This window comes from Camelus ferus, chromosome 3 (genome assembly GCF_009834535.1).
Source record: "Camelus ferus isolate YT-003-E chromosome 3, BCGSAC_Cfer_1.0, whole genome shotgun sequence".
Lineage (NCBI taxonomy): Eukaryota > Metazoa > Chordata > Mammalia > Artiodactyla > Camelidae > Camelus > Camelus ferus.
Window position 1 is genome coordinate 52,597,346 of NC_045698.1, and position 576,716 is coordinate 53,174,061.

Sequence of the window (576,716 nt, forward strand, 5' to 3'; positions counted from 1 at the left end):
GTTCCCAACATCAAAAACCCTCACATCTGGCTAATGGTATATGGGGATTCATTATACCACTCTCTTTACCTTTTTTTTCTGGAATATTTCATAATTTTAAAAAATTAAGGAAACAAAAGTCTTGGGGCTGAGTAGGCAAAATAAATGTACGAAGCAGCTCCATTTTAAGCCCAAAGGGGACCTGGAGTAAACTAGAGACAGCAAGCTCCACACAAAGATATTCAGGACCAGAACAAAATGAGCCAGAATGCAGCCAGTCTCTGGCCCAGCATCACACAGGCTGAGTCATGGATACTACACAATCTCATCAGTCGATTCTAAAAAATTTTACAAGAAATATCCAACCATCTGGAGACCAAACCTCAACCATATTGAAGAATTGGGCTCTTTTCCAAGACCTCACTTGTGCTACAGCTTTGTCTAGTGTAAACGGCTCATTTCCCTACAGGGAGATACTGGAAAATACATATTGGTCTCTGCCCCCAGCTCCTGGCACAGAGCTCCCAAAACCCCATCATTTCCTAAGTGAAAAGAGCATGAGGAACATCCTTGATTCTATTGAGGCAACTCTGGATGGGTTCCTGGATAGGGACTGGCCACCAGAAAGACCAAGCCATGATTAGAAGCTTGGAATTTTCAGCCCCACCCCCACATTCTCCAGAGAGAGGAGAGGGCTCTATGTGGAGTTAGTAACTAATCATGCCTACGTGAGGAAGCCTCCATAAAATCCCAATAGAAGGGGGGTCAGAGAGCTTTCAAGCTGGTGAGTATTTCCACACTGGGAGGGTGACTCACCCCAACTCTGGGGGAAAGAAGCGCCTATGCTCAGGACCTTCCAGACCTCACCCTTTGTATCTCTTCATCTGGCTATTCATCTGTATCCTTTACCATAGCCTCTAATAAACCGGTAAACAGGTTTCTGTGAGCTGCACTAGCAAATTAATCAAACCTGAGGAGGGGGTCATGGGAACCTCTGATTGGTAGCTGATCCATCAGAAGCAAGGGTGAAAACCGGGACTCACGACTGGCATCTGAAGGCGGGGGTGCAGTCAGTCTTGTAGGACTGAACGCTCCCCCTGGGGGATGGGACTCAATCTCCAGGTGGATAGAGTCAGGACTGAATTAAATTGTAGGACCTCCGGCTGGTGCCACAGAGAATTCCCTGGTGTGGAGAAACGCTTCCACACATTTGGTGACCAGAAGTGAAGCGTTTTGTGTGAGGAGTAAAGGAGACACACAGGAAAGAAAGACTCACAGGTGGAAAACAGAGTTTTCCTGTGCACCTGCCTTCTCCACGACTCCCTGCAGGGGAAGGGGGTAATTACAGCTCTTTTAAGCTCCCCATTGCAACTTCCAACCGTCACTCTCCCAACCCCTGAAAAGCATCTTCTCTTGAGGTTCACATCATCCAAACATCCACCCTCTTCCCATCCTTGTTGTGTCAATCCCAGGTCCCTCCACCGTGGTCAGCAAGGGCTTGAACACCTCCTTATGTTACGGAAATGACAGGCCAGCCAAGAAACAAGCACCACTCGGAGGGTTGGAGTACTCAGATTTATTATGCCGGCGGGCTCAGAGGGGCTTCTGCTCCGAAGCTCTGAGCACCTCCAAGATGTGCACATGAGGTTTTATAGGGTTAATTACAAGTATGGGGCTATTAGCCAATAAGGTTCAAACAACAAAAAGCAAGGAATCAGTACACTGGAGCTTATCAATTTGGAACAGATCACGTTACTGACACTTGTTGAGCTTGGATTTATGAGTTAGCTTGTTAGCCCAGTAAACTGACACTAAACTTCAGATTTATGAGTTAGCCCAGCAGAACTTAGATCAGTAAACCAACACTTATCATACTTAGATTTGTGACTTAGCTCGTTAGCCCAGCTGGGCTTTTCCTTCACACTTACAGGTCTTTTTCTGCAACTTCAGCCTCTAGTCAGTATCCCAGAAAATAACAACCATCCATGAGGGTGACCCAGCCCACAGCCCCATCTTACCAGCCACCTCACCTCCCTCACCCTTCACTTCAGCACAACCACTCTAAGCCATGCCTGAAACCCCTTTTTACCTTTACCTGACTTCCTGCAGCCTCCCTCCTGAATCTGTCTCTGTCAATCCAACGACATCCAACTACATCTCAAGTACCATGAACTTTCATTTTCATTTCAATCTATCGGAATCCAGCTAACTTCACTTCTTTTCCTTACATACAGCTGGTGTTTTGCAACCTCGGCTAAATATGAGAATCACCTGGGGAGTTTTTGTGGTTCAGGATGACTAAGCTGCCTTAATCAATGACATCAGATGCTCTGGAGGAGGGACTCAACCATTATTATTTTGAGAAATTCCCCAACTGATCCAACATGCAGCCAAGGGTTGAAGCACTCAGTGTTCTACAACCTGCGTCTCGTGGTTCATCACTTTCACTACTTTCCCACCAGCATCTTCACCTCCCCATTCTCTTCTCTACTACATGCTCCCTGAAAGCTCAGCCTCCTCTCCAAAGCTGAGGGAGGGGAACTCAACAGAACCACTGCAAGTTGGTGGGTGTCTGGGAGAAAGAGAAGCCTGACATCTCGGTCCCTGGTGGCATGGCTGGTAAGCATTGGTTTTGCCCATCTACCCCAAGTACCAGTAAGAGAATGAGCACTGAAGCCAAAAGTGTGATGGTGCGATCAGGAGAGGAGCCAGTGGACACCCCCTCAGCTTCCCAGCTCCTCACAGGTAAAGCATGAGCCTGCTCACCTCTCTCTAGAGCCCAGGGTTGGGACCACGGAAAGAGTGTAAGACTGGAGGTGGCCGACTTGTCAAGGACCATCGAGGCATGAAGCAGAGAGGCTCCGGTGCAGAGGAATGTGGTGGGAGGCTTCAGGCCTGGAATCACCAGACCTCTCAAAGGCTTCTTCCTGGAATTGCTTGGGCTTGAATCTCTTAAGTGCCTCCACCTGTGTCTCTTAGCGACAATGAGCTCCACCTGGAGTGCAGACCACGCCTTCACCTCGAGACATATCTTCCCTTCCCCTCCCCCCTCTCCCCATACTAGAGGGGTCCATCATGGAAGAAGGTGGGCTTTTATGAGAGAACATTGCCCTCCCCTCCATCACTCACATGCACAAACACACCAATTCACATGCACATCCCTGGGGCCATGAGACTTGTGTGTGCTGAGAGGAAGGGGAGAGCTTTGGATCAAACTGGAAGTTTTGAAACCAATCTAGATTTGTGGAGAAAGAATCTGATGAGTAGTTTGGATTCAACGTTTTCTCCTGCTCCAATCAACCATGGCTGGGGGTGAGTCATCTAATACAGTAATGGCTCCCAGGTGGCCACCCTGAGGATGAGAGAGGAACTGTGAGTGTGGCTGACTCCTGAGAGGCTGCTCTCCATGGGTGCTTTTCTTCCTGACTGGAAACTGGGAGACGTGAAAATACTGAGCTTCTGAGAGGCTAAGGGATGCTGCAGGTAGGGAGGAAGGAATAAACATGCAACAGGGAAAGGAAACTAAAAGACACACTCCCCTGATCTAAATATAGCCAGCCCTGAACCCAGCCTTGAGCCAGCTTATTCTTGCTTGGTTAGTTTTCTTCCTATAACCTCCACATTTTTCACTGCAGGTTTCATGATTCATTATTTATTTTTATCTGGCCCAACAGAAATCATCTTTGACTAATATATTACCGGAACAACATATTACTGTACTACAAACTAGAAGAGAAAAAAAAAGACCATGGGGACAATAAAAATATCTGGAGGAACGTTGAGATTAGGAAAACAAAACAAGGTTGCTAAGACACATGAAAAGAAACATGAAAAAAAGTACAACTATCTTAAAAGGATAAGACAAGAAACTAGAATTCTGTCTGTCATTTTTTACGCCTGGAAAAAGGTGAGACACAGCACTATCATGAAACATACGTGTTATTACAGAAAAGTGTCTCCAGGTGACTGCCTGGAGGTATTCCCCTGTCAGAAGCATGTGACTGTCATGATGAATCAAAGCTGTGTAAATTAACCAGTAGGTACACTGTAGGCAGAAATATGTTTTAGAGAGACTAGCCTTGGATTTGTGGGTAGGAGTAGGCGTGCTGAGAATGAAAAACAGAGCTAGGAAAGAGAACAAAACAAATTCCTAATTCTTCTCTTGTACAATTCAGTAGCTGCGCTAAAGTTTTCAAACAGGACGAGAGATAGGAAGTACCAACATCACCTCAAGTGCTAACTTAACAGACTGAATGGTTTAAAAGAAATTTTGCATGTGAAAGGAAGTGTAATTAGAAATAATGACATTTATTTTAAGGGAAACTTTAAAATATATTTCCTCGAGCACACTCAGGACTGGATTAATGGAACCAGGTAGAGTGATTAATTAACAAGCCTGATCTCCAGTTTGTAGGCTTTATTTACATTTGCAAATTTTAATAACCCAATACCCTATTTAACGATTAAGAGCAAGGACTAGGATCCAGGTCAATGCAATGAGTATGTTAAAATAACCAAAGCTTAAGCAAAACAGGATGTGGGATCCCAGCAATGCTGTTTTGCAATAAGGCCCACAATCCCGACATCATTTCTTCTCTTACTTCAGACACTCCCACCAACACACTGTAGGTGTTGTCCCTGGAGAGAATAATCAGAGCAGTGAAAGTAGAGGCAGAGAGAGGAGAGCAAACAGGAACAGATCCTAGATGAGACCTTGGAGCTGGAACTTAAGACTATTCACCTCAGAAAGGGGAAGAATTGCCCCCTGAGCACTGCCATACCAGCCCCCGAAATGGCACCAGAAAAATGCTCTGACAGTAATATAGTCTCCGTGGTCCTTTAAACTCTCACCTCAGCAAGACACTACGTCACTGGTTTCCCAATCCCACTTGGGAATTCTCAAAATTGGAAAATGCTTTTCCCACCGGATCCACATATCTCCAGGGAATTTTTGGAGTTCCTGGAACTATGTTGTGTAATTTAAAAGGAGCCTACCATAAAAAAAAAAAAAAAAAAGGAGCCTACTATAATTCTCAACCGACGATTCTGCAGAAAAAAAAATGATGGGAAAATGAATACACAGAAAGCTTTCCGAAACTGAGATTTATGACTTCACTGAACAGTAGAATGGAGAAAGAAACATTTTAAAAGACATTTAGCATTAGAATGGACTATATATTGTAAATAAAACAACTCTTGCTCTTCCTGCAGTAAGCTAATTAGTTTAAAATTAATTTTAAAATTTCTAGCAGTCAGTACATTCTTGGCACAGGGTAGACGCTTAATAAATATTTTCCAAATAAATTGAAAATGAATCATCAAATTTGTGTTTTAATTTCAGTTTCTTTTTATAAGAGTGTGTTACCTACTTACTCTGGTAGATGTGATTATAAATAATCATAATCTTACCAGTTGCTTGTAAATATTGTGTTGGTCACCCTTAATGCTCTCACTACAGTTGTCAGTTGTGAAGCTCCTAGATAAACAGCACCCAAGAATACACTGCAGATTTTAGAAGTTTATGTGGGTTAATTCCAGAGCCAAATATTCCTTACACCCCTACAGGTTATTCACATTTTGGTCTTGATTGAATTTGTTGGGACTTTACAAGCTAATTTAAATTGAGCATTTTTTAAAAAAGAAAAACGCCAATTACTGTAAGAGATAAGGACTGGGGAGAAGATACAGGGTAAGGACACCTGAGTCTCATCCTAAGCGTGGTATGGGCTAGTGGTATGACCTTTGAAAAGTACACCTCTGAACCTAATTTCTGAAATAGGTTCAGAATGAATGGTCTTCCAGCTGTGATGTGACTCCAAGACTTCCCTCTTCTGTACACAGACAGAGGTCCTTTAAAGGAAATCAGTTTCAAATCCTCAACTTACATTTGAAAAGACCTGTTTTATACAACTACTCTTCCTAAAAACACACCAGTGGTCCAGTTGTCTGTGTGGGTTCTCCTCCCACTTTTCATCTAATAACTGCTTCCCTCATCAAAAAAAAACTTTTAAAGCACACATTTCAGTCATTCCAAATCTTTCTACACTGTATTGTAAGACCTGAAATTGTCCTGAGAAGTTAAAATGTCTGAAGCACCAAACATAGGGAGATTCCTAAATACTGGTATTGAGAAGGTAAGTTACTTTAATGACTGATTAATCTTTTTACAAGTCAGGTAGTTCCTAATTCTTTGCTATCAATATAGCTGAATTAGGACATTTTAGCTAATAGTGCATTAATAATAATTCTTGGTGATATATCACTATAAAATTTCTGATGTAAAACCTGGAAGGAGTTGTGAGAACTGAGTAATAGTGCTATAACAAAATATTCTTCTCTCTCATCTGCTTATTTATTTGAATAAGGTTTCTCGGAACTTACAATAAGCAGGCAGAGAAGTAATGCTAAACTCTGCCTTGTCCTAGCAATAAATGATATTTAAACATGCATACATAAACTAATTGAAAAAACAGTTCAACCCATCTAATTAAGAAATGTATTTCTAATAACATTTTACTTTTCAGTTACATATCAAAATTTATCAATTTTTAATAATCTGTATAATAATAATTGTAAGAACTCCGTCTAGAAGAAATGTTAAACATTTTGAGCTTGTTACAAAAAAAACTTTCCAAATGTAAATTTAAATGTATATACAAATTTTTGTGGTAGAAAAGTTTGGTGGATCTACCCACAGAAGATTTTCAGACAAAAAAACAAAGACATTGAAAGGTGGAGGATGAGAAGTATGAAAATACAGATTCAAGGGAGAAAAATGAACACTATAATATTTTCCACTGTTAAAAAAGAGTTCATTCATGTATTTTTTAAAAGGGATAAAGTCAGGAATCAAATTGGGTATTTCGCCTGCAATTAATACAACTGACTTTTTAAAGTGTCAGTTTACACTAAGTTAGTAATGACATGCTTTGCAAATATTTAAACTTACAATTTCTTTTTAATTAGTAACTTGAAAATGTATGAGGGTGTCAACCCTCTTGTTTCAAAATTATTTGGGAGGCTAACGCAGTAGGAAAGTTTGGAAGCTGCTATATATCAAGGATCTGAGGCCCATACAAACCCTAAAGAATCTGTGGCTTTACTATTTCAAACCTTCTAGTTAAAGAAATGAGCACTTTGTGATATCAAGTAAAAGCTGCCATTTCAAAAAGGATCCTATTAACACAATTAGTGCTCGTAACAATGTCTATGCCGTCAAGCGAAATTAAAATAGCTCTTCTGACAAATCAACATTCATAAATTCCAAGAACAAATTCGAGAGATTGATATTAAAGCCCATTTAACATTCACTTTCTCATTCATTCAAGAAATTACTGAGCCCCTCTCCTAAACCAAGCCTGTGGGAGGCTCTGGGAGCACAACCCGAGCGGAACAGTCAGGGACCCTGTTCCCTGCCCGTTCCCTGCCCGTTCACAGGGCAGGGGGAGAACACCATCTGTAAAAAAGCAAGCGCGCAACGGTTGTGGTTAACGCTGAAGAAAATGAAAACCAAGGGGAGTGATAATAAGTAATTGGGGACTGGAGTTTGGAGACAATAACCCTGACGCTAAAGAAACTTGTAGCAGAGCTTTTCATCTGCGTAGGCGCCGTCTATCCAAGAGCCCTCTGGAGGGACCGTGGCTCTAGGCTAGTGTGAAGGCACGCGTGAGCATGCACACACCACACACATGCATACACCACACACTCTCCAGCACAAAAACGAAACACTTGAAATGCCCTAAAGTCTTAGTGACCATGTAAGAAAAAACCTAATAGAGATTTATCAAATTTTGGCAGCAATCCTAAAAATTTACATGACATTACCAATGAGTAGGGAAACCAAAGGAAATTTACTACCCATCGTAAAAACACGTTTCAATTCAATATGCTATACCGATATTACTCTATTGTAGTAGTATAATTTTTTACTACTATAAAATTATATTTTTATTCACTGTCTAGAAAATAATATCACATCATCATCATATGAGGAGGTGACCAAAGAGTATGTAGCCAAAATTGTAGGATAAAAAAGTATGTCAGGCAGCTAATTAATAAAAATATGCATTCTTTTTCTGGCTTTTCTGATGGTTGCGACATGTGTCCGCTTTTTTGTTTTGTCCTTTGTTGTAATTTTTTTCTAAGTGTTCACTTTCATGTGAATTTTTATATCTATAATTTTGTGTTCTCTATCTCAAATTAAAATCTCACAAAACCTGTCTGGTTCCTGGGTAGAACTACTTCAGATGGAAGGATCTGCAAAGCCCTTTCTAAGTGACTGACATTGGAGCAGAAACCTGGATGAGGACAGCATTCCAGGAAGAAATAACAAGTGACAAGGCCTTGAAAGGAGATGATGTTGCCTTGAGAAAACTAGTGTGCCTGGGCAGGAAGGGGACAGCAGCCAGCTCATTCAGAACCTTGGAGGCTGGGGAACAATCTTGATTCATTCTAAACAAACCAGATGACCATCTGATTCATATTTAAACACAGTAGCATCAATGTAAAAATATGTGGATTTTTTTAAAGAGCCTAAAGGCCTAACATGTGTATATTAAAACATCTTCTCACCCATAAAAGATAGACATCATTACCTTCCATGTGAAAAGCTACTGCCCCTCTGTGGTAAAAGAAGAAATCTTCAGAATAACATGATTTCTGGGCTAAAGTAAAATTCATCAGTGGTGATAATTTTTTTTCATTGAACAATAAACCAAAATATCCAATTTTTATGAAATACGAATTCTAAGGCCAGAGAGTTAACAATGTAATTTTCAGGTAAATATGAGAATACTAGGCTCACAAACTAACTACTAATGAAGAATACACATAGGGATAATGCTTTACAATGGGCTTTAATGTCTTGGTTGTTTCTTTCTTCCTTCATCTCTCCTTCATGACTGACCTTCCTCACTTCCTCCCTCCCTCCCTCCCCCCATCTTCATTCCTTCCATCCTTCTTTTCTTCCTTCCACAACAGTCTATGAGCACTGGCTTTGTGCCGGACACGTGTACAGAGGTAACCGAGACAGATATCAGCTTGCTGCTTAGAAAAGAAAACAGACATCAAGCAAATAAGATTTTTTATTGATGTATAGTCAGGTACAATATGTCAATTTCTGGTACATAGCGTAATGCTTCAGTCATACGTATACATATACTTGTTTTCATATTCTTTTTCATTATAGGTTATTAAAGATATTGAACATAGTTCCCTGTGCTATACAGAAGAAATTTTTTTTAATCTATTTTTATATACAGTAGTTAATTTAACTGCATCTCTACTGCTTACTACTGAAAGAGGAGTTTGTGATGCCATGGGAGCATCTGTAGGGGACTACCCTAGGCTGGTGAGGTAGGTAGCACAGGTCACTCTGATGAAGTAACCTCGAAGTTGATTCCTCAAGGAGCGCTAGGAATTAGGCAGGTGAGGGTGGAGGGGAGGAGTGTTCCAGGCAGGGGGACAGCATCAGCAAAGGCCATGAGATGGGAAGGAGAATAGTGTTTGAGGAACAGAAAGACCAAGCCAAGAGGGAGAGGGGCTGCAGATGAGGCAGGGGAAGGAGGGAAGTGTCCTGTGACAAAGCACCTTGCAGGTCATGAGAAGAATTTGGGACTTAATCCTAACAACAATGGGAACATGGTAAAGAGTTAAAGGGTAAGTGAGTCAAAGAGGACTTTTTGTGTGGCCAGGGACACAAACCGTAACTCACTGTTACCGATCCACCTAGCTCCTTGAACCAGAGATGGCCAATATTTACTAGGGTTTTATAAGTCCATTCAGGAATAGCCATGCATGTGCACACAAATTCTCTTATCATCACTTAAATAATTCATGGTAGCACGCTGCATCCTTAAATCTTGTTTTTCTAACTTAACACAGCTTAGCAATCATCCCCTATCAGGAGATACAGAGCTGCCTCATTCTTTTTCTTCTCTGGACTAGACTGCCTATTGCATGCATGTACTATTATTTGTTTAACTAATTCCCTATTGGTGGACATTTAGGTCATTTCAAGGCTATTGCTAGTGCAAACAATACACAGTAAGTGTTTCGACCTATACATCATTGCCACCTGTAGAAGAATATCTGTCAGACAAATTCCTAGAAGTGGAATTCCTGGGTTAAAGACAATGTTCATTTGGAGGGGGAGGGTATAGTCCTATGGTAGAGTGCCTGCTTAGCATGCACGAAGTCCTGGGTTCAATCCCCAGTACCACTTTTAAAAATTAAATTAATTAAGTAAATCTAATTACCTCCTCCAAAACAAAAGAGTATGTTCATTTGGAATTTTGATAGGCATTGCCAAAATGCCTTCCCTAGAATGTTAGTGTATACAACTAACAAAGTGCTGATCCTGTATGTACAACATACACAGGGATATGAGACATGAAAAAGTGGTGTCTCAGTACGGTTTTAATTTGTACTTCTTTTATTAAAAGTGAGCTTGAGAATCTTTTGATCTGATTAAGAGCTAGTGCTTGTGATGAATTAAAAATTATCTAATTAGGCTAAGAGCCAAACAGATGCCTAGAGCTTAAAATGATGTTCCATTCATTCAATAGTTTTTGAAAAACAGCTCTGCACTGGGCACACTCATATCATAGGCACTGATGAATCAAAGATGGGTGAGACTTGATCCTGCCCCAGATGAGCTCAAGTCTAATGAGGGAGATAGATGTGGAAACATACAATTAAATGCAATATGCTATTTTTTTTAAAAAGGAAGGAACACAAAAATATGGGAGCCCAGAGAAGAGCAACTAATGCTTATCTGCCAGCCACTCACACATATTTTCTTAGAATACTTAATTTTTAAAAGGCAGAGAGTTGGTGGAAGCAGATAATTAATTCTTTTTAATTTTTTTAAGACCTTGGGTTTCTTTTACAACTTGCCTCTCTGCATTAGCAAAAATATCCATAATTGTTTTAATAGAACTGGGATTTTTTAAGTGTTTTAACTAAAACTGAAATTATGGTTAAGATCTCCTTCATGGAAATGGAATATGGATGACACAAAGGGGGAGGTGTCTCACCACACTGTGGCTTCATTTTAAAATCTGAGGCCACAATCAATTTTACATAAAGGCCCCCAGTTCAACCCAATGTCCCCACCCACCATGCTCCCCACAACCTACCCGGGTCAATCAAGCTGTGTTCTAATGGATTACTTTTATCTTCAAGGAACTCTTAGATGAAAACCAACATTCTGTCATTAGTTTTATCCTCAGAAAAAGCACTTTGGCACTTCAATACTTTTAAATGTTTTAAAATCTGTTTCTTCCCTCTGATCTTCACTTAATAGTAAATTAGGCACTTAGTGATACACAGTGCAAAATAGGGCTGGAGACAAAACAGCCTCTCAGCTTCCAAATGGCACAGCAGAGAGGCAAAGGATAAAGATGCTGGCAGAAAGAGTAGTTAATACGTTTTCACCCCTCCCTTTGTTTCTCTGTGTTACAGCTAACAGGAGCTGAGGAGTTAAAGGCACCAGAGCAAGAGGGTGGCTACTGAGACCCAACACTCCAGGGCTCAGTGACAATCATCCTTCCTGGTGTTGGGCTGGGGACTGTACGTGTGGAGTCAGGGCCTCCCTGAGCATGTATTTCTTACCTATGGGCAGTGAACCCTCATCTCTAGAAAACATACTATAAGGCTTTCCTCCCAGGATTAACCAAACCTCTGAAAAAGCCAAGCACATACTCCTAAGGACATCTTCCTCTTTTTCTGTGAAATCTACCTTAACCATACCTCCATCAGGACACCTTCTTTCCAAATCATCATGAAAATTTGAGAAAGTTTAAGATTTTTTATAGACAAGTCTCGGATAAAACTGATATTCACATCAGGATGCATCCTTGTCAGTGGGAAAAGCCATTTCCCCATAATACAGGAATGGCAAGTTTTCCTCAAATTATTCTTACAATTTGCTAAGCGTTTTTATTCCACTACCTCAATCTTGTCCACAAACAGTGTGAGTTTGGTACTGTCATCCCCATTTTACAGGTAGGGAACCATTTTCCTTCCCAGCAATCCATTGTGTATGGAAACAAATAGAAATGTGAAGCTGGAAAATTTCCTGAATCTGCTATTTCATTCATTATTCATTCAACAAATATTTACTAAATGTAACAATAAGTGTTGGGCACTATTCTACAGACTGAAGCTATAGAGGTAAAAATCCATGATCCCTACTGCCCTTTAAGAGGTTACTATTGGCGGGAGAGGGTATAGCTATAGTGGTAGAGCACGTGCTTAGCATGCACAAGGTCCTGGGTTCAATCCCTAGCGCCTTCATTTAAATAAATGAATAAATAAATCTAATTACCTCTCCCCTCCCAAAAAAGAGGTTACTATCTAGGAAAAGGAGGAAAATATTGAACATCTGCAATAAAATGTCATTCTTGCTAGGGTACAAAGGACCCCAAAGGAGGGAGAAGTCAAGTCCCTGTGTGGAGTAGGGAGAGAAAGTTTCATAGAGGAAAGGATTCCAACTGTTTTGAGAGCAGAATAGTGAAGACGGGTTAGGAGATGGCATGTTGAGATGAGACAGCATGAAAGTAAAATAATAAAAATAAATAAGTAAAGTAATAAAAAAAAATAAAGCACTTTTGCTATACAACACTTTGTAAAAGTGAAATAATTATTCACGTATTCATCAGCAAATATTTATGCTGTTCTTAATAGAGGCCAAGTGCTAAGAATAGGAAGGTGAACGAGGCAAACAATTGTGCCCTCAAGCTTTAAGGAAATAGAAAGAGATAAATGATATAATTTCATACATGTGACAGAGAACACAGACCAGGATAAGGAGGTAAGTGTTGGTGGTATCTCTAAAGAGATGACACAGAAACAGAGACCTGCATGGAGAGCTGAAGAAACAGCATTTCCAGCAGTAGGAGCACAAGTGCAAAGGCCCTGAGGCATAAATTAACTTGGCAATTTTGCAGAACAGCAAGAGGATCAGTGTGGCTGGACAGGGTAAGTGAGGAGGGAAAGACGAGCAGGTGCAGGTAGAGGCTTATCTAAGGAGTTCAGCTTTTATTCTAGGTACAACAGAAAGCCATTGGAAGGTTTTAAGTAGGGAAGGATATGATATACTTAGGTTTTTTAAAAACTGTTCTAACTAGCTTTGTGATCAATGGTCTAGTGGGAGCAGGAATGAAAAACATTATAGGTACAGTAGGCACCTTGTTTCAGACTACGAAACAGATTGAAAATTGAATTATCTTCCTTCCCTACCTTACTCTCCTGCACTGCCCAATTGTTTTAATCATTACACCTCTATCAGTCATGATCCGGCCAGAAGAACAGAACCTACACTAGGGAGTTCAGCTGAGAGAAATAGTTACAAAGAAGTCAGAAAAGCTGAAAGAGAAAACAAAGGAAGGTGAGGCAACCCAGAGAGAGCGGAGAACGACAGGAAGCCTCCGTCACCCCTCGGGCTGAAAGCACAGAAGAGGCGATGTTAGGGAGCCCAAGAGCCAGGGCCACCAAGTGGGAGTTGGAACCTTGGACCACAGAAGGAGCTAGATGTACAAAGGAGACTCAGTCACTGCTGCTGATGCCACAGGGACAGGGGGAGAGGGGAGAAATACTCTGGTTTCTCTCTGCCTGCTTGCTCCCATGTGGCTCTGCCCATCCAGAAGCCAGCAGGCAAGGGAGCCGGGAGCTGTAGTTTGAGGGGATCAGCTTCCTGCGATGCCAGACAAAGAAAGGGCAGGGAAGGGGTCTGAGAGCAAATGTGAGTACTAAACAGCTGGCACAACCAGTTGACCATCTGACAATTCTGGAAACAATCATTCTGTCTTTATGACCTGTCAATTCAACCTCCGAAAGTCCTTCTTCTCTACCAAAGCCACTCCCCCAGTTCAAGTCTTCTTCTTTCACCTGGACAAAAGAAATAGATTTATAACTTGTTTCTCTGCCTATGCTCTCTCCTGCTCCAAAACAACATCCTACACACAGTGCAGACCTCCAGAATTCATTTTAAAACAGAGTTGAATGTGTCTCAGTTGGCCTACAGCTAAAATCCAGTTCCCAAAGGGCAGCCTCAGGGCCTTTGACAGCCTGCCTCCAGCATACCTTTTCCTCACATCTTCCTATAAATACAATGTTTTAGCCACAAAAGGAGAACTTGAAATTTCCCAAACATGACATGTTCTTTCATGCTCACGTTCTTTGTTCACACTAGTTGGAATTCTCTTTCTGAAATCCTTTTTCCCTCCTGGCATCCTTTAAATTCTAAAAGTCACCTTCTAAATGAAAACCTGTTCAGCCAAGTCAGGTAGAAATGAATCATTCCCTCTGCTGTATTCCAACCGCAAGTTGTTCAGACTGCCTTTAGAGTACACTTACTGTGCTTATACTGCTGATGCAGGGGCACTCTCTGTAATGTATTCGCATTTATTTTAGCAGGATCAGTGATCCCCTTGATCAGGGGTCCAGCACCTGTTTTTGTAAAAAAAGAAAAGTTGTGTTGGCACACAGCCATACTCATTCTTTTACGGCTTCCTGCGGCTGCTTGGGCACACATCACCAGAGTTGAGTAATGTGATGAAAACTGGATAGCTCCCCTCAAAACCTAAGATATTTGCTGTCTGGTCCTTTCCAGGACCTGAAAAAAAGTCTGCCAACTCCTGTCCTTGATGTAAAGGGATTCCTAGAACTTAACCTAATACTTTGCACATAGTATGTTAAATACTGGAAAATGTTAATTGAATTATCTAGAAAGATAATAAATATGTAGTGTCAAGAATAAGAGAGAAAGCCAGAAATAAAAGGAAAGGCATATTTAAGAATAATGACACAAAAGCCAGGGGAAAAGGGGGCGCTGTCTTGATGTATGTAAGGCATTTACATTTTCCTAGCTTTATTGAGATATAATTGACGCTCTCCATTTTATAAGTTTAAGGTGTACACTGTAATGATTTGATTTATGTATGTATTGCAAAATGTTTACCACAATAAGGTTAGGTTAATCCACCCTGCACCTTACTTAACTACCTTTTTGTTGTTATGGTGGTGAGAATGTTTAAAATCTACTCTCTTGGAACGTTCAGGAGAAATGTTCATGGATGTTTTTGAAACAAAACAACACAAAGAAATGATTTTGTAACTGCAGGTAAAGAATTTTGGTTTGGCCTAAGAAAGAATGTATTGAAAAGGAAAAACTTGTAAACGTTTCTGTTTTGGTATAATAGAATATTCTGGAATTCTGGAAGATTAGGGCAAACATCCTATGTTGGCTATGAACTTAAGTGGGTCAGGCTTATGACTGAGAGATTCTGTGGCTCACGAGTCTATGATTAAAGGAATTCATTTCTGTGGTACAATCCTAGGAGTTCCTGGGTACAGGTGTGCGGAGGGGCTTGGTGAGCTCAGCACTGACAATGCTTAAGGGCTCATTGTCTTTCTTTCAAATGTTTAGATAAGTCATCAGAAAATTACATTAACAAAATATTTTGCATGCATCTAAAAATAACTCAGCTGAGCACACTCAAACTCTTTGTGGTAGCTTTACACACTGAAGTTAATTATGTCTACATGCAAAATTGCCTGGTGAAAGATTTTACTGTTGTGTAACAAATGCAGCAGAATGCGACGTTGTGTCCTATGTGGTGGTGTTGAGTGCAGTATATGAATTTATTTAAACTTAGAAAATAATTCCTAATCACTGTTACAATCAGGAATTCAAAGTATCCAACATCAAAAATAGAATTCTGGAGGAATCTGTCCACAGGCAGATCCTTCACAGTCAAGAGAAACTCCACACACTAAAAAAAGACAATTAAAATACAGTCAGTAATTGGAGGAGTGGTGGAGGGGAGTTCTGCTCCATATATAGCAAACAAATGGTTCTTCTTGATAGACAGCTTATGCATAGTTTTTTTTTAAATTGTTGTTGCTGTTAACAGATTTTTAAAGCACTATAAGTAACAATTCTCATTCATTGCTGATGGGAATGCAAAATGGTACAGCCGCTTTGGAAGAGCGTTTAGCAGTTTCTTATAAAACTAAACTTGCTCTTAACCATATGATCCAGCAGTCACACTCCTTGGTATTTCCCAGATTAGTTGAAAATTATGCCCACACAAAAACCTATACATGAACGTTTATTCATAATTGCCAAAACTTGGAAATAACTAAGATGCTCTTCAGTGGGTGAATAAATAAACAAAGCAGAACACATTTATATGATTCAGTATTATTCGATCATAAAAAGAAATGAGTTCTCAAGCCACAAAAAGACACGGAGGAAACTTAAATGCATATTGCTAAGTCAGAGAAGCCAGTCTGAAAAGACAATATGCTGTATGATTCCAGCTATGTGAAATCATGGAAAAGGCAAACTATACAGACAATAAAGGGATCACTGGTTGCCAGGGGTTATGGGGCACGGAGGGATGAATAGATTAACACAGAGGATTTTTTAGGGCAGTGAAACTATTCTGTATGACACTGTAATGGTGGATGTATGTAGTACGTTTGCCAAAACCCATAGAATGTACAACACAAACAGTGAACCCACTATAGACTTTAGTCAGTAATAATGTATCAACACTGGCTCATCAATCATAACAAATGTACCATATGAATGCAAGATATTAATAATAGGGGAATGGGAAGGTTAAAGCTCAGTGATAGAGTGCCTACTTAGCATGCACAAGGTCCTGGGTTAAATTCCCAGTACCTCAATCAAAAATAAATAAATAAATCTAATTTCCTTCCCCCATCAAAAAAAAATGATATTAATAATAGGGGGAACTGAGAGAGGAGAGTGGCTGGGGTGACATATGGGAAATGTCTGTACTTTTTGCTCAATTTTTCTGTAAATGTAAAACTACTCTGAAAAAGTATCTATTAATTTGTAAAGTCCTATAAAAATAGAAAAATAGGTAAAAGCTAAGAATTAAATTATTGAAATAAAAATAAAAGTGGCTGAAAAACATTAAAAATCTTGAACATTATTAGTATTACAGATGTGAACACATCAACACAGAACAACTCACCAAAACCCAGTAGGGATGCTTCAGATTAATTTCAGTCTTCACACCAAAAACATCTTCAAACTATCTTAGCTTGAAAGGACATCTTTGATCATATAAATCAATTTGTTTGCCAATGCAATATTTAATCTGCTCTGTAGACGTCTGCATTTTACCTGTCCTCTCCATCTGCACTTGTTCCCAAGAAGATAGCTAAATGTTGATTTTTTCATAAAGATTTTTAAAAAATCTTCCAAGTCTTTTTGGTTGACTTTTCAACAAGCCCAGTAGGATCCACCTATGGGGCATAATTTTAGGGACACTTCTGCCCAATTCATAAGCTTGCCTACCTGCTCTAAAACCAGAAAGACCTAGGTGAGGAAGCAAAGTGATATATTTTGTACTTAGACAAGGCTTAAAAGGCACATCCCCAGAGGAAAGCAAAGCATTTATTTCAATCCACTCTAAAATACTCTCTTTGCAAGTGCTGTTATCTGTAATCAATTTCTTCATTACTATCCATACAGAAATGACTCACAAATTTATACCCCCAGCCTAAGCATCTGTCTCCTCAGGCTTCAAAACTGATTATACAACTGGCAACTTACTTTGTCCTCTTGGGAGTCCCAAAGGTGCCCAAGCTTAATGAATTCGTGCTCTCACCATTCCCCATACCCACCAATACTACTAACCTGGTTTCCTTCCATGGTTCCGTTCTCAATGATTTAGTCATCCAGTGGAACAAACCTGAGAAGTCATCCATGATACCTCCCTCTCCCTCACCTCCACACCCAAGCCATCCCCCAATTCTGTCAAAATGATCTGTTCCCCAGGAGGCTCAGAGAGAGGCAAAGACCACACAGCCCAAGAGAGATGAGAAACTGGAGACAGAGAGACAAGCTGCCTCACTTTCTGGTGGCCTCCCAGATCCGGTTCCCATGAGCTGGCTGGCCTCACTTTCCACCTAAACAACTCTGTACTGCTCCAATAACCATGCCCTGCCCCACCCCCAGTTCAGAAGCTGGCTCACATGGATTGGGTTCCATGCAACCCAATGATCCCCACCTATAATAATGATGCCAAAAGGCATCCACCAAGGAGTAGGGGTACATCTTTCAGGAGCCTCCTGGCCCTAGTGTAAGGACTCCATGCCTGCCTGGATGTCCTTCTCTTCATCTTTCCCAGGGGCCCAAGCCTCAACGTGCCTGCAAAGACTTCCCTGAGTTCCTGGGCAGTATGCAGATGAGGCAGCCACAGAATTCAGGGTGTCATGGCTCAGCTATCTTTAGAGATAAAGGAGAGATCTGCAAATATTCCTGGAGTTACTGCCCTTCACTGAGAACACCTCAGTGCAGCCAGAACATGAGGGATTGTTTGTTTTGGTCTCCAGGAACTGAAAGAGTCTCCTCCACTAAATAAAAACATAACCCTTCAAGGCACTGCATCATTAGCCAAGCCAGCCATTTGGGGTCAAAAATACTTGGACTCAAATTCTGATTCTGCTGCTTACTAGCTCTGTGACTTGGAGCAAATAACCTCTTTGTTGCTCAAATTTCTCATGTCCTATGGAGATAGCATCTGGTTTGGTTTAGAGAGCATTCGGCAAAGTAATATATCCAATTTAAAATGTTGTAAGAGGTGGTCTGTCAAAAAGAAAAACTGTCTGCTCATCTTCATCTTCTCCACTTTCTTTGTTGATCTTAATACCCTCCTAACCAGTCTACCTGTATCTCTTCTAACCCCATCAAACCTATTCACCATAGTACAGCAAAAGCAAAAAGTGTAATACATGCTCTACCCTTGGACTCTTCACTATTACAGAGCCTTTAAACATACTATCTTCTTGACTTAAATCACTCTTCCCTCTTTGATAACTCCAGTCCCTTCCCATTTCTGTTAAGCATCATTTTACAGGGAAGCTTCCCTTGGCTTTTATGACCAGGTCACCTTCCCCCATCTCCTGGCACTTTGTTCATCTTTGCAGGCTCCTCAAGTTGTCAGCACACATTTATTTGTGTTATGATATTGTGCCCTTCACTAGTCTAACCCATAAAGACATGGGTTTGTCTAATTTTTTCTCCCTATTGTATCCAAACACCTAGCATAGTGTCTGGTACATAGTTGCTCATGAAATAGTTACTGGGTAAATAAATGCATAAACTAAAATAGAAATAAGCAACATCTAATCCTTTCCCAAGAGTAAGCTTTATTGAGAGATACAAACTAGAAGAATAAAGCATTTCCATGAATGAAAGAACAAATAGGTGGAAAAGATGCCTGGCACATAGTAGGTACACAATTTTATAAAACTTCACCTACTATAAAACTTTCATAGAGCCACTGTCTGCATTCTGTTCCTCTATGTATTGATGGAGAGTGGGACCAATGCAATGCGGTTTGTCTCCAGGATGCTAATAATGAAGTGTTTTTAACCTGTTTCTGTTTCCTGAACATGATTTGCTTTGTGTACATTTACTGGGACTACACAAGACATATCAGGCCAAATGAAAGAAAAAGTTGCAAGGATTTCCACTTTGCAAGTTGGGCAGAATGCCTGGAAGGGACGAAATTTAATTCTTCCCATTAAATGGATACCCAGATGCCTAGTCTTAAGACTCAGATAAAGAATAGCTACTAGAAAGAGAATCATCTCTAAATATGGGCCAGAGAATTCAAGATTTCAAGTTTGGCTTCCTCAGTGTGCGAGTGAGACACTCAGAGTGACAGAAGATGAAGCGTCTCTGTGAGTTCAGTTAAGGACACGTCCCAATAAGGAAAAGCTGTGGGGCTTATGATTGTTTTGTTAAACAGTGTGAAGGGAATTGTTCGACATTCATTTGCACGTGACAGACTCACAATAATTCATTTCTTTAAATATGAAGCCCCAAATCACCCCATCTAAAATTAAGTTTCCTACCAACATTGCTTAGTAACTACACAGAGGAATGAACGCTGGCCTGGAGGCAGCACCCACAGATCTCCTGAAATAACGACACCCTCTTCCACTTACAAGAATCCTACTCAAGATGCTTGGGTTCTCGTCCCATTCCTCTGGCTCTAATGAGCTCTGTGGCTCTCACACAGGCTCAGTTCCAACATATAAAATGAGAAGGTTGTGTTTTTTAAGTCTTTAAAGTCCCTTCCAGTTCTAAATTCTTTGATTCATGCCTGAATCTCTGTCAGTCGATAGGAGTATTAAGTCAACTGACTTGGTCTTCAGAGTTGCAGAAGCATTACAGAGGCTCCCAGCTCTTCGGAAGTGCTGGTTCGTAGGAGGAATATGTACCACTGCCGGAAAGCGAGTAGAGGAGAAACCTGTTCTTTCCTCACAAGGGGCATGAGCAGCCTCCACGATGGGCTGATGAAGGGGTGGGGTAGGAGAGAGCGGCAGACAGGGCAAGGATGCTATGATGGTGAAGAGGCAGTTTTGCCCTCAAGTGGCACTGGCCAGATTTTCCTTAACCACTGCTCTCATGTCAGCAGGCAGGCCACTGGCCTCCCAGGCCTCCCCTTCTGCAGCTGTGACTCACAGGACTCAACCAAAGAATATCAAGACTTCCATGCCCTATTTGTCATGTTCATTAAGCAGCTCTCCCTGAATCTTAAACAAAACCAAACAAAAAACCATTCTCTCCAGTAACCCTCTGGCAGGGTTTGCCACAACAGAAGGTCTGAGGCAAAGAGAAATTTCTGTACAAAAAGGACTTTTTCAAATAGAAGGGATAAATTCAAACTACTTCAATCACTTTGTGCTTCTGTCCTCAGCAGAGAAGAGAGACATTCCTTTTTTCCCCCTGAATTGAGAGGCTTGTCCCTATTCAAGGCTTTTCCATAGGCAAGAAGACCAATGCCAGCTTCTCAATCTATAGGAAAGTTTTGTTTGTCCAACTAACCTACCAGAAGAAGAGTCTAAGTTCAATCTCTTTGTCTTGTTTTATAGATGATAAATATACTGCCTTGTTTAGGACACGTTTTTCAAAATGTTACCCAAAAGAGAACAGGTCAAAAGAATTTTCAAGTTTGATTCTTCTAACCGTACAATCTGAAATGTAGCAAGATGTTGTCCAAGTATAACTTGCTTAAGAACAATACTGTAAATTGAGATTTGTTCCTGGGTACACTATACATATGTCACTTCTTGGACAAACAGTTTTGGTCAACTCCCTTCTGTTTTATTTGAATCAAAAATTCACTTTCATCCTAAACAGACATGACAAAAAAACAAGTTCTGTTTTGAAAAGTCTACAATATCAGCTCATTCTTTTACTATCCAGTCCTGCAACCTTACCTTGAGTATTTTTACCCAGAGCCAATCTTTCAATATTTACTTTACGTATGTAAATAACACATGTTCCTTTTAGAAATGCTACTTACATTCCAAAAAAGCTTTGAATCTGATTGCCCACTGCTGTCATTTGAGTCTTAAGTGTTCTAATTCGAGTTTCTGGGTGACTGGAGACACCACCCTCATCTTATTGGATTCATTATGAATAACACAAGGATAATGACACGTGTGATTACTGCCAGACAGCTTGTCACCCTCTTTGAAGTTCCCCAAAGCAAGATGCCCCAAATGTATGTTCATAATTGTTTATTAGTTGATCAGATTACAAAGCAAACCTTAGCTTACTCAAAACAAACTGGCACTTTTTTCATTATTTAACCTGAGTTACAATGTGTCTAAATTAAACACAGAGTATAAATACTCATATCCATCAGTACATGAGCTGTTTGCATGAAGGTGCCATCATAAATAGAAGACAACCTGCAACAAACCTCTGTTTTACAAGAATTATTACTACTGTTGAAAATGGTCAAATCCCACTAAGTAAAATCAGATTATTTTTCTTACAAGGTGAATATACTGTGTGTTTCAGTGATGATGATTCAAAAATGATCACTTCAAATTGCTTATCTTAAGATTTTGGAGAATCTAATATCTAAAATCCTACCTGCTCTCTGGTTTTCTCATCCTCCTCATATTGTAGATTAAATCTCACAACATTGTTTTGAAAACTTTTGTCTGTCCTCTTTCTGACTCCACATCCTATTTTTATATAGTAAATTTGTGGACAATTTGATACCCAAAACTCTATGCCCATTTTCATCATATCTCCATGGTAACTACACATCCAGCACAATGTAAAACATCAGACCAAAGACAAAAATATATAGCCAAGAAGAAACTGATTTCTAAGTACTGACTCTCTGAACCAGCCCTGTATGCTTGCTATGGATTCCATCCTCAACATCTTTGTAAGGGAATTAACTGGGCTTTTTAAATCACCCTTTTTGGAGAAATGACATGAAGTTGATATACAAAATTGTTCATTATCCTGAAGGATTGCTTAAGATGTAATGGTAAAGACAAAATAATTGCCTAGATTGAAATCCAAAGGGAAGGCAAATTATGAGGTCAGGTGTGGCTTCTCTATGAGTTGAGCAAAACTATTACTTCCATCAAGGGAATAATTGTCCTTTCAGCAGGAAACTCATTGGAACTCCCTTGAGTCACCTGTGAACAGTGTTGTTACAGATGTGACATCAACTCATATCCACAATCATAGTTCCATGATTTTTCAATGTAAACATTAAAAGCCCCGTATGACGATTTCATGGGCCTGCACATTCTCTTGATGGTTAAAGACGACAGGCCCCAAATGGTATTTAGCCCAGTGACAGTAACCCTGTAGATGCCTACCTAGAAGGGATGACCATTACAGCACAGTAACTCATGTGTTTATATGTCAGTTTCCCCAGCACCCATCATTATAATGTTCAGGTTTTGTAACACATCAAACATTACAACATGAGAGACTGTCAAAGGCTCACCCAAACTACAAAGCTATACTCTTGTTGGTGAATGATTCAGATAATTACAATGAAAATAGTATCAACAAGGTTCAGAAACTGAAACTAATACTAAAGAAAACAAATGAAGCTTTAGTGTGTGGAAAAAGAATATAGGATTCCAGCCTAGAATCATAGACTCCTACAGTTGGAAAGTGCCATAGAGGTCATCTAGTTCAGCCACCCACCTGATACAGAAATTTTTTCTACAACCTTCTTAACAAGGGGCCATTCAGCCTCTCCTGGCTCATGTGCAATGCCCGAGAGTGCACTACTTTTGTTTGTTTGTTTTGGAGGGGGGAGATAATTAGGTTTATTTATTTATTTATTATTAGAGTTGTTTTTGTTTTTGTTTTTTTTTAGTGGAGGTACTGGGGATTGAACCCATGACCTCATGCATGCTAAGCACTAACCCTACCACTGAGCTAAAGCCTCCCCTTCAAGAGTGCACCATTGCTACTGAGTCAGGATTTGCCTTGCTGAAACTTCCAGTCATTAATTCTGTTTCCTAGAGCTTTTAATTCAATTCTGCCATTTTCTATACGACCTAATTAGTTGGCTTTTAAAATACATACTGATAATAGTAGTAGTAGTAGTAGTAGTAGTGATAATAATAATAATAATAATAATAATAATAATAATAATAATAATAATAATAATAATAGCAAGCATTTATTGAGTACTCACTATGTGCCAGTCTTTGGACCAGGTATTTCATATGAACTCTCTTATCTATTTAGTGAATATGAGTGTAAACTCTGGAGCCAGACTGAGTTAGAATTCTGGCTCTGCCATCTACTAACTGTAAGCCATTAGAAAAGTCACTTAACCCTCTGTGCTTTGGTTCCTCAGCTATAAAATAGGGATAATGAAAACAAGGCCTACATGATAGGGCTGTTAGGAAAACTAAATGTTAGTGCACCTAAAGTGTTTGGAACCATGCCTGGCACATGATAAAGACAGTAAAAATGTTGTCCTGCTTGTTGCTATTGTTATTAATATTATAATCCCATTTTACAGCTGAGGACGCTGAACTTTAGTAAAGAGCTTAGGCAACTTAAGTAACAATTACCATTGTGAAATCACATCTGCAATCAGTTTATTATCCAACGTTTTTGCTACTGCTCATGTGTTTGCTATTCCATTTAGCTTTGCATATTAGTCTATTGTTAAATAGATTCAACTCTGGGAACTCTTTTCAGTGTTTGACTTGTTCTAAGAGTTTGGAACCAAGAGTATGGTTTCTCTAAAAGAGACATTCCCAATACTATGTTCTTCCATGAAACAAAGCCATCCAGTGTTAACTGAGAGATGGTAAGAGTGTTTTTGGAAGATGATATTATAAAAAAAAGTATCAAGAATCATAAAATCATTCAAAGACTTGGATTCAATAATTCTACTCCTGGAAAGTTATTCCAGGGAAATAATTCAACAAAACAAATAAGCTGCTTACCCTCAAGTCTTTCTCACAGCGTTACCAGCTCCATGTCCTGAAACGATATTAGGGGTAAATATTAGGGGTATAGTTAGGTAAATTATGATAAATAAACATGAAGGAAAGTTCTGTAGCTAATTAAAGAATCATTATAACATATAACATGGAAAGAAGTTTATGATATAATATTAAATGGTGGGGAGGGTACAGTTCAAATGGTAGAGTGCATGCTTAGCATACACAAGGTCCTGGGTTCAATCCCCAGTACATCCTCTGAAAAGAAGTAAGTAAACCTAATTACCTCTCCCCAAAAATTTTTTTAAATTTTTTAAGAATTAAATGGAAAAAGAAAAACCCAAAACTGAGTTATAACAGAATTATCGGTATTAAAATATGTACTCTTGAATATACAATTGGGGGAAAATAGCCCCAAAAAGGAAGTAATTCTGGTAAAATGATATGACCACTGGCTCACTTCAAAAAAAGTTTTTAAAAATATTTATACAATACTATACAGTAGTGAAAATATACTAAAACTACATGTATCAATATGAATAAATCTTGAAGAAAATAGTTTCAGAAAGATATATAGGACATAGTACCATTTATAGTTTTTATTTATTTATTTATTTTTAATTTTTTCTTCTTTTTTTTAATGGGGTGAGGTAATTTTAGGTTTCTTTATTAGTTTGTTTTTTTTAAACAGAGGTAGTGGGAATTAAACCCAGGACCTTGTGCGTGCTAGGCATGCACTTTACCACTGAGCTATACCCTCCCCCTTACAAAGTTTTTAAAACTGATAAATACCAAACCATATATTATTTTGGGTTACAAACATACATACACCTGTGGTAAAAGTTTTAATATTTGGATAGGAACAATAAACACCAAATTTAGGCTAGTGATTACCTCTGAGGCTTGGGAATAAAAAATGACCAGGAAGAGATTCCCAGGAAGAGACTGCTTCTTAAGTTGGATGGGGAGTGGCAGCCGAGGGGGACTGAAGAGAGATTTGAGGAGACTGCAAAACAGAATGCGCCGGGAGAAGCCGACGTGGAGCGAAACAGCACTTCATTCTAAAACATGATGGCGTGAGCCTGCGAGGCGCACTTGTTCTGCCCGCACATGCGCGTTGTTCACGTCTTTGTTCGTACTGCTTACGTACTACTACTAGCGCATGCGCGCCTTTGCTTTTTCGGTTCATAAGGCTTATATAACTGGTGCGTGCGTACATTTACTGTTTACCTATTACATAGGCGAGTTGTTGTGACCTTTGCCCTGGGTCCCACGGCCTACTCTCTTAAGGCTACCAACAGGGAGTAAACTGGTTATTTAACAATATACCTTCTACCCCTGATTCTCTACTCGCCCGACGAGTTTGTTAAAAATAGGGATGTCAGGGCCCCACCACTAAGGATTGACATTCAGCTGGTTTAAAGTAAGGCCTGGGCCTCAGTAATTTAAAAAGCTCCCAGATGATTCTGAGTATCCAGTTCTCACCTACTCAGTGAGAGATGAGAACTAATTTTTTTTTTGTAGAGCTAAAATATATAATAATGATTAAAACTGATCTTCAATGTTGATATGTTTTAGCAATATAAATATGAGATTCTAAAAATGTATTATCTTGGACTCTGCTTAATTCATAAAATGAGAGAACCCTGCCGCTCTCCAAGCCTTGGTTATCTGTGGGCTCTCTGCGATCCACAGTACAAAGAACCCGGCATGTGCATTATGCAAGAATGGAAACCAAGCCCAAACAGATCAGGGAACCAGTACTGTTTAAATTGTCATGCCAGCAACAGCACAACTGAAAATGACACCCCCACAGTATTGTTTTCCCTGCAGAGCGAATTTCACAAGAGCTCCCTTGTAGAGGGTGACTTCCTCCTCCTCTGGGCCTCTATCTGACTGTAATAAAGGAAAGAAGAGAAAGAAGCCAATCTGTTATGTCTCTGCAAGGCAGGCTTGTCAGATTTCCATGAGGCAGGGCCAGCGGGTACAGTGGCAGAATCACCCTGTCGGCCAACAAGGAAGATAGCCGACTGCCTTCGAAGGCAGTCAGCTCTGAGGATGGTCTTCAATCCCCAAGCAGAAGCCAAAGGAAGCTACAGTGGCCAAGTCCGGGGCTCGGGTTAGAAAGATGAGGAAGGAGGGGCCCCAAAGTATTGACCAAAAGCAGGTCTACCCCACCCACTCCCCAGCCTTTCGCCCTCCTCAGTCTCCTCCTCTTCTCTGTTTCTTCCCTTCAGTCTCTTGGCATGGACCTCTGTCATTAATTCTGTCAGGTCTTCTTTAGAGATTAGAGAGGGGCGTGTGAAGATAAGGGTCTTAGGGATAAAGCAGTAATTTTTGTGGCAGGAAAGAACAGTGAAATAAACAAAATGTAGGAACATTAAGGAAAGAGCCAAATTAGTAGAGTAACCCTTATAGATGAAATTGTAGTTCCTTAGCAACTCAAAATTAATTGCTCTTAAAGAGAGAAAAGAAATGTTCCCTTTTGGTTAAAACAAAAACAAAACAAAACAAAAAAACCCAACAACTCACTATTGCACTATTTACTGCACGATCAGTCCAAAGTTCTGATGGAACATTCTACACCTGAGGTCCTGTTAGTCCAGGATTCCAGCATCAGAGACTGTGAGAATGTTTTTACTAAGGGACTTGAAAATCCCACTGGATCACAAAGGGTTAAGCATGGGATTAAAAGGAAGGAAGAGACATAAGGAATGAAAATGGCATTGATGAAATTTATTTGTATTAAAGAATACAAGCTTTTAAAATGGGGATATTTCAATTAAATATTTTGGCTGAGAGAGGCTAAGGAGTGCCTTGTTAAGAGCAGTGACTTTTTCTTAGAAAAGGGAATTTGTGTCAGTGAGTGGATCTTATGGTCCATTTGTAGGAAGAAGTTCATTTATCAAGGCTCAGAAAAGAGGCTTCTCAATTTTCTCTAGACTGAAGAACAGTGATTAATTCTGAGACATTACAGGTGGATGTGCATGTAAACAAAACGTGGGCGGAAGCAGGAAGGTTAAGGAATATTACCATTGCTGTTATGCCTGGCATACAATTTTTTTTAATTTATTTCTCCAGACCTAATCATCCTTGCATCAAAAACAAAAGCTGAGGAATTAAGCTCTGATCCAAGAACAATTTTGATAATATTAATTATGTTGCTAAACAAACTCAGAAACAATAAAAATAAATCAAGCCATATTTCAGCTCCAGTGAAAAAAGCAGTGTCAGCCAAAAAGGCCCTAATAACAAGGGAGAAATGATTTTCAATCTTCTAAAAGAAGTCTAGCCATGAAGACAAAATAAGAAAAATTAGAACCTCTGGGAAGGAAAGAGAATAAAGCAATTTGCTATTTTAATAAGTAGTGTAGTCACTGTAAAAGTAGAAAAAGAAACGCTTTAATGACTGATGTGTGCTGGTGATTCTCTAGAACTATGCGATGAAGTTATCTAACAAGAATTTGCTCGCACTTAATTTTTCATTTGTGCAGTCATCAAGCAAGGAATGCTAAGACTTTCGCACAACCTGATGTCTTCAGTGGCAAAGACCAGTCAGACAAGTTTTCCAAATAGAAATAAAAATAAATGCAAAAAAAATAGAGACCAAGATTACATGGAGAAGATAGGGTTTGTCAAGAAAGAGAAGACGTATAATTCTTGGTCCCATGGGAATTAAACACCCACAGTCCAATTAAAAACTCAAATTAATTTAAAATTCAACAAATCAACCAAATAAATTAAAAACTCAACACAAAGTCTTCATTATCATTTAGGTATCTAAATATACTACCTCATCAGATCATTCTGGATTATAAACACGACAATAATAGCTTATACATATGAATTTCTTTCACAGGAAGATGGGAAATGGTTAGCTCATTAAAGGTATACCACTGAGAGGAAAATTGAAAAAGTCATGATAGTCTCATCAGTGAGTATACACAGGCTAGAATATTATTTTCTAAACTGGGCCACAGGTGCTAGGTCAAAGGCCAAGTTCAAGTTGCTTGTCTTCCTACAAAGACATTGAATGCATCTCTTGTGTAATTATTATCATGAAGATTCTCCAGCCTAGGAATGGATGATGGGTTAAGACACATTAATACCCATTTTACATTTGATTAGTCCACCTCAGCTTCCATGTCGAGGTTCCTTCCTCCCCAGTATCACTTGGCAGTTGTATCCCAGTGGTGGTGTCGACCACAACAAAGCTGTAGCTCAACTATCTTCTTTCATTCACTAATCCTTTATTCATTCATGCATACAGTCATTGACTGCTGATTTTAAGCAGTGGCATGAGGGGCCATTAGCTACACACTTTCACTCACTCACATTTTGTACCCCTAAACCATTTCTATGTCCAAATCCTAGAGATCCCACTGCATTAAACTTTCACTAACATTTATTTTTTAAGTGCTGGGCTGGCACTGGTGATATGGCTGAGACCATGCTCTGCCCAGGTCTCCATCCTCAGGATTATAGAGTCGGGGGAGTGTCTGCTTGGGCTAAGGAAGGAACAGAATGGAGTCAGAAAGAGAATTCTGATTTCTTAAGACTTGTAAGCTGGAAAAGATATAGAAAGGATGCAAGGTGTAGACATCCCTAAATATTCTCAATTTAGCAAAGCTAAAACCTATAACTGCATTAGATCCTCATAGTGTGCCTCTCAGAAACAATCTTTAGCAATAATTGAACACATAAATACATAAATGGTTCCTGATTTACATGTATCTGATACTGGTTCTATCCCTAATATGGAACAGAACACTCTACAAACACATTGAAACATTTGCAGTCAGGTTACTTGTGACTCCACAGAGAGGTGGGATAACTTGCCTATGATCACTCTGCTGGTCTGAGGGGAAGACAGGATTCCAACCCTGTTTGTCTGGCCCCGGGCCCCATGCCCTTAGCCACCCTTCTGCGTGAGCTGTTGATGCAACTAATTTCACTTGTCTTCCCATTCTGGAACTCTTTGCAATGTAACAACCATAATTATTTTGGTGTAGGAGTCCTCTGTGATATAAAGAAAATAATTCTTGCCTGAGAGTTCTGCTCTTGCTCCAACTTTCCTAATTAGCCCTGTGAACAAGGGCCAGTGTCCTCACCTCCTTACCTCTCAGTTCCTTCAACTAAAAAATACTAACATGGCACTGAATGGTCTCAAAAGTCTTTTTCATCCCTAAAATTCAAAGTTTTAGGAGACAATACATTCTAAATCAGGGATTTTAAACTAAGGTGTATGTCACAATTTAAAGTTTTAGCCTATAATGACATGTTTGCACTTGAGTGTACCTTAAAAAAAACCCTGTAGAAGTTTTGTTTTGTGAAGATCTTTAAAACACTGTATTTTGGGGAGGGGGGAGAGGAATTTTTAAACACATTGTATTCTGATAAAATCTCAATCTGAAAATGATCTCATTTCATTCACCTTTTTCAAGAGAGTAAGTCCAGCTCTGGCAATGCCCTGACTGCTGGAGCTCCTCTCCTGAGGTTCAGTAGAGACAGGCACTTTCTGCAGTGGCATCTGAACACCTCACCAGACGTTATGACGTGTTGGTAGTGGTGATGGCCAATGTTGATGGTAAATGGAGAATACTGGAATGCAGGAAGGTGGGAGAAAGACAGGTGGTGGCAGAGGAGATGGTGCTGCCTGCCTGGCAGAGTAACACCTGCAGGTGTCCAAGCTCATCGTCAGTGCTGACTTTGTATAAGGAAAAGAAGCTTCATGCATATTAGTATGTAAGTGGTTGCCAAGTTATGCACAACTGGTACTAACACACTCAGCCCTTCTTCTGGCCTTAATGCCCCCCTTCCTCCTTCTTCTCTTGCTCCAGTTCTTATCTCCACCTGCTTGAATCCCTGCCTAGACAATAACTTAGAGTTGAGGGGATGCCTGCTTGGGCAGGAGTGGGGACAGAATTGAGCTACAAAAAGAATCCTGATTTCTTGAGCCTCTGAAGTTAGGAAAGACCAAGCAAAAGGATCCAAGATGATAACACGTCTAAATATTCTCAGTTGCATAAAGTTGGACCCTGAAACTGCACTAAAAACCCATCGGGTTAATAGCTAACATTTACTAAGAGCTTACTAAATGACGAGCACTACCTTAAAAGACTTGTACATACTCACCCATTGTTACTCTAGCTCTGAAATGGAAATTATTGTCCCTGTTTTACAGATGAAAAATCTAGGCACTGAGAAGTGAAATAAGAGCTGTATTACAAACTCAGATGGTCTGATTCCAGAATCAGTGCTCCTAACTGACACCCTGTGCTGCTTTGGTGTAGAAAGTGTGCCAAGGAAACCCAGAATCTATCTCATAAATAAGGAAGCCAAGATCAGTGAGACTTGCTCAAATCCACATAGCTAGTTAAAGGACTAGCCAAGAAAACCCTAAAACTCCCATCTTCCAGAACAGCAGCTTGCCTATCTTTTGCTGACTCTGATGGGTTTGGGAGCTGAAGACACAAGAGGGAAGTATCTCAAGTTTCTTATTCTTGCTTCACGTAGATGCTGTTCCACGTCCTTGCTAGCTTTGTTGTTCTCCTCTGAGAGGTTCTGGCTTTTCTGAGATGTGGCACCCCAAAACATACTCGGATTGAGTATCTCCATCAGCAAAGGCCCACTGCCCTTCGTAAGGCAGTTTGTTTCCAAACCAGGTGTGCCCAACACACAGCAAGCCAAATGCTGAGACGCCAAGGTTTGCAGCAGGCTAAAGGCTTACTCACAAGACAGCCAAGCAAGGAGACAGGAGAGGAAGTCTCAAATCTGCCTCCCTGAAGGTGAGAGGCTCGGAATATTTAGGGGATAAGGAGGTGAGGAGGTCTGAGGTGTGGGGAAATATGACTGGAGACAAGAAAAGGTGACATAATTGGTGTTCTGTGCAGGCCTATTTGAGTTATATGCTTCTTCATGGGATGTACCTTGAGAAAATGGTGGCGTTAGCATGAGCTGAGGGTGGAGTTTGGACCTTCTGACGTCAGAAGGTCATCCATCGGACACTCGGGCAGACCCAGTTGAATGGTTGGCAGTCTTGGGCAGTTTGATCTAGGCATGACTAGCTCCAGGTTCCTGAAAAACAGCTTAGTAACTGTTACTATAGCAACCCACACTTCCCAGGTGTTATCTATAGGGGGTGTTTAAAGGAATCGTGTGATATATTGTCTCAGCTTCATGAAGCTTGGAGAAGATGTGGTTTGCAAGCACAATTAAGGCGAGCTTGATCGGTGAATGCAGGTTACAGGGAAGTTTTTATGAAGCAAGTTTTGGTTTAAGGTATCTAACTGATGACTGCCCTTGGTTTCAAGTTTACCCACTTTTTACCCAAAAGAACATTCATCATCAAGGACAACTGACACTCTGAGCAGAACACACCCCAACTTTGGAGGTTTTCTTTTTTCAAAGTATCAAACACACACACACACAGTGCAGACTCTTGAACCAGACTGACAAGGCCCTAATCCAGTTCTACCACTCACTTACCACTGGGGAACTCAGCTTCTACCTCTGAGAAATGAAGCTAATAAGCCTCACAAGGGCATTGTGAGGACCTGCTGGGAGTAATACTTGAGCATTTGTCAGCTGTCTGGGTAACATTAGTTCTAAACAATCAACCGACCCTGAAAGATTATTTTTAAATCTCTTACTAAGGAAACTTGAATAATCTTTTAAGTCCAATTGATGTGTGGCAATTATATGTTTGACTTAGCCCAGGACAGCCCGGAGCGAGCTTCAGTATTCTAAGACCTGGACTCCATTCTTTCCTGGTGTAACCTGAAAATATATCCTTCATTATTCTAGAGCATCCTGGAGGTGAGTATTAAATCACACACACACACACACACACACACACACACACACACACACACACACACACACGATACTTTCTAAGGAAAAACAATAAATTTCAAAGGTAATAAAGCATATTAAAGTATATTAAGAGGACAAAACAGCCCTCTCTCTATCAGATGATCAGCACAGAGACCTAGATCCACAGTGGAGACAGCAGGCCACACTACTGCTTAGCCACATTAACACACTTTGGGGGCTGGTTCTAAGATTCTAAACTCACCTAGCTCATTACCCTGAACACAAACCAGGCCAAGACTCTGAAATTGCTGCCTTTTTTTTTTTTCTTCATTAAGCAAGATTAGATTCTGCAGCAAGACATCCCTCATTCCCTGTGTTAATTTCTGCAAAGGAATGATTGCAAACCTGAGTTTGCATAACTCCCTGTGCTATAGTCAGTCCCCAAGGAGTCAGGGAGTGAGGGTGAAAGATTTGTTCTTCAAGTGTTGTTAATTTCAACATTTTTGTGTATCTTTAGAAATTTTCCAGCATGTTTTGTTTTAATCAAATGGAACATTTACAGACATGTATATTGTTTTTGTGTTTTATTTGATATATTGACATATCGTAAAATATGTCAAACAAAATCATGATAAACCTATTGACTCAGAGGCATTTAACCCTCTCAATGAATTCACATCTGTTTGTTTCAAAGGCTTCATTTTCCTAATTAGACAGTAAAAATAATTTGAGAAATTATCAAAATCAGTAAACACTTGAAATGGATAGCATAGACCTTCTAAAAATGAAACTGTATCTATTTACCAGTTGAGAACCATATTATGGTTAAATCAAATAAGAGATATGAAGCTGCAGTTGAAGTTATTACATTCCATCTTCCTGGGTAGTAATTTAAATTTAAATAAATTATATTTAAATCAATTCCATCCTAAATTATGTGCATCAATGCAATCATTGTGAATAGTAGATGGAGCAGATTTAGATAAATATCACTTAGAGATGGGTAAGATGAATAAAAAAGAAACTGTCTTCTTGTTCTAATTTAGTTAAATGAAACATTAAGGAATAAGTAACCATTTGGGGATGTCTGTGATATGAAAAGTGACTTTGTGACCTCATGGAAGGGACATGATAGGAAGAAAGCTTTCAAACTCATTTTTGTCCAATCCACCCAACCAGATTTGCCAGACTTTATATCGATTCATTTTACTTGGTGCTAATCAACTTAAATCTTTTAAATGAGGTTATATAAGAAGGAATCCAAATATAAATTTCTAAAGAAGTGAAATGAATTATTAATCAGCATTATAAAATTTCAATTTGCTTCCACCTCATCAACCTGTATTTCAAATTCATATTTATCTTATAGTATGCTTCAGGTTTGTATTCTAAGAAGCCATATCATCAAAATCAATAATGAATTCTTATGAAATAGTCATATGAAGTTCTGAATTATAGAAAACATTCAGGGAGAAATTATTTTGGCTTAAAGAAACTATTCTTTGAAGGCAACAGAAATTCAAACATCCGCTATGCCGCAGTTACAGACTGAGGTTGTATATTAACTGATTAATTAGTATAATGGCATTTTCCTTTATGATCAGCACCAGAATCTTATTTCATTGACTTTACTTCCATTCTCTTGCTGGCCTGTGACCTTATCATTCTTGAATGGCAAAGAGAGTCTTTTATTTGTTCTGGGTGTGGTCTCATACATGTTGGGCAGAACAGCAAAGCAAAGCAGGATGCACGTGTATGACCAAAGCAGAGCAATTGTATGGGTTTTATTCTCAGTGGTGCTTCATATTAATTTCCTGTGGTTTATGTCTTAATCCTTAATTGCTCCATTTTACAACCAGCTACCAGCTGCAGATAATGCAGGTCACAGTCCGCAGATTAGTCAGACTGACTCCTGAGGACATTCTGCAACTTTGCCGACTGCATTCAGAGCAGAAGGCACTGTGGGGTCACAATAGGCAGGCGGTGGGGTAAAGAAGTTAGTTTAGGGTTGCGGATCTCAAAATGTGATCCCTGGACTAGCAGCATCAGCATCACTTGGGAATGTGCGAGAAATGTGAATTCTTGAGCCCCAGAGCTAGAGAATCAGTAATTCTGAAAGTGGGACCCAGCAACGTGAATTCGAACAAGCCCTCTAGGTAATTTTGATACACACTAAAGCTCAAGAACTCTTGGATTAGAGTGATTCCTCAGTGTCATGATTTTTTTAGAAATGTGTATGTTGATTTTATCACAGAGCTTCAAAAGACCCAAGATGATGGTCACATTACATTGTCACGTATATGGCTATGACAAACTAGGGAAACGAATATTAAAGATTTATGAGCAGTCTAAAGTGCACAATATTTTAAAACAAAGTCAACTTTACATTTATGGCATGGAGTTTGGGTAGAGAAGGAAAAAAGACATGAATCCCCTTTCCAAGACCTACCACCCACTGTGACAAAGGCTCTCTGGCATCAGCTTCTCATGGGACTACCAACTCCTGGCAGAAGAAGCTTGGAGGTAAGGGCGGGAGCTCAGGCATCAGCTCAGGGACACTTGGACCACCATCATCGTCATGGGGTACCTATCATGCTGACTCATTTTTTTCATTTATTTGTTCATTCATCCTCCAAATATTTAATAGAAAACCTGAGCTCATTTGTGCCTGGTCAAAACCCTTGCCCTCGCAGAGTTTACATCGTTTCTGAACCAGGCCAGGAGGAGTCAGGACTGACCCACCAATACAGCTTAAACTGGAAGGCATGCATGATCAGTGCATGTGGGACAGCACTGCTCTCCCCACGGTCATCCTTTTCCCCACTCTTAGCCTTTCCTGGGATCTCCCAAAGGGAGTAGATGCCAGCCTCCAACATGGAGTTTGGCAAACCTAATGTTTACTACTGCATTTAGAGAATCAATGAATTTATCTGAACTTCAACTGCTGTGAATGAATTTAAGACTTACATGAGAAACAAATAATGGGTACTTTTATTCTTTCTCTCTCAGACTTTTTTATTTTTAAACTCTTGCTCCCTTCAACCCCCAGCACCTCTATTAAATAAATACATAACTAAATGCATAAATAAATAAACAAATAAGCCTAATTACACTCCTAAAAAAACAAACAAAAAAATAATTTAAATAAAAATCTTGCTCCTTATCTGGGTGTAGTCTTTTGTTGTTGGGGTTTTATTGTTTTTTAAATGAACATAGTAGGGGGTTTTGGGAAGTATTTGATAATAGTACAAATTCAAAGCCCTACTTTTTTCTAAAAATAAATTTAGGCAATACAGAAATTTCCAATAAGAGATGCATATATGACACATTTATTGGGAAAGAAATGTAATACAAAAGTCATGAAGGGGGTAGGTATAGCTCAGTGCTTAGCATACACAAGGTCATGGGTTCAATCACTAGTACCTTCATTTAAAAAATATTTAAAAAGTAAAATAAAATGAATAAATAATAAAAAAAGAAAGTCATAAAAAGGAGGAGGAAGCATATAGCTAGCCCCAAAAGCTAACGTAGTAACTGTGCATGATTAGTAATTCTATTTTTGCCAGAGAGAGAGCAATCCAACGTGTTGTTCTTAGAATGGCAAATTTGGAAGTCAGTTTTTTAGAAGAGATTTTTCCCGTAGTACTAAGTTCTAAAATAAAATAAATCCATCATGAGATGCCTTATGTAGGAGACATTGTTAGATATTTCAGCCAATAAATTCAAAAGTTTTATAGCAAATCTTGCCCTTGCGCTCTCTAAAAGTTAAACTCAATAATGGAGATTCTGGAGAGGACTAAGTTAATGTCACATAAATATACAGCTCTACTATCAGAGTGATCTCATGTGATACCAGGACAGGTCTTAAAATCACCAAAATTGGATGGATAATATGTCCCTTAATCTTGGCTAAATGCCACTTTTCTCTGCTTAGCTTTTGAAAGGAGTAAAATAATTGACAACTCAAGGTTATTCTCCAACTGGAATGTAGTATTGGGATTTTATGTGGCTAACTGATAGAAAAGACATAAATCTTGTACATCAAGTAAGGAGGTAGCAAGGCTGACATTCTATCAACTTGAAAACCTTGCCCCAAACTGTCTACTGTGAGGGAAGATGGACTGCAGAATACTTGAGCCAAAGCCAGAAATTTCCCTCACAAAACACCTTTGTCTCCATTCTAGTACCCAGCTGAGGTCCCTGAAGAAATATACAAATCCGCAGAATTGCCTGGGACTCATCTTCCTGGCAATCATGCTTGAGCAGAGCCTGGGATACATGAGCTTGACCTGGAAAATTTTCAGAGTAGGTATCATCACTTTTGCCGCTTAGCCATAGAAAAAGTCTAGTAATGTTCCTGTGGAACATTTGATTCTGAACAGCATAATTTCCTGACATGCCTGCCAGAATGAATTAGCTACAAAATGTACAGCCAGGCACCTGCATAACATAATCCGCTGCATGGAACTATTTGAATTCTGCTCAATGACCATGAGTGTAGCAACTGGAACTTCAGCCATTCTTTCTGGTAGAAGTTAGATAGAAGGAAAAAATTGCTTATAAAGACTCTCCCCCAATGATTAGCAGATACAAACTTACTGTATATAAAACAGAACAACAGCAAGGTCCTACAGTATAGCACAGGGAACTAGAGTCATTATCCTGTAATAAGTTGTAATGGAAAAGAATATGAGAAAGAATATACATACATATATATATATAACTGAATCACTTGCTGTACACCATAAACTAACACAACATTGTAAATCAAGTATACTTCAATAAAAATTTGTTGAAAAAATTTTAAAAGCATAATACATGCTATTAAAACTATATCATAAGCACAGAGGCTTATCAGTATGATTTGCTATGGCAAAAAGTCTTGCATTCTGGTAATAAAAAATGGCTTCCTTGAGAGTGTTGTTTGATTTCATCAACTTTCTTGGGTCCCTTAAATTTTTAAAGGCCATCATCAAAAGAAGGGTATTCAAAGCCTTCAACAGTTAGGGATCTATGTTAAGCCATGTGAGGACCAACATAAGGATTGTCCAGTGAGTGAAGCAGTTCAAACTTCTTTGCAGGGCAATGAGATTTCCCTCTTTTTTTTCAGTCGTGATCCCCAAGATTCCAGGTTCTGGGCAGCTATCACCTATATTCAACTGCTTTGTCTCAAAGCACCTGTGTTATGAGCCATACAAGAAACTTCCATGCTGGCCACATAAAACAAGAGAGTAACTGGGGTCATTGTCCCTCAGCTGGTGTACAGTCTCCCGGGGAGCTCTGCCACATCCCAGTCCAAATATGCCTTTCTGCAAATGCTGAGAGACTGGGAGACAGTTACACGGGATGCCCTGCTCAGGAATGGTGCTCCTTAGTGTTTGCCTCAAGCCTATTATAAGACAAGGCTTTACAAGCCTGGCTCCTATCTGAATTTTATCCATGAAATCAAACATTGAATAGATATCAGAGAATGCTGTAACAGTCATTTTCTTAGCCAAAACACAGAAGGAATCTCCTGCTCTTCCCCAGGGCTGTAGGCTAGAGGGGGATAAATCTCTGTAGCTCATCTCTGACTCATTATTAACTTTAATCCAATTTTCCTTACTTCTCCCCTGCCTCTTTTTTGGGGAAAGAGAATTGATTGTTTTGTTGTTCCTATAGTTGTTATTATAAAAATTTGCTGTCAGTATGTTGTTTCTAATACTTGCCTGCTTTGGGTCCATTTCTTTTGTCTATTTATTTATTTACATTAATTTTTGAATAGGCACAAAATTCAAAAGTACAAAAATAGTAATAAAAAGTTTTCTTCTTATCCAGCTCTCCCAAATATCCAGTTCTGATCTCCAGTTGTAGCTGTCATTACTAGTTTTCTTGTCTATCTTAAGATTTTTCTATGCATATGTTGTTTTTTTAAAACAATAAAAATACCATATTAGTTATTAGCACGTTTTTCTGCATCTTGATTCTTTTTACTCAACAATATATCTTGACAATCACTTTACATATTAATACAAACAAATGTGCTTCATTCATTTTAAAAGCAACATAGCATTTCATCCCATGGTTGGGCTACAGTTTAACTTGTCCCCACCAGTGGACAGTTAGGTTGTTTCATTTGCTGTGATAAACCAAGCTAAAAATAACATCCTCACACATTTGTTTTGTCTGCACAGGTGAGTATATCCATAAGGTACTTTCCTTGAAGTGAACTCACTAGTGAAAGGGTCTGCATGTGTTTAATTTTAATAACTGTTGTCAGATTGTCTCCCAAAGAGGAGTGTAGTCATTTACTGTCCCCCTACCAATGTCTCAGAGTGCCTGTTTCTCCACACTTTGACCAACCAAGTGCATTATCCAACTTTGTTATCTTTGCTAATTTGATAGGTGAAACTTTTATCTTTATAATTCTAATGAAAAATATACTCCTCCTTTCCTGCTTTTATACCTCTTGTATCTTTTCTTGTGTTGCATGGGCTACTACCTCCAGAACAGCATTAAATAATCATGATGAGGATGGATAGCCTTGGCTTGTCCCTGCCTTTCATGGGAAGGAGCCTGAGGTTGCCCATTAAGCATGATTTGAGCACCTGGGTTGAGATGTAGGCGTATTGCCATGTTAAGGAGGTATCCATTTATTTCTGTTATTAAGAGGTTTATTATTATTTATATATTTTACCAAGAATGAAGCTTGAAGTTTTTCAAATGTCTCTCAACATCTAAGTTCATGCTTTTCAACCCTTCTCACCAACTCAGCCGTGTATTCGATCAGTCCGTGTTCAGCCCTTTACTTGTCCTTGGCCATCCAATCAGCAGTGGCCTCCATCCTGGTACACGTGGTAGTGGATACTGTGATGTTCCACTCAGATCCCTCCCGCTTCACTGCAGGTGCTAAAAGCTCCTACCTACATCCTTCCCTGGGAATTCCTTTAGGTCACAGACTCTGCTCAGCCTTAGCCCAAGGTTGTACCTATCTGGCTGATGCGTGTGTACAAAGGGCGGCTGCACCATAGCCCCAGTTTGGGGGTGACTCTGAAAAACCATCCCAGTTCCAGAACTCCTGATAGAACAGGCTGAGGCTTTGCACCTGCGTTATGAGTCAGCTTCTCCCTCTGTTGCGGTCCTGCCTCCTTCACTTCCTTAAATCTGTATCTCCAGAGAGAAATCCTTATTAAACCTTCTGTATATGACTCTTTGTTTCAGTGTCTGTTTCTAGGGACCCAATCTAAGACACACAGAAGGCTGTGAGCCCCTTTGTGATAGATATTTTCCACTTGTCCCTCCAGATCGCCACTCCCTCCCACCTGGCTTTCTGCCCCTTGAGGCTTACTTGTGTCAATTACAGTAACAGGGCTCCTGAGCCCTGGCTTCCTGTTGGATTTAGTCAGTGGAGTGCCACCATCGAAGATCCAAGGGAGAGAGGAGGTAGGGTTGGATGTTTATTCCCTGATGGAGGTTTGGTGGGCCATTTGACTGATCAGATTGGCTTGCTCTACGTGACTGTCCTTCCATATTCTGGCAGTATCTGTCTCTTTTGTCCCCTCAACCTAGAGAAGGTAAAAATTCTATTACTATTATCACTTGTGGTTTTCCACCTGCCATACCTTTTTAACTAGTCTCCCTTATAAATAAATCCTCCTCAAATTATCCAGGTATGACTGTTCTATTTCCTCTGTGGCCTAAGATTAATTTATATACTCATCAGGTGTATGCAGCAAGCTGGATTCCCCTCATTGCTTTTTGCAAAGTTTTAGCACAGGAAGGAAGAGGATTCAAGGAAATAACAATAATAGTAGCTAATATTTACCGAGTCCTAACTAAGTGCCAGGAACCTTCAAATAAAAAATAAAACCAGATTTAGTTAAGGAGAGACTTCATTTGAAAGGATTATTGCCAGGATGGGAGGTGGCTGAGGAAGGGGCGATGGCAGTAGGAGGGGTCTAGTCTGCAAGGATCTCTAGGGTTAGGTAAGATGGGGTTTTCTTTTATGGAGCAGAGTAAACAAGGCTGGAAAGAATGTGAAGCGGGAGAGTGGGATGAAAGTGCAGCTGCGTGGCTGATTTGAGAGTAGTTTAGAGAATGTTTACCCTGAAGTCAACCTATTTTCAGGAGAAGACGTTAAGGGAGGAGCTGCATGCTAACTTGTAGATGCGTCAAAGTTCAGGGGTCTGAGGGAAGGAGAGAATCCTAACCAAAGTTTAATTAACATTTCGTTTTGACTACTCAGTGGGGACTGAACAGTTCAGCTAATTATTTATGAGGCAAGAATGGGAATTTAGAGGGTCCCTGTCTGGCCATTATGATAGGTAAACAAGGGAGCACCTGAGATGTATGTAGGTCGTATGGGGAAGGATGTCTCTTTGCAATAAACCATTTTCCAGAACACAATGGGTAGGGGCATTTCTTTCTGTCTTTTTTTTTTTTTTAATTGAAGTACAGTCAGTTACAGTGTGTCAATTTCTGGTGCACAACACAATGTCTCAGTCATGCATATACATACATATATTTGTTTTCATACTCTTTTTCATTAAAGGTTATTACAAGATATTGAATATAGTTAGTTCCCTGTGCTATACAGAGGAAACTTGTTTTTTTAAATCTATTTTTATACATAGTGGCTAACATTTACAAATCTCAGACTCTTTAACGATAGCTATTTTCCAGGCTCACAAAGCTCAAGGTAAAATCCAACAATGTCAGCACCAATTTAAGAGTTTTATATGCATTCTCTATCTAATCCTCTCAACATCTCTACTTGTTAAGTATGTAGTAGGGTGGTTAAGAGGGTGCCAATAAATTTAGGCAAGTTACTTCAGTTTCCTCTCTGTAAAAGAGGATTAATAACAGTTCTGACCCCACAGGGTTCTGTGAGGGCTAAACAAAGTAATACACACAGAGATGTTTACAAGCAGCTTCTGGTGCAGAGTGAGTGTTCACTGTACCATATTAACTATTGGGGTAAGTAATTTATCCGAGTAAGTAATTAAATCCCTCCCAGATTGCACACTTTTATCCTCTCTTCTCTACTGCACTCCCCAAGTGGGGAAAAAAAAAGATAAGGTCGGAGAAATTTTAGACAGAGTTATGATCAATTTTCCAGAGTTACTGTCTACAATTTGAGAAAAAAGAAGGAAACAGAATCACTTTTTTTTGTATTTCTCTAAGCTGAGGGATTTTGAGGGGGTAGCAGAAAAAAAAAAATTTCTTACGTCCTAGAGTTATTATCATGCTGTTAGCAGAGTCTGTGATCACTCCAGGCTGGCCCTGGGGCTGCAGCCAAGAGCCCCCCCCCCCCAAGTTATCAAGCCCTCCAGAATACCCCCATTCTATGTGGGGCGTGCCTGTATTTCTAGATGGAATAAGGCTGTAAAATTCTGCAAAACTGTTATGACTTAATTTCTGCTAGACCAATTGGCAAGAGCTCTTGACATACTTTATCATAGGGGTTGTTGTTTTGTTGTTATTCTACTACTAACTGTTAGTGATTTTATTTCTTCTCACTTGCTCTACCTTATTTTCTAAGAGGAATAATTTAGTCGAAGTATCTAATATTCTTCTCCCTCCTCCTGGATCTGACCAAGCTCTGGAAAATCTGGAGGCTAAAATGCACCACTTGGTTGGATATTGATAACAATGGGTAATGTTGGCTAAGTTTTTAAGCATGATCACTAATTAGCACACATTTTATTTTTTGATATCTGGAGCTGGTCATTTTTAAACTCCTAATGCTCTATACAACAATTTTTTTCAGTAATAACCATGAAATCAAATTGATAATAGTAATGGCCAGAAAAATCGACAGTATGTTTTTTAATTTATTGAAATTTGTATGTATAAAACATGACAGTAAAATAAATAACAAAACAAAGATTCCATACCAAAAAAAATGTAATGTATTAATCTTGTTTAATTACATTAATTTTAAGGGAAAATATTATACGAACATATTGATCTTCCACAGTAATGAATGATATTATGTTACCCAAAAATTGGGTTCACCAAAACTGGGTTTGCCTCTTGGTGAGTGTCAAGCGAAAAGGTGCAACCCAACAAAGGATCAGGAGAAGGAAAGATTTATTACTTGCAGTAAGTAAGGAGAACAGGGGACATCTTTCCCAAGTCAGTGTCTCCCAGAACAGAAAAACTAGGGAAGTTTTAAGCTAAAGATACATGCATATTCATGAAGGGGCCACAGATTCCAAGTTTTAGCTGATTAAAAGTCACAGTCAACAGTCAACATCATCCCTTAGGTTCCAGTTGATCTGGTGGTTAAGCTCTTCTGCCTAATCTTTACCATCTAAATAGAATTTGGAGTCTTTACAACTGATACATTACCTTTACTTTTTTTACTTCTCTTGCCTGATAACAGTCATTTGTTTCTGCATTTTTTTTTTTTTTGTCCCTCTAAGATCATTAATTACTGATCCCAGTTCAAGGGTAAGCATTGTGGCCAGGCTTAAATCACAAAATGGCTTAGGCCAAAAATGATATCTCATGTCAAGAAAGCTCTGCCTGGTTTTCTTTCTTTGGGGACCCTCTCTCTTATCTGCTTACAATTAAGAGGTTAATTGCAATTAAATAAGAAGAATTCCAACTAAAATTAAGATATCATTTAAGTTAACTAAGATATTTTAAGTATGAACTAAAACTTGTTAGCTTTCTGCTTAGGAGTTCCAGCCTGCTCCAAATCATGAGTTTCAGTGTTTGCCCCAAACCCTTTATGAGATCAGGCCTAGCCCCTATCTGAATTCTGTCCACAAAACTAAAAGCTGTTTAGATATTAGAAAATGTAACGTTACCAAACAAAAATATTTCACCTCCTAGTTCAAACTGTTTCACTGTTTTAAATTTTAAATCCAAATAACAGCTCCAAGCAGTCACATAGAATAACAAAATCGAAGTAATTCAGGTTTTCTTTATCTTTACAGGCATTATGCCATCATTGTTCATCTATTGTTTAGATGCAGGAATATTAGTACCACTGGGGTCTCAGACATGAACTGTGTCTCCCTTGCCCCCAACCACCCTCCCCCCAATATAGCTCAACAATTCCAAACCATAGGAATTTATTTTCAAAATGAATTCTTGTAGTTCAGCCCCAAAAAGCCAGGGGCCAATTGTGTAACTGGGAATTCTCTAACTGCCATTAGGATACAATGTTCATTTTTAAAGTAAATAATAAAAATGCTAATTTGAAGTTTATATATATTATTCAACACTATGCAGCAGTTGTTTACAAATAAATAAAACCTTTTTTTAGGGAGAAGTATTTTATCACTGACATTGTTTAGAATTGCCAGTGCATGGCCGATTTTTATTACTGTTTTTTCATTCTTTGCAGACAATACACTCCAACATTACCACTTACACTTCCTCAGTCTTAGGGTGAAACTGATATATGATTGAGTATATATGATTAAGATACTGGTATATGAATGCCCTTATTCTTGGATTCTACACGCTGAAGTATCTAAAGATGGAGTTTAACAATGTCTACAACTTAATTTCAAATGGCTAAGATACACAGCACATAGATAGAGATAATGATGATGAAGACATTGTTAAATGTTAACACTTATTTAATATAGGTAATGATCATTGTGATGCAGGAAAATGGATGTGGGGCATGAGGAGGGCTGTGTCCCAGGTCTCAGATGAGCCCCTGGGACGTGCCCCGCCAGGTGTGGGTCCTTGGCTTTGCTCAGGAAAGGATTCAAGTGCCAGCCACAGTCGAGTAAATGTAGATTTATTTAAAGAGATACATACTGCATAGAGTGTAAGGCAAGAGAAAGGCAAGGAAAGAGGTGTGTTAATTGGGTGCTCGGGTTAAAGTAAAAGTAGGTACACACTCCATAGACAGAGTGAGGGCCATCTCCAAACAGGAAGGAACAGAAAAAGGCCGCTAGGCGTGGTGTTGTCAGTTTTTATGCGCTCACTAGCTTCACAGGCCTACAGGTGGGACCATTCCAACTTCCCTGGGGAAGGGGCTGGGATTCCCAGGAATTGGGCCACCGCCCATTCTTTGGCCTTTTGCGGTTATCCTTGGTGCCTGCAGGCATGTTACTTATCACAAGCTGTTACAATGAGCCTATAATGAAGCTCAAGGTCTCCTAGAAGTCAAACCTCTTAATCCTCAAGGCCAACTAGGAGTTGAATCTTCTGCCATTTTGGTGAGTATTCCACCATTTTGGTGTTAAATTGCTGTCATTCCTTGGGTGGCTATGCCCTGCCCCCTTCCCTCCTGTCTCAATTGTACTATTCTTTAAATTATTTTGAAATTTTTCATAATGAAAAATTGTGAAAAGCACTACCCACTGGCAAATACAATTAGAGAAAATATATATAAATATATACATTTATTTTTAAAATATACATATACATTTATATTTTCAGTTATGAATGGTGTCCGTTTTTCCTCACCAACTTTCTAACATATAAATATATTTTAAATCAAATGATAAGAGAAGTTTGAAATCTTAAAGAATTGTCATTCTCCAATTTTATGCAATCACCCAGTTTATGTTGAGATAATCTCTATAGTTTTTGATGTGATGACTGACTGTATTAAAATAATATTGTGCTTAAAATTGTAGCAGTGCAATTTTTTCAGCTTGAATAGGGTTGCAGTTGGTTGAGTGGGTTATTATCTATGGTTGCAATCCTTTAAAAAGACTTTCTTTGTATATCTATTTTGTCTAAGTAACAGTTTTTTAAAACTCAATTCATAAGTTCTCCATTTCATTTCATCCTTTTTGTATGGTAGTTATATAGTCGTTATATATCCTTTTATAGCGTAGTTTGTTTTATTAATTTGAAAATCAATTGAACCTAATTTTTTTGTTTCTTTCTAGTCCTAACTTTGTTGATTCACCTTAGAAATTAAAACCTCCGTTTTCCCTCCCATCTGTGTCTTCTGTGTGTCTCCTTTACTTCTGACACTTCTGGTGACCAAATGTGTGTGTGGATTTTCCCCACACCAAACAATTCTCTGTAACACCAGCTACAATTTAACTTAATTCTAACACTAATGTCAAGTCCCACAGGTTAAGGGCTCAGTCGCACAAAACTGCTCCAACCCCACTTCGGATACTAATTGCAAGCAGTAGGTCTCCAGGTTACTCATAACTTCTGTCCAATTTTGCTACAAATTGGAAGTCCCCATGACACCCTCCTTAGGTTTCATTAATTTGCTAGAGTGGCTCATAGAACTCAGGGAAATACTTAGGTTTACCAGATTACTAAAGGACATGGTAAAGGATACAGATGAGCAGCCAGATGAACAGATACATAGGAGGTCTGGGAGGGTCCCAAGCAAGCACAGGAGCTCCTATCCCCATGGAGTTGTGGTGAGTCACTTTCCTACTGTGGATGTGTTTGTCAACCTGGAAGCTCCCTGAGCCCAGTATTGTTGAGATTTTATGAAGACCTCCTCATGCAGGCATGATCAATTATTAACTCCATTTCCAGCCCTCTCCCCTGCCGAGAGGATGAGGGGTAGGACTGGAAATTCCAAGCTTCTAATCATGGCTTGGTCTTTCTGATGACCATCCCCCATCCAGGTGCCATCCAGGAGCCTGCTCAGAGTTGTCTCAATAGAACAAAAAGTGGCCCTAGTGCTCGTACCACTTAGGAATTTACAAGGGTTTCAGGGGCCCTGTGACAGGGATGGGGTCAAAGACAAATATTAGAACAAGAGATGTTCCAAGTATTCTTTTCACTCCGGAAATTACACGAGTGTCAGGAGCTCTATGCTGGGAACCAGGGGCAGAGACCAGTACATATATTTTCTATTATCTCAGTGCAAGCAATGTCAATGTAGTCTCTAAATGGGAAAGGAGGAATAAAGAAAACATAATTGTGGAAAGTATTAAAACATCCACTTTCTTCTAAGAATTGAGTCCTTGATGTTATGAGATGGGCTTATTGTCATCAATTATATTACAAGTTTACTCTAATGTCTCTAACATGACAGATTTGGAAATAAAATCTATTGTTCTTCCTTCAAAAACATGTAATACTAAAAACTTCTGAACCCCTCAGATTCAATTTTGGGCTGTTAATTTAAAAAATATCCCAAAGTGGGATTTTCTGATCAACACTTTAAGATTTAAATACAAGGCAAAGAATGAGTAAGAAAAAAATAACACGTATAAATAAAGGAACATAATTTTCAGGAAGTTGAGAGCTGTAGTCTATTATTAGGAGATCTTGGTTCAGTGTTTATGTTAAACCTAACCACAAGGACAGGGCTATGTGAAATCTAAACAAATTGAATCTAAATCAGTGAGAAGCTAAGTGATAAAATCTTGCAACTTTGTTCAGAATTAAAACAAAGGGAGAGGGAATTTCCTGGCCTCATGCCACAAAAACTTGATTCAGCATTTTTTAAATTAATCACACCCCTACTATTCCTACCAACTACAAAGTGTGCTTTTTAAAAGGAATGTTTTTTTTTTGTTCAAGGTATTTTCCTAAAAACTTTCGGTGCTCAAGAAATGTTAGTGTCTATTATGTCATGTGGGATTTTTCCCAGTGTTAGAATAGAGGCTGGCTACATATAGAGGTTCCTGGTATCAAAAAATAAATTCAGTTCTATTCTATTCTATTCTATTCTATTCTATTCTATTCTATTCTATTCTATTCTATTCTATTGAATTAAAGAATGATCTCAGTTATCAGTGTGTTGAAAGAACGTTTTGTTTTAATAAAGCTAAAATTATAACAGGATTTGTAAAAAACTGGTCGGTTACATGAAAGATAACATTCTATTTGGTATACTCACATCTTCAAAATAATACTAATAAAGATGTCCCTAAAGCAGTGTTCACCAGTGAACCAGTGAATACTGGTGAACATCATTCTGCAAAATCTTCCACCCACAAGAGTCCCAGACTCAAGTAAGATTAGAAAACCCTGAATACTCTGTATTTCACTTTAAGCTACACAATATACTTAGTGTACTCAAGGCTGTAAGTCCTAAAGTATAGAACCTATTTTTTCATTTTGTTTAGCACAGTGTTTTCCAAATGTGTTTTTTCTTTTTCTTCCATTGTAACAACAATGACTATTCTGCTCAATCAGATTTTCAAAAAACATTGCTTTGGGAAGCACTTATCTGGAGAGTGACCAGGATGCTGAGATGTCTGGGAAATGAAGAAACTGAAACTGGGGAAAGAGGTGGAACTGGAACTCACACAGGCCTGCTTTCTAATCCCATCTCAGCCACATAGAACTTCCATGACTTTCTCACCTGTAAAATGGGTATGAAAATACTGATCTCGTGTTTTTGTAAAGATTAGCAATACAGCGCATGAAACATCTAGGCCAGTGTCTGGTACATAACAGGCAGTAAAATGTTATGCATACCTGTTTATTGTTAATCACTTCACCAGCATGAAAGGAAGCTGGAAAAAAGCATTTGGAGACTTTTTCATGTAGAAGGGGAATAAACTATTATTAACTTGTCTGGATGGCAGAAAAAGAATCAAAGGGCAGAAGTTGTAAGAAAGCATATCTCTGTCCTTAGGAAAAAGTGTTTTATGATTGAGCAGGCAAAGAGTGGAAAAGCTGCTTAATAAAACACTGAGCTCCTTATCACTGGCCACCTTAAAGTGACTGAAAAAAATCACATAATAAGAAAGTTGTACATTAGATTCATAGTGGTAGAAGATCCCTTCCAAATCGCAGGTTTTATGATCCAGTATTACTGAGGTACTGCCTCTCCACCCATACCACATTTCAGGGGCTCAAAGCCCACAAAAATAAAGAATTACTGGGTACTGAACTTTTACCCAGAAAGCCCCTGCTTACCTTCTAAACTGGGGAAAAGAGGAGCATTTATAGACCATGCCTGTCAACTGTAAAGATTTGGTTGAGTCATTTAGTCATTCTAGCCATTTGTTTATGTTCAAAAGCATTGGGAAGCACACTTTGGACTGTTTAACTCTTCCTATCCTCCTGGTTCATTCTTTCCTTCCACTCACCTCATGCCTATATGCTCAAGGACCACTTACTCCAGTTGTCCACTTCCATCTCTCAACCTTCTCCAACATTCTACTACACATCTACTTCACTTTTATCTTCCCCTAACTTGGCCACCTAATAACAACACAACTTCAGGACAGACCATTTCCTCTACATCTTTTAATTAAAATCACCAAGAAGATAGGGTCACATAGTAAAATAGAATAAAGATTGTTAAGATTCAGCTGAGAAATAGGAAGGCTTAAAGCAGATATGACTATCATGTTTGTAGTCATGAAGTTTTGGGGGAAAAAAAGCATTTATCAAATTCCAAATTATTAAATAAGCTGTGCCTCATTGAGCTTGAAGTAGTTCATTTTAGGTCTAAAAAATCCTCAGGTTAAGGGGTGGGGTTAGAACTCAGTGGCAGAGTGTGTGCTTAGCATGCACAAGGTCATGGGTTCAATCCCCAGTACCTCTATTTAAAAAAAAAAAAAGGAAAGAGAAGAAAATTCCTCAGGATAGCTCTATGCAAAGATGGATGGATGAGTGTGCCAGATGTCTTCTGTTTCTCGCCCTTCCCTCTACCCCTAGATCCACTGTCTCCTCTTCTCTAGATTAACCTCTATGAACTGCCTCCTTGAACTCTTACCCTTTGGCTTCCTGTTGGGTTTGACCAATGGAGAGCATGGCAAAAGATAAGAGGAAAGGGGGAAAGTACTGTTGGGGTATTATTCTCCTGCACCCTCTACATGGGAGTCACTAGAGGGTAGGTGTCTCCCTCCGCCAAAGATCTCTGTTCCTGTAGAGTGGTATTCTCCATACAGCCTCCAGTTCCAGGAACCAATCACTCCCCGTGCCATGAAGGGTGGCTCTGCTATTAACCTCTATGTCTTGTGTTTCCCTACACCCATCTTACACTTTTGTTCCTCCTCCTTTCATTAAACACTCCTTGAATTATCACAACTTAAATATGCAGTCTTTTTCTTTCTTTTTTTTGAGGGGGGTTGTTTTTATTTTATTTTATTTTTTAAATACTTTATTGTATTACTTAATTATTTTATTTTGGCAGGGGGTGAGGGAGAGGTAATTAGGTTTATTTATTTTCAGAGGAGGTACTGGGAATTGAACCCAGGACCTCGTGCATGCTAAGCTCTATCACTTGAGCTATACCCTCAACCCAAAATATGCAGTCTTTTTCATGTCAGAACCTAACTAATAATACCCATCTCCATTGCTGAGCATCATCTAGAGTTTAGGCTATGGTTCTCAATTGCTTGAATCTTTTACCAGTGGGCATTGAGCTGGACGTATGATAGGGCATAGAAGAGAGTACAAAAATAAGGGTGAGACCTAATACATGTCTATCACAAAGCTTGACATACTCTTGCTGGAATGTGGAAAAACTTGGCCACTTGAGTTTATGAGTGAGAACATAGAGAGTAATAAGTTGTGCCGCTCAAGGCTGTAGGGTAACCAGAGGAGAGCATATTTAGTATGAACACTTTTATGGACAAGGCTGTACTGTGTCCAGGTGATTGGTTATGACCATTGTTAGCTTGCTTAGCATTCATTTCGTCTTCTAATTGTATCAAACATATCTCGAAAAGTTATAATATTTGAAATAGTGCCTGGAACTCAAAAACATCAAGAATCTCTGGGTTTAGTGTTTAAGCCTTGGATAATGCTTACTGCTTAATAAGGTCTTAGAAATTAGGATTAAAATGCAAATTCATTTGGAAGAAGAAACACTGATGGATTAAAGGCATAAGGCAATTGTTCTCAAATTTAAGAGTACCTAAGAATCACCTCAGAAGCTTGTTGAAAAAAATAGATGGCTGCCCCCTACTCCAAAAAGGGCATTTTTCTTTTAGATGTAACCTAGAAATTGCATGTCCAATAAGCTCTCCAGAGAAATTTAACACAAACTGAATGCATTAGGTTGCTATTTTATGGTATGTATTACTGCATAACAGATTGCCCAAATTTAGCAACTCGAAACTACACAAGTTTATTATCTGACACAGTGTCTGAGGATCAGGAACTCTGGAGTGACCTAGCTGGATGCTACTGCCTCAGGGACTCCAGTCATTTCAAGTTTCAACTAGGTGGAAGAATCTGACTTCCAGGTTCACTCATATGGTTGTCAGCCAGAGACTTCAGTTCCCCACCATGTGGGCCTCTCCACAGGGCTGCTCGCACCCTGACAACATCCTTCTGGCAGAGTGAGAGACCAGAGAAAGAGAGATAGCCCAAGATGGACCCTCAGTCTTCAATAACCTAATCTTGGAGGTGGCATACCATTATTTTTGCTTGTTCTATGGGTCACACAGACCAATCCTCATATCATGTCAGAAGAAAATAGTCATGGCTGTGAATTCCAGGAAGTGGGGTTGACCGTCTTGAAAGCTGCCCACCACACTACATTTGGGGTAATTCTGGCAAAAACGATCAATATCAGCTCATATTAAGAGCTGCTTCTTTCTGCACATTCAGATAGAACAGCTGATCCAGTAAGGAGAAAGAAAAGCAACCCAGCACCAGGCCAGCCCCTGTGGACCTAGACTCCAGGCGCTACAGATCAGGCGGGCTGAGCAGTGTGCCCAGGGTCAAGGGCCAGGCTTGATGCTGACGCCTGGTGTCTGAGCTCCTGTCGGCTGGGCCCATCTTGTCTCTCATTTTCCCGTCCTGAGTCTGCGCGATGGAGGTCTGACTTTACTGATATGGACTTGCTGCCTTGACCTGCAGAACCTCTGTAACTTCTCACTCCTGCTCTCCACACCCAGAACAGACTTCTCTGGACCTGGCCTCTGCCCTGCCTGCCTAAGGCACCGGCTGTGTAGACTTCCTCCAGGTCTAGCTGAAGCCTCCCTCACTGCATGCACTCTGGCCTGGCCTGACACCATCTGTCTTGATGTAAAACATCTACTGCTTCTCCCAGCCTCCCTGCTGGTGTGAAATTGAAAGCAGTCAGTCTCTATCATTAAATCCATTCCCTTTATATAAAAGGGTTAAATATTTTGTTGTCTATGTAGTGTCTGTACATTTTTTTAAAATTTCTTTCCAGAGGTGGGGAGGTAACTAGATTTATTTATTTATATTTTAAATGGAGGTACTAGGGATTGAACCCAGGACTTCATGCATGCTAAGCACGCACTCTACCACTGAGCTATCCCCTTCCCCTGACCTTTCCCCTCCCCTCTCTGTCTGTATATTTTTAAATATCTTCTGTCCTATGTTTCTTATTCAATTTATTCATTTGTTTGTTCAGTCACTCAATGATTCCAACTGATATGATTTGTTTACCACATACCCTGCATATTTCCCAAGCTTGAAACCTCCCTCCCTGTTCACATATGCCATTCCTCTCCATTCAGAGGAGAGTCTTATTTCCTCTCCCCTTGAATCAGGCTGGCCTGTGACATACGCTGACCAATAGAATGTGGCAAAAATGGCACCCTGCTGGTCACAGGCCTGGGCCTTTAGAGTGTCAAGAATAAAACCATTGCATGCATATAGCATAATGTGAAAGAGTGTAAAGTCAAATTGGAACATGGAATCTTTTAAGAGTGGAGGTTTAGACGGTATTTTCACTTACTTGATTTTTTTTTCCATGGTGAGACTATTACTTTCACACACACACACAGAAAAATTTAAAAAGCAGCTGAGAGAATTTTTAATTAAGTAACTTTTAACAATCATTATATACCTATTAAAATTTAAAAATATATTAAATGTATAAACCCAACATTGTTGACTCTAATGTAAATTTACATAATACTGGATTATGAACGTAGAGTCATAAAACTATTCATACCTTTTGGCCAAATTCCACTTTAGGATTATACCTCAAGGAAATGACTAGAATGAAAAGAAGTAGTTTGCACAAAGATGGTTATAGAAATGTTATTTATAATCCTGGAAAGTTGGAAAAATCTCAAAAGCTCAACAATAGTGGTAAGGCTAAGTAAAACTGTAGGGCATTATCAAGATGGAAAAGTATGGAACACTGACTTGTGTGTGGACTAGGTGGGTACATGGACCATTAAGTACTAAACATAAGTGTACGCTCACTTTATGTCCAAATTTTTGAAATTGCAGATAAATGGATAGATGTCTTAAAGGATATGATATATTAGATATTGTAGAAAATACTAAACAATTGAAGAATATGGGTATCTGTATACTCTGATACATTTAGTGGTATAATTCCACAGGGACAGGAAGACAAATATAAGACTTCAGGTTACAACTGGAGAAAAAAATCTGTTCAGAACTGAGCTGACAGGTCCTTGTACAATGGAATTCTTAAAAAAAAAAAAGATAGTAAAGCTGTATATTTATTAACATCTTGAAGACACAATATTAAGTGAAAAAGATAGTTTACAAAATAGTATTGATAGTGGTATCTTGTTTTATAAATAGGTACAGAAAGAAAGTATATACAGATACACAGGAAGGTTTTAACAGCAGTATCTCTAGGTAGCATTTAAAGTGTCTTGTTTCAATATATCTGTAATTTTAAATTTGTCTTCAATGAACAAGCGTTGCTTTTGTAATAATACTTAAGAAAGTTTTTCTTAATCTTTAAAGCTTTAAAGAAATGTTGAAATCCTTATTGAAGCATGCTATTCTTAGGTACTGTCAAACATTAAAAGCAGGTTTGTTAGATGTAAACTTTGTTCACCTTCTCAGTTCCCCTCAACCACCTTTCTGCAGGCACTTCCTGTATCCCACACCATCCACCGCTGCTGCCTTTGCAGACCTGCAAGGCTTCTGTTGGTGGTTGTTGATCTTTTTGGTGCTGAGTTACCCTCCATTTCCAAGCTTGGTTGAAACATTGCAGGGCAGAGACCCTGGCTTCCTGAAGGGGTGGATGATGCAACGTGGAAGTGTGAGCCCCCCATAGTGGGAAACTTGACTTTGGGAAATGAGAGATGGGAAGGAGCCAGGAAGACACAATCCTCCTTCTCTCTCCATTCCTATGACTTCCTAAGATAGGAGAGCAGTTTTCTCTCCCATCCCTTCTGGAGAAGACCCTCCTGCTGATGAAGAACATGCTCTGTGTGACCTACTTACTGGGTCGTAGGAAGCAGGGCCAGTATGGTCACCAACACTTTGCAAAGCTACACATCTTTCCTTACCTCATTTCTTCCTTTTTGCCCTCATTCTCACCACTTTAAAGCTGTAAAGTAAGGATACTTGGCCATAATAAAATACTAAACAAAGTAGTCATGGCAGACATAGATATGCACCACTCAGATTCGCCCTTCAAGAAAGTACGTGTTATCCAGCTGCAAGGACTGGGCTTAGCTGACAGCCCTCTGGCTGACAGCACCTACAGGATTCACCTCAGCTTTTGAGCTAAGGTCACATACTTCTCCAGGTGGCTCCTGGCCCGTGACTGATTGTGATGATGGTAGCCAAGATCACATTCTCATTGCTGGCCCCCACCCAGTGACAGAGCAAGCAGTGGTAGCAGGGCATAGCCATTTCCACCCAACTCACACCTTCTTTAATAATCATTGCTCCAGTTCCTCACTGGGCTGGCAGAGATTGTCAGGTTGGCATCACAGGCTGACGATGATCCCATCCCCATCCCCACTTATCCTGCCTCCTTCACAGATGTCCCTCTCCATAAACCTTGTACACTCCTCACTCCCTTTCACTGTCTGCTTCCCAGAGAGCCCAGCTGGCATGGTTGGTACCAGAATTAGTCTGAGAAGCAGTAAGTTAGAAGCAGTAAGCAGTAGTAAGATGGGGTTTGGGGGCTGAATCATTCACAACCTGGCTAGTCACAAGCACTATATTCTGAGTGATGGGCAGAACACAGAGAGCCCCTGGAAAAAGCTGAGAGTCCTGTTTCTAAAATTTCCACTGGTGGTGAGTTGGGAATATGTACCAGTGGAGATGACTGCCATGGTTGGTGCAGTGATTTAGGCATTTGAAATGTAAGGGGAATGATAAATACAAGGATAATGAAATTGGAGGGTTGTTATCTGATTGTGTTGTCATCCTACAGACTGATAATGAAAAAGCTGTGGGTAACTAACATTGCTTACAGACCTGAAGGTCATTCTCTCAGGACAAGAGAATTTAACATCCAAGCTAGGCCCTTAGGGGATGTTGAAAACATGCTATGAGGGTGACTCCTGGAAACCTGCAAAAAGCAATGAGCTTCACAGAGCCTGAACTGAAATGTCTGAATTGCCATGGTATACAAAAGGAGAAACAAATAAAAGACTCAGGGAAGTAGGAATGCTGGGATGGATATGCTACGTGAGGTCAGAACAAAGTATGTTTCCCAGGAAGGTCCAAAGGATATGCCATTCATCAAGGTCGTTCATAGAAATGTGCTGGTGAGAGGGGCCCCAGCACCCCCATGGAGATCACTGTGGCTCTCCTCTGAAGACCAGGGTTAAAGGCAGGAGAAGTGGTCACAGAATTTGGCTCGGTGATAGCAACAGGGATGAGAAGGAACTGGAGTAATAGAGGCCATTTCTGGCATTTCACCACCAGCAGTCAGAGGGTCACAGTGTCCACAGTATGGGATCATTAATAGAACACAGCATCCCTAGGGGCCAAAAAGCTGAGCAGCCAAAAGACACTGCTTAATATACACAGTCAAAATAGAGCAGGAGTGGATGAGCAGAGGTTGAGGGAAGTACTCAAAGTAGTACTCTTGCCCAGTTTTCAGTTTTCAGACCTGGTACCCACTGACTAACGAGATGACTGACTCCCAGTGCAAAGAACTCTGCAATATATAATGCTTTCCCCAGTGCTTCCCCAAAGGGATCTAGGCCATGTACTTGAGTGACTGTTACCTGGGGAAAGGGAAATTCCCAGATGTTTTCAAGGACTGTTGGAGACAGAGTCTAAGTTGATTCCTATACCCAACAACAAGAAGCTTTATCATGAGCTCTGTGTTACAGCAAAGGAATACTGGGGCTAGGTAATAAATGGAATCTGGACCAACATCTGGGTCCATCAGGTCTGTGAACTCACCTAGTACTTATCTCTCTCATCCCCAAATATGTAATTGGGATTGACATGTGGCAGTTGGAGTAAGCCACATGTTTGTCCTGCTGATGAGAGCTATGATAGTAGAAAGTCAAGTGGAAGTCTCTGAAACTTCCCATCTTGCACCAAGATAGTGAAACAAAAACAGTATAACCCTGGAGAGGGATAGCAGAGATGAGAGCCACTCTTAAAAATGTAGGCATGGTGGTCCCTAGAATATCTCTGTTTATTTGATGGTCTAGTCCTTGTAGAAACCAGATGGATTCTAAAGCCTCTTGCTAGGTCAACCAAGAAATAGCCCTGATCACAGCTGCCCAGCCAGATTTAGTTTCTTTGCTAGAGCAGATAACATGGTCTCTGATTCACAATATGCAGCCATTGATTTGGCGAATGTGTATTTTTCTATCCCAGGCAGGAAAGAAGATCAGAAACACTTTGCTCCAGGGCCATGTTAGCTCTCCCTCTCTTTGTCATAATTTAGCCTGAAGACATCTGGACTGCCTAGACATATCAGCAGAATATCATATTGATTTGTTACATTGATGATCTGGCAGGAGGAGTAAGAGGGTGTTGGCCTGCTGGAGACCTTGGGAAGACACATGCACTTCAGAGGAGGGGAGACAAACTACAAAATTTCAGGTACTTGCCAACTTAGTAAAGTTTCTGCACATCCCATGGTCAGGTGCAAGCCAGGACATTCCCTTCAAAGTGAAGGACAGATTGCTGCACATGCAGCCACCACTACAATGAGGAAATACAGTGACTGTTAAGCCTCCTTGGGCTTTGGAGGCAACACATTCAACACCTAGGAAAACTGCTGCAGCTCATATATCGGGGGATATGGAAGGTTCCAGCTTTAAGTAGGGCTCAGAATAGAGACTGGCTCTGCTGCAGAAGGTCTTCACTGCAGAGGAAGCAGCTCTGCTGCTTAGAACATAAATCCCGGCACACCCTGTGGTATTTGAGATGTTAGTAGTAAAAGATAAGGTGTGGTGTTCACCGCAAGTCCCAGTGGAAGAATCACAACCCATGCTCCTGGGGTTATGGAACAAGGTCACAATGTCGCTTTCTGTAGCTTTACTTATTCCCAGGGAATAATTTATACAGTCAGAGATTTCACTTGACAATCAGATACAGACCTAAAGAAATAATTGTAAAGTACTACAGTAACCTGCCATGGGAATTTTGGTTTGTTTCTTTACATTTCTAGGATAACAATTACTAAGACAGAGGAAATGAGAAACATTGAAACAATCCTTTTGACAAAACACCATTGCCAGGGTATTGGGGGAACATACTTAACACCTGTGTGGCCACGAACCAATTTTCTCTAGCACCCTCGTGATAAGACATACTTTTATGTATGTGGATAAATATTGCAATTTTAATATACGTGTAAATTAAAATATATCCCATAAACATATTCTTTTTGCATTCATTCTTTTTCTTCTTTTTTTGTTTTTGTTTTTACATTCATTCCTAGGATTTATACTTATCTATAACATATTAGAAGAATAGAGCTGGTAATTATCTCATCACTTTTTTATCAGGAAAATTTTTCTATAGTGTGCTATTGTTTGCTTAACTAGTGATACAGGTTTGTAATAGGTTTTCTTTCTTCCTGCCTTTCACAAGTTATATCTCTGATTTGCATTTGAGAATTTCCACAAGTTCAGTTACTAGCTTTGAAAATTTGTAGTTCACATAAAGAACTGTAAGAAGGTTTAAAAACCGTTTCCCTTTTTGCTCATTCTGCCCTGCTGAAAGTCGAAAGTGCCCCCTTCCCTCCTCTCCTTTTTTTGGGGTGGGGGTGGTCAAAGCAGATCTGTAAGATCTAAAACGTCGGCTGAGCTACAGGGTTAAAATTTTAGGCTGTTTATTTAGATGTCGGAACAATACTGAATTAAGTGTGGTAACAACGCAAGGTTAAGCCAAACGGCTTCGCATATATTTCAGAAACATAGATAAAAGTAACAATTCCCATGTTACTTTACTGAGAATGCAGAATACCTGCAATATGAATTGAACACTAGCAGGAAAGAGAATGCAATAATATAAATTGGATTATAAAATCCACTAGGCAATTTTAAGAATGTGTTTCATCATAGCTGAGTATGAATAGCAGAATTCTTCAGATTTACATGGTTTTTTTTTTTTTTTGTATGTGCGTTCTGGGAACTCTGATAATTGAATACAATTTCAAAGGGCTCTAAGAAAAAAAAAAAAGCGCTCAAGCCAGTGACCTCAAAACTAGATTCACAGCACAGTACACAATAATGCAACAGAACGCTGATGAACAGAAATGTAAGCATTCATACTATTAGGACGTGACTGAATTTTCACTTAATTTTATTTTGTTTTGGGGTTATACTCCAAAACAGACACTTCATTTCATATCTTAAAAATTGTATCACAAGGGTGTTAGGAGAGAATTCAACAGCCTGCGGGGGGGGGGGGTGTCTCAATAAAATATAGCACATAGATCGCATAACGTTATCCCTCCGGGTGAATGGAGGAAAACTTACACTTGAGGGTCCCTTTGAATAAATGGACTTGAAAACTTCTCAGTTCCTCCGTTTCTATTCCTCCTCTCCTGGGTTCGGAAGCCACCTGTGCCTCAGTGAACACCTGCCACTCTTCCCGCCGGCGAATCGCCTGCTGCAGCTCGCAGGAGGAGGAGGCTTCGCGGAAGGAAGAAGAGTCGGGCTCGCAGCAACCAGCGGGCGTGGGCGGGAGACGCTGAGGGGCGGGGCCGACGCGCGCGGGCGGGGTGTGCGCGCCGCCGCCGTCGCGTCACCAGCGTGCGGCACGTGCCCGTGTTTACGTCCCTCGTGGAGCCGCCGACGTCAGCAGCCAAATGGCAACGTTGTGGCGATACTGAGGCGCAGAGTTTAGGAGTCGCATCCCTCCGTCAGGCCGGCTCCAGGCGGTCGGGAGGGGGAGGAGGAGGAGGAGGAGGAGGAGGGGCGGGGAAATCAGCCCGGGCGAGCTGCGGAGAAGCACACGCCCGCCCCGACCACCTACCCGACCTCACGGAACCCGCACCTCATCTCCGGAGCGCCACAGACGCAGCACCGCGGCCTCGCTCAGGGGGCGGCTGGGGCGGGCACCAGGCGCTGCCGCAGCACGGGGCTTGTAAACAGATCCCGCCACACGTGACCATGTGAACTACCTGCTCCTGGGACGCGTATTGTCTTTCCGCGAGCAGCGCCACAAAGGAGCGCAGCGGGTCCGAGCGCGGAGAGGCGGGCGAGCGAGCGGGGAGAGCCGGCTGGCGTGCAAAGATGGCTGAAGGCGTCCGGCGACGGTGAGCGGGGGGCGCGGCGCAGCCAGCCGGTGAGTTTTCTGGCGGGCAGGGCCGGCGGCGCCTTCCGCGCGGCCTGGCGCCGGAGCCACCATGTCGTTCGCGCTCGAGGAGACGCTCGAGTCGGATTGGGTGGCCGTGCGACCGCATGTATTCGACGAGCGCGAGAAGCACAAGTTCATCTTCATCATCTCCTGGAATGAGATTGAGGGCAAGTTTGCCATAACCTGCTAAAACCGGATGGCCCAGAGGCAGAGGAGCGGCACCCGGGAGCAGGCGGGGGCGCGAGGGGGCGCCGAGGCTGGCGCACCCACGTCCGACGGGACCCGCAGGCCGGGCAGCCCGGCGGGCAGGGGTCGGCCCGAGGCCACTGCCTCGGCTACTCCGAGCAGGAGCCCTGGGCCCCGGAGGCGCCCGGCCTGGGCGGAGGGCGGCTCTCTACGGAGCGCGTGCAGCCTTCGAGGGGACCTGCTGCCCTGAAGTTTGTCTGGAAAAGAGGTGGGAAGCCCTCTCTGGATCCCAGTGTGGGCCAAGTCCAGCCCGGTCCGTAGTGCATCGGGAGGCAGAGATGTGACGGGTGCCGCCGCTGCGGCAGCCCCAACAGCGCCCAAGGAGGCCCAGGTGTCGTCGGTAAGGGTAGTCAGCGCCTGCGGGACGGTCGCCGAGGAGATCGAGGTGCTGGAAATGGTGAGGGAGGACGAGGCGGACCCGGCGTCGCTGGGGCTCTCGGACGCGGAGCAACCGCCGCCCGCCGCTGAGCTGGAGTCCCCGCCGAGGAGTGCAGCTGGGCCGGGCTCTTCTTCCAGGATCTGCGCTCAGTGCACCAGCAGCCAAGCCCTGTGAACTCGCAGCTGGAGCCGTGCTTGCTGATATTCCCCGAGGAGATCTTGGGCATGTGGACAGTGCTGTTTGGGGGCGCACCAGAGATGACCGAGCAGGAGATTGACACTCTGTGTTACCAGCTCCAGGTCTACCTGGGCCACGGCCTGGACACCTGCGGCTGGAAGATCCTCTCCCAGGTACTCTTCACCGAGACCGACGACCCAGAGGAGTATTACGAAAGCCTTAGCGAGCTGCGGCAGAAGGGCTATGAAGAAGTGCTTCAGCGGGCCAGGAAGCGCATCCAGGAGGTAAGGACCTACTCTGGGCTCCAGTCATCGCTTTTGGTTACTCACTGCCAAAGGCTGGAGCCTCGGTCTAGGCTGCGCGCTTTTGGGGCACTTGTTTTTCTAGACAAGAGAAAAGTAAGACGATGGGTTCCTGACCTGTCTCCCCTTTCATTCCTCTTTGGTAGGAAAACCGTGGCTTTCCTTATTAATCTGCCCTCTGAAGGAACTTTCAGTCTTTAGATTTCGGCACCCCACTTATCACATAGATTCTATACAGTGTAGTGCTTTGTTTACTACTAAGTACTGATAAGATTAAAGCCACTTAGCAGAAAGATATCCTGTAAATAAATAAAAACTGAGTGAGCTTTCTCGTTACCCCTCCTAAAGCTCTTTCTAGCAATAATTGCCCAGATTATTAACCTTACTTTCTTGATATCATGTTCAGTTATTCAGAATGGTTTGTCTTATGGAGGAAAGTTGGTCAGTTTTTTAACTCCTTATGTAATTTGGCAACTTAGGCAAATTTTAAAATCATTTTTCTGCAGATTAGTGACCTGTCCAAAGAAAAAAGTCCCTCCTGACAATTGGATGCAAATAGACTGAAAGGTTTTATACGCAGTTTAGGAATACCTTAAGTCTTTAAGGAGGGCTCATGTTCAACTCCTGTTTTAGGGAGAAAAAAGGCCCTGGTTAGGAATGTTTATTGTACTTTGTACTTTAGGAGTAAAAGCAGTGCAAAAGCTTTTTCAAAGGAATCCTTAAAATTGCAGAAAACATCGGGAAAAGGTCTGAATGATTATACATAGGGAGCCCTACGTGTGTATAATTTGAGGTCCATGCCTATTGAACAGCTTCTGCGGAAAGAACTACTAAAAAGCATTTTAAAATATACTTAGTTTCCCTTAATGGGACACTAACAGATAACTTTCTCAAAGCAATTTATAATCTTTAGTGTTAGTACTGAAGTTGGAGTTGGTGGGAAATGCCCCTTTTTATGGTGTTTGTATTCCTGACATTGTGTTGTGATCTGTCAACCTTGCCTATGTTTATGTAATACTTGAATCCTACTATTAATGCTAAGAAGCTGGAACCTCCTGGTTGCTTCTTGGAATAGTATATATTTTTCTTTGTGAGACGTCAGGATTTAGGAAATAATTCTTGTTCACTTATCCCACTGTGCTCTTTTACAACTTAACTGATTCCAGGTTTTCACTCCTTCCTGTTAGTTTACTTTATGCTAACTAAACATCATCCATCATAATGTGATCCTAGAGTTCCTGGGGTCTGTTTTTATTTCCCTTTTCATCATTTCACTTCTGGAGTCTGTGTTCTACCTTAAATCCTTTTTGGAAGGAAGTGACAAATCTTAAATGGTCACATTCTCTTTAGAGTTTTGTTAATAGCGACCTGCATGTCTTTTAAACTGAAAAGACAAAGTTTGTACTTCTTTCTCTTCATTTTACAGATATGTATTATCCCTTTTTTTTTCTTTTATTCACTTTCTGTTTTTTAGTCCCTAAGTGATATAGGCATGTCTGGTTTTGATTTTACTGATACTCAGAAAAAATAATTTTATCTGATTTTTTAAAATTCAAATTGGGTCAAAGGGCTGCTGAAACGTATAATTATAGTTTTCTTGAACTCATGTACATTTAAAATATATATATATTTTTCCTAATTAAGGTAAGAGTGACCATAATGTTTTATTCTCTTTAACAGAGAAAAATTTGAACTTTTAAAGTGTACTTTGTTTGGGAAACAGCTCAATAAATGAAGTTTATTATAAACTCATTGAACGTTAAATACGTAACTTTTTGGTGCTTCACTTAGTTGGCTTGAGCAGTATTTGAAAAAGCTATCAAGGACAACAAATAGGTTTAGTTATAATGCCCACCCTCGTTTCTACTGGAAGGTTATTTTGAAAGAAATTACGAGGCTCAGGGGGGAAGGACTGCATGATTAATTAGTGATGTCTGCCATGGGTGTGACAATGAGAGTGTATAGCACACCAGCTCTATTTGTTTTCCTTCCTCCTCTGCTTAATTTTTTGCTACCTTAATAGTTTACAGTAACTTTTTTTTACGTAGTCTTTGTAGAAGAATTTTTGCATAATTGATTCTATTGTTAGTAATTATGTCTAATTCAGTGTTTTTTTTCTTTCAATTCCTAGTTCTCAACTTGACTTGTGGAATTGGCTATAGGTTTTAAAGCTAGGTATGTCTGGTAAATGCAGAAAATCTAATCCTTTGGTCATATTTTTCCTTTTAATTTCTCTGAATCTTTTTTCTGGTTCTTTTTCCTACAGTATTCCTTTTCCTATTAATGTAAAGTTTTCGATTTAAACACCACACCTAATTGGTATTCAGAATGGTCAGTAAATTGTTGAAGGATTTTTTTTTTTAATAGAACAAACTGTACAGCTAAATTGTAAACTTCTCAAGGTCCCTGGCCTTGACAGTATCTTGGAGTTTTATTCTTTGCTACCCTAGTTCAGGGCCACACATCATGTGAGCACTCTTACTAATAGTGGACAAAGAACACTGGTGTGTTTGTTTGTTTGTTTAGTATTGCAGGAATTTAAAAATATGGGGAAAGTGCCATTTTAATGTAAAATTGTGAGTAAATAAAAATTTGTAAGTTGCTAAATGTAAATTCCTCAAGGGACTGTGCTGTTTAAAATGCTTAACTTCATAATAAGGAGTTGTTATCTGGAGTTTTGGGTGAATTTCCTGTAAATTGAGGGGAGCTATAGATGGCGTTTAACAGAGTACCTTAAGTAGCATGCATAGTTTTATAGCATAGGCATATTTGCAGTTTTGGAAAGAAAGGCTTAAAGATGTTCTTCAAAAAGAGCCCTAAAACCACAATTATAAATGACCTGCTTTGTAAGTTTAGCATGTAACCTCTATTGGAGTTTGATTTTTGGGATACCTTTATGATTTAATAGAGGGCTATAAAAAGTACTCCTATATCTGTCTTGTGGAGTATTGAAGAATTAAACCTTAAGTTTTCTGCTAAAAGTTTTTGTTAATGGTTCACAAATTTGGTCAATTGATTAGTTTGTGAGGAACTACCATTTATACAATACTAATGAGAAATTATTTTTAGGTGACATAAGAATTGTAGATCGTATACTACTTAGGGTCTCAATCTGAGTACAAGGGAAATCTAAAACTTATTACATGGTAGGCTTGTCTTGGACTTTCACAAGGGTTTACTGTAAGTAGTGCTATTTATATAGCAAGCGCTCAATGCCTGAATGAATCAAGTGCCACCAAGGCCTATTGGAATGGTTTCAGCAGTAGCCTTGGTTGTTGGTCAGAACTGAGGATTGTATTACAGTGTGTGTGTATGGGTGGCCCATACTGTGGCTTTCCTTTGATGACCTGGATTTTGTAAATAATGGTTTCAGTATATGGACAGCTATTGAAATGGCTGTGGGCCTTTCGATGGTAAACCTTAACTGTGATGATAAGCTTGATTAAAATCTAAAAATCAGTGTTCACTTTGAAATTTATTATGTTTATAAAACTGCCCAATTCTAACTGCTTTCCAGTTGAAACCACTCAGAAGTATGTGTTTTCAAAAGTAACCTTGTAAGGCACACAGTAGACAGAGCTTACCTTGTATTTGGAGTCGGAAAGACCGGGGTTTGAATTAGCACTCACCACTTCTGTGACTTGTTTAGTTATTTAACCTCTTTAAAGTAGAGAAATGGGGAAAATACTTAAAAGGATGTCTGAAGGGTTAAGTAAGACATTATGAAAATACCTAACAAAGTGTTTGGCATTTAAAAGGGAGGCTTTCAGGAAGTGTTGTTTCAAGGGAATGTAAATATTGGCACTACTTAGGTATTGGGCGCTTCACAGTACCTCTATCCTTTCATCCTCCACACTATCTTTTGAGACAAGTAGTGTTTTATACATATTTTACTGAAGCAGAAGTTGAGACTTAAAGATGTTATGTGAGGGGGGAGGGTATAGCTCGGTGGTAGAGTGCATGCCTAACATGCAGGAGGTCCTGGGTTCAATTCACAGTACCTCCAATTAAAAATAAATAAATCTAGTTACCTCCTCCCTAGAAAAAGATGTTATGTGAATTTGGCCAACATTAAACAGCTAAGGAGTAACTAAACTCAGAGTCAAACTTAATTTGTCCTAATCCAAGCATGTGTTTTTTTCTGCCATGCCTTGTTTCCCTGATAACATTAGAAAGGATGTCATTCTCCACTCCTGAGATTGGGAGGGTGGCATCAGTATTTAAAAATCTAGTCAGTTCCGTAATGAACTTTTAAATTTAAGGTAACTCGTTTGTTTTATTTCAAATTAATAATGATAGGCATAGTGCAGGGCAGAGTCCACACCTTGTGTTTTAGAAGAAATAGGTTGCTTAGGTGCAAGGATGGGTTTATGTTAGACAGGAGTGCCTAATCACTGTTTTCCTTTGTAGTTTAAAATGACTTGGCTATAAACAACTCCTGACTTGAGTTGTTTTTTACAGAAGGGGCAAGGAGCTCTATGAAGTTTGTTTACTTATCACCCCTCCCAATTATGACTTTACTAATTTTCCTGGAAAATTAAATTTAGGTATAAAGCTCTGGAGCACTGCTGAAACACCAACTACAGTCCCAACTTAAGGTGATTGAGCTTTATGATGATGTGAAAGTGATCCGCCTTCAGTAGGAGCCATACTTGAACTTTTGATCTTTTCCAGGGTACCATACTCTCTCGTGATGCTGGGCAGCAAGCCACAGCTCCCAGTCAGCCACGCGATCATGATTCTGTGCCCATACAACCCTTCCATTTTCATTTTCAGTACAGTATTCAATTACATGAGATATTCATCACACTTTATTATAAAATAGACTTTGTGTTAGATGATTTTTGCCCAACTGTAGGCTAATGTGAGTGTTCTGAGCACATTTAAGGTAGGCTAAGCTAAGCTATAATGTTCAGTGGTTAGATGTATTAAATGCAGTTCTGACTTAGAATATTTTCAACTTACTATGAGTTTATCTTGGGCAATAACCCCAGTGTAAGTCAAGGAAAATCTCTATATGCATTAGAGAAATGACAGTCTTTTTTTTTTTTTCAGTGGAGGTACTGGAGATTTAACCCAGGATGTTGTGCATGCTAAGCACACGCTCTACCACTGAGCAGTTACCCTCCCATCAAAATGACAGTCTTTTATGAGCTCTAGGATGCTGGCCTTTGCACCGGTCAGCCACAGCCCATGATTAGGTATGAATAGTAGAAGCAGGCTTGGAAGGGACATAATGTACTGAATTGTCGTGGAGAGAGCTTTCTGTCTGAATATTTCCATAAACATAGTGCAAACTGCTCTTTTACTGTAAAACACAGTAGAGGAATAATGAAGCTAAGTGTATTTTGTGAAATTATTGAAAGTTATGATGAAAGACTTGAAAGCTAGAGGCTGTTAAAATAGTGACTTAGAAATCAATCATTTTCTTCAGTCCTGTGCCCCAATAAACTTTTGGTCGTTTTTCATATCACTGAAGAAATAGATAGGTGTAGGAAAAGAGTTGAAATATATGCTTCTGGGTTAGTGTGTCTGTAAGACAAAAACATGGAAGCTGGTGGCAGGCTGGCAGCCTTTCTGATAAATAATTTATATGGTAGTTTCTCTGCTTGCTGTTTAAATATCACATGATGCCAGGCCCACCAGATATTTCACAGACATGTTAACTCCTTGCTAAAACAAGGCCAAAACTTGAACAAATACTTCAGTAATGTGAGTACAAGGGTGTGTGTGTGTGTGTGCATATGTGTTGAAGGAAGAAGGCAAGTGGGAGGTTTGGTTTGTCAATAACAGTTATGGTTGAATTAGCAATCTTCACTCCCAGCATCTTCACACGTAACTTTAGTTTCACTGTTCTCCATTGCTGCTTTATTTGGCCTTTCATTGACTGTAGAATATTGTTGGAAGTGAGACTTGAAAGCACGAGGTGGCCTTCCATTGATGGTTAGATGTACTTGTGCTTCTTTTCTTGTAATGGAAAGTTTCCCATGGCTCTTTTTACCCATTAATAGGCCACGATCTGCTCCCTCTAAATCTACCTGGTTTCTTTAGTTGTTACAGGAGAAAAATTAAGTGGTAGGAGACATAGGCAGTGAAGTCTAAACAATAGTTGTTGGTGCTATTTGTTTTTTGGTAAAAGTGGTGAAGTTCATTTGGCTTTTCGAGTTGTAGGGGGGACTGTTAATGCATACCAAGGAGCCTTAACACAGTATCTAAGTCATTAAAACTGCATAGGGCAGAGAAGGACTTATTTTAAAAAACTGGAAATTTTTGTGAGTTGTTTTCTTAAGTGTGGGGAATTGCCTTTATGCTTGTCCTTGCATTTTAAATTTTATGTAGTTATAATTGCATATGATAGATTTTTCAGACTGTAGTGAGGGTTTTATATAATAGGCTCAAAAATAGGCCTTATAGGCTAGACATTTTGTAGAGAATGATACTAAGGTTAAATGAAATTTCTTTAATGATTTAGGGTTTGATTGTAACTAACTTTTAAGGCTTGAGGGTGATGGTTTGGAGCTTTATTTATTCAACAAGTTTGTTTATTCAACAAATACTAGTTTGTTCTAGTAATACAGGCACAGGGGGAATACAGTAATAAATAAGAATGGTCATTTTCTTCAGGAAAAAAATTTAATTAAAATTGGTTACCAGGTCATCCTGCTGATTAAAATTAGTTGAGGCAGGGTACTTTTTAAGAAATGTCTCACTACACTATCTTAATTAGTGCTTAGTGGAAAGAAAATTTACTGGACATGGCTCAGGATAATGTGTGTTTTTGTCCTAATTCTGATACTAGTTGCTTGACCTCAATTGTTACTTACCCTTTTGGTTCCTTAATTTCATGTTTGTAAAATGAGATTATAATGTTCTTTCCATAAGGATTCACAGTAGCTCACAGGTGCAAGGTAACAAGGGTTGGGACCTGAGCCACTCGTTTTATGTGCTTGTATCCAGGTTTGGGTCTCTCTGAAGTAAGGTGACTGTTCTAGACATAGCACTTCTAATGTTGCTAGAGTTATATTTATGCTTTGAAAAAGCTCTAATTCATTTTTGAGTACATGAGGGCATTGAAGCAGGCAGGAGTAGCGTTTCTGCCTGGTTTTTTTTTGTTTGTTTTTTTTGGTATTTACTGGTTATCACTTTGTTCATTACCTGTACTTGAGGGTTTTTTGTGTGTATGCCTTTTCTCTATGGACTTTATTGTTCAAACTGCTTCCCCCTCAGTTTTTGATAACTTGCTGAAGTTACACTTACAAAACCAATATTTAATTGCTAAAATTCTTTCTGAAAGCCTTTCTTCCCCTTCACCTCCCTATCTAGGTGAGTTTCTGTACTATTTATTGACCCTAACGGGGTCATAACTGTAGTGACTGATATGTAGAGACTTATGTGAGGGTCTAGTTTTTTTGTTTTTAAGTGTGTAGATAATTTTTTACTTTATTTTATTTAAAAAAAATGTTTCCCCTGAACAGAGGCATTGTGATTTGAACCCAGGACCTCGTGCGCTCCAAGCACATCTCTACCCCTGAGCTACACCCTACACCCAAGGCTCTAGTTTGGAATGATAAATGTCTGACGGTTATTAAATGCTTCCTGTGGATCAAGCAGTCGTGGGAGGTCTTTAAATATATTAACTTAGTTACCATGTAGATAGGAGTAGAGAAGGAAGGGTTCAAGTGAGTTTGAGTCCTGGCTCCTCCACTTAATAGCTTCGTGAATTTGGGCTCACCTAATTCTCTCAGTGCTATAGCTTCCTCATCTGTAAAGGCAGGAGAATACTACTACTGCCTTATAAAGTGATTTAAAAGTAGTTTTTATGTAGACTACTTAGAGTAGTGCCATTTATCAGTAAGCACTTGATAAATGTTAACACTTCTTAAATTTTTTTATTGTAAGGTACTGGGGATTGAACCTGAGACCTCACACATGCTAAGCATGTGTTCTACCACTGAGCTATACCCACCCCCCTACACTTACCAATATTAATCTTCATATTAACCTAAGAGGCGAAGATTTTACAATAGAGGAAACAGGTTCAGGAAGATTAGATAAATTTACCTAAGATAACATATCTATATAAGAGAACCAGATTCAAATCCATGCCTGATTTCAGCTGGTTTTCTTAACAACTGGACTATCTTCATTCCTATAGAAAGGGAGTGAAGCTAACTGATAAATATAGCCCTTGTCAAATTGAAATACATAGTCAATGTCTCATCACGGACAAAAATACTAGCAGTGTCTCACTGATCACTTTTTGGAAAACCTTCATTATGTACATGCACTGTCAATGTTGTCTGTCATTGGAGAACATTGTAATCCCAAAGGAGGCGAATTGTATGTCTGATACAGAAAACTGTGTTGTGTGCATGATACATTAAACTCTAATAGGGAAACAGAATGCATATCTTTTTTATACAGACTTATAAAATTTTTCTGTAACCACAGGAAAAATAAATGTGATACTGATGCTTATTTTGTAAATTCTGTTCTTTATTGAGCTTGCTAAGGGTGATTGGTTTAGATGGTGTGATAATTTTCCTTAAGATTTCACAGATATGTTTTACTTTAAAGAAATTTTATTTTCTCCCCAAAACATTTTCTAGTACTTCCCCCTACAGTAGAAATAATAAGACCTGAAATCTGCCTCCTTTCTCCCTCTATTTATTCCCATTTCAAAAACTTGGTTCATAACTTTGAATTGCTAATATTGTACTCCCTTCCCCTCATAACTATACTGAATAATAATCTTATTTTTCTGGCTAGGCAGGGGAAGAGGGCAGTTAAGGATGTGAACTCTATTTTTAGCTGGAAATCCTACCTCCTCTTTTTCCCTTTTGTATTAGGTGATGTGAATTTGGGTATTGTGGTTGCTAAATGAAAATGAGAAGATTATGACAAGTAGGGTTAAAGAAGTGGAGGATTAAAAGAGAAAGAGACGAGAATTAACTTTAGCAATATTTGAACTTGAAAAAGGTTCATCTTTTTACTAAAAGGAAATTATATGCCAGCTCACAGTGAAGCCTGTCTAGATGGCTTGCTTTTGTAAACAGTGTTGTTGAAAGGTCCTCTGGCTCCCTGAAGGGCTTTGGAGTTGGCCCTTCAGCAGGTTTTACTATACACATTGAGTCTTACGAGACCTAAAACTTCAAATAAAGACTATTTTTATTGAGGTATAATTGTTTTTCAGAGTTGTTATTTTCAGGTGTACATCATAGATATTCAATATTTTTATAGATTATACTCCACTTAAGATTATTATAAAGTACTGGCTATATTTCCTGTGCTGTACAGTATATCCTTGTAGCTTATTTAGTTTATACAGAGTAGTTTTTACCTTTTAACCTCCTACCCCTGTCTTGCCCCTCCCCCTTCCCTCTCTCCAATGTTAACTACTAGTTTGTTCTCTGTATCTGTGAGTCTGTTTCTTTTTTTGTTATGTTCATTGATTTGTTTTATTTTTTAGACTCCATGGTGTTTGTCTTTCTCTGAGTTGTTTTGCTAAGCATAATACCCTTCAGGTCCATCCATGTTGTTGCCAACGTCAAAAATTCAGTTTTGTATGTTTGAGTAGTATTCCACTGTATATATTTCATCATATTTTCAGTCTTGCTAGACTCAAAAGATTGATATCATTCCCATAAGAAAAAAATAATCGACTAGTAGTTATGAGTCGGACATAAAGGGCAGTGGTTAAGAGATTAAGTTAGGCTGTGGAAGATTCACACCTTCTACCTTTCACCAGCTACCTAATTTTAGGCAATTTATTGAGCCTGTGCCTCTGGTTCTTTTTCTGTAAAGTAGCATAATAGTTACACGTACATCACTGTGTTGTAAGTACCTGTTGATCTCTGAATGCGTACTGATTCAGAGATGTTAAATAAGAATTTTAGAACTGAAATACTATGAAATCATTCATGCATTAGTTATTTCCTTTCCCATGTTGTTCCTATACGCACTTTAGCTTAATCGCTCGCTATTTCATCCTTGGACTGATTTTAGCTCTCCTTCATTGTCTTCCTTGCAGTGTAGCCTTTGTATACCTTGCTCCCAAACTATTTTAAAACATTACTTTGCAGATCTTCATACCCACCTTTCCAGCTCTTAACATACACACACCAAACTGAACTCTTCCATTGTTTACTGTCATCCTGCAGACAGAGCCCAAATTCCTGGCAATTAGATTCATTCACATTTTGCCAGTCTTATCTTTTTCTCTTCTCAGCATGAACCTTTCATTATTCTAGCCAAGCTTTTACCGATTATTCACTGAACTCAACCATACACCATGCTCCATTGTATAGGATCCTCCCTACCCCGCCCCCTTGTAGTCCTTTTTTTGTCTAAGTTCCACCCTCTTTCCAGGGCCAGGTAAGGTGCGCCTCCTAAAGAAAGTTGTTTCTGTCCACTGTCAGAAACCAGAGGAATTTCTTTCAGAAATTCACAGATCAGAGAGAACTTAACGTTACATACGGTTCATATCATCCATAACTGCTGCCCTGGTTTTTCTCTTTATGGGTCCCTCCTGCCCTTTAAAATACATTGTAAGGCCCAGGAGACAAAGATAGGCTTTGTTGTTAAGGTTTTCTAATGCCTCAATTTCCCAGTGCTTCTGTATGCAGTCAGTGCTCAGTGGGTGTTTTTTGATATGTTACAAAGCTGGTTTCTATACATGACATGGATGCATGTTTCTAACATTTTAATTAAAGGTTTTCACCTAGGAGTAAAACAAAATCAAATTTACCTCTCATCTATGAAGTAAAAAATTTGAAAGCCAATTTTTAAGATGTCAAAATGGGTCATTTCTGTCAGTAGCCCTTACATTTTCTAAAATTGGATTTCAGCATTAACAGTTGTTAGCAAATAATCAGTGGTTAATATAGAAATAACAAAAATGATTCAACAGTTTTACAAAACAAGAACTGAGTTGAGCAGCCCGCTTTGTGAATGGAAAATAACGTGTGGTATTGGGCCTTACTTGTCAGTGGGGGAAGCATCACCTAGACCTAAGGGAAGATCCTGGGGCCATGGATCCAGTTTTATTGCTGTAATAGGCTTCTCCCATCTGAGCACCTCAATGCTAGTCTTGAGTCACCCTTTTTCACACACATAATTGTTTGCATGTCTTAATCATTTAATGATGGATATGTTTGTAGATTAACGTAAGTTGCTTCTTACATCTTCTTAATTGGGGAAAAAAAACGGGGCACTGTTGAGTTTGACACATTAGAGTAGGAAGAAAGTTATGAAACTGCACAGGAGAGTTTAGCTTCTAAATTTTATATCTAGGACTTCAAAAATTATTCTAAGATCTTCAAAGATAGTGGTAGCCCTGTAATCCTAAAGTCAGAGTGAGGACTCTAGAACTGTCTCTGATTGGCAAGGTACAGTATGGGGACTACATAATTAAGCCCAGGAGATTCCTTCTCTCTCTCTTCTCCTTATAACTGGTCACTGGATTAGAAGCCAAGTTGAATAGGATTAGGTAAAGGAGTAAGTGGCACAGGGTTGTTGTACACTTTCTCTGTGCAGGGGTCATAGGGAGTCTTGAAAGAAAAAAAATTTTTAAGCTGTTGTCACTGGCATCTTTAAGAACCTAAGTTTAAGTTGTGGGTTCTTGCCCTAGACAACTTTTGCAGTAAGCAGAGCTTTGTTTCAAATCTGATATTTGAAACAAATATCAGATAACTGAGACTAGGTTAAGAGCCTAGTTTTTATCAGGTCTAGATCAGGGGAGGCAAAAAAAGGTGACCATTAGGGAAGCTAGAAAGAAGGGAAAGGGAGAAGTGTTCTATTTATTAGGCTAATGTATTTAATTAATGCTTTATATAATTAATTCTGCTTAATTTCTTTTACGTGAATCAGTGGAGCAAAATAACTTTCTCAGATTGCACAAGAGATATGTTAGATTTTTGTTTTGTTTTTTATTTTTTATTGAATTATAGTCAGTTTACAATGTTGTGTCAATTTCCAGTGTAGAGCACAATTTTTCAGTCATATGTGAATATATATATATTCATTTTCACATTCTTTTTCACCACGAGCTACCACAAGATCTTGTATATATTTCCCTGTGCTATACAGTATAAACTTGTTTATCTTTTCTTTCTGTCTGTCTGTCTTTCCTTCCTTCCTTCCTTCCTTCCTTCCTTCCTTCCTTCCTTCCTTCCTTCCTTCCTTCCTTCCTTCCTTCCTTCCTTCCTTTCTTTCTTTCTTTCTTTCTTTCTTTCTTTCTTTCTTTCTTTCTTTCTTTCTTTCTTTCTTTCTTTCTTTCTTTCTTTCTTTCTTTTTCTCTCTCTCTCTATCTCTGTCAGTATCTACAAATTTTGAACTGCCAGTCTGTCCCTTCCCACCCCTCTCCCCTCTGGCAACCACAAGTTAGTATTTTATGTCTATGAGTTTGTTTCAGACTTTGAAACAAATACAACTCTTTACTTTCTAGCCCCCTTTTCTACCTGTCCTCTTTTCCTCTGCATTTGCAGTGAGCACCTGTATTACGTTGGTTGCTCTTGAGCCCTTCTGAAATCATCCTTTGGAGGCATGTTGTATTCTCACTCAGATCTATCTACATTCTGACTCAGTTTGTGTCCATCAGTGAATCTTCTTAAATTTAGCAAATCCGCATTTCTCCATTTACTATATTTCCTTCTTTCTTTCTTTTTTTCCCCCATTTTAAATTCGGGCCTTCCCTGTACATCCCAAACACCCTTAATCCTAAGTCAGCTAACTCTGTGTCCAATTTCTTTCTACTCTTTTTTTTTTTGTATATGTATTATTTATAGCACCTTTCATGTTTCACAGTTCATAACCTGCAAATATCCACAGTCGAGTTTATTTATTCCTGGATTTAGTCAGCTTTGGTTAGCAAAATTGAAAATTAAGTATGTTATTATAGCAAGTTAGTGATTATATTTTACAGTTGTATTCTTCTATCATGGATTATAGGAAATGGTTTAGACTAAAAAGTCTAATGCTTAGTAAGTCGCATCTTTGAAGTTTTAAAGTGCCATTTCCTTTAAGATTATTTTCGGATACTTAGATTAAAATGGATTGCCAGTTGAAGCTCTAATTGGTTTTACAGTAATCTAATGTTGGGAAAACATGAAACTTTATAGCAAAGAAGACAAATTAATAAATTAGCAGTGTTAGGTGAGATGCCTTGGGCTTCTCTGCAAGAGTATTAAGTTTAGTTGGTGCATAATAGCTTTGTAAAGGACTGCTCTATTTGTGGATCAAAGGCATGTGGGAAGTAATATATAAATCTGTTAATACTTGAATAGAATAACTGATTTTCTCTTTTGAGGTTGCATTTATCTGTGTAGAGCGCTATTGTGATTTTATTAATAAGCATATAGTGACTTGATGTTTTTGTGTTGGTAGAAAATAGTATCTAAACTGGTGCATTACATTTACTTTAGTGTCTCTAAAAAACAGCTCAGAAAAGCCTAGTATCTGAGGATTGTCTTATTGCTGAATCCTGGCATTTGATTGCTTGTCAATGGCTATGGGGAATTTATTATTTAGAGATTTTGCTACCATGTTGGGTTTTTTCTCATTCTTTCAATAGGTTTGCAATTCCTAGGACTTAATAGAAAATCATTATCTCAATGAAAGCGTTCCATTTTCAAGTGGAATAAAGATAAAGGGCTTCTTTGAATGTACATTATCTTGCAAGGAGAGAATTATTGCCTTTATTAAAACTATAAAAATAGTTTGTAATGCATTGTGAACACTACCATTGTTTTATTGCTATTATACAGTAACCCCCTCCCCCGGTCCTTCCTTATTCTGGTTATTTTATTTCTGATTTGCTGCAGTTTTGGTGCTAAGCCATGGCGGAAGTGAGCACCATTGCCACTTGTTAGAACTGATTTCTGAGACTTGAGAAGAGTCCTGTGATAAAGAAGTTGATTATGTACACAGCTGCTTTCATAATCCTTTTTTTCAATTGTAGCTTAAAATAGATGATTCAACACATGATTTAGTTATGCATGAAATAATAGGTGAGCAAAGGAAGAGAAGCATGTGTCATTTTCATACTTCTCATACTTCATTTTTAGGAAAGTGTATCTGTAGTTTTGGATATTGTGGCAAAGAGGAAAATTTAATTTTCCTTTTTTGGTGTGTAAGCCAGGATACCTTTGGGATGGGAAAGTGAAGAGAAATGTACAAAGACATAGGACATATATATTCTTCACCTTTTTAACAGCCCAAATGGTAGCATACTATATACTCTGTTATCTCTGTCTTGCTTTCTTTTCTCTTAACAAGCTGTATTTATTCTAATGGCTAAATAATGCTCCATTGAATGGATTTGTTTTGACACATAGGTTTTTCCTGACCTCTTGCTATTGAAACAGCACTCCTTTCCACACATGCATTTGTATCTATAGGACAAATTCTATAAGAGGAGTTGCTGGGTGGAAGAGAAATACGTGTTTTGTTTAAATTGCTTTCTGTAGAGGATGTATCAGTTTACATTTTTTGAAACAAATGGAGGAGGTTGTGATTTGTTTCTATATCCTTTTAAGTAGGAGTGTATTTTAAAAACTTTTTGATCTGTGAAAAGTTTTAGTGATTTATTTTGCAGTATAAATGAGTCTTCATTTGTTCAGGAGTCATTTCTATGAACTCATTCATTCCATTATTTACCTATTTTTTGTTCGTGGTTTTTGACCTTGGAAATTGTCTATATTGCAAGTTTTTTTCCCTTTGTCATTTATTTCTTGATTTAATTTTTTATGTCTGTAGCCAGTTTAAAATTTTTGCTGCAAAATTTATTAGTCCTTTTTTTGATAGTTTCTACATTTTGAGTTATGCTGTAAAAGTCCCTTATGTTGAGATTATTTAAAGCAAAAAACAAAAAGACCCTCATTTCTTCTACTTTTATGATTTTGTTTGGATTTAAATTGTTGATCCTACTGGAATTTATTTTGGTGTAAGGAATAATGTAGGGAGTCCAACTGTTTTTTCTCTGATGAAATGACAGTTATCACAAACATTTCTTGAATGATTCATGCTTATGATTCATGCAGTGAACTTTCATATATCTGAAATACTTCATTGTACTTCATGCTTGTATCAGATATTTATACTACCTGGTAGGCTGTTGCCCCTCTCCACAACTACTCTTTATAAATTTTTTGTTTTTGCTATTTTTATCATCTTATTTTTTCATGAGAATTTAAAATTTTGTCTTTTCTTATGCCGTGAAAATGTCAAAAGGTTGTTTTATTACCATGTGAAATGTGTAGGTTAGTGAGAATTGATATTTTTATTTTTATTTTTCCATTTATACAGTCTTTTGGTGCCTTAACATTTTATTTACATGGCTCCTAATAGATTTAAGTTTATTCCTAGGTATTTCTGTTTTGTTGTAAATAGAATCCTTGCTGGTTGTTCTGTATTTACTATGAAAGGGCTGTTGGTTTCTGCATGTATATTCTAACAGCTTATTGAATTCTAGTTCTATTGTGATTTTTCAGTTTATTCTAAATTGCCAGTTTTTAAATTAATAGAATTTTGTCAAAAGAACTGAAATATCTAATGATCATTTCAGTATTTTCTTTATAATGGTGAAAGGCCAAAATACAATTTAAAAAAAACAAGTAAACAAATCTTCAGAATGAAGAGAGTTAATTTGATGATTTTAATGGCCGCCACTGCTTTTAAACATCCAACTTCATTGAATGGCCCATGTCCAGAGATAAGATTCTGACCAGTGCTGGAGATAAGGCCAGGCTGACTCTGTCTCTTTGTACCTGTCTTCTAAAGATGATCATTCTGTGTTGGCTTCAGTAATAACTTTTTTTTCTTAAAATAGCTAAAAATGCTTTAATACGGAACAGAACCACGAGAAATGGGACTTTTGGCTTAATTTTAGTCTGAATAGCACTAATTGAGCTATTATAAAATAATAGATGTAGTGAGAGAGTGAGAGGGGAAAGCGATTTTAGAGCCAAGGAAAAAAGTTACATACCATAATTCTACAGATTTCAATTTGAAAGTTTGAAAATTGACCATATCTTGTATATCTTACAGACTTTTGCCTCACAGTATAGTTAATATGGCTATACAATGTGTCTGTTGAAGCAGTACCTCTCAAACTTGGCTGTGCGTATTCATTATGCACTCAGATTCTGATTCTGTAGGTATGGAGTGGGGCCCTGAGGTTCTGTATTTCTAACATTTGCTGAGACCATACTTCAAGTAACCGGATACACAAATGACCATCACTTTGATACGGTTATTTAGATAAGTTGAACTTTGTGAACTGAAAATTAAACTGGTCACATTGATCAAATGCATCTTTCTTTCTGCTCCATAGATGGTTTCACTCATTAGAATGTGCTGCAGTTACAGAACCAATGTGATACCCTGCTCACTAGGGCATACCCTCTACTTCAGGGGGCATGATGGAAATTGCCACCCCCTTCCTCCCATCCAGATTGCTTATCTGTGATACTTTTATTCATGTGATTTCTCAAGATTGGGTTGCTCTCCTTCACCTGTCTAGCACTTCCCATCCTTTTAAGACCCAGCTCAAATCCTAGCTTTAGAACATCTTTTTCAAGTGCTTTAGCCCACTCTGAACCAACTTTTCTCTAAACTTTTACAATCAGTATTTTACTTATATGTCTGTTGGTTTGTTTCCCTAGTTAGATTGTAGACTTAAAGGTAGGATCTATCTTGGACATTTTGCATTCCCTACATGACCTCTCTTCATGGATATCTAAAATGCAGTTTGGATGCAGTGTCTCTGAATCCGTGATCTTTGCTTCTAAAAACCTGTTTCTATTCTTGTGTTCTTTGTATCAATGAATACCAAAAACTTTAGGGTAAAGGGAAAAATCCAGTCGTTCACCAAGTCCTGTTGATTTTATCTCCAAAGCATTTCTTGAATGTGTGCTTTTCTCTTCCTCCAGTCTAAGCTTACCACCAACTTGTCATGGACTGACACAGGAGACTATGAACTGATATATGCATCCACTCTGGTGCCCCTTCCAATCGGTTCTCAGACATTGTAGTATAAGTTAGGGCCACCATGTCTGTTAGTGTCTCTAGAATTGTCTTTCATTATGTTCCCATGCTCTCTCTACTCCAGTTTGTTAACCTTATTTTATGATAGCTAGGGACATGCCATTCTTTCTGACCCAATCTTCCCTTTACACCTTGCCTAGTTTATCCCTTTTTATCCTTCAGAGTACTGGTCAAGATTCTCTTCCTTGGGAGACTATATTCCTCCCTGGAACCAGTGAGGTCTTTGAAGGAAAAACAAAACAAAAAAACCTTTAATGGCATCTCTTTGCTTTTAGCATAAAGCAAGATTCCACTTGGTCTGGACTTCTGTCCACATCTGTAAATAATTTATGTGTTATCAGTTGTTAATATGACTGATGTCTGAATTGATTCTTTTTTGTTCAAGTTGACCTCTATTAAAAACGAAAAACAAAAAAACAAAACCAACCTACCAAAAAATACTTGTTAACAAAGCAGAAAGACATTGGTCTGATCCCCTTAAAACAATAGGGCTTAGCAGGGATGAAAATCAGTGTTAATTGGTTACTGTGAATTTATTTTTAATCATTTTTGGTTATATTTTAAAAACACAGTGAAATACAAAACTGTGTCTTTAAATAGGTTTGTATCTTCACTTTAAAAATTAATAACTGTCTTATCACTTTCAGGTTTACAGAGAAATTGAGCAGAAAATACAGAGTTCCCATTTACTCTTTCTCTCTTGTCCAGAGTCTCCCCTGTTGTTAACATCTTGTATTGGTGTGGTACATTTGGTACAGTTGATAATCCAGTGTTGATATATTATGATCATTTAGAGTCCATAGGCTACACTAGAATTCACTCTTTGTGTTGTACAGTTTTCTAGACTTTAACAAATGGATGTCATATATCCACCATTACAGTATCATGCAGAACAATTTCACTGCTTTAGAAATCCCCTATATTCCATATATTCATTAGAGTGTGACACCTCTCTCCAGTTGCTGCAACCACTGATTTTTATTAGTGTCCATATTTTGCCTTTTCCAAAATGTCATAGTTGGAACCATAGAGTACATAGTTTTTTCAGATTGGTTTCACTTCTCACTTTTCTTAATTGCTAAATAGTCCATTGTATGAATGTACCATAGTTTGTTTATCCATTTACCTATTGAAGGACATCTTGGTTGCTTTCAGGTTTTGGCAGTTATGAATAAAGCTCCTGTAATACTCATGTGCAGGTTTTTGTTTGGACATAAGATTTTCAACTCATTTGAGTAAATATGAAAAAGTGTGATTTCTGGATTATATGTTAAGAATATATTTAGTTTTATAAGAAAGATACACGTTACTAATACAAATCAAAAGAAAGTTGGAGTAGCTATATTAATTTCAGACAAAGCAGACTTTTGAGCAAGGAAATGTATCAGGCATAAAGAGGAGCATTACATAATAAAAAGGTTAATTCTCTGAAGAGATGTCTAATCCTTAATTTGTATGTGCCTTACAACAGTGTGTCAGAATACATTTCCACCAGCAGCAGTGGGAGTTCTGGTGGTTCCACATCCTCATGAGTATTTGGTGTTGTGTGTAGTGGTAGCTCATCATTTTAATTGCAGTTCCCAAATGACGGTAGGATGTTGAGCATCTCCTTCTATGCTTACTTGCTATCTGTATATCTTTTTCTGAGTGGTCTTTTCCAGGCTTTTTTTTTTTTTTTTTTTGCCCATTTTAAAATTGTGTTTTCTTACTGAGTTTTAGGAGTTTGTGTATTTTGCAAAATAGTGCTTTATAAAAACTGTTTTGCAAGTATTTTCTCCTACTCTTGTCTTTTCATTCTCTTGATATAGTATCCTTTGTAGATCAGAGGTTATTAATTTTAACAAAGTCCACTTTACCAAAAGCACAGTTATGTAGATTTTCTTCTATATTTTTATCTTATAGTTTTATAGCTTTGTATCTTACATTTAGATCTATGATCCATTTTGAGTTTATTTTTGTGAAAGATTTAAGGTCTCTGTAGATTTCCCTTCCTTCCTCCCTCCTTCCCTCCCTTCCTTTCTCCCTTCCTTCCTTCTCCATTTGTTCCAGCACCATATGTTGAAAAGTGATTTCTGCATTGAATTGCCTTTGCTCTTTTGTCAAAAGATTCCTTGACTATTTGTGTGGGTTTATTTTTGGACTCTATTCCATTAATCTGTTCTTTTATCCAATACCACACTGTCTTGATTACTGTAGCTTTATAGTAACTAATGAAATTGAATGGGGAGTGTCAGTCTTCTGACTTCGTTCTTCAATATTGTGTTGGCTATTCTGGGTCTTTTGCCTTTCCATACAAATTTTAGAATCTGTTGATATCCACAAAATAACTTGCTCAGATTTTAAACGGCATTGCATTGATTCTATAGATCAAGGTGGGAAGAACTGACATCTTGACAGTAGTGAGTTTTCCACTCCATGTATCTCCATTTAATTTAGGTCTTTGATTTCTTTCATCACAGTTGTGTACTTTTCCTTTAGATCCTGTGCATAATTAGATTTATACCTATGTATTTCAGTTTTTGAATACTTGTATGCAGAACTGTAGATTGGGAAGGAGGGTAGTCTGTAAAGTTATATTCTGATTTTTGACTAGGCAGGGCCCCTAACCGCATATTATAGTTGTTCAAAGGTCAGTTGTAATATGTACAACAATATGGTAAAGCAAGAAGTTGGGAGGGAAGTTATTAGTGGAAACTTTATTTTTTATTATTTATTTTGTTTTTTTCCTTCTTTAAACATTTTTAAATTTATTTTAATTTTTAATTTTTTTGGACGGTGAGGTAATTAGGTTTGTTTATTTTAATGGAGGTTCTGGGGATCAAACCCAGGACCTCATGTATGCTAAGCATGTGCTCTACCACTGAGCTGTACCCTCCCCAAGTAGTGGAAACTTTATGTCTGAGAAAGAATAGCAGAATTTTCTGTCTTTGAGGAGATGAAAGTATGACCAAGTCAGTGGACACCAAGAAGTACATAAAATAGTGCTTTGCTACATGATTCATTGAGAGGTTCTTTGAAATTTATCTTAAGTTTCCATGGATAGCCTTTTCTCTCTAACCTACCCTGAACAACTAGGTCATGGTTTCTCACCATCTCCTCACCTCATATTCCTGAGAAATCATGGGATCCATTGTTTTGGTGTGTTACTTTTATTCTTTACTTTTTAAAATTTAATAATTTTCATAACATTTATCATAGTTTGTAATTTTTTTAAAACTTTATTTAGTGTGTTTATTTACTACATGGTAAACTCCATGAAGAAAGGAAGCATATTTTTGTATGCCCAGTGCCTAACATGTATTAAAATGCACAGTCTATGTTTGTTGAGAAATGAATGATATCTATATATAAACATACACACATGAGTACCAAGGAATGTCAAGTAAGAAAGTTATAAACATCAATTATAGTCAGTCTTAAACTCTTCGGTATGTTGAGAGTGTTTTCACCTAGATTTTTGAAGTCATAAGTCAGATGTTCCAAACTTGGAGGGGGAAAGGAATGGCAAGAAGGTTTGGGGAAATTACTAATAAATAAAATAAATTACTAACAAATAAATTACTAATAAAATAATAAAGGCAAGAGTTGATAACTACTTTGTAGATTAGCAGTGAAAATTTTTTTATATAAATATGGAGAAAGCTATTAGATGCTGAGGAAAAATTTTTAGAGTTAAGGAAAGGCAGATAGTACTGAGTTCCAGAAAATTACAGAGAACCTGGAATAGTATGGTAACAGTAGTAGTTAGAAAAGGATATTCCAGACAGTGGTCTTGTAGTAAAAGATCTAAGGCATGGAGATGAGTGATGAAAGCAATTGGTGCTTCTCATTCTCTCTTAATTCTGTGTTTTAGGGTTCCAAGGTCCTGATGAGATGCTAGGCAGTTAGCAAGTATTTATAGGCTATTACAATTGGATTTCTTTGTAGTGAAACTTTCTTGTTCCACAGCTCTTGGATAAGCACAAGAATACAGAGAGCATGGTAGAGCTTCTGGACTTGTATCAGATGGAGGATGAAGCCTACAGCAGTCTTGCAGAAGCCACAACCGAACTCTATCAGTATTTACTACAGCCATTCCGAGACATGCGAGAACTTGCCATGCTACGGAGACAGCAGATCAAGGTATTTGTTTAAAATCTAAATAGTAACCTTCCTGTTTCACAGTTCTCAGGATGGCTGTGCATTTTAATTAGTAAAGGAGCTTTTGAAAAATATAGATATATGGTCCATTGTCCCTAAAGACTCTAGTTTGGTAGTTTTGGGTTATGTGGAGCCTGAACACCTCATTTTAAAAGCATCTGAAAAGGTGACTCTGCTGAGTAGGGAGGGTTGAGAACAGCCTAGAAAAAAAGTTTGTAAATATGTTGAGATCCCCTAGTTTCCCCTTTTCCTGTACTTCCCCCCCCCCCCACTCCTGTCTCTCTTTTAATGTTTTGGGTACTGTCTAATCTTAGACTTCTTTAGCAGGAGTTTTGGGAACATTTGTTTTGGGAAGACCTTGTTTTGAAAGTTACAAGGCTTTAATGGTAGAGCTTTAAAATTTTCATGACATTTAATTTTCATGTGTAAAGTATATATTACAATTTTTGAGGTGAGTGTTAAAGGGTTTGATTTTATAGCTGACCTCTCAAATCAGTGTTGCTAGGTTTAATTCACGTGGAAACATTGCTGAACTAGGATATTTAAAAAATTGTTTTTGCATAATGGGTTAGGTTGGATCATTAGTAATTATTCTGAGAACTTTATACTTGGGGGCAAGGATGAGTAGTATATTTGAAAAATTATGACATGGTAAAGCATGTCTCTGTGTCTTTTTCCCCTTTACTAATGAATCAAGATATAGAGCAACACAGACTGTCACATGATTGACATACTCTCCTTTATTAATAGTTTTGAAAAATACTGATTTGTTAAGTCAATTTTATAATATTGGCATTTTGGTTTAAATGGTAACTAGTAACTAAGAATTTTTAGACACTATAGTTTCCTCCAATTTTTAAAAATGAAGTATATATGTTTGTCCATTGAAAACTTGACTGGAAGGCTGGGGATGAACTGGATGACATGGAGGCCCCATCTACTTCTAGGCTGTACTGTTTAGCAGACATAATCTATACAGCTCAGTATTGTGTGCATTTTTGCTTTCATATTAATTAACATCTTGGTTTGTATTGAGCATTTGAACCTCCCTGTCAGGCTGTATTAGCCACTAGCATCACTTATTACTCCATTTTTCCCTGGGAAGTAAAGTATAGGGGAGGGGGAAAAGACAGCATGTTTTTTAAATAACATTTTCAATGGTAAAAATGGTATTTTACTGCATTGCCCCTCAAGTGCCCATCAACTATGATGATGAACTAGTAAGAGAGAATGAACAAGTTTGTGACAAAAAATTCTACAACTTAGATGAAATGGTCACATTCCTTAGAAATACAAATTGTCGAAATAGATTCAAGGAAAAAAACAGAAAAATGTTGATAGCTACATATTAACAAAGTTGAATTCGTAATTTAAAACCTTCTCACAGAGAAAACTACAAGGCCAGATGAAGGATAACAGGAAGATTTAAAGGAGGAAACACTTTGCAACTCACTTTTGAGGCTAGCATTATTCAAATCAAAGACATTACAGGAAAAAAGAAAACTACTGATAAATATCCCTCATGAATGTAGATGAAATAATCCTTAACATAATACTGAAAAAATAGGATTCAGTAGTATACTGTGATTAGGGTTTATCTCAGAAAGGGAAGGTTTGTTTAACATTACAAAAACCAATCAATGTAACTCACTGTATTATCAATAAAGGAAAAAATCAGTATGTATCTGTGGGTCCAATAATGCATTTGATAAAAAGTTCAGTCCCCATCCATGATAAAACCTCAGTAAACTAGGAAGAGCGGGGAATTTCCTTGACCTGATAAAGTGTGTATATGGAAAGCCTATCTAACATCATACATGATGGTGAACGACTGAATTCTTCCCCTACTAAGATTGGTAACAAGGCAAGATTGTCTGTTCTCAACACTTTTTAATTCAGTGTTTCTCTGGAGTTTGTAGCCAGTCCAATAAGACAAGAAAAAATGCATATATAAATTAGAAAAAACAAACTGAAGCTTTCTGTATTTGTAGATCACGTGAGCACACGTGTTTAAAAAAAGAATCTAAAAAAGCTAGTGGGAATAATCCAAGTTTAGCTACAAGGTCAGTATTAAAAAGTAGTTGTGTTTTCTGTCTTCTATAAATGAAAATCAAAATTTTAAAGAATGCCATTAACATTTGCATCAACATGAAATGTTTAGGGATACATTTTACAAACTATATGTAAGTCCTGTATACTGAGAAATTGGAAAACTTCACTGAGAGAAATTAAAACATATCTAAATAAATGGAGAAACAGACTGTGTTAATAGATTAGAAGATTTAATGTTCAGATGTCAGTTCTCATTTGATCTGTAGATTCAAATTAAAGTCCAGTAGGATTTGTGTGTTTTTGTTTTTGTTTTTAAACTGACCAGCTGGCTGTAAAATAGCTAGAGAAAGCCAGGTGATGTGGTAATAGTATAGGATAGACATGTAAATGAATGACCCAGAAATAGATCTGATTATATAGTCAGTTAGCTTTCCACATAGGTGACAGGGCAGTTCAGTGGGGGAAAAGAAGTCTTTACAACAAATGGTACTAGAACTGGATATCCACAGAGAAAAAGTGAACCTCAGTCTTTCTTATCTTATACCATAGACAGTTAATTTGAAATGCATCTTTGACCTAAACAATAAAGCTCATACTATAAAACTTTTAGATGAAAACATAGGAGAAGGTTTTTACAGTCTTTAGGAAGGAAAGGCAAAAAATAATTTTTTAATAGGATGCAGAATACTTGAGCCATAAACTTAAAAAATTTTGATAAATTGGACCTTGCTAAAATGAATACTTTTGCTCTTTGAAATATTAAGAAAATGAGAAGGCAAGCCAGAGACTGAAAGAAAGTAACTTGTAATACATTTGAAAAAGGAACTGGACAACTCAGTAAGATAAAACCTCAAAATTTAAAAAAAATGAGCTAAATATTTAGAAAGACAAAAAAAAAATTGATAAGTACATGCAGAGATGCTCAACATAGTCATCTGGGAAATCCAAATTGATAACATAATGAGGTACTATCACATACCCATTAGAGTGAGTATAAAAACAATTCTGGCCCTCACAAGGGCTAGTGAGGTTGTAAAGTAACTGGAAATCTCACATACATTCCTTACAGGATTTTAAAGTGGTACAGCCATTTTGGGAAATAGTTTTGCAGTTTCTTCAAAAGTTAAACATACACAGTTGACCTTTGAACAGCCTGAGGCATTGGTTCCAGGACCCACTATAGATACCCAAATCCTCAGATGCTTGAGTCCCAAAGAGGCTTTCCAAATCCATGGTTCCACATCCATGGATTGAGCCAACAGTGGATCGTGTAGCATTGTAGTATTTATAGAAAAAAAATCTGCCTGTAAGTGGACCCCTGAAGTTCAAACCCAAGTTGTTGAAGGGTCAACTTTACAACCTCACAAACTCAGCTCTTTGACCCCTCATTCTTTACACAAGAGAAGCAAAAACATCTATTCACAAAAAAGACTTATATACCAGTATTTGCTCCAGCATTATTCACGGTAGCCCCAAACTGGAACAACCCAAATAACTTCAACAAGTGAATGGATAAACTAAACACGGTATTTCCGTATAATAGAATAATATTCAACAATGCAAAGGAATTAACTATTGATAGACACAACAACAGACACATCTCAAAGTCAAGCTAAGCTGAAGAAGCCACATACAGGAGAGTATGTACTGTGTGAAGAGGTGGATGGCAAAGGAGGGCGAGGAATGTTTTGGAGGTGACAAATTTTTTGTATCTTGATTGTAGTGGTGGGTTTTTTGGACATACACAGCTTTCAGAAATCATCAAATCTAGCACTTCAGATAGATTCACTTGATGATATATGTAAATTAAACCCTAATAAATAGCTTACAAAACTTTGCCCTGAGTAAAAGATTCCAGAGTGTAAACTGTGTGCCTCCATTTACATGAAATTCTAGAAATGATTGTTTTAAACAGTTGTTGCCTGGGGTGGGACCGGGGAGATTGGTTCAGAGGAAGCAGGTGTAACAGAATCTTTTGGGGGGAGATTGATATGCTCCAAATCTTGATTATAGTGGCTGTTAACATGGGTATATAAATTTGTCAAAATTTGCTCTTAAACAGGTACATTATATTGTATGTAAATTATGACTCAGATGTTCTTTTTTTAAAGAAAAATAAATAAGTATGTATAAGTTTATGTAGAGACAAGCAAAGTGAGGTGATCAACATTGCCTGAAGATACATGGAAAAAGGGATTAATTGAGTTTCACCATTGAAGAATTAAGAATTCAGTAGGAAGTGAGTATGTATGTCTGTGTTAGAGAATGGATTTATTCCAGATATATATATATTAAAAAAAGGAATAGTATAGTGAACAGGCATAACAGTTGGGCTTTTAGTCACAGTTAATTATTTAAACATCACTGAATCATCAACCCAGCATCATCATGGAGGCCAATAACCAGCATGGCTGGGATTGAAAGACATGTTACTTGACTGTAAAGCCTGCTGTTGGTTTAGTATGGCTTGGGTCTAAGGATTTGTAGGAGATGAAGGGAAATGATGGTCAGGGACTAGAATGCTATATCATTCTATGGAATCTGACTTTTATTCTTTAGACTCTTAAAAAAGAATTTAATTTCCAGTGGTTTCATTTAACCTAGATACTAAAGTATAGTAGGAAAGAAGTTAACCTGGCATCTCAAGTGTGTAACATTTTATAATAACAATGCTCAATACATTTATTACATATTTTATATTAAATATTTCTTAATATAGCCTCATTATCTTTATACAAATGGAATAAAGATTTTTTATTAACCCTCTGCCTCATGTATAAGCATTAAGTAGCTCCTCCATAACCAGCATTATTTTAGGCCTAGAGGTCTTCCTGAAATATGCATCCCTTTAGGGAGCTCCCAGGCTCTAAGTCTAATATGCTGATTCTTAAAAATGTGACCCCCAGATGAGTAGCATCGGTATTGCCTAGCACCTTGTTGGAAATACAGATTCTTAAGCCTAACCTCAGATCTCCTTTATTGAAACCAGGGAGCTCAGCAATCTGTATTTTAACAAGTCTTCAAGTAATTGTGATATACACAAAAGTTTGAGAACCACATATCTAATAAAATTTGAAACAGCTAAGGGATGGAGCACACTGAATTCAGTTACATTCTCCTTGGGCCCCAGTTAAATGAGATTTTAACTAGATGGTCCTTTCTAGATTTTTAAACCTGGTTTCTCAGTGAGTCAGGGTTAGGTAGTGAATTGGCCTGCTGATAGTCTTCATGGCTTTTGTTCTACCTAAAAATAGGAATTGTTTATTTTTTTCTCTTCAGTACTATCTTAACAATACTCAGAAGTAACATTTAAGCTTCTCATATAAAACTAAGTATCCAAGCTAGTGATGTGCTTTATAATAAGTAATTCCATGCCAAGAAATTTGTTTATAAACTAGTCTCACTATCCTAGCTACCTAAACTGACACATACTTTTTTCCATATTAAAAACAGGCACTGTTTTCTTTCTAGCCTTGAAATTGAAAACAGAGGTGTCATTGTTTTTAGCACATGATCCAGCTGACCAAGGCTGTACATCTTCAGATTTGCCAAGTTAGGAAAAGAACTTAGTATCCTAGCTTAATGTCTTAGGTGCAATAAACTATAATCACGTTTTCAAGCGGCATTAGTTACTGAGTTTCAGAAGTCAGTTAAAAAACAGCATTTAAAGAGCATAGAATGTTTGCGTATATTTGAATACACATACAATGAAGGTAAAGATAATCCAACACAGTACACATTATCTCCAGATAATTACCACCAGGTTTTTATATTTTTTTCTCCTCAAAAAAGCCATAATGCAAGTTTTCTCACTTTAGTGTTTAACTGTGTGAGTGAAGAGGATTTCTGTCTTCATCATCTGAGTTTAGATGTTTTAATTTTGAGCACTGCTTGTTCTGTTTATTACATTTCTGTTCAACGATTGTGTCTGTTGGGTCTGATTGGAAAATCAAACCAGCTATTTCAGCAGAGGAAATTCAATACAAAGAAGTAGATATAACGTTAATGAGATAGATAAGAAGGCATCAGAGTTAATTGCAAAAGCAGCCACCACTCCTAGGATTGGAGGTTACAAAAAGAAGAGGTGGTAATTATTAAAGGATAGGTCCTGTGGAGCTGACCTCTGAGAGAGAGGACATTGCTCTCCTAGTGCTGGTATGTCAGATCTCAATGGAGAGAACCAGATCTCTGAGCATAGGGCACTGGTACCCTGGTGCTGGTTTGTCTTGGACACATGATGAGGCCAATTCTGCAAAGGTTGAAAACTGCAAACTGGATTCTGTTAGCTCCTTCAAGAAGGCATTGCAGATGCCTGGATGAAGAAGCAAATCTGGGATGATGGTCACAGGAACAGCAAACAGGAAAGTCAGGAAAGTACAATGATTTAGATCTTCTCCTTCAACTCTGAAAGCTCCTCCAACCCTTCCTATTGGCAAAGGCTAAATAGGGTTTTCAGGGCCTGAACCCTAGAATCACAGGGCAGAAGGTTAAACTTGGAGCTGGTAGAATCTACATATATTTTTAGACTTCAGGAAAAAAACCTAAGTGACCTAGCTTATGGTCTTAGGTACAATAAACATACAAGTTCTTTAAAGGATACAAAGTTTAATCATGTCATTGAAAAGGGCTTCAATCATGCATAACATGCTGAGTAAGAATTAAATTTTTTACTGTAGTGATCAGTTCGTTAAGTTTCTTTTTCATACTCGTGAATACTAATCTTTTGCTTTTTAACTTTAAAATCAGAGGTAATCACCGCAAAAGAAAGCGCATACCTTGATGGTTTTGTTACAGAAGACAAGTCTTTTAGAACCTTTAAATATAAACTCAAGTCTACCGCTTATTACTGCTAAGAATCCCATAGTGGTTTCCATTTGCCTGTCATACTAAGTACCAACTCCACAGCCTCCTCATAGTGATCATAACCTACTTTTCTAGTCCTTCCTCCCACTACTTTCATCTGTTTTACGTAAACTCTGCTAGGCTGGACTGCTCTGTCCTTTACCATACGTTGAACTTACTTGCCTCTAGGCTTTGGCTCAGATGAACTCTTATCTACAGCATGCCTTTTGCGTGGTGCTCTTTTCCCATAAACTCCCCATATAACTGTCAAAATCCTACCCTTCCTTCAAAGCTTTCTGCAGTTCATGAGCCTCAATAAAGTATGTCAGCTAAATGTATTCTTTACCCCCACGTCTTTCATGTTTCTTAAAATACCTTAATTCTGTTTATACATACATTCTTCACCATCTTCATTACCTGGCACAATTCTGCTTGTTCTTTAAGAACTCATCTACTCATTTTTCCTTTTAGAAAGTCTGCCCAGACCTCCCACCCCAGCCTCCACAGGTAGTGTTCCTTGTGTTTAATTGTCTTTGCTTGGCACTATTTTTATAGCCCCAGAAATGGAGTGCAAATAATTTTTCCAACTATAAAGATATTTAGGTTTTGATCATTCATCCACATCCTGTCCCTCCCCCACACTGGAAAAAAGAGGTTAAGTCTCTTAATTATGCCTCTTTCTGGGCCTCACATATGAAAACATGAGCTCATTGTTTGCTTAACTAGGAACAGGAAACTTAGGGTAATGTGTCTTCAGCCTGTCTAGTTCGTATGGCTTGTGAACCCAAGGAGAGATAAAAGCATTTTTTGTTGTTCATGATTATAAAAGCAGTGTATGTACAATACAAAAGATTTGGAAAGTACATATTTCAAATGGGAAGAAAACTCACTCATAATTCACCACCAAAAGATGACATCAATAATAATGTATTTTACAAACTCTTCATAAGCATTTTTACTTAGAACTGTATTTTATGGGAGTATTAAATACAACTTTATTATTAGCTATCTGGGATCCCTTTTTACCTTTATTTCAAACAACATTGCAGTGAACATCTTTGGTTGTTATTCTCTGAAGTCATTTTGTTAAATATCTTCAGAGATTATGGTGTCATAAAATACGTTCCAGGAAATTTTAATCAATTTTTAGTTCCACCCGGAAGTATATTATGTGTGCCTGTTTCATTGTGACCTCACTAACCCTGGTTAGTCTTGTTTTTAATATTTGCTTAATGAGTCTTTCTAAATGATTTGTCATCCTGACCATCTAAAAATAGCTGTTTTCTGTCTTCTCCTCCTCTCTCCTATACCAATTTATTCCTATCTGGATGCTTTTCTTTACAGGGGGAAAAACAGTTCTCCCTCTCAAACCTGCTCCAGATCTCCCATTAAAACAAAGCAGGGCCTACCCTCTTCCCCATGCTTTTCCCCTCTACTCACTCAATTTCTCAAAAGAATAATTATACATGTGTCTACATTTCTCTCATTAAAAAACCTGTATGGACATGAATTTTTTATTCACTCAATCATTCAGGAAATATTTTAGATTACCTAGTTCATGCCAGGCAGTGTGCTAGTGAAAAGAAAGCAAGCAAAGATAGAAACCACCTATGCCTTCTCTGCCCTCATAAAACATTCACAGTGGGAAGCAGGTAATGTTTGTAAGTTCATAAGGTAATATAAAGTATGATTGTGATAAGTGCTAAGAAGGAATGGTGTTTGTTACACTGAAGAGCTTACAGTGGTGAGTCAAGAAAGACGTCCATGAACCAGTAATTGAGCTGAGATCTGAAGATACGATGGGGATTAATAAACAAAAGGAGTTTGCCTATACTCCAGAACTGTTTTTGCCAAGTTCAGTAATCTTCATGCTGGTAGGTCCATGGGTGCTGGTTGTATATCTACTTGACCTAAGCAGTGTTTGATAGGGTTGATTTCTTGTCCATTGAATCTTGCTACTTAGGATTCTGATTCCTTACATGAACTCATCCACTCTTGTTATTTTAATTGTCTTCTGTGTGTCAAAGATACCCAAGCTTGTATCTCTGGACATGCCTTGCAAAGTCAAACTTAACATAGGCAGAATGAAATCCTTGACAATTCCATGCACATATTTTTTTCCCAGTAACCCTGGAATCATTCTTGACTTCTCCTGCTTCACCATTATCTCCCTTAATATTGCTGATAAATTGCTCCCTGTGTGCTGAGCACTATGCTAAATGCTCGTATGTTTTTTCCTCCATTTGAAGACTCTTCATTTGCTTAAGGAGAAGTATAGTGTTGCTTCATTTGTTGCTTAATTCTATTTATTGAGTGTGATAACTAACTTGATCAGTTGGTTTTTTTAAATTTTTTTTTTAGGAGGGAGATAATTCGGTTTGTTTGTTTATTACTTAATGGAGGGACTGGGGATTGAACCCACGGCGTTGTGCATGCTAAGCAGGTGCTCCACCACTAAGCTACACCCTCCCCTAGTGTTTTTTTGGTTGTTTTGTTTTGTTTTGTTTTGTTTTGTTTTGTGTTTTGATTGAAGTATAGTCAGTTGCAGTGTGTCAGTTTCTGGTTTACAGCATAATGTCCCAGTCATGCATATATATACATATGTTTGTTTCCATATTCTTTTTCATTAAAGGTTATTATAAGATATTGAATATAGTTCCTTGTGCTATACAGAAGAAATTTATTTTTTATCTATTTTTATATATAGTGGTTAACATTTGCAAATCTCAGACTCCCAAATTTATCCCTTCCTACGCCCTTTCCCTGGTAACCGTAGGATTGTTTACTGTGTGTTTCATTCGTAGATGAGTTCATTAGTGTCTTCTTTTTTCTTTTTTTTTCCTTTTTTTTTTTTTTTTTAGATTCCACGTATGAGTGATAATCATGATATTTTTCTTTCTCTCCCTGGCTTATTTCACTTAGAATGATGATCTCCAGGTCCATCCATGTTGCTGCAAATGGCATTATTTTGTTCTTTATTTATGGCTGAGTAGTTTCCATTGGGTAAACATAACACTACTTCTTTATCCAGTCATCTTGTCAGTGTACATTTAGGTTGTTTCCATGTCTTGGCTATTGTAAATAGTGCTGCTGTGAATATTGGGTATCTTTTCGAATTAGAGTTCCCTCCAGATACATGCCCAGGAGTGGGATTGCTAGATCATAGGGTAAGTCTATTTTTAGTCTTTTGAGGAATCTCCATACTGTTTTCCATAATGGCTACACCAAAATACATTCCCACCAGCAGAGTAGGAGGGTTCCCTTTTCTCCACAGCCTCTCCAGCATTTATCATTTGTGGACTTTTTAATGGTGACCATTCTGATTGGTGTGAGGTGATACCTCATTGTAGTTTTGATTTGCATTTCTCTGATAATTAGCAATATTAAGCATTTTTTCACGTGCCCGTTGGTCATTTGTATGTCTTCATTGGAGAATTTCTTGTTGAGGTCTTCTGCCCATTTTTGGATTGAGTTTATTTTTTTGTTATTAAATTGTATGAGCTATTTATATATTCTGGAAATTAAGCCTTTGTCAGTCATATCATTTGCAAATATTTTCTCTCATTCCATAGGTGGGCTTTGTGTTTTGTTTATGGTTTCCTTTGCTGTGCAAAAGCTTGTAAGTTTAATTAGATCCTATTTATTTTTGCTTTTATTTTTATTGCTGGGGTAGACTGCCCTAGGAGAACATTGCTAAGATTTATGTCAGAGAATGTTTTGCTTGTGTTTTCTTCTAGATTTATATTGTCTTGTCATTTGAGTTTATTTTTGTGAGTGGAGTGAGGGAGTGTTCTAACTTTATTGATTTACATGTTGCTGTCCAGTTTTCCCAACACCTCTTGCTGAAGAGAGTGTCTTTTCTCCGTTGTATAGTCTTGCCTCCTTTGTCAAGGATTAGTTGACCATAGGTCTGTGGGTTTATTTCTGGGTTCTCTTTTGTGTTCTATTCATCTGTGTGTCTGTTTTTGTGCCAATATCACACGGTTTTGATTACTGTAGCTTGGTCAGTTGTTTTAAAAGTGTATGAGGAGTGGATTAACATTTTTCTCCATAATGGTTTTTCCCCATCATCCTAATGTGATGTTATTAACTTCTTGTTTAATTTTTAAGTCTTTTTCTCAGTATGTAGTAAAGCAAGATGGGGTCTACAAAGGGTCTGTTGCTGCTTTTCCTGGATTATACCTTCCATTTTAACATACCTGTGTAAGATACACAAAACAAACTTATGATTACCAGGGGAAACGGGGTGGGGAAGGATAAATTGGGAGTTTGGGATTTGTAGATACTAAGTACTATATATAAAACAGATAAACAACAAGGTCCTACTGTATAGCACAGGGAACTATATTCAATATCTTGTAATGGCATACAATGAAAAAGAATATGAAAAAGAATACAAATATATGTATAAATGAATCACTGTGCTGCATACCAAAATTAACATTCTTTGTGACTCTTATGATACATAGCCAGTTTTTCTCTGTTACTTTTATCCAGAGTCCTTCAGTTGGCAGATAGACTGATTTCTATATATTGTTAATTTTTATCTTATTTATGTCAGTGATTAAAAATATTTTATTGACACAAATAATTCTTAACCTGAAAATCTAATTATCATAAAGGAGGAAATAAATTTCTCATCTCAGCACCCAAAATTAATGTCTTGATTTTATTATGTGATATTTTGTTGTATGTCTTTTGTTTATAAATGGAAGAGGGAAAGATGAAGAAGACAGAGGAAGAGGAAGGGGGAACAAATTTCTATGTCAAATATCTTCAACATTTTTGTCAATTTAATTGTTTTGTAAATTAATAGCTTCTCCAGAGTAGGGAGAAAACAAGTATTCTTTGTTTTAGTACCAAGCACAATGCCTGATATATAAACATTCAGTAAATGTTTAAAGAATGAATAAAAGAAAGAAATGATCTTTTAAATTTTTTTTTCTCTCTAAAGATTTCTATGGAGAATGATTACCTGGGTCCCCGAAGAATTGAAAGTCTACGAAAAGAAGATGCTGATTGGCAGCGGAAAGCTCATATGGCTGTACTGTCCATTCAGGATCTTACTGTCAAATATTTTGAAATAACAGCTAAAGCTCAAAAGGGTGAGTTTCCCAGTAAAATTATCCTCGTTAGGTATTTTCGAAAATGAGCGGTTTAAGTATTTTGTTTGCAGTAGTTGTATGGAAAAGTATATAAAGACCACTGCTAACAAGTTAAGGTATATCCTTTCAGTCTTTTCTAGGCATATATGTTAACATGTACCTCACCTTTAAAAAAATAATGGTAATGTGTAGCATAATTCAATACTGACGGTACTCATTCACAGTTACAGACCTTACAGCTTAAAAGCACAGTCCCCAACATGACTGCTTTTCCTTCAGACACTATTTGCAGATTTGGGGTGTCCTCAGGCCATTTGTATTTCTAACCAACTGGCTGCAGATATGGGGATTCCTGCAGTCCTTTTAGGTTCGAAAATTCACTACAGTGACTCACAGAACTCACGAAAACACATACTTAAAATTTACCTGGCATTAAAATAGTTATTCTGGATATTCTTTCAGCAAATCTACTTTTCCTTAAGTGTCACTGAAAACAGTTTATTCCTTCAGAATGCCGGTGCTGAGTAAGAATACCTTCCTTGATTCCTCAGCATCATTTGGCATTGTCATTTAGAAAAATATATACAGTACTATGTTTTTAAAATTTGCATTCCTTTGGTTATTACTGAGTGTTTATCTTTTTTGTTTTTGTGTAATAATTGATATTTGTATATCCTTCCTTTTTTCCCCAGTTATTACCTTCTGCCTATTTTTCTGATGATGGGTGATTTTTCCCCCATTGATCTATAAGAGTTCCTTATATATAGTTTTCAGAAGGCGAGTAAAACAGGCCCCTCTTTTACTTCCTTCCTTACATGAAGCCAGGTGTAGCCTAATTTTACTGCTTAACTTTTAAAAACATCTTAAATGAGTCATTTCTGACAAGTATACATATATTAGAACATGATTCCTTTAAACACCAGGACTGTTTTGCCTTATATGTTTTTATACATATAATGATCACCATATCACCATAGGGTATTATTACATGGTTGTTATCCTGATAATGTTGACAGTCATATTAGCAAAAATATTTATTCTTGCCAGCAGAGGGAGAGAAGAATCTGTTTTAGAAATATTGCAATACTGTTCTAGGGGTATTCCAAGCATTCTGTATTCACAAACAATGTTCCCATTACCTTCATATTCCTAAACTGTTGGAAAATAATTCCAGGTGAAGTGAGTGGCAGTTAGATGGAAGAATACATTCTATCAGTTGTTGGAGGACAAAGTATTGACTGAGTGTTGTGGTAGACGACAACTTGGGACAGAGAGCCGTGCTACAGACATAGTCCTTAAGTGGGAAACAAGAGGAAATGCTCCTGACTATTTGTGCAGAATATTTGATGTATGCTGTGATTACAAGTGAAAATGGCAGAAGTAGCAGATTAGGTCTTTAAGCAAGTTGAAATACTAGTTTAACCCTGCTTTTATAGACGAGTAACCTTGGTTTTAAATCACCAAAACTCCTCCCAGTTTCACATATCTGTTGAAGGTGTTGATAGTGAATACCATGCTTATTCTTTAGGATTGTTGGACAGATAGAGATAACACATGGAAAAAGTGCTTTAACATCATATAAATATGAGTGATTGTGGTGATGTGTGCATGAGAGAGAAGAAACAAAACAGACCATCTCTTTGTTTAATATTGCCATTGAAGTGAGAGGAACATTTGAATTTCTCTCATTTAATTCCCACAAAAGTCCGAGTAGGTACTGTATTTCCCTAATTTCATCACTCAGGGGAATTGAGCCCACAGACAGTTAAGTTTCTGCCCTAAGTTACATGCTGATGGGTAGAAGTGGGAATTTAAGTCAAAGCTGTCTAACTCCAAACCCCTTGCTGTTGTTTTTCTCCCCTCCGTGCACAACTGTATTGATGTTATGGTTGCATAAATATTTTTTAAAGATAGAGATTTAAAATGGCAGAATTATTTGATATTCAAACAACATAAGTAGATATTATTTGTTAAAAACCCTAAAATTAAGGATTAGATTGATGCTCAAATATGTTAGTGTTTAAAGGCCATAGAAAAACAGAGAAACCAAAAGAACTGTATTGAGAGGAGATTCTGAGTAAGCAGATTGCTCATTTGTCATAATAGGAACTAAAAGACTAAACCAATAAATAATGTTCATGAATGGAGGGAGTTGCAAGTTGGTTATATTAAGGCATTGAGACTAAGGGTGGGGTAGAATTGAGCATGAAAAACTGTTCTTTTCCACTGTAAGCCTTTCTGTACAGTTTAATTTTTAAGTATGTACTTGTATTCTTGTAAAAAAAAAACTAAGGTTTCATAAAATTCTGAGGCAAAGGTTACTGAGATACTTCCTTGAAAAGAGGGTAATGCTGTAGTAGCAGTACCAAAATACCAATCACTTAACCTCTGAACATATACAAGAAACTACTAGAGAATGTACACTGACTTAAAGACTACATCAAGTACTATGTAATCAGATTTCCTGCCTCTTTATGGTAGTTAAAGTGTGTCCCTGACCTTTTAAAGTGGTTGGGCATATGGATAGTTGGGTTAATTGTTTAAGGACACAAGATGAGCCAGTACCATACTACTATCAGTGATAAGCTTCTTTAACTGTAAGATATTAGCTGTTTGATTGTCAAAATGTTTCTTGAACAAAGCTTATTATTTGTGGCATACTAAAAAGTGTCCCCCCCCACCCCCCCCCCCCCCCGCACCGTGGTGGCGAGGAGAAGTTGGGTGTCTTCTCTGGGACTTGGTTGTCCTTCAACACTAACCTTTGCAGTGTAAGCTCTGTGCTAATAATGTTTAGGATTTATTTTGTCCTACATCACATCGTTACAGACTTCTTGACGAACTCAGAAGTACATAGATTTAAATAGTTTTTTTAAAACCTTGAATAGTTATGGTTCTGATTTTAACTTACATACCTAGGAAAAATATAAACCTTCATAAAATAAAGTTTTATAGAAACCTTAATATCACTCAACAATGTGAAGAGTATTTTTTTTAAGTTTTAAAATTAACCCCCCCAAAAGTTATTTCTGAGGATGATTACTTAAAATTCTTATTTAAGGCATTAGAATCTAAGATACTGTTGAATTTTTAGAACTGTTACAGGTAATTTATCATGGTGGTAGGATTTGTGTGTTTATCTTTGAGTGTGTGATCAGTGGAATCTAAGACTTTCTGATTCTTTATTTTCAAGTTGTTTCATGTCTTAATGCTTCAGTGTCTCTTTAAAAATTATCAATAGCTGTGTATGACCGAATGCGAGCAGATCAAAAGAAATTTGGTAAAGCGTCATGGGCAGCAGCCGCTGAACGCATGGAAAAACTCCAGTATGCAGTTTCTAAGGAGACTCTGCAGATGATGAGGGCTAAAGAGATATGTTTGGAACAGAGGAAACATGCACTAAAAGAAGAGGTAACAAAAACCATGAGAAAGTATATTTAAATTTTTTTTAAATTAAGATGTGCTATTTGACTATTTTGGGTGGGGAGGGGATGGATACAAGATTGATATTTTTCTGGCTCTTCAGTCCAGGGTTAACTTTGCACACTATCTCCACGAGATGGTAACTTTCACAACAGGGCCTGTGATAGAAGAGTTAGACGTGTGTGACTTTTTCACAGCATCCCTGTGTGACTGTAGTCAGCAACAATGTACTGTAAAAAAGGAGCATTCATTTCCTATCTCCCCACACCTAGGCACCCACCAATCCGTTTTTTATTTCTATAGATTAGTTATTCTGGACATTTCATATAAATGGAATCAGAAGATGTGACTTTTTTGACTGCTTTTCTTTCCTGTAGCATAATGTTTTCAGGGTTCAACCATGCTGTCACATGTATCATTCTTAATTTACTTTTTTTGCCAAATGATATACTACTGTATAGTTACAACACACTTTATGCATCTATCAGTTGATGAACAGTTGGGTTCTTTCTACTTTGGGAGCTTTATGAATAAAGCTTCTATGAATATTTCTATTTAAGGTTTTCATTTATATTGGTGTAAACCTAGGCGTGAAATGCTATTTAAACTGTTGAGTAACTGCCAGAATGTTTTCCCAAGCAGCTGTACCATTTACATTCCCACTAGCAGTGTGCACTCGATAGAATTCTCCACATCTTTCTTATATTATCACTAATACTGTTTTTTTTTAATTGTTATAACCAATCTGGTGGGTGTGAAGTGGTATCTCATTGTGATTTTGATTTGCATTTCTCTGATGACATTGATGTTATCTTTTTGTGTGCTTATTGGCCCCTTATGTGTCTTTAGAGAAATGTCTATTCATATCTTTTACTTGTTTTGAAATTGGATTTTTAAAATTACTGAGTTGAAAGAATTGCATATTCCAGGTATGTCTTTTGTCAGATATACGATATGCAAATATTTGCTCCCGTTTTCTGGATTGACCATATTGGCTTTTAATAACATTGAATTTATATTTGTGAATGTTGTACATTTTAGTCTCTAGAGAAGAATAAAACATCATCATTGCTTTTATTAATACAGCTTTATGTAAAATACTTTGCTCTATGTATGTATGCATGTTTAACTAGTATATGAGGTAACTTATAATATATCATGGCTATGATCTAGAAAGATCTTTCTGTTAATGAATTTTAAATTATGAACTTCTTTTTCTCTTACATTTTCTTATTTGCTGCTGTTGTTAAAGGTAAAACTGGAACTTGTTCTGGAATTTTCCACACTTCATTTAGACTCTCTTCACAGATTTCAGTTCCATCTCCTTTATGTTCCTAGCTTTCTCCTTTGTGTGACTAGCTGTCCAGAATTTTCTTAAGTTCTAGAACTTTAAAACTTAAAATGCCAGCATTTTATTTCTTCTGAGGTAGAATGTCACATTGGTTGGCTTTATTGTAACCAGGATGAATTGTACTGACAGCATAGGGCATCTAAAAGAGCTTCTGAGGGGTAAGATTTCTGACTGTTTGCTGTTGCAAGAACATCATCCTTGCTGGAATTGATCTCTGCTGGAAGAGGAAGGGTGAGGCTGAAATGGGCCAGAGAGTATGGGGTCATTTTCCCTGGGGTCATCCCAGTACCTTAATAGTCTGTTTTTTAGTGTTCTGAATTGTGTTTGAATTCTTCAAAGGATTTAGTAAGATTATAAGTTAGTCATTTTTGCCAGGTTTATGCTTGTTGAGTGATATAATATACATATTGTGATATATATATAATTCTCTGTTGATGACTGCCCTATTTTAATTAGCATTAATTTAAGGTGACCACATGACTCATAAGAAACAGACCAAATGTGATTTATTAAGCCCATCCCAAACAAATATTTTGCCAGTGAGTACTTTATAATACAGCACTACCCTGTGGTTTAAATTATGAGAAGACTTATGTTCTTTTAAAAAATGTTGATATGTTGCATCTCCTTAGGTTATTTTAAAAACAAAAAACTTCTTCGTGATGTGACAGTGACCATGGGTATAATGCTTAACTTCAAACAATTTTTAAACTAATGCTGAAATATTAAATACCACCCAGGCAAGTAAAATTTTATTCGACTTAGGAGTAAGTACTGTTCCTTTTCATCTATCTCCTTTTTAACTGAGTCTTGATTATAGTCATTCTCACCCCTACAGCTAGGAACGCTGTACTCAGAGAAAAATATACACATATACAGCTTTGTACACAAATTTAGTAGGTTCTTAAATCATCTGATCCCAGGTTGTCTGGTGGTGTTGGTATCTCTCCAACTAGATATGTTCTTATTTTTATTTTCAATGCAGATGCAGAGTTTGCAGGGTGGTACAGAAGCCATAGCTAGATTGGATCAGTTAGAAGCCGATTATTATGATCTACAACTTCAGTTGTATGAAGTGCAGTTTGAAATCTTAAAGTGTGAAGAGTTACTATTGACAGCACAGCTGGAAAGCATCAAAAGACTTGTATCGGGTATGATGTACATCTAACCACTTAAATCCACAAAAATGTATTTGAATGAATGATGGAATTTCACCATGCATTTGTTTGCACACCTAGGGAAAGTATACATGGACTCCAGCTATATTTTTTCTGCTGAAACTGAAAAAAATGTCTTAATGTAAAGTCAAACAAATGGTTTAGTAGAAGTAGAGTGCAAATATGTTATTACCTTTGTAAAATACTTATTTGGTAAGTAACTTACTTTGTTGCTTCAGCCAAAATTTGTATTCTCAGATTTCGAATTTGGGGAGCAAGGGTCACGGCATCTTACACTGAGCACTTAACTGTGTGCTGGCCATTGCTAAGCCCTTTGCAGACACATTCCTCCTATGAGGTGTATTTCCCAATAATCACTATTTTACAAAGAAACTCAAGATGTAATGGCTTTGCCTGAGGTTACGGAGTCAGTGAGTGGATCAGAACCCTCGTCTCTCTGGCTCTAAAGCCCATGCTTTTACCTACTACTATCCCTTGTTGCTGTTTTGTAACAGAAAAGAGAGATGAAGTGGTATACTATGACACTTATGAAAGCATGGAGGCCATGCTGGAGAAGGAGGAGATGGCATCATCTGTGCACTTACAGAGAGAAGAGCTACAGAAACTTCAGCAGAAAGCACGCCAGCTGGAGGCAAGACGTGGACGGGTTTCAGCCAAGAAAGCATACCTCAGAAATAAAAAGGTTATGTATTTATTGAATTTATAACCGTAATGCTACGTCTTGCTTTTATTTATTACTTAATCCTTGACCCATATCTAATAATTCTAGCCCAGTTTGTCACTAATACTTATCTTTTAAAACTAAGTAAGAGTTACCTCTTCTCAATACTTGGCCCATTATATTGACATTACGTAGTTATCTAAGAATTACCCTCTTAAACACATTAGAATAGCCAGCGGTGATGTGCTGTTTGCCCCAGCCACCCCAAAGCTGACTCTGCTTGGGCATGACAGCAGGACTCCATGTAATGCAATTCCTGGCTCCTTCTTACTTTAGGAGGCCAGGGATGCTCTACAATTAAGTAGACTGGTTCTGACCTCAGTCTTCAGGGACATTTTAATTTTTATGTAAAAACACTTACCAATTTAATCCATGTTTTTCACTCTTCATTCTTACATTAGTCTAAATCTTGAAGTAGGGGAACTTACTGCCAGAGATTCTGCCCATTTACACTGGAAGCCTCTGGTCTGCTGCAGCTCATCATATCACACAGTCAGGGGTCTCTGAATGGTTTTGCCCTTCTGCCCTCCCCTCTCCATGTCCCCAGACCCCCAGGTCCAACAACTGAGGTGACAACTGCAGAGGGACAGAGGAGTGACAGAAGGCTGGAAAGAGAGGACATTAGAAACTTTTCCAAAAAGAAGGATAATGAGAAGATCAACCATGTGATACAAAAAGATAAAAATAGACTCTCTATGTGACATCGTACATTCCTTATTGTCTACATGCCTACGTGCCTGGGGTCACAGGCTCCCTGGTTAATCTGGCAGCTGCAACAGAATTTAATACCCAGGGGTAGTTCTGATGATAAGTGAATCATGCCCCACCTTTCTTCTTGAAAGAACAAAGATGGTCTCTTGCTGTGCCATGAAGACTTGGTCTATACTTTGTTAACTTTTATTAAATTAAATTTTCAAGAAGAATAACATCCTTCTTTTTGTATATTACCTTCTTTAACACTCCTAGTAGCCAAAAAGCATTCTCATACTTGATTTGGTGGCAAACTCAGACCTGAACGAATATATAAGTACTCATTTCTTTGTCCTGCTTACTTTGACTATTCTTATATTTCACTCAAAATACTTCTTACTCTACTTCAGATCCTGCTGGAGTTACTGGGTAATAGGTGGCATATGCAACATATCACCTTGCTAAAATAAAAAGATTCAAAATTCTAAAACTCTGCTCTAAATTAGGAATTGTAGACTTGTATCCTCATTTTATAACCAAGGGAACTAAGGTTTCCAGCAGTTAAATGAACCTCCCAAGGAAAAGCAGCTAGTATGGATCAAAGATAGGATTCTACCCTAGATTTATGTGATGTAGAAGCTTGAGTCCTATTTAATACTATTTTCATGTGATCAGAATCAGCATACCTGTCACATACTATTATCATACTTTCTAGTCTTTAAGGTCTCCTTTAGCTCCAAAGTCTCTGACCAGAATATTCAGATTTTATGCTACTGTTGAAACCAGTGCAGGCAAGATCACATTCATCACAGAGTGCTCAAGAAACAGGCTTTTAATCAGGAATTATGTATCCTTTTTTCTTCATACTAGTTTAAAGAGTACAGTAATACTTAGAATCTTCTGATCACAGTCTTCAGAGTTGAGAGAGACTTTTGAAATTAGGTATGCCCTTCTTCCACTCTACCATGCCCTTCTGAAAAAGGGAGAAGTCAGGAATTCCGGAGATGTTAAGTTTAATAGAAGAGTTTAATAAATTATTTTGGATTTATGTAGCTTCAGTATTCCAGATGAGAAACCAGAGATGACTTAACTTGATATTTTGCTATGTAGGTATATGTCAATATTAAAATTTAATTTATCAAATAAGTCGTTTCACTTAAATTAAAATACATTTCATGTATTTATAGGAAATTTGTATCGCAAAACACAATGAAAAATTCCAACAGCGCCTTCAGAGTGAAGATGAATATAGGACCCACCACACAGTACAACTAGTAAGTTTGTACTCTTGAAAACTTACAGTAAAACTTCGATTTTTACATATTTCAAAGTGAATGACATCTATAGAGAATAAGAAAAATGTTATAAATAGATACTAGCCTTATGTCACTATACAGCCATCCCTCAGTATCCATGGGAGAAACTGGTTCCAGGACACCCTGTCCCCACTCTCCCCCACCAAATACCAAAATCTGTGAGTGCTCCAGCCCCTAGTATAAAATGGCATAGTACTTGGGTATAACCTACACACACCCTCCTATATTTTCTAAGGCATCTCTCAATTACTTATGGTACCTTATATTATGTGACTAGTTCAACAAATTTTTGCTTTTTGGAACCTTCTGTGTTTTTCCCCCCAAGTATTTTCATTCCAGTGATTTGGAACCTTCAGACACAGAGGGCCAACTGTGTATATACTTCATTATTTATTTATTTATTTTTTTAACATTTTTTATTGATTTATAATATACTTCATTATTTAAAGCAGTTTTTTAAGGCAAAAATGAGTAGAAATAGAAGGAATAACCATATACCTCCACACACGGACAGCTCTCCCCACCAGTGAAACCTGCACAGGAGTGGTACATTTGTTACAGTACAGTCTGAGCCAACATTGACACGTCATTATCACCCAGAGGCCATAGTTTATCCTTAGTGCTGTACATTCTTCTGGTTTTGCCAAATATATAATGACACGAATCCACCATTATAGTACTATACAGAATATTTTCACTGCCCTAAAAATCCCCTGCACTCCACCTATTCACATCCCTCTCTCCACAGAATCCTGGCAACCACTGATCTTTTGTTTGCCATTTCCCAGAATGTTTAATTGGAATCATACAGTATGTTGCCTTTTCATAATGGCATATTTAAATTGTAATATGCACTTCCTCCGTGTATATTCATGGCATGGTAGCTTATTTCTTTTTAGCAGTGATTAATTTTCTGGATGTGCCACAGTTTATTTATCCATTCACCTAGTGAAGGACATCTTCGTTGCTTCTGGGTTTTGACAATTATGAATAAAGCTGATAACTTGTGGAAGTTTTTGTGTACACATAAAGTATTCAGCTCTTTTGGGTATATACCAAAGAACATGATTGCTGGATCTTACGGGAAGAGTATGCTTACTTGTAGAAAACTGCCCAGCTGTCTTCCAAAGTGGCTGCACCATTTTGCATTCCCACGAGCAGTGAGCTGATTTTGCTCCACATCCACACCAGCATTTAGTGTTGTCAGTGTTTTGGATTTTAGCCATTCTAGTAAGTGTATATTGGTATCTCATAGTTGTTTTAGTTTGCAGTTCTCTATTGGTGTATTTTGTTGGGCATGTTCTCACAATGCTTATCTACCATCTGTACCTCTTCTTTAGTTAGGTTAGATCTTTTGTTCCCTTTTTAATTGGGTTATGGGTTTACTTAATTGTTTTGAAAAATCTTTGTATGTTCTGGATAATAGCCCCTTTCAGACATGTCTATTACAAATGTTTTCTTCCAATCTGTAGCTTACCTTTTCATCTGCAGAACAAAGTTTTTCATTTTAATGTCCAGCTTATCCGTTCTTTCTTTCATCTACCTTTGGTGTATTTTAAAAGTCATCACCAAATCCAAGGTCATCTAGATTTTCTCTTGTGTTATATTCTTGGAGCTTTATACTCTTGCATTTTACGTTTAGGTCTGTGATCCATTCTGAGTTAATCTTTGTGAAGGGTGTAAGGCTAAACTTTTTTTTTTTTAACCTGATCTTCTGCTTTAAATGTAGGTGTCCAGTTACTCTAGCACCATTTGCTGAAAAGATGGCCATTTTGTCATTAAATTTCCTTTGCTCCTTTGTTAAAGACCAGTTGATTATATTTGTGTAGGCTCTCTCTTCTGTTCCATTGATCTCGGTCTTCTACCTCTTTAAGTAAACTTTGAAATCAGCTTAACAGTAACTACAAAATAAACAACTAGTATTTTGATTAAGACTGCATTGAATCTGTAAGTCAAGCTGGGAATAATTGACACCTTAATGATACTGAGTCTTTGTGTACTTGAACAAGGAATATCTCTTCATTTATTTGATTCTTTGATTTTCTTTTATATGCCTTATATAGACTGTGTGCACATTTTATTAGATTTACGCTCTTAATCTGTTGATCTTTTTTGAGGGGTGGGAATGTTAATAGTATTGTAGTGGTAATATAAAAGGTTTTTAATTTCTAATTCCAGTGGTTCCTTGCTGTATATTAGAAAGCAATTGACTTGTAATATGTCAACCATGATTTTTCTCTATATAGACAATTATGTCTTATGCAAATAAAAGCAGTTTAGTTCTTTTGTCCCAATCAGTATACCTTTTATTTACTGTTCTTGTTGCATTAAGTAGGACTTCCAGTGTAGTGTTGGAAAGGAGTGGTGAGAGGAGACTTCGTCTTTTCTAGATTTTCTAGTTTGTGATGAAGTTATGTTAGCTGCTGTTGAGCAAGTTCCCCTCTAGTTATAATTTGCTGAGATCATTAGTTCACTTTAAAAAAAAAAAAAGTCACATTAAAATCTCCCACTCCCAGTATTGCTGTATCTCATCATGCCTGCAGTATATTATTATAGTAGTCTTTTTAGACATTTATGTCTTAGATTAGTCAACACCAAAAATGTTGACATGAGAATGCTACTCAATTTGCATGTTTAAAATATTTCTTTCTTCAGTGGCACGTTAAGTTAAATTAGTCTGTATTATTATTATTATTATTATTATAGTATTAGTTTACCCATAAACTGTAGGATTCATCTTAAATTAATAGCAAAATTATTGTACTTTTATTGTTCATTACTGTCTTCAGGGCTCAGAACTGCTTTGTAAGGAAGATTAGACTAGGGGCCAGCTTAAGAGTTAGATGAATAAGAGTGTCTCCTACTATCACCATCAGTACCTGTACTATCAGCTTGTTATTGAGATTCCACACTTAGAATTTGTTCTTATTGCATGAAGATTTTGGATTCTGGTGAAATGCCAATACTTTTGTGGATGGGGTAACTAATTAGCTTTTTAGAACAAATAAGGGTCAAATCCTTTCTCAAGAGTTTTATGGGGGGGGCAAAGATGAATAAAAATGAGGAAATTGATACTTCAGGGAATCTCAAAGATCAGTGTCTTATAATTTTATCTAATACCAGCTTTGGATAGAATACCTAATTGTAGCAGAATCAATCCATTAATCATCTATTCTTTAACATGCATACCCAGCGGAAAATGAAAGTTAGATCAAAGCTTGTTTTTCAAATCTAGTTTTAAACCACCTTTATCAATCTGTTGGGTTGTAGATTATTTAAAATGTTGATCCCTGGATTTTTAACCTTACTGTTCCAAAATTTCTTTTGGAAATCCTTGGGATTCAGGAACTCAGGAAGTTTAGTTTAATATTTGATAGTAAACTCTACAGAATGAAGAAAATGTAATATTACTTGCTCATCATTTTTTTTTAAAGCTTAGAGACAAATTGAGTACAATAAGGAAATGGTGGTCAGGAAGCAAGTCAGTTTCCCCCATTAAAAAGAATGTGGTGTTATTTTATGTAACAGCATTCATAAAATAGACATGGAGTACTTTTAAGCTGCCATTTATGGACTGATGAGAACTTTTAAGGTCTTGCACATGATGTGGCTTCTTTAAAACTACTCACTGCCTTCATGCTCTGGTAATGTGCTCTACCTGTTGTCTGTTCTCATTTTATTAAAACAATATTCTGCTATGAAAACCTTCTATTATTGCTTTTATTGAAGCACTATACAACTATTTATACACACATACACAGAAAAGTATATAATTCATAACTGTTTAACTTTCACAAGATGAACATATGTATGCTACCAGTACCCAGGCTGATAAACAGAATGTCAACAGAAACCTCAAAGCCCCTTGTGTCACCACCGAGTTAGTACCCTCTACCCACCAACGGGTAAATTATCTGCATTAAATGACTTTCCCAAAGTCTCTCAGCTAGCAGAGGGGAGTGAGGGTGGGGAAGGGGGGTACTTGGTACTCCACCCAGGCTGTCTGTTACTCCCTGTGCCCTTAAACACAGTATGTTTTATGAAGAGCCCATATAAGCTCATCAGTTAATGCCTCGAGTCTGAAACTTTCTTCTTATCTTTCCATTTGGGATCTTCTATTTTTAGTTTTGTTTAGGGTTGAGGGAGTAATTAGGTTTATTTATTTATCTTTTAATGGAGGTACTGGGATTGAACCAGGACCTTGTGCATGCTAAGCACATACTCTGCCACTGAGATACAGTATCCCCCTGCTTTAGATTATAGTGAGATCTGACTCTAGATAGACCAGCTGTCAGACCAGCAGTATGATTAATCAGTTTTATTTCTGAACTTCACATTCAATTCTTTATGTATTTGTTAGAGATTCACAGTTTGAAAACACCAATCATCTCTTAGATAACTGATTTTTTCTCAAGTACTAAGCACTATATCCATTGAATAACATACTCTTAAGTATAGAAAAATCTTTTCATCTCTGATCCTGGGCTACACTACAAGCCTTAGAAATACCCTTTGTCCCTGAGTATGCCAGTGTGGGAAGGCACAAGTTCACTCCCAACTCCAGGTGGTTACCAGATGTAGTTTTCCTTTGTTTTGCTGACTCAGCTACGTGAATGGAAGTGAATAAGGATTAGGGGTGAGGAGTTGGGGTAAGTTCTTGCCTCACTGTGTCCTTGAGCCATTCTGGGCTTTCCTCTCTAAAGGACAGAACCTACATGGGACCTTATGTCTGCTTTTAATGAAGAACTGAGACCATGTCTTCTCTTTAATTTCCCATCCAGAAGCCTTTACGATTATGTAGCATTCTGGGACTGTTACTGAGAGATGCCTTACTTTGTATCTACTAATTTGTTAATGGTCTTTGTGAACTCTTAAGACCCTCCCAGTGAGAGTTCTCTAAATGGGAAACGTCTTTTTGACCTGTCAGAAGGCAAAGAGATGGAAGAAAGTTCATCTTTACTCACCCTTGCCCCACCCTGACCATCAGTCCAAAGGGGCTGATTACACACAAAGGATCCAGCGCACCTCACCAAGAGGTAAAAGTGGAAATGATCTGTATTGTGTGTGGTAGTTACATCCCTCTAGGGAACTGGTTGGACATCATGGCACTCTTCGGTGCATTCCCTAATTGGTAACTGCATACCAGTTACCTGTCCTTCAATAGTGAGGTTGTCAAAAACACTATTTTCATTCTTTATCCTTCTGCCAAGAATTCTACTTTCTTTCCTTTAGAAAGGAATTTAGGTTTAACTTTGCCAACATGGAGGGGTAGTTGCACTGTTAATCCAGACTGGAAATACAGAATAAAAGAGGTTTGGGATTGGAGAATGGGAAGGAAAAAATGAAACTGATCACAAGAAGAACAGATTCAGTAATAGTAGGTATTATCTGCAGAACACCAGGCTTAACCTATATATAATATCTAAATTACTGACCAAGTGGTTTTTTATTTTTAAGGTAAACTATTTGAGTTAGCAGAATATATAGCAGCTGTAAGCATTGCATACTGAAGTTGTTTAAGTGAGAACCCCAAAGATGAAACATTTTTCAGTTAAGAGAAGATACTATGTTACTTTACAGAGTAAACATCTTTAATTGGGAATACATACAAAAAGTGAAACAGCAATATCATTTCTGTTAAAAACCATTTCATGCCATAAAACATTTTGCTTAATGCGTCATTCTTTATCTGCATTGTTTTGTGTATTGGGAGAACTCTCTTCTTTTTTCCTATAAATGATAAAATTATGGACACATCATAATGGAATTACTGTTGATTTTTTACCAGAAAAGAGAAAAATTGCATGATGAAGAAGAAAGAAAAAGTGCCTGGGTTAGCCAAGAAAGACAGAGAACACTGGATAGACTTCGAACCTTTAAACAGGTAGTAAAAGTATGGTCAATTTATTATTTTTCATTGCTGTTTAAACAGAACTGTATACACATTCCTATTGTAAGATTTCTTTGTATTAGAAAGACTTGATTTTCCCTTTGTTATTTGGTAAATAATTATAGTCATGGTAGACCTTTTAAATTGAACCTTGGCTTACCTTTTCCGTAGTAAGAGGAATGGTCAGGACCTCTGAGAAGCCTGGATTCCTCTTGAGTTGTGAGTTAGTTCACAACCGAGAATCCATTTCACGCATCCACTTGTTATTAATTCCATATACGTCAGCCTTTGGTAATTTGTGGAAATGAGCAATGGCAGAATTAGAAGATGGATCAGCACACATGAGAAGAACTTGAGCAGTTCTCTTGCAAGGCTAATCCATGACTCTGGACATTGATATTGCAGCAGCTAAACGTTTTCTTGGAATGGGCTTAAACCAGGTAGTTCTAGTTCTTGGTGTATTCAGGAGTCTTACTTCCACCCTGTGTTCTGAGGGATCACCTTATAGGTGAAGGAAGGTTTTTTTGTTTTTTTTTTTAAGGACGCTTTTAATCAAGTGAAAAGGGTTGGACTGAGTGGGAATGGGGTCCTTAACACAAGGATAAGCCTTGTGTTAAGAAAATATTGCCTACCAATGCTTTAATGCTAGGTTTTACATAGTAAAAAATGAGAGTTCTGTGTATCAGTACTCCAAGAAATTTTATTCCTTCTATTCTATCATAAAATGCATATATTATTTTCAGAGCTTTAAAAAAAAGCCATGTAAACCTTTTAAAGAGAACAGTAATGTTTTAATTTTTATCTGTAAGCATTTGAAAATACATGTAAGAAATTAAGAATAGTTTTTTGTTAGCTTTCTGCATACCAATAGCATATATATTTGACATCACATGCTATTTTATATTTTACATTGGTATTATTTTTCCATTTAAATTAGTAATTTTGTTGACTAAAGATATTTCAGAAAAGCATGTAGTAATTCTGAACAGTTGACCTTTTAACTGGATACAAGGGGACAAGGATTTGATGATAAACAGGTAATAAAAAGTTTGGTCATAATTATTTTAAAAGGTGTTACAGTTTGGTTTTCTGCATATTTTCCCTAAAAAATCACAAAAGCTCTAAAATAACGTTATATTGGAGGGAGAAAATAAACAGCCATTTGTTAATAAATGGTTTTAATATAATCTAACCAGTTAAAATAACTTCTGATTTTTTTAGAGGTACCCTGGTCAGGTGATACTTAAATCAACCAGACTGCGACTGGCTCATGCAAGAAGAAGAAGTGCAGCCAGTCCTGTGCCCTGTGAAGGCCAGTGCGACTCTCTACAGGTAGGAGAGAAAAACAAGGAGGTGGAGGAAGGACGAGGCACACTCCGGTCACCCCAGGCACCAGAAGCCCAAAGCCTCACACAACTTGAAGATAAGTCATTAGCACAACTTGAAGCCACATCATTACCTCTCAGTGGTGTTACCTCTGAACTGCCTCCCACTGTATCTCTTCCACTTTTAAATAATACTGACCTTAGGCCTGGTTGTGTTATAGTAGATCCACTCCCACCGCCTCTCCCTCCAACGCCTCCCCCTCCACCTCCCCCTCCACCTCCCCCACCGCCACCACCTCTGCCTGTTGGCAAGGACAGCACCCCAGAGACACTGGAGAAAGATCTGCTTAGAATGGAGGGGACCGAGAAGAGGATCCCAAAGTCAGCTAGCGCCCCCTCAGCACACCTCTTTGACAGCAGCCAGCTGGTCAGCGCCAGGAAGAAGCTCAAAAAGACTGCTGAAGGTTTGCAGAGGAGGAGAAGTAAGTTAAAAAGATATTTTTGTGCTCATCTGTTGACTAAGTGAGGCATATAATCAAAGGACTGTTTGTTTCCTAGGATATTACGAAGATTTAAACATTTCGTTTTTGGACTTTATTTGATAGCAGACAGGTTTTCAGGGTCTCAGCCCAGCAGAATTCTTAACCAACCCATTTTCAAATGTGTGAAGACACAGAAATGTGTACCTTCTTGTGCTCTTAGTTTTTAAAATTATGTATCTTCTGACTGAGTCTATTTGGTAACATATATTAGATGGCTCCTTCTGCGCTGAACTGATTCTAAGTTTCAGAAGAACAAGAAAGGTATTCACATCAGCAAAGGGAAGCTACCTGGGGAGGACTGTCACACTAGGACAACAGTGGCAGAGCCATGTAATATAGTTTTAGAGGACCTTGGCATACTCTTTGTATAAAGAAGCAAAGAAGAATAGGGAGTAGTAATACATACAATTAATTGCACATCAGATATGCTTTAATAAAGCTATTTTTGAAAAGAACAGTGAATAATTCTGGCCTTTTAACAAGCTTTAGCTTCCATGGAGAGAATATTTTATTTGCATATTACATTTTAATCTGAGAGACCATCCTGTGAAATATTTCTTATCATAACCCAAGTAGAATATTATGTAACACAACTAAATGAAAAAAAGCACAATCACCATAATGAATCAGATTTTTTTTTTAATTAAATGTACTATACAATCACTGTCTGAATTTAGATTGAACTTTTTACATTATGGAAACCCTTTGGGAGTCTCACCCATAATATTAAAGATCACTCCCCAGCCCCCAGTCTGCTCACTTCTCACACAGGAAATGATAGGACTATCAGTAATACTGACACGGAATGTGAGTCTGGAATTTTTTTTTTTTGAACAAGCATAATTAGGATCCTCTGTGTTTTGGAAACATTCTGTCCACGCTTCACCGTCCCTTGTGTAGTTGGTGTTTTTGGCATCTGGGGCTATCACAGCCCTAAAATCTGGAGGTTATGCAGTTTGATTCTAAGTGCAACCCTAACTGTAATTGTTCTCTTTCATTTTCTAAAGTGAGCTCACCCATGGATGAGGTGCTAGCTTCCTTGAAGCGTGGTAGTTTTCATCTGAAAAAGGTTGAACAGCGAACTCTGCCTCCTTTTCCTGATGAAGATGATAGTAATAATATCCTGGCACAAATAAGGAAGGGAGTAAAATTGAAGAAGGTACAGAAGGAAGTCTTGAGAGAATCCTTCACGCTGCTGCCCGACACAGACCCACTAACACGGAGCATCCATGAAGCTCTTAGAAGAATCAAAGAAGCATCCCCTGAATCAGAGGATGAAGAGGAAGCTTTGCCTTGCACAGACTGGGAGAACTAACAGGTAAATGATCTTACTTTCTTCAGTAGCATTCAGTAATACAGCTTTTATACTGAATGATGAATCTTGTTATATTTCATCGAGTCTGAGGTTCAGATACAGCGTGGATCATTAATTTGTAAACAGGTTTTACTACTGTGGTTTCTAGAAACATAACAAAAAAGTACTTTTCAAAGATATTCCTATGTAAATGCTGTGTTTCTTACATCCTGCTCATTAAAGTAAAGAGGATATTCTTAATTTAGTAAAGTGGCAGTGTTATTCTGGCTTTAAAGAGCAGAGAAGTCCTTTTCTAATGTATTTTGATTGCAAACTCTGTTATGCATGTTGAATTTTGTTGTTTTGTTAGCTGCGCACAAAGGACTCTATAAAAGTCATTGATTGTATTGTCTGATTATTTTGCTTTCTAAACCTTTAAAATTGAGGTTTATCATTCATTTACGGTTTATCATAGTTACTCAACATTATCTAGATAAAATTGCAGCTAACAGAATAAATTTATAAAATTGTATACATATTTTATTGAGTATCTCTCTGGTATTGATAACACTTCTGGCATTGTCCCAGGGTAGTAGAGAGTTGTCCCCAATACACTTTAATAGTTGATTCTGTAGTAATGTGGCACAAATTATTCTGTATGTAGAATTGGTAAAGATAGAACAATCCTAGTATATAGGATTGCTAATGACCATAACTGAAATGTAATTTGTGCAAAATATAAACTATGCAAATATATTCTGTTAATCATCATGCTCGCTTGATGGAGTATATTTCTGTGGGCTTCACAAAAAGCAGGAAGACTCATAGTCCTGGTGGGAGTAGATAAAGGAATAATAAATTTAATCCTTGGCATAGTGATTCTTTTTTTATTTTTTTAACTTTATTTATGTATTTATTTTACAATATGTTTTTTAAGTTGAAGTATAGTTGATGTACAGTATTATGTTACAGGTATACAATATAGTGATTCACAATTTTTAAAGGTTATACTCCATTTATAGTTATAAAATACTGGCTATATTCCTCACGTTGTACAATACGCCCTTGTAGCTTATTTTATACCTGATGGTTTGTACCTCTTAATCTCCACCTCCATCTTGCCTTTCCCCCCCTTCCTCTCCCCACTGGTAACCACTAGCTCCTTCTCTACATCTGTGAGTCTGTTTCTTTTCTGTTATATTCACTAGTTTGCTGTATTTTTTTTAGATTCCACATGTAAGTAATATCTTAAGGAATTTGTTTTTCTCTGTCTGACTTATTTCACTTAACATAATACCCTCCAAATCCATCCATGCTGTACATCAGAAACTAATACAACGTTTTACATCAACTGTACTTCAATTAAAAAGTAAGCAACAACAACAAAAAAAACAAACAACCCATTTAAATATGGGCAGGAGAACTGAACAGACATTTTTCCAAAGGAGGAAATGCAGATGGCCAACAGGAACATGAAAAGCTGCTCAGCATCACCAATATCAGGGAAACTGGCATAGTGATTCTTAAACATGCCTGATCTTAAGAATTACAGGATGGGAAGGGGCAGCTTATTAAAAATGCAGATTCATGGTCTTCATGACCAAAGATTTTGGCAGAGTAGAACTAACTGAACTATATGTAGGCATACATGGTGGATTTTGAAGACTTAACTACAAAACACCCCAAAAACTGTCATTCGTTTTTAAAATGTTGATTAAATGTTGAAAGATACTATTCTAGATATATCAAAATATTACTGAAAACAATTTTACCCATTCCTTTTGGGCATGGGGCACATCAGGAAAGTGATCCACTGCCACACTCCCAGCCCTGTCCCTCCCCTCCAGCACCTGTACCAATCAGTTGCTTAGCCAAAAGGATGAAAAATCTTGATAAGTGGTTTTCTGTCACCTTTAATGTACTCTAACCAATATTTGATAGTAACACTGTCCTGCTACGAGTCTTGGACTCTTGGCATCCTATTTTACTGTTACTTTTAGAGGTCTTAATTATCAGTCACTTACTGTTCCTCCAAATTGTTGGATCCCAAAATAATTTCAAACCATTTGTGCTTGTACATTTGTACCCTATGCTTTGTAGAGGAATATGAATATATATATATAAATATATATACACACACACATATATGGCTGCACATCAGTGTGTCTACTCACCATGTGAGTTTGTCTAGAGACTCAGTTGTGCCTGACTGGGAATCTTTTCCACACTTGTTATTTTTAGATTGTTGCTCATTTCACAGTACTTGTTACCTATTGCCTTGTCCCCTTCAGCGTGTAGCTTCTCAGTAAACTGCTACAGCGATGCCAAAAATGATCATCTTGGAAGCTGGACCTACACATAAACTTGTGTTTAGTCCTTTTGTCACCGCCTGCAGTGGCACAGTCAGGGTACATGGCCCAGCAGCAGCAGCACAGGCCAGCCCACCTGTGTTTATCTTCTCCCATCCCCCCAGAGCCCAGCCAGCACACTTTTAAAAGACCAAGTATATCCAACACCAGAAGCAAGCCAAGGACTAGTTGTAATCCCCACCGATAAAGCAGCCATTGATAAAGAGCTGTGTACACTGCCTGTGTGTGGTGTTAGGAACTCATTTTAAAGACTCTGAACTTTTAGATACTTTTCTACAGATGGCTAAAAGGCTATATAAATTTTAATTTCCTATTAAATGGTTTCTTTCTTACAGATTTAAAATCATTAATTACAAACTAGTTTCTTAAAACTTCATGAAGTAAAAAATGAAGGTGCTGGAGGTGTTCAGCCTCACCCTCTTCTAAAAACTCATCTCAGATGTAGCCATAGGTGGTAGTGTCCCTTGAAGGGATTTCTAAACCTAAGGAAATATATATATATATATAATTGTATAGACCTTTTTATTGTTTCTTATTTGTTTCCTATGGGTTCCTTCCTAAACTTATGAAGTAACTATAATGATGGTATCCAACAGAAATATAATGTAAGCCAAGGATGTTGTAATAGTTTTACATTTTAAAAATTTTCACATGAAACTGATTTTTAGTAATGTTTTATTTTACATGTTATATCCAAAAGAGTATCAGATCAAATTCCACAACGTAGTATACATATTTTTTGATACTGAGTCTTCAAAGTCCAGGTTTTACACTTCTAGTAGTACCATCTCAATTTGGATGCCAAGTATTCCATATTAAAGGGAATCATCCAACCAAAACAACAAAGTTGTGCTTAGTGGAAAAATACTTTATACAAAATTTCAGATTTTAACTTAAATTAAAAATTTAGTTTCTCAGTCACACTAGACTGACTTCAAGTGCTCAAAAGCCACATGTAGCTGCAGTGCTGCAGTATGCAGTAATGCGGAACTGTAATAAAGTAAGTTCCTACTTTATTCATGTGCAAATCTGCTTTTATCTGACAAGTAGGTCTTTTATATATATTCTCTTGTGCTGTGGGTCAATTCATGGATCTCAGACATAACTAGTTTGAATTTTAAAAGGTCCTGGTAAAAACCTCCATTTAAAGACCAGTACTAACCCTGTCCTCTAAATCTCAATAAAACAAAAGTCACTTTCTAGTATATTTAAAGGTGCCATTTGGTAGTTCTTGTCGTATTGGAAGTTTATGAGGCAAAGATTTTAGATTGTATTTTTCTTTTTAGTGTATAGTTTTGGCATACAATGGTAAGAGTAAAAGGAAGAAAAGTGAAAGTTAATGTAACATACAACCTTTAAAAAAAATTCTTTTCCCTAGCTTTATTGAGAAATAATTGGCATACATCACTGTGTAAGTTTAAGGCATATGGTGTAATGGTTTGCTTTATGTATATTGTGAAATGATTATCACGTTAGGTTTAGCCAACTTCTATCTTAAACAAAAGAAACAGGAGAAAACAAAGAAAAAAAATTCTCCATGTGATGAGAACTCTTAGGATTTACCCTCTTTACAACTTTTCTATATATTACACAGCAATAATAACTAGAGTAACCATAACATGTGATCTTTTAACAGTGATCATAATTTGTGTTCAAATTATTTGGTTTTTATTTTTATTACTTTAATACAAACATCCTTAAAAAAAAAAAAAGGTGCCTCCTGTACATCATCTGTATGAAAAATCATTTAAAGGAAAAATCACCAGTGTGCATACTGGATATTGCAAATGGTGTGAGGGAACATAAATACGTACTCTTTAATAGGCCATCCTTTTTAATACACTGTATTACTTTGTTTATAAACAGGTGACTCAACAGAATGAAAAAAATGCCTACAGTTGAACATCGGCTTATATTCTTTTGGAGAGCAAAATTTTAAACATTTGGTTCCACATTTGGATTCCATTAGATTCAAAGTGTATTGGCTCAGTGGTGTAAAAAAGGAAGCACAATTGGCAAGTTATCACTTTCCCAGTCATTGCAATACATGGGTGGTTAATATGAGTTTAGATGTGCAATGTTCCTGACTGCTATGAAGAAAAGGCCTTCTGAAGATTCCTGTTTTATAAGCACCTTCCCCACCTGTCCACCCATTTACATTTTCTTGCAGTGGCCAGTAAAGCTAGGGGTTGCTACAAGTTGGAAGAACACTGGGTTGACAGATCTACTGTGAGCTGTACTGAGACTGCTTTGGTGAAATCCATCGTTCAGTGCACTGAATAGTCAGTCATCTGCTCAAAATACAGAGCTTCTTCCATGTCAGCTTAAATAAATCGTGTGACACTCTGAAAAAGAAGTTAATCATGATAGCTGTAGGACAGGAGTTGGAAGAAATCCGATGGAAATGCACTGATAATTCCCACATTAATATCTCCAAAGGAATTTTCATAAAGATGTTCAGCAACATCTGAAACAATACATAACCATGGAGATACACTTATTACTGTGTTTACCACAATGTGATACACTTAACATGGCATATTTTTAGAAGACCACACACTACAGTTTGTAAGGTTTCAAAGTAAAAATGTCCATGCTTTTAAATAGCTCTTCATAATTGTGAATTTATAATAGTTTGAATTTTATGTGCAGCTTTGTTTATGGAAAGCAATACTTTGTAATTTGATGTTTCAAATTATTTTTAGTCTTTTTGTTTGAACTATTGCTTGATTACTATAACTCAACATGACTTTCCTATTGAGAATCAAAATTCAGGATTCAGTAATAGGGATACAGGTATTTTTAACATGCACCATTTAAGTTTTTATTTTCATGCTCCACAGTGCAAAAAAAAGTGCTCTACAGATATGCAGAAAGTGGACAGGAAGAAAAGCCTCTGGCTGGCGTTTCACTGTCTTCTCACGCTTTGAGTTAAATTTTGGGAGAGAGCCTTTGTTATTGTCACTAAGTTTTTAAACATAGGTATGTAACTCTAGTGTTGATTTTGCTGTAATGTCCTGAGGAATGCATCTATCTGAATGGAGCTGTTATGAATTCTCAGCAGGACTGTTGTGGGTTTGAATTAAGATGGATATGTTGGACACAGTTTACAGTACTCTGGAGAGTGTAATTCTGTGTAGGACAGGTCTTGACCTTTATATGAATGGAGTTAAGGGCTGAAGTACCAAAAAGAACTTTATTTCTTGTGAGGCAGTTCTCTGGCCTAGACCTAGAAAGCAGTCCTGGGGTAGAAGCCCTCCAGTGTGCCCGAATTGGTGTTCCTGAAGGAAAAAAGAAATGCTCACGTTTGCCACTGGAAAAATGTTACTTCCTCTCAAATAATTTTCTGAAAATTTTCTGGCAACAGGTTATATTAAAAAAAAAAAACCAAAATCTGCTTAAATGTTGGAAATATATTTTTTGATGAGACTGAGCATTTTCATAATACATTGGTTTTATTCTAGCATTATTCTCACACTTTGGGAATATTGGAAGTACAGATCTAATATAAAGTTAATCTTCACCCCCTAATTACAGTGGGAAGGTTGTAGATTTTTTTAACACCCCTTCAGCAAAGCATTGAAACATGCATTTTAACCTAAAGAATGACTGATTTGATTGACATATCTGAAAAAAAGTTTTAAAGGAGATTTGTAAACCTTAAAAAAACCATGTATCAATTTTATGCCTTTGGATGCTTGTTCATAACACTTTTTTTCGGTTTTATTTATTGATATTTACAAAAATACAGGAAGATGTAGTGTCATCACAGCAGAAGCACTGGAACTTGAATATATCGAGAGGGAATTGCTCTTAGTGTTAACAGCTGGGGTTCCCTTAAAAGACAACACTCACTTCATAATCTGTTTTCCCAAGCCATGTGTCCTAAGTTTCTAGCAGGTAACGCAGGGTGCTCAGACCCCTGCGCACCCTTGAGGAGCGTGTCCGCTGCAGTCAGCACGCCCGCTGTAGCACTCTGCAAGCTGTCTTACACCTGAAGGTGAGGAGCAGCCAGCTGTGCTCGTGCTCTGGTAAATAACTTTCTCCAACACATCCACTTCCCTTCCTCCAGATTCAGGTTCCGCTTCCTGCAAATCACGTTACTAGAGGCCATCAACCTCTGGAGTTCTCACAGATAATAAACTCCAGTCCATTTCTCCAGTTGATTCCTCATTTTAATTAATAGGCAATTTCAGAACCCAACGAAAATTATATAAGCACAGTTTCCTTTTTTTCCTTTCCCCTAATAAAATGAGCATCTTTGTCCTTAGTATAAAATTTTGTATATAGTTATGATGGTACTTATATATGATCATGTTTCCAATTCCAAACTTACCTGTACTATTTATGTGGTTTAAAATATTTGACTGTTAATGTATCATTTTGTATCACGAATCCACAAACAGCTGCTTGCTTATGCTGAATCAGTTTAGAAGTTAATTTACCGATCTAGTCTCAACTGCAGTATACTTAAAATAGGGAAACAAGTAGATAATGGCTTGGATGTTTGGAAGTTAGTTACTGCTCACTTGAATGTCAATTTAAATATTTCCTCTACTAATATGACTAAAATTATGTATGTATAACCAATGTGGCATGTATAGAAAAGGTATTCCTAGTGATTTAAAATCTTAATGGTACTGTAGTGTAGCAGTATGAGGAAATACCTGGCTAAAGAAGATTCTTAAAAGATGAGAACTGCTCACTTAATGTATATTTTATAGGCTTATTGAGTTTGTAAGCAGCATAAAAACAATCATTCCTTGGTTCTTCATTGTGGAATGAGATGTTTCTATAAAATTCATTTTTAAATGGACTGTTAGACAGCTGTAACAGTTTATCAGGTATAGTATTTCCACAGTGGGAATATGGGGCTTTTTCATTACATGAACCTATTAAAATTTTAAAATTCTGTATAAAGGGGGATAGGGCGGGGGGAACCTTGTTTCTCCAAAGCTGAACTGTGTAGCAGTATTTGGTAACATATGGCATGACCTCTTTGTGTTATAAAATGTGTTAAACCGTAAAGCATATTTTGGCCATAGCAGCCACTAAGAATTAAAACTCTTGTATCAGTGGGACAAAAATTAGTGGGCAGAACCCTCTCTGTTTGGAATGGGACCAGTATACAATTAATACTGTTTAATTTTACACAATCCCTAAAACTCCATTTTTAAATTGCAATTGTTGCGTGTATGTATAAGGAAAATTTTTCTTTCACTAAATATAATCTCTTTTAAAAAATGCTTTTAATTTAATTATTATTTACTTAATACTCAGCATCAGATACCAACTTATAAAGTGCTCATGGGTCCTGATCAGGGAGTTGAAATTTTATATACTTTACCAGGTTATTTGCAAAGTCTTTTTGAACAGCTGTGAAACATTTAAAACTCATGGCATATGTTAACATGCATCTGTTTGATAGTGAAAGCAGAAACTTTAAGTTTTACCTAATTCTTGCACTGAATTTAAATAATCTAAAGATAAATGTGCATTTTAAACAAATTTTACTTCCCATTTATTGCTTAGCATAGAAGGACATCTATGCCTAATGCTAGAGGATTGACCACAAGATTGATATCAGATGGAAGAGAGGTAAGAACATAGAAGCACCTTACTATTTGGAGCATGTTGCATTTAGTGCTACTGAACAATTCAGTAGTTATTTCTGAACTTTGCTGCAAAGTGCTCTTTATTTAAAGCACATAAAGTCTCTGCTTAATTGCTTTGTAAAATGAAGCAGTAGTATTTTTTATCCTATAAGTATAGTCTAATTTAAGTTTTTCCTACAAAACGAGTTTATATTGCTGCCTAAACTCATCTATATAAACAGGATTTTTAAAAGGTGAGAGGGAGTCTGGATTCTGTGTGTGTGTGTGTGTGTGTGTGTGTTTTAAATGTTTGCCAGGTGAATTATTTCAAAGATCTGTTCATTCTGAAATTTTCTGTTTTACCAACAGTAAATGTACCACTTGTATTTGAAGAATTTAATTGACTGAATTCCAAATTCATAAATGTCTCTCCCCTTCTCCAAACACATTTAAGTCACTGTAAGGTGCATGTACAGAAAATACTCTGAGGTTGCCATATTCAATATTTCATCAATGTTCTCTCACACCAAATTTCAAAGCAGTCATTTGTTTTAAGGGTTAGGGGAAAGTTTTTTTGGAGGGAGGGGTCAGGTATGACTAAGAGAGGCTCAAATTGATGAGTTAAGGAAAGTCCGTGGAAAGTGATTTTCAGATGTATACAAAGGTATGGGTGTTGGGTAGAGTTCAATTTTAACAAGGGAAGTTTGGGTTTTTTTAACTTGAATGTTCTATGGTTAACTGTCAAAGAGTGCAGCAAATTATTCTAAGCTTCTCCTAGTACTAATTACATTGGTTTTAAGAATTCTCCATAATCACAAGACGACACTTTCCATTCATTTGTGAACCAAGAGGGGTAGACATTACAACCCATGCAGTGACTTCTGACTTGGACAGAATCCCCACAGTTTTACTGAATTTCTTATTGTACTGTATGTCTTGCCATGTGTGAAACCATAATATATATTATAGTTTATGAAAAATCGAAGGCTACAGATCCTTTTGCATGAAAAAAAGTCCGTTAGGGCTGATGAAACTGACATGTTTTTTAGCCTTTCTGGTTAAATGAAAATTTTAATGGCAAACCAATTTACTAGCTTTGTGCAATATTATAATGGTAGAAGTGAAACACTAGCACATTGTGCTTGGCTTTTCAGGATGGCTTTAAAACCGGTTACACTAAATGGACAGTGTGCAGTGAAGTGTATTGTAAATGGCAACTCTTGCAAATTTACAGTACTTAAATATGCTCAATTAACATTCTGAAGTATTAAAAGTACAAAGAAAAAAAACTAAGCAAGCATTTAGAGTAATACTCTGAAATCTCCAATAATTGTTTTGACTGTTGCCTTTTGCTCTTTAGTGCAGCTTTTCTGCATTGTAATTATTGTATTGCTTTGTATTTCATGTTTTTTACACCCATGACTTCAGAGTTAAGTACTTGTACACCAAGTATTGCAATCACCTTTCTCTTCTTGTACATGCAATGTAACAACATACAGTTTTGGTGCTTAACAATATTCCTTCTTTTCTTTAATAAAAGATATTTATTGAGTTAAGCTCATTTGGTTTGTTTAAAATAGCATTGGTGGTTTATAACGTCACTTCACTCCTCAAAGAAGGAGCACAGCAAGTTGTGCATTTGTTTTTGTTGTAACGTGATAAGCAGGATTGAGAGACTACACCACCCCTGTACTTCTGCCTCTTCCCGACTGTTTTTTTTTTTTTTTTTCAATATGGTTTAGAAATGTCAACTTCCAAAATTGGAAGGTCCTTAAATGCCTTTCATTTTAGCAATTTGGGATCATCTGAATTGGGAGAAGATTATTGTCATTACATTTGAAAGTAGGGCTAGCTTAATTAGAGCCTTCAGATTCGCTGGCCTGATGCTGACCTGATGCTGCCCCAACACACAAGGGGCACACGTCTCAGGACAGGCCTTCTTTAAGGGACTTAGGTCCCAGATGCTGCCCAAGGCTGAAACTAGGCCTTGAGTCTCTTGTGTTGAGATGTGCTAGAGAAATTCTTGATCCATAAAAATTTTCAAGGATTAAAAACAAGTATCAAAGACATCAAAAGATGTGACTTCAAATAAAATTCAAATAAATTCAGTCCAAAAAAAGTAATTAAGTTCAAATCTCTTCAGAGGCAACTTAAGATACGAATAAATTATATAGCAGATCCCTTTGAAGTGCTTTGGGTGCAACGTAGGGCTAATATGCTGTGTGGATTTAGGAACCTTGTTCCGCAGAACGTAGTGCCTGCAAGGAGAGTCATGGGGACATATATGGCCGCACACAAATTCCTAGGCTGTTAACTTGTTTCACTTCCAGTGACGTCTCACAGTTGCAGGTGCTGGGGTGCTCTGTCACTCACGTCAGCCTCAGCAGCTTACCTGTATTCTCGTGTTTCTAGAGCTAGAAAATTCCCTATGACTGCAGCCATTTGAGTTATTTCAACCCTAAGTATCTTGGTGCACTTCCTTGGTCATGTGGAGCCCCTTTATATTGGCGTAATAGTTAAAAGCCCTTTTTATCAAGTCATTACAAGTTTGTGAGTACAATAATGGTTTTTGAGGAAAAGCCTTAAGCAATTAAACTTACTGGCCAATTTCTGTCAGAATACTACCAGGAACAATTAAAAAGTTATTTATCCCCAAGGGCATCGAACACCCTTTGCCAACAGATGCTTTGTGTAATCAAAGACGATAGATTGGAGACGGGCCATAGTGGATGTCCCCGGGGCTCAGCGGCCCGTTCCCGGGATCCCTTGGACTGCTGGGCCTGCGCTGTGCTGGTCACGGCCCAGAATCTGCTGGTGGATACCTTCAATCTTCTGCTGGCGCTGGTGCTGGGGACCATCCTGCTACCCGCTGTCACCATGCTAGGCTTTGGCTTCCTCTGCCGCTCCCAGTTCCTGCGCTCCCAGGTACCCCCGTGCGCACCGCGTACCGCGCACCTGCGGGACCCGGGCTTCACAGCCCTGCTGGTCACCGGATTCCTGCTCCTGCCGCTGCTCGTCCTTCCCCTGGCCAGCTACCGCCGCCTCTGCTTGGGCCTACGCCTGGCCGACTGCCTCGTGCCTTATAGCCGAGCCCTCTAGTGGCGCCGGCGCTCCCCGCAGCCCCGGCAAACCCGGGCCGTTCCAACCTCAGGAAAGGTCTGGGTCTGAGGACCCTCGAGCAAAGCAAGAACAACTCTTACAACTGCCTGTCGGCCCAAGAACTTGAAGCCCGGAGGTCTCCCGACCTACCCTGTCCCGACTTCTGCCCCAAACGGGTCCTAGCAACCCCTTGGGGAACAAAACAGCAGCATTTGTGAAACCAAAACTGGTGAAACTTCACCACACCCCCAGAAATCCCACTTTCCCCTCACTACCCATATTTGAATCCTGAACATGTGGGCTGGACCCTGCACCCACCCCCCAAGTCCCCTGTGAACAGGACACTAAACTGCGTTGGTGCCCTCTTCCGGTGCAGCTCGTGCAGCTCCTAGTATTTACGCGCCGGGGGTGGGGGGTGAGGTTTCAGGAGAAAGCGTGATCAGTAAAAAACTAATAAGCTGAAAGCGGGGGGGAAAAAAAAAGACGATAGATTGGCAAACTACAGAGAAACCTTACGTTTGTAACCATTTTCCAATGGAAAGAAAATGAAGTCTAGCGGGAGTAGTCCTAGTTATTCCTAAAACTTCTTATGAAAGATTTAGGATAAGAAGCCCTACTCTGAATTAATTTTATTTTGAAAATATTCTATAGAATATTAAAAATATTCTATATATTTAAGCTAGAACAGTAAATTAACACTATTGACTTGGGAGAGGAGTAAGATAAGTGAAAGAAAGTAGCCAACATGGGCATTTTGTGATATATTACTCTGAATTACATTATGCAAAAGCTGTACTATGGTTCTTTAGTAGAAACAGTCCACTTAGCAAAAACATCCCATAAATGTTTTAGGCCAAAATGATCTTTTTCATGCTTAAAGACCCAAACCTCTGAGATCTTCTTTGGGTAAACGCTCAAGCGTTCCAGTGGCTCAAATCTCAATTTAAAAATTATTTGGTCTTACTTCCAGGCCACTTAGTGACCCATCTCTTTTCAGAAATAGGATGACTTACCTGGGCAAGTATATAGGTCAGTGCCAAGTTTCTGAAACAAAGTTAACTCTTCTAGCAACCACCAGAAAATGCAACAGTCAGTTCACTGTGACCAGTACCTGCTGAAAGGTTTTTAAATTTCAGTTATGCATTTCTCAAATATTACTCAAGCTTTGGTGTTACATTAAGGTGCGTCATTGGAAGGTGACACCTAGACACGTTACCTCACCAACTCCAGCGTGCTTTCCCTGCATTATCTATAAGCACCGTGATTCTAGTCTTCAATTTTCATAGGTGGTTGAGATGAAGAGATACCTACTTATAAATATTGCTAGACTTTCTTCATAACTCTTTTCTCTATCTTCTTCGTCTTACCTTTCCCCCTAGCTCTAAATGACATTTGTCATGGTGATTCCCAATTTTGTTTTATCTGGCTTATCCCTCTTCTCAGAGCACTAGATCTGTATGTATTCAACTGCCCAGTGATCTCTTCTTTTGGATGCTTCATACAATTTCAGATATATCCAAAATGGTTCCCTTCCTTGACTCCTGCTCAGTCAAAACCTGGACCCAATCCTCAGTCCCCCATCCCCCTTTTTGTAAGCAATTCATGCAGTTCTGCAATTCAGAACCTGAAATTTACCCTTGCTGCCTTTCTTACCCTCATCCTCCATATCCAACAAGTCTTATCAAGCCGAACTCCAGTTTACGTCTGGCGTACATCCACTGCTTTCCCTGTCCTTTACCCACTCCCACCACCACCCCAGTCCAGACCGTGTTCATCTCCACTACACTAGTCTCCTAACTGATCCTTTCACTGCCACTCTTGTCTCCTTCCAGCTTATTCTCTGCCCCAAAAGTGGTGAGATCATGTCTCTCCCCTGCATAAAAGCCTCTAGTTACTTTCCATTGCACTTAGAGTAAAATCTGAAATCTTCCTATGGATGACAGAGCTGAATGTAATTTGGCCCCTGCTATCAGCCCCATGGCTTGCTGAACTCTAGCACTGTGTGTAGTCTCTTACCTTAATGCCTGTGCACAAACTGTCCTCTTCCCAGAGTTGCTCCTTGTTTTACTGTGACCAACTTGTTTGTGTTCCTCAAAATATGCTGAAGTCCTGACCCTCAGTCTGTGTCCTTTTTTGGAGCTTGGGTCTTTACAGAGGTAATCAAATTAAAATAAGGTTATTAGGAGGAGCCCTATTCCATTATGACTGGTATCTTTATAAAGTGGGGAAATTTGGAGATAGACATGTATAGAGGGAAGATAGGAAAATGAAGTGAAGAGACGCAAGGAAAAGATGGTTGCCCAGCTGAAATATGCGTATCCCAGAATCAGGAGGCATATATATGCAGGCGTGCTTCTAGCAGCATTCTTCCTAATAGCGAACAACCAGATACCCCAAATGTCCATAACTGATGAAAGGACAAATTGTGGTATAGTCACATGATGGAGTGCCGTAGAATAAAAGTGCATACATACACACAAAACAGTGTGGATGAACCTCACTAACATGAAGTTGAGCAAAAAGCAAAAATACCTAGTACATGATTCCAGTCAAAGTTAAAAAAAAAAAAACAGGCAAAATTAAACTACAGTGTTTATTTAGGATATTATTTAGGTGGTAAAAAACTAAAATTCAAAAAAAAAGATTGGAACAGAAGTCATAATAATGATTACATTTGGGGGAAAGAGAGCTTTATGAGTAGAAAGGTGCAGTCAGAGAGCCTTTGGGGGGCTAAGCTTTTATTTCTTGGCCAGGGTGGTGATGAGGTGGGAGTTCACTTTATGATAATTCAATAAGCTGTACATTTATGTGTATGTATTTTTCTGAGTAAGTGTTACATTTCCAATAAAAAAGTTTCAAAAAAAAAAAAAAACCCTAACATGGAGTTCTTTTATTAGAATTCTAGAAATTGCTTCTAGAGTTTGGTTGCCAAAAACTTTTTTCTCTGCAAAGTAATTTGCATGCTTGCTCTACAAAACAATGAGAAGCATATAATCTAACATTTCACTTTTTCCCATTAGTTGGCAGGAAATCAGAGCCAAATTTAGCACTTCAGTGGAAAAGCCAACTCATCTCAGACTGCTGGTCTGCACAGTCCTCTGCTGCTTTTAATTGGCTGTGTGTGTGCTTTAAACTCTCTGTCTCTAGGTGTTTTAATATTGTAAGTTTCCTTTGGGGAAGTAGGTGAGAAAATCTTTAAAATTTTCATCAAATAAAAAGAAGAAGATATTATAACAGAGCATGGCCCAGTGGTTAACTGCAAGCACTCCTGCAACACTCAGTAGCTGTGTGAATTTGGATAAATTACTCTCTGTGCTTCAGCATGTTCATTTCCAAAATAGAGACAATAATGATACTGACTTCGTATGGCTGTTCTGTGGATTAAATGAGTGCATAGAAGAATGGCACATAGAAGACTGTTCGCTGTTATTCTGAAGATATGATACCAAAATCTATCACAAAGAACTACAAAGATTTGAGTAGAAGCAAGAACACCTGAGAGCAGGTGCTCCTGGATAATCTGAAAAGTCAGCAATAACCATACACATTTTCTTCCTCAGTAGAATATAATTTCACTTACATGACACAAAAGGAGTATTATGCAAAAGGCAGCATTTTAAATTAACAACAAAAAACTTACCTTCATGTTTACTCTTTGGAGAAAGAATTGGGTGCAACTGAAAAAGTCAGAATTCTTACTTTCTGATTTTCTGTAGAAGTGCAGTCCTAAAGAATCAAAATACAATCCAAAATTATAATGTCAACACATTTCCAGTTAAATATGGTGGCTTGAAACATACATTTATTGATACTCCTTCCTAAAGCCCTAACATGACAGTAATGGAATGAAGAGCAAAAGAGGAGAAAATTATGGACAAGAAATGTCAGGAAGTATTTGAAAGACGCATGGGTGGTAAATGGCTTAACTGAGTGCAGGGAGCTGATCTGAGAGAGGGCAGGGAGACACTGAGGAGCCCACAAGTCCTGAGGGGCCTGCGCTGGGAGGTACTGTGCTCTTTGAAAGGCGAGGATAAGGTATCGGAGAAAAGGAGAGCGGTTGAAAGTCCCATAGGAGCAAGAGGCACCTCCCACACCTTCCTTTCCTACAGCAAGACTCTACCCCGAATAAAGTGAGCCAGAGAAGAGCTGGACTCAAATAGCAGGTTCAAGAGGAGGGCAGAGGCATTGCTGAACACTGAAGGAGCCAGGCCCCTGGCCACCTTCTGCCTGGCTGGTTCTGAGACAGCCTTCAGCTGCCTTCTGAGTACATCTGAGGCACCCACACCACCACCCCAGCCCACCCCCACCCCAGAGGAGTCTGGAAGATTCCTTTCTGAAGAAACTAAATTGTCCAAGAGGAAAGACCATCACATGGTGATATTTGTGTCTGAGGAGAGATGGAGATTTATCAAATGACAAAGCTGGACTCCCACCCACTCAACCTACCCCTGGTCAACTGGCTCCACCTTCCCTGCCCGCCAGAGCTCCCAGGTCTCCCTGTAGAATATGAACAGACTGCTTCCAATCACAGACATTCTCAGAAAGTCTCCGTACAGTGGACAGAGACCTAAGCAAAGTAACTCAGAAAACAATTCAGGGAGTAGGAGGAAAAAATTAAAATTAGTTTTGCCAGAAATTCTGCAGCTATGAAACAAGAATGTGTTGCCATAAAAAGGAATAATCTGACAACAGGGGATGACCCTGAGAAACAAAAACTATGATAGCTGATGTTACAGATTCAACACAAGGTTTAAAAGAGAGGGAATGAACTCTTCAAGCTGAATAAACAGCTAAGGAGGTAGAAAAGATAGGGGATTAATCCGCCTCATTTAATATCTGATGAATGCCAGGATGAAGAGAAAACTGGAGGGGAGAAAGTTGTTAAACCATACAAGAAACTTACTGTTTTTGTTTGCCACCATTTCCGCTGGTTCTTCATTCATGTGCAGTAGAAGGATTCTTAGGTGGTCGTCCAAGGAGCATTCCAGTAGGACGGGGACTCAGGAAGTGCTCCTGGAATGGACCAAGTGGAGGTTACTGGAGAGAGCACTTTTGGCAGAGCAAGGGGGGGGGGGCAGAAGCCAGAGGAGAGAAGTCTGAAGGACAAATAAATGGAAAGTCAGGATTGGAGGTAATTCATGAGTCCACAGTTCTCGGACATCTTTTAGTGGAGAGGGGAGAAATCAACTGACAGCTCTAAGGACTAAGGGCAGATATTTTTTAAAGGTAAGAGATGCCAGAGCATGCTTGTGTGCCAATAAAAAAAAAGGAAAAAGGAAAAGTGACTTGAAATAGCAATTGTATTCCTGTTTCTTAGATAAGCAAAAGACTACATTTAAAAGTAATAAATCAATAGGAAATAGAGAAGAAAATTATCCAGGTCAGGTGTTGCCCTTTGATCTTAGTGATGGGAATGATTTAAATTCAAAGGATTAGAAGAGGTAGGGAGAATGTGCTTTTCAAGTACCTATATCAGTTCTCCATGATTGTATATAGATGATATCATTTATTCTGGTCATTAATGGATTTTCTAGAGAAAGTTTCATTTCTTCTCCCACAGTTTTTCAGTGAGTTTTTGTATCACTGCTACAGTGATTTGATGAGTCTACATTTAAGGTCAGAACTATCATTATCCTCTTGCTCAACAACTGAGCTAATCATTCAACATGATGTCCTGGGCACTGACAGTATGCCCAGTAGGTTGCCAAAAAGACCATGGTGCTCAGTGGAGGGAAGTGATGGACACAGTGTTGGACCCATCCTTGGTGCCCATGATTTCTGAGACATGAAACGTGTTGGCTGCAGACACGGTACAGCAGGACTCTCAGGACAAGACAAAAGTGGCAGAGGAAACAGTACCACTGGGAAGCACGGGGCCCCACCGCCACTGCCACCTCCAAGAAATGCTGTCATTTGGTCATCTAGGAATCCCCGCACAGAAGTAGGGACTGCCGACGCTGCTGCTTCAGCTTAGGGTGATTTTCACGATCTGAAGTCTTCTTCCTGAAGAGACTGTCCTAGTCATCCAGCCTCGACAACTGACATTCTGGGGGATCTGTGTGAAGAGCAAAGCATGTTACCAGCACAGCAGGCAAACCAAAGGGCCAAGGCCGCTTCTCACCTCTTCGTCTCCCCGGCACCGGCGCCAGCATCGTGGGCTCTATCCGGATACTGCTGGGAGGGAGCCTCCCGACCCCGAGGGGACAACTCAGTGTCGTGAAGCCCCACTCCCTTGGTCCAGGACCAAGGGGCCAGATGCGAGAGGAGGCAGTTGGGGACGCTGGTGAGACCCGGGCCTGCCAAGAGGTAGTTTGGAAATTAAAGTCCTGTGAGATTGAGTGTGAGTGGAGCTTCCAGAAGGGCCTGATTTATTCCCTGGCAGTGGCTGCTTCACTGGAAGAATCTGATTCAACTTCAATCAAGAATCTGCTGTGATGAATGTTCTCTCTGTGTGAAGTATCTGCTATTTCAGTAGCCATCAAGGGAAAATATATGAAGAGTGAAAGGAGCAGTAATGACCAAGAAGCATTTCCCAGTCCCAGAGAATGCGTCTACCCAAGAAATCATTTTATTCTATTTTTACGAATGCAAATAAGAATGGAAATTTAACATGGTCATTTCTACCATGGAACAGGCTTTTGTAATTGCTGCCAAGTTCTACAATAATCATAAATGCCTCACATTCATTTCCATGCTGAGGTTGGCTCTTACGGTTCCACACAGTGGGCCAGAACTAAGAATTCACTGCTTTTCTCTCAGCTAGAATCCAGCCATTTTCCAACAGCTTTCATTAGGGAGGGGGAGGAAGGTGCAGCAGACTAATTAAACTTGGATTTAGGATCCTGCTAGAGATCTTAGGCTGCACTTTTTTCAACAAGTGATGAGTAAGCATAATAAAGCGGAGAGACTCCTGGAGGGCAGTGATTCGTAGTCCTGCTTGGGCTGTGTGAGTTTAGGTTAGTCACTTACCTTCTCTGGGCCTCAGCTTCCTCCTCTGGGAAGTTGGACAGGAGAATCTCTGACGTTCCTTCCAAATCCCACATCCTGTGATCCTACAAGTGGTGCCAGCTAAAATTGGTCGCTCCATGTGGCCTAGAAAGGAAGAATGTGCCCTACGGTTTTCTAGTTTGTGAACAGACATTCAAAAAGTAGAATGGAATCCAGCCCTGAGTAGACACTACTGCCTCAGGCAGAACGAAAGAAATCGGTATGAAGGAACCTGACTTGGCAAAGACAGGAAGCTGCCTGCCACCCTGTACTTGCCTTGGTGGAGCCAGCTGGCTCTCAGGAATCCAGAGGGGAGACGGGCTGCGAGTAAGGCTCACCCAGCCCAGGACCTTGCTCAGCCCCCAAAGCAGTTCTTTGTTCTAGCGGTTACCTGAAACCAGAAGACAAATTCTTTTCCTACAAATTCCCATAGGTTGCCCAGAAACTAAAAGGGTCTTTCCAGAATGTTTAAGAATATTTTTGGTTCATCAATCCTTTTTTTTTTTTTAATATCATGGCCCCACAAAACTTATCTGCTGCCCATTATGTATTTCTTCAAGTCTCAGATTTAACAGGCAAGAGCTTACCAAAAAATTTTCCCTGATAACTTTGAGAAACAATTTACCTAAGTTGTATTAATTTAAGGTCTCCAATTTCATGAGTGTTGACAGTTGCATCCACCTGTGACAGAACTACCATCACAATCATGCTACAGAACATCCCTCTACCCAGATTCCTTGTGCCCTTGCGCAGTCCACAAGCACCCATTGACCTGCCTTTTGTCCCCATAATAGATTAGTTTGCATTCTCCAGAAATTCAGGTAACTAGAATAGACAGCATGTAGTCCTGTCATTCAGCACAATGAGATTCATTTATGCTATTGCATGGAAAAGTTTTTTCCTTTTTTATTGTGCAATGGTAATCCATTGTCTGGATGAACTATCTTTTGTTTATTCATTCACCTGTTAAAGGGCATTTGGGTTGTTTCCAGTTTGGGGTTATTGTGAATAAAGCTTCAGATACAAGTTTTGGTTTGGACGTGCTTTTATTTCTCTTAAGTAGGTAGCTAGGAGGCTGGATCATATGCTAGATGTGTGTTAAAAAAGTGTTCTCAAATTTTTGAGACAGTAAATGATTTACAGGTCTGCCTTTGCCCTCAGATGATAGAAACCTTGGAGTTTCTTTAGAGGCAATGGTTCTTAACCCTGTCCTTCTCTTACTGTGTTGAGTATTTTAGAGATGGAAGAAGAGGTTGGAAGAATTTTATAGACTATTTTCGGGAGGGGCCTGGGGACATGAGGGATCTGCCAAAAGCAGAGTTGCAGGGCAAGTGACAATGTTGGCAGGCCCCACGTGTGTGAAGAACACTGAATGGCAAACACCAGTGTGTGGAGTTGTTCATGGAAAAAAAAAATGTCAGAAAGAACCCGGTTCACACTATCACAGTTAAAAATGATCAAGTCATCTTTTACACTGGATGACATATCTTCTCTACCTAGAATCTGGTGGGAAAAAATGGTTTTTAGCAGGAGCTTCTGATCAAACCCCAGAAGCCCATGGGACCTAACAGATGTGCAGAGACAGCCACTTCCCCTGGGCCAGCGCTGCCTACTCAAAGGGCCAGGCCCTGCTGAGGTGGAGTAAATCAACACCTCTATGAGGACAATTTCACACCTTTGCCAAATGCAAAACCACTAGTAATGAGCTTTGTTTGAATTCATTCAAGAGGAATCCAGTGTGGAAATATTTGTTCACTTTTTCATTCTTGTTTGCAATAAAAATGGAATAAAATCATTAATTGACTAGATTTCTTACTTAGTCCGAATCATAAGGCTAACAAAATTCTAATTAAAAAAAATCAATTCATTCAAAAAATGAGCAGAAGACCTAAACAGTCATCTCTCCAAGGAGGACATACAGATAGCCAACAAGCACATGAAAAGATGCTCAACATCACTAATTGTTAGGATAATTGCATATCAAAACTACAATGAGATATCACCTCACACCAGTCAGAATGGCCATCATTCAAAAGTCTTCAAAAGATAAATGCTGGAGAGGGTGTGGAGAAAAAGGAACCTTCCTACACTTTTGGTGGGAATGTAAATTGGTGCAGCAACTACGGAGGACAGTATGGAGGTTTCTTAAAAAATTAAAAACAGACTTACCATATGATCCAGCAATCCCACTCCTGAGCATATATCCAGAGAAAAATATAATTCAAAAAGACACATGCACCCCAGTGTCCATAGCAGCACTATTTACAATAGCCAAGACATGGAAACAACCTAAATGTCCATTGACAAGATGACTAGATAAAGAAGTTGTGGTATATGTATACAATGGAATACTACTCAGCCATAAAAAATAAAATAATGCCATTTGCAGCAACATGGATGGGCCTGGAGAACATCTGGCGAAGTATGCCAGAAAGAGAAAGAAAAATACCATACGGTATCATTTATATGTGGAATCTTAAAAAAAAAAAAAAAAGGAAACAAATGAACTTATCTACAAAACACAGACTCACAGACAGAGAACAAACTTATGGTTACCAGTGGTTAAAGGGTGTGGGAAGGGATAAATTGGGAATTTGAAAATTCTTCCTCTTGGGGAGTGATCAAAATGTTAGCCTCCTTGATTGTGGTAGTGGTTTCATTGGTGTATACATCTATCAAAGTTCATCAAAGTGTACATTTGAAATAAGTGTGGTCTACAGGAACCATACCACAATAAAGATGTTAAATTAAAAAAAGAAAAAAGAAAGTGCCTGACCTTAAAAAAAAAATCAATTCATGTTTGCTTTCTGTTGTCAATACTAAGCATGTTTCTAGGAGGGATATTTGTAAAATCATCTTTAGCAGTAACAACGAATCTTATTTTAGATGGGACGCCACTGGACGCATGACATTTTCAGTACTGCAGTCAGGGAGATCAGGAAAAAAAATGTCACTTGTAAGTACTTGACTCAACAACAAATAAAATTACTTTCATTTTTTTTGCAAAAAAAAAAAAAAACCAACTTTGAGAAGAGAATTTGTGAACTGAAAGAATATATTGGTCAAGTCTTTCTTGGTATGACTCTCTCTTGACACACAAAGTGAAAAGAATTGGAATGAAATTCAAAAATTCTTTGAACCAGGTAATAAAGAGGAAGAAATAAGAGCTTATTGAAATGTGTCACCTTTTTCACATTTACACATTTGTCAGTTTTCTCAAAGGAAGCCGAGGCTCTGCAAAAACAAAGCCCCCATCATCACACAGTTGGTTTTGCAGCTTGAAGATGAAATTGAATCTAAAGCATTTCTGAGGTTTTCATGCTCCCCGCTGCATGTTTTTAAAGAACCCTACATCTCCTGGCTCTGAAGATAGCCTGCCGGCTCCCAGTCTGCAACAAAAACTGTCTCAGGATTTAGAGAAGGTGGAACCAAAAACTTCACTGTGAAATCTGAGGATCCCAGCAGGGCTGAAGTGGAAGGAGTTCTCTACTGGAGGGTGTGGCTGGGGAAAGGCTAAGAGGTTCTCCGGGTTGCGGGGTGGGGGGGTGTCATCACCTTGGTTACTACTGCCCCTTCTTTATTTGATCTGGATTCCAACAACCCAGGATTCTTTCCAGAGGGATGAGGAGACAGGAATGAGAGTGCTCTGTAGGCGGAGTACTGAGTGCTATCGGCGTCACTGCCAGCATTTTTTAGCTTCCAGAACCCCTGGGTCTGGTTTTCCAAAAACTTGTCCCTGAGGTTCCTCTGAGTTCACGTGAATTAGTCTGTCCTGGCACAAGTGGGCAGCTGTGTTTGGAGTGTAGTTCAATCATTGCCTGCGGCCTTCTTGCACCTATTTCCCCCTTTATGTTTAAAGCAGGCATCTCAGGAATCAAGGCATTAGGTGGGAGGTGTGACTACTGCATGGACTCTGGGCTCCGTTTTCTCACCCTAAAGTTGCAGCACAGTCTTGAGATCAGTTACTGAACCAAGTAACTGGTTTGAATTGAGAGGACTGAATGCGTCAAGGTCACCAATTCAGAAGTCTTCTTAAGGAGACTTCCCTAGAGACTCGAGCAATAGCCACCAGGCTCCAGTCTTGCTACAGCTTCCTAAGTGAGCAGTCAACTCCATTTTCTGGATTGTCTTCCTGCCTCTTTTTCTCTCATTGCTGAAGCTGGCTAAGAAAAGTAGGTCTTGTAGAGAAAAATAGTAGGAGTTAAGAAGCCCATCTGCCTTCAAAGTAGATTCCATCCTTTGCTGGTTATATGGTGTTGGGTGACCACTGGTTTCCTGGCGTCCTTGGGTGCTACTTTGTGAAGCTGAGCCACCACTGCCCTCTCCACGGCTCCTCCAGGGCTGTTGTAAGGACCAAATGACCTAACGTGGAGGGCCCAAAGCATGCTGTGGGGTTAATAAAACTTCTTACCCTCCTCCCTTGAAGCTATTGCTCTTTGAAATAGAATGCAATCAATTAAAACTAGAACCATGGGTTTCAAACATCTTGGTTTGATGATCAAATAATTAGCCAAAAGGAGAGTTTGGACCGTTTTTCTTTTTATCAGGACCCGCACTAGTATTTAGCAGGCATTGGCCGAGGACCCAGGCCACATTATGCCCTGCGATGAGCTCTATTCCAAGGAGAGTTTCACCCAAATCTCAGTTCAGGTGGCTCAAGGCCATCTAAGTTGGGAGAATTAAAGCAATGGTGATTGGTAACTGCATTCTAACCTGGCACATGTGGCTTAATGATTAATTTAGTAGGCAATCGAGGAAAAGGAGAATTGCATGATGTGTTCTTCCCTCTCTGAAGGAGGCTGCATCCTGCCCAAGGGCAATCTTTGGCAGGACTCTTGGGGAAAAATTTGGTCTTGACAAGGTCTCTTTTAATAGTTGAGTCTTTGCCTTGGAAGGAGCCTTTTATCTTCCTCACTTGTGATGGTAAAAGTAGATCCTGGCACCTAAAAAAGATCTGACAGTCCAAAAGATGTGATGAATGAAAACATGCCCAAAGTCATGAACCCAGCACAGTACAGGGGAACGTTTGCTATTACTTATTTTTGTTGAGTTCTTATTCGTGATAGATCAACAGTCAGAACAAGAATCTTGCTATCAGTTCTGACATGGGATATGGAGAAGTAAAATTTTATGTGAATGACCAAGATTAGTGGCACCCTTCTAACCAATATGGCCATGAGAGAAGCAGAGCTAACAGACCAAAGAGGAAGGCTTCCTGATATCTCTTCACTGGGGTTACCTTATGTCCTTAAATGCTCTATGTGATCAGGCAATCACATGTTTAAGTTTCACTATTATTAATATATGAGTTGACTATGGAGAAAAAAGTTCTCTGAATTATTCATCAGAATGAACTTTGTAACTAATAAATGAAGACAGCAGTTCCTAACATAGACCAATGGTCAGCCTTAGAGATACAGGTTTAAAAAATCCTGCAAAATTATGATGACATATCCTTTATTTTTTTAGCAGCTATTCTAAACTCAAAAAGATTTGAAGTATATTGTTATAAAAATTTAAGTATCATCAGACTAGTATAAAAAAGCCAAACTACCGATCAAAAACAAAACAAAACAAAAAAAGGAACAGGAACAAATAAATAAGGGCTGAAAGGAAGAAAAAAAAATTAGAATTCTAAGAACTCCTATCTGGGGAACACTACAACAATTATATCCAAAACCTGGTCTTGAACTTCCTAGCAGCCAGGGCGATAAGGGAATGATGGATTTATATAGTTGTCAGTGCCTAGAAATAAGCAGCACAGGCCAAAAGAACACATTTGTTCAGTCTTAATCTCTGAAGACAATGTGATAGAGATCTTCTCTTTAAAGGGAAAATTGAGTAAGAGAGTGAAAAAAGAAAGCCCCTGATACCTCCTGGGCACAGCACACAGAGGTGCTGCCTGCGAACACGAGCTGCGACCTGCCCTGCAGGGACTCTGTGGAATGGTCCAGGCTTCACAGGGGAGCACAGATTTGGCCCTGCCGGGAGTCGGAATCCTGGCATCCTCAGGCAACCAGAACGTGGCCTCACGTTTGGACGTGAGGAAGATATTTTCCTGGATAATAAGGAGAAGAGATGTCACAAAGAATTTGAGTTTGTAACTATGATCTGTCCCGGGGCTGCATCCTACTGACTTGGTATAACATTAAATGACAGCTATCAGTTTGATTATCTGGTGTCACCTGCCAGTTCCTCTCAAGTTTACTTTGGACTTTTCTCTGCACACCCTTTTCCATGTTGGGGTTTTCCAGGGCTCCGGTCCTGTCCTCTTCACCCTATGTTCGATTTCATCCACTCATGGCTTCACCTACAGCCTGTTTTCTGGTAACTTCCAAATTCATTTCTGCAGCCTACACTTCTCTCCCAAGCTTCAGATCCCTAAGGCTCCTGGAGAAGTACCTCAAACTAAACACGTCCAAACCGACCTCATTTCTTCAAACCAAATCTGGAAACCTACTAAGTCCTCCAGACAGTTACCGAGTCCTGCAGCGTCTACTGGTAGTGGGGTAGTGGATATATTTTCTCAGGCCAAAACTAGGTGGGCAAAGAATATAGTTTTGTTCTAAAATACATTCTGCCCAGCTGCAGAAACATTTTGTCAATTCAAGATAAGCTCAGCCAAACAGAGTTTCCCACCTCCTCCCTGTGGTCACAGTTAAGTTCCATCTAGTGTTGAGCACCTGGGGACCTGGGGTGGGGGTTGTGGCAGGGGGCCTGGTTCTTAATCTACTTCCATTGAGGCTGCATTTGCTTACATAGCTGGGTCCCCTCTGGCACTTTTCTGCACCAACAGCCTCTGAGATATCCATCCGGTCTTTGGTGCCAGATCCATGCAGGTGACCCTCTGTCACAATTCCCTGGCTCCTTTGCCAATAGCTTCTGTGCCTGCTGCAGAGGGTGAGGCAGGGAAACTTCTCAGATGCTTCCTGGGGCCGCTCTGGGGCCCCAAGACTCCCAGGCAAAACCTGGAAGTTGAGGCATGGGTGTCTTCAGCTCTTTGACCCTCCACTGTCTCTGGGGCTCATGCCCCCTAAGCTCAGATTTAAGACTGGTGCATTGGCGGGAGGGGCAGTGCTCAGGGCCTCCTCTTAGTGACATTGCCACCCTCTCATCATCTTGTTTCCCTTCAATTTTTCTTCCTTATCACATGGGGCGGGGGAGGGGTCTTTTATTAAAAAATCTCATTTGAGGGGAGAAATTCAAAAGGAGAGAATTGACTCTTTCAGTCCTGTAGGAAAAAACCGAATCCTGAGGGCCAGAAAAGAGGATGTTTTTGCTGTTGGCCTGAACTGGGGGGTGCAAGGAAGGGAAAGGAGCAATAAATACCAGGAAAGAAGCAGAAACTAAAATTTTCAAAATATCACCCCAACACATATCTCTTGAACATTTCTCATATTTAGTTTAGCTGCTTTCCCGTCATTTCCAGTTTTTTCTTTCTTTCTTTCTTTTTTTAATCTCTTACCTAGATTGTTACCATTGGGGGAAAAAAAGTCCTCCTGAATCCTGAATCTGGTCTTACAGAACCTTTCCTTAACCCTTTCTTTCTCCCAGCATTACTGAGATATAACTGACACATAATACTATATAAGTTACACGGTGATTTGATATATGTCTATGTATTGCCAAATGATCATCACAATAAGGACAGTTAACATCTCCATCACCTCATATAGTCTTGAATTCACTCACTTTCTCTAAAATGTAAATACAATCACATTACTTCCCTCCTCCAAGGGGTCAGTGGCTTTCCACTCCCTTTAGGAAAAGTCAGAATTGCCAAGGATACAAGACAAGGTTCCATGTGGAATCTGTCTACCTTGTCTGCTCTGGTGTCCAGGCTAAGCCATGGGACATTAGAGTGAATTTGTGGCTCTGTTCTGGTGATACGCCCCTTCCCCTCAGCTCTCTACCCCTCCACCTGGATCCTCAAAGTGGTCGGCTTTTCATCTTTTACAGCTTGGTTCAAATGCCACCTCCTCAATGACAATGACTATCTCCCTGTCTGTATATTCACTAGAAGCTATGACCCCTCTCGTGATAAGGTTAATGTCTTATTGCACTCAATGGTTAACACTCTTCCTTCACTAGAGCATAAGCTTCTTGAGGGTCAGGGCTGTCTTATCACCTTTGTATTACCGGTGGCTGGCACAGTCCCTTGTGACACTGTAGGTGCTCACAAAACGTTTGACTGAATGAACAGCCAAATGGCAGGGGATGTACCAGAAGCAAAACTACCAATGAAGTGACAAAAGGCTCCTGGCATAGGAGGGAGACACTGTCTGGATACACCACAGTGTAAGCCACTCCCATTTCTCCCTTTCTTTCTAATTCTGCATCCTTCTTCCCCACTTTGAAGGCTGTAAAGCACAGCACTTGGTGTTTTAAACTGTCCTACACACCCCTGGGGGTCCTCTGGGCATCCCAGATGGAGGCCCTGTAAAATGGTTGGTGGGCCAAGTCACTAAGCAAAGGTAAACACTTACATCAAACGCCTTCTCTTTTCTAAGGCAGTAAGTGTGTTGCATCACTCAACATATTTATTGAACGACCACTATGTCCACAACACAAGGTTTTGCCTGTGTGTAGTGTCATTTAGATTTTCATCAAGACCAGGTAAAAAAACTTTTTTGAGTTTTAGTTTTCAGTTAAATTGATTCATCCAGAGTTCATCCTGACTGTGCATGTGAGAGGGACTGTGGGACATTTGGTAACTGGGTATTAACCAATCTTGAATACCTCTAATACTTAACAAAGTACCATCAAGTTCAGGAAGAAGGGGGTAGAATGAAAAAGCAAGGAGAAAATATGGAAATGCTTAAATAAACCATGACCTATCCATAAAATAGAATACCAAAGAAGTTAAAAAGCACGAAGTAGGTCTATGTCTACCAACTGGGACAGATCTTTCAAAGAGATTAAGTCAAACAATAGCAAATTGTAGAAAAGACACAACATTTGATAAAATTTATGTACTCCCTCCCCCCAAAACTAATTATTTCTATAAGCACATATATGTTGTACATAAATGCATATACAAATGCTGGGAGAACATACGTTAAACAGATTAGAGTAGTGATTTCTAGGGATAGAACTGAAAGCTCCAGGTGACTTTTGCTTTATCTGTACTATTAAAAACATCTGCAAAAGGAAAGCACATATGAACCACTTCCATAATTAAAATGAAAATAAAGGGGTTTTTTTTGTCCTAAAAACGGAGAGAAGCAGGGAGATAAGTATTCAAAGACATAATACCTTTGTGAAACAGAGAATGAACGATTTTTCTCATTAAGTGATAGGTTGTTAAATATTGTGAATTGGTAAATTTTGTACCTGCCTTCTTAAAAAAGGTGTGCAGTTCATGGTGTGGGCCGATGGAGAGGGAAGGGAACAGGATTAGCAGGCAGAGGACCTGCGCTCTACGCCTCCTTCGCCTCTTACTTGAACCGTCACTTAATCTTGCTGAATCTCAGACTCTACAAAATCTATAAAATGGGGATAACAATAGCATTTAAGTCACAGCACTGCTGTGAAAACTTGCTGTGAGCTGCTGTGAGATGGCCACGTGCCACGGACAGTGACGTTCTGTTTCATACTGTTACACATAACGTGGGATTTTAACGCACAGAGTCGATTCCAAACAAAGGCTCTGCTAAAGGAGACCAAGATTAATCACTATATAGAAAAATATGAACAAAAGTGGTTTAAAAGTTAGAGTTTATTTGACAATTCACAAGTGATCTGCAAATTTTATGGATTATTTGGAGCCAAATTTGAAAACCAGTAGCTCCTCTTTTCTTCCTGGAATGTCTAACATGCTCTAATTTGTTGCCCAAGTAGTGCAAGTCGTGTCTACTCAAGGAATTCAAGCTAATTTTAACTTAAACTAGAAATAAAAATCAAACATACCATACAGCATTCTAAAACCAAATACAAAGAGCACTGTGGTGTTGTCAGCCGTTGCCGAGATCATTTCTACCAGAGATAATTTGTATACAGTTATCTATTTTTGAACCAATATGAAAAAAAGGAGTAAGGATCTTATTTAAGATAACAGAATATTAACTCTAGACTTTCTATGGCAATGCAAACACAAACATCATCTGGTCCTAGTGGCGAATTCAGTATCAAAATAACACATTCTGAGAGATACATGTAATACACTTATGCCTCTAGAACTTGACTTTGAGGAGAGGCAGGTGAACCACAGAAAGATAGTAAGCCAAGTTCTACCGGGAAAGCATCAGCTAAGTTTTGTCTGTGGCCCTCCACCTCTGCAACCTTTTAGAAATGACAGCTACATGGAAAACCAATACATTAACAGAAAGAATGGTACGTAACACTTAATTTAATAATGAGTCAAGAAAAGCGAAGTTACTTTCATTAACAACATTTGAGGCTGGGTTTACGGAAGACAGATGTTATCTTAGGTAGACCCGATTTCTGTATTTCATTTCAGCTGCACAGTATTGAGCAAGTCCTGATTCACACTAAGAAACAGTAGCAGTTCTTTAACAGCTCACCTTGAAATACCAAGGGGCTCCTCAATTTACCAGAGATGGCTTTATTCTGGCATCTGCACAAAAACAGTTAACCTGGTATTGATGTTTGCTGGATTTCAATGTTTTAAAATGTTATAAACTGCATATCTGAGTTTGTTACGGTCTGCATATCTAATTTTTATGTTAAAATATATTTATGAATCAAATATTAATGAAGGGTCTTAACAGAACACAGTTGGAACATCACTGCCTCAAGATATGGGTTGATTTGTTATTTATTCTCATGTGCAATCTGGCTTTCTGAAACTCTACTCTAGGCTTCTATGGTCCCCATTCTTTGGGGTCTACTCATCATTCTTGGTCATTCCTTTGTCTCTTTCATAAGCTCTTGTCCTGCACCTGGCACAAAGTGACATTTTCATCTTGCATCCTCCCGATTTTCCATGCCCTCAATTACTATTACGTATGCCGACAATCCCAAAATATTTATCTCCAGCTCGTATTTTTCTCCTAAGTTTCAACCAGACTCACATTTCCACTTGGATATTCCATAGGTATCTTAAACTCAAAACAGAACTAACCTATCATTCATCTTGTTTTGTCCTGCCTCCACCAAAACCAAGCCCTTTCTCATCTTGAATTCCCTATCTTAGTAAATGGGATCGTTCACCTGGCTGTCCAACTGAAGAGATCTAGGAGTCACCCTACATTCTTCTCTTTGTCATCTATTGATTCTAGCAAGAAGCCCTATTGATTCTATGTCCCAAATAGTCCATCTTCTCTGTCCCAGTACGACTACCATAATACAGCCTCTCAACAGGGATTATTGTGATCTGCATGACTACCTAGACTTTTGAAACATTTATTTTAAAATATCACTTCTTTACAAAAAAATCCTTCCATTTCTCTACATTACCTTCAGAATAAAACCCAAACCTTTCATATGACTTACAAAGTCCTTCCTGATCTACTTTTTGCCACTTCGCCACCACCATCTTTTGCCATACACCCTTCCCTGATATCTATGTTTCAGGGTACTAATCCATTCTAACCTTCTAAGTGTCCCAAAGCTTTCATACCTTTGAGCCTTTGCACATGACACTCTCTCTGCAATTCTCTTTCACCTCTTCTTCAACTAGCTAGCCTACTCCTCCATCAAAACTCAGCTGGGTATCATCTCTTCTGAGAGAGATTTCTTGACTCTTCTTACCCCTGGGCTCGCTTGTGCTAGTGTTCCCCCTGTCACAGCACTTACACACTGTAGACTACCTGTCTGTGTCCTGCACCAAAGTATGAGCTGCTCTCTTGAGTATTCCAAAATGGGGCCTGGGACATAAGTGGATAACAACAAATGTTTTAGGCAAGAGAGTAAAAGGCATGACTTAGGAGGCCAATGATCACTTAAAGGTCTGTAAACAAAATACTAACCCCAAGATGGTGATTTCCCAATGAGGTAGCATCTTGCTCTGAGTCTTTTAAATTAATCCAATTCAAACCCAATCCTTCCTCAAAAAGTTAAACATAGAATTACCATATGATACAGCAATTCTGCTGCTAGATACATACCCAAAGAAATGAAAGCAGGACTCAAACAAATACTTGTATATGAACGTTAATTGTAGAATTATTCACAATAGCCAAAAGGTGGAACTGATCCAAGTGTTTATCAATAGATAAATGGATAAACTTAATGTGGTATATCCATATAATGGAATATTATTCAGCACTGAAAGGGAAGTAAATTCTGATACATGCCACAATATGGATAAACCTCGAAAACATTATGCTAAGTGAAATAAGCCATACACAAAAAGACAAATATTACATGATTCCATTTATATGAGGGGTATCACCCATCTAAAGAACCTAGGGCCATGAGTTACTTCTGTGGCTGATCTAATAGCGTGATCAACCTGGAGAGGCCTTGACTTCCGTGGAACCAGAATTGACCACAAAGTCACCCAGCACTGACTACAAAACCCACATCCTGCTGAACTACTATTTAGTGTTAGGGGATGAGTTTTACAGGTTAACAACATATTTCACTAGGGAACTCATGAGATGAATTGTCTTCCCAAGGCCCTTATAAATTGTTTGCTATTTAAACTTTATAGACTGAAATTCTGCATATGAAACATACTTTGCTTGGGTTATCTGAAGCCTGTAAGTTTTTTTTTTTTTTTTTAAACCAAGGACTAAAACATACTGCATAACTATGACAACTGCAAACAAATATGATTTGCAACTGAATGATAACAAACAATTTAAACACCAAAGGAGGCCAAAGGAAGAAGTTCAAGAGGAGCAAATGTAAAATATATAGTTAAGAAGTGTCCTAACAGAGATATTCCAGAGAGGCAAGGCAGGCAAGCTCAAGGGGAAAACTGTACCAGCAACATGAGCAGATCTCTACCTTTTGACAGTAGATTGGAGGACCAGACTGACTGCTGTGGGAACACAGCTGATGCAGACATTTGAGCTTTTTTCCCTCATCCTCCCTCCAAAGGAACACCCTTGGCAGGGACCCTACGCATAGAAATGAAATGTCAGTTAGCACAGTGCCTGTCACACAGCAGATATTCAACAAACAGCCCTTTCTGTTCTGTTTCATACTGGAGTTGTTGAGGAAGCTTTTACTTCAAGTACATCTGCTTTCTAGCCCTGTTTTCTGAAACAGTCATTCTACCTAAGGTATAACAATCAAGTAAGTCATACGCTCAAGTCATATGGATATGACTTACTATATATATGCATATATGGTAACACAGTTACAGAGCACAGATAACAAGATAAAAAGATGAGTCTAGTTAGAAAAAAATATCCACAAAAGAAATTTTTCTGCATTACAGAAATGGGCTTAATTTTGCATCTATTAGGCACCCATTACCACCTTAATTTGGTGTTATTAGGAGAAAGCAGAGTAATATTTCTGTCCCTGGGTAGACAAGATGTGAAAATAACTGACAAAAGTACGTCAGAATCCCACAGAATGGTGAGTTCTGAATGCTAGGTGTTTTATATTAGGTTATAAATCCTGATAGGACAAATACGACAGGATCTTCTGAAAGCCTGAAATTCATTAGGGCAATTCCAACCTGTTTAGTTAAAAGCAGCAGCAAGATAGGAAGTAGCACTTTACGAGTCTGGCTATCCTGATGTATCTTAGATAAAAACTGAAGTCATTTTGCTCCTACTTTTTTTGCTGGCTCTGTTTTCACACACACACACACAAAACCCTCTCCTCACCACGTACACTCCTGGCATCCTCTGGAATGTGTCCTTTAATCTGAGAGATACAGGGAGTACTTAAAGAGATCAGAGAATTGACTAGACATCCACTGGGAGCTTGTGCCCTGTCCCCTATTCTAGTCTAGATGCGATTTCTCTCCCTGGGTCATCTGTTTTTGGTAAAAATAACTCAATTCTTTTTCATCTGGTAAACTAAGCAGAAATCACCAGGCAGTGTAGTGCTGATTGAGTTTGAGTTTTTTCTTGGATAAAACTGTTAGCTATTTTTAGGTATATTTTACCAGGTAATACATGAACAAAAAGAGAAAAAAATTCATTTCTTTAATTCATTAACTATGCTTATTTGTGTGACATCTATATATTAGTTTCCCATAGAAACTGCCATAAAAACTTAAGGTCCAATTTAATAAGAATATTAGTAAAAAATACACTTTTACAATTTAGAGTAAGGTGAATGACACATCTGTTTCCATTCTAAAATGATTGTTTTCTAGCAATTCTAAAAATATTTTCTCACATGAAAATTACCTTCTCAACAAATAATTTTTATGGCATAGTATCCTACTTGAGAAATTTTTTAAAATGTGTCATTCTCAACTACTTCTTACCTGAAAGTTTTCCTCTTTAAGATTTATATAAATTAGGGGGGAGGGTATAGCTCAGTGGTAGAGCACATGCTTAGCATGCACAAGGTCCTGGGTTCAATCCCCAGTACCTCCATTAAAAAAAAAAATAAACCTAATTACCACCCCCCCCAAAAAACTCAAAAAATTGAAAAAAAAGATTTATATAAATTAATTTACTTTGTGAATGAAAAAGGAACAGAGCTAAATATCCAGAAGAAAAAAATTCAATAAAGATTATTTCATGATTTCAAGCATCATGTTAAAATCACTTGCTATCAAATAAACAAAAAGATTTCTTTAAAACAAAACAGAACAAAACACTGCCACCAAACCAGTTTCCCTCTGGCCTGCCTCTCCCTCCAGAGCTGACAGAAACTCAGGCCTGCAAGGAGACAGCAGCCGAGCTGCACACTCCAGAGTTAAGTACAAACATGGGAGCCCACAGCACACGTGGGAAAGAATACATTTAATTTTAACAGGGCAAAGACAGGTGTTTTAAAAGGTGGTGGAGGATTCATTTTGAGTGTCTCTTTTGGTCCCATTCGAGAAAAAGGTGTAAGTTTTTCCTCTAACTGCTTCTCAACAGTTATATGACAGCAAAACATTAAATCTATGGTGGTGCTGGAGCTCTTCTATAGGGACAAGGAGGGCTGCAACTTCATCAACCTTTTTTTAATCTGCAGAAAGAAAGGGGGACAAAAAAGGGAGACAGAGAGAGAGAGAGGGAGAGAGAAAGAGAGAGAGGAGGAACAAAAACTAATTTTCCAGCCAGGGAAATACTTATAAAACCTTTTATGTCAAAGTTAGGATTTCACAACATAACACACTAATGCAAAATCCAGTAGCACCTGTAAGATTTAAGTAAATGCTGCCATCACTTAAATGCTTTTTAAAAAATATCTGTAAAAGACTGAAGGGGAAAAAGATAAAGTACATTCTCCAGAGAACAACAAGTGTATTTCAAAATAAAAACTGTATTTTTGCTTTTCTTTTTTTCAGTTGTTTTTTTTTTTGTACAAGAATTCATAGTTATCATATAATAACTTACACACAATGGGATCGATCTCTGCTCTCCTTTTCCGTGTCACTTCAAGTCCACGTGTTCAGGCTATAGCCCCCAACATTATTTTCTGATAAATATATTACCACAGTTTGATCTAAATATAGATACATTATATAATACTTGTCTCTGGGAAAAATCAGATTTTAATATGCAAACTTTTATTTATATAATACAGAAATGGAGAAAGCTACCATAGGCACACAACCTAATCATGATGTATAGATGATGGTTTCTAGATACTCTCCTACTGTAAATGAATGTTTAAAATAGTCTTACGGAGAAGGTTTTATTTATATGTGCACTTGTGTCCACCTTATCCCTACACTGTACACGTCGGATGACAAGCTGGGAACTTAAAGGTGCAGCCCTCAAGAAATTGTTGAATCACTAAAAAAAGAACAAATTAGGCTCTTTTGGACAAAGAAAAAACTCACAAAATTTCCAATTTCAAATTTCATATCAGTAGGAAAATATTAAAAATAATTTTCTGTATATACATATGAGTATATGTATATATTGAATTGCACACATGTCTCATGTATCAATACAATTAAAGCGGAGACATTTTGGTGAGCTATTTTCCCATTAAATGACAACTATGTCAAAATTTAAAAATATCTTTTTACATCATTAAAATAATTCACTTAGCATTTCAATAGCTTACACTTTTTTAAATGTTTAACTCTTCATAACTAAATTCCCTGATCCCTAGTGTTAAATCTTCTATTTAAATTAAAATCTGGTGCTCTGTTACTCAGAAACTGATGGATAAAAATCACATCTACTTCAAAATTCCATCAATCAAATACATTTTATTACCTGATTTACCAGAGAAATATCTCAACTCTGAGCTTGTGTGCCTAAATAACCCTCCCTATAATGAACAGGTGAGGAAAACACCCTAAAATAGATGGAGGGAACTTACACGATAAAATAGCACATATAATACATGATGACTGTGTCTGATATAAACTTTTCAGAGACACCTGGAAACTCACTTTTAGAAACTAACTTTAGAAACAAACCATTTATTTTTCACTCTAATATAAATTAATATGTATGTATTTACATACATACACATACATAAAGAAAACAAAATTGTCTAGTGTTGAGTAGCTGTTTGTGAGTGAAAAAATGGTTACAAATTGATCAATCAGCTTAATTTTGTACTTAACAATTCAGTCGTTTTGGGATACAAACAAAAAGTCAGTGCATTTGTAGACTCCAAAGAGTCAGATACTCAAGCATACACTTTATAAAAGAACCCTCCTCAATGTCACAGGCATTACACAGCAAGAACATATGGACTCTGATGCAATTCCTACTCCACAAGCAAACTAGACAGCACTTGACTTATTTTTAAAATAGCTTCTTAAAAGAAATATATAAAGAAATGCATGTTTGCTAAAAGTCTTTTAAAATTACATCCAAACAACATTAAAACCTGTTCACTGAGAAGTGCCCACTGAATTGAATTCCTGTTTGGAAATGCCTAGTTAACAGTTCAGAATATTGCCTTGTGAGGTTTGACTAGAGACGTGGTTGATGTGAAGACCCAGAGAGAGTACACGGCTCCAATCCTAATAGTCCTCTGCTCGGCTGCTTGATGGAAATGGATTCCCTTTAAAATAGCTGTACACCTTAAAATGATCTATATTAAACAGTTCCCCAATAACCATTATTATTTGTAAATTGAAATGCATCGATCACTCAGAAAAGATTTCTTGCAAAATATATAAATAAATGTAACTGCATATTCTGTAAATATACTTAGCATTGCTAGACCAGACCGTCGGTGACGGCTGCTGTATTTCAGTACTGTGTGTCAAATTTATTAGAAATTTAAAAAGAAAAATTTCAGAGGGACTCAGCTGCCTTCATTAGTTGGCTTTTAAAATATGTAATAAAATGGGAGACAGTATTTTCTCATAAATACATGGAATCAATATGGAAAGTAAACTATTCAGCAGACAAGATTAGAGAACACCAGAGTGTACCAGAGTGGTCACCAGAGTGATTTATCTTCCAGTATAAAAAAAGGGAAGAACTCTATACACCCAGTTATGTTTCAGTTAAAGATACAGCTCTCTCTCACTCCTGGCAAGAATTAATTGGTAACGGCACTGCTTCTCAGCAGTGCAAAAATATCCTGAGAAATTATTCAGATTACAACAAAAGACAGGGCTTTCATCACTAAGATTTTGCACAAAACACAGCTTGAGATATCAGAAATAAATTGATTTAAAAAGCAGATAACCTTCACTGTGTTGAACACAAAAAAGGGGATGTGACCCAGACATTGTTAATTCTCCCATTGGCTTATACCAGAAAAAAAGATTGCATTAAGTATCTATTGTAACTTTCTAGTTAACTATGGCCAATAATATACATGGAGGTAATTTGTAGTTCAAGTTTTTCATCTCTTTTTTTCCCCAACTAGCTATAAGCTGAAGTCTAAAATTTACACTGAAATATACAATTCCAATTTTCAAAAGACCCTCCTCCTGGAGGAGTGATATTCAAATTTTTTTGTGCAATCTTGATGCAGAGCCCCAACAGTCCTATGAAGAGAGACAGTGTATTTTTTAATCAATTGGCACTGAAATTTAACTTTCCTTAGCTGCGTTCTAGTAGCTTGGCCAAGTTATCTCGTAATTCTGTTAGTTCAAATATTTTCCCATCAAGAATTTCTAAGAGTGTCTTCAGGTTATTGCGAAAAGCTTCTTGTTCATTCTGACTTTTCTCCAGACGTTGCTCTAAGTCAGACAGTTGTCCCTCCAGGTCTTTGTTCCGAATTTCTACTTCCTTTAGAAACAAAAGTGTGATATATACATGTGCATCAGTTCGAGACTTAGAAATCAACATAACTTATTAGTAATATTGTTGTAGTTCATGCAGTTTGACAGTCAGGATGAGCTTCTGAATCACAAATTAACACAGTTTAAGGAGATTTTTAGATTTTACCACATGAGAAATTCATGTGGTTTTACTGACTGGCTTGTTCATAAATCCATTCTCTCCCCTGAACACGAATCTTCTGACTGCTTCCTTCACGCCCCGCGACACCCCAGCACTTCAGGTACCGAGACAGGACCAAAGACCCACTCTGCGGATTATCTACATCTCATTTCTACTTCTGCCTACTGCCTTTTCCTCATGCACAACCGTTAGCAATCTCAGGTGAAAGCAGGAAGAGAGAAAGAGAAATTAATTTTTTCTCCTTATGGGCAATTCTGAAGGAAGATTTAGAGAAGAAAATAACTCTTAAATGAGGTTTTAGGATCCTCTGAATATGTTCAATATTTTTCATTTTGCCTCAATATTAAATAAATGCATATGGTTGAGAATAAAACTCACCTGCTAAAATCTGTAGGGATATATAATAACTGTACATATAAGAGAATTATACAACTAACAGTTCCAACATACTGCAGAATAAAGAAAGAAAAAATGACAAAAGGGAAGTAAAAGTTCATGGGAATAAAAAATGGTTAGTTTTTTAAAAGAATAAATTCTAGCTTACTTAAATTTATTTAGAAGTTATTATTGCTCTAAAAGAAAGTTTCTAAGCATGATGAATATAATAAAGTGATTCTAAAAAATAAAATGACATAAGCTAGAGATTCAAATTCGGTTAAAAAAGAGAATTAAGAAAAAATAACAGAAAAACCTATTTTTACACTTTAAATAAACTTCAGAAAAGCGATGAATTGAAAGTTACATATCCTTTATGGAAAGCTCACTTTTATATCTGAGAAGAATTAAGTGACTGATAAAAATTACATTCATATATGTAAATAATATGGAACAATGAAGACATTTTTGTTAGTAACACAATTATGAATCAGCCTCAGAAAATACGATGTTTCAAATGTTAAATACAAATCTTTAAGAAAATTCCATGAAGTCTAAAGGATAGTGGATTAAAAAAAAATAGTGAAAGACAATTTGGTAAATGTTAAATGAAAAGAACCAAAGATGAAGCAGCACACTGCAACTAGGCAAAAATTTGTATGCAAATTGAGAACAATGGGAATTAATGTACACAGAAGAAACAGGAAACCGTTCTGGTTGTTGGGATTATGGGCACTTCTTTCCAAAATTTATTTGTCCTATAATATGTGCAAAATTAAACTTCTGAGAAAAATAATTGGAAAATTGACTTGAATACATAGAAGAAAGTAACTATTGATTTAGAATTCTCAACACGAATATTCACGTTCTGACAGACAGAACTGAGAGCAAGGCTCCAGCAAAAAGACAGCACAGATGAGTCACAAGAGCCTGGGAAAATATAAAATAGAAATAAAGCACCTATAATGATTTATAAATGAAGAATTTAGGGAATCCCAATCTAATCTTAAAGTATTTACTGCTAGATGTTAACCAGGTACGTTTCTAATCTTTTTCTTTTGAATAATCTACAAAGTGAAGATAAGTAAACTGAGAGCAGATTATGAAACCAATAAAATATTTATAAATTCAGAAGCCAAGTTCATGGAGGCTCTAAACTATGAGGGAGAAAACAGACCCTGGGATTAAATGTAAAAATTCCACTCGTGATTACACAGCATGCTTTCTTGCCTGTTTAAACAATAAGCTTAAGAGTAGAAAGTTTCCAACATAAAAATAGACCAAATGTCATTCACTAGCAAACACCCACTTCACCAGGCACCACCCAGTTTGCCCTCTAAAGCCTTCCCTAAGAATGAAAGGCTTCCTTGTTCTCCCTGACAATCAATGAAACATCCAAACATTTTCAATGGAAGCAAGCAAAACACCAAATCCCCTCAGCTATTAAAATTGCGCTGTTCTCCATAGAAGTCTTGTGCTCTAAGCCATTTCCCTGATTGGAGGAGTTTTACTAGGCAGATGACAAAAGGGATCCAGTACAGTGCTGTCGGCGCTGGTCTATTCTAAGGCAGAGGGTGTGATCCCAGAGCAAGAAGAGACAGACAGCCCAGGGCCAGTACGAAGCAGCCTGGTTGGTGGCACTTTGCAGTTTTCTACCTTCTGTCCACACTTTCCAACCCTCTCTTTGCCTTTTATTCTCCCCCACCCCCGACCCCTACAACTCATCTTTCTGTTTACTATCATTTTTGTGCAACTATTTCCCTTTCTCCTTCACTGATACGTGCGCATATGCCAGGTGCACCAAGAGGCCTGGTGCAGTCCTGATAAAGCAGTGAGGCCACAATTTGCTAACTCCCTTTTGAGGGCTTTAAAGGGCAAGCACTGAAAGTGTAACATCCTAGCAGGCAGCAGGTCGTGCTCTGTGTTTGTTAGATATGGAGCCTACAAAACTAGAGAGATGAAAAAAATTTAGACAATTTTTACCACCATATCAATGGGATGAGGTCAGGTTCATTTTCTATAAAATTAAATTCTGCACCATTGAATCTAAATAAAAGCTACAAAAAAACCTCTTTATTAACAGCCAATTTGCATCTTAAACTCTTCTTACATGTATTACCGTCCTATTAGATTATTAACCTTCATATGTAACAGGACATAAATAATCAAAACACATATTAATAATTCAACAGAAAAATGGGTATAAGACACACACCACACTGTGAATAAGAGTTAGTTAACAATTATTTACAGTGCCCTCTACAAACTAGGCACTGAGGATAAACTAGTAAATAAACAAAAAAATGGTCCCTGTTTTAATAGAGCATGCATTCTAGAAGGAACAGGCAACAAAGGAGTGAACAGAATGGACGGTTTGGGTTACCGAGGAAATGGTGACTGTATACACTGAAATCTTCCAATTACCTTCCCACACTATACAAACCAATAATAAGAGCAAATAAAACCACACAAATTCCATGACTTCAATGGAACTAGAAGAAAGAGACCAATACAAACTTCAAGTCACCTATAATAAGGAAATAGAAGCCCCGGTTTTCAGCAAAGATAATGTTCATGTTCTCACTCTAACCCCTCGCAGAGCGCAAGGCAGGGCTGTGGGGTCACACAGAAGAGGGAAGAGGAGACTGACTGAGCTCCAATAATCCAAAGAAAGAGGAAAGAGCACTGAAAGTGCCAAAATACTGGTCAGGGGAAGATAAAGGTCTTGGAAGACCAGAGCAACCTACAAGAAGAGACATGAGACACAAGGAGGCAACCCTGGAGAGGCAATACTTTTGAGAGAAGACAGTAAAAAGAAGAGAAAGGGACTTTTTGCAATAGTATGCAAAGGGATAAAAAAGCAACATGGGGAAGTTTAGAATCTTTTAAGACAAAAGAAAATTAAAATATCAAAGGACACAAACCTCTCCCCTACTATCTCCTCAAAAGCAATGTTTTTTAACCAAAAATTTGTAAACCACCCAAAACTGCCACTCTGTGTACCACATACCAAGGTACAAGCAATCTTCATCTTCATGAACTGTTAAAACATAAAAGTAGAAAATATGCTAAAAACACTTCAGTGGATAAAAATTAAAATACCTCAAAAACCCAACGATGAAGCACAAGAAAATTCTGACAGAACCCTCCACTCTAAATTAAATATTCTCAAACAAGCATTTAAAAAAAGAGCTTGAATCAGATATTCAAACACTAAATCAGATATGAGTCAAAACCCTGAAAAACAGGAAAAGTTGATTAAACCAATGATAGAAATAGAAGAAAAATGCAAAATCATAATAGAAATGAAGACTGAATTATATGATGTCCAAGGAAAAACAGATTTGAATAAAATTTATTTTAGTCAATTATTATTTGAAAAAAATCCAAAGGAATGAAAGAAATAAAGATAAAGTAGGGAAAATGGTCAGATAGAAAGTGATTGAAACAGAAGACAAGACAATCCAATTACATATCACTGGAGCTCCTGAGGGAGAGAAATACAACAGGACAGAAATAACATTTAAAACTTTTATACAAGAAAATTTCCTGAACAAGGAAAGACCTGAATCTACTAATTAAACAGCCTACCTAGGAAAACTGATCCTCAATAATCCATTCTGAGAAATACCCTAGTAAAATGATTAGACTTTAAAAAACAAAGGAAAAATTCCTCAGGGTAAACGAGCAGAATTAGTTCAAAACTTCCAAGGCCAGAAAATCAGACTGGAATCAGACTTCTCAAAAGCAATATTAAAAATAACGTAATAATGGAGTAACATTTTCAAGAAACTCAAAGAAAGAAAATTACGAACCGAGGATTTTACACCTAGCCAAGCTGTCATCCAAATACTAAGCCTGTTAAAAAACAGCTTAAACATGAAAGAACGGAGGACAGGTGTACCTATGAGCTCTTCTGGAACCACCTACCAGCAGACAGGCTTCATCCAACTAACAGACTACTGTGAAAACTTCAGAAAAAGGACTGATGGTGAGCATTTGCTATATTTAATGTATATCAAAGATTAGAATAAAGGTGGATGATGGTTAAAAAGTAATATAAAAGTGTCACTTATTCTGACAAAGTAATAATAATGCAACTGAAAACAGGGAGAAAAGGGAAGGGAAACAGAAAAGCAGATAAGCTGATTCATTATTATTGAATATGTAGTAGTTGAGAGTCAAAGGACATCATTAAAAACTAACAAACCAGACAAAGTTTATATGTGAACACAGTTGACGAGGGGCATTTAGAAAAGATGTAAGTTCAAAGGTGACCACTACAACAAATTTAAGACTATCTTAAATTTAAAAAGATAAACAATGAGAAAAGAATATCATATAGAGAAAGAAAAAGTCAAGTTAATATAATATATAAATAATTTATACATAAAATAATGACAAGTTGAGACCAAACATAAAAATCATATCAGCAAATATGAATGAATTACTTAGTATAAAAAAATTTCTCAGATTGGCTCAAATAACACACAAAGAACATTCTCAAAAACTTATCATGTATTAGGTCACATGCAAGAAAACCAGGTAAGTTACATAACATATAAATACATATAAAAATCACTTAATGTAACTTAAAAATACTCTGTGATCACAATGTAATAAGACTAGGAATTGATAGCTAAATCACAAAATAAAACGGTCTTTCCACTTGGAAATTCATTTAGAAAATCCAAAAATAATGACATGGGCAAAGGTATACTAGGCAGGGTTTGTGACAGTGGTAGAAAAAGTGGCAAAGAAAGACACCTTTAATGCTAAATGCCACAACTCACAATGAAGATATAACAATTATATTTATGTGCCAAGAACACAGCAGCCACTTTTATGAAGTAGAAATTACAGGAGATGAAAGGAGAGACAGATAAAAATACACTTATAAGAGATTTTAATATGTCACTCTTAGTATAGGATAGATCAAGAGGGAAAAAAAAGGTAAGGCTACAGAGGCTTAAATTACAAAATCAATAAACAGCATTCACAAAAACTGAGCATAAATTAAACTACACAAAAAAGCAGTAAATTATGTAAAGCAGAAATTATACAAACGCTTGTGATCACAATGCAGGAAAACTAGAAATAAATAACTTAATCAAAAACTAAAAGGCCCTTCCACCAGGAAATTAAAGCACATACTTCTAAACATTTTTTGTGTGAAAGGGAAATAAAACCAAAACTATAGAATTTTAAGAAATAATGATAATGAAAACACTGTCACAATTGATGGGACACAAAGCAATGATTAGAGGAAAATCTATAGCTTTAAACACATAAATAAAAATTTAAAAAAGAAAATAAAGGAATTAAATTTCCCTCTCAAAATGCTAGAAAAAGAATTCTAAAAGTAAACCAAAACAAAGCATAAGGCAAGAATAATAAAGATAAAAGTAAAAATTCACTGGGTAGAGAATAGAAAAATATTGACAATGATTAATAAGTCATAATCTTATTTTTTTAAAAACTTACACATATCATTACTTTACTTCATCAAGAAAGAAAAGGATAAAGAGCAACTACATAAAACAAGAGATTATAAGACTTTCCATTGAATATTTGAAAACCCAAATGGAGAGCTTAAATAGCCCAGTATCTGTAGAAGAAACGACAGTAATCAAGCGATTACTCCACAGAAAAGGACCAGGCCTGGATGGTTTCAAGGGGGATTTCTATTAAACCTTCCAAGACCAGATAGTTCCAATATGACATAAATTATTCCAGAGCATGAAAAATGAAAAAAATCTTCCAAATTATTTTATGAAGCTAGTTTGGCCTAGATATCTAAATCTTAAAAAATCCAGCCCCTACTTGAAAAAAAGAGGAAAATTACAAGACATTACAAATGAACGTCATGTAAAAACTGTAAGTAACAGGGAACAAAAATCTGACACCATATTAAGAAAATAATACACCACAGCTAAGTGGTATGGTTCATTATTAAAAAATCATTAATAAAATTAACCATATTAATTGATCTGGGAGAAAAATCATGATTATCTCCATAGATACTAAAGAAACTATTAACAAAATTCAACAGTCCTTGTTGGTAAAAACAAGAAAATAGGAATAAGCCCTCTCATAACATGATAAGATATATATATTTTAGTGGTAAAGCCAGCATTTCAATTAATGAAAAAATATTAGAGGCATTTCCACTAAGATCAGGAACAAGGTAAGTCTGTCATCTCCACTACTATTTAACACTGTACTGGTGTTTTTAATGGATGTATTTGACAAGAACAATCAATAGAAACATATGAATTGGAAAAAAATTAAATGATCTATTTTCAGACTACATGTTATACTACCAATAGAGAATAAATAGGACAAATGACAAAACTGGCTCAAACAATAAAATAATTTAGTAAGGTAACAGGATATAAAATTAGCAAACACAACTCAACAGCTTTCATATATACAAATAATAATCAATTAAAAGATACAATGGCCCAGGGAGAGGACATAGCTCAGTGGCAGAGAGCACACCTAGCACGCATGAGGTCCTGGGTTCAATCCCCAGAACCTCCACCAAAATAAATAAGTAAACCTAATTACCTCACACCTGTAAATAAACAAATAAAATAAAAAATTGAAAAACATACAATGGTAGAGTAAACCCCATTTGCAATAGTAAAAAAGAAGATAAAATATTTACAAATAAACAAGAAACGTTCCAAACTCACATAATGAAAACCCTAAAACACTTCTGAAAAACATAAAAGTAGATGTGAACAAATAGGAAGACATCTCTTGTTCCTGAAGAGGATGGAAACCTCATGAAGATATCACTTTGGCTAAAGTAGAATTATAAATTTTAAGTAATCCCAATGAAACCTTTTCATAGAGCTAAACTTCTGCTGGCACTAAAACTGGTACTAACGTTAATACTAAAATTCATATGGAAAAATAAACATGTAAGAATATGTAAAAAACAATGAAAATGAAAAGCTATGAGGAGTGACTGGCCTTATCACTTATTAAAATATCTTGCAAAGCCTCTACCATTAAAGCAGGGTGGTATTAGGATGCATGAATAAATAAGAGTTACTAGTAGAACAGAAAAGGAAGTCCAGAGAGAAACCAAAATACAACTAGAAATTGAATATCTCAAATCTCTGGAAAAAAAAAAAGGATAGAGTTTTAAAAACTGGCAATGAATAATTAGATAGACATTTGGAAAAACATAAAATTAGATCCATATCTCATACCACATACAAAAGGAGAAACCCCAAATGAATAAGAGATCTAAATGTAAAAAAAAAAAAGGAAACTGTATAAGTACTAGAGGGAAATATGGATAGATTCCTATATAATCTGAGTTTGGAAAAAAGCTATTTAACTATGATTGACAAGCCAGAAACAACGAAAGAAAAGAATGATATATTTGACTGCTCCATAAAACAACATCACTGTGTTTAGCAAAGTCCCAATGACAAACTGGGAGAAACACAATCCATATACATACAAAAATATGCCAAAATGGCCTTTAAACTTATGAAAGATATTTAATCTCACTCATAACATGAGACACACAAATTAAAACGATCATTTCTCACCTATCACACATTGACAAATGTTAAAAAGTATGAGAACACATTTTGTTGGCAAGGCTTGTGGAGAAACAGTTACTCACACTGATGGTACAAGGGAAAACTAGCACAATCTATTATGGAGAGGAATTTGACAGTATGACCTTCTTGCTTAGAAATCTCACTTGTAAGTGTCTATCCTGAAGATACACCTCCAACAATAACAAAATACCTATGCACAAGATAACTCATTGCAGTACTGTCACAGGATACTGGAAACAACCTAAATACCCATATAAAGGAGTGTGGTTGAATGAACTATTGTACGCACAAATACTATACAGCTATAAAAAAGAATGAACAAGATCACTATGAACTAACAGTGATTTCCAGGACACATCTTAGATGAAAAAAGCAAAATGCAGAAGAGTAATCTAGAGTATGTTACCACTTGCATAAGAAAAAAAAGGGGAGGAAATTTTAAAAATATGTATCTGTTCATTGTGTAATAAACACAGAAAGCATAAACCAGAAACTACTGAGACTGGTTACCTGCAGGGGGCAGATGAGAATGGGGGCAAGAATAGGGGCGGACTGAACTGGACAGGATGACACTTCTCTGAAGATATCTTTCTGAACAGTTCAGACTTTTAGGTATGAGTATTCTCAAACATTTCAGGTTCTCAATGTTAATGTTTCATATACTCAGTAAATGCATACAAATATAAAATAAAGAAGAATGAGGAAGAAAAAAATCAAATGGAATACAATATGATACAAATGAACATAAAGGTATTTCAAATGAATAACCTAACCAATTGAAGAGGGGGAGAGGAAGAACTAATGTAACCAACTTCTGAATCTCTATTAGAACAGCAAGAGTCTATCTAGTGCCCAGATCTTGGTTTCTAAATACCAGTCTTTGCAAAAGAAAAAAAAAAAAAAAATTTGTCTTTGAAAAATTGCTAATTTCAAAGCTGGAGCTGAGAAATACAAGATGAACCTGGAATATCTAGTTGAGCTAAAACATGAAGTTCTTTAAAGAATGACAGGGTTTACATCAAAAGGACACAGAGGCAGAGGCAGCATTGAAGGGTTTCCCGCCTGCCAAATCTGGGACAATTCGAACATCAAAATAGACATGACAACTAAATGCAACTTGTGATCCTGGAATGAATCTGGGACCAGAAAAGCAATCTTAAAAATTCTGTTATAAAAAAGATTATTAGGACAATTATGGGAATTTGAATAAAGTATTTAGATAATTTCTAGATTTTGATGGTTATATAGAGACTGTTCTTACTCTTAGAAAATACACACCAAAGTCTTTAGAGGTAGAGGGGTATCATATTTGTGACTTATTCTCAAACATTTCAGGAAAAAATAAAATGAATATATACAGAAAGAGTTCCATAATGATAAAACAAAACAAATATGGCAAAAATGTTAATATTTGGTGGGGATGTGGGTGAAAGATACATGAAAAGTCTTTATTTCAGTCTTGAAACTTTTCTGTTGAGGGTGAAATTATTTCAAAATAAAAAAATTTAAAAATAAATTAAACAAATAAGATCATTTCACACAGTGGTAAGTGCTACAAAGAAAGTGAGACATGGTAATATTACAAAGAGTTCCCAGGGCTGTGGGCAGGGGGGGACCTGCAGAGTAGTGCTTAACTTGAGAAGTCAAAGAAATTAACATGCAAGCCAAGACCTCAGTTACATTAGAAACCAGATTATTTGAAGATCTGGGGGCTTAGAACTGCAGGCAAGGATATGCCATGTACTCTAAGGTGAAAATGTACTTGATGCCTTCAAGATATAGAAAGACAGCAATAAACATATAGGAAACTACTCAGTTTTACTCGTAATCAAAAAATGACAATACTTAAAAAAAATAGTGAGCTACTCTTTCTTCTCTATCAGACAGCAAAAATGGGAGGAGATCAATATCAGAGGATATCCTGCCTTTCCAGACATCAATTTCTCAGCATAAGAAACTTGAAAACAATGATGCCAAGTAATTCTTTTTTACAAGTTCATCTTAAAGAAATAATGAGAAAGACAGGATTATGTTAAAAAGATTCATTATGACATTATTATAGCTAACACTGAAAACAAATCACCATCCCTGTAAGAATGCTGGAAGAAAACTATGGTACATCTACACATCTCCATGACATATGCAGCCTATGACATAATGTTAAGTTAGGAAGGCAAGACAAAAATTGGTATCTATATGTCTTACATAAAGAAAAAGTTATCCAAACAAACATTGGGGGAAGGAAACTAAATACTTTGCCTTAGGATGATGAGATTGTATCTCCTTTTTAAATTTTTTTTTTCCTTGCCCTAAGTTACATCTTTCTTAACTTTATATGATGAACATGTTTCATTGATATTGGGGGAAAAATCAACCTGCAAATTAGAAAAATTATATCATACTATTCTTAATTTACTTACTTAATTTACTATTCTTAATATAACTATGAATATTTTTTAATCCATAATCATACCTACAATCCAACTTCATGGAGTACAATTTCAGAAGTCCTCTACCATTCCAGAAATTTAATGATCCCAATTTTTTGGACTGAATTTATGAATGGAGGTTTAAGGGCGTTGGGACTTGTGATAAACAGATGTTAGGTGGGAGGGAGCAGGCTATAAGGAGGAATTTTCTTCAAACTGGAAAAAAAAATACGGGTTATTTCTGTGGCTTGGCCATTTAAAATTCATTCTTAGCTTTTCTGAAAGCTTTCCTGTCCTGTTCCAGGTAGGCTATCTTGCCCAGTATTTTTGATATTCAGTGAAAGAACAGGTAACAAATGATATTCACAGTTCCAGGTGCTAGCTGTAAAATTCAATTATTCCTCAATCAATGATGAAATACATTTAGAAGTTTGATATGAATAAACCATCTCTTGGTTTCTCCAGGACAACGTAAATGTACACATTTACATTGTAAAAGCTTTTCTAAAGAATTGCTGGGGATGGCTTGGATGCTTGACTGCTGAAACAGTGTGGTAATGGAGAACGAACAGAGACTTGGGAATCAAAACAAATCCAGGCTTCACTACTTTTCAGCTAAGTGCCTTAGTTACACTTGTTAACGCCTCTGAACTGCTTTCTCTCTGAACATGCGGATACCACACCTACTACTGTGAGCGTTGGAGCTAATACACGTAAGTGCTTAGCAACGGCCTGAATCACAGCAAGTACTTAAACAATGGTAGCCAAACCAAAACAAAAGACAGAACTAGCCTGCATTTACCCCATTCCTTCCAGCCCTGATTACTTGCTGCATACTTTAGTTGTACACCAGGGTTTTCTCAATCTGACATTTTGGGCTGGATAATTCAATGTTTAGCAGCAGCCTTACTAGATGTCAGTTCCACCACCCTACTTGTGAAAATCAAAAATGTCTCCACACACTGCTGAATGTACCCCAGGGCACAATACTGCCCCCAGCTGAGAACCACTAATCTACACAGATGGTTGAAATGTAGAAACAATATTTAATGGGGCAAATCACAACAAGCAACTTCATTTTTCCCAGACTGCTGGAAGTCAGTGATGGCAGAGGAAGAGGGAAATATCTCATTTCATAAAAAGAACCTGTTTTCTTTAGGAAGGGTCTCTATTCTCATAGAATTTGTGCCCACTGGACAAGTCAACCTATTCAAGATTTAGTTTCCTTTTGGAATGTTACAGGGATTAAATGCATAATATAAGTAAAGTGCAGAGTCTGGTCACAGTAAGCACTCAACAAATGTTGGTCAGTCCTACTAAAATCTAGCTACTCTTTACAGTCCTAGGCTTTCAGGTCCTACTGATCTCCCCTTGCCCCAAATTCCTCACTTTCTACATGCACTTGTTTCTACTCCAAATCCTGAAGTGGACCTAACCCTTCTTGAGCCCACAGGGGCATAAGAAAAGTGCCCAAGCTGGCAGGAGGAGAATTTGTAATTTTGAAAGATCTTCCCTAAACATGGTTGACTACCACTGACACAAGATCTATGCATGTAAATTAGAGTCAGGAAGAATACTATGTATGGAGAAAAAAATTAGTAAAATTAATTAGACCAAAGAAAGAAAAAGAACACTAACCTGATTTCCATTAGGGCACAATTACTGTTGTAATTCCTACATTAGCTCAGTGTAAATAAAAGTACTAAAATATTTTCTAAAATAATTTACTAGAATTTCTAAAATAATTTACTAGAATTTCTAAAATAATTTACTAAAGACAATTTATAAATGACCATCTATGATGATCATAAGCCTCCCAAATGAAGTTATCAAGTAATTTTTGAAAAATCAAAGATTATGCATGAAGCACAGGTCCTAGAAAGGAAAAATGACCAACAACCTACAAAATGGAGTTGCGGGAAAAAGGTCATTGCAATATGAAAGAATGACTGATGCCTCTCTATGCAAAAAGGAATAAAAATCTTATTATTGCTCACCTGTAGTTTCTGAGTCAAAGAGTCCCTCTGTTCTTGTAGCTCTCTGGCATTATCAATTTCTTGTTTTAATCTTTCTATTTCCTAGAAAAAGAAGAGCAATGTCTTTAACAACAATATTTAACTATATCAAGGAAAGAGAACCTTATTTTTCCCTGAAATTAATGTCCTAGTCCTTAAAAAAAAGATGATTTAAAAAACATTCCTTTGTTTTTCAAGAGGTAAATTCACCTTTACAAGTATGTTGTCTATTACAGAATAATCTTAAGCAGCAAGTCAACTTGGTGGCTTTGGTACAGCACTGCTTAGAAACAGCAATCTGAACCTTTTAAGGTTGCTTCAAGAATGAAGATATAATTCTTTCCTGGGATATTAAACCTCCTGACTGGAAACCAGAGAAACCAACTTGTAAAATTCATTTAACTTCTAATGGTTTTCTGTTGATTACATGAATGCAACTCTTCATATGGAAGGCAAGAGGCAGTATCTTGGTCTGAGTGTCTCACCATAATTTCACAACAACAGAAACAAGCTTAGTATCACTCAAGAAAAATTTTATTCTACAAACATCCCACAACTTTACCCTATTGCATAAAGTACCTTTAAATCTGACACAGGCTCTAATATTTGTACACATATTTTAGTGTGATTATAAACGAGTGAGAATAGCAAATACCTCTTCCTTCACTTTCAGCGTCTCTTCCAGTTCCTGTATTGTCTGATTTAATTCCGTCTTATGGGTGTGTACTGCATTTGCTTGGCTACTAACACATTCAAGCTCGGTCACCTAAAATTAGATGAGAATGTAGATTAATTGTATGACAATTCCAAAGGCTTTCTTGCTGAAGACATATAAGCCCCTGATAGGTGAATAATGAATTCTGAAATTAACATATGAAAATAAATTTTGAGAAATATTAAGACAGAGTAGAATGAACAGAAGAGACTCTTTAAAAATGTGAACTTAGGACAAAAGAAAAAGAAGTAAAGGAAATAATCATTTGCATGGCTTGGTCATGAAAAGGTTAGGAAAATTTAAATGAATGACAGTAGAGATTAATTGACAGTAGAGAACCCCTATCATTAAAGTCTTCTTTAAAAATTATTTCTGAGAGCAAATTCAAAATCAGCCATCTGCCCTCCATCTGTAGCCTTCAAATTAAATATGGGTTCTGAAAACTGGCCTTACAGAAGTGAGAAATTTTTCAAATATATTTCTAAAATGTAAAAGAATCTGGAAGAAAAGATATGCTTAAAATACAACTTCGATCATTTGATACTAGAATATCTTCACATTAGTAGTGTCTCTTATGGCAAAAGATAACAATTTTCTACTTAATATGGATTTACTGAGGGCCCGGAGAGCAACATAACTGTTAATGAACACTTGCTATTTTTTGAGAGAACAGAGGACATTGTCACTAAAAGTTATACCATCCAAAACCAGTCTAAATAGACAGAAGTCAACATAAGCACACACACACCTTATCAAATCTCTCTACACATGTCCAGATCTCATACATTTTGATTGACTAGAATATAATAAATTGTAGACTACTAAGAAAACAGAAAATCTCTTTCCCTCCCATTTTCCAAATATTGAATTAACCTCCGCATTCTGTCAGTCTACCTCTCATATCACTTTTTCTATTCGTGCTCTAGTAGACATGTGCAGACCCTTCTCATCCAGGTGTAAACAAAAGCAATGGCTTGCCAGTGTACTTAATTACATCTGTTGTCTATTTTTCTCTCTTCTGCAAACTGCTAGCGTTCATCATTCATTGTGTGACTCCTCCATTAAAAGCCTTTCAACGGCTCATCTTTTTTTTTTTTTTTACAGCATCAAACCTAAATTCTCAGGTCCTCCATAAGCTAGCCCCAAACTACTTAACCATCTCATTGTCCAACACTCTAATATGTACACTGAACTAAAAGCAGGTAAATCTCCTTGTCCTAAGAACAAACCACGCTCGTACCCATCTTGTTGACTTAACTAGAATGCCTTCTCTTACTTCTTAAAACCATTCAGAACTTACCAAGCCTCAACTCTCAGCTCAGAATGCACTTGTCTAGAAAGCCAGCTCTATCTACTCAAGTGCTCAAGGCTCTCTTGTCCTTTGGTCCACAACACCGAGCATCTGTTCAAAAATCTCAGGAATTATTTCCTTATTCTTAATATATATTGGTTTTCTTTGTCTGATTAGGTAATAAATTTCTTATGAGGAGTTCCAGTTTTGAAAATGATGGAGTAGTTTCTATTGGATTAACTTTTCCACAGAAAATAATTGCAAATCATGGGCAAAATGTAGAAATCAACTGTTTGAAGGCCCTGGTGAGTGACCAAATTGGGCAAAAGACTGAAAGAAAGCACCATGTTGGGTGAGATGCAAATTGACACAATTTTTGGCCTGAAGACACTGAGCAGCCTGGATGCATTGCTTGACTAGAACTCAAGCAATAACCTGTTATCTTATTCTCCTGAGGAGCCTGAGGATTTTGAAATGCCTCAGAATAGCTAAAATGACTAGAAATTCAGGGAAATGTATGAAAGGAAGGGCTCTAATAAGCATAGGCACCCATCAGATCTTTGGGTGATCTCTGAACTGAGCATGTAAAAGTAGGAGTCCAAGGAGTCAGGGGCATGGGAGAAAAGTTAGACAGCTGAAAGAGCTAAGCTGTGGTAGTGCTCACTACAGAGAAGACTCTGAGGTTTGGGTCCTGCCAAATTAGAGGGTCTTGTTAAACACCTCCAGCTTTCCACTGAAATCCTAGAAGGGTCATGCCCCAGAGATGTAGATTTCCCAGGACTCATCGATTCACCCTAGGATTAAGGGCAGAACTGAAATACATAAACTACTGAAGAAGTGTAAGTCCACACCTCCACAAATTCAAAGTACACTTGGCCCTCCTTACCCACTGTGGGTGCAGAATCTGGATTACAAAGGGCTGACTATACTATGCCATTTTATATAAGGGACTTGGGCATTTGTGGATTTTGGTATCTGTGGGGTGGGGGGGTGCATCCTGGAACCAATCCCTTTTGGATACCAAGAGATGACTGTACTCTACAGGTAATTTAACTGCTTGCTGAAACAAAATCAACATTGAATATTCAGAGGAAGATAACTGAATCTAAGGGCTCTACATGATACCGTTTACAATGTCCAATATACAACTGAAAATGACTAGACATGTGAAGAAATAGGAAAATGCAATCTACAGTAAAGACACACATCTCTATATATACACACACATATATGAAGGCTGAGAGAATTTGTTGCCAGTACACTTGAAGTACAAAAAATGCTAAAGGAAGTTATTCAGGCTGAAGGGAAATGATACCTGATGAAAATTCAGACCTACAGGAAGGAAAGAAGAGCACTGGATATTATAAACATGTGAGTAAATAAAAATACTTAGTTTCTAAAATTCTTTAAAATTCAATTAACTATTTAAAGCAAAAATTCCTCAAGGGCAGGGAATACATAAAAAGGATAGCTCCCCAATGAATGTTTTTGGGTTACGAGTTAATTGTCATACGTTAATTTTTTTAATTATGGTAAAAACACAAAGTTTATCATCCTAACCATTTTTAAATGTATAGTTCAGTAGTGTTAAGTATATTCACATCGTTGTGAAACAGATCTCCAACTTTTCATATTGTGAAATGGAAACTCTATACTCATCAAACAACTTCCCTCCTCGCCTTAACTTTATACTTTGCACGGAATGTTGTTTACTCGGGGTTCTTACTCGCCGTCCTGTCTCTATTCAACTCCTGTCTTACTTCCCCTGTCATCCTGGTCCTATTGTACTCCTCAAATTGTGAAATGGGATACTAAGCCCAATTCCTATTGTCTAGGGAGTTCACTTCTTTGGCATCCTTTTTAAAAACAGAAACTAGTGACATCTGCTTCCAACTTAGTGAATGCATATGTTTTGAATTTAAAAAATTCTTTGTGAGTAATTGTTTGGTCTGATATAAATGGTATTGGGATTTTTGTTTTGCTGCCCCATATATTTCTATTATTACCAACTTTTATAAAGAATTTTCTACCTGTATTTTTCAAATTGTTCTTTCTTCAAGAAACAACAATAAAATAAAATAACAAAAGCATTATCATTAACTCAGTGTAATTACATGTCAATTCAGTATCTCAATTTTCACAGAAATTATACAGAGTCTATATTATTATTTCAATTTCGTAGATGAGAATACTGAGCAGAAAGAGGGGAATAACTTACCGAAGGTCATACAGCTAATAAATGGTGGACCAGGAATTGGAAATCAGGTCTTTTGACTCCAAAAGCCGTATATTCTTCATTCTCATTAAACTGCAGAAAATGTTTTTCTTAACTAATAAACCCATGTGTAATACAACCATATACATGTTTTGATAACCAACAAAAACCTCCAGAAGATATCCCTGTGCTGAATCTATATGTAAATTTCCTCTGATCGAGGAAATACGTTAGCCATAAATCCTTATCGACAGCAGCCCTGAACTTACCCGCTTGTGCAGACGTTCTGCTTCCTCTTGATACGCAGCAAGTTGCTGTTTCCATTGTTTCACGTTGGCAGTGGACTCCAACAGAGCTGCAGTGAGTTTGGCGTTATTTCCTTTGAGGGTAGCCAGTTCAGCCTCCCAATGTTTGCTGATTGCTGAACTAAAATAAAAGAAAATAAAATTCTACCCATTCCACTGAATATTGTCATTTGAAGAGAAAACAGTACTCAGTTCTGTTATGTGGTTTGTAATCCATGAATGTTTCAAAGACAACCGCTCAAAAATAAAAACACATACACTTCACTGAGATGTTCCTAGTGAATAAAACCTACCAACTAAAGAAATATAAAAATTGCCGAAGTAGAAGGCTTAACGTGGAAGACTTTCCATCATTATGACAGATATAAGTATCCACAAAAGAGTTTCTACCTATTTTTTTTGAGGAATAAACATGAAATTGTATCTTGAAAAATACCTACAAACAAAACCTAACAATGTACTCTATTTTTTTTAAAGAGTATCAAAGCCTGAAGTACAATTTCATTCCTTCATATGAAACATATGAAGATGCTTCAATGTCAATAAGGTTTGGAACATGTAATGTAGTATTTCTTTTGAAATTGTTGATTTATTTCATTTTACTCAGAATTTTAAAATGTGAAAAATACCAAAGTTTGCTGCAATAAATTGATTTCGCATGATAGGCTAGACCTATAAATTGGTTCTGACTTAAGTTCTGATAGAATTCCAGTTATCACTTATAGAACAAAACTAAAGCAATCACTTTTTTCCTCATTTAATGTTCTACTTGAAAATTTGTCCAGAGTTAAGTACCTCAACAAAGACAATTTTCTATTATAAAGACAATTCTATTAAGTGAGAAGACCCCTCTCTTGATAACTCCTTTCTTAATTTTCCAATGAAGAAAGAACTGCCTTATTTCAAAGAAAAAGGTGGCTTCTCTTTCTCATTATTGAAAGTTTATTCCTATTAGTGAAATTCTACTAACCACATCCAATTAACTAACTAATGATAATAGCTTTCTTTAATAAGCATTTTGGTTTTTGGTAAGTCATTTGCATCACAGACCAAATGTTTTGCTGGACTGATATTTTATAGTAATTTTAATATATACATTATATAAAAGAAAGCATAGTTTCTATCATCAAGATTTTTAAAGCACATCACTAGTAATAAGACATATTAAGCACAAGATAATTTCTGTGGTATTTTTGCCAAAAACGTGTAGCTTTCATTCCACCTATGAGTAAACATCATATAAGCCCAAACTGAGAGACATTCTATAAAGTAATTGATTGGTACTCTTCAAAAGTGTCAAGGAAAGGTAAGACTAAGAAACAGAATGGAGGAAACTAAGAAGAAATAATTAAATGCAATGTAGATCCTGCATAGGTTCCGGGATCAGAAGAGGGACACTGATATCAACTAAGACTTGTAGTTTAGTTGGTAGTATTGCATCAAGGTTAATTTCCTGGTTTCAATCATTATATTGTGGTTATGTCAGATGTTAACATTAAGGGAAGATGAGTGAGAGGTATACAAGGATTCTCTGTCAGTTTTTGTAATTTTTAAGTCTAAAATTAGTTTAAAATGAAAAGTTAAAAATTCTTCTAAAGTTTACTGAGAAAATTTTATCAAATCTGAAATGGACAGAATCAAACAATAAGTTAAGCTTAAAAAGAAAGCTCTCTATTTCCTGTTCTGTGGAATGACTTTCCAGATTCAGATTTTCTGAGTAAAGGATGTACCAACTCACTTGCTCTAACTGAATTACAGATTTTTTTAAAAAAACACTAACCAACTTTTCCTCTACAGGGATGAATTTTATTTAAATGGACTCTTCAATTCGACAATGAAAATCTTACTGAACTAATGTAAACACTTGATATATGCAAATATCAAACCCCTTAAAAATTAAAGAGAAGAAATGAATTTGAATATTAAAAAAATCCATTTGTTGAAAGTTTCACAATTATAAAGTAAGATTACCCATATTTGTATAAAACAAAAGGGGACAAAAATGAGGGCATTTTGTATTTTATTTCTGTAGGTTTTATTTTGTAGTCTACAGGTTGCAAAGTCCATTAAAAATTTGAGAACTCAGCCTACTGCATAATTATTTCAATCATTTGTCTGATATTGGCATAAAGCTGGATAATAAGACTAATTATTATGCCCCCCAAAAGATGGGCATAATATAAAAAGAACAGAGTTCAGAAATAAACCCTCAATTATGTGGTCAAATCATTTTCACATATATGGTTACCATATCCATTCAATGGGGAAAAGAAAATCTTTTCAACAAACGGTGCTAGGAAAACTGGCTATCCACATACAAAAGAGTAAAGTTTTGTTCATAAATAAAAATTAACTAAAAATAGATCAAAGACCTAAACATGAGAGCTAAAACAATAAAACTCTTAAAAAGAAAACACAGGGAAAAGCTTCACGGCATTGGACTTGCAATGATTTCTTAGATATAACACGAAAAGCACAGGCAATAAAAGCAAAAATAAATTTGCACCACAGCAAAATTAAAAACGTCTGTGCATCAAAGGATACAATCAACAGAGTGAAATAACAACCCATGAATGGGAAAATATATTTGCAAATTATATACCTGAGAAGGGGTTATTCAGAACATATGAACAACTCCTACAAATCAACAACAAAAAACAAGCAACCTGAGAAGGGGTTATTCAGAACATATGAAAAACTCCTACAACTCAACAACAAAAAACAAGCAACTGATTAAGACATGGGCAAAGGACTTGAAAAGATTCTCCAAAGAAGATACACAAACGGCCAGTAAGCACCTGTACCTGAAACGAGGTTAAACATCACTGATCATTAGGGAAATGCAAATCAAATTCACAATGAGGTACTACTTCATAACCATTGGCATGACTACTATCACAAAACCAGAAAACAGCACGTGTTGGTGAGGATAAGGAGAAACTAGAACTCCTGTGCACTGCTGGGAATGGTGGAGCTGCTATGGGAAACAGTATGGCAGTGCCTCAAAAAATTAGACTAGAATAATCATATGATCAAGTAATTTCACTCCTTGGTATACATCTAAGGTAGCTGTACAACAATGTTCATAGCAGTATTAGCCACAATAATCAAAAGGTAGAAGCAACCCAAGTGTCCACTGATAGATGGATAAACAGTACATGGTGCCTACATTGCACATATAATGGAATATTACTGAGATTTCAAATGGAAGAAAATTCTTACACATACTATAACGCGGCAGAACCTTGGGGGCATGATGCTAAGTGAAATAAATGAGTCACAAAAAGACAAATACTATGTGATTCCACCTATGTAAGTTACCTAGAGTAGTCAAATTCATGGAGAGAGAAAGTAGAAGGATAGCTGCCAGGTGTTGGAGGGGTGGGGGCAGAGAGAGAAATGGAGACTTGTTTAATGGGCAAAGAGTTTCAGTTTTGGAAGAGAAAAAGAATTCTACAGATTAGTTCCACAACAATATGAATATACTAAACACTACTGAACCATTAAAAATGGTTAAGATGATAAATATTATGTTATACATATTTTACCACAATTTTTTTAAAGAAGGGAAAAAAGCCTATCTACTACTATATGATTTCATTTATATGACATTAGGGAAAAGCTATAGGGACAGAAAACAGATTACTGGTTGCTTGTAGCTGGGGGTAGGGAGAGAGGCTAACTACAAAAGAGCAGGAGAGAATTTTGGGGGGTGATTGAATCCTTCTTTACCTGGATTGTGTTGATGTGTACATAATTGTACAAATCTGTCAAAAATCATAAAACTATATAGTAGAAAAAGTGAATTTTACTATACATAAATTGTACTTCAATTAAAAAATATTATCACACACACACAAAAACCAAAACCAGCAATATGTGAAATTAAAAAAAAAAATTATCACACAACTAAAAGAAAAAAAAAATTCTTTCTAAGAACTCCCAGATAACGCTTTCTGTGACTGTAGGACTACAAATAATAAAGAGCTGAAAACTCAGGTCTTCTTAAAAGGGGTAGAATGATCTCTAAGCTGCTCCATTCATGTCTGTATTTGTTGGCAGAGAAGAGACTGGGTGGGCAGGAAACAGAATAGCTGTGACACGTAATAAAAGAGGTGAAAATAAAAGGAAGGAGGTGAGGGCATCTGGAGATAGTGATAAGAAGCAGATAGGAGAAGTAGAATTATAGAGGCAGGGATACGAAAAGGAAAGGAACAGGACATAGACAAGGTGCAGTTAAAACTGCTTTGGGCAAGAAAAATTTGAAACGACGCCTCTGGAAGGGATAGAAAAAGATGAACATACAAAGTCTTCGTATACTATAACTTGTTTACTTCACATCCAAGAACGTGTCTTGAGCCTCTAATATATTAAGTAGTGATGTCTCGCCACAGTTAAGCTGTTCAATGGATTCCCATTAACCTTTCTTTTCTTTCCTCTGCAGAGCTCCAAAGTACTGCTGATTGCACTTAAAGAAGAAAATAAATATTGAAGAAGACTGTCATATCAAATGCTTTTATGCATACTGAATAAGAGTACAGTAAACAATAACAATTTGAGATTTAATGGTCCTGAAATAAGTACTAAAGGCAGGCAGTTCAACGCTAAGTTTTTGTTTCTGCATTTTTCTTAGTATTTGTTTCCAAGGTAAAGAAATACATGTTTTCAAGGTTATTTTACAATTATCAACCAAAATTTCATCTCTGTTGGTAAATCTGAAACTTTCAGAACATTCTTGCTGCTTCTGCTTTATGAGCTATTTCTTTAATAATCTGTCTTTCTAGAGCACCGTGTGAAATAGAGTGGAGGAAATACAATGCTTTTGATTTTTGTCAATCTGCTCTGTCTTCTCTTTACAGTTTCTTCATATATTCCTTTCACCATCTAGTACATCAGAACACCCTCCACAATTTCAGCTGACAATGAACTCTGGAGTGTCCTGAACGAAGTTCTACATGTGAGCTATCTGTTATCTTAGACTTGTTCAGTCTTTACATATAATTTAAAATACTTGGCACACTTTTGCAATTTTGCAAAAACAATGTTCCTTGATTTAATCCACAACTCTAAGATAACATATTCCTCCCCAACAGACTAATTTTTAGCAGTAATTAATACCTTGGGATTAATTCTGATACCAAAATTTTAAGTCAGCATTGTTTAAAAAAGGGGGGGTGGTTCTCTGGCTGCTAATCTGCACCCCCCCCCTTTTTTTTTTTTTTACAAGTATAGTGTTGATAGTTTCACGGTAAGTAAAAATATAAACTGTTCACAAAGAAATTGTTTAGCTGGAGACACCAGTGAGTCAGAAGAGATACTGAAATACCACTATGATCTCATGTCTGAATGCTGGAATAAGGGCAAAATAATTCTTTATTCTTGTGACTATTTGGTAACGTTTCCCTACTAAAAGGACCAGCTGGTTTCCTGTTGGCTTCAGATCTAGAAGTCAGATGAGAGAGTTCAAAACACTGCAAAAACATCATTGGAAAGATTCTTTAAACTCGAATTTTATTGTTTTCCTTTAAAGTCAAAGTTCTTTCAGTAAGAGATTGGTAAACTTCATTAAGTTATATAAAATCTACAAGAAAAAGTACTTCAAAAGTACTATCTAACAAATAGACTATCTACCAAAATAAGAGTCTCATGCATGAGCAATGCACTTATTTACCCTGCGGAGTGAATCCTACACGTGAATGGTCACTAACAGAATTGAAGAGAGCTGCCTCTCTTGCACACCTCCAGGCCTCAGGATCCACCATCAGAGTCTCTGGAATGGCAGCTCCTTGCATATACTTCCTAAGCATGTTAATACGTAGAACTGTGTGAAATATCCTGATAAACTTTTAATAGAGGATTTAAGAATAGGTTGCAACAGGCTTACTTCTCCACATTAATTTCAGCACTGGTAGTGAGGTTACTCCCTAACTATGAAAGAGAGCTGACCTGAGCACCCCATAATACTGCCTTATCTCAGGATCTGCCTGTTGTCAGCTTCCCTCCTCACTCCCCCTCCACACCTGTGAACGCAGAAGCAGTCACCATGGACTTTCACCTGTCTGCGAGCCGCTTTCTGGGGTAGGTGCTCATGGTGGACTACTGGCCCTAAGCTAGTTCCACTTAGAAATTAATGCTTTCTGAAGAAACAGTTTAGGGTGTAAAGGTGTTTCTTAATACAGTGTAAGTTATCCTTTCAAAGGAAAGAAATACCTCTTAAATGAAAACAGAGTAATTTTGCATTGTTTATAAACAGTATTTAAAGAGCCTAGTATATGAAAGGACTTTTCTACTAGGTATAGGTGCAAGCCTCAGTTTGCCTAAATGCTATATTAACAAGGTGTCTCTCAGAGCTTATTGCAGGGGGGTGGGTATAGCTCAGTGGTAGAGTGCATGCTTGGCATGCATAAGGTCCTGGGTTCAATCTCCAGTACCTCCACTAAAAAGAAAAAAAAAAGCTTACTGTAGTTTTGGCAACCCATTAACTTCCTTATCCTTGGGGTCATCTTATCATCTGTTCCCACTGCTCCGTTCCTTACCCTCTTGTTGGCATCTGCTTCTAAACGCTGCCTCCTCTGACCATTTGCTTTCACTGTTTGCCTTGATACTCTCCCAAGTCTTACTTTCCAGCTCAGATTCCTCCCCTGCCTCACACTCTATTATCTTTGCACATAGCCTGGTGTGTCCAGATTAACATACAATATAGAAACCGATGGCTACTGATAAACAGATAAAGATAAATTTGCCAATAAAGGTTTAAAGAAAGCCCTGTAATGAACTGGAAATCACATGGTCATACTCTGGGAAACACAGTTTTTAGAACTGAATTGGAATTTAAGTATTAAAGCTTTCAATAAACAGTGGCTCGGAAGAAAGTCTCAGAGACAAGAGTGAACTAGTTTTTAAAGAAGCACCGTATCACCAATGTTACTGGTAGCCCCCAAAAATGATATTGGGTTTAAAAACTGGACATAGATTAGAGTCAAAAAAGTCAATGAGTGAAGCAGAAGAGGTCGACTCTGAATCTGATGAAATTATAGGAATATCTTAAACTGTTTATTTTATGTTACATGCATACAAAAGTGTTACACAGATACATTAACATCTATGTCTAAATACATCTGAAAGCACTGTTACCATCAGTTTAATTGACGATGTTTTTTCTTGGTAGTATGTAAGTAATAGTGTGTCTTAACAAAGGCATCTGAAATTAGATTCTAAAACAGAATTTCACTTAGTTCTGGTGAAGAAACTGAAATACCATTGACTTTTCTGAGGAAGTTATAAAATTGATCTGAAACAAATTATTTCAAAATATGTAATGCATGACTGTATGAGTCTATAAATAGAAGTATCTGAGTTGTAAAGAATTTTGTTAAAAGAACACATGAAGCAAGAACCAGCTGTGAAACAACGATTAAAAGTACAGGCTCACGTACACCAAAAACTAACACAATGTTACATGTCTATTACAGCTCACTTTAAAAAGGCAAAGGCTTAGGAGTCTGTTCACGTGGTTCAACTCACGGCTCCAGCCACTTGCTGATTTTATGACCCTGGGCAGCTTGTCTAGCTCATTGGCTCTCAGTTTCCTCATCTGTAAAACCAGCACTAATAACTCTTCTCATCGACTCCAAGGAATAAACAGCTCAAATAAAAGTATCTCTGAAGAAGGAACGTAACAGACACTCAAATGTTAGCACCTTCTGTATTTGCACAAGCAACAATCTTCAAAGAATCTTCAGTGAACTATAAGGTTAAAAATACATAACATTAAGTATTTTAAGGGAGATATTTTTGATTAGTGATGTAAATAACTTAGACATAATTTAAATGAAACAACATCAGGTGCGCACTCCATTATGTATAAGTTTAACCTCTGGTGGGTACAGACCTCCGAGTAAGTTTATCAAGTTAATGAAGAAGTGAGAAAATAAGTTAACCAAAAGGATTCTCATAAAGTGGTAATGTTGATTTCTGATTGTGAGCAGTGAGAAGATGAAATCTGAATCTGAACTATGTTACATTTATAAAAATATACTGCACTTTGGTGCAGTTTCCCATTTGACTTTAGAGGACACAAAATTCTACCCCTACCCCCATTTTTATTCACTAAAATTGAGGGAGACATAAACCCACTAAAAAGAGGCCCTCAGAAATCCCCTAGCTCCCATAACTGTGCTCCTAGCAGTAAGAGAAGTGTACCTATGTGCTGGAGTAGCATTCGTGGCTTTGGAGATGGCTTTGAACTCTAACATCTGCGCACTGCCTGCCTGGCACAGTACCTTCTGTGGTCTCTGCCACACGCCTTAAGGTAGCTGTGGTCAAGGAAAGGAGATACAAGGTGAAGGGGTCAAGGAGGTCCCAACTTCATTTTCACTTTTCACTCTCGCTGCAACTCCCTACCTCTAAAACCTGTAAAGAGATTCCCTTTGAAAATTTAAAGCAGCCTATTTAAAGTAAAAGGTGTGGATAACAACTTCTTGCTTGAAGTGAAAGGCTCAAACTCCTTTTCAGGTGTTTCAAATATTTTAGTAAAAAACATACTTTCCCTGTCATCAGTGAATTTACGGGGTTGGGTGCTGGATGTAAGGGAAGGGAATAAAGAGCTATTTAATGCGCCTATTGCTAGTTCATAAATGAGAAAAGAACTCACTCAAGGTGCTACTGTGAATTATGCATTTACTGTCTTCATACAAGTCAGTATTTGTGTTGGTTTCCTTCTTATAAAAACTGATCAGTAACTAAAAACTTTCTTTGGAAATTCATTCAGAGTATGATGTTAGATCATCCTATTGGGGAGATATCTTCAGGGAAATAGCCTTACATACTAAGTAAAGAATTATGTTTCTCTTATCTTAAGAATTATGTATCTCATGAATATACATCTATCTTTTACAAAGAGATCGATTAATTTTAAGCCTGTCATTTGCAGGTTAATAGCATTATAATCATTATACTTTATTCAAGACAGAAACAAATATTTTTATCTATCTAGCCATAATTTGATTTAGTTTTAGAGGCTAAGATGCCTCTGTTTCCTTGCAAAGTAGGTCATTTAAGGAAAAAGCCATCCTAAAAATTGTTTAGCACAATATTAGTATTGTTGGGGGAAAACATTATAAATAAAATAGAAGTCACTCTCAGTACTGGCAAAAAGAAAAAAATGCTATTAATAGAGATTTTGCCAAAGCTAAAACTGAGTGGAAATATATGGCTAATTTTATAGTAAAATCTGTTTTCCAATTTTTTTGTCATGAAAACTTTTCATTTTTTTAGAAACCAATTATAATCAATAATTCAATTGACCATTATTTGGTACTCAGAATCAGAGAAGTTTTGCATTTCAGTTTAAATTTGTTTTTAACGATAAGGCCAGAGTCAAAAGCTATAACTTCAAATTACTTAAAAGTTTGAGTTATACTATGAACAAAATTTTACTTGCAACTATTATTGTCTTTTAGTTGAGGCAGATCATCATTAGTAACTTCATTTATTTAATGTATATGTGAGCAATGTAAATATTATGCAAAAGTAAGGGCCCTGATCAAAAGTATTATGCAAACGAACTTTTAAAAAGGGGAACTGCTGATAAGTGAATATAGTTCAGAATTAATAACAGTTTAGTCTACTACTGATTGATTGGCTATTACCAAGAGGGTTTTTTTTTTGTTGTTTTTCCTTTAAAGCCTGCGTAGTCAGCCTGGATAGAAGCCAAAGTAACTCCAAGGACCAACTTTACTGGCCAAGCTGATGAAGACTGGCTGTGCTCCATCTCCAGATTAGTTCAGCAACAGTCATCACTTAAGCAATAGAAAGATGATATAACTAAAATCACTGTCAGTGGGATATTTGCTTTGTGTTGTTTTTCTAGTAGCAGTGGCAGATTTGAACATGTCCATTCCATTAACTTAAATTTCCCTTGCTTAACACCTCTTTTGTAATCTGTGACTTTAAAAGAGTTTTTGTTTGTGTAAAGCTATCACATATGATATCAAGACAGTGACATGGGCTTCATTTATGCCAAGCTTAAGCAACTGAATTAATCCAGACTATTAAATCCAAATGCTGTAATGGATGGGGACTTTCCACCTTCTATATAACAGCAACAGAGCTAAAACTTGAATCAAGATTCCTGCCTCAAGGTTTTTCCAACTAAACCATGTCTTTTCCCACATGAGCTATTCCGGTGCTTTGTTATCTACAATAGGCTAGATGCCGTCATATAATTGTGTTGAGAATGCCATGAAGGGGACTACTTTTCAACTAGCTTAGAATGTAGATTAATAAAAATCAATCATGATGAGATTATACAAATCAGAAGTGAAATGAAAATGTGAAAGTTGGGTTCAAATCCTTGGAGAGTCTGGTAAAGTATGGATTAAACAGATTTAAGATGTTGTTCCAAAGGCCTTTGACATCACAGTAAAATTTGCAAAACATATTTTGAAACATGTTTTGAAGTGGAGAATGGTTACAAGCATGGATTGACTAATAAAGTAGGATCTCTTTATTTCTTTTTGAGGATATGAAAACAACAGACATCCATGTCACTAAATTACTCAAAATCAAAAGACTTTGCATTATAGAGATGGATGTTTTACCTAAATTTACATGTAAAAGTAAAAATTTTATAAAACGTGTACATGTGATTACCTGTGTAATTACTTCAAGGAACTACTATTACTATTTGCTATGCTGTTTTCTACAAATGAATGCAGAAACTAAAACTAGGCTCTTAGCATTAAAATATGCTTTGAGGTTTACTTGGTTTATTAACAGCTTTCAGAAAACACCCCAAATAACTACATATCCCAAGCTTCAGAGGAGCTTTTATCATATACATTGTGTTTACCCGTATTAGTGACTCCTTATGTAAATATCTTAGGCACTTGTAATGACTGATTTTTTTGCCTTTTAACTACTTAAGTTACATCTCTATGACTTACTGATTTATAAAAAACAAATTAAAGACTTATGATCCCATGTTCACTGCAGCATTATTCATAATAGACAAGATATGGAGACAATCTAAGTGTCCATCAACGGAAAACAAAGATCTGGTATATATACACAATGGAATATTATTCAGCCATGAGAAAGAAGTACATCCTGCCATTTGTGACCACATAGATGGACCCTGAGGGCATTATGCTACGTGAAATAAGTCAGAGAAGGAGAAATACTGTATACTGTCTTTTATATGCAGAATCTAAAAAAAAGCCAAATGCATACAAACAGACTACAATGGCAGTTACCAGGGAAGAGGGGGTGGGAGAAAAAGGATCCAGATATTGGTCAAAGAGTATAAACTTCCAGCTACTAGATGAAAAAGTTCTGGGGATCTAATGTACAGTATAGTGATTATAGTTAAGAATACTGTATTACATACTTGAAAGTTATGTACAGGGAACTATATTCAATATCTTGTAACTTATGGTGAAAAAAGAATATGAAAATAAATACATGTATGTTCATATATGACTGAAGCATTATGCTATACAACAGAAATTAACACAACATTGTAAACTGACCATACTTCAATTTAAAAATATATATATAAAGAAAAAGAAAAGGAAAGTTGCTAAGAGTAACATCTTAAATGTTCTTATCCCAAAAAAGAAATGGTAATTATGTGACCTGACACAGGTGTTGCCTGATGAAATTATTTTGCAATATATAAATGTACCAAATCAACACACTGTATACCTTAAACTTACACAATGTTATATGTCAATTATACCTTAATAAAGCTAGGAAAAAATAAAGACTTAGGAGAAACTCTATGTAAATACAGATCTAGAAAGCTAGCTTCCATGCTGAGTTTTTTCAAGAATTACATTAAAATGACATGACCTGTGGCAACTAACTTCAGGCAACTTAGAAATGTTAATCTTTTGAGAGTATACTTAACTACTCTTTCAGATGCATTTTTGTAAAAGTGAACAAAGAAATTCAAGAAAGAAGACAAACTTATTTTAGATTCCATTTACTGATACCACTTAACACTATATTCATAGATGATCTTAACAGACAATGCTAAATAATATATAATGATTTATAATACAGTCAGGAGTACCTCTTCCTTAAAATTTTTAGCAATTGAGAACCATATGACAAATCCTATAAAATGTGGGAATTTATATATTTTACCTCTTGGGTTCTCCTGGAGAAGAAAGACAAAGAAGTGTTTGTTTTCTATCGATGCACTAAGATTACATTTCTGATTTATTTAGTCATGTGATGCTAACATTTTCATGGTTTCTGGATAACTAAAAAGGCTATCGGTTTGTGTAATTTCTGAACTTAATTCAAGCAATCAGAGATAAATCAACAGTACTGCACTTAATATTTGGGGGATTAGATGTATATGACATTTTTCTCATCCTCAAAGGCATTTCTCACCCTAAGGCAGAAAAAAAAATTCTAATATATAGCGAACAAGTGACCAGTCACCTGAGTTAACAAATGTTCACTGCATTCTACCAGACAAGATGAATTCAAGAATAAATAATAAGCATGGCTATTGTTCTCCAAAGGCTTACAAGCTCATGGAGTAGAGACATTTTTATCTTTTCCTATTCCGTTCCTCTCAATGCTACCGAGTGAAAAAATTCTCTCATTTCTTCCATCCTGGTTTTTCTCTACAGATTCTTTCCACCATCACTACTGTGACCTGGGCTGACGGCACTAAACACGTAAGGGCTTCAGGTGCCCCTCCCTCTGCCTGGAATGCTCCTCCTCCACTCTTCTAGGTGGCTTCTGTTCTCTGGTAGGTTGACTGACGTGTGACTCCTCAGGGGGGCGTCCTCTTCTGACTCAGACATAACACTACCTGCCCTCTCCCACTCCCTGTGACCTCTTCTTCCATGACACTCTTCACAGCAGTAATTATGCATTTATTTATTTTTCTTACTCCCCACACTTAAGTCTAAACACCACGAGAACAGAGCTGTGTGCCTTGTGCACTGATGTATCCACAGTACCTGGCACTCAAATATGTCAAGAGTGTAAAGGGAAGCATGAGATCAGAGAGCTGAGGTATACGGGAAGATAGCTGGGCTCTCTGGGGCTTCCAGGGCTCTCTGAATCACCACCTCTGCATAATCATGGATCACCACCAAATATATGTCCTACTGCCTCACAAAGCTCCTTAAGGGCAGCCTTAGTCACTCTGTCCTGGCACACAGACACGCTCAATTAATGATTTTGAACGAATGAATATGAAAAGAGGACCTATACATGGATAACTTCCAGAAACAGCTGGTTATGCTTAGTTTGGCCATACTTTTGAATGTGGCTCATGGTAATTTTTACACATATAACACGTTAGCTAAATGCTTTCTAATCCATGTGATTACCCACATATATATACATACATAAAAAAGCACTCCATAACCGCAATTGTGCTTTCCAGGTGACCCCAACCTCTGGACATGTTTTTAGAATCACTGGTTCATAGCAGAGCTAATTTTAACCTCTTTACTTTCAAATAAAATCTAGAATTTACTTTTGAACTATTCAGGGACTACGACCATATTCTGCATAAACTATGTGCAAGTTTTAACTTGCTGCTCCCAAGAAATGAGATGCTGGTAAGTTGCCATATCCTTACAAGGGTTCCAAACGTTTGCTCATGCCATGATGGTTTTGGAAACATAAAGAGTAGCTCTAAGCAGTATTGAAACAGTTAACCAGCTACTTGGTAAACGCTCAGATTGTACTCTTAACTATATTACTAGATTAATAGACTAAAGAGCACAGAAAACACATTATATGTAAATTTATTGTGCCCTATACTCATATATATTACCCAAATCTAAGATTTCCTAATGATTTTCCTTTCCTGCAGTATATAATCAAGAATACTATGACTATACACAGATACAAGTATACACAATAAACCCTATTAACATATTTGTCAGTGTAAATAACTATAAATCAACATGACCATGTTGACTTAGCCTAAGTACATAATATATTCTGAAGTGAATTAAATGCCTACAGACCTACTACTTATTGGTGACTTGTGACCTATTGTGCCAAACAACGAATGAATTTTGTTAATTATCATCTTTTTCAAGTTTGGTCTCCATATGGGCTTAAAATTTCTTCAGGATAAATCTGGCAAAGACTGGGGCAGAGAAGCAGAAGATTAGAGTCAAATTCTAATTCTGAGATCTACAGATTTTAGAAAAACTCCCTAGCCTCCTTATACCTCAGGTTCTTTTTTTCTTTGAAAATGGGTAAATTCTACTTCTCATGAGACAATTGTAAAATAAAATGAGTGGAGATAAAACTGTAAAAAAATTAAACGGTATAAAAATATAGGTTTAAATACAAACCCCTCTAAGGCCCTTTAATAAATAGATTTCTATATACACCATACCATCTAATCTTCAGAAGCACTAAGGATAGTGCATAGCCTAGCCTTCAGAGTTCTGAACTGAAATAAACTATTAAAAGATGATCTCTTGAGGAAGAAAATAAAGGAAGAAGAAGAACAAAGATGATCTTTCTCTCAGTTGGCATCACTGAAATTTAGTGAGTTAAAAGCAAGTATTCCTCCCCGGCCTTTTGGGGCATGACGCTTTCTATAAATTAGTCTGGAGCTTGTGTTAAACTGTGAGGCATGACCCACAGACAAGATATCCAACAACACTATTTGAAGTGTAAATGCCTACACTATTATTTCCAGGTATAGCAATAAATTACTTTTTAAATTCTTACATCTTCCTTTCCCCAAGGACAGCCTCTCAGATCTCACCATTTTCCACTGGTTAATACCATGTTTCAAAGTGAACCAGTACATAAAGCAGGTTTCAATTTGCTGTTTATGATTTAATGCTGCTAAAATTCATTCCCAAGTATAGAAGACTTAATTGTCATTATGGGTTTCAATCTGTAAGTCTAGTTATTAGATGGTATTATTGTTCAAAAGTTCATCCCATTATATTAATCCATTCCAGGACATTACAATGCTATGCTGTCTTCTGTGCTAGTGTTCTAACTTTAAATGAGTTTATCGTTCAACAGTAATAACTGATGGATCACATATTTTGAATTCACAGTGCCATCTGGAAGGAATTTAAATAATTTTAATTATGTGTACATATCATGGAAAAGCATAGGGCACAACTTCTTCTGCCTAATGTTCTATTTAAAGACAGAGATGGTGAATTTAACTTATTTAATTTTTTATGTAGCACAGTAACATATCAGTGTTTTTAATGATTATAAACTCGGTGCTAAATCTCATGCCCAGCCACAAAAGACCACAAGAGGACATCTTACTCATTTCTTGGACTAAAGGCAAGATCACTTTAAGATGATCAAGAGAAAGGGCCTTATAAATCATTACTCACTGCCCCCCACCCCCTGCTTTTACTTGATAGATGAGGAAACCAGCTCAGAGGGATGAAGTGATTTACCTAAAAGAATATTACAAGCAGCACAGCCAGAAGAACCCAAGTTCACCTTTTGAGAGGTATATGATGGTAAGAACGTGTTTTATTTTTAGAGACTGACAAAACGATCACAAAACCATTATATTATTCACATTTCCTCCCAGAAAATTATTCTTTCTAGAATTACATCAGGCTCAGGATGTATTTGATAAACTGCTCCCATAATAAAATGGGCACTGACACAAGATAGCCCTTCTAAGTTTTAAAGATCAGACAGGGCATATTGTTAAGGTAATGACTAATGTGGCAGTATTTCTTCATTATTTCTGAAGCACATGTTTACCAACTTTAATATTTGCTTTCTATGATAGATTGGTTAGAAGAATACACATATTGTATTAGATGCTATCATATTTGAGGGGAAAAGAAAAACATTCTAATTTTTTTAATAAAAAATAACTTATCTCAATTAGATATCATTTTTAATGTTAAAAAAGTATCAGTATGGGCAAAAGGAACCAGGTTCAGAATTATTTTAAAAGGAGCCTTATTTTTATTAATGCTTATACATAAATTTTATCACTAATTTCATAATTATCCTCAAACTAGCTCACTGTTTACATGGTGCTTTCCTCATTATTATGAGGTTAGAATTTCCAAATTGTTACTCTAGCTGCAGTATTCAAACATACCAGCATTAAACCGGAAGAATAATACACTATGAGCCAATTTATATCATTCATATCAGTAGTAGGTATGAATGTATGCATACAATGCTTAAATGAAGGCAAACTATGAAAATGTTGAAAAGAGGGATAAACTGAGTTAGCCAAAGAAAGGCCCCTTCTATAGTTACTCCCCCCAAACAAATCAAGTAAATTAACAACTTAAACAACATAAGTGAGTGAACTGAGGTATATATGACAGTAGGGAGTAGCAGGATCTCTGGTGAAGTGAAGTGTACAAGGTTCATCTAAAGGTATTAAATTTTTTTTAAGTGAGGCATACAAAAAATACAACATTCTAATTTCAAGTGCTTTCTTGATGCCAACACACTTAACCTAAGACTATATCCATTCCCATTTTTATAGCATATAGAGTAAGTTATAAAACAAGTATTTAAATAATATGGTAATTTAGAAAAGATTTTATAAATTAGTTGTTTATAAATGCCAGGTTATATGCCTGAATCCATAAGTTAACTTTGAATTGATTTCTCTTTTGATACTATACACAGTGAGAGTAAAGCAGTAGAAAATAGACATTTGACAGCAATTTAAAAACCTTGCTCTGGGAGCCATTATCAGATAATTCATGTGCTATCTCTGTTTGATTTGCAAAAATTGGGTTGGTTGATTTATGCGGAGGAGAAATGTTATACAATTACTTTCCAAAATATGTTATAAAAATGAAATTGTACAAATGAAATCAAATTCTGCAGGCTATCAAAAATTTTCTATACATGAATTTTAACTAATACTTAAACCTGTTTCCTTTATTTAGTAACGTAATTTTTCTAACTCTTTTTACTGTGAGGTAAAGCAAGTGCTTATCATCTCTATTCTTATTTTTAATGAAAATATTACTAAAATGTCACCTCTACCTAATAATACAGAGTTTTATTCAAAGCCTGAATTCTGGGCATCTCTATGGTTTTTTTCCTTTAAATTATATCTATTTCATTGTAGTTTTCATTTTCTCTTCGTTAGAAATTGATGAGTTGGATTACCTTTTATCTAAGAGATATGAATAATTAAATCTCAACTAAATAAAAGGGGAAACCAGACACTTTTACTTTTCTTTAATTATAATTGTATAAAAGCTTTTGGTTGGAAAAAAAAACAATGCAACAATTAATGCAGTTAAATTATTTACAAGGATGCTCAGTGATAAATCAAATACAACTTCATTCTCTACTTCCATTTTATTACACCTAAAATCCATTTATAACTATAGGAAAGCACTTGTAAATTTTAAGATAAAAATCTTACGATTGTAGAAACTATCAACAGAGACAGTCAAGAGTTATTAATTCTACACTTTTCTTAGGAACATTTAAAATTTGCCTCACAACATCCCTCTGAGGTGACGAGAAAAGAAATGGACCAAGATATGAGTATCAGATTACATAGGAAAATAGCTACATTAAAGTCTTAAAAGAAACAGCATCTATGAACGAGTTCTACTTTGAAGTCCAGAAAAATCAGGTTGCTTATTTTTTCACTATCTTTATCAGGAATAATAGCTATTTTGATTTTTAAGAAACAGAAAATTTTCTCCATCAAGAGCTTTTAAGACTTCTGAAAATTATGTGGAGCAGGTATAATAGCATTTTGCCAAAGGAACAAAACACAGGATGCCACGCCAAGTCATTTTTTCCTTTTGCTACTCAGAGATATCTTAAATGCTATCTAGGCATACTCAGGAATTCTTACAGTTAAGTACAGTTCTTTTGACTCTTCAAAGTTAAATCTGTGATGATTGGGTCTTTTTAAAGTGTCATGTTTCTTCCATGTTAGTTAGTCTCTCAGTCAGGGACTATTTGCATCTTTTCAATTAGGCTAAACTGCAGATCTTCTTCTTCCATGAGAAATGGTGACTCCACTATGTTCCAAAACTAGATGTGGTCACAGAAGTGGGAAGTCGGGAAAGGGAAGTGAGTCCAATTTCTTCTTTATTGTTTCTGCCCAAGACACCTATTTCTCTCCAAAAAACTAAAATGTGATACACGTCTAGTTCAGGGCTTGACACCTAGTAGGTCCTGTGGGCTGTGAGACCTCTAAGATAAAGTACATCTTCCTTGCTACGGAAACTAAGACTTTGTGACAATATATAATAATGACAGGATGGCTTAGCTATGCCTTTTAAAAGAAGCTGAAAAGGTATGACTACCATACAATAGCAGTGTTTTGGACTCAGGTAACACCCAATTACGTGCTTCTTCATATAATTTAACAAATTACTAATACCTATTCTCTATATATCTAGAGGAAAAAAATCTATTATTTCATAGAGCAGAGAGGCTTTAGGTTGTCTCTTCAATAGTAACTTAGCCTGTGAGTAAAGCATACCCTAAAATGATCCAATTACAAAAAACTATTAAGCCAAAGGATTGAATATACTTTCTAAAGTCACTTTTGCCAACATGCTTTTTCATTAACCTCATATTACAGATGCCAAAGCACCTATGAAGGAAATCTCTCTATATAACTGTCGGGGCTTCCACTGAGGGGGAAGAAATCACTAACCAGCCAGAATAAATATTAAATATAAAACACTAAAATACTAGGAATACAGGGGAACTTCCTCAATCTCATAAAGAGCATCCATGAAAAGCCTCAGCTAATATTATATGTAAGGATGCAAGACTGAAAGCTTTCCCCTTTAGGTCAGGAAAAAGACAAAGATGTCCCTTCTTGTCACTTCTATTCGGCATTGTACCAAAGGTTCTAGACTGGGCAGTTGTCAAGCAAATGAAAGCAAAGGCATCAAGAATGGAAAGGAAGAAGTTAAAATTACCTCTATTTGTAGATGACATGATTTTGTATATAGAAAATCCTAAGGAAGCTACTAAAAAACTGTTAAAACTAATAAATGAATTTTAGCAAGTTTATAGGATACAGTATCACTATACAAAATCCTGAGGAAGCTTCTAAAAAACTAATGAAACTAATAAATGAGTTTAGGAAGTTTATGGGATACAATATCACTATACAAAAATCAATTGTATTTCTATATTCAGCAATGAACAGTTAGAAAATAAAGTTAAGAAAACAACTCCACTAATAACAGCATTAGAAAGAATAGTTAGGAATAAATTTAACAAAAGAAGGGAAAAACTCATACTCTGAAAATTAAACAACACTAAACAACATCACAGGTCATGGATGGATAACTCAGCATTATTAAGATGGCCATCCAAATTGTTCTATAGATTCGAAGCAATTGCTATCAGGATCCCAAATGACTTCTTTGCAACAATTCACAAGCTGATCCAAAAATTTACATGGAAATTCTCGGGACTCAAAACAGAACAATCTTAAAAACAAAGAATAAAATTAGAGAACTCACATCTTCAAATTTCAAAATGTACTACAAAGCTACCATACAGAAGAATAGCATGAGGATAGACCAGTGGGATGGAACTGAGTGTTCAGAATAAACCCTCACATTTATGGTCAACTGACTTTTCACAAGGATGTCAAAACAACTCAATAGGAAAATAACAGTCTTTTCAACAAATGGCACTGGGATAACTCGATATCCACATGCAAAAGAATAAAGTGGGCTTCTATCCAACATCATATACAAAAATATTCAAAATGGACAAGATCAAAATGTAAGAGTTAAAACTATAGAACTCTCAGAAGAAAACATAGGTGTAACTCTTTGTGACCATGGAGTAGGCAATGGTTTCTTAGATATGACACCAAAAGCACAAGCAACATAGGGGGAAAGAAAAGGTAAATGCGACTTAACTAAAATTAACAACATTTGTGTTGCAAAGGACACCATCAAGAAAGTGAAAAGACAACCCACAGAACTGGAGAAAATAGGTGCAAATCATTTATTTGATAAGGAGTTAACATCAGAATATATAAACAATTACAACTCAACAGCAAAGAACCCAATTAAAAATGGACGAATGGTCTGAGTAGCTATTTCTCCAAAGAAGATACACAAGTAGCCAATAAGCACATGAAAAATTTTTTGACATTAGCCATCAAGGAAATATAAATCAAAACCATAAAGAGATACTACTTCACAGCTATTAGGATGGCTATAATAAAAAAGACAGATAATAACAAGTGTTGATGATGATGTGGAAAAACTGGAACCCTTACATACTGATCGTAGGAATTTAAAATGGTGCAGCTGCTTTGCAAAACAATCAGGCAGTTCCTCTCAAAGGTTAAACACAGAATTACCATATGACAGTTACTCCATTTCTAAGTATACACTTGGAGAATTGAAAACATATGTTCACACAAAAACTCATACACAAATGTTCATAGCAGCATTATCCATAACAATGGTGGAACTTCCAGAAAGCGGAAACAATCCAAGTGTCTATCAACTGATGATTGGTTTAACAGAGTATTATTCAGCAATAAAAGGAAGTGAAGTACTGACACATCCTACAACTTGGATAAACCTTGTAAACACACTAAATAAAAGAATCCAGCTATAAAAGACCACATATTATATGATTCCATTTATACAAAATGTCCAGAACAGACAAATCTACAAAGACAGAAAGCAGATTAGCAGTTGCCTAGGATTGGGAGAGGCAGGGGATGTCTTCTAGGAGGAAGGGGAAGAAGGAAGTGGCTGCTAATGGGTAAAAAGCTTTGAGGGATGTAATGAAAGTTTTCTAAAATTAACTGTGGTGATGGCTGCACAACTCTGAAAATACCAAAAAGCACTGAATTATACACTTAAAATAGATGACTTGTCTAGTATGCAAATTATATCTCAATAAAACTATGAATGATATGGGAATGTTAATTGGTAAGTAGACCCCATTAGAATTAAAAAGGTAAACTAATTATTCTTCATATTGGTATATTTGTTAGCCACTCCTAGTATATGTATGTTTTCTGATGCTAATAATCAAGTTGCACCAACTTATAGACCCCTTTCTGTCATCTCAGTAACAATAAAAGCATGTACATTCTTTTTTCACACAACACATTTATTTCCTATCTATTACATGCCTAAATGACTAGAAACAACAATATGGGCTACCAAGAAATGCAAGTCAATCAGGCTTAGCCAGAAGCTAAGAATCTAGCAGGGGAATTTAGTAAGTGATGATAAATGTGTGTTGAACGATGATAAAAAATGAGACAATGAGTATCTGGAAATGTGATACAGAAAATAAATCCTCTTGAAGTTTAGTAGAAGGAGGGCTGCCTCAACTAGGATGGACCCTAATGATCAACGACTCAGGAGTCCTCTCTGGTCTAATTTAGCCATGAGCAAATAGTGACGCTGAACACCTCTTCCCTGGACTTGCTTCCGTTCCTGTAAAATGAAGTGTCTGGACTATTTAGTAGTGCAAGTTCCTTCTATCTCCAAAGTTCTAAAATCAACATTTAGACTTCAATTTAGGACAGAGTCATTAAAAAAAAAAATCAAACTATTTTGTCTACACTGGATATATGGCTAATCTAAACTGTCAAAGGAAAATGGCAAACTGATAAAAAACAAATAAAAGTAAAATTTACATGGATTTCAACTGTTTAGTCACATTTACATTTTACACACTCTACAAGGAAAGTAGGCCCTGAAACATGACTACTTTCAATACATTTCAGTGAATTGTCAGCTTATTTGCATAAATGTGAGGCTAATGTGTTACCCCACAAAGCACAAGTTGGCCCTCATCTTTACTTTTGCCAAATGTACATAGTAAAATTCTCAATTAAAAAAATTCTATATTCCCTAAATTCACTTCTTCGAGTCAAATAATAAGTACTTATTCTGGCCTTTATAAGAGATCAAAATTTTAAAAACACTGTGGTTATAACCGGTTTTAAAACCACAGAATACAAATATTGCTTCATTTCACCGAAAATACATCATTGTTCTCTGCACTTCTTTTGAAATAAAAAGAACAATTATTCTCAAGAAAAGAATGAAAATGATTCTATTACAATGAAAATGCACATTTTAGCATTCTTCACATTATTTAGGTATTTAGTAACATTATTAATAAAACTATCTTTAAAATTTCTTTACACAAACTATGAAACTTTGAAGACAATTTAAACTAAGTCAGTTAAACTCAAATCTCAAGTTTGGTAAGACTGACTGCTTTTCAAAAATAGAACTAGTTTTATATCTTAGCTTCAAGGTCTTATGAACCAGTGTAACTTCAGCTGACTGAAGCACCGTACCAAGGGCATTCAGAGCATGTACTCAGTTTCTGTGAGGGAAACTGTTTCCTTCGTATGTTTAATGAATGCCTACTGTACTAAGCACCAGTGACCCTAATGAATAAAGCACAGTCCTTGCCCCAGTAGAGACTGAGAAGCTAATGTTAACTTCCATATGTCAGCTTGGAGACAATAGGAATTTAACAAAGGAGACACATAATTCAGTCTGAGGACATGAGAGAGAGCTTACTGGAGGAGGTGATGCTGGAGTTTATAAGGATATATAGGGGTTCATCAGTTGGTGATCAAGTTAGAGGCAGAGATTGGGGGCAAGGAAGTATAAAGTACTATATGTTTGTGTGCGTAGCCACTCCAAAGAGAAGGGAGAACATTCCAAAAACAAGGGAGCAAAGACTTGCAGAGGAGCAATAGCATGGCTGCTTGGTTGTAAGTGGAGGACTACAAGCAATTGGGAGTAAATGCTACAGAAGCACAAAATGATGAGGCTGGGGAAGCCTCATCTGATGACTATGGACTGGTCTACATACATCACGCCTCTGAAATATTTTAAGGAGAGAAGTGACATGGTCAGATTTTTGTGTTTGAGAGAATAACACCTATCAGAATAGTATGTCACCAAATACTCAGGATTCCAAATCTGCAGATCATATCCTCCCAAATACCACCACCAAGAATTAAAAGGCAATGAATATTACTAGCTGGGAATTTGCTTAAGATCCTTACCTTGGGCTAAACCATATGTAAATCACAAAGATCCCTTTTGAAAGCCCAGACTAGAAACCAGATGGGTCATATAATCATCTCTCTGGTCTTATTTTTTTTTAATTTAGTATCTTTGGATGAACCTTGCACATTCCACCTTACTTCACAATTCCATACTGTCATGTACACAACAAATTTCACACATTTATGTGGCTTGCTTGGTCTCTGCCTACGTTCACCCCTTACTCTTATCCCTTACTATTCTAGTAAGAGGAAAGACGGAAAGCCAAATCCAAAGCAGGAACACTTTCCTCTGAGTCTTAGAACAGAACTGTCCATATCACACACCTCCCTTCCAATGGAATCCCCACTATGGTCTTTAAGAAGAGAAAGAGGGGAAAAGGGATTTTTAAAAGCCTGCCACAGGGAAGAGATCATAATTAATCTAAGGTCAATCTGTTCCATTGTGAATGACCACACCTCTAACTACAAACCTATCTTCCTGAAAATAGAAACTCATAATCACTAAGGATGGATTGGCGAAAATTCTTCCAGTTAATTACAATGGTAAGGCAGAAGGGAAGGAGGGGAAGGGATTAATCCCTACTGGAGATGTGCTAGTAATGTCATTATCTCATATGAATAGTATTTTTCTCCTTGCAAATAACCCATATTAAGCGATAATGCCTGACAAAATGCTTTAGCAAATTTTTACATTGTCTTTAAAAATTTTTAGAAGACATTAAAATAGAATAAAAGTTCTCAAAAAATTTAAGATAGGAAATTTAAGTATACATATGTAAAAAGCTAATAAAGTGAAAATTCTTGGTCACTAAACTGTATTTTTTACTGCATCTTATTTTTTAAAATATGAATTACTTCTTAGTTCCCAGCAATGCAGACCTATACATACTGCCAAATTACCATAACATCTCTTATAAAATGCTATCTGTTCACAATTATGGTAAAAGAAGTTCTGACATCTCCAAATTGCTGAACTGCAATCTCTCACAAATTGTCTTGGTCTTCAAATTAATTTTTCAAAACGAATTCTAATTTTCTAGGTTTGATGGTGGAAGAATAACAATATTTAAGTCAATTGTAACTGTAACAATAAGGGGAAGACTACAAGTCAAATTTTTCATCTGCACTTTTAGCAATGATAAAGCACTTTTTGTGAAATCAAGCCCTAGCTTTATACATGGTTTTATTTAAGCAAGAGTGATCCACAGAAATTACTTCTATTTTAGTTCATAACTATAATCTTAGGAGTTTTGCTTATTATCCATGAGAAAGAGACAAATGGCACAGCTGTGGAGAATACAGTACCCCCGAGTGTTTAACAGTCATTCAATTTTTTCCTGTTTGTATCATCTTCAAACTAAGTACAAAATGTATTTCATTCAAGATAAAACATTGTTTTTTTTTAACATGTAACTAAACTGGTATGTACATTTTCCTATGAAATTTAGTTTCTGAAATTGTACAAAAATCCCTAGTGACAGTTTTAAAGTAGTAGCTTTTGGAAATTCTGATAATAAATGAAAAAATTAATTTACTAAATACAAATGGAATGAATGTGCCCAGATTTCATAAATTTGGGTGAAATTGTAGTCATGATTTAAAGCAAAATCAATATACTAAACAGTAATGTTCTGCCTACATCCTTTAATGAATATCTGCTGGAAACACATAAAGTGGCAGAAAAAATCTCTTTTAACTGAATAGAAGATAGATGCAGTACTCCCAAAATGCATAAAATCTAGCAGCACCATAAGAATACATTATCTAAATATCAAAAGAATTTAAATACAATTGGTGCTCAAAAAAGCTTACTTTCCATTAAGATAATCAAACTGTTTTTAAAATTTATCAGTACAAAAATAGCTTCATGAGCTACTACTGTATATACATACCTGCTCTCAACTCTCAAAAATATGACAGCAGTTATTTATCAATGTATTACTGAATATTTGAGGATCATAAATTTACAATAAACAAAATTAAAAGTTTTAGTTTTCAGTATTATATTTCAGCACTATATTCTAATAGCACTGGGATAGTATAAAATTAACTATTTCTAAGAGAATTTTAGATAGCTTTAAATCTTTTTTTAAAAAGCCTAGATTTTATTAAGAAATAACAAGTAAATTCCACAATTCCATACAGCTGATGTTATGAAGCAAACAAGTCCTCCCTGGAGTGAGAGAACAAACACTTTCCCCATATAAATATATGCTGGTCTATTAGCACGAAGAAGTTATTTTATTTAGTATACAGTTGACCCTTGAACAATGCAAGGGATTAGGAGTGCCAACCCTCCATGCAGTCAAAATTGATGCATAGCTTTACAGTTGGTCCTCCATATACAGGTTCCACATCCACAGATTCAACCGTGAATCATGTAGTACTGTAATATTTACTACTGAAGGAAATCCACATATGAGTGGACCCTCACAGTTCAAACCTGTGTTAAGGGTCGACTGTATAACTATTCTAAGACTAAGGTCTCAAAAGATGCCCTCAACACTTCAGTGGGTCAGAGTGTATACCTGCTAAGTCCCCAAAGGATATTATCATTTAGGTTAAAAAATTATTTTTTAAGGAAAAATAGTGATTTAGATAAAATTTAATACCATTTCCCCAAAGAAATTAAACATTTTCATCCTCATAATCTCCCTATTTTATACATCCCTAGACTATACCAAAACATTGTTAATTTACTGAAACTTATTCAATAAGAATGTTTCTGCATAGCTATGACAAAGACACAAAACATGACTACAGCACTTGACTAAAGAGTATTGAGCAGCCCATACATTTTAAAACTGAGTTCAGCAGTGTAATTTTTAAAAAAACAAAGAAAAGAGTAAATAAAGGTACCCCTACAATGCCAATGAATTAAAATATAAAAAAAAATTTACTAGCTTGGTAAATACGTTTTTTTTAAGTTCAAAAGTAATTTAAAAAAAAATACTTGTGGATAAAATTGTATGTCTAGGATTTGCTTTAAAAATAACACAAAACTGGAAGGGCGGATAGGATTAGAAATGAAACAAGACTGGCCATTTTCCCCTAACTGTTGAAGCTGGGAGATGTGTTCATGGGAGTTCATTATAGTACTCTCTCTTTCAAAGATACTTGGAAATTTGTGTAAATTTAAAGGCTAACAAAAGTCTTGCTTTTCTCTTTAAAGCAAGTAATACAAAGCTTACAGAGAGTCGACAAACTATAAACACATTACTAAAATTTTCAGAGCTAAATGAAAATCAGGGCCTTCTTTTGGTGTGTTAATTAATGAATTAATAAGATTTAGGTATAAGATTTGAATTGCTTGCTAAGTAGCTATTACTACAATCAACTCTTAGTTAACTTGACTGACTGGGTCACTGTTCCCTATATTCTTCCATCTTTAAAAGAAAAAAAAACAAGAACTGCACAGATATTCTAGTGATTTTGCTCCTTATTTAGCAGCAAAATGGTATCAACCAGAACAAAGGAATGTTGGCAAAATATCTCTTTTGCCATTCATTCTTTTCTGCTGAAATAAGTGCTAAGGAAGAAAGGCAAAAATAAATAGTATAAATAAGCCTTAAAAATACAGATTTTTAAACGTTCTTTGCCATGGGGGAAAAAAAAGGATAATACATCAAGTTTAAACATTTATGAGTTTCAGATTTAAACAAAAATTATTTTAATATTCTTTGTGTCTCTAATTCATGAAACACTGATCTTATCTCTCTATAGTTCTCATAAAATAGGAACAGTTATTAACTTCCTGATACAACAATGTACTTGTTTTGGGTGACTGGGATTCTATTAAGACGCACTATTAACTGGCAGTACACACTAGTATCAAAAGAGCTGAGCTGTAGTCCTAAAGTTGTTATTAATGAACTATGTGACCTAGGACAAATCACCTAACTTCAGAGATTTAATCTCTTTATATGCCAAAGGCACATGCTTTCAAACTTTGACATCTTACCCTATAATACAGCACACACATAAATATGTATGTTAGTGACATACAGTTTCTTCTTTTAACGTGGGTTTTATTCTGGTGTTTCCCATTTAATTTTATTACATTTTATTTTTAAGAATATGTTATATAACCCAAGTTGATTTCAGGCTACCATAGTTTGGAAAATTCTAGATTACATGTCTCTGAGTTCTCTAACTGACATTTTGAGATTCTGACATTAGTTATAAAATACTCAATCTTCTATCTCAGCTAGAAGTCTTGATTTCAGTCAAGTAATGAGGTGAATAGTCTTTAATATTGACTGATGTAAAATCAAAATAAGTTCAGAGAATAAGTCTTCTAAAATCCTGTAAGTAAGATATTTTTTAAATAATAAGAAAACTGTAAGATTATGTAATACCTTTAACAAAATTAAAAGCTTAAATTGACCTGTTAAGTTTTATTTTCAGAACTCAAATATCTCCTTTGCTAATCTACATATTCCAGTTGTCAAAGAAGTTATATCTTCACATCAAAGTAAGTAACTTCTATTTGACTCCCAAGAGCAGAGAAAATCAATAGATGACCAATCACAGTAACTCCAAATACCAAGGGCCAGCAAAATAATAAACATTTAGAAATTTTTAGGTGCATAAACTAGAAATAGCTTTTACAAATGATAAATACAAAAGTTCATATTTCCTCCTTAATGCTACAGTATTCAATCCATGTCTCGTTCAAGTGTTAGCCAAAGAAATCAAGTTTATAATTATGTTCAGTGCAGTCATATTTATTTATTAAATGGATATGTTTAACAGGAAAGAAATTTTTCCTTCCCTCAACATTAGTATTTTTTTAAACTGTGTATGAATCACGTTGCTCTTTAATTGTAATTGCGTATTTTAAAAACCTGTATGATTTACAAATCAGTGTAAACATACAGTCTTCAGGTTGGTGGAACCAAAAATTTTCATGTGATTCACTCATTTTTATAGCTATAGAAAAGAGAATATGTTTATACTGCAATACTTGAAGCATGAGCTCTATGAGAATTCCAAAATGTGCCTACTCTTTTATGCAAAATTGTTAGCAATTTTAGGAACAAATTAGAATAGTCTCATAGTCAAATAGTTTTTCTACGTTCATTCCTAAAAAGACCCTAATTTCTTCTTCCTCAGCCATTGAGGTCCCACAATGTTAGTCTTCAGTAAGTTTAATCCTATGTCCCTAATATTCAACAAATTCAATCAAAATTTAAATTCTCGTAAAAAAGAGTTTGGAATATCTCATTTCACAATTCTTCTGAATATGCTCAAGAAGTTGATTTTTTTAATTGGTCCAAAGAACACAACAAAGGAAAAGTGTTTTCTTAATGTTAACTAAAACTGCCTAGTCAAAAGTTTCCAAAGAAGGAAAAAAATTAGTTTTAAGATAATGACTGATAGGTATATTGTTTAGCAATACTTCAGTTTCAAAGATCTCCTTACACCTCCAAAATCCCACAGTATGGCCAATAATTAATGTAACTAGCTTTGGAACACATTTAGGATAAATTGCACCTTTTTAAAGTATCAAATTCTTTAAAATTCAGAAGCATATGAAGATTTATTTACTATTATTTGGTATGCAAAATAAATCTGATATTAAAATTAATAGGTCCATGCTAAAAGTTACCCCAATAACTTGTTCCCTTCTTCAAAATCATACAGTGAGGTCACCTCTAAGACGATGGTAAAGTTTAATTTCAGAGTAGGAAATCTATTTTTAAAATTTTGTAAGAATAAGAACATACAAGAGAATAGAAACTAGGTTAACAGAGGGCCTTTTACAGGCTGTGAAAAGAAATAAGTAGAAGAGATTTGCAATAATATATTGTTTCACTGAAAAACGATTTGTACTATAATCAGCTCAGTAGCCCTTTTTCTACAAGGGTAATGGAAATGCTCACTCCAGTTCATCTAGGCAACTATAAACTATAAATTATTAAAACCGGTCTGAGGTTAACAGTTAAAAAGAAAAGTCTGTCCTGGAATTTTCACTCAGGGTTGTAACTTTGCAAGATTTATCTGAAACTGAGTAAGTTTCCATATCTACATATTTTACTTAATCATGATGGTTGAATTGAAACTGTACCTATGTGAAAATGACAATGCATTCTGAGTCGGTTCAGGCCTTGGCTCCGAGTTCTGTGTCACATCAGGTGTTCTCTCATCATCTGTCCCATTGATACTTTCTGGTGTTAAAGGAGACTGAAGATCCCCGCCTGCTGACTCCTTTAAAAAAAAAGGGAGTGGAAATAAAAAAGAGTTATATATGTTAAAATACACAAGATCATCTAAAAATTAAAAAAGACTCTGGTGTATGTTTACTTATGAAGTATGGTTATATTTCAATTGACATTTGAGTCAAAGACTTAAAAAATGAACTGTGAAGGAGAAACAATTTTTTAACACACAAGAAAATTGAAAGAATACAATTTAAAAATGTAAACATTAAAAAAAGATGTAAACATAACACAATTTAGAAGTGTAATTTCAAAGAACCAAAAAAACTTCTGCATTTATATAATCAATTAATTGATTAGAATAAAAAATATTCAATAATTACTTGAGAAGAAAAAGATGGGACAAAAATGCAAGATTTTATTTTTTATTTGGGAGGGTAGGAAGGCGAAGAGAATGAATCTTCAACAAGTCTTAATTTTTCTTATCTGCCATTGTTTTCAATTCCAACAGTCATTTAGAAAAGTAACCAGAAATATTTCTATACCATATTATATATAATGATGTTAGTGTATTTTAGCTTTTCTTGCCTGCTACTCATAATGAAAATATTTTTCTTTGCAAAATTTCCTGTCTTATTTCTATGGATGTAAATTAAACTTATCCCACTGGAAAATAAATGGAATTTAAAATGAAGCTCATGCTGACACGTTCGTGACTGCCATCATCAGACTACCTAAATGTGATACTAGAAATCAGAATGAGAGGTCATTTGATAAACCCATTAACCAGGGAAGGTACTAGCACCAGATTGTTAAAGAGCAGCTTGGTGGACCCCTTGCAATCTCTGGGCAATAAAACTTAACAACTGAAATACGAGGTTATGTTGGGGAAGAAAATTAAAACACCAGCGTCCAAAAGGGATATGGGTCATAATTTGTCAGCTTGAAAGAATATACTATTTCCTCAAATAAAAACAAGAAGAATATGTGTAATATAGGAAAATGCTTATAACTAGAAAAAAAAGGATGATATAAGGAGATATTTAGATCACAGAAAAAGTATTGCATATGAAGAAGGACTAGGAAGAAATATAGAAAATATTAATGTAGTAAGACCAACTTTCTTTTCTGGGGCTTCTGGTTTTATATTGTTGTATGTGTTTTATTTCACATTTAAATATTTTAACTAATAGTTCCATAATGTTATAAATTGTACAAGCCATCAAAGATCAAAAGGCTACTTTCTTGATTTCACATTATCACTTAACTATTTTTCAATTATTAATGGAACCTCTAGTTTGATCTTCAATTTCATTATTTTTAAATCTTTCTCCTAAATCTATTGTTCCTATTAACTGATAGTCAATGCATGAATAGTTTGTAGGATAATATGACAACATGAAATTGTTCAACAACAAAGTCAAATCTCACTAAGTGAATAATGGGAACAGTATCCAAAATGACTATTTCTAGATCAGTTATGGACCATATCAATTAGCTAGAAAAACTTCAAGCAGCCACTAAGAAACCATGAGGTATTCACATTTGGTTTCAATAAATCAGGAAAATTTTTCTCCAAGAAAGGCCAAACCAAACTAAAATAATCAAGGTTCACTGTCCAATGAACTAAACAGTAAGTTGGCCAGGACCTGATTCAGTGGAAATGATAACAGAGGCAAATTACCTTGTTATCCTGAAAAGGCATAACCAGTATTAGCAACTACGGATTTGCTAGAACTGGATGATAAGAGTATGAGGGACAAAAATAGATTAGGACTAAAAGAGAGAGGAAGAGGAATAGTCATTTGATTTCTGGTTCTTACTACATTCTGGGGGAAAATAAGAAAGATTATGAGGCATGGGTGTTGGGGAGGCTAGAAATGGTGATGCTGCTGAAGCAACTAAGAAGGAGAGAAGGAAGAAAGCGATAGAGGTTGCAATGATGCCAGTATCTCACTGCAGCAAGCTTTTCTTCCAAAAGCTCGAACATTAGCTGTGTTTAACAAAAGGCATATTTAAGTTATCCTAAACATTATATCTAAAATGAAAACAAAAAAGCTCAGAACATGTTTTATTTTTAAGGAGGTTTAAAAAAATTAATATTTGCTCATGAAAATAAGAAAGAATTCCAACAGAAATAAGGGAAATCAATCTTCTTTGCTCTCTAGCTTCTCCAACTACCCTAGAGGTAGCCAAAAGTATTGGGTGAAACCTTTCAGAAATTTAACATATGCTAAAAATAGCACTGTGAAACTTGTTTTACTTAACATATTCCAAACATCTAGTTGTTTTTTTAATATAAACTTTGTGTAATTTTCTAAACATCTAACTTTAGTTATTCCTTAAAAACCTTAACTTTCATAAAGCCAACATTTTACATCTTTAAATCAAATATTAAAATAAAAAACATGGAAGTATATTTATTAGACTACAAACTTTTGAAAAACTAGGATAACTTCTCCTTAGAAACAGAGTGGCTAGTCACTTCTATAGTAATCATTTAAGGAAAAAATTATCAAATACTATATTCTTTGATCATAGTTGATAAAAATAAAAAGTGTAAAATATAAATAAAAACTGAGATTTAATGAATTTCTTTCACCTCTACATCCTTATTTTGAGAAAATAAAACTCACATCTCACTGTTTCTGAGAAATTCTCCCTACACCCTACACCTACACATATAATCTATAACAATAGGCAAACTGGGAAAAAAAATTTGCATATTAAAATCTGAGCGTATCAAGGAAGCCAAAACTAACACATGTCCCCATTACATAAAAGGAGCCTCAGCACCGATGTAAGATTCAGAAAGTGCTTAAGAATTTGTTCCCTCTACTCTATTTATAGAGTGGCAAGAAAGCACTCCTACCCCCCCCCCCAAAAAAAAGCAAAAAGCCCTAGAAATATCTTAAATCACATGGAAGGAAATGATGTTGGCCCTCACTCCAGGCCAGACCTTCAGAGTGGTAGCATCAGCCTACTCTCAGGTGTATGTGCTGCAGTAGGAGTGTGCAGGGCCAAGGGTTAGCTCTACTTAATGAAAACAAACTCATGCAATTACAATCAATTATTGGTGATTTATGTAAGAAAGAGAACATGAATTCCAATGAACAGATTTATATTTAAAGAAAAGACTTAAGCTTTAAATAAAAATATTGGTGAACAAATGAAATGTAATACTGCTGAATTTTAATTTATAAATTTAAAAGAATCTTAAAAAAAAGTCTTTACATTAACTGACTTTTCAGATTAATTCATCAACTGCTGGTTTTGATTCCAACAGACATGGAAGGCTTGTGCTGTACAACCTCCTATCCTCCCAACCTCTCCCACTCCCTTTCCATCTGTTCTTCAGCCTCATCAAGACTTAGATCTCTTGGCCATCTGCTATTTTGCTACGTTGTCCGGCTCAATCCAGCTTTGCTTCTCTCCACAGTCAGCCTACAGCAGAAAGGCAATCACCTTAATTATACCCTCACCAGCATCATCCCAATTTTCAGGCTTCCTTACCTTCCACAACATCCATCTTGACAATTTCCAATTTCATATCATCATTCCCTATTTTCATGTGCCCAAGCTACCAAATGCTATGGGAGAAAATACATTAAATACAGTGGGTCATGTCATGAAAATAATTTTGAGCTCCAACTTCAGTTATGCTCTTGAAGTGCAGAGGATTCCTTAGTTTACTTACACTTGATTCTTCTTTTTCTTTACCTAACTGCAGTTCCAAACCTCTGCTCAAGGCTTCTCTTTCTTCAGTTGTACTTCCTCTTAGAGAATGATCTCTTTCTTCACAGAAAAAAATAGAAATAAACTGGCATAGACTTTCTCAGTTTCCCACCTATTTGCATCTAAATCCATTTTTATCTTTCCCTCCTGTCTCAGATGAAGTTGCTAATTTGTTTCCACCCTCCCCTCTCAAAACATTACATTCTTCTGCACAACGCTGCATCAATGATCCCTTCCTTCTATTCTCTTTTTCCTTCCCTAACTCCTTCCTTCCATTTAAAAACACACTCACGTTACTCCTACACACACATTCTAGGAAAAAATTCTTAACTCCACATCCTCCTGAGATTATCATGCTAACCCTTTTTCTCCTCATACAGGAGAACCAAATATCTTACCTTATTCTTACTACCAAACCTTCTGGCCTCAAGAACAGCCCAAAGTCACTAACTCTATCTCCTTTCATTCTAGAAGCTACTTCACATTGCCCTTCCTTCACCAACAGTCCACCTTTAATTACCAGTGAACTCCAGTTTGCTGTTGCACCCTTAAGTCTCAACCTATTGGAATTCTGCCCCTGAAGTACCAAATCACTGTCTCCAATTTAAAATGCAATTCTCTTGACTTCTGTGCTAACATTCTCTGCTATTTCATTTCCTACTTCTGTGTCTTCCCCTGTACCTCCCTCAAATTTCTTAAGTGACAATCTTAAGTGACAAATTTTGACCCCCGTTTCTCCTATCTTTCCATCCTATTTTTTTCCTGGATATCATTCTCACCTACAGCTTTAACTATTATTCATTTGTTGATGACTCCTGAGACTTAGCTCCAATTCCAAATTTCTAACTACCCACTATTCACCTGTATCTCCCAACAGGATTCAAATTCACTGTCTGAAGTAGGAATGCTCCTTTGAAGTTGATGCTACAAACCAAGAATAGAAGTTTCAAGAACATCTAACTTAACATCTTACTTTACTATTCTCTCTTGCCTTCATCACTCCCTCAATTCCTGCATTTCCTCCCAGTTCAGTCAATTTCACCATTACGTCTAATTTCCTCCTTCTCTATTTTCACTGCCAACACCTAGGACATAAACAATACAGAAGTAGAAAAATACTCCACTGAGACAAGTAACATGATTAAAGACACATATCTTATCTACACTGTCCTTACTTTGGAGGGCAAATAATAATACCAGAGAATTCTAGTGAACCTTTCCTGAGGTTGTAAAAGTTGTTCTTGTGGCATTTGGTTCCGTAAAACCATACTTGTCTAATGATAGTAACAGGGTATCATGTTAATTTATAGGCATTTACTAATTCTAATGGTGTATTTGTGGACTAGATATATAAATATTATAGTTTAGGGAAGTAATACTTGGCTAATGCAGACTACCTTTCAAAAAATACATTTATAGCAAGTGACACCTTTGTTAAAGAAAACCTAAAACATTTGAGATTTATTGCACTTGAAATGTTCTAAGATATGATACAGTTCAAACTTCTGATCTGATAGATTCAAGAACTATCAGTTGATCCTCTCTAGAGGATACAGCCAGTCACAGAGATCCTAACAATCAGTTACAATAGAGGGAAGGTATAGCTCAGTGGTAGAGTGCCTTAATTAAGAAATAAATAAATAAATAAACCTAATTACCTCCCTACTCCCTCCCAAAAAAATCAGTTACAATAAACCTGTGCTATTTGGGTAAATACAATTTTATCACTAAAATGAATAGAGTCTAAGAAGAGAGAAGTGACCAACTTTGCTCTACATGCCAGACTCCTTTCATCACAAGCTTTTAGAGAGACAGACTGATTTGTCTATAGCACTGCATCTCAAAGTGCGGTCCCCAGATCAACAGCCATCAGCATCTCCTGGAAACTTGTAAGAAACAGAAATTCAAGCCCTATCTCAGCCCTTCTAAATAAGAAACCCTAAGTTTGGGATACAGCAATCGTGTTTCAACAACTCTTCCAGGGGCTTCTAATGGAAACTTTATTCAATTAAGGCACCTCTATTTTTCTAAAAAACTGTTATGTCAAGGCTTTACATCATCGTCTTTACCATTACAGCCACATCACCAACTCAGTTGTTAATGTTTATTAAACCTTTATTGTACACTGAGCACTTTACAATCCTCATTTAATTCTCATAATAACTCTGTAAGGAAATATTGTCCTTATTCCCATTTTATAGATTAAAAAAATAGTAACTTGCTTAAGTTCAGAAAACTAATAAGGGTTAGAGCCCAGATTCAAAGCCCAGCTCTAGAGTCTACATTATTGCCATTACTGTGTAACACTGCCTAACGGACACTGCCATTATCATATTTACTCCACTCAATAATCTTATACGGTAAGCAACATAAAACTCATGTTACAAGTGTATAGATAGATTTGGGTTAAGCAATTTTCCCAAGATCACATAGTGACAGAAAAAGGATTTATATTTAAGTCTCTTTGACCTGAAAATCTATACACTTTACCAGTTTGTTACACCACCTCAAAAAAAAAAAAAAAAAAAGGCAAAAGCTATGACCAACTGAATGTCTATTGTTATCAATTATCCCATTTAATTTCTTGATCCCCTTGCTGAATTCCTGAATAATATTCTATTCTCCAGGCAGACCATTAATTTAGTAGATTGGGTTAAACCCATGAGAATCAAGCTCTGCTTTCTAGCTGAGTAGGGTTAGGGTAGCCAGAGGTCATACAAGTCAAGCTAAAATAGAAATATTAATGACCTCTATAAGGGACTGGCATGAAAAAGAGGAAGGGGAGGAAAGAGAAATGAAAATACTTCCCCCCCTATTTCTCTGGCTTCTGTAAATTAACAATCAGATTTCAAATATTTTGAAAGGATAAATTAAGGTTAGTATATTTTTGCTTTCAAATACAAATGAACTTAAGACATTTCTTTGTGCCTTACACTTCACAGCACTTTCCAAATGTAAACATCTTTGAAATAGTCCTTTGACGAAAGTAAAGGCTTAAAGACATTCCTTCCACCAAAGAGGAGCAGGTATCTTAGCAGCAACTTGCAACGGTTCACGGTCAATTAAACAAAAAAAAGTTATGATTAGAGAAACAGGAACTAAGTACAATGGCAAAGTGTAATCTACTACAATTTTATTGGAGTCTTTTGAGTATGCTCTTATTGAATGTGTTGTAGCATCCTCTCGTGATACTAGAATCATTCACCCGAGGAACTGGGAGCTCCCAACGTGTACTGGTACTAAATTTTAAATAGGGTTTTATGCTTAAAGGCGTAACTACACTACCATAACACTCAGGGAAGACAGATTCAAGGGAAGTTTCAAAATGATCATTCACGTCATTCCAGGTCACTGCGAGTATAAAGGAGGTATAACAGAGCTTTGGCTTCAATCCGGAGTACATCTAGATGTACTCTAAGCATTGTTAATAGAGCTCTCCTTTCCTCTGGAAAACCCAAAACTCTTTACACCAGTAGGGTTTACCAAACAGAGTTGGGTGCCAGGGATGGGAAGGAAGGTGAAGAGCAAACCGTTTTCTAAAATGTGCCAGTCATTTGGCCAGTCACAAAATTCCAAGGCAATTCCTATTAACTTCCTCAAGAAAGTTTTAGGTAAATCAGCTACAACTGCTATTTTTCCAGAGAAACATTTGTAACATCCAATACTTACTTTTATAAAATTTCTTAACTATACTTCAAAAACCAATAATTACTACAGAGAAGAACTCAGCAAAAAGCTGAACCTTATTCTTAAAATGACAACTGAAATAAAGATTAATTTTAGAAGTCTATTATTAAGAAAACTGAAAATAATTGGCATTCTATGAGTCATATTATATACATTAAAACATTTGAAAAAGTACTGAAATGTAACTATTTAATGAATTTTATTTGGAGGTATAATTAATTTCCAGCTAAGGAAAGACTATGATGGACAAATAACAGGTATTAACTCATTTGTTAAAGGAAAAAGTGATACTTTTATAAAACCTATAACCTTTTGGGTTTCAGTGCTAAGATGTAAATGTTCCAACTGTCAGATTTAAGTATACCTTGAAATCAGGTAGAACAAACTATACTGTTTATATACATTTTCTGTATATTGTGATGTTCTGACATCTTAAAAACCTTTCTGGCAAGCCAGTTCTTAGAGATAGCAGGGGTAAGGTGGGAACATGCCTTTGATATGCAAATTAACCCCCCCAACCCCAGCCGAGCCACACATCCTCTTTCTGGCCCCTGCATCCCAGGAGGCAATATTCCTCTGCCTTAGTCATCTAAGAGCCCAGTAGCAGGCAACCAGGGACCACCCCTGTAGTTTAGAGCTCAATGAAATTACTCAGACTAGCCAATCCTAAACTGTTCACCCTGCCCTGCCATTCCCAGAGAAAGCCCAGTACAGAGCTCTGCTTTCTGCCTCCTGACCACCTTGAGGCATCCCTGGTGCCCCTCAGAGGTATGCCATGCCTCCAGTTTCTAGGACCTGTGAGTATAACAAACTTTTGTTTTCCCAAGCCTCTCCTGTGTCTCCTCTTGTGGCTGCACCCAACTGACCATCATTGAACACAGAAAACAAACAATAAGCCAATCTATGCTCTTTATGTACAATTGTTTTTAAGTTGTATGCACATTAAAAAACCTGAGTTTTAATTATTAAGCTGATTTTTTCCCCCTGAGATTCTTGAAGACACTGGCATATTGAAAAGAAAAAAAAAGAAAAAAAGAAAAAAAATCCTTCTCCTATGAGTACAGATTAACTGAAGGGTGCATTTTTATGTCCGCTTTGGAAATCACCTTAATTTTGCCATTTTCCCCCCAAACTTATCTCTGGCTTAAAGGATACCACTGAAAATGAACAAGACTTATAAATAAGAATAGAAATTAGATACCCACCTGTGAAGGTGTACTGGTAAGTTCCATCTTTTCTTGTGATTTCTCCTTGGCTAGTCGAGCAGCTTCTTTAAATTCCTGAAACTTTTCTGCAAACTAAATGTATAAAGACTATAGACATTAACCAAATAAAAACGGGTCGATTTCAATTTTGCCCACTTTTATCTTCGTTTTCTTCCATTTTACCGAATAGCTGACTCTTACACAAGCCAATAAGCCCTCAAATCAATTACAGGTGTAATATGAAAATGACGGGAAAATAAGCCTAATATCAAACATTTGCTTGTGCACCATAGAGTACTCTGACAAATCTCATTTAAAAACATCATGATACAACGAAGCTAGAGTTTGGTCTCAGATAGCTTACACATGTCCCTCCTTGGTTGCTCATATATATTTAATAAGACCAAGGGGTGAGGGTACAGTTTGGGAGTGTAATCAGCAAGGATACTATGTTTGTGTATCATGGAGAAAATTAAATCTTTTAAGTATCCACTCCTAAACATCTCTGTGTTTGGAGCATGTTTTTAACTTTTACTAGAATATAAGCTGTGTATTATATAATGCATTTTATTTTTAACAATACAAATAGCAACATTTACTACTGTCCCTAACTGACATCACTAAAACTTCATTTCCAAAGATTCCTAAACAGCTAATGCACAGCAGCAGAAAGGAGAAGCATGACCCCACAAAGGTCTTCACGATTGGTAACAATCAAAAAAAATTACTGTACATGAAATGTTAATTCTTAGGAATCCATAAGAATCTAATAAACATCATGGCCACAAACAGTATCTATTTATGCACTAGAAGTGGAAACGAGTCTACCACTGTTCTCAGAGAGACCAAGTTAGGGCTACAAAATACCCAAATTAAAAAATCCAAAATCTCTGTGCAACTTAAAATATCTGTTAGAGCTGACAATAAAGATATGAAATTATAGTTCCCTCCTCAAACCCCCTGATTTCATTTCCATTTCGGGAAGGAAAGCTTAGGAAGGAAAGGCCCATGATACTCCGACCTGCCACAGGGAGATGGAGGAAGGTCAAACTGGAGTTGTTATCACAAAGTTCTTTCCTACTTTAAACCTTATTACCCCTACCTACAACTGGTACATCAGGGAACTGAATCTGCATAAATATACTTCTCTAAGTGAAGAGAGCATCTCCTTATTGTTAAAAAAAAAAATCTGAATACAGAGCTACAAAGGTCTCACTCATATTGCTGGAGATGAAATAAAATCAAAACTAGTTAATTTCCCTTTATATAATTTGAAGAAGTGCACATAGTTTTTCTTACACTAATTTGGCATTCTATAGAAGTTAATTTTTACAACTCTTCTCAACTTCATGAAGACCCATGCTACTACTAATTTTTATAGGCTTAGGTCCCCATGATAACAAAATACAACTTGGTAAGCACTCTGTCAATCCAAGCACAGCTGGAATTTTCCTCATACATCAACCTCAGGAGACCACACATTTCCTTCCGTGCTGCTGCTCTCCCTGATTTTGAGAGGCTCTTGTCTAGAACTGCCTTCACAGCCTTCTTCAAACCTTTATGATGTTTGACGTGTAACTGTTTCACGTACAGTTTTTAATGATAAAACAAGCCAGAATATTTACATGCTTGCTTCAACTATAAAAGATTACATACTCCTTTGGGTCCCTTACAGCCTACAAAGCACCAACATTAGCCTTCAAGGTGGCTTGGAAAGTAAGTCATGATTTTGTCATCGCTGGGCCAAAACATTCTGAAGAGACTGATCATAGACTTGGACCAAGTCTAGTGAATAAATAAACTAGAGTTGTCTCCTAATAGTCATTTCACCCTCAGAACACTAGGATTCACTAGCAGTAAGTTTGGTCAAAAAGCAAATGTTTGTTAACTTTAAAGAGGAAAAATAAAATTGTTTATATATAAAACCCATTCTCAGAGAAAAGATGGGATGAGAGGAGCCAATATGACTGACAGAATTTAATAAACTATTTCTTTACCACATTAGCTATCTGCCCAGTAACTTGAAAGACACGGTGAAAAAAAAAAACTTAATTTATAGTCAGAATTACTTAGGCTTAAAAATCATTTCATGCAGGTTTCAGAAATTAATCCACAATTTAGTTCCTTTGTTGTCAAGAAATTCAGCAAATGTAATATAATTACAGTTTTAATTTATTTGCTATAGGCTTTAATAGATTATTTCAAAAGAAAAGCTCCAAAAAGGTTCTGAGTAAGAGCAAAAATATTAGAATAACTGTGTAATTTCCTAAGGGAACTGTTTATGGAGGGGCAATGCTTAACTAGATGACTGTGTCCCTGTTATGTTGAAATACTTTGAGTCTAGAACTTATTCTTTTACCACAGTTCAGGAAATGTATTTAGAGAATATGATGGGTGTTAGAGAAATGAAATCAGGTAACACTTGTTTGTTTTAATCATCTTACAGAGAATGACTTATAATCACCAAGGCAAAACTTAAAAGTCATAAAATTGAGCATTAAAGTGTAATTTATATCAAAAATTTAACAAAAGCACTTGAAAACAACAGTGTTAAGGAAAGTTTACAACTAAAACAAAAGCAAACAAAGATTATTTTAATTATTGAACTATCTTATAAACTCAAGTCAATAAATATTCACAAAAGGGTAAGTTTTTTTTTTAAATAACTGATTTTTAAGACTGAGTGATTTCTGTAATAAATAGCTTAGGTTTAACTTAAGTATTAACAGAGTGCATCTAACAAGAGCCTAAATACCCTACACTTGAGCAATTTCAACTCTCAAGCCATCAGATTCTATGTATACCAAATCATAGGTAACATGTTTCAAATGTAGGGTCATCCTTTTAACAAAACGCTTTAAACACAGCAGTTTTAACCATAAATCTTTAGGTCTGGTAAGCATAAAATCTGAAGAGCAAAAGTGAGTAATCCTCACCCCCCTGATCTTATTATCCTGAGATTGTTTCCTTTTCCTTATAAACTTTTTCTGTGTGACATTCACAAGAATTCAAGGTGCTGCTGGTAAGAACACTGCATGGCTTTTGCTTATATGCAGACAACTGTTTTACTTCCAATATCTAGCCTGGTGATGCTCTGTATTTCACCAGCCCCTCTGACCACAGTAATTCACTTGGTCAGTTCTGAGAACTCTTCATGGTGTCTATTAGACTGTATGCTGTATTGCATCAGATTGCTCAGAGTAATTCTCACCCAGATAACGCACCACTTTCCTAAACACAGGAATTCTATATGTGCCTGCTATGATGCCAAAAGGCAGAAATCTAAAATCACTATCAGCTTGAGTTTTCATAATCCAGAAGAACTTAGTGTCTACCTATCTTGCATAACATCTTCAACCAACGGTGTTAACTCCTCAGCAAAGTCCATTCTGAAGTGATAATCCCTTTCTTTTATTTCCTATCACATAGAGAGTTAACCACACAAATCCTTCTCAATCCACGGTGACCATTTTTAATGTATACAATAAATTTTTCAATTGACGAGGAATCCAATGATCTCTTACTTTTTCCTCTAAAGTCACTAAAGTTGTTCTGAGAATATCAAAAAAATTTCTCTTGCATTTTACACTCTCCATTTTCTGTTATATATTTAAGACATCTGACTTGAAAATGCAGATTTCCTCTCAGATCTTATGATTTAACTTACTTTTGAAAGATGATGCTCAGAGGAGAACCCCAGTCCATAAACAGTATTTGCTCGGCTATCGGCCCATTGGCCAAACTTCTGAGATGTTTTAGTAAATGTCATGTTTGGGGTGATGGTGCTGTTAATTATTGCCTGAAAAATAAAACAAGTATGAGCAACCAGCAAAAAATTAGCAAACAGGCATTTAAGCACAGGACTTTTTAGTTACATATGAACTTAAGATTCCTATTGAGACACAATGTTAAATACATAAAGACAGAGAAATAGTTCTTAACATTATAAGCAACAGGGTGGACATATGGTAATAATAGAACTATAAGTATAATGGCACTCTATCACAAATTTCAACACTTCACAATCAAAGTAAGTTTTCCTGTGATGCAAGAAATTTTAAAGAGTTTTTAATGTGGTCAGTTCTTCCCTTTGAACACTTAGGATCAATATCTATTAATTTTGGATGATATTCACTGAAAGCCAGTACGTTTTAATAGTTGTTTATTTGAAAGCAAGTTTTCCCTCTCCAAAGAGTCTTCCAAAAATGAATACAGCAACAGAACAAATTTTCTATTTGGACACTTTTCTAAAATCCATAATTAAGAATTTTCTTAAAGCCAACTTATCCAAAATACATTATGATACAAAAAAGACTTTCAATCATTTAATACATTTTCCTTTATTCAAGGGAAAAACAAACTCTTAAATATATGCTTTACTTCTTCACATACAAAGTGGTATAAAATCACGGCAGTGAGAATCACTATCATTTCTGTTTAACACATAGTTTCTTAGAAAACTAGTACTTAACTATATTAAATATTAACTTTGGTGACCACTATAATAAATTTCAACTATTCTTATAACATATTAACTTAAGTTCATTCATCCCTGTGCCAGCACTACAGAAGTGTAGAATCGGTTTTAGTTAAGTAGCATAATGACTTTGTAACTGAGATCGAGGTTACAAAATGGTTCTAATAATAATAAAAATAAACATGTTATCAAATCCATAAGCAGTTATTTGGTGAACTATTAAATGTGAAACAAAAAAATCAATCATTTTCAGAACAAGGCTAAATCTGTTTACCACATAAACAACAGTATAAATGTAAATATTTATGAGCTATGCAGGTATTGATGAAGTTATAATAATGAATGTATGACACTTGTCCTACTAAAGTAGATATAAAAGTGGTTCCTTGCTTTCAATCTCACAGACAGTAGACATAGTCTCTGTTGTTACATGAGAGCCTTTATTCTTGATAAGCACTTTTATCTCTGACAAAATTTATATACTAATATACTGCTTTACCCTTCAGTTCAAAAGCTGTTTTCCCTAGCATGTCATTTTTGATCCTGTAAAGTGTGGTTAACAACTGCTCTAACTCGTAGGGTTGTCATAGAATGAAAGACTAAGAGGGACAGAATATATTAACAAATGGCAAGGAATCATTTGGATATTGAACTTTTTGTGTGTGTGTGAGTACCTATTAAATGCCTAGCACAATTCTAGGAACTTGAGATACAACGATGAGAGGCAATATAATTGTGGATTACATTCCAGCACAAGAATAGTCAGTCAATGAACAGGTAAACAAGTAGCTGACCAGTGAAATTTCAGAGTGTTAAGTGCCGTGAAGACCACAGACCAGGATGGGATAAAGACTGAGAGGCAAGAAGGTAAGGGCTGGCAAGCACTACTTTATTATTTCTTTTTTATTATTTCTCTGAAGTTGCAAGGATTTGTCCTTTTCTGGCCTATTTTGGGGGAAGAGGAGGAAGCTAATTAGCTATATTTATTCATTTATTAACAGAGGTACTGCAGATTGAACCCAGGACCTCGTACATGCTAAGCACGTGCTCTACCACTGAGCTATCCCCTCTCCACTCAAGCACTGCTTTGGATTTGGATGGTCCTTGAGTGTTCCCTCTGAGCGGAGCTCTGAGTATGTCTAAGGAGATAAGGGTGTTTTACAGGTGATCCTAGTAACTCTCACACAGCAGGCAGTCACAGGCTTTATAAGGCATATAAAAAGGGACCCATGTGCTGCTGGTTACCAGCCGTCTGTTTTAGCTATTTTAAATGAACTTCTTCTGCTTTTAAGAGTTCCACTTTAATCCCCATTTTGAAACTTTCCTTGCCTACATATGACTTGTTCTGGAATTCTTTCATCAGTGAAGAAAACTTAAAAATGACAGATGATTCCACAGTTACAGTTATTTATCAGATTTATTTGAATAGAATGCTACTATGAATCCATCTAAAAGAAAAATTTTAGTTCTTTAAAATATATCTCTCAATCTTAGAGCTCTTGTCTTTTCAAGGAAAAGAGACAGAAATGCTGTGTCATTACCGACCATATAGTGCCCTGATTCCGGCCCTCGGCCTTGCTGGTGTCTCTGCAGCATGATTAGAAAACCTTCAAGCAAACTACATGCACTGTAGAGGCCCTAAGTGAGAACAAATGGACGCTTTCTAATCAAGGGCACCTAAGGTTCTTCCAGTCCATCATGTTGTGCAGGAATAGAAGTGGGGGTGGGGAGGAGAAAAACACTCATTTAGCTGCATCAAATAAACCACTACTGCTTACCAGAAAACTACTCCTGTGGGAAACTGCAGTAGTTAATAGCACTGGTTTAGAAAAGTAACTAGAAAATAGAAAATGTGTAAGAAAATTTAACTCTGGTACAGACGGTAGATTTTGTTCAAAGAAACAAAAAAACAACAACTTTTCACAAGAGTTATATAAGAGCCTAATAATTACAAGCTGCAAAGTATATTCAAAAATGGGATAGACAGAAGCAATAGTTCATACTGCTTCAGAAGGAAGAATACACGAGGATTATTTCATCACAATGGACATGGGACTAATTTACTTTTATATGTCATGTGACTGTCGTCTCTAATAAAAACCACATCTTATCTGTGGTTTGGGCCAAGAGAGAAATACAGATTATAGAGAACTGAAAGTTTGAGTCAGGGGAAAAATATAAACACTCTAGGGTCTGAGATTATAATAATTAATATCTGTCAATTTCATGAACAGTTACAAAATGTGACAAAATTATTCTTTATTAAATAAAGCTTCATAGAAATTAACTACTGCTATTCTCCAAGTCCTTTAAATCCTGAGTAAAAATGAAAAGAGGATCAATTATTCAAATAAATATACCTTAGTCACTTACATGCAAGACAAAGTGCAAATAGCACCTTGGGCCTATAATCTAGTTAAGGAGAAAAGGAATGAGCATACAGAAAAAACAGACAGGAAGTTGAACATTAAATTATCTTTTAGTCCCTCATACAATACATAATTAAAAGCCTATTATTAATAATAACAATTATTATCAGTGTTTGTACAGTGGATTACTATACATACTTTAAGTGCTTGTGTTCAAAATAATTTATTTAATCTTCATGATAATCCCATGACGTAATGATGTAGGTATTCATATGAATTCTTTTTTACAGATGAGAAAACTAAGGCATGAAGAAATTAACTATCTCGCTCTAGGTCACATGGCTAGTAAGTAGCAAAGTAAATCTTCAAACCAGACAGTCCAGCTCTAGAGTCTGTGCTCTTAGCCCTACACTGAACTGGGAAATTTTCCTGGGGGTGAAAAGGTCTCATGGCATCAGGGAAGCTAGAAGGAGAAGAATGGAAGCCTCATCTTCCTACACACTATCTCCAGAAGTTAATGTTTGGTATTTACCTATGTGTGTTATTCAGAATTCATTGAGGGCATACTCTCCATCAGGCACTGAGCTAAGTAGGTGCTTTGTAGATATTAACTCAGTGCTTACAACTACCAGCACTGAGGTGAGAACAATGAGGCTGAGAGAAGTAAACCCATAATTTGCCCAAAGTCAAAAACTTAGCAGATGATAGAGTTGAGATGTAAACTCAGGCAGTCCATGCTCTCAAACATTTTACTATCTGCCTCTCCTAAAAGATAGAAACAGGTCTTATCCATTTGCTTCTCTTCTGAATAATGGATGTCAGCTTTATTATTGAATTTAATATTAAAGACTTCATATGAATTAGGGATACTGAACTGTCTACTAGGCTATGGAAGCACATCTGAAAAGAATTCTTGTTCCTTCCTGGCTTGCATGCTCCAAGAGTAGAAACTGTGTCCATTCTGTTTGCACTATATTCCCATCACCTAGCATAATGCCTGACATAACAGACACACAATGAATATTCATCAAACTGACCTCAAATCTGTAGAATATTTTGGCATACAACTCTCTCTGTATACATGGTGGTTAATCCAAGTAGTTTACTGGGTGAAAAAGTTGATACCCTAAGAACGATCAATTTTGTTTTTCAAGAGGTAACTTTTTAAAACTCAAAAGAAAATAATGAAGATAAAAATCTTCTGAATAAAACTGAAGTGTATACTGTATAAAGCAAAACAGCAAGGTTATTTAAAGCAAATGTAACTTACCTTTGAGCCGTCTAAACTGATTATCCTATACACATTTCTTGTGCTGTCATAGAAATAAGACACAGTAACTGCGTGCTTGCTGGTGGGTACCCAGTTCTTCTTTGTGTTTGGGTCGATCTGGAAGACATGAGCTCGGGTGCTGAAGATAGGTTGTTCCCTATTGGGGAGAAAACAAAATGATAGATTGAAAGTAGTCGATTTTATTCCACTGGACAACAGAACATGGAAAGTGGGAGGATGATTCATACCACTTAAACAAAAACTCCCACATCTTTGAAAATAAGAGAAACTTTCTCTTATATTTGAATATTCTAAGTATTCAATCCTAAGTTTCTTTAAAACAATTACAATCTTTATTATTTGAAAATTCTGTATTTGTGAATTTGCCTACTCAATAAAATGCATTTGTAACCCCAAAGTCCATACTTGAAGTACTTTCTTAGTCTCTTTCAGTGACCTGACATGCATGTTTCCACCTGAGGTTGATCAAGGCAATACTCTGCCTTCTTGTTTCCGTTCTCACACTATGAACAAGTGTCCCTTTTGCAATCTATTTAGCGCCATGAGTTTTGCATTCTTGTGCTTTTTGTTGGTGCTTTCACTGTTTCAAATGGCCCCCAAGCAGTGCTGAAGTGCTGCCTGTTCCTAGGTGCTAGAAGGCTGTGATGTGCCTCATGGAGAAAAAATGTTACATAAGCTCTGTTCAGTCATGCGTTACGGTGCTTTTGGCCGTGAGTTCAATGGTAATTAATCAACAATATACATTAAATAAGGTGTCTTTAAATGGAAACACACATCAAACAAGGTTATGTATTGATTGGTTGATGAAAATGTTGTGGCCAGAAGCTCACAGGAATCCAACCCTGCATTTCCCCTAGGACAATGGTTCAATATTCACTAATTCAATGTTTGTGGTGTCTTTATAGAACAAAACCACTGCAAATAATTAGAATTGACTATGCCCTGCTAAAATACAAGTATCTTATATATATGTGATTCTTACTAAATTAAAAGTTTTTACCCATTTAAAACTACATTTTTTCCACAGTTAAGGATACCATCAACAAAATGAAAAGACAACCTACAGAATGGGAGAAAATATTTGCAAATGATGCGACCAACAAGGGACTAATTTCCAAAAGCTCATACAGCTTAATACCAAAAACAAAAACAAAACAAGCAACCCAATCAAAAAATGGGCAGAAGATCTAAACAGATATCTCTCCAAAGACGACATCCAGATAGCCAACGAGCACATGAAAAAATGCACAACATTACTAATTGTTAGAGAAATGCAAATCAAAACTACAATGAGGTATCACCTCACACCATTCAGAATGCTTATTATTAGAAAGTCCCTAATAAATGCTGGAGAGGGTGTGAAGAAAAGGGAACCCTCTTAAATTGTTAGTGGGAATGTAAATTGGTGAAGCCACTATGGAGGGCAGTATGGAGGTTCCTTAAAAAACTAAAAATATAGTTACCATATGATCCAGCAATCCCACTCCTGGGCATATATCAGGAGAAAAATATAATTCAAAAGACATATGTACCCCCAAGGTGCATAGCAGCACTATTTACAATAGCCAAGACATGGAAACAACCTAAATGTCCATCAACAGATGAATGGATAAAGAAGATGTGGTGTATACATACATACAATGGAATACTACTCAGCCATAAAAAGAATAAAATAATGCCATCTGCAGCAACATGGATGGACCTGGAGATTGTCATTCTAAATGAAGTAAGCAGAAAGAGAAAGAAAAACAGCATACAATATCATTTAAATGTGGAAACTAAAACAAACAAACAAACAAAAAACCCCCACAAATGAACTTATCTACAAAACAAAAACAGACTCAGAAACATAGAGAACAAACTTATAGTTATCAGGGGGTAAATGAGGTGGGAAGAGATAAATCAGGAGTAGGAAAATTGCACCCCTTGGGGAGTGATGGAAACGTTAGCTATCCTGACTGTAATGGTGGTTTAATAGGTATATATATCCATCAAAATGCATCAAATTATTCTGGTAGCAGGTAAGTAAATTACTGGAAAAGTTTATGTTCAATATAATCCCTATGACACTGAAAAGTGTAAGGTAAACAAAGTAGCCCATCATTACAGTCCGTTTTACTTAGATCAAGTAAGGCTTTAAAGACAAACAATAGAGATTTTTTTAAAAGTATAACTTCAGTTACCAAAATGATTCAAAAATATATATTCAAAATATGATCATTAGTTTTTTTAGTCTGAAAAACAAGCATGAGGTAATCTGTATGTAATAGAAGCATTACAATGCAAAATTTTCCGAGTTTTCAGTAAAAATTCTCTAAGAGCATTTACTTTTCTTTTTTTGAGCCCAAATAAAGCTTGTTTCTTTCATTTACATAACACTTTTTTCCTAAAGCAGCTTAAGGTCCTAATGAGAATTTTAACTGTTATTATTTAATGTTAAAATTAAACAAATTAATTTTTTTAATTTTAAAGAATTAAAATTTTTTTCAACTTTAAATTTAAAGGGAAAGGAGAATATAGAAAGGAGAGAAATTAGAAAACAATCAAGGCAAATCTTGGTCTTTAGCAAAATGACCCTTCAGGTTAATAATGATGGGCTGGGTGTCACACGTCTCCTACGATTTACTTCAGTCCTGGGAGAGCTGTTAGGAAAGGGAGGTACCTTCCCTGTGTGTAACCTGGCTCTCTGCAGTTTTATTTCTGGAAACCTCCATAACAACTGTTCCTACTCAAGAATCTCTTTCGAAAGGAAGTGTACATTTTATGTCCCTCCCTAAAGCAGAAAGTCATCACTTCTGGCTTAACTGCCATTAAGCAGGGGATCATTTAACAAATAATTATGAATAATTTGGCAGGCACTACGCCGGGGATAGAGAATTCTTCCCAATTAGGTCTTATTCACTCTCCTCCCCTGGCCTTTCATGGCAAGGCTGTTGCTACATGTACGTGACCTTCCTGAAGCCCTGCGACCTCTGCAATTCTTTTTTTCACCTTTTAATTTAAAAGTTCTAAGCTTCAGTGACTGTGGCTAGTCCTAATGCACAGGGCAATTCATTCACACAAAATTCTACTTATTAAGATATGTAAGGAAGGGTAAGTGGGCCACTCTAGACTTTATTGACTTGATACTTTTTTTTTTCATTTGACAGGGGGTAAATTTCTAGATAGTGTAGGCTGATAATTATAAGAATGTGTGCTAATAAACATATTTTCCAAAAAATTAAATTTGTTAAGACAATGATACTGGTTTCGGAAGACTTACATGACCAATCATCAAATCCTTACTCAACAGAATTGCAATGTTTTGAGTCCAATAAATACTTCCCACACCATTATTAATTTACACAATGTAATTAATCTGCACAATTATCCCACACAATTCCCTTCTGAATAAAAATCTTTAGGGTAAACTAGCTATTTTACAAGCAAATGACATTTGCCATCAACTAAATACACTGCTTTCTTCAATTCTTTTCTGAAAAGCTGATTTCTTAAAGAAAGTTATAGTTCAAGATTTTGGTGGTCAAAAGCCTTACCATCAAGATCTGGGTGACAAAGACTAGGAAAACAATTGTATCGCTGATACAGGGAACAGAATTCCTAGAAGTAACAAAGATGTTACTACATTTATCAGGGCATACAAATAAGCGATTCAAACTTTTATTGAGTATCTCTATATGCCAAAAACAGACAGAATTGGTCTTTGCCCTTGAAAAGTTCAGTTTGGTGAGGGAAGACAGATGTGTTGAAAAATAAAATGCTCTTCTGAGGAATCTCCATACTGTTTTCCATAACGGCTGCACCAAACAACATTCCCACCAACAGTGTAGGAGGGCTCCCTTTTCTCCACAGCCTCTCCAACATTTATTGTTTGTGGACTTCTTAATGATGGCCATTCTGACTGGTGTGAGGTTATACCTCATTGTAGTTTTGATGTGTATTTCTCTGATAATTAGCGATATTGAGCAGTTTTTCATGAGTTATTTGTATGTCTTCATTGGAGAATTTCTTGTTGAGGTCTTCTGCCCATTTTTGGATTACATTGTTTATTATTAAGTTGTATGAGCTGTTTATCTATTCTGGAAATTAAGCCCTTGTCAGTCTCATCTTTTGAGAATATTTTCTCCCATTCCATAGGTTGTCTTTTTGTTTTGCTTATGGTTTCCTTTGCTGTGCAAAAGCTTGTAAGTTTAATTAGGTCCCATTTGTTTATTTTTACTTTTATTTCTATTGCCTGAGTAGACTGCCCGAGAAGAACATTGCTAAGATTTATGTCAGAAAATGTTCTGCCTATGTTTTCTTCTAAGAGGTTTATAGTGTCTTGTCTTACCTGGGCATATATCCAGAGGGAACTTTAATTCAGAAAGGTACATGCACCCCAATGTTCTCAGCAGCACTATTTACAATAGCCAAGACATGGAAACAACCCAAATGTCTATCAACAGATGAATGGATAAAGAAGTTTGGTATATTTATACAATGGAATACTACTCAGCCATAAAAAATAGTAAAATAATGCCATTTGCTGCAACATGGATGGACCTGGAGGTTGTCATTTTAAGTGAAATAAACCATAAAGAGAAAAACACCACATGATATCACTTATATGTGGAATCTGAGAAAGAAAAAAAAAGACAAATGAACTTATTTACAAAACAGAAAGAGACTCACGTAGAAAGCAAATTTATGGTTACCAGGAGGGGAAGGAGGTGGGAAGGGATAAATTGGGAGTTCGAGATTTGCAGATACTAACTAATACATATAAAGTAGATAAACAACAAGTTCATACTATGTAACACTGGGAACTATATTTAATATCTTGTAGTACTTTATGGTGAAAAAGAATATGAAAACAAATATATGTATGTTCATGTATGACTGAAGCATTATGCTGTACACCAGAAATTGACACAACACTGTAAACTGACTATTCTTGAATTTAAAAAAACTACTCTCAAATATTAAAAAATAAATAAATAAAATGCTCTTCACCATGATAAATTCTCTGAAAATAAGTGGGTAAGAGCTACTGTGGAGAAACTGATGCCTCAGGAGAGTCTGAAACAAAGTATGGCACAGCAGTGAGAGGACACAGTACAACAGCATGTGTAGCAAGAACGTTAGTGAGTATGAGGGCCTTTGAAGGATGAGTCTAGGGATAAAGAGAGAAGCTAGTTCATGAGGGTACCCACTGGAAGGTACTGAGAGATGTAAGAAGGGAACAGCTTTGCACTTTAGCAAGATAAATTTGGTAGCACTGAAGAGGGTGGACTTGAGGGAAACAATATGGGACACAGGGATGCTAGTCAGACCCTTATGAAGAATTCCAAATATTAAAAAAAATAAAGAGGACAGGAGGTTATGGAGTAAAATGAAGACATGAGGAGGGATTAAAGGTAAATTTAGAAAGTAGAATCAATAAGATTAAGTAACAGTTTGGATGTAGGACAGTGGTTCATCAAACGTGAGTTGTCTTCCAGGAGACATTTCACAAAATCCAGAGGCACAGTTGGTGGTCCCAACTGAGGGAGACTGCTACGAGCTTCTAGTGGCAAGAGACCAGGAATGTTGCTAAACATCTACAATGCACAGGACAGCCCCCCATAACAAAGAATTATCCAGCCAAAAATACCTACAGTGCCAAGGTTAAGAAATAATGATGTAGGAGATGAAGGAGGAACCTGAGTCTCCTGGGGTTCCAGTTTGAATGACTGAAAAGAAGACAGTGCCACTAGGCAAGATGGTAAACAGAAAATAAAGTCTGGAATTTGGGGGATAGCAGGGGTGAGGATGAGCTCAGTTTTGACCAAGTTCAGATGCCTACAGGGTATGCATGTAAAACTGTCAGGAACTTAAAATGGTAGTTTGGAGCTCAGCAGAGAAAACCAGGGTGGAGTGAAAATCATCAAGAGATCTTACAACTAGTCTGTTTAAGGTAAATTTCATCACTAAACATGTGGATAAATTTCATTTTAGAGAAAAGCTATAGAAGCAGCAGTAGAGAAGCTATACCTGAAACCTTAAAGCTCTTATCTTAAAAGGATCTCTAAAAGCATCTGACACCGATTATTCCAAGTGTCCAAATGTTAAAGTTAATACTTTTTCAAATAAACTGGATAGCACTCATAAAAAAAGGTTAGACACACTACTTCCTTTATAACAAGTCACACAAATATTAACTGCATCAAATACCAGCATTTTCCAAAGTATGTTCTATGGAAAATAGCCCTAGAATTGAGTGTTCTGTGTTTAAATAAGTTCTGCAAACACTGTGTTATGTCCCATTTTGAAATATTTATAATGCACGTTAATATGTTAAAGGTTCTATGAAATCCTGCTGTAAAGAAACTCATTTCACCCTGAATAACCCAGCATGCAACAAAACGATCTGACTCCAGAATTCTTTTTCATTAATACAGCAACATCTCATAACTTATATTTACAATCACAGTATGAGAATCAAAAGATAAATTTTGAGGTAAATACATCTCACCAAAAGCTGATCTGTGTATTCTACTATATTTATTGACATTACTGTCACTAGAAAACATATACAAAAGACATAATAGAAAATTGAGGCTTATTTAGTAATGACTGTAAAGTTATTTCATAAATAGATATAACAACACAAACTCTCCTAAGAAATTAAATATTAATCTAAAAATTAATTTTAAAAGCAAAGAGATTTTGGCATGAAATGCTTTAAGCCAGTTTAGAAAAACAAAACTAAACCCACACACACACTTTAATCCTAGAGAATAATCTACTTTGTAATTTCTTATATCAATAATCAAGACAATGAGTGGTTCAAATGACCTCACTGTTAAAAGTAAAGGTTACTGAAGTATTTTCCAGAAGGTTCATAAAATAATTCTAGAAAGACTGGTATAAAAATAATTCTGAAGGTCTTAATCATGGGCAAATACTCTGTAAAAGAACTATACTCCGTGATGGACTCTCCAACTTAATATGGATGCAGAAAATTGGAAGAATGTAAGTATAAGATGACCCTGAGGAAAATCCAGTAAAAATCAGAATTTTGTTTTAGAAATAAAGTTTATTCAAACTCATAAAAATTGACATAAAGAATTACTATATTTAACTCTCAGGCATTTGTGTAATAAGCAAGAAATGAAGATCATGAAAAACTGAAGCAAAACAAGAAGACTATTTGCCAAAAGATATGTAAGTTCTAGATCTAAGGAAACAATCAAAAAGGTAACATTTGTCATTTGGATAGCTTGGATTAAAAAAAAATCAATGACAATAATTTTTAAAAATTACTACTGAAGTCTGTATTTTTGCAAACATTACGTGATTACTCAATAAACTTTTCTTCTAAGGAAATGCAAAAGTATGGGTCCAATACATACAACCAAGCCCAAGGGAATAAAGAATAATTATACATTCCTACTCTTCTTTTAATGCCTAGCTTACCAATACCCTTTTCACATATGTAAATACAATTAGATATTGCAGCAAATGGGGATATGAAGAAAGTTATGGTTTCAAATAATTCCCTTTCTACTTAATTTTCCAAAAGAAAGCAGCCTGACAGAGGTATAAGAAACAAGGTGGATAACAGCTCCCACTGAGAGTTTGACTCTGTTACAGACACTACTGGCTGACTATCCACCAACTATTGCTCCTCGCTCCTTCCTAACACACCTCAGATAGTGTTCTGCGGCTCTACCCTCCTCCACATGACTGTGAGCTTCACTAAGATAATCAAAGCAATCCCATTCTCCTTGCTGGAAATCTGTTTAGGAATGGATCTCTGAAGCAATTCTGGTTAATGAGATAATGAGGCAAAGTTTGCCAGAAGCTTCTGGGTACACTCACAAAAAGATACACACATAAAAAGGGATGTTCTCTTAAATAATGTTGTTTGCAGTGACATTGGCCCTGAAGAGTCACCTTAGTACTGTGAGGGCAACTAACCTAAAAACAAAGCCAACATTGTGAAGACAAGATATGGAAAGACCAAGAATCTGGTTCCTTGATTATGTCATTGAATCAGTGAATCAGCCTCTAGGCTTTTAATGTGATATGTTTCCTAATTGTTCCAGGAAGTTGTCATTTTTAAAAGTTACCCAAATAATAACTGGAGAAAGAGATCTACATATAATAAACTCTGCAATAACATGCTCCCCAATAAAATGTGACTGGTGGTCTTCCAGAACTGGTCATTCATCAACTTCGTAGCATAGACCCAAAGTATACACAATTAGATTTTTATGGCCTCATTTAATATTGCAGAGGTAATCAAGGGAAAAACTTGTAAGACTAAGTGAATGAGATGGGTGGGAGGAAGAAATGTGGAAATGGTGAAAGTTCACTATCAATTGACTTTTTGGCTAAAAGGATTTAATATCCAAAGCTTTTCATCAAGAAATAGTGGTGTAACAGCATAGTAGAGATATGCAGGCAACTACCAAAAGAAATAAAAATTAGAATTTTTAAAAGCAGTTGCCTGTGGGGATGGGTCTAGATGAAGGAAGAAATGAGATGGGAAACTAGGACTTGTCTTTACAAAGCTTTAAGTAATATTTAATTTTTTTTTAACTTGTACCAGTACTAAAAGATTATCTTAAGTGGCGCTGTGGAGGAAGCTACACTTACATTACAATTAATGCTGGGAAAAGAATGCTTTAGAGGTCACTTTTGAAGCCTGCCAAAGAACCATACAGTAAGTGACAATTTCTAATAGCTTGGAACTCAACTAACGTAACAGTACATGGATGAAAGCATTCTTATTGTTCATAAAGAGGAATAAAGGGAAAGCAGGAGAGGACCAGGAATCCAAACATGCCCAACTATGGGACTCGAAGGGCTGAAGGTATGTCTACTTCCTGGAGAAAATACCCTCCTTTGTTAGAAGTAAATACACAGGAAGTAAGACCAAAAAAAGTCTACCTTTAGCTTGGTTTCTGGGGTTTGAGGTGGCAAGAGAAGCTGGACAATACTTGTTAAGGCCAAAAGGACATAAGCAAGGATAAGATAAGGGGTGGGGATAGACATTAATGGACATTTAACTTCAGACGTAATGCTTGAAGAATTTAGTTTTGGTGCCATTGTGAGCTGGCACAGACGTCTTCAGACAAGCTGGAGCTCAATTACTGGAATTTCCTCAAAAGAATTGTCTCGCACTAGTTAATAATACAAATTGTAATTCCACTGGATTATCACTGACTGGTTCAAATCCTCTCCCACCCCACCCCCAAGTTCTACTCCCCCCAATACATGCTTGTAAGAAAAATCTTATTGACTGTAATAGCTGTATTGATGCTGCTCAAAGATTATAACTGCATTCCCATTACCATCTTATGTATTTAACTGGTGATTACTTATCCATGTTTAATGTTCTTTAAAACAAACCCACATACTGACTGTGAGAAAAGCAAGGCTTAGTCTACTGACTACCCCACATAGTTGTACTGCAAGAACGCCATCTAGTGATGAACCAAAAACATAGCCGGTGTATGTCCTTTTAAACTTCTAGGTTACCAATACAGCAAATAACAAAATTGTAAACGACATTGTTATAACATAGGTATAAAGACTTAAAATGTGAAACCACTAATTACAAAACGTCTTTTCTGGAAGAATTTTTTTAAAAGTGTGTCATCTGAATTCCCTGGTCTTTTAATTACTTGCACATTCAAACAAAAAACTTTTAGAAAATCATTGTTCCACAACTGCTCATCAGAAATACTTTCATGATGTCAAGTATTTGAATTAATTAGTATATCTGAAGAAAATGTAATCAAATAAGTTAACGTTTTCAGTTTGGAATCTATCGTGATTAAATTATAAAACTAAAACAGTAATAACACTTTTTACATTCTTTACATACCAGCCCTCATTTTATGAGGTGTTTTTTGTTTTTTTTAAAAATCAATCTCAATCCTTTCATTAGGCCATAGCACTAGTTATTAAAAGGGGTTATAGTACTTATTTACATTGGGCGCTTAATCAGTAGCAACAATTAACAGATCAAAGGAATATGCTGAAATTCATAGTAAAGAGCAAGCAAACCCACTCAATGTACATATTTAAGCAATACCTTCAATACATAAAGAATCTGGCTTGCTATTTATTAAACAACTTCCAAGTGACATCATCTCTGCCCCACTTCCCCATTTAAAACCCTATTCATTTCAGACAAAATACATGGTGTTTTAAAATACATCGAGAGGTATGCCTGGTAACTCAATTACACTTAAAATCAGTATTATACTTTCAATTACACTAGACTTTAAACATTCTTCTTTTCCCAGATGATTTCCACTAAATACAGCTAAATTCTGAGAACTCACAGTATACACTAGGGAAATCTAAGGAAAATAGCCTCCTGTTAATGAGAATTTAATTCTTGTTAACGTATGTGGCACATAAAAACCAAAAATAAGTACTCTTCTAGTAGACATCCAGTTCCTAAAAACTTTTAAAGTGAATTAAATGGCAAAAGATTATTTAAGTTCTAATACCAACAATATTTCAAGAAACAATAACACTCTTAAGTACTCTTCTCCTTTACACTTAGTACAAACTAACCAAGTGAACATGCAATCCATATACTATCTGAACAAGTAAATACTCTAAAAAATAAAGTAAACCCAAGGTTGAAGAGAAAGAGCTGAAGGTATTTTGGCAAAATATGAACACTTGCTACATTTGAACAGTGGTTGCATGGATGTTACATTATTCCCTGTATTATTCTGAATATTTTTAATTGCTCAAAACAAACAATAAAGCCTCACACCATAACTCTAGAACTCTTAATGACACTGTGAAATTTGAATAAATCAGCCAGATTTTATTTTATATATAAGATCATTTCTTTTAACTGTGGTGCAAGTCTGATGAGAACTGCACTATCCAGTCGGTGACTACTGAGCATGTAAAATGTGGTTAGTGCAACTGAGAAAGTGAATTAGTTTATATAATTCTCAAGTCATTACTGAAATACTTTTAAGCATATATGGAACAACTTGGATATGTGAGTCTACTGTTTCAAATGTAAATTTTATGACACTTGAATTTAGATCAAGTATTTTTGATAAAAAGTTTCACATCTAAATGCAGATGTGCTCCAAGTGCAAAATACACAAAGGATAGTATAAAAAAAAGAATGTAAAATCTCAATCTCAATACACATGTTAAAAATATCTTGGGTATATAGTTGACTCTTGAACATGGGTTTGAACTGTACAGGTCTACTTATTCATCGATTTTTTCCCTAATGTATTAGAACATTTTTTGTAGATTATGCAACAATTTGAAAAAACTTACAAACCATTAAAGCTTAGAAATAATGAAAAAATTACGAAAAGGTTAAGTATGTCACGAATGCCTAAAATATATGTAGATACTGGTCTATCCTTACATAGGCATAAGGTGAGTGATATTTAATATTTAAAATTAAATATGTGCTAGTTTTGTTTTGTAACTTTGCTTTCAAAGAACTGCATTACTGTACAGTGTGCCTCTCTCTTGAAATTGGAGAAACTGCATATCAGTCTATCATTACAGGGTTTTTTTTTTTTTAAGCAACAGTGCCTCCAATACTGTAGTATGAATGACTGTAATACTGTATGCCATGAAACCGGTTAACACTGTATGTCATTAGTGTACAGGCTAAGCTGCTGTGAAGCAATCATACTATGACACTAGGCTACCATAAAGCCATCACTCTGCTGCCTCTTCGTTAGCAATTGTTACACCTGTAAATAAAAACGAATTTCTTTTTCACATTATCCTTTCATTTTTGAGGTCTAGTGTTAGCAATACATATAACATCTATGGTGTTTTTATCATACAAAACAATATTGATATAAGCACTGATGGACAATCATCTTGTAAACTGATGATGTAAACTTAACGGTTCTGATAAATACAGTACAGCACTATAATTACATTTTCACTTCATTATGATTTTCCTAATAACATTTTATTTTCTCTAGCTTATTTTATTCTAAGAATATAGTATATAATATACATATAACATACAAAATACATGTTAACCAACTGTTAACATTATTGGTAACAGTACTAGTCAACAGCAGGCTATCAGTAGTTAAGTACTGTGGGAGTCAGAAGCTATAAAGCAAATTTTCGACATTAAGCATGGGAGGCTGGTGCCCCAACCTCTGCATTGTTCAAGGGTCAACTGTATTATCAAAATATTTTAAAATGCATTTCACCATTTTAAAACTTTAAAAGTAAATTTAAAATTACATATGTTATATTGTATTTCAAGTGGAAAATACTGGACTATTTTATGTAGCCATTTCCTTACTGGTAGACATACAGGTTGTTTCAACTTTTGCTCTATTACAAACCATGCCCCTGTATGTTTACTTGTGTACACATGCAAGAGATATACTAGAAACCAGATTCTGGGTCATGGGATATGCACCATAGCATATTTCCAAATTGCTCATCACAACTCATGTACCAGCTTGTACTTTAAAAGTCTTGTATTATTTCCTCCCAACACTTGATAATGTCCAAGTAACATCTTTAATTTGCGTCCACTTGATGGGCATGAAATGGTATTTCACTGTTGCTTCAATCTGTACATCCCTGATTACTAGTGAGGCTGAGGATCTCTTCACATATTTCTGGGCTCTTCACATATTTGAGCCCAGCAGATTTCTACCCTTATTCCTAAGCTTGTTTAAAACCTTATTTTAGCTTCAGACATTGAAAAGACCAGAATCCAGAATCAGCATGCAAACTAGACGCATGGAAACATCTCAAATATACAATTCTAACCACATGTATAAACTTAATTAAGGTGAATACCCACTAAAGTAGAGAAAGACAAGGTTGCTTATTTTTCTAAATCTGATGACATTTAATGTTTAAAAATCAATATAGTATAGATACAACATAAATATTCTGCTCTTTTTCAAAGGTAAATTACAGTTCTTTGGTATAAAATTTAGGTTTTATTTTTATGTACCAAATTGTTTCTGGCATTTCTCAAATTGCTTTCCTTTGTGAAGGGGTGAACGGTACATGCTTATTAGTTAAACTTTTAACTTAGAGTCATTAAAAAACTTCCTGGCTTAGCATCAAAAAACAATTTTAACAGATAAAACATATGTCATGTTAAACTAGAGGTCCAAAGTAACAACACAGTTCTCTTATCAAATATGTTAAACCTCTGGGTGCTTTCCAAATACTAAACACCACCAGCCCATCCCCACTTTATTTCTCTCTGCAATTCTCATTCCAGCATCCCTCAGACTTGGAAGTGATTCTCACTTTCATCTGATTAAGCTTCCGGAGTCACAGCTAATCATTAGGTCTGGCTAACTCCTTTCTGAGTGGTCCTCAGGTTAGTTTCGCCATAAGTCTACCAATGAACAGCATCTGGTGTTTTACTCATGGTAGCCACGTGTTCCCAGGCTCTCAGAATTATCTAGCTTTCATATTATTTTATTTTTCTACTGAAAAAAGGCTGTATTAAGTATAACTAAATGTGATTTATGTTTTCCATTTTCGTCAGCTTTTCAGGTAACAAAAATTATAGGCAAAACTCTGTCAGATGCTATGTCCCAATTTTGAGTTTTGCAAATATAATCCCTGTAATGATGTGGTTTTTGGCTCAAATGTATTAGATGGATTTCACAATGGTGTTACCAATTCAGTCATTATGGTATCACAAAAGCCCCAAACAAATACATTTTCTGACTGTGAATGTATTTAACATTTTTCACTGACCAAATATTTGATACAGCAATACAATAAGCTAAATTTGGGTCTTTTTCCTATTTAAGCTTTTCTGAAAATGAGTTTTAGTAGAGGTAAAGGGAGGTTGACTTCTGAGGTACCTGGAAGAGATCATCACTGTAGATAAAAGAGCACCTAACAAGATGGAGTCCTTTAGAGCCTATAGCAGTGTTTTTCAAATACTGGGTCACAACCCAGAGCGTTATAATCAATTTGATGGGTATTCTAAAAATTGACTGAGAATGTAAATTACCAGAATGCATCATACTTGGTAAGAGTATTTGTACCGTTCCATAAAACTTTTGGCTACATATTTATATACACTTGTCACAAAGTAGGATGCAGTTTTGTTTTGTTTTGTTTCTACTGTGGATCATGGTCAAAAAGTTCAAAAACCTGGCATACAAAATGCTTTTATTTAATGTTCATGAAAAATGCTTTTAATATTCATGAAAAGCTTGCAAAGTGGTATATACAACATCTATCTCATAGTACAAAAGCAGAGGTCCTAAGTGACTTATCCAAAGTCACAGAGCTAGCAAATTATATGACTAAGCATATTTTTAAAATGCAAACAGAAATGGAATTCAACCTCATTAGAAATCAAAGAACTGCAAATTAAAACCATGAGTTATTTTTTTCACCTGTCAAAATAAGAAATCTTTTTTTTTTAATGAAAAAATTCAATGTTAGAGCTTAAGGAAATCTGACACTTTCAGAAGCAGCTGGCGGGAGAATTAGTAAAGTCTTTCTGAAAACACTTTGAAAAATGTCTACTAAAAACCTTTAAATTTTTGTGCCTATCCTTTAACACAGCAATTCCATTCTAGGAACTTTCCTTACGGAAACAATCATGGACATATATCTGCAGAGATTTAGCTAGAGGGATGCATCACCACACTGTTTATGGTAACCAAAGATTGTAAATTACAAAGTCCAATAATGTAAGATCATATAAATTATGGTAGAGCCATATAATGGAATCCTACGTAACCATTCAAAAATGAAGTTGTAGAATATTCAGTGACATAGGATGTCCAATATAGTAAATAAAAAGTTTATGTAAAATGGTGAGTACAGTATAATTCAATTTTCTGTTTAAAAAGTATATCTACATTTGAAACTTGAACAAGCAGGGATTAGGGGCAGTGATCCTCTAGGCAGTCAAAAATCTGAGTACAGCTTCACAATTAGCCCTCCATGCATTCAACCAACCTTAGACAGTGCAGTATTATAATATGTATTTAGTGCAAAAAATCTGCATGTAAGTGGATCCTTAAAGTTCAAACCCATGTTGTTCAAGCATCAACTGTATATGCACAGAAAAAAAAAAAAAATACATGGAAGATATACTTATATTCTGCCCTTGTCCTGCCTCCTCTTCTCTCAACAAAGAAACTAGAATGATTCTTCTAAAAACCCAAGCTAGCATTAAAATATTCCTGGAAAACAGAGTTGAGAGGTCAGGATAAATCATGTATGGCAAAATGCAGATGGCTACTGAAGTGGGTGGAATAATGGTAGCATGGGAGACTGTATACTCTTCTTTTTTGTATCTCTAGAAAATTTCATAATACAGAGTTTTAAAGTAATAAAACCTAAATAAGGTGGATCATTCCTCAAAACCCTCCAATGGCTTTCCATCTGGCTCACAGTAAAAGTCAAAGTCCTTAAAATGGTCTAAAGGTGTTCAATCCATCAGTGCTTCTCAACCCTGCCTGCATTATAGACACCAGGCCTCAAGCCCAGAATCAGTGGTCTGGTGGGCAGCCCTGCTTGCAAGGTGATTCTCCTATGCCATCAATCACCTCTCAGGAGGGAAAACCACTGTAGGATATGGCCCCTGCTCTCTCTCCAACCTCACCTGTAGCTGACTGTTTTTAACTCCAGCCACAATGGCCCTCCTTGTTTCTCCAACAATGCCAAGCACCTCCTGAGCTCAGGGCCTTTGCCTAAAGTCCTCTTTCCCCTCAGATCTGTCTAGCATCTTCCTTTGCCTCCTTCAGGTGTTTGCTCAAACAAGACTTTCTCAGGGAGGCCTTCCTGGTTGCTCTATCTGAAAATCACAGCCCCTTCCTCTCCTCTCCCAGGACTCCCTATTCCCCTTCTTTTACTTTTCCCCCTGGCACTTACCACCATCTGACACACAATCTATATTCTTATTTATTATTCCTGTCCCCCAGCTCAAGTGTTATCTCCTCAAGGGCAAGGATTTTGCTGTTTTTAATCATAGCTGTGTTCCTAGCAACTCAAATACCTAGCACGTATTAGGCACTCAGAAAATACTTAATAAATAAATGAATAAATGATTACATACCAAGACATTTAGAGTTCTTGGTGGTAGGAGTACAAGTGACTTATTTTCTCTTATCTCAATTTTTCAATATGTGAGCATGCACTGTATTTATAATAAGAAAAAAAAGTAAGCAAACAATTTTAATGCAATGTATTTCCTTGTTTTAAAAAAACACAGCTAGTGGAATGTTACGTTGGGGATTACACAAATAAATATGTAGGTAAATATTCATTGAGCTATAGATTTGTGCACTTTACTGAGTACATGTCTTAAATTTTTTCAAAAAACTGAACGACAGTTAAAAACACTGTAGCCCAGGTGATAATGAATTCATCTAGCAAACAGAGATTTGGGGACACTCTAACCTGTAGAATACTTTCTACAAATTAGCCACAAGTCTCCACTGATGCAAATTTTTCCATCAACTAGGTCTGCTCAGAACTCTCTTTATGGTATGTAACAATACCTAGAGTTATCCTGCTCAACAAGTAACCTAGAACTACTTGTGTGCCTTTAACTGTGAACCAGCAAGCTTGTCCTAAGAAATCCTATGAAATATTGACTCTAAGACAGCCAGTCATCTAAAGGGGGAGAAAGTCCCCTAACTGGTTCTCCAGCTAAGGCAGCACAGAAGATGATGATGGATTAATCAAACAAACATTAAATACAAATATTAGCTGAACCATTTCATAAATAGAGAAAGTACAGATTCTACTAAAGCCTTTGTGTTTGGGAGATATTCCACATTATCTATGTGGATAATATCAGAACTCCAATTAAGGCTGCCTCAGCCAACTATCTGGTGACCAAATTCTTCAGGAAACGGTTCTCTTCATTTCATCTACAGAAGTCATACTCTAGATTCTGGACCAAGTGGTAAAGCCTACTCTTAAGTCTTTCCTACTTAAAAACTGCCTCTCATCATGCGCTGAAGAGCTCTAGAGTCTCAACTGAATGCTCTTTTGAGACATCTGAGAAAAACAAGTTAGTCCTATTTCTCAAGAAGAGAGCAGTGGTATTAACGACAAGGTACTACAAACAGCACGTGAGCACAGCACATCATCCTACAATAATTTTACATCATGGTAATAAAAAAAATTGTATCAAAAATAAACATGACAAGACTATGGATGCAAAGTTTATATAAATTTATAAGCTAAGCCATAACACTTAAAACCTGACACCTTCCTATCCCCAGTATCTTAAATGCATTCACTCTTTTCCACTATTAAAGTACTTTGGCAGAAATATCAAAAGTATTTGTTTAAGGAACCCATTAACTATTACAAATTCTCTAAGACTAATTAATCCCCCTGATTTCTGCTTATGACTAATTCTGCTTATCGCAATTCCTTGGAAGAAAGCCTTCACTGAATTAAGATTTAAAGTTCTTCCTTGAATCTGTTAACAGACTGACAAAACAAAACTCTCATTGGATCCCTGTATTATTCAGTATTCTACATGACAGTGCTAGGAAAAAGTGTATCTGCTTGCTGTTACACCCTAACAAGACTGCAACTCAACACACTTCCCACTCAGGTGTCAAGGAACTCGGCCATGTTCTGTTTTCCACTAATAATGATCTTATCTCAGTTGTCTGCTGTACCTATTCATGTGTTTTTTTTTTAACACTGCGTTTTTAACCATTCTATTCTACCTTGTTCCTGATTAATTACTGGAAATTCTCTGTAGTAACTGAAAGATTACAGAACTAATATAATAAAAACTCAATAGCTTAAATGCTAGTTATTGAATTTTAAAAAGTAATACTGACAGAAAAAAGTTGGCAGCTTTTAACCTTTTGTAGTTCCAATGATATAAAATCTTACCATTTCCTTCTTATAAATCAATGAGCACACAAATTAGCAACAGCTTCCATCATTCGTGCCAAAGGAGGAAATCCACAGCTTGGATAATTCTAACTAAGAAATTCAAATATGCTGCTCTTAAACCTGAAAACAAAAGGCTAAACTTATAAAATGGGTATGTAGTAAATTCATTGGTTATAATTAACATTTTTGAGAGCTTACCATATGGTCAGACACTGATATAAGCACTCTGCCTGTGTAATTTAATCCTCTCAAGCTTTGTGAGGTAGTTACTATTACCCCTCTTCTGAAGATGAGGAACCTGGAGCAAAGAGAGGGTGTATAATTTGCTCAGATGACACATGGTAGAGCAGGCAAATAAATACAGCCTGGCTCCAGAGCCCACATCTTTATCCCACACTGACTCTTTGGATGGGAAAAGAACACTTCTGTCAGGTAAATCTGAGTTCACTGCTGTAACCAAACTCTTGCCTGGCCCCTGGGCCTGAAATTTTGTTGACAGAAGCAAGAAAGTACAGCTACACAACTATGGGTACTACGCACGTTAAGCACTGTTAAGGGTGTGTAAGTGTTCTCATGGGAAGTATATTATGCGCACTGGTACCACTTACCTTTTATCTGTATTTTGAAAACAATTTGTATTGCAACACTTCATTGGAATGATAGTGTGGTTTGGAAAAACCCAAACACTTATTTTCAGTCATGCCAATTATTGTAGTTCTTGAGCTTTCCTCTGCAAGGGAAGTTAACTCTCTGATCTGGATTTTGATACAATGATTTCATCTTTGTACAAAACACAGTAATAATAATGACAGTAATAGTAATAACAATAGTAATAATATTGTTAGCCTGTCTGAGGTGAAAACACTGGTCTTTGAGAATGGAAGTTATTAATTTCATTGTATCTCATGTCTGCTTCAGACACTGGCTAGATTTCATCACACACGGCATTTGTGAAAAGGATGACATGATAGTAATAATACACGTAATGTGATAAAATAGGAGCCGGGTACTTGTGAAAATACTTTCTGCTTTCTCCCTGCTGTTTTTCCTATCTTGATTTGGTTTCTTTCTGGCAAAAACATTTATGAATTTAATACTTCCAGCATTTTATGGAACACTTCACCTGTGATAAAGGATTTTTTTCAGGAAAATGTTTCCCTTCAGTTTAAAAAATGTAATTTCCTAACTAGTTGTACTTGTGGATAAGCTGCGTACACTTTTTGAAAAGCTGTCTGAACCATTACAGGACTCCTACATACACACGTACACATAGACACACACACAAACACACACACAGGCAGAAAGGCTAGATTCCATAAAAACAAGTTTTATAAAATGGGTTGTGTGAACTACTTTAGAAAGTACTTACTAATTCTTTGAAAATGATGTGACTTTTAAAACAATCTTTTTCTTGTCAATCATCACAACTAAGTACTTGTGACATGACAGTTAGGAGAAAAAACATACTTCACTAGATGAAATTATAAACAGTCCATGGAAAATGGGAGTTCAACAGAAGACTTCAGTAAACTGATAGATTTTTTTAATGTGGAACTGCATAAAAAACATAAAATTTGAAAAATAGCATTTGTTGATATCTCCTTTAAGTGATTATGGAAGGTTGAATAATGGCCCCCAAAGAGATCCAGGTCCTAATACCTAGAACCTGTGAATGTTACCTTGTTGGCAAAAGGGACTTTGTAGCTGTGATTAGGCTAAGACTCCTGAGATGGAGAGATTCTTCTAGATTATCCTACTGGATCCTAACTGTGATCACAAATGTCCTTAAAGCAAAGTGGCAGAGGGAGATTTAAGTGAAGAAGAAGGTTATGTATGAAGGGAGAAGAGTGAGAGCGACTGGAAGAAGCTACACTGCTGGCTTTGAAACAGAAAGAGGCCATGAACCATGAACACAAGGAATGTAGCTCTAGAAGCTGGAAAAGGCCAGGGAACCATTCTCCCCAGAGCCTTCTGAGGGACTGTGGCCCTGCTGATACCCTGGTTTCACCTCTGTGAAATTGATTTTGGACTTCTGGCACCTAGAACTGTAAGACAATAAATGTTTGCTGTCTTAAGTGCTAATGTTGTGGTAATTTGTTATGGCAGACATAGGAAACAAATACACTAACAGATGACACAGCTCTTCATCTGGCTAAAATCTATGAACCTTCCACCATTTATAGAATTAATTTATTCTAAACTCTGTTAGAAATAAGTTTCTAATCACATATTTCAAATAATATGTTTACTTGATAGGGATAGAATTACTGAAAAAAATCACAGAATCATGATAGAAGCAACTTTGAATTTAGTAAAGCAATTTTTGGCAACTTATTTGCCAATTGGGTATCTTCAACTACCATGTAATGCGATAAAAATTAAAGCTCAAGAATAACAAATTATTGCTATTGGAAGAGTTACAGCAATTGTTCAAGAGTAACAAGAGTAGCTGAGTAGTGACTATTTTCCTCCCCATTTCACTAAACATCAAACCAACATGTGATCCAAAAGTAGCACTGTTGCAAAATGAAACAGCTAAAAGGTAGGAGAAAAGGTGGGGCAAGAAAGTAACATTTTGTTGAATTCCTATTACATGTGAATACCTTACATATATTCTAATTTCCATCTCAAAACAACTCTAGGAGATAAAAGAAGTTAGATTTAAAAAACAAAAACAACAAAGAAAGACTTGGAGGAGGAAATAGTTCAAATAACTGGCCAAAGGTCACAGCTAGTACTAGTATTTCTAGAATTCAAATCCAAGGCTAACTCCAAGCCCATGACTTTTTACTACTACCAAAGAAGAAAATGGTGTCTGGCAATGAAAACTAGACTTAAATTTTTTTTCTTTATTTTTCAATTCCTCAGTGACCAAATCAAAATCTAAGTTATAAATCTTTATTACTGTCATGCTAAAACACATTCTTATTTCCTCATTCCCTCTGAGAGGAGCATTGTAACTATACAAGTTATTATTTCCTTATAAATATTATGAAATATCCTAATTCTTTCCTTAGGCCCTTCTACAAGAATATTCAAAAGAATACAAAAATATTTAGCACTGAATAAACTAAAATTCTAAGTATCTAACATTCAGAAGTAAAATCCATAATGAGCAGAAAAACCAATCAACAGAAACAGACCCAGAAATGACACAGATGATAGGGCTAGTAGACAAGGACATTACAATAGTTATTATAATGACTGTCTGCATGTTCAAGAAGGCAGAGGAAAGCCTGGGTATGTTAAGGAGAGACTGGAAGATATATAAAAGCCCCAAATCAATTTTCTGGAGATGTAAAATAAACTAGATAAAATTAACAGCAAAGTAAACATTGTGGAAGAAAAGAAAACTAGCTACTTTGAAGATACAGAAATAGAAACTACTCAAAACGAAGCCCAGAGAAAAAACACTGGAAAAAAATAGAGCATGAATATAATTGTTATGGAACAACTTAAAGTAATCCAACATACATGCAACTGAAGTCCTCAAAGATAGGAAGAATACGGGAAAAAATTTGAAGAAATGATGGTTGGAAAATTTATAAATTCGATAATATCCTAAAGCCACAAACCCAAGAAGCCTGACAAATCTGAAGCACAAAGAAAACTTGAAAAATACTACACCCAGGAACATCATGATTAAATTACTTAAAACCAATGATAAAGAGAAAATCTTAAACACAATCTCAGGGCTGTGGGGCACATTGCATACAGAGGAACAAAGAGAGTGACAGCAAACTTCTCACTGGAAACAACACAAGTCAGAAGACAGTGAAACATCTTAAAAGCATAGAAAGAAAAAACTCATCAAAATATAGTAAAAATATATTTCAAAATGAAAGTGAATTTAGGGTGATGAAAATGTTTTGGAACTAGACAGAGGCGATGTTTACATAACATTGTGAATGTGCTAAATGCTATACACTTTAAAATGGTTAGTGGTTACACGTAACATGAATTTTAACTAAAAAAAAAAAACTTTAAAAAATGAGAGTGAAATTATTTTCTAAAGACTCACAAAAGCTGAAACAATTCATTATCAGTGGACCTGTACTGTGAAACAATGTAAAAGGGGAAATTTTAGGTAGGAAAAAATTATACCATGTGGATATCCAGATCTACTCAAAGCAATGAAGAGCACCAAAAATGGTATATATGTGAGTAAGTATAACATTTTTTCCTTATTTTAAAAATCTCTTAAAAATAACAACAATGTACTGTGGGGCTTATATTATTAGTAGAAGTTAAATGTCTAACAATAGCACAAACACTATATTAAGGTTCTTACTATATGTGAAGTGATATAATGTCACCTGAAGGAAGACTGTGGTGAGTTAAAGATACATACTATAAACACTAAAGAACCATTAAACTACAACAACTAGACATTTTTAGAGTATAGCAAGTCAACATAGTAAATAAAAGGAGACATAAAATATACTCAAATAAGTATGCCAAAATAAGGCAAAACAGAGAGACGGGAGGGGAACAAAGAACAGATGGGACAAACTGAAAACAAGATGATAGACTTAAACCCAATCATACCAATAATCTTATTAAATTTATATGGTCTAAACACCTCAGATAAAAGGCAGAGATTGTCACACTTGGATATAAAACAATACCCAACTATACATTTTAAGAAAATCATTTTAAAATCATTTAAAATATAAAGACACATGTAGGTTAAAAGTAAAAGTGATCATAAAGTCAACTCCCATCCCCAGACTGCAAGCTCCATGAGGAGCTTGTTCACTCTTATGTCTCCAACAGCCAGCAACTGGCACGCTATATTTATTTACTAATAAAAACCTTTAAAATTTGTGGAAACTTCTACCCCACGTGGCTACAACATCTGAGGTATAAACTGCTGTTTTTCTTGCTGTTATCTGTAACTCACTTCTGAAAGTCTATTCTCTCCCCCTACCCAGGCTCCTGGGGCTGAGAAATCTGGTAACCAATCTTGGTAGTTCTGTGCCAAAAGTAAAGAACCGTTTCTGAGTGAGGGTCTGGTTAGCTTTGCTTCAGTGAAGTACGTCTACTTGGCTGCTCTTTGAGATTACTGAGTATTTCTTTGTTAGGTCAGCTAGAAATTTTTTTACATGAACTGGATACCAGAGGAATAGGGGAACATGAAATGGACTTGTGGATTTAGGTTTAAAAGTACAGGAAGAACAGTAGGAATTCAGCTACTCAAACTGCTTACGCCTCCTATCTTGTCTCCCTCACAAAATTTATATATATGCATGTTTCTTTTCTCTACCCCATCCCTACCCTAAGCCAACAGTAGGATACGAATTCTGAGGAGTTAAAGGACTGATTGCTGGTGTTTCTGTATTTCTGTTGCTTTCTTCCCACAACGTTTGGAATATGCTTTCCCTGTTTAATGAACATGTGATGCATGGTGTGTATATATTTAAGTTACAAACAACACATTTTAACATTTCAACAAATTCTATGCAAGGTACTGGGTGTGTAACAGGCACCAGCCTTCATGGACTTAGAGATAATTACAAACTGATCGGTGCTGCCAAATAAAATAAAGAGCTATGAGAAAGAGAGTGCATAATGGGGACAGAGGAGATTTAGGTTGGATAGTTAGCTAAGGAGTGAGAATTAGGGAGATAATAGTGTTTCATAGCAGTGTGTGTGTGGCAAAATGCATTCTCCAAAGACAGCTGCAACATCTCCTGTTCCTCTTCTAGAACCTTGCCATCCCCCTACCAGGAGGTGGAGTTTACATCAATTTCCCTTAAATTTGAATGGACCTTTGTGATTGCCTGGACCAAAATAATGAGGCAAAAGTTACACTGTGTGACTTCTGAGACCAGTTTGTAATAGGCCATCCAGCTTTCAGCCTTGTTCTCTTAAGGCACTCATTCTTAGAACCTGGCCACCATGCAGTAAGGAAAGCTAAACAGCCTACAGAGAAGAACCAAAGCCCCAGGCTGGGCTGAGTTCTCAGCCAAGAGCCAACACTGTCTTGCCAACCATATGAATGACTCACTTAAAAGTAGATCCTGCAGCCCCCAGTTAAGCCACCCTAGCCAGTGCCACACAGCAGAGATGAGTCATCCCTGCCCAAGTTACAAAGTCGTGAGCTACATAAATGATACTGTTGTTTTAGGTCACTAAATTGAGTGGTTCATTATGTAGCAAGAGATAATCAAAACAATGTGCCAAGATTTGAGGCTGGCAAGAGCTTGGCAGTTTCAGAAACTGAAAAATACGGTGTGGCTGGAACACAGAGATTAAAAAATGACAACACCAACACCAGCAACAACCAACAGCTAACATTCAGTACTTACTATGTTATATGGCATTGTTCTAAGTGATTTATATGTATCATTTAATCATTAAAATCCTGTTAGTAGATACTCCTAAAACACTGATTTTAAATATGGGGAAACCAAGGCACAGAACAGTTAATTGATTTGCCCAAGATCACAAACTCAGGCAGTCTAATACAAAAGCCTATGCTATGAATAAAGCCATACTTCCTCTCAAAGAACAGAATAGCACAAAACAAGGTGTAGAAAGGCAGATCAAGCTCAGGTTATGCAGATCTTTATAGACCATGGTTGGAAGTTTAGGTATTAGTTTGTAACAGGACATTACTGAACAGTTTTAAGGAGAGAAGCATGTGATCTAATTAATATTTAAAAGATCATTCTGGCTGCATATGAAGAATAAATTAGAAGGCAATAATGTTTGACAGCAAGGTACTCCATGAGAATAAAATTAGGAATAACTAAAATATAATGGTTTCACTGAAAAAATATAACGTATGGATCAGGCTGATAACATTGAGCCCCATGATCAACTTTAACACAGAAAAAGAGAAGTGCCAAGACACTGCTATGTGCTTTCTGGTATAATGCAACAGACAGGAAGTACATCACAACCGCCTATCATGTGTTCTTGGGGGGAAGAAATTCAAACTTGAATCCAATCGAGGCTAGATCTAACTACAAGTTTACCAGAGACAGGACAGAGGAACAGGCTAAACAACACCATGAGGACAGAGCCTGCCAAATCCAGAATGTGGAAAATTCTACATGACAAATTTGATAAATAAACAGCAGGGAAGGGGGGTGCTGTTATTGATTACAAGAGACTCAAGAAATCAAATCAACCAAACACAATGTGTGAACCATGTATGGAAGCTGATTTGAACAATGTAATGATTAAAAAAGACACTGATGAGGCAACCGGGAGCTCTGATCACTGATTAGATGTTAAGAAATTATTATTGGCTTTATTTTTGGAATGATAATGGTATCATACATTTTTTTTTAAATAGTCCTATTTCTTAGTGACACATACTTAGTATTTACAGGTAAAATCATATCATGTCTAGAATTTGCTTTAAAATAATGTGGAGAGGGACAAGCAGTATAGATGAAACAATATGTACCATATGTTAATAACTGTTGAAGCCAGGTGATGGATGCATAGGGGTTAATGTACAATTTTCTTTGGATTTCTAAATGCTTAAAACTTTTCTTAATACAAAGTTTAAATTTTAAAAATGTAGGAGTTTATCTAAGCTCCCCAAATGCAACCAAGGTGAGGCTGTAAACTCAGGGAGGAATGATCAAATACAAAGTCTACAAGTGCTTTCTTTCCCCTTCAAGAACATGCAACACAAAAGCAGATAAACATGACAAAACAGGCGATTTATGACAGGTGATTAGGCAGCGCCCCCAGCACTCTCTGGGGGAGAGAGGGTCCTGACATATCCCAGTGGCAGGTACAGACTGATGAATGAGACTACTGTAGCACTAAACATCCAATCCACTATCCTTACTCATCAAGCAAACTTCTGACTGCAGTTTGGATTCCATGTGGCATTTTTTCTATGGAAGAGGATGTATTTCTAATGACTTACTAATAAACTGCCATTCCAGTTTATATATCAGTCTCTATTAAAGTATTCACAGGGTAAATCAGTCCATTGAGCCCAAAATCAAACGTCCTAAATAAATAACTAGAAGCCAAAAAGCCCAGACTTTACAAGCTGATAACCACATCAAAATACTGTCAGCTTTTCACCACAGAATCTTCTCTGTGCTATGACACATCCTTCATATAGTAATAGAGCTGTTACTAAAATATGCACATTTAAAACAAATAGAAAATAAATTTCAAATGTACCATTTATTAAGTGGCTATTAGTATATCAGGCATTAGATCTCTTGTATACACTTCACCTAAATCTTAAACCTGGAGGGGGCACATACTATTTCCATTTTACAAATGAGGAAAAGGACATAAGTGATCTATTCCAAATCACACAACCAAGTTCAGGATGGAGCCAGAATTCAACCTAAATTTGAGACTAAGCCAAAGAGCCTCTTAAATTGTTGTAGACTAGATTCTTGTGGGTTTTCATGGTTATTAAACCCAAAATGTAACCTCTGTGAGTATGTGTTTAATCATCTGAGTACCCAGGGATACCCAGGAAATGCCAGGCATCCCATTAAGAGCCGTGGGGAATACACAAAGAGGAACCATACACATACTATTCTCAAAGAGGTTTCACCTAGAGAAAAAAATTTTTAATAGAAGATAATTATGAAGAGTGGAAAGTGATAAATGCCATAGGAGAAGCAATATAAAGAGCTAAAACAATTCAGAAAAGGGAGCAATTTAAAAATTTAAAAATATGATAAACATATAAACTTCTTACACAGCTGATTTTTAGGCTGGCTTGCACTCATGGATGGTGTACTAAGTGATGGATATTTCTTTCTAGAGGAACAAATGCAAGGCTAAGCCACAGAAGGCTAGGCTGTACCACCAGCAAGCACTGGGACTTTGGGCAAAGCCCTCAGTGTTCTCACTTAAAAATAACACAGGCACTGATTTACAAGGTCATTTCTGCATCTGAAAACCAAAGGGAACAAAACATTAATTTTTTTAAAAACCAGACAGACTGGAAACAGCTAGCTGAGTTCGCGAAACAGGGTGAAGACACAAAGACCTCTCGATAAAATCATTAAGAGCACACCGTCTCCAGGAGAACTAGATAACTGATACTCCTTAAGCCACAGTGCCAGAGAGATATGAGCAATATGAAGCAGAGGAATCACTCCCAATTAAAAGATCAAGAGAAATCCCCTGAAAGCACAATCAAGGAACCAGACACTGATGGCCTACTAGATCAAGATTTCAAAAAAGGAGTGATCAAAGTACTGAAGGAACTAAAAGAAATAGTGTTTAGCAATATAAAATATATCAAAAATGAAACTGAAGCTATAAAGAAGAACCAGGTAGAATTAGTAAACTCATTTGCTGAGATGAGAGCTGACCTAAAGGCTGTACAAAGCAGGCTAGATAATGCAGAGGAACGAATAAGTGACCTAGAAGACAGGACAACAGAAAGCACCCAATCAGAACAGCTGAGAGAAAAACAAATAACAATGAAAACAATATAAGGGACCTATGGGATAATATAAAGCATGCCAATCTACACATAATTGGGGTTCCAGAAGGGGAAGAAAGAACAAAGGGGATTGAAAAGGTATTTGAAGAAATCATGACTGAAAACTTCCCAAACCTAAAGGAATCAGATATCCAAGTACAGGAAGCTCAGAGTGTCCCAAACAGGAAGAACCCAAACAGACCCACACCAAGACATATCATAATCAAGATGGCCAGAGTCAAGGATAAAGAAATGATCCTAAAGGCAGCAAGAGAAAAACAAAGAGTGAGTTACAAAGGAACAAGGCTCAGAGCTGATTTCTCTACACAAACACTACAGGTCAGAATGGAGTGGCAAGATATATTCAAAGTCCTGAATGAAAAAAAGATGCTGCCTAGGATACTCTATCCAGCAAGGCTATCCTTTAGAATAGAAGGAGAGACAAGCAAAAACTAAAGGAGTTTAGCAACACTAAACCCATGCTAAAAGAAATATTGACAGGTCTACTTTAAATAGAAAAGAAGCAGGATGCTACAAAAATGAGAAACTCATAAGTGGAAAGGAGATAACTGCCATTAATTACAAAAAGAATAAACACAAAATTGTAAAAGAAGACATCTAAATCATTAAGAGTAGGAGAGGGAAGCAAGGAAAGCCACTGTGGAAAACAGTATGGAGATTCCTCAAAAGACTAGGAATAGACTTATGATATGACCCAGGAATCCCGCTCCTGGGCATATATCCAGAAGGAACCCGACTTCAAAATGACACCTGCACCCCAATGTTCATAGCAGCACTATTTACAATAGCCAAGACATGGAAGCAGCCTAAATGTCCATCAACAGATGACTGAATAAAGAAGATGTGGTATATTTATACGATGGAATACTATTCAGCCACAAAAACCAACAACATAACGCCATTTGCAGCAACATGGATGTTCCTGGAGAATGTCATTCTAAGTGAAGTAAGCCAGAAAGAGAAAGAAGGAAATACCATATGAGATCGCTTATATGAGGAATCAAAAAAACAAAACAAAACATAAATACAAAACTCATAGACATAGGATACAAACTTGTGGTTGCCAAAGGGGTGGGCGGTGGGAAGGGACAGACTGGGATTTTAAAATGCAGAATAGATAAACAAGATTATACTGTATAGCACAGGGAAATATATACAAGATCTTGTGGTAGCTCATAGCAAAAAAAAGAAAAATGTGACAATGAATATATATATATTCACGTATAACTGAAAAATTGTGCTCTACACTAGAATTTGACACAACATTGTAAAATGACTATTACTCAATAAAAAAATGTAAAAATAAATAAATAACCAGACAGAATAATTATCTCTAAGGTTCTTTCCTCCTTCTACATGAAAAATCTACTTGGAAAAAGTAGGTTTAATATACTACTTTTCAACTTTTAACTTATATTCAAGTTAGATTCAAAATTACTAAAAAGAGGAAGAACAGGCCCTCTGGGGTCAAAACAGTATTTCTACTGCACGGATGCAACACTTTTAGGTGAACTGAAATTTCACTCTGCTGCTTAAAATCCTCCAGGGACTCCCATGACCTCCACACTCAGACCCATAGAAGGGACACATGAAGCCCCCTAGCATAACTGCCCTGTAGCCCCTAAAACAGTAACCAGCTAGAGTACACCTCTGCACTCAGGCCCCGGGGCAGCTAAAGGGTATGGAAGAAAATATTCTTGAAAACTCTTCATGTGCCAAGGAGTGCAGATACAATTTACATTACCTGTCTCATGAGGACAGGAATTTTTGTCAATTATGTTCACTGCAATATTTCCAGCACTTTAAAGAGTCCCGAGCGCACAGTGGTAGCTCAGTAAACATCTGTTAAATGAATTAATAAACAAGGGAGCCCCCACCCTCGTGACACTTATGGTCCAAACTAATACTACCTTAAGAATTTGGAATCATTTTCAGGTAATAAGTATAGGTATGTTTGTTTGTATGTATGTATTTATTTTACTTAACTTTCCATATATTAAACTCCAATCTGAGTAATTTGACTTTAATGAGCATGTTTAATATAAAAGACCAAATCAGATATTTAAATATTCTTCTGTAGACTTAATAAAATGACCAGTAGGACAGCTTAACTATAAAGAATTTTCATAAAAACAGTATTATTTATTTATATGTAGCTTATAAAATTAATTACAGTAGAATAGGTGATTGTCCCTATCATATATGATATTTAAACCTCAACTTCCTTATTCAGAATTAGTATATTCATGATTCCATCAAGGCCTCCCAAATCAGGATATTTCAAGATAATCAACGAATTAGAGCATTAAGCAGATTAAATTCTTTGGACATAAAATGTAGGAGGAAGGGGGATTTTAATGGGTATTTTATTCGAGGGGATAATGTCCACAAACTTATTTTTGACTTTCAGTGGTACCAAAGCTTAAAACTTTTTTTTCACGTTCTTTATTTAGAAGTTAAGAAGATAAAATTTAGTTTAGTATCAGAAATTTTATCTGTATAAAAACTATAGTACTAACAGCTGTGACTTATTAAGTAGTTCCTATGTGCCACAATATTTTAATGACCTTGTTTGTATTTTATCCTTTAACTTTCATAATTTTATCCCCATTTTACAGATGAGGAAACTGAGATATACAGTAACCTGCCCAGGATCACAGAGCTAAGAGGATCAGTAATTTAATACAGCCAATAGCTGGCTCAAGAGACCTCACTTGATTTCTAAATCACTGCCTGGACTGTGCTATGCTACTCTCTACCACAGCCATAGCTTCTGCAGCCTAAAGTCATCTCTCAAGGTTAAAAACCACCACCACCACCACCACAACAACAAAAACCTTAAAAAAAAAAAAAAAAAGCAGTGCAAGTCCCATCAATTTAGAGTTTGATGATGAAATTACATTTTATAGAACAAAAGATAAAGTAAAATTTATTTCATTTTGAAGCCTCTGTCTCTTAACTGATTTTATTGCAAAAAAGAAAAATGCTGCTCAATTTTCTAGTTAAGACATATTCCTTCAGCATGAAAGTTCCCATAAAAAATAAAGTGCTATCCAGGCTGTCATGATAGTAAAATTAGAATAGGTCAATGAGCACAGGTACTTTGAATGACTAGAAAGAAAACAAAACCCACCCATTCAAAAAAGACTACAAATATTTACATTTATCAAGAGTAAGAAAGGATAAGTTATAGTTGCAAAACTGCTTCCAAAATAGTAACAATATGCTGAGTTCTCAATAAGAATCAGCAATGTTCAAGTGCTTAAGCCCAACAATTAACTTCAGTGACTTTCCCAGGTACGAGAGAAGAAGAAAAAAACTCATTGAAGAATTCCCCTGCACTGGTTCCCCCAGAAGTGCATGTGTGTTGTGTGTGGCAATGTGTACAGGCACAAGTGAGGGATGAGAAGATAAATATTAAATGGAGTCCCAGACCTCAGAAGAGCTCCAAGATTTTCCACAGGACTAGGTTCCAGGATGTTTCCCAAAGAAAAGACTTCCATGTTAAGAAAGTGGCGGCATTCTGGCAAACTTAATGCTTACTAGGTTGGTTTCCTAAGATAAGAACGTCCTCTATAGAAGGAAACTGGCCACTGGGGTGGGGGAAAGTGGCCTATGAAAACAACTCTGAATAGAACACTCCACAAATTGGACATACCTCTTTCCTGCTTCATTTTTACCACAATGGAGGCCAAGAAAACCCTTTTAAAACACAGTTCTCTGCTCCTCAGGTGCAGCAGCAACCTGGATTTAGACTGTTTCCACAACAGGAGCACCAATACCGGTGGCTTTAACCTCAGGTGGGCCCTCCAAGCGCCTCACTGTTCAAGGTGGGTCATCTCTCCCACTCCTCACCTCTCTGCCCAAGGCTCTGACCGACCTTCATTCTCTACACTCTCAGAAGGTGGCCTTGTCTTTTACCACTTTCTAGAACACATGCCCAAGAAGGCAGAGCTCTGTTCACGGATGTATCTCATGCACTTAGAATACTGCCTGTCACATAGCAGCTACTTAGAATGAAGATTTGTTTATTGAATGAATCAGGGAATAAATTGAGGAAACGGAGTCCCTCCCAGTCTCGTGCCCTTTAACCTACAAGCTTAACCCAATCACATCCTTCCCTCCAGTCCAGGAGGAAGACATGCCTCCTATCTAAGGTTAACCACTCCTCCTGTGCCCTGGATGGCATTCCCTCCCATCTCTCTCCTCGGTAATTATCCCTATGCACTGTAATTTTTAAATGCTGCTTAGCTATAGACTCCCTTCCCAGGGCCTAAAAAGAATGCTTAGTCCCATTTTGAAAACAAAATCAAAACAATCTCCTGAACCCTAGAGCTTGCTGAAGCTACACTGTTTCGGAGAAGCGTAGTCCCAGGAGAAGCCTGCATGTCCTTCATTAGCACCATCACCCTGTGGCCATCTGGCTTCCATCCCAGGCTGCTCAAACTTCTCAGCACCGCTGTTAAAGGACCACTGCTCACCCAATCTAACAAGCACTTTTTGCCTCATTTGATGCTTCTGCTGCATGGCATCCTGGCTACTCATTTCTGGAAGACCCCTCGTCCTGGCTTTTTGACACTGTTCTCTCACTGTTTGAGGCCGACAGTCCTCTTAGCTTCTCTGCTGCCCCTTAAATGACTACTCCCCCAGAGAAGCCTGTCTGCTGTTTTCTAGAAATATCCTTCATGAGCTCATCCACATTCAAGGTTTCAACCAATACTTATTTTTCTAACGATTCCCCAAACTCTATCCTTAGCCCAGTTCTCTTTTCCTGAATAGCAGGCCTGGATATCCGGCTATAAGACTTTCCCACGTAGATGGCCATAAATACATCCATTTTTACTCACTCCGCACTCTCGTCTCACTGCAAACTTGCTTCTCTTCTCCTGGTTCCCTAGCTCACCTGAGGGGTAACCAAGCGAGTTTCCTTACCCTCTACGTCCACAGAGCTCACTGTCAACTCCTGTAGCCACCGCTACTTAGACCGCTTTTGAATCCAGCCCCTGTTCTACTCTATCCTAATTCAAGCCATGAATCTTGATTAAACTGCCTCAATTAACCTATTATACAATTAAATCTGAGGATCTCCAAGACTCCAACCCACTTCTCTCTCTCTCTCTCTCTCTCTCTCTCTCACACACACACACACACACACACACACACACACACACACACACCCTTCCCCTCAAGTCTAAAACTTCCTCTATATTACCGCCTGAGTAGTTACTCTAAAACACAAGCATGATAATAACTCTACTAGCTTAAAATTGTTCCTTTCCTCACCATTACCTAAAGCAATGGCCTCTAAAGTGGCGTACAGGAATAAGCTATTTTCTCCTCTTTCATTTCTACCTTTATATGTTTTATAACATACATGTATGTGTGTATATATACACACACATAGTAGGATATGCAACTTAAAAATATACACAAATGAAGGAATATGCTCAAAACCTTTCATTGATATGGGCACCATACCAAAAATACGTGGAGGCCACTTATCTAGAGAAAATACAACCCTCTCACAGTCATCACATCTAGCCCTGGATTAACCTCCTGGTCAAATCTACTTTTATATTCTGAGTTTTGCCAAACTACCTTAACTTTCTAACTCGCACATCACCTTTGAAGCTGTACTGATACCACTTTCCTACCCAAAATACTTCTCTAGCAACCTGCACTGTATTTTCCCTCTCCCACTGCCCCCCACCCCTCATCAACTCTACCTTGTTTTTGATGGTTCAGAACAAACATGACTGGCTGTGTGGAGCTTTCTCTGACCTTCCCAGGCGGAGGCGGGCACTTCCTGCTCTGTGCTCTCAAACACAACACACATCTCCATCACACCACTTAAATCACAGTAATCTAATTTCTTGTTTACATGACTGTCTACTCATCTTTGCATTGCCAGCGCCTAGCATGACTCATGACACAAATTAAGTGCTTAATGTTTGTTGTAAGTGCTCAAGAGGCACAGTGTTAGGGGATAAACCATAGCAACACCTTAGTTACCTGACACAGTTGAGAGAGTTAAGTGCTCTGCTTTGCTGAGATTTGGGCTGATGATCAACTTTAACTTTTAAATTTTAGCCTGTGCTTATATTATGCATTGAGTTTTCAGATGTTGGTAACAGGGAGAGACTTTTAGAAAGCCAACACTTCATCATCCACCAAATTCTAATCAATTAACCGTCAACAGTGTCAACACATTCTGAAAGATGCCTTGTATAAATTCGAAAGCTGAGGCTCAGTGATTCTGGTCAAACATGGCAAGTTAATTGCATACATTTATCTTCCTTTTCTGAAATTACATTAAAATGAAAGTGAAGGGGAAGAAAATGTGTAAACCCATAACACCAAAGAATAGAAGTGACACTAGTGCATAAGTAATTTTAATACAACTTTAAAAAAAATTTTTAATACAACTTTGAAAGAAATAATTTTGAAAGAAGGAATAATACTTCACTTGGCAAAGCCAAGGAAACTGTACAGTGCTTACCAAGAGTGAAGGGATAAGTGAACAACTTGCTGGCCAGAATTTAGAGGCAAGGGAACTGCAGGAGTAGGTGTGAGGTATGGGACTGAACCTGGGGGGCTGATCTAAAGTTTAAGGAAAAGAGCAATGAAAGCCCCCTTTCCACCCTACGCAGTCAAGCCACTTCCTTTCCCAACAGCAGAAAACAATGGTGGAGCATTAAGAAAAAGGCTGCAAACCAAATCATGCCCCTCAAAAACCCTTCCCTTTATGGTTTTCAGTTTACAGCAGGTGCTATGCCTCTGAGGTATACCATGGAAGAATATACTTACCTTGTTCTCAGAATGCCAAGAAATATACATATGGAAGACTGTTCTCTAGAGAAATTGGACAGCCTCAGATAGAAGACCTACAATCTCAGAGAATAGATCCCTACTTACTGACACCTGGAAACACCCCAAGAAAAAGGCTGTTCCCCACCTAAATGCCTAACATGAACCTCATCAATGACAGGCCTCACTGAGTCACACAGAGCTTCTAACTGGATTTTTAGTGTCTCACTCTTATACACAGCTGAGAATCACCAGATATTCCAGGAAAGTTTCCAACATGAAAGAAGAAACTAAACAAACGAAAAGGGAACACAAAGAACATTTAGGGAATAGAAAACAGAACTCAAAACATGATAAATGTCCTCAAATTGATGACATACTGAGAAAGAAGACTTGGAAATTATGGGAAAATTAAAAATCCAATAGAAGTTTTAGAAGATCAAGTCAAGAAAATTGCCTTAGAAGGCAGAATAAAAGGAAGAAAAAAACCTAGCAGATAAGGCAAAAAGGTTACCATCCAATTAACAGTTCATAAAGAGAGAAAATGTGTAAGAAACCATTTTTTAAAAATAGAAGAAAATCTTCCAAATTTAGAGAAGTTGACAGATTGAAAGGGTCCATCAGTGATTTAAAAAAAAAGTGGTAAAAAACAAAACAAAACACACAAACAAAAATCCCCATACCATATCATGAAATTTTTGAAAAGCAGGGAAAAAAAGAAAGAAAGGAAAAAGAAAATCCTAAGACCTTCCAAAGTAGGGGGGAAAGTAACACATGAAGGAATAGGAATCAGAAACAAGCCGGCCTCAACAAGAAAACTGGAAACTAGAAAACAACAGATCAGTGCCTTCACAATAATGAGAGAAAATTATTTCCTGCCTAGAGATCCAGGGGAAGGGCACTTTCACATATGCCTCAAAAAAGTTCTCTCCTACCTAGTCATTTTCAGGTAACTACAAGAAAAGGAGCTTCAGTAAAACAAAGGGATAAACCAAGAAAGAAAAAAAGAAAACACAGTGTCCAGGAAACAGAAATATGTTGTCCTCCACCCCACCTCACCCTGCCAAAAAAACTTAAGGGAAAGTCTAGTATGAGAACCACATAATATGCATAAAGTGTAACCAGTCCATATAGGAGCAGGAATGCAGAGGGCTATAGAGTTTTAAAAGCTACCAAGAAAATAAAAATATCCATAGGTATTTGATGCAGTGTAGCAGGCAGAATTCTAAGACAGCCCTGAGATTACTGCCCCTGGTGGACATTTTCTGCATAAAACTTTCACCCTGAGTGTGGGTAGTAAGGTTCAACAGAACGGGATATGACACAGGTGATTAGATCACTCATCAGTTGACTTTCAATTAATTACAAAGGAAGTTTTCCTCGGTGGCTCTGACTTATTTAGAGGAGTCCTTAAAAGATGACGAAGCACCAGAGAGGGGCTCCACCTGCTGGCTTTGAAGACATAGCCTTGTTGAGTTCTATAACTGCAAGGAAATGAATTCAGCCAACAACCACATAAGCTTTTGAGAAGATGCTGATCCACGGATAAGACTTGAGTCCCAGCTGCCACCTTGACTACTGCCTTGTGAGACCCTGAGCAGAAGACCCTGTTAGAGTGCCCAGATTCCTGACTCACAGAAACTTAGATAAATGGGTGTTGTTTTCAAGCCCCTAAAATTGTGGTGATTTGTCACACAGCAATAGAAAACTAATATTATGGCATGTAGGCAAACTTAAGGATAGCTAAACAGGATAAACAACTTAGAAAGAAATCATCATACTTCCTCCAAAAGCATAAAACTTCAGGAGTCAAAGCAGTCTCAGGTAGTTTCAAAAATAATATATTCAGAAATGCCAGAAAGCAGAAGTCACTCTGAAGAAATGGGTGTAACAGGTAAGTACTGCTGGAAGTAATCAGGTTTAAAGAGATAGAAATCAGTTTCAAGTTGCCCTGGATCTTTTAGCTTATGAAAAATAGATACAAGGCTCAAACAGGGTTTTTCCCCCGCAGTTCAAAATCATAATTTTTCGCAATTTGCGAGCAGAGAAAAAAAAAAAAGGCTTCAAGAATCCTTGAAGCTTCTGAATGGACAAAAGTTTTTCATGTGTAAGCTTCATTTTACAAATCCAATGACTCTCTAAGTAAAGTCCTTGGATAAGCAACATGAGCATCACTTGGGAATTTGTTAGAACAGCAAATTCATGGGCTCCACTCCCAGAACTACTGAATCAAAACTCAGGTTGAAGCCCAGCAATCTATATTTTTAACAAGCTCTCTAAGTGATTCTGATGCAAGTTCAAAATTGAAAGCCACTAACCTAGTGATAATGCCACTGCTCTGTTATGCTCTGGTCTTCCTTCCTGAGTCAAGAGTTAAAGCATTTCCAAACATACTGTATCCCACCTAGATTAAAATACCACAGTGACTGGCACATAGTAGGAGCTCACAATATGTTTGCTAAACAAATAAGGGATCGGGCTTCAGGTGTGTTTCTTTCACCAGAGGGTTTTTAGAACACACCGGATATGAACGCCTTTAGGCAAGACATGTTCTCTTCACTTTTCCACAGTCCCCACCATCTTATTGACTTCCACATTAGACACATTTTTCTACCCAGCCAATGACAGCATTAGAGTTTGGGACCTCGGAGAAAAATGATTCAGAAAGAATAACAATTTTAAATCTGGATACAATATGGCCCAGCCTTCTCTTACAAATTCTAGTAACTTACAGCTATCTCATGATGATGCAGAAATTGTACAATATGCTACAAGTGATCCTTCCACTTGTGTGTCTCCTGCTCCAGCATTAAGCCCTAAGAAAAGTGTTTCAGGATAGCATCTCAAGTTTTCTTTTTCTGTTCTGAAGTCTTCAGAGAAGGAGACTCTACTTATGTATTCCTTAAGCCCATGTGTCCAATAACGACAAGGGCACTTAACAGGGCTTTGACTGATGGAATCTACAATTTAGAATCAACTTTGGAAATTCTACACCAAACACATGTAATAACATTTCAAATCATTTATGAGAATTCAAAATAGAAGGCACTGAACAGAGATTTGATTACACTAAAATTAGAATGCAGTTTGTTTCAGTACCATCTAAATGGAAAACAAAATACATTTAATTAAAACTCACTACCAAGATACTAAGCTTACACTAAATTAGAATTTGTTTTTTAACTATGAGGGTAAGAGTCCCTCTCTAAATGAGTCTCTGTGTATGTGAGCAACCCTTTAGGATCCCCTGACCTAATGGTAAGAGCCCCGAGGAGCTGGAGGACCCAGTACATGCTCAGCCACTTGATAGCTGCATAACCTCCCCTAAGTCACATTTTCCCTTTGAGTTCTGGCTCTTCCTGCATAAAAAGTGGGGATTAGTGCCAACACTCTGATAGCTGACAGCAGAACTAACCCTTACACTTAAACAAGAAACCATTTTTGCTGTCATTAGAGCAACTACTTTTTTAAGCCAGTTTTGAAAAATAAAATTTGAGATAAGCAAGCTAAAATTGATATAAACACGTTAAGTATCTATACGTAGGAACGGTGATTGATCTGTTAACTTGGTATTGTAGGTATTAGCTTTTTTTTTTATACCCTCACCCTTAAAACCCAAGTTTTAAAACTTAATATATTCATCATAGAGAAACTTAAAGATTCAGAAAGACTCAAAAAAACAGAATTTCACAGTCATACCTTCCAGAAATAAGCATGGTAGCACTTTAAGGAATTTCCTTCAAATCTTTTTATGCTTATACAGAATGTGTTTTATATAGTTGAGAATATACAATTTTGTATCCTGGTTTCTAACTGACCACTGCACCATCTTTGAAAATATTTTTCACGGTAGCTTCCTACAATATGACTAGCCTATAATTTACTCACAGATCATGATGCTAGTTACTTCAAATATACTAATATGCCACCAAGTGAAACTAAATAGCAATACTGTCACTAATGTCTTATTTCCCCCCACATGAATACATGCATAGCCATAAATATCAATTTAGCATTTAATAATCAATGAAAGCAACAATGAAAATAGAAAACTAAAATTCTATACATTATCAGTTAAGTAGGGAAAAAGTCATCCTGCAAGATCTAAAAATTATTCTTTTTAATCAACAGAACCTCAAGAAAGACGAGTTTAGGGTGATTTGGGAGTCTTCCCATTCAGCTGAATGTACACAGATCCCTGGCAATACTGAGTAAACAAGAGTAGGTGGAATCCTCATTCCATAAACATCTTGGGAGCTGGCAGGGTGATTAAGCAAAGTAATGAATTTTAATGTTAAAAGCCACATGACAGAGATTCATGACTACAGAGTAGGACAGCAAACGGTAGTTTTACAAACCAAATAAGCAAAAAAGAAGCACAGAAAGGTAAAGGGATAGGCTAAGCACACTCAAATATTACAGTTGGTTCAAAATAATTGTCCCATATAAGTTTACTCATGTTCAGACTTACCTTCCATGAAGGAACACTGGCTGACAGAAATTTTCTAATGTGAGGACTTCGAGCTCTCTGATAGTCAAATCCACTTAAGATAATTTCCTAGAGACTGTTATTAAGAGCCTAATGGGGGAAACTGAAAGTAACTAGGGCAGAAAATTCCAACTCACACAAAAAAAGTCTTATTCAGAATAACCCTCTTAAATTTCTTAAATGAAACAGAAGGAAGGCAACACTTTAAGATCGAGACATGCTTAAATGTAAAGATGAAAGGATCCAACAATTTATCAAGAAAAATTATCAGAAAAATAATTGGTACACCCAACTTCTACCCAATTGCTAGGAATCACGATTTTCTGTACACTGCAAATGAGGTCTAATTCCCCAGATCCTTTCAACTTACGCTGTACACATGTGCTCTGCTAAGAACTAGGTGGTTAGGAACCTCTATGTATAGTACCCACCAATATCCATTCCAAGGCTGTGGCTCTGTGTCTATTATGGCCCCCCTACTAAGGATAGGGACAAATTAGGAGCAAGCCCTCCTGTGGGTGGGCTGGAGGTCAAGCATACTCTCTTCTACAGCCCTCTGGACCTGCAGGCATGTGCACACGTGGATCCAGATGTGCCAATAGATATGACATGAAAAACATGACTTAAAATGACCTTATAAAGAAATGATAGTTGCTTTGGGATCTGTGATCCCTCAGCACAGTTTTTTTGTGTGTGTGTTTAATTTCTGTCTAACTCTCGTTTGGTAATTTTACAAAAAGCCGTCAACTCTTGAAATGGCTCTGCCTTGAGGAACTGGTGCCAAACCTTTTCAAAGACAACATGGAAATGCTTCATGTTTTATGGGAGAACATTAAAAGAAAAGGTCCACAAAGCAAAGCAAAAACAAAACAAAAAACAAAACAAAAAAAACTACTATTAGGTGCTAAGGGATTAAAGTGATTTTTCAAAAGCTAGAGAAAGTGCAAAGGTAAACTGTACTATGAAGAGCAAATACTGACTAGACTGCTAATTCTTTGGATTTTATAAATAATTTTATATCCTGATACAAAAAAAAAAAAAAGAAAACAATGCCTTTTTGCCTTCTTCCAGTATCCCACCTTACAACAGAAAAAAAAGTTATGTGTAAATGAAATTCTGATCTTAAGTAAGTCATATATTCATTTTACATATTTAAAATTCTGTTAGCTACACAAGAGCCATACTGGGTTCCCAATTAATTTTGGGGGGGGGAAAAAAAACTAAGAAGGAATAGTTTGTTGTTTTTTTTCCCCTTTGCAGGGTCACTAAAAAGTAATTTAGTTTTGCCCCTGTAAAAGTAATTCTAAATTATACTTACCAGAAAAGTGAGATTTTTAAAAAACTTTTAATTTAGTTAGAAAAAAAGTTGAACTCCATGTAAATGAGAGATGCCCCCAGTTGAGTAATACTGAGCTTACTCACCATTTGTGGTAAATGTGAACTCTTTGCAGGACAAGGTTGGTGACACATAGTTTACTTAATGGTGAATAAATCTGATTAAATAAAAAAAAAATGCTTCCAGCAAAAAAACAAAAACAAAACAAAAAAAAAAACTTTTAAAAACAATTTGAGAAATAAACAAAATATAAGTGGAAGGTAAAAACAAAGCACAAAAAAGATAATATATACGTATGATTAATTTCAGCCTCTTCCCTAAAAAATCTTGCTTAAAACAAGCAGTGTTGATTCTAAACAATTTCATCTTTTTATCAGATATTTTATTAGAGAGCACAGAAATGACCAACGCATTAGACTCAAATGACAGATGAAGGAGAATCAAGCTACAATTAAGAGCACAAGTTCACTGATAAGTCTGCCTCTTTTAGCAGTGATAATGGGTATCCTAATTTTACAGTATACAGAAGGTTATGTTGTAAAAATTAAGATTTTTTTTTACCTGAAAGTCAGACTAACAACATGATTTTATTCACATGTTGACGACCACTGAATGATTAGCCTTTAAAAAGTTTTACCTACTCTTGCAATGCCCATTCAGTAAGATTTGAAAAGTTTATCTCAATTCTTGTACATGGGCTAAAATGTACATAAATAAATACAGCTAATCACATGGAGAGCCTTTTGAAATGAAGATACTTAATGAACCTAAAACCTTACATTGTCTCAAAAAGCACTCAACTTTTCAAACCTTAACAGAGAATTCTTTCTGATCTCTAGGAAAATCTCGATTTATTCCACAAACATAATGAATCTCATAAACTATATGGTCACTCTTTATTGTATAAGTCACAGGTCAAATACACAAACAAGAAACTGCACATTCCACTCAACTAAACAGTTGAGAAATAAAGCTATTTAAAATGTCTTATATTCAGTCATTTAAAAATTGTATCAGGAAACATTTAAATATTTGGAACTCATTTTCCCTACTCTTCCATCCAGTGAGTCGGATTACTCTTAAACAACAAAACAATTGAGTAACTAAAAATAAATATTTCAGCTAAACACCAGAGATCTGGGGGAAGAAAAACAAACACATGGCAGTAGGGAGGGTGTACCTTTGAAATTTAACCACCTTTTCATCTGAGACACTTAATCACTTGAAACTAAACTGAATTTACAAACTATGTATAAAGACACTTTCGTCAGTCCCTTAACTGCCATGAATAAGATTACGTAACTGTCCTAGATCACTTTCGTGATTCTCTAATCTCCAAAAAGAGAAGTCACAACACTCAGGTTTATACTGCAACTCCACTTCAAAATTATTAAACAAATTAGTGTACCGAACCAAAATTAAGAGATTTCCCTAAACGCATCCTTTATGTATTTATATTTTGAAAAGGATTTTTTAGTGTGCCTATTTATTTGCTCATGATAGGTCTGCAAGTTTATTGTGAAAGTTCAGTAATTCTATTCTAGAGCCAAGAAAACAAAATAAGGAGAACTATAAGTGAAAGAAATAAAAACAGAATCAATAAGGATTTTTAAAAAAGGATTGATTTCCACATAATGTTACCAATCAAAATGACATCTTTTTCTGTGTGTGTGGTGTCTTGGATTCTTTTTTTTAGTTGAAGTATAGTTGATTTACAATGTTGTGTTAGTTTTAGGTGTACAGCAAAGTGATTCAATTATACATATATGTGTGTGCATATATATACATATATTGCTTTTCAGAGTCTTTTCAATTGTAGGTTATTACAAGATATTGACTATAGTTCCCTGTGCCATACAGTAGGTCCTTATTGTTTGTTTTTAAGAATTACATAATCACATCCTAATATGCTACCCCTAATCACTATTTTATTATAAAAGTACAGTTGATTTAAAGTGCTGTATTAGTTTCTAGTGTACAGCATAGTGCTTCAGATCAATTGATCGATCTATCTATTCCTTCTCCTGTTCTTCCAAATACTCTTTAATTACTTCATGGGGTAATTTCAAACATGTTCTCACTCTTACTATTCAGTTTGTATACCAGCTAGAAAGTACTTTTTCAACTCCCAAACTCACTATTTCATGGCCCATCTGAGAGAGTGGTTCTGCTAGAACACTGCATGCTGTTTCCCACATTTTTACCTCTCCACACAAAATGCCCTGATTCTGAGAATGTCCCACTCAGACAGCCACACACAACTCAACACTATTCTTCCTTTCCCCTAACCATGGAGTTTTCCAGGGCCTGCCCAGCTGTCCACTTCCCCTATCCAGCCATGGTTCACTGTTCTGGCTCGGTGTTTCCACAGGATGCAACATACACAACCAAAATTTAAATATTTAAAACTCTTTTCTCATGCTACTTCCCTGATCCTTCATGTAACTGTTTTGCTTAAAACACTTCAGTGGCTCCCACAGCTAAGAGTAGTGTTTTTCAAATTACTGGGTTGTTAAATCAATGTATTAGGTCCCAGCCATCACTCTTAAAAATAGAAGAGAATAGAAAATATCAGAGTATCTCACACAAAGGATATTATTTTGTGACATTTTTATCATTTATATATGTGTGCACTAAGTTGTGAAATAAAAATATCTATCTTACTATAATGGATAACTGCTTTAAAAAAAAAAAAGCTTGAAATACACCAGCTTTGTTCGTTCCTCAAGGCCCTCTAACCTGCTCCCTGCATAAGGCTCTAGGCCCATCTCTTGTTCAGACTCCACAAAGCCACGTCCATCATGCCAAACTTTTTTACAGTTCCTTGTCTAAGTGCTGTCAATCACACTGTTACCTCTGCCTTGAATACTCTCTCATTTGTCTACAAGGCCCACCTGTACCCATCTTCCATTATTTAATACCAATTACCGCCTCCACAAAAGCTTTTTTATCCCTCCCTCAGCAGCCAGTATCACACATACACACACACACACTCTGTCCCTCTGTGATGCCTACATTACAGTCCCTTAGACATTTCACTGTACTTTGTAATTTTAGGCTTGACTGTCTTCCCAACTTCTAAACTATAAACTCCCTAAGGGAAGTAGCACATTTTATTAGTCTCTGTATCAGAAGCACTGAGCTGCTGGACATGCCACAGGGGAGGGGTTCAAAATCGGTAAAATGAACAAATGAAGAATTAAGACGCCTATCTAATTTCTCTGATGTTAGAAATGACCTGGTGGGTGCCTTTGCGACAAAGCCCATTCAGGTTGCAGTGCTAGATCAAGATTTCCGCATTTTAGCTAAAGTCCCCGGACAGTAGTCTGAGGCAGAAAGAGGTGTCAGCTTCCACTCTCAGAAGGGACTGGTTCAGGTTGCAATGTAGCAGCACCCACTTCCACACTTCAGGAAGTTATCTGGGGAAAGGTGGAGAAGAGGATTTCCAGAGGCACCCACAGGCAGGTGAGATAAATCAGAAACAGCATTATCAAAACCAGTAGCAGGAAAAAATCACAGCTGAAAAATAACTCTTAATGAGAAGGGGGGAGGGGATATTTTCTATTCCCTTGTTGAGGGCACTAAGTTGCCAATATGAGCTAAGCAAAACAAACGGTAGCATGAAATACCTCCTTGAAGTTATGTGATTTCTGTTGCCTACTCTAATCATTTCAAAATAGCTCCTGACTCACTGCTCTCATTAGGAGATAGTACTTGGAGGACTGGGGTCAAACCTTAACAGAGACTCCTCGCTGGGGCTTGGAAGCTTTTCCTAGACTTTAACCTTACATATACGAATGCTCTCATTTTTAGGGGGGTCTGATACACCGATTTCACAAATCAGTACTTCCACTGCCTCCACTGTAATTAAAAATAGTTCGGGGGCAGGGAATAGCTCAGTGGTAGAGCGCATGCTTAGCATTCACGAGGTCCTGGGTTTGATACCCAGTACCTCCATCAATAAATAAATAAACCTAATTACCTACCCCCAAAAAAAATTTAAAAAAATAAAATAAATGCAGTTCAGGCTGCATCCAAGATACTTTGACAGACTCTGCCAACTGTCAGTTTCAGCTGTTCTTTTCCACTCCCACCATAGTTTATAAACTACTATTACAGGAACCTTAGATTTGTTTTCTGCCTGAACTAATCACTTATTTTCTTTGAAAAAAAATTCCTTTTGCTTCAACTTTGCCCCGGACTTGCAATTATATCCATAATTAAGGCAAAGATAAATTCTGATTAAAACCTAAAATCAGTCAAAAATATATTCATAAAATGTGAAACTTCATCCACATTAAATTTTATATACTGGTCAGAGTAAGGTAATTTAGGATTGCCTGGGTAAAACTTTAAGGACCATTTAAAGCTCTGTTTCCTGTAAGTAGGTACAAGAGGCTTGCTTATTCCACACTTATCAGGTACAAACACCTATCAAGTGTGTAAACTTCCACAATGCCTTCTCTGTATGCTGTTCTCTTCCACTTCCACCTGCCCATCCTCTCTTGACAACTCAGATGAAACAAGTCACTATCAAGGAGAAAGAGTCCTAGCCCCAAAGACAGACTTGCAGAAAAATTGTGCCGTGAACATTTGCTCCTTTGCCTCTGCAGCCCACCTTTAAGACTTTATTAAGGACAAATAAATTAGTTTATCAACACATTTACACTGAAGTATCTAAAATGTGTGCTGTGTCAGGGGGCTTATTTTCATGCATTAAATATCAGTCCCCTGCATATTAAGTTCTTCCCAAGCTGCTGTTGGTAAAACGATGAACAGTCATACAGCTTAAAGGTTGTGGAAAATCAGTTTTCTTTCATGATGCTACCAGTTCACAGACTAGAGAGAACGCAGCCTTTAACATGAAAAATTGCCACTTGATTTTTTTCTCTGACACGTTTTAAACAGAAGAGATGCAGACTCTCAAGGGAAGCCATATTTCAAAGGTTTTGAATGGTAGTCTTTTTCAGTATTTTCTCTTATTAAAACTGGTAAAATTCATCCAAAATATTTCCAAATGCCATAATTTTCCAGCCTACACACTTAGAAACTGCTTAGAGAAGACAGTCTCTCCATCTGAGAGATTTACTTCAAGAAATCAACGAGCAATCATGAAAATAGGAGGAGGAGGAAAAAAAGTAATTCACTTTTACAGACTGGAAAAAATTTTAGAACTCACCTAAGACTTTCATTTTACAGATAGAGTCCACAAAGGTCAAGCAATTTGCCTCAGATCACCACGCTACTAATAGCAGCACTAGAAATAGAATGAAGTATTTTAATTGCTCTTAGCAGTACCCGAAAATTATTCGTTATATATATTCTCATCACTTTGTCCTTTAAGCTTTACAAACAAGTACCGCTCCTTCTCATCAATTCGATGAAGGACTCCTACAATGTACGTTCTACATTTTCACACTTGTTCAAGTTAATAAACTTCAAATTCTACCTCCAACGAAAAGGGCAGTACTATTAACAACTTTCCTCTGAACGTTTCAAGAAAAGTTTAGGTGTGTACACCCCTAAACTGTCACAATGAATTTCAGTGTCTATCCTTTCAATCTCTGTCCCTTAATTACACTTTAGAGGTATTTATTCAACCACCAAGAGACAAAGAAAATTCTAGAAGTTCCTCTTCGACAAAAAACATTGACAATCCATCAATGAAACGACATCATTGCTCCATTAATCTATTATGGATTCCTGGCTTAAATTAGGAAGAATCAGTACCATTTTATCAAGTTACTGTGTGAAGAGTTAACAAAAGGTTGGAAAATGCACTCTTGGTTGACCATGAATCTGAAAGAAGCTGTAGATTTGACATTGTTAACACAAACGAAAGACTTTATCATAAAAACAAAAAAACCAGAATAAGTGAACGAGTTCATTCAACAAAAAGCTTTTTCCTATTCAGGCTCTGATCTTCAACGAAGTGCGGGGCACTGTAGAGCCCTCATTAGTAAGACTTCCAGATGTTCGCTTTAATGCCTCCAATTAATCAATTTTATAGGTTTCAGGTTTGTCTATTCAAGGGCAAAACAGAGGGCACAGTGAGGGCAACAATTTACATTGGCTCATTTTCAAGGACTGTAGTCTAACCACTCACTACTTTACAAATGTTCCTTTGTGCACCTGATTATTCTCAAAGTACTGAGAGAATGCAGGACTTCTCTTTGAAAGATACGAACAACAAAACCTAAGACAACATGACTTTCACTACACGCTGATGCAGCACTTTGACCTGGAAAGGGCAGAATGTATTGTCTTCTTAAATACTGCTAGTAAAACTATATTCTCATTACAAGCAATATACGCATGTTCCTTAATTATGGCCTCCGGCGTCACTCTACAAAAATAACTTGTCAAAAGGTTAACACATCTCACCTATATTTTTAAAGTACGACCAGCTTAGCAAGGTGGCAAAATTGTTTGAAAACATAAAACACAGACAATTCACCACCACCGCTCAATAACATACATACATAAACAGACTGTAAGAGGTGTTAAGCACAAAAATCCTTACCCCATTTTGCCCAATGAAAACTTGCTCTGAAGTTTCTGCTCTTATGCTACGGAATAACTTCCAAAGGAATTTCCCCGTCTGCTATTTCGCAGTTGCTTTTCCACCTCCCGAGATCCTTTTCTGGAGGTATTTCAGTGATGCTGAAAATTCAGTTAGTTCCCTTAGTTAAAATGATTTCTCTCTGGTAAACACCAAAATGCTCAAGCAGAGGTGGCATTTGCTTATTAGGGTGAAAATGCTGCGCGGAGGAGATAGCGGTCGACTCTATTCCACAAAATGAGTCTACGTGCCTGGAAACGCAGAATCCAGCTTCACCGAGTCCTATAAAAAATGAGTTCGGTGGTCATTTCGCTCATGTCCTTCTCGACACTCGGAGAGCCAGGTAACTCGGCCTCTTCGGTGCTACTAAGGCTGCAGGTTCAAATTTCTCCACCACACCAGGTCCCCGGGGGTGGAGCGTGCAACCCAATGCGACGTGCACTTGACAGATCCCTGCGAGAAAAGAAAAATCCTAAAAGCAGTACTGCCAGTGCTTCCCTGCGCTTACATTAGAAAAAGCTATGTAGAAAAATCTCCTCGAAGTGCAAACCCGGCAGCTCGCGACGTGCACGGCACTCCACATGGGAATCTGTCTTTTAATTTTTTTTCCCCTCCTAAGACAGGGAGCAGAGAGGAGGCGGGGAGGAGGAAGAGCAGGCTGGGCAGGATCGATTCATTCTCCCAAAGAGAATACACGGAGCCATTTCCAGGCTGGCAGCAGGCTGGGGGCGCAGCGCACGCCAGGGAGCAGGGGGAGGGGGCCGGATCCCACCTCCCTCACCCCCTGCCCGCCCCCCGCTGCCGAGCACAATGGAGCCCGGCTCGCGCACGGCCCTTCATTCGCAGCTGCCCCTCTTCCCTCCGCTCTTCGGAGCACCGCAGGTCTGAGGCTCCCGGCGGCGGAGAATGAATGAATCAGAGAACCGAGCCCCACGGTGCCCCTAGCTCCGGAGCCAGCCGAGCAGCGGCAGAGGACGGGAATCAAGGGTCGACGGGCGCCCGCTCGAGGCAAGGCGGGCGGCTAATCCCGCGTCAGGGGCAGGGGAACGGGGCTCGAAGCCGCGGAAGAGCCGCTGCTCCAGTGCCCCCACCCCTGCTCCTCGCCTCTCCCGCTCCGCGCCGCCGCCACGCGCCGCCTCCTCCTCACACTTCCATCACCGCCCGCCTCCGCCGGCCTCCAGCTCCCACTCGGCAGAGCAGCGCCGGCCGGGGCGGCCCGAAGCCCGCCGCTGCCTCCGCCTCCACCGGCCGCTAGCAGAGCGGAGGGCGCCGCTTCCCGGGTGAGCGCCGCCCGTGAGAGGCAAGCGCGGCAGCAGAGTGGGCTGCGGGGGGCGGGGGAGGGGGCGGGGAGAACGGGGAGCAGAGCGGTCCCTCCCCCTGCTCACGGGAGGGGGCGTGAGGCGGCTGCTGCCGCGGGGACGCGGCCGGGCGCCGGGGGCTGGGGCGCAGGCCGGTCCCGAGGGCCCGATGGGGCCCTGCGGACAGCGGGAGGAGGCGGCAGCCGAGAGGGCGGCGGGGAGGCTGGTGGTCGGGGGTCGAGCTGGCCTTCGTGGGGAGCTAGGCCGACCGGCGGGTCCGGCGGTCCGTCCTTCCTGTCTTTCCCCCCTCCCCTAGTGGCCGGCGGCGGGCAGGCCGTGCGCTCTGCTCCTCTGCTGGCTCCTGGCCCCGCTCCCGGCCGCCACAGCCTCCTCCGCGCCCCACACCAGGTGCCTGCGCTGTGTCTCCATCCTCCCCGCAGGAGGATCTTTAAATAGCAACGTCAGCGCGCTCCTCTCCGCACACACGTCACCCGCCGTTCACGTCACCGGGGTGCGGGGGATGATGTCACGCGGCCGGAAGTACTGCTAAATTAGGGAAGGAGAAGGGGGAGGAGGACTCGGCGAGCTCCTCTGTGCCCACCTGCTCTCGCTTCTCCTTAAAGGCCAAAGCGCAGGAGACAGCCCGAGAGGAGCGGCAGGAGGAGATTTCCTTGCAACAAATGTGCCAAACACAAGTGAATCATTCATAGCAACAGTGCCGAAGTGTCAAGCGGGTGATATCCTATCTCCCACTCCCAACCCTGTTGCAGCAGCTTTCCCGGGCTTCTCAAGTCCCCACTAGCGCGGAAATGTGGGAGGAGAGACTGATCACTGTGGTAGATATGTTTCCAACAAGACGGGGGGAAAATCACCTTAATTTTTGAAAGTTATTAAATGCCATTCTGCACTTAGTAGTCGCTAAAACTTTTTTTTGGTGTGTGGCACCTAAATCATGAATTTTAAGTGGAGCCATGAGCAATGTTATAATGACATAAAGGATAGTAATGGTGGGTATCAAATGATCTAAATGTTTTCAGTTGCAAAACAGCATGTTTTGGCATGGAATAATGAGTCAGTCTTGACTTAGATCCCCCATAGTTATCGTCATATGCCAGCAAATCCCAGGGTATCCTCCTCTCACTTCTGGTTTATCAAGACTATGAGTTCCAGTCTATGGAAATTGAAAATAAGAATGACTACCAAATTCTTTTTCTTAATATTAATACAAGCGCATTAAGACTATTTTTGTCTTCCTTAGTTTTGACTGTATAACATATAACACAGTATCTCTTACGTATATTGTTATTCATTTCCTATATGGCAGGGAGGGGTAGCCGTCTATCTATAGGTTTACTAGATACGGTTTTGTGTGTGTGTAAGTCATACTATGAATGTTCTTCAAATTGCCAGTTACTACAAAGTTTTTTAAATGTCCTCATTATTTCATAGTTTATTATTAGGTAGACTCAAATAATGAACTTTGATTTGATCTGATTTAACTTGATAATCATGGCCCAGAAATAGAACTACTACAAAATGCCAAAGGCTATTGCTATTTCAGAGTTAGTCTATAAATTCAGTGACCATGTTTTCCAAACTGAAATCCAAACACATCATGTAACAATAGACAAAATATTTGGAATCTGAAGTGACCTGGAAAATCCAGGACGTAGGATCGTCAACCTATACTGTAATTGTTAGGAGAGCTATAAATAGATATCAATGCAGTTTAAATAAAGGAAGTGAAAACTCTACAGAATTTATACCACGTGTAGTTTTTTAAAAAAACATGTTTAGTATTAAACTACTCACATGAGTCCTAATTAAGGAACATTGTTTTTACTGCTTTCTGCATTTACACTTTCATGATAAAGTTAGGATCCCAAGACTAAAGGAAATCAGCCAAGTTGCAACTAAATCAGGCTTTCTGTTATCTTCGCATTATAAAATCATGATCTTGCTTACAGTTTGAAGTATTAATAGTAGTTTTTATTAAGGTTATAACAAAGGTTGATCAAAAGCAAACCCCTGCTTGCCAATTTGTCTAATATATATTATTATATTAATAGACACTTGTACTAACTTATATTTCAGATAATTGGAGCTTCTTACATATGTATAAAATATTAAACCAATAAAATTATCATTCTTCAAATAAAGTCATCCCTTGGCCCTTGAAAATTAAAATACAAATTATTACTCAACTAAAATTGCTGTACAAACCATTTCCTATCTAAAGGAAATCACTTTTCTCTCTTTCCTGCTCTTCCTATCCATGTTAATGAAAGCTCCCACTTCACTATTTTCAAACACTTTGTCCTACCCTTTCATCATGACTTTCTCTGGTTCACAATGGTTTTTTCTCCTCATCTTTACCCAACTGTCAAAACAGCGTGTTAGCTACCTCCCTGCTTTGAGAATGCTGACCCTTCGTTAGCATTTCTGCTTTTCAAAACTACATGGTCTCTTCTTGACTGCTCTTTTGTCAACTGACAATTGAGAGCAACTTTTTTTTCTATATAAATAGAATGGTGCACTGTGATATAATTACCCAAAGTTTCTGTGATTATTTAGTTTCAGCCTCTGCACTTAATCTAGAAAATTCTGCCAGTTATTGGTCAATTTTTTTCTAGCTTATGTGGGATTAGTATATAAGGGAATACATATGTTTACGTACCCCAAGGAATAAATAAAACTTTGTAACATTTTATATATCATGGAATGTCTGCTCAGAAAAAAAATAATAATAAAGTGCCTTTCTCTTCCCTTGAAACGATTCCAATACAATTTTCAAAGGAGTCAGAGAATCATTCTACACGACTTTTCATCTAAAATCTTTTCTTCTAAAACTGAGCTGATGCAACCCAAATGCTAGCCATGAATTTCCAATCCTGATTGCTTTGTTTTTTAAAGTAGTGAGCTTCCTAGAAAGTAATATATTTTCTTTTACCGGAAGAGGCAGAAAGTACTTTAGTAGAGTTTCAAATTTTTAACAGTTCCCTTTTCCCACTATGCTCTGAAAATTTGTGGCAAGGTTTATGAATACCCACTGATTTTAGAATCTGTGGGCGAAGGCATCTGTTTTAGTTAACAGAGTTTACTTCCATGCCCTTAATAGGAGATGGTAATATTCAATGGGGTGTTCATAGATTGGTCATGCGATACCTTTTCAATGAAAAGGCATCTAGGAGATAGAAACACTTTTAGGGAAAGAGGGCTAAAGCCAGATATTATTTTAAATTGCTTAACATTAGGTAATAGCAACTTCCTTTTTATGTACCCTCTTTTTAATTACCAAAATATCACCAGTGCTTCAAATAAAGTCATAAGTAGAAATAATAGATTAAAATATCTCTCCATACTGTAAAAATCTCTAGATTCCTCATTGATGCCACATAATTACAAAGAAACTAAATAATCAGCAAAGACTAAAAGTAATGAAAAGAAGGAAACAAAAGAGTTGTAGGGAAATAGAATTTATCCAATTGAGTCTCCAAATTTATTCCATCTCCTCCACACTAACAGTTACTGGTGGCAGTAAATTGTTTGGTCTGTTTAAAACTCTCTTTTACTATTATCACTAATGTTCTGAACAGAAACAGGGTAGTTAACAGTCTCAAGGGCGGGAGTATAAGTGTTTGGCATCTCCAAGGCAATGGCTTGAGGATTTTTTACTCTTCTGAGTATCTGCAGTATTTATCAGAGGGTTTGGGAATGGTGGAGGAAGGGAAGTTAGAGAATTATCCTCAGGAAAGATACAATATAGAGCCCATGGGAAATGATCTCATAGAACTATCTCTGGCTCTGATTTTTACTGTAAATTCATTATTTGTTTTCTAAATAAAGAGATACAGATAGAATCCCAGACGTGTGAAAGAACATACCAGAAAGTTTTCCATTGGTGCTGTGAGAAAATCGTTGTACAACTGTGTAAATTTGAAAAACATTCAGAAGCGAAGGGGTGATAGTGCTTTTGAAAAAAATGATCTGGCTTAACTGCACTTTCTTTGCTTGGTTGGTTGATTGTTCTAAACAGCAGTTACAGAGAACAGGCTGGACAAATATGCAGATCTGCAGAAAGCTAGAGTCAAGAACGCAAAGTTTAGCTTTCCCTCTACCTGTGCAGTTCCTTAGAATGGAATGCTGTGGAAGCTGATTGCCATGGTAACCAATAATCTTTCTCCTGAATGGGGAAACAGGACAACCATGAGGAAAATGTTTTAAATGTTCTACCTTATTTTGTGATGCGCTTGGTGCCAGCTCGGAGAAAAACACCATCCAGGCTATTTAGGACAGCCATGCTTAAAGGAAGTTGCCTTCTTTTCAAAGAGAAAAGACTGAGGCAAAAACTGGGGGCTCTTTCAAAGAGAGATAAGGGTTTGAGGTGACAATTGCAAACTCTCTGAAGCAGAACATAATTAGTAAAGACTCTGACATGACTAAAGCAGGCAAACACCTTCTAGAAACCGTGTTAAGGGTTCTTCCAAGCATAAGAGGTCAGACATTCATAAAGATTCTCACATTTGGGAGTTTCAGCCAAGATAGTTCATGAATTATCCATGAGAATTTTATTTCTTTTTACCTGGTTCTAAATAATAATTTCTCTAAAAATTAAAATGGAAATGGTAAATCTACCTTTACTCAGTATCTGTTTTTCTAATAATGGATTATATTCTTACCATATACATGATAAATATGTATATAGATATAGATAGATAGATAGATAGATAGATAGATAGATAGATAGATAGATAGATAGACAGACAGACAGATCGCTCGATCAATCGATCTGTATTATATGCCTGTATTGACTGGATCATCTGCTAAAATCTCTATTCTCAGAATAAAATTCAAGCTCCATGCATTGGCTAATAGGCACTGCATGGTAGGCCCCTGCCCACTTCTCTTACCTTGGTTACCATTCCTCACTCCCTCTCTTGCCACGGTGTGAGTTGATGTGTCAACTACAAGGAACAGAAACCGCCACCTTATGGTAACTTAAGTTATAAGATTTTTTTTTATTTGCCTACTTAACAAGAAGTCTGAAGGTAAGTGGCCCTACAGTTGGATTGCAAGGTCCAAGGTATCATTAGGGTCCAGGCTGTTTCCAGCTTTTCACTTTGCAATCTTCATATGTTGTTTTTTTAATATCTGGCCCTTTGTCTCATGGTTGTTAAAAGACTGTTACATTTCCAGGCATCATATTCTCACAAAGAGCATCCAAAGCAGGAAGAGAGGGAAAGAAACAGGAATTTTCTCCTCCATGCCTGTTTCTTATCAGGAAGAAAAACTGAAGAGGCCCCCAGAAAATTCTCTCTCATGTCTCATTGGCCAGAACTGGGTGACATGCCCATCCCTAAATCAATCACTGACACTTTGGAACAGAAGTTTCATGATCTGCTTAGACTAATGGTGGTTCATTTCTTGAGTCTTCATATTGGGCCTGAACAAAATTAGAGCCCTCTCAGCGAGGAATAAGAGGCAATAGCTCTTGGGCTAGCAAACCACATATTTGCCACATGGCCCAAAGCCACTCTGGTATTCCTGCTGCTCTTCAACTGTGATCAGCTTGTTCTAAATGCAGGGCCTTTGCCACCTGGAACACACATGCCTAAGATCTTCACACTGCTCCTCGTCATTCAGGCCTATGCTCAGATTGCATCTCTTGAGAGATACCTCCTGAACATTCTGGGGAATCTCTCCTGGCTGAACTCCCAGAAAAAAGAACTGGCAGGAAACAGAACATTCAAATTAGATACCCTGAGGCATGCTTAATAAAGATACTACTTACAAAGGTGGGGCAGGGTACAGGAAGCTCTAAGAGAGAGGACAGTATCTGGCTTAGCAGGGGAGACTACCCTTCTATGCCTGAAAGACGAGTAGAAAGCAGTGGCTAGAAACTGGAGACAGAGAAGATTGTGTGGACAGGAGCTGGGTCCTTGGCTTTAGGGTCACAGCCAGCCCCCAGAGTCCCCACAAAGAGAGAGCCCAAGAAATAAATATCTCAACTTCATCAATAATACCTATTCCCTCCCTGCCCCACCCCATCTTCTACTGGTGTCCCTCCTTCTAAACCTGACATATGGGAAGCTAGAGGGCACAGGAGTCCAGTGATGTAGTCTATGCAAAGGGCAGGGAGAAGAGTGCAGGGTGCATGGGGTGGGGGCAAACTGAAGGTATCCAGCCCAAATCAGGTTCTATTTATCAGCTGTTAGATGAACAATTATTTTAAAGTTTGGCATATGGAAAAACAAGTACAGTTGGTCCTTGAGCAACATGGGGGTCGGGGCACTGATTCTCAGCCCAGTGGGAAACACAAAAAAATCGGAGTATAACTTTACGTCCCCGCCCCTGCTTCTCCCATTCAACCAACCACCAATCACATAGTGCTATAAAATCCTGGTGTAGTGGACCTTGCAGTTCAAGCCAGCATTGTTCAAGGGGCCGTGGTACTACCTTACATTGCTAGCAGGAGTGTAAATCGCTGTACCCTTGAAGATGTATGTAAATTTTGACACAGGAGTTCTACTTCAAAGAAATTATCCTACACATATGCTTTCTCAAGTATTCAAAGGAACACATACAAAAATTGATAGTATTGCTATAAAATGAAAAAAGGAGAGGAAGCAGCATCTATGTCCATCAATAGGGGACTGGTAAATAAAAGATAGTATAATAGTATAATAAAATACTATGCAGCTTTTTAAAAGAATGAGATAGATCCATAGTGCTGATAAGGAAAGATGCCCAATATAAAAACAATTCTGTGTAAATACAGTAAACTAAATTGTGGTTACCTTTAAGGAGTGGGATTATAAATTTGAGAATTAGGGGCATTTAAAAAAATTTTTCCCTAATACCACTTATATTGTTTGACTTTTTTCCCCCACAAACACGTATTATTTTGATAATACAAATCAATTATTTAAAAAAAAACACACAAATATGTTAAAACTTAATTGTAGGAGGACAGGATCAGACATTAATATAAACTTTATTTTCCTATCTCCATCATATCCTTTTTTGAGTAAGACTCTAAGTTTAAAAATACATTTACAGAAAGAGAAGAAATTGAAGTAATATTTTATAGGAAATAGTAATTTCACTGTACTCTTCACTGATGCAACAATATCTGGATATTCTATTTTAAGAAAGATGCGGATGAAACAGCAAGATAACCAAGGTGGTGAAGACCAAGACAAGGCCATGTGAGATGTGAATGAAGGCACATGTTTAACTTGCTGAAGACAAAACCAAGGGGAGACATGATGGCTGTCTTCACAGCATGTCTGTCCCAAAGAATAGGTAATAACTGTGTGAATATGTGCTCCATGAGATAGTAAAAGATCAAGGGTAAAATTTGTTAAAAGGCAAGTGTCAGCTCAATATGAGACAGAATGCAACAATAATCAGATCTACATCAGTAGAACTGGTTGCCCTAAGAATAACTGGCCTATTGCTTCCTCATTATGTCTATTAAAGTATAAACTGGCTATATGACCAATTGTTGGGATGATGTAGAAGAGATGCCTGTATCAAGTAAGAGATTGGATATAAGACCCTTAAAGTTATTCTTTTATTCAAAGATCTCATGACTACTCAAGCCTGAGCTCACATCAAAGTCATCCTTCCCATTAGCTGTCTCCTTCAGAGGACTCATCCTCTTCTCTGGTGTCAGTCATTGCCATTGCACAGCCTACTTTCTCCTCTACCCTCCATGCTCTGATCTCACATCCAGCCTACTGAACAGCTCCATTGGAGTGTCCTTAAAAATCAAAATGGCTATAGCAAATTAAACACCTTAATTCCCCATACGTGTCCTCTTGGGATTTTCTTACCTCGATACATGATACATTAAGCAAGGCTAACATACTTGGCTGGTAAAGAAACAACAAGCCCTTTTAAAATTCAGATAGTTGATTACTTATACAGATAGCAAAAGCAAGAACAGCAAAGGTGCCAGGTCCTGATGTCCCTGGCCCCAGAGGACAACACAGAAACAAAAGGGACTGGATGACAATGCAACGTAAGTTGTGGGATACCTTGTTGCTGAGGAGCTGATTACATGCTGCTGCTAAGTAGCTTTATAGCCTGCAGTGGTGTGCTAAGGACGAGTGGTGTTATATAATAAAGACTACAGCTGACATGTATTCCTGGTTCCTAGGAGGTAACCGCTAAATCCTTGGAATTTCCCCAGGGAACAGTGTCTGTTATTCATGGAGGGTACCTTCGACCTTACCTGGGTTTTTTTTGCTAATGAGATGACTCAGGATGGGGGCTAGTCATGCCAGAAAAACCAACCACTAAGTAGTGGATTGGGGCTTTGAGCCAGGTAATATCAGCCCCAACCTCTGGGAAGGATAGTGGGACTAGAGATTGAGTCAACCATTTGGCTAGTAAGTAAATCAATCCTTCCTGCATAAAGAAACCCCAATAAAAATTTAGGTGGGGCTTAGGTGAGCTTCCCTATTGGTAATCATACATGGATGTGTGGAAGGGTTACACAGCCTAAAAATATGGAAGCTTCATATTTGGGACCTTCCCAGAACTTGCCCTTTGTGTCTCTTCAGTTTTCTAGTCCTGATTTATCCTTTATAATAAAATTGTAATCATAAGTCTAGTGCTTTCCTGAGTTCTATGAGTTGTTCTAGTGAATTACCAAACTTGAGGGGACAATGGCAACACAAGAATTTGTAGTTAGTTGGTCAGAAGTGTGGATGGCTGAGAATCCCTGAGCTAATGGCTAGTGTCTGAAGTGAGAACAGTCTTGTGGGGACTGTGTTCTTAACCTGTGGAATCTGACCTAACTCTGGGTGGTTAGCATCATAATTGCATTGCAGAGGGTAAGACAGAAAAACCTCATACCTCCTCAGAACCTAAGAAATGATGAGAAACAGTCTCATGGTACCCTTCCGGAAAGAGGTGTAGGCAAGTGAGAAATGGCTTTGCAGTGGTTCCTCATGTTCCAACAGCATCACAGGACATTCTGCCAAAAATCAGATCAGCTGAACCACAGAAATACAAAAGACCATAAGAGGCTATTATGAGAAACTATATGCCGATAAAATGGACAATCTAGAAGAAATGGACAAATTCTTAGAAAGGTACAATCTCCCAAGACTGAACCAGGAAGAAATAGGAAATACGAACAGACCAGTTACCGGTACTGAAATTGAATCAGTAATTTAAAAACTCCCAACAAGCAAAAGTCCAGGGCCAGACAGCTTCACAGATGAATGCTACCAAACATTTAGAGAAGCGTTAACACCTATCCTTCTGAAGCTTTTCCAAAAAATTGAAGAGGAAGGAAAACTTAGATCAGCTGCAGGTAAGCTTTGGATCAAAAAGGGTCTGGAAATATGTTTACCAAAATGATGACCGTTGTTGTCCATGAGTTGTGAAATCAGAGGACTTTTGGCTTTCTTCTTGATGCCTCTTTTTCTGTATACTTCCTAGAGGCAAATTAGGGAGTGGTTAAGTGTAGGCTCTGGGGCATCCTGCCTAGGTCTGAATCTCAACTCTGTCATTTTGTAGTGACATGTCCTTGACAGGGCTCCACTACCTGTCCTCTGAGTCCAAGGGCTCAGCCAGCTCCAGATCCTCCTAGGTGTCCATCCCCCCTCAATTTACCACCTTCATCTATGAGAACATCGTGTGGAACTTGATCATTTTCTTTCCTAAAAAGAAGGTACAATTTGTCCATGGCAAGGCTCTAATTCATCATCTTTGCTTTCTCATGAAAACATCTCAATGAACAAAAAAACCATGCTGTTCGACCTACTTGTTTCCCTAGTAAACCAAGACTTCAAGCAAATTATTTAGCCTCTTGATTCCTAAGTTTTCTCATTTGTAAAATAAAAAATAATAAAATAATGTCCCTACTTCATAAAATTCTTGTGAGGATTAAATGACTGAATAGAAACAAAATCCTTAGAACAATGCCTGGCATGTAGAAAGCACTCCACAAATGTTAGCTATTTTTAATGCTTTTATGTGTTATTTGATTTGTATATAATGACCACATATTATCTTTGTAAACAGAAAAAAGTTAAAACTTGCAAAAATTCAAATATTCTGTTATACATAAATCACATTAATTTTTCTCAATTCTCATCTAGACAAATTGGCCAAAATTTTGGTTATCATCATAACATCTCATAGTCACCCTACAGAGAAATGGAATTAACTTTAGAGAAAGTATTTGAAAACTTAGATGAATATCTTAAATGAATATATACATATATAAAATAGATATATATTTAAAATGTACATGTATATAATTTTAAATTACTTGAAATTCTTCAACCATCCTCCAAAATAATCCATAGTTAATATTTTGTTGTCATAGGAATTTTTTGTTGTCAAAGGAAGTACATTAGAATATTTATCATATTTTACCTCTGAGTACTGGAATTTTGGATACTTTTTTCCCTTTATACCTTTTTACATGTTCTAAATTGTTGAGTCATCATGTGTTACTTTTTGTAATTAGAAAAAAAATTATACCTAACAATAAAGTTACTTTTAGAATCATTTTTGCACTACACATAGAAGAAAGTAGAAACAGAAAACATTTGAGATTCTAGTGACATGAGAGATTGCTTTTGAAACATTCTGAAATTATATTTTTATTGGTTTTAACAAGATTTACAACCTATTCAAAAAATGCAATAGAGTGAGCACTACAAAACAAATCTGTTTGAAAGCATTAGAACCAGCACATGAATAGTCATAACATCCAGTGGCATGTCCCTGTTGAAAAATAGTTTCTATAATCTGTAATGGTGGATGCTCTACTAATAGGGTAAGCTGCATGTTGAATAAAATGAAAAGACTTTTAAAGTAGAGATGAAAAATATTAAAGATGAGCAAGTATTTTAATGAAATTTCCTTTTGTTGTTTTTTATACCAACTATAATCAAATACATACATGAACTTAAAGAACATCAGCAAGTTTAGATAGATAGATAGATGATAGATAGATAGATGGATAGATAGATAGATAGATAGATAGATAGATAGATAGATAGATAGATAGATATTAAGAACATAGACTTTGGAATCAGACAGACTTTGACTTGAGTCCTCTTGGCCCTGCCAGGTAGTACTGGGTAAGTTATTGAATACTCTGAGCCTCAGTTTCCCTGTCTCTAAAGGGTGAATAATAATAGTACCTGAAGGGCTTGCTGTAATAATTAAACAAAGTATAAAATCCTGGTACATTGCAAATGCTTAGCAAATGCAATCTTTATATATGAAAGGCAACTATCAGTTTTTTGTTACTTTTACTGACGTAAAAATTAATTGTATTCTTCCTCCTCCTTTTATAATCAGCTGTATAAGAGGCACTATGCAAATGGAAAAGCAATATTAGACTATGTAAGAATTAGAGAAATGGACTTCAAAGTTGTTACTAAAATGCAATCCTTTGCTTTAAAGCATCCAAAACCTGTGAGAGTTTTACACAGAGGCATACCATACCAACTCTGTGATCTTATCAAGTGTAAAAGGAAAGCAAAAACAGAGAATCTAGCATTCAAATACAAAATCTTTTCTACTTCATGACCAATAGTCTCTGAATCCTGAATCACTGCATTGTGGTCTCTTCCATCTCTGAACTAGACTGCAGATTATCATTGAGCGTGGATTTATTACATAGGTGCTAGAGTCAACTCCTCATCTTTAAAGAACGCCTATCCTTGGACAAAGGCTCATATCACCCTTTAAAGGCCTTTGGAGATCCTCGGTCAAAGTTGGCCTCAAAGCTCGCCCTATGAATTAACTGAGCCCTTAAGAGTACATGAGGGTACCTACTACAATTTTTAGCTAAACCTCCACAAAACATTTTTCCTTAAATAATAATTCTTCTCTTCATAATTTTTCTGCCCCTCCCACTCCTTCCAGGCTTCTCTGAAAGACAGAACCTCCCACAGTTTGGACCCAGAGAGAAAGTGGTCCACCTCTATCCTTCATCCAGAACCTCCTTTAGAGTGCACACTGAGGCTTCAGCTCCACGGAACTTCCCTCCAGTCCACGGCATTCCCTTAACTAACAGCATCTCCGCGGGACCCTCTCATCTAGAAAGAGGATCAACACTTCTGGGCATTAAGTGTAGAGGAATGAGAACTGCTACCTTTCTGCCTACTTACCCAACTCTCAGATTTTTCCTATCATTTCTCCCATTGCTATTATGGATATACTTGGAGGAACTCAATATCACCTATGAACCTGATATTCTGTCTTCCAGATTACTTACACAGATTTTAAATATATTTGTCTCAGCACAGAAGGATCTCTGAGACCCTGCTGTTTATGCTTCTCCAAATTAAGACATGCTTACTGATTTGTATACTCTGTTTCCTCATTTTAAGTCAGGTTCCTATCCTTATTTATTTATTAATTTTTAAGTATTGCCAATCCAATGATGACCTCATCAAAATTTCTTACTAAATAGTAGGAAATGCCTTTTCATATAAGGATTTTGGAGAAGTCTTACAAGTATAAATTTTACCCATTAGTTTTCCCTTTGGCACGACAGTCTTTATTTCTCTAAAGACTTCATAATATTTCGATTTGAATTTCCCTTACAAGCTATGATGCCTTTTCCCCAGTAGGTTTTTATACATTTTTTCCGATGGTCCTACGATTTAATTACATATTCAACTGGTTTATCCAGTACAGTGTGATACTCACTATCTGTAAGTTTCCACAGCTATGCCTGCAATTCTTCATTTAGATAGAATTCAGATAGGCAATCCATCAGTCCCTGGGAAAGTTTGCCGTAACAGGGTACACAACTTGCCAGCAGCTGCACCATTTTACACTTGATGTTCTTTAAAAACCTACATAGATCAAGTTCTGTCAATTCATCTCTTTCCGGCATGTTAATTAGGTCTTGGGCACTTCTCAGTACTCATTCATGAGAATAATACCACCTTGCGTCTAGTACGGTGCTTTATGCTTTTCAATTATTTTCAGCATTTCAATGGGTCCAGTAGTGTTAAGCTCTGTGAATCAAAGGATAAACTACTCTAAAAAATAAAGCCTAATTAATCAAAAAAAAATTGAAAACTAGGACTCTTGGTAATGTTTCCTTAGTAAAGATGGAGGAGAAAAACATAAAATCAATTCATTTACTGTTAGGACTGTCTGTTGTATTCCTTTCCCCACCAATTAAGTAATTTCCTTTATTCTCTGCTTACCTCTTCTGATTTACTTAAAGGTTCTTTTCTTAGTCTTTAGAGTTCCCTGCATATTGCTTCTCAAATTCTTATTGACCATCATCAATAACTAAATTATTGGTTGATTTTCAAAGAAAACTACTCTATAATAGCTTTTATTTATTGGACCTCTGCTATTGCCAACCATTGTGCTAAATATGTTAAGTGTATTTTTTTAGTCAACCCACAACTCTAATGAGGTGGGTATTTACCCCAGCTTTATAGAAGAGGAAATGGAAGCTCTGCAGGAATTTATTTTTTGCTTGCCTACGGACCAGCTGAATTTAAACACTAATCTGCCTAATTCCAAACTTTTGCCCTTAACCTCTATTTGCCATTTAATTGGCACTAAATCAAGCATTTCTAGAACCAGAGTGGCCAGATTTGGATGTTGACAGTCTGCATCCTGGGCTGATTTTGCCACAACCATTTATTTGACCAAGGGCAGGTGACTTGTGGGAGCCTGTTTCTTTATCTGTTAAATGTGATGGCAGATTACACGACCCTTAATGTTCTGTCATTCTATTTATGTAAATATTAACTAATCTTACATGGTCATGGATAGGCACCAAACAAAAGTTTAAAATGTTAAAATGTGCTTCTCTTTTGAATTTAAAGAGAACAGTTTGATATTATTCATAACAATTTCTCCACACAGGAGGAATGTATGTGTTCTATTATTTTACATCATAGCCAAAAACCCCCCCAAAACAAAACAGAACAAAACAAACCATCAAAGGGCTCATTAAGCAGTACAGATCCCACTGTTGAGTGTGATGGCAGTTATATTTGCAAATGAATTTTATTCATTGCTCTGAATGATGGCTATACATGTTCACTGCTTGACTGTAAATTACAATAATTGAAAGTTTCAATGTAACAGAGTATTTATTCTCATTACTCAGATTGTATTCAGAGTGATCTCATGAAGAAAATGAATAGAGTCAGGGCTTAAATTTAGTTAAGTCAGACTTAGTTTTTGCCAGATAATTTTTTTGATTTCTAGGCTTCTCTTATTCTGTACCTAATAATTCAACCTTTTCTTGTTTCCATTTATAATGGAGAAGCCTTCCCTGCTGGTTATTTTGTGTGCCTCCCTTCCCACCCCTTCAATCCTGCCCAAGTTCTCTCCACCGCAATCTTTCTCCACCCTTCTCTGCCCTGTTCCATGCCTCAGAAGACTGAAATTTGCTGACTCCATGATTCCCTGTGAGCTGGAACACACAGGAGATCTGAGGGTGGAAAGTTGGGTATTTTTCCCCTGCCCCCTACTAGGATATTTCAGCTCTTGCTCGTGACTCTTCAACCACATTTTTCTCCAGATCAATCTTTTTTTTTTCCCCAGCTCCAGCTCTCACTGGGTTCTGCTAACTCTATTTCGTTTGTTCCTTCATCCCCAGGGGAAAAATGGCCCTCCCTCTGTAGCTGATTGCTGGCTGCGTCACCCTACTTTGTCTCTTTTCTTCACCTTGCCTGTATATCTCTGAGTAGTCTTTTCATGAAACTGTTTTCATTTGTACCACCTAGAGTGAATTTTGTTTCTCCCCTAGAACCCCAGATTTTTTTGAGATATTATTGACATACAATAAACTGCTCATAATTTGAAGTATACAATGTAAGTTTTGAAATATGTATACACCTGTGAAAGCATTACCAAAGTCAAGATAATGAATATATTATATTCAGCACCTTTAAATGTTTTCTCATGCCACTTTGTAATTCCTCCATCCAGCCCCTCCTTGTACCCCTGCCCTCATTTTTTTCCTATATTTTATTTTATTTATTTGGGGGGGGTGGTAATTAGGTTTATGATTCACCATCTCTTAACTAAAACCTGTTGGACTGGAATTTAAGCACTTCAATCTAAAGATGACATTGATTTCAATCAGTGAGTATGTATTGAACATCTTAATACACTCAGGATCATAAGTCTTGTCCCTGAGAAGTTTATAATCTAGTTTAAAAGTCCATGGTCAATATATTAAACAATTCACATGTAACACAGGACTTTAAGTCTTAAATTAGGTAGTTCATAGGAGTGGTCAGGAAGACACGAGATAAAATTATCATAGGAAATGCTCACCCTCCAGATAGTCCATACTCCTTATATTTTTTAATTTTCTGAATTGGAAACATTTTTATTTATTAGGCTTATAAAATATATTATTCTGAATAAGAGAGTATTAGTGAAATTTTAACCACCATGGAATCTCACTCATGTTGGAAATATCCTGAGTGAGTGAAATGTGTCCAAAGGTACCTGCTGTACAAACACCATGAGGGTCAAGAGGCCATTCTTGTGTATGTAAGGGGAATTTGTTAGCCAAATAAGAAGAGAGGTAGGGCATTTGCCTTTCATCAGTTTGAAACCATCCATCATTCCCATACACTGTGTGAGTAAGAAATTGTTGCTGACTCTGGAACTTCAATGGGGGTCCTCTGATAGGTCCAGAGATGTACACTAAAACTCAACCTTGCTCCCTACTTGGTTCAGAGAGAAGGCCCCAGGGGTGGGAGAATCGGAGAGGCATACACTACACTCTGGTGCCTAATATGATTATTGCAATCCAATAAACAAGACACTATTTTAAGAGCTTGAATGTCAGGAGTACAAGTTTGATATTTCAACCACAGGTTGGGAGGGGAAAGACAGAATGTGCAGAAAGGTGTTGGGTTTCTCTGCCTGTGTACAGATGTCAGTGGGTTCTCTGTCATAGCAGGAAAGGCTTTATCAGGACGTGGGGGCTGGTTCTCAAACTTGTTTAGAATTCAGTTAGACAAGAGAGGAGAAGGACTGGTAGGGGAGAGAAAAATATAAGGTTAGGAAGAAAGGTGGCAAAGAGGTAGGTATTACACATAGGACAATGAAAAGACCAGCTTGATTTGACAGTCAAGTATACTTTGAGAAGTACAAAGTAATATTGGACAGATGGAATGAGGGGCAAATCAACTTTCTGTAATTGTGCTGATGGGAAAGAACAGAACACCAGAATTTCAAAGTATTATCAGCAACGTGTTGGTCTTTAAGTAGTGTACTTTGCTTTTCAGTATTGATGTAGCCACCCTGTAGAATCACGGTTGGTTAGAAATGCTTCGTATTCAGCAAGAGGGGCTTGAATTGGTAAGATTCCAGATCTGGAAGCTGATTTTGAGGTCCTGTGCATTTTACAGTAGATGTAGGAAGAGGGGAAGTTCAGAAGTGCATTCTCAACTAAACTGAGGGTGGGGATAGAGCCACTCATGAGGCAACATAGATTTGCAGCTACTGCAACAATAGTCATTCAAGTTGCTTCCTTTCCCAAAGCAGGAGGAAACATAGAAAGATTTCCTTTCCCTGCACAGGAGCCTGCTTTCTACCAGGAGTGTGAGAAACAAAGCTTCACCATTTATTGCCAGCCCCACCATGACAGGCACTGAGTAAAGGAAGGGTCATAAGAATACAAAAATAATAACAGGTGGAGAGAGGAATTTCCAAGGCTTTAGCAAGCACTGTTCTGTTGGGTGCTGCACTCTATGAACTTTTCTGTTCTGCCTTTACTCTCAGTTCTCCCAACTCCAAATGAGGTAAAGTGGTGCTGAAACTCATCCATCATTAACAACTGCTGCATAAATGTCTTTGAAATACTTGGTTCTAGAGTAGCAATTATTGGAGCACTTAGCTAATAAATGCCTTGTGAGTCTAACCTCTGGATATCAGACAATTAAATAAAAACGCTTGAAAACCAGTTATTGAAGTGACTCGTAAGTGTTTTTTTCACATTAAGGTAACAGTATGATATAACACTCTTATCATGACAGTGGCCTTACTCCTTGAGTTAGCAGAACAAAGGACTTATGCTCTATATAACTATTTCAGGCAGAGAGAATTTCCGAGTCAGCACCTTTTTTCCCTATAAACCAGTGCTGCATACATCACATTGATCATCACATTGATGTGAAGTCAGATGAGATAATTATGTGAAGATGCTTTGTAAACCGAAGGGTTATATAATGGTCAAGGAATCAGTATTATTCAATGAATCATAAAAGAATGTGTTGGAAGGCCACTTGTAAGTCAATATTTTCAAGTTCTAGGAAAATGTACCTATTCTTTAGAAGTAAAGGTATTGAATTACATTTTTGAAATGTTATTTGTTACAAGTTTGGTATGCTGGCAACAATAATCTGGAGTGCTAACAAGAATGAAATACATACATTAAAACAGTATTATTCCATTACCTCTTTTTAATGCTTTAAAATATTGTGTTCCAAATGTATATAGGTAGTTTTAAAAGGATATTCACTGCAACATTGGTACGGCAAAACAAAACAAAAACAAACCAACAAATCCAACCTGGAAACAACCCATGTGTCCATGATTATATATTTATTTAAATAAATTATGGTACATTTGTATCATGGACTGCTATATAGCCAAAGAAAAGAATGCAGTAGACTTTACAAGTACTAACATGGAAAGATACCTAAGAGATATTAATGAGAAACATAACGTGCAAAGCAGTATGTATTGTATGATTTATATGTTTCTAAGAGCTAAATAATTGTCAAGGAATTACTGAAAAAAGTCTCTATATAGTAATGCATGCTACTAAGCAGGAAAATATTCTTGCAAAATATTGCTACTCCTTTATTAATAATGGCTCTCCATATCACAAAAGCTTAACTTTCTACAATAATTTTGTAATGTTTGGATTATTTAAAATAATGAGCTTATACTCTTTTCATGAGCATAAAAAGTCAAGGCTTTTACACATGAATAAAACACCTAGGCTTCAAACAAAACCTAAATGCATTTATCAGCAGATATGATTGACATTCAATCATATATTGAAAGATATATTGAAGGTTTGAATTGCTAAAGCCAAATAGAGTTAGTTCAACTTGCTGAGGACAATTTGGAATTGTGGAGCTTGAAAAAAATGCCTCAAAATTTTGATCTCACTGCTCTAAGGCACCAGGCAATAAGTTCAAAATAAGGTTCAGAGTCTCCATGGAGCTAAAACAACTTTTCCTGCTAACATAAGCTGAAACAAAGATGAGTTTTACCCTCTTATAAGATTTTTAGCTTTTGTTTGTGACCAATAAATCAAAGGTCCACATGTTTGTTGAATGCACTCTAAGCCCCAGAGAGAAATCAACAAAAATACCTTGAACATAAGTTGAACAAGGTCAACTTGGATTTGTGCAAAAGAAAATTCTGGTAATGACCAAAGTTAGTTTTGCTGCTTGCCATTGGGAGCAAAGCAATAAGAGTGTGGACTGTTTGTGAAGGGAGATATTTAAAAGATTCTGCCATTTCAGAGATGAATGATCCCTTTTCCTTTATTTGTCCCTCCCCAAATCAGTTAAAATGCCCAGTTGATGGCTGAACATAGAGGAAACTATGTTCTTAAAATTCTCATGTTACAGAGGGGAGGGTATAGCTCGATGGTAGAGCACATGCTTAGCATGCATGAGGTCCTGGGTTCAATTCTTGGTACTTTCATTAATAAAATTTTTTTAAAATTCTCATGTTACAGGCTATTTAGCAATACATGAAACAAATCTGATACAGACAAATAAAATAAGAAAATCTCAACTTGTGAAGTTGGTGGGGTTGTAGGTGATTTAAAATTTTTTCCATTATTGCTTTAAAATTGGGTAAGCCACACATTTAAATACAAAATGTTTTTTTTAAATGATGATTTCACAAAAATTATGGCTTCCTTTTACACATCAAAGGATGCACATGAAGGAAAAAAATCATTCAATACCATATTTGCAAAAATAGTTTGGTTCTAGACTGACCCTTAGAACTCTTCAAAACGAGTTGCAAACATAGGGTAAGAGAGGAAATCATTCTTTTGGTATTCTACGACTGTCTAATTGTTTCAGCTTCTTCAATACACTTCCATTATAAGCAAACATTATCAATGTAAAAAGCCTTTTGGGATTTGGAAGTTAGGTTCCACAAGCTCACTCTGTCCCCTCTGGCATTATCATATGAGAATATAGAGGAAATACAAATGAATTAAATAATATCCCTTTCTAAAACAATAAAGATTTAAAATAAAAAAAGAAAGCTCACATCCTCTATTAAATATTTATCACAAGTTCCTAAAAACTCCTTAGGAAATCTGAGGTCCAGGATCCATACTGCTTATAATAAAAATACTGTAAATACCAATATGTTTGTAATTTAAACATATGAAATCACATTTAATCATCTTAGAAGGTCATAAGCAAACTCCAAACTTTAATAAAAAAACTATAATAAACTTAAGAAACCAGTCAGAAGATAGCATACACTTCAGTTTTGCTTTAATTTTAAATAAATAATATGTTTAACAGCAGAAATTACATTAATTGAGGAGTTTAAAAAGCTGGTAAGATTGACCACTAGGTGAGTTACAACAGAACATGTTAGAGCTATATTGGTTTTCAACTAATTTTAATCAAAGATTAAGTAACATAATTACTTTACTTTTATTCTTGTAAAAATAGGTGAAAATTAAGCTGTAACATAAATGTGTTTGTGTATGATTGACCTGCAATACCATGCTCTTTGTTTTTTTCAGCTAAAATCTGGTGTTTGTATATTTGCAAAAAAATTTATACTGTACACAGTAACATTTGCTTCATAGAATCATGATAAGTGACAGCATGTAGAAAACATATGAAAAAGCAAGGATCCATTTTCTAATTATAATACCTAAGTATTATATATATAATTATATAATATATAATTAGATGTAATACTTGAGATACAATAGTGAAATAGTAAGAAAAAATCAAATCACAATGACTTTGACCCCAAAAGATTTGAGAATAAATGGTAGATAAATATGAATAGCCACATAGTTATAAATGTTGGGAGAATGGGTTATAAGCACTTCATGATGTAAAGACTACAGTTCTTTAGAATGAATGCAGTTAAGTTATTCCATTTTTTTTTCACACCCAGTATTTCAAATAAGAAAAATTTTTTTAAGAGTAGCTATTAGTGATCACGTATCTCCAAACTTTCTCTGATATTAAATCTGCTTAATCAGCTGAAAAAGGACACTTTTAATAAAAGAAATCTATTTAAATTTAAGCATTTTTCTTCAAACACAGTTCAGTAAGCCTTTGTTGTCTGTTGACTTTATTGCACAAATGCAAATGTGAAGAAAAATACAGATCCAGTCCTGTTAAGCAGGGATCATAAGTGAAACACACAAATAATCACCATGCAATGCAATGAATGCAATTGTACATATGTGTATAGTTGTAGGAGTAGCAGAGAAAGAAGTAATGAACCCCTGGGTTTTGAGGAATGAATAGGAGTACAACAGGAAGAGAAGGAAGGTAGGAATCTACTTCCTATTGTCTGTCTCAGTTTTTATCTACAAAATAAAACATATTATAATTCTATAATCATTTTTGGAAGGAACTAATCATTAAAGTTCTTAAGAGTACAAATTGCTTAGTATCAAAATCAATTATTGTAAATTGTTTTGATTAAATAGACTTTTAAAACTATATATTTACAGCTCCATTGAAAAAATTGGTCAAAAATAAAAAGGTACCCCTACCTTGCAGGCAGGTGGGAGAGGAAAGTAAAGGCACAGACTCTGGTGCCAGACTGCCTAGGTTTGATCTCAGGCTCTGCTTCTTACATGCTGTGTCATCTTGGGCAAGTTATTTAACCCTATTGTCCTTCAGTTTCCTTATCTGTAAAATAGGGATGATAATTATAGCAGTGCTTGCTTCATAGGGTTGTTGTTAAGATTAAATGAGTTAATTAAAATAAAACATCCAGAACTGTGGCGCCTAGTAAGTGTTATATAAATGTTAGTTATTTTTATTATAGTACATTTCTTTTAAGTACTCTAAATTATAAAGTAAATGGTAGTTTCCTAGCTCAACAGGAGCTGATGACTAGTTGAAAACCAACCTGCTGTTCTATCTAAGGGGCTGAGTTTTCCTTGATAAATGTCCCAGGAAGGAATCCCTGGGGCTGTCATCTTGATCTCTGGCCAATAGTTCCAAATATGCTGAGTGAGTTGAATCCATTCTGCAGGAAATCCATTCTGAACAATGAGTCAGCTGGGAAGGGAAACTACCTCTTCTCTGCTGGCTGAACAAATGCTGAAGATTGTTTTACAAAATCTCTTGGTGCCTGAGGGCAAGTTTCCCAATATGGGATGTAAACCTGAAGGCACTTAACCTCCCATGTCATTTTTCCCAGAAAAAAGGAAGATTAACAAAACCATTCTGTAGTCAACTATCAATGCACAAGCTTATCAAGATGAAATACTGCCATAAAGAAGCAAAACTCAGTTTTAGAATTCTGAAGAACTTACTTATCAAGTAATAACAGCAAAATGTGCAGTGAGTTTCCCTCAGGGATTCCACACCATCATGTCCAGCTGCCCAGTCACTGATTTTGAGGCATTAAGGACAGAGAATTCAATGGCACAATCAGGTTCCCTGTGAAATGCTTTAGTTACACTAATTTATATGTACACAATTGAATGTATATCACCAATATTTCCATAAACGTGGTGGACCAGTCATGAGACACGGACAACCAGTTGCAGGTATAGCACACTGGTAGTTCCTCTCCTGCTTCTTGAATCCTATTTTCAGAATGAGAATAATATCTAAAGGAGAGAAAGGGGGTGGGAAGAGATAAATTGGGAGTCTGAGATTTGCACATACTAACTGCTATATATAAAATAAACAACAAGTTTCTACTGTATTAGCATAGGTAATTATATTCAATATCTTGTAGTAACCTATAATGGAAAAGAATATGAAAACAAATATATGTACATATATGTATAACTGAAACATTATGCTGTACACCAGAAATTAACACAACATTGTAAACTTTTACTTCAACAAAATTTTTTTAAAAAAAGAATAATATCAAAGATTAATTTGGAACTTAAAATGTGATACTCACTGTACTAAAACCTTTTTCCATATTGCCTCATTTAATCTTCAGTCCCATGTGGCAAGTACTATTTTCATGCATATTTTACAGAGGAGGAAACTGACACACAAACTTGTGCCAAGGCCATATAATTTTTTTAAGTCCATATAATTTTAAAAATGAGGATCTGGGGCTCATATCATGGTCTGTCTAACTCCAAAGCACATACCTTTTGCCCTCTGCTGTAATCTTCTGTCTCTGGAAGGAAAAAAAATGTTTTTCTGTTGTGAGGGAGGGGCAAGATGTGAGTAAGTTTAAAAGTGAACACAGCTGGTCTTAGGCAAACTTGGAAAAAAGATGCATCTCTGGTGCCTGCTCACTTCCATTTCTGAATCTTTCTTCTACATTGTTATGTTTCTTTTGTGATTTGGTGTACAAGTTTAATAAAGGTATTGATTCTGTTATAAAATTTGGTATTGCAAAATAAAATTTGACTATCTAATCATGGGCACAGTTCTCTATCCCCTAATTTCCTGTAGATATTATGACAGATTCATTTTCTGACTGTCCTACTCTATCTGTCATTTATGACAGCCCTGATGCTGGTTAGCAGAGAAAGGAAACTATTCTGCTGCCCAAGATGGGGCCTAACACCAGTCCCTTCTTTGCTTTTTCAATGTTCAGCAATTGTCTTCTCTGACCACTTCCAAAATCTCTTAAGAACCTAACACTGATGTTGTGAGAGGTTCTGTGACAAGTGTATCAGGCTTTAGGCTTGGTTCTGATTACTGAAATGCAAATTTGAATGAATGAATTATTTAAAATTCTGGCCTCTAAAAGTTTTCAGTTATGGTGACAACCTACGTGGTCTTGAATTCATATTTACACACAGCTTCTCAAGAACAGAATTATTGGGCAAAATGACCACCGTGTATACTGGTTTTCAAATCAATATGTTTGATTGTTCATATAACATTAGAGCTTAAAGATCATTCAATCCAATGCATTTAGAGACGAGAAAATGAAAATCCTGGGAAGCTAAGAACTATCCCAAAGTCACACAACTTATGCTTGTACAGAATTAGAAACCATGTCTTCTTATCATTATCTTTTCTAATCAACAGATAACAAGACTAAAGGGCAATATAATGTGGAAGGATCGAGGGTCAAGGAATAGACAGATAGGTCTAGTGCCTGATTTTTCCACTATGTGACTTTAAACTCTTAAACTCTCTGGACCAATTTCTTCAACTATAAACAGATGGATTTGTCCTAGGACTGTCCAATAAGATAATCATTAGTTACAGACAAGGCTATTGAGCACCAGTCCAAATTAAGGTGATCTGTAAGTATAAAATATCTATACAATTTCAAAGACTTAGTACTACAAAAAGTGTAAAGTATCTCATTATATAATTTTTATATTAATTAATGTTGAAATGATAACATTTTGGATATCTGGGGCTAAATAAACATATTACTCAAATTATTTTTATGTTTCTTTTCCCTTTTTTTAAATTGAAGTATGTAGTTGGTTTACAATGTTGTGTTAGTTGCTGGTGTACAGCATAGTGATTCCATTATACATTTTTTTTTCATATTTTTCCTTATAGGTTATTACAAGCTATCGAATATAGTTCCTTGTGCTATACAGTAGGTGCTTGTTATTTATCTTTTCTGTATGTAGTAGTTTGTATCTGCTAATCTCCAACTCCCAATTTACCCCTTCCACCCCTTTCCCCTTTGGTAACCATAAGTTTGTTTTCTATGTTCTTTTCTTCTTTTTAATGTGGCTACTAGGAAATTTAAAATTTCCTATATGGTTTGCATTATCTTTCTACTGGACACAATACAAGATTTCTCAGGTTTCTTTTAAGTGAGGGGTCTGCACATTGTTTTTTTTTTTGCAAAAGGCCAGATGGTAAATATTTTAGGCTCTGGGGACTATGTGGGCTCTATGGCAACTGCTCAAGTCTGCCTGGGCAGCACTAAAGCAACCACGGACAACACATGTGAGCATGGTTATGTTTCGATAAAACTTTATTCTTACATCCAAATGGGTGTATTCATACAATACATACACCAAAAGATGTAGCTGTGTTTCAATAAAACTTAAGTTACAAAAACAGGCGATGGGCTGGATGTGGTCCACAGGCAAGCTGTAGTTTGCCATCCAGAGACTATGGGTCCATTCAGTCTTTCTTCCATTCAGTATTTACCGAGAAGCTATTATCTCTTTTAAAATTTGTACTGTAAAGTGGGGGGAGGGTATAACCCAAGTGGTAGAGCCTATGCTTAGCATGCACGAGGTCCTGGGTTCAATCCCCAGTATCTCCTCTAAAAATAAATGAATCAAATTACCTTCCCCTGACAAAATAAAATAATTAAATAATATAATAAGTAAAGTATTAATAAATAAATAAAAATATTTTTAAAAATTAAAATTAAAATATGTATGATAAAGACCCAGCCTCTGCCTTGAGTCTAGATGAGGAGCCAGGAACATAAGCACATAAGCTGTCATGATACACTGGGAACAACACTATAATTGAGGAGTTAGGATGACTTCTTACGGGAGCAACAATTGAGTTAGAAACTGGAAGAATGAGGAAGTTTCCAGATTGAAGAAAGAAACAAACAGGTATATGTAGGAAAATGTGATAATGTAAGGGGATGTGTGGGTGTGGGTGTGTGTGGAGAACTGTGGTAGCGGTGGTGGGGAGTAAGGTCAGAGAGCCAGATGATGACATGCCTTATGTACACCAAGAGCATATTCAGATGCTACGATAGTGCATATTCAACAGGAATTCAACAGGAATTCTGAAGGCCAAAGCATGCCATCTTGGGGGCCGGCCCCGAGTGTAGCACCAGCCATGGAGGGCAGCCAGGCTGGCAGGGGGTGGAGGGGCCCCAGAGAAGCACAGAGACAGCTGCAGAACTGATGACTGGGCGATCTGCAGGTAATTAGATCAGTGTGTTTTGCATCAGAGAGCTGAAAACCTAGCCCAGCGCTGGCCCACCAGGGCCAAACAACCTTACCAGGTACTGCTGGCAGGCCTGAGGCAGAAGCAGAAAAGAAGTGGGCAAGAAGTAAAGGGAAGGGAGGAAAGTAGTTAAAAGAAAAAGCAAGTGAGGTGAAAGCGCAGGTCTCTCTGGAGGTAGTAGATCGCTAATGACCATCGGAGAACCTCAGCAGTGCTGACCAGGAGGCTGACAGACGAGGTGCAGAGGTTCCTGGCCCTGACTATGCATTAGAATCCCTTGTGTAATTGGAATTAAAGAAAAAATACTGATGCCTGGGCTGCACCCTCCAAATTAATTCTGATTTAATTGGAATCAAGGGCCCATGTGTTGGTAATTTTAAGAGATGATTCTAGTCTCAGCCAGGGTGAAGAAGCGCTGGTTTGGCTGACTGCAAGCTGGTCAGATGCCCTATGACTAACCTGGCTGGTAAGAATCATGCTCAAGGGAATTCAAGCCCATATTCATATGTGGGAAAACAATGAAAATTACATGCTACATTAATCCACAAATATTTATAGTCGCTTAGTACTGTCATTTGATGTGAATGCATGTAAGATTTTTCTGCATTAGTCTGAAATAACTAAAATCAGGGGGCTTCGCCAGAGGTTTTTGGTCCCAGAGATTCTAGAGTACTGTACTCTCTTTTTGTGGGATCATCAACTCTAAGAGATAGGTCTTCTGATGCCCAAGATTGCCATTCACTTCAGAAAGTAGAATGTTCCTATAAGGCAATCAAGTAAAGCAGCTGCAGACAACCAGCAAACCATAAACTCTGGTTTAGTATTTTTTCCCCCTGGCAGAAGATAGAGCCACAGCAAATACTTAATCAAGGGTGTAGAAGTACAAAAGCAATTAGAAATACTATTTCACCTTTTTATAGTTGGGAGGATTATAAATGGACATTTCTTTCCTTTAAGCTAAGAGTAGAAAACATGAAACTGTTTCAAAAGACTCAGCCTACCTGGCTACTTAAATATTGCAATTCCCACTGCCTATCCACCTGCCTTCCTCTATTTTTCCCACAGAACTTCACCTTTCTCCATAGTACATAACTGTTAGTTACTTTGTTTATTGTCTCCCCCATCTTCACTAGGACATAAACTCCATGAATGCCAGGATAGTTGTCTGTTTTACTTAGCTTCCCAGTATCCAGCCCTAGTTGGCTAAATGTTTGTTGAAAAAGCAAACAAATTATTTGAAAACTCTGGTTATTTTGACATAACGAAAAATGTTTTAGAACAAGAGAGGGAAGGTCTGATATCACTCTCAAAGCGAGTTTCTTTAAAGCAACATGGATGGACTTAGAGATTATCACATTAAATGAAGTAAGTCAGACAGAGACAAATACCATATGACACCAACTATATGCAGAATCTTAAAAAAATGATACATCTTATTTACAAACCAAAAACAGGCTCACAGACGTAGAAAACAAACTATGGTTACCAAAGGGAAAAGGACAGGGGAGGGATAAATTAAGAGTTTGGGACTAACAGATACACAGTACAATAGATAAAGTAGATAAACAATAAGGGCCTTCTGCATAGCACAGGGAACTACATTCAATATCTTGTAATACCTTATAGTGGGAAAGAATCTGAAAAAGAATATTTATTTGTATAACTAAAACGTTTGCTGTACACCTGAAACTAATATTGTAAGTCAATTACACTTCAATTAAAAAACAAAATTAAAAAAAAAGCAAGTTAAAAAAAGATTTTGAAATTCTGCTAAAGCTGTTGGAAACAATAACAGATAGATGGCAAGTGAAGGTATAAAAATCAATACGAGGCTGGAAGAAATTGGAAGAAGTTAGTCCGCAGTGGTAGAATTGCCTGTTGCCTGAAAGAGTATCTTCTTAGGATTTCCATTCAGGTCTAGGTTATGCTAAAAATTGTTTTCTCTCTCTCTCTCTGTCTCTCTCTTTTGCTATGAGGCCCAAAATATGAGGTCAGAAACAGAAACAGGGAAGTTTCAAGAAATTAACTGAATGTTTTCTTTCTAGAAGTCCTAAGCAAATAGTTACAGATCCACTTAGGGCTTAAAAATAGAGTGGAAACTGCTTATAAGAATTTCTTTATAAAAAGTTGCTCTGAAGTCTACAGTTCTGGAACCAGGATATCCCTGTAGACTGCTGATTCTAAGAGAAGATTTATGGCAAATTTAATCTGTGTGGGCCTAAGTGAACCTGGACTAGTTTAAGCAGAGGATTGTAGAACAGGATACTTAGCTATAGTTACGTTAAAGGCTAATAAGAAAAAACGTCTTCCAATTTGGGCCTCTGGCTGGGTCATTACTTCTCACCTGTTGACAGCTAACTGAATTTTCAGCCTGCTACCAAATGGTAATCCAGTCCTGAGGGACTCATCTCCAGTTCCAGCCCAATGAAGTGGTGGCACCAGGAAAAAACATTGCCCTCAGCTCAATGTCCTACTTAATTAAGGGAGACAACAGACTCAGGGGGTGTGGAAGAGGAGTGAGAACAAGACAGAGAGGCAGGAGAGGAAGACAGAGAGAAAGATGAACAACAAAGAAGTAGAGATGGAGCTGCCAAGGGACAGTGAGAATTCTAAGCCACATAGACCTGTGCACAGACAAACCCACCTGTGCATGCGCACATAGTGATCCCACAAAGACAGGCAGACTCACAAAGAAAGATGGAATTTAGTGGAGTTTAGGGCCTGGTACTAAAGGTTTCTAAAGTTTTCTTTTTTCTCTAACTATAGATATAAATGGGAATAACAGTATTTATTAGTTGCAAAGTGAGGTGATACACTTAAGTCAAGAATAAAAAGTTATCCATCCTGCCTCGGGATACACTCTTTACGTATTAAAAAAATTACAAACCCTAGATTTTCTTTAAGTAATTTCTTTCCAAATTACTTTCAAGATGACACATACTTAGTAGATGTAAGAATGCTCTCAGATATGATGGTAGCCTTGAACGAATCAAAGAAAAGATTAAAAGATTGTTTTTAAAACAATATATGAGGTATTTAAGAAGTGAAGGAGAATAAACTCAGGAAATTTGAGTAATAAAGGAAAGATTCCAACTAAAATTGCCCTGAAGTCCCTCTGTGCCTGAATACACCTCTTTGGGGGAATCTGCCCTGCTTATTTTTTGGCTGACCAGGTGTCCACATTTTTTACCACATGCCTCTGCCTCTCCACCTCCAACCGTAGATGCTGGTGCTGAAGAGTGGCCTCTGATCTAGGGATAGCCACTTCAGGAACCTGTCTGTGGCTAATAGGATGGAAGCTCTGTAACAGCAGACATTTTCATCTGTCTCTTCCACTGCTTTTACCCCAACAACTAGAAGAGTGCCAAGCATACATTACTTATTCCATCAATATTGAATGAATGAATGAATGAATGAATGTGGCTTGGCCCAAGTAGTTGAGCTGTGTTAGTTAGAGTCCTCTCTTGTGGATCTGAAATTTGAGAAAAAGAGAGGAAGTAGTGGGGGCAAAGGGTGAAAGGATGCCAGGGACTTGACTGGTAGCCAAAATTCATAGGCAAGTTATCAGGAAATTGAAAACAGATGGAGCTGGGAGAGAGTGAGTAGATGACATACATAGAATGATGTGAAGACGTGACAGGAGACCAAGAAACTGCTCCATACAAGCCACATTTCCCTTGGGCTTCCTGTGAGATCCCTGCAATATCTCTGCAGTCTTCAGAACAACCCCACCACCACCCCTTCCCTGAGTTAGCTTGAGTAATTCTTTGTTCCTTATCATTATGAAAACCCTAACTTAAGCCAGAATGTTGTATTTGATGCAGTAAAGCTATCCCAAGAGAAGGCTGTTATAACTACTTACATGATAGTAAAAGAAGGAGGCTAAACTGGTATACAGAAATGATTAAAACATAAAAATTAAAAAATTAAATTTACAAAATGAAACTGGTCCAGGGTCAAGGATACCAGAAAATAATCATTCATGCACCAAAAAAAGTTAGACGTTTGCTAGGTACAGGCATTGTGCAACATGGAAAGACATGATCAACCCTCTTTAGGAATCGACATTCTAGAAGAGGAACAGCATGTACAGTGAAAGCTGCAAAGATCGCAACAAAGCGCAAAGGGAGCACGTGAAAGGGAGACATTTTGAACTAAGATGTGAAGAGTAAGTAGAATTTGGCCTGAATAGGTGAGAAGATTTTGCAGAAAAATTGTACTCGAGTTGCTGAGCAGGAGAAGGAGGACATTTTAGGCAGGAGGAATAAATATGCTAATACATGGAGGCAGGAAAAAAAGATAATCATGGACTCATGAGTCTGTGAAGGGCAAGAGAGGACCAGCATAAGATCCAGCTGGACAGGTAGGCAGGGGTAGATGGTGAAGGAATCGAGATTTTATTCTGTGGGTTATTAGCTGCCATAAAGAACACCGAGCACCAGGGATGCGTGACTACATTTTCAGGTGAGAAATTTCACCCTGGTGGTGGAGTCATTTAATTGGAGCTGGAAGAGAGTCAGGGGTGGGGTTTAGGGAGAGGTGGGGCCATAGAATAGTCCTTGTGGAATCCAGGGCAGAAGAGATGGAACTTACAAAGAGCGAGCTGGATTTGAGAGTTTGGGGGTAAAATCATCAAAACTTGCTACTTGATAAAGATGAGATTGGTAAGTCTGTATAGATAAAGACTAAAGATATGAAAAACAATTATTAACATTTGGAAATAACTTTGTAGCCACTAAGGAGAATTAACACACTCAATCATCAGAACAGCACTGGGGGGGGGGGGGGAGGAGAAGCTACTGCTATTTTCAAAACCTCCATTTTATAGAAAAAGATAAGTCTCAGAGACCTCAAGGTCTCTGAGCCAGAACTAAAATTTAGCTTCTCTGATTTGAAGCTCATTTTTTTCCCCTTCAATTGGGCTGTCTCTGTGAGAGTCAGGTGAACAGATAAGAGCCTAGAAAAAGATTTCTCAAGTTAACTCTACTGTTAAGAAGACAACAGAAAGACAAAAAAGTTAAACTTCTGTCAAAGAATTTTTAAATAATTAAACCTATTTTTCATTTATTCATTAAAATGCTGAAAGAACAAAAACATTCAGGACTCAGAGCCCGATTCTTCTCCTTTATATATTGATTTTGTGTTTAAATTCAAAGGTAGAAGTCTTCGTTTTTCTTATTTTCCTCTCTTTGAAGAAAAATGACATTTTATAGTTTTGTGAGCAGGGTTATTTTTCTTGTTAGGATTTTATACTCTATTTCAAAAATGACAGGTAATGCATTTCATAGTGGCTTTGTAGCCAATTTCTGATGATACTGAACTAAGTCTTTACATAACATTGCTCTTATAAGGAATATGATATTCTTTACCAACATTCAACTCACTAATCTTTATGATGTCCCTGTCATTTCAACGAGCATCAGGAATTTTACCCTCTCCTTGCAAATAGAGAAACTCAGTCTTAAAGTGTTTAAGTCTGTTCCCAAGAGTTTTACAAAGCAGATCAACACCATTCTCTTTTACTTTCAATCCACTAGACGACTTAGGCTCCAGCTGAAAAAAGTGTTGTTGTTTTTTTTTTTTCCAGATTAAGATTCACATGCATATAACCTGTATTGAATGCCTACTATGGGCTGTGTACTATGTAAATTATTTTGTTTATTCCTCAGGAACTCTCTAGTCTTTTATCAACTTAAATAATGATTACTAGCATTAATTTAGTATAAAGGAGATGCATTAATTGATTTCTTTTTACATCGTGGAGGAAGAAAATAGAACCTTTTTTCTCATTTTGTAGTTAAATTTATTAAAATAAATGCAAAAATTTTAAGTGTACCACTCAAGGACACTATTGTTATTAGAATAACCAAATGTTAGTTCTTGTCAGTGAAAAATACCTTTTTATTTCTGTGTTATTTCAAAAAATTTAATAACTTCACAAAGAGCTTCCTTTAATTTTCTTGCCCTTTAATTATAATGCCTAAAATACATTGTGCAGGGAAGTTTTTGAGGGGCAATAACCACCATTTTAAACCGGTTATCCCAGTTGCAATGCCAGAGGACACCACTAGGGGGCGAGCAAAGCTGTTATTTCTAAAGGAACTTAAAAACCACTGAATCAAGAATTTTAGAGCAGAAAGTGACCCAAGGGTCACTGAATCCAAACTTAGTATTTTCTGGACATGAAAACAGAACCATTGAGATTGCCTGATTTGCTCAAGACCATACAGCCATGTATACATAGGAAGAAGCTTAGAAGTCAAGCTTTCTTTCTCCTATCCAGCCCCAAGTTTTCTGATAACAGTCAGACTTCAGTTCTTTCTAGATCACCTGGCAAAACTACCATCAATTAGTAAACCCCTTCATTGAGTCTTTATCCTCTTAGCTCTTGTCTTCTGTTTGGAAAAACCTGGGGACTTGTGTTAGGTTTCCTGGAATTTCCTCCTGTGAGACTGGTGATACTAAATAATGTTCTGAAGCCAGAACTAGTAAGCAAAGCATGAGATTTCCCTATTTTGTCATTATCCAGGAAGGAAATTATCATCATCATCATCATATATATGTTCTGTGAATACTGTGGTTTGACACTGCTTTGATTTCTTAATCTAACTATTTTGATGAATACTAAAACTCCACTTCTAGGCTTAAATTCTAGAGAAGCTTGTGCACATTTGCACAGGAGACGTGAATAAAAAGGTTCACAGCACCATTGTTCATAAAAAGACAAACAATGGGAAATAGCCCAAATATCCATTAGTAGTAGAATGGATAACTAAATTGTGGTCTACTTATACAAAGGAACATTACAGAGCAGCAAAACTGAATGAATACAGCTTTGTATATCAATGGATGATAAATCTCAAAAATATGTTGAACAGAAAAGCAAAACATACAAGCCTAAATATGTATGTTTTTATTTACATTAATTATGCAAGCAGACAAAATTAGACAATATATTGCTTAGAGATACATACATGATAAAACAATTACTAGAAGCATGGAATGGTTAACAAAGTTTCTACATATGATTACTTATGGTGGACAGGGAAACAGGCATACTCAGGGAGAGATAGAAAGGCAACTTCTAAGGTACTAGTAATGTTCTATGTCTTAAGATGGATAGTATGTATAGAGCTATTCTTCTATTCTTTAAAGAGCACATAAAAATATATACACTATTGTGGAGGTATGGTATATTTCACAAAAAATTTTTTAAATAATAAAAAGTTACTATTTTTTGAATTAACTTGGAAATTCTACATTGCAGTTAAAAGATAATCTTAAAAACTGTTTTCTTTTTTATTTAAAGCTTTGTTTTAACTTAAATCTCAGAACATGCTGAGAATTAAACATGGTACAAAATATTGCAATAAGGACCATGTTTCAAGGAATATACTTACCCTAAAGATAGGAAGGCTAAATATGGTTAGGTCTTATGTTGTTGGATACAGCTATATTTATATTGGGCCAACACATTTGAAAAACTGAACGTTCTCTTTTCATTGATGTTTCAGGAACTATGACATCAGATCTGATAAGTATTACATTGAAAACCAAATCAACTTAGTAATATTTTCCTTTTGTCTTAGATGTGATGTTATAAAAGCTGAAGTTGTCAAAAAGAACAGCAGATACAGTCTATTACCCAATTTAATACATGCTTCGCCATTCGGGTAACTGAAATTTGTTTTTACTGAAATTAACATGGCCTTAAAATAAACAAAAACTATGTGTGTGTGTATTTTAGAACATGAATAAGGAAATTGGTCTCTATTACTAGCTGTATTTATTGTTGTAGATTATTGTATTATATGCATATCTAGTTATATTGTTAAGCTTTGCAGCAGTAAAGTCAAAATCTCTTGGCTGAAGGGTGGAGCGATTCTCTACGTCAATTGCTAGAGGAAGAGGTAGGGCCTTAAATCGGAAATGGAAACTGAGAGGGCAGGCTGTAGTTTTGGGGCAACAGGCCAGGATGCTGGATCTATCTTCCTCTTCCTAGACTTTGAATATTCTACCTGCCCAGACATGCCCACATCATAAATCTGTACAAAGTGGAAAAAGTCACCACCTCCCCAATACTTCCTTAAGACATTCTACTTTCAATGACTATAAAAGTATCATAATGTACTGACTATGTAACAAAACATTTAGCTGCCATTTGCCAGAAAATTATTTTGGTAAACATAGATATCTATGATGTCTTCAGTTTCAATGGTGCCTTCTTAGATGTGATAGCTTTATGCAGTGCCCAACCTGCATAACTGTATGTTAGTTCTATGCCTGGGATTGTACAACTATGTGGTAGGTACTTGTCTATGGTACTGACCATGATGAGGAAGTCTGGAAGCTAGGAGGAATCCAAGCAACATTTTTCCCCCGAAGGCCTCATGTGGAATGAGAGGTATCTGTGAGAAAGCAAACTTTACCTTGGATACTATTTCGATTTATTCTGTTTTAAAACTATCTCCTAGATTTTAGTTAATTCTTTTTTCATAGTCCAGATTGGTCTCAGTGTACTCAAGGAGGAGCAGCTCCTTCTCATCCAGCCAGGATGGTGGCCAGATGATCCACTGGGAGGAGAAAGTTATGGGGGAGAGAGTAGGAGAGTCCAGCATCTCCTTCTAACCAGGAAACTCTAGATTTGGAGATTCTGGATTTTAATTCTTTACAGACACTCCTTACAAATTATGTTTCCTTACAGATGCTCCCTGGAATTTTGTGTTGTGAGGAACCAAAGATCTGTGAGTTCTGAAAAGGCAAATTCAGGGCAGAGTTCAGCTACTTCAGATTTTAATACTGATAATTAATAATAGCTAACACTTAATAGGCACTAATTATGAGCCATGCTAAAATGTTTTACATGCTTATATAGTTTAATCTTTGCAACTATCATATGAAGTGGGTCTACTAATATAGGAAATTGAGGCTTAGAGAATTTAAATAACTTTCCCTGAGATACTCAGGAAGTATCTGGCAGAGGTTATCTAAATCAGTCTGGTATACATCTGCCAATCTGATTGTAGAGCCCCAACATACCATGGTACAATCTAGAACCATCCTAATGCTTTCATAAATGGACCGAGTCTTAAGACGGATTTATGAGAAGACACTGAAACTTCAGCTTCAGGGCCTCTCACTTGCTGGGTCCTTTCCAAGGCCCCAAGGCTCTGGCAATGTGCTCCCATGGTCTCATGATTTTGTAAAATGTGAAGGCCTAATTTTTATGTTCATTTTCTTCATGTAGGCTCCCACTTTATGCAAGCTCATGGCCCCAGAAAACCTGATCCATCCCTGGCTGCCCAGGCTTATGGGAACAAGCAGCCTGTCAGGACCATCCTAGCTGTCCAGTTGTTACATGTTCGAGGGTTTTTGCAGAGTAATCCTGGCCATTTGGAACTTACATTCATACCCCACAGAACACTTGTAGTATGATCATCTATGTAACCCACACGAATATGACTCCTTGAAGACAGACAACATAGTTTTTTAACCTGTATATCCCCAGCATTGAACATATTTAACTCTTAACAAACAGTTGTTGAATAAATGAAAGACCATGAGATCCATAAAGAACAGAAAACAGCACTTCCTGTAGTACTGATGGCTGAAAGTCTGCACATGGAGCATTCGGGTTCACTGACAGCAGTGGGATTCTGGAGCTGCTTTCATTCTCGCCAGATCAAGGGGTTCAGACTTGAACTTAAGGAGGTCTATTCGTAATGGCAGAACTGGAGGTGGGGAGAGGAGTAGGAGGTGGGGAGAGGAGTAGGAGTATCACCTTGGGTGATACCTGGACCTAAAGACATTGAAGAGATTGGGTTGATTTCAGGCCCTCTCAGGCATTTTGGTTTGGTTTACCCTACCACGGATGTGGGGTTTCACATAAGTCTGGGGCTAGACAGAGTTCTCCGTGGAGTCATCTTGTACCTTCCCCTGCCCCTGTAAGGTGGGAGGGGAGAATGTCTTGTGTATCCCTCCAACCAGAGGAGGGAGCACTTCACCCCCACATCTCAGGTAGATGAGGGAGGCTCCAGAGAACCACCAGGAGAGTCTGGCGTGTGGTTGGGAGGAAAGGAGAACTAGTACCTGTCCCACAAGTGAAAACATCTGAGTGGCAAGAGGCTTGGTGAAGGGAACTGTGGGCTGGGAGGGTGAAAAGAGAGTTGGTGTGATGGTGAGTTTTCTGTGTTCACTTGACTGGGCCATGGGTTGCCCAGACCTTGGGCCAAACATTATTCTGGGTATGTCTGTGAGGGTGTTTCTGGAACGAGATTAACATTTGAGTTGGAGACTGAGTTAACCAGATAGCCCTTCACAGTGTGGGAGGATCCTACAGTCAGCTGAAGAAGAAAGCCTGAAAAGAACAAAAAGGCTGACCCTCCCATGAGGAAAGGGGAATTTCTCTTGCTGGATGGCCTTGAATCTTTTTTCCTGCCTTCAGACTCTGAAATGAAATATCCATTCTTCCTGGGTCTCAACTTACTGGCCTTCAGACTAGAACTACACAATCAGCTCTCCTGGGTCTCCAGCTTGTTGAAAGTAAATCTGGGATTTGTCAGCCTTCATAATCATGTGAGCCAATTCCTTTTCATACGTTTCTTCATCTATCTATATCTATCTCTATCTCCTATTGGTTCTGTTTCTCTGATGAATGCAATTGGAAATGAGAGTCTGAGGGGGACAAATATACAGGTTTTCCATGGGCTGCATGTGGATTATGTTAAAAAGAACTGGGTTTTTTGGTCATCTTCAAAGGGACTCCATCAAAATGATCTTTCTAAAGGGTGGTAGTGGGCCATCCAAAGCTGTAAACTGAGGTGTGGTAGTTGGAGTGGGAAGTGGTGGAGAAAGCAGCCTGGAGTCATTTTCTATGAAAGGAAACTGGAGGTTGGAGCTCCTCAGTAGTGAGAACACAGTTGACTGCATCAGCCAGAGAACACTGCCTTTGTCCTCTAATCCACCTCCTGCATTGATCAGACCATAGAAGAGCCACAAAGAGTAGCCATAAAGTGTAGAAGTCAGTGGATCTGGGAAGAAAGAACACCGTCCCCCTCCTCCCCACCATGCCATACAGACCCACCCTGGCTTTTCCCATTTGGGGCTTGCAAGTTTGATTCAGGCCTGAGGATGGGGGTGGTGGGGGTGGCAGTATGGGGTGGGATGGGGACATAAAGAGGAACTTTGAGTCAAATGAGAATATAATGTTTCTGTTTGTTTGTTTGAAAAAGTCTTTACTTGATTTATTTTTCAAAGATATTTTTATGATTATAAAACTCTGACCAGATAGTTTTTGTTCTTTCCTTTATCTTCCTTTCAGTACTTTAAAACTTTAAAGATGTTTCTTTTTTGCTTCATTTTAAAATTTTTTTTAGTTGAAAAGCAAAAGAATATGAAGAGAGAGCATAACATTTTAATATTAGATGATACTGAGTTTTTAAATACACAAACATGATCAGAAACACTAGGATCTTTGCCTCAAATTTCATCCAAGAATGGAGAAGAATAATTTGACAGAGGAGGTTTGAAAGAGCAGTGGAGAAATAGAGTCAAGTTGCTTTCTTTTGTACCTGACTGAGTTCAGCTCATTCAACAACCCACTTATATGCAGTTAGCCAAAAAGGAAATTCTTGACATGCCAATTTATAAAACTTCCTTATGACTACCATTACTATTTTATTCCTAAAAGTGCAGTGGAGAGCTAAGAGTTCCCTTCAGATTTAAGCCCCAGGGGATTCACTCTCTCTTTTTCATTCTTCCAGTGACTGTGCAATAGGCCAGTGAACTCATTTCCCAAATCAATTGGATGATTCAGAGTTTCTCATCTCCAAAGTATGGCCTTAAAATCCTTTTAACCCGATTGAATATTGTAGCTTTGCACGTATTGTTGTAATAATATATGCATCAAAATGACACCAAGGCTTAATGAGCCAACAAGGTGTGTGATTAATTCAGGGTGGTAGGAGTCTGTTGAAGAGGGAGGGGGTGGTTCCTGGCTGGAATATAATTGCTTTTTTATCAAGAAAGATACCTCCTCATGACATGCTGATCATGAAGGTCTATAACCTTCAAATACTGCCCCCTTTTCCAGAAAACAATACCTTCACCCTTAAGTCTTCATAACAATCTCTCAGTGTTTAGCAACTCACTGCTTTTTGCCAGTCAGCAAAGTTCTCTGCTAAAATGTTGTCAGATCATCAACCCACAAGCTATAAACCACCTACCCAGTAGCTCTGTTCTTCAACACTAATTTTCTTTTAATGCTTGTTTGTTTGTCCGGGAGGTGGGGGAATGGGGAGCTATTTTGATGATTTATAGCATCTGCTTGATCTCTAAGATTTGGCTTGTTTAAATATGGAGTCTGCTATTCAGAAAGCACTAGAAAAGTTTTGCAAATAAATGAATACCGTTGTCTTGAAAGTGAGCCAAAAGAATGATTTATCCCCTTGGTGTCTTCTTGTTTGCCTAAAAGTGGAGATTTAGAAAGCATAAAAATGGAGGGCAACCTTGATATAAACACTCAAACAGTATAAAACCTCCTGCATTAGTGATCTAGTGTTTGTTTTCCAAAGTAGCCTCTGCACTATCAGAACCTAAAGAATGGGAGGAATTTTAGGACCACCAGCTTCATCTTAAATTTTCCAAATGGTGCTACCTTCAGTTTCCAATTCCTAAGTTTCTGTACTTTAAAATATTTCATCTGCTTCTATTACTTTCCAAGTCTCGGGAAACTTCCCTCTACAACTTCTATGCACTGATAAAATGCTAACGTCTTCTGGTTACAGGTTCTCTTTTTCAAAATGGAAATTGAGAACGGTAATGACTGACAGCCTGACCAAGAGCTCAGTGGGCAACTATCCCCTGCGTGTCGGAAGCTGAAAGCCTGTCTAGAGTTTATGTTTATCTCTTTGGGTCCCCTGTTGACCCGCAACATCATTATACTTTGTTGCAGTTCTAATTCAGGAATGAAAAGAAGGCTTTCTTTCTGTTTGCTTTCACTTCTGCTTAGACAAGCCGTCGGTAATCTTTTTGGCCTAGAAGGCAACAGTGAAGCTGTTGATGGGCTTAAGAGGTAGATAGGGAGAAAAATGAAAAAACAAAAAGTCATGGGATTAAGAGAGAGCAAAGGAAAGAGGGGGCAGCCAAGAGGAAGAGAGGAGCTCAAGAGAGAGAAGGAAGAGAGAGATATAGGTGGGAGAGGAGATTATGAGGAAGACTGGCACATTAAGAGTATCACATGTCTCATGTGTGACCAGAGATGACCCGTGACCTAACTTTAACTAATAAGAAGCATACAAGCCTTTTGGACTTTCTTGTGCCATAGAAATCACCAGACTGTTTTATTTTCCTTGGTGTATTTGATGTTTTTGGCCACCGTCATGTTATTTTTGAAAGGGGAGGTGATACCTATTCTGGGTTTTGAAGAGAATTACATTTAAATAGGATAAAGTAAACACAGTGTTTAGCCTAAAGCCTGGCATATTGTAAGTGTTCAATGAAATGTTCAATTCCCTTTCCTTTAAACAATAGGTCCGAGTTTTCTTGTGAAAGAAAAAAAGCATGAGGAAGAAACAAAACCAACAAGAGGATGAAATCAATAAATAATTACATAACCTCCTTCATCTATGGATTTGAAACTCTTTGTCCAGGACTTCTTTTATCAGGGCTGTCAGCTAATAATAGTATTAGCCGATTTGAGTTTTTCTTCTTCTGCTTCCTCTGCTAGAAGAAGTGGGGCTTGTTCTGCCTTGGGGGAGGGAGAGTGGCTCTCACAGAGCCTTTTCATCCTGCACAAAGCAGAGTGGACTTGATTCCACAGGCAGGGGGGCTAATAGTATTTTTCCAGCTGGGGAGGAATGTGACAGGCTTTTCATTTCAAAATACCCACCTGGTATAGGAGCAGAGTAGAAGAGTGAGGCTGTAGGCTAGAAATTATTGATTTAGTCAACAAATATGCGCTGAGTGCCATTCTATGTCAGGGCAAAGTCCCTGACCTCTTGAGGCTGACCACACAGTAGGGGAGTCAGACCCACAAATAAGTAAATAAATATGTACTTTGGTGAAAATTCTGAAGGCAAAGAATAGGCACAATGGATGAAAGGAAATGCTTCTCTGAGGAAGTGATGTTTGGGCCCAAGAATAAATAAGGGTAAGTCAGACAGAGGAACAAGGACTCAAGGGAAGACCTTATTCAGGAAGGGGAGACTTCCGCAAACTATGCGCAGAAAGGATGAGGTGGGGGTCGGGGAGCAGTTAGCAGGCAGAGCAAAAGAAGGGCCCATTTATGGAGCAAGAGCCCTCAGAGGATGGGAGGGGGTAGACCTCAGTGCTGGGGTAGAAGAACTAGCCTGGGCAGGAAGAAAGTCACACTCCCTCTGGGAAAGGACGGAAGCAGATACTGGTAAGTATATAGATGAAGGATAGAATACAGCAGAGTGTTCCTGTGATGGTCTCATGTTCTCTGTGCAGTAGGAGAACTGGTTGCGGAATATCAGGGAACGCTTGTAGAGCACAGGGCTTGGGGAATGAGATAAAAGGACTGGAATAGCTTCCTTGTAAAACCAGAGGGAACCATGGCAGATGGATCGAGCTCTGTTTCAGAGGCTTCTGTGATTCCTGGGAGGGATGCTCCCATTAACTATTACACCTTCCAAGGGACTCAGTAATGACATATAGCAACCAAGAGGCCAAGCCTGGGAGACTTCCCCATCACACCTGTGCCTCCCAAACAAAAGAAAGAATACAGTGATGCAGGCCTGCTTTCATCCAACCCTTAAACGAGACCCAATCATGAGATGGGCAAAAATAAAGAATCTAACAGTACTGAATGTGGGTGTCAATGTGGGCAGAAAGGAATTCTCATACGCTGCTGGGGGGAGTGTGAACTGGTACAACTACTATGAAAAGTAAGTTTGCAATGTTTTGTAAAGTTTAAGCTGCCATAAACAGTGTATGTCATAATAGCTAGATATAGTCCTAGAAGATTGTTTTTGAAGCTGCAGATGGAGACCCAATAATGGGTCCAGAAATCAACTTAGTGACTCTCAGCAAACAATTTAAAAGAACATAGATTTAAAATAGGTAATATTAGAGGTCATTATTCATAGAAAGAATAAGTACTATTTCTTATGAAACTTTGGCTTCAGTTTTATGTGGTCACAATGAGACATAGGCTGGTCATAATAAGAAATTTCTCACTGTGGGGTGGGGTCAAAATATGTGGAAACACTGGTCTAGAGAGACTCTTGCACATATGCACAAGGAAACAAATACAGCAATTCCTTGCAACCTTGATTATAAGACTGATTTACAATTTAGGAAGCAATTTCTATCAATGGATGAATTGAACATGGTGTCATCATGCAATGCAATATTGAACTAGGTCTAAATATATCAGGGTACATAAATTCCAAAACAGCATTGAGTGAAAAACAGCAAGTTGCTGAATATGTAAGTATGAGACCATTTATGAAAAACTAAAAACCCCACCAAACAATCCTATGTATGCATATAAAAGAATAAAAAGACTGGAAAGATACGCCATGCAATCTTAAGAGTTGTTGCCTCTGGAAAGAAGGAAAAGGGTTGAGACTGGACATAGGAACAAAGAAGATTTTATTCCTAATGTGTTTTTTGTTTGTTTGAAAATGTTTTTGAGAAAAATGTGATAAGGTAATAATTGCCAATTTGGGGTAGTGAGTATAACACTGCTTGTTATATTTTTCTTATACTCACTGTGGTTTTGAACACAGTTATTTATACATTCTTTGATATTCCTCCCCTCGAGAGATGAAGCTTTCTTTCCCTCCCCTTGAATTTGGGTTGGCCTTAGTGACTTGCTTCTAGCAAATAACATGGCTGAAATAATGGAATGTCATCTCCAAGATTAGGAGAAAGGCTGAGACAGAAAATTTCAGCTTCGTCTTGGCTTCTCTGTCTCTGTCTCAAATTTCTTGTTCTAGGGAAACCACTACCAGGTTATATGAACAGCCTCATGAAGAGGCCCATGTGCAGAGAAGCTGAAATCTACCAACAGCCATGCATGAACTCAGAAGCAGACTGTCAGCACCTTCGCAAGACTGCAGTCCTCACCAACACCTGACTACAAGCTCATGAGAGGCTTGGACTCAGAGCCACACAGCTAAGCTGAAATTGAGATAATCAATGTTTATTGTTTAAACTACAAAGTTTTGGAATAATTTTATAATAACCAATATTAAGTTCTCTGTGTTCAAATTTTTTTCTCAAAAAAGGAAAATGCACTTCTAAATAAATTTGTAAGTCAATAGATGTTTGAAACAAAACAAAGTGGAAAGAAACTACTAGAAAAGAAGTTTCCTTCCAATATCAACATAAAGCAAAGAACTCAAGTGTTTGAAGAGATCAGTGAGTCACAGGATGAAGGTTAAGAGCATGAACTCTGGAGCCAGACAACTTAGGCCCAAAGCCCTGCCTCTGTCCCTTGCTAGCTTTGTGACCTTAGGCAAGTCAACCTAACCTCTCTGTCCCTCAGTTTCCCCATCTGCAAAATGGAAATGATAACAGCAGTACCTGCCTCATAGGTTTGCGATGAAGATTAAATGAATCAACATACCTAAAGCAATCAGAACACTGCTTGTTCCAATACAGTAAGCAATTTATATATGTAACTATTATAATTTTTATTATTGTTTTGAGTAAACAGGACCTTAAAGATGATCTAATTCAATCCCTTCATTTTTCAAGTGAGGAAAATGTACGTTCTTGCTCACAGACCAGTTAGTGGTAAAGCCGGAATTCAAGCTCAGGTCTTATGAAAACGAGAGGAGTGGAACAAGCACTTTCTTAACCAGTTACAGTTCACAATTGAATTTTTTGATTATAAAGGTCTTATAGACTTCTCTGCCTATGACCCTATAGGATTCTAGAGCATTTTCTTTGTATCTTCTTTTCTTTCTTTTTTTTCTTTTTCTCTTTCTCTTTCTTTTTCTCTTTCTCTTTCTTTTTCTCTTTCTTTCCTTCCTTTCTTCCTTCCTTTCTTCCTTTCTTTCCTTCCTTCCTTCCTTTCTTTCTTTCTTTCTTTCTTTCTTTCTTTCTTTCTTTCTTTCTTTCTTTCTTTCTTTCTTTCTTTCTTTCTTTTGTTATTATGGGTCACTTACATGCTTTCCTAAAGGATGATCAAAAATGGGATTTGAATTAGTCTTTTTAAAGAACAAGACCTGTTTCTGCAGGATGCAACAATTTGTCTATTTGATTTTAATAATATTCTTCTCCTTGGTTCCCTGTACTATACTCAAAAGAGGAAGATTTCAGCAGACTACTAAAAATTGGCAAGTCGTCTAATGAAATTCAGCAGATTACAAAAAGCCTGAAGAAATAAGACTGTCTTGCTAAAACTAAACTGAAACCTAATATTAATCAACCATGATGCTTTAGTTTTGTCATTTGATTTCACAATAATCTTATGAAACATGCTGAGATTTTTCCTTCTCTTACAGAGGAAGTAACAGAATGTTAGGGAGTCAAAGTGACTTGCTCAGAGTAACACAGATTAGAAGTGGCAAAGTCTAGAATTCAGACTTTCCTAACTGAATGTCCTTTTCAAACCATCACTATAAGTTTCCCACATTTGGGTCTGTAGCCTCCAAAAATACCACCAAAGTGTGCAAGAAAATACGTACAAAGGTGTTCACTGTAGCATTATTCATAATAGTGAGAACTTGGAGACTACCTAACTATTCAACTGTAGATGGTTATTTAAAAAAATTAACATATCCATCCTATGGAAGGGACACTAAGCGACCATCTAAAATAATGAGATATATACCACAGACACAGTGACATGAAGATTAGATAAAAAATTTGTTTAATTAAAAAAGCAAGTTGCAGAACAATCAATGATTCCATTTTTATGTAAGGAAAAAACCTTACAAATTAATATGTCTGTGCATATAAAAAGTTCTGGGAACCCACATAAAAAAAAGTTAATAAATGATAATCCTTCAGCAGAGATAGTTTAGAGTAGGGGAGGGAAAAAGTCCATGAACTCTAACTTACGTTGTTTACATTTTTATCATGGTTATGTTACTTTATACTGAAACATTTTAGGTTAAATTATTAACACTTCTTTAAAAAGTTACTCAGCCTCTCAAATATTTACTGAATTCTTCTTATGTGTGTGTTCAGCACTCTGCCATGGGTTAGAGAATTCACAAGGAAGTTCTCTTGAGGAAGTTAGCATCTGGTCGGAGAGAAAAGCAGAACTTAGAAAATGATACAAGACAGTTTATACTTAATTGTGGGGGAAATGGCCAATTAATGTAAGAAAGAGTCACACAGATTTCATTCTCTGTTGGAAGTTTTGTACAAGGGAAGTTGCCTCAGGTCTCCAATTTCCCTACATTGGGACCTTGTGCAACTCTTGAGTATCACTAAAAATAAATTTCTCAGTATCACTTGGGCTTATCAAACTGGAGTAATCTGTCCTTTATTCATCTCTCATGTGTAGTTCTTAAAGAGAGAATCCAGTTGGCTTATCTGGTGTCCCTTGGCAGCCACAGAAATTGGGCTACTTGTCATAAACTGGGTAAAGCTACCCCAGAGGCACCTGGTATCTTCATTCGTAGCTTACAGAGGTCATTTCTGTTTCATGCACCAGTTCTCAGTCCAAGCCATGCCAAACCGTCGTGGCTTGGGGATCTGCGTTCATTTTACTGACAGAGTGTGCTTTTTTGAGTCACAGAACTTATATTTTAAAGAACTGATTGGGCTGCTTTTCTTCATGGCAAATATTATGGACTCCTCCTACAGTCTGTTTAGTGCGACAGGTAAAGGTGAGAATAGCAGAAGTAAAGGAAGAACACCTCTGAGTCTAGACAGGTTCAGAGACAGTTAAAGAGAAGTAGGCATGCCTATCAGCTAGCTTTCTTGGGCAGGGCTGCTCTGTGCAGATGAACAGGATGAACAGGCTGTACTGCATAAGAGCGTCTGCTGAGGGAGTGAGTGCTGGCTGTGTGTGGCCCTGGCACGTGATTGGGTGTCGGGAGAGGGATAAGCCTTTTGTCAACTAATATAGAAGCACCTTGTGGACTAGCAGTGGCCCTGTTCTTGGAATAATACTGGCTTGTAAACTAGCAAACTGAAGGAACAGAACTGAGGGCTATTATGGAGAACAGGGAAGGAAGGGACTTTGGAGGAAAACTCAAGTAAATGTTTCCAACATGAGCTTGGTACATGGTAGATATTTAATAAATATTTGTTAAATGAATAAATAATGCTAGGGAAAGAGTAGTGAGAAAAACAGACAAAATCTTTGAGCTTATGCAATAAATTAAAGTCAGATGCAGAATATGTACTATATGATACCATTTATATAAGGGGCATAATAAAATAAAATTGAGATGTGAAAACTCTATTACTCAGCAGTTCCACTCCTAGGGATATAATCTAGATAAATTTGTGCAATTTGTGCACCAGAAGACAAGACTATTAATAGCACGTGTTTTTAATAGCAAAAACAGAAAATGTAAACAAAACAAAACCCCTTAAACTAGAAATAACCCATGTCCACTAACAGGAGAATGGATACACTGTAGTATATTCATACACTGGGATTCCACACAATGTTGAAAATTAATTATCTCTAGCTGCACACTGATCTGTGAATGACAGATACAGTGCCTGGAGTTATGGCAGCCATCTTGACATCACTGAACCAATGCCAACAGCTGGCTGTCAAATAAATTCCAATTAGTTTAGGTCACTGACAGTCAAATTTTTTTTTGTCATTTGTAGATGTAAGTATTTCTAGTACATAATTATTAACTGAGAGGAAGTTTCAATAATTGTTAAGGGTGATAAAGCAGGGGAATTTTTCAGTTTGTATTCTTGAAAATTTTTACATTAAGAATATGTTCACGTATTATTTGGGTAATTTAAATTTTAAAAAATGTAGGTACAAGAAAGCCAAGAAATAGAGTGATATACAATAGCTCACATAGGCCAGCTTCTCAATCTTTCTCAACCAAACTTTTGTAAAATTTACTTAACTTGCCTTCTACCAGGTTTAACCCAACCACCCACCCTTTCTTTACTTAGACTAAAGGTCGAGCTCCTTAATGTGCCCATAATGCTTTGCTTTCTATGAGTCCCATCTCTATCTCACAAACCATTCTGCCTTGCTAACAAAGCTCCAGTTACACTGGCCTTATTTTAGTTCCACAGATGTTCCTGCTTCCTAGGTTGCAGGCCTTCAACATTCTGTTTCCATCCTGAAATGCTCTTTTTTTCCTCCTCCTCCCTGGACATGACTTGCATCTCCAGCTACCACTCCATCCTTTCCTTGTCTTCCCCGCCCTCTCGCACTCCACCTCTCTCCCCTGATTCTTTGTACTATAAGAGGAGAGCAAAATTTTCATGAAAAAAAATCGTGTTAAAAATGTGTTTGTATGTTTATTTTGTCGGTGTTTTACTCTGAAGACCCTGAAAAGCCTGAGTCAATTAAATTGATGATTTGGGAGGTATTACAATTGCCTTCCTGGGACTGCATTAGGGATAGGAATTTGCATGGACTTGACCACATAAGGCACTGATGGATGGAGAAGATCCTGGGGAAAGGACAGAAGGGAAGAAATGGCAGAGAGAAGCAGATGAGAGCGAAAAGAGACCCTGGCACCCATCTGATGCTGTCTCGGTATAGAGATAATCTCATGGGAAAAATACATAATTTTTATTACTAATAAAAAGTGAGCACCCAGGTACCCATCACCTAGTTTAAGAAATAGAATATTACCACTCTATGTCTATGTATTCTCTCTTTCCATTATTTCATCCCTCTTCTTTCCTCCCTTTCCCCCTGAATTTTGTATTTATCTTTCCCTTGCATTTATTTATAGCTTTTCGACATATGAATGTATCACTAAATAACTAATTGTTTAGTTTTGCATGTTTTTGAGCTTTATATAAATGAAATCATATAGCTCTTTTCTCTTGCAACTTGCTCTTTTTATTTTTCCTGAACATACAGATTTTTGTGAAGTTCATCCATGTTGATGTATATAGCTGTAATTTATTGCCACTGCTATATTCATTTTATGAATGAACTATAATTTATTCATTCATTTTCTTGTCAATAGATATTTCAATGACCAGTTTTTTCTATTTGAAACAATGATGATATCAACATAATTGTAACTGTCTCTTGGGTAAGAATTTCTTTAGGGTATATACTTAGTAGAGGAATTGCTGGATTGCAAGACATATACTTATTCAACTTTATTTGATATGCCATAGTGTTTTCCAAGATGGTTTTAAACGAAGTAGTTTTAAATACAAGGAGTATTTAAGATTTCTCATTGTTTCACATCCTTATCAATAATTGGTATTGGCATATTTTAAAATTTTTGCCAGGGAAGTCATTCTACAGATGGCTGAACATATCTTTGCATTTTTATCTTTATAGTTTTCATTTTGAGTTAAATTTAACCTTGCTTGGAAGGTATCTTTTCATTTCCTTCTTGCATCACTTATATTTCTTAGCTATCATTTTAAATAAACCTACTTTCTAGATGCTGAATAAAGAGCTTGATGACATTCAGATTGATTTAGTAAATGATACTGATTATTTATCAGAGTGGCACCATCTGGGTAGTGCATTGGCACAATTTGATATATTCAGCATCCTTCCTATCCCCTTTCCCTCAGTTCCATCCAACCACCTCCCCAGAACATCAAGTCATGGTCTGGGGGATCAAGCTCCTGTGATTTTGATGCTGGCCGCTAAAATTCTTGACTGTAATTTTAATACTGAGATACATACCTCCATTATGTGTTTGGAATTTGGAGCTACTTGCTGAATTCTGTGACTGCTAAAACTAAAATCTAAAAATTCAATTCAATAAAAATTTCTTATAGCCCCATTTTATTATTATTAATGCTGGAGTTCAACTTAGGGTTCTCTCCTTACGACAGCAACCAAGGTGTATAGGTATACACTGCAGGGTGAATCAGTCTCTCTTACTCAGGGATCCTATGCATGTTGTTTCACCTAAAAAACAAAGCGTCTGGTAACTTTGTTTAGGGGCAAGTGATGGTGAGAGGAAAGGAGTCCTGGCTATTAGTATTAGTCAAGGTTAAACATGATGATACTCAAGAAAAGATGAAATGGACAGGTATCTGAGTTGAAATTTAACCATTCCTAATAAATACTAAGAATCTAATCCTCACAACAAAGAGGCAGAGGCTATTATAATATCTTTAGGCAGATAAGGAAACTGAGATGTGGAGATGTTTAAAGTAACTTGGCCAAGGATGCCTGGAAAGATACAGCCAATGTGGAGACAAAACACATAGGCAAACAGACTTTTTGTTTTTGAAGGATGCCAAGACTTTTAAGTGATTTTTCTTTTCATTTTATTTTAATCACCTTTCTATTTTCTGTAAACCAGAAGCCCCACTCCAAAGCTTTATTCTTAAGATTTCTGGCAGCTTGGACATCTACCCAAATGATGGAATTTCAGTCATTTTACTTTTCAAAGTACTTACTTGTAGGTGGCAGTGTTACTTTCAAAACCTACTTTGATTTTTTTTTTTTTTCCCTGAGGAAGATTAGAAAAAGCCATCTGGTTAACATTTCCTTGAAAAATTCTTCTCTGAGTGGAGCTTCCTAAGAAGAAATTATGAGTGAAGAGAGTGTGGTATAAAGCTATGTGGAATGCAAATAAAGAAATGTAGAAACTGAAGCATTACCATTCTGATACTTAGGAGAATTTACCTTTTTGTACAATAAGCTCACTTTTCTTTCAGCCCTTTTCTTTCCTTATCCTTTTTTTTTTTTTTTTAAGAGTGGCTTTTTTTAGATTCAGACCAAGGCCACCTACTTGTACCCAATTACAAATCCATGGTAAGGCTCTTCCCACAGCTCTGAGGAAGCTTTTCAAAAAAATATTTTTGGGTGGGGGGAGGTAATTAGGTTTGTTTATTTATATATTTATTTTAGAGGAGGTACTGGGGATTGAACCCAGGATCATGCATGCTGAGCATGCCATTTACCATTTGAGCTATGCCTCCCCCCCCCCGTTTGCTTTTCCTTTTGAGAAAGATTCTTTTGAATGAAACCCTGTTTCTCAATAACACTTTTCTAGCTATTTTTGCGACTTAATCTTGTTCACATAATGCTGGTTTGGTCTTGAAGTTTGGTTCTTTTTCTAATTAGCTGTCTCTTCTATTCAGGGTTTCTACCACCTCCCAAATAGTGACATTCTATTGTTACAATAGTAACAATTTGCCTAGCTGAGAATCTAGCAAATAATGGGTACTCAATAAATATTTGCTGATTGACTGAATGACTAATTAAATAAATGAACAAATGAGTGAGTGAAATCTTCCAAGGAGGAAAAGAAGCAAGATCAAGAGAATAAATGTGAAATAAATCCTTAGTAATGAACTATGTAAAGAAGTGTTTGTCACATTGATCTTATTCTTCTACGTGTCCCTAGAATTTGTCAACCGTTATATAACCTTAAGAAGTCTACATATCCATGTAATTTCAGGACTCAGTTTAGAAAAATCAAATACAATTTTAAAAATGACTATTGAGTCAATGAAAAAAAAGTAGGGTTTTTTTTGGGGGGGTCTTATTGGCTCATTTAATTACAGTCATTCTAATAAGTTATTTGGAACCTTCCACTAAGAAAATTTTTAGATCATCATTGCCTAGTAAATTACTCTTCTTATTCACAGAATTTATTTTACTTTGAATCTCAGAATATTATTTTAGGTTGTTCCGTTCTTTAGTTTTCAAAGTAATAGAAGTTAAAGACTGTGACATTAATCTGGACCATACTGAATTGTATCTTTGTTACAGAAACATTCATGATGACAAAAATTGAGATTTTTATTGGCATTTTATTTTAATTTCTATTTTTGTCTGCATAAAATTAGCCTTTCAAAAACAGGCTTTTAGGTCTTAGACTTTAGTTACATTGTGTCCCATCAATTTTAATTTTTTACTTCCTTAGTACATTCTGTATTTTCTAAAATTTCTCCAGTAAGCTTTAATTACTTTTATGGTCATAGAAAATGGTAAATTCTGTTAACTCCCCTCCTCACTAGGTCAGCTGTTTATCACTCTGAGCAAATGGCTACTCAAATTTATATTTTACTATAGTAATTTCTGAAGACATGAGAACCTATGGCAGTAATTTCAACTTGAAATTTCCAAGGACTCTATCCAGGTGAATGAATAGAGAACTTCATTCACAGTGTATTCGTGTAGAATTTGCAATGCCTTCTCTGGTTGTTCTGTCTGTTTTCAGGCAGTATCTAAGTTGAAATTACATGTTGTTACACTTAAAATGACTTAGTACATATTAATCTATTTCCTTGTCTATCTTTAATACATTTGCTGTTTTCTTACATGTAAAATGAGGAGCAGGAATAACTGCTAAACTTCATTTTCATTCTGATACCCTATAATCACTCACTGAGATTGTTCTACAATAAATTCATTAGAGATAGAATTATGGAGTACTGCATTTTATATTCCCAAGATCAATGTTCAACTCAATAGATGGTATATGTTAAGTTGCATACCAAAGAATGCCTTTTGAAAGTGTATCCATGATATGTAAAGGATCACATTGGATAGTGAAAGTTGGTAAGTCTGAAGAGTTTCAATACTATAATTATTTATCTCTATCTTGTAATTCTGGGTGCAGGCACTCCTTCCTCTTTAGGAAGACATCTGTGTATCTCCACATAGCATTACTTTTAGAAGAGGAACTTCCTAGGATTTCTTTCAACCTTCTGTTTCTCTAATTATTGAACCCTGCTTATAACATGGACTCCATTAATGAAATTCTATCCAGTTCATGACTTTCATGAATATCACCAGGGTGATTCAGAATGTCTCTTGCCCTGTTTTTAGAATAGGCAGTGACTTTTGGATGGATTATGACTACAAAAAACTATATTACAGGCATTTTCTTTTCAAAGCCCATTTTCAACTCCCCTGAAGGGAGCCAGTATAACTTGATAGTTAAGCAGTTAAAAATAACGGGCTTGGAAACAAACCTGTTTGTATCCTAGCCATACTTTTCAACTACTGCCTGACCTTGGGCAAGTTAGTTTACAGCTCTGATCCTCAGTTTTATTATTTGTAAAACAGGGATAATATTATAACTCTCTTTGTAAAATTGTTTATGAGGAATAATTACACGCTCTATATAAAAGCACTTTGCATTCCATTTAGTCAAGCAATACTTACTGAGCTCTAACCATGTGCCAGGCACTGTGCCAAACTCCTGTCTAACTCAGGGCCGTTCTCTTTCTTCCTTAAAATTTTCTTCCAACTTCTACCCCTTTAAGTCTCACCTTAAATGCTGCTTTTGCAGGGAAAGCTTCTGTGTTAGGTCCTCCAAAAAGCGAATGCCAAGGTAGGATTAGACGTGCAAGAGATTTGTTAGAGGAGATTCCCTGTGGAAGATAAAACAGAGGAGGAAAAGGTAAGCAGGGAAAGCCTGAGACTCTAATAAAAGTCTGACTGACATCTATTTAAGGAGAAGGGAGAATTGGGTAGAAAAAGACTGCAACACTCTTCTAAGAAAATTTTGGCTATGCCAAATGGGGAGTTTCCAAGCCAGAATTTCCCATCACAAGGGTCCTGTGTTCAGCAGCGATAGGCTGGCTCTAGCATCTCTGCTGTGCTCAGTCACTGGCTGGTGGTAGTTCAGGAAGGGCATGGCCTCTGTTCCAAATGTGGTGGTAGACTGAGAGAGGCAGCAGCTGAGGTTGACAGTCAACAATGCTCCCCACAAAGGAGATCTGAGTGGCACACATCATTTAGCCATCATGCCTTCCACGATAGATTATATCCCCTGGTTATTTGCTTTTATAGAAACATGTATTTTCCTTTTCTCAATTATTACCATTACATTTAAATGTCTGTTTTCTAAATTTCTAAAGGTTATTCTCTCTGAACTGTAAGCTACATGAGAGTAGAGACTGAGTTAATCTGGTTCAACACTGCATTCCCAACATGTACAAGGTACATCAGATGAGATGGTATATAATACTTATAAAATACAATAGTAGTCCTTATTTTTATCCATTATCTCCATTCTATTTCACATTACCACATCCAAACCTAAAAGTCTGTAGATGACTCTGCATTACAGAAGAGCTCATGATGCCAATCACATACCAAATATAAAATTAACAATCACAAAATACCACATCATCAAAAAAAACCCCAAGTACCTTTCTGCTATCCTTCTTCCCTGACCCTGCCCCAAAGCTGGGGTTTAAGTGCAGCAGGGGCCAATGCTGTGCTAGAGGAGGAGGCATAGAGTGCTGGAGTCAGGTTATTTAGATTCAAAGCTTGTCTTTGGCATTATTTGTGGGACATTGAGCAAGTTGCTTGACCTCACTGAGACTCAGTTTTCTCCCCTGTCCAGTGAGAATAATGAAATTAATAATCATTAGAGGACTGTCAATCAGGTTATAAGACATAATTTATACTGAGTGCTTAGAAAAGTGCCTGGCATATAGTTAGCTCCCAATAAATATTTCTATTCACATTCTTGTTAGGACTTCTGCAATACCCTGCTCTAGCTATTTTCAAAATATGATCCACAGACATTCTCAGGAGTCATGAGGTTACAATTATCTACATAGCAACACTAAGAATTTATTTCTGTTTATCATTGTTTTAACATTTGTTCTGATGGTTCAAAAGCAAATTATTGCAGACCATGGGATACCACTTCACATCCATTAAGATGGCTATAATCAAAAAGACATATGATAGTAAGTGTTAACAAGTACGTGGAGAAACTGGAACATACAAGCACTGCTAGTGGGAATGTAATTGGAGCAGCCACTTTGGAAAAGAGTTGGCAGTTCCTCAAAAAATTAAACACAGAGTTCTCTTGTGACTTAGCAATTTCACTCCTAGGTATATATCTAACATAACTGAAGATATAATTTCAAGAAGGATATATTCACTTAAATAACAAAACAACTCAAAACATTTATGCAATTAATAACAGTGCAAAATCTGATATGTGGAGACTAAATAATACACAAATAATAAAAAAAAAAACCTATAGGGAAATTAGAAAGTATTTTGAAATGAAGTAAAATGAAAACACAATATATTAAAATGTCTGGTATGCAACTAATGCAGTACTTTGAGGGAAAATTATACCAATAGATGCCTATATTACAAAGGAACAAACATCTCAAATCAGTGCTCTCAGTTTCCAACAAACTGGAAAATTTTAAAAACTTCAAAAATCAAAAAAAAGCAGAAAGAAGGAAATAATAAACATAACAGCGAAATCAAAGAAAGAGAAAACAGAGAAAATCTATGAAAACAAAAGCTAACATTGAGATTTGAAATCAGTAAAGTTAATATGCCTCCTGCCAGATTAGTCACGAAAAGAAAAAAGAACCAAATTTCCAATTTCAGGAACGAGGGAATGAGATGCTGCACATTTAAGAAGGACAATAAAAAAATATTTTTAACAAATTTACATGAATAAATTCAAAAACAACTATTGTCACAACTATTAAAGCTCACTCAAGAAATGTTAAATAGTTGTTGAATTAGTGAATGTTAGCTATTACAGACAGGGAGCTGAGCCCAGGCTTTATAGATAAATAAGGCATTTTTCCTCCCAAGTAGCTCTCAGTTCATTAACGGGAAAAACAAACCTTAATACTGATTGGAGCAAAAGGGTGAGAGAAAACTTGGCCAGGAGAAGCTTCTCTGGGTAGGAGTCACCCGGCTTAGACAGGAAGGACCAGTAAAAAATGTTTAAGAGAATGTGAGTTTGGGCAGGGGCCCTGAGCAGCGCTTTGCTGCCGACAGTCCGTGACTGCCCACGCCACCTTCCTCAGAGAAGTCCCAGCCCTTTCCCTACTCGCGCTCGCAGCTGCCAAACGACCTACTCCGACCAAACCAAGCCCCAACTAGTCGCGCGCCTGCGCACTCGAGCAAAGCGCTCGCAGGAGAGAGCGAGGCGGCTGCCGGAAGTGTGACCTCTCTCTCTCTCTCCCTACTCGCTGTTTCCATCCGGGGTCACGTCGTTCTTCCGGGTGTTTCTGACAGGGCTTTCTACGCCGCTTTTTTTTCCGGCGACTTTTTGGTCTTCCGTCTCTTGCCACCGCCCCCGAGCTCCCACACCCTTGCTGGCCCAGCCTTTTCTTGTGTCGCTCCTCCCTGGCCGCCGAGCCCGGGACTTAGCTCACAATCCGGATCCGGACCCGGGCCTAGCCATTCCGCTAGCCACTGTCTCCTTTGGCTTGAGCGAAAGCTAGGACCGAGCACGCCGGGCCGTCGCTGCCCCGGCCCTTGGAGCTCCTGGGCGGGCGGTGCCGATAGGCCCTGCTCAGCCTGTCCCCGAGGACACTTGTGAGTTAGGGGGTTTTGGAGAGGGAAGCAACCGCATAGGCGCGGGTCGGGGACGGGGCGCCGAGAACTTTTACTGAAACTGCACTGTTTTTGGGTGGGAGGTGCCAGCAGTATCTCTTAAACACCCGAGACTTATGGGAGCCCCCCAAGCTGCTGTACTTTCTGAAGAATCTTAGGAACTCTTTTTCACTCGTTTCTCTTCCTCGCGCCCGGTCCTCAGTCTAGGACCCAAAGAGGAAGATTGTCTTGGGACCCTGCATGGTGTTTCAAAGGGTAGTGAAGAACTAAGGTAAATACCTGGATTAACAATTTACGACTTAAGACTTTTCACTGAATCGTTGTGAAATTGCCTCAGTTCTTCGCTTTACAGGCAAATGCACAGGTTAGGACTCTTTCCGGTTATTGTTAACTCCCTTTGTTTTTGCTGCTTTCAGTCTTTGTAGATAGGCTCTGCATTTCTTTCTAGGCCAGAACACAGGGGCTTGTGTCTCACAACTCTGGATTATCCAAGTTTCCTGCCTTGTTTGATCTCTCTCAGCTCTTGGTTTTAAACAACTATTTTAAATAGTAGTTTGTTTATATTAGTATACCAGTAGGGCGAACAAAGAAGAGAAACTGAAACTCAGGCTAAATTAGCAACTTAACAGATGTGTGGCATATGGTTTTGTGGGGAAAGATCATAACTGAACACTAAGTCTGTGTGTTTGTATTACAGGTAACATACTACTTTTGTAAATACCCTCATATTGTATGGTTTATTACCGCAAGGCTTTTAACATGTTATTAATAGACAGAAGTCTCTTAATATGTACTGATTAATAGCCAATAATAGTAACATTACTTTGTTGGTGTGGATAGTCCCAATTTTTGTCTGATCAGAAAATGTCCCCTAACAGGCTCCATGTGAAATAGGCCATTTATCAGTTATTTGAGAAATGTCCGTTTGGAATCATGTGGCTAGATTATTTTTTAACACTTGCATAGCCTCTAATCCTTAATTAAAAAGAATGTCTTTTCCAAATTTATGGATGATTTGACAGGGGGTGAGCAGGATTTAGGAGCTGGATTTTTTCATTGTGGAGAAAAGAAGTGAGCTTAGGGGATCAAAGGCATTTGAACAAAGTGGACAGATAAGTCAATTTAGCCACTACAGTTCTGGTTTTTTATACTAGATAGATTCCACTTTCCAGGGAATCCTGATGAAGGAATTATGTAACCTGGAGTGTTCTCTAATTCCTTGGAGGAGAGAACAGAAACTCCAGGTTGTAAGTTTCAGGACCAAATGCTATATCACCAGGAATTAACTTTGTAAAACTACTCCATTACAGCTTCGTCTTATGTATGTTTATTTACAAATAAACCTGTATAATTTCCCACTGGGCAACCTTAGTCAAGAAGTGGTCCTGAAGATTCCTCTCCTTAAGGCAAGAACCAATGCAACAGTTTTAAAACAGTTCAAAATTTACGTAGATTATTCTGTTTTGTAGTCAGGTACAGGTTGAGAAATTGATAACTTTCAAACTGAGACAAATAGGATAGCACCAATATCTGAATTTTATTTATCATAAAATTTCTTGGACTTGCTACCATGGTTAATGTGAAGTAATGTTTTTTTTATAGATCATTCTCTACTTAGTGAAGAAGCCTTTCATTCAGAATATAAACAAAAAGATTTAAAATTTTGTGAGGTCTCCTTGTACCTGGTGTGGTAAAGGTTTCCTGGATTTTATTCTCGGAAACTCTGTTATGTTTAAAAAGTGATTCCTTATATTGTTTATAATAGTTTATTATTTTGGTGTCATTTTTATCTTCATCAGAATTAGTGTTGGAATGTATTAGGAAAAGTATTAGAAAGAGGAATTGAAATTCATGGGCTTTTGGTTTAGTTCCTTATCCCTAGAAGGTCATGCAGGATACCTATGTTGGAGAGTATTGCATGTCATTGGTTAAACTCTTTTTTCATATATATATATTTTATTGAAGCATAGTCAGTTTATAATGTGTCAATTTCTGATGTACAGCATAATGCTTCAGTCATACATGAACATAGATATATTCATTTTCACATTCTTTTTCACTGTAAGTTACTACAAGATACTGAATATATTCCCTGTGCTATACAGTATGAACTTGTTGTTTATCTATTTTCTATATATTAGTTAGTATCTGCAAATCTTGAACTCCCAATTTATCGCTTCCCACTCCCTTCCCCTCCTGATAACCTAAGTTTGTTTTCTATGTCTGTAAGGCTCTTTCTGTTTTGTAAGTAAATTCATTTTTTTTTTTTTAGATTCCACATGTAAGTGATATCATAAGGTATTTTTCTTTCTCTTTCTGGCTTACTTCACTTAGAATGACATTCTCCAGGTCCATCCATGTTGCTGCAAATGGCATTTTATTATTTTTTGTGGCTGAATAGTATTCCATTGTATAAATATACCACAGCTTTTTTATCTAGTCATCTGTTGATGGACATTTAGGTTGCTTCCATGTCTTGGCTATTGTCATAGTGCTGCTAAGAACATTGGGGTGCATGTATCTTTTTGAACTAAGGTTCCTCTGGATATATGCCCAAAAATGGGATTGCTGGATCATATGGTAAGTGTATTTTTAGTCTTTTGAGGAATTTCCATACTGTTTTCCATAACGGCTGCACCAAACTACATTCCCACCAACAATGTAGGAGAGTTCTCTTCTCTCCACAGCCTCTCCAGTATTTATTGTTTGTGGACTTTTGAATGATGGCTATTCTGACTGGCATGAGGTGATACCTCATTTTTCATTAAACTCTTTGGGAATGATCCACTCCACTTAGAAGCCTGGCTTGCTTAAGAGCCAGAGTTGAGGGCCAAGGTTCATCCTGAACAGAATGTGATAGATACATTGTTTTGGAAGGACTTCAAAATCTATGCTTATCTGGAATTTAAGATAGGCTGATCTAGATACCTGCCCTAAAGAAAATTTTTGAGTATGGAATCTCTCAGCTTTTAAGCTGTGGGTATTTGGTCTTTCGCTTTGAAGAGTACCTCTGGGCCACAAGACATCTTTTGACTTATTCTTAAGTTTGAATCTGTCCACATAATGGAATGGAAATAAGGCGAGGTCTGGGCTATTAAGTCATTTTGGGTCTCTGAATGCATGTGTATAGAACTTTATTTGGGTCCAGAAAAAGACACAAGCATATTACTTACAGGTGTAAACAAAATATCTTGAATTTTAACTATGAATTAAAATCTGAATGTAGAGTATTTTAATTCTAGTTTTTATGAATACAAATTCCTTCTCTTGTTTGATCAGATCTATAGTATCTGTATTACAAGAAAATTAAATATCAAGCAAAATTCATTATAATGAATTGTATTTAAGGTCATTGTCTCATGAATCCTATGAAACAGTAATTGTTTACGGGGAGTTGGGTCAGGGAAGCAGAGTCAAGGAGGCTAAGAAAGAGTGTGAGCCCAGGCAAAGGGAGAACACATTAGTTGACAGCTTTAAGTCTGGCATTCTACAATTATTGAGTGTACTTTTAATAAAGAATTCTCTGGAATCCTGGTTGGTTGAAGATATTTCCTCTGAGCAGTGAACATCAGAGAGTACAGTTTAGCAGATATGATGGGGTTGATTTTTTTTTCAATCTCTTGTAACAAGAGATAAAGGTCTGCTGAAGAAAGTTGACAAACTCTTGTTTTATGGAGGTAACACATTGTCTCTGGTCCAAATTAGAGTTAGGCATTTGGAATGAGATCTGATGGTGGTGCAAGACTGTTGTGTACAATCTATTATGAACCTTGAACTGATGAATCTGACTGTGGCCAGCCAGGAAATTTTAATCTTACAGGATTGAAAAGGAATAAAATTTTTGAGTAATTTATTTGTTTTTTGCCAGATCTTTCTCGTTTTCCTCTCCTGTTGTCTCCTATTCTAGTTTTACCAGCCATCTGGTCTCAGTCCCCAGAGGCAACTACCTTTTCTTTTGGCTGCTTGAATGTTATTTTCCTCTGTTCCGAAAAAACAAGACAAAAACAAAAAAAATTTTATAGCTCGTTTTTTGGATTGACATACCGAAAATGAGGATTTAGCACTTTTATGTGCCCTCTCTCATCATAAATTGTGATGTATATAAACATGTAAACATATGTAACATATAGTATAATAATATCTGTAATCTATAAATAGTGTAGTAAATAATATATAATAAATATATTATAATTTCTGCTTGAATCAGTATTTTCAATGTTCATGTTATTGTAAGAACCCAGTAGGTAACTGTTAAGTTCCTTTTTTATGTGACCTTTTGAGACTCTTTTTGGTAGTTTAGTAATTTATTTTTAACTTTCTGTGTTTCTGTTTCTATACTTATGTCTGGTCTGTTAGCAGAATTCCTCTACCAGTTAATTTTTTTTCCTCCTTGTATATCTTCTTGAAGCCCTCTATCTATGTGCTCTAATTTAAGCTGTCAGCTTCTCTTCATCATCATCTTGGGGAAGTTACTTTGTTTCTGCTGTGTATTGGAGCTCCCTTTTCTTAGATTGCAGGTTTTCTCTTTCTGTTTGATACCTTAACATGTCTAAAACTGTTTTTAATCTCCTTTTGCATCAATAGTATAGCTGGGTATAGAATTCTAGCTTGAAAGCATTTCCTTCACAGCCTTAAAGGCATTGACTTCCTTGTCTTCTTGTTTTTACTGTTGCTATTGAGAGGTCCAAAGCCATTTTGACTACCACCCCTTTGTTTGTAACATTTTCTTTGTCTGTAATATTTATAAGCTTCTTTTACCTGATATTCTGAAATTTCACTGTAATATGCCTTGATGTATTTGTGTGTGTGTGTGTGTGTATGTGTATATATATATATCTATTTTTAAACTGTGCTTAATACTCCTTGGGTCCTTTCAGCCCTTTCTACTTTTTAAACAACACATTTCTTATCTTAATTATGGAGGATTTTTTTTTCTTTCCAGTTTTCATTTGTTCCAGGTGTTGTTCCTATTTATTCCTAAGCCTTTTTAAAATTCTGGTGATCCATGGATGTCTGTTTTCTAACTAGAAATCTAACTTGGAAGCTTCTTGTATGCATGAGTGGCAGTTCAGTAGAAGGCATCATTGTAGATTGCTAGCAGGCTTAACTTTTTGGGGGGTTGAAAAACTGTTACTATGTTATAGGTTCTTTGGTTACTGTATTATATGGTTTCTCCTTCCGTTATTCCATAGGTTAGTTTTCAAATTGCCTAAAGTGGGATTGTAGGCTGGGGATCCTATTTTCACTTTGTATACATAATACTTGTTTTCTTACCCTATTTAGCCTTTTAGGGGTCAGCTGTTGCAAAGAATCTAGTCTCCTGCCCAGGGCAGTGAATGATTCTGATTGCTTTGTACACAGATTTTCCCCATTCCTGTGGAATAAGACTTCTTTTTTTGGAAGTTCTTTTTATAAGTTGTTTAGACTTTGAGGGGAATCTCAGAATTTTTTATAAGTAGTTATTAGGCAACACAGATTCCTTACCTTGTTTGATCATGTCTATGACATCTAAATCCTGGAAATCAGGTTGTCATGATGGCTTATACCTTTGAATAAATTAGACTGATAATAAATTAGACTGAGAATAAAGAAATTGTGGGATTTAATTAAATGTCTCTCAAGTGGATTGTTTTTATTTTCAGAGTATAGAGGTATTAACTTGATTTCTAAAAGATTCATTGATATTAGGGTAAATTTATCATAAAATTAGAAACTTGCATAGATTTTACTATCATTTGAATAAAATGGTTAATGTAGATTTAAAATTCATTATTAAGTTTTTTTGTTACCTATAGTGTGATTTAGAAGAACTATTTAAACTTTAAAAAATAACTTTGCAAATGAAATTCATAACTGGATAACTTTATTAAATAACAGATGCTGGTTACCAAAGAGTTCAATGTCTTTAAGCTATAATAAATTGTCTTTTAAAACTATTCTAGGTAGAAGAATACATGTTCACTTTTAGTGAACAAGAGCATGTTCCCAAACTCAATTTTGGGTCGCCCGCCTTTCACTCCGAACCATCAACAACATAATAACTTCTTCACCCTGTCACCAAGCCTTTATTCACACCAGCAGCTTATAGATGCACAGTTCAACTTTCAGAATACAGAGTAAGTATGGTGTTACTTTGGCCCATATCATTGTTTAAGTTTCATTTTCTGCTTGACACAAATCCTTTTTATATGAAACATATGGAGTTAGAGAAAACGTCGTCATGTATTGTTTTCTTTTGGTCAGTGAACTATTTAGTTTTTCTGAAATTAGTTTCTTTTGTTTTTAAGGAAAAAGAATGTATACTACTGCTGTTCTTTCTTTGTTTTTGATAGCTTGTCCAGAGCTGTGTCATTACAGCAGTTGACATATGGAAATGTCAGTCCAATACAGACCTCAACTTCCCCGTTATTTCGAGGAAGGAAGTAAGTATTTCTTACTTAGTTTGAAAGAAAAATTTGATTTCTGGGAACTGTTTAACAGTGTATCTTATTAAAGTTGAATGGATACTATGCACTAAACTTTGTTTTCTGGGACCTGTGTGATCAGTACTGTAACAGAATTTTAAAACTTATAAATGTTTAAAAAATTTTAGGGATAGCTCTTTAGATAACTACTTTTTAATTGAGATTCTCAGCTAAATCAGATGGGTTTCTGTATCCGTTTACTAGGGCTGCCATAATGAAGTACAACAGATTGAGTGACTTAAACAACAGAAATTTATTTTCTCACAATTCTGGAGGCTGTAAGTCCAAGATCAAGGTGTTGGCAGATTTGGTTTCCTCTGAGGCCTCCCTCTTTAGCTGCCTTCTCTCTGTGTCCTCTTATGGTCATCCTTCTATGTTTTCTGTGTCCCAATTTGTTCTTCTGCGGACACTAGTCATATTGGATTAGGGCCCACCCTAATGATCCCATTGTAACTTAATTACTTTTTAAAATGCCCTGTGTCCAAATATAGTCACATTGGGGCTTACGGCTTAAACATGTATTTGAGAGGACATGATTCAGTCTATAACACCTTTCTAGCAAAGTTTCGTATTTTATTTATCTTACACAGGTAAGGCTCCATGATAAATATTATTATAGTGAAAATTTCTACATGATGTAAAGCTTTCTGTAGAGAAGTTGGGAGCCAATTCATTTTAACCAATTTAAAGAAATTGATGTGTCACAGGATAATTATGATAGAACTTTAGGGGGTGATTATTAAAATAAGATTTGGCAATATTTTCAAGATATTGATATTTAAAGCCTGTACAAATACTCCATAACTTTTATGTCCAATTAAAAATAACATTAGTGAGAATTATTGATCACTCACTGTGTAGTAGGCATTGTTTTAAGTATTGGTTTGACTAAGTCTCACAACACTTTGTGAGGTAAGTACTGTTGCCCCTCTTCTGTTGAGGAGAAAGCTGAAGATCACAGAAGTAATGACCTGGTTATTGAGGTAAAAGTAGCATAGCTGGGATGTGAACCCTAGTGGTCTGGTTCTGGATCCCCTCTTAGAAGATCCCTCACTTAGAACACTGTGAATTGTTCTTCAAAGTGTCATTGTGGAAAACTATATAATGATGCTTAAAGTATTGACTTTATTCAAACTTTCATTTTTTTTAGAAATTGCCTTGATAATCCATTTGTGAATCGCAAATGAAAATAAATTTCATTAGTTCATAATTATACATATGTATTTTAAAAACTAAATTTGACATTCTCAGTAGAAGATATCCAGCATATAAAGCTTTAAATTTTATGTTTAAAAATGTTAAATGTATGCTTACATTTTTAGCTCTATTTACCTTTACCTGTGAGTAGGAGTTCCAGTCATTTTGTGGGTCTGTCATGGAGAGAGGAATTGATATAATCCAAAGGAGTATTTAAAAAAAACTTTCAGGTGGCTATGACCCATAAAATTGTAGAGTTAAAAAAAATTATCCTACTGATAAACCTACTGACTTAGGTGGACTCAAAGAACCTTTTTTTATATATAGCACTCAGTTAACCTAATCTTACCCTCCTTATGTTAAGAGTTTGGATCTTTTATTGTTAGTGATTCTATCAATAGAAATTTTCCTATCAAGTTTTTGCTGCCAATGTGAAATACTGTGGTAGTTCAAATGCAGGAGAGCAACCCTAATGTATATATGTGGTTTGTTTTTTTAAAAATATGCATTATTATTACGCATTTTTTTCTAAGGTGTTTTCTAAGGCATCTTGTGTGCTGAAAATGAATATTTTAAGATTCATTTAGAGCTAATAATGTGGCCTTGCTGAGAAGATCAATATTTCATCTGTTTTAAATTGTTTTCTATTTATTATCAGAAAATTTAACCTTTAGTCACTAAGGTATTTTGCTTGTTTTCAGGAGATTAAGTGATGAAAAAAATCTTCCACTTGATGGTAAACGGCAACGTTTTCACTCACCCCACCAAGAGCCAACTATAGTTAACCACATAGTGCCTTTATCAGGTGATAGAAGATACTCAATGCCGCCATTGTTTCATACACACTATGTACCAGATGTAGTCAGATGTGTTCCACCTTTTCAAGAAATACCATTTTTAGAACCTCGAGAAATCACACTGCCTGAGGCCAAAGATAAGGTAATTATAATATAGATTTTAGTTTTATCTTTTGAGAAGTTAATATAAGTAGTGTATTTAAAGTATCAGAAATATCTTCATGCCTTGGATTAAGTAGACCATGACCTTTTTTGCACTGTTTAAAGTACTGTCCAACAGTTTTCTGTCTTAATTTGATTCTTTGATTTTTGTTAGCTGTTCTTTTATGGAAATACAGCTTTCATATCAGGAAATCAGATTTTCTCTGATTCATAAAAATCTGAAATTAGAGTGTAAAACATTTGATTTCTTAGTTTAGAGAATTCTGTTATTATCTATTCTTATTACAGAAAACAAATTTTCATATGGATATTGTGATAAAGTGTTAAAAATCATCTTTTGGGGGAATATTTGTATTTGTCATGAGGTTTTTGAATATCAAAACTAGAGAACCCAGGAGTCACTGAGAAAATAATACTTTCAAGGTGATATGATCAAGAAAGATTTATCAGAAACATTATTTTTACAGAAAGTTTCAAGTAAATGAAATGAAGCTATTTAAATAGTAATTCTTGGAAAATGACATCAGCTTTGGGGAACAATGAGTTATTTAATACCAGTACTAGAAGCATAGCTCTTCCCCCTCCCCAAATTTAGTGAAACCTAAAAAAAAAAAATCTAGGTAATTCGCAGGGTTTATCATGTAAATATCTGCATTCTCTTGGATTGTCTGTGGCTTATATTTGCTGTTTTTGCATTTTCAAGGCTGCTCTATCTCAAGAAATATGACATGTGTAGGCTAAGGAGAATGAGCCTGAAGAGAGTTTAGTGACTTTGTTTTATTCATCTTCGGGTTTCTGGCAACCAGCGTAGGTCTGGAGCATAGTAAGTGTACAGAAAATGTTGGATCAGAAAGGAACACTTACTTTATTCCTTAGTTGTGCCATTTATTCTGCTGTCATTCTATTTTTCTTTAATTGACACGTAACTGGATCATAAAATTCACTCTTCTAAAGTGTATGATTTAGTGGTTTTTATTGTATTCACAAGATTGTGCAGCAATTACCACTACCCACTTTCAGAACATTTTTATTTCCCCAAAAGATACCTTGTACTCAGTAACAGTTCCTTTCTCATCCCTGCCCCTCTCCCCAGCCCCTAAAAACCATTAATCGTTTATTATCTTACGGATTTGCCTATTCTGGAATTTCATATAAATGGAATCGTACAATATGTGGTCTTGCTTCTTTCACTTAGCATGTTTTCAAAATTCTTTGATGTCATAGCATTTCTCAGTCCTTTATTCCTTTTTATTGCTGAATAGAATTCCATTGTATAGATATAACATTTTACTTATAGATTTATTTATGCAGTTGATGGATTTTTTGGGGCTGTTTCCACTTTTTTGACTATTCTGAATAATGCTGCTGTGAATATCTGTGTACAAGTTTTTGTGTGGACATGTTTTCATTTCTCTTGGGTCTATACCTAGTGGTGAAATTGCTGGGTTATGTGGTAGCTCTCTGTATAACTTTTTGAGGAATTGCCCAAGTGGCTGCACCACTTTGCATTCCTGCCAGCAGTGTATGAGTGTTCTAATTTCTCTGCATCCTTACCAACACTTGTTATTGTTTGTCTTTTTGATTATAGCCATCCTGGTGGTTGCAAATGGTATCTCATTGTAATTTTGGTTTTTATTTCTCTGATGACTAATGATGTTGATTTGGTGTGTTAGCCATTTGTGTATCTTTTTTGGTGAATTGTCTATTCAGATCCTTTGCTCATTTTTAAATTATGTTATTATTTTTTATTGTTATAGTCTGAGAGTTCTTTATATGTTCTGAATATTAGACTGTCAGATATATAATTCGCAAATATATTCTTTCATTCTGTGGTTTGTCTTTTTACTTTCTTGATGGTGTCCATTGAAGCACAAAAGCTTTTCATTTTGATGAAAAAAAAGTCCAGTTTATTTGTTTTTCTTTGGTTGCTTGAGCTTTTGGTGTTGTATCTAAGAAACCATTACCTAATCCAGAGTCACAAAAATTAATGCCTTTATGTGATTCTAAGAGCTTTATAGTTTTAGGTCTTTGATCCATTTTGAGTTAATTTCCAGCTTCAGTTTTTGCTCTTTTTTCAATTGTCCCAGCACTATTTATGAAAAAGATTGTCATTTTCTTCTTACTATCAAGTAGGAAAGCATTTAGGCAAAATCAGTGGGAGGGAGGAAAAAGCAAAGTAAATGGAAAAAGACTAACTTGGGATGTTTTGGTATTGCTCTCCCCCTCCCCCTTCTGCTGAATTCTTTGTGCTTTCTTTGCTTTATCAGTTTAGAAAAACGGTAGTAATACTATATTGTGAAAGCCCACGGTATAAATCAAATCAGGCTAATTCTTTGAATGAATATATAACAACCTTTTGTTATACGAGGGGTTTTTGATATATGTATGCAGGTAGGACCATTTTTTATGGAAAAGATTATGCATGAGTATTGAAGCTCTGCTTTTGCATATATTTATATGGATGTAATAGTTAACTGTTAGAACTAACTAAATACTAGTTCTGCATATGGATTAGGTATATATTGAGTCTCAGTAAATTTAATAACAGGATTTATATTAGTCATGTAAATCATCTAGTAAAGTATGGTTCCATATCAGTAACTTTCTCTTTGCTTAGTTGCATAGGGAAAGATTCTCCTAAACCTTATGTTTGTGGCATAAGCACTTATCTCAAGGGATAAAGGTAAAATTTTGTTGTTAAACCAATTTCTTTGAGTGCTGCTGTCTACTTATCTAGTTGCGGGAGAAAGAAGGCAAGCAGTTAGTTCTGTGTTCATTCTTTAAGTGAACACTTTTTAAGAAAACTAACATTTATTGATGTCTCTTCTCTTCTAGGCATTCTACCTATGCTATGTCATTTAGTCTTTTCAACAACCCCATGACATGGATATTATCTTAATTTTACTGAGGCTCAGAAAGCTAAATGTCTTGCTCAAGGTCACAGCTAGTAAGTGACACAGCCAAGATTTGACCCTTATCTCTAGTAATATAAAGAGGAGGAACTTAACATGCTTAAAATCAAGGGTAGGGAGATGACATTCTTAGAACTGACTAAGACTGCAGATAATCTGTGACAGTAGTAACTAGTATTTATTGAGTGTCTTTCTTTGTCAGCAGTGTGCTTGGCGGTTTGTATGGTTTACTTCTCTCTGTTTATCTCTGCCGCATTGTAAAATGAGTTTCAGTATGAAATAAAAGTGGAGCCGTAGTTTGAGTCCTTGAAAGCACAGAAGAATGCCATTGAAGGTTTTTGAATAGAGGACTAGCATAATTAGATTTGCATTTTGGGGAAGATAGTTCTTGCAGTATAGTGGAGTTTGGTGTGGAATAAGGAGGGCCTGGAAGATGGGTGATTACCTTAAAGGCTAGTAATTATTAAGTTCTTTCAGATGAGAGGTGCTGAAGCTTATGGTGGATGGTGGTGGAAAAGATGTGAGAGACCATGCATAAGGAAAATTAATAGATGTGTGAAATGACAGAATATAGAGGGGAGAGAGACAGACAGACATCAATGACTAATGATTTGATTCTGGACTGTTAACAGAGATAAGGAACTCAGATTTGGGGCATATAAGCATATTGAAGAACTAGTCAAGAGTTACTTGGAACTGTGGGAAACTGCTCTAACGTTTGTGCTCTTGAAAGACCTCATGTTCTGAAAATTACTTGCTGAGAATATAGGACTTTGGGAAAACAGGGCTGGAGCATAGTACTCAGAACCTAAACAATTCTGTAATGGAATACTGTCAAGAATAATAATCGATACCTTAGGAAGTGTCTTGGACAGAACAGGTAAATGGCTTAGCGTGGTTGGATGCTGCTGCAGGGGATATTAAAAGTATATAATACAGAGTTGAGATATGCTGGCTTGTGGAGGGTACTGAGACAAGGCACTTAAAAGTGGAGTTCTGAGTCGGTGAGGCTGCTGTTAAGGTAGACTCAGAAGGAAATACACCAGCAGAGAGCTGTGTGAGGCTGTGGGTGTGTTATTGAGTGGAAACTCTGGATGCAGATGCTCATTTTTAATTGTCTTAGATCTATAAGGACTCCTGCCTGTGAGCAGCTAAGCTGAGGGCTTTTTTTCTTTCTTGTAAAAGTTACATTTCTATAATTTCAGCTCCACATACAAATAAACCCAACTAATACATTCAGATGATACTGTTCCTCTATTTACCAATCATCTGTAAGCTAATTGATATTGTAGAAAAACGTGTTGTAGCTGAACTGGTTGTATATTTCAGAAGCAAGGCTGGAGCCAGAGATATGAATTCTGAAGTCACCTGCAATAAAAGTGACAATTGAAACTCCTGTAGTAGATTAGATTCTGTTTTTTTTTTTTCCCCAACAAATACTTGTGAGTGCTAGCTACTACAATGTTGTGCTAAATATACATGGTCTCTTTACCGTGTACATACAGAGGAAGAGCCATTAAAAATAATCATGGCAAATCACAGTTTTATATATGTCATAGAGGAAAATTGCAGAGTGCTGGGAGAATTTGTTTGAGGTTTCAGGGATGGTCTAGACAAGATAATGTTTGGGCTGTGATCTGAAGGATAAGTAGGAGTTAACTAGTGAAAGCGTGGTTGGGCTGGAGAGAATGCCTTAGAAAGAACAGCATGTTTGAAGGTCCTAATGTAGAAAGAAGCATGGTGTGTGCAAAGAACTGAAAGGAGGCCAAGGCAGTTAAAGTTTGGTTGATTAGGGGGAGAATGGCTGAAGTGTGGTGGGAGCAGTGGGGACAGCCAGCAGATCATGCAAGGACTTCTGTGTCATTTTGGTCTTCAGCCTAAGAACAACGGCAAGCTATTCAGGTTTTTTTCTTTTTAAGCAGGAAAGATGAGTTTAAATTATTCTGACTTCATTTTATGCAGTTGGGCAAATATGGATGTAGGAAAGTTATTGTATTCTAGATGAAAGATAATAGTGCTTTGAATTAAGAAGCACTGATAGTTAAAATGAAGAAAAATTGATGGAGTTAAGCTGTATTGGGGAAGTGGAATTTGTAAGATTTGATGATGGATTAGATTAGGTCATCTAAGCCTCTACACCATTGACATTTTGGGCCAACTTTCTTTGGTGTGGAGGGGTTGTCCTCTGCATCCTAGGATGTCTGGCTGTATTCCTGGCTTCAACCCACTGGATGCCACTAGTCTCCAGTCATGACAACCAAAAATGTCTACAGACATTGCCAGATGTTCCCTGGGGGGCAGAACTGCCTCTAGTTGAGAACCACTGGACTAGATAGAGAAGATATTGAAGATTATTCCCAAGTTTCTGGCTTCTACAGCTGGATGCATAGTGGTACCATTCACTGAGACAGAAAAAGATTTATGAGTATGTGTGTTTAATAGGAATTGGAGGGTGAACAAGGGTCTCATGAGTTCTGTGGACATGTTGCCTTAAACATGCATTTGTAACATCAAATTAGATACCTAAAGTTGATAGTTTAATGTATATAGATTTGGAATTCAGAGGAAAGGTATTGGCCTGAAGTATGCATTTGGTAATCATTGGCATATAGATCACAACTGAAGTCAACAGTATGGATGTGATTGTCCAGGGAGAGAGGAGAGCCTGGATCCAAGACTGACTGAAATAGGTTGAGGAGGGAGTGGGAAAACAGAAATGGAAACTAAGCATATGAACGATTGTTTTGGGAAGTTTGGCTATGAAAGATGGGAGCCAGAGATGGGAAGTTGGAACAAAGGGGTTTTTGTTTTTGTTTTTAAGGTGGAAGAAACTTTAACAACCTATAAATGTTTAGGGGAAGGATTGAGTAGAGAGAGAGGAGATTGACTACTCTGGAAAGAAAAGTACTAATATGAATAAGATTCCTTAGAAGATGGAAAGGGTGTGGGGATCCTGCCTGTAAGTGGAGTGACTGGCTTTAGGTAAGGGGAAAGCTTTACAGAACTGAAGGGTAGGAGGAGAGGATAGGTGTAGATACAAGGAAGTTTGTAGATGTGGTGTAGAAAGGTTAATGGTGTTTCCAGAGTTGAGTGGCTTCTTCCTGTTTTCTCTCTGAATTACTATGCAGAGGGTCATCCACTGAGAGTAGAGAGGTTGACGTGAGATGTCAGAGATTTAAGAATAATAGTGGGTAAAGTTTGACGTAGTGTTCGCTGAGTGCAGGAAATCAAGCTGCCCAGGGAAACAGAGTGGAGGAAGATCTGAAATAGTATTTGCTGGGTAGTGTGCAAGGCTCACTTAAGATTGGTAATAATGAATTTATTATTTTAATAATAAATTATTTTTAATAATAAATCAGTCAGCTGCTTTAGTAAGTTCCAGGGAAATATTTTGTTAGTAAAAGTTTTAATTAGTTTGAAAATTAATTCTGTGTTTTGAAATCTGAAAAATTAAATTTTTGAAAATGAGTCCCTTCTGAGTGTTTTTCCCCCATTTAAAAGTATTTTCTCTGTTTTTTCAAGTTGCTATATTAACAAACAGAGCTCTTTATGTCAAAAATCTGAAGTACTTCTCTGAATTTTAACTTTTATTTCACTCTGGCTTTTAGGTGAATACATGGTTGCCTGGACAAAAAAGAGGCTGTAGGGGAATCAGAGTTTTCCAGGCTCCTGAATTCCACCTGTTATAACTATTCTGTGGAAATTCTGGGTAGTTTGAAGATTTATGAGAACTGAAGTAATTGATTTTGAATTTTGAGTTGAGATGAGGATAGGCTAAGGTTTTCATGGTACTGGTTATAAAATCAAAAGATGATTATGAATGAATTGTTCAAGATTTCTTATGTAATGTTTAATTTACAAAAGGAGCAAATTATGGAGCCTCTTGGCACCTAGGAGGAACAATTTGGGGACAGTTATCTTACAGATTTCTCAGAGGCTCTGTCTTTAAAAATTTCAACATTCCACCTTATTTAGGAACAAAGAAGAAATTGAAAAGGTGGATAAAATATTCATAAATTATTAGCTCACTGAATTTCAAGTAGTTAAAATATGTATATGCCCACATTCCCTACTAATTTTTTTCTTCTAGTTTTATTGATATGAGTGACAAAAACTGCATATATTTAAGGCATACAGTGTGATGTTTTGATGTATATATATGTTGTGAAATGAGTACCATAATCAAGATAATTAACATATTCATCACCTCACATGGTTATCATGTTTTTTGTGATGAAAATTCTCTTAGCAAATTTCAAGTATACAATACATTATTAACTGTATTCACCATATTATACATTATGTGTCCAGAACATATTCATCTTATTGAAAGTTTGTACCCTTTAGCATTCCCCCATTTCCCTCATTCTGTTCCCAGCACTCAGTAACTACCGTTCCACACTCTACTACTATGAATCTTACTTTTTTAGATTCCACATGTAAGTGGGATTATGTAGTATTTGTCTTTCTGTGTCTAGCTTATTTCATTTAGCATAATGTTTTCTAGCTTCATCCATGTCACAAATGGCAGGATTTCCTTTTTTAAAGCCAAATAATATTCCATTGTATATGTGTACACACACACACACACACACACACACACACACACACACACACGCACGCACAAAACCCCCACATTTTCTTTATCCATTCATCTGTCAGTGGACGGTTAGGTTGTTTCCATCTCTTGGCTACTGTGAATAATGCTGCAATGGGAAATGGGAGTGCAGATACCTTGTTGAGATAGAAATTTTTTCCTTTGGTATTTATACCCAGAAGTGGGATTGCTGGAACATATGGTAGTTACATTTTTAATTTTTTAAGGAGGCTTCATGCTGCTTTCCAATATGGTTGTACCAATTTACATTCCTACCAACAGTGTATAAGGGTTTTTTTTCCTCTCCAAACTCTTGCTAACACATATCTTTTGACTCTTTGGTAATAGCCATCTTAACAATTGTGGGTAGTATCTCATTGTGGATTTGATTTGCATTTTCCTGATGCTTAGTAATGCTGAACAGCTTTTCATGTACTTGGCCATTTGTATGTCTTCTTTGAAACAATGTCTCTTTGGATCCTTTTTTTTTTTTTTTTTAACATTTTTTTATTGGGTAATAGTCATTTTACAATGTTGTGTCAAATTCCAGTGTAGAGCACAATTTTTCAGTTACACATGAACATACATATATTCATTGTCACATTTTTTTTCACTGTGAGCTACCACAAGATCTTGTATATATTTCCCTGTGCTATACAATATAATCTTGTTTATCTGTTCTACATTTTAAAATCCCAGTCTGTCCCTTCTCACCCCCTGCCCCCTTGGCAACCACAAGTTTGTATTCTATGTCTGTAAGTCTGTTTCCGTTTTGTATTTATGTTCTTATTCTTTTTTTTTTTTTTTTTTTAAAGATTCCACATACAAGTGATCTCATGTGGTATTTTTCTTTCTCTTTCTGGCTTACTTCACTTAGAATGACATTCTCCAGGAACATCCATGTTGCTGCAAATGGCGTTATGTTGTTGGTTTTTGTGGCTGAATAATATTCCATTATATAAATATTACTACTTTATCCAGTCATCTGTTGATGGACATTTAGGCTGTTTCCATGTCTTGGCTATTGTAAATAGTGCTGCTATGAGCCTTGGGGTGCAGGTGTCATTTTGAAGTCGGGTTCCTTCTGGATATATGCCCAGGAGTGGGATTTCTGGGTCATAAGTCTATTCCTAGTCTTTTGAGGAATCTCCATACTGTTTTCCACAGTGGCTTTCCTCGCTTCCCTCTCCCACTCTTAATGATTTAGATGTCTTCTTTTACAATTTTGTGTTTATTCTATTTGTAATTCATGGTAGTTATCACCTTTCCAGTTATGAGTTTCTCATTTTTGTAGCATCCTGCTTCTTTTCTATTTAGAGTAGACCTGTCAATATTTCTTTTACCATGGGTTTAGTGTTGCTAAACTCTTCTGGTTTTTGCTTGTCTGTGAAGTTCTTTATCTCTCCTTCTATTCTAAAGGGTAGCCTTGCTGGATAGAGTATCCTAGGCAGCATCTTTTTTTCATTCAGGACTTTGAATATATCTTGCCACTCCATTCTGACCTGTAGTGTTTGTGTAGAGAAATCAGCTCTGAGCCTTGTTCCTTTGTAACTCACTCTTTGTTTTTCTCTTGCTGCCTTTAGGATCACTTCTTTATTCTTGACCCTGGCCATCTTGATTATGATATGTCTTGGAGTGGGTCTGTTTGAGTTCTTCGTGTTTGGGACCCTCTGAGCCTTCTGTACTTGGATATCTGATTCCTTCTTTAGGTTTGGGAAGTTTTCAGTCATGATTTCAATCCCCTTTGTTCTTTCTTCCCCTTCTGGAACCCTTATTATGCGAAGATTGGCATGCTTTATATTATCCCATAGGACCTGCTTTGTACATCCTTTAGGTCAGCTCTGATCTCAGCAAATGAGTTTACTAATTCTACTTGGTTCTTCTTTATAGCTTCTATTTCATTTTTGACATATTTTATATCTCTAAACACTATTTCTTTTAGTTTCTTCAGTACTTTGATCACTCCTTTTTTGAAATCTTGATCTAGTAGGCCATCAGTGTCTATTTCCTTGATTGTGCTTTCAGGGGATTTCTCTTGATCTTTTAATTGGGAGTGGTTCCTCTGCTTCTTCATATTGCTCATATCTCTCTGGCACCAGTGGGCAGGCAGGTCACTCCCCCTTCCGATGCTGCACTCAGTTGCTGTGCTCGGGTGAGGCAGGTGGGCGGATCATGCCCCCTCCCAGCACAATGGTCAGGTGCTGCGTTGGTCCGCCCGCCCTCTCCCTGCACTGGTCCCTCCGCTGCTCTGTGCAGCTCTCCTCTCTGCCTCGGGTTGGCGCTCTGTAGGTGGGCTTGGGGAAGACCGTGAAACAGCCCCACCCCTGCTAGGGGCCAAATGTCAGCTCCTTGTTTGTCTTGGTGCTGCAAGTTCTCTGAGGTGCGGGGGCAGAAAGATCCTGTCTGCCTCCGGCTGTAAACAAGTCTCAGTCCTGCCTAGGAGGTTGCGGAGCACCCCCCCCCCCCCCCCGTGCTGATTCAGGTTTCGGCCCCGCCCCCTGCCCAGGCGCTGCACACAGGAGGATATGGCGCACAGGAGGATATGGTGGCTGTGCCTTCGCCCCGCCTCTCTTCTCCTGAGAAGCTCCAGTAATGGCACCGTGGGTCTGAGGAGACAAAGGCTATGGCGTCTCTCCCCCCAGGGCACACCAGCTGTGTTGCTTTGCTTTTTTCGCAATTTATGGGGGACCGAGGTTGTTCTGCTCCGTATCCCCTCCCAGCCACAGTGCTCAGCCCCTGCAGTCCCCTGGGGCTGACTCAGTGCAGCCGCCCCAGTCCTCCGCCCTGCTCGGGCAGCCTGTCCCAACCCCCAGCTGCCGGCTCATGTCTTGGGCTGGGTGTTGCGGGGACCCTTTGTGCCCGTTTAACTTAGTTCTGTTGGTCAGGGGGTGCTCGGGGCAGATCTAAGCCTCTGAGGCTCCCCCTCCATCCCACTGGCCTCTCTGCTGGAGGGGGGAGACTCAGCGAACGAGCACTATTCCTCCTTTGCCACTCCCTACCTGCGGGACCGATCCTGCACTGTTTTGCTTTCTCTTCTTTCTTTTTTCCTTTTCTCCTACCAGATTTTTGGCGTCTTTGTTTTTCGAAGAGGGCAATGTTCCGTCGGCATTCCACAGGTGCTCTGGTTGGCTGCATGGGTCCGTAGATGTGAGTTTTGGTGTATTTGTGGGAGAGGGTGAGCTACAAGTGTCCTTCTACTCTGCCATCGTGCTTCTCTTTGGGTCCTTTTTAAATTGGATCATTTGTAGTTTTGCTATTGAGTTGTGAGAGATTCTTACATATTTTGAATATTAACCCTTTCTCAGATATATGGTTTGCAGATATTTTCTCCCATTCTGTATGTTGCTTTTTCATTTTGTTGACTCTTTTGCTGTACAGAAACTTTTTAGTTTGATGTCATTCCATTTGTTGATTTTTTACTTTTGTTTGTGCTTTTGGTGTCAAATACAAAAAAACTCATTGTCAAGATCAAGGCCAAGGAGCTTTCCCCTATGTTTTCTTATAGGAGTTTTACAGTTTCAGGTTTTACAATTAAGTCTTTAATCCATTTTGAGTTGATTTTTATGTATGGTGTAAGATAAGGGTCCAATTTCATTCTTTTGCATGTAGATATCCAGTTTTCTCAACACTGTTGAAGACTATCCTTTTTGTATTGTATAATATTGGCACCTTTTAGTTAACCATATATGTGTGTGGTTTTGGGGGGGCTCTCTATTATGTTCATTGGTCTCTGTGTGTTTGTGTGTTTTTATGCCCGTATCATACTGTTTTGATTACGATAGCTTTGTAATAGAATTTGAAATCAGGAAGGGTCATGCCTCTATCTTTGTTCTTCTTGCTCAAGATTGCTATAGTTATTCTGGATCATTGGTGGTTCCATATGAATTTTAGAATTGCTTTTTTTATTTCTGTGAAAAATATCATTGGAAGTTTGATAGGGATTGCATTACATCTATAGATTGCTTTGAGTACTATGGATATTTTAACAGTTTTAATTCTTCTGATCCATGAGTGGGATATCTTTTGTAGTCTTCAGTTTCTTTCATCAATATTTTATAGTTTTTGTTGTACAGATCTTTTGCCTCCTTAGTTAAATTTATTCCTAGGGCTCTATCTTTTATAATGTATGTGTCTGTCAGAAAAGTTTTAAAAGCTACTGAGATGTAAATTCATGTGGAAAATCTAGGCCAGGACTTAGCCCAAGAGATCCTCAGGTGAAAGCTTTTGTTTTTTTCCACCCTCCTTTATTTAGGCAATTCTTTTTTGACTATGTTCAGGTAATAATATGTGCCTAAAAGCAGTCAGGGTTCAGGGAGAGAAATCAGTAATTCATACTGCCTAAGGAATGTAACAATTTATAAATTAAGAAGGCTATACGTTATGACCATACACAAAAGCATAGTAATTTAACGTGCTAATAAGGATGACAGCACATTATTTTCAGCATGACATTTTCCTGATTCTATTTTATTTTATTTAATGTGAAGAGAAAGGAAATTCAACATCAAGAATGAATTTAAACTTTTATTACATATCTAGTTTTATATTACTCAGTAATTGATACCAGCTTTTTCTACAGTTAGGTGTGTAACAAAGATTATGGCAATGAGAGAGCCTGAGGACTTGCCAGTTTTTGTTGAAATGTTTATGAACTAATGACCTAATGAACTAATGTTTTCTGTACCATATTTAATTTTATTTCTCCTGTCTTGAAAGCTCATTATTAATTTGTGTTTGTTGTTTGTAGATTGCACTTATATTTAGCCAAAACCCTGTTACCATTTTTCATATGTTGTAGTAAATGATCAGATCTTGGTATTCCCAGCTGAAAGGTTTTTTCACTTTCTTTTACATGGGGACCCAGCTAACAGGGACAAATGGAAAATCTGCTGAGAATACCATGCAGGAGTTATACCTTAAGCTTTATTTACTGACACATTTTAAAACTTTTCTGAATCCACATTCATACTTGTCTTTAATGGCTTGTGTTGACCTTAGACAATGATAACTTTACTAGTAGTTTGGTTTGAGCCTGACTTTGAGGATAGGTTATATTTTTTATGGAAAGTGAACTTTGATATTTGGAAGAAATACTGATTTTAATATTTTAAGCTATACTAGGTAAATCTTACTTTTTATACAATTTTGAGCAAATATAATTTTTATATATGGTGAGAAATAGATCTCTTACAGAATTAATTTAAATTAAAGTAATAGAGCTTGACAGGCAGATTAAACTGGTAGTATTGTAGAAATTTAAACAACTTTAAGAATAATCTGCTTTACAGATGCTTTGTTGCAATAGTTTTTTTTTTAAACTAATGATAAGGAAATTTTTGCTTTAGAATGAAACAAAAATAATTAAAGTTCTTGAAATGATATTATGCATAGTCAGCCTGTTATTACGTATATGATATAAATATTTGATGCCTGATATTCAGCCAAAGAGATTTCATATCATACATTTCCTTTTTTCCCCCAGAATTATAAGACCATTAAGCCATCTTCTGAAATAGTTCTGTAAATTTAAGTAAGAGTAGTCTTGTTTCAGCATATATGTGCATTTCTTTTGAGTTTTTGTCTCATCTGGACTCTATATTCTTTCTAGGATACAGTAACATAATTTGATAATGTGAATCAACAATGTGACTAGATAATAGGAAAATTTATTTGTATAAAACCTATTAGACCTCCTTTATAGTAGTAACTGAAAGAGAAGAAATGTTCCCATGAATGTAGAAAAGGGAGAGGAGCAAATATGTGGAATTTTGTTATTTTCTTCATAATCATACATTTTTTCATTATGAGTATTTCTATATGAGCCTAGTCATTCAGATGAAAAAAGTTAAATATAATGAAATTTCATTTGAGAATTGTTGTAAAGAAATTTCTTTTTGTTATTCAGCAGATGTTAAGTATCTACTCTGACTTTTAGCAATCTTGATCTGCTTAACTGAGTCTCTAGATCAGGGGGTTGGCAAAACCTTTCTTGTAAAGGGCCAAATAGTAAATATTTTAGACATGTGTGGGCTGCATGGGCCCTCTGTCACATATTTTTTTTTTTTTTCTGTTTTAAACAGTGCTTTAAAAATATAAAAATCATTTTTAGTTTACTTACCCTCTAAAACAGGCCAGAGGCAGTATTTGGCCTCCAGGCCATAGTTCGCCAACCCTACTCTAGGTGAATAAAACTTACTTATTCAAGTACCGTTTAAAATTTTATATTAACCATTTAACATTTAAACTTTTTTCGCATCTTTTTGTAAAGATGGATGTTTTTAAAAAAGCTTTTTATTATGGAAAATGTCAAATATATATAAAAATAGAGGATATAGTATCATAAATTTTCATGACACCAAATTTTAACAATTACCAACATAGGACCAATCTTATTTCGTCTGTACCTCCCTACCTTATTAGTTTGGAGCAAATATCAGGTATCATATCATTTCATTCATGAATATTTCAATATTGTGGGGTTTTTTAAAACTATTTTTTATCTCCTTTTCCCACTGCCATACTGTTTTGATTACTGTAGCTGTATGGTTAAGTCTAGAAGTTAGGTGTGGTAAATCCTCCAATTTATTTCTTCTTGTTCTTGGATTTTGGTCTTTTGCCTTCCCAAACAGAATTTAAAATTATTTTTTCAATTTTAGGAACAAGCTTGCTGGGCTTTGATATAAAATTTTAAAAAATTTTTTTGATTGTGTTGACTCTGTGGATCAATTTCAGGAGAATTAACATTTTAACAATAGTTTTCTGATCCATGAACATGGTGTATCTCTTTTGGTGTTTAATTTCTTTCATCAGTATTTAGTAATTTTCAGAGTATAGGTTTTGTATATCTGTTGTAAAATGTATTTCTAAATATTTCTTGTTTTTTTGCTACTTTTGATAGTTTTAAAAATATAAATTCTATTTTTTTTGCTAGTATGTATACTTTATAATCAGTGATCTTTTTAGAAAATTAAGACATGAGAGAAAAAGCCTTGGTTCTATGTATTATATTAAAATTTTCATTAGTTTTGTGGACATGTCTTTCTGGTGTGCTTCATTATCTGTAGTAATGTTACTCCTGTCATTTTTCTTAATAAGTTTGTATGTGAATTGACTAGAATTCTTTTGTGGTGTTATTTCTTCAACTTTTTTTTCTGTCCTCCCATTCTTGCCTCTCTTTTTGAGATTCCAGTTCTTTTATGTTACTTGTGTTTAAGATGAGATGGCTTTTTCTATACCACTCTTAAGATGAGTAGGGTTGGACAAACTAGCTTTCTTAGGTTTGTGGCTCTAGGATTCTTCTTCTGTTGTTATATAGTGTTCAGAAACATACTTTCTGAGACCTTTTCTCTTCTCCTTCCCTACTTTTATCTAGACCAGGGTTTTTCACCTTCTGCAATATTAGCGTTTTTGGTCAGATTATCTTTGCTTTAGGGGATTGTCCTGTGCATTGTAGGATGTTAGCTGGCATCCTGGCCTTTACCTCCTGGATGCCAGTGACCACCCTGTAATCCCTACTCACCCAATTATAAACAAAACTGTTTCCAGACATTGTCAGATGTTCTCTGGGAGTCAGAATCATTCCAGTTCTAGACTGTCTTTCCTTTACCCCTAAATAGCTCTGTACTGCTTGTTTTAGATTTCTTTTCCTAGCAGTTTCTGCTTGCTGTGTTGCTTTGTCTCAGTAGGGAGTTTCATTTAGTGTTGAGATTTCTGATCTTTGTGTGATCCTCTTGCATTTACCTGTGAATTGTAGTTTGTGAAGGTCCCTCCCAGTTTTGGTTGCTGTTCCACACTGAATTGAACCCCTCAGTTTAAGGAAGAGGGTGGGTAGTAGTACCTATAGACAAGATGTTAAGGGCCAACCTTTAGGTTAGTTCTTAAACTCTAAATTTGAAAGATACCAATTTTATGATTTTTTATTTTTTTCTGTTAGTAATTCAGATATAAGAGCAGAGAAGGTGGTTGTTTGTATTGAAGTTAAAATTAGGATTTTGTAGGACAGGTGTTAAGAGTATGACAAGGGTATAAAGTTGTTAAGGCATGATAAAAGAGAGTGGTTCAAGGGATGCATTGTGGGTATAGACTTGGTAGGGAAGGAAATGGTGCTATTTCAGGTGCTGTTGGGTTGGGAGAAAAGGGAGGATTCAAGAGAATCCTCGTCTGTATGGCTCTAGAGCAGGTATGAGGGGAGTAAGAAAGTGAGAATTGGACAGGAAATTAAAGCCAAGATAGTACACTGAAATTTAAAATTTCAGAGCTAGAGAAGTTCCATTTTATTGTAAAGACATTTATTACGGCTGTGGGAGTGTAACACTGATGAAAAATATTGGAGTAAAAAAAGTTCAGAAATGGTGGGGAATATGTTATGATACTTAGCCTATTATAGATAGAGAAGTCACCTGTGGTGATGGCAAGAGGCGAGTTGGAGGGAAAAGTGTGAACCAGGTGGGTAGATAAGCGGGGACATCTGTCTGTAGATGGCAACAAGAAGGCAGGGTTCAGGGAATGTTTTAAGAATGGAGAAGAGAGTGGCTTGCCTGAGCATAGACAACCAGGGACTTTACTTTTAAATTCTGTAGTGTTTGGTATTCGTTGTATGAATACCAGGGGTTGGGTAAACTTCTTTAAAGAGCCAGATAGTAAATATTTTAGACTTTGCCACTCACATATGGTTTCTGTTGCATCTTTTTGTTTGTTTTTATAATCCTTTAAAAATGTAAAAACCATTCCTAGCTCCTGTCCCAGATGCAGCAACCGAAGGTTGTAATTTGCTGACCCGTGGATTATATTCATTATAAATTATCTGTGACTTGTAAGTGATACTTTACTTTGTAGAAGTTGGTAATTATTTCGGTTACTGAATAATTACTGTTACTTGAGTAACAGTAGTTTTATATTAGAAAGTGTTAAGGAGATAATACATATTTTTGAAATACTGTCAGTAATTTTACCCTTTTCAATATAGTAATAACTTACATTTCTGAACAGAATTTTCACTTTTTTTTTTTTTTTTTTTTTTTTGGTGCATTCAAGTTGAGTCAGCAGATACTGGAGTTATTTGAATCCTGTCAGCAGCAAGTAAGTGATTTAAAGAAGAAAGAACTCTGTCGAACAGAGCTGCAGAGAGAAATTCAGCTGTTATTTCCACGTATGTTTCCCTGTTTTGCATGCCCTTTAAGTACATGCATCCCTATTTTTAAATTTTAAATAATACCTTATAATTCTCTTCTGTTTCTCTAGAAAGCAGGCTTTTTTTAGTTGGGTCCTCTTTAAATGGATTTGGTACTCGGAGCAGTGATGGTGATTTATGCCTAGTTGTTAAAGAAGAACCAGTAAGTAATGAAACATTTATTCTAAGTGTGTTTATCATGTTAAGTCATTTAAGAAATTTCATATAAAAGTCATTGAGGAAAAACCTGTTTTGTTTTAATTGCTTCTTTGGATTCTCTGTTTATAGTAATTCAAGGAAAGCCAGGAAATGCTTCTTTTTCTTTTAAGGCATGTACACAATAAGCATAACAAATTCTGGCATTAATTTATTTCAAAGTTGTTAAAATGAGATGGCTTCACTATGTGTTTTTAAAGAACTCTGCCTCTGTGAAATGTCATTGGGTATGATATGTTACCAGGGGCAGTAATGAGGAAGAGCATGTCTTTATCTTCTTAATATATATTCTTCCATTTGAGTTGTAAGTGATTCTATTTTTAAGCTTTATTATTTCCCTCTTGAAAATACAATAGGATTTGGAGTACTTGTTTGGGGAATTCAGAAAGAGAGTTCGCTGAAGTTAAAATAAGCCTATTGTGATTTGAAGTAATTTTCTCTGATATTTTGACTTTGTTTCTTCTTATTTAGCAACCAAATTTTGTTATTTAGTATTATGTCTACTTGAATTTCCTATTAACGGATATTTTTGTGTGTCCTTAATTCTACAATAATTGGTGTTCATTAAGCTGACCTGAGCAGGCTGTTTAATATGCTGAGGTCTCTGAATTACCAAAGATTAAATTAATTTCAGCATAATTTTATTATGCCTTATATTCCACCTCTTAAAGAATATAAGAACTCTATTGAATGATAATACGTATTTTTACTGTTCTTATTAGTCCACTAACAAAATTGGTTTCTAGTTACTGCAAATCAGAAAGAGATTATTCTAGGAAAGAAACTCAGTATTTTTCTAGGCTTTGAAATCGTATAAAGGAAAATGGAAAAAGAAAAGAAAGGAAACCTCAGAAATAATAAACACAGTGGAGAATACTAGAGTTTTAATTAAAACTTTCTCTTATGCAATTAGATTATACTTAGGTACATCCCACTGATCCTCTAGTCTTATTCATATGTCTGAATCATGTTATCACAACTTATACTGAAACACCATGGATTTGAACCTTCTTTAAGCAACTCACAATTTAGATAGGGAAATAAAATAGGTTACAGAAAGTTAAAATTCTGTTTTGTTTTTTTTTTTTGGAGATGATTGCTTTTTATACTAAAGGAAGAAATGACATATGGATGTTTCAGTATTTCTTTTAAAACTGTGCTTTTAAGTTTAAAATCAGAAATTGATTTAGAAATACTGATGTAAAAGTGTAAAGGTTGACTTTTTAAATAATATAATTTAGTGTATATTGAAAAATAACTCCAAAGAAAAGTATACTTTGTATGTTTCCTTTTAGGTGAGATACATTAAGAAAATAAACACTAAGTTTAGAAAGATAATGAAAAAACACTTTATTTTTAACTTTTCAGTATTTTTTTCAGGTAAATCAGAAGACTGAAGCACGGCATATACTCACCTTAGTCCATAAACACTTCTGTACTAGACTTTGTAAGTCTCACATGCCTCATGTTCATATGTCATTGACATAACTATTTATTTAAAATGTCTCTCACTTTATTTTCTGGTTAGAATCGTTTGTTTTCTGGTTAGGTTAGGTATAATGTGGATCCTTTTCCCCAAATAAACTCCTTTTAACTTTTGATTAAGAAGATTAACCATTTATTCAACAATTCCTTATTGAGTTTATTTGCAAGCTTTCCAACTGAAAGTAGTGGGGAATTCAAAGATATGTAAGCTTCAGTTATTTCTCTCAAAAGGTTGTAGACTGTGAGGGAAGCTAAAGCATGAATGTACATAGCTATAATGCAGAGTATCTGTGAGAAGCCAAAAGAATTGTACGGATAAAATCTTACAGATATTCACGTGAGGAAGAGAGAATTTCATCTGTTTTGCATTGTTTTAAAAACACGAAGCCCAAGTATATTAATCTAACAGAAAGCAAAATTACTGATTTAGGCCATTTTATTGGAAGATTTTATTCTTTGAATAAGCTGACTAAGCAGATTTTAATCCACATGTTAAGCCAGCCATTTCCAAGAATATTGTCGACAGTTGAAATCACACTTTTTTGTTTTTTTGAAGTCACACTTTCAGATGTTGGAAAGACATTTTGTCCATTTACTTAACAAATATTCTTATGTGTCAGGCTTTTGAGCTGGAAAATACAAAGTTACTTAGCAAGTTATTGCCCTTGAACAACTTATATCAGTTGTAGGAAAGAAGTAAGTCAAGAAATTTATTTCTGTAGACTTGAATTTTCACATCTGTAAAATAAAGGAGTAATTTGTACCTTAAGTGAATTTGTAATAACTATTATTAGAGTCATAAAATATTAAAAGTAAAAGGGACCTTAGAGACCATGTAATTCAAATGAAAGTGTTGGGGTTTTTTTGCACGGGGGGGGTGTTGTTATTTTTAATAGTTAAGGAAACTGGTAATCAGTGGGTTTAGTAACTTGCCTGAGGATTATAATTTGTTGGTGTCTGAACCTGTACTTGGAACTCAAAACTTTTAATTCTTAATCTTATTTTTCATCTAACTTCACTGAATTCCTGCAAATAATTCTATTTGAAACTTGATACATTTTATGATTTTGGTGTTAAAAAGCATCATAACAGAGAATTTTTAGTTTTAAAATGTGGTGTTATGTTTTTCTTTAGTTAAAACAGTAGGAAATTGTTCATTTGGGAAAAGTTTGCAGTTTCTCTCTTACACATTTCTGTATTTTCCTTAAATTTCTACAATAAACGTGTATTTTGACTCAGAAAAAAATTTGTTTTTTAAGTTCAGTGGAATAAAAAGTATGTATATACGTGTTCTTCTTAGAGATCATACTTATTTGAATGTATTACTGCCCCATGTATCATGTTGCCAGCATTTCCACATTTAAGATTCTTCGTAAATATGATTTCTGTGGCAGCCATAATATCTTGCCATGTGCTGTCCCAGAATTTAGCTATCCTCCTGCTACTGGCCTAGATATTTCTCACTCATAATGCTCTGGTGAACTTCTTTATAGATGTTATTAGATATTAGACCACATTTCTGAAAATAACCCTTTAATATGTAAGATCCTCTACATGGTATTGGAGTCTCCAGTCTTAGAAGAATTTGGTAATATCCTTTTGTCTTTGCTTTCTCTCTCAAAGACGGTGCTTTCTTAAATTGTTTTAGCTAACTAAAATACTACTTTTAAGAAATGTGCATTGAACCACTGAATTTGAGAAGCATTTACAGATGTCCATAATATCTTTTATCCTTCAGCTGGTTACATTGAGAGACCTCAGCTGATTCGAGCTAAAGTGCCAATTGTGAAGTTCAGGGATAAAGTCAGGTAAATAATTATTGAGTTCTCTTTTTTCAGTTGCTTTAGATAATTTTTAGGTATTCTTCTGAGGTAGATAATTAAGACATTTAGGCTGTAGCCTAATAGCTTATGTTCATCAGTTTTTAGAAATGATTTGGTCTTTGAAATGATTTTCTAAAGTAGCCTGAGCAATTCTTCATGCTTGGAAAGGCAATTTTTATGAATATGAATGCATAAGAGCTTTTTAAGTTAAAATTGAGATTATACTTCTTTACTTAACCATATAACATGTATACTTGCTTCTATCATTGAATATCTTCTGTCTTCATTTTTAGTTGCTTTACAGTATTTCATTGAGTGAATTTATTGTCATTCACTTAACCGTTCTGTGTTCAAATAAGCATGTTGTGCGTAAATTTCTTTGCCATATTAAAGATTTTTTAGTATTTCCAGAAGTAGAATTTGAAGCAAGTACTGTGGATATTTTTAAAGCTCTGAATTAATATTTTTGGAGAATATTTTAATTGCAGGCTAGTTCCCATCTAAGTGTTTTTTCTTCTTTGTTGAGTTATATAGAGGAAGTGCAAACTGGTTTCAGTGTTAGATTTGTACAAACACAGTTAAAGAATATAACTCTTTGGCTTCCCAAAGCCAAAGATACATTGACATCTGAAGTCTTAATAACACTGTCCATTTTTATTAATGTGCATGGATAATTGAAAGGTAATAATTTCTTTCCTCATAACAAGAAAATCTGAAGTGGTAAATTTCAAATTTTACATTTAAAAGATTTGATTAAGTTTTTATTTTGGGTACTTTTCACAGAACAATTCATTGTTCAGAAGTTGGACATGATAGTACATAGGCTTGTTACTTATATATTAAGTAATCTTTTTATTTTGAGTTTAGCTATTCTTTATAGATCCCATCATTATTGCCGTATTCTCTAAATTGTGAATTGCATAATCTCTTTGCTTTCAAAGAAGTATCCCTTCTGTTATGTGTTTGACTGTAATAGTTCTTCCTAGATATCAGTAGCTAAATTTGGCATGATATTATAATTTACCAACCCTTTTGGAGGGAATATAAAATGTAGACAGAGCTTTTATTTTTTCACATGTACTTAATTTGGCTTTTCATTCCTATTATTTTAAAGCAAATGATGCTCTAGTTCAAAATTGATTGAGAATGTATGACTTAGTGGGGTAACTTGTCCAGAAGTGTGTTTGGTCGCATAATTTTATCTGAAAAGGATTGTAAAATTAAAACTTCGGTAAGGAATAATTGGAGCCTTTCTGGTACATTACTGATCTTTCAACAATAATCTTGATTTATATCTTTAATAGACACTAAATCATGCTAAAAGTATGTTCATTCTTATTTCTTTAGTGCCTCATTTAAAGTCTTTGGGCCTGTGCTATTTTGCATCATTGGATGGATGGATGGATATGAATTTAGTTACTAGGGAGTTACTTTAATTTGTACTTGAGCTGAAGTTTATTTCTTTTTTTAAAATAGTTGTGTGGAGTTCGACTTGAATGTAAACAATGTTGTTGGAATAAGAAACACATTCCTTCTCAGAACTTATGCATACCGTAAGTTTTGTGTTTATTTCCAAATTATCACATTCTTTATTCCTTTATAAAGATGTGTATAGTAAATATTGACACCTCTTTAATTGTGTTTATGTACATTGGGTCTCATTTTCTGATATGTATAATATGTTGCTGCACTAAAATCATATACTACCAGAGTTATAAGTCAATAAAATGAAGTTTAATAATTGGTAATTTTTAAAAGGTAACTAAAGTTTGCTTCAGAAGTAAGACACACTTATGGTGAACACAGTGTTTAATAACAGGAGGCATTGCTTTTTCTATTGGCATGTAGTTGGGAAATAAAAAAATAAAACTAATGCAATTTCAAAGAAACTGTGGTATCTTCTTACCCTTTTTAAGTTTTAATTTTACTTTCAGTTGAAAATCGAGTTCGTCCGTTAGTACTGGTGATTAAGAAGTGGGCGAGTCACCATGAAATAAATGATGCCAGTCGTGGTACTTTAAGCAGCTATAGTCTTGTATTGATGGTTTTGCACTATTTACAAAGTAAGTATTATGAAGTTTTTCCCAATTCTTAAAATGGAAATGCATTTTTAACTTCATTATGGGATCTTTCTTCCCTGTTGACCTTCTATTCAAATATCATTGTTTTAAAAAGTTTTTTCTAAGGCCCATAAAACCACATTTCCTATTTTGTTGCTTTGAACAAATATTTTAGTAATGTTACCCTTGGAAAACATTATAAAGAAGTTTCATTGTGTTTTTATTTTTTGACAGTTTCCTATATTCACTTTTGTATTTAAAAAACTTTTACCACTGTATTGTGAACTCATAATCTCGGGGCAGAAGAATGTTCAGAGGCCTGTAAAAATAAACTCAAGCACCATTCATTACGTTTTTTATTTTCTACTTGAGACAGGAATTAACTGATTTTTTTGTTGATTTAAAGAAAAAAAAGTTTTTTTTCCTGTGAGCTGCACGGACATTGAGTGGAAAGACTTGATGTTAATGTAAGACCATTTACCAGAATGTCTAGGGTGTGATCTGTTCTGGGTGACTATTTCTACAGTTAAGAAAGCAATGTTGTAATATTTATGTTTATACCCTTCGACTCAGTGATTCCATTGCTTGGAATTTATACTTAGGTAAATAGTCAGGGATGCATACATAAATTCATATAAGGCTGTATTTTTCATGGTATTTGTTGAAATAATAAAAAACTAGATATAATCTAAGTTTTTAAGAGTAGAAGATTGGTCAAATTAATTATGATATCGTAATATGAAATTTATGCAGACACTAAGAATCATGTTTTAAAGATATTTATTGATATAAGAAAATATTCATGATATGCTGTCATATACAACATCACTTCAATTTTATTTTAAAAAGAATAGCTATATTTCAGTTTGTGTATATCTTCATATGTATGCAAATATTGAAAGGGTATGTGCCAAAAACTTATGGGGGGTATTATTTATGGTCAGTAGGATTTGTTTTCTTTATATGTTACTATACTTCATAGATGTTTTATAGTACATATTAAATAAAAAAGTATATTTTTATTTGAACAATGGAATCAGGTGAATTTTTTTGAGGTAGTAAGAAGACTTAAAGTAATTTAAATGGCCGCAATTTTGTGAATCAGTAATCATCAGAGAGATTAGATAAACTTCCCCTTTGTTGTTGAAAATTTTCAAGCTAATTATAATACATGTACTTTTGTTGCTGACCAGTCTTGGATATATACTAGTTTGATGATTAATTTGCCCCTCCAAAAGGATTTGAAACATCATGTTGGCTATTTTAGGATACTACTTTATATATCACTAACCATTTTTGTCCAATTTTACAGTTCAGTCTGAAACATACTACTTTTGATGCTCTTTTAGTGAACTCTGTTCTCTTGTGAATTGCAGTTCACTTTTATTAAAAATTGAATAGGTTAGAAATATTTTTTGTAAAATACATATAAAATATGTAAAGAATAATGTGACAAACACTCATGTGCTACCACCTAGTGTCTATTCATTTTTTAGTTTTAGTTGTGATTTAAGCATTAGATTTGACTAAAGCATGTAACATTCATGAAGACTGATAACATGTACCCTATCCCTCCCTTTTGGGTTATTAGAAATTTTAATTTGATTACTTTTTTTAGAAAAATGTTCTTTAATCACAGATGCTCCATGGTAGTTTTGCAAGCAAGTTAAAAAATTCAAATACTAGTATTTTACCAGTGCAATGAAATCATGTTAAAATTGGGTTTAGATTTTGTTAAACATACTTTATTCTTGACAGAGTGGTCCTACATATTACTGAGGTGGTTTGTAATTAATGGCACTATCCCCAACCATTTCTAGGTGTTTGTTAAAAAATATCAGCTACCCAGACCTAATGTGTAACTCTGTACTTGGACAAATTTAAGCTGCTCTCCCCTAGAAGAAATTAGAGAGATTGAAATGAGTAGTTACTTTTCTTGTTACACAAGAATCTGCAAGATGTGCTGAGAAGTTCCAGCTCTGCCACAGTGAACTAGTTTTTGTGATTTTGGCCAAGGTATTCTACTTCTCTGACCTTAATGCTCTCATCTGTGACGTTAATAATTGGATTAGATGACTTTTAAGTTTCATTTAACTTTAAATGCTTTAATATCTTTTCTGCCATGAACAGAGAAAGGAAACCAGTCCTCTCTACATAAGAAGGTTGAAAAGATTAATTAAAACTTCCTAGAATGAATTTCTATAGACAGTTACAAGCTGTGTATACTTGAAAAGATGATTGATGAAAGCATGGGAAGACTCCATTGAGAAGAGATTTTAACAGCAATCTAAGATTAAGACTTAATAATAATAAAGGCAAAAGTGTCAATTGATTAGAAACAATAATATGAAAGAATATTCATGGAATGTTTACCATATTACTAGGTATAGAACTATCTCTTAGGCATTTTAAAATTGTTCTTGGATTTTCAAAATTAGTGGTTGCTTAGCGTTGTTGGAAGATCTGCATTTTTTTTTTAGTTTAATTTTTTGGTGAATCAGTATGGAATGTTTATGTGTATGAATTTGTAGAGGCCTGACCAGACAGCTCTTATCTGAACTACAGGCAAAGTAAAATCTTATAGATTAAATATAATCTTATAGATTAAATATATATTAAGACATTATCTATTGATCATATCCTGCAATAATAAACTTTTGTCTTGTTTTACTTTTGAAGAGAAATTTAAAAGATTGAAGTCCAAAACAAAAAAAACAGATTGAAGTCAAAAATTTTGAAGTCAAAATAGACGTTACAGAGAGGTCCTTCCGAAATGTATGTTGCTTTGGAATAAAGTAAACATTTGAAAAAACTGCTAAATACTTTGAGGTTGCTATCAGGATAGTGTTGATAAATAACTACCATAGTATACTAATTGCTTCTCTAATGACTAGTGTTTTAAATCTTTAAGGTTATAAGGCAAGGGATTTATTGAATGATAACCCTGCTACTGAAAGCTCCCAAATTGCATAGTTCTAAAGGCACTTTATCTAATAAAAGACCCTATACAGTGTTTTTCTTTCCTAGCATTCTAGTTATGAATCTAGAATGAGATAATATTTTTTTCTAATTTCCTGCAATCTTTTCTTAATCCTTTTTTAAATTATAATTTTAATTTACTGGGAGTGTTTTAAAATGTGAATAGAATTCAAGTTTTTAGCAACTAATTTCTAGTAAGAGTTTCCAATTTGACTTCTATATTATAATGAAAATTATTAAAAAGCCATTAAAAATGTTATACAAATATGAAGACTTTTAGAGTTAAGTGACTGGGGCTTGAGTTTATTTGTAGGGACTTCTAGAATTTTGAGCATTTGAATGCCTTTGGGGGGAAAAAATATATATCTTTACTTCCTAAGAGTGATTCTGGTAAGTAATGAGTGAGTTTTTTTTACCCTCATATTCTTAATTTTATACTGTGAACATTCCATACTATCATGGAATTTTATTTTATTCTAATTTTCAACTTGGGAATGAAGCATGATACAGAAAAATTTAAGTAATGCATCCTACTTTGTATATGTGGTAGAAATTTATACATTTATAATCATAGTTGAAGACCATATAAGTTGCTCATAATGGTTGATTATATGTTCCTTAATGTATTCCAGAAGTCATTTAAAATTTTTTTTGCTAAATAAGGAATTAAAAGTGAATTAATGATTCTTTGTTACTGAGTTTATTTAATTACAGTTGACCCTTGAACAACACAGATTGGTACTGTGCAAGTCTACTTTTATGCAGATTTCTTCCATTATATACATATTGCAGTACTTACTACGCAATCTGCAGTTGGTTGCATCTGCAGATTTGAAACCTCAGATGTGGAGAGCCAACTATACAGTTAGACGCAAATTTTCAACTGCACAGGGATTGGTACCCCCAACTCCTGCATTGTGCAAGGGTCAACTGTATACATAGTGTATTTCTAATTCTTAAATGCATAGTTTATAGTGTGGTCTATATTTGGTCTTTAATCTTAAAGAAATCTTGAAAATGTATTACTTGTATCTTACCATATTCAAGACATTGCATTTTACATTTATTTCTTACATTGTGACTATTAGGCACTTTGCCTTTCATGTTATTCCATCTACATTATAATGATGTGAAATTACTGTTAATGCATTTAATGAGGTTGGATTTAGGTAAAGCTATTGAAGGGTGAAAAATGGCAGTTAAAAATACAATAACATATGAAGATAGTGATTTTTTTGCATGAAATTTTATTTCATAGCATATTTCTACAGATCTCCTGATTTAGATTTCTAAACTTTGCTGAGGTTTTCTTTTTTAAAATGTATTAATGAGATTGAAGATCTTTTTCAGTTTTTCTTTTCACAGTAGATCAATTTCCTGAAACTATCTCAGTTTTGGTATTATTGTTTGAAGAAATTTAATAAAGGGACAGTGATGATAGAGCTGTTATTCTTATGATACTGTACCATTGGACTGTACTTAAAAACACTTTTTTTTGATAGCTACATCCATCTTAACAATGTCCTTTCAATATCTGTAGCACAATCCTTGTCTTGCTTATTTTGTGTGTATGTCTGATGTTGGACCAAATGATGTATGTCCATTTATTGATGACCTATTATTCTAAAATCATATAAGGAACATTTGTTTACATAGAAATATAACATAATTTATTAACAGACCTTAAATGATGAGTTTAGATATATTTTGATTTAAAATTTTTAGGGATCAAGATTGATTTCACAAAATATAGAAAAACTGTTGAATTTTAGCATAAACCCATGTAGTTTCATACCTGGGGTATAGCTGACAAATTATTGCTTTGTAAAATTAATTACGTGAATCACGGAAGCTTAACTTTTTCTTTTTATAGCCCTACCTGAACCCATCCTTCCATCCATCCAAAAAATTTACCCAGTAAGTGTTTCTTATAAATTATTATAATAATATTATGACAAGTATATGTGGAACTATTATATGCAGCGTTAATGTGAATATAAAAGTAGTACTAGTTAACCTTCTAAGTATATGATAACATTTTCTACATAGGCTGAGGCATTGACCGCTAGAATGTTAAAAATATTTCATATACTTTTTCCAAAGACTGATTTTTTATTTGTTTATTGGCAGACAATCTGGTCATTTATGTTAATGGTGAAACTTTTTGCATGATGCTCATGATTATCACTAATAAGAATTAAATATACTCAGTTAGTGAAGGTCCATTTGGACTCATACCAGTTTTTTTCATGCTACTTTTAAATAGAGTTTTAGAACATTTCTTTAGTTAGTAACTGAGAATTTTTATAGACTAACATGTGTATACTTTGAAATCAGGGAAAAAAGTTAAGAAGTTGAACAATTGGATAATCTTTTTATCTTCCATTTGATTTTATCAAATAATATACTAAGAGGTAATATTAGTACACTATCCTTGTGTGTGTACACTATTAAGAGTCTGAAGTTAATTAGAAACATTCAAGAAATATAGTGTGCCTACTAGAAAAAGTTAAGTATGTACTCAAACTGGGTACCTATAGAAACCTAGGTAACGTACATATTCATAATCTATATGCATATTTTTGTTTCTTTTCCAGTTTTTGTATTCTTTTTTCCAGAATTTGCTGTTTCTTTGTTTTATAGTCCTGTCATTTCTGTTTTCCTCCATAGTCAATCTTGTTCTTGTTTTTTTTTTTGGAAATAATATTTAGGTTACTTGTTTAGTATGTTTGACCAGCCTTCTGAAACCACATAATTTTTAACCTAGTAATTCATAAATTTACAATAATTCTACCTTGAGTGATCAGTTTTCGAAGAATGTATTTATTTTATATGGATCACCCAAATATAATAAATATGCTTGATGTGAAACCTCAGTTACATGTGATTTACTCTTGATGATTGAGAACTGATGTTCTTGTTTTTGAACATCAGTTACTCTTGTAATGCACACGTGAGGTGCTGGATAATAGAGGATTCACTGTAAATGGAGTCTTGGTGTAATGTGAGGGCCTCCCAGTTTGTGGTGAGTTGTTTATTGGAAGAGACCATTTAATACAAAAACCTTTTGGAATCTGGCTATCTTATCTTCTTACTTTTAAAAACGAATTTCTGCTGTGAAGAACTATTATAATGAGTTTACAGTATAACTCAGTATCAGTATTTATGCTATCTTAAACACTATGAAAAATAAAACATCAGAAAGTATAGAAATAAAAATAACGTGACCTTTTGGGCCTTATTGTTGAATGTTTTCCTTCCTCTGTAAAGTATTAATTCTTTAGCTCATACTGAAAGGTCAAAGATAATGACTGGGTGTTTACTATTTCATTTTATTGTCCCAGCTTTATTTTTCTTCAAGGCCTAGGTTTTAGTGTAGCAAGAGCTACATGTATTTTTCAGCATACAGAAGGTCTAATAGTTAAATGTATCTTATAAAAAAATCCATTATTGTGTATTAAAAAGATGCTTCTACAGAATTTCGCTTAAAACCCTGCACTACATGGAACTCTTTTTACTAATATAAAATACTGATGAAATTTCAGTTTAATAGCACTGTCCTGGGGGACAGAAGTATTGCTTTTATAAGACACTCATATTCTTAGTATTATATATTACTAGTTTGAAGAGCCTCATTTTTACTTCTGTGTGTTTCATTTTTTAATCACCTTGCTCTCTCCCATGGCAGGGTCCTGATTTCTGTTCACTTGCACTACCTCTGACCCTGTACTCTCCTCTCTGTTTTACTAATCTTATTTCTATACCTGTAACCAGGAAATAGATTTAATGCAACCCCAGCTCCAAAGCTTTAAAAAAAAAAAGTAGTACTAATAGCAAGCCCTGCTAGATTTAAGAATGTCTTAATTTAGTTTCATGGGTGGTTACATTACCATAAATATTTAAACATTATTTTTACCGTAAGATTGATGCTTAACATGGATAAGGACTTACTACTCCCTTTTAGCAGGATTTTTTGTTTTATGTGAGACCTGTAAACTGATCAGTGGTCCATCTGATGGAAAAGCAAATCAACTTGTTTCTTATTACTAGTAGTAACTATTAGTTTTTTAGTATCTATTTTATAACAGCACATACAAATTTTACGTACAATATTTTTAATCCTAAGCAAATAAACTTGTAAGGTGTTCTTGTTTCACAGATGAATCTTAGAAAGATTACATGATTGATCCAAGCTTGATTGACCCCAAATTATGAATGCAGAAACTGGTATTTTTTCCATTATACTATGCTTGCTGCCTGAGGAAAGGCAAAATGATAGTAGTAGTCAGTAACGTATCATTTTATCTAATGTGTGTTGCTTACTACATTGTATTTGTATATTATCTGACTGTTCCTATGTAGATGTTATATACCTTATATACCTTTCTCTAAGAAAAGCAGATATGACGAAATTTCAGCTTGTATAAATAAGTTTGAGAATGACTTAAAACTATAGTAACAAAAAAATAACAAAGGAAACAAAATTTAAAATTTTGAGTTTTTCTAATATAGTTAAAATAGAATTAAAAAAATAAGATAATTTTGTAATGGAATAAAGTTTGTTTAGTATATTATGCTCTTTTTGTCTTTTTCATGTTTTCTCAAAATTTATAAAATATTTATTAAAAATTGGTATGGTGTGTCAATTCAGTTGTGATATTGAATTTTGAAAGGAAAGGATGAAAGATTATAAACATCTTTATTTTGAAAACTATATCATAGTATATAGCATTGTTGATTATTATTACTTGATTATCAACTAAGAAAACAACATAAATGATTGAGGACAGAGTGTTTACCTTTGAGTTAAAATGAGGTTAAGAAAATTTAAGTATAAACTCAGATTAAACATCTGAAGGGGTCTTTATTTTAATGCTAGCATGAAATTTATGTAGATTTGTGATAGGTAGATTTATCAAGACAACTTACATTTGTTTCATTCCCTCATGGTATTTTCATATTCTCAGAAGCCATTTATGTTAACCAAACAGAGATGTAAGAAAATAACCCTCCTTTTCGTAGTTATGAGATGAAGAATTCTGTGAATGTAGAGTGCTCTGTGCGTTTATAGTTTGAAAATACATTAAATTATACATATCTTCACATAGCAACTTTTTTTCAGGTTTAAAATTCATACAATATGATGGAGTCATTGGTTATGTAGTTTTCAAAATAATACATTGAAAGTTGCAGAAGGTAACTATACTGTGTTACTGTATAAATGTACAGTTACAATAATAATGATGCCTGGTGTATACTGAATAATTAATAATAGATAATACTATTGCTGCTATGCTTTCCATACATTTTATCATTTAACCCTTATAACAACCTTATAACAAAAAATACTATTGTTTTCCTTATATTATGGATAAAGGAGCTTAACCTTTGGAAAGCTAGGGAGCTTGGTTAAGTTCTTATAGCTAATAGAAGGACCAGATTTCAAACCTATGTCTGACTCCAGAGCTCATGCTCTTAACCTCTTTATTATAGTACTTCCATTTTATGTTAAATACTTAACATTGATTTCAAAACTTTAAAGGTATCACTCATGTAAGGTTTATTTTAAAGGCAGTTTAATTTTCAGTCTTTAATGTACATCACTGGTTTAGTGTACCACTTTAATGTACCACTGATTAGTGGTAAGGATCTGCCTTCAATTAAGAAATCTTTGTAGAACTTCAATATATCATTTAGTTCTTTCTCTGTTAAGGTAGAACTCCACTTAAATGCTGTGTATCAGTTATCCTTTTCTTTGAGATCTTCCTCAACATTATTTCTAGGCTTTAACAATTCATATTGTTAGAAAATTGTGCATATTAAATTTTTTTGCCTAGAGATGAAAAATAGTCATCTTTCATTTAAGCTATCCATCGTTTTAAAGAACAGTTACCAAGTACTCTTAGCCAGTCTAATTTAGTTCAGAAAGTGCTTAATTGTCCAAATTTCAGACTTTGAAGGTCATATACAGGTAAGATATTATGACACAACCTCAAAAAATGATGGAATTTGGCAAAAGATGTTTTTGCTAGGCAGTTGTATGGGCAGTTGTATGTTTTGCTAGGCAGTTGTATGGGCAAAAATGATGAAACTTTCCAGATTTTAAATAGGTAAGAGATTACCTATTTAAAATTTTCTTAACTCGGCATTAATTGAAGAGAAATGGAAGATATGTCTTCAAAAATACCAGCGTTTAAATATCATTTGGAAAATTTTTTCAGGAATTAAGTCATTACATATTTGGACATTAGAAGCCCAAAATAAGATACAATCTTAAAAAATAATAATAAAATATCTTCCCTACATTAAAAAAATTAAACCAGTAAATATTGGTAATCTAAAGAAAAAAATGCTTTGAGAGATAGATGTTATATAGTATCAGTTAAATTGTCTTTCCATGGATTTAGATTGTAATTTTAAGGCTGCTTTTATTTCTTTGGCTTTTGGATTGCTCTTTATGTGCTTTCTAACATATTAGCATATGCTATGCCCACACCCATCCTATCTGAAGTAACATATATTGTTCTTCAGTATATAATGCAGTTAGGGAGCTCCTTGAAAAAAATTCTTTTTTAAAATTTTTCTTAAAGCAGAGACTCTTGTAATGTGAATGATAACCAAAAATGGGGATTACTTAAGGTTAAATAGAATTCCTTTTTACTTATAGCTTCTTTTAGTTGGATCCTGTTTGTTTGTTAGTTAATTAGTTTGTTTGTTTGGATTGCTCCTTCACTTTTTCCTCAGTAGGTTTGACAAGACCAATTTTTGTATATGACCTTGAAAAAGAACAGTGGAGCTAAGAGAACACTGGCCAAACTGTTGGTCCAGGGTCATTCAGCATTTTAGTATAGTAGGTCTCACAACTCTTCAGTTGTAATCTTACAGTTACTTATCTGTTTCTTTAAATTATTGAAGAAAGTAAAACATCTTAAGGTGATTCAAACAGTTTCAAACTTCAGTTAAGAAAATGGCTGTTCTGTTTCAGTATTATTTCATAAATTGAATGCTTATCGTGCTAGAAATCAAAATTAGTAAGAAGCTTTCAGAACAGAAACTATTAAACAGTGACCCACTTTTTTCTTTGTCATTTGAACTTATGTTATACCTTTTTGTTAAATTTCCCAGAAAATATTATTTAAAATTGTAAATTTTAAATAATGTCGTCTGAAGTCCTAATTTACACTTAACAAGTAAGAGACAAAGGGTGGTAGAGGCAGTATACCTGCTCTTCCCCTCTGCCTTTACTCTTTATTACAAATTGATGCTTCTCTCCTACTCTCCCTAGTCTTAGAGACAAATAAGATTTCTACTTGAGTCATATAATGTAATACTAAGTCTGTTAGAAGTATACCAGGAAGTCCCATGTTTAGGAATTCCAACTTTGTGAATTGTGATTGGAGTAGAATTTTTCTTCTGACAGAAAGGTAAATCACTTCTTGGTAGTTAAAAATTGTGGATAGAATTAAAGGTAATGGGGCAGGGGGAGAGGTTATTTTTATTTTCCTGTTCCTTGTTTTTACTGATGATTTTTGAGGACTGCTATTAAATAGATGCACTACCCTATTTCTCCATTTTAACTACTTACTTATTTGGGGAGTCAGTATTTTTTAATATTGCAGTTATTTAGGTATTACTAATTGAATTAATATCTGTAAATCCAAGGTTCATCTGTTGGGTAGTTGAGAGCCTTAAATGTAGTTATCATTCTGCTATCTTAACCAGTTGGATTTTTCTGTTTGTTTTTTAAATCTATTTCTACTTTGGTGGCAAAGGGGAATATAGAAAATCTCTCTTGAGGACACTGAAATTACGTGAGAAAGAGTATTTTCTTACATATGGATATATATTACTTGAGAATTTCTATAGTTCATTTGTTTAAGAGCCACAACTTGCTGCTAGTAGAACCATCAGATAGGAAAATGAATGGCATACCACAGGCAAAAAGAATAAGTACTCATAGTGTTCTAACAGGTGTCTTTTTTGGGCCTGGGTTGCAAGCAAATGATATCCTTCTTTATCAATACTGTGCTAAAAGTGAATTGCTTACTGGTATGTTTCCTATCTTTGTTCTTTTCCCTGCTTTCTTTGTCTTTTCAAGTTCAACTCATGTTGAACATTATTTCTTTTCCTTCTAAGATACAAAATACAAAAATGAAATACAACAGAATTTTAAAAATCTTAAAATCAGTGTAAGAACTATTTATATATTTAACTTACTTTCATAACATTTGAGAGAAATTTTATGTGGCAGTCAGAAAAAGCTATCATCTAGTCCTTGATACACTTCAGAAAGTACAGCTGTTCTTTATAGAAATAATTAAGGAAATACATTTATAAAGAAATTATGTATTATTGGATGGAATCTTGATATCCACAGTAAGATTTTATTTATGAATTAGAAGATCTTTTGTTGCCATAGGAATTCATTTGTTAACTGAGTGATATATTTCAGCCAAGGATTAGAATATCTTAGTTTTTCAGGTATTTTCTGGCCTACTCCAGTCATTGGTGAAATCTTTACTGGAAGAAAATCTTCAAATTTCTAAATTGCCAACATAAAGAAAATTTTATCTTCTTCAGAAAGCCTTATGTTAGAATTTATAAAGTTTTTGGGTGTGTGTTTAAATGGGCTCACATTTTTCCCTCTTTCTTTTTGACAGGAATCTTTTAGTCCTGCTATACAGCTGCACCTCGTACATCAAGCTCCATGTAATGTTCCTCCTTACCTCTCAAAGAATGAATCAAATCTTGGGGACCTCTTACTGGGCTTTCTTAAATATTATGCTACAGAATTTGAGTAAGTGAAACTTCAAATTGTGTTTATTCATTTATATATAAGTGAATGCTACAAATTGGGTCAGAAGCTATATTTGTTAATTTCAGTGTTGTAAACTATATCAGAAATGTGTAGTTTATAAAATTTTATATCTAATGATTAATTTTTAGAAACTAAATAGATTTACTGTTTCTAGCTAATAAAAAAATGACAGCTCAAAAAGCCCAGTTTTAGTTGATTTCAGTAGTGATTTCATTTTACATTTAGCTGCCTTTTTAACTTTTTTTATTTTTTGTGAGGGTAATATGTAGACATTGTAACAGTGAAGTGTTTAATCAGGCTGGCCATACCTCAAAGTTCTTTTGGGAGTTCTTAGTCCAGATAGAGTGGGGTTAGGGGTTGTTCACAGCTCTTCTTATCAATTTGGAAAAGCTTGAAGGAGTGAATGAGAGGACTTAGGAGTTGTACAGAGTTAGAGGAGGAGGGTACAGTGACCAAAGGTTACCACTTTGAAGAGATTTGAAGAGGGGAGCAATAATAGTAAGAGTAATAAATTGCTGTTATTTGGTGGGAAAAACTGTTTTAAGCACATTATATGTATTATCTCGTTCAGTTTATAGATTAGCCAAATAGGTTGGTATTATTTTATGCCCGTTTTACTAGTGAGCCTATAGAGGTGAGGAAACTAGCCCAAAGATCATACAGCTAGTAAGGGGAATACCTCAGATAGTTTTGACTGCAAATTCGGTACTTCATATAGTTTTGACTACAAATATGGTACTTTACTGCAGTGTTCGTATTACCTTATCTGCTATGATACAGTGATTCTAAAGAAACCTGACTTGTGTAAGATGACTTGACTCATAGGACCTGAAAGAAGAAGTGTTCTTTAAATTCCTCCAAGTGAAGCTTCTATCAGACTGTGTCTGTTTTGTGTACAGTTGTGCTTCTAGTACCCAGCCCAATGCCAGATAGTGGGTACTTGAAACATAGTTACTATAGATAAATAATTTTAAAGCAGAAAGTAAGATTATGGATATGAGTCAAAGACCCTTAAGGTGACTTAAAAATTACTGAATTAGGCTAAGAAAAGAAATGAGAAGAGTGCTGAAGAAAGGTAGTTCGGTAAGAATGAAGTTATAATAATCCAGGTTAAAAATGACCAGAACCCATGTGTAAGTCTAGGCAACAAAGATAAAAAAGAAGGAGCCTTCATTTATATAAAGATGAGGAAAGATTTACAATTATAAGAGACATGGGACATAATAGTCTATAAAGGTTATTCTAGAGATAAGATGTTAAAGATGTAGCAACGATAATACCTAATGTTTAGTGAATGGTTACCTAGTGCCCTGCAGTATGCTGAGTGATTCCCACGTATTATCTCATTTAATTCTCACAATAACACCCTGTCAAGCTTAAGGAATTTGTGTACTTGAAACTTGCCCAGGATGATACAGTTAGATAGGCAGAGAACTGGGATTCAAATTCTAGTGACTCTAAAACTGTATTCTTAATTGTTAAACTCTGTTGGCATCATCTGTGGAGTCATAAATTAGACACTGACAGAAGTTTGTAGAGAGGGAAAGGATTCATAGAAGAAAGGTATTTTTCTGCTAGGTTTAGTTCAGGATTAGAGCATCTAGAGAAATACCTTGAAAATCACCTACTTCGTTGGACTGAAACAAAATGGTAGATGCGCAGGTTTGTGTGTTAGTATCATATTAACAGAAACTAACTTGCTGCATCAAATAATACTGGCTAGGATTCTGATGCTTGGGAAGAGGTTTTGAACTTTTGGATGCATTTGTTGTCATGATGCAGTATTATCATTTTTTTTTTAATTGAAGTATAGTCAGTTTACAATGCAATGTTGTGGCAATTTCTGTGACGCTTTATTTAGGTGACATCTTCACCTACTGTTTTATCATATAGTTTATTTGTCAAGTGCATTGTTGATTCATACCAGATATTTCAGAAATTTGACTGTAAGGAGCATAGCCAAGAATGTAGTCGTGGTAATGAACTAGGTGCTGTGCAAAAGAATTCTGGCCATTAGAGGTTTTTTTAAGAATTTCTTCTGAACTTTGAGATAATTAATTTAAAAATTCCCTTTACTTAGAGACAAAGAATTAAGTACCTGTTAAAGGATGCTTCAGTATATAGTATGACTATTGCAGAAATTTTATATGGCCATTTAAAAATTACTAAGATTTATTTACGTACTTCACTTACAGCTTTCTCCTTAAACCTTGCTGCTGAAAATTCTTAAAAGGAAGCCAGGTTCCTAGAAATGCACCTAAGAACAGGGAATTAGGGGAAAAAGGGATCAGATGGCTTATGAAATCTAGGAAAATACAATCAGAATTTAATCATTTTGAATTTTTTTGTATAGCAAAAAAAAAAAAGAAAAATTTGTTTTAAATATCTTATAGACTCATAGATACTAGAGATTCTAGGAACCTTAAAAGGTACCTACTTTATACTCTTTATTTTCTGGATGCCTAATCACATGTCATTACTGCTAGTTTATCTGTTGAATTGAAAGTATATGCTTATATACTTAGATACTTTTTTTTTTTAAAGGAACCTTACAAAGGCCCAATTTTTCTATATCTTTTCTTATTCTTATTTTTTCCTTATTTTATTTAATCATTGAGTGTTCTATACAAAGCTATTTTCTATGCATTGTAGTATGAAGAGAGAGACAGTAAACAAATAAAACGTGTACTATGTTAGATGGTGGTAAGTGGAGAAAAATAAAGCAAACGTGAAAAAGGAGATTCTGGTGTGTGTAGTTGTTGCAATTTTAATACCTATATTGCAGTTTAGTACCTAGCATGGTGAGGGAAAATGTCACAGAAAAGTTGACCTTTGAAAGAAAGACCCGATGGAGAGGAAGGTCTATATGTATCTGTACGAGAAAAGAGCTTTCCAAACAGAAGGAAAAGCAACTGCAAGATCGTGAGGTAGAGGTTTGCCTAACATGTTCAGGGAACAGCAAAGAGAGCTGGGAGAACTGGGAGAGAGTGGAAGTTAATAATGCCAGAGAGTTAAGGAAGTCCACGTCATGTAGGGTCTTATAGTTAATTTTGATGACTTTGACTTTTCCTCTGGGTAAAATGGGAAACTACTGGAGGGGTTTCAATAGTTTCAATAGAAACTAATCTGATTTAGTTTATAATACGCTCACCTTGGTTGCTGGATAAGAATAGACCAAAGGGCGATCTAAGGGCAGAAGCAAGAAAACTGCTTAGATACTGTAATCATCTGAGAGAAATCAAGTGGCTTGCATAAAGATGATTGCTGTGGAAATGGATGAGAAGTGGCCAAATTCCATGTAAATTTTGATTTGCAACAGATTGAAAGGATAGTGTTGCCATTAGGTGTGATGCAGAAGACAAGGGAGGAACATTATTGATCTTGAATGAATATTTTAAGATTGAGATACCCACAAAATATTCAGGTAGAGATACTGAGTAGAGAGTTGGATATACAAGTCTGGGATTCAGGAGAGAGGTCACAGTTAGAGCTATATATGTGGGAGTTGTCAGCAAAAAGATGGTATTTAAAGCTTGAAAACTTTTTTGAGAAAACCAAGGGAATATAGATAGAAAAGAGAAAAGGCCCAAAGACTAAACCCTTAGATACTCTGATATTAAGAGGAGTACAGGAAATACAGAAGGTACAGGAATACTTTAAATGACACAATGAAGACAGACAAATTCAGAATGTAGGTATTCTGTGAAACAACTGGCCTAATCTCTTAAAAAATCAATGTCATTTTAGTGGAGGGAACGTTTCCAGATTAAAGAGATGAAGCAATCAAATACGATAGGTGAACCTTGATTATAATCTGATTGAGGTGGAGAAATTGTTACAAGGCATTTGAGTTACTGTTAATTTCTAGATGCTGTTGGTGTTATAAAGGAGAATAGCTTTATTCTTAGACATATGCCAAAGGATAAAGAAATGAAGTTTCACGCTATCTATAGCTTAATAAAAGGTTCAGTTCAAAACACACACATATATGTGCAGATGCAAGCAAACGTGGCAAAATATTAACAACTGTTGAATTGTTTTTGAGTTTTATGCTTTTCATTTTTTCTCTTTGAAGAATTTCATAATACAAAGATGAAATAAAAATGAGATTAGGTATGAGAAGGAACTATTATGTAGCAGTCTAAAAAAGGAAGAATCTTCGAGAAAAAAGGAAAGCCAATATAATATGGTATCTTGGAATCCAAGGGGGAAAATGTTTTGAGGAGGGAGTGATTATCTGTGTCACATTTTCTGATAGATCAAGTGTAAAATGAGAACTGGAAGCTGACCACTGGAGCATTGGTCCACATGAAGTCCACTGGACCCTTGACAGGAGCAGTTTCTGTGGCATAATGTGGATAAAAAGCATCACTGGTGTGGGCTAAAGAGAGAACAGGAGGGGAAGATTTAGGTACAGATGATGTAGTTAATTCTCTAGAGGAATTTACATACTTGTTAAGGGAGCAGGAAAAATGGGGTAGAAATTGAAGGATTAAGTGGGGTTGAGTTCTTGTTTTTAGAAAGGAGAAATAACCCATCTTGATGGCAAAATTGATGAGACGAGGAAAATTATAGTAAATATTGAACGGTCTACTTGTTTGAGTAGAGGATTGGAATCTAGAGCACAGGTGGAGTAGAAGCATAAACAGTTCATTATTAATAATGGGAAAAAACATATACAGACAGATGCAGGTTGATGTGGTAGGAGCTAATGGAAATGATCTTTTGATTGTTTTAGTGTTTTTAGTGAAATGAAGCATGGACATCAGGTGGGAATGATTGAGAAGGGGAGATTTGAGAAGTGAGGTATGAACTGTCATGGAGAAAAATAAAGGAGTGAATTAACTGTGGAAATACAGTATAATTGGTGGGTGGCAGCATTTAGGATCCTTTTAAGCTAAGTCATCATAAATTTAAAGTGAATTTAAACTGATCATGAATTGAAAGGTCAGCATGGTTGCATATTTTTCTCTAGCCCTTTTTAGCTGCTTGGGAAGGGATTGGAGTAAACAAAGATTAAATTATAGTTGTTTTTTCAGCCTAATAGCTTCAGTGCAGCAAGAGCAGGTAAGAGAGTTGAGTGATATGCAAAGGAGTGATTTTAATAATTGACCATGGGCAAGATATATTAAATTCAGTCTTGAAAATGTGGGACAGTGTTGCCTGTAGGACATCTAGGTGGCAGTGTCCAATAGTTAGTTGTAAATTTTGGCCTGGGGCTTAGTAGAAAGGTGAGAGCTGGAGAAAAAGATCTGGGAAAGAAGCATCAGAGTATTGAAGTCGGGGATGGGTGCTCTAGCATTTGAAGATTGAAAGAGGCAAAGTTCAGATGGACACCAGCATTTAAAGGGTCAGGCAGAAGAAGAGCCAGTCAAAATAAAACAAAACTCAAGGATTAGAGTTAACTTTTCCTCTGTTTCCAGGGTTTGAAATCCCTAACAAAGTGTGTTTTTTTTTTGTTTGTTTGCTTCCCAGCCCTTAGTAATAGAACAAAAATATACATTTGTTCACTTAATTTGACTAGTATTAGCATATATGCAGCCTAATGGTATCAGACCTATTAATTTTGACTTTGTCAGACTTAAATTTTTCTCTGTTACATTGTTGAAGACTAAATTTCCAATTTACAATCATCTCAAAATGCTATTTGTCACAAAAAGAATGGCTAGAGAAGAAATAATAGATGAGTACCAGTCCATTATCAGTACTGAAGAAAAAAAACAAGCTTCTTACCAATATAGAGCCAGTAATCTCAGTTCTGTATTCAAAAGATTATCATAGATTATCAAATCTATTTTAGATTAAATTAAGCCCCGTATCTGTTCTTCTGTTCTTTTCTGAAACATCCTTCTTTTATAGTCTGTATCTTATTTTACACTTTAATTATTGGGTGACAACAGATTTTCACATGGCAAGCAAATTATGGTAGAGAAATATGGTATGATAAAGGGCTTAGTTTAGAGCCTGTTTTAAAGAAGGAAATGTGTAGGGAAAGCATTTCTAAATTACCACTTAAATTCTGCATTTATATTCACCTCTAAGGGTAAAAATAGTATACAAGTTACAAACATGTTTTATGATTTGAAATTTTTAATAATTTAAATGTATTTAAAAGTTCTTTGAAAATGCAGTAGATTGAATTGGTCTAAGTAGTAGTGAGTCAAATATTCTTTATTTTCCCCTCTATAAAGTTCTTCAAGTGATACAGTCATTTAAATAACTGAATTGTTTGGGTTGATTATAGGTTGAAGATTAAGCAATATCTGGTTAGGGATGAAGAAGTGAATATAGCTATGTCACATATGTTACTATGAACCAGTTTACAGCCACGTTCTGTCATGTAATATAAATTTAGGATTGGATTTAATAGAAGTATAGTGGTGAGGATAGTTCCTTTGATTTAAGGAAGTAAAAGTTTTAACAACAGGATACAGTATTTCAATATTTTAAACTTGTCTGAGAGAAAAAAAATCAATCCAGTACTTTTTAACGTAATAGTTGCAGTTTTAATTCTACTGCAGATTTAGCTGTCCTGTCAGTTGACATTAGAAACAAGTAGTCTTAGGAAAAATTTCACTTTATTAGTGAAATTTGTCTTAAGTGGTCTAAAGTGAAGTAGTCCAAAGTGTAATACTGTAATCTTGTTTAGTTCAGGCATGTGGTTATATAACTCTCCCCTTTTACATTGTTATTTTTAAAGAAAATTTTGGAAACACACTTGGACCAGTAGAACAGTGTACTTCTTTTCTCTTTGGAGTCCATACTAATGGAGCTGCTGTACATGAAGGATCTAAAACATCTTACTGTAACCGATACTAAGTATTGCTTTTTGACAACCCACACCCTTTAAAACCATAAATTCTGATATATATTTTTAAAGCACTTAAAGCTGTCTCTGCAAACTATTTCTAAACTGTACTCTTAGAAAGAGAAAATAGAAGATCATACTTTGAGGATCCTTTTAAATTACAAAACTTCACAAGATGTAATATTTTATTGCATGTTTAATGTAGAAATTAATCAGTTTTCCAGAAACAAATGCCATACTGTACCCATGGTTATATCTTTATGGATTCTCTATCTGATAAATAGAGGAAGAGTAGGACCAGTGTTGAATTTGAAGGGTCCCAAACCATGGTCTTTCTCTTCTTACTCAAATGATGGAGAAAGCTAAATACGGCTGAAATAAAGATATCAGCTATTCCCAAACTCATTTTTCTTTTAATGCAAGCTAAGTGGTCATGTTTTAAAATGTTTTTTTAAAGAAAATTATACTTTTACAAAATTATTATAATTGTAAAGAAATTTAAAAAATAGTGTAAGGTTAGGACATACTAAAGACTGGACAATCTATCTTTAGGCATGCTGAGAAAATTGTTTACTTGACTAAAACTTCGCTATTAACAGACACATCTGATATATAGCAATAACAGTATGTTTTCAGCTGAGATTGGGCGCATTCAGGGTGGTATGGCTGTAGACAACAGTATGTTTTCATAGAATATGAATTTTGTTTTTCTTAAGCAACATCCACTTGCTTCTATTGGAAAAATCTCCAAAAAAAAGTTTTTTTATCATAAGTCAATCAATAGAGGTGCACCTGAACAAAAATTATTTAATGATACCAGAAAACAACACAAGATTACCTCTTTCTTAAAAAATAAAAAAGTTCTTACTGGGATGTTAGCAAGGAACATGGTTTTTTGTTTACTTACACTTGACTATTTTCATATTACTTCATTTATTCAGTAAATATGTGTTGAATACCTGGTTTATAGTAAGTAGTTGAACAGTGAGAAAAATACATAAATAACAGCATCTTGGAGCTTTCATTCTGCTTGGGGGAAACAATAAATAACACAATAAATCAGCAAATTATTAGAATATAAGTATTACAGAGACAAAAGAAGTAAGGAAGGGGAAATGGGGATTGAGGTGCAGAAGGCTGAGGCAGATTTCAGTTCTATGAGAAAATTGGACTAGGCCTAACTACTGATAGAATGAAAATAATAAAAGGGAAGTTAAGAAGATTCTTAACATGATTAATGTTTTTCTTTTTATAGCTGGAATAGTCAAATGATTTCAGTTCGTGAAGCCAAAGCCATTCCCAGGCCTGATGGTATTGAATGGAGAAATAAATACATCTGTGTAGAAGGTAGCTTTCCCACAACTACTCTGTTTACCGTCCAACTGTCATCATGGTACTGAAAGAATTACTTGAATAATTTCAGCTTGTGTATCAGTTAAAAGTAGTATATTTATGTTCTGAACTGGTTTGGAAGTCTTTTAGTTATAAATTTTAATTTTTAAAAATAATTGAAATTCTTTAGTTGTAAAAAAATAATAAACATGAATATAAGTGTTGAATCTTTCCAGTTGGTAAGATATGAGCAGTCTTTATGCATTCCCTCATGCTTGTTGTTGACTGAAATTTAGTTTCATGACTTAAAGGTGGAAGAAAATACTATCTTCATGTGATGATTCTTTTATTGAAATAAAATTAGTTCTTTTATACTTCAAACATTGATAATTAATGCAAGCTATATTTTTATGAATGTAAATTGATTTTACTTTAAAAGATTAAATGCTCTGAAGATACTCTGTTCTCTCAAATCAATTTACATGTTGTTGAATATTTCTTTGAGTCAGTGAAAACTGACTTCTGGAGGCAGAATTGTTCTCACAGGTGCCAAGTTGATGACCTCTGTAAACTGAGGTTAAGAAGAATGAAGGGTTTTGGCATTTATAGGAAAACATCAAATTTAGAATAATTTAGTTTTGGATATTATTATAATTGAACATCTTAAGAGTTTGTAAATGTGAAATTGAATCTCCTGCTTTGGTGTTTGGTTTGCTAAATTGCACAATGGGTGTATATTATTTTAGTTACTTGTGCTCTTTTGAATATTAAATAATTTATAAAGTGCTATATACATTATGCAATCTGATAGTTTGGCATATGGCATTATTCTATGTTAAAAAAAAAAAAAGCAGTACCCTGACAATAAACTCTTTTTCAAAATAGCCTTTCTAAAGCAATAAAAAGATAAATAAAAGGAGTTGTTAAAATTATAGGCCTGCTTAGATTATATGATAGATCTAAAGTTAACCTCTCTGTCAGATATCCTATTCTTTCAATTTTTTCAGGTCTTTCCCCTCTTTTACCTTTCCCCTTTCTAGCAACTTCATTCTGTTTCCCTCTGGTCCCTCTCTTTCAGCTTTACAGCATACGTAGGTCTTCTCATCCTTGAAAAATACTCTTGACTTGATCCTACTGGATCTTCTAAGTACTTCTTTTTCCTATTTTTTAGTGTCAAAATTCTTTAACTCTAAGAAAAAAAAAATTCTTCTACTCTAGTAATTTTAACCTACTGCTGTCATTATTTCAGGCCCCATCTTCTAATGCTTTTAGTTAGCCTCCTTTTTTTCACTATTCAGTTTCCTTGTTCTCTGGTATAGAATCATTTTCTTTGTCTCTACATATTGAACTCTTCTATTTTGTGAGTGAAGTGTGAATGGGGTGAGGGAGAATACATAGAAGGCAGTGTTGGAGACACACACAAGAACTCTCCCTTTGTTATGTCCTGTCTTCTCTACTTGCTATCCTGTTTTTCTCTCTTTCACTGCCAAATTTCTAATACAAGTTAATGTTCTCACTGCATCTTTTTAAACCATTTACTCACACCATAATTCTCTGCACTGTCTTCCATCCTCACCAGTATTAAAGCTCTACTTTGAAAGGTCACATAAGTGATCCTTTAAATTTAAATTAAATTTAAAATTACCATTCTGTGATATTTGACATTGACCTCCTCTTTTGGTATAATGCTTTATTCTTTTTGATAACTCTTTATTCTTTAACTTATTTTTATTCTTAGGGTAGGTTCATGACTGTAATTCTTCAGAAATCTTATCCATTTTTATGATTTAGACCTAACATACCTATGCTGATGACTTCATTTTTAGACATCTTCTCACTTGAATTCTATCTTACTAGACAGCTCATAGCTATTATAAAACTATTTTCTGAATGCATAAATCTAATAAGATATTAGTCTGAATCATATGTAATTGCTATTTTGTAGGTCAGAAATTATCAAATATTGGCAAATTCATATAAATCAATCAAATAAAAAGCTGAAGTTCTCGTTTTAATTATTTCTTGTTTATATGTACATTTAACATTGCAGAACCTTTTGATGGAACAAATACAGCCAGAGCTGTGCATGAAAAGCAGAAGTTTGACATGATCAAGGATCAATTTTTAAAGGTAAACAATGTATCAGATTAACTCTAGAAACATTAGTGCAGTAATGTGCTTTGAAAATAAAAAATATATATTTGTAATAGAAAAGAACAGCTCTGGTTCCTAAGTTATGAAGCAATTAATGTGGCATAATAGGGAATTTATTACTTGCATTTTTTAAATAAGTACTTTTCCTTCAAAGATCTGGCTCTGTATTTACTCACATGGTATTCACTTCTGTGGAAATAAGCATTTTCACAGTGAGCTTATTAAACTCTCAAAATGAGTGGATAAAACCTAAAGGACTCCTTTCCCTCCTTAAAATATCAGGGAATTTATAGCCTTAGAATAAAGCCATGTCTGTTCCATAACTTTTCTTCTGCATACCCCACTGTAACAAGTAACTAGAGCTCCATTTCATCACTGTTTATATTCTGAGAAGTTAAAACAAAAGGCATGTGTGTTTGTGTACGACACACATATTTTATATATATAAACTTCAGTCATATATATGTAAACTGTAGTTTATTCTTCAGCTTTCTAGTCCACAGCATGCATTTATTCATCAGTAATTTTGTGGTTCCTATCTTCAAGTAATTCAACAGTACAGTATAGAAACACATTGATAGAGATACATACTATGAGACATATAGAAGAGAAGAGAAGAAAAAGATCAGGGAATTTGTGAAGATCATTTGGGAGGCATATTTTTTCACTGTTGAGCAATACAAGTAGACTTTATTTTGATGATAATTAAAAATGCAAGTGTATCATATTACAAGCTGTCCTTCAAATTAGGCCCTGACAGTTTGTCAACCAGAATAGGAAATTTAAAGTGAAATGGAATTCTCCAGGGCAAAAACAAGTATCCAGGAGGGAATAATTATGTCTATCAAATTAAATTAAGAACGCAAAAAGAGCATTGCTACACTGCTGTTCTTATTGATGGGTGAGCTTTCATTTATGATTTTCTAACTATGAAACCAATACTTTTAGTCAGTTGAACAACTGAAGTGAGAACATACTGCAAAGATCTGCAGCCACCAGGTAGTGGGTCAGGTTTTTAGCTTGTGAACAAGAATTTCAGTTTCTTTCTTTTTTTTCTTACTAATTCTATTCACTCTTTTTTTCTAGATACGTAATATAAGGTGCTTTTTTATGGATTTATTCTCTCCTTCATAAATACAGTTTTTAATTGGAAGAGCTTTCTAGATGCAAATAGTCAACCAGATAATTGAAGTAATCTTTACTTACCCTCTCAAAGGTTTTGTATTAATTACCTTGCTATTTTAGATGAAATTATTTAAATCTATGAATAAATGTTAATATTGTCAGTTGTATCTTTTTGTACCATCTGTATGCCCATTTCTTTATTAATGAATTAGAACGCCACAGGTATAAAGTTTTTAAATAACATTTTCTTTCTGATGATAGAAACAATAGTTGTACTGTATTAAAAACTTGGGAAATAAAAACACAAAGAAAAAAAAAATCACCCAAAGTTTTACTGCATAGAAAGAAGTACTATTAACATTCTAGTAACTCTCCTTTCAGTCTTTTGTTCACATATATTTTAGGTTTTAAGAATGACTTTTCTTTCTTTTCTAGTCATGGCAAAGATTGAAAAACAAACGAGATTTGAACAGTATACTACCTTTAAGAGCTGCTATCCTGAAAAGATAACTGGCCTCTATTTCTTAATAAAGAACAGTGGTAACATCATAAAGCATTTTGTTTACCTTCATCATGGTTTCTTTTTAATTGTTCTTCTTGTTTTCATGTTTTATTCTTAAGAGGACATACTTATATAAAGAGTGCATATTTTATTATGACAGTTCCTAATAAAAGCTTTTGATTTAAAGATGTATTTTTGAAAATGTTTACATTGACGATTAGTAATATTATAGCATGAATTTTTCAGGAGATCAGATAAAATATTTTTGGGGGAATTATCTAAACAAATAAAAGGTTTTTGATATAACTTTAATTAATTGTACCTTGTACCATATGCTAATCCTGAAGAAATAATGCAGACTTTTTTAAAAAGAGTCTGATTCATACATACTGAAAGTATAACTTACAGTAGATAGTTTGTTGCCTAAGTTTGTTCTAGTAAAGTGAAGATTCAAGTCAGTTATTCAGTTACTTGAAACAAAATGAAATCTTTTATTTCAGTGAAATCAGAGAAATACCGGACAATTGCCTTAAGTCTTCACTTGACTCATCAGGATAGAATGAGGCTTTGGTCATGTCTGTATTGGAATTTCATTAGTACCTCACATGCTTTTGGTGTACTCAAGATTGCTTTATATTTTGTGTTGAATCAATAGTACATTTTGCACTGTAGTAACATGAGCACTAACTCTGTGTTGTACAGCAGTTAGGGATTTGTTTTAAAAACTCAGTCCAGTGTAGGCATTTTGAAAAGATTAAGTGCTCTGTGCTTTATGATAGCTTAGTGCAATATGCACTTTTGCTTTACTTCCCATTTTCCTGCTTCTATTTTCCCTGTGACATGAAGCAGCAGAAACTGAAAGATCAAAGTTGAGATTATGTCCTATTGATGGTATCAGAGTTTTTTCTGCATACAATCATAGGCTTATAATCTAAACTGGAATTTTAAGACAGTAAGCCACTATAAAATGTTTTAGGTAAGACATAACAAAATTATTATAAATAAAAGCTTAATGTTTGTAAAGATATCTTTTTTAGTATTTCTTTTCCACATAAAGAAATAGTGGTGGCTGCTAAAAAAGCTACAGTGTTTATTAAGATCATTTTTGGTTTATGTAAATATTTGTAAATTGGTCAGTGCCTGTAAATTTAAATATAAATAATCTTAAAAACAATTTAAACTTTTTCAAAAAAACTGTGTACAACCTCTTTTAGACCTGCTGTAGCACAGTTTGTACCTCTAATGTTTTTGGGGTTTTTGCAGACCAATTCAAATGCTATAAGACTTTTGCTTTTCTTTGACTTGTAAAAGGTGCATATTTTCATTTTTTCTTTAAGTTTAAATTTTTGTATGATCAAATGGAATAAAGTTTCTATATGGAAATTGTTGATGTGGTTTTTTTGTGTTTTCTATGGAAGTCTTTACTTTTGAGATGAGATTAAGGCTGTAGTTACTATCTGGAACTGAACTGAATCCAATTATTGTGTGTGTTTATTTCGATTTTACAGAAAGAATCTTGGAATCAAGTTCATTCTTGGTTAAGCCAACTAGCCACATCAACACCCTATTTCTCTAGCATTATTAAGATTAAAGCTTTCCACACAGGTGAACTTTTCATTTTACTGATGTTTAATGCTTTTGAAGCAATTAAAATTGCTTTATAAACTAATTCTTTTTCTTGGAAATTTTCCTAAAATGTGTTTTATGCTGTGTGACTCTAATTCTTTATCAGAATGTGTTGAGTATAATTAATATTTTAATGATGACTCTGACTAATAATTATAAACAATAAACAGTAGCCATAGTACTCCATAGTATTCTTGTGCAGCTCTCAGGTTTGGGTAAGTGTGTGAGGCCTTCTGCCCCTACAGTATTATGACATTTCCTAGTAAAGCCCAGAATTTACCATGGACTTCTTCACGGTCACTGTTTTCTCAGCTTTCAGTGACGACCCCCACCCTCCCCATCTTAATGCTGCTGATTTTCAGCTACATCACTGTAACAAATAGATCAAGAAGTAAACTTAAACCCAATTGTGAAACAATAGACTGAAGCCTAAGATTATGCACTTTGTGACAGCCAAGTATGTCAGATAAGTGGGCTGTTAATATATGAGAGAATTTTTTAGACTTTTAAATTATTTTCAGTATGAATTACTTATTTGTGTCGTGAATAATACATTCTTTTATTTTCTATTTATATTCATTTGGCCATTTCTGTATATTTGCATGTGTTACCACTCAAGAAAGTAGTGTTTGAAAGTTTAAAGTGTGCATTCTGTATCGCAGTTCTAAATTTTGGATTGGTTTGAGCTAGTATCTTCACAGATAAATCTTTGTTGACTTTGGTTCGTGTTCCTAAGAAATTTTGAGTTAAACGGAGGGAATATACAATGGTTGCCTGTAGTTTGGTTTAGTGTTTAATGGATTCCCACAGCTGCAGTTAGTTCCTTTTTGTCCTAGTGAGCAGACACGTTTGGGATTACTAATGGAAAAGCCTAGCTCGTGTAAGAGAATGCATGTTGCTGATGTTTAACCGGGTTTAGTGAACCCTGGAAGGCTGGACTCTGCTGTTTTCCATCTCATGCCTCCTAGCTGATGCTTCTGTGTTGTACCTAAGCTACCTGCAGTTCTTTGCTCCCAGACCTAATACATGCATACAAGCTAGTGTAACTGCTGAATACTACCCAGTTTATGTTTATTATATTTAACAACTCTTTAAATAGAATTTGCTGCATTTAAAAATCAGTGTTAGCTCTTCTAGCCACAAAGTCATGCTTATGAGTAAAAAGAATATGTATTGTAAAGATATCTCTACCTGTTGTACCTAGTTAGCAGGTCTGGTCCTGTTCTTTTCAGTGCAGGGAACATTAATTAAGCACCTACTGTGGGCTAAGTACTTTGCTAGGCTTCTGTGCTTAGAAGAGATATGGGAATAGTGGGACAAAGATGAGTAACAAACTTACAAAGTTTACTAGGGGAAAGAGACACAAACATAATTTGAATGTACGACACTGGAAACCTGAAACAGTGGGCTTAAGCTGGGGATTTCAGAGAAAGGTGTGATCTTGAATGATGAGTAACCAGGTAAATAAAGATGGATAGAACCTTTCAGGCAGAAGGAATTGTGTAAAAAAAAGGTACAGTGATGTGACTTGATAAATGTTAGGAACTCCTGACTTCTAAAGATGAGACCAGACACGTTAAGATGTAGGTTGTTAGTCAGCATTTATCTTCCCAAGGACCTTGGGCTTTTTAGTCTTTGAGCAATGGGAAGCCACTGGGGGCTTTTAAGAGTAGGCATAACATGATCCAACCAAAGATCTCGGCCTTTGGGTTGAATTTCAGACAGAAAGGTTGAATTGGCCTTTGGTCAATGTTGGGGAAATTACTCCTCTTCAAAGTTTAAAATTTGTGGATATTAAAGTTTCCTGGCTGAATACAGGGGTCACTGAGGAAGAGAATACACAATTCATTGATTTGCAAATATAAAGGGAGCCAATATAAACAGTGCTTCAAAACTGATGTTTCCCACTGGGTCACTTGACTAGTAAGGAGACCTTGAGCAAGCTAGGGACCCAAACTCTTCTGAGCCTGTTTTCTCATCTATAAAACGAGCATTGCAGTTTAAATTTCCACAGCAGAGTTGTGAGAGGATAATGAAAGTGAGACCCTTAGCCGGGTGTCTGAACTAGTAGTAAGTGTTCTGCTCAGTAAGGAGTAAGTCATTCCTTGGTTGGGATAAGGGCCCATGGAGGAGCTCAGCTGGGCTCCAAGACTAAAGCCTACCAAACCCACCCTAGAGGAGAGGCAGGAGTTGGGTGCCTTCACTCCTTTCAACTCCCGGCGCAGCGGGAGCCTGCGCCCCTCGGATGGTGCTCTCCAGTTGCCCAAAGGGCCCGCAGGGATCTGCCTGCATGGGGGAGGGGAGGGCTCGGGGGAGGGGGTGTGTGTGTGGCTGGTGGGGGCGGGGGCAGTTGGCAGACGCGCGGGAAGAGGAGAAGCAGAGCCGGGGCCTCAGAAGCTCCGTGGCGAAACTTTTTGACGCCTTCTATTTAAAGTCGCAGGGCTCGCCCGCCCCCGGGCGGGAACCCGAGCCGCCCCGCGGGGACAGGGCAGGGTAGGGCCGGGCCGCGCCACAGGGGCCGTCAGAGGGAGAACACCAGGCGCGGCGCGGGCGGTTCCGGCTCCAGCTCCGGCCCGGGAGAGGCGCGATGGCGAGCAGCGACAGGCACCACGCCGCGGAGAGCGCCCTCGGCTCCGACGGGGACGAGGAGGCGACCCGGGAGCTGGACACCGAGGAGGAGTCGGAGGGCGAAGAGGACGAGACGGCCGCGGAGTCGGAGTCGGAGCCGGACGCCAGGTAGCGTGGGCCCCTCGCTCTAGGCCTGCAGCCCGCCGCGCCCGGGCCCGGAGTGCGGCCGCCGAGGGAGGGCAGGTGCTTCGCAGGCGGACGCCGTCCCCTCCCTTTCCCTCTTTAAGCCCTAGGGTTCCTTTCTCTCGAGCTAAGCACTTTCTCTCTGGGGGCGCTGCCTTGGTGAAGAACTTGAAGGTGAAGGTGCTTGCTGTCAGCTGGAGTGACAGGCCCGCCTGCAGCCGCAAAATTCGTCCCCCTCCCCCTTCCTCCTTCATTACTGCCCACCTGACCCCACCGGCTCCTTGTGACTTGCTGCGCTGTTTATTCCTGGGGATTTACTTCGCGTCCTGCCTCACGGCAGATATGTGCTGAAACGCTTACGTTTGGCCCAAAGCCTAGGAACAATTTTGAAAGCCTGAGCTAGAGGAGAAGAGGGTTTGGATTGGGGGTGGAAGTGGAGAAGGTTGTTCTGGAAACGTGAATTGCCTGGAAGTCTCTTGGCTACCCAGCACTGGACTAGGTTGCTAGAAGAAGACTTAATTTTCGTACAAAGACCCATAAATTCTTAGGAGAAAATAAGCATGAATTTCAGTCACCCCTGTTAAAATTCTGGTGCTGCTTTTTTTTTTTTTTGTCTCAAAATATCAACGTTTCAGTGAATACAATTAGGTAATACTATATAAAAATATAGATCTCCCTCCATTTCCATCTCCCTGCCTCCCTCCTTTCATGTAAGCCCTAAAATGCGAACAGTAGTAATCACTGCCTCTCTATTTGAATTTGTTACCGCTTTCACTTGTTCTCTTTGAGTATTGGGAAGAGGGGGTTGGTTTGTTTTTAGTTTTAGGTTTCTTGTTTGTTTGGTTTTTGGTGTGTCAGTCTGTTGTGGCCCTTTCTAAATCTATTAATCTCAGTAGAAAGGCTTTGTAGGTGACAGATGGAAGTGCCCGTCTTAGCCAAAGTAAGTGCTGCCCAACCAAAACCAACAGAGCTGAAGCTAAAATAGCCCACAGAGTGGCTTTGATTAGGGTGAATTGTCAGTCAGATGAGAAGTCTGGAATATCAGTCACATATTGACCAAGCAACTACCAAGTAGGAAGCAGGCATAGTCCCTGCCCTTTATGGAAGAAGTTAGGAAGCAATATGGGGACTATGAGCCTATGTGCTGAATACATGAGGGAGTGGAGAAGGCCAGACCATGGTACTGTGGAAGGTGAGAAGAGTGTATAAATCTGTGGCTGCCTTCAGAAGTAGTAGACATAACCTGGGCCCTGGAGATTGGCCAAGAGAGCCAAGAAGGAGAAGCATAAGAGAAGTCCCTTGTAGGAGATGGAACAAGGGACCTGTGATTTCTTGGCGATGAGAAGGGGAAGCCTGTCAATCCTAGCCTTTATAACCTTTTCCCTTAATGGTGTCCAGGGTCCTCATACCCTTGCCCAACCAAAATTTGCCCTCCAGAGAATCTGAAAACTCACTTAACTCTAAAGTGTGAGCAGCTGACAGTGATTCAAAGTACCACTTTGGGGTTGCATTGCCCTTTGACAAAGTCAAGATCTTCAGGTAAAGCTGTGGTTTATATACAGTAAACTTCAGCCTGCTTTAACTACAGATGGTAAGGTGGACACCAGGCCAAGGGTCAGAATGAGTGAAACGTGAAAACAGGAAAACGTGAGAGAAGAAGGAGATGGTGGGGGAGGCCTTGAAAACCATCACATTTAAAAATTTTGGATTTGATAACATGGGTAACAAGAAATCAGTAAACTTCTGAACAAGATTTAGGAGAACAGACTGGTGTTGTTGGGAAATAAATCTGCTGGGCAGATTGGAAACTTGGGTTTGGGGAGGTCTCAGATCAGAGATCAGAGAGGCTGTAGTAGAAAGAAAAAAGTCTAAGGATTGGTCCATGGTGGGAGCAAGGGGAAAAGAGGTGGCAGCTGTAACTCCTTTCACTACAGAGATGTCAGTTGGGAGGAACTCCTATAGGAACTGGGACTCCTCGAATTTCTTCTACTTTAAAGCGTCAGAAACCACACCATTTTGTGGGTGTGAGTTTACAAACGTGGCCTAAAGTTCTTCTGAGCCTAGAGGTGAGAACTTGAAATATTCTCTAATGGATGGAAAGTAAGAATGATGGGACATTCTTCCTCCCAGCTCCTCCACCAAAGTTTTACAATTAAGAGAGGAACCACTCACTCTGTGCCAGTCCCGTTGCTAAGTGTTTCCATTTGTTTTCTCATTTTAACTATCCTGTTTTATAGGAGGAAACTGAGGCTTTATGTAATTTACTGAGGGTATAAGGCAAGAAAACATTAGAACCAAGATGTGAGCCTGGGTCTGTTTACTCCACGCCACTGCTAGACTTCCAGCACCCCGCTTCTTTCAGAGGAGAGACCCTTCCTTACTGTAGGGGAAACTCAAATGGCTCCAACCTGCTACAGGGAGGTTCTACAGTGAAAGGTTACTAGAAGACCTCATGTTTTTGAATAATAGTGGGAGTTTTTGCCTTCTTGGATGGAAAAGTTGTCTTTGCATTTTCTCAGAGATAAGAACCATTTGCAGAAGTTGGATTACAAACTGATTTTTTTTTTTTTTGAATTGAGAGGCAAATAAAAGTAAATGAATGGAAACAGCTTAAGTAATAATAACAAAATGATTGGGGTATCTATTTAATGTAGTATTAATAAGGCATTAAAATGTTATTTATGAAGATTTCTAACAATATGGAAAATGCATATATTGAATTTGAAAAAAGTTTATTGTTTAATTTAGAATGATTTCATTATGAAATAAAGTATATATTGGAAAAGGGCTTAAAAGGTTAATAAAGGTTAACATAATAAATAACATAATAAAGGTTATAGTAACTTTTGTTAACCTTAAGTTTAAAAAAGATTAATTGTGATTGTATCTGAGTGATGATGGGACAATGGTCGACTAAAATTTTTACTTTGTATTTATCTATATTTTTTGGTTTTTCTGTAATGAACAGATAGTGCACTTTATTATCAGAAAATTTACTTTTAAAAATTCAAAAGGTACAAAGTGTAATCTGCTTGTGAATCTTTTCTTTGTCCTTCCAGGAATAATGTATAGAATTATCTATAGCCACCTTTCTGAATCAAGGAAAAAAAAATCACCTTTAATTGTAAAATGTTTTTTTGGTGCAGGAAAGCTCACCATTACAATGCCAATACTTACATTGGATCAGAGAACTACCCTTCCCTTCTGATAGGTCATTCAGTGATATGAATATGATATATGGCATGAAGAGGCCTGAGTGGGAACCCGTTTGCCATTCCATCTCAGGCAAATTCCCTATCCTCTCTGAGCTCCAATTTTCTCATCTGTAAAATGGGGTAATTTTACAGATTCGTAAAAAAGGATGATCAGTAATAATACCTAATTCATAAGGTTGTCATAGGATAAAGTAAATTGTGTGAACATGTGTTAGAGTGCTTAGCCTTTGGTAGGTCCCCAATAAGCTTTAGTTTCTCACATCCCTTCAGATGGACCATTAGTGGCAGCAGACCTACCTTCTGCCCACCATTCCTCAATGAGGGGAGAGTGATAGCTCCATTTTCTATATGAGGAATGGTTCTATTCCACTTTGGCTTTCCTGTATTCATTCAGTCATTGAACACTCATGGAATGCCTACTAATTGCCTTGGACCATGCTAGCAATATAGAAATTAAAGACTCCGTTACTGTCCTCAAGGTATTTATGATCTACGTGGAAAAACAGAAAAACATAATTATGTCATCAACTGCTATAAGAGATTTAAGGAAGAAAATATCTGTATGAAGCACCTCAAAATAGGGAGAAAGTCCCAGGATCCATCCTTCCTGGAAGGATTGGGGTAGGCCTCATCAGGGGCCTTTGGAGCAGGGTCTTCAATCATACTGAAGTGCCCAGGGGGCTAGTAGTTTGTGGATATCAAGAAAAGATTTTCATGGTGCTAAAACTTCATACAAAAGTTGTACGTAAAATGCAGCTCAATAAAACACACAGGATTTGAGAGCTGGGAGAGGCTATAGAAACATCTTTTCCCAACCAGTCCTTTTACAGATTCAGAAACTGAGTGTCAGGGGACGTTTGTTCAAAGTCATGACTGTTTAGCTGTAGAATTAGGACTAAGTCCAGGTGTCTGGACTCCAATCTAATGTTCATTAGTTTATTCATTCAACAGCTATTTATTGAACCCTTACTATGTGCCAGTCATTTTCTAGGCACAAAGGATACTGCAGTGAATAAAGTGAACAAATTATCCCTGCCCCTCTTTGAGTGACTTTTCAGTTTGAAGAGACAAATAAACAAATAAATGTGTAATGTGTCAAGTGACAACATGAGAACAAATACAGCAGGTTAAGAGTTTTGTTGTTTTGGTGGAGAAAGTCTCTGTGATGAGGTGACATTTGAGCAGAGACTGAAGGAATTGAGTGTTCTAGGCAGAGGAGAGCTGGCACAAGGGCACTAAGGCAGGAATGTGTGTGGCTTGTTTGAGGAACACAAGGAGGTCAGGTTGCTGGAACCGAGTGGATAAGGGAGGGACTGGTGGGAGATGAGTCTAAGAGATGGTTGGGTTGCAGATAATGTAGGACTTTGTAGGCTGTAGTAAGAACTTCAGATTTTATTCTAAGTAAAATAGGAGGCTGGGTTCTGCCTTCCATACTACTCAGAGTTTAAAAAAATAAACAAAACAAAAAAACATGATGATTACATTATCCCATTAAATAGTAAGCACCTATACATTCATGTATTCATTGAACACCTACTATGTGCCAAACACTGTACTAAATGTTTCAAACATATGGCATCCTGTACAGAGGGAGATATGTAAATAGACACATGATTTTTGTATTTTTCTGATGGTAGTCCAAAAAAGCCCAACTCTTTCCCACAGACCACTTAAGAAAATTTTCAGAATTTCTGTCTTGGATCATTATCTGTTGGTCAATTTTAATTTCTCTATTCAAGCACAGAGGATTTTTGCTACAGTAGTACCCAAAACTTAAAAATTACCTTCAATGGCAACTTTGCCAGTACCTGTGTTAAAAAGGTCTGCCTAAGCTGATAGAATTAAAATTATTAGTGACATTTATGTTTGACTAATCATTCTAAGAAACAAACCTTTTGGAAGGTGAGGGGAGTTTGTAAATGGTTTTTGTTATCAGTATGGAGCATTCTGTTGCTGTGTATCTATTTATATGATGTCTCCCGCTGCTGTGCTTACCTAGGTGTTTTGACAAGGATGTTATTTGAGCCAGCCCTCTTTTGAGGTCAGTGGAAAGAGCTGAGATGGGAGGGGTGACAGTTTAGGATGCCAGAGACTGAGGGAGGAGAGAAGATAAAACAGAGGTGGTTGGAGCCAGGATTTGAAGAGCTATTTAAGTGTTGGCTGCATGGGGATTACATGCCCTTGGTGAGACTTTGACTCAATGTAGGGGACTACAACAAGAGTTGGATTTTTTTCCTCTTAAAACAGCAAAACTACTAAAGTGTAGGGCATATTAACTGATAGAGTTTTGCAAAAAAAAAAAGTGTCTTATATTCCCTGGATATTCTGACCATAGGCTCAATGAAAGCCTTGACTCAGTTCAGACAACATAGCCAAAATCCCCTTCCTTCCTACAGAAAAAACAAAAAAATAAAACCCCCCAAACCTTAGAGAATCAAGTACAAGAGACTGGATGTGGTTTGTATCTGAAATAGTGATCTTTAATTTAGTCCGTATTATCCAATAGAAATTATGGATAATAAAATAATTACAATGTGAACTACATATGTAATTTTATATTTTCTAATAGCCACATAAAAAAATAAAAAGAAACAGGTGAAATTAATTTCAATAATATATTTTATTTAACTCAATATTCAAAATATCATTTCAACATGTAATCAATATAAAAGCTATTAATGGGATTTTTTTGTGTTAAGTCTTTGAAATGTGGTATGTGTTTTACATTTGCAGCACATCTCAATAACCCCCACCTGGCTATGTTTTAAGTGCTCAATAGCCACATGTGGCTAGTGGCTGCCGTGTGGACAGTACAGGCCTGATGATACCTAGAAGTCCATTAGCTTCACTGGAATCCAGAGAACTCCATTGGTAGTGAGTTCTATATTCCTGGCCCTATGGTAGGCACTAGGGACATAAAGGTGATTGGATGACACAGTTCCTTCTTAAAGGCACTCACAGCCAAGTGAGGGGAAGCAGTTAACTCCAAAATAATGTCATAAGCACTACACTACAGATGTTAATAAAGAATAGAAAAAAGACATATATTCTTCTTAAAATAAAATTTAGAAAGGTTTTGCAGAGATGGTATTGCAGCTGGGCAGAAAGATATTCCAGACAGATATTACATATTCCTTTAGTTCCTGATTTCAGCTCTTGTGCTAATTACTGCTCTGTCTAATCTTTGTTTTTCTCATCCAGAATCACTCAGGATTTCCAGGACTGGGAATATTTGTTGAATCATAAGTGAATGGCTTGAATAAATGTGTGAATGTATGAGCAAGTGAACATCAAGTCATCCAGACTCCCTTGAGAAGCAAACTGAGTTGGAATGTTGAACTTGTCAGATCAGGTAGAATTTCATTAGTTGCTTACTATTGGTTTTCCAGGAATTGACAATAGCCAGGGACTGTGGAAACACAGTAGCTTGGAGGGGACAGTGATAAGTACTGAGGGATTGTTCAATTAGGATGTCTGCAATTATCATTCCCACCTTCTATGACTCACTGGGAAGCCTCCCCTAAACTGACCCTTGAGCCACATCATAGATGGAAGGATAAGAGTAGGCTTTGCTTTTTGCCCAGAGAAAAATCCTCTATTAAGGCAACTGGGGTGTATTCAGTTCCAAAATTCCACATCCTAATCTGATAAAGTCCAAGATATGTGGGATGATTAATTGATGCTACCAAACTCTAAATGCTTAAAGCCCTCTCATGGAGCCATTACCATGTTGTCTTAGTTTAGGTACACTTCTCTTAAAAAAAATAAATCCACATGCTAAGCAGAAATTTACATTGACCACAAATTTCCTCTTAATGGCTGAGTTTACTAGGTCATTTAAAATTATTGATTTGTAAATAAAATGAATTTCCTCCTATAATAAATTTGTTAAATTAACATTTATTAAGTGGAACATAGGGTGCTGGATGGTGAGCAGCAGTTTGACGGAAGACCTCAAGAGAAACTGAAATAGAGAAGTTTACTGCTGACAAGTCCTGGAGGATGTATGGGGCATACCTCGAGGGGCCATTGGGGACGTCAGCGCAGAGTACAGACAGAGGGAAAGGCAGAACCTGGGACAGATGCCTTTAAGAGGGCCTTTGGGTAGAATGCTTTGGGGTTCCTGGCCTAAATCTGGATCAGTCAACTCAAAATGAGATTGGGACTTTGGTAAACTTCACAGGGGTCTTATCTAAAGCGAGCACAAGGGAAAGGAGTAGAAAGGTCGGGGAGACTACTGATCACAAGGACTGTTGGGGAAGTCATATCAGGGACTACTCTGATCCAGGGTGTGTCCTTGCATGAGGGGGTTGGTGTCAGTTTAAGGCCCCTGCAGGCCACTTCATCCAACAAAATGGATGCCAAAGCAACAATGCCATGGTGTAGCTTAGCTAAAATTGAGACACTTCCAATTTCAGAAATGTATATAACTGTAAGAAAAGAGGCTCATTCACTCAACAGATATTTATTGAGGACCTACTGTGTGTGAAACAATGTAAATTAAACCTAGAATGAGTGAACAAAACAGGGTTTCTAATCTTTAGCATTTACTCTCTGGAGAGGGCAGACATTAAACAAGTAATCTCACAAGTAACTAGTTGAAGCCAACGCATTGGTAAAATGAATGGAGGCCTAGGGTTCTACTAAGACCCTGGTCCTTCTAGTCCCAGTTTCTGAAGACTCCTTGCTCATTCCCCTGGGAGTTTTCTGTCAGCCTCCAGGTCATCGTGCTAGCAACTTCTCCATCTGCCTTCAGCAGAAGGTTTCACTGTCCTGTGGTCCAAGTACGGCCGGAAAGCCTGGCTGCTGATGACACTTATCTTAAATGAGACTTTAGCATCATCTTCCAGACCCGTTTATGTTTCTGATGGATGAACAAAGACCCAGAGAAGTAAGGGAAGCCAGCACCAACTCAAGGAATAACCAGTCTATTCCAAGCACAATCGCTTGTTGAGTTATTTTCACAATAGCTCTGATACAGGCATTATTTTCACCTGCATTTTATGGAAGAGAAAATGGATCTCGCAATCTTGAGTAATTTACCTAACATCAGACGGCTAGTAGGTATACTAGGATGCTAACCCTAGTCTAATGGTAGGGACAGTGCTGGAATGCTCATGAGTTCAGTGCTCAAGATTTTACACACAGCTGGTCTTTATTAGCCAACTTCTTTCTTTTTTTATTTGAGACTACATTTATTTAAAAAATAATTATTTCAAGTTATTTCTAATTTCAAAAGCAAAGCATAGAAGACCCAGAAAATCTATGTAGTAGCTAATCCTGACCAACACCTTAGCTATATTAAGTTTCCTAATGTGTAATAGGGAGAGTAGGTCTTATGTTTAAAAATAGTTGTTAGGCAATCCAGTGTGATTGAATTTTCATAAGGTCAGAAGTAGCAACACCAAAATAACTTCTTTGCGTGCTCTGTGGGATCATATGCTAAATGTTCAATAGGTATTTACTCATAATATCTATGAAATTCAGATCCTCTGTTTAAAAGACAGAATTTGTGTTGGATTTAGCGTGCTACAGTTTGACGTTTTCATATCTGGGATTTTTTTTTCCCCAAGAGAGAATGAGGAAAAGAGAATGAGGCAGCAGTCTGTCTCTTCAAGTTTTAGGATCTCCAAGAAGGACTTCAGTAAATCCTCTCTTCATCCAGCACCGTTTTGGGCATAAGCCAGATGACAGTGCAGAAACACTTGATAGGACTGAGAGGACATGGATGACATCCTGGCTCTGCCACTTACTAGTTGTGTGACTTGGGGCAGGAGCAGGATCACCTCTCTGCATCTCTACCATGGCTCTCAGGGCCCTACCTGACTGCGTTCCTCCCTCAGCTCAGCTCCCTCCCTCCCTCTGTGTTCACTACATTCCAGCCATGCTGGCTTCTTTCTGAATCTCCTGCCCTGTTCCTGCAGCCAAGTCTTCACACTTGCTGTTTTCTCTCCCTGGAACACTTCTTTCCCAAATCCACTCTTCAGATTCAGTGTAAATGCCACTTTCTTAAGGAGGCTTTCCTCAACCACCCTGCCTGAGGGGCTCCCTTGATGTCTTTCAGTATCACGCTGTTCAGTATTTCACTTTTCATGGCACCTACCACTGTTTGAAATGGCATCTTTATGTTTGTTTATTGTTTAGTGCTATTCCACCAGAGTGGAAGCCCCGTGAGGGCAAGGGCCTTGCTTCTCTTCTTTGCTGCATCCCCAGCAGCTAGCACACAGTGTCTGGCACACAGCAGATGCTTAAGAAATGGTGGTTAAGTGAGTAAGTGGCTGGATTGCACCACAAAATGTTTCATCCCAGGATCTCAAGTTTCCTTCTCTCAGGTCAACACCCCTGTTCATCAGGCTTTTAAGGAATCACCTTGTTAGTTGTCAAAACAAGGGCATGGAGAATGAGAGCTGAGAGTGTCTTTGAAGTTGGAAAATGCAAGTCAAGGGAGAGAGATTAATGACATAGAAATGCAAACACCTTTGAGAGAGTTATTAGCTTAAACCTATCAGCATCTGTTTTAGATTAGATTTCCTTTGGAACAAATTCCTTCAAATACAGGCTCTAAGAGACTCTCCTGGAAGAAAGGGGGACCAGGAAGGGGAAAGTGGGTGCTTAGAAGGGGAGTGAGAGGGCACTAAAGGCAGAATGGCCCTACAGCTGTGCCCCAGTCTGTCCTGCTCAGAGGAGGAAGCTAAGGATATTACCTAGGAAACTGCAGAAAACATCTTTCTCCAAACCCTCAGCGTCAGATCACTAATAGCTCTGGGAAGGAGTGATGTTCTTATTTTCCTGAGAAAATCCAGGACACAAAAGAGGCATGGGGATAGGGAGAAAGCATATAGTGTTGATATATGAACTAAAATTGCCTGATAACTAAATGTGTAGTTTAACTGGCTGATAGAGTTAAGACTCCTACTTCATTTATATATTTGACCCTTTGGAAGAAAAGCCTTGTGGAGTCCTTGGATAGCAACCTCGGCTGGCAAGGAGGTGCAGGGTAATGCAGCCTCTGTGGCTGTAGGACCAAGGCAGAGAGAGGACTGCCAGCATCAGAAAATCAGGACCTTATCATCTGAATAAATGACAAGAATCAATGACCTACTTTATCTTAGAGGAAAATGGCAAGAAGTGACAACCACTTCTTAAGAGTTTTCTGTTTCTCTCTGCTCTAGTTCATCTTTGCTGCCAAAGTTTCCATTTGTCAATCCCGTAAATTTCCTTGGATTGAGTTTGCATAGTTTAAGAGTTTAGAATCACAATAGGATAAACTTACCCTAGCCACAGTATTGAAACCCAGAGCTGCCATATGCTTCATGACCACAATATGCTGCCAGGAAATTTTTAAAAACCTACTTCAGATCTGAAAGGACTAATCCTCATCCACATGCCTCTGCATTGCAAATATTTGAAGTGCTGTTGAACATAGAGTTACAGACCCCAGGAGAGGTTTGAGATGAAGTAGCACCAACTTTAGCATATACCTTTCAGGTGCTGGCAGCAAAAAAATTCTTGATCAATCTCAGTTTGACTTCAGGAATTAGAGTCCCAGACTTGGCATCTCTCCTGGAGTTGTTAAGGCCTTAGCACGCACAGTTCTCCAGAAGATACTGCTGAGAACCATTTGACCCCACATCCGTAGCTGGGATATACTCCCAGAAGCACACATAACTCTCCTTGATTTGTGCTTTGTTTAAATTTTGAGGTAAGCCCAGGAGTGAACTTCAACCTGGACTGCGCATATCTCACCAGTGTCTCTTCTTTCATTTCCTTGGTCGGGTATCAGAAATGCCAAAGCTTTCTCGTTAGTGTGTGTGAATACATTTCAGGGTCATATTACAATGGTCTACTCCTAAAGCCCCACTGCAATAAGTATCAGCTTTGAACCAGCATAGGGCCTGGGGTGATGTCCCTGCGGCCACAGAGAGGGACAATGGGAACAGCTCTCTCAGCATAACCATAAATGGTTTTTCTCTGAATTCAGGTTTCAGTGTGATCAGAAAAGTAGCATTCTGGCACTAAGAATGATTTTATTTTACATTTCTGCTTTGTTTAGGGACTGGGTGTAATTCATCTTTGGAACGCATAGCATATGCTCATAGATGTTACTGACTGACTGAGTGATGCAGGGAAGTGTAATTAGAAAATGGGTCAGTTTTGCTTAGTTATACTTTCCAGAGGTAATCATTGTTAAAGAGATTCCTTCTGTCTTAATTATAGCCTTATTAGTAAATTAGAATGTGTAGATCCTCAAAGTTGGGACTTCACGAGGTTAATTCAAACATTGGAAAAGAAAAGGGAGAAAACCAACACCTGGAACATTTGTTATTTGCCTAGTGTTGTACGATGTATTTTACACATCGCATCTCAACACAGCTGCCTTATGATGTACATATTAGTCTCCCTGCTGACATGATGACCTTCAAGTGCAGGAAAGGAAGGGGAAGTAATTCACCTAAGTTTGCACAGCTTGTAACTGGGAAACCCGCAATTTAAGCCCAGATCTCTCTGAGGTGAAAATGCTCTTTCCACATTACCCTGTGCAGGTCTCTCTCTCAGGGGCTTAGCACTGTGGTATATTCTATGATAATGAGCAGTGGTTTCTGTTTCAAGAAACTGATTGTCAAGTGGAAGACACATGGTAATACTAACTGAAATAATTCGAAGTAGCAGTAAATAAACATTGTGGTAGAATTATCAGAGAAGTACTCTGTGAGCAGAGAATTCCAGTAAATCTCAAGTATTGTAAATCATTTAGAGACTGAGCTCACTAACAGCCAGCTCAGTCACATTTTGATTTTCTAAAAACAATTCTCCAGACAGGGCTCACATGGTACCTAGTGTTGATAAGAGTGTGAGTAAGGATGGAAGGCACTTGTACAGGCTACTGATAGGAATGCAAATTAATAAACCTTTCTGGAGGGAAATATGGCAATACATATAAAAAGCCTGAAAAAATAACTTTGTTTATGGCCCTCAAATTCTACTTCCTAAGGTGTTAATTCAAAGGAAACAAATATGCAGAAAGAGGTATCTATAAGGATGTTGTCATAGCGTTTTTTGTAATAGCAAAACCTTGGAAACAATCTAAATGACAACGTGGTGTTGGGTTAAGTGTCATATACTGTGATAGAATGCTATGTTAACCGTTAAATGTGAGGTTGTAGGAGAGTGGTTCTCAAAGTGTGGTCCCCTCTCAGGGTGTCCTCAAGGTCAAAACTGTTTTCATTGTAATACTAAGACATTTGCATTTTTCCCTTTTATTGTCTCATGAAAGTATAGAATGGTTATTGTTGTTTTTGTTTTTATATTAGACTCCACGTTACAACTAATCTTTAAAACACTACAGCTGTCAAGTTTTGATGTGTTATAAAGAATATCCACAATAATATGAAAATTATTCCTCTTTTTCAACTGCGTATCTGTCTGAGGCTAGATTTTCTTCACATACTTGTACTTCATTTACATATATATCTACATTTTGAATACAGAACTGGATATGAGAAGTCAGCTGTCTCCTGTTAAGCCAAACGTTGAATCTGTAAAATTTTAGAATAATGTCACTAGATATTTTTGTGTGTTTATTTTGGAAAATAGAATTCATTTCTGTAAAATATGTTATTGATGTTGACATGTAATGAGTTACTTTATTTTTACATGAATTACTAGAAAATTTTAAAAATTTCTGTTTTAATAGCTAATACTATAAATATCAATTAATATAACCCATAAAAATAAAGGAGTTTTGAGGGTCTCAGTAATTTTTAAAACTATAAAGTGGTTCTGAGACCAAAAACTTGATAATAGCTGTTGAGAAAGAATACTTAATAGCATGAAAAAATGTTCAGAATATATTTTTAAGTTCAAGCACATTACAAAACATACCATTTGTGTTAAAAAAAAAAAAAAGACCACTATCAGGAAAGAATTAGAATGAAAGAAGTATATCAATGTATTAAAAAGTAACTTTTGAGTGTTGTCATTACTGATTATTTTAATTTTCTTTTTTGTGCTTTACTGTTTGCCTACATATTCAACAGTAAATTTATATTTGGCAATTGGGAAAAATATTCATTTTAAAAGATAGGACCTATTAATTTTGAATTTTCACCCAAATTCAACTAAGGGATAAGTAGAATGATTTGGTGATGCAGAGTTTTACATTAATCCTATTTATCCCAACATAGTCCCCCATAAGAACGAATTAAATTATTGAATCTGTTTTGCTGATTTTCGATTTTGAGATTTTACAGTCAGAAACAAAAAGGCGAGAGGAGGCTACTGGCAAGTTATTTCCTTGTGTATCAACTGGAATTTTATTTCATGTCTTCGATTCTTTTTTCCCTCTGGAATTTGAGGGACTTCCTTTTATGGTGCTGGTTTTACTGTCCACATGATGTTGTGGGGAAAAGCTTCTTTGTTTCTTTCTAGCAGTGGTATTTGAGCCTGAAGAGCAGCCCATCAGATAGCCTTCTGATGTTTCTCGCCTAGTCAGTCACTCTGGCTCTAGTAGGAACCAGGCACCGTGCCACCAGCCTAACACAACAGCCTTTGATTAAAGTGTAATAACCACTAAAGATACAACAAGTACAAGAATGTAAAATACCCAGACAATTGTTTGGGAAGTTGAAAAGGAGGGATACAAAGTTTAATTATCAATGTAGACTTTATTGCCAGATTTGGTAAATTGTGTTCTTGCGAGATGGATCTTTCAGGTTGGAATTCTCCAGTTTTAAGGCTGCATTGGAGAGGGAAATAAAAACTGCATTAAAAAAAAAAAGATAAAGTTTCCCACACAACCTTTATAGATCATTGGTTTGAGAATAAATAAAAAAATGAAGATTGGGAAATTCTTTAAACATTTTATGTATGTAGAAAAGAACATACCTCCTAATACAGCACTTGCAGAAATCATAAAGTTGATGGTGTTAATGAGTTACTGTCCAGAGCTGATCCAGCAGAAAATGTCTGAGGATTTGTCAGGAACTGTAACATCATGATTAATTTTTCTTGAGGGATTACTGGCAGCATTAGTTTGGGGGACTAGATCAAAAGTAATGGAGGAGCACTTGGAGATTAAAGAGAAGGTGTGTCGTTGTTGCTCAGTCAGAACCTTCTGGTCCAACTCCTCTCCCCGTTGCATATTGTGCTCCTCGATGGAAACACACAAGATTCTCACGGATGTTCTTTCCATAGCTGGAGGCCGCCCTCTCTGTGCCTCCAGTGGTATATCTCCGTGGGGTTGATCCAGACAGCCCTAGGAGAGCCAAACCACTGACCCCAAAGCCTCTCCTGGAGCAGGCAGACGTGCTCTCCCCCTGGAAGCTTCAGGGCTGGGGGGAGTTTTCACCCATCCCTGCTCATCTCAGTAGCATCTACTGGGGTGATGTCTTGGTGTGTTTTATTACTATTATTACATTTAAAAAAATAACAGAGAAAGAAAAATATTGCCATTATACACTGGGCATATGGACAAACCTGCATTTCATCTAATAGGGGAGTTGTTTTATTTTAAAATGTATTACTGTTGTTCTCAAGGCCACAATTTAAGGGCTTTTCTCTGTTGCAAACTTAAGAAAAATTGCTGAAGGGTCACTAAGGAAATGAGGAAACTCGGTCAGATTTTTCCTACTTTTTGGACCAATTAGCCCTAATCCTCTGTGCTGTTATGGAGTTATACTTGTAGTTTAAAAAATAAAAAAAGTCTGTGTAACAGCAGGGGAGAAGTCTGTCCTGACTCACTGATTTATTTTAAAAAGATCCCAGCCTGGCACGTTCTATTCAGATAAAGTGCTCTGTCTCTTAGTAACCAGCACTCAACCTTCACAGGAATTTGACAGCAGTGACTGGTGGGGTACAGCTTCTGTTCTCTGCTAATACTTAGTAGCTGTTGAAGAATTCCAGTGCTAAAGAGCTAAGCCTGTATTTTAACTCCTTAGCTAGGAATCGCAGAACATGGAATGTTCTTATCCTCCGTGGTTTTTCGTTTATATCCTCAGCCAAGGTTAATGTTGCCTGTGGTTGATTATTTATTTATTTTCTCTTTCTCTCTTGGGTCTGCCTGTACCAGTGGTTCTCAACTAGTATAATTCTGAAGACATTTTGGTTGTCAAAACTAGGGCAGGGTACTATTGGTATCTAGTAGATAGACGCCAGGGATACCACTAAACATCCTCAACACGCGGGATAGCCCACACAACAAAGAATTTATGTAACCCCAAATGCCCACAGTGCCATGTAGGAACTCCCGCCAGTGATGAGATCCCAGGACCACAAATAATTGACTTACCCGTTTCGTTCTGAGCCATAGTTCATTTATTTTCGTTCTCTAGACCTAGCATATTTCTTAGCTTTCTGTAATACTGGAGAATTTAGTGGTTGAGTTTTTATACTTCTTTTTGATGGATTCAGATGTCTGCCTGCAGTTTATTCAGTTGAGACATAGCCCCCTGAATAGATAGATACTCCCTAAATATTTATAAATTGATCGCTCATTTCAAAACCCAAATTACTGTTTTAAACTCTTGGCAGATAAGTGGCTCCTATAATTTCATTGTTCTGATGGATCATATAACATCTTTACCCACTAGTAGGTAGACATTTCCTCCTTGAAGTAAATGGAGATGCTTAGGCATGTGGTCCACATGTAATAGTTCGGTTGGGAGTACGGGTGGGAGTAGGAAAGAAGAGTCCCTGTTTTGAAACTTTGTACTTTCAAATGGATCACCTCTTCATCTAGTCTTGGTTGGAAGGTTAAGGACATGTCTTAGGCACTCAATGACTTATTTCAGCTGTCAACAACAAATGTGTACCTCATCATTAACTAATTATTAGGACTGTTCTAAAGTCCTGGGAAAGAGAGGGTGATGGGTATTTCCCAATCTGCCTGGAGGTTGGAGTAGCATTGGGAAGCATCTGCATAATACTAACATGTATTCCACTGGGTCTTGATTTTTAAGATTACATACCTTTTCAAAGATGCCTCAAGCACCCCCAGATACCTTATAGTTTCACACCTCCCTCCTTTTGTACACGTTGTTGCTTTTACTTGAATTGCTCCCAAAACCAACCACCCCTAACCTGGTCCTGCTGCAAAACTCACTTTCATCTTGTAAAACCTTGCATCAGCCTTTTACACTCTGATTTTGCTCCAGATCTCTCCTCTCACACATGTATTCACACAGCCTGACCGAATCCACTCCAAAATTTAAAAATTTAATTCTCTGTCCATCCAAGTCTGATGCCTTTTGCACATTCTTTTTGTTACCACCACTGTGTTACATTGTATTGTAATGATCTGTTTGCAGGTATTCCTACAGGCTAGCCCGTAAGCTCCCAGAAGGCAGGCACTCTGTTATCCTTCTTAGATCCCCATTACTTTGTACACTGAGTTCCTGTTAGAATTTAAAAACAGAATTTTCATTATTTATTTTGCTAGGCTCAGTTTTTTATTTGTTCTTTTAAATTTGCAAAATGTCATTGATTAACTGCCTTGTCTCTGGTTATGGGACTGAAATAGGGGTTATGATAGTTAAGGGAGACTTTGCTTATCAATGTTAGATTTTTTTTTACAAAAGAATATTTTCATTTACTTGTGTAATCAAAATTAAAATTACATGTATATCTCAAAAATTTTTCTATGCCGAGGAGTATAGGTGTTTAATGTTGGAGTGAGATGTTTAATGATGACTAAGAGGTGTAGTTGGAGTTTAGATAAGAGGTATTAGCTAAGATAGCCCTAGCTGCTTAACAAACCGAATCTCAGTGACTTAGTGTAATAAAAGTTTCTCTTGAGCTTGATTGAAAGTCTAGTGCAGATATTCCTGGTTAGGCAGCTCTCCTCCAAGTAGTGACTCAGGGACTGAGGCACCTTACCTGTTGTAGCTCTGCCTCTTTAGTATGTGGCATTCAAGGTTGCCATCCCTCAAGCTATGTGTGGGAGAAAGTACAGAGGATCACATGTGGGAGATTTTTAGCGATCCATGCCTAGAAATGGCATACATTACTAGGGCTCACCTTCAGTTGACTAGAACTCCATCACTTGGCTGCCACCTGGCCACACCTAACTCATGGGAGGCTGGGAAATATAGAGTACTCCCAGGAAGAAAAGAAAGAAATGGTAGTAAGCTAGCCATCTCTAACAGTGAGCAAAGAAACAACTCTTTAAATACCAAACAGAAAATGGAATCTATTAGAAGAACTTGAAAGAGCTCACAGAATGAATGTAGACCAGAGAATTAGCAGGAACCATGACAGTGCTGGGTGGGGTCCAGGGAACAAGAAAGACCAATTATCTGGCCTAGGTGCCGTGAATTGTCAGCCTTCTAGTCACTCTGGGTAAGATTCCAATTCCTGGTTGGGGTAGGACAGAGGGGTAGATGAGCCCCAACCAGATTAGCCCGAGAAGCTACCCATCTCTGAGCTACCAGACAGTGGCAGGGCTGACGGTCCAGTGGTTTTTACCATCTCTTTCAGAATGAAATCCAAACCACTACTATGACTTTCAGCTACCTGTCTGACCCGTCTCCTATCTCCCTCTCTCTCTCTCTCTCGTTCTGCTCCAAAACTCCCATCTTTGCTCATTGTGTTTGCCAAGCAGTCTCATCTCAGCAACTTTAATACTATTGTTTGTTCTGCTCTTTCCCCTAATATTTGCATGCTCACTCTCTCAGTCTCTTCAAAACTCTGCTCAAATATCTCTTTAATTGCAATGTCTTTCTTGACCACCTTATGTAATATAGCACCCCTAATCATAACCATTGCCCTCTATCCCATTTATCCTGTTTTATTTTCTTTATAGCACTTATCACCACTTAACATCTGTTCATTTCCTGTCTTCTCCTCTATTCTAATAGAATTTAAGCAACGTGAGAGCAGAGACTTTGTTTTCTTGCCAAAAACCAGACACTGGGTAAGTGTCAAAGCATGCATTAGAATCCAGGTTTCCATCTTCCTGTTAGTAGATGGCAGCAAATCAGCCTTAGAGCTAGCATGGCCCTAAACTAAAGTAACCTGAGGCATTTAAGAATACCAACTTTTATCTTTTTTGCGTAATCCAACTCAGATTGTCAATCCTTATTCTTTCTAGCTCATGGACACTTTTGTCATGGATATAATATTTATCACTGACCATGGGTAATGCACTTTTAAAATTGGTCTATGTTGCTTGTAAAACATCATGTTAACTATTGTAGTTCTGGAGTTCTTAAAGATTGTGCAAATAAAGAGACACATGCCTGTGCACTTGTAAAGGAGACCCATACGTGATCAGGGCACTGCTGAGTTCTGACTGGCTAATTTCTCTCTGTCTGGTTGATCCACATATCAGTTTATGGTCAATACTCACAAGCATGTAGGTGAGCTGTCTTACCTGTTCTTGCTGTCAAGCGATGTCCTTTAGGCTTTACGAACTGCTGTACCTGTGGTCATTTATTTATATTGGGCTTTGGCAAGTATAATTACTAGAAAACACCCTGTTTTCCTTGCCTAAATTCCAAAACATTTGATAGATAATCAAAGGAATGGCAGATAGAGATCAAGATAAAGCTAATATCAGAGAATGTGGCTTAGTTAGAGGACAGCAATGTGCTTTCTAATACCAAATCTCAGAAATAGACAGATTTGTATACCCAGTCATGATCTCTGAAGAACTAACTATGTGAGAACCTACCTTGTATACTTAGCAATAGAGGGAAAATAGTAGAACAGGGAAGAGCAATAGAGGGAAGCTAGCCAGAAAGGAGTGTTACACTAATAGATGTCCTTCCATATGGAAAGAAACACCTGGAATGAGAAATTAGTGCCCCAGCTAAGAATTTTAAATAAATTGCTATCATGTATTTTAAGATACTTTACAGATAAAAACTCTTAAAAAGCTAAAAAGATGTGATTCTTTATATAGTAAAGTTTATTCATATACCCTTGTATAGATAAAGCAGGAAAATGTTCACACACTGAGTGTTCGCAAGCTAGGCTGGGAGAATGTTGATTGTGTCTGGTGATGCTCTTACACAGGTGAGGGCTGAGGCAAGCACCTAATATGCTTTACTGTTGAGTTGCCCCCAGTAGCAGCATCCAAATACACCTTAGATTTCAGAAGAACAAAATTAAGAAAAATTAATTTATAGTTCTACCATAAATCTGTATCTCAGACCAAATTGGTTAATCTAAAATGAACTATAAAGATCTTTTAGAAAATTTGCACCAAATAGCTGTCTTGCTGTAGAAAATCATGTCTAACATAGTGCCTAGTACATAACTGGAACTCAATAAATACGTGTTGGATGAATGAACCCTGACTTTGAACTTCAGTGTGAAATCAGCTGAAAGTCAATGATGGTTGAAGTTTTATAATTTTGAAATTCATCTGAAATAGAAATTTCATGGTTATAAATGCTAATGAATGCAAACTAGAAATGACAGAGAGGGGAATGTAAGCTTTTAAAAATTACTTTCCACTAAACCTAATTGGCTGGAGTACCCAAAGCTCCTCGTTTTCTCTGTAAAACAGACTGATGCCTAAGGCAAATTAACCACTTCTCATAGCTGGCTGTCTAATGATACCCATCATTTTGAATTGCATTTTTACTAAGGGTCAGTTGTAATTATTCACAAACCTTTTTATCCTAGTTGCACTTATTATATGACATAATTAAATATTACCAAAGCTGATGAAATGAGTGCAAAAGTAAAAGACCTGTTCCTCTGAAAATAAAGGTGAATGTTTAGGGAAGACTTCACAAGAGGAGAGCCCCTAAAAGAATCACTAGAAAGTATGATCCCTGCTCACAGGTAGTTTACAGCCTTGTAGAGTAGCTGAGATATATAACAAAATAACTAATGTAGGGTGGTAAATGCCATAGGACAAGATTACATGAAGATCCTAGAATTTCAGAGGAAGAAAATTACTTTTGGCTCACAGAATCATTGACAGCTACATGGAGAAGGTGACATATGAGTTAGTCTCTGAAGACTGTAAAGTTAGGATGTGCAGAGATCATTCATTCCTAGTGAAAAAAAGGATGAGGGGTAAGGACAGTGTTGGCTGGAGTACCGGGTTCATGAAGGGGAAGAGAGGAAGGTAAAGCTAAAAGATAACTGGGTTTCAAATAGGATGGGGCCCTAACCTTCAGGCTTATGAAATGTCTGGTCACTGTGAAAATAAGATTTATTCTTCTCATCAACAACAAACTTGGGGGGAGGGTATAGCTCAAGTGGTATTGTGCATGCTTAGCATACGCAAGGTCCTGGGTTCAATCCCCAGTACCTCCTCTGAAAATAAATAAATAAACCTAACTACTTTCCCCCTAAAAAAGTAAAAAACAAACAAACAAAAAAACAAAAAACAAAACAAACAAACAAAAAAACCCCCAAAACAATGAACTTAAGTGGTCTCTATTTTACCTACAAAATGAGAACTTTATATTAGGGTATTATAATCTGTATAATTTTTAAATTCATGGTTTCAGGGTTTGTTTCTTAACTCTCTAATGGCTTATAAGCTCCTTTTAACCTGAGCTATTTTATATTACTTTTGTTTAGCAATGCATACCATTAATTTTCTGCTAAGGACATAGCTATTCAATTAATTCTTGGTGAAATATTGTATAATTAGTGATTATGTTTTAAAGACCTCTTGGTTCTTTTTTTAAGGACCACATAAAATACTAACAAATTGTATTATAAGGTCACAAACTTGCTTACCACTTTATGCTTCAAAAACATGTTTTCAAAGTTTGCAACATAAGCAAAATCGTATGTGACTTCACAGCTGTGTTATAACAATTGATACTTAATGTATTCAGATTTAGTAGGAAAAAAATTCTACCCATTGCCTTCATTTGTTTGATACACTTCCTGTTAGTGCACTGTGACTGCTTGAGAGTAGAGTAAGACATCATAAAAATCTAAGATATTATTCATAATTATATTCCTATAAGGAACTTAAATGTCACTTTAACTGCTTGTCAGAAAAAGGGACTACCAGTTCCTAAAATAAAAATCTTTAGCCTAAGAGAAACAAAATTTAATAGTTATAAATCTTAGCCTTCAGATAAAACTAGTTTGAGGACCTGCTTCACTTCTTCAAAAGTGTAGTTTTTTTTCCCTTTAAGTGAAAAGTGAAAGTACCAGTTCAAAACAAAGATGATGGTGAAATAAAGGAAATTATTATTTTGGTAGCACCTCTTTGATAGGTGGCCTTTATCCTCTTTAAAAATCTCAATTTGGATATATATGTGTATTCCCTTTCATTGGTTTCCTCACTTATAAAATGAGAAACATTATAAAACCCCAAGGCTCTTTCCATTAATGGTTAACAATTTAATTTTCAGTTAGTTGCTAGTCTCTGTTTCAGCTAAAGTGAAACTGCTTAAACAGAAAACAGGGATTTTTTTTTTTTTTTTGATATGGTCATTTTCCAGGACATTATTCTTCATTTTGGAACTTCAGAAGTTAGATTTTATTTTCAGCACATTTAATGAAAATCAGTTTGAGAAATTATGTATACTAATACAACTCACAAAAAGTTTTAGAAAATATAATGTCAGTTTAATGCTAGGATATAGTAATTTTACTAGCAAGCATATCAAAACACCAAGGGGTTATCATATTCCATCCTTGCTATACAAAGGGGTATGAACATATATACACACTACAGTTCACACAATGCAAATATAAACTAGGATTTATCAGGGGGAAAATTTAGAAATGGAGAAGTAGCAGAGCACACAAATCCTTTAAGCCCTTATCCCACAAAGAGTCATACTTATTAGGGCATAGCTGGACTGTTATGGGGAAGGGCTTCTGGAGGGGGGTCGTGCTTATGTAATGTGTAAGTTGTTTGTGGGGAGAGGGAGACATGGGAATAAAAGGCAAGACTGAGAACTCTGCCAGGAAATTAGGAACAATTAGTAGAATGGAAATTCTAGAAGTGAAAACTACAATAACAAAAATAATACATTTGATGATTTTAGTAGCAGTTTAGTCATAGTTGAAAACAGGATTAGCGTACTAAATGATAGATTGGAAGAAATATCCAAAAGAAGCACAGATAGGACACAAAGAAAAGTTCTAATTCATGAAAACTTAGAATCTCAGAAGAATAGAAGAGAGACCATGGACAGAAGTAATATTTGAACAGAGTATGGCTGAGAATTTCTCAAAAATGACGAAAGACATCAATGTGTAGATTGAAGAAGCCACACAGATTCCAATGAGGTTAAGACTCCCAAGCACATGTGGGTAAAAATTCTGAAAACTAGAGAGAATAACAATATCCTAAAGACAGCTGAGGTTGCTGGTGGGAAACAATCCAGATTACCTTTAGAAAAGCAACATTGCACCAATAGCTGATTTAGCTGAAACAATGGACAACAGAAAACAGTGGAATGATATTTTTTGTGTTGAGAGAAAATACCTGCCAATCTAAAATTTCATACTCTGAAAAAATATTATTTAAGAATGGATATATAAAAGACTTTTTAAGAAAAAAGTAGGGTGAATTTGCCACCAGAAAACTTACACTAAAGGAAATACTAAAAGAAATTTTTCAGGGAGAAGGAAAGTGATTCCAGATGGAATGTTGGGGTTGGAGGTGGGAATGAAGCACAATAATAATAAAAAAAATCAATATCTAGATGAATCTAAATGAATTGTGACAGTTTGAAACTATAATAAAATTATGGCTATGGGATTTTAAAACATTCATAGAATTAAAATATACAATTACAATAGCATGTAAGTTGAAATTAAAATGATTTATGGTCCTTGTGTTGTCTTGGAAGAGATAAAAATACCAATTTATGTTAGACATTAATTACTCAAGGATGCATGCTGTAATCTCTAGGATAATCACTAAAAGAGACAGACTCGCAGACATAGTAAACAATCTTATGGTTATTGGGGAGGGGGTGGGAAGGGATAAATTTGGGAGTTTGAGATTTGCAAATGTTAACTACTATAGACAAAAACCAAATATGTGCTGTATAGCTCAGGGAACTATATTCAATATCTTGTAATAACCTTTAATGAAAAAATATGAAAATGAATATATGTATATATATGCATGACTGAGACGTGCTGTACACCAGAAATTGACACATTGTAACTGACTATACTTCAATTAAAAAAAAGAATAGGAGAATATAAATACCAAGCTAGTAGAGGGGGAAAACAGAATAATAATAAATATTCAATCTAAAATAAATCAAGAAAGGAGAGAAAAATGAACATAGAATAGGTAGTACAAATAGAAAGCACATAATAAGATGGAAGATTTAACCCCAAATATATGGTAGTTGTATTGGTAATTATATTAAGTTTAAATGGACTATGTGCTCCATTTAAATTGTCAGAGTTGACTTAAAAAAATCTTTATGCTGCTTCTAAGAGATACATCTAAAATATGAGGGTACAGAAAGCCTAAAAGTAAAAATGCAAAAAGATATAACATGCAAACACTAGTCAAAGGCGAGGTGGTATTGCTTTATTAATATCAAAGCAAAGCTTTATTGGTATCAAAGTATACTTAGGCAGAAACAATTACTTACAGATAAAAGAGACATTTCATTATGATTAAAAGTTAAAATTTACAGGACAATATATTTATTCTAAATTTATTTATACCAAATAACATAGCTTTGAAATATATAAATCAATTATTAATAGAACTATGAAGAAAGACAAATTCATAATTATAATATGAAATTTTAACAGATCCCTCTCAGTAGCTGATAGAGCAAGCAGACACAACATATTATTAAAGATAAAAATTTAATATAGAAAAATCTGTTGCTTTTCTATACATGAACAATGAACTATCAGAAAGGAAAATTAAGAAATAATCCCATTTACAATCATATCCAAAAGAATAAAATACCTACAAATGAATCTTAACTAAGGAGGTGAAAGACCTGTACTCAGAAACTCTAAGACACTGATGAAAGAAATTGAAAACAACACAAACAGATGGAAAGATATGCTGTGTTCTTGACTGGAAGAATTAATATTGTTAAAATGACCATACTACCCAAGGCAATCTACACATTGAATGCAATCCCTATGAAAATACCAGTGGCATTTTTCACAGAACTAGGAAAAATAATTCTGAAGTTTGTATGGAAGCACAAAAGACCCTGAATAGCCAAAGCAATCCTAAGAAATAATAACAAAACTGGAGGCATCATGTGCACTGATTTCAAGCTGTACTACAAAGCTTCAGTAATCAAAATAGTATGGTCCTGGCATAAAAACAGACACACAGATCAATGGAACACAATTGAGAGCTCAGAAATGAACCAACACTTTTATGGTCAATTAATCTATGACACAATAGGCAAAAATATACAATTGGGAAAGACAACCTCTTCGATAAATGGTGTTGGGAAAACTGGACAAAAATGCAAAAAAAAAATTGGACTACTTTCTCACACCATATAAAAAAATAAACTCAAAATGGATTAAAGAACCATAAATCTTATGTGACACCACAAATCTTCTAGAAGAAAACATAGGCAGTATGCTCTTTGATATCAATCTTAGCAGTATTTTTTGGATATATCTCCTCAGGCAAGAGAAACAAAAGCAAAAATAGACAAATGAGACTACATCAAACTAAAACACACAGCAAGGGAAACTATCAACAAAATGAAATGGGAGAAGATATCTGCTAATGCTATATCCAATAAGGGGTTAATGTTCAAACTATACAAAGAACTCACACAACTCAACATCAGAAGAACTTACTTAAAAAGTGGGCAGAGTATCTGAATAGACATTTTTTCCAAAGAAGACATTCAGATGGCCAACAGGCACATGAAAGATGCTCAACATCACTCATCATCAGGGAAATGCAAATCAAAACCACAATGACATATCACCTCACACCTGTCAGAATAGCTAGTATCAAAAAGCCAACAAATGACAAGCATTGGTAAGGATGTGGAGGGAAGGGAACACTTGTACACTGTTGGTGGGGATGTAAATTGGTGCAACCACTATGGAAAACAGTATGGAGGTTCCTCAAAAAATTAAAAATAGAATTATTACATGATCCAGCAATTTCACTTCTGTGTATTTATCTGAAGAAAATGAAACACTAATTTGAAAAGATATCTGCACCCCTATGTTCATTATAGCATTGTTTACAATAGCCAGGATATGGAAGTAACCTAAGTGCCTATTAATAGATGAATGGATAAAGAAGATATGGTGTATATATATATAATGGAATACTACTCAGCCATAAAAAGAATGAAATATTGCCATTTGTGACACTGTGAATGGACTTAGAGGGTATTATGCTAAATGAAATAAGTCAGACAGAGAAAAGACTGATACTGTATAATTTTACTTATATGTGGAATCCAAAAATTAAACAAATGACCAAACAAAACAAAAACAGAGTTACAGATACAGAGAACAAAGAATTGGTTGCCAGAGGAGAGGGGGTTGGTGGGAAGAGAGAAATAGGTAAGGGAGATTAAGAAACACAAGCTTCCAGCTGCAAAATAAATGAGTCACAGGTATGAAGTGTTCAGTGTGGAGAATATAGTCAATAATGATATAATATCTTTGTATGGTGACAGATGGTAACCAGAGTTACTATGGAGATCATCACATGTAATGTAGCAAAATGTATAGAAATATTAAATCACTACATTATACACCAGGAACTAATGTAGTGTTGTAGGTCAGTTACACTTCAACAACAAACAAACAAACTCTTAAAAAAAAAGAGACCAGATTTGTTGTTACCAGAGGCAGAGTGTGGAGGAATTTGATGAAGTTAGCCAAAAGGTACAAACTCCCAGCTATAAGATACATAAGTGCTAGGGATGTAGTGTACAACATGATAAATATAATTGATTCTGCTGTACGTTATATATGAAAGTTGTTAGAAGAGTAAATCCTAAGAGTTCTCATCACAAGGAAAAAAATTTTTTCTTTTCCTTTTATTTTTATCTGTATGAAATAATGGATGTTCATTAAACCTATTGTGGTAATCATTTCATGATGTATGTAAGTCAGACCATATGCACACCTTAAGCTTATACAGTGCTGTATGTTAGTTATATTTCAATAAAACTGGAAGGAAATATTTTGAGATGAATGATAATAATAATGAAAATACTATATACCAACTTTTACTATACCATCAAAATCTTTGCTTAAAGAGAAATACCTAGAATTAAGTTAATATTAGAAAAGGAGAAAGGTAGAAATAATGAGGTAAGACTGTATCTCATTAGGTAGGAAAATACTTGCTAATTAAAGTCAAAGTTGAAAAGGAAATAATAAAAAGCGTGTATCAGATAGGAAACATCAATAAAGCCAAAGGTTATTTGAAAAGATCACCAAATGATAACCTCTGGCAATTTTTATAAAGACAAAAAAAGGAGAAGACACAAATAACCAATATCAGAAATGAAACAATGGACACAATTTTAGATCTTAAAACAACTTAAAACATCCTGAAAAGATAGTATAAACAAGTTAATCCAATGACTTTTTAGAATTTAGGTTAAATATGTCAATTCTTAGAAAAATACAACATACCAAAACTGTCACAAAAAGAATTAGAAATTCCAAGTAGTCGTAACTATTAAATAAATGGCTAATTTAAATCTTACTACAGAGAAAACTACAGGTCCACATGACTTCACCAATAAAGTCTATCAAACAAGGGAGAATACAATCTTCCACAAACTCTTCCAGAGACTAGTAAAGGAGAGAACACTTCCCAGTTTGTTCTTTGAGGCAGCACAATCTTGATACAAAAACCCAACAATCCCACTGTAAGAAAGGAGATTACAGCCCAATTATTCATGAACACAGGAGCAAAATTCCTAAACAAAGCCCAGCTTTTTAATATAAAAAATATAATACATCACAGCCATATTGAGGTCATTTCAGGAGTTCAGAGTTGGCTTGACATCTGGAAATCAATCATTGTCATTCACCACATCAACAGAATAATGGATATGGTCATCTCCATGGTTGTATAAAAATTGTATAATAAAATTTAACATTCATTCCTTGTTAAAAATATCTCTAAGCAAATGGGAATAGGAGATGAGATAAAGGGTGTCCTCAAAAGGAAGGAGGAGGCTTTGGCACTCAGCTCTGGTATCAGTCTATTCTTTCCTGATTCTAACTCAGACCTGCTGCAATTTCTCCTTGCCCAACTCGGAAAGGAGGAAGAAAGTGAGCTACCCAGGTCATCAAGTGGTGTCTCTCCTCACTCTTACAGATAAATCTACTTGGGAAGCCAAGTAATAATCAGAAGGTTGCTTTGTGAGACTCAGAGAATGAATAAGATGATGTTCATAGCCAATATCCATTAATCATGGAAAGCTGATGTATACATCTTTGCATCGATGAGAACACTTGTGTTCCTGAGTAAGAAACACACTTCTGAACTCTGTGGGGACTGTTGGCCTTCTGTTAAAGGAAATGGTTTCTTTAGACTGAGTGTAATTTGAATACTTGGACTATGACTTTACACATGCTAATGTAGTCATTCTCTGATTCATGTTGGCTCTGTTATTCTTCTGTGCCTTTGCTCCTCTCCAGTAATCCAGACATCCCAAAATACTTTGGGTTTCTCAGTGAGCGAGACTAATTTATTCGTATCTATGGTTTGCATGTCCTGTGACATTTTCCTGGAATGACCGTCTCATCCTCACACCACCTCCACTCCTCATCCATCTGGCAAACTTTTATTTCTTCTTCAAAATCCAACAAGTATCTTTCCTCTGTAAATTCCTCCCTTCTTTATGTTCTCGCTGGATCTTGCCTCTCTTCTGTAGTCGAACTTGTCACACTGTACTAAAATGTTCAGTTCTGTCTCCATGTTAAATCTGATTTTCTTAACAGAAGATTCTGTCTTTGTATTTGTAGTATTTAAACTCAATAAAAGTTTACTAAATGAAGACATAAATGAATTAGTAAATAAGTAAATGATTGAGTGAACCCATCTCAGTAGACTTCTATCTTTTTATGACCACCATTTGGGTATTCTGCTAAGAACTCATGAACTCATTGTAGCTAGTAATGAAAACTTCTCTGGTTGAGTACATTGAATTTACAATCAATAATTAACTCTAAATTAAATTTATAATTGTTTTTGTAAGACTACTACAATCATGGGCATTCAAAATGCTTACTTCCCAATTGCATGTCATAACCTTAATTTTTAATTTCATCCTGCTTCTGTTAAGGGAACAGAAGGGAGGAGGGGTAGAAGGAATTGAAAAATCTGAGGAATGTTTAAGTAGATATGTAAAAGAGCCTGAAAAAAATATTTAAAAGTAAGATTCAGTTGAGAACCAAGATAGCGTATTAATTGCTAAGTTTAGTAGTTGAATACCAAAGCAAATAAATGAGAGCAGAGTTACCAGGAAAATGGAGAAACTAGTTCTTCCCACTGCTTTCCAGCCCTTTTCACTCACTGCCTGTACAGAAAGTGAAATTGTTTATAGCACACTGGGTGAATGGATGAGGCTGCTTGCTACGGAAGACCAGTGGCCCAGGGCTTCTGGCTGCCCCGGGCTCCACCTGGCTGTGGGAGAGAGCTGAAGAGATCAGGATCTCAGCCGTCCATAACCCCTCTATAGCCAACTGCTGGGGAAACTCTGAAGTTTAAGAAAGGGGAGTAGCATGTACCTTCAAGGATTTATGGTCTTGGCTCTCAGCCTAACCTATTAAACTAAGAAGTGTTCAGAGTAAGCAAGAAAGGCATGTACTAGTTAAGTTTCATAGCTAGGATTGTCTAGGCCAGTGATTTCCAAGTCTGGTTGCATATTGGAGTCACCTGGAAACTTTTAAAACTTCCTACCCTAGTACAATTAAACCAGAGTCTGTGAAAAAGGGTAGAGGGTGGCATCAGTATTTTAAAAAAAATTCCCTATAGGTGATTCTAAAATGTATGTCCAGAATTAAGAGCCACTAATATAATCAGTGACTGATGACTAAATAAATAAATAAATAAATAAATAAATAAATAAAATAAACTATTGGTAAGGAAGCTAACTTCTAACTATGTATGTTTTTTTTAAAAAGTACCTTAATTTAATACTTACGCTTAGTGGTTTTTTAGCAGAGAGTTTTTTGTTTTTATTTTTAATATTGTAGAAAAGTATATAAGCCAGTGTTGTACTTACCTCAATCTTAAACTTCATAGCAAATATGACTGCTGAATTGGTCAGGAATGGTAACAGTGGAGGTTTTTAAACAAGCCTTGAAGAGTACATAGAATTTAAAAATAAAGAAAGAGTAGATTAAGGTGGGGGATAAGAACTGTAAATGGAGGAACAGCATGAGTGCAGGGGAGGAGAAAGTGTAAGGAAATTCTGGAGAAGAATGCTTGGCGTCTGAGACAGAGGCCCAATGGCAATTGAAAGGGACAGCCAAAGCCAGCCATTGCTTGAGGGGATATGAGAGCAGTCCAAGGAGACCACCTTTCCAAACCCCTCTAGCAGTTGAAAATGACCATGCACAGGCTCCTTTGATCTCTAGTTCAATGATCATACAGAAGGCCTGATTACAGATAATGTTTATGGTGAGCTGACCACATGCCAGGCACCTTTTCTAAGCACTTCATGTGTGTTAACTAATTTAATCCTCACAGCAACCCCAGGAGGTAGGTTCTATTATGATCCCTGGTTTACAGATGAGGAAACTACAGACACAGCAGGCTGATGTTTTTTGTGAAATCTCTGTATTCATTATTTTTCCTTCATGGCCCTGGCACAGAGTTCCCATGATATGTTGACTAGACAGTGAATTATGTAGTTAAATTAGAAATGTACCATGTGAGGGTAGAGTAGAAGTGGTACTTGGAAATAAGATCAGCTAGGGATCAGAGAGTTACGTATTTTGAACTTATTTTTCTACAGGTATGAGGAATTTCCTGACATTTTTGAGCAGGAGGTGGCATGATAAAATTTTTTAGTAAAGCTGATCTGGAAAGATAAGCAGGATGGATTGAGGGTGGGAGAGAATAGGAGGTAAACATGATACCAGCTAACCTGTTAAGAAGCTAATGAAATGATCTAGGGCGATGTGATAAAAAGGTAGGTCAGGATGGTGATAGTAGTTACAGAGATGGCACAGGTACAAGAGCCATTAGGAAGGTCCTAGTGACTAGACAGTGGCCCTGAGTGACTGGGTGAGCCATGGGGGTCTGGGGGGCAAGCCTGATAGGGAAAGATTATGAACTTCAGCCCTTTTTATTAACTTTTCAGGATATTGATTCATTCCAGCCTGGGGTGTGTTACTGTATTTGGTATCCTAACTTCAATTTTTAAACTTTATTTTGTATAGTTCCCTATTTTTGATATGGATGGCCCAATTTATCTGTATATTTTAATGTCATGTTAATCCTTTACCTTGTAAAAATAGGATATTTACTTATTGTTATAATATGTAATTAATATAATGTTTTTATTATTCATACCCATATACTTATTAATCGTGTTGTTATTTACTACAGGTTATCAGACCAGGATGAAGAGGGCAAGACCAAGCAGAAGTGTATCATATCTGACCCCTCCTTTTCCATGGTAACAGTTCAACGTGAAGATAGTGGAATAACCTGGGAGACCAATTCAAGTAGGTCTTCCACTCCTTGGGCCTCGGAAGAAAGTCAGACTTCTGGTGTGTGTAGTCTGGAAGGGTCAACCGTGAATTCCCCTCCAGGGAGTGTTTCCTTTATTGTGGATGGAGTTAAAAGGGTTCGGAAAAGAAAGCCTAAGTCAAAGCATGGCTCTCCATTGTTACGTCGGAAAGGCAACAAGAAAAGAGGCTCTTTTGACTCCCAAGATATCCCAGCAAACAAAAAAAGTAATCCTTTAATTTCAGAAAGCAAGGTGCTAAACACCCAAAAAGAAAAGTCATCTACTGGCATTTATGAAACAATGAGAAAAAAGAAGACCGCCTCAAATACAGCTCCTATTACGGGGGCAATATACAAAGAGTACAAGCCATTAGTGTTAAGGCCCGTATACATAGGAACAGTACAATATAAAATCAAGATGTTTAATTCGGTTAAAGAAGAATTAATTCCTCTACAATTTTATGGGACATTGCCAAAGGGTTATGTTATCAAAGAAATACATTATAGGAAGGGGAAAGATGCATCCATTAGTCTAGAGCCAGATGTGGGCAATCGTGATTCTAATGTAGTTTCCAAAACAGGCAAATTAGTAGTCAAAAGCATAGAAGTTGATAAAGTAAAAGAGCTTGCATCACCCTGGAGAGGTGCACTCTCTGAAGGATCAAAGTCCCTGACCTCCTTCTTCAGTCATGAAGATCAAAAGAAAACTTACATTGATTCTCCTCTAAGGGCTGCATCTGCCGCCAAGCACACACCTTCGTCCTATACAAGTAATGACACAGTGGAACAAGAAACACAGCTCAGCCCTCCACAGTCAGTGCCGCAACCGCCAACTGATGAAACAAAACCCCGAGAAATGGAGCCTTTCTCTTCAACACCAGATACATCTGCAGCTGCGTTCCTGGAAACAGCAAAGGAAGAATCTGAGGCCAATACACAAGAGACAACAACTGCAGAGTATGACTCTTCAGTCTCACCGTCTTTAGTGGATGAAGTAAAGAAGGAAGCTGTGTTTTCTGCTGACCATTCCATTTCACTGGAGGCAGAGAAGGATTCTCTGGAAACAGGTACACCAGGTCTGGCAGCATCTATCCAGGAAGATTTTGCCCCAGAGAGAGAAGAGCTGGATGTGACTTCACTAGAAAGGGCAGAACCAGTCTCTGAAGAGCTGACCCTTCCTCATCTCAGTGTCAAAGGAGAGAAGGAAGAAAACGTGCCAGAGCCATCCATTTCTCTTTCTGAACCTCTAGTGTTAGAGGAACCAGAGAAAGAAGACACAGAAACATCTCTACCAATGGCTGCTACCCCTGAACCTGAAGATTCTAATTTAGTGGAAGAAGAGATCATAGAACTTGATTACCCAGAAAGTCCATCAGCTTCTGAGGAGCCCTTCCTACCACGCTTGGCCCCTGAAGTGGAGCAGGAAGAGGAGACCATTCTACCATTACTGACAACATCAAACCCTGAACATGTTGCTTTGTCTGAAGAAGAAAGGGAGGAAAATGAGTCTGTCTCTACTGATTCTGCTTTTGTATCAGAGTATTCAGTTCCACAGGATTTGAACTATGAACTAGAGAAGCAGGAGGTTGAGTCAGTTTCTCCATCCAATGTAAAAGCTCTATCTGAACATGCAGTTTTATCTGAAGAGAATGATGAACTTGAGCCTTATTCCCCAGCTTCAGCCTCTGTATCTGAACACTCTTTCTCACCATCCACAACTGAGATGACTCCTGAATGCCAGTCCCCCCTGTTTTCAACAGTTACATCGGAACACACGGTCCTATCCGGAGAAGAGGCCTCAGAAAGTGGGCGTGACACACTGGATTCCACATCTGCTGCTGAATTTTCAATTTCATCACAGGCAACAAAAGAGTCACTGAAGAAAACTGACCATAAGACCCCAGTAAAATCAGAAATTGTTTCTGAGCCCATGATTCTGCCAGAAGAAGAGAAGGAAGACACTGGACCATATTCCCCAGGTGAGGCCCCTGTATCTGAACACTCTCTCCCACCATACCCAGCTGAGGTGACTTCTGAATGCCAGGCCCCACCACTTCCAGCCACCCCATCTGAACACGCGGTCCTGTCAGAAGAAGAGGACCTAGGGAATGAGAATTTCACACCAGCATCAACACTGACCTCCCAATACACAGTTCCACCAAATGTAACCCAGGAATCTCCAACGAAACTAACTGATGACGTCTCTGCATTAAAATCAAAAGGCATTTCTGAGCACAAGATTCTGTCAGAAGAAGAGAAGGAAGACACTGGATTGTATTTCCTAGAAGTGGCCCCTGTATCTGAATACTCTCTCCCACCATACCCAGCTGAGGTGACTTCTGAATGCCAGGCCCCACCACTTCCAGCCACCCCATCTGAACACGCGGTCCTGTCAGAAGAAGAGAACCTAGGGAATGAGAATTTCACACCAGAATCAACACTGACCTCCCAATATGGAGTTCCACCAAATGTAACCCAGGAATCACCAACGAAACTAATTGATGATGTCTCTGCATTAAAATCAAAAGGCGTTTCTGAGCACAAGATTCTGTCAGAAGAAGAGAAGGAAGACACTGGATTGTATTTCCCAGAAGTGGCCCCTGTATCTGAACACTCTCTCCCACCATACCCAGCTGAGGTGACTTCTGAATGCCAGGCCCCACCACTTTCAGCCACCCCATCTGAACATGTGGTCCTGTCAGAAGAAGACACAGTAGAAATGGAGCGGTACACACCCTCTTCCATCACTGCTTCTGAATTTTCAGTACCACCATATGCAACACCAGAATCACAGGAGGAAGAAATTGTCTGTAGATCCCCTTTAAATCTAGAAGGCGCCTCCTCACCCATGAATTTCTCAGAAGAAGAGCAAGAAGACATTGGACCTTTTTCTCCAGACTCTGCTTTTGTGTCAGAATTCTCATTTCCACCCTATGCAACTCAGGAAACAGAGAAAAGAGAATTTGAGTGTGACTCTCCAATATGTTTAACATCACCATCTGAACACACTATTTTGTCAGATGAAGACACTGAAGAAGCTGAACTTTTTTCTCCAGACTCAGCATCACAAGCTTCAATCCCACCATACAGGATCCAAGAAACAAACAAAAATGAAATTGAGCCTGATTCATTGTTAACTGCAATGTCTGCTTCAGGATATTCCGGCTTCTCAGAAGCAGATGAGGAAGAAATTCCATTAACAGCTTCTACACCTGTACCTGAGTATCTAAGTTCATCACAGGAGCAGAAAGCTGAACCTTCTCCTTTGATGTCTTCACCTGAAGATTTGAGTTGGCTACCTTCAACAAATGAATCAGAGAAAGCAGAAATTAAGCCAGACGCTCAAACAATCTCAACATCTGTATCTGAATATCTCATTTTGTCACAGAAGCAGAGAACTCGAGAATATGTAGAACCTGAGTCTGAAGACTTGATTCTGTCATATTTAAACAGTGAATCAGAGAAAGGGGAAATTAAGACTAGTTCATCAGTAGCTGCAACACCTGTTTCTTCACCTGAACAATCATCTGTGAGAAAGGAAGAAATCAAACCACTTTTGCCTGCATCTCAGTGTTCAGTTTCACCTGATTCAGATCACACAATTAAGAAAGAACAAGAACCCAAAGCATCACTCACTCTAAAAGCTGCCAATGAACAGATGGCTTTATTAAACATTAAAAGTAAGGAAGAAATTGTGCCGGATTCTCAAGAAGCTACAGCACATGTATCACGGGATCAAGAAATGGAGCCTTGGCCTCCAAATGTTCTAGAGTCTGGGATGAAATATTCAGTTCTGTTTGACTTGGTAGATGAGCCAAAGAAGACTGTCAAACCCAACTTAGCTCCAACTGTGGCATCTGAACTAGAGCAGAGAATGTCAGAGAATGAGGCTGAAGTAATAAAACCATATTCGGCTTTAAAAGAAACACTTTTATCTGGACCTGAGATTTTGTCAGCAGTGAAAATGGAAGTGAAACATGATTCTAAAATAACTGGTACACCTAGTGTACTACATTCAGCTTCACCAGGAGTGGAAAAGGAAGTTAAGCATGGACCCCCCATAACAGAATTTCCAGCTTTGTCAGAAGAAATAAAGAAAGAAATTGAACTCAGTTCTTCAATAACCACAACATCTGTAACTAAGCATGATTCAAGCTTACCCAAATTATCAAAAGAAGAAATCCCAACAGACTTATCTCTTACCACCCCTACTGAACATCCAGTCTTAGCAAAAGTAGGAAAGAGTGAATTAGGAAGTGGCTTGCCACCACTGGTAATATCCACAGATGAGGATTCACTTCTTAAAGAAGAAGGAAAGATAGCAATTAAAGCTAGTTCTTCTCCCACTGAAACTGCTGCCTCCAAACGTCTGGCTTGGTCAGAAGTAGAGAAAGAAATTAAATTTGATTTACCTCAAAACATATGTTCCATGTCAGAGCATTCTACTTTGTCAAAGGTAGAAGCTGAAGAAGTTAAACCTGAGTTGCCAATAACCAAAACAGTGTCTTCTCAGCACTCAGATGTATCTAAGGAAGCAAGGGTGGAAAATGAACAAGGTCTTTCATTTTCTACAGTCCTCGACTCTGAATGTTTGGATTTATCACAGGAAAAAAGGTCTGTGTCTCCCTCAGAGGTGTCAAGACCTGAACACGTGCTTTCACTCAACCTAGGTGGTGAGATAAAGAAAAGAGAAACTGAACTTACTTCCTCAGAGAACGTGTCACCTGAACCCAAATGTATAGTTCCAAAAGGCAAAAATGAGGACATGGCAAGTTCTTCTCCTGAGCTGGAACATTTAGCATCAGAAGCTTTAGTTCCAGCATTACCAACCCTCAGTGATGATAAGAACAAACAGGCAAGAGAGACATCTTCCATAGTTCAAGAAGATTTCCTATCAGAAAAACAAGATCTTGCTCTGACAGTTCTCTCTTTGGAAACTGAGAAGGAAGACAAGCTACATCAAGTATTAGAATTACCAAATACTGGCTCAGAATTCACTAGTGGTAGGGAAAGGGGATCTGTAGATACAAAACAAATAAAACCTTCCATAACTGAAACAGTGGATTCTGTCTTAGAAAAGGGCCTAGCTGAGCTTAGGAGCAGAGGAGAAGGTGAAGAAGAAAACAGGGAACTTCACGTGACAACTACAGTGCCTGAAATTTTAGAGGTTCCATCATGCCTTAGTAAAGAACCTCACATTCAAGAAGTTAAATCTTTCTCTCCTAAGGTAGTCAGCTTAGGGTCAAAAGAATTATTTTCCTCTCTAGTTGAAGGAGACAACCCAGAAGAACTTCAGTCATATACTTTTTCTTTAAAAGGACTATCAGAGGAGTTGAGCCACTCAGCTGACTTTAAAAAGGGGGAAAAACAAGAAGAAATAAGCCCATTACTGCCAACAGGAAATTTGAAGGCACAAGTGACAGGAGATACTGTAACTAAACCAAATGAAGAAACTGACCAACCAAAATCACTTCATGTACCCCAGAGCACAACAGAACCATCAGAGATCACTTCTTCTGACCTCCTTGTGGAACAAGAGAAGCCTGAAAAAACACTTCATTCAGATCAAGCTGTTAAATTACCTGATGTAGCCAGGTCTTTTGCAGATAAACAAGATCTGAGTATGAAACAATTTTCATTTAAGAATGAAAATTTGCCATTGGAAGAATCAAAATCATTTATGACAACTGAGCCTACAGATATTAAAGAAACACACATGAAAAAGGACCTTATTTCTCCAGAGGATGAAAACTGGATGCTAAAAAAGCCAGAAAGAGATTTGGTAAGTCATCATGAAGAAATAGCCCAAGGACCTGCAGAGCTGGGTTCCTCTGGCAGCAGTGATCTGGTGACAGAGCAGCTCAAGGCTGCTCTTTTGGATAAAGGCCATGCAACTGAAATCAGAAAGCACGTTCTGCCACATTCTGCGAAAGACTCTCCTTTATCGTTGGAAGAACCAGTGTCTACTCTCAATAGCTCCAGTGATAATGTAGAGACCTTATCAACTAAAACGTATTCTTCTGAAGACATAAAGCTGGCCCCCACAGCAAAATCTTTAGTTCCAGCCGGAAATGTGGAGGGGAATGAAGCAGAGGGGAAGCAGATCCTTTCTTCTGTGGGGAATGAAATTTTATCAGAGAAAGCAAACACAGAATTTTCCAGGCCTTGCAAAGAAGACAGCCTGGAAGAAATGAAACAGCCACCTGAAAGAATCCTCCAGAAACCAGTGTCTGGTCCATCAATGGAACAGGTCAAATCAGAAACGATTCCCTCTCTTGCCAAAGCAGCCCATTTCCTGGCAGAAGGTGCAGAACCTGCATTGGGCAATGAAAAAGAGGCACACAGGAGTCCATCTCCTTTATCTGTGGAGAAGCCATTAGAAGAACCAAAAGTGGTTCAGTCCAAGGTTGTAGATGATGCTAATGAGGGAGGGAAACCAGCAGCTGAAGTTCAGGTGCCCACACAAATAAAACCCCTCTCCTCAACCCAAGATGAAGCTGCTCAACCCCCAGAGTCACCTGAGGTGACACAAAAGCTGCCCAAGCAGCAGAAGGCAGGGGAGCCAGGCCTTTCTGAGGAAAAGGGAAAGAAGGGAATTTCAGCTTTCACATCGTGGGTGTCCAGTTTGTTTTCTCGATCAAGCACTCCAGATAACAAAGTTGCTGAAAAAGAAGATGTGGAAGCTCAGCCAAGTCCACCTGTAGAAAAAGCAGTGACTGTGATCAAGCCAAGAGATACAGTTCCAGCTGACGTTCATGCAACTGTGAAACCAGCTGATCAGCTAGTACCAGAGGCCAAACCTAAAACTGCTGAAGAATCCAGGGGTACTTTAGTTAAATCTTATGGGAAGGAAGAAGTCCTAGACTACCCAGAGGAAATGGACCTAAACTCAGTAGTTACTTCCACTGATGGTGAGGGACATCTTGGAATTCCATCTTATTCTCCGATGGCTGAGAAATCCATTACGGAAGAAGCCAAAAATGCTGTTCCTCTTCATGTCACTGATAGTAAGAGAGCCCAGAAGCCAGAAATCTCCCCTCCATCTAAGTGGAATATTTCTATTTTTAAGAAAGAGCCAAGAAGTGATCAAAAAGAAAAATCACTCTCTTCATTTGATGCAGTAGACAAGGTGCCACAACAGCCAAAATCAGCTTCATCTAGCTTTGCAAGTCAAAATATCATGAAGGCATCAGAGAGGCCAGAGCCAATAATTTTGCCAGTAGAAGAATCTAAAGGCAGTTTAATTGATCTTGGTGAAGACAGACTAAAGAAAGAAATACCAAGACCTACTTCTTTGAAAATGTCTGAAGAGGAAATAAAACTCAGGTCTGTTAGCCCAACTGAGGAGAAAGATAACTTGGAAACCAGATCACATACCTTGGCAGAAAAGAAGATGCTGGCAGAAAAACGAGAAACTGTAGCCCCATTAGAGCTTAGAGATAATAATGAAATAGAGAAGGCTCACGTTACACGTGGATCTAGCCCTGTTCAATTGGAAGAATCAAAAGCTCCTGCTGTGCTTCAAAATGAAGACCACAAAGAAAGATACAAGATTACTGAGGAGGAGAAAGAAGAAGAAAAAGAAAAGCAGTCACATGTACTTTTGGAAGGAAAGAAACAGCAGGAAATTCAGCCTCATTCTGTGAATATAGCCGGGCATGTGCCTGAAGAATCAGGTATCTCTTTTAGTCTTTCTTTGGGTGAAACTCGACCATTTTCATTAGTTAAGACTACAGCAGTTACTGAAAAATCAGAAGGCATGCTCCCAGAGGCTTACCCAGAAATAAGGGAAATAAAGGCAGTAGGAACCCAATCACATCCATTAGAAGAACGTAAAGTTTCAGTGGAGAAGACCAAGACTTTCCTTCCAGTGGAGCTTCCTTGTGATGAAACAGATGATCACTCTTTACCCAAGGAAGAGAATCTGGCATTGGAAAAGTCAAGCAGGGATGTGGTGAGACACAATGAAGAAAAGGGACAGGTCACAGTGTCAGATATGCCACAAGATTCTTCAGTAGATACCACAAAAGAAAGTGTGAAAAAAGGATCTCCATCTGAAGACTCTCAAAAGACTTTAGATCGGCCTTTTAGTGAAACAAAGAGCTTAGAAACACCACTGTACTTGCTGTCATCTGTGAAACCACAAACACTTGTTTCAGGAGTGTCTCCAGAAATTAGTACAGTGAAAAAACAAGAAATACCATGGTCAGAACTGACTCCAGATAGGCATACAGTCCATACTACTCAAACATCTAAAGATCAAACATCTGAAATGTCTGAACAATCTGTTCTTGTTTCAAAGCACCACTTGGAGGCTGTGGAAGATGCCCATGTAAATGAACCACACTCTCCAGCAAGCAGCAACTATGCTCAATTTATAACTAATGCATCAACAATCAGCACTGATAAGATGGTTTCCAAGGAGCCTGAAGACACATATGTAAAAGATGAAAAGTTTACAATGACTAGCAAGCCAGCTGGGCTTTCAGAAGATCAAAAGAGTGCCTTCAGTATCATTTCTGAAGGTTGTGAGATATTGAATATTCATGCTCCTGCATTTATTTCTTCAGTTGATCAGGAAGAAAGTGAACAAATGCAAGATAAGTTAGAATATTTGGAAGAGAAGTCCTCATTTAAACCTATATCCCTCCATGACAAGAGTGAGGTGGTTGATTTCCATAAAACATTGAAGAGCATGTTAGAAGATTCTGATAAAAAAGTTACACCATTGAAAGAAAACAAACAAAAGGAAACTCATACAACAAAAGAGGAGATAGCCACAGATTTAGAGACTAGTAATTTAGCCTTTAATCAGCCCACAATTCCCAGTGAAGAGGATTATTTTGAAAAGTATACATTGATTGATTATAACATCTCCCCAGACCCAGAGAAACAGAAAGCTCCATGGAAATTAAATGTTGAAGCAGAACTGTCAAAGGAAGTTCCAGAAGAAACTGCCTCTTTCCCAGAACGTTCAGAGGAAAGTGCCCTAGATCATGAATATGACTTGGTGAAATTAGATGAAAGTTTTTATGGACTAGAAAAGGACTACAACAAATTATCTGACCCAGAGACCCAAAAGTCTCTGGTTATTCAAACATCAGCTGACAGAGATGCTCCAAAGACCATAAACAGAGATACAGACTCCAAGTCACCTGGGATGCCTCTATTTGATGCAGAAGGAGTTTTGTCACGAACTCAGATATTTCCTACCACTGCTAAAGCCATTAATCCTGAACTTCTGGAGGAGCCACCTGCACTTTCATTTTTATACAAAGATCTGTATGAAGAAGCAGTTGGAGAGGAAAAGAAAGAAGGGGAGACAGCTTCTGAAGGTGACAGTGTGAATTCTGAGGCATCATTCCCAAGCAGAAGTTCTGACACTGATGATGAAACAGGAATATATTTTGAGAAGTACGTACTCAGAGATGACATCCTCCATGATATATCTGTAACTGAAAAGGACCAAAGCCAAGGTCTAGAAGAAAAACCAGTTGGTAAGGATGATTCACAGCAACCAATAATTGCAGAAGGGGAAATTTGGGAGAGGTTTGGAATGACTTTGGGGAAGAAGAGTCTAGAAGAGGATCAGAAAGCTGCGTACAGGGAGAGAGAATCAGTAGGCCACATGGAGACCCTTGACAATGTATCTATGCAGAGGAAAGCTCCCATCACCGAGGAAGTCAGGATGGTTACCCAGAAAATAAGCTATGCTATTCCCTTTGAAGACACCCATCACGTCCTAGAGAGAGTAGATGAAACTAGTGGTCAGAGTAATGAAGCAGCAAATGCAAATCTAGAGGTCAGTCTGAATGTCCCAGTACAAGTGTCCTTCCCAGAGGAAGAATTTGCATCTGGTGCAACTTGTGTTCAAGAAACACTGCAAGAAGAACCTCCAGTAATAGTCCCACCTGAGCCAAGAGAAGACATGCTCCGCAATAGCCCTGTTCAGGATGAGTATGAATTTGCTGAATCCCTGAATTATGAGGTGGTTACTCAAGATACTTTATCAGAAGACCTGTATTCAGAATCCACCCCTGAAGATGTGTTATCTCAAGGAAAGGAATCGTTTGAACATGTCAGTGAAAATGAATTTGTGAGTGAGGTGGAACAAAGTATGTCTGCTGAACAGAGAGAGTTGGGCAGAGAGATGACAGAACAAGACCAGTTATTGTCAGAGTTGGTAATCGAGAAGGACCAGAAGGAACTGAAAAAGTCCCAGATTGACACATATTGCTACACTTGTAAAAGCCCAATTTCTGCCGTTGACAAGATGTTTGGCACCCACAAAGACCATGAGGTTTCAACACTTGATACAGCTATAAGTGCTGTAAAGGTAAATAGATTTTAAAGCATGTGAGTGCATAATAATATATAGACATTTAATTTGTTTTCTCATTTTCTAAATTTTAAAAATGACCAATATTTGATATATTCATCTTTAGATATAATAGTTTAAAAAAAACCCTAAGAATATTTCCCTAGTTACTTAGTTAAGATCAGTGTGACAAACACTTATTGGATGCCTACTATGTGCCAGGTATTCTTCTAGATTCTGGGGATAAAAGAAAAAATAACACAGGGGCACTGCCTTTGAGGTATCTTATCTTATGTCAGTGGCCCTTAACATTGTCCCAAAAAGGCAAGTAATTTTAAATTAAAACATAGGCATTTGAGCATAAACACAATTTATTTTCTGTTATCTGCAATATCATCCTTTAAAAATACACACTTATATTACATTGACCATTTTATTGCAAGTTTTATAAAATACTCAAGACAGTAAGACATTTTAAATTTTGATTTTCTCTGCATTTCGTCTTTATTTATAAAACTGATGCTAGAAATGGAAAACCTTTGCATTCTTTCTGGCTTTATCTATAGATTCCCAACGTCAGAAAGTTAGTCACAACATATATCCTTATGTATGTGATTATAAATACTCCACTTCCCCAGGGATACTATTGGAAATCTAGCATTTAGTCTTTAAGATTCTCATCTACCTTTCAGTGGCCTTCTAACCAGGACCCCAACTCTTATCTCATCAGTCTCTTGGCCATACAGTAGCCAGAATGATCTAAAATTGCCAGTAATAACAATTGAGCCCTTACTATGGGCCAGGCAAGGTGTTAAATTCTTTATATTCAAGATATCTTTTAATCCTCACAACAACCATGCCATGGTCATCAATTTGCAGATTACAAAATGGGCTCAGAGAGTTTAAGTCCAAGGTCATAGAAAACAGAACTAGGATTGGTACCCAGATCTGCCTGATGCCAAAGCTCATGCTCTTGACTGTATATCCATGTTACTCTGCTCAGTGCCTTCCTAATGGTAGCAATTTTCAATATAATTATTCAGTTAGGTCACTGTTAACTAATTGTCAGGCTCATTTTGATTCAATAAGATAACTTATTAGAACCTTGGCTTTTAATTTTTTTTTTCTAGAAAAGTAATCCTTCTCAACTTGGTTCTGTTTCTCCAGGGTGAAAATTTTTTTTAATAGACTTTATTCTTTTAGAGTGGTTTCAGGTTCACAACAGAATTGAGCAGAAAATGCAGAGTTCCCACATAGCCCTCCCCACTCACATATATATCCTCCCCTATTCTCAGCATCCCTCATCAGTGTGGCATATTTGGTACAATCGATGAACCAACATGGGCACATTATTATCAACCAAAGTCCATGGTTTACAATAGGGTTCACTCTTGATGTTGTACATTCTATGGGTTTTGACAAATGCATAATGACATGTAGCCACCACTACAGTATCATACAGAATAATTTCATTGCCCTAAAAATCCCTTGTGCTCCATCTATTCATTCCTCCCTCCCACCCTCTCCCCAAACTCCTGGCAACCACGATCTTTTTATTGTTTCTATAGCTGTGCCTTTTCCAAAATGTCATTTGGTTGGAATCATACAGGTATGATTTGTAGCCTTTTCAGAGTGGCTTCTTTCATTTAGTAATATGTCTTTTAAGTTTCTTCTATGTCTTTCATGGCTTGATAAATTTTCTTTTACTGCACATGTGTTTTTAAATTTACATATATGTACTGTTCATTGCTTCTAAGAATGTTTAGAGCTTTAGCTGTTTAAACTTACATAGTTATCAAAGGAATAAAGCCAACCACAAAATAAGAATTAACTCAAAAAGATACATACACCCTGCTATTAACAGCAACATTATTTATAATTGCCAAGATATAGAAGAATCCTAAGTGCACATCAGTAGTTGAATAGATAATGGAGATGCAGTATATGTAATGGAATACAACTCACCCATAAAAAAGGCTATTTTACCATTTGCAGCCCTTCATTCACTTTTTTTTCCACTTCAAAAACCAGAATTTTATAACTGGCAGAGACATTTTCATTACATCAAGAACAACAAAATACCTAGAAATAAATTTAACCAAGGAGGCTACCTATACTCTGAAAACCGAAATGACACAGAGAAATGGAAAGATTTCTTGTGCTCTTCGATTGGAAGAATCAACACTATCAAAATGGCCACACTACCCAAAGAAATCCACAGAGCCAATGCAACCCCCATCAAAATACTCACGACATTCCTCACAGAACTAGAACAAACAGTTCCAAAATTTATAAGGAACCACAAAAGACCCTGAACAGCCAAAACAATCTTCTGTAGGTCTCTCTCTCTTTTTTTTTCTTTCTTCTTTTTGTTCTCTTTTCATATGATTTGATGACTAGAGAAGGTCCTTTAACATTTGTTGTAAAGCTGGTTTGGTGTTGCTGAAATCTTTTAGCTTTTGTTTATCTGTGAAGCTTTTGATTGCTCCATCAAGTCTGAATGAGAGCCTTGCTGGATAGAGTATTCTTGGTTGTAAGTTCCCCCTTTCATCACTTTAAATATATCGAGCCACTCCCTTCTGGCCTGTAAGGTTTCTGCTGAAAAATCAGCTGATAACCTTATGGGAGTTCCCTTGTATGTTATTCGTTGCTGTTCTCTTGCTAATTTTAATATTTTCTCCTTATCCTTAATTGTTGTCAATTAGATGACAATGTGCTTTGGTGTGTTCCTCTTTGGGTTGATTCTGTGTGGTACTCCCAGTGTTTCCAAGACTTGGATGACTGTTTCCTTTACCAAGTTGGGCAAGTTTTCAGTTATTATTTCTCCAAAAGTTTTCTCAGGTCCTTTCTCCCGCTCTTCTCTTTCTGGGACCCCTATAATGCAAATATTAGAGCACTTCATGTTGTCCCAGAGTTCTCTTAAACTAGCCTCATTTCTTTTCATTCTTTTTTCTGTTCTAAAGTAGTGATTTCTGCTAATCTGTCTTCTAGCTCACTGATCTGTTCTTCTGCCTCATTTAGTCTATTCTTGGTTCCTTCTAGTGTATTGTTCATCTCAGTGATTTTATTCTTCAACTCTGTTTGGGTATTCTTTATATTTTCCAACTCTTTGCTAAAAACTTCACTCTGTACATCTATATTCCTCTTGAGTTCTCTGAACATCTTGGCCATCATTACTTGAAACTCTTTCTCAATAAATTACCTATCTCATCATCACTTATTTCTCCTTCTGGGATTTTATCTTGTACCTTGGCCTGGAAGATATTCCTTTGCCACCTCATATTGTCTATCTTTCTATATGTTTGTGGATTCCTTCCACAAGCTTTGGGATTATTGTTTTCTTATTTCTAGTATCTGCCCCTGGTGGATGAGGCTGGACTAGAGGCTTATGCAGGTTTCCTGGCAGTAGGAGCCAGTGCCTGCCCACTGCTGGATGAAGCTTGGTCCTGGACCTGTGGTGGTTAGGGCAGTGTCTAGAGGTCTTTGTGGCTTAGGAAGTCTGATGATGGGTGTGGCTTTGTACCCACCCTGTATGTTGTTTGGCCTGAGGCTTCCCTACAGGCTGTCGGTTGGGGCTAGGTCTTGGTGCTAGTGATCCAATCAAAGTGTCAGCCTCCAGGAAAGCTCATGCAGATTAACACTCCTGGAATGTCCACCACCAGTTTTTATGTCCCCTGCGTGAGCCGCAGCAGTCCTCTACGTCCCCAGGAGACTCTCCAAATCCAGCAGGCAGGTCTGGCCCAGGTTCCTATGAAATCACTGCCTCTGTCTTTAGACCTGGTGCACGTGAGTTTCCGTGTACGCTTCTCAAGTGAATGGAGTTTCTGTTTACCCTAGTCCTGTGAGGCTCCCAGAGCCAAGCCTCCTGGCCTTCAAAACCAGATATCCTGGAGTCTCCTTCTCTTCCCAATGCCGGGACCTGAGCTGGGGAGCCTGACTTGGAGCTTAGAGCTCTCACTTCTATGGGAGGGCCTCTGTGACTTAACAAATCTTCAGCTTGTGGGTTGCCCACATGAGGGGTTTGGGGCCCAATTATATCGTGAGCATGGCCCTCCTGCCATCTTGCTATGATTCCCTCTTTATGTTTCCAGTTGCAGAAGATCTTTTTTGCTAGGTTCCAGTCTTTTCTCGATGGTTGTTTAGCATTCAGTTGTGGTTTCTTTGTAGTCGCGAGGAGAGGCAAGCTCGTGGTCCTACCACTCCACCATCTTGACCATCGTCCTCCAGGGTGAAATTTTGTTCAGACTTTACCTGATAAAGTTTGGAGGTAGGGCATGAGTCAATTTCTTTTATGAAATCTCAGGCATTAGGATGTATTAGCACCAGTCAAATGTGCTCTATTCTTTGATAACACTTGGTTTTGTTAACATAACTACTGAGCACTGTCAGCAGAAAGACTAGATTTTTTTCAGCCTTCTTAATTATGTTTTGTTTATCTCTCTGAGTTTTAGAAATTAAAAAAAATGCTGTCTAAATACTCTTAATTTAAAACAAATTTCAAAAGCTTGGAGATATGATGTCTCTGCCTTTAAAACCATTTTAAAGGTTTTTCTCCCCCCAGATCTCCATAATATGAGGAAGAGAAGTGGGTAACTATTTGACTAAGCCAAAGAGGCTTGCTTCATTTCATTAAATCAACTGTGAAGATTGAGTTGGTTGGCAATTTTTGAAAATTAAAAATAAATTTTAAAAGTTGTCACTTGAGAATTCTCTGGCATCTTGTGAGTGGGCCAGTTGTGACTATTCTGGAACTGATGGCTGCATCTGCAGATTATCCAGGTCCTGGCTTCTCCCGCAATCCCATCCCCAATGTGGTGGCTTATCTTTTATCTGTCACTTATTTTCTCCCTTCATTCTCTCCCTTCCTTCTTTCTTAATATTAATTGACCTCCCATTCCATGTCAGGAACTGTACTTATCATTGGGAATGAAAACAAAAATAAAAGATGGACTTATAGTTCTCCAAAATAATATAGCATTGCGGGAGCACAGTGTTCTGAGAAACAAGCCTTTTGGGAGGGAATGAAAAGGTGGAGAAGGTCTGGAAGGTATATCGAAAAGGTGAAGCTTGGGTGATTAAATTAGATGGACTTCTTCCAGCAAACAAGGGCAAGGAGGACAGTCTAGAGATGGAGAATGCCAAATGAAAAGGCACATAGGTGAGAGAGTCCAAGGAAAGGTGGGGCTTGTGTGAGAGGAGCCTGGAGACTTGGGGACAAGAGGCAGGGGCTGTAGAGGGAAGCAGAGGCTAAATCCTCAAGGGACTTCTCTCAAGGTAATTTCTCTCTCATTCTGTGGCTAGTGGATAGAATCAGGCAGATGGAAGCTCTTTTATTCTGTTACTTGTTAAGCTTCACAGCATAGATTATAGCTAGATTTATAACTAATAGCTACCATCTTCCCACATCACCCAGACATTTTCTAGTTGACTGTCACTCCTTGAGTTTTTTTAACCCTTGAAGGGTCATTAGAACCTCAAGTTCTCTTTAGTAGATAGTTTTCATCATTTGGTATGCTAGACTTCTGGCCTGGTGACACTCTTCACCTTTTGAGAGTCAGGCGCTGCAGGCACACCTGAAACCTTTTGGTGCAAATATGAGGAGGCTACTCAGATATGTTGGACCAGTTCAGCAAAAAGTCTGCTCTCTTAGAGGAAAGACAATATATGAAAATCGAGGACTTACTAAGGAGAAAGAATTAAATTCATAGTTTACTAAAACAAGTATGCTTTGAACTTAACAACTTACTAAGAAGTCCTTTCTCTTGCATAAAAAAATAAACTGTCTATTGCTTTCACACACAAGTCTCCTAATTGCTTATCATACATTATCCTATAGTCAACTTAAATGAAGCTCAAAGAAAATTTGAAGATTGATTTGCTAGTGAACATAGTATAATGAATCTCTACCAATCATACTAAATTCATAAGGAAATTGGAACTCACTGCTTGAAGTTCTTTTCTCAAATATCATATACTAAGAATATCTTAATTCTTTTCTTCAGGTTCAGTTAGCAGAATTTCTAGAAGATTTACAAGAAAAGTCCTTGAGGATTGAGGCTTTTGTTAGTGAGATAGAATCCTTTTTTAATACCATTGAGGTAAGTTACCTTATCATTTTTACTTTGACCTGGTTTGCTCATGGCATCAGAAGTAAATGATTCTAAGCTAAAAGGACCTGACTTGGGGTTTGTGTGTGCATATGTGGTTTGCCATTGTTGGTTTTGTTCCATTAAAAGTAAAGTCCTTAAGTCTTCTCTCAGTGTGTCATCAGTGAGACTACTTTCTGATTAAGGAAAAATGACTTGCCCTTGGAAACACATACACATTTATTGGGCATTTACTGTGATAGGGCAAATGATTTACATATTTTATTCAATTTAATCCTCACAATAACCATATGAAATAGGAGCTATTGTTTTATTGTTCCCATTTTATAGATAAGAAACTGAGACTTAAGAGTTAAGTATATTACCCATGGTCATAGTAAGTTGATAGAAAGTTGAGAGCCAAGATATGAATTCAGGTCTGAGTTCTGACTTGCCTGTCACTGGGTTAGCTCTGTAGAGGTGCTCTAACGCACTGCCCAGTGTTCCATGCCCAGGACAGATGAATGTCTCTCATGGTACCAGCTGTCTCTGATGAGTTCCTGCTGGCCTCTGCTCCCTCTGCAGTGAAGGAAGCAGGTAGCAATGCTCCATCCATACAGACACAGCCCAGGCATCCTTACTTATCAATCACAACTGGCAGCGGGCCCCTGCAGAAGGCTGTTAGACTGCTTCCCCACCACTAGGGTGACTCCATATCCTACTTTGCTTGTGAGAGTCTGTTTAACTCCTGTAGAAGATCAGTTAACAACTGCTGATTATTTTTAGTGTCATTCCCCAGCCCCACCAAAGTGTTCCTTTTACACAGTAAATAATATGATCACCTTATCACTAGTCCTCTCTTGAGGACAGCTAAGCATCTAAGTTTGTCCATGTGGGCAATAAAGTTTCTCTTGCTCTGGGGGAAGCTGCCCCTTCCCTGCAGATCACTTATGAAGGAAGCACCCTGTCCATTATCCTGGCTGTTCCCTCCCTTGCTCTGTGATTTTAGTGAGGTGTGAAAATGGCATTAAACCCTCTCTACTACCTGATGGTCATGGATCTTCATTCATCATCATGACACTTTCACATTTTATGTGGTAATGTGGGTGGGCAAGACTGCCGTACAAATTTTTGTGCATGTGTTTCATTAACGAAATCCTTCTTGATAGTCAACTTATAGTGAATTTTACTGCAAAGCTAGCTATGGTAAAGGGAGTTGGTGGGCTGGGCATTTAGACTGCATGTAATCTGTGGTTCTTTTAGGATGCCAGAGGTTAATTCTCTAAAAGGTATTTCTCTTAAACACACACACTTTTTGTTTCATTAAGAAGTGGGTTTTTTTGCTTGTTTTTTCTTGGTTGGTTGGGGTTTTTTTAGGAAAACTGTAGTAAAAATGAGAAAAAGCTAGAAGAACAGAATGAGGAAATGATGAAGAAGGTTTTAGCACAATATGACGAGAAAGCCCAGAGCTTTGAAGAAGTGAAAAAAAAGAAGATGGAGTTCCTGCACGACCAGATGGTCCACTTTCTGCAGAGCATGGATACTGCCAAGGACACCCTGGAGACCATCGTGAGGGAAGCCGAGGAGCTTGACGAGACCGTTTTCCTGACTGTAAGCACCACTTAAAACACACCAAGTCACCTTAAACCCACTCTGGCCCAAATCTTCCTTAAAAAATTCATCTTATAATATTCCCTAAGATCACATCTATCTCTGCGTAGAGTTTCTATAATTCTGATTTCAAAAAACCATTAGGGCATATCTCATGCTATTGGCAGCAACTAAAGGCCCAGCAAATCCTTAAAGCCATAATACCCAGATCCAGCTGAAGGATACAGAGAAGCCAGGCCACAGCATCACCTGCCCATTCTGTCACAGTGGATTGGTCACCTTCTAAGAGGGAGGGAGAGCAGCCTGAAAACTTTATTCATACCATGCTCCCTCTGAGTGGCCTGATCTCCAGAGCCTGTCCCTTCCACTCCACTCCCTAATCTGAAATGACCTCTCAGAGGGACCATTCACTCAGCCTCACCAAGTGGAGAGTAACATTCACATTCAGCTTGCAGAAGGATGACGTGATATGATACCTCTCTCGGGTGACGTGTTGGTTTTTTTACAAGAGTCTTCCTAGGGACCAGATTCCTTAAATCAAACAAGTACCTTGAGGACAGAGATTCCCTTGGGTGCTCCTCAGATGGCACACAGAAGCAGCTCTTTGCTTTTCTAATCCCCTAGAACCGTCCCTAGAATACTGGATCTCCAGGAAGCCAGGATTAACCAGGAGTAATGGAGATGTTTTCCCTGAGGGCAATTCCAAATCTAATTGTCAAACCAGAGGAAAACACTGTTCTATGTTAAGTGGTAACCTCCCTTTCCAAGCCCCTCAGTCCTCCTAGCCCTCAAATAAAGTCTGTAGAGAGAGCAAGGCAAGATGGGGCAATGTTAGGTTTTTGATTTGCCTTTAGGGATGCCTCCATTCAGGGGCAGTTTGGGTGAGGTGGGCATGGCATCCTCAAAGGAGGATGAAAATCATTCTGTTGTTTATGCTTAACTAAGGCGAGGCTTTAATATTTTAAAACTAGGCACCTTATGTGAAGTATAACATTAATGAAGTGCTTTGTGTTCCCTAAAAACCTTACCTTTGTCTGATAAGAATGTTTTCTTCTCTCTAGAATAAGTTGCAAAAAAGAAAACATTTTTTCCCTGATTCTAAGAATAATATATATCCATTTTAGAAAATTTGTAACATACAGAAAAGCGTAGAGAAGGTATCACCCAGAGATAACTACTGATTATATTTTTGCTGTATCTCTCACATTGAACAATTTTAAGTTATTTTTCTTGCTTCAGAGAATTCTATTCTGGAAGCTAAGGCATTTTTTAATGAATAAAGCAGCAGAGCATAAGCAACTTGTTTCTGGCCTGGTTGAGGATAGAGAGCAGAGCAGAACCGGAAACTGAAGCCACCATCCCAGACTCCCTGGCCCCCACCCCTTCTGAGCACTAATTTCTTTGCTGCCTGAGCTGAAGCCCCCAAAGAGAAACAGCCTTAGGGGTAGCTGAGGAGTCATGAGTTTAGAACATATATAATCTTAACCGTCTAGGTTGGTTTTTCTTTTTTTTTTTTTTGCTAATTAGTCTCTCTCTCTCTCTCTTTCTCTCTCTCTCTCTCCCTCCCTCTCTCTCCCTCTCTCCCTCTCTCCCTCTTTCTCTCATTCTCTCTCTCAATCCCCCATAAGTCGTTTGAGGAAATCAATGAAAGGTATATAAAACATGGCACAATGTAGTGGTGACTGAGAATAGCATGACTGTATGCTTTATTTTTAATATTTTCATGCTTTATAGAAAATGAGCTGCTGGTTAAAAAAAATACATACATTTAGTGAGCTACTGGATTTGCACTTTTAGACACAGTGCTTTTAAAAACTAAATGACAGCTTTGAAAGAAAATTGCATGTGCTTTAGTTAAATAGCAATTACCATAATGTAGATTTTTAACTGCTTCCTTGAGATGTGTTCTGTATTTCCAACCCAATCTAGACCAGACCATCTTTCCTGTCACTGCATACAGAACATTTGTGGATACTTAGACTTATTGGTTAAATATGAGTATTTGAAAGACTCATTCATGTCTGCCTTGAGTAATTTGATAACTTATGTAATCTTAATGGAATGTTCTCTCATTATCTCTTCAAAAGACAGGTATGCATTTATCCTCTCTTTCTGCTCAGTACACCCAAATGAATCTTCCTCTTTTGATTTTGTTTTGTTTTTGTTGTTTTTCACACTCAGTCTAAGAGAAAGTCTTCATTCATTTAAAAGGCAAAACATTCAACAAGAAATTGGGAAATGTTGTCTATAAAAACACATAACAGCAGACCTATGTTTATCTTCTGGAGCATCTGATAGTGAAATGCTCCTTCTGATCTGATCTGGTTCCCTTCTGCCCTTGAGGTCTTTCCTACTGATTGAGCCTGATTTTTTTTAAAATCATTTTTACCCCTTTAATGTAAGTTGCTAAAATTGTAAATATTATCTTCAGTTTATTTCATTCAATGCCAAATTGTGAAATAGCATAAAGTAAAATCAGAGATTTGTATTAAAATATAGAAAAATGGATTTACATTAGAAACCTGATTTTTTTTTTGTAGGTAGTGAAAATTGCACAGATGAATCCTGTTTACCTTTAAAAAAAATCTGTTCAACAGAATATTGCCAATAGGCTTTAAGAAAATAATTTGTATATTAATATTGGCTTTGATCAATAAGGATTTTATTACAGTGACTCTGTTATAAATAGAATTACCTAGGGAGCTTTAAAAAACGCTGATGCCTGAATCTGACATCCTGAGATTCTAGTTTAATTGGTGTGGGGTGTGGCCAGGGCATTTTTTAAGCTTGCTAGGTGATTTTAATGTGCAGGCAGGGTTGAGTACTTCTGGTTTATAACAACCTGTCCCCTGGCCCGGTGGTGCCCCCAGTTGGTCGCACCTGAAGTACCTGTGCCATTTATTAAACCAAAGCCCCACCCTAGATCTGCTACATGAGAATCCAGGATGGGACCAGGCAACTGCATGTTTACCAGTTCTCACACAGGAGTCAGAGGCACACCTGGCAGGTCTGGAAACTGATACCCAGGCCTTGCTCTTAGTTTTCTTTATGTTTTAAAAAAATTCAACATTTCTTCTAAGTACTATTGATGTTTATCTCACCACAAAAGTATATGGATATATAGTGCCATTCCATATGCACGAGACAGTGTAGAGGCATATTTGCTTATTTATTATATTTTTATCCACTCGTGGAAGATACTGATTGGCAGGAAAATTTGGTGAATGAAAATTTGCAAATGTGTTTACCCTTAAAAACGCTATAGTTTCAGATTTTTGCTTTTCTAAACATTAGAATATTAACTTGCTAATATGAATTGGCATCCATTTAATTCTAAATACCATTTCCTTGGTTTTGTACTTGAACTTGTTCATCTGCATGTCATTTTAATTAATTTTTAATTAATTATCCAATTAGCAATGAATTAATCTTTGCTTAAGCTGCATGTTGCCTAAAGGAGAGTACACTTGGGATAACTTTATTTTTCTGTAAAGAAAAAGGACAACAAAATTCAGGATTTGGCGAAGAAATACGAGCAATTAAAGAAAATCCTGTTAAACATGCACACATTTGATGAAGCTTGATTTTTTTCATTAAAAAGAAGTCTTTTATGTCCTCAAGACAATTTCTGCCTCCAAGTCTCAGTGTTCTTGGTGTTCCTTTCTATGAGAGGTGCTAATTACCTACGTTTTTTTCCTTGCCGCTTTTTCTCCCTCCCATCATATTATATCTCTAAAGGCAGTGCTTGTATATTAAATGATTTTTCTTGACACTGAAAATGCTTAAATTAAAGAATGCTGTCAAGCATATTTAGACTCAAAATTTGCATATTTTGAAAAACATATTTGCTTAGAAAATGCTGTTCTGTTAAGAGGATGCATTTTTCCCCCTCTGTTTTGTTCTTTTGTGTTATAATAATGAAGAAGAGAGTCACAATCATTGTGGAACTTATTCATAAAAAGATGTCCACTTGCCCCTACACACGCTGATGTTAAAGTTGAGCAGGTCAGGGCATAAAGGAAAACTCAAACATATCACGTGTTCTGTCTACAGCCAGAGCTTCTGTGCTACAAAAAGTCCTCCATTTAGTCAGTGACAAGTATTGAGAGGGCTTAAAATGTGCACTAATGACCCCTGTGTGTCCATTTTGAGTCTATTTTTCCACCCTCTGCACCCCCAAAGCTTTAATTAGGGCTCCTGTTGTCTTCCCTCACCTATAGCATCCTGGAGTCCTCCCAACCGACCTCACTACCTCTGTAGACTACTGGCTCTCATCCTCACCCAGACTTGTGCCAGGGCATTCTTTTTTAAGCTTCCCTTGTGTAAACAATTCTGTGGCTCTCCCTGCCTTAAGAAATAAAATGTAAACTCTTGGCAGGCTCTTCTCAGTCAAGCCAAAAATCACCTTTCTATTTCATCTCTGTCTCCATTTCCCAGTTCTCAAGGAGGCCCACTGTCCCCTCTGGCCCTTGAGTGTGTCATACTCTTTCACAACTCTGTGACTTTGTTCATGCTGTTTTTCTCTCTGCAACACCCATACTCTTCTTTTCTTCCCAGGAAACTCCTACTCATTCTTTAAGACTCAGCCTCAATGTCCCTTCCTCTTCGAAGCCCCTACTGGAACCATCTCTCCCAAATCAGATGATTAGTGAATTTTATTATTCCTAGCACAAGTAAATATTTAAAGACACTCTTTAAATATTTCAGTTATATTTTATAGTCTTTCTCCCTCACAGTGATAAAAAAAATTTCCCAGACCTAAGATCCTGACATTTTTCACCCAAATAAAACCTTGTCCTCTTATTCATTCAAAATATATTTATTAAAAGCCTACTATGTGCCAATACAGTAGTGAACCCAGCAAAGTCCTTTTTTTTTTGCATGTAGATTATGTTCAGGTAAAATAGACAGACCAAAACAAATAGGTTGTGATAAGTTTGAGGAAAAAATTGCAACAGAGTAAAGAATAGAGGGGAACCACATTGCTGTGTTAGTACCATACAGCTTCTCTGAGGAGCTGATGTTTGAAGAGAGACCTAAATTAAGTAAAGAAGGGTCTATGTAAGTATCCAGGAGAAGAAAATTCCAACAGCAGATGCATAGGCTTAGGGGTGGGTCTGTACTGCCCAAGTCGAAAAGTCCATGATTACAGAGCCAATGGAGCTCTGAGTGGTTGACTTATGGCTGGAAGATTCCAGTCCTCTGTGAGCGAAGTGCACAGAGGAGAGCTCCTAACCAAATTTTAGGCTCTTCATGCTAAAGATAAATGCTTTTGTGATCTCTCCTTCCCCCTTTCCGTCTTCAGATTCAATCTGGTTTTTTAAGTCCAGGTTTTACCTGGATACCAATGCTAAGAGTTAATGTTTATTGGCATCCCTCCCAAGAGGGTCTTGAGTATCAAAAGCTATTCATTTATGTACTGTGGCTTGTTTAGTCTTTTAAGAATGGATAGACTTTATCCTCCTTCACTGCTGTATCCTCAGTACCCAGAACAGTATTTGGCACATAGTAGGTGAACTTATTTTCTAACAGCTAAATGTATAATAGTGAGGGTTGAAAACAGCGAAGACGTCACACAGTGATTTGCAGAACCTTTATATTTTTAGGAAATAAAAATGATCATTAAAATGTAATCATTTTTAGGACTAACTTTATAGATGCAAAATTAAGGCTGTATAATTCGAGGGAATTGATTCAGATTTAAGGATCTAGGAATGGAGTTTCTCATATTACCAGTTGCACTAAAGAAGCCTAAGAATAGACTTTAGACATATATATCCAGATTTTGAAACAAATTTGAAACTTTTTGGATACATTGCCTCACAAAAACTACCAGCACCACCACCTTCATTTTGAACAATGTTTTAGCTTTCATTTTGTATGTTAATAATTTCTTGACTTATATAGACGTATTTTCCCTCGATAGGTTGCTTTCTGCAATGGAGAGCACTGCTTCTCTAGAGAAAATGCCTGCTGCGTTTTCACTTTTTGAACATTATGATGACAGCTCAGCAAGAAGTGACCAGATGTTAAAACAAGTGGCTGGTAGGAACTTTAATATATTAATTGCCTTGATGAGATTTGGCAGTTTTTCCTTCTTTGTTTTGTAAAGTTTCTGAATGTAAGGAGCTATAACTGGAAAAAGAAAAATCTCAGTTGTAAGAATTGAAAGCTAGAAAGCTAGATTCTGAAATAAAGAGTGAGACTAGTATACCATTTCAGTTATAAACTGCATCTCCATTTGAAGCTTTATGACTGTGCTGGGATATTGAGGAGGTGGGAGGAAGTAGCAATAGAATCAAAGGGTCTCCTCTTTTTTTCCTTTTAAAATAGGATTTTTCTCTCTCTGTCTTCTAGAGATTATTTGCTTCATGCCAGCAGCTAGGTATAGAAGGAAAAAGAAATAAAATATTTTCATATGTGTTGAACAGATTTTTCCTTATGAGTGTTTTTTCCCCTCTTCAGTTGAGCTCTTTTTCCTTTTTTCAAACTAAACAGATTAACTTAGAGAACTAACAGCGCAGCATCATGCTCTGTGGCCAGGAGCCTCCTACTCAGCTGTCAAAAGCATCCTGCCGGCTCTTCAAAATATTTTTTAATGTGCTATTTTAACAAACAAGACAATGAGATTCATTTAGATTTTTTCAAAGCTGCTGTATTTCAGTGAAGTAACCAAGTAATACTGTAAAATGTACTGAGATGCTCTCCTTAAAAGATGCTTTAGTCTTTCAAAGCCACCTTAAAGACAACTTCCGTTTTTAAATTGACAACTGTCATTCTTATAGGAAGTTTTAATTTAGTAACTAGTAAAAGCTACTGTTCTTTAAAAATACAAAAAAAAAAAAAAAAAGCAAAACAAAAAAACCCCCCAGACCCCACCAATCCTACATAAAATGAAAAATTCAGTCACTTATCCTAATGGATTTTCTCTAGAAATGTCTCAGAACAAAAGGGTATTTTCTTGTAATGTCTTTAAGAAGCATTTAAATAGAGAAGTGAATGCAAACCAGGAACTTCTGATTAACAGAGTAGCTTTTTTGCTTTAAAGGGATTTATTATATGCTGTTGTTCATTTGGAAGGGTATTCTTTTGAGTACCTGATAGACAATGAGAGGACATTTTATATATTTAGAGGTCGCAGAGTTAAACTGTCACAAAGTGTTAATGATTCATTCATAAACAGTGTGTGTGGCAGCCCCAATAGTTCCAGGCCACTATGGGGGGACGGATCTCTGAGGTATAAATGCCATGCATTGTGCATCTGCTTCACAGAATTGGAGCCCAGGGGTGTTGACTTGCTGCTAAATATTTCTTGTTCATTTTGCAACCAGTGACACCTGTCAGAGATAAAGTTCTCACCTGGTACCTGAAAAGTTAATCTGATCACTCTGTAAATAAACAGATATAATAAGGAAAGGATGTGAGTTTTCTAGTGAGAAACACAGCAACCCCCAGCAGTTCTTCCATGCTTGCGTGATGCCAGGCACGATAGAGACTGTTACCTAATTAGACTGTCATCTAATCCCACAACTCCAGGAGGTAGGTTCTGTTGTTATCCCCATCTGCCAGGTGAGGAAAGAGAGGGAGCAGAGTAATCTCTCTCAAATTGCCCTACATACACAGCTATTTGGGGTGCGTGCGGCAGGAGGAGTCTGGCTTCAGTCTTTGCATGCTACACTAGAGGTGAGGTACATCGCTGTGGAAGGAAGGATGACATCCATGGTCACTAATCCCTTGATTCTGGATCCTGAGAACTTTTTAGAAAACTGTGGTAAAATATGCATACCATAAAATTTACCACTCTAACCATTGTGAAGCCGCCATCCTTGTACAACTATCACCACTAATCCATCTCCAGAATTCTTTTCATCTTGCATAACTGAAACTCCGTATCTATTAAATAACAACTCCTCATTCCTTCCACCCCCAGCCTTTGGTAACTACCATTCTACTTTCTGTCTCTATGAATTTAACTACTCTAGGTACCTCCTACAAGTGGAATCGTGCAGTATTTGTCTTTTCGTGACTGACTGGCTTATCTCACTTAGCATAATGTCCTCAAGGTTCACCTGTGTTGTAGCATCTGTCAGACCTTCCTTAGTAAAGCTGGATAATATTCCATTGTATGGCTGTACCATTTTGCTTATCCATTCACCCACTGATGTGCTTTGGGTTCCTTTCACCTTTTGGCTACTGCGAATAAAGCTGCTCTCCTGAGAGCTCTTTTGAAAGCTAGGTTGAGTGGGAATCTGTGTCCCGCCACAGGTACTGAAGAGCAAGTTGATCTAATGCTTAGCTCGCTGAGCATGAGAGCTCTTTATGGGCACGCTCTGTCAGGCAGAGGGAATCCATGGGTGATTCCTCTACCCAATTCCTTAGCCTCTGGCAAAGAAGGCTTACAGTCATTTTCTGTTTATTGGCATTACTCCTACTCAAGTTTATTACCACAGAAGTGTAAATAGCGTTGTTAACGTGTAAAATCAGGGCCTCTGATGTTCTTCTGTCACACAGGAATTGTAAATCTAGCTGCTGTTAATAGATTACATCTATGGAATATTCATACTCCGTTTTTAATTTTAGAATACTCTGAAAAATAAAAGTGGCTCTTGTTTTTGAAAAAAGATGTTTTAATTTTAATGTTTTGGGGGGAAGGAGTCTATTTGATACAAAATTATTTCTAGCCTGCATGCTTTGCTTAATTCCCTGCAACTGCTTCTTCCTTAAAATTTGTTGATTTGGGGGGGGTCAATTAATGATTTTAAGTTATGTTACCTGAGAGAGAGAGATTCTTGAAATGATGTTACCATTTTTTTTTTAAAGCAGATATAGCTCAATGTATAATTCATAGAGAAAAAAGGAGCATTTTTGTTGTTCGTGCCTCAAAGAGTTCTCCAACACTGCTTCAAAGATGATTGACAATAGTCAGTCTGCTTGGCTCTTCAGTAAACCTGGGCCATGTGAAAACTTACTGAACTACATTTATCTGGATGGACTCCTTTAGAATGTGACAGTGATTTCCTGCTGGGAAGACAAACAGAAAAGTCAAAGATAGTATACGAGTCTCTGAACCATTCTCAGTCCTGGGGGAGGTGCTCTAACAGGCAGTCTTCCTGCCTTATGATGCAGTCTGCTGAGCATCTCCTCCCTCTGCAGTCCCTCTGTGATTTACCAGATGTTGCACCCATAGTTCAACTCCCATTTCAGGGGCTTCCACCTTCCTCCCTCCATTTTCTGTGCTCCTACAAAGGCCAGTTTGCTTTCTGAATATTAACACTGACTATGTGCCAGAGACTTTGCTGAACACTTAATATACATTCTCTTGCTTCTCACAACAGCCCTGGGAGGAAATGATATTATTATTGTTGTTTTCCCATTTCAAAGATGGGGGAACTGAGGGTGGGATAACACAGTGGGGGATCTAGCCACCCTAGGCCAGCCTCTCTGCTCCAGAGTCCATGAACTTGACCACTTATCCTGCTTCTCATTTTTCATAACTGTGTATTTCCTCATCTCTTTATCTCTTTATTGAATCTCAGTGTGTCTCTTTTTGCTCCTTTCTTTAGATCCATTTGTTTCTTCTGATTTCCACTTTCCTATTGAATTAACCTTTGTCTTCTTCCCCTTCAGTGTTGACTTTTAATAATGTAATCTCATAAAGTTTGGCCTAGATTATCCAGCAAGCTCATCTCTCAGGAAATTGTTGACTGGAAGATAATAGCCACAGAAATAAATTTAAAAACAGGACATCATTTCAACTATGGGAATAACCTTTTCCTCTAATTTGTAAAATATGTTTAATGCTTTTAAATCTCAAAAATTTTGGAGGAGAATTGCATAGGAGCTAGATTTATGGTGTCATATATACCATTAGTGTTCAATACGCACAATTGTAAATTTAAAAAATCTCTAGTAAAACACTTGAGAATATTGTTGTCTTTAAAAATCAGTGGATTTATAATGCCTTTAAAATTCAGAACAAATCTTATATATTAATCAGTTAGTAGAGTACTTTCCCCTATGTAATTTATACATTCTGTTTAAAAAAATACATAGGTATAGTTATGTTGGAAAGAGAAAATGGGATAGTAGTTTCAGATAGTGTATTTTGATATTTTATTCACGAAAGTCGTTTTCAGCTTGATGATATAGCAACTATAGCTAAAAGGGTTTCATTTGTCTCTATTTCAATATAGAGTCTATACTGATGTAGAAGGATACAACATTGGTTATCTATCAATGCATACTAAAATTTTTGTTTAGAAGGAAAACCAAATCATTTGATGTATCCTCTAACCTGTGTGAGTTTATTGTTCTAAATAGAGGACTACAGAAGAATATTATCAAGTGATCCCATCTGGAGGTCCATAGTTGTTTATTTCCATGTATATTATGCGCATTATGTATATATGCAGAGAAAACATTTTTGAGGGATACACAGTCGACTGTAACAGTGGTTGCCTACAAGAAATAGCCCTGGGGCTGGGGGTATTGGGAACAAGGTGTCCCTCCCAGTTTTACTCCATGCAATTCTGTATTGTTTGCATAATTTTCAAAAAGCACAAGTGACTTTTGCAAAAAAGAAAAGAAATCAATCAATAAAACAGCATTAGTTATAATAAATCTTGCTTATATTCCAGTTCCACAGCCTCCTAGATTAGAGCCTCAGGAACCAAATTCTGCTACTAGCACAACAATTGCAGTTTACTGGAGCATGAACAAGGAAGATGTCATTGACTCATTCCAGGTTTACTGCATGGAGGAGCCACAAGATGACCAAGAAGTAAACGGTAGGATTGCCAACACAAATATGGATGCATATGTACATTTCTACAACTTAATGTGTAGTATTTAAACATATAGATATTCTGATTCTTCCCACAAAGCATTTTAGCCACTTATAAAAAAACAACAACAAACCAACAATTATATAATGAAATAGCATATAAGCAAAATTTGGAAATCAAGATCAAGGAAAACAAAAATGCATAAATATCATCCTAATGGTCAACATGAATACTGTCATTGAAATTCAGATTTGGCTTGGAGCTGTCAGGATGACAGGAGCAATTAAGTGATTCTCATTTTTAGAAGGGAGCTAATATACCAAAATTTCAAAAACAAAGTTTCAATCAGAACTGAAGTCTAAAAGACAAGTATAAAGTGTACCTCTTTGTAGAGGAGAAATGAGCTGTATACAGGACAGTGTCCTCTACGGTAATTTTAAGGCAAATGCAGCAATGGATGCCATGGTTGGCATTTTCTCAGATTCACCTTTGATAAAAGCTATGAACAAACTATAAAGGTACATTCAGAGTTCATACTTCTCAAGGCATGAGAAGACTTTATGGTATGGTGTTCTGGTGTCCCAAATAACACAAAGATAGAGGTGAATGTGTTTAGGAGGCTAAATGGATGGCACGTCTTATAGTTGAGCCTCAGTAAACATCTCTCTACATGTTCACTAGGACCTCTGATAGGACCTAGAAGCCAGGCAGTCTGAGGTTGTACTTTCTGATAAAACAGCTGGGACTGCTGGCATTCTGTGTTGCTTGTTGAAGACAAATGCATATATTTTGGAAACCAGATGAGCATGTGACAGGATTGACATGCCATAGGAACCCAATGTGTAACAAGGAATGAATTATAATGTATTTCACTGTTACCAATAGTTAAGTCTTTTGAGGGGTCATGTGATACCTATTTAAATTGGAAAAAAGTGAGAAAGTAACCATTGGCGTATTGTAAATTTGGCTAAGTTTGTCTATAAGAACTCCTATCTTATTGGGGACCTATTATCATATACCTGTCACAACACAAGGAAAGTGGTATTATCCTCATTTGCAAATGAGAAAACTGATGTGAGGTTAAGTAATTTGCCCAAGGCCACGCAATGTACATGTGACTGGGGCAGATTTTAAATATAGATCCTTCAGACTCCAAAGCTTATGTTTTTATTTGCTTGACTCTGTATTTATTTTGTTATACCACACTTCACCTCCTTGTATATCCAATTGTATCATGGAACTTCATGGCTCTCCAACATTCCTCTTAACAACTGTTTATTTCCTGGAGTACTTTTTTTAAGTGCTTCACTTCCGCCTTTCATCCCTCAAACACTTACCTGTCCTTGTCTCTTTCATTCAATGCCTTGAACTCTGCTGATGCCAGTTAGTAAATCTGATGATCTAGACTGTGACACCATGCTGTGTGTAATAGGACTCCGGTTAACATATGTTATGTCTATTGTTAAAAGGAGTACCAGGGTAGCAGGACTTAGCCTAAAAGGGTGATTCCATTGAAAACTTCAGTCACAGTTTCTAGGCTCTGCGGGAAGTGTTTTTCAGTTAATGTCTTTATGACATTATTTAAACCAAACTTTTTGTCCAGGAAGTATAGCTCATTGGGAAAGAGAGATAAAATTGAAAGAACATGCTGTGTTGAAGATCTCCTAAATTTACTTTTAAAGGAAGCAATCTGATTTCTTAACTGGAGGGGTTCTGAAGATGTGACATCCTAGAGTAATAAGAGAGGATAACTGGAATTACCATAGGCTAATTTAGAAAAGAAAATTGTTCTTTTAAAAGGAGAGAAAATTTCAGTAAGAATAATCAAATTGGCCCAAGGGAGCAGTTATTTAGAATGTTATTGAGTAATATTTACTACTAAAATATTGAAAGTAAAATAACAAGTAATTTTAGGAAATGTCTTGGCTGAACAAAGTTATTTCTTAGAATAGTTTATGACCTATCAAAAGTGTTTAAGTACTTCTATAAATTATGGAAATCTCTATTTCAAAGAATTATGGAATTTATGAGAAGGAACCAGAATTTGAAACTCTGAAAATCCTACTGAATACTAAAATGGTTTACTAATCTGTAAAGATGTTTTATAATATCATAAGTTGTCCTCATTTTATTACACACTTTCCTGAAATATTGGCATTGCTTCTTAAGAATTTTCTTGAGAATGTAGTACTGATATTTAAGCTAATATAAACTATGCAATTTTAGTATTTGCTATTGAAATAAATTAACTGTGATATATGAAGCTTAGAATCTGAAGTAATACTAAGTCATTCTGAATATCTCTCTTCAGAATGCCTTTGCTTTCTTAAGTATTCTGAAGTGCTCCTGTCACTTAGTGATAGCTGTAAGTCTGTCATTTTGGGTTTCCCACTGAAAAAAGTCATAGACAAGTTTTTGCAATAACTGTAACTTACAGTAAACTTAGGAAGATACCCTTGAGTTTACAGTTGTGTTTTATGCTAGACTTGGTGGAAGAATACAGAGTGACAGTGAAGGAAAGCTACTGCATTTTTGAAGATTTAGAACCTGACCGATGCTATCAAGTGTGGGTAATGGCTGTGAATTTCACTGGATGTAGCCTGCCCAGCGAAAGGGCAGTTTTTAGAACAGGTAAGGAGATGTTAAGGGGGTATTAGGAGGCAATACTCAATTTTTCACAGACTATTTATTAAGATCAATGAATAAGCATTTGTTAAGCACCTATTGCATGCTGGGTGGTGTGCAGTGCTAAGTCTACAACAATGAATGACTGGGTTCCTGTTCTCAAAAAGCTCATATTCAAGTAGGGGAAATACTGAAGAGAAGACTATTAAAAATTGGGGTAAGAACTGTGATTCAGTTATGCATAGGTTATTATGAGAACACTCCAGAGGGGTGCCTGAGACAGGTGGGGGTAGGGGCAGGATCAGAAATGCCTCCTGAGAACTGATGTCTGAACGAAATTCTTTGAAGGATTGGTAGGAAGTAACGTGTTAAAGGAGTGCATTCCACTTCAAGAAGACACATGTGCACAGGCATCAAGGTAAGAGAGTGTGGAGGTGCAGGACATAACAAGAATTTTGGTATTATTTTTTGACTTAAAAACAAGGAGAGGAAAGACATGAGGTGAGAAAGGCTAGTACATAGAGTTCATATTTGCTAAGGTAAGAAGCTCAGTCTTCCTCGCATGGGTGTTAGGAGCCCCAGAAAGGCTTTTCAGCGAGGCTGTTCAGCTGGGAATGCATTCCCACAATGGAATCTTTTCACAGGAGCTGAAGCAGGTATAGCATGAGCCAAGTCTGCATTGCCTTTAAGATAATCATAACTATCTTAGGGGAAGAAATTACTATCCCATCATTTTACCCTTTCTTCTTGCCTTTTAAAACAAATATTTATTGAGCACTTATGGAAGGCAAGATCATGGCTAGCTTTTGTGTAAAGGGAGGGGGACAAGAATCTTCATTTTTATTTGCTTGTATATGTGTAAAGAAACTGGTAAGATTTACAGGATGCTAATATTAGAGGTGATTTGGGGATGGGTGAAAACTGGGCAATTTGGAAGGCAGGATGAGAGGGAGACTTTTCACTATATACATTTTTATACCTTTTGGGTTTTCAACCCAGAATGTATTTTTTCATCAAAAATTAAGACAAAATCATGCCCAAGCATCCTTTCTAGCATACCAGGGAAGCAGAACTGGCACCGATTGCTCCATAGTTCACTTGGTTCTTTCTCTCTCTGCAGCGCCCTCCACCCCTGTGATCCATGCGGAGGACTGTACTGTGTGTTGGAACACGGCCACCATCAGATGGCGGCCTGCCAACCCCGAGGCCACTGAGACCTACACTTTGGAGTACTGCAGACAACACTCTCCCGAGGGCGAGGGCCTCAGGTAAGGATCCCTCTCTGTGGGGAGAGCCTGGGGTGCCAAAAACCCAGCTCTGGGCTCTACACTAACCTCTAAGCTTATGCTCACAGAGGGAGAAAATCTTCTTAAAATCCTGCTGAGCTAATTAAGCTGTTGATTTGCAATTCCATCATTATTCATCAATGAACTCCAAATTTGTAATAAAACACATGCTACAATGCAGAATCATAACTCCCTTGTAAGAAAAATGTATGTGAATTTTAATAAGAAAGAACATTCTTTGAGGTATATTTAACTTGAGTCATTAGACAGCATATATGCATATTTTATGTGCTTTTAGTAATTACATCAGAATGGGTAACACCTAACTCAGAAAACTAATAGTGAGCTTGTATGTAATGTAAATTTGAAAGTCTCTGTGATGTATTGGTAATATAAAGGAGCTAATTACATATATATTGTCACAGAGACATGCTTGCCTCTTCAGGAACATGAAGGATCTAGAGACTTTTCCAGGAAAAAAGAAATGTAAAGCTCTCCCACTAAAATTACGAACTTCAAATTTGTCAATAAAGGGCTATATATCCAGGGGGCATTTGGTAAATGTTAATTCCTTTACTGTGGTATTTTCTTAACCTCCAATTTATGGCAATGGGGCAACTTCATGTCCCATGATGAATATTCAGATCATTATTATTAATATTCATATTTTGATAAAGACTTTTTTAAACCAAATTTACTGAGATAAACTGTTTTGGCAGGATATGGAACTTGGAAATAATGGTATGAAATGAGACAGCTTTTTAATAAAGTGTATTATTTAAGCTCTTGATTATCTTCATGATCAATCAACAGCTATTTATTTAGTTATGATGTGAAGTTTCATACGACTGAGCGATAATTATAGTCTCTTTCAAGCATGTGAAGACAGGCTTCACAAAATAATGATCAAAGAAGGAATTAATGTTGAGTGGGGTATGTATGGTTGGGATGTAGGCATTCCAGCAGAAGTGGAAATGTGGTAAATGTACAAGAAACAATGCTCTGTTAAGTGCTGGAAGGCAGGCTTCAATGATTAGCAGGTAGCTGAGAGGTTAACTTAGAGACAGACGGAGGAAAAGAGATGAAAGGAAGAGGGAGAGGGAGGGGGACTAAGATGGAGATACACAGAGAGAGATTATAACTGGCTTCTGTTGAGCATTTACTCTATGCCAAGTCACAGTCCTAAATGCCTTGTATGCGTGGCCTTGTTAAATCCTCACACAAAGTCTGGGAGAAAACAGACGCTTGGAGAGGCTACTCAGCGAGTGAGTGGCAATCAGGATTCAATCCTTGTTTTGTTTGATTTTGAAGTCCAAGCTGCTAACCGCTATTTAATATCACTTATGGGAGTCGGGGACCTTCTCTATAAAAACCTCTTGATGCTTTGAGAGCATTTTGTCAGGAGTGCCTGAGTCCCAGGCCAGTCTCTCCCATCACTCTCCACCATCAGTGAGGAAAGCCCAGTTCTTTCTGGGGCAAGATCAGACTGTTAAGGGGTGCTCGGTAATGACTCATCCTTGTCGTGGCATCGGTCTCCAGCTGGCATTTGCATGAATAATATCAACACAGCTGGATTCTTAAATCAGCAGAAAGCTGGAAACCCTGAGAGCTAATAGCCGTCTCACTGCAGGAACTGTGATGTCATCTCATAAATGTAGCTACAGGGAGAAGGGAAAGTGGGGATGGACGGGGGAAGGGTATCCTTTGAGGGCCTTCGGCACGCCAGGACCTACACTAAATCTCATCTAAACCTCTCAACAATTCTAGGAGAGAAGTCATGATCTCCATTAAATGAGACTCAGGCAGGTTAAATAATTCGGCCAAGGTATTAAATGATGGAGTGAGAGTTTGGAGTCAGGATGCAAACTCAGGTTTGTCTTATTCTTTCCACTAGTTCTAAAATGTGTGTCATTACATAGTCTGAGTTAGCATACCTTAACAGCCTGGCAACTGGGAGTTATTGTGTATCTTACCTTCCTTTGTCATGTGAGAAACATCGATGTAAAGAGAGAATGCAATACCATTCAAACTCCCTTTCATTAATGTTGTTCCTTTCTCTCGTCATCCTGGGGCCCTCAAAAAAAGTCTGTTTGATATCAACAATGAACAACGCATTCCAAGCGAATCCTTCATCAAAGCCAGAGAAATCAATGACAGTTTCATTTGTAGGGGAAAAATGGCCATCCACCAATTTCATTAAAACAAAAGTTGAGCTGATTTAAAATATAAGACTTGTCATTAGTTTGTTCCATTTGAGACTTTGCCAGTGGGTTCATTTTTATTTTTCTTGCCAAAGGAGAGCATCTGAGAGTCTGGATAAGGAGAAAGTTGATAGTAGTTATGGAACAATATAAGAATCCTTTGTTATTGAATGGATAGGGTCCAGCAAATTTAGAAGTGAAGAGAAATTCCACATGCAGAGCCTTGTTGATAGTTTGGGGCTGTGTTGGAGACGGAGCTCTTTTCCAATTAAGTGCTAAAAGACCCCTCAGTGCCAGGAGGTAGAATGGTATGTTCAGTCCACAGCCCAGGGATGATTCTAGGCTCTCTGGATCCCTGCTGAATCTCACAATAGATGACTTTTTGAAGCAAGCACAATGTTGCTGGCCACAAATCACTACCCTGTTCATGTGAAAAGTCTACTGTTGATGCACCACATCAGAGTCATCCCTCGTCAGTACAAGAAGCCTCAATACTTTGTACCTCAGGTTGGCATCAACAGCCTGTGAAATAATTCATCCTTAATTTCAGAGGCCCAGAGCTGCAAAACTCATTTGTATCTCTTTTGGTTCTCCAGTTGAAGAGTTCGGGAGGAAAGGAAAATTCTCCTCTTCTGGAGTTGCCATGTGTCTTAAGTTTTTTGACCATCTGCTTCTTACAACCAACTTTAAAACATTCCTTACAGTGTCTGGTGGTTCAAAATGCTAAAACAAACAAAAAAAAAATTAACTGTTTAACTATAATCTATGTTGCCCAATCTCTAAGATGCCAACTGGAGACAGTGAGTCAGACAGTAGAACTGATAAACAAAGAACCTCAAAACTTGATCCCCTCTAGTCAACAAAGGCAAAGGATCCCTACTTTTCCATTTTATTAGAGCCACATCCTTCACCTTGGTTTTCTGCATACCAGTGCATAATTAAAGTTATTTTGTTTCTTGGAAACAACAGCAAGCCAAGGATTGTCTGATCCCACTCACTTGCTGGCTCCATGAAGAGATTATTATGTAAAGTTGCAGCCTCAGTGTCTGAAACAGTGTCTGGCATATTGTAGCTACTCAATATGTATGTGTTACCTGAATGGGTACATACCATTAGCAGTGAACATATAATACTGATACGAAGAAGAAAAGTTAGGCCAGCTTTGAGGATAATCTGTTATTCAAAATGGGAAAAAAATAAACAGTGCCAACAAAGTAAAGAAGAATGGTGAATGGGTTAATTTTAGTGCTTAGATACTTAACTAGGAGATAGGACTAGTCCAACCTGTGGGATGGAAATCTTTTCACGAATCACTTATGGAGAAGGACACTTGTAATCTTGTTTATCCATTGGTTACATAACCTTTACATACGTTCTAGGTTTTATGCAAAACCCCTATGCTAAGCCAGATGCAAAAAAACAAAAACAAAACAAAACAAGAAAACCCAACAGAAAACTGGGTAAAGACAGGAACCTTATCTCTGCAGCTGTTTATTAGAGGTCTGTTTAATGAGTGAATGAATGGATGAATGACGGCGTTAGCCAATCTCCTTTCACCCTTGCCAACTGCAAGTCATTTAACTGGCTGGAGTCTCCAGCAAAGGAGAGGTGGAGAAATAAACAGAACTAAGAACTAAATGAATTTACGTTTCTTTCTCACCCCCAATCCCTGAAAAGACAGACAGCCTTAAAAGCTCTGGTCTAGAGTAGGAAGAGAAGTTGAAAGGAAATGAAAAGGGAGAAAAGGATGAGTAATATGAAATCGCGCGCGCACACACATGCGCGCACGCGCACGCGCACACACACACAACACGGAGGGCATTGATTACCCTTTAGATTAGGGAATCTAAGTTTGGTTGCCAGAACAGAAACACATCCATCTTCACTATTGCATTCATTCTCCCAGTGTGATGACTTATAGAAATTCCAATTTAAGACCAGAGGTGCTGGTTGAACTCTTAGAGTAGGTGTTTGAATGGAATGAGCCTACTGTGCTCCTGCGTTCCCTGACGTGGTGTCTGAAATAGCAGAGCAATTGCCTCCACTCCCCATAATCCTCACAGAAAGCACATTTGCATATTTTCGTGTGTGGGCACAGCGGCTGTGTCCCAGCAGTCGGCCCCTGTTGGGACTGGGGGTGGGCGGGAGTGACAATCCCCGGCTTGTGTGCGGGGGCTGAGGGAGCTCCTACTCACCCTTTCCTGTTTTTCTTTGAATGCTCTCCTCAGGTTGGGTGGGCTCAAAACACTTGCAAAAATTTTCCACCGCTCGCTGTTTCCTCAGCTGTTCTGCCTCTCCTGTGTGGAGAGAAGTCAGCAGAATTGTGGGTGGAGGAGGGAAAACTGAGAGAAATATAGTACAGGGATTAGCTGTGTGGGCTGTGCAGAAAGAAGCTGTGTGCTGAGTGACAAATCTGTGAGACTCAATGCCGCAGAATTAGTTGGTGGTGAACTTCCTGCTCCCCAGCCCCTGCTTCCGGGGCGCCAGCTCTGGGAACATCCCCGGGAAGGGTTGGGCTCTGGGTGCTGGACCTACGAGCTCATGTTCCTCCTGCTTCTAGCTTTGGGGCCACACGTGGGGAGGGGGCCAGGACCAGAATTGTCTGTCACAGCTGGATATTCCAGCTGGGGACACCTCCCTCTTTGTCTATATAATAAAGACAAATAAGGGTGAATTTCCTCACGAATTTAGTGCCTGAGCAGGAAATGAAGAATCGCAGCATTTTTTTTTCTTTTTAAAAAAGTTTTTACTAAGCTTTTCCACTGGATTGATGATGGCTAATCACACAGTCAAGGGCAACTGATTTGACCTTCTCCACACCCGTAGGTAAAGGAGGCAGTCATTCCTGCCTCATGCTTGCTTTACAGGATGACAGGAGGGCCACTCACTGACATGATTGGGCCAAAGTTCATTGAGTAATTAAGAGCTAAGAGCCAATCTTTATATGGTATTGTTTTCCTGACCTAGGTTGTAATACCCCTCCCTCTGCAGGGAGCCTTTGGGAGAGTGAGTGCTGAGAAGATAATCCACCCCCAGCCCCCGCCCCAGAATTCTTGGCATTTAGCTTTTCCTAAATGAAATCTTTCTTCCCAGATGAATCTGATTTAAATTTGATCATTTAAAAATCCTATACACCTCCTGACTGTGTAGTAAAACCTCAGTCAATGGAAAACCAATCTGTTCCTTCACTTCTAACTTATGTTCTGTCAATTTCCAAAAGTATTCAAGTTGTTCACAATAGAAGACCCAGGCATAATAGAACTACCCAAAACAGCCTTGTAAGAGCAAGAGGCAGACAATGTAGGGGTGAGGAGATTATATCAGAAATCACGGGTTAAGAACAGTACCTCAATGGAACATAAAATTTGAATCTGAACTTCCTGGCAACTAAGGTGAAAACAGGAGAGGGGGAGAGACCAAGAGGGAGAAAAAAAGAGATTACATAACTCATCTTTTTTTTTAAAAGGAAGCACAGCATTTCACTAAGAGAGACAATTATATTTCTTGACATTCAGTTCTAAGATGAATTTTTCATGTAGATCTTTATATAAGGGCTATTGAACAAGATAATAGTGATTGTCTTTAAGAGCAGTTTTACAGCAGATGCAAAAACATTTCCTATGTAACTGGTTTTAAAATGGGATCTGAAAGCTTATGTTAAATGTTAAATCACCATTCTCTTTGGGCAGTTCTATGGGCCCTCAAGTAATTGTCCACCTATGTGACCTTGGAGTGGAAAAGGAGAGCTTAGAGAATCCACAAGAATGAATGTTACTAGGCTCCTGGGATTCTCTGCCTGAAGTATAAATGGTATCATTCAGGCTTTGGAGGGTAACTATAGAGAAAACAAAAATCCAGGATCCTTCTGCTGGAATCCTTTGGCTCTCTTTGATTTTGTGAGAGATTCTAATTACAGGAAAACCCAAGTTCCCTGGTCAGTAGGATTCAGTCCTCATGCGATGTTTCTACACTATTGTGAACTAATAGTGATGTTTGGTTAGCCCTGACTCTCATAATATCCTTATTTATCAAAAGAAAAATAGTCCTGTTCAAAAAATTTTATTTACCAAGTTTTTTAAACAACAAAAGTCAATATATAAAGAATTTTCTTCTTAATCCTGATTTAACAAAAAAATTTCATTTTAAACAAAAAGTTCCATGTTTACGGTTAAAGTTTTCAAGGCTTCTAACAGCTAGAACTATTTAGTTAGTTGTTCTTATATTTAATGTTGTTATGTTCTCATGATTTTTCTTCTTTTTCCTGTTTCTCCTTGCCACCTCACCTCACCCCAGGCTATCTTATGATTGTTTTTCGAACCTAACAGATCATTAAAAAAAACAACTGGGTTGCTCGTTCAAGTTTAGATTTACAGGCCCCTCTTAAGAGTTTCCAATTCAGAAGATCCAATGTGCCCAGGCAGGGATGGTAAATACTACTTTACTGGCTGGTCCCCAGAGGGCCCAGCAGTGTGTTCTGGTTAAATGGTGCTGACTGACTGGCTGAATGTTGGTGCTGCCAACAGTAAGAGCCCACTGTGTTTTTAAAAAACAATTCATACTTAGCCATCTGTTGTGCACTGCAGTGACAGCACCATCCGTAGGCTGCTTCCAGGAGTCATGGCACTGGATTCCTCCATATTGTTTGTACACATGCCGCCTCCTTTTCCTGTTAGAACACATGCTTAGATCCAGGTATTAGACACAGCAGTGCGGAGGACAGCCACTTATCATGGTTACCAGCTCCTCAGTCTACCTTGAGCACCTGGACACCCCTTCCTTCCATCCAACACAAACTGGCGAATTATCAAATTTCTAGAGAAGCTACTTTACAAAGTTCAAACTCATGTGCATTTGGCAAACACATTCAACCAACTCCTGAACTTGTAATATAGCTTTAAAAGTAAACTGTTTAATTAATCTTGGATAGATAATATAGACATAGGGTACAAATTCAAAAGACACAAAAGGGAATACAGTGAAAATAAAATCTCCTTTCTACCTATCTACTTCACCTACTCAACTCTTCTCCCCAGAGGCAATTATTGTTACCTGATTCATACTTATCTTTTTAGGTAGTCTGTGCGTATATAGCATCTATATTTTTTCACAAATGGTAGCATACTATATATATTTCTACCACCTTACTTTTCTTGTTTAAAAATATTTCTTGATGTCTCATATCAGTCAGTTCCATAGATCAATGGAACTGTATCTATTTTAAAAAACCATTCCATTATATTCTAAGAATATAATTAAATTATTTGACCAATCGAGAGGCACTTAAGTTGTTTCCACTCTCACAGAGTGCTGCCGAAAAACACTTACGCATGTATCATTTCACACATATGCAAGAATATCTGTAAGATAAATTCCTAGAAGTACAATAACTGGTTAAAAAGTATGTACATTTAAAATTTTGATAGACAGTACCAAACTGTCTCCATAAAGGCTGTAGCTGTTTACACGCTGTCAGGCAGCATGTAAGAGTACTTGGTTCTTCATACCCTTGCCTACACATCTGTAATAAAACTTCATCTTTGACAGAATGATAAGTAGAAAATGAAATCTTATTATAGTTGAATTGTGCATTTCTATTATTAGGTTGAACATCTTTTTGTATGTTTCAGAGCCGTGTACTTCCTTTTCTATGAACTGTTCATTTCCTTTACCCATTTTTCCTGTTAGATTTTAGAATTTTTTCTTATTGAGTTGTAGAAGCTCTTTGTTTTTCAAAGAACATTAGCCCTCATCTATGATATGAGTTGCAATTTATAATTTTTTTATTTATTTTTTTTAATTGAGGTATAGTTGATTTACAATGTTGTGTTAGTTTCTGGTATACAGCATAGTGATTTGGTCATACATATATATACTTTTTTTCATATTCTTTTTCATTATAGGTTATTACAAGGTATTGAATATAGTTCCCTGTATTATACTGTAGGACCTTGTTGTTTACCTATTTTACATATGAGTTGCAATTTTTTTGGTAATTTTTTTGCCATGCATATTTTTAAATGTTAGTGTTAGTTTAGTTTTACTTTCAGGAGGAAGTATGGAGTAGGGAATCCAACTTAATTTTTCCTAGTATGGCTGCCTAGCTGTGCCAAAAAGAAAACCCATCACTTTCCCTTCTGATTTGAAATATTTCCATTATTACATACTCAAGAACCTGTGTGTTTGGCTCTGTTCCTGACCTTTATGATCTGTTCCATTGTCCCATCTATTTATGCCCTGGTACCATGAGTTTTTATTATTATAGCTTTATAATTTTAGAATTCATAGTAGGTTAGGTTGCTCCTTCATGACCTTTTTTTTTTCTGTTTGCTAGTTTATTTTTATATGATCTTTAGAATCAGATTGTATAGTCACCTCCACTCCCCTGCCCCTGACAATTTGGTATTTTTAGAGATCATGTTAAATTGAGAGATTAATTTAGGGAGCTTCGAAATTTTTGTAATGTTGCATTTTCCTCTCCAAAAACCAATATACCTTTCCTTTTAGTTAAGTCTTTTGTGTGTTTTCCTTCAGTACCATTTTCAAAAATATTTTTCATATAAATGTTAAACATTTTTGTTATGTTTGCCATTTTTCTAAATAAGGTCTTTCTTTTGCTTTATCTTCTAGCTAGTTGTTATTTGTGTATGAAGAATTTTGATTTCTCATATTAGTTTCATATTTAGCTATCTTACTAAATTCTGAGTTTTTCCAGCTGATTTTCTTGAGTTTTCTAGGTAATAGTCATATCACATGCAAATGCTAATAATTTTACCTCCTACTTCCCAATTTTTTTAACCTTATATCTGTCCCTCTGACTAAATGGGAATGCTTTTAGTATTTTCCCATTAAGCATTAAGTCCCTATTGGTCTTTTTACTTCATTAAGATCCTTTTCAGTTCCCATGTAAAATAATTCTTGCCCCATTATCCACAGCTAGTTGTGGCAAACTTTTCATTCCTTGCAAAAACTAAAGAATGAAAGGGCTTACACTAGAAGGGCCTTTGTTATATTGGTCAGACATCAGCCTCCTGGTGATTTTCCTTCAGAGACAGCAGAAGACAAGCCTGGTCTCATTCACATGGCAGCCCTTCAGACTTCCGAGGAGACAGTGGGTCTCCTTTAAATCAGTTCTCTCAGCCTTACAGCACTGGAGTTTAACAAATGTCCTTTGTCCTACCAGTGAGGCAGCTGAGAGTCCTTTGAAGACCTGCTGGGTACGGAACTCAGTGTCAACAGCATGCTTATGCTCCACCAGCAAGCAGCTAATGTGCTGATGTGTTAGGGTTTCTAGATGCTTCCTTGCCCTCACATTCTTGAAACCTCTGCATATAAAGCCTTCCCTGTCCTCTGCACTATGGTACTTACAGGGGGAATCCCACACTCAAGACCCAAAGTGAGACTCTTTGAGTCATATTTCTTGTCTTTTGAATTTCATTATTTGTTCTAGACTTCTAATATAGTCAGATTAGTCACATTATTGATAAGGCTAAAATCTCTTTTTATCGAAGCACCAACAACTTGCTGTGGTTCTATTTGCTGTCTAATCACTTACCTCAGTTTGCATCATCTGTGAATTTGAATTCTACTGCAAAGTATGCAAAGCTCATTGTAACTCATGTGGACTCAGTGGCAATTATGACAAATTTTTGTTTTTGAAATGAAAAACATCCTAATCTATGGAAGAGTACCACTCTTCAGATTTCAAATTCCAAAATTTTTGAAGTTTTCATTAGGCTAAAAAGCAGGGATAACTGACTTGAAGACTTCTGTGACATTAAATGAGGTCAGATAGAATAAATAGGGAAATGAAGCATTTGTATCTGAGCTTTTTGGTTTTTTTGTTTTTGTTTTTGTTTTTTTTTTTTTTTTGCTTTGTTCTTGGTGCTTGAGCATAAGATATAAACTTATAAACAATAAAACCCTTCTATATTTCATATTACTTTCATTTTCATACCTGGTGCTTTTATAGATTCAGTGAGGGCATTGTGCATATTTGTCACGTCTGTTTGACCTGTTTGCACAATGAGAGCAGATCTGATCCCATATGTTAGCTTCAGTACCATATAAACTTTTATTCTTTAAATGAGTAATAAGACATAGCATGCAGTCGACAGTGTATATGGAATTTCCTTCTTGACAGACTTCATAAAATTTAAGAGCGAACACTTACCCAAAAAATAGCATCCTTGGCATTTAACAACTGCATTATTACAAAACAAAGCTCATATGTTCTATCCAGTTTCTAGAGATGAAATTTCCTCATCTGTCCTTGCCACTTCCCCCCTCAGGCAAAGACAGGGTCTGGGCACATGATAAGTGATCAGTAAATATTTACTTAATGAGTGCATGAAGTCTGAAACCCAGTTCAGATCTGAGTGTGCTTATTGAGACTATGAGCTTGTTATAATTAATTGACACATTATAACTGAGTATACTTCAACAAAAAAATTAATGTACATTTGAAACATCTCTTCAGTCATCAATTCAAATAAGATCAGCAATATATCTACCCCAGAATAACAATCTAGATATTAGTTGGGAATTGCATTCTCAATCACAGGACCTAGTTTTTCATTCATTAACCAAAGCATAATTAGTTGTCAGTGGACATATGGCTCAATTTCATCCATCCATTTCCATTGCATCTAAAGATAGTACTCTCAAGGGCCTGGTCAGGTGGTAGGTTCTGAAGTAACAACCGATAAAGTTTGCATTGACCTTTTCCAGACACAGGCACTAAATAGCAAATACACAAATAGACCCAGGCTCCTCCCCTCCCCTGCCCCTTCCTTCTGAGGAACAAACCATGAGTTTTTGTGCTTTTAGACATGGGGCATTGATGGGGGAGGGATTGCTATTCTGTACAGATTTTCTTTCTTTTTTTGGAAGTAAAATACGGATTTCTATATTACTCATAAATCAAAGAAACCATAATAAAATTTTGAAATATATCTGAAAAAGAATGACATTGATATACATAAAAATAGATGGAATATAGCAAAAGTGGTATACAAAATAAAACTATTGGCCTTAAATGCTTATATAATAAAACAGGAATAAATAAATTATTTCTGTATAGGGACAGATATATAAATAATTTTGGCTTTGTCGGCCGAAAGATCTCTGTCACAATTCAATTTTGCTTCAACTCAAGGAACCATATACAATATGTAAACACAGTAGCATGACTGTTATAATAAAACTTTGTAAACATTAAAATTTGAATTTCATGTAATTATCAACGAGTTACTTTAATTGTAGTCATCTGTGTATCTCTTCCATTTTACTCTGTACAGATTTTCTGCTTTTAAAAACATCTAAATTAATTTGTTTTCTGGGTCGATGATACTTTTTCCTTTTCCTGGTTCTCCACAGAATTCTTTAAGGCAGATCCTGAGAGAGAAATGAGTCAACAGGAATAGAAATAACCTGAAAAAAAAATCTGAGAATGAAGTGGCCACTCTTTGATTTTAATGCAATGGTACAATTCATTAATAATAAAACAAACACAAAGAAAATAAAAAACAAACAAAGCAAACAAACAGTTAAAAAGAAAAACAAAAACCCTATCTCTCTATAGCTTGAAGGCTACAGTACTATTGTTTTCAAAGACTAGTATCCAACACACATCTCCTGGGGACAGGACTCTGATTCTTTAGCACTCAGATTAGGAATTATTTTATTAACAAGGAGCCTAATTTGTAACCCTCTCCAAAGCCTCTCCAAATGGAGGCTAAAAGAGCATTTGTATAAATGCTCTAGGACCTGATATCAAGCAGATTAAAGAGAATGGAAAAGAAGCACAAAACTATTCCAGCTCATTGGCAAGTTCAGAGAGCTCCATTTTCAAATCCAGCAAGTCCATTTGTGCTTGAATGGTTGGGCTGTTACAGTGTACTTGCCAAGGATGCTGCCATTTAGATACCACAACCAGCACTTCTCATTTTCTTTTAAAAAGTGTTTTATTTATTTATTGAAGTATAGTTGATTTACAGTGTTGTGTTAGTTTCTTTTATACAGTTTAGTGATTTAATTGTACATATATATCTTTTTTCATATTGTTTTTCATTATAGGTTATTACAAGATATTGAATGTAGTTCCCTGGGCTATATAGTAGGACCTTTTACTTATCTATTTTATATAAAGTTGTTTGTATCTGCTAATCCCAAACTCCTAATTTATCCCTCCCCCACCCCCTTTCCCCTTTGGTAACCCATAGCTTGTTGTCTCTGTCCGTGAGTCTCTTTCTGTTTTGTAAATAAGTTCATTTGAATAACAAAAAACCCCAGCCCAATCAAAAAATGGGCAGAAGGCCTAAATAGACATTCTCCAAAGAAGACCTACAGATGGCCAATAGACACAGGAAAAGATGTTCAATATCGCTAATTACCAGCACTTTTCTTTTAATGTAAATGAAAGATTTAGGAACAGCAACCTTGGGGATTTTATCTGGCAATTAGAATTCTCTTTTCTTGCCAGGATTAAGCTTGCTTTAAAGAATATTGTCTTCTTGAGAGAGCTCCAGTTTCCATAACCTTACTAGCTTTGGCTTGATGGCCATGTAGAAAATCATCACTCACCTTAAGTTTTCCACTCTTCAGGATCTGTTGAGGAGATAATTAGTGTCTTTTGCATCATAGGTTGGTGTTTAACATCTTAATCCAGAAGTACTTCCTTAGCCAAAAATTGATAAACAAAATAATATATGCTTGGAGACTCGTTAACCACACAGTCTGTTTTCTGAATTTAAAAAAAAAAAAAAAGTTTGTCTGGTTCTGTTCCAAAAAAACATTCTGAAAGACACGCTATTGGACAAATGTTGACAAATGTAGAAATGATCTGATAAAGTAGGCTTAGTGGACAATGACCATTTTGTAGAATCTGGCTTGCTAACTCTGTGGTCATAAAAAGGGAAAAATAAGTGATTTGTTGTCAGTAAAAGGTGTTCATTCACTATGAGATTGAAATATGAGTTGTTTAGCACGATATATAAAATTATTATTTTCCTTTCATATTTAGATCTTTCTCTGGAATTAAAGGATTTCAGCTGAAAGTTAACCTCCAACCTAATGACAATTACTTTTTCTATGTGCGAGCCATCAATGCATTTGGGACAAGCGAACAGAGTGAAGCTGCCCTCATTTCCACCAGAGGTACTTTCCCCTTTGTACACAGAGGACTATTTCCAAGCATTCCTGTTCCTTCCGTTCTACCATCCAGAGAAGACATCCTGGAGGGAAACTTCTTTAAGCCCCCAGCTTGCTGGCAGTGCTAGGTTTTTGGTATGAGGACCCAAGATTGGCCAAAGGTCAAGGTGTTTCTTTTTATTTTTCTAGTTTAAGAGGTTCTCAACCTTGGCTACCCATTAGCAATGTCAGGGTGCTTAAAAAATGCTGATGCCAGGGGCCAATTCCTGGAGATCCTGATCTAATTTACCTGGATCTGGGCTCTGACATGTGTTTTTAATTTCCCCAGAGGATTCTTGTTTGGCTTACAAAGTGCTATAACTTGTGGGTATGTTTTGAGGAAAGAGTGGGATGAAGATATTCTTATTTTATTATACTGTGAACTCTATGAACAAGCTTCCAGTTCTGTTCTGCTTATTTTTCACGGCTAGTACATGTTTCTGCCAATTAATGTTTGTCGAATGAATGAGTGAATAACTCAAGAAAGTGATAAAAGCTTTCAGTGGCATTTTGGGGCAGGTACCTAGATGATGCCAACAAAAAGTGCTTGGCTGTTCTCAATTATTGTGAAAAGAAATAAGGAATGGAAAAGTGACCACTTTATTATCTTATTCTAGACCCCAAAATGGCAGAAGATTGAGTGTGGCACTTTCAGTGACTGGCTTAACCAGCAAAAACCTGTGCATGTGCCTTGTGTGTGATGTGGTTAGGGCCAGCCTGATGTTTGTAAAGAGAAGGCTTGAGGGCCGCCTGTTCAGAAGTGTGTTCCCTGCAGTCCCAATAGGTTGCCTGTACCTTCCACTGTTAGAACCACTCCTGTAGATTATACCAGTGCATCTTCAAACTTTAATGTACACGTGAATCTCCCAAGGAGCTTGTCAAAATACAGATTGTGATCCAGGAGGTCCGGGGCAAGCCCAAGATTCTGCATGTGTAACTAGTATCCAGGTGGTGTAGATGCTGCTGCTGCAGGGAGCATACTTTGCACAACAGAGTGACCATACCTGGGGCACCAAGGAAAGGCGATCAGCCCCTGGCATTCAGTAGTCCTTCTCATGGATAAAATTTTGCTGTGGATCTGAAAACATTCAGCGGGGAACTTTGATGTCAAAAGAAAAACTAAATCTGAGATGTGGGGCTTGGCCCAGGGACAGCACTTGACATTGTGGTAACGTTATAATCCTATTTTCCTAACTGCAATAGGAACCCGATTTCTCTTGTTGAGAGAAACAGCTCATCCTGCTCTGCAGATTTCTTTAAACGGGACAGTGATCAGCTTCACGGAGAGGAGACGGCTGACAGAGTAAGTAGAAGCAAGCACGAGATGTCTCAGCAGTAGAGTCTTCTGAGGGTGTCGCCTTGGCATGGCCTCACCTGAGCACATTCTTGGTTTGATGCACATACCTGGATGTGTGGTATCCAGCGTAAATTGGTACACACCCGTGCAATTCGGTTATGGTTTGTTACTAGGGGGAAAGTGACAGATCTAGTTCATAACTTGGGAGCAAGTGTCAATATTTTTATTGGAACTATAAGCACAGATGGTTTTGTTTAACACATAGGCTGTTTTAAGGCATTATCTCTGGCTCGGGGGAAAAAGAGTCTGGGTTAATTCTTCTATTATTTGCAATACCAAACCAGATTTTGTATCGATCCACTTGAAAAAAAAAATAGAGGAGGATGACTTTTTGTTGAGTTTCTGCTTCTGGCCACCTGTGGGGCTTTCAGGATCTTGTCCCCTCACCCTCCAGTACCTCCCACGAAAAGAAGCATCAGAATAAAGAAGAGACAAAAGCTGAGAGCACAGTGGGGAGGCTGCTGTGCAATTTGCCTGCCTCCTCTCATGGTTATTTTGAGGGAGAGAATGGTCAAAGGGGAGAAAGTACATGAAAGGCTTTTGAAAACTGTGACCCATGTGAAACACAAGCTGCTGTTGGCACCGGTGAGCCCAGTGTGGGCTGCCAGTGAGTTCTCACAACCTGGCCCTGCGCCCACCAATGGTGACTTGCACTGTTTTCCTCTCAGTCTGCTGTTCTTCTGTCTGGGGCTCAGCTCAGGTGTTACCTGCTCCCAGAAATGGCCCAGCCTTCTCTGGGCCCTGGTGCCCTTTGATCGTCTTTGCAGAAAGGGCTGAGCAACTGTAGAGTCATTCGTCAGCTGCCCTGTCTTGTCTAGTCTTCAAGCAGCAGCCCTGTCTTCCTCATCTTTGACTCCCAGCCTGGGGCCAGAACACTGGAGATGCTAAGCATATACAAATGAGTGAATTCAGGAAAAAAAAAAAAAAGAAAGGAGGGTAGGAAGGAAGGAAGGAAGAAAGAGAAAGAAAGAGAGAGAGAGAGAGAGAGAGAGAGAGAAAGAAAGAAAGAAAGAAAGAAAGAAAGAAAGAAAGAAAGAAAGAAAGAAAGAAAAAGAGAAAGAAGAAAGAAAAAAGAAAAAAAGAAGAAAGCCATCCCTCCGAACTCCGGCAGGAAAGAAAAAGGAACCGACCGGATGGCCTCGCCCTCCTTCCATTCCTTGGACGACGGAAGACTACGGAAACGAAAAGAATATAGCTTGGGCTTTCTATCTCTTTTGGATTTCTCAAAAAAAAAATCAAAAAGAAAAGTAGACTGGAGGTTGGTAAGAGTTCATAGATAAAAACTGATGATAACTGTAATGTATTTTACAGACTTTTATTTATTTATTATTAACCTGAAAATTAGTTCATAAATATCAGGCAGCCAGGCTTTGCTCCAGAGAGTAAGGGCCCGTCAGTAGCCACCTCTCTGAAGTGAGTGGTTTGGTACAGACACGAGAAAGTGAAATACATTCCCTTGCATTAATCATTTTCTCATCTGTTAAAGGGGAGAGGGAGAGGGTGCTGACTGAATATTAACGCTGCTTAAATTAAAAATGCTTCCTTGCTGTCTCAGCCATTTCAAAGCAAAATTGAGCAATTCATGCAAACAAGGTCACCCATCAGCAGTTGAAAGTGCTTTGGTTCAGTTCACTGTGCCTCTTACAAAAACAGCTGAGGTGAGACAAAAAGCGACCTTTCGACAACCTCTCAGGCATCCCTGGTACAATCTAAAGAGGCCAGAGTCCCAAAGGCGGCTGACCACAAGCCTCTGCTAAGCACACGCATCCCACCTGGTTAATCCACACTCCGCTCTGCTCTGGCCTCGCCAGCCGCCTTGCTGTTCAAGAGCAGCGCCTCATTTGGTCTCTGTGCCCAGGAAAGTCAGCAAACACTGGAACTCATTGTTAAAGAAGGTTTGGAGACTCCTCTGTGTGTGTGTGTGTGCAAGTTTTGGAAGGAAACTTTGCAAGTCATGTTCTCTTGGAACTCCCCACCTGCCTCCCTTATATTTTCTCACTCTCTTTGAAAGCAGACATTGTGCCATTTGTTTTTGTCCTGCTGTGATTCTAGTTATTTCCTGGTTCCCAGCTCCTCCAAGAGATGCAATGTGCAATACATGGGTGTTGCCTGTGGCGGTGGAAGTATGCATATTGAGGGTTTGGGGAATTCTGTGGCGATCAGGTCAAGTTTGGGGGCACAGTGAACAATGCATGTCTTTAGTCAAATTCCAGCAGTTTCCAAGGATAGAATCCTGCTTACACTGTGTATGAGTTTGTGAATGTTGATGTTTACGAAAGAGAGGCTGGCAATTCCTGATCAACTTTGCCTGCAGAATCCCATCAGTGCTGGGTGAGGAGCTGCCTGCCTGTGGCCAGCATTACTGGGAAGCCACAGTCACAGACTGCCCAGCTTATCGACTTGGCATCTGCTCCAGCTCGGCTGTGCAGGCCGGTGCCCTGGGACAAGGAGAGACCTCGTGGTACATGCACTGCTCTGAGCCGCAGAGGTAAGCCCTGCCCCTCGCAATTTAATCTGTGTGTCCTGAGCTGATGTCTAGGCAGAGGTCTCCAAGGGGCCTAGTAAATAATATCTCCCAAGTTCTGAGTCAACTAAGAAAGAAACGGAAGAGTCAAGCATATGGAGACTGAACTATTACTCTGATTACAGAGGAAGCCAAGTTTAGAGAATGTGGTTCACATGTGAGCAAAAATTTTTCTTATATTGCACCTTAGCCTCTCATATTAATAGATTTGCACACACCCAGAGCCTTGGCAAGGCCAGCTTCCCCAGCCTGCAGGGCAGAGTAGGTTCCTGGAGGAAGAGGTGTGTCTCCTCAGGGAGCTTATAAGAAAGAGTTAGGGAAGTGCACGCATGGCCAGCTTTTCCTTCTATGCTTGCCCCAGGGTGGGGAGAGACCACAAGGTACTGCCGAAAGGGCTCCCTCCACAGAGAAGGAGTCAACAGGACTAAGGAAGAAGGGGCTCCCCCCATACGTCCCGCCATTGGTCAATATTAGGGGCTGGCAAACTGCAGCCCGCAGGCCAAATATAACCCGCTGCCTTTTTTGTAAATTAAGTTTTATTGGAACACAGTCAAGCTTATTTGTTTACATATTGCCTTTGGCTGCTTTGGGGCTATAATGGCAGAGTTGACTAGTTATAACAGAGACTGAATGGCACCCCAGGCCTAAGATATTTACTATCTGGTCCTTTATAGATAAAGTTAACTAACCTCTAGTCTGTATTATTAGTATTATTTAATTGATTGATGTGAAAAAGCTGTTAACCTGTGTTAGTCTCAGAGAGATAAAGCAAGCATGTTATGAACTAAATATGTGCACAGGATGGTCTAATTAAAGAATGCTGGACTGGAGCCAGAAACCTGATTTTAGTCCTGGCTCCATCCTTGACTGGCCTCCTATTGGCTGCTCACCTGTGTGCAGATCTGATGTGCCTCATCTGTCTTGTCAGGGACAGTGATGCCTGGTCTGCTACCTTTTGGGATTGTGAGGATCACATGAAGTCAGGACAAGGAAGGGCTTTGAAATTGTAAAGAATCAAGCAAAAGTGAGGCAATTATTTAAATGTAATGCTTTAAAAAGGAAGCAGTGCTTGCAAGTTCCGAGAAAAAAGCCCACAGATTGGGACTTTACATATATCTGGCTGTACATTTCTCCCTACATCCTACTTGACAGAGTTTGATTCTCTGACATGGTTCATAAGGACACCATCTCCAAGAGCCATTTAAAGTCACATTTTATCAAGTCAGAGGAATTATGATTAATTGATATTCAGTCCTGTGAAATGCTTAAGGACCCAGCCCTCACCCAGAGTTGAAAATCATTCAAACCTAGAGTTTATTATAATCAGTAAATTTCGAGCTGGAACTAGGTATTGATTTCATGAAAGTTCCCTCAGACACTTAGGCCCTTAAGAACCCAAACCAGAAACTAGCCTCCAATAACAAAGTTCTGGACTCTAGAAAACAGAAGTGTTAATTTTGTTCAACATGTTCAACAACTTTGGTCTTCAGCTCTTCCAGGCCCAGGGTAGGTGCTAGACATTCTGAAGGAGGAGTGTGCCTGCCTGTGTGGTCACAGCACAGAGAAGTCAGGTCTTAAGTGCCTCATATCATATTTCAAATAGAGCACCCTGGCCTGATTTAAACCAGGCAGTAATACTCTGGATTCTACTTGCATCGAATCTAAGCTTTAGGATGTCACAATTGGAAAGGAGAAATGAAGAGAGTCTAAGGAGAAGGAATCAACTGCATTTCTTCCTGTCCGCCCCTAACCTAGCTGCTTTAGTTCAGGCCTCTTCAATTCCTTCATCCGTTTCACCCACAGCCACCATGCCTGTGCTCTTCTCCTAGTCTCCACCCACTCCAGGCCGTCCTTGTCTCACAAGTGGCAGGTGTTTCTAAAACATCATTTGCATCATGTCTCTTCCTTTTCTGCTCAAAAGTCTACAAACATCCACAGTGGTGTCAACACTCAGGTGGGGCCCCAGTGAAGAGGGGAAGCGAGGAAGAATATGTGACCAGGCTGGGGGACGAGGAGCCCTGAGGGGATTGGCCACCAGGGTGGAAAGGAGTCTGGGCTCATTCTGGGCCATCAGTGAGATTCTTGGGGGTGGGTCCACTCAGGTGGGGCCCCAGTGCAGGCAGTTCCAGGGCCATGCAGGTGTCCAGAATCAGGCTTCTGGATGACCCTTGTTTGAATAGGGACCAGCAGTCCCAAGGAAAGGCAAAAGCTGGGCAGAGAGTCGGGCCCCAGGCAGACAGGGAAAGGAACTGATGTGCTCAGTAGGAAAAGGGGGCAGAAACAGGGCAGGATGAATTCCAGGCCCTGTGGAACTGGTGGGGCCAAGGCTTCAAGAGATATTTTTCCTTCCTTTACCTCTATAGTAGTGATTATCTCAGGGTATGACCCAGGCTGGGCCTGTAGGCACTGGGGACCTTCCATGCAGGGTAGGAAAATGGCTCATCTGGGCATTCAAAACCCTCTAGACCAGTGCTGTGCAATTACACATTCTGGGAAAATAGAAAAATGATGTCATCTGTGGCTATTGAGCACTTGAAATGTAGTTAGTAGGGCTGATGAACTGAATTTTGAATTTTATTTAATTTTAATTAATTTTAGTTTAAGTGGCTATATATGGCTAGTGGCTACTGTGTTGGACAGGGCAAGTCTAGGGCCTGGCCCCTGAGTCACTTATCCTTGTAATGTCCTCAGAGTCATTCACATATCCCCTCCTAACCCATCAAGCAGATGGTGATGTTCTCTATGACATACATGTTCATTCTGCCACCTTATCAATGCTTCTGCTACCCCCACGGCTTGGACCACCTTATTCCTTTTTTCCAGCTGTCCAGTCCTGAACATTCTTCTTTGGCTGAGTGTGAGCCCATCTGCTTCCCAGTCCTTCTGTAAGAGCCCCAGCCTACACTGCTGCCCCCCATCATTGCCACCTGCAGCCTCTGTGTGCTTTACAGGTTCTAAAACTTCATAGTGTTCTGCCATATTTCACATTAGCAAGGCACTGAAAAGGTCCTGTATCACTGTGGAAGTCTGGTTACCTTCCACCCCTATGAACCTCAGCCCTTTCACATGCACTTCATTCTGCAAGGAAGTTGTCAACTTGCCATTCCTTAAATATACCTTCACTCAAGCTTCTGGGCCTTTAAGACAGACATCACAGGTCTTCAAAGTCCTGGTCTTTTTCTGCCACACCCAGATTCTCCAGCCCTAGTCTGCCCAGTGTCACTCCCACCCTCAGACCTATCATGTCCCCAGACCTGTCCCTCATCTCATTTCTTCTCTTCCTATGCTTTCAGGGCCCCACCCTCTGTTACTAAGATTGCCAGGAGAAAACTCCCAACTTGTGTCACTTTTTTGCATAGAGCAATTTAGCTTCTTCTGTTCAGCAATTTCTCCTTCCCAGCCTGGCCGTGACCCTTTCCTTTCACAACCAAACCAGTCCATTAAATGTGTTTAGTAAACACTTTACTAATCCGTGCCCTGACCTGGAGTCTCAGCCCTAGCCCATATTTAAGTCATCAGCAATTTTTTCCTTTCTGCTCAGCGGAGTAGGGGTTCCCTGGGGGCAAGGACAGTATGCTAGGGTCCCTCATACCTCCCAGAGGGCCCAGCAAAGAGCTGAGCACACAGATATGCCCAATGAATACTTGTTGAATTGATTTTATTTGAACTGAAGAAAGAAATCAAAGGCAGCCCTCCTTGGCACAAGGCTGCAGAAGACATTGAGAAGATGAAAAGGAAAGTTGGTCTGGGGCAGGGGGAGTCTATAGAAAGGATGAAGTTGGGCAAAAATACTGAAATATTTCTTAAACTTCATAAAGGCCCTTATGTAAGTTACTTACAAATTCTTTAAACTGTAAAATTAATACATTTTATGGAAGGCAAGCCTGCGGTACTTTTTAAAGTACATGGCAGCCTCAAAGGAGCTTTATTCAAAAGAATGACACACCATGAATGCGGTAGTTAAAACATGTGGGCAGCTGGGAAAGAATTAAAACGTTGAGAAAAATCACAAGGGAGGCATATGTTGGCTATTCTGGGACTGCCTCTTGATGTAGAAGGAGCAAAATTATTAAAAATGCTCATCTGTTGGCAAGAACTACGCATTTTAGTATCTAGGAGGGATCTGGGTAAAGTATTTGGGACAACGTTATTGCAACTCATTATTGTGAATTGAAGTGAGTAACTGAAAAGTTGGTTATCTGCAAGTAATTTCCTAAGTTTTCAATCCCCCACTCTCTTCCATTTCAGATACACGTTTTTCTACAGCGGCATTGTGAGTGATGTCCACGTGACTGAGCGTCCCGCCAGAGTGGGCATCCTGCTGGACTACACCAACCAGAGGCTCCTGTTTATAAATGCGGAGACTGGACAGTTTCTCTTCATCATTAGGCACAGGTTTAATGAGAGCGTCCACCCGGCCTTTGCCCTGGAGAAACCCGGAAAATGTACTTTGCACCTGGGAATAGAGCCCCCGGATTCTGCAAGGCACAAGTGATCATTGGCTTTCAAAGGTTGCAAGAGCAATAATTCAGATTTGGGGGGCTCTGTTGTTCTTTTCCGTGGGTGCTAGACATTATTCAAAACATCCTCTGCACAGTTGCACTAGTGACAGCTCCACGCACAGTGATCAGCACATGAACAAAACCAAGAAAACGTTGACTGTCTAGAACGGCGTGTGAGTAAAGAGGACGGGAAAAAACAACCTCCTGCCTTCAGTTTATGTGTGTTTGAGTTCTTCCCTAACTCAAAAGGATCTATACCTGATTTGGGAACCAAACTAGAGAAATGGATTTCCACCTGTTTCTTTGGTAAAAGAAATCCTCAGATGGACAGGTCTGAGTGAAGGGAAGGCTGTGCTATTAATACATCTCCTCTGACAAGAAACACGGACTTTTTCCACCAGAAAAATGTCACCTCATTTCACTAAAGGATGCTGAATCCTAATCAGCAGAGGAAGTGTTTTAAGCATTCTAAGTTGACAATGAACTCTTTTGTAATCATATATACTGTAGAACGCGAGTCTCTTTTCCCTGAAATATTAAATGTAGAAAAGTGCTAGGTATTAGAAATGTCCATTTTGTTAAATAAACGGTTAGAGTCTCTAAAACGAAACGTTATGTGAACTTATTACACGTGTCTTACGTGTGCGGCATTTCTGGACGGGACAAACTGCAGATAAATGGCTGTCACGCTGCATAGGTTGTGCTGCTGCTCATTTTCATGTGAGAATTTTACACATACATGTTTTAGAATCTGAACATTTTCAGCCTATAGTTACAGACAACTACCAGAAGCTGAGAATCTCTTTTTGCTAAAAATAAAATGGTTGGTCATTTTTAGATATTATACTGAAATGTCTCAAAATCTTCCTAAAATATGTGTGCAAAGTTGATAAATCTAGAATGCATGTGGGGAGGATTGCTCTTATTCTCCATAATATAAATCTTCTGGTTGTATTTATAGGGTTTTTTTTTTAACATTACAAATTCAGTTGTTTTCTTGTATCGAGAAATAATGTCCTACTTTTGGGATGGATCCTAAAAAGTCCATTGTTTAACAGCTAGAAAACCCAGGATCTGTCACTGTGTTAACGGAGCCCCTTCAAAGCCATCACCACCCTGCTTTGAAATTAGAGCAGCTGCTGGCAAGAAGGATACTTAGTGAAAAAGGAGGAATAACTTGCTGCTTTGTGGGAAACACTATCTTTATTTTTTGTAAAAGCCTTAAAAGTGTTATCAGATCCTGACTGATCAGCAACCCAGGCTGATCATTATTACTTTCTTGGGTGGGAACGTAGTATAGTTAAAAACAACAACAGTAGCAGCAAGCACAGGAACTTCAGAATTTGTCTCAGTTTGGGTTCCTCCAGGACTAGACCTCGACATTAAGGTTTAGTGCTGGTTGTTGATACCAGGGGTGATTCCAGGAAGCACACGTGAGAAAGTGGGGAAGGTGAGGCTGTCGGGGGCAAGAGCTGATAAGGGGCATGTTTTATGGGTGGGTTATTACACTGTGAACCCCCAGGGCTCGCTCGTGCTGGGGGCACCCCTGGAAACCATGCAGAACACGCCAGATGCTGACATTTAAGTGCTCCTGTCCAAACCTAGTTGGTTGGGCATTGCACAGGGGACCCCAGGGGACATTAAATGCCCTTCTGCCACCTTTCCAGGTTGTGTTCCTTGCAAGCTCCTGTGGTCACAAGAAAACCTTCAAAGGCCACAAGAAACTGAGGTGCCTGACCCAGAGTTGACAGTGGGCTGACAACCGTCTAATGCAGCTGCTGGTCTCAGGTGAGCTGGGGGCAAATGGCGCAGGGTGCCAGCAGTGTCTACCACCAAGCTGGAAGCAGCTCTGGTATTGAGGAGAAAGCCACAGTAATGGAAAGAACTAGGTTCAAATCCTGTCAGCCCATCTAGGTCATCCCTCTGGGCAACTCAGATGCTTTAGTGCCGCCTTTTTCTCAGCATAATTGTAAACATCAGATTAAATTATAAGCACATGAAATGGCACAGCATTTGATAGCTTATAAGACATCCTGACAAGGGACTCCAGAGGCCCTCTGTGACAGTGCTCCACCGCATCCCTGGTAAGTGGCCCTCCTGTCTTGTCACGACTCTGTAGCGAGTGGATGGAGGAAGGTAGGGCTGTCTGGTCAGGAGACCCACATTTTAGCTGCCATTGTCTACTGACTGATCGGAGAGTTCCTGGTTGGTTCCTGGGGGATGATTCCCGTGCAGACAAGCAGAGCGAAGTGAATGCTCTTTCCCCACATCGTCGGAATTCTTTCCTCCTTGGCCCTTCTTCTCTGAGTTCCATTTTCCCTTCTTGTCCTTCCTCTTCACACAACACAGATCCTCAGAGACAGCAAAGGAAGTCAGCAAATTTTTTGGTCAAAATTACTCCTCTGGAAATCTGTCGACGGTGTTTATTAGATTAATAACATATATAGCCCATATGTTGTCTCTTTTAATCCCCATCAGAACCTTGAATGATAAAAACTGCCATTTTATAGATGAGGAAACCAGTCTCAGAGCAATTAAACAACTTGTTCTTAGTCACAGCCGGCAGGTGGCAGAGCATGGATTTAGATACAGCTCAGATTCTGAGCTAAGAGAATAAAAGAATTATATTTTGTTTCATTTGTTTATTGCAGGCTTTTTTTTCCTACCTACATGTGGTGTGTGGAAATTACATATGTGTATACACTCCCACACACCACACATCCACATAGGAATATACACATTGGCACACATGCATTCACTCTCACCTAGACGTTCTCTCCCCTCCCGAACTGACTTCCTCCCCAGCCTCTGTTTTGTGATCGGTGCCATCATCCTCCTGGCTGACATGGGGTCCTTTGATTCTTTCTTTGATACCAATGACCTTATTTAGGATTCAGAAGCATCTATAATATTCCATTTGTGGAGAAAAGACAGGAAACCACCTACATGAAACTACAATGTTGCTTCTAAGAGGTGTGGGGCTAAAGTGAAGGAGTATGTGGGAAAACATTTTTTAACAATGAGGATTAGCACCGTAGTCCTTGTTTGTCTGCATGCATACCTAGCAACTCTGGATGGATATATTCTTTGTCAAAGTTAGCAATATCTTTCCAATGGAGCAAACCAAAACATGTTCCCATTGTTTTTCTGGAAGTGCTTACCTAACACTGGACTAAGTATTGTACTTCACCACACCCACTATGTGCTTTAAGCACCAAACGCCAACACTCTCCCATAAGAAGCATCCTTCAGGCTTCAGAATGGCTTGTATCTTAAGTCCCTTCTCACCCTTGTTGCATGAATTACCCATTAGTCATCTCAGCTGTTCAGTTGCAGAAGGAACTCAAAGGACTCAAACAGTTTCTACTCCCTGAAGAGGTTTACCACAGGCAAAGATACGGTACAGCCACACAGAGGAAGGATGGGTGTTGAAATGATCCTACTATGTCAAGTGCAGGCTTCCTGGTCTTCCCACTGTTGGGCTGCACAACATGCACATGCCTCCAGGCCTCAGTGTGTGTGTGAAGCACCTTGGTACCAGGAAGCCCAAGGTTTATTTCAGGGAGCGTGGTGGTGGGAGGCTCCCATACTGAGCTGGTCACATAGGTACTTTATAGTTATGCAACTAGCCCTAAGCATTGAAACTCACCTCCCTGCCCCTTACAGGCTCCACCAAACCAGTGCATAAGGTAAATCCAATGATTATTACTAAATGATGCTGACGGACATACATCCTCCTCCAGCACAACTGATCGATTCTTGGTTACAGAATGTCACTTATTTTTAGGTAATAGCTTCCATGGCTTAAGGCAAGGATTGGTAGCTGTGTGGATACACATGTGGTCAATTAAGACTAGTGGGACTGAACCCATGCTAGGCACTTTCTGTCCTGAATTGCAGAGCCCAGCTGCTGGGGGATGTTTCAAAAGTAGTAATAATAAGAGCTGAGTATCTCTGCCACCGATAGCCATCCCCCTGTGTCCCCTATGTCCCTGATTTGGTGGGGAATGATCCAAGGCACATCCCTGAGCTGAATGAATTTGGACCTGATTCCAGCCCACTTCACAGTGCTCGGGAGGAGCACATCATTTGTACTGTTTTCAGAGCAGAAGATCAGTGTCTCTCATTTTCCTTTACTGCCCTCAGAGTGTGTGTGATTGTGCCCCTTTTTTATGTGTCCCTGTTTTGGTCTTAACTGAACTCTCTGTCTGTGCTGAGTCTGTTTTTTCTGATTGATATCAGTAATTTTAGACGTCCAAATAGTATGTGAACTGTAAGAACAGCTTGAGAATAGCTGGAGGGTTGAGAATGTTTAACTTGGAACAAAGACAAGTTACAGAAGGGTATAAGAGGTCTTCAAAGATTTGAAAGGCTTTTCTATGGGAAGAATTGGGCTTATTTTGATTTTTACACCAGGACTGGTGAGTGTAAGTCCGGGGTTGAGGATTTGGGTTCAAGAGAAAGGAGAACACTCCACAGTGACAGTTGACTGAGAGACATGCTGCTTAGCAGGTAATAAGCTTTCACAGTCAAGCTGAAGGGTCAACCGTCTGGAATATTAAAGAGCTTTCTTGCTTTGAGTCCAGACCACTGGTTTCTAAACTGTGCTCCTCGGGCACTGGGATTTCATAGATGTGCCTGAGGGCCAACATGAGATCCAATGGGAAAGCCAGTGGGCATAAATTCAAACCCCTATCCCTTCCCTCACATCAGCTCAGTTTTGATTGTTTGACACATTGGGTTCCACATAATAATTTATTTGATGAAAAGTTTTCTATGGTTAAATAAAGTTTTAAAAGGAGATAACCACTGAGGTTCCAGTCTGAATTCTGTGATGCAGAATTCACTTCAGGGACCCCCAAAGTCCCTAAGTCTTCCATTCTTTCTGAGTCACCTTTTCCTTTACTATCCAAATACTGATGTACTACTGATGGCAAGAAATTTTGATTCCTATGCCAAACTTCTAAGAATTTCTCTAAATGATTACATGCTCTTGGTTGACATCTCTGCCCTCCTGCTTCCAAATTCTCCACCACCTCTAGCCACCTCACCACTGCTTCTTCATGCTTCCCCAGCCCCATTTGACCTTAACTGTCTGAAAACATTGACAGAGTCTCCATTGATTCCTTAAGGCAGTGCTAACACAAGGCTGACACTGGTAGCAGTTAACACAGATTTTTGTTGAAGACTTGGGGTTAATGAGGGAAATTTCTTCATAGATCATGAGGGAAAAATAAAACTGAATGTGAAGCATCCCATTTGCCAGGAGCCCCTTCTGATTTCTTCTTCAACCCCGTCGTCCAGACATGCTGAACAGACTAACCCTGCCATTCTACTTTACTCTTTAGAAGAAGATAGAAGTTTCTAACTTCTGCTCAGTCTTTGTTTTTTCAATCAGCCAGCAGAACTAGAAAACATCAAAATACAAACACCTCTCTTACCAATATAGACATCTTTTATAATAGAATGAGAGCAAAATTATGCCCTCCTATCTCAGCCTCTTCTGCCCTGCCCAGACTTTAGGCCTTTCTTTGTAGACCTAAAAGGCCTGTTAAAAGCAATTCCCTAAACCAAAGAACATTTTTCTTCCAAAGATGACTGGCCATTACCCCTTAGAATGGTTTTAGAATCCCCTTAATATCTTCCCTTTCATGCATTTCTGTACAACTTGCTAATGAAGGAAAATTGTTTCTCAACTAGACCCAAGCTCCCAGGCTTCATGTTGGGCTGCCCTGTCTCAGCAGGGGACTCTCCTGCATGCGAGGCACTTCAGGGAGAATGACACCCTTCTAGAGTCAACATGTTATTTGAGGATTTTGTAACTTCAGAGACAGGGGTGAAATAATTAGGAAAATGGGGAAGGAAACACACCATTCATTCATTCAGCACTCATTTAGTGAGGTCTTACTCTGGACTGAGCACTATTCTAGGCCCTGGGGAAATGGCAGTCCTCAAATCAGACAAAAGCCCTGCTTACAAGGAGCGGATATTCTAGTGGAGGAAGATAGGCAATAAACACATACATAGTATGCCAATGGGGAATAAGAACCAGGAAAAAATTAATAAATCTAGATAAGAGAATGAAGAGGAGGAAGAGGTAGGAACTAGGGGAAAGTGTCTCTGGTAAGATGATATCTGAATAAAGACCTAAATGAAGCCAGGGAACAGGACAGACATGTGGATGTCTGCAGAGGAACAGTGTTCCCTCCCGAAGAAGCAGCAGCAAGTGTAGAGGTCCTGAGGCAGCAGCACGGGGGTGTGGAGGAGGACAGTGAGGAGGCTGAGGGCTGGAGTAGAACAAGCAGGAAGGAGAGAATGTCATGGATGCAGACAGATAGTAACTGGGGGCCAGTTTATAATGGTGCTAAAGGCCAAGTAAGGATTTTAGGCTATATTCTGGGTGAGTTAACAAGAAGTAACAGGCATGAGAATTAATGCAATTTTAGTCTCAAAGAATTGCCCTTTCACATGTTTGGGTATTATGTTTTTCAGTATTAAACACGGTATTTTATAAAAGCCGCCTGGGCTGACCTTTGCCAGCTCTTGGCTCCCGCGAAGAAGGGGCCTGGTGTAGGTGGGAAAGAAGAAAAGCTGTTTTCTCCCTCCCAGCTCCATCCCAGAGCCCTGTGGCTCTGTTCGCTTCCTGCTTCCAGGGGAGCAGCCCTATGACTGGTTGCCTTTAGGACCATCCTCGGGCAGAACTTCGGGGGGGATCTGCTGCTGTACCTGGGTGGACTTTTGTGTTGAACTGATCTTACCCTCGATGGAAAGTTGGCAACCACTAAAGACGGAGAAATACAAGCGTATGTGAAAGAAATGTTTCATATCTTTCCAGCTGTGTGATTTTGCAGTTACAGGGAAGATGAGATGATAATGTTATCCAGGGAGGCTGCCTGGCCGAACGAGGCCTCATAGGTGTGTATATGTGTGTGTGTGTGAGTGTTTGTGTGTGCATCTGTGTGTTGTGTGTATTTCACATGTGTGACTGTGTGTATGCGGCATGTGAGTGTATGCATGTGTGGGCATGTGTGTATATGGGGGAAGGAGGTTAGAATTGTCATTATGATTCAGGGCTGGTTTTCCCAGTGAAGATCTAGAAACTGGATTCGTAAGAGCTCTCAAAGTTTATCAGGTCCACAGGGACTCACCTACATTAATCAAGCCCACAAAAGACTCATTAATAACTTAGAATGCTAATTGCTTAATCTATAGTGAGAAATCAAATTGCCAAAGGGGTTGGAGAGCACATACCTGCCAGTCAGAGGATTCTCTTTCTAGGCCCCTGAACTCCAAGACCTGTGGGCACCCACCATGGTCAGGGTTAAGCTGCACACACTACAGCATCTGTTCACCTCACAAATCCAACGTGCTCAGGTGAACTGCCGTATTTTCACATGGGGAGTCCGGTGACAGTAAAAAGATTGTTTGGTGATCAAGGAAAGTTATGTGTAGATCTTAATGGCCTGTATATGAAACTGCTATGACCAGCCTTGGGCCCAAATATTTGGGTTTGCTATACTTTCTCCCTGCATCAGGGTGAGAATTTTTCCCTGAGAAAATCCTTGTCCTTTGGGGGTTTTATCTGTTCAGTCCAAATGCTTACACTCACAATTTAAAAAAAGGAAAAGATGCCTTAAGTCCATTTTCTAGGTTCTACGTTTTTTTTCTTCTTCTTTATTTAGTGAATGCTTGATTAGATTTCTAGGCCCTATTCCAACTGCTTTTGATCTGAAAAAAATATCATACCTGTTATGATGACCATCGCAGATCATAGAACATCATCTATTATGTGACGATCTTACTTACTTAATAGTCAGAAGTAAACCATACTTGGAACTTGTTATGTGACATCTCTGTCTCTCCCATGGATTGACTGCATGTAGTAGGAGGGGAGGACACTTTCATTCAAGGATTTGTTGTAAATGATTAGAGTGATCAGAACACAGGTCATCAGGTGATTCTGGATTGAGAGAGCAATGACTCTGCTCCTTCATAGCTGTGTGACGTTGGGCAAATTGTGTAGCCTCTTTCAGAGTCTTCAGTGTAACACAGAAATAGTACCAGCTGTTACAGCACAAGGCTGTTCATTCATCCATTCGAGTGATAACTAAGATGCCAGGCATTGTCATACATTCTAGGGATCCAGTGCTGATCAAAACTAACAAATAGCCCTGTCCTCAAGAAGTTCACATTCTAGCGAGAGGAATAGCATACAATAAAGGAGGTAAATAAGTGAATTGTTTAGTATCAGAAGGTGTTGAGTTCCATAAAGAAAAATAAAGCAGGGAAGCATTGTTGTGACATGTAAATGAAAGAATTAATGTATGTAAAATTCTTAGCAGAGTGCCTGCCATATAACAATAGCAAAAACTTTAGCTGTTATTACTTCAGCTATAATGCAGGAACTTCTTACAACCAAAGAGCCTGGCGTACCCCTCAGAATAGCACAGTGTCCTTACACACACCTTGGCATGCAGTTATGTTTTCCATGGCCATTGTATCTCCACTGAAAGTTTAATATTTTCCTGTTTTACTTATTGCAAGCAGTCAGGAAAGGTACTTAGAACAAAAGATAAATTATCCTTAATTTCACCACTTACAGGAAAGCAATGTTAACATCTGGTATGTGTTCCTCCCAGGCTCTTCTCTTTTTTTTTTTTTGAATATATATATACACACACACTCTCTCTCTCTCTTTAAAACAATGTAAATAAAACCACTATTACATAATCTGCTTTTGTTACTTATAGCTATGTCATGAACATCTTCTCACATTAACAAACTGATTTGTGTCACTACTTTGATGCTTAACTGTAGTCCACTGGAAGGATGAGTCTTAGGTTATGCAACCAGTCCATTATTGATAGATATTCAATTGACTTCCAAGTTTTCATGTCTATAAAAATGCTTTGGTTTTAAAGGCACCAGCTTCACTATTTGGCCTAGAGTTTTTCTTGAATTTGTCATGGGGAAGTGTATACTGTTTCCACATTTACTGTGACCTTGAACCAGTTTTTATAAACCCAGTTGGGAAGACTGAATAGAAACTCCCTCATGGAGTAAGCTTGGTGCCCAGTTTTGTTTAGAGTCAATTCAATATAACATATTTAACTATATTCAATTAAAATATATTTTTTAAACATCTACTATGTTGAGATACCTTACTGATTCCTGCTAGGAACCAAGATGAGTAAGGTGCAATCCTTCCCTTCAGGGAAGCCCAGATGGGAGCGCAAGTATCTGATCAGCATATAGGGAGAAGAATCATGAGGTTACAGACCAGGGGGAGGACATGTCTGTTCGCTGTGACCAAATCATGTTAGTTTTATGTCACTAGCATGTTGAATAAGCAAGACTCCTGAGATATAGTTATAAAAGACATTTTATTTTTGTCTCCTTGTGCCCTTTAAGTTTCTGCAGTGGAAGGAAGTTCTAAATGAAAACATAGGCAGGGTAACTTGGGAGGACTTAAGTGACCTTTCTTAGAAGAAATGTCTGCACTGAGACCTGATGGCTGAGTGGAAGTTGGCCAGATGGAGGGGAGTGGGTTATGGAGGCAGGAGGAGGGAAGAGAAGAGTATTCCTGACATAGAGTAAAGGTGAGGAGGTGAGAAACAGTCTGATGCCTGAGAGGGACTCAAAGGTCAGTATAGGGGGTGTAGTGGGTAGGGGGAGGAGTGGCTGTTGGGGTGACTCTAGGGCACGGCTGTGGAGGGCTCCTGTGGTGGGAAAGATTTTCTCTGTATACCCCAGGTTTTAGCTTAGGTCTTCATACAAATTGAGCAGTAAATAAATATCATTGAAAGTCAAATCTGAAAATCATAGAGATTTTTTATTCTTTTCTCACCATTCCAAACTACTATGTGTCAACTTCCCACTTCTCTCCACTGGAAAATTTGAGAGCTCTCTCCAAATGGTCTTTGCATTATAAGTCAGGGGTAGGATAATATTTGGGTCCTTGAAGCAGAAGCTCCAAATGGAGCTTATTTGCTGGTCACCAGGTTTTCTCAGTGACTGGAGGTGAGTGAAAGGTTGAAGCCTCAGGGTCAAGAGTGATCACTCAGATAAGGTGAATAAATTTGACTCGTTTAAAACACAAGCATTTCAGAGGTCATTTTCCTAAGAAAAAATGTTGATCAATGGTATTTTTCAGGAAATCAACTCTGTTGAAATATAATTTATACTGCTTTTTACTTTGTCTTCTTTCAGTGAATTAAACTATAACCAAGCTTATTTCTTGATTTGCATTTCTCCTTAATTATTCTGAGCTAAGTTCTCCCCTGCAGAGCTCCAGAAAATGGATAAAATATGCATCTGAGTGTTGAACAGCAGCGGCAGACACCTACACACCAAACCCTGGCTGTGTGGGACGCTGCCATTTTCCCCAAGTCATTTCAGGTCAAAAACACCTCTGCTCCCAAAGAATAGCATTTATGGGCCCCCACTCAAGGTCTTTACAGGCACCGTATAACGTGCGAATCAGGGAGCAGTGCATTGTTCTGCACCCTCCCGAGACTAAGTTCAGGGCTACTTTTTTGCCCCTATAGGCATAGACATGCATCTCCAATTACTCAGCCCAATGGGAAACCTTGTGAGTTACCTCTGTGGGGCTTGAAGTTCAAAATCAGAAAATGATTTTGCTTTATTCCCATTCAGTGAACAGAGCTTTTTAAAAATAACCTTAATACATATCACTGTGGAACTTTGGAAACTATGGAAAATGATGACTAACATAAACACTATCCATGATACCATAGACCTAGACCCAGTTGGTATGCTCTTTAGCTTTGGGCCTTTTGCCCTCTGCCTTCCCAATAGCAGATGTAATGCCTAGAGGTGTCACAGGCATCTTGCAACCTTGAGGATGAAATTCACATGCTGAGCATGAAGGAGCACGAGATGGGAGCCTGGATCCTCAACGAAATGGTTGAGGCGACGTTCCAGCTCTCTAGTGCCTACCTCTAAACTTTTTGTGGCCTGAGTTAAATAAACCTTTATGCCTTTAAGCCACTAGCCTTTCTTTTGAGTTTAACATACATTCAGAAAAACGCACCACAGGTTTACAGCATGATGAATTTTTTCAAAGCTGATATACATATAGATATGTATGCTATTAATACATGGGTAGCTATGTAATATTTGTATATCAAGAAAAAGAACGTTACAATAAGTGATTCCCAGTTGCTCCCAGTTCCTTAGGTAACCAGTGTCTGCAAGTAACCATAGATTGGTTTTGTGTGGTTTGCAACTTCCTAAGAATGAAATCACAGTATTTTGTTTGTTTGTTTCTGGCTTCTTCTGCTCAACGTTGTATCTGTGAGATTTATCCATGCTGTTGTGTGTAGCATCATTTGTTCATTCTCTTTGCTTTATGGTAGTATAACTTATAAATATACTGCAATTTATTTGCTTATGCTGCTGTTGGTGGACATTTGAATTGTTTTCAGTTTGGGGCTATTACAAATGGTACTGCTATAAACATTCTTGTACCTATTTTTAGTAAATGTGTATACAGTTTCTGTTGGTAAATACCTATGAACAGAATTGTTGGACTGTGGCTCGCCTATGTTCAGCTTCAGTAGATACTGACAAAGTGTTCCCAAAGTTAAGTTCTAGTTTACATTCCAACCAGCACTATGTGAGCATTTCAGTTGTTTCATATCTTTGATACCATTTGGTAATATTTGTCTATTTCTCTTTAACCATTCTGTTGAGTATATAGTGATACCACATTGTGGTTTAAATTTGCATTTCCCTGATGGTTATAGAAGTTGAACACTTTTGTATGTATTTATTGATTTATGGGCCATTTGGACATCTTTTTTTTAAGTTTCTGTTCAGACATTTTGCCCACTTTTCTATTGTGTTGTTTGTCTTTTGTTGTTGTTCAATTTCTGTATGTATTCTTTTTTTTGTAGATATATATATATATTTTATTGAAGTATAGTCAGTTTACAATGTTGTGTCAATTTCTGGTGTACAGCATAATGCTTCAGTCATACATGAACACACGTATACTCATTTTCATATTCTTTTTCACCATAAGTTACTATAAGATATTGAATATAGTTCCCTGTGCTATATAGTATGAACTTGTTTACGTAATTTCTGTATGTATTCTGAATATGAGTTCTTTGTTGGGTATATATTTTGCAAACATCTTCCCTCCCATTTTGTAGCTTAATTTTTCACTCTCTTAATGATTTTTGATAATCAGAAGTTTTTATTTTAATAAAATTCAATTTATCTTTTTTCTTTATGGTTAGTTTTTGTGTTCAATTTAAGAAAGCTTTGTCTACCCTGCCCCTATGGAGATATTTTTATATGTTTCTTTTTTAAAGTTTTATTGTTTTATTTTAGCTTTTACATTTAGATTACATATATATACGTATATGTATGTATAGATTCACACATATGTATTATATATGTAATATATATATGTATTTTATATGTGTGTGTATATATATATATATATAGACTTTTTTGTGTATGGCGTAAGGTAGAATTCAAAACGCAGTTTTTCCCTCATGGAAAAAAAATTGATCAAGTCCCTTTCATGAAAGATCATCCCTTCCCCAGTGCACTGCAATGTCCCCTTTGTCACAAATGCTTAAGCCATTTCAAATTGTTCTTTTTTGTTACCAGCAGCCAGAGAATCACATCTGATGTATGTATATGTATGTGAGTGTGTATACATATTTTCCTTCATACCGTAAATATTCATTAAGAATATAGTTTTTCATATGTGCTAAATATTCTGTTATAATGATGCAGCATCATCTATTTAACCAATACTTGGATGCTGGACATTTGCTTCTAACTTTTGGTTATTATAAATGATTCTAAAATGAATATCCTTGTCCATAAATATTTGCACATACATCTCATTATTTTCTTTAAGTAAGTTCCTAGAAGTGGAATTAAGGGTTAAAATGTACAAATTTTTAAAGCCTTTGGATAGATACTGCAAAATCAACATAGAGTTAAACACAACCTGAAAAAATGTGTAGAGAATGCACTTTTAAAGTACCACAATTCTGCAGTGGGGAAGCTGATAATACTGCTTTCAAAATACAAATATATTTATTTAACTTTCCTCTTATAATCTTCACTGATTTTTTTCTACTATTTACCTTCCTAATAACAATAGAACTCAGCAGATTGGAAATTACTTGCCCTAATGTGAGATTGGTTGTCTGGGAATACAATAAAAGATGTCAACATAAAAGCCTGCCTGCTTATTTCTAGTACTCACAGCTAAGAATGCAGGTAATGGGGGCAGGTAGATCTCATATTCAACATAGTATTCCTGCTTTCTTTTTCAATTCATAGAGTCTTTTTTTCCTTTATTTCACTGTCGCCATTTTCTTTTCTACAGGCTGTGAAGGACCCAGGAATGGAATGGAATGGAGATGATAAGGTGCTTTGGAGGGATGTAGGACTTGACTGGTGGAGGAGAGGGGGAGATGGTGGTAGAAAACTGCTCCTAAGTACTCCACCCCACAACTGTTCATGTGTTGTCTTCACAGCTGAGGAAGGCATGGAGAGATGGAGGAAAGGACAAGCAGAGTCGGGGGAGGTGGAAGTCCCACCTAAGGGGATTATGAAAGACTTAGAAAGACTACAGAGTAATTGTCGTCATCTCTCTTTGGCCAGAGCAGACTGAGCCAAAGATGCCACGGTGGCTATTTCTGCAGAGTTTCAGAAAAGAGAACCTTCTGAGTTAGTGAAGGAGCTTTCAGTTGCCATGGTGATGCAAGGCTTAGTGGGAGGGCTCTGACTTACCTTCACAAAGGCGGGGATTTATTCTTCAGAACCAAGTCAAAAAACTGTATCCGTTAAGGTTCGGGAGCAGGGTCTCTGCGAGCAGATTTGAAAGGCTGAGAAGGGCTGGCTGGAACCTAAGCCGCAGCGCCAGCACTGCAGTCCCCCAGCACTTGTCGGTCTGCGGTTGCCTCCTGAGCCCGCCCAGAGAAGTCTGCCCCAGAGGAAGGGCCGTGTATGGCGTGTGCTGGATCTAAAACAGTGGTCCTTGGGGAGTAATTACAAGCACAGGGGAGGAAACTTACTTTTCTGACTGAGGAAGGCATTAGGGCAGCTTGTGTGTTCCTGGAGGGGCAAGGAGGTGTGTGTACCTCCCAAGAGGGGCTCACCCACCACCACTGATGGTCTAGGAAAGCACCTAGGCCTGTGAGGGATGGAGCCCTAAAAGAGATGGAAATGGATGCTCTGAGGAGGGGTCCCCAGAGGAGCCTCCTGTGCTCTGGCAGACCAGTCAGACTGTGGCCAGACTTCGGCTGTCTTTGAATAAGCATCTCCGTTTTCATGGTATTGTACTTTCCGTTGTGTTGCTATTGTCGCTGTTGTTTGTTTGTACTTACTTTCTTCATCATGTCCCTTTTAAAAATCTCTGATTTTTCTCTTGGCCAAAGAAACTTGAAGGAAAAAAGAAGTTTCAGACGATTGTAGGTTGAATTGTGCCTCACAAAAATAGTATATTGAAGTCCTAGGCCTGGTACCTATGAACACGACCTTATTTGGGAATAGAGTCTTTGGAATAGGGTGGGTCCTAAATCCAGTGGGTGGAGAGAGAGATTTGGAGACAAGAGAGTCACTCCCAGGGAAGATGCCCATGTGAGGATGCAGGCAGAGGCTGGAGTGGAGCATCTGTAAGTCAAGGAACGCCAAGGATTGCTGGCAACCAGCAACCGTCAGGAGCTAGGAAGAGGCAAGGAGAAATTCTCCCCTAGAGGTTTAGGGAGAAGCATGGTCCTGCCAACACCTTGATTTCAAACTTCTGGCCTCTAGACTGTGAGAGAATAAATCTCCATTATTTTAATTTGTTACGGCAGCTCCGGGACCTCATGCACAGGCTGAGGCTTAGAGCACCCTTGCTGTGTTGAGTGACTGAGGAGATCTGAGCAAATACATAGGGGAAGCAAATCCAGAACTGCATTTAGTTACAGTATGGTTCTAGCCTATAGCAGTTCCTTACAGCCTGGCTTACCCCAGTCACCTATGGGGATTCAGAGGCGCTGAGACCTTACAAGCATATTGTATAGATCTAACTGGACTTTAACTTTTTCAAAATTCTGGTTTAAAAGCACATAATATATATTTACAATCTTGACCATTTTTAAGTATGTGGTTTAGGGATAAGGATATAGTGGTCTCCCCCTTATCCTCGGTTTTGCTCTCTTCCGTTACAGTTACCCACGGTCAACTGCAGTCTGGAAATACTAAATGGAAAATTCCAGAAATAAGCAATCCATAAATTTTTAACTGAGTGCCGTCCTGCATAGTATGATGAAATCTAGTCCCGTCCTGAACCATCCCTCCCGTGACAATGAGCAGCTCGACAGTCAAGGTAACATTTATTCTACTTAATAACGGCCCAAAGTGCAAGAGCAGTGACGCTGGCAAGCCAGATATTCTACTGTGCCTAATTTGTAAACTGAATATTACCTTAGGGATGTCTGTATAGGAAAAAGCAGGGTATACGTAGGGTTCAGCACTGTCTGCGGTTCAGGCATCCACTGGGGATCTTGGGCTGTGTTTCCCTCAGATAAGGGGGGCGAGGCTACTGTATTCACAGCATTGTGGGACCTAAACTTGTTTAGAATCAGAAGATATATACTTTTAAAAAGTGATTAACATACAATTATTCTTATTCATCACTTGCTAATTATTGATTACAAGCTTGAGTCTTGGTACTGATTCTCTCTCTTAAGGGTACAAAGTTTACACTGAGCCAAGCAGGTTAATATGAGGTTTTGGATTTTGAAATTATAAAGAGGTCATCTCTTAGCAACTAAGCTTAAAGCTAATGTCATGCTTCATTTGGAATTCTTTGTTAAATTGGCTTTGGTCACTCAGTGCTAGGTTTAAACAGTAAGAGAGAGTGTGGGGGATGTTCTTGCTCTATTGTGATAAATGTGACTACTCAAGGGTACTGCTGTGGACACTGGGATGTAGAATTCAGTCAGTCTGGCACAGTGCCCACCACTTTACAGAATGAGGAGAAAGCTGACATTCGGAAGAAGAGAGGCTTTGTGGAGGAAGTGTCATCAGAAGTGACCTTCAGGAACAAGTCCAGTGTCGTCACAGGCAGCCCTGAGTTAGTTATTACAGAAAGTGCAGAGGAGATCTGGGTCAGAGGTGAGGAGCACGGTGGGCATCCTGAGGAAGCCAGCACATAAGCCAGGAGGAGTCTTCCAGTCTATCTTGAGCTTCACCCCAGTCTGTGTGCCCTCATCAACCAAGACAGGTGTGTGTGGGGTTCCTCTTGGTCCCCTGGCTTTCATCTTGCTCAGTATTCTGTGCCTGACCTCTCTGGGATGTACTGGCTCAGGTTGAAGAAGGGATACATACCAACTTCTTCCCACCTGCGAGCCCCCTGAGCCAGCTGCTTTGAGTTCTTGACCCTGAGGCTTCTCAAGCAGAAGCCTCTTAGAAGCAGGGAGCACAGACGCAGCACTTTCTTCCACCCTCCCCTCTGTTAGGACATTTTCATAGATGGTGGTCATCTCCCGGTTGTGGCACTGGTGAGTGGGCTAGTGGTTACTGGTCTACATTGTGGTCTGGGTAGCCTGAGGTCGTATCTAGGCACTTGCCCCAGGGAGGGGCATCTTTTCATTACACAGAACACACCCACCCTGTTGGCTCGGTTCTAATGCTTCTGATGTCAGGGATGCAGGCTAGGGTTAACTGGTTCCATTCAAAGAAGATTGGAAAAAAAGCCCTCTTTCTTTAGTCGAGATAGTGCCTCAACAACAAAACCCTGGAAAGCTCTGCAGCTTATAAGCCAAAGTTTTATTTCTTGCTTTTGCTGAATGTCCATTGTGGGTTGAGTGTGGCTCAGTCCCAGCTTATCTTTACTCCGGGGCGCAGGCGGATACAGCAGGCTCTAACTAGAACATTGCTATTTCCTGCTGGGGAGGAGTTACGTGAACCACCCATTAGCTCTTAAAACTGCCGCTTGGAAGTTATCCAGAGTTCTTCTGCTCCATTTCTAGCCACCAAAGTCAGTCATATGGCCACGTCTGCTGTCAGCGGTATCGGGAAATGATAATCCTCCCCTGGGGAGTAGTATGGAATATTTGTGGAAAATAATACAATGTACCCGACGTGCTCATCAAAGGAGTTACTTCTCAATTTTATTGTAAAATTATCACCTTAACTTACACACTGATGGGACCTGTATTTGCCATCTCTTGAAACAGTGGGAGAATCTGAGTGGTAGGCACTGCTGCTCAGGTGGTTGAAGGTCTTTCAGGTTGGGTAAGGAGTTGAGCAATAACAGATGCAAAGTGCAGTGTGTGATTTAGGTTGGAGGAACAGAGTGGGAGGCAAGCTTAAGGAGGAAGGTGGAGCCTGGGTGTGGAGTAGGAGGTCTTCAGAACTAGGGGGTTTAGAATTATTCTTTAGGCAGTGAAATCCCATGGAGGATTTTAGAGTGTTGGAATGCATACTCTTCCTAGGAAGACTCCCAAAGGCATTACTGAGGATTAATTCAAGGCCAGGTACCAGTTAGAAACTATCACTAGGAGAGTAATGATGATTTTAGAGCTCCTTTGAGGAAAAGGAGATATGGGTGTTTAAATCCAGAATTTGATTTCAGTTTCAGATAAATTTAAGAACTACCTTTGAAATACAGCTGGGTGATTCTGGAGAAGTTTCCCTATCTCTCTAAACCTCAGTTTCCTCTCTGTAACATGGGGATGATAGTAATAGAATTGCCTTTCATAGTTTGTTGGGGGAACTAAATAAAGTAACATGTAAAATGCTTAGCAAAAAGCAGTACACCTAGCAAGTCCTTAGACGTGGAGAAGCAGAGACACTGGAGATTTAGAATCACTAGGATTTGGTAACTGCATGTGAACAGTGAGGATGAGGGAGGATTTGAAGAACGTATCAAAGTTTCTAAGCTGGGGAATGGTAATGCCATTCATGTATACAGGAGCTGACAATGGTTGAGGGAGAAGAAACACTGAGTCTGAGGTTCCAGGCAGATATCTGTGGAGAAGGTTCCCAGCAGGTGCTTAGAAATCTGAGCTTGGCTCAAAAGATAGGACGTCTACAATGAGTCATTTAATGCTTGTGTGGACAGATGACTTCTGGGGGCTTTGCTGCAGAAAATAAGTTTATACCTTTGAGCACATCTTTGTACCCCGAAGAGCTGGGGGAAGAGACTATTCCCAGGCTGAAGGTCCCTTAGGCTAGTGGTTCTCAGGCTTGAGTGCATCAGTATTACCTGGGGCTTCCTAAAGTTTCTGATTCAGTTGGGTCAGGGGTGTGTCCTGAGAAGATGCATTTTTAAGACGTTCCCAGGTGGTGCTGCTGCTGCTGACCAGGAGACCACACTTTGAGAGCCACTGCCTTTGGCTGTTAGAGGGCTCCAAAAGGAAGCACCTCGTTTGTGCACTGGGGCATAACAGCTCCCACGTGGGAGAGGCCTTCATGATCTGTTTTCCTTGCTCACATGCTTCCCTCATCGGTGAGCACTATTTTAGCTGAGGGCTTCTTCTTTCCAAAGGAGTCGTGCTTTCCAAAGATGCCGAGAAAAGAAATCTCTGGTGTTTTATTTACAAGCACGGAATGCCCTGGAGGGGGCCCAGAACCTAGCAATGGGGATATCACAATTAAAAATGCTACAGGCAGGAGCCCGGGTGTGTGGAGAAGACAAGGGCTCAGGGCTGCTCCTCCCAAAATGGAGCCCAGGTTCATAGGCTTGGTGTGTGTGTGAGAAACAGAAAGCAAGTGGTTTCTTGATGGTTGGCACGTGGAATATAAGGAAGGGGAGGGGCCGGGGGAAGCAATTCAGAGACTGGTGGCCCCATCATGATACAAATTGAATGTAAACAGATTTTAATTTTTTGTATAGTAGCTATGATGTCGGTGTGGAAAGGATGGCCTATTCAATAAATGGTACTGGGATATTTATCTATCTGCTAGAAAAAAGATTAGATCCTATAAATTTCTTACTTATACTTTCTACAAGTAAGAACAATAACCTGTATAATCATGGTACAACTACCAAAATCAGAAAATTAGTATTGATACATTGCTATCAACTAATTCTCAGACCCCGGTTCAAGTTTCATTAATTGTCCCCAAAATGTCCTCTATAGCAAAAGTATACAGTTCCGAATCTCACATTGCATTTAGTTATGTCTCTTTAGTCTTCATCAGTCTAGAACAATTTCTTAGTCGTTTCTTGGCTTTCATAATCTTGACCTTTTGGAAAATTATGGGCAAGTTATTTTGTAGAATATTCCTCAATTTGGGTCTCCTTGATGTTTCCTTATGATTGTATTCAGGTGGTTCTTTTTTGGTAAGAATATTGCAGAAGTGATGCTGTATTTTTCCAGATGCATAAAATGTTAGGCCAAAAAAAAAAATGATCCTGTAAGAATACCTACCAAATGATTATTCCATTTACATAATGTTTAAAAAACCTACAAAACTAAATAATATATTTTTAGAGACACATACATATCTAGTAATTCTATAAAGAAAAGCAAGGGAATGATAAACACAGATTCAAGATAATGATAAACAAATTCAGGATAATGATAAAATCTAGCAAAGAGGGAGAGGACTGTGATTGGGAAGGAATTTACGGTGACTTCATCTGTTATTTTATTCTTTATACTTTATACGTAAATTGCAAATTTTCCTTGGTGTACATGAAATATTTCACAATTGAAAAAAAAACTCTTTTATTTCTGACCCTCGTTTTTCTGACTTTGCAGTGGGCTAATGGAAATGTTTCTTCTGGACTTTGAGCTAGCATTTGAAGTCCATGCCCTAGCTCACAATGATGGTGCAGAATGATAGGTCTATGTATACCTGTTGTCCAGCCTAATTATTAATAGTGCTTTCAAAAGTGCTCCTGTTTGGAGGATAAATTACATTAAGTTCTACCTGCATGTATATGGCACATTCCTTCTCAAGAGTTCAAAGCACTTAAAGAACTATTTCCTCCTCTCAGACCGCACCCATTTTATAGATGATGGGGCAGCATCGCTGAAAAAAAATCAGTGATTGAACTTGTTCCTGCAATTGGTCAGTCCCAAAGCTGGAACAGGGCAAGCGTCCGGAGCGGTTGTGTTACAGGAGCAATGCTTTTATTTCTATAAACAAGCCCATGTGGGAAGGTTGCTTGGTAAGTATACTATTAGATCAACTGGAGTTAGTTGGAGTTAGTGCTATCAGAGTTTTACAAACTTTAACCAAACTCCATTTAGCCTTTCTCTCTAAACCCAGAAGTCTTGGTTTTTCTGTTTTTCTCCCCTATCCAGAAACTTCAAATAATTGGTGTTTTTTAATCCCATTGTTTCAGTTCCTAGTGTGCTTTCTTTGGCATCTATCTGTGCTTGGCACATGAGGAGGCATATAAAGAGCAGCTTGTCTCCCCCTTACTGGTATTGTCATTATTGTGCGCACACTTCGGCTTCCAACATCCTCATTGAATATACAAAACCATTCACTCTAGCTTTGGCCCCAGCAATTGAAGCAGGTTAATTTCTTTAATAAACTTACGATGACTCCTAGGTTCCACTTTGACTAGGGTAGTGCATGTACTGAGTTATCTCATTGTGGCTTTAATTTGCATTTCCTTACGATGTTGTATACTTAGTGGGATGTAGTAGAAAATTCAGATATTATTATTTTATAAGTATAATTTTAATTCTTCCTCCCTAAATATGTAACGGAATACTTTTCCACACTGCACTTTTCTCCAGGTTCTTGCCCATTCGCCTATCATTGAGACACCATTCTGTGGTTTACCCTGATCAGATTACCATTTAGTAACCTGAAAAGACTTCCAAAAACTGGAGGTTTCATGAGTGTTTCTTACTCTACATTTAATTTTTAAAATTTAAATAAGAATTCTCTTGCAATGATTCCTAGAAACTCCACCGTGGTTCCTTTTCCATTGAGAGATCAATTTACTTATCCCTATCCTTTGTTTCCTGTCTTAAACCAGTGTTCCATTCATGGCAGAATTTTCCAATCTCCAGCCAAATCCCTAAACATACAGTTTTTAGGAATGCGTGTATGTGTGCATGTACGTGTGTGTATATTGATTTCATCAGAAGTTGGGAAAAATGCAGATCATGAACTCACTTAGCAACATCAGGCTTATATCGCTGCCTCCTTGCTTGATGAAACCAATCAAATTTTGGTTCAAGTTTCAGCAAAATTCCACTCTAAGTGATGTTATGACTTTAAGCGGGGAGGACTCCTTTCTGCGCTCCTACAGCATTTTGGAGGAAAAGGATGGGAGGCTGACAGGCAAAGTGGTTAAAGGTTAAATCAAAAGCTGAAAAGTCACTGAATGCAAAATAATTCAAACTCAAAATGAGGACTTCTCAGAATAAAAGAAAAAAACTGTCAAACCAGCAGTAATTGAGGGAAAAGTCAAATGGAGGATGGAAGTCTCCCTTCCCAGAAGAAAGGGCTACTCTGTCTTTATTGCCTCCCTCACTCTTCCTTTTTAAAATTAAGGATGAGGAAGGTGACAAACTAGAAAAGATGGATGGAGGGAGAACAGAAGAAACTCTGGCTGAGCGAGCGCTGCAGGGGCGGAGGGTGAGAGGCCCCACCTCATGCTTAAAGGGATCTGAGAACTGGGTGAAGAGCTGCCAACAGCCGGAATATGAATTAAAGAAGGTGACCTTACAGAAATAGGGAAAATGACCTCTCTCTGAGATCTAGAGGGAAAAGATGAGGATGTCAACTAGTTAGGAAAAAAAAAATCATTGCACATTGGAGTGTGAAAAGACTTTAGAGGTCACGGAAACCAAACCGTGCATTTTACAGATGGGCTAACAGCCGAGAAGAAAGAGCCGTCAGAGTCCAGACTGGCCCGTGACAGTAGAATATGTTTGCATTTGAACTAATACAAAACAGTGCCCCCTGATCTTCAAAGAAGCTGTATACTACTAGAAGATACACTCTTTTTATCGTGGGGCTTTTTGTAACACTTAGCACCATCATGTCCTGGTTTAAGAAGCACCAGATTAATTGACTTGCCCAAGAACCACAGCTTGTTTCATGAGATGATTTAAAATTTTATTTTTAAGTATTTGGAGAGATGTGTCACCATCATATTTGATGCTTAAGCAATAGTTCCATACTTCTTGATCATTTCAATAAAGACGGTAGGATATCTGAACAGTGTTGTGGTTCAAGTTTAGTGCTATATACCTGGCGGCTGAGTGGATCAGGGCCAAGGAAGACAAGGGACTTCATTTCCGCCACCCTCATACCAGCCGGGGCCCAGCTTGGGCTGCGAGGACAGCCTCTGGTGGGTCCTCCACCTCCTGTCTTGCTCCTTCCAACCCACCTTCTGCGGCAGCTCTCAGAGCGACCTTTCTAAAACGCAAATCTGATCATGCTGCTCTCGGTACAACTCATGGACCACAGGTTGGATTCGAGACTTCTTAACCTCTAGGTCCTCCCTCCCCTTGTCCCCTGATTTGTGGTTCCCCTCCTAACATGGTGTGCTCAAGCTCTTATTACTCGTAGCTCATCAGGCCAACTTCCGGTGGCTGTATCTTTGCTAGCAGTTCTCCTCTGCCTAAGATGTCCTTCTCCCCTTCCTCCTCTTCCTGGACAACCTCTACTCATTTTCCAAGACTGAAAGCAGCATTTTCCTTACATGCAATTAAAATGCACCATCCTGCTGAGATTGTCTCATTCCTTCCTGGACATACTTTTATCGTAACACCTATGATATCTTAATGCACTTGTTTGTATACATATCTATGTTAGAGAAAGCAGTGGTTTTCAAACTTTAACGTGCACAGAAGAATCATCTAAGGAGTTTCTTTAAAACGTAGACGTTTCTTGGCCTCACCTTCAGAGATTCTGACTCTAATTAAGGAGGTGATCACAGGTTATCCAGTTCAGGAAGTCATCAGAGGGGTTCACAGACATCTCTGAGCCTGCTCTGAGTCAGGAAGTCTTCACCTGCCTGAAGCACCATTTTTTCAAGGGCAGAAGACACTGCTGATTTGTTCCACCTGCTTCTTCCCGATCATTGACTCACAAGAGTATCATCTTGAGAGATCCCAGCACCCTCTTCCTCCCCTCCCACTCTCTTGGGGGTAAAATATGCAAAACTCATTTATATTCCTGCAAGTAGGTGAGAATAACATTCTGGGCCATCACCATTCAATAATGGAAGCTTTGTGCAAAGTAGTGACAGGTGAGAGGAATGATTTCATTTTTCATTTTGACAATTGGATGAAGCAGATTCCTGGCAGTTCTGCAAAGGTTTTATGCCCACATAGTTACCCAAGGGATCTGCTTAGCAACCAAGAGATGCTGCAAGCAGAGGAGAAGCAGATTCTTCTCTCAGTGGCATCTTGTAACTGAGATGCTGAAGCACAAAGAGGAGAGAGAAGACAGCTCTGACCTAGGGTTCCCACTGGCTCTCTGGTCTCCATAGAGGCCCGTCCTGAATGCCCTGGTCCCTGTCCCCTCCCCAGACCCTACACAGAGCTCACTGTGTGGGAAGCATCATTCCCCAGGGGGCTTGGCTATGCTTAACTAGGTTTTTTCTCTGTGCAGTGATTCTTTTCTGACTATGATATTTAACCTATTTGTTAGAGGCTTTGAGAGGGTTCAGTAGAGCACCCCTCTTCCATGCCTGTGTTTTGAACTGAGAAATAAGACAAAAAAGTAGGCACTTGGGAAACCAATTATGACCAGTTCACTGATAAAGTTGATATTAGAAAATCGGACTATATCAGCAGGCAAGTGGGCTTCCTAATACTGAATCCCAGAGCTGAACTAAACCCCCCAAATGATAGCCCCTCCAACCTTCCTCCCATGAGCTGGGCAATCTAGAGGATGTGCTCTGGGCTGGTAGGTGGGCTTCCTGAAGAACAGGGAGTGGCACGAGCTGGGAAAGTCCAACGTCACCTCTAAATCCACCAATCTGGTGATTCCGTCAGCCTCCCTGAGCGGAGGGCATCAGGGGCAGGGAGAAACCGCAGTGGTACTTGCCTTCATTCAGCAGGAAACAGACACAGATCCCAGCAATCCTACAAGCCAATTATGTTCACTGTTAAAGATTTGGAAAATACAAAAAAGTATAAAGAAGAAAATAAAAGTCACTAGTAATGCCAAAGAGGTACTACATTTCTTCTGTTCTAAGGCACATATTGCTCGCTTTCTAATGTTCCTTAAAAGACTTTTGTTAAGCCTCTGGTACCTTGTTCAGTTGTTAGTATCTTAGAAATGAGGAAATTTGGCAAATTTTGATCATTTTTTCAAAGATAGGGATTATACTAGAGCATCTCGCTGTGTCAATAGGTAGTGAAAATCTGATGTATAATGATTGAAAAATGGTCCACCATCTGAATGTACTGCCCCTTGGCATTTAAGTTGTGGGGTTTTTTGTGTTTTTTTTTTTTTTGTTTTTTGGTTTTTTTTTGGTTTGTTTTTGCTTTGTTGTTGGTGGTGGTTTTGGATTGTAGATAATGCTGTGATAAACTTCCTTGTATCTAAGTCTTTGGTTCAAATATGATTTTTCACCCCTCGAAGGGTTGGTCCTCAAATTCAGGATATTAACTTTTTTTAAAGTGCTGGTTTCATGTGACTATATTGTCCTTCAAAATGAGCAACCCTCTTTCAGCACAGTCAGTAGCATTGAATATTACAGGTCACTGTTATCAGGTGGGTAGTCTTTTTCTGAATTTGAAGATTGTCTGTCTTCAATACCTATCTTGCAACTCCTTGTCCTCCCTCTCTTCCTCCCTCCCTCTCAGTCCAGCCCAGAGTCTCCTGGGAGGAGGAGAACAATACTTTGCCCCTTAGGCTGATGATGGGGAAGAGAAGCACCCTGAGTGGCCTTGGGCATCCCCAGCTCCTTTCCCCTCTGTCCACACTCAAGGCTGTGGTGGCAAGGTGGCACCATGGCCAAGCACTGCCCAGGGAGCTGACAAATTGAATGCTGTCTCGAAGCTGTAGCATGCCGCTGGTTGAGGCTCCTCCCTGTACCTCTCTCTACCCCAGGACTCAGACTGGAGGAACCTTGAACTTCCTCCGTGAGGAAGCACGACTGATGGGGTGGTCTCCATCTAGCCATCCCTGAGGCAGCAAGGGAAGCCTGTGGCCTGGGTTCGATGCCATGCAACACATTTTCATGAGCATCAGCCCCGGGGAGGGCAGTATTAAGTGCTGCAGAAAGGACAAGGTGTTATTTCTGTTGAGAGCTTTTTATGGCAACAGTTCCACGGATCCCCACCCCACCCCGACCCATCTGCTCATTCCTTGGGTACAGGCAGGAGACTTTTCTGGGTACAGAACTACAGGAAGAAGCAGATTGGACTGTGGTGAATGCAAACCTGGCATGTTTCCTGGGAAAAAACCTTTTTCAGCTCTTGGTTCCCCAGAGAAGAATGTACCCAAACAAAGTGGATCCTATGAACATTCCTCAACGGGAAGATTTTTACCCAGGTTAAGTAGATAATTCCAAGGCCTAAATTTGTGCCTAAATATGCCCAAATCTCACCTGCTTCTTTACCTGCTTCTCCTCGGGGGTGTCTCTTATTTGACACTCAGGTAACACTGGGCTTTAGGTCAAGCTTTTCAGAGTGGAATTTGGTTGGGCTTTTCCTGGTAGGCTGGCTCACAAGATCTGGCAGGCCAAGTTCCTCTGAGCTACAACAATTTTTGTTTAGACACTTTCTAGAATTAAGGGGCTCACAGGCTTTCTGAACCATGTTGTCTGCACCGGGGTAACGGAGCCAGTGGAACATTCCCAAGGGGATAGTGGATGTGGACCAGCGAGAAAGGCAGTTGGAACAGCCAGTCTCTGTGTCAGGAAAGGTGTACGGAAGATACCCTTCTCTAAATAGGCAGGAGTGCAGAGCGCTGGAGTATGTGGCAGTGAGGCAGATGCCATCTTCAAGAAGACAGCCCCCTTGGGGGTTTCTCCAAAGGGACTCAAAGGAGATCCGGAGGCACACTGCATAGAATCGGCTCTCATCACTCCAGAGGGGCTCTGAGAGTTGAGCCGGGCATCCTGGGCCCACAAATCTTCATTAATCTCCCCTCAGTGGCATCCTGTTTCCCGTGGCAGAGCAGAGAAGAATGGGGAAGCTTAGACTCAGACGCACAGATCTTAGCCAGGCCCCAAAGATCCTCAGAGCACAGGAGAGACAGAAAGGGAGTCCACGGGGTTATTTTTCCTAAGGCTCCATCTGTACCATGAGGTTTCCTGCCTGGGGGCAGGGTGGGCTTTAACTCTTAGATCTCTCCAGCCAGATGAGGAGATGGTTTTTGTCAAACAGCACTTAACTGGGGTGGTGTCTCTGCTAAGAGAAGATAGGGGAGCCTACAGGGGCAGCAGGAGGGAAAGTGACCTCCAACCTGTCTATGGGGTGTTTCCTACTCTGAACACTCCAGGGGCTACACTTCTGCTCACCATTTGGTAAACAAATCATGGAAAATAATATATATATGAAGAACAGAAAGGTTATCACTTCCTGAAGATTTAATTTCCTAAGTAAAAGAAGACTAAAATATTAAGATGGGCTTAAAATCAAACATTTTAAACACAAAAAGTTATCTCAAAATAATTTTTAAAATAAGCACTTTGAAATTTCAAACTAAATAAAGGAAGAAAAAATAACTAAAGTAAACTGAGTTTTAAAATGAGAGGAATAAAAATCTTCAAATTCAAAAAATAATATTTAAGAAAGTTTGTATCTAGGAAGTTGGAAGAAAAGTTACCATTCTAATAAAAGAATATTAAGAGTTTTTTTCAAAAGAGAAGCTAGATGAGGTTTAAAATAGGATAAATGGCTGAACTCCAATAGGAGATTAAAAACATGAAAAAAGAAGTGATATGTTATTAAAATAAAACCCAAAAACAATGAGGTGAGAACTTAAAAACATGTTAGTAAGTGAAGCTAACGATAACATGGGATTTGTAAACACTATAGAAAAAATTTTTAATATGTAGGATAAAGTGAAAATGAAGAGTTTTAAAATTTTGAGTTGGGTGAAAGAAAAAGAGGGTGAGGAGGAAACAGATCAGGCAATGGGTTCCGGACGCTATTCCTGCTTCTCTGCTTCTCCCCTTCTCCCCGGCAGTGGCCTCCACTTCAAGGGGTGCCATTTATTGGGGGGTGAAGAGCCAGATGGTGGAAAGTCGAGCTCCTCTTCCCCTCCTTGTCCTACACAGTCCCCAGCAGGCTTGGCTTGGTCTGACCCTGACAGTATTTCTCCTTACTCCTTAGTTCACCCTCCCTATACGAGAGGCGTGATGGAAAGGAATTTTTCAAAGCTACTTCAGCTGTGGTCAGGACTCACAGCCCTAGATCTTGCTGAGCTGTGCCCCCTCGTCCCCGGCCATACTCTCACAGGAAGAGGAGACATGGAAATGGGTGAAAATAAAATCAAATACAGATTGACGTTAAAACGTCTAGAACTGTGAGCTGTTCACTAACACCTCCTTTTGATGTCTTCTGCATCAGAACATAAATACCAGTGGCAGGAAGTTCATCTCCTGCAAAGTTGCTAAAACTACCCCGTATGTAATGATATATTCTCACTGTATTGGCTCAAAATTGTGCAGGATAAAGTGTAACCTAAAGCGAAACCAAAAATAGTTACTTGGTTTCCCTTGCCAAATTTCCTTGAAAAATGTACATGCATGAGAGTTTAAAATTAGGTAATCAGCTAGCACATATTTGCTGAGGCGCCTGTGTTCAGAGGCCTGCAAGGCTCCCCGGAAGCAGGAGGCCAGACTTCCCGGCCTTGCTGTGCACCCGAAGGGCATGAGGCAGAGCCCAGGCTAGTTTTCATAGCTGTGCCCTACTTTTCATCAGTCCGATAGCCATACTTGCTCCTCCAGGATCTCTTTTTGGCCCACTACTAAGACAACCAAGTGTTTTTTTTTTTTTTTTTTTATTCCCTTCTCTTTGAAGATATTATTTCTGCAAACAAGTGAGCATTTACTAAAAGTGCTGGGCTCTGTTTTACTTCCTACACTGCCTTCCTTCTGCCTCAGCTTCTACTGCAGCTCTGACCGCACTGCCTGAGCAGGTAGGATCCTCTGCTGTCGGATCACATTTTGAAATTAACTTAGACTTTCATGTTTCTGTTTATTATTGTATAACTTGGTTTCTCCAAGCCTCTGTAGCCTGCTGGAAACAGAGAAGTCCTAGAACCCAATAATAGCCTAATCAATGCACCTCCAAGTTATTCATATTTTGGAGGGGAGGAGAGGGTATGCCCACAGCAGCTCATACCATCCCACCTAGGAATGCCCAGGTCCCCCTCAGTCTCAGTCTGGGGTCCCTGCTTCCAGCAGAAAATTACCCCGTGACTATCAGCCAGGCATTTGTCCACCCTGGACCTCTTGTTTCTTCATCTGTAGCGTGGGACCTGCCCTTTTCATGTTGGTTATGGGAATTAGGTGACATCATCGATGACCCAGGACTGTAAAAGAGCCCTATACAATCCTGAGTCGGAGAAAACCAGGAGTCAATGGCTTTGGGTTTTGTTTTTTTTTTAATTTTTTTGTTGAGAGGGAAGTAATTAGGTGTACTTACTTATTTATTTATTGATGGAGATGCTGGGATCTAGTCCAGGACCTTGTGTATGCTAGGCATGCACTCTACCACTGAACTATACTCTCCCCACCGGCTTTTTCTTTTAGCCCAGAATGGCAGACTTGTGGGAAGGGTTGGTTTCCTTCCCTTAATTCAACCTGGCTCGCCTAGTTGTGTCTTTTTAAAGAACAGATTAACTTTATATGAATTATTTATGTATTTTAGTAGTGTCTTGCCAAGAGACTTTAAAGTGTCACAGGTATTGGGGTTGGAGGTACAATGGTGGGTTGGAAAGGTAGGCAAGCATTAGCGGGGAAAGAGAGAGAGAGAAAGAAAACAAGAGGCTGTCGGTTGTAAAAGAAATCAAATTGCATCGGCCTGACAGCACCTTTACAGAATGTACTGGATGTGTGCAAGTTGATTGGTTCACTAGTTTATGAAGCAAAGCAACAACAAGGCTTGACTGTGAGGCTGGCAGACACGAGAAGCAGTTCCACCATCTCCCCAGTGCCTGCAGCCACGGCAGACATTTCTAATGGCTTCTGCTGTGCTCTCTGGGCTGAACAGGCTTGACCTCACATTCCTTCTCACAAAAGTACTTAAGGGTGTGGATTGGAGTTAGCCTCCTAGATGAAACTAATTTTTATGCTAGAAATCTTAAAGAGTAGAGTTATATCAGGAGAGCCCACATAATGACAACAGTAGCTGGAAACTACAATCATTGAAGAAAAGAAAAAAAAAAGTTATGTGGCCCTACGCTGGAGGACCCTGATTCATGAGATGTTTGGGCCATTAGTGGTGGTGCATGGAGGGAGCCATAGACCAAGAAAAGACCAAGGGAGGAGGCAGGCGGGCTCAAAGCCTGCTGCTGCAGGATCCTAGCTATGCTTACCTTCCCTAAAGTCTCCCCTAACACACACACACACACACACACACACACAACAAATCCCCTAAACTGTGTCATATATCTAAATACTAACTACTATATATAAAACAGATGAACGAGGTTCTACTGTATAGCACAGGGAACTATATTCAATACCTTGTAATAGACTATGAGGAAAAAGAATATGAAAAGGAATATATATACATGTATAACTAAATCACTATGCTGTACAGCAGAAATTAACACAACGTTGTAAACCAACTATACGTCAATAAAAATACTTAACTTTAGATTTAAATTAATTTAAGTGAAATAAATGTAAAAATTTAGTTCCTTACTTGCATGAGCCACATTTTAAGAGCTCACAAGCCAGGTGTGGCTAGTGGCTACTCTACTGAGCAAGGCAGATATAGAACGTTTCCATTATCATGCAAAGGTCTGTAGGCAACCTGAACAAATCCTACTGTGTGTCTACTTGTAACACTGCTTACTAGCCTGGCATCACAGGGCTCGTCCTTTCCTGGTGGGAGTTAGTCACACACGGTGTTAATAGAAACTCAGTTCTGACTCCCTCTCTCACCTTCACCTATGCTGAAAGAGGGAACCAGACTGAGGGAAAGAAAGAAAATACATAATTTCAAGAATTGAAATTATTTCTCTCCAACATGAAAGTTATAGGAAGAACAGATGGCACTTTAAAAAAAAATGAAAATCTGGGATCAAAGAGAAGGAAAGAGCCAAGCATGAGTCTCAGGGCTGCTGTGGATTTTTCCTGACCGCCCCAGCCAACTCAACAGGATCGTCGTTGTTTCTGTAAAATACACAAATGTTCTTAGTTTCAGGATTTTGGGTGGCAGAGAGAACTCTTACTTTTACACTCAATTGAAAAGAAGATGCTTGCTTTTACCCATACTTTTTTCTGATCCTGTGATTTCCCATCCTGCCTGCCCGCTGGCTGTTTTGTGTATGAGGCAGAACAGATAAGCTTTGACCTTGGAGTTGCTAAGTGGGATTTTCTGCAGATGGTTCTCAATAATAAGGTGTTTGCTCATTTGTTTCTAGATTCTTTTATTTCAAAATAAAAGTGCAGCCAAATTGACCCATGGGGAGAAAACAGATTAGGCAGAAAATAGCATCTCTTTAGATTTCTTACTCTAATGCGTTCTGATTTCATCCGTGAAATTGTCCCACCAGGATACTGGCAATAACAGAACACAGCAGGCCAGGGGGAGATCAGGCAGAGACCTTGGTTCTGGGCAGGCACTTGTGAGAGCCAGGAAAGTCAGCTGAGGCAGAGAGGATGGGCAAGGGCCATGGATTTAGACTGAGAGGCCAGAGTCCGGGAGGTCAGTGAGAGGGCGAGCCCCAGCTGCGCCCACAGGCGTGTCAGAGCCTGGCACCGGCCGCATCCCCACCAGCATGGTAGGGGTGACCTGGAGCCCACAGGGTTATCTGGATGGGGGTCCTGGCCCTGATCGAAGCAGAGAAAGAGTTGGTATCCTGGCATACTAGAGCTGAAGGGACTGTTGAGATCCTCTCCTGGTGTCGCCCCAGAGAGCTCGAAGATAAGAAGTACCTTGTGTACCTGCGAAGCACAATGCCGTGGGACTCTCACCACAGCTGGAGTTCGGTGACAACCAGACACCTGGGTGTCTGGTAAACTCCTCAGGAGATTATGATCTCAGAAAGTCTGGCAAACACTCATCTATCTATCCAGGGGTTTTCAGGCTGGGCTCCATAGAGCCCTGAGTTCTCTCACCGCTTCTTTACAGCTGCAGAAGGATGCGGTTGAATGAGGGGGAAGGATTGAATGTATGAAACTCCGCACTGGCTACAATCTGTTAGTGGTGAATAACAGATAGCAGTCACAGGTGCTTATCCAGCCCTAGTATACCGAGTGCTCGCCATGCATTATCCCCTCAGTTCTTACAATCACTCAATGCAGTGGGTATTATTATAATTCCCATTTTATGGATGAGAACACTAAGGCTTGACAGATAGATAACTCGTTCAAGGGCATAAATACTAAGTGACAGCACTGGAATGTGAATGATGAAACTCCTTTCCATCACATTACACCAACCTTGAAGAAGCTCCACATGAATTTGTTTGATGTGTTCTGGGGTATCTTGTAGTATTTAGTCTATAAAATGGGTGTCACTGCTAATAAAGGCGTGAGGATACATATCTGGTCTGATCCCTACCTTATGTACAAGAAGCAGCAAAGGCCCAGAGAGGTGACCTTATTGTGACAAGGTCACAAGATGGGGACCTAAAGTTTGGCGATCTGGCCTGAACAAGGCTGGTGGCTTCCCCAAAAGGCCGGCTCTGAACTTAGCTCTTCCCGGAGCCAGAAGCCTGCCCTGGGCCAACGCGCCCGGTGACCTTTCCACCTGCAGGCTGGAGGGCAGCCGCCTGATTTCCTAAGGCTGGCCAACAGCATCTGCTGTGAAAGAGTTATGGCCCCCGCGGGGGGGCTGGATCAGATACTAGGGACATTTAGCCAAAGGGGAAGACAAAGGTCAGGTTTACTGGGAGTAAATTTCTCATCTCCTTATGGAGACCACGGCTCCTCTGTTAGCCCGCCTGGGGTCCCTACAACCGCAGCAGAATCTGATCCTCTTTCATTCCTGTTCTAATTAATGTCCATGTGGCTTGGGGCTTCCTGAAAGGGTGAAATATTTCCTCCTAGAGGTGGCTATATTTCAGGTGCTGGTGACTTACTTCTTCCCTGGGGCTGGTTCATCAATCACTTGGAGAAGTTTTGCAACTGAACAGCAAATGCATTTCTCAGAGCAGCGGTCTCCACCCTGGTCCCCAAGCCAAAGTCAGGCAATCAGGAAAGGGCTTGGAGAGTAGCCAGCCTCTGTCTTCCAAAACCCACCATCTGGGAAGTGGATGAGCTGCCCGCTGCTCCCCCTGGGGAATGGATACACCGCAAGATGCCTGTGAGGCCGCTCCTGGAATGTTCCGTGTCTGTATGCGTACCGTCCCTCTGACGAGGAGAAGTGTTTAGAAGCTGCACGCTCTTTGCTTGGGGAATCCAGCTAGGCCTCCAAGTTAATTTATTTGATTGAGTATCCAAGACCCAGTGTTTTTTCCAGGACTGCTGTCAAAACTATCTTTCCATGTTGAGAAGTCAGTTTTCCTCACTTGACTGAAACGGTTTTACAAAATGTACGTTCAGGAGAGGCCTTCATTCTGCAGGAGAGTCTCGAACGATGTGCCTCTGGGTGCATGCTCTCTCTCGGGGGACTTGGAGTGGGTGGTAACTTGATTCCACGTGTGGCCTCCTGGGCCTCCCAGGTTTCTAAAGAAGGCGATTCTTCCAGAAAGCCTTTAAGCATCTCTTTTCATTACCTAGGACATCGATTGCACACATTCTGCTTGGATTTTTCACGGTGGTGATATCCGTGACATAGCTCAGCAGAAAGTCCCACACCAGGCAGACCTGCCTGAGGACATCTGATCTTTACAGAGAGGCTGCCCAGCAACCCACCCCCACCCCCCCCAGGCTGTAGGAAAGGCTGGGAAGATAGAAGAAAAGATAAAGCGCGGGCAGGAGAACTGAGCTTGGAAGGGAACAGTTCTAAGGGAGCCAGACCCTGACCTCCGCGCTCTTAGGGTTCTCTTGGGCTAGGCCTGTGAATTAAATGGACAGAAAACAGAACAATGGGAGAGCAACATACATATTTGTTTCACACAGGTTTTCTGTGACACAGGAGTCCTCATAGGGAAATGAAGACCCAAGAAATGGCGAAACCTACTTGCTTTTACGTTAGGTTGAACAAAGAGAGGCAGTTGTGGAAAAGTGACTAAAAACTATGTGGGGAAGCGAAAGGAAGATAAGAATTCTTTTATCGAGGTCTGATTGTAGAAAAATCTCTCCATCTCAAATTCTCCTGATGATAGGAATGTGACTTTCCTGCTGGTGGGGGGAAGACATCTTTCATGTGGGAATTTCATCTCCTACTTTTAAGAAAAAGAGGGAAGGTCAGAGTGTTTTTCTTGTACCTGCTGTTTTTCAAGTGCCTTTACCTCAAAACAGTCAGTATGCCCGAGTGGTATATTTGGGGGTGACATGTTCTGAACTCCTTCCCAACACAGCATGAAGGGAGGCAAGGGAGGGGGCAGTTTAGAGCCTTAGGCTTCTGACCAACCTGGGTTTGAATCCTGGCTCTGCCACCAACCAGCTGTGTCTCTGTGAGCTAGTTCTTTCTTCTCTTCTTGGCAGCTTCATCTGAATGTAGAACTTACTTCATGGAATTGTTAGAACAAAATGAGTTTGTGGATATAAAATGTCTAGCAAGATTTACCATGTAATACAGCAATCCCACTCCTGAGCGTATATCCAGAGGGAACTCTAATTCAGAAAGATATATGTACCCCAATGTTCATAGCAGCATAATAGCCAAGACATAGAAACAACCTAAATGTTCATTGACAGATGACTGGATAAAGAAGTTGTGGTATATTTATACAATGGAATAATACTCAGCCATAAAGAAGAATAAAATAATGCCATTTGCAGTGACACAGATGGAACTAGAGATAGTCATTCTAAGTGAAGTAAGCCAGAAAGAGAAAGAAAAATACCATATGATATCATTTACATGTGGAATCTTAAAAAAAAGGCATGAATTAACTTATTTACAAAACAAACAAACTCACAGACATAGAAGACAAACTTATGGTTACTGGAGGGGGACGGGGGTGGGAAGGGATAAACTGGGAGTTCAAGATTTGCAAATGCTAACTACTATATATAAAATAGATAGACAAGTTTATTCTGTGTAGCACAGGGAACTATATTCAATATCTTATAGCAACCTATGATGAAAAAGAATATGAAAAGGAATTTATAGATGTATATGTATGACTGAAACGCCAGAAATTAACCCAACATTGCAAACTGACTATACGTCGATTAAAAAAAAAAGTCTAGCTCTGTGCCTGGCACATAGTATGTGCTCAGTAAATGTCAACTGTTATTATTCACCCCTCCTGGGGAAATAATAGCGGGCCCTTGGCTTAGCATGGGGACTTGGCCAGTGAGGTTTTGATCCATCCCTGACTGTGGTCTCCTAACCCCTTGGGCTACCATGTTTTCCCTGGGAAGCTGGCAGGTGGATTGGACTCCTCCAACGTGCCATGAGATGTTGGCGTCAGCTTCCTGAAAGCAAGGGGCTGGAAGGCAGGTGATTTACTCAGAGGCGGAAAGCTCTTCACTCTGCGATTTCAGAAGGGATATTTCAGGTAATTAAAGGGAGGAGAGAGCAATTCCATTCAGCGCGGCTGTATGGAGGGAACACTTGCTGAGGTCTTTACAAGCCCTGTTCTTCCCTGCATCCTCCTCCCTCCCCTCCCCAGTGCCCCAGGGCAGAACATGTGTGTCTCTTTTTCAGTCTCCTCAGAAGAAGGATGAATGACTCTCAGATAAATACACAAATGGCAAGAATAATTGAATCTGGCAGCGTCTGAAGCAAAGCCCTGGCCTATTGCTGTCCTTCCACCCCCATGGGTCTCTCATTCCTGGCCCATGCAGAGTCCTTGAGCAGAAGGAAATAAACACTCGTGGCGCCATGGGGAGGTGCAGTCAACCATGCTTATGAACTGCACAGAAGCTCCCCAGCCAGCGCCTCAAGGGCTGTCCTCTGGTTGATGCAGCTATCTAATAAAAGACCATTTTCGTAATCAGTGTTCAGTGAAAACGTACCGTTTTCATTTATAGAAACAGTGAAGCCACCTGCTATTTAAAGACCCCCTCCTCCTCTTCTTCCTCACCCCAGGGCGGAATCTTCCAGCTCCCTCCCTCAGCCAGCTGTGTCCTGTCAGACTTCCAGTCTCCTCCCTCAGAAACAAATCTCTCTGACCATCTACCCCGTGAGTGTGGCTTTTTCTGCTCGGTCTGGAGTCTGGGATTGTGGCCTCACCCACCAAAATAGATGTTCCAAGAGTGGTCGGCTAAGGAGGCTCGAGGCGGACCCTAGCAAGGGGACAGTAAATGGACGGTGAACCTCCCTGTGAGTCCCACCTCACTGATTCACTCCCACCGATCCCACACAGCTCCGGCTGAGTCAGGCACTGACAAGTGAGAGGGCGGAGAGGAGAGGTGGGGGAAGGAGATGCGGCTGCAGAGACACGGGCACAGGAACCCAGCGTGAAAGGAAGGGCCCTGGAGCCAACAGGAGGAAGACAGCAAAACAAGGAGACAGATGCCACAAGACTTCCATTAGCCAGCCGGCCTGGGGAACGGGGCATTTTGGTTCATGGAAGTTTCTAGTTAAGTGTGAACAGAGCCAGAATCTTTCTGTCTTAACCATTAATTTAGAAAAGCTTTCTACAGAGTGTTAGCTCACTTTCTTATCTCCATTACAGATAGGGAACATGGGATCTCACAGCATCTGAAGGGGCAGCAGTCTGGACATGAACATCCATTACACACCAGGGACTCTGGGGAAGGAAGTGGCCCATCCTTAGTGAAATTTATGCAGAACCCCTGTGTTTATCCTGAAAGTGGAATCTCTGATATAAATGCGCTTTTTGTGTGTTTTTGACTTATCTTAATCATGGATTGCTAAGAATTTGTGTTCAAGTTTAACTGCATAGTACGCTCCTACACATCCTTCAAATCTCAACTTGAACATCACCTCCTCTGTGAAGCCTTTCTGATTACTCCTTCCTCTCTCCCCTCAGGCCCTCCCAGTAACTCCCCTCTTTGTTTAGCATACTGTGTTTTGTTAGCATGGGATGCAATGGGCAGGAGATTGAGGGCTTCATTAGGACCCTGCTTGTTAAGGAGCTGAACTCCCAGTCTTTGCCTTGTGATGGTAATAAACTCCAATTACTGGTGAATTCCCAGAAGGCAGAAAACAAGTCTAGTTTTCCTGTTATACACCCCAGCTTGTGGCCAGAAACAAGGGAGGGGAGGGAAGGAAGAAAGAAAACTTCTATAAACAGATAAGAGGAAAAGGACAGAAATCATTTATAAGCTTGGTGACTTTCTCTTAATTCTGAGACTCATTTAATGTCTGTTTCCCTCTGGTCTGCAAAACAAAGTGCCTCCTACAAAGTTTCTAGTTCTCAAACAACTCAGAGAGGTATTCCTCTTTCCGCAAACCAGTCCTTTCTCTGAAAACACGGTAGGGGATCAGAGCAGGGTGGGAGTTTAGGGAAGAAAATCAGCCGGCAATTGTTAAGAGCCAAAGAGACACAGCGCCAGATCTGTGGAGGTTGAATCTCCACCAAGAGGTAGATGGTCCCCTCCACTCAACATTTGCCAAGTGTCCATTCTGTGTGTCATGAAAGAAAGTCACCAAAACAGTCCTGTTGGGCCACAACCTGTGGCTGAGAATGGAAAATTAGGAGTAAAGCAAAAGAGGGCAGGACACTGGTCATGTGTCTGGTTGCACAGGCTTGGTTGTGCCACGTCTCTGGGCTAGGAGACAGCTGCCTGGCCTCTGGCCCTGGCACTGCTGGTTGGAGGGCTGTGGAAGGAGCAGGCAGGGCTGATATTTGGGGGATTAGCTCCGACTGCCCTGAGCTCAGCGGAAATCCCGCATCCTTTTCTTTCCCGGGCCTCATCCCGGTGCCTAGCCCCTAGCAGGCCCTGACAGCTCATGTCTGCCTGGCTGTACATCAAGTCTGATTTAAGCTAGAAGCATGGTGATCCTCTTAACAGCCCTCAGAGAAGGCCTATATGTTGCTTAAAAATCAACCGGGCAACAGCCCTCTTACACTATGGGTTTTACAGACCAGGGACTGTGTGGTGAAGGCCTGTTCTAGAGGTGGGACTCCGTCCGCTGGGATTCCCAAGGTAGACCTGGCAGACACACCGCCCACTGACTGTGAGCATCAACTCTATGCAGAGAGCTCCACCCATGGGCTGAACAGGAAGCCCAGGGCGGCTCCCTCAGCACATCCTGCTTCCTCTGGCTCCCAGAGGGCGGGGCCTGTCCTCACAGCTTCCATATTCTCAGCATCTAGCCCACAACCCGACAAAGGGTAGGTGCTCAACCGATGCTCCCTAAAGGAATATAATAAGTCTGTTTTCAGAATTCAGTTATGACTGGATCACATCTGGCCCACTGTCTCTACTCCTCTATAGGGATGAGCTCCATGAATGTCCCCACAGTCTCCAACAGCTCACCTGTTACTCAGCTGCCACCACCTCGGCGGGAAGGCGGGCTGCTTGCATGCCAGCAAGTCAGAGCACACAGGGTTCTGCCCCAGGCCCACTGGATCTAACTTAATTCACTCCTTCCCTCCTCTTTCTTGGCTTGCTTCCTTCTCTCTCTCTTTTGCCTCTGGCATGGTGACCAGTTGTCCAGTTTTCCCAGGTCTGAGGGGTTTCTCGGGGCACAGGACTTCCAATGCTAACATCAGGCAAGTCCCAGCAGACCTGGGTAATTTGGTCATTGGATTCCCCTCTTTCCTTACAGAAACATTGAATGGACCATCATATGATCCTGCGGATTTTTCACAAATAAGATAAAGCTTCTGCCCTTGGGGATCTCACAGTCCAATGAGATGGAGACACAGTGGGCTAGAGTACCAACGGGAGGCATATCAGCTGAGGGGGTGAGAGGGAGGATGTGGTGAAGTTAGGGAAGACTTCCTTCCAGACAGAGCATCCAAGAGCATCAGAATCAGAAAATCTGATGAGTCAAATGCACCCAGTCCTGGTCAGGGAGACTGAGACAAGCATTTCCTTAGAAGGTAGGAGTGTGTACCTACCTGGGTGCTGTGGTGCTACTGAGCAATCAGAGGCATTACAGATGATGATGTCAGATGCGGTGTAACACATTCCTGGGAGGTACAGGCCCGGGCTGTGGCAGGATGTGCTGACTGGTTTTACTTGGGCTAATTTACAAGAGCTAGTTACAGAGCCAAACTCCCTTTGGTCTGGAATGAGGAAATGTTTATTGCACTTCCACTCCCTTCTTCTCAGCTTCATCCCTCCCTTCTGTCTCCTACATCCCTCTGCCCCACATCCAAAACAGAAATAGTAAGGATCTTGACCCGGTCACAAGATAGGTGTTTATTTCAACATTTTTCTTATCACACCTCCAGCCTTCATTTCCACCATGTCTAGAATACAGAGCCCAGTGAAGCTGGAGTCAGGGGGTCCTTGTGCCTTTCGGCCTAGGATTTCAGAGTCTGAGGTCCACACCCCCACTGGGCAGTTCATGAGCAGGCTCAGGGCTTCCAACCCCTCCTTCACATCCATCTTTCAGATTGTAGGGGCAGAACCTAAGATATTCAGTAAGAGTCTATTCACTGACCTGCTTCTTGGTCAGTCTTGAAATTCAGTACCTTCTGGTCTCTCTGATTTTTCTTGCCTTAGTGACTCACTGCCCTGGGAATCTTTGCTGGCCACAGGGGTTGCTGAGACCAGGTGATGACAGGTGCATCTGAATCACAGCCTTGTAATGTTCCCTCAGGTTTGTGTTGGACCACACTGCCCGCCATGTGCACACCCATCCACAGCACATGCAGTCGGCACTCCTGACGCTTCAGCTCCACATTGGCTTGGCTGTCCAGTGGGGAGTTCACTCATTTCCATAGAGGAGTCTGTGTTTACCAATGGATCAAGGCTTCTTGGGTTTCTCTCATTTGACTGGGTCCATTATCTCTCTCCAGCTCTGAATTCAGGGATAATTAGAAGTGGTGACTTTGGGTTTTTATTCTATTCATCAACTTAGGGTTTTTATTCTATTCATTTAAAACTAATTTTTTTTTTTTTTTTTGAGCTTCATCTTGTCCCACTTCCATGCTCCACCTACACCTTAACAACTTCCTCTCTTCCACCTCGCACTGGAATGAGCCTGGGGTAGAGGTCTTCATCTGGCTGAGATGGAGAGAGAGTCCCGTGAATCTCGGGAGGGAGTCCCATGTCTCTGGCCCACTAGCTTTGACAGCTGCTTTATCAGGGCCTGCTAAGCTGCCTTAGGGGGGTCCACACTGCAGGAGGTGGGGGCTGGGTCGCCTGTTTGTTTGCAGGTCAGAAACTCTGCAGGCCTCTCAGAGTCTGTTCTCACCTAACTGCTGACTTTCTGGAGCAGCACAGCTTCCCAGGACTGAGGTCACCAAACCAAAAGGAGGAGGGTGCTTGGACCTGGGTAAGCACTCCTTTTCAAGCGACTGTGCAAAGGTGCCAAGGAGAAATCAAAAGGTAATGAACTTTCTATATTGAATATGTTCCTCCTTCAGCAGAGGATGTTTCTCTCCCTTTTAACTTTTCTCTTTGTCCGAGCTCCTTTGCAATTTATTGTAGAGTGTCTTCCCTTCTTCCCAGATTTTTCTCCTAGAGTCCACCTCACTGTCAGCAGTCTGCTCTCTTGGATTCAATAATTCATTAATATTCTGATGTGGGTTCATGGAACCATCCTACTACCATAAGGGAGAGAAAACCCTAGACCAAAAAGAACAACACATACAGCTTCTTTTCTCTTTTTGAAATATAGTCAGCAATGATTGGAAATGGAGGGACAATAAACGGAAAGTGTATGCGGAGATCACCAGGAAACAGGCTTAGCCACCAAGACTAAAGCATGACAGGGTAGACCGGAGGCCCCCACAACCCTGAAAGAATGCCACTTCAAGACTCATGTGCTTTTCAATGAAAATCGCTCAAAGTAGCTTTATGATGACAAGTACAATGATGCCACTGATGATGAAGATGAGAACGAGGAGGAGGCCAAATGTGCCCATGTGATCTGAGTGTTTCACCAAGTGCCATGGATGAACTGATTTGGTTACTGAAACCTTTTAAACTGGGAATGTCCAATGGTTTCACAGCAATTGGCATCCCGGACTGAGTGGTAGTGGCTGTTAAAACTGAGTGGAGAGGTTGCATCCAGGATCACCTGCAGACCGTGTGATGACCAATTAGTGACGTCAGGTGTAGCCAAAAAAGAAAGCGGGAAGCGAGAATTTCATATACTTATCCGTGCAGCTTAAAATTTGGTGTGTTTGTGTCTCTCCCCATTCACAGGAGTTGTCACCTTAGCTGTGTCATGTTGTGTTAGGTTACTTACGAGCCTGCTATAACTGGTGGGTCGCCCTTGACTGCTCTCCTACTGTACGCTGGGTGATCTGTGTTTGTTGACCGTCTTACCTCTGATCCTTCAGGAGGGTTAGGAAGGGCATCTTTCTTAGCGAGACGTGTGTCCCAGTGCCCACCCTTCTCCCTGCTTCCTGTCGGGGCACAGTAGTCAGATTTTCAGTGATGGGGCTGATGTCATGAGGATTTCAAGTGATTGGCCCAAAGACAACACCTACTCCCTGAACAATATCCATGAAAACTTAGCACAGTAACTGCAGTGAGTCACATTTTCCCTGTGGATGTGATTTGCAGATGTAGGGATGGAACCTCACCAGAGCTGCCTTCTGAAATGAAACTTACAGAAAGCAGCAGAAGGACCACAGAACAGCCTTCCCCCCACTGACCCCCCCAAGAAAAGTCTCCTCTAGACCAGCAAGAGCTCTGATCACACAAAGAGTGCAAGGTTTTCAAAGAAATCGAAATGCGAGCTTAGAGAATGAGCACGGAAATTTTCTTCTGTGGAAAGATTGAAGCTGAAGTATGCCCAATGAAAAGGAATCATATTTCCCCCTTAAGCTATATTCACAAACACTGGATTAGTTGATTCTCATAAGAACCTGTGGACGTGGGCTGTGGATCTGGGCGGTGAAGATGTTATCCTCCATTTTCTAGTTGAGAGAAGAGAGGGAGGTGTTGGTGGCTCGCATCCCTGGGCACATGGCTAGTGAAGGATGGAGGCAGGACTCTGGTTACCCCTGGACAGTGCTCTCCCCACCCCATCCTGTCTTGACAAACTGAAGGGAGGCCCCTAAGTAGCCATCCATTCATTTTTCTTTCAGAGAGAACTGTATCTTTAAAAAAGTAAAAAATGAAGATCAAAAATTATTTGCAAAAAACATGGACAAAAATTAAGTAGTTTAGTTATATTTTATAATACACCCAAAGATATTTTAAAGGTGAAAAAACTGAGGGGCAGAGGAAAGCAGAGACAAAAAGAAATGGAAAAAGACACACCCAGAGGGCCACACACGGCCATGACATATGGAGTAACAGCCTCCTGGTGTGGCTTTTTGGATATAATGGTGTGGTTAGGTTTTCACAAATATAAGCAGAAATAGGGCAATACACTTCTGAAATCTGGTAACACCGAGGGTGACATTTGGACCCAGAACCAGAGGTCTCTGAACCCTGGCTGAAAACAAGAAAGATACATCACTTTGGGGGGAGGGGAGGGCTAGGTGAACTTTCAGAACTAAGCTATTGTCCTGGCTTCAGCTCTTTTTTTCTATAATGAGAGCACATAGAAAACAGAGTGTAAAAGAAAGCCTGCCCAGAGAAAAGCTAAGTCGCAGCCCTTCAACAGCACATGAGGATCACCTGGGAAGCTCGAAACCGAAACCGAAACCGAAACTCGTGATGGTTGGGCCCCGCCCCAAACCACCTGAATCAGAACCCTCGGGCGGAACCCAGGTATCAGTGCTTAAAGCCCGGCGCCGAGGTTAAGGGCTTCCGCTTCAGAAATGTGTCGCAAAAGGGCTGACTCAGGAAAGAAAGATTCACCGAAATAACTGAAGTGAGATGGGGGATGGCCCTCCAAAAACTTCTCCCAGAAAAGAGAGTTGAGAACGAAAGCTGAAGGTGACTCCAGAGGACAGAACGCAGGGCAGGGCGTGTGGGGGTTGAAGACGCCGCGCTCTCTCGGGTTGCACTTCCTTGGGCCTCTCTGGAAAGTTTAAGGTAAGAACACTTTCCCTGCTTTTGCCTAAATTAGTCTTTATTCCAAATGAACCCTTTTGAGGGCTGAGAGAAGGGTGCTTGATCTCCCAGTTCATGAGGTTCGTGGCCCCGCTCTGCCTTCCGCAGCAGCAGTGGGGGGGGGAGTTCTCAACTGAGGGAACACAGACACTCTCTTTTTGTTTCTTTCGTTTAAATTTTTAAAATTATTTTTTTATTGAGATATAATTGACACATAAAATTGTGTTAGTTTTAGGTATACAATATGATTTGAAACATGTATCTGTTGTGAACGTGCAGGATTTGTCTCTCTCTGTCTGGCTTACTTCACTTAGCGTAATGCCCTCAGGGTAAGTCCGTGTTGTTGCAAATGGTCGCCATTTTTAAAAGTTGGTTTTTAGTTTGTTTTTTAATTGGAGTGTAGTTGATTTATAATATTATATAAGTTACAGGTATACAGTATAGTGATATACAATTTTTAAAGATTATACTCCATTTATGGTTCTCTTAAATATTTGCTTTGTTCCCTGTGTTATACAATATATCTTGTAGCTTATTTTATACCTAATAGTTTGTACCTCTTAATTCCCCACCCAATCCTGCCCCTCCCCTGTTCCCTCTCCCCACTGATAACCACTAGTTCTCTATATGTATGAGCCTGCTTCTTTTTTTGGTATGTTCACTAGTTTGTTGTATTTTTAGATTCCACATGTAAGTGACATCATAACAGTATTTGTCTTCCTCTGACATATTTCACTTAACATAATGCCCTCCAAATCCATCCATATTGCTGCAAATGGCAACATTTCCTTCTTTTTTATGGCTAAGTAGTATTTCACTGTATATCTATACCACATCTTCTTTATCTAGTTATCTGTTGATGGACACTTAAGTTGCTTCCATATTTTGGCAATTGTAAGTATGCTGCTGTGAACATTGGGGTCCATGTATCTTTTCAAATTAGTGTTGTTTTTTTTTTTTTTGGATGTATACCCAGTAGTGGAATTGCTTGGTCACATGGTAGTTCAATTTATGTTTTTTGACAAAACTCCGTACTGTTTTCCATGTGGGTGCACCAGTTTACATTCCCACCAACAGTGTACAAGGGGTTTCTCCACATTTCTCCACGTCCTCGCCAACTCTTGTTATTTGTGTTCTTTTTGGTGATAGCCATTCTGACAGGTATGGGGTAATAGCTCATTGTGGATTTGATTTGCATGTCCCTAATTAGTGATGTTGAGCATCTTTTCATGTGCCTATTGGCCATTTGCATTTCTTATTTGGAAAATTGTCTATTGAGTTATTCTGCCCATTTTTTTAAACTTCTTATTTTTATCTGTATTTATTTTATTGAAATATAATCAGTTTTGTCAATTTCTGGTGTACAGCATAATTCAGTCATATATATACATATATATTTGTTTTCATATTCTTATAGGTTATTACAAGATAATGAATACAGTTCCCTGTCTTCTGCCCATTTTTTAATCTTGAATTGTTTCTTGATGTTGAGTTGTTTATATATGTTGGGTATTAACCCCTTATCTGTGATATCATTTGCAAATATTTTCTCCCATTCAGAAGGTTGTCTTTTTCTTTTGTTGATGGTTTCCTTTGCTGTGCAAAAGCTTTTGAGTTTAATTTGGCCCCATTTGTTTGTTTTTGCTTTTATTTCCCTTGTTTTAGGAGATGAATTTAAAAAAAAATTGCTGTAATTTATGTCAAAGAGTGTTCTACCTATGTTTTCCTCTAAGAGTTTTATGGTATCTGGTCTTACATTTAGGTCTTTAATCCATTTTGATTTTATTTTTTATATGGTAATAATGTTCTAATTTCATTCTTTTACATGTAGTTGTCCCATTTTCCCAACAATACTTATTGAAATCACTGTCTTTTCTCCATTGTTTATTCTTGCCTCTTTTGTTGTAGCTTGATTGACCATAAGCGCATGGGTTTATTTCTGGGCTCTCCTGTTCTGTTGATCTGTGTGTCTGTTTTTATGCCAATACCATACTGTTTTTGATTGCTGCAGCTTTGTAGTATAGTCTGAAGTCAGAGAGTGTGATTCCCCCAGCTCCGTTCTTCTTTCTCAAGATTGTTTTGGCTATTCAGGGTCTTTTGTGTTTCCACACAAATTTTTAAATTATTTGTTCTAGTTCTGTGAAAAATGCCATTGGCATTTTAATAGGGATTGCATTGAATCTGTAGATTGCCTCGGGTAGTATGATCATTTTAACAATATTAATTCTTGCAATTCAAGGCCATGGTATATCTTTCCATCAGTTTGTGTCATCTTCAATGTCTTTAATCAGTGTCTTACAGTTTTCCAAGTACAAGTCTTTTACCTCCTTAGGTAGGTTTATTCTTAGGTTTTTTTTTTTTTTAAGCAATGGTAAATGGGATTGTTTTCTTAATTCCTCTTTCTGATAGTTTGTTGTTAGTGTATAGAAATGCAACAGACTTCTGTGTGTTAATTTTGTATCCTATAACTTGACTACATTCATTGATGAACTCTAGTAGTTTTCTGGTGGCATCTTTAGGATCTTCTATATATAGTATGTCATCTGCCAACAGTGACAGTTTTACTTCCTCCTTTCCAGTTTGGATTCCTTTTATTTCTTTTTCTAATCTGACTGCTGTGGCTAGAATTCCCAAAACTATGTTGAAAGCAGTGGCAAGAGTGGGCATCATTGTCTCCATCCTGATGTTGGAGAAAAACCTTTCTGCTTCTCACCATTGAGTATGATGTTAGCTGTGGGCTTGTCATATATGGCCTTTATTATGCTGAGGTATGTTTCCTCTAAGCCCACTTTCTAGAGAGTTTTTATCATAAAAAGAATGTATTTTGTCAAAGCTTTTTTTTGCATCTATTGAGATGTTCATATGGCTTTCATTCTTCAGTTTGTTAATGGGGTGTAATATACTGATTGATTTGTTGACATTGAAATATCCTTGCATCCCTGGGATAAATCCAACTTGATCATGGTGTATGTTCTTTTTAATGTATTATTGGATTTGGTTTAATAACTAATATTAATTAATAATTACTATTTTGTTGAGATTTTTCATCTATGTTCATCAGTGATATTGCCTTACAGTCTTCTTTTTTTGTGATATCTTTGTCTGGTTTTGATATCAGGGTGATGCTGGCCTCATAGAATGAGTTTGGAAGGGAACACACATACTTTTATGTAGGACCCCTAAGGCTGCTCTTGTCTTAAGGAGGAGAACGCCCAGTGATGGATAGGATAGCCACACAGGAAGCCATACCAATCACCAGTGGAGGTGCCCCGCCAAGACAGCAGAAAATTGGCAATGGTGGCTCAGTGAGGGGCTCTGGGACAACATGGGGTAAGTTTACAAATTCCTTCTGGGACAGAGTCAGGATGGGGAATTTCCCATTTTGCAAATGGCCTGAACGAAGCTATGAGATACCATTTTAGATCAATATCAGTAACACAGCACTTGAAATTGCTCCCCCTCCCCAGGAATCCTGGGCATCACTGCCCTCCCTACTCTCTGTTCTGAAGGGCTGCTCCTTACTCAGTTTTGTATCCTGTATAGTGTGCAGCCTGGCCCTCACCTGGCATGTAGTAGAAACAGAGTGCATGTTGGTGGGATGAACTGTTAGAATGCAGCTGGCGCCGTGTGGAGACTTCGTGGGCTAAATTCCCTGCTCCCCCAGACAAGCAGGTTCCACCTCCTCGGGCAAGCGGAAATGTCTTCTGTGAACACAGGCTTGAGGCAGGCATTCTCACTCCTTCCAAGCTCATTCAAAATGAGGGCTGGGAAGAAGAGAATTGACTAAAGATGGTCTAGAGATGACATTTAAGATTGTGACACTTTGAGACTCGGGGGACAGGAGGGCTAGGGACAAAAGGGGGTCAGATGGCCTGATCTCACCCTTCAGGGCAGGGCCAACATTTAGGGGAGGCAATTGAGGGACCACAGCCCTAGGTGTCACTGATTCCCAAAAAACACAGCTTGTGAGCAAGTGAGATTTTATGATGCCAAAGCCCTTCTGGAAGGCCCAGACCACGCTGACACTGGGTAAAGTGGGCTTTCAGGCCTGGATTTTTCTATTGGTGAAAAAACTCTTGTTCCCTCCTCAGCAGTAGGCCTGAGTAAGCTCTCAAAGCCCCTCTGGAGCCTTGGAAAACGTACTACCTTCTGGACAAAGCAGCCTGCCCTCACCCTTAGGAGACAGTGAATTGGAAGCTTGTTTCTCCATTGCTCAGTCTCACTTTTTTTTTTTTTTGCCTGTAACATATAAGAAGTTTCCAGTCTGCGTCTCCCATGCTCTGGTGTTCTCGATGAATCATATTCTGAGGTAGAGCTTGGAGCCTGGCCAGTGTGAACTGTCAGTGAGAGGACACAGATATGTCGGTCAGGGCAGTTACAGAGGTAGGTCAGGGCGGTAGAGGTTTTGGCTGCCAGTGCTGGCAATTAGGTTAGAATCAGCTGAACGGATGGATTCACGTTGGCTGAAAGGGCTCACTCAGACAAAGGGAAATGAAAGACTCCTTTAATCAAGGCTAGGCTGCATCTCCCCGCCAGGCAGCTGCAGTCAGGGCCTCGGAATGTCTGTCCGGGGACACTTGGGGCCGGCTTGCCTCTGTTAGACCGGTCTCTGCACCTGTACCGGCCAGGAATGTGGTCAGAGATGGAGGCCTGGGAGGAGAAAATCTAGGTCAGCCTCCATTGCCTCTGAAGATTCCAGTGCTGTGATTTGAAATGTATTTCTCATTCAGTCCAGACCCCAAGTCCATGAATGTAGGCACCTTCCAGCAAGTCCAGTGACTGTGGAGAAATAAGTGGTCAGCCTAAGAGCTGGGGTGTATGGGGATTGACTCCACCATCTCCCGGGCTGGCCGGCTGGCCCTGCCTTTTGTCAATCCTGAGTCAAGACACCTTCCAGGTGAGGGCAGGGGCTACAGTGAGACACCCCTCCTGCCACCTCCTCCACCTTGTGCTCTCTGGGAAAGAGAACTTGGTCTGAAGTTTCCTAGGTGTTTCTTTGATGGAAACATTTGGACCTTCTAGAGTCAATAATACTTATTCCTTCAGGGTAAGGAAACCAGGGAGAGCAAGCTGGTCTCCGTGTTCAAGGAAAGTCAGCATTTAGACCAAAGTGTCTCAAATCTGACTGCACCTTAGACTTGCCTGGAGGTGGGGAAGGCGGGGCGACAAGGTGAGGGTTAAAAATATTCATACCTAAGCTCTCCCTAGATATTTCTCATTTAATTGTTTGGCATGAGGCTCAAGCATCAGCAGTGTCCTACAGCTTCTCAGGTGACAGCAATGTGAGGCCAGGGCTGAGAACTGGCTTCTGGCTCTCTGCTGAAGGGAAATCTGGAGCTGTGGGTGTAGCCTCTCTCTCTAATTAGCTTATAAATGCTTAGAGAGCGAGGACAGTGCCCGCATGTTTTGGCATCTCCTCCCTCAGAGTTTAATAGAGTGCAGTACCCAGTGAGTTCTCAACACGTATTTTAAATATGAATTGCTGGATGCACAGACAAACAGTATCACTCCCTTAGAAACCTCGTCCGCTGGAGGCAGTGACTACTATTTTAAACACGCCGCAATGCAGAGGCCCTTGTAAGGAGTCCAGGCCAGCTGGACCCGCCACCACAATTACACTCAGCACCATTCTAACCACTTAAGAAACATCTAGATGGAAAAACTTACCAGACGATGTCTAGGGTCTGTCTTTCTTCCTTCCTTTTCTTTCTTTCTTTCCTTTCTCATAATGAAGACAGAGAAGGCATATCTTAGATTATTTGTTTCTGTAACTTGCCAGGGAGGATTGTCTCCTTATCGAGTTTTTCTTAGAGAACTTAGACAATGGTGTCACTTGTCTAAACACGCCTGGAAGGATCCTCTGCAGTTACGCCCTGATACACCTTTATGATTCGACGTATCAGCTGTGTGTCTGAGCACTCCGTTCTAATAAAGAAGGAAACTAAGAAAATCGCGGGAAAGTGGAGGGGTGAGCAAGAAGACGAGGTCAAGAGAGGGTGACCCCAGAATGGAAGCCTCCACTATAGGCATGTTTGTTGCACAGCACTGTCGTCTATGGATTATTCTTAAAATAGAGCTAAAAGCACAGAGGAGCATTTCAGGTTTTAAAAAGTAGCCAATACAAGTAGGGGCTTTTGAATTGATAATTAAGAGTCAAGATGGAGCTTCACAATTAAGTTCTTAAAATACCATGAATGGTAGATTTCTTGCCTTCCTTTCCCTTCCCTTTGTTCCTTTCTCTCTCTCTTCCCTCCCTCCCTTCCTTCTCATAAACACTGACTGAGCTAAGAAGACAAGCTCCCAGCCTCCATGTCCCCTCCGAGAGGCCCCGTGTTGACAGGGAAGATAGGAAAGGGGAGCGGCTCCCACCAGGGCAGTGGTGAGATGTGCCCACAGGAAGAAGTTGGGAAAGGGAGGAGGCGGTTCGTAGATAAACCCAGCCCTGTTCTCAGAGTCTGAAAGGACATCTCAGGCCATCCCATCCAGACTCCTCAGGGGACCTGTGGCCAGTCGGTGGTTGTGTGACCTTTCTTAAGTATCCGCAATCAGATCTGGAATCCTTGTGCCAAGCAACAGACAAAGTCTGTGTCAGTATTATAAGAGGATTATAAAAGAAAACAGCCTGGCTGAAACAAAAATGGCAATTTAACTGAAATGTCCAGGGCTTAGGTCTGGCTTCAGCACGGCTGGGTGTAGGGGTGCAGACGGCACCCTCGGGAGTCTTCCACCCTCTCTCCCTCAGCTCTGCTTCCCTCAGGCTTGGCTTCACTCTCAGGCAGGCAGATGACCACCGCAGGTCACGGCTCCTCCCAGCCCCGCCACCCAGGAAGAAGAGCACACCCCTTTCCTACTAGGCTCTGGCACTCCCTGTAGCCCAGCTTGAATCAGGGCTGATTCCCAAACCAAGAGGGAAGGACTCATTATATCTTTAATTAGGGATAACTCCAGGGTTTCCGATCAGGGAACTTACAAAATGCTAATACCTTGGCCAAAATGAAGATAATCAGAAAGAGAACTGTTTTGAAAAAAGAGAAATCGAAAGGAAGAACTGAGTTTCAGACAAGTCAGAGGTATTGGTGGGATTCGAAAGAATGGCAGGTGGTTAGAAAAGTGAGGGTGGGGGTTTTGTGGAGAAGACGCAATGGATGTGAGAGCTTGGGTCACTCTATAGATGGGAGAATTGGAGCGACAGAATTGGTTGTGCTCAGTAGGGAGAGTGTTGTGAGCTGGAGAGGGCTCTCGCCAGGTGGCTTCTGAGCTGTAAAACATTCTGCAAATGAACGTTTCTGTTAGCATCAGGATTACATGTGTGAGATGGGAGGAAAACGAGAAACCAGGGAAGGAGAAAGAGAATGGAGGGGGATACCCAATATACTGCAGATCATAATAACCATAATTAGTCAGGATCTTTGTTTACAAGTGATAGGGAACTCAATTCAAATCAGTTTAATGATAAAAGAGGATCTTGACTCACATAACAGGTGAGTCTGGGATAGTCCAGGCTCAGATGCATTCAGGGGCTCAGTGATCTGGGGACTTGTTTTCACTCCTTTCGCCTTATCCTGCCTCACTGTGTTGGCCCAGGAACCTTCTCCTTATGATGACAAAACAGTTTTCAGGAGCTCCATTCCACCTTCTCCACCAGGAAGAGCAGTTCTCCTCCAGGCAGTTTCAGTCTAGGGCTCTGAATGAGCCTGACTCTGGGGTAGCCCACTGTATATCCATTTCTAAGCCAATGGGTTGTCATGCTCTGATGCTTAGAATTAAGTCAACACCCATCTCGAGTTACAGAGGGAGGCATCCAAACCACATGGACTGAGAGTGAGGGAGGGATAGGTCCTAGAGGCAGACTGGGGTGCTGTCCCCAGGAGAACGGGGAATGGGCACGGCAAAAACAGTGCCTCTCCACTACAGAGGCCAAGAGAAGAGGGAAGAGCATCAAGGCAGGTGGTAGTCACCAGTGTCCAGTGACCCAGAGGTTGAAGATGGGAAGCGAATGGGCACAGCATACTTTAGACATGTGGCTGACTCATCTGCTTCTTTAAAAGATCAGAAACACGGGCGGAGAACAGATTTTAGGGGGTGAAGGGGAGAGTGGGAGTGGGAACAAAGTAAAGGCAGGGATTTGGTATTTTAAAGACCTTTAAAGACCGTGAAAGGAAGCAGAGAGTCAGGCTCTGACCCATTCCCACAATTGCTGAGCGAGGCACCAGGAGGGCTGAAATGAGTGAGTCCTGGTCTGCACCCTCAAGAAGCTCACAGCTTGGAAAGGAAGAGAGAACTGTGAATGAAAGAAGTGTGCAGAGCAGCAATGCTTAATGACTCGAAGGTTGATGAGTGGGAAGGTGCATCAGGAAGAGCCTGATTTTAGAGCAGAGTTATCTTGCAAGAGAGAAGGACAGAATCTCCAAGGGAGTCAGGGAAGGCTCTTCACGTGAGGTGGTGCCCAAGCTGGGTTTTGTGGGATGAACGGAAGTTTACTTTAGGAAGCAAACTGGGGAAAGGAGTGCCAGGCACAGGTAATGATTGTTTAGGAGGCTCGTGGGTGCAAAATGCTGGAGTGAGAAGTGCAGGGGCAGGGAAGGAAAGGCAAGTGGAGGAGGGCTGGATACTATGCTTGAGGGCTGGGGCTTTGCCCAGCGGTTTTGGGTGAGGAGGCCATGAAAGTTTTCACTCAGGGCACGACGTGTCAGATGAGCATGTCAGCAGAGCCTCTCTGGAGTCAGTCTGAGGAGTGAGCTTCGTGGAGACGAGCCAGCTCAGAGGATGTGCTGGGAGCCATGGGGAGGAGTGAAAAAGGAAGGACAGAGGACAAGGAAAAGGGGGCGGAGTGGAAGGGTCATCAGGGGCAGGGAGAACTCATAGAACTGGTGACAGCTGGAGGAGGGAGTGGGTAAGAGGGAAGCTTTGAGGACAGGCGATGGGGCTGTGGAGAGAGGACACGAGTCCTGGAGAGGGAGACCCCAGAGGTGCAAGTGGGAAACAGATAATGGGAGGAGAGGGGTCCCCAGAGAGCCGGGGAGGGAGGCAGGCTCCAGACACAGATGGAGGCAGAGACAGGCTGCACACTGAGTGGGGAGGAAAGATGGAGAAAGAATGTGGATAAAAACCCAGAGTGTAACTGAGGAGGACAGAATGGTTGGAGGGCTGTAATTTTGTCAGTTAAGAGAGAAGTGACTCACCTGTTGGGAGTGAGTGGGTTTCAGATTTCCCTTGGTGGAAAATGGGGATAGGAAGGGAACCGATCCATTACTGAGTCATGCCAGCTCCACCCCCACCTGGGCTGTCCTCTCCGTCTCCTGCCATTTACCTCATCTGGGTCTTCATTAACTACACCAGCGGTGCACAGGGTGGCGGTGGGAGTGCCTGTCAGACCTTGATCACCCCGGGAGCTGCTTCATACTCTGGCCCGCCCCAGCATCCGATTCAGGAGCTCTGGAGTGGGAGCCGGCACAGTGTCTTCGGAACACTTCATGTAGGAGATTCTGAAATGCATCATACCCCGCACACAGTTGAGAATCACTGACGTAGTAGGACTGAACCCCGGAATCTGCGATGGATGGGTGGGAGAAGATGGGGTGGCGTCGCTGGCAGAAACTGGGTGGGTGTCCAGTGACTCAGGGAAGGAGGACAGGAGCGCAGGTAGCGAGACCAGCAGATCCGGTAGAGCGAGGGGCCTCCTTACATTCTGCGGATATGCTTCGTCCAACCACACGAGTGCCAGTAGCCACACAAGAGACTAAAATCTGTGAAAACTGAGTACAACCGAGGATAAGCAGACTTTTCTGAAATATCACAGTCATTCCTCTAAAGGCAAGGAATGAAAATGGGGAGGGGAAAAAAGAACTATTGATGATGGAAAGACTCTGGGCATCTTCTTAAGTTACAGCAGTCTGTGTGCAGCACTGCCCTCTGCTGGTTGTAGTCGGACCTGCAGCTGTATGGCAGTAGCATCCTTGACCGCACCCTGGAGAGGGGAGGTGAGTGGGGCTTCTAAATAATAGTTGGTCAAGTCATGAACTATCATTAAATCCATATACATGACTCTTCAGGTATCAGCTTAGCCTTAAACTTTAGGCTTGGAGACTTGCTAGTTAACTATGTTCAATAAGGATACAAACTGTCCAGAGGAAACGCTAAGGCCCTAGAGATGTTTCTTTGGAAGACATTTGATACGCATATAATGGCTACAGTCACCTGGAGACAAGCTGCATGGGTAGTCGTTTTTCCTGGGAATGAATGAATGAACTTTCAAAAAAGGTTTGGTAATCCTACACTGTTAATAATAGTAGTGGCCAACATTTATTGAGCGTTTATCATTACTGGCACCTTGTATGCATTCCATCAATTAACTTTCACAACCCAATGAGGCAAGAATTATTATCATCCACATTTTTACTGGTGAGGTAACTGAGGTATAAAAGTATAGGTACCAGGAGCAAGGTCACAAAATCTTCGCAGAGCAAGGAATTAAACCTAGAACCACTATGTACCCTCCTTGTTAAGGTGATGCCAACTGCTTTATCAAAGATACCAGAAATGTATAATTGCTCAGACATCATAGGTGTTTATTTCATGCTCATGTAACAGCTCCATGCAGACATTTCTTGTGATGGGTGCCTCTCTTATGGGCTGATCAGGGACTCAGACCCTTGCTGGCTTGTGGTTCCCTATGAACTGGGTCTGGTCATTTTCATACATGTTGAGCCAGCTAGAAGAGGAGAAAAGAACAAGAAGAAAGCATTTCTTCTTGAAAGTTGTAACTCAAATTCCAGTGGCAAGAACTTGACCCTTGGCCACACAAGGATGTCAGGGGGGCTTGGAATGTAGTTTCTTTCTGGTCAGCTACTATTCCAGCACCAACTCTAAACCATGTGAGGGGGAGCTGGGATTTGGATGGTCAGCTGGTCATCTCTGCCCCGCTTCTAATAAGTATGATAAAATGATTCACTGGCTCAGGTCACACCGTTTAAAGGAAGATGAAAGAAACTGATCACTACCCTCAGTAAGCACAAGCTCGAGATCCTGAGACTGGTGTCCTTAACAAGAAATCATTTGTGAGGTGCTTTTCCTGCAAAGCACTTTCACACCTATTATCTTATTTCATCCTCACAACTCCTGGGAAGTGGGTTAATTACCTTTATTTCCAAGGTAAGGAAACCAAGGTTGAGCAGTCAGGTGGCATGCCCAAGTTCCCATAGCTGGGACTGAGTATCTTCTTACAGTTGCATCCTGGACACTGTGGTGGCTTCAAAGTTTAGGTGAAGCTTGACCACAGTGTTTTATGCTGAGGGGAGAGGAGCGGGCAGAGCTGTGAGCAGAAACAGGTGATGCTCTCCATGGTCTGAATCGACATTGCTCGTGAAACGGGGACCCTGGTGACTGTCCAGTCTCCCTGAGAAGGGAGGCCACAAGGGGAGAAGGGGCAAGTAGAGGCTGTTGGAGGGACAGCAAGTTCTCAGAATTTTCCCTTATTTTCTCTATTTACCAAGTGTCACAGAACAAAACAGCACCAAGGCTTACATTTCACAATTTAACAATTTACATTGCAATTTTCATTTGCTGTTGACAGATTTGCTGTGTTCTTGATTGTTGTAGTTTTTTTCTCCTGGAAGTTTGAGGGGGTCTTCACTTCCCTCCCAACCACCCACTCTCTCCTTTGAGTTTTACTAGAGACTGAGAACAATCTAGTAATAAGAAGGTGCCATGATTATTTTAATTCTCAGCAAGCTTTCATTCTGGACTAGTTTAAACGTTTAAAGTTATAGTTTATATTTTCACTGACTTTTTAAGTATACAAAACAGAAAAGTGACATATAAACATACAGATTACTAATGAGGGCTATTAGCATTTTCCAAATATCTTTCTGTTACTGATTGCTGGATTAATTCTGTTCGGTTCAGAGAGTAGAGCTCACTTCCAATTGTTTTACGTTTGCTAAGGTTGGTTTTCCGCACAGAATGTGATCAATTGTGGTGAATGTTCCACGTGCACTTGAAAGGAATGCGTATTCTGCTGTTGGGTGAAGTTCCACGTAAATAGCGTTCAGGTCAAGTTTGTTGATAGTACTGTTTGCGTCTTCAGTCTGCTTGTTCCATCAGTTACTGAGAGAAGAATATTGAAATCTCCAACTACATTGTGGATTTGTCTACTTTTCCTTTCAATCCTTTGAGTTTTTCCTTCATATATTTTGAAACCCTCTTGTGAGGGGCATACACAGTTAAGACTGTTTTATCTTCGTGGTGAATTGAGCTCTTTATTCTGAAATGTCCCCCTTTATCTCTGAAATAGTCCTTGCTCTGAAATCGACTTCGTCTGATAAGAGTATAGTCACACCAACACGGTGTATGTTTCTCCATCCTTGTACTTGTAACCTAGCTCTAGTTTTATGTTTAAAGTGGATTTCTTGAATTCTGTTTTCCACTCAATTTTTGTCTTCTGTTTTCTATTTCATACCTCCTTTTAGATTATTTGAACATTTAATTACTACTGATTAATTTATATTTGAATTATTAGTATTCCATTTCAATTTATCTATTGGCTTTTTGACTTAAACTTTTTTCTTTTTAGTTTTAGTGGTGCTTTAGAGGTTACTATATATATGTGTGTGTATACACATAGATACTTTCAATCTACTTAGAGGTGATATTTTACTGTAAGATGTTTATTTTCAAATAAAATGTAGAAGTCTTGCTACCCCGTTGATTTTTTCTTTCCCTTCTTTATGTTATAGCTGTCAAATGTAGTACATCTATGTACACGAGAATGTGACCAATCTTACGATTTTTGCTTTTAATAGCCGTACATATTGAGTAAATGAAAGGGAAAAAATTGTTGTTATTAATGCAGATATTTACCATATCTCTTGGTCTTCCTCATTCCCGAAGTTCCAAGTTTTCCTTTGATACCATCTTCCTTCTGCCTGAAGAACTTCCTTTAGCATTTCTTTTCGAGCAGGTCGTCTGCAATAAACTCTTCTGATTTTCCTTCATGACTGGAGACTCCCTGGGGACCATGACCAGAGCCCACCCTTGGGTGAAAGGCACAAGCAAAATAGGGTGGGGGCACCCTGGAAACGTCCCCCTATGCTGGTTGCTTATTCGAATTTGGACTCCTCTTCTCAACCTGCTGCTTTTCTTTTCAGAGCACTCAAGCAGTTGCCTTTGTATTTTGTCCACTATTTTAGCTCTAATCAGTGTAATTATTCCATCTGGCCCCAGCCTGTTTTCTCCTGTCTATGGTTGAATTTTCTCTTCTTTTTTAGCTTCTTTAGATGAAAGCTTAGATAATTGATTTGGGACTTTTTTCTTTTCTAATGTGACCATGTAGAGCTATAGATTTCCCTCTGAGCACTGCTTTAGTTGCATCCCATGAATTTTAATATGTTGTATCTTCATAGTCCTTTGGTTCAAAGTATTTTCTAATTTTCCTTGTGATTCCTGTTTGACCCATAGGCCAATTAGAAGCACACTATTTAATTTATAAATATTTAGAGGTTCTCCGTATCTTTTTTGTTATTGATTTCTAATTTAGTTCCGATATCATCATGGAACATATTAAGTATAATTTTAATCCTGTTAAAAAGCCTTGAGTCTTGTTTTACTGCCTAGTGCCATTGACTATAAATTGAATTTTTCTGTGTATTTGAAAAGATGTTACTTTGCTGTTTTGGGGCATGATGGTCTAGACAGTTGACCCTTGAACAGCACAAAGGTTAGGGACGCCAACCCTCCAAGCAGTCAAAAATCTGTGGATAACTTTAAAGTTGGCCCTCCTTATCCCCAGTTGCACATCTGAGGCTTCTGTAGATCGTATGATGCTGTAGTAGGTATTTACTGGGAAAAAAAATTCACGCATTAAGTGGACCCATGCATTCAAACCCATGTTGTTAAAGGATCAACTGTAAATGTTAATTAGGCCAAGTGTGGTTCTGATTTTCTATTTGCATGTCCTATCAATTACTAAAAATGAAGTGTTCAAATTTTGTTTCTTTCCGTTTTGTTAGCTTTTGCTTTTTGTATTTTTTTAAGCTCTATTTTTGGATGTATGCACGTGTAGGATTATGTCTTCTTGAGCATTTGACCACTTTATTATTGCCAGATGTCTGTTATCTTTGTCGGTAATCACTATTTTGAAATCCATTTCATCTGCTATAAATATAGCCATTCCAGTTTCTTAGGATTATTTCCCCAGTGTATCTTTTCCCATCCCAGCCTAACTTTTCTGAGTTTTTGTATTTACAATGGGTTTTCTTGAAGATAATACTTGTTGGCTCTATCTAGTTTGTTGATTTCTGACTTTTATTTTGTGCACTTGACAATTTATATTTAATGTAATTATTGATGTACTTGGGTTTAAATACAATAGTTTGCTGTTGTTTTCTACTTGTCCCAGTTGATCCCTGTTCTTTCTTTTCATCTTTGTCCTTTCCTCTTCTGGATTTATTATTTTTTTTATTCCATTTTATCTCCTCCAATGGCTTGACTATAGCTCTTTCTTTAATTAACTTATTTTCCAAGTGGTTATCCTAGAATTTGCAATACCCACCTTCTCCTTATCACAACCTGTCTTCAAATTTTATATCATATGACACCTGTATATTTCTACTTCTCTCTTCCAAACTTTATATTATCCTTGCCATATATTTTGCCTCTACATATGTTGTAAATCCCACAATACATTGATGTTATTTTGCTTTAAACAATCAAACATCTTTTTAAAGAAATTTTAAAAATTAGGAATAAGTATTTTATATTTAATTACTTTATATTAAGTATTTACCATTTTAGTTTCCATTATTCCTTTGCGCACAGATCCAAATTTCTATCTGGTATTTCTTTCAGCTTGAAAAATAGCCTCTTTGATTTCTTTTAGTGCAAGTCTGCTGGCAGTAAATTCACATAGCTTTTGTTTGCCAGAAAATGTTTTTATTTTTGTCTTTACTTTTAAAGAATATTTTTGCTGGATATAGATTCTAGATTAATAGTTTTTCTTTCAGCATTTTAAAGATGTCATTTTATTTGCTTTTGGCGTCCATTGTTTCTAATGACCAGTCAGTAGAATTCAAAATTTTTGTTTCCCAATATGTAATATGTTTTGTTTTATTTTGTTCTAACTGCCTGTAAGATTTTATCTTTGTTTTTGTTTCCAGAAATTTGATTATAATGCATTTTTGTGTGATTTGCCTTTAACTTGCTTGGGTTTTGCTGAACTTCTTGGATCTGTGGGTGAATAGTTTTCATGAAGTTTGGAAAAAATTTGGCCATTATTCCTTCAAGTTGTATTTCTGAAAAATAAATAAGCAAGAATAGATTAACTTAGGGGTAATTCACATTTTTTGATATCACATCTTCTATGCATGAATAGGGTTTGTCGTTACATTTTATCATCATCTTTTGCATATCTCAGTAGTTCTAAAATTTTCTTCATATAGATCTTAAATATTTCATATTTATTTCTAGGTATTTTATATTTTGATGTTGTGGTTATTACAGATGAGGTCTTTTTGTTATCCTGTTCTCAGAGGTTATTGCTTTTATATGGGAAGACCATTGATTTCTCTATTGATCTTGTCCTAACCACCTTCCTATATTCCCTTACTGTCTCCCATTTACTTGCTTATATTTTTCAGGTGTATATAGTAATATCAGAAAATGCTGCTTTCTTGACTGCATGTTCCTTTTTTACAATGCTCTGATATTGCTTTATGTCTTTTGCCTTTCCTCTTTTTGAATATTTTAAACATACTTATTTTAAAACTTTTTAATATTATTCCATTATCTATAGTTTATAGGGTACAAATTTTCACAACTGTTTCATCCGTTGACTACATTTCAAGATAGTTGCTTTTGTCATGAAGTTAGACCTATTTACCACGCGCTCATCTTCAGCAGGTGGAGTCTGCTGTGGACTCTTTGAACCTGTATTCTGCAGGCATCTGTGTCACTTGGTTCACATTTGCCTTGTGGGGCTCATCCCTAGAGACTTTTCATGTTTATTTTTTGACTATAACTTCCTTTAGTTATACTTTGGACAAATTCTGACTAACACCTACACATGGTACAGTTTTGGAAGTTTGATTTCTAGAGGTCTCCTCTCTCACCACCCACGACATTGGGCAGATGGTCAGCTTCCTGCTGTTCCTTAGACCAGTGGGCAGAGTTTTCGAGTCCTCATTTCATGGAAGGAACAGCTCTTTCTGGCTTTTAGCTTTATTCAAAGAGGTCAGTTTCTTCTTCTCACCACCTGCTGGCATGAAGCCTCATTCTGTTCCCATGGATCTTAAAATGCATCTTCTCTGCCAGCACTTGGTTCTGATGTCCCCATGGACAATTTGCTTTTAGCACCTGCTCGACTTTATGGATTTGAATTTCGACTTCTTTCCTGGGACCTGGGAATTTTCCTTGCTTAGTTGTGAGTTTGGCTATGAAATGATGGCAATAATGATGACAACAACAATAACATTTTGTTGTTGCTTCATTTTATCCAGAATTAATATGAGCTTGGAGCATAATGAGAAACTTCCCACCTTGGTTCAATCTGTGCCGTTGACCAAGATTTCCTTATGGTCCTCTGTGTAATTCTGACGCATGTCCTTTTCTGTCACAGAGAGAAATACTTATTCTCAAGGTATCTTGGGCCTCTGGAAGTAAAAGATTCTAATTATTCCTATTAACTTCCATACTAAGCAATTTCCCCCACATCCTCCTTTCTACTCCTTAGTATAAAAGCATTTATTGAACATCTATTTTGTACTGGGAACTGAGCTTATTATCTGGATATATAAAACTTTAAAAAGTGAAGTCACTTCCTTGTCAAACATCACTCTCTATGGCCCAGGGTCAGGGAATACTTTTAACACACTAAGTACCAAAATAGAGGTAGGGGCCATGCATGTAATGGGAAACGTCGTTTACAGGTTTTGTGTGTGTGTATGAAACAGAGATGACTGCCTGTCTGTCTTTTTCTTTTACACATCCTGGGAATAACAAAGAAGAGTGGGCAAGTAGACAACAGCGGGTAGGGGAGAGAGTGTCATGTGGGGTCAGGACACTTGTCTACTCTTTCTTGTCGCTAGTCAGCCTGTACAGCTGCCCTTTGACGCCACCTGCCTGAGGTCCTGACTAAGCAGGTCTGGAGTGGTTCCCAAGTAGCTATGTACTTAGAAGCTTCTTAGATGATTTTGACGTATGGTTAGGATTAAAAACTACTGATATATCTGACCTTGAGTAACTCATTTAAACCCGTGTTCCTTCTGTGCCTCAGTGATCTCAACTGTAAAATGAAACAGGTAATTTCCAGATCTAGCCTGCTATTCTGATGCATAAAAGTTGCCCAAGAGAGGACTATTTTTGTGATGGTTGTCGTTGTTTGGGGTAATAATACTGTTACATAATCTCACTGCCTTTAGAGGCTTAGCTTGTGTTTTTCTTGAGAGGAAAGTGTCAGTAAACTCAAAAGACAGGCAGACTTGTTTTTGTATCATCCAGTGTTGTTATTTGGCTTCCAAAAAATTAAGTAATGGTCCTTGATGGAACAGCTTTGCCGGCCTGGTGACCTGCTTTTACACACCGTATTACAAGGTGATGAGACCGAGTTTTACAATTGTGGTATCTGCCTGTTGCTTTCCAGTCACAGCTCAGGAGTGGTGGGGGAGGCGGGTAGGCACGAGAGTGTGGACAGTCATTGTTAGTGACCCCAGCTGGTGGACTACAGAGGGGTGCTCAGAGGCCATGGTTCCAAATGTTTCTCATTAATTATCTTCAAAATAACCTCTCATCCTAAAAAAAACTCCAAGTAGGGAGCAACACATGGCTTTGAAAGCCATGGTGGTAGGGCTCCTGGTGGTTTTCATTTTGAGAATCAGTGTAGCTCCATGGGAAAAGTGTGGACTCTGGAGCCGGCCAGACTGGGTTCAAATCCTGGCTCTGCCACTTACCAGCTGGATGACATTGTGTGGGTTGCTCCACCACTTTGTGCCTCAGTCTCCTCATCTGAAATGTGGAGATGATGACGACCATAATGGTACTTAACTCAGGAAGCTATTATACAGATTAAATCAGCTAATACACAAACAACACTTAGAACAGTGCCTAGAACATGTAGACATTCGAGAAGTCTTAGCTTTGAGGGCAGGGTATAGCTCAGCAGTAGAGCATATCCTTAGCATGAATTAGGTCCCAGGTTCAATCCCCAGTAGTTCCATTAAAAAAATTAATAAACCTAATTCCGCCCCCCCACCAAAAGAAGTCTTAGCTTTAATTATTTGCTCCAAGACAGAGATTTCATCCAAAGGGACAAATGGCAAAGGCAGTTGAGGCAAACATCACATTTATGGGGAAGACATTTGGGAGGTAGGTTGGTTTTTACAGAAGCCTTTACTGCCTGGGTCTCCTACATTGAAACCAGCCTTGCGTGGGGCACAAGCCCACCTCTGGGTGGCCAAGCTGACAAGGACTGGACTGAAGCTCCTACAAGGCCTGGTCACAGGACAAAGGCTCTTCCTCCATCATCTCTGGTGCCATTTTCTTTCGTCTCTCCCTCCCTCCTTTTAATCCTTCCCTCCCCTTTCTTTTTCTCCTTTCTCCCTTTCCTCCTTCTTTTCCCCAAGCCTGACTTCCACCTCCTTACCCTCGCCTATGGGCACTTCTCCACCTAGAGATGATCCTCAGGGCTTGGGCCCCAGGAGCAGATCTGACACGAGTCCCCAACCCACTTCCTGGCCCCTTGTTGCAGCCTTGCCCCCTGAGAGTAGGGCCTCGGTGCCCAGTTGGTCTCATTCCTGCCCAGGGATGGTGGAGCCTACCTGAGAATGAGTCTCTAGGGTCCCACACAGAAGCCAGTTAACCTGCCAGGAAGGGATGGTGGCTGCTTGTGTTGACCCATTCCCACCCCCACCACCCACACGATCTTTTCTCACGTGTACATCCTGCTTGGGGAAGTTTCCGGAGCCCAGACTCACCAAGTTGGCTTTGCCTCTTATTAACTGGGGCTGAAGAGTCACGTCCATTTTGGTTTTAATTAAGAGAACACGAGGATTGGGGGAAGCCATGTGGAAGTAAGAAATGGGGGCAAAGGAAAGAGATTAAAGCTCTGCTTTGATCTCACTGGAACGTTTGATGTTTTAAGAATACTGAGTTGCTCTTGAGTCCTCATTATCTCTAAGGAAGAGAACAAAACCAACCCACTGAAGGCCAGCTGACTAACGCTCTCTAATGAGTTCTTCTTAGCCACTGGTTTCCACGAGGCTGAGAAGCAGTGAGAGAGTAAAGGGCAGGGACCTCTCGGTTTTCACTGCAATGAACTTCGTGGACCTTTGAAAATGTGAGCTTCTCCCCTCTCAGAGCCCTGCTGTGTGTACACATTTCCACGCAGAGAACCCTGAGCACTGGTGGCTGAGAAAACGATGGGGCCCTGTGTTAGCTTCCTAGGGCGGTTATGATAAAATGTCACCACCTGAGTGGCTTCGAACAACAGAAGTTCATTGCCTCGTAATTCTAGAGGTTAGAATTCCCAGTCAAGGTGTCATCCGGGCCACACTTCCCTTGATGGTGCCATGGAAGAGTCTGCTCCAGATCTGTGTCCTAGCTGCTCGTGGTTCCTTGGCTCCTGGCCATGTACCTCCAGTCTTCACATGGCGGGCTCCCTCTGAGTGTGCTCACAGCCAATTTCCCTTTTATATAAGAATACCAGTCATGTTGAAACAGGGGCCCACCCTTCCCCAGTATGACCTCATCTTAACTAATTACAGCTGCAAAAACCCTATTTCCAACTAAAATCACATTCTGAGGTACTGGAAGCTGGGACTTCAAGATATGAATCTGGGGAAGACGCAATTCAAACCATAACAGCCACAGCTATGTCCTACAGGCTTGACTGCACAAAACTATGGCTCTGTCTGTTCCATAGCTTGACACTCAGTGCTCTGTGACTACATATTTGATAGAGCCACCCTGGTGCTAGTTCAACATGTGCTGGAAATCAGGCCAGAAACGGGCAGGGGCTGATCATGTGCTTGGAGACCGTGTGCTTTATCCTGAGAGCAATGGGGAGCCATTGACTGTTCAGAAACAGGAGGATGATCAGACTCTAGAAAGATCCCTCCATCACAGTGCTGAGAAATGGAATGGGGGGTCCGGGGCTGTTACAGTTTTTCAAGCAAGTGATAGAGCTGGCCTCAGACTCACTCACAGCAGTTGAAATGGAGGATGACTTGGAGAGATATCTGTGATCTATGATCCAGGCGCCTGGAGAAGAGGAACTTAAAGTATGTATTATTTTAGAAAGGGACTTGTCATCTGGGGATTGTTGTCAAAGAGAACTGCCATTTGGGTATCTGGAGATGGACACTTTAAACTTTGGAATAGTCTCTCTTGTTTTCAAGGGAACCACCAGGATAAACTGTCTACACCAAAGTAAAGCACGTTGTTCTTGAAACAGATGGTGAAGGCTTCATAAATCCGGATGTGACATCTGCAGGTTTTGATGCTAAGTGGTGAAGAGTAATTTTTTCTTGAAGTTAGAATTTAGATGGCATTCTTGGTATCCTCTATGTGTTGGTTTCCTGTTTGCTGCTATAATGAACTACCACAAGCTTAGTGACTCTCAATGACACAAATTTATGATTCTACAGCACTTTAAGTCAGAACTCTTCACGGTTCTCACGTGGCTGAAATCAAGTTGCTGGCAGGGCTGTGTTCCTTCCTGGAGGCCGTACAGCTCTTTTCTCTGCTTCTAAGGCCACTCACATTCCTTGGCTGGTGGCCCTTCCTCCATTGTCAGTGCCAGATAATCTCCCTATCTCAAGGTCAGCTGATTGGCAAACAATTCCAACTGAAATCTTAATTCCCCTTTGCCATGTAACCAAATTCTGGGGATTAAAATGTGTATGTCTTTGTGGGGAGTACAGCACTCTTCTGCCTACCACACCCTGGGGGTGCTTGAATTAGTGTAACACAGGCAGTGCAGGGTTGAGTAGTGCAGTTGCCTTATCTGGGCCCTGGGGAATCAGAGATTGGGTTTATCTTGAAGGAAATGGAGGTTCCCAGGGCCAGTTGGTCCGGGGCTGCATAAGCCAGGAGAAGGGGACAGCACTCCCGCTTTCTGGAAAGGGGTGCTGGGGGATCTAGATGCAATGTTAATCTAAAGATTCTTGTTGAGATCGGGGAGCCTGTTGGAAGTTATCCATGGCCTTGAGGTTGGGGTTTTGGGGACTTCGAGCCCCAGGAGGAACACAGTGATCTGCTTTTCTTAGTCCCCAAACATTCTGGAAGCACTGCCCCCTTGTCCTAGCCTGGGGAGTTAAATTGTGTGGGATCAAGGATGGGGTGGGGGAAGTGTCACCGGCCTCCTTGCAGTGAGTCTGTTCGTTTATACAAGCACATCCCGGAGAAATGAGTTACAGGAGCGTGAGGTGAGCCCGGGGCTCGGACTGCAGCGATGGAACCACATGGGGCAGATGGAGTGACCAGCGCCCACCGGGCTGTATCATTTGGGGATTCCCAGAAATGTAGGGAGACCCCACGTGGCAGACTGGCTGTTCTGCTCATACCAGGCTGATGCGGTTTGAACATCAAAAGAGATGAGACTTTATTTTGGGCTCCCAAAGCAGACGTCCGGGCTTCAGGATTTAGAGACGAAGGGGCTGTGGGAGGTGATAGCGGAGGAGGAATCTGGCTGATTCCGGATCAGCTGCAGAGCCGAGTGGGGCGGATTCTTGTTCCCTGGGGGTGCATTTCTGGGAGGCCGGAGGCAGGAAGGATGAAGCCATTTGCCTTTCATGCTGGTAGTTCCTCAGAGCCACGGCTGACGGGGAAGAACCTCGGCAGGGCCAGCAGGCCTGGGCCTTTGGGACTGGGGCTCCCTGAAAGCACAGCAACCGAAGGTCATCGCTCTTCCCGCCACGCAGAGGAGGGGCCTGAGCGCTGGGAGAGCCTCTTGGCCTTTGGGTGATGGGGCCTGCCCCCTGACCCCAGCCCCTGCTGGAGAGGTCGGGCCAGCTGTGGGAGGGAAGCGTGCTTCTGTTTGGGTTCCATTTTCAAAAGCGAGGAGTACGGTAGCCCCCCTGATTCAAGATTTCAGCTACTCACGGTCAGCTGGTCCAAAAATATTAAATGGAAAATTGCAGAAATAATCCATAAGTTTTCAATTGTGGGCCATTCTGAGGAATGATTTGAAATGGAAAATTTTGAAATTGAGAATGAAATTTTGCGCCAACCCACCCCACCCAGCCCGGGAAGGGAATCATCCCTTTGTCAGGGTATCCAGCCCGTTAGTCACTTAGCAGCCCACCTGGGTTACGAGAGCCACTGTCACGGTATCACAGTGCTCGTGTTCAAGTCACCCTTATTTTACTTACCAGTGACCTCTAAGGACAAGAGGAGTCATGCTGACAATTCAGAAATTCTCTTACTGTGCCTAATTTCTAAATTAAACTTTACCATAGGTATGTACATAAAAATAGTAAAAACATAATATATGTAGGCATACCTCATTTTATGACACTTATGGTTCTTCACAGATACTATGTTGTTTTACAAATTGAATGTTTGTGGTAACACTGTGTTAAGTATATCAGCACCATTTTTCCAACAGTATTTTGCTCACTCTGTGTCTCTGCATCACATTTTTGATAATTCTCACAATATTTCAAACTTTTATAATTTGTTATGATGATCTGTGATCTTTGATGTTATTGTAAATCGGTTTGGAGTACCACAAACTCCACCCAGATAAGATAGCAAACTTAATCAATAAATGTGTGTGTTCTGACTGCTCCACAGATCGGCTCTTCCCCCATCTCTCTCCCTCTCCTCAGGCCTCCCTCTTCCCCAAGACAAAACACTATTGAAATTAGGCCAATTAATAACCCTGTAGCAGCCTCTAGGTGTTCAAGTGAAAGGAAGAGCCTCACATCTCTCATTTTAAATCAAAAGCTAGGAATAATTAAGCTTGGTGAGAAAAGCATGTCAAAAGCTGAGATGGGCTGAAATCTAGGCTTCCTGCACCAAACAGGTAGCCATGCTATGAATGCAAAGGAAAAGCTCTTGAAGGAAATGAAGCGTGCCACTCCAGGAAACACATGAAAGATAAGAAAGCGAAATAGACTTCTTGCTGTTGTGGAAAAAGTTTTAGTGGTTTGGATTGAAGATCAAACCAGCCACAACAGTCCCCAAAGCCAAAGCCTGATCCAGAGCAAAGCCCTAGCTCTTCAGTTCTTTGAAGATGGAGAGAGGTGAAGACAAGAGAGATGAAGAAGCTGCAGAAGAAAAATCTGAAGCTGGCAGAGGTTGGTTCATGAGATTGAAGAAAAGAAGCTGTCTCCGTAACATCGAAGTGCAAAGGGAAGCAGCAAGTGCTGAGGTAGCAGCGCAGCAGGTTGTGCAGAAGACCCAGCCGAGATCACTGATGAAGGGGCTACACTGCACAGCAGATTTTCAGTGTAGAAAAAACAACCTTTTATTGGAAGTAGATGCCATCTAGGACTTTCACAGCTTAGGAGGAGAAGTCAATGCCTGGCTTCAAAACTTCAAAGGATGGGCTCACTCTCTTGTTAGGGGCTAATGTAGCTAGCTGGTAACCTGAAGTTGAAGCCAGTGCTCATTTGCCATTCTGAAAATCCTAAGCCCCTTAAGAATTAGGCTAAATCTACTCTGCCTATACTGCCCATACTCTAAAAATGGAACAACAAAGCCTGAATGACAGCACATCTGTTGACAACATGGTTTACTGACTATTTTAAGCTTGCTGTTGAGATCTATTGTTCAGAAAAAAAGATTCCATTCAAAATAGCACTGATCACTGAGAAGGCACCTGGTCACCTAAGAGCTCTGATGGAGATGTGCAATGAGATTCATGTTGTTTTCATGCCTGTTAACACAGCATCCATTCTGCAGCCCAGTGATCAAGGAGTCATCTTGACTTTCAAGTCTTATTATTTAAGAAATACATTTTGTAAAGCTAAAGCTGCCATGGATAGTGATTTTTCTGATGGATCTGGGAAAAGTCAATTGAAGACTTTCTGGAAAGGACTCACCATTCTAGATGCCATTAAGAATATTCATGATTCATGAGTAGATGTCAAAATATCAACGTTAACAAGGGTTTTGAAGAAGTTGATTCCAACCCTCATGGATGACTTTGAGGGGCTCAAGTCTTCAGTGGAGGAAGTCACTGCAGATGTGTTGGAAACAGCAAGAGAACTAGAATTAGAAATGGAGCCTGAAGATGTGACTGAATGACTGAAATCTCATGATAAAAATTGAACAGGCCAGGAGTTGCTGTCTATGGATGAGCAAAAAAAGTGGTTTCTTGAGATGGAATCTACTCCTGGTGAAGGTTATTGAAATGACAACAAAGGATTTAGAGTATTACATAAACTTTGTCGGTACAACTGTGGCAGAGTTTGAGAGGACTGACTCCATTTTGAAAGAAGTTCAACTCTGGGTAAAATGCTGTCAAACAACATTGCGTTCTACAGAGAAATCATTCTTGGAAGAAAGGAGTCAATATTGTTGCCTTATTTTAAGAAATTGCCACATCTGCCCTAGACTTCAGCAACCACCCCCCTGATCAGTTAGCAGCTGTCAACATCAAGGCAAGACCCTCCACCAGCAAAGAGATTACAACTTGCTGAAGTATATGTTGCATGGGGATATATGTTCCTACATCAGGATATTCATCTAAAACACATCCCCTGGAGAAGACCCAGCTATTCTCATTGCAACAGAAGAGAGGTAATAGGTCCAATGAGAGCAACTTGTCTCTTCCATCATTCCAGCTGGTTCTGGGAGCAGCAGGAGCTCCTACCAGGTACTTGATAGAGGTTCTAAAGGGCATTTTGTTTTAGCCATGCCCTTTTCCTTCAGAATTGTCTAGTTTGGCCTTTGTCTCTCATTTATTCATTCAGCTTTGTGCTGTCAGAAATCCAGAGAAACGGAGCTATGGTCAGTCTCTGTGCTCAAGGACCTGAGTAGGGACAAGGGTGGCTCTCTGGAAACAGACACAGTGTTACACTCTGGTACACTGTGAGATGGTTTGTGGGTAGGTCCCACAAACCTTAGCAAGACTGATTGGAAATCCTGTCGGCGTTCAGAGAGGGTAAAAGGGACTGCTGAGGACTTGAGTAGTTGGGAAAAAGAAGCCTTTTTGAAATCAGCTCTTGAAGGATTGGCTCTGCAGAGAGAAGGGGCTGGAGCATTTTAGATGGTGAGGGGAGAGAGCACGAGGGGTGTGTGTGTGTGTGTGTATACATATATATGTATATATATATATACACACATGGTATGGTGTGTATGTGTGTGCACATATAGGCACATAATAGTTATACATATAAATGATGCAAAATTCAGAAAGTTAAAAAGATGTGCAGAGTCTCCTGCCTCCTTGTTCCTCAGTCAGATTTCCCTCCTGGGAGGCACAGTTTATATAAAAAATACTTAGTAAATGCAGATACGCCCCCTTACCCACCCCCTCACCCAACATCCGTGGCTGGATGGCTGAACCGCCTTCTGAGAACAGGTCTCAAATGTGCACATCTTTATTGTTTTCTCTGTAGCCCATTCCATGACCACTCTACAAACACCAGATGTGACAAAGACTACTCACACACCATCTGGGTGGCCACAATCCTGCCACAAGGTGCAGAGAATTTGTGAGACCACAGATAACTGTGCAACGTTAGCCACCCCTACTCCCCCCACCCGGGAATCCACACAAATCCCGGGAGGACTCTGAGCTGCCATGTGGCCTGGGGTGCCTGATCTAAGAGACTGGGGAGCCCAGCTAACAGGAGGGCTACACTGAGTGGAAGAGTTGGCCCTTTTGGAGCCCAGGGCAGAGGCAGGACTCCCCTCTTCCCAAGCCAGTGCGTAAAGAGGGTGGCACGTAGAGGCCCCAGAGAAGCAGCCCTCGGGTGGGTGCTGCCAGGGCTTGCAGGCTGCAGGGAGGAAAGCTGAGATCACCCAGAGCAACTCCAGCTCCTTCCAGGTGGGCTTCCTGACCAGAGGCGGACTCCCTCCCGCGTTGAAAGGTTAGGTAGGAACGATTCCGATTTTTCTTCCCCTACTGTGAAATCAATTAAAAACAGGACAGATAGAAAATGGTTTTGTAATGTCCTCCACTTCCTGGCTTCCTTCCTTCTTGGGGATGGGCCAGCCCAGCTTGGGGAGAGACGGGAGTCTCATGGTCTGAAAATTCTGTGGCGGTATAAATAATGGTGACCTATTGCTCCAGCTCTCCTCAGGGGACCTGAGCCTGGAGGCGAAAATGTCTCCTGGAAAATGGACAGCTGAAGGAGGCCCCCTTAGGAGGGGGCGGGGGGGCAGGGTCTGACCCTTCCAGGCCCTGGGCCAGTCCCCAGCCTCTGCCTCGGCTCCCCCAGGTTCAGAACTGGTCTAACCTGGGGAAATAAAGCAGCCTGTTGTAGAAGACAATTTGTTTCCCGCAGACCAATTCCAAGTGGCTTGTTATCCTTACATATACTTGCTCTGTACAAACCAAATCAAGAATTTTCATTCCTTCTTTGATCTACAGATAATCTTAGCAGATAACTTCCACTGAGTACCACTACATGCCAGGCCTCTAACTAGGCACCTCTCCTAAATAAACTCTAGTTCTTATAATACCACTGAAGGTTACATAGTATTTCCTCAGTTTACAAATAAGGAAAATAATGAGGTTCAGAGAGGCTAAGTAACCTGCCCAAGATCACACAGCTAATTAGTGGCAAAACCAGGGTCCAAATCGAGGTCTGTTTTCCACTCTCAACTAAGTTAAACAATAATAATTCTCATTCACTGAACATTTACTGTGTGCCAGAAACCTGACATGCATTATCTGAAATTCTTACACCAAATCTATGAGAAAGGCTGCTGCTTTTGCTCCATTTTATAGACGGAGAAGTCCTAGTTAAGGAAATAGCCCAAGGTCACAGAGCTGACTTGGTGAAACCAAGGCTTGAACCCAGATCTCTCTGGGTTCTCTGATGCCAGGATTGATTCCAAGCACACCATGAACCTTCAGAAACCGGGAGGGGGCTCTCATCCATGGGTGCTCCCTGTGGGAGCTCAGGGAGCAGAGAGGGGCCCTAGCAGGTCGTTCCCAGTGCGCTGAGGTTGAACTGGTCTGTGCACAGAGCAGCAGAGCAGCCTCCGCCAAGCCACATGGTTCTCAGTAGCACGTAATGTTTCCTAGGGCCTTGGCCAACTTGGCTGAGGCATTTCAGACATCTTGAGGGACACTGTTCTGAACATCTTAAACAGATCGGCAGACTTCTTTGTCAGGAAGTGCTGCTTCATACCGCAGACCTGCCCACTTTTTTCCCGGTGAAGAGTATTAGTTGGAACTAAGGGATCGTTTCAGACTCTGGCAACCCCAAGGTCCATTTTTACACCCAATACAAATCAGTGAATGAGTGGGTCTCCATGGCTTATCTGTCCCTCCTTACTTTTCAAAAAGGTCTGACGTCCTTCTAGGCAACCCCATCTTCTCTGAACCCCTATGCTGTTCTCCAAGGCACAACTTTCTCCCAGAACATCTTGGGGAGTCTTGCTATCCCAGCCGACAGCTTCCCTTCCCTTCATTCACTTGCCCTGCATCCCCTCACCCTGACCTGTCATCCGTCAACAATGGCAGTGGTAACACAGTCAGGTTCGGGCCAGCACCAGCATTAGTCAACACATTCTCACATCTGTTACATCTTTTAGGGTTCTTAGTAACCCAAGGAGGGAAAGACATATGAACACAGGTTTTTGGAGAAGAAATTTAAGATCCTGTTAGTGACCAAAGCTGGACTAGGAACTAGGCTTCTGCTGCATCCTGTTATCTCCCTCTCCTTTGCTCCAGACTCTGCTCCAAGGTGGAATTGGGAAATAGCCACCGTGACTCAGGAGCCTTGCTCTAACTCGAAATGTTTCCCTCAAGGGGTTTCTTAAATTGTTCTGAAAGCTCAGCTTGAAAGTTGAAAATATCCCATAAAGGTGAAGCTTCCGTCTAGAACGATCCATTTCAGAAGAAGCCTGTTTCCTGAAACCAAGATTGTCACACAGTTTGAGCGATCACTCCTTCATCAGTCATCCATTCATTCAACAAATACCTGCTGTCTTCCAGAGGCCAGGTGCTACCAGCTAGGGTTGGTTCAGTGAGGAACAGCATAGAGACAGTTCTAGCCCTCCTGAGTTCAGAGCGCGTCGGGAGAGTCAGATAATTGAGTGGGAACTGAAAGCGACATGTTGTGGGAGCAGAGAGCAGGGAAGTATGGTCAGTCCTAAGGTTTGCGATGGCTTCCCTGAGGAAGCAATGTTCACACTAAGACCTGAACGATAGAAGCTGATGGATGGGGATGATGGGGGAGGATGCCAGGTATGGCAGCCACGAGCATGGGACCCCACGGACCTCCAAGTTCAGTTGCTCCTTCCTACTGCCTGCCTCTGTGAGTGAGTGGCCTTGCACAGAGAGAATAAAGGCTGAGGTGAGGTGAACCAAGAAGCAAGGAGAAGCTGCGGGAAAGAGCCCAGGGCAGAGCCATACAAGTTCAGTGCCCTCAGGAAAGGGGAGGAGGAAAAGTCACGCATGACGAGGGAACAGTTTACTCCAGGGATGTTTCCAGACTAGAAATCTGTCCCTTCCTTTAAAAATTCCAGAATGACTCTTGCTTCCTGTTTCAGAACAGCATCCCAAAGGGTGCTGGGGTTTGAGGGACATTGTTCACAAAGCCAGCTCTTATTCTACTTACAGGGACTTTTCCTTTTTGGGAACATTTTTATCCTTATGGTATCAGAAGCAGGTGACTGTCTGGAGTCTCACCTTGCGAAGGCCCGTCCCTCTTAGGCTTGGCCACTCCGGCCCAGGTGCCAGGTGAGTCCTTCTTGTGGAGATGGACACCACCAGCTCTCAGCGCCTGGTGCCATTCAACACCTGGATCCTTTTAACCAGCAGCCCAGGTTCAGGTTCCTTCCAGCTGCACAAGAAGGACACCTGGCTCTGGCTACCGTGACTCACTGAGCAGATCTAGTTCTCATTGCCATTAATAAATTGGTTTTCTGCTTTTATTCTAAAAACAAATAAGAACATTAACATCAAGGGAGGTCATCAAAGAGGGAAAGAGTTACAAAAAAGCCACATGCAGCCTGTAGGTGTGAGGTGGAAGGGGAGGGACGTGGATTTTGGCTCTTAGGTGGGCATTGTTACCCTGGTCAGGATTTCAACGGCGCCTTTCAAATTCATTCTTTATCTATGTGACCCCTGGGGATTAGGTAGGAGTACCAAAACACTGTAATTATAAAAAGAGGGGGAAAAAATGACCCTGCTGGTGATCATTTAGGGAAGTATGTTAGGACAAATAAAAGGAAGTGCATCTTTCTACAGCCTGTGGCCTATGAATGGAACTTGTTACCCCCAAACGTGTTCAAGATGAAAATTAAACATAGGTCCAAGAAGAGGCCACATAAGTTCATCGATATTAGATACAATAGTTGTGAAAATCAAGCTATGAAGACCAAGTCACCATGTTCCCACAGCAATGTTCCCGGTGGCTCTCTAGAGGGACCTGTGCTCTAGGCACACCAAATTCCTAATGTCTTGAGAACACAGAAGGCTCCTTCCCAGCGCCGTGCCTTTGCCACACTTACGTCCTTGAGGTTCCCTTGCCACTTTCTTCTAAGACCAGTTACTACCACTTATTTTCCAGACCCAATTCAAATGGAGCCTCTTCTAGGAAGTCCCCCCAGTTCCTCCAAGGCAAGGGTGGTCACTCTTCCACCAGTGGGACACCTCCACGGGGCACTGTAATTGTTTGCCCAACTGGACAGATATTGTTTCTAATTCATGTGGGCTTAGCACAGAGCCTGGCCCATTGCACCTGTGGAGGAAGTGCATGTCAAATGAATGGATGAATGAATGAATGAATGAATGTTGAGCTATGTCAACCAGTAGTCTGACCATGTACAGCATTTATGATGTTCTTAATGGGCATTCTCAGAAGCTTTGTTCTGATATCAGTTGGGCAGTACTACTCTTCTTTCAGGACATGTGGCTGTTTGTCTCAGCTAATATATATGCTAGTCTCCAAATCAGCCATCTGTGTAGTTGCAGTGGAGTCGCCAAGAGGCTTGTTGAGATTTCAGTGTCTTTAACTTAACTGTGTCTCTTAGACAAATGAGCCAGTTCCCCAGAAATCTGGTCTCGAAGTATTGCCAATGCACATTCCAGTGACTTGGAGATGTTAGAAAAACAGACATATCACCTTTCAGGCTGAAATCACTGGGAACTGCATTTTAAAGTTGGGTTTCCTTCCAGATATTTAGCTTATGAATGACACACAGTCTCTGGAAACTTTATGAGATCACCAAGAAGCTGAGGTCTGAAACTTTCAAGAAGGGTTTAACCACAAATCAACCAAATGTAACATTTGCATGTCAAAAAAAAAAAAAAAAACCCAAACCAAAACAAAATCCAGCAAGCAAATGTCTAGTGGTCAAAATGCTGTCCAAGTCAAACAACACGAGGGGCCTGGCCAAGCTCAAATACAGAGGTCATCAGGGTGGTGAGTTGTGGGGAGAGGAAGGAGAGCAGGTACCCTGGACTACAAAGGAAAATCTAAAAATAACAAGTGGTCTTGCTCAGTCAATTAAACAGCCAGCCCTAGACAAAGACTCCTGGCAGTCAGAAACCTTGGGTTCCACCCAATTTTAACCACCTTAGAAAATAATTTGAATTTAACTTTCTGCAAAATTTCAGTGGTCAATTTAAAAACAAATATCCCTATGATCTATTAACTTAAAGGTAAGTGCAAACTGCTTTGAGGGACCACAGACAGATGTTCATTCATTCAGCAAATGGCTGCCAAGCAGGTATTCTATTTAGGCCACCTGCTAGACCCTGGAATGCAGCAGGACTGAGGCTGCCCCGCCCTCACTGGGCTGATAGTCTGGCAAGAAGGATGAGCCAGGATAAGGGGTCACAGTAACGGCTGATGAGGTTTCACTGAGGGAATTCTAGAAGGTTCTGCTAATGTATAGTCAGGGTACTCCAGAGAGCAGGGAAGAGCTCCGAGAGGAAGTGATTCTTAAGCTGTTGCTCAGAATTGAGGTCATAGGGAGAAGAATGTTCCAGGGAGAAGAGAGGACTCCCAGGAGCTGAAACTTCCAGAACTGCTGGAACACAGAGTGAGAGGAAGAGTTAGTTGTGAAAGAAGGCTTGGGAGACAGGCAGGGGCTAGACTGTGCAGGCCTTGCAAGAGTGAAATAAAAGAGTTTAACAACTGAGACATGAATATAAATTACTAATTACATAAACTCCAATTTTTAAAATGTATCCCATTTTATCCTCTAAATAGAATAAATTATAGATATTATTCAATTTCTTGCTTACTAAGAGATTAGACTAATAGTACAAATTGTTCAAAGATGTAATTTCTGTGTTTGATGTACCTACCACTAGATAAACAATGCCCTTGAGTCAGGATAAAACTTTTCCAAAGATTTTCCCATTAAATTGCAGGACATTAAGTAATGCGTAGACTCAGTGAGAAGAGAATTCACTTAATTTTGGTGATATTTTTCAAGATGCTGAATTTTCTTTCGGCATTTGTAGAACTAACAGCAATTAGGTTAACAAAATTTCTTAGCTCATACAATACTGTCTTAGATTTTTATCTATTCAATATTTTCTATATTGACTAAATTATTAAAAGTGTATACTGGAGTGGCATACCTTGGTCTAACCTAATCCTTCAGACTAGATAAGAGGCTCCAGTTGGCAGATAAGTACTGAACCACAAGTTGAGAATCCTGGCTCAGCCACTTAAGTTTCAGATAACTTCTCTGTACTTTAGTTTTCTCATCCAGAAAGTGGACATTGTGACATCCATAGTCCTCCACTGAATTAATGTACATTTAGAGTGAACAGAGCCAGCACTCTATACTCATTAGTTCTTACATCTAGTAATAAAATTAACATTGTAAATGCCCAAGACAGGAGGGTATTGGGTGGGTTTTAACCAAGCCCTTCCAATAAATAAAGGAGGAATTCAACAGAGTTGAATTTCACACTAGTCTCCAAACCATCCCTGTGGGTGCCCATCTTTCTCAGGAGCATCCATCATTCTTGAGAAACCCTGCCTGGTAACTAACTAGGACCTGTAGGGACCTTAAACCATCCACTCATCTGCTCTCCCATCTTTTCTTCCTACACTCTGGAAGCTCAAGTCCAACAGCAGCTGAAGTTCCCGCATGTGGCCAGGTGAGTGTGACTCTGAGTGAGCACTGGCCTGTGGTAGTTGATCATAGTCTCAGAGGGCCCTGGGGTGCCAGCCTGTCCGCCAGGGTCCATATCATCCCCCCAGCCATGGAGTGTTCTTGGGAACACTCTGGGTAGAGGACTTCACTGAGACAAGGAATGGAGCTTGGGAAGCATATCGGCTTGGTGTGCTGAAGAAAACCAGAATGATCTCTAAGCAACACCTACCTGGGGTTAAGGGGAGGGGAGTACCAATGTGTCAACCTTCTCATGGTGGAAGCCAATGGCAGCCCCCAGTAGTCTATACTTTGGGAGTACTGACTGGCATAAGCATCAACCAATCAGAACAGATTCAGCATTAACTCTTTAGTTAATGGCTAGTGAGGTGGAAGTTCTAAAGTATGGGAGAATTTCAATATTTGAACAGCCAGGATAACTAGCTCTACAGATGAACACAAGTTGGATATTAGCCTTGGGACCTGGGAAGCCATATGAATGGCTCTGGACTCCATCCTAAGGGTATGGAGAGCTACAAGGATTTTAGGAGATCAGATGTATGATTTTGACAAAGCTTCCTGTATACAATATGGAGGACAGGTTGAAGGAAGGCAAGACTCGAGACAAGGAAACCATCTGAGATGCCCTTGCAGGAGTTCACACTGGAGATGATAGTGGAAATGGGTGTCTGTGAGAGATGTTTAATATGTACAATTCCCTAACACTTGGGGATTAATTAGACGTGGAAGGTAAAGAGGAGGAGTCAAGGATGACTCCTAGGTGTCTTGTTTGGGAAATGAGATGGTTTATCTCACCATTTACTGAGATGGGAACATCAGGAGAGAGAGCAGGTCTGAGGGGAGGGGACATGATCAGTTTAATTTTTGGATATGTTCAGCTTGGGGTGCCTATGACATGTCTAGGCAGAGATCCAGTAGGCAGCTGGAGATGTGGGTACCATGTGTGAAAGAAACCTGGCTGGAGATGATGATTTTGGAATCTTTGTGTATTGAGTACATAAAATTGCCCAGAAAGAGTCTACAGAGTGAGAAAAAGATAGATCTGAATCCTGAGTAACAGCAATATGTACGAAACATGTAGAAGAAGAGGTGCCACAGGGTTATGGTACCAGAATATTGTGTCATAACAGAAGGCAAGAGAAAAAATGTGTTGGGTATGGCCGATAGGCACTTTTGGTGCCCATTCCTACCTTCTGTTCTATTTGTCTTCCTGGATGGCTAGAGACTACTTTTCCAAGATTCCCTTGCAACCAGAGGTCTGGATGCAAAGCAGGTCCCAGCAATTGCATATACGACTCAAGATTTAGAGGGTTCAGAGCTGAGACAGAGGCTATGTAGTCCTGATGGCCTTGGCTGATTTCTGCTGAAGCTGTGGAGCTGTCCTGCGGCAGTGTTCCAGTGTCTAGTTGGTGGTTCATAGTTGGTCAGTGTCATGGTGGTGGCAGCAGCTTGCTAACACCGAAGTTCTAGCCATAGAAGTGTGTCCTAATTCCCTACCTTCTTAATTTTGGCAAAGGTACCATCTCCCCTGGCAGGCCAGTTGTGATGGCATTCTTGGAGATCCAGCTACATCCCAAGCTCTCCCAAAACTTTAATGAACACCTAGTTTCTGTACTAATCCTCTTCTTAAAATATCTAGAGTGATTTCTTTGATTCTTTTTGAATCCTGACTGAATGAAAGGAAAATTTCAGGGAGGAGTCCTGTGTGTGTGTGTTTTTTCACACCACCAAGCAGTGAACTCAATTCAATTCTGATACTGTCTACATGAAGACAGCATCAAATCTCACAGTTTAAGGGCTCAGTCCTAGGAGACTGTCTCCCCTACCCCACACTTCAGACATCAGTCACAAATTCAGGTTGTTACTGGGCCTCTGACCGACTCTTATAGATCACAGGTTCCCAAGACCCCTGCCTCAGGTTCAATTAATTTGCTAGATCAGCTCACAGAACCCCAACACTTTACTTAGGTTTACCAGTTTGTTGTAGGAGAATATGACTCAGGAATAGCCAGCTGGCAGCGATGCACAGGGCAAGTATGTAAGAAGGAGCACAGAGCTTCCTTCCATGCCCTCTCTGAGCGTGCCTCTCTCCCCAAGGCCCCAAATGTGAAACCCCCAAGTGTTCAGCAATCCAGAAGCTCTCTGAATCCAACCTTTTGGGTTTTCATGGAGGCTTCATTACCTAGGCATGATGGATCAAATCATTGGCCATTGGCGATTGATTCAGCCTCCACCCCCTTTCCCCTCCTTTCAGAGGTTGGGGGTGGGACTGAAGGTTCCAACCTTCCAATCAGAGGGTTGGTTCCCCTGGCAACCATCCCCTATCCTTGCTTTCCAAAAGTCACGTCATTACCATAAACTCAGCTGTGGTTGAAAGGAGTTTGTTATGAACATCAAGACACTTTTATTGCTATTATCACTTAGGAAATTACAAACGTTTTAGGAACTCTATGCCAGAAACAGGGACAAAGACCAAATACATATTTCTTATTATAAATCACAATATCACAGATCTTTACTCATTTTCTACACAGGGCCTATTATGCCACTCTAAAGAGTTTCTGTTTAATCTATGAGCAAAGGGAAGCCCATAAATGCTTTAAAGCAGACAAATTGCAAGAACATATCTGCACATATTGCAAGCGTCATTCAGTCTTGGGAATGGTTGGGAAGATATCGAGCCTGGAAAGAGAGCGCATGTAAAAGACTGTCGGTCAGTTCTCCAGGCAAATTGTGATGGAGCCTAAACTTGGGCTATGACAGTAGAGATGATGAAAAAGAAGATAGATACAAGAGAATTTTAGGAATATGAAATGAAAATTGTTATCTCAACACTAATTAACCTCAGTTAAAATTGAAGACTTAGGTCACCATGATATTTTATGAGAAGCTCTATAAAGAGAAGTGTTTTAGGCTAATTGTGTCTCCTCTGATGTTCATATGTTGAAACCTAACCCTCAATGTGATGGTATTTGGAAGTGGGGTCATTGGGAAGTGATCAGGTCATGAGGGTGGAGCCCTCATGAATGGAATTGATGCCCTTATAAGAGACCCCAGAGAGCTTCCTCCCCACTTCCACTATGTAAGGAAACAGTGAAAAGGTGGCTGTCTATGAACCAGGAGGTAGACCCTCACCAGACATAGAATCTGCCAGTGCCTTGAGCTTGGACTTCTCAGAACTGTGAGGAACAAATGTTGTTTAAGCCACCAAGTCTATGGGATTCTGTTATAGCAGCCCATCGGACTAAGACACAAATAAAACATATTATTGACATAAGTACTTCAAAAATTAAGTGCTGTGTCATTTACTGCCCTTCTCTGCAAAATAAGGAAGGAAAAATCCACATTTACATTCTAATGACGACAGGAGTATAATTTAACAATAATCCACATGAGGCAGAGATCTCAAATGGGATTAAAATGTACATGTTCAGTCTGTAAGGTGTGCTCTTAGCAGCCCACTGTCAGGACATGTTTGAGAAAAAAAAATGTACACGTTCTGCATCTTGAATCACGATGCTGATTCCTTTCTATGGTTAAGATTTTCAGTGAGAAAGGGTTTTGCCAAGATTCACAACTTTTACAAAGCACTTATGGATTCTCTCAGAATAACCATTAAAGTTTTGTGATAACCTCAGAGGATAGAAAATGCATTCTTTTAAGAAATTGTTTATTTAAATCATAAATGTGTTTGTTGTGGGAAAGTGAATTTCCTTGCTTAAGTTGTAAGTGAACTCAATAATTGTATTAATTAATCCATCACTCAATGGATTAGATTAGACAGAAAGCACCTGACTGCTTAGTTTTCTCCTGGCAAAGTGTTTGAAATTAAAGCATGCCTTTGGCCAATTCTGACCTAAAGACATGACAAAATTTGTTCTTCTGTAAGTAGTAGGATAGTCAGGACTTGGTGACTGGTTTGAAAGATTGGGCAAGAAGGAGTCTTCAAGAGTGATGCCCATGGGGGCTGCCTGCTTGGCTAACTAATAGGGGAAGAATTGCTGCTCTTGGGGCTGGGTACAGACACCGTTCAGTGATACACAGCACACAGGAGGAGGAGAGTAGGTCTCACAGGAAGGTAGTGTGTTTGACTCTGGACGAGGAGAGTAGGTCTCACAGGAAGGTAGTGTGTTTGACTCTGGACACGTGGAAGTTGAGGTGCCTGCAGGAGAAATGGACAGAGCTGATTAACAGACAAATAAATGGAGGTTTGTGTATGGAACTGAAGAGAGAGACCTAGACACTTAAACTTGGAGCCAACCACACATGACTCATGTAGAGCCAATCTCTGCTAAGTTTGGGACTCTTGTAATATAACTTGACCCAGGAAAGGTCAAATGTTCCTTAGTACCTTAATGCTTTCCTTGTTGAGAATAGAACATGTTGACTTTGAAAGAAAATCACCAATCATGGTGGTGAGTATTGCCCTTGGGTAATTTAGGAGGAAACCGGCCATAGCAATTGATGTGGAAAGACCAAAGGACATGAAGGGCCTTCCATCTTGCCCCCACCAGGGTCCAGAATGTACCAAGGACTCGATGATTATTTGTGGAATGAACAAATGGTTAAATATCCCCGTTCCCCCTAGCCTACCCTCAAATATGTCCTCGTCACCCATTGAAAGTAAAAATGCAGAGTATTTTTTTTAACTTAAAGGATCATCCCCACGTGCTTCTGGAAGGGTAATCAGCAGCCACTGTGAGTCACACAAGTCCCCAGTGGACTAATTTTTGCTAAAAAGGAGAAGGAACAAGTATGGGGAAAGTGGGAGGGATGGAGAGGAGCGAGGGAGCCACGGAGGTCAGGCTGCTTCTGTCACATCTTTTCCTGGGGCTGATCTGGTCTTGGAGGCCTGAGGCCCTCCACCTAGGGCACCCTTAAAGATACCAAAATGTCCTTCCCATCCTTCCCATGACTTGCTTTCAAATGTGTTTCTGCCATGCCACCCCCTCCCACCAGCCCACCCTACCCCAGGGGATAGCAACAGAGTCTGAAGGCCACCCACCCCCTCCACTTATTTTTTTGTGGTTTCTTCACAGCATTGATCTTTGTGACTAAGCAGCAGCTTGGAAAGGAACAGTGTGCCTCCCCCAACAGTAATTCTGAAACCTCTCAGGGGACTCAAGTAGGATCCCAGGGTTTACAAGAGGTGTCCCATTTTTGCAGGGAGAGGAATGTAGAGATGGGGGCATGGTGGGGAAAGGTGAGCCTTTGTTGTGGCAACAAAGATATTAACAAAGGCAGGGTCCTTGCCCAGCTGGAGCCTGGGTGGGAAGCCTGCCCGAAACCCTACACTCTGATTTTGGCCACTGTTTATTATTACAGTTCAGCTTCTTCTCTCCTTAAGTCACCATTGGCGTCTGTCTTGATGAGCAGCAACTCAGAAAGCGTAAACCTGTCCCTGGAACGTCATCCTTAGAGACTGAAATGGAGTATTTCTGGAATAACCTTTCCCCTCATGTCTGTACACAGCCCCAGGAGCAGCAATTCTGCAGGAGGGGAGTGGAGAGTGAGGACACTACCCGAGGCTTCCAAAATGCCCTTCCCTGATACAAGTGGAGAATTAACACAAACATCCTGGGAAGGAAGGGGAGGTCTGACCGATCAGATTAGTAGCCTCATGTAGAGACCCCTCCTCCACCAGCTGCCCTCCTCACTTAGCAAAAGCTCAGTAGATTTTTGCACTGCGTACTGGGGGTTAAGTTAGGTTAACATACATACACCAGCCAACTCATCTCCTGATTCTCCTTTGTTCCAAGAGCTGCCCTTAACAATAGCAAGAAAAAAAGGCTCTACCAGATTTCCTCTCTCCATCCTCCAAAATCCTAGTGAATTCATCACCTGAGTTAAAATATCCTCTTGCAAAACAGACCCCAGAGACTTGGGCTGCACTAACTCCACAGGTTCTTTATAGCCAAAGCCATCTGACTTAATTTAAACAGATGAGTGAGTGTTGGTGGTGCAAATCGATCACACTAACAATGACCGAAGAGGCAGGCTCTAAAATTGCCTGAGTAGTGGTCTTCTTTCAGAAGATGTAGAGGTGTGGGGGGATGATAGGTGCACCTCCTCTGAGCAACACCTGTTGTTTTGGGAGCTGAGACTTTATTTGCTAACATGTATCTGGGAGTGTGTTTTGGTTTTCCTGTTTCCATTTTGGGCTCTGGTGCTTGATTTTGCTTTGTGAGGCTCTCTAGGGACAGGTGCATCCCATCTGCTGACATCTGTTGGCTCTGAGGTGACACAGTCTCATTAAAACAGCTCCTATTTAAATGTTGTGTCTTCTGCTGTCTCAGTCTCTGCATATTTCTCCTTTTCAGTTTTCTTTCCCTCCGCTGGTCCCAATGGACCCAAATGGACTACTTGACATTCTCCTGCTTTCGGTCCTCCACCTGCATTCTATCAGTATGGAACATGGTGATTACTTGATTCAGCTTTCAACTCACTGGACTATAAACAGGAGCCAGGGAAAGCCAGCAATTCCATTTTCTGCTGGAAAATGCCCAGGGGCTGGTTAACAAGGGAGTGTTCACAGGAAAGGAAATTAACAGTTTGATGAGGTTTCAGAGTGTGTGCCAGGGAGGATCAACCAACAGAAACCCTCTTACCTGAAGCTGAGGCCAAGGATCTCTTCCACACCAAAGCAGAATTGAAATGCAGGTCCACAGCTGTTTCTCAGATTTCCCCATGAGACTGACTTCTTCAGCACTCTCTGAAAAGATAGGAGTTTCACTGAGATAGGGCATTTTGCTTCTGAAGTGGAAGAGGTGGGAGACACTAGAAATTATATCATTGTCATAATCACTAATTAATAATAATAATAATAATAGTGGCTGGCCTTTCTCTCTCATTCCTGGAAGGTAACCTCTAAATCTTTGGAATTTCCCAAGGGATAGAAATGTCTTTGATTTTCATGGTGGGCCCCTCAGACCATAACTAAATTTTCACTAACGAGATGACTCAGGAAGGAGTCTGGCTATGCCAAAAAGACTCATCATGTGATTAGCAGGTAGGACTTCGAGCACAGGTGAGGAATAGAATTTTTTTTTCCAGATAGTTATAAAACTGGAAGATGTTCTCTTTTCACCAAAAAGTCGAAATCCTTCTCATCACTGAGGAGTCCCTCAGGATGTAAGGAAACTTAAAGATACAGACAGAACACAGTGCTATACACAGAAAGAAATATGCCCAGGGTAACAAGCAATAGGCCTTTTACAGAGCTTGCACAGAATGTTCCAGGATTACTGAATTATTATGCTGTACACCAGGAACTGACGCAGCATTGTAAACTGACTATACTTCAATAAAAAAAAAAAAAAAAACCTTGGGGGAAAAAAAAAGATGGAACAAATCCAGGATTGAACAAATCTAGTGGGAAGAGAAAAAATAAAATTGGAAACCAGCTTCATGAAAACCATATTTAAACGATCATTGTGCATTATTCAGGACAAAGAATCAATATTCCCAATACGAAGAGTTCTAATAAATCAATGAGAAAAGACTAACATCCCTATAGAAAAAATGGATGAGCACATAGGTAAGCAAACTTTAAAAGAGGTAACACAAATGGCCAATATACACGTGGAAATATGTGCAACATTTCTGGACACCAAAAAATGCCAATTAAAAATAATGAGATATCATTTCTTTGCCTAAAATTGGCAAAGAGAAAAAAGATTTCCAACACCTAGCATTGGAAAAGCGAACTCTTATTAGCAGCGATGGCTGCATAAATTGGTACCACCTTTCTGGTGTGAAATTTGGCATTATGTATCAAAATGGTAAATGAGCATTCTCTTTCAGTCATTCATTCCGTTCCTAGAAATTTATAATATGGTGATAACCAGACAAGTATACCTATGTGCATATACACATAGTCACACAGATACACATACATAGATGAAATATATTCTATTAGGTAGTTAAAACAGATGGTGGTATATTCCCCACATATGGTATAATATGCAACCATTAAAAATTAAGGTCAATCCCATATTATTTGTGGCTACAACACACTGTAGAGTAAGAAAGCAAGTAGCAAAAATGTATTTGTAGCATATTCCTGTTTTAATTGTGTGTGTACAAATACTAGCAATTATTCTATGTGTGAGGTGGAATTATAGGTGATTTTTCACTTTTTGTTGTTTGAACTTTTTAGACTATTTTTTTTACAGCAGTTTTAGGTTCACAGCAAGATTAAGAGGAAGGTGTAAAATTTCCCATATACCCCAGCCTCCACACATGCATAGCCTCTTCCATTACCAACATCCCCCACCAAAGTAGAACATTCATTACAAGTGTTAAACCTATGTTGACTTACCTTAATCACTCGAAGTTTGTAGTTTACCTTAGGGTTCACTCTTGGTGTTGTACATTCTATGCACAAATGTATAATGACATGCATCTACCATTATAGTACACAGAGTATTTTCACTGCCCTAAAATTCCTCTGTGGTCTGCATAGAGACAAATAAAATCCTCTGTTTATCCCTCTCCACCACCCCTCACCAGCCTCTGGCAACCACTGATCTTTTACTATTTCCATGGTTTTGCCTTTTCCAGGATGTCATATAGTTGAAATCATAGAGTATGTAGCCTTTTCAGATTGACTTCTTTCCCTTATTAATATGCTTTTGAGTTTCCTCCATATCTTATCATGACTTGAGAGCTCATTTCTTTTTAATGCTGAATAATATTCCACTGCCTGGATATATTACAGTTTATTTATCCATTCACCTGCTGAAGGACATCTTGGCTGCTTTCGAGTTTTGGCAGTTATGAATAAATGCAGGTTTTTGTGTGAACATAAAGTTCACTTCCTTTGAATAAATACCAAAGAGTGTGATTACTGGATCATACAATAAGAGTATGTTTAGCTTTGTAATAAACTGTCAAACTGTCCTCCAAAGTGACTGTACCATCTTGCATCTCCACTGCAATGAGTTGTTGCTTACACTTGGTTGTCATGGTTCCAGATTTGGGCTATTCTAATAGGTGTGTGGTGGTATCTCGTTGTTTTAATGACACATGATGTAGAGCATCTTTTCTACATACAATTTGCCATCTGTAGAAGATTCATTGGTGAGGTGTCTGTTCAAATCTTTGGCCCATTTTTTAACTGGATTGTTCACTTTCTTATTGTTGAGCTTTAGGAGTTCTTAATATATTTTGAATGACAGTCCTTTATCAGACATGTCTTTTGCAAACGTTTTTCCCAGTCAGTGGCTTGTCTTCTCATTCTTTTGACATTATCTCTTCCAGAGCATAAGTTTTCTATTTTAATGAAGTCCAGTTTATCAATTATTTCTTTCATAGATCACACCTTTTTTATATTTAAAAAGTCATCACCATATTCAAAGCTGTATAGGTCTTTTCCCATTTTACCTTCCAGGAGTTTTATAGCTTTGTTTTATATTTAAGTCTATGATCATTTTGAGTTAATGGGCTGTGATTCTTTTTTTTTTTTTGCATGTGGATGTCCAGTTGTTTCAACACCATTTGTTGAAGAGACTGTCTTTGCTCCATTGTGTTACCTCTGCTCCTTTGTCGAAGATCAGTTGGCCATGTTTATGTAGTTCTGTTTGGGGACTCTCTTTTCTGTTCTGTTAATCTTTTTGTCTGTTTTTTCACCAATACCACACTGTCTTGATTACTGTAGCTTTATAGTAAGTCTTGAAGTCTAGTGGTATCAGTCTTCCAACTTTGTTCTTCTTAAATGTTTTATGGATTTTTCTGGGTCTTTTGCCTCTACAAATAAACTTTAAAACTGGTATGTCAGTACCCACAAAATAACTTGCTGGCATTTTCGTTGAAATTGCATTGACTATAGATTAAGTTGGGAAGAACTAACATCTTGACAATATTCTTCCTATCCATCAGTATGAAATATCTCTCTGTTTATTTAGTTCTTCTTTGAATTCATTCATCAGAGATTTGTGCTTTTCCCGATATAAATCTGTATGTACACATTTTGTTAGATTTGTATGTAAGTATTTCATTTTTGGAGCTCTAATATAAATGGTATTGTGTTTTTAATTTCAAATTCCCTTGTCCATTGGTAGTATATAGGAAAACCATTAACTTTTATGTATTAACTTTGTATCCTACAACCTTGCTGTACTCAGCGATTAGTTCTAGGAGGTTTTTGTTGATTCTTTCAGATTTTCTGCATAAAAAGTTGTGTCATCTACAAACAAAAACAGTTTTATTTCTTCCTTCCCTATTTGTATAACTTTCTTGTTTTTGTCTTAGTGCTTTGCTAGTACTTCCAGTATAATGTTGAAAAGTGATAAAAGGATATATCCTTGCCTTGTCCCAGATCTTAGTGAGAAAGCTTTGAGTTTCTCATCACTAAGTCTAATGTTAGCTGTGGGTTTTTTGTGTTCTATCAAATTGAGTAAGTTCCCCTCTATTCCTAGTTTACTGAAGAGTTTTTGTCATGAGTAGGTGTTGGATTTTGTTAAATGTCTTTTTGCATCTATTAATGTGATCATATAATTTTTCTTCTTTAGCCTATTGATGTGATAAATTACATTAGCTGATTTTTGAATGTTGAACCAGCCTGGCATACCTGGGATAAATCCAGCTTGGTTGTTGTGTATAATTTATTTTACATGTTTTGGGATTTGATTTGCTAATATTTTGTTGAGGACTTTGGCTTCTGTGTTCATGAGAGGTACTGGTCCTGTAGTTTCCTTTTCTTATGATGTGTTCATCTGGTTTTGGTATGAAGGTAATGCTGTCCTTTTTGACTGAATTAGGAGGTATTCCCTCTGCTTCTACACCCTGAAAGAGATTATAGAGAATTGGTATAACTTCTTTCTTAAATTTTTGGTAGAATTCACCAGTGAACCCTCTGGGCCTGGTACTCTCTGGTTTGTAGGTCATTAATTGTTATTCAGTTTCTTTAGTAGATATAGGCTTATTCAGACTGCTTTTTAATTGGTGCATTTAGACCACTGACATTCAAAGTGATTATTGATATATTTGGATTAAAATCTACCATATGTGTTCTGTTTTCTACTTATTGCTCTTGTTCTTTGTTCCTATTTTTTCTTCTATTCTTTTTCTGCCTTTTGTAGTTTAGGAGCATTTTATACAACTCCATTTTCTCTCCTTTCTTAATATATCCACTATAATTCTTTTTTTTTTTTTTTTTTTTTTACTATTTTTAGTGGTGGTCTTAGTGTTTACAATACATATTTACAACTAATCCAAGTCCACTTTTAAAAAACACTATACCACCTCATAGGTAGTGTAAATACCTTTTAATAACAAAATAGTTCTAATTTCTCCCTCCTGTCCCGTGAATTGCTGTTATTCATTTCAATTATATATATAAGTGTACATAATTGAACAGATTTTTGCTTTATTATTTTGAACAAACTGTTTCCTGTTAGATCAATTAAGAATAAGAAAATAAAAGTTTTTATTTTTACCTATACTTTTTCCTTCTTCAATACTCTTCTTTATGTAAATCTGAGTTTCTGATTTTCTGTCTCTGTAAAGAATTTCTTTTAAAATTTCTTGCAAGGCAGGCCTCCTGGCAACATATTCCTTCAATTTTTGTTTGTCTGAGAAAGTCTCTATTTCTCCCTCAGTTTTGAAGGCTAATTTTGCTGGGTACAGAATTCTAGGTTGATGGGGTTTTTTCCTCTCAATACTGTAAAGGTTTCACTTCACTCTCTTCTTGCTTGCATGGTTTTTGAGGAGAAGTCAGATGTAATTCTTATCTTTGTTCATCTATAGATAAAAAAAAATTTCCCTCTAGCTTCTTTCAGGGTTTTTCCTTTATCTTTGATTTTCTGTAGTTTGCAAATGATATGTTTCAGTTTTTGTTTTTTTTCATTTATGCTTCTTGGTGTTTTCTGAGCTTCTTCAATCTGTGGTTTGATGTCTGACATTAATATGAAATTCTTAATCATTGTCATTTCAAATATTTCTTCTGTTCTTCTACCTTCCTTCTCCTTCTGGTATTTCTGTTATGTGTATGTTACACTCTTCTGTAGTTGTCCCAAACTACAAAATATTATTCTCTTTGCTTTTCGGTTTGGGAAGTTTCTGTTGAGATATCCTCAGGCTCAGAGATTCTTTCCTCAGCCATGTTCATCTGCTAAGCTACTAGTAAGCCTGTCAAAAGCATTCTTTATTTCTGTTATAGCATTTTTTACCTCTAGCATTTCTTTTTGGTTCTTTTTTAGGATTTGCTTATCTGCTTTTATTGCCCTCTGCTCTTGCATGCCATCTACTTTCTGTTGGAGACCTTAGCAATTAATCACAGTTGTTTTAAATTCCTGATCTGATCATTCCAACATCCTTGCCATGTTTGATTCTGATGCTTTCTCTGTCCCTTCAAGTTGTGTGTTTTGCCTTCTGATATGCTTTGTAATTTTTTTCTTAATAGCTAGATGTGGTGTACAAGGTAAAAGCGACTGTTGTAAACAGGACTTTAGTAATGTGATGAGTGTGAGGGAGGGGAAGCATTCTGTAGTCCCTGGACTCGGTCTCAGTCTCTTAGTGAATGGATGGGAACTTTAAAGGTTTGCTCAGGTTTTTTTCCTTCCCCCTTCGGTGAGAAAGAATGGCTACAGTGGGCTGGAGTTGGGTATTTCCCTTCATCTAGGTCAGTTAGGCTCTGATAATATCGCAGCCGGTTAGGCTCTGGTTAGTCTTTCCTGAGGGCAGACCTTGGTAAATAGAACTGAGTGCTCTGGTGTATTTCAGAATGGCTCTTTTGTCTCTGACCCTGCTGGAAGCACAAAGGGATTTGTCTCTAATATTTACTGTGAGAACCTGGTCAAGCTCCTGGAGGTAATTTCACAAAATTGTGGAGGCCACTCTATAACTGGGTCCACCTGGAGTTTTTAACATTCATGCTTGTCCCCACAGAGCTTCCAGCAAAGCGTCCATTATAGTGCAGATTTTCCTATCCTGGCATCAATTCCCACCATGGTTTCCACTCAGGAAACTCTGCTCCAGTGAGCCATGGCTCCCTGTGTTCACCTGTCTCGCTAGTCTTCACTTCGGGAATTTTTTTTCAGTCATTTCATCAGTAATTTCTTCCTTCTATTTTCTCTGTTTTCTCTTTCTGGAATTCCTGTTATTTGGCTTTTGGACCTCTTAGATGAAGCCTACTTGTCTCCCATTTCTTTATATTTCTGCTTTACTTTCTAAAGTTAAGGATTCAACTTTATCTTCCATCCCTTCTTCCTTTGCTATCATATTTTTAATTTCAGGAGCATTTTTTACCCCTGAATGTTCCTTTGTGTATGATGGAGGGAGGGATATATAATGTCCTGTTCTCATTTCATGGCTACAGTATCTTTTCTTAGCTCTCCAACATATTACTCATAATTGGTTTCTTTCTTAAAAAGCATGCTTCTCACTATTTTCTGCAAGTTGCTTTTCCTTTGCATCTCTTTCTTCCAAATTGACTTCCCTCAGCTGTCTGGTATTCTTTGGCTGACTGCTTATGATTAAGAGCTGGGGACTAATATGCTGCTTGGAAGCTCTGAATATATAGGTCAGGCTTGACAATCCTAAGGCTTTACTGTAGGGGGATCTGGGTAGCTCATTTATGGGGGAAGACTTGTGTTTAAGTCTTTTCTTTGGACTGGCCAAATAAACAAGAAATTTCTTCCTCTCTCCTTCCAAGAGGGTCGAGGCCTGGATGTCATTGTTCTGGAACTGAGGGAGGTATTCACTGTGCCTGTCAGTCCATCAACAGCCCCAGTTCCAGAAGAAGCTGACACTGAGACTTTGGGTTTGGATCTTTGCTAACCCCACACTGGTTTAGGATTGTTCTCTCCTAGGTCTAGAAAGGAAGGGTCATATGGCAGGAAAGTTGAGAACAAGAAGCAGTTCTTAGCTTTGACATTTCCAAACTCTAAACTCCAAAGGACCCAGGACATAAAGTTTTTGTCATTGTGCAAGAAAAACTATCTAAAACTTGAAATTAAGGCAAAAATGATGGCTGCATGACCTTCTAAAAAGTCTGTGAAGGATCATCTGACCCACCCAGGAATTGTCCCTTTGGTTGTGACCCAGACATTTTACAACCCTGGTAAATAAGAGATGAACTTTAAGAAAAATGATAAGGTGTGATGATATATTGGGGTGGAGGGCTGGTAAAGAAGTTAACCCCAGAACATGCCTAAAGCACATTAACTTATTTAGTATCTATGCAGTAATATTATGTCAGTCTTCCTTTCCCCACTAACTATGTAATCCCCATGTCTCAAATTTCCTTCACACCAGCTCTCGTCTTGCTGCTGGTTCCTTCATTAATAGGTTAATAAAACTTTGGCATGAGTTTGCCATCTGTATGTATGGAAATTATGTTTTTTTTAACAGTTAGAGAAGTGTGCCATCAGCGAAAGAGCTGGAAGAATAGTGCTCAGTGATGATAAATTATTTCTCTTGACTTCCTCCCCCAGATTAGCTTGAAGAGGAGGAGAGAGTCAGAGGGAAGCCAAAGACCTTGGAAGCTGGACGGCACTAAGAAGAGGTCTGAGCTACAGAATGTAAGTAATTTACTTTTTACAAAAACTGGATCGTACTGTGCTTACTATTGCATATTGCACTCAGTAATATGGAGTGAACATCTCTATAGGCCAACAGATAGCTGTTCTAAAATATGATTCTTCATTGCTACGTAGCATTCTACTGCATGAGCTACTTTAATGAATTTAGAAAAACTCTGCACGTTTTTCCTTTCAACTGGTAGGCATAGTCTCAATTATTTTAGGTATTAAGTCTTCAGTTAAAAGAATATCTCCTTATTGGAAAGAATCCTAGACTGGGTGGATCTCAACAAACAACTGTAGTCAAGATCTAATGACCAGAGTCAACAAAACCAAGTTAGCTTCTCTTTCTGAAACCCTCTAATGAAGTCAGTCATGTTTAATTCTGGGTGGCCATTCTATGGCCACAGTGATTCAACTCCTTGCAAGGAGAGCTCTGGGAATGGAGGGCAGTGGGCTCAGGGATTCTCCCTAATGTATGTCTTAAGTAACAGCAAAACCCAGCTGTTTGCCCACCCCGACCTCTGTGCTCATGCAGCCCGTGGCTGTGAGGTAGGGGTGTGCCTTCTGGCTGCGGGCTGGTGCTGAGCTTCCCTTAGCCTATAAACAGAAAGGAATAAATGAGCCTGCTGGAAGGACGTGGGGAGACTGCCCTGGACTTCTGAAAGAAGGACTCCCTATGTGGACAGAGATACCAGTGTCCAAAGAGCCCTGATCCCACGGTGGTATCTGCAGTGCCCTCAGCAGCCCCTGAAATTGCACTTGGGAGCGGGGGTCTCAGAGCTGATCAGTTACCTTTGTCTGGCATGCTGGTTTTATCCTCTCCTGTTCCTTTTGGGAGCTTCCATTTACCAGAAATCAAATCTCCTCCAACTGAGAACTATGTTGGGATTGGGCTTTTGTTATTAGTGTGTGTGTGTGTGTTTCCTGTAGCTTTGAAATGCACAGTGTGTTTGGATCAAATAGCAGCATTGGGATCAACGTAAATTTGGTTGAAACCAATCTGTTTGTTTTTTGCTGTTTTGTACATTTTACTCTAAAAATCAAAGATACTTAGAATCTATTCAACAAGGCCACAAGAAGCTTTTTTAAAGCTTCTTCCTGTGATAGAAACAAAATATAAATTCCTAGTTTCTTTTTATAAGAGAAAAAAATATCATTTCCTCCCAAGTGTTGAGGAAAAAAAAATTTACAATATGAATCCAGAGACTAAATCAGTTACAGGCAAAAACGTGACTGTTTGTTTCCCTGTTATTTTACTGTTTTAGTGATGTTGTGGTGTATGCAGGGCATATTACCTTCATTAGCTGAAAGGACAAAATTAGAGTCATATGCAGTCTTTCTTGGTAATTCAGTTAATTTCCTGTTTTCTGTCTTTTTGGTGACTTCCGTAGAAAGACTATTTAAAAAGTCTCCCCTTTGAAAATGGCCCAAGGAGCAAAGGAAACTCTATTTGAACACTCTGTGAGTTGGTGAGAGGAATGCATTTCACGAGGCCTAACCTCTGTTCCCAGCAGTGACAGGACAGGGGGAGCTGAGTGAGAGAGTGGAGGGAGGCAGGGTCGTGGGTTTGGGGGACGGAGGTTAGCGCTCATCTGCTTCATAAAAGATGGTGATGATGTGTTTTCCATGTCTCAAAGGCTAGAGTGAGTGATGTGAAGTCCAGTTGTCTTAACTGCATCAGAAAACTAACACTGACTTCAGAAACTAATATGTGATGACGTACATCATTTGCGCACATCAGAAAATTAAAATGATCACACCATGAAGGGTGCTCAAAAATAAGATAGCCCCTTCCCCTGCTTGAAAAAGAACACCTGGGCCAGCCAGAGAAACAGACTTCAACCCCCTGACCCTCCCTTTGCAGCCCCTAACCTTCCCCACACAGATCCTGTAGACTGGGGGCAGTTGGCACTGGTCACAGAGGCAGCGGTAATGAATAAGGCAGCTTCATCCTGAATTCCTGGATACCTGTGCAAGGGATTCCCAGAAGACTCTGGGCTTTCCAGGCTGTAGGACCCACCCATCCACCCTTACTTTCCTCTAAGAAAAAAGGAGGAATCCAGGAGCTGCCTGGATTTCACAAAGCAAAAACCCTTGGAGAGGTGAAACTTCCATGATCGTATTGTTAAATGGACTGTATCTTGTGAGGGACAGTGGTCTTGTTAAGGTCCGAAGTACTAAAGTTGTTGATTCCAAGGGGACTGTCACCTTTGCTAAGACTAGAACTAGGAAATATATTAACCCTCATCCCTAACCCTCCCCTCACCTCCCCCTTAAAAAAGAACTGGAATACAATTAAAGGGCACGCGTCAGAAAATCTGAGTTGGAGAATATGTGATGAAGTTTTACCTTTCATGAAAGAAAATGTTCTGTTTTTTCCCATTATAAATGCCTCGGTTCCTGCCAAGCCTCTTCTTATCCCAAATGTCTTAGAAGATCTTGGTATAGCTCAGCAGAGAGAGGATGGCACCGACACTGAGTTACAGTGTAATACAACGTAGACTCACTGAGTCCAGTGATACTAAGAATACTTCCTGAAACCCCTTCCCCTGACACCAACAGAATAGCTTTTTATACTGAGTCTTTTTTTTTTTAATTCTCTCATTAAATAAGACAATAGTGTTTCCATTTGGACTTGGCCACAGATGCCCTGGGCTGAAAGTGGGAAGTGTGGTCAACCTTTCTCACGATGGGGCAAATGCTCGTGGGCCAGACCTGGCAGCACCAGTTTGGGCATCTGGCTGGTGTTAGGGACTCACAGAGAGGCCTGACCACGTTACTTCCCAAGGCCAGAAGGTCATGAAAGATTTCGAGGGCAGGGACCACCAGTGTTTGCCATGAGGCAGGTGGTCAGTAAATGTTAGATGTTGAGATAAGCACCTTAGGATCTGAAATCTCAAGATCTGAATGTTCAAAATGCACTTCATTGGCTATAAAAACTGACCCATCACTTCACGCACTGGCTCAGAGAAGTGTGAGAGCTTGAGTATTCATGGAGAGAGGAGGTCATTTAAGGTAAGTGAAGCTCTGTTCTTTTTCAAACATGCTTGTTTCAAACATAGTGGGGTTTTTTTCTTTTCTTTTTTTAATGGCTTCTATTTCTCCTTGTATTGCACTAATCATTTGAACAGAAGAGCTCCTCTCTGAGGCTTGCCTAGAAGGCTCCATATCACCCCTGCTCTGCACAGACCCCAGACCTTGTCTCCCACCCCTAAATCCATGTCTGGGTCCAGAGCTCCCTTGGGCCACCTCCACACCAGCTCATGCACTGTTTTTTTTGTTTTGACTTTTTACTGAAGTATAGTTGATTTACAAAGTGTGTTAGTTTCTGGTGTACAGCATAGTGATTCAGTTATACATATATTTGTATATACATTCTTTTTCCTATACTCATACACTGGTTTTTATTTCTCTATCTCTGGCACCCCCAGAGGGAATTATACTTTTTTTCCTCCAAAATCATTTTTCTTAATGTTTAGACTTTAGTGTATCTACAGATGTGTTGTGGGAGGGGGCACATCTGCATCTGCTCAGGGCCTCCTTGTTGCAGAAAGTTTCTTCCCTCTCCTTTGCATTGTGGAACTATACTCTATGACAGTCAGAGATCTTGTAAGAGTAATGTCCGATCTTTGAGGAAAGAAGTGTGACAAAATTAATGGAGCTTGGAGTATAACAGAATGAGGTTATACAATCAGCATGTGAACTGTCCCTTCATTCTAGAATTCAAAGGCTATTGCTTCCCTTCCCCACCTTCACCCATTGAGTACCACTACTTACAGGAAGAATTGTATTTCTTAGAATCATTAGATTTTTATCACTGGAAGGAAAACTCAGCTACTTCAAGGCCAGGCATGTAACACAGATGAGTGACTCTGGTGAAAGACAACAGGGAGTGGTGCAGACTGTGGTAAAATGGAACCCTCGAGCGCCACCTAGAGGTAGTCAGTTTCCATTCTGAAAAACTACTGATGTCCAGGCTACATGTAAATCAGTGAAACCAGAACCATATACAAAAATAAACTCAAAATAGTTTAAAGAGCTAATATAAAAGACATGATGCCGTGAAACTCCTAGAAGAGAACATAGACAAAACATTCTCTGACATAAATCGTAGCAATATTTTCTTAGATCAGTCTCCCAAGACAAAAGAAATAAAAGCAAAAATAACAAATGGAACCTAATCAAACTTAAAAGCTTTTGCGCAGCAAAAATAATTGTGTAGCAGGCAATGAAATTTAGACAGAATAAGTAATTTGCTCAAGATCACGTAACTACTCAGTGAAAAGTCAAGGTTAGTCTGGTCTCGGGTTTCTAATTCCAAGATTGGAGCCCTTTCCCCTGCCCCATGCAGGCTCTATTTCTTAAAACACGCTTTTAAAAATGAAGAAGGGCCCACTTACATGTGGCTCAGATTAAATTAATGTGGCCAAACCCCTTGTCTCCAGACTTCCTGTAACAACAAATTCTGAATGACATCAGAATATGGACAGTTGTCAACAGCCTGAGCAGACAGGCAGGCCCGGGCTACTTTAATGAAAAGGCTGGAGGACTGTGTCAACACACAGCTCAGGTTTCCGCATCCCAGCCATGAACCTGAACAACCATAGGAAACCTCACCAGTCACTGGGCAGGTCAGAATCTGCCCTGTCTTACTCAGAGAGGGCTCCAGAAGCCTGGACACCAAGGCATGCCAGTCACTAGGGGGCTGGGGGCCAGATTTTCATCTATGAAGCACCCTGAGAAATTCTTTTGGCCCAGCAAATGAAGCCCAGCTGGAATCCCTTCTGACATGTGGACCTCAGCCAGCTCCACTGTGAGACCTTGGGCAAGGCCAGGATTTGCTTCAGGCCCTTCAGTGGCATTATGTCTGTCTTGAAGGAGTTTGTGTAGGAAACGTGCAGAGGGTGGTGTGTGGGCAAGAACATGCATTTGAAACCAGACAGACCCATTTGAATACCCTCTCCACTGCTTCATGCAGTCAGTCAACAAACACTTCCTGAATGCCCACTATGTGCCAGGTCCCATTCCAGGTCCCCAGATTATGGTGAACAAAGCAGGAAAGTCTCTGCCTTCATGAAGCTTACATTTACGTGGTTGCCAGGGGATGGGAGATTGGCAATAAATAAAAATAAATAATTAAGTTATCTTAGGAGGTAATGGATGCTTGGGGGAAAAATTAAGTTGAGACAGAGAGTGGAGAGTGTGATTTAAATCATGTGTTCAGAGAAGCTTCCCTAAGCAGGTGACATCTGAACAAAGACTTAAAGGGGGTGAAGGAGTGAGCTATAAAGATGTATGGGAGTGGGGGTCGATGCAAAGGCCCTGAGGTCGGAGCATGCATGGATTGTTCCAGGAACAAGCCTGTCTGGATGAAATGGGGTGGGATGGGAGGCTAGGAAATAAGTTGATGGAGATGGTGAGGGATGACGAGGCCATTACAAGCAGTTACCTTGAGTGAAATGGGGAGATGCTGTGGGGTATGTTCTGAAGAGTTTCCTAATGGATTGAATGAGGACTCAGCGGAAAAAAACAGTCAAGTGTGATCCAAGGTGGTTAGCCTGAGCAGCTGGAAGAGAGGAGGGGTGCTTCACTGGGATGGGAAGGGTGGGAGGAACTGATTGCAAGGAGGGTAAGAATCAGGAGTTACTTTTGGAAATGTTAAGTGAAGATGACAAAAAACAGTGACATATGAGTCTGAAGGGCATGAGTGAGGCCTAAACTAGGGATATAAATGTGGGATCATATAAATGGCATTTAAAATTGTGAAAACTAATGATATCACCAAAGAGTGATGGTAGACAGGGAAGAGACGGGACCAAAGCTGTCAACGTGGCATCATATTTAAAGCATCTCCTCAACATTATGCATCAACATTACAAGTGCCAGCTACCCATGCAGGAGCTGGGTGGCTGCTGGGGCACCTGGGTTAGGACCAAGGCTCTCGTTCTCCCAAAGGCTGACAGTTAACAATTTACCCACCACCTTCCAGGAACTGCCATCAGATGAAGGGGGCTACCACACCCGGGGCTACACCCTCATCCCAGACACAACCTGGGTTCAATGACTGCTCAGTTCAGGGGGGTTCAAAGCCTGCCCCCTTGCCTCAGTTCAGAGTAGCCTTCCAGCTCCTGAGAGCCTGTGATATCATCTGAGGCCACTGTGGCCCCTGCTTCTCCCTCTGCCTAACCCCATTGCCTGCACGCCTTCGAGGTGGTGTTTCTAAGAGCTCTCCTTTGTGCAAATCTCCATCTCAGTCAATTTCCCAGCGACTCTATCCTAAAGCAGTGGCTTTGGGCACAGCTCTTACTTTTACAGTATCTGCATTTGTAATACGGTGATCATTACTACCTGGCAGGATGGTTGTAGGGAGATGCGACGTTACGTGTGAAGCACCTAGAACAGTGAGCCACCTGAGCCAACATAGTGCTCAGGAAGGCGGTCTGTCTTCTCCCTCAACTCCCCACACGACATTCAGATGCTTCTTTTGTGTACTCTGACAGTTCACCCCCCTTCTCATATTATAATTACAGATTGCACAAGTCTGTATCATAATTGCATATTTAATTTTCTCCCACCCCTCTTTCCTATAAGCTCCGTGTCTGTCTTGTTCATGATCACATCTCCAGGACTAGCACGTTGTAGGCACTCCATAAATATTTTCTGAATTGAATTGACACCTGTCTGGACTCATGGACTGAGGCCTGGCTCAGTTTGGCTCAGCTCTGGGAATTATAGACCCGAGTGACCTTCAGGAGGAATTTGGTCTGGTCCTTTGCAGCCCCAAGATTATCCATCTACCAATCCATCAACTCAAAAATTATTTATCAAGTGCCTGAAAAAATGAGCAGAAGCTAGTTGTGGAAAGGTAGGACTACTTCAGACCAAGAAAGATCCTCAAAGGGGGAAGGAGGTGGATGTGCCGAGGAAAGGAGAGAAACTAGTGTGAAGGGAGCGGAGTGCAGCGGGTAGGGTTCCTGCAGAGCCCAGTTTGAGAGAATCATTCTTGGTTCCAAGAGAATGAATCATTCGGGATTGAGTGTGTGGTAGGAGAAACAGGGTAGAGGCTGTTGCAAGAAATGGAAAGTGGAGATGGAGAAAAGTAAATCTCTTCCAAACATGCTTTGAAGGGAGCGGTGATAGGACTGACTGAAGTGGGAGGTAAGGGAAAGGAGTCCCACGTAGCTCTTAGGTTTGGGGCTTGATCCGCACAGTGGATGGTGATGCCAGTTACAGAAATGAGGAAGACCAAGGCAAGAGGGCAGGATTTTAGGAGACAGCCGATGCTCAGTTTGGAAACTCAGGAGCCTGCCTCCTCCAGACGGCCAGCTGTGGCCATCCCCCTCCCTGGGTGTGCCCCCAACAAGAACAGAGCCCAGAGTCGGGACTGCCTGAAGTTCCCGGGGCCCCTGGAGAGCCTGCAGGAGACTGGGCCTGCAGGGCTGGGGGTGCGTAACCGTGGAGAGAACAAAGCATAAAGCCGCATCTGTCTCCAGCAAAGATCAACACTCCATGTTCTTGGAAACGGAAGTGCACGAGGTTGAGCTCTGCAGCTCATGACCGGGAGAGGTGTTCCCCAATCCAGAAAGCAGCTCGGGCGAGCACCTGGCACGCTGCCCTCGGTTTCATGAAGAAGGGTCCCCGTGTCCCACACACCACGCGAATGGACACCAGATCTGAAAGGGAGCGTGGACCTGCCAGCTGGGTGCCGTCCAGACATCTGCGGGCAATCAGGGCCTCCTGGTGTGTTGGGTCCTGCTGACAACTGGCTTCTCGCTAAAAAAGCCAATTTCTTCTGTGACCACTGGTCTGTCAAATTCACAAAGTGTGCTTCAGGACTCATTGGGCTTGTGGGGGTCTAGGATGGAGGAGGAGGGTGGCCTGGAGCCTTGTCCTCCAGCCCAAGTCCAAGAGAGATGTGACAACATGGAGCTGCAGGCCACTTTTTTCTTCTAGGCAAGTGTCAGGAGCAATTCAAGTCCCTATGCCCTTTGGCTGTGAGCACCACAGAAATCCCTTTGCTGGGTCACAGAGCTCCCGTTCCTCAGCCCCGGGGGCCTCCCTTTTTTGCCACTAACTGGACCAGTTCTCAGTGCAACCCAACAATGCTCTCTCTATCCATGAGGAATAAAGGAAATCTTCTCTTTTCTTGCATTGTTCTGTGTCAGCAAGATGATTTTAAAACACTCCCCCAACACCACCACAACCTGCAGCAACCTGCCCAGGAAACCAACCCACTCATCTACCAGCAACAGCCCAGGAAGCCAGCCTGCTGTAAGTCAGACTCGTAGGAAGCCAGATTGCCGTCTCTGGTGACAATCCAGGAAGCTCAACAAGACTTCTCTAATGATCAGCCCCAAATGGCCAGGACTTGATTAACAACTTCCAGCTTCCCTAATTTTTGTTCCTGCTTCCAACTCAAAACCAACCAGAAAAAAAATCAAATATGTGCCCCCGCCACCCCCGCCAACCATCACCTAAGATGCCTGCTTCTGGTTAGCCTGCCTCCGGCTTCCCCAGGCCACCAGCCTCCAATCAGGGCACATCTGAAGCCTTCCCTTTCTTTCCACTATCACGCTTCCCCTCTCTTCTGCCTGCCTTTAAGTCTAGCCAAATGCAAGTGACTGTGGCTGACTCCCCACCTATATAGTAAGCTCTCAATACATAGCTTTTGCTTGTCTCATTTGGTTGGTATTTATTTATTTCCAAAGCCATTTATTGACTTTTCCTTTATGAATTTCTAAAAATGATTTAATAGTGCATTTGGCCCCAGTGTAATAGGAAGGGTACAAATTACCTGTTATAACAGACCCCAAAATAGTAGGGCCCAAATATAACAGAAGTTTATTTCTCTCCCACATATCTGCCTGGAGTAGGGGGTGGTTGAAGGTGGGTAGGCAACTTGAGGCCACTCAGGACCCCGATTCCCTTTTCCTTGTTGCTCTACTATCCCCTGGGGTGCACAGGAAACAAGCTGGCTCAGCCCTGCCCTGTCTGTATTTTTGTGACCGCAGGAAGGAGGAGAAGCTTCCCTTCCAAGGGTGTGGTCTGGAAGTTGTACGTGTCACTTTCTTACACCTGGCCGGAACTTGGCCACATGGCCACAGCTAGCTGTGAAGGATGCTGGGAGATGGAGTCCCTACATGTGTCTAGCACCTGCAGAATGGGAGGAAGTGGGTGTCAGAGGACAACTGACAGCCTCACCCACAGTATGCTGGATGATAAGGGATACAAAGTCTGCACAGATTTTGTCCTCCAAGTTTAACCAATAATGATTCATGTATAGGGTGAAGACTTCTAGGCAGACACTTAAGACTTACCACAACTCTGGCTGTCACCTCTTTTGCCAAAAATTCCCCTTCCTTCCCATGTGCTCCTGCCAAATGGAGCTTTGCCACACTCTGCCATTAAGAACCATGTCCAAATTCAAATTAATTCCTTTAAACGTTTATTCCATCAGATTGTGTACAGAGTTGTGAACTCATGACCCTGATGCTGGTGAGGGTGAGGGACAGGGTGGCACAGTGTCTTCTGTTGTCAGAGTGTCTTCCCTGCCATGACATTTCCTGGGCTGCATTGTCCTTCTCTTTGTCTGCCCTGTTGCCCAGTTGGAAATTCAGCCAGGGCCCAAGTCTGTCTTCTCCGTCATGTTCCCAGCCCCTAGCCAGGCCCCGGCACCCAGACTTTGTGCTGGACAGGTAGAACAATTTCCTAGGGCTTATTTCCTAGGGCTCGTCATTGCAGGGAATGTAGACTATCTTTACGTGGCTCCCCATTCTCAGCATCGCCCCTGAGAGTCCCGACAAGCACACAGGAGAAATAACAGTTTTAAGTTCACTTCATCATTGTGATGGTTAATTTTATGTGGCAACTTGACCAAGCTCAGCAAAGTCCAGAGAGCTGGTAAAACATCAGCTGTGGGTGTGTCTGTAAGGATATTTCTGGAGAAGATGAGCATTTGAAAAATCAGTAGACCGAGCAAACAAAGATCACCTTTACTGATGCACGTGGGAGTTATCCAATTCACCGAGGACCTGAATAGAACAAAAACACAGAAGAAGGGCAAATGTGCTCTCTCAGCTTGAGCTGAGACATCCTTCTCCTCTTGCCCTTGGACATCAGTGCCCCTGGTCCCCAGGCTTTGGACTCGGATGGAATTATACCACCAGCTTTCCTGGTTCTGCAACGTGCAGTCAGCAGGTCATGGGACTCCCCCTCCAGAGCTGCATGAGCCGATTCCTGTACTGATCTCCTCAGCATAGCCATACGTCTGCAGCTGTAGCGATCTGTGTCTAATCTCCTGTTGGTTTTGTTTCTCGGGAGAGCCCTGACTAATGCAGCCATTGTTTGCCTGAGCTGACGTGAGTATCACGCTCTCAGAGAGGCTGCTGGGCTGCCCAGTGGTGGGATGCTTCTCCCCTCTAGAAAGAGGGCAGTTCTCAGGCCCATGCGGTCTGGCCAGGGGCATGTGACTTTGCTCTGTCCCGTAGAGCTCATTTGGACCTGGCACGGTCAAATCCCCTCCCCACAGACCCGGGCCTCTGTTCTCCCTCCACCAGCACAGAGCCTCAGGCCCAGCCCTCTCAGGCCTGGGGGGTGTCCTGAGCAGATGGAAGTCCATTCTGAACAGTGGGAGGTTAAATGATAGGCTCCATGTGGCTGAAGGATTAATACGGAGGCTTCCTGGTCGCAGCATTCCACTCTCCTCTGTTGGTTTAGGCAGTTCAGCTCTGGCCCCAGCTTGCATCCTCTGCTCGGGCAAGAACAGGTCCCATAGCAGTCTCAGTGCCTCCTCTTTACCCTTAACAGCTTCTCAAATGATTCTTTCCAATTATCTTCCTGAAAACAGTTCCGGTAAACACAATTTTTCCATCTTGCTCCATTCCCAGGAATGTTTTAGTATTCCTTATAAATTGCTGCCATGACCCATAACCCAGATCTCATCTCAAACAGCTCAGCATCCACTGCTGCTGACCCTCCCTGGCCGTGCAGCCCCCTCCCACCAGCCCCAGCCCCAGCCCCAGCCCCAGCCCCAGCGCCTGCACTTGCCCTTGTCTGCCTCACGTCATTGTCTACCTAGAGACACAGCTGGGAAAACTGAGCATCAACAAGTCATTGCATTTCATGACCCCTGGCCTCCAAAGAAGCAAACTAGGCTTTTAAAATAAGACACACTAGGCTTGAACAGGAGTGGGAAAGGCTACCAGGGTCGATCTCTTAATTCAAGGTTGCTAGTAAAAAGACTTTTCCATTTTTAAACAAAGTGAATCTTTAATGTTAAATTTGACCTAAAAAAAAAAAAAAAGACAAAGAAAAGAGATGGCTTCCTATTATGATTTCAATCCCAAGCATTGTGTTAAATCCAGCCCTCTAAGGGGCCGGGTGGGTGTTTTCTGGTTCACAGCGGACTCCAAACTGCTCCCTGGCTGCCAAGCTCAGTGCGCCAACCACAGGCTTCCTCCTGCTCCACCTTTCCTTCCAGCAGCCCTCCCCAGCGTCAACCTCTTTGTCTCTCTAATTTGGGGTGGAAGTTATTTAGCAGTTTCTTTACATTTAAGTGATTACGTTGCTCACGTTCCAACACCTGCAAACACCCGAGACAGCCCCCATCTATTCCAATTATCTCTCCACCAGCATTTTCATCTTCTCCCGTCTGCTAACAGCAGAGCTGAGGGTTGAGGTAATCCCTTCGGAAGCTAAACTGTTTTGTGCGTGCAGTTGCCATTCCGGGATTATGGCCCCAGACCACGGCCACAACAGAAGCATAAAGACGATGACTAGACGTTGCCTGCTTTGCAACCACAGAAAATAATTTGGGCTTATCCTTCTCTCCAAAGAGGTTATACATTTTTTTAAGATCTGAATGTTAAAAGCAGAGACCAAGATGGTGGAGCATTTTGTAAAGACTTAACATACTTAGTATAAGTATCACTCTATGAACCACGGTGCAAGTAGGAGCAGGAAGAAGAGGGGAGATGGATAAGAGAAAACTGGGAAGTAGGTGGGAGAAAAAGAGGAACGTGTGGGCTGGTTCAGGCAAGCACCTGGGATGGAGGGCCTCTCCTCCCACCCTGGTCCTTCAGCACAGGGAGGAGAGTTTAGAGCATCTCCGTCTTCCCCGTGCCCCCCACCACCTCGCCCCCCACCACATAGAGTTCAGACTTCCTTTGGGGTGGAGGATACTCTGTCTTCTGGGTCTTCCAGGAGGCATGAAATAGCATGCCTTCCAACACTAGTCCTGCAGGAATGTGCACCCAGCAAAGAGGGAGGCCAGGAGCACTGACTCATTCATGATGACATTTTCATTACTAAGTGAAATAAGAAAAGTGAAATAGGAAAAATAAGGATAATTATATACAAATTTGTAATATTATATCTATAATCATAATCATATATAATTATAAATATAAAAAATTTTATATATGAGAAGGTATAAGATTACTAAGTTGTTTTGGGGGAGGGGGAAGGCCACTCTTCATACTGCGATTATGCTTTTATCACTTATTTGGGGTCCAAAAGTCCTGCTCTAAAAAAGTATAATGGAAGATGACTTGGGGTTTTGTTTTTGGGTAATCTGTCATTTGGCAGAATTACAAGTTGACTGACCTATGTAGGTCTCCCCAGGGCCTTCAAGCTCAAACTCCCTTGAGTTCAAGGCCAAGACCAGACTAGTGTGGGATGGAGTCTAGTGCCCCTTCCCCTCTTTGCTTTTCTCGCTTCACATGAACCTCTTCTTTCGTTTGTTTTCTCATTTGTTTTTATTGAAGTATATTTCGTTATAATGTGTCAGTCTCTGGTGTACAGCATAATGTTCCAGTCATGCATATACATACATATATTTGTTTTCAGACTCTTTTTCATTAAAGGTTATTACAAGATATTGAATATAGTTCCCTGTGCTATACAGTAGAAACATGTTGTTTATCTTTTTTTATAGATAGTGGTTAACATTTGCAAATCTCAAACTCCCAAATATATCCCTTCCCACCCTGTTACCCAGGTAACTATAAGATTGTTTACTATGTCTGCAAGTGTGTTTCTGTTTTGTAGACAGGTTCATTGGTGTCCTCTCTTTTTCTTTCTTTCTTTTTTTTTTTTTTTTAAGATTCCACATATGAATGATATCACATGGTATTTTTCTTTCTTTCTGGCTTACTTCACTTAGAATGATGATCTCCAGGTCCATCCATGTTGCTGCAAATGGCATTATTTTATTCTTAACACTGAGTAGTATTTCATTGAGTAAATATACCACAGCTTCTTTGTTCAGTCATCCATCGATGGACATTTAGATTGCTTCCATGTCTTCACTGTTGTAAATAGTGCTGCTGTGAACATTGGGGTGCATGTATCTTTGTGAATTAAAGTTCCCTCTGGATATATGCCCAGGAGTGGGATTGCTGGATCATGTGGTAAGTCTATTTTTAGACTTTTGAGGAATCTCCATACTGTTTTCCATGACTGCACCAAATTGCATTCCCACCAACAGTGTAGGAGGGTTCCCTTTTCTCCACAGCCTCTCCAGCATTTATCATTTGTGGACTTTTGAATGATGGTCATTCAGACAGGTGTGAGGTGATACCTCTTTGTAGTTTTGATTTGCATTTCTCTGGTAATTAGTGATATTGAGCACTTTTTCATGTGCCTATTGGTTATTTGTATGTCTTCATTGGAGAATTGCTTGTTTAGGTCTTCTACCCATTTTTGGATTGGTTGTTGTTTTATTGTTATTAAGTTGTATAAGCTGTTTATATATTCTGGAAATTAAACCTTTGTCAGTCATATTATTTGCAAATATTTTCTGCCATTCCATAGTTTTGTCATTTTGTTTCATTTATGGTTTCATCCTCTTCTTTTGGGTCCTAACTCTTGCAGGGTCTCCTCCCAATTTGGAGGCAACATTACAGAGTCAAGGAGATCCTTTCTGGGCAGGAGATGCTTCCATGCTCCAGCCTCCCCCTTAGGCTGACACTGTATAGTCTGGGTTAGGAACCCCTGCCCTGGGGACATGGCAGTGTGCATATTGGGAGAGTTGTCCCCCCCTTCCCCTTTCTCTCAATAGCTGCCCCTCTAGGAGGCTACACGGTTCACTCTGTTTACAACCAGGCCTGGTGGGATTGGCCTGGCCTCTGCCAGGTCGCTGTGGGATGACGGACAGGACTGTTCACAATGATCATGCCCTCAAGAGAGCTCTATATCAACCCCAAATGTGTACTTCAGTTTTCACCACATAATTGTAAACTCATTCATCCGAAGGCCGTGTGATCTTTATCTTTCTTTTGTGAGAGGGTAGCCATTTGACCTTCTTTGAAACTGGAGTTTATGAAAAGATTAACTGAGCTCTAGAGAAGTGAACAGAACTCAACCACAAAGCCACAGCTGAAGGCTTCTGCTGCACACACAGTATCAGAGAAAAGTGAGGATTTAGCAATTTCTCTTTCTTAAGCAATGATGGTGGGGACAGGTTTATAGGGGGATTGCTTTGGGTCACCTAAAAAGTTCTAAAAGTTAACCAGATAATTGTCCAAGGAATGTACCACAGTGACCTATGCAGATACACCTCCTGTAATATGAATCAGTTATCAATTGCCCCAGTAATACCGCATAAAAAGCAAGCACAAAACCTCAGCAAACGTGTAATAGTAAGCATTTCTTTAGCTCAGAGTCTGCAGGTCGGTGATGTAAGCTGGGCTCAGGTGGACAGTTCTGGTCTCAGCTGAGCTGACTCATGTGTCTGGGGCTGAGCTGGACGTTGTTCCAGGATGGCTTGGACTGAGGTCACTCAGCCCTGCTGCCCCTCACTGTCTTCCTGTAGGCTAGTGTAGGCATGTTCTCACAGTGACTGCAGAGAAGCAAGAGAGTGGAAAGGCTCAGACGCTTTTTCAAGCCTCAGCTGATCTCACATCTGCCAACATTCCATTCGCTAAAGCAAACCACGTAACCCAGCCCAGAACCGGAGTTGGGGGAAGGTTCTGCAAAGTTACCTGGTGAAGGTTGTGGACACAGGGAGGAGTGAAGGATTGTGACTATTAAAGCAGCTGGCCTCCCACACTGTAATTTTTAGGTTTCTGTTAAGGGTGAACATGGAGAAAGCAGAGAAAAACGGCATCTTTTCTTCCTTTCTTTCCCTACCTGTGCCCCCGCATAGGCGCACCCACGAAACTTACATAAGGCACTGGGTGTACTTGAGGATAATTATCAATAAATAATGACAATTGCCTGTCTGGGATTCCCCCAGATATGGAGCAGGGATGCAGCCTGGAGTTACTATTTGTGTGAAACGAAGGTGTACATCCCCTACTCACACACCCAAATTTGCGGAGTGTTTACAGCCAAAGAAATCTGATTCATGCAGCACATCTGTCATGTCTCCCACAGCTGTGTTATTATAGCAAAACAGTTTTCCTCCCCTAATTCCACGCCGCCTTCAATAGAAGTGTTGCAGCTCAGTGACAGTGTTTGTGAATGGAGATATGACTGCAATGGTGGAGGTGACAGCACAGAGGGGACAGGGCCCGCTCGGGAGGGGTTGCCTGCCCACAAGGCAGACAACTCCTGGGTTTACACCTTATAGGTCCTGCCAGTGTGGATCGTGACTCTCAGTCCCAAGTTCAGGTTCCTGGGGCATCTGATTGGCTAAGCCCAGGTCAGGTTTCTGCTCCTGCTCCCCAAGGCAGCGACATGGGACACACAGGGCTGCTGTTTCCAAAGAAGAGTGCTTCACCATCAGCAGGGCAGAGACCCCAAGTCCACTACAACACTGGGCAAGTCATCCCGCCTCTCAGAGCCTGTTTTCTTATCTGCAAAAAGGAGATGTAAGACCTCACCTCTTTGAACTATTGTGAAAATTGAATATCAATATATTACTAAAAGAGAAATACCTTTTTGTGAACTATACAACACTACAAAATATTAATTTAATCTCATAGTAGAAGCCTTTCATTCATATCCTGTGAAATGACAGAAAGTGTGAGAATGGACAGGTCTGAGATCAGACAGAAGTACCCAAGGGGCCAAGTGTTTCTAGATCCCGGGCATCACCAAAAAAAGTGACTGTCCAAAGCTACAGAAAATATTTTTAGTTATCTTTATTTTTTACAATTATAGAATAGCATGTTCTCATAATAAAGCATTCGAATATTATGGAAATGTTTTCAACAATAGGTAAGATATCCCCCATGACCCGCTCCTCCCCAAACCCTGAAAACCGTAACAGTAACTTTGCTACAGTTTGGCATTTATCCTTGGAGGTGGTTCTTAGGCACCTGTGCCCACGTGCACGCACACACACTGACTCAGGGGTGTTTCTTTTTCCTACCAAATGGAGTTACACCATCCCTCTTCTTTTGAATGTGTTTTTCGTGAGTTCTTCCTGGGTCAGTATATAGAGCTTATGTCTGTATATATATGTATCTTATATCTGTAACCACTGCTCAGTATTGCTGTGCATGGCTGTACCCCAAAGAATCTACTATTAGATACAGCCAGTGTCTGTCTAGATACTGCTAGAGAAAACTGAAGTCAAAACAAAACTTGTTCTTTTCTTTAAATCATTTTCTCTCTTTTCTCAGAATATTCCAAAAGCCTTTGGAAAAGAAAGAAGTGGTAGGAAACCAAAATAGAGGCAAAGGTGAAAATCAGTGTGGTCCCTTACTGATTGGTGGCTGAACCACAACAAGATGCCAGGCCCACTGCAGTTCTGGTGACCCCAGTAGAACCCTGGGCTCAATGCATTTGTGTTGAAAATAGAAGTGGCTTCAACTTTGTCTGTAGATGTAAGAGCTCAGAATGATATAGAGACATGTTTAAAGACAGTTCAAGTGACTAGCCTGGAGGTTTCTGTACTTTGCGATACCTTTATTCTGATATCCACAAATCTGCCCCAAGTTCAGACTCTGAATCACACAGGGTTTAAAGAAACACAGTTATGGCACAATGGGATTTCTCTCCAACTGCCATCATGTGAGCAGAGGAGGGTCCCAAATGTCTCTTCAAGGGGGGTTTGATACCCATTCATTGTGACAAGTTAGAGAAACGTGTAGCTAGAATGTCAGCTCCACAAGAGCAGGGATATTTTGTTGGGTTCCAAATTCAGAGCCAAGTACCTGACACATCACAGGCATTTAATAAATATGTGTTGACTGACTGACTGACTGAATAAATGAATGAATAGATGCATGAATGAACGAAACAGAAAGAGCTTTTCTTTTCTTTCTATTTTTTCTCTCTCTCCTGGACTCCATGTGTGCTTGATTGTCTAATAATAAGATTTATTTTTCTGGAGTGGGAATTAAAGATAACTAAGACCTTACAAAGACAAATGTCTACAGCCATAAATGATTCCACAACCCCAGCCAAAGGCCTACTTTCCAACGAGTTGATTTTTCATAATTCCCTAGGAAGGGAGGAATTGGTTGCAGTCACTGGAGTTGGTGTCAGTACAGATAAGGAATGTGCAGTAGGACAGCAATGGGCTCAAATAGTCCTTCCAAGTCTTCACTGCACACACACGCCAAGCTTTGTGAGATGGAGCAGGCACGAGGAAGTTGAGAAAAGAAAGATAAAATATATAATGCAAAGCCACAGATATTATTGAGCCAGTAGAAAGTAAAACATAGAGAAATGATGGATAAATTTGACTCTTAAAAAAACAAACCTTCTGTACAAAAGACAATCATTCATAAAGTTAAAAAAAAAAAAGGCAAAGTCTGAGGGAAAATATTTGCAACACATGTGAATCACAAGGGATTATTATCTAGAACACATCAACAGCCCATACAAACTCCCTCTCCCAAAAAGATTTTCCCTCTCTCCAAAAACAAGAAAAATTTTTTTAAATGAACAAGCAATTTATATACAAGAAAGTACAAATAAACTTAAGAAAATCTGCTCAATCTCACTGATAATCAGGGAAAATTTTGAACAATAATGTATCATACTCACCAGATTGACAATAATTGAAATATTTGATGCTACTCGGATTTGGCAAGGGTGTGGGGAAGCAGGTATGTTCACACAATCCCACTGGAAATACAATTAGCGCAACCACTTTGGAGAGCAATCTGGTAGAATCTACTGAAAAAAATTTTTTTTAATTCACATATTCTCTGACTCAGCAATTTCACTTCTCAGTAACTCTCGCCAAGATACACCATCCTTATGCACAGCGGCATCCCCAGGATGGTCATTGCTTGTAATGATGAAAAGCTGGAAACAATCTAAATATCCAAGACTGAGGAATTACTAGCTATACTTTAGAATACTCTGTAGCACTTAGAGAGTTATTGAATGGATAGAGCTTCAAGATACATTATTGAGCAAAAAATAAAATTGCAGTGCCTTAAAATACACTATTTATGAAAATAGAAAGGAAAACAAACAAAAATACATGTCTATATAGTATCTATGTTTGCATTTAAGTATGTACATAACAGAAAAATTGGGGAGGAAACACACCAATTGATAATAGCAATTTAACCCTGGGGATGGAGGGAGAAGACCAGGGGTGATTTTATCTTTACAAGGAGAATGAATTCATACATTGATTGAGTATTTCAAAATCAGTTATACAAATATACTGAAATCAATTATAAAAATTGTGAAGAGAGCGATACTGGAATATGAGGAAGTTTTAGCTCCAGGGCATTACAGAGCTTCATAAAGGGGTGGGGACATCGCTGGGGCCTTGTCGGGGGGATAGTCTGTGGAGGGGTGGGCCTTGAGATGTAGGGCTGGGGCGGTCACTTGGAATAAGTGTACATGGGAGCACTCCCAGCAAGGCAAGAAGGAACAGGATGCGGAGTGGGCTGCCTTAAGCAGGCTGTGTTTGGAGAACACACAAGAGCCCTGATTCACTGGACCGTTCTAAAAATGGCTGTATTAATTTTTCTGATTATAAAATAGCCCATGCTAATTGCCCCCAAATCCAATTAATTCAGAAAAATACAAGAAAGAACTAAATATCACCCGCTATTCCACCTTCTGGAGATAACCACCGTGACTGTTTGGGCGTACACACTTCGCTTGACTGCACTCCCTCAGCAGCCAAGCACAACAGTGCCCATCAGCTAATGCCTCTCACCCTGCACAGCCCTAGGAACTCGCCCAGGTTGAGGTGCAGGTGTTTTCATTCACATCCTTAAATTAGGCCCCATGGAGAAAGGAGCAGCCTGAGAATTCACAGGGCTGGTGATGAAAGTGGAATGGGTATGAGCATCTTCTGGACAAGGATAAACACTGTTTCTTTCTTTAAAAAAAGAAGAAATACCTATTTCTCAAAACTACATTTTACCCCCCATTAACATGTCCAGCACATATTGCCAGTCAGCAAAAGACCACCTGAAAAATCCCTGTAGACATTGTTTCCCAGAAGGTTAAAAGCCCAGGGCTCCCTGTCCTCAAAGCCATCCCCAAGGTGATGACCAATAATAGAACAAAGGCAGCTGTGTTGGAAATGCTTGGATAAGAAAGTGTTTTGCTTTATTCCCATTGGTAACTCGTAAGCCTTTCTTGGTTTGATGCTTGTCAACAGGAGATAAATATGTGCAGTAGCTTAGGAGGACGATGGGCAGTTGCTGGGATGTTCAGGATCGCAGCAGGCAATGAAGCGGCCTGGCTAGCCTATCCTTAGGGCAGGCACCTGTCCCTCCTCCTCAGAAGGACAGCAAACCTCCCAGAGGGTCACAGATCCGAGTGAGTGCGTTCAGGAAGAGCCACACTTCTGAGGACCTGATGACTGGGGAACTGGGTAAGGAGCTGGCTGTAATTAGCATGAGGAGACTTTTGCAAGTATCCCCATCCATGCTGCTTTCCATTCAACACAACCACAACGACTGAGGTCTGATGACATGTGAAGGATTGTGCCAGATTCTGGGATGCCAAGATGAATGAGACGCCATCCTTAACCTCAAGGAGCATACAATGTCGTGACCCAGATAGATGCAAAACAGATTGACTCTAATACGGGTGGAATGACACAGTGAATGTTAACTACACACATACCAGCAGAAAAAAGAAAGGAAAAAAAAAAAGGCTTCCAATCAGCCTACCACTTGGCAAAATGCTTTCCCAGGAATATACTTACTTGGCAGAGTTCTTGTAGGAGTACCACTAACAGTATGGGGTGCTTGCTCTCTGCTGGCCAAGCTCTTCCACATGCAAGGTGTATTCACTCTTTCCACATTAACCCAACCTTCTGGCTTCCTTCTGCTTCTCTCCTCTGGATCAAATATCAAGCCCTACCTGTTTTATTCTCTCTCTTCATCCTGACTGATCTTAGGCAGCCAAAGTCCATTTGTAGGTATTAGGTCAAATTGTCATATCTGTAGACCAAGTTGGATTGCTTGCTAGACAAAGATGCGGATTAAGGGTTATCAGCTAAGAGCAGAGATCTACCTCTTTCCTGATGAGAATTGGCAAATGGAGCCTTTTCTGCTCTGATAATGTCACATGGCAGCTTCACATTTAGCTCCTCTGGTGAGTAGGGGTGGCCAAGGGTGGACACACTGGAACTCCTCCATCCAATCCTTGCCCCCCTCCTTTTTAGCTGCACTTGAAGTCACCACCAACCATGTGCCCTCTTGCCCATATTTCCCAACTCATGCCTTCTCTTAAGTCTGTGTTTAGGTTTGAGCCATGCTGCACCATCTGTAGCCCTCAGAGGCTCCATCAGAAACAGAATCTGGTGGGACTCAGGTTATGATGCTGCCCTGCCTCCTGACCTGGGAACTGTAGCCCTGGATTGAGTGACGTGTCATGATTAGAATGGCCTTCCCCATGTCCCCAGCCATGCCTGGCACCAGAACCTGCCTTTCAGTCCTGGGCTTGAAGCTTCTGTGGAAACCTACAATGGTTCTTGCCTTTACTCTGAATAATTTCTGATTTTATGGTTGTCCTCACAAGAACTCAGCTTCCATTTGCCGATATGTCATAGGCTCCAATTTTAGTCATTAAAAAAAAAAACAAAAACAAAAACGTTCATTGTCCAGAATTTGAAAACATTTTCCGGGGGATCCTCCCCAGAGTCCTCTGAAAATTTTAGCTCCTTGGCTGCCTTTCCCCATTAAGCCTAATCTGAGCTGTCAGATGCATGGACTCCAAGGAAACTTTGTGGGAATTACTTCTAATCCTCTGATCTCGGAAGAAGGATCCAGCAGCAGTTTCACAATGCCTCTGGGAAAGCTGCAGCCCTTGATTAAAGAAAGGTGTCCTCAAGAAAGGCAAGGAAGAGCTCCCAGAACCACCCCTCCAGCATGGCCATTCCTCCTGAGGCCCCTCTACCCACCCCTACCTCCCCCTCACCACCCATCACCCCTCTTCCCTCTGGAGAGAGGGAATGGTCTATGGTCCCACATTTCTAAGGTTCCACCCATGACCCATGCCCTACCGCATGCTAGGGTTGTTGAATTTTAGAGCTCCATGGAAGTCCTGAACTTGCAAAGTACCTGTGGCCAGTCGCCATCCATTTTCCTTTCTTGGGGTCATAACCACCACATTTTCTTTAAGGAGCTGCCTTTCCCCTGTAACGTGTGGCTTGGAAGAAATGTCAGTCAGCGAGCCCAGGGCGGGGGTCAGGGTAGGGATGGGCTTGTGATCTGGGCAGGCCCGTTGGTCATGAATATTATTTCCGGAGCGTCCTTCCTGAAGGCTAAAATCTTTCCTCGTGAAAGGAGACTTAGACAACAGAAACACAGAGCAGAGGCCAAGAGATTTCCAGAGCCCTCTCTGCTCGGTCAGCTGGAATTTGCTTCCTCCCAACATTGCTGATAGTGTACATTTTCAGTGATTCAAGCTTAAAGAGAGTTTACCGTCAGAAAAGCGCCCCACTACCCCGAAGTATGATTAGCAGGGAAGCTAATAGCTGCAGAGTTTGTAAAACACTCCGTCTTCCCTGCAGTAAGTTTGCAACCTGGGAAAACACTGAGAACAGATGGTTCGCCATCGGGGTTCCACAAGCAGACCTGGGAGGAACGGAACTTCTGCCTGTGAAAAACTGAAGGAGGAAGCCAGGGCACGCCCCCTGGGCAGCTGGGAGGCCCTGATCACCTTGGTGCTTAAGTCAGGGAAGGACCCCGAGGAGCAGCGGGTTAAACTGCAGGCCTGTCTCCCAGTTACGGCAATGCTAGTTCTGCTCTGACCCATCCAGGGTGCTCTGAAGCCATCATTGTCTCAGAGGGCAAACAGCTCGGAGCTGGGTGACATGGCAGATGCTGCGGGCCACACCCGACTCAGGCCCACAAGGTCTAAACATAGGTCACCCCCCATCACCCAAGGAGCCCCAAACCATATTCCATTCCAGAAGTCACCACTGTCAGATGATCCGTTCATCTTCACCCCATCCCCTGGCTGCAAACCAAATGAGGAAGCAGACTGCCTACAAAGCACAAATCTGCAGACACCACAACAGAGGCCCTGGGGAGACTGTGACAGGCCCAGGGCTCCAGTTCTCTGTGTCAGGTTGGATTCTGTAATTAGCTGCTCTCATCAACATGTCCCCAGTGCAGAACATCTTCTGTTTGACAGCATTCTGTTCTCAGAACAACAGTGGAAGGATACGTTTTAGCCCTGCAACTATTTCTCATCAACTGTCTTTCTCAGGAACTGTGTTCCCAAAGCCTGTATGACCCGCGACAACCTCAGAGCTCATCAGAACAGAAGGATAAAAGTTTTAAAGTAACAGGACTAACTGGGGTTCCACAGGCTCTGTCCGCTCCTGACTCGCTCAGAGTGAGTGTCCCGCAAACAGCACCGGTGTTCCCTGGAGGCGGCTCCCTCGTGCTCCCAAACAAGACCTCTTCTACCACTGGTGCAGCCACTACGTCAGCCAGGAATCGAGCCCCCTCTGCTGTGGGCACACCCACTCACACACATTCTCCTGGGGCCACTGGGCATCAGTGGTCCCCTGCTGAGTCTGCTGGGGATGCATATTTCTATACACCCAGCCCAGGCCCTGCCCGGGACCCAGCGGTGCTGGTTCTTCCCAGGACCAGGTGGTGAGCCTGCTCCCCGACTGTGTGTCTCACTCTGCTCCCTGCACCAAAGTACCTCCACGTGTACCCCTGTGTCTCACTGAGCCTTTAATAAAACCAACTTTCAGCTTCTCTCTGGCGCCTTTTTCTCGGTAAAGACTCAGATACAGCGGATACCATAAGTTCAAGGCCTCACACACAGTAAGGACACAATTGAAAGTTTCCGAAAAGGGTAGTGATAAGATTAGAAAACTATTTCTACTACCGAGATGGACAGGACCTGGTAGTGACTAGAGCCAGGAAGCCCCATCAGGAAATGAAATTGGTAGACTGGGCCAGTGGATTTCAATTAATATCTATTGCATGAATGAATGATGGAGTGATCAGACCCTCTTTTGGGGCATTTAACTTGTGAGGAGCCATATGGTCCCATGCACCAATAGAAAAGGATGAGGGACCCCTCCTATTCCATCTCTCCCTCACTTCACCTTGGCTCACCCCTCCCAGAGCCCCGAGGGATGGACACAACAGCCAAAACCTTCCCCAACAGACCCAAGTAATGGGAGGTAGTGAGCAGTGCTTCTCAGAACTGGAGTTCGCCAAATTTTGGAATGCAGTTCTGGCGACCAACAACATAGGATTGCCCCTGTTATTTTTCCAAGAAAGGATATTAAGAAAACAAGTACCATTGACTCCAATCATTTCTAAAAAGATAATTCAACACCCTAAATTGAGAAAAGTCATCTCAAGAATAGAGTGGTTCTTTAAGGTGAATACACTTTGCTTTGTGAGAAACTTTTTGCCCTAGAACTTCAACATTATATTTCACCTTAGACCAGTGAGACGTTTGCTGGTTACCAGCACCCTCCAAGGGTCAGGTTTAAGAGCCAGCAGAGGAAGAGCAAGTCCCCAGAGCCTGGGGAAGAGTTCCTGCCTCTTTCCTTGACCCCAAGAGCCTGGAGTCTCAGGCAACTGCAAGGGAAACCACTCCCACTAGAGGAAAACGGGAGCTCTGTTGCTGCCTTCCAAGCTGGAGCCTGGATTTTGTTTTTCTGTTAATGAAACAGACACAAATAGTGGCTCATTACAGTTGGAGTATCAGGAATAGTCAGGTGCTCCAGGTAAAGTTATATATTAAATAAGCTTCTCTAGATGGACCTGTGAATGTAACCATTTATACCATTGTTTCTATCTGGAAGTATATTGTGGTGTCCAAACAGATGGCTTGAAAATGAACTTGGCGCACAATCCGATCAGAAGTTAGAGGCAGGCTGTGTTCTTGCTGGCCTCCTGGTTCCTTCAGATTCATCATGCAGAGTTATTCTTGTCCCTGATCCCCAGCTGCAAGTATGAGTTAGTGTTGAAGAGGCACCTCTTCATTACTGAGCTTGGAGTACTTTCCGAAAATGTGTGCCCTTGCCATCTCTGGGACAGCTGCCTGGCTGGTGGAAAGGGCCCTGGCTGAGAGTGAGAAGCCCTGGGGTCTAGCTCTGAAGCTGCCTCACAGTAGGTTTAAGCCCCTGGGCACAGGCGAGCGACTGTGCTCTACCTCTGAAGTCCTTCCTACACCAGCATTCTGTGATTTATGACTTCATGGCAAGGAGATCACTGATGGTGACAGAATGTTTCCATAGCTCCCTTTCCTGGTCAAAATGCAGTGAGACTAGTCCAACTACTTTATTAGGATGTCTTTATTTTTATGACTTTTCCACCAAATGCATTGCTTTCTTTCGCTGGCTTGGGTTTTGGGGACATAGACTTGGCTACGTAGTCCACAAATGCTCTTGACAACAGGCGACAGAGGATGTGGGAGCCAGAAGCCTTGGAAGTTCTCTATCTTTTAGTTCCTGCTGGGATTTTGATTTAATGAACCTGCTTCCCCTTAATAAATTACTGAGGCTTCTCTTTCCCTCTGAATCTCTTCTTGTGTCGTGGTACCAAAACAGGCCAACAACTGTACTCTAGAAATTGGCCATTTCTCTTTTTCTTAAGGTGAAAGATTGCTGGGTGTCACCCTGAAAAAGAGACACCTCTCCTATTAGCTGCTTCTGTGGCTCTGTGAGCTGTGCCTTTGACTTGGCAAAGAAAGTCAGCGTTTGGGAAACTATTTCTAGCCCAGCACAGCTGTTCACGGCTTAGGTTCAGCAAATGCCATCATTTTTGTAGACTCAGCCCCAGTACACCCAGAGAATTGTGATGACCCAAGTGTGTGACTTTAATGAGGACAGAGTGATTCTGGGGTCTCCCAGACATCAACCACTGGACATTTGATTATATGCTCTCTTCACTTAGCTAGCCAACTGCAGCCTCTTAAAGGGAAGAACTCAAAGAGAGGCTAAAACCCTGGAGGTTCCTGCTCTGGTTTTTCACTAGTGAAATCAAGGGATCAGATGACAGTGACAGTAATCATAACAACAACAATCACAGTAGCAACTCTCATTTATTTGGTCCTCACTATATGGTAGGTAATTTGCTGGGTGTACTTTATAAAACTATTATGCCATTTGCATAAAATGAAAAGAGATCATGCAATTTGCCCAAGAACTTGACAGCTAAAAACTAACAGGCCTGCATTTGCAGCAACATGGATGGACCTCGAGATTATCATACTAAGAGAAGTAAGTCAGAGAAAGACAAATATCATATGGTATCACTCATATGTGGAATATAAAAAAAAGGATACAAATGAACTTATCTACAAAACAGAAGGAGACTCAGACACATAGAAAATAAACTTTCAGTTACCAAAGGAGAAAGCAGGGGAGGGATAAATTAGGAGTTTGGGAGTAACATATACACACTCCTACATATAAAATAGATAAACAATAAGGACCTACTGTATAGCACAGGGAAATACATTCAGTATCTTGTAATAACCTCTAATGAAAAAAGAATCTGAAAAAGAATATATATATGTAAAATTGAATCACTTTGCTGCACACCAGAAACTAACACAACATTGTAAATCAACTCTACTTCAATAAAAAAGAAAAAAATTTTAATATCATTAGAAATAATGGGCCTGGAATTTATACCCAGGTTCCCCCGGGGGAAAGGTTCATCTTATTCCACTATGGTGCATGGATTAAAATACTGATGTATGTAGAGAAACGTGGGTGTGGATATCTGTAACTCCTGGCTCCTTCTAGCTGACAGATCCTTGTAAAGGTTCTCTAGCAGCTTGTCCACAGATCCGCTAAAATAACAACCACCTCCCCAGCAGGTTCCCACCTGCATAATGACAGAACTTCCTCCCGTCGCAGGTTCCTCTGTGCCTCTGGGAAGATGCTGGTGGTGGCACCAGAACTCAGGCCATTGCTTGCCCCTCCCTCTTTTCTCTCTGCTGGCCTCATGATCAGCCACCTGGTGCGGTCTCCAACTCCCAACCACCTGCCAGAACTCCTGGGGGGGAGAAACCCTCTTGTACCTCTCAGAGACCTTGGGCCGTCCAGGCTCCTTCTCCAGCTTCTTCCAGGGCCCTCCATTTCTCTCCTCACCCCCAAGGCCTCTCTCTGGCTGGAGGGGAAAGGACTCTGCCTTCTGTGTTCTGCTCTCCTGTGTTTCATTTCGCGTGCATAGACAGGGTGGGAAGGTGCAGACCAGAAGCAGCCATGCCTGGACCCACTCTGGGGTTATGGTGCTTTCTGTTTCTCCATACCATCTTCCCATCCAGGGCGTAGAAGCATCCCGGCGCTGGGTCAGAATGGTTCACAGAGCAGGTGCTGTGCTCAGTGGACTGGGTCAGGGCTTCTTGCTCAGCTGAAGGACTGTCTTTCTCCCGGGCACCCCCTTCCCTGCCATGTGGTGCACCTGTCCGTGTGTGAACCCAGAGGGCCCCGGGCCCATGGACATCAGGAAATGCAGCTGGAGGGAGTGAGGCAGTATTTTCTAACAAACACTGGTGTCCCAGTGTCAGGAGAGGAAGTCAGGGGAGGTGTGTGTTCAGCCAGGATGCTCTTCTGAGCTGTCTCTCATGATTGTATCCCTGTTTGTTCTCTTTTCCTTCTTTCCCATTTAAGCAGATAATAGCTGACTCTGTGCTCACAGGAGGTTCACGGCAGGGCACAAGTCAAAGACTCTCCTTCCAAGCACTGCAAACAAAAGCCTAAGTAAGCCCTTAGCAGAAGAGGATTCAGCTGGGGGTGGGGGCAGATTGTCCTGAAGAAATAGAGAAAGAAAGAAGCGATTTCCCCAAAATAGATATTCTGTTCAGCTAAGAGGAAGGGAGATGGAGGGGACACAGAGGAAGATTTGCAAGCCCTGTTTCCTGGAAAAGTACCGTCAGCGGGGTATAAAGGCAGCCTGGCAGAGATGCTTGGGGGCAGTGTGGAAGGTGGAGAGGGTGTCACCGGTCGCCAGCAGCACAGACAGTGGCTTGGTCTGCCACCCACGCAGGCCGGGAAAGGGCAGAGCTGGCTCAGAGATGAACTGTGTAGACGAGGACCAGGTGGGCCCCACCCCAGGGGTCCTAGCACTACATGAGCTCCAGAGACACTGGCGTAAATAGCTGTAGGGAGGGGACCCCGGGAAGGACTGAGGTTATGCGTTTTTTGTTTCTTTCTTTTTTTCTGTTGGCCAGGAGAAATAAGAGCCTGGCATTAGAAACTAAGTTGTTATAAAAAAATGAAGAAAGTTTTTGTTAAACCTTGAGTGTGTGGACTGGGATTGGAGCCCTCTCGCCCGTCTTCGCACCTCTTGTATTAACCCAGGAGAGAAAAGGCTGTGCTTGTGGTCTGGCCCCGGCGCTTGGCCAGACCGTCAGTCCTGGACCCGAGAGTGGCACCACAACTGCCTTCCTATCATGCTTTCTTTTCCATTTCATTAATCATTCACTGAAACAGTTTTAAGCAGAAAGCATTCAGTAAACAGGATTGAGTTTTTCCAGGACCTGAAGCTTCAGAGGAATGTCACCAAATCATCTTCAGACAAGCTGAGTGCCTGTAAGGCCAAGAAAACAAGTGTCTTTAAAGAAAGGTTCTTATAAAACATTGCAGAGTGCTGTATTCCCTGCCTTATAATTGTGATGAATGGTATGGCTTTGTTTTTAAACAACACCTCATCTTTAAAATGACTCTGCCGAGAAGCCTAGCGGTTTTGTTCCCCCCTCCCCCCAGAATACATCCGCCATGTGTATTAAATTGACTAAACATTCAGAAGAAGGCACACAAATCAGACCCAGGGGCATCTATTGCTCAGTGTAAGCTGGAGGGAGGGAGATGTTACCGATACTGAAAATATACTAAAATTCTGATGAAAATACCAGATCCAACCCCATGCAAGCCTCTGAGGAACACGCACACTGAAAGTAAAATGGAAAAAAGCGATTACCGACTGGCATCAGCAGCTCATTGTTTAACGAACATTACATGGCCTGGATCCTATTACTAGTGCTTCTCTCCTTCGACAAATGTCCACTGATGAAGGAAAGTTCTTTTTTGGTTTCAGAGTGGCCTTCAGAAGTTGGACGCTCTGAGAGATGACAAACAGGCAACATCTTTTCCTTCTTGCTCCCAAGTTCTGGCAGTGTTTGACAGGTCATAAACACAAACGAAATGCTTAATTTAGTGGGTTGTTAGATGCTTAACATTGAAAAACATTTTTAAAATAAGCGTTCCTTATGTCTAGTTTCTTCCACATTCTCAACTCTGACATTCAAGTGTGCTTCACGAACTGACATGTAATAACATTTGAAAACCAAATTCAGACAACCCTCTTGAATCCAGGCACCACCCTTAGAGAATCTGCAAGGTGTTAGGGCAAAGGGACTGTCAGGAAGCTTTTTAGCATCCTTAGGAACAAACAGATGAATGCTGTTGTAAGATGGTTAAGAGTGATGCTGACTTAATTAAGAGCAATGGTCATGTATGTAAGATGTCCCTGAGCAGTTAGTTCCCGTGAAGTTTTCCTTGTTGAGGTCTTTTTGTTAGAGCACAGACATTCGGGAGGCTCTTCTGGAGAGGGTCTCATCCACTGGTTTCCTTGACATCACTCTTCCTTGTGTTTCCAACCAGCTCTCGGGACACACTTTCTCAAATTCTTTTGTATTCACTCCCTCCTTGCTCACCTTTTTTTTTTTTTTGAAGCATAGTTAGTTACAGTGTGTCAATTTCTGATGTACAACATAATGTTTCAATCATACATATACATACGTATATTCGTTTTCATATTCTTTTTCATTCTGGGTTACTTCGCTTACCTTCTTAAATGGTGGAGTTCCTCAGGACTCCACCCGTGGACCTCTTCTTTTCCCCATCTCCACAAACTCACTGGATAAAGTCAGCCCTAAAGGCTTTATTTAATTTGGGGGAGACTATGCTCCCATTTATGTCTCCAGCCCTGATCTCTTCCTTGAGGTCTCTCACGTGCCTCCTGTCTCAGGGCCTTACGATCTCCTTTGAGCCTAAGCCATCAGCCTGGACATCGTCCTTAATTCCTCTTGCCTTCACCCATCACCATCCTAAATACACGTTAGCCATTCACTCTGTCTCTTCCATGGTCACCAACTTTGTCCTGCCGACATCATTTCGTGCCTGGATTTCTACAACAATCTAACTGATCCATTTGCTTCCAATACATTCCTCTGCACAGAGACTGCAGGGATCTTTCTAGAGTACAAATCTGAGCTTGTCACTCCTCTGCTAAAATCCCTTGTTCAGGCCTCTCATGGCCCTCAGGATAAAGTCCTCTATGAAGGCTGACAAGGGCTTCGTGATGGAGACCATGTTCCCCTCTCAGTCTCATCTCCCTATCACCGCACGCCAGACTGAGTGTGCTGTTTTGGCATTTTCTGTTGCCTCTGCTTGGAATGAATACCCTTTCCTCTCGTGCCTGCTCTCCCCTGGACCTATTGAACTTTCTTTTGGCTAAGACATCACCCTTGCTGGGAAGCTTTCTGTGCCTTCATAAGACTGTATTAAATATCTCTCTTAGGTGTCCCCGTGTACTCCTTGGTAATTCCCATGTCACAGCACTTAACACGCTGAATTCCAATAGCAGGTTTTCTCCTCTGAGCTGTAACTGCCTTCAAGGAGAGACCTGCCTTGTTTGTTACTTCCCCAATAATAAGTACATTCTAGATGCTCAATATTTGAAATATTCAAAGGATGAATGGATGCAGTTGCCTTAGAGATCTGTTTCTCAGTTTCCTGACTCTAAATTCTGACGGGGGGGGGGGATCTAATTAGCCCAGCTTGAAGCAGTTTCTATCCCTGGTCCAAAGAGCTGAGTTCGGGGAGCGATGGTCGTGATGGAAGTTCTTAGAAAGGAATGTTGGGTGAAAGCAGTGGGTGGCATGCTTACTAGAATTATACAACGTCCTTCACTGGAGCTGTAAAACTGCACTTTGTTTTAAAAATCATACATTGTGTATTTTTCACTGCTTCATACAGCTGCCTCCCATTAGACCATCATAAAGAAGTGAGACTGTACTTTCATTATAACACATTAAATAAAAATTATATAGTCGCTTCTTGCTCAATGTTAGTCACTCATTCAGCCATCCATTCACAAACATTACTAAGTGCTTACTATGGGCTAAGCTCTGGGCTAGGCGCTGGGAAGATAGTGGGAAATAAAACCCTTCTCATGGAGCTTTAGAAAATAAACACACAAATGAGTAATTATCAGTTATGAAGTTTACTACGAAAGAAAATAATAGGGTGATAGGAGAAAGAATCACTAGGGGACTGTGATTCATTTTGGAGGGTTAAGGAAGACTTCTCAGAAAAAAAAAAATTACCTTCAAGCTAAGACCTGGCTTCTTTGGGAAGAATGACTGGGGATGCTGAGTTGAGGAAGGTGGGAAGGACAAGTGTAGAACTGGAGATCTCCAAGGAAGTATGACAGTCTCAGCAAAAGGCTAGGGTGGTAGCAACTGTGATGGACAGAGGCAGGTGGGTTCAGGGCATTTTTGGAGGTGGTACTGTTTGCACTTCTGATAAGCTGGATGTGAACTCATCAGGGGTGAATCATAAAGAGAGTCCTAGAATAATAGTTGGTGTCGAGGTTAAGCACATGGACTCTGAAGCCACATCATCTAAGTTTAAATCCCAGTTGCACCATTAGTAAGCTGTGTGACCTTGGGCAAATTACTTAACCTCTCTGTGCCTTAGTTTCCTCACTATAAAGTGAGTGATAAAAATAGTAGCTACTTTACAGATTTGTTAAAAGGATTAGACAAGTTGTTAATAGATAAAACATTTCAGACATTGCCTGGCATGTGAGTAGGTTTTCTTACAAACTAAGAAAGAGATAAATTTTGAGGTCTCTGACTTTAGCAGTGGAGTAATGCCAATGACATTTATTGAGATAGGAAACACTAGCAGAGGAAGAGACTTTGGCAGAGTGAAGATCAGAGTTCAGCTTTGTGTTGAACGGGGTGGGGCATGGTTAAACTCGCACCAGATCTTGAAACATCTTAATGTGTTAAGGAGCTTAGACTTGATAACAAGGAGCCATTCAAAGGTATTAAGCAAAGGGGAAGCATAATCTTCTTCCATTTTAGAAGTTTGAGGTTGCTTCAGACCATTTACGTATCTCCTTTGAATAGGAGTCTGACCTCACACAAGATGCCTGGGCTGGAGATGTCAGTCTGTGAGATGTCAAGTTACAGGCAGCATTTAAAGACCGGGGAATGGAGAAGACAAACAAGAGAAAGTGTCTATAGTGGGTGTGTGAAGTGAGTGAGTAAAATGTAAAAACAGGGCCAAGCGCTAAGCCATGAGAGTTCTCAAAGCCGAGCAGAGAAGAAGCCAAACATGATTTATGTGCATGCTGTTACACACACGCATGAGCCAGGCGGAAACAAAAACCTTCATCAAGTGTGATTTGAATATAAGGAACACGAAAACAAAGAACCTCTGTTGGGCTGCACCCCACAGGCCTGCAAGCCTTATAGTTGCCCAGCCTCCAGACCAAAGAAAGAGCCTGGAGACAGAGACAGAGACATGAATGGTTTATTGGATAGGGGATCTTACATGTCTGAAACCTGAGGTCCTGGAGGGACACCCCACGACCCCGGCAGGAAGACAGGACAGCGATCACTACTACTCAGGGGGGAGGGAGGCTACCATTTATGGGGAAGTTGACATCAGGTTGGCTCATCAGTTACCAGGGAGACCAGCAGCTGGGGCACATCCCTTAGAGTCCCTCAGGTTAACGACCATCACAAGAGCAGATGTTTCCCTTTAGTAAACTAGCAGGCAGAGCCCTTCTGGCCTCAGGGTTAGTACAGGCACTAGCTAGGGCTGGCGGGGAGCATGTTCATGTGAGTGGGGTGCAGGCGTAGCAGGGACTGGGTCCAGCAGGGGATGGA

At 38.5% G+C, this 576,716-nt stretch overlaps 5 protein-coding genes and 1 long non-coding RNA gene across 20 annotated transcripts; 4 read left to right on the forward strand and 2 right to left on the reverse strand.

Annotated features, from left to right (window-relative positions):
• Positions 1-57,921: 57,921 nt before the first annotated feature.
• Positions 57,922-119,947, forward strand: JMY (junction mediating and regulatory protein, p53 cofactor). The gene is given in 12 exon segments (XM_032474961.1): positions 57,922-59,129; positions 59,132-59,496; positions 80,506-80,679; positions 92,546-92,696; positions 95,935-96,104; positions 98,453-98,618; positions 99,140-99,327; positions 101,244-101,330; positions 107,161-107,256; positions 108,484-109,069; positions 110,137-110,447; positions 114,659-119,947. Coding segments are annotated over 11 exon segments (2,961 nt in total). The 5' UTR covers positions 57,922-58,459; the 3' UTR covers positions 110,445-110,447; positions 114,659-119,947.
• LOC116661980 lies at positions 76,379-82,458 on the reverse strand. Its single transcript, XR_004317943.1, has 3 exons — positions 82,448-82,458; positions 81,409-81,411; positions 76,379-76,693 (listed from the first exon to the last, which is right to left on the reverse strand). It is a non-coding gene; the product is annotated as an uncharacterized LOC116661980 (long non-coding RNA).
• Positions 119,948-121,068: 1,121 nt separating the features above from the next.
• On the forward strand, positions 121,069-121,588 carry LOC102508457 (transmembrane protein 88-like). The gene has a single exon (XM_032475026.1). It carries the CDS (start codon positions 121,069-121,071, stop codon positions 121,483-121,485), a length of 417 nt encoding a protein of 138 aa, XP_032330917.1. The 3' UTR covers positions 121,486-121,588.
• Positions 121,589-123,501: 1,913 nt separating this feature from the next.
• HOMER1 (homer scaffold protein 1) lies at positions 123,502-310,675 on the reverse strand. 11 transcript variants are annotated; one of them, XR_004317921.1, is made up of 13 exons: positions 256,257-256,800; positions 209,759-209,915; positions 205,310-205,441; positions 201,643-201,735; positions 192,925-193,064; positions 163,787-163,943; positions 159,952-160,062; positions 159,279-159,359; positions 134,346-134,530; positions 128,455-128,577; positions 126,389-127,540; positions 125,126-125,211; positions 123,502-123,631 (listed from the first exon to the last, which is right to left on the reverse strand). XR_004317921.1 is itself a non-coding variant. In XM_032475004.1 (12 exons), the coding sequence occupies exons 5-12, from the start codon at positions 205,409-205,411 to the stop codon at positions 133,384-133,386; spliced, it is 912 nt and encodes a 303-aa protein (XP_032330895.1). In that variant the 5' UTR covers positions 205,412-205,441; positions 209,759-209,915; positions 278,367-278,505; positions 308,047-308,148; positions 310,390-310,675; the 3' UTR covers positions 132,028-133,383. The 11 variants fall into 11 exon arrangements, 9 of the variants coding, with proteins under 9 accessions (XP_032330876.1, XP_032330888.1, XP_032330860.1 ...); XM_032475004.1 differs by lacking the exons at positions 123,502-123,631; positions 125,126-125,211; positions 126,389-127,540; positions 128,455-128,577; positions 256,257-256,800 and adding exons at positions 132,028-133,426; positions 278,367-278,505; positions 308,047-308,148; positions 310,390-310,675; XM_032474978.1 differs by lacking the exons at positions 123,502-123,631; positions 125,126-125,211; positions 126,389-127,540; positions 128,455-128,577; positions 256,257-256,800 and adding exons at positions 132,029-133,426; positions 219,910-219,913; positions 225,637-225,644; positions 231,253-231,258.
• A 71-nt stretch (positions 310,676-310,746) lies between these two features.
• Positions 310,747-367,090, forward strand: TENT2 (terminal nucleotidyltransferase 2). Of its 4 annotated transcripts, none has more exons than XM_014560935.2 (16): positions 310,747-311,089; positions 311,310-311,378; positions 317,050-317,223; positions 317,440-317,529; positions 319,470-319,707; positions 336,270-336,384; positions 336,477-336,568; positions 337,990-338,068; positions 339,845-339,914; positions 341,406-341,482; positions 341,864-341,992; positions 346,842-346,885; positions 353,629-353,765; positions 361,850-361,941; positions 363,977-364,056; positions 365,641-367,090. In XM_014560935.2, the coding sequence occupies exons 3-16, from the start codon at positions 317,087-317,089 to the stop codon at positions 365,713-365,715; spliced, it is 1,455 nt and encodes a 484-aa protein (XP_014416421.1). In that variant the 5' UTR covers positions 310,747-311,089; positions 311,310-311,378; positions 317,050-317,086; the 3' UTR covers positions 365,716-367,090. The 4 variants fall into 4 exon arrangements, with proteins under 4 accessions (XP_014416421.1, XP_014416423.1, XP_014416422.1 ...); XM_014560937.2 differs by having other exon boundaries at positions 338,002-338,068; XM_014560936.2 differs by lacking the exon at positions 311,310-311,378.
• Positions 367,091-369,783: 2,693 nt separating this feature from the next.
• CMYA5 (cardiomyopathy associated 5) lies at positions 369,784-456,003 on the forward strand. Of its 2 annotated transcripts, XM_032475067.1 has the most exons (13): positions 369,828-370,069; positions 400,790-411,248; positions 417,233-417,328; positions 418,694-418,927; positions 420,556-420,578; positions 424,854-424,972; positions 429,565-429,714; positions 432,196-432,342; positions 433,457-433,604; positions 446,844-446,977; positions 448,214-448,313; positions 450,682-450,855; positions 455,140-456,003. In XM_032475067.1, exons 1-13 carry the CDS (start codon positions 369,921-369,923, stop codon positions 455,384-455,386), a joined length of 12,180 nt encoding a protein of 4,059 aa, XP_032330958.1. In that variant the 5' UTR covers positions 369,828-369,920; the 3' UTR covers positions 455,387-456,003. The 2 variants fall into 2 exon arrangements, 1 of the variants encoding a protein (XP_032330958.1); XR_004317962.1 differs by lacking the exons at positions 420,556-420,578; positions 432,196-432,342; positions 433,457-433,604; ... (2 more) ...; positions 450,682-450,855; positions 455,140-456,003 and having other exon boundaries at positions 369,784-370,069; positions 429,565-429,702.
• The last annotated feature ends 120,713 nt before the right edge of the window (positions 456,004-576,716 follow it).

Coding starts and splice junctions, on each gene's coding strand:
- HOMER1 (XM_032474969.1), bottom strand. Junction 134,531..159,278: donor CTTTGACTCAGAAACTACAG/GTGAGCAATAAT, acceptor CTTATTATCCAG/GAAAATATCTTCCTCACGTC. Junction 133,427..134,345: donor CTGTGTGCTGTGCCCAGGAG/GTATCAGGGGCT, acceptor TTGGACTGTCAG/ATCTTTTTTAGGTGCCAGGA.
- TENT2 (XM_014560935.2), top strand. CDS start 317,087: ATGTTCCCAAACTCAATTTTGGGTCGCCCGCCTTTCACTCCGAACCAT. Junction 317,530..319,469: donor CCGTTATTTCGAGGAAGGAA/GTAAGTATTTCT, acceptor GCTTGTTTTCAG/GAGATTAAGTGATGAAAAAA. Junction 346,886..353,628: donor CCATCCAAAAAATTTACCCA/GTAAGTGTTTCT, acceptor TCTTTTTGACAG/GAATCTTTTAGTCCTGCTAT.
- CMYA5 (XM_032475067.1), top strand. CDS start 369,921: ATGGCGAGCAGCGACAGGCACCACGCCGCGGAGAGCGCCCTCGGCTCC. Junction 417,329..418,693: donor CCTTTTTTAATACCATTGAG/GTAAGTTACCTT, acceptor GGGTTTTTTTAG/GAAAACTGTAGTAAAAATGA. Junction 424,973..429,564: donor GATGTTAAAACAAGTGGCTG/GTAGGAACTTTA, acceptor CTTATATTCCAG/TTCCACAGCCTCCTAGATTA.
- LOC102508457 (XM_032475026.1), top strand. CDS start 121,069: ATGCTTTGTGTAATCAAAGACGATAGATTGGAGACGGGCCATAGTGGA.